Source organism: Artibeus jamaicensis, unplaced genomic scaffold (genome assembly GCF_021234435.1).
Source record: "Artibeus jamaicensis isolate MK-2021 breed Jamaican fruit bat unplaced genomic scaffold, CSHL_Jam_final contig_384, whole genome shotgun sequence".
Classification (NCBI taxonomy): domain Eukaryota; kingdom Metazoa; phylum Chordata; class Mammalia; order Chiroptera; family Phyllostomidae; genus Artibeus; species Artibeus jamaicensis.
This window is the reverse complement of record NW_026521810.1, coordinates 13,528,491-14,105,206: the sequence shown is the minus strand read 5'-3', so window position 1 is coordinate 14,105,206 and position 576,716 is coordinate 13,528,491. Positions and strand designations below refer to the sequence as shown.

At 43.3% G+C, this 576,716-nt stretch overlaps 8 protein-coding genes, 1 long non-coding RNA gene, 1 other non-coding gene and 1 pseudogene across 27 annotated transcripts; 5 read left to right on the top strand and 6 right to left on the bottom strand.

The window, feature by feature from the left end:
• Positions 1 to 11,103: 11,103 nt before the first annotated feature.
• On the bottom strand, positions 11,104 to 13,275 carry LOC119059893 (echinoderm microtubule-associated protein-like 4; annotated as a pseudogene).
• A 15,714-nt stretch (positions 13,276 to 28,989) lies between these two features.
• Positions 28,990 to 40,936, bottom strand: LOC128627311 (uncharacterized). The gene is made up of 4 exons (XR_008391477.1): positions 40,802 to 40,936; positions 37,088 to 37,318; positions 35,532 to 35,708; positions 28,990 to 29,108 (listed from the first exon to the last, which is right to left on the bottom strand). It is a non-coding gene; the product is annotated as an uncharacterized LOC128627311 (long non-coding RNA).
• A 97,392-nt stretch (positions 40,937 to 138,328) lies between these two features.
• Positions 138,329 to 218,484, bottom strand: POLR1A (RNA polymerase I subunit A). The gene is made up of 34 exons (XM_053664517.1): positions 218,311 to 218,484; positions 213,837 to 214,041; positions 212,755 to 212,904; positions 207,861 to 207,968; positions 206,846 to 206,931; positions 206,650 to 206,750; positions 200,335 to 200,421; positions 196,960 to 197,065; positions 196,503 to 196,665; positions 194,015 to 194,185; positions 193,763 to 193,885; positions 191,330 to 191,560; positions 185,108 to 185,362; positions 174,876 to 175,067; positions 169,577 to 169,726; positions 168,305 to 168,488; positions 165,637 to 165,719; positions 165,366 to 165,524; positions 163,664 to 163,762; positions 162,126 to 162,278; positions 160,670 to 160,752; positions 158,157 to 158,322; positions 157,088 to 157,309; positions 156,090 to 156,304; positions 153,960 to 154,127; positions 152,929 to 153,064; positions 152,349 to 152,506; positions 146,838 to 146,964; positions 143,678 to 143,785; positions 142,751 to 143,062; positions 141,752 to 141,952; positions 140,348 to 140,465; positions 139,672 to 139,836; positions 138,329 to 139,336 (listed from the first exon to the last, which is right to left on the bottom strand). The coding sequence occupies exons 1-34, from the start codon at positions 218,385 to 218,387 to the stop codon at positions 139,236 to 139,238; spliced, it is 5,163 nt and encodes a 1,720-aa protein (XP_053520492.1). The 5' UTR covers positions 218,388 to 218,484; the 3' UTR covers positions 138,329 to 139,235.
• A 341-nt stretch (positions 218,485 to 218,825) lies between these two features.
• On the top strand, positions 218,826 to 249,331 carry PTCD3 (pentatricopeptide repeat domain 3). Of its 2 annotated transcripts, XM_037159709.2 has the most exons (24): positions 218,826 to 218,955; positions 220,192 to 220,244; positions 220,353 to 220,386; positions 225,175 to 225,220; positions 229,566 to 229,634; positions 230,574 to 230,678; positions 232,174 to 232,297; positions 234,075 to 234,190; positions 235,825 to 235,895; positions 237,471 to 237,558; positions 237,940 to 238,000; positions 238,270 to 238,352; positions 239,033 to 239,177; positions 239,838 to 239,888; positions 241,922 to 242,011; positions 242,289 to 242,317; positions 243,187 to 243,293; positions 243,952 to 244,030; positions 244,127 to 244,217; positions 245,096 to 245,181; positions 246,105 to 246,253; positions 247,582 to 247,623; positions 248,235 to 248,393; positions 248,691 to 249,331. In XM_037159709.2, the coding sequence occupies exons 1-24, from the start codon at positions 218,852 to 218,854 to the stop codon at positions 248,779 to 248,781; spliced, it is 2,073 nt and encodes a 690-aa protein (XP_037015604.2). In that variant the 5' UTR covers positions 218,826 to 218,851; the 3' UTR covers positions 248,782 to 249,331. The 2 variants fall into 2 exon arrangements, with proteins under 2 accessions (XP_037015604.2, XP_053520500.1); XM_053664525.1 differs by lacking the exons at positions 248,235 to 248,393; positions 248,691 to 249,331 and having other exon boundaries at positions 246,097 to 246,253.
• On the top strand, positions 247,062 to 247,198 carry LOC119059908 (small nucleolar RNA SNORD94). The gene has a single exon (XR_005084491.1). It is a non-coding gene; the product is annotated as a small nucleolar RNA SNORD94 (small nucleolar RNA).
• Positions 249,332 to 252,956: 3,625 nt separating the features above from the next.
• Positions 252,957 to 303,456, bottom strand: IMMT (inner membrane mitochondrial protein). Of its 13 annotated transcripts, none has more exons than XM_037159701.2 (15): positions 303,303 to 303,452; positions 284,126 to 284,199; positions 283,239 to 283,428; positions 278,809 to 278,917; positions 276,185 to 276,322; positions 275,757 to 275,852; positions 271,934 to 272,070; positions 267,416 to 267,519; positions 265,905 to 266,040; positions 265,261 to 265,390; positions 261,071 to 261,085; positions 258,939 to 259,162; positions 256,155 to 256,286; positions 254,883 to 255,012; positions 252,957 to 253,904 (listed from the first exon to the last, which is right to left on the bottom strand). In XM_037159701.2, the coding sequence occupies exons 1-15, from the start codon at positions 303,345 to 303,347 to the stop codon at positions 253,291 to 253,293; spliced, it is 2,274 nt and encodes a 757-aa protein (XP_037015596.2). In that variant the 5' UTR covers positions 303,348 to 303,452; the 3' UTR covers positions 252,957 to 253,290. The 13 variants fall into 13 exon arrangements, with proteins under 13 accessions (XP_037015596.2, XP_037015597.2, XP_037015599.2 ...); XM_037159702.2 differs by having other exon boundaries at positions 276,185 to 276,313; XM_037159704.2 differs by having other exon boundaries at positions 276,185 to 276,286.
• Positions 303,457 to 307,166: 3,710 nt separating this feature from the next.
• MRPL35 (mitochondrial ribosomal protein L35) lies at positions 307,167 to 319,886 on the top strand. Its single transcript, XM_037159710.2, has 4 exons — positions 307,167 to 307,255; positions 313,470 to 313,659; positions 314,324 to 314,468; positions 317,204 to 319,886. Exons 1-4 carry the CDS (start codon positions 307,213 to 307,215, stop codon positions 317,390 to 317,392), a joined length of 567 nt encoding a protein of 188 aa, XP_037015605.2. The 5' UTR covers positions 307,167 to 307,212; the 3' UTR covers positions 317,393 to 319,886.
• Positions 311,783 to 311,980, top strand: LOC119059866 (dolichol phosphate-mannose biosynthesis regulatory protein-like). Its single transcript, XM_037159711.2, has one exon. It carries the CDS (start codon positions 311,783 to 311,785, stop codon positions 311,978 to 311,980), a length of 198 nt encoding a protein of 65 aa, XP_037015606.2.
• Positions 319,887 to 320,349: 463 nt separating the features above from the next.
• Positions 320,350 to 422,555, bottom strand: REEP1 (receptor accessory protein 1). 3 transcript variants are annotated; one of them, XM_053664526.1, is made up of 10 exons: positions 422,333 to 422,555; positions 373,860 to 373,932; positions 361,062 to 361,138; positions 354,851 to 354,971; positions 351,581 to 351,694; positions 344,471 to 344,623; positions 335,846 to 336,023; positions 331,948 to 331,983; positions 325,691 to 325,842; positions 320,350 to 323,735 (listed from the first exon to the last, which is right to left on the bottom strand). In XM_053664526.1, the coding sequence occupies exons 1-10, from the start codon at positions 422,362 to 422,364 to the stop codon at positions 323,667 to 323,669; spliced, it is 1,005 nt and encodes a 334-aa protein (XP_053520501.1). In that variant the 5' UTR covers positions 422,365 to 422,555; the 3' UTR covers positions 320,350 to 323,666. The 3 variants fall into 3 exon arrangements, with proteins under 3 accessions (XP_053520501.1, XP_053520502.1, XP_037015620.2); XM_037159725.2 differs by lacking the exon at positions 344,471 to 344,623 and having other exon boundaries at positions 320,353 to 323,735; XM_053664527.1 differs by lacking the exons at positions 325,691 to 325,842; positions 331,948 to 331,983 and having other exon boundaries at positions 320,352 to 323,735.
• Positions 422,556 to 497,634: 75,079 nt separating this feature from the next.
• Positions 497,635 to 547,715, top strand: KDM3A (lysine demethylase 3A). Of its 3 annotated transcripts, none has more exons than XM_037159695.2 (26): positions 497,635 to 497,717; positions 498,264 to 498,479; positions 504,871 to 505,026; positions 505,747 to 505,857; positions 510,832 to 510,934; positions 511,632 to 511,756; positions 512,221 to 512,293; positions 512,398 to 512,486; positions 518,026 to 518,189; positions 519,602 to 520,119; positions 523,042 to 523,246; positions 527,200 to 527,414; positions 530,472 to 530,624; positions 530,763 to 530,858; positions 531,220 to 531,347; positions 533,043 to 533,238; positions 534,533 to 534,705; positions 535,085 to 535,321; positions 538,225 to 538,396; positions 540,795 to 540,882; positions 541,540 to 541,670; positions 544,332 to 544,451; positions 544,533 to 544,672; positions 545,876 to 546,052; positions 546,135 to 546,269; positions 547,007 to 547,715. In XM_037159695.2, exons 2-26 carry the CDS (start codon positions 498,294 to 498,296, stop codon positions 547,085 to 547,087), a joined length of 3,972 nt encoding a protein of 1,323 aa, XP_037015590.2. In that variant the 5' UTR covers positions 497,635 to 497,717; positions 498,264 to 498,293; the 3' UTR covers positions 547,088 to 547,715. The 3 variants fall into 3 exon arrangements, with proteins under 3 accessions (XP_037015590.2, XP_037015591.2, XP_037015592.2); XM_037159696.2 differs by having other exon boundaries at positions 497,675 to 497,761; XM_037159697.2 differs by lacking the exon at positions 497,635 to 497,717 and adding an exon at positions 497,823 to 497,931.
• A 25,176-nt stretch (positions 547,716 to 572,891) lies between these two features.
• Positions 572,892 to 573,053, bottom strand: LOC119059892 (40S ribosomal protein S28-like). Its single transcript, XM_053664691.1, has one exon. The coding sequence runs from the start codon at positions 573,051 to 573,053 to the stop codon at positions 572,892 to 572,894; it is 162 nt and encodes a 53-aa protein (XP_053520666.1).
• Between the last annotated feature and the right edge of the window lie 3,663 nt (positions 573,054 to 576,716).

Here is a 576,716-nt window from a genome sequence, read left to right as displayed (position 1 = left end):
AGGACATTTTCTTTTTAAGATTGAGTGGCGTTATTCCCTGAAATTTCCCACATTAGAGTTGCAGTGCAAGAAGCAACATGGTAGTTGCTTAAGGCCCACTAAGGTGTAAACTCATGCTCATCTGAATCATTCAAAAGAGTATAGTTACACATTTTCAAAAAGACAAAATCCAAGATTCTGCCTGATTCATTTACTTTTTCAAAGCAGACAACCTGTCAGTAAGAGTCCAGATTGTATTTATGGATATTTCCTCGTGGATTGGGGAAAACTTATAGATGAATTTGGCTCCAGGGAAATCATGTGTTCCATCAATTTTGAGGTTTCAAAATAAAGCAGGACTTTAAAAATACAGCTTTATGTCCAATTGGGTTTTGTAAGTTTTCAAGGCTTTAACTAACTTTTGAATATTCAAAAGTTAGTTAAATTGCAGATTTCCAGCCAAGATGGAGGTGTAGGTGTATACGCTTTGCCTCCTCATACAACCAAAAAAAAGGAGAACAACAAATTTAAAAACAAAAAATAACCAGAACTGCCAGAAAATTGCACCGTGTGAAAGTCTGACAACCAAGGAATTAAAGAAGAAACATTCATACAGACTAGTAGGAAGGGTGGAGATGGGCAGCTGGCACAGACAGGATTTACAGCTAGGCAGTGGCTGGAGCAGGCAAGACAGTGGCTGGAGGACTGGGCGAGGAGGCAGCTGTTGGAGCAGGCAGTCCCACATTTGTGTGTGATAAACTGGGAGGAACAACTGGGGAGCAAGACAGACTGCACAACCCAGGGTTCCAGTGTGGGAAAATAAAGCCTCAAAACCTCTGACTGAAAAAACCTGTGGGGGTTGAGGCAGCAGTAGAAGCTCCCAGCTTTACAAGAGAGGTTGTTGGAGAGACCCACATGGTCCTAGAGAGTACACCACCCAGGAATCAGCACCAGAGGGCCCAATTTGCTTGTGGGTAGCAGGGGAAGTGACTGAAAGCCACTGAGAGCTGAGCAAGCAGCATTGTTCCCTTTCTAACTGCCCCCCCCACATACAGCACCACAGTGCAGAGACATAGGTTGCCTCTCCCTGGCAAATACCTAAGGCTCCACTCCTTACTATGTAACAGGTGTGCCAAGACAAAAAAAAATTATGGCCCAAATGGAAAAACAGATTACAACTCCAGAAAAAATACAATTAAGCGATGAAGAGATAGCCAACCTATCAGATGCAGGGTTCAAAACACTGGTAAGCAGAATGCTCACAGAAATGGTTGAGTATGGTTGCAAAATAGAGGAAGAAGTGAAGGCTATGAAAAGTGAAATAAAGAGAACCAACAGTGAAGAGGACACCTGGACTCAAATCAATGGTTTGGAGCACAAGGAAGAAATGAACATTCAACCAGAATAGAATAAAAAAACAAGAACTCAAAAAAATGAGGAGAGGCTTAGGAACCTCCAGGACAACTTTAAACATTCCAACATCTGAATCATAGAGGTACCAGAAAGAAAAGAGGAAGAACAAGACATTGAAAACTTATTTGAAAACATAATAAAGGAGAATTTCCCTAATCTGGCAAAGGAAATAGACTTCCAGGAAGTTCAGAGAATCCCAGAGAAGGCCAAAGAAGTGGACCCAAGGAAGCACACAACAAGGCACATCATAATTATATTACCCAAGATTAAAGATAAGGAGAGAATCTTAAAAACAGCAAGAGGAAAGGACACAGTCGCCTACAAAGGAGTTCCCATAAGACTATAAAGAAACTTTGCAGGCAAGAAGGGGCTGGAAAGAAGTATTCCAAGTCATGAAAAGCAAGGACCTACAGTGAAGATTACTCTATCCAGCAAAGCTATTAATTTAGAATGGGAGGGCAGATAAAATGCTTCCCAGGTAAGGTCAAGTCCAAGGAGTTCGTCATCACCAAGCCCTTATTATGTGAAAAGTTAAAGGGAGTTGTCTAAGAAAAAGCAGATCAAAAATATGAACAATAAAATGACAAGAAACTCACAACTATCAACAACCGAGCCTGAAACAAACAAACAAACAAACAAACAAGCTAAGTAAACAACTAGAACAGGAACAGAGTCACAGAAGTAGAGATCACATGGAAGGTTATCGGTGAGGATCTGGAGGGGAGAGAATAGGGGAAAAGGTACAGCAAATAAGAAGCATAAATGGCAGGTACAAAATAGACAGGGGGAGGCTAAGAATAGTATGGGAAATGGAGAAGCCAAAGAATTTATATGTATGACCCATGGACATGAACTAAGAAGGGGGAATGATAGGGGAGGTACAGAGTGGAGGGAAATAAAGGGGAGGGAAAAATGGGACAACTGTAATAGCATAATCAATAAAATATATACTGAAAATAAGGAAAAGAACAAAAGTTAGTTAAATTGGTGCTGGTGGGTAATCATTGGATGGCAGTAGCAAAACCCTATTGAAGGGCAAATAAGGTAGTCATTTCAGGAAGCAGACATAAATCTGAGTGTATTTATTTTATGATTAGACTAAAGAGCTAGGAAAGGGAAGAATGTTTCTTTTAGTATTTTGTTCAGGCAAAAATTAGGTTATGATAGCAATATAACCAGTAAATTAAAAAAAGGTGGTCAAAAGGAAGACCAAGTACAAGGTTTTCAGGTAGAATCATGTATGACTAACCTGGTCTGAGGTCTTGGGATAGCCATCCACATCAGGTGCTGTCTGCTTTGATCCAGTGAGAACTCTAGTGCTGGTGTTGGGTTGTTTAGAGATTTTCAACTTAAGAGCAAGATCTGCAATAGGCCGAGATGACCATTTAGGTGTGTCTTTCCTTTTTAACTGAGATATCTGAAAACATGCATCAATGTCCTTAAGTTTAGCAGCATAAAGGTCAGTATGTAGTACTTGATATGACTTTTTCCATGGAGATGGTGTTTCCAATAGACATTTTAGGATTGGAGATCACCATATTGTAGATTTTCATCTCCTGGGAGTGAAATATAGAATGATTGCTCCATGAGCTGTTAATTTTAAGGGCCCTTATAAGTTCTTCACAGTAGATCAGGAGGTCTGCTTTCATCAGTGCAAGTTCACACATTGTTTGATCTAATCTTATGGGTCTGCCAGTAATAATTTCAAATGGAGACAGTCTATGATTGCAAATCTAAGGTTGAACAGTACCAAGGAAAGAGCCTTAGGCAAAGGCAGATTAAAAGATTCTATGAGTTTTGTCAGTTGAGTTTTGATCATCTCATTAGTCCATTCTGCAAGATCGGAGGACTGGGGATGATAGGCACAATGAAGAATGCTGAGGTTGATGCAGTTAGAAACTGATAGGGTGGCTCCAGTATCTACTAGAACCTTGGTTATTTTATTCCTAATAGTTTGATTAGTTTATCCTCAAGAATTAATTAGAAGCATAGGATAAAACCCCTTTTGCTGGAAGGGGATTTTTATTTGTTTTAAATCAGTACAATAGCTGTTTTTGCTTTCAGTATTTACATCTTATCACTTACATACACAGTACTTTCTTTTTTTTATATTAAATTTTATTTAGTTACTTTTCAAGTACATTTTTTTTAATCTATTTCTCCCATCCCACCCCACCCCCCCGCCCGGTCTCCCCCCTCCCTCCCATTCCCCCCCCCCCAGTCCTCATCTCTGTGTCTTTCATACTTGTTCCTCAAAATCCCTCCCCCTTTCCCCTTAAGTTCCCTTCCCTCTCCCCTCTGGTCGCTGCCCACTTGTTCTCTATTTCAGCGTCTTTGTTTTTATTCTGTTTGCTTGTTTGTTTTATTCTTTAGCTTCCTGTCAAAGGTGAGATCATATGGTATTTGTCCTTCGATGCCTGGCCTATTTCACTCAGCATAATGCTTTCCAGTTCCATCCATGTTGTTGCAAAAGGTAGTAGCTCCTTCTTTCTCTCTGCTGCATAGAATTCCATTGTGTATATGTACCACAATTTTTGGATCCATTCGTTTACTGATGGGCACCTAGGTTGCTTCCAACTCTTGGCTATTGTAAATTGTGCTGCTATGAACATTGTGGTGCATAGGTTCTTTGAAATTGATGTTTTAGGATTCTTGGGGTATAATCCTAGCAGTGGAATTGCTGGGTCAAAAGGCAGGTCGATTTTTATTTTTCTGAGAAAATTCCATAATGGTTGTACCAGTCTGCAATCCCACCAACAGTGAACTAAGGTCCCCTTTTCCCCACACACTCTCCAACATTTGTTGTTTGTTGCTTTGTCTATTATAGCCATCCTGACTGGTGTAAAGTGGTATCTCATTGTGGTTTTAATTTGCATCTCTCTGATAGCTAACGATATTGAGCATCTCTTCATGTGTCTCTGGATATTCTGTATGTCCTCTTTAGAGAAGTGTCTGTTCAAGTCCTTTTCCCATTTTTTAATTGGGTTCCCATGTCTTCCTAGAGTGGAGTCGTGTAGGTTCTTTGTATATTTTGGAGATTAAACCTTTGTCTGAGGTATCATTGGCAAATATGTTTTCCCATACAGTTGGTTGTCTTTTTAATTTAATACTGTTTTCTTTAGCCATGCAGAAGCTTTTTATTTTGATGAGATCCCATTTGTTTATTCTTTCCTTTATATTCCTTGCTCTAGGGCACATATCTGTAAAAATGTTGCTGCGTGGAATATCTGAGATTTTCTTGCCAATGTTCTCCTCTAGGACTTTAATGGTGTCATGGCTTATATTTAAGTCTTTTATCCACCTTGAATTTATTTTGGTGTATGGTGTAAGTTGGTGCTCAAGTTCCATTTTTTTGCATGTAGCTGTCCAGTTCTCCCAACACCATTTGTTGAAGAGGCTATCTTTACTCCATTTTATGTTACTGCCCCCTTTGTCGAATATTAATTGACTGTAGAGGGTTGGGTTGATGTCTGGGCTCTCTGTTCTGTTCCATTGGTCTATGTGCCTGTTTTTATGCCAGTACCAGGCTGTTTTGATTACAGTGGCTTTGTAATACAGTTTGATATCAGGTATTGTGATCCCTCCTACTTTGTTCTTCTTTCTCAAAAGAGCAGCTGCTATTCGGGCTCATTTATGATTCCATATAAATTTTTGAAGTGTTTGTTCTATGTCTGTGAAATATGCCATTGGTACTTTAATAGGTATTGCATTGAATCTGTATATTGCTTTGGGTAGTATGGACATTTTGATGATGTTAATTCTTCCAATCCATGAACAAGGTATATGTTTCCATTTGTTTGTGTCTTCCCTGATTTCTTTCTTTAGTGCTGTGTAGTTTTCTGCATACAGGTCTTTTACCTCTTTGGTTAGGTTTATTCCCAGATATTTTATTTTTCTTTTTGCTATATCGAATGGGATTTTTTCCTTGATTTCTGCTTCTGCTGATTCATTGTTTGTATACAAAAATGCCTTTGATTTCTGGATATTGACTTTGTATCCTGCTGTTTTGCCAAATTCATTAATTAGTTTGAGCAGTTTTTGGGTAGAGTCTATAGGATTTTCCATGTACACTATCATGTCATCTGCAAACAGTGACAATTTTGTTTCCTCCTTTCCTATTTGGATGCCTTTTATTTCCTTTTCCTGCTTGATCGCTGTGGCCACAACTTCTAATACTATATTGAATAGAAGTGGTGAAAGTGGACATCCTTGTCTTGTTCCTGATCTTAGTGGAAAAGCTTTTAGTTTTTGTCCATTGAGTATGATATTGGCTGTAGGTCTCTCATAAATGGCCTTTATTATATTGAGGAATGTTCCCTCTATTCCCATTTTGCCAAGTGTTTTTTATCATAAATGGGTGTTGTACCTTATCGAAAGCTTTTTCTGCGTCTATTGATATGATCATGTGGTTTTTGTCTTTGCTTTTGTTTATGTGATGAATTACGTTTACTGTTTTGCGAATGTTGAACCATCCTTGCATCCCTGGGATGAATCCCACTTGGTCATGGTGTATAATCTTTTGGATATATTGTTGGATGCGATTTGCTAATATTTTGTTGAGGATTTTAGCGTCTATGTTCATCAGCGATATTGGCCTGAAGTTTTCTTTCTTTGTTGTATCTCTATCTGGTTTTGGAATTAGGATGATGCTGGCTTCATAAAAGGAGTTAGGGAATTTTCCATCCTTTTGGATTTTTTGGAATAGTCTGTGAAGAATAGGGGTTAGCTCTTCCTTAAATGCTTTGTAGAATTCTCCTGTGAATCCATCTGGTTCAGGGCTTTTGTGTGATGGGAGTTTTTTGATTACTGCTTCAATTTCTTTTGCTGTTATTGGTCTATTCAGGTGTTCTACTTCTTTTTCATTGAGTTTTGAAAGATTATATTTTTCTAGAAATGTGTCCATTTCCCCTAGGTTCTCAAATTTCTTGGCATACAGTTCTTCATAGTAATTTCTTACAATCCTCTCTATTTCTGTGGTATCCGTTGTGATCCCTCCTCTTTCATTTCTGATTGTGTTTATTTGTGTCTGTTCCCTTCTTTTCTTGATGAGCCTACTTAAAGGCTTGTCTATTTTGTTTATTTTTTCAAAGAACCAACTCCTGGATTCATTGATCTTTAGAATTGTACTTTTAGTCTCTATGTCATTTAGTTCTGCTCTGATCTTAGTTATTTCCTTCCTTCTACTTGCTTTGGGCTGTTTTTGTTGTTGTTCCTCAAGTTCTTGCAGGCGTAGAGTAAGTTCATTTGTTTGAAATGTTTCTGTTTTCTTTAGGTAGGCCTGTATTGCTATAAACTTCCCTCTCAGGACTGCCTTGGCTGTATCCCATAAGTTTTGGGTTGTTGTGAGATCATTTGTTTCCAGAAACTTTTTGATTTCTTCCCTAATTTCATTCTTGACCCATTCATTGTTTAATAGCATACCGTTCAGTCTCCATGATTTTGGGTGTTTTGGGTTTTTTCCTTTGGGGTTGGTTTCCAGTTTCAGTCCCTTATGGTCAGAGAAAATGCTTGGTATGATTTCAATATTCTTGAATTTGTTGAGGCTTGTTTTGTGCCCTATCATGTGGTCTATCTTTGAGAATGTTCCATGTGCATTTGAAAAGAATGTGTATTTAGCTTCTTTGGGGTGAAGAGCTCTGTATATATCAGTTAGGTCCATTTCATCAAGGGTGTTGTTTAATGCCGCAATGTCTTTGTTGATATTTTGTTTGGAAGATCTGTCCATTTTTGATAGTGGGGTGTTAAAATCCCCCACTATAATTGTGTTGCTGTCTATATCTTGCTTGAATTCCTCTAAGATTTTCCTTATATATTTTGGTGCTCCTATATTGGGTGCATATATATTTATGATGTTAATGTCTTCTTGGTGGATTCTTCCCTTGAGTATTATGAAGTGACCTTCTGGGTCACTCTTTATGGCTCTTTTTTTGAAGTCTATTTTGTCTGATATGAGAATTGCTACCCCAGCTTTTTTTTCTTGTCCATTTGCTTGGAAAATTTGTTTCCAGCCTTTCACTTTTAGTCTGTGATGGTCTTTTGTCCTGAGGTGGGTCTCTTGTAGGCAGCATATGTGTGGGTCATACTTTCTTATCCATGACGCTATTCTGTGTCTTTTGATTGGAGCATTTAATCCATTTACATTTAAGGTTATTATTGATAGGTTCTTATTCATTGCCATTTTTGTACCTGTGTTCCTCTCTGTCTGTCTCTTTTCCTTCCTTTCCTTAAAGCAGACCTTTTAGTATTTCTTGTAGAGCTGGCTTGGTGGCAGCAAATTCTTTTAGACTTCTTTTGTCTTGGAAGCTCTTTATTTGGCCTTCTATCTTGATTGAGAGCCTTGCTGGGTAAAGTAGCCTTGGTTGTAGGCCTCTGTTTCTCATTACTTGGAATATTTCTTGCCAATCTCTTCTTGCTTGGAGTGTTTCCATTGAGAAGTCAGTGGCTAACCTTATTGGGATGCCCTTGTATGTTATTTCTTTTTTTCTCCCTTGCTGCCTTTAAGATTCTCTTTTTGTCTTGGAAGTTTGCCATTTTAATGATGATGTGTCTTGAAGTGGGCCTCTTTGGGTTCCTCTTGAATGGGACTCTCTGTGATTCCTGGATTTGTGTGACTTCTTCTTTTGTCAAATTAGGGAAATTTTCTCTCATTACTCTTTCAAATATGTTTTCTATCCCTTGTTCTTCTTCTTCTCCTTCTGGCATTCCTATTATTCGGATATTATTACGTTTCATATTGTCTTGCATTTCTCTTAATCTCTCTTCATTCTTTCTGAGCCTCTTTTCCCTTTCCTGTTCTTTCTGTGAGATGCTTTCTACTTTGTCCTCCAATTCACTAATCCGATCTTCTGTTTCATCCACCCTATTTTTAATGCTTTCCACTGTGTTTTTTAATTCAGAAATTGTATTCTTCATTTCCTCTTGGCCCTTGCTAATAATTTCCATTTCCTTTTTCATGTTGATATAGTTCACAGTGAGATCATTGTAGCTTCCCTGTAGTTTCTGGTAGCTGATTGTGAGCTCTTTGAACTTCCTGATCACCAGTGCTTTGAATTCAGTATCTGATAGTTGACTTGCCTCCGTTTCATCTAACATTCTTTCTGAGGATTCCTCCTTTCCTTTCATTTGGGGATTGTTTCTTTGTCTTCCCATTGTTTGTGAGACTCTTCTTGTTAGCCTCAGCTTCTTAGATTAATCTGTTTTGACACCCTGGGTTTATGGTATGAACTTTTGTGGTGGAATGCCTGTGAATTTCAATGGTGCAGCCTCTTTTGGTTATCCTGTTGTTCTCTGCTTCCACCTACTCAAATATGCAGCAACTTGTGGCTTCTCTCCTACAACAATGTGCAATTTGTCTCTCTGACTCTACTATTGGGAGGCCTCTTCTATGGGTCCAGCTCTGGTCTTTTTATATTTTCAAGTTGCTTGTGACTCTTGTGGGTAAAAGAAAGAAATGATAAGGAAAGAAATAAAAGGAAGAAAGAAAAAAAATGGTAGGGGAATGGAAGAAAGAGCAATAAGTTTAGAAAGAAAAGAAGAAGAAATAAAACAGAAAATCTGGGAAAAGAGGACAAAAGTATGGAAAGATGAAACAGTAATAAAGTTTAAAAGAAATAACAGATTACTTTAAAAAAGCAAAAAGATAAAGAAAAGGAATGGAGAAGAAAGAAAGGTAAATAAAAAAAAGAAAGAATAAAAATAAAATAAAGTAAAAAAACAAAAAACAAAAAACGCACCAAAATAATCTCTCAAAAACAACCTCAGAAAAAGGAATGTCACTTGTTGGCTTCAAACTAGCCGAACCGGTTTTTCTGGTTGCAGTTGGCTGAGGGTCGATTGTTGTGATTCTTTCAGCCAGCCCCTCTCAGGATCCAGACACTTGGCGCCTCTCCCCCAGCTCCCTACAATGGGGAACTAGGACTTTCTCGCAGCGCTCCCCTCCCAGGGGTTACTGCCATAGTCTGGTTTGCTGTGTTTGCAGGCACCTGCACTGGCCTAGTTGCCTGGTTCCCTCGGGATTGAGCACAGGCCTGCCCCCGTTCAGTTGGGAAGCCCCAGACCCTCTGCCCAATCCTGGGTTTGCTGCCAAGCTGGGTGTGAAGCAGACCAGGCTGCCGTGTCTACTGGATTCAGAGCCCCAGGCTGCACCTCTGAGTTCTCCTGGGCTGGCAACCACAGAGTCTTTGGTTGGGGCCCTTTGTCCTCCGTACCCTCTCTGTAAACTCTATCAAACAAGTCTCTCCTGGCCCCCCACCTTGCTTGGCCAGAAAGGGAGGGGGTTGAGGGTCTCAGCTCTTTTCCCAGGACCCCTCAGCGTCCCGGGCTTCCAGATAGTCTGAGGGGGGTAGACTGGAAGCCGGGAGCCGATCTGAGGACTGGGCGCAGACCTAGAAACTCTGTGTGCTCGTCATGGCACGCTGCGTGGTGTGTATCCCTTCTGCTCCTGTGTTTGTCTGGGTCCCCTGGCCAACCTCTGGCAAAAAAAAAACCAAAAACAAAACAAAAAAAACCCTAGGGATGTAGCAGCACCATGCCGGGTGCTGGACCCAGAACTGTGTGCAGGCTGAAATCTCCTCTGCTCCCCTCTGGTTGGGTCTCTTGGCCGGTCCGGGCCCAAAAATCCTAGGGAGGGAGCTTTCTGGGCGCTGAACGTTGGCCTAGGCGCCCTCAGGCACCTACCCAGACACACTGCGAGTGGAGCGACTAGTTCCCCAACTTGCGCGCAGGCTGAAATTTCTTCCACACCTCTTTGCCTGGGCCACTCGGCCTGCCTGGCAGAAAAATTCCAGGGAGGGAGCCGTCCGGGCGCGGAACGCTGTCCCAGGCGCCTTTAGGCACTCTCCCAGACACAGTTCCCACCAGGCGCTGGACCTCCGAGCTATGCACAGACTGAAATCACCTCTGCTCCCCTCTGGTTGGGCCACTTGGCAGGTCCCCGGCCCAAAAATCCTAGGGAGGGAGCTTTCCGTGCGCTGAATGTTGGCCTAGGCGCCCTTAGGCACCTGCCCAGACACACTGCGAGTGGAGCGACTAGTTCCCCAACTTGCGCTCAGGCTGAAATTTCTTCCACACCTCTTTGCCTGGGCCACTCGGCCTGCCTGGCAGAAAAATCCCAGGGAGGGAGCCCTCCGGGTGCTGAAGGCTGTCCCAGGAGCCGTTGGGCTCTCGCCACAGGGCGCTGGTTCCCCTACCCTGCACCGGCTGTTTCTCCCTGCTCCGTCCTAGAGACTACTGTACCGCTGCTGTCTCCCTACCGTCTGGTTCCTCCGTGACCGATGAGGTTTCTGGTCTCTTATTTTCATATATGCTTGGCAACTGCTGGCTTGCTGGCCTCACCTCCTCCGATCGGATAGGTTTCTGTCTCTTTTGTACTAGGAACTGGTATCTACTCCGTCCTAGTCCACCGCCATCTTGAAACCTGATCCACACAGTACTTTCTGAGACATAATTAATGTCTCAGTCTGTCCTACTATTAAGTTTGGTTAATCTTCAACATACACCAAACTGAACAATAAGGTTGGCTATATTTGATTGACTGAAGACTATTAAAGAAAACAGATCACGTGGAAAACAAAATCTCAGTCAATAGTGATTCTCCATCACTTCCTGGCCTGTCATCTGAACTCTAACTCAAGATCACAAGGATTCAAGCCCTGGTGTTAGTTAGGATAGAGGTGGAGGGTCTTGCTGGTCCTCAGTAGGAGCAACTTCATCCTACTCCTCACTCATCTCGTTGGATAGCTCTTCATCAACAGGCCCTCTGAGGTCTTCACTGCCCCCTTCACTCTGCTCCTCGCTTTGGTCTTCAGTGGGCTCCACAATGTGTTCCAGGCTGTTCTCCAGACATGTGGGAGAATTGCTCACTCTACCACCTTCTTCAGCCATCTCACTTAAGGGCTGGGAAGGAGGCTGTGTGGGAGTGTCAGACTGCAATGACGCTTTCAGTGAAAGAGGTGGGGCCTTTGGTTAGATTAGTATCCACTACAATCTCATTTTGACGCAAAGACAGCTTTTCCACAAGTTTCCACTGAATGATGCTCATGTCTTTTCCACCAATTGAAATCAAGTGACTGTCATTACGAGTAAAACTGACAATGGTGACATGACTGCTGTGGGCACTGTACTTGTGACTGGGAGCCTTTGCTTTGGGGCAGGAATCCTGAAACAGATGGACTTTGCAAAATCATCAACAATAGCTATCACCTTCCTATTGTGGGATCGCACCAGCATACATCGATATCTGCCCCATCAGATCCTTCTGGCCAGACACCAAAGACTTGAAAGCCTAGGACACAGGTGTATGTTGTCCATTCAATGTCCTTACACTGTAATCGATTCCTGATTAATTTGCAGCCACTTGGAACGTCCCAGTACAGTATTTCATAGTCTCCTGAGTTAGGCATTATATACTTGTTGTCTGGGGACCAGTCAAGGTATGTGATATAGCTGGAATGTCCAGTGAACTTTCCATATCTGCTATATTTTCTTCCATTTTCTGATACTACATAGAGGTAAATAAAGTTGTCATGAGATCCTATAGCCAGGAAGGTGCCATCTACTGAGTAGCACATCACAGAGGGCTGTTTGTTCCCATCTGTGTGGATAGAGACAAGATCTTTGGTTTCTGCATCCAGAACAAACCACCTGCCCGAGTGTGTTGCTATGGCCACCACTGTGCCACTTGGATGAAAATCTGTACAGTGCCCTGGTTCATCCATGACCCTGGTCCATTCCACCTCATGTTCCACTGAGTGTCACATGCACACCTGTCTATTCTGAGCATGTGTCAAGAGCAAATCTTTGAAGGGATGTGTGGCAAGACCCCAAAGCTCATTTGTGTGACATTGGAGTTCTATTTGGAAGCCATCATTAAATGTATCCTGTAAAATAAAGTTTTGTTATGTGCCTACTAAAAATTGATCTGCCTTTTGTTCTACTACAGCTCTGATTGTTCCATACTAATTAGGAACCTCAATTTCTCTCTCAGTGTTCAGATCATGATCCCACAGAATTACTTTCCTGTCCTTCCCTCCTCCAGTTAAGAACATTCCATTTCTCATGTGACAAAGTGTGAACACACTGCCGTCATGAACTTTGATCTGTTTGCTGATCCGATAAACACCTTTCGGTCCTTTCCCAGGTATGGGTTCTACAGTAGTTTTGCTCCATATAAGTAAGACTCTACCAGAGTCTCCAGTTAGAACATTTCCATTCCCCAAAAATGCTAAACACTGCACAAATTTTGGTTTTTCATATTTTCCCAAAATTCCCTGTTTCCTTGTTAGTGAATTGCCACTCCAGGTCCAGAAAAAAAATATGAGATTTACCACATGTCCTCTCTTGGGAGAACACCCAAGTCTGCTTTTGAAAAATCCAGGCATCCTACTCCATGCTCAAAAGTCCCAAGTCCAATAATCTGCAGTGTGGATAGACTAACTGAATCCCACCCTCTGACACAGGGTTACAGAGGCCTCCCATCTTTATCCAGTCCAGTGATCTGTCCAGTTGCAATTCTGGTTTTGTCAGGGTGTATGGCAAGGCCTTTCACACAGTCTGTATGACCCAGGTAGTGTCATTGGGTTCTCTCCTCATAATTAAATAGTACTATGCTGATGCCATGAAATAAACTGTTTCCCCAGTAGGAAGAAAGTAAACATTAGCTCGACAGTCCTTTCCTCGATAACCACATGCCCACTCCAGTTTGGAAGGGGAAACTTGGGTGGGAATCCTTGAGGAGGATTCACCAATTTTATGGGCTGTTGGCCTTCTAATTGACTTTTGAGCTTTAAAAAAACTTTCCCCAATATACTGGCTTTTTGGTAACAATGATAAACTCCTTTGAATGGTGACTTGCCTCAGGGACCTTAAAGGGCAGCCTTCAGCCATTGTAGCTGTTGTAGGCTCATTACTTGAGTTGTCTGAATTTGGGAACTTAAGGCTGGTGCAGTTTTCTTTTTGGTATTTTTTCGGATAGCTCCAGAGAGCTGCTCGGCATAGTTCATTGATTCATGGGTTTACATGAAGGTCCAATAAAGTTGTAATTTTTCTTTTTACATGTTGTTCAAGTTTGTCTCATATCCCCTCAACAAAAGCTGAATTATAAAGCTTTGAAGTGTCATCATGAACTTCATCTAAGCTGACATACTTAAAAATCTATCATGACAATAAAAACCAGTTTCATCAGGCTTTTGAACACTTTTAAATTTTACAAGTATTCTAATGAATAACTCAAGGAAAAGCATCAGATACCTTCTCATAAAGCTGTTTAACCAGCTTCAAGTCTTCATTTATAGCTTCTCGTTCCTGAGGGGAAAAGTTTCTCGTAGGGTCTTGCCATTCCACCTTGGTTAGCCATTCTCTGGCATGTCCTTCTCTTACGAGCATATGGTTGAGCTGATAGAGATCGGAGAACGCTGACTCATGTGCTTTGATAGTGGACAGACATTCTCTTGCAAACCCAATGGGGTCCTCTTTAGGATTAAGAAAATCTTTAGTAATGGCATGGAACTCAGCTCTAGTCCATGGGAAATAAGAAACTAGAGGTTGTTTTCCTGGGCCAGGTTGATCCAATGGTTTAACTTTAAATGAGGTAGTAAAGGCAGGTGTCTCTGACTCCTCATTTTAAAAAGAAAGTTTATTGAGTGAAGGATAAAGAGGGAAGGACAGACAGGCAGCAAAGGAGCAGAAGGTACAATGAGTTATCAGAATACCATTTAGAAGTTTTCTCAAGTTTAGTAAGCCTCTGAGACAACTCAGAATTTGCTTTGGTTAATTTAGAATTTGTTTCTTGGAGGGAAGCAAGTTTTGAATCACTTATATGTAGAGTGGTCACAAAAATGCCAGTTAAAATATGCTTCTTATTCAGTTTGCTTAGTTTTGTAGTCTGTTCCTAAATGACTACACAGATAGACTAACTTGGGAATTTCAAAAGAAGCCCAAGTTGGCTGGTTCAACTTTAAATCTACCTGGTTAATTATGGTTCAGAGAGACATAAAGTTGCAGGACGAGGGCCTACAATTTTTGTACATAAATCCAGCAAGAGTTTTAGAAGGTTCAGCAGCCACTCCCTTAGGAAGTGAAATTTCAATTTTTCAAAAGAGTAATTACCCAGCAGTCAAGTGGTTAAAACTCTGTAGACAAGAAGCCAGCAGTAGGACACCCAAATAGAGCCTGAACATAAACCAAGGTGGGAAGTTGAGTACAGGAGGACTTACCATACTGATCTGGGACCACTGGGGAGGTGAGAGAGTGCAATGGACTTGTGTGGGTGCCTTACTCAAATCTGTGCAGGCACAAGAGGAGGAGGCGAGTCACTCTGGATTTCATGTCTCTCATATCACGTAATGGAAATCAATTTTGACCGAGAACTACAACACAAACAAAAGGTTTATTTGGAGGTCTTTTTAGGAATTACAATCGGAGAGAGACAACTTTGGATAGAACCCCTAACTGTGTTTTGAGGGAGAAAAGAGGAACAGAATTTATAAAGACAGAAGAAGAGGGGTTTTCAAAGGAATTACACAAGTAACTTTGAAAGTACCGTGATTAGTGCTGGTAAGCTGACTTACTGTATGCTACATGTGTTTAATTGCTTATGTCTGTTGCTAGGTGAAAATTTTATTTTTTAATAGATTTCAGTGATGAAGAGTCAGTTCCAAGAGCTTTATTAAGATATAGCCATTTGGTTGAGCTGAGTTCAAAAGTTTAGTTTTGAACTGAACTAACCCCACACTACGGGGTTGAGTTAGCTCAATTTCCCAGAGGCCTCCTGGCTGCATTTTAGATTGCTCTCTTGACAATACCAACTCCATTTTGATGTGTTTTTTTCCACAGGTGAAACTTGAATCTGTCTTTGAAGGATAAGATAGATACATTGGTAGGTATATTAGTTTAAGGTTGTATTAGTTTTTCTTATTGCTACATAACATATTACCACAAATTTAGCAGATTAAAACAACAAAAATTCCCTCGTTGTTTAAGTATGGGCATATGGCAACTGCATTCTCCACTCAGAGTTTCACATGACTGAAATCAAAGTGTTGTACAGGATTACAGTTCTCATGTAGTCTCAGAGTCCTCACTTAAGCTCACTGGTTTGTGGCAGTTACGGGATTGAGGTCCTCAGTGTTTTTGGTAGCTGTCAGTGAAGGAACACCTTTAGCTTCTAGGGGCTTCTCACAGTTCCTTGCCATGTAGCCTGATAGGAAGTTCACATCATGGATGCTTGCTTTCTTCCAGGCCAGCCACAGCACAACTCCATGACCTTCTCTTCTACTACCATCAGGACAAAAAAAAAAACTCTCTGCTTTTAAAAACCTCATGTGATTAAGTCAGGCCCACCCAGATAATTTACCAATCTAAAATCAACTGATTTGGAATGTTAATTACATTGGCAGAATTATTATTTTTTTTAATTTTTTTATTTTATTGATTATGCCATTACAGTTGTTCTATTTCCCCCTTCATTCCCCTCCACCCTGCACACCCCTCCCCTACCATTCCCCCCTTTTAGTTTATGACCATGTGTCTCAAGTTCTTTGGATTCTATATTTCCCATAATATTCTTGCCCTCCCCCTATCTATTTTCTACCTACTATCTATGCTACTTATTTTCTGTACCTTCTCCCCCCTTCTCCTCCCACTCCCCTGTTGCTAACCCTCCATGAGATCTTCATTTCTATGGTTCTGCTCCTGATCTAGCTGTCCTCTTAGTTTGCTTTTATTTTAGGCTCCGCTCCTCATACTTAAAGGGGACGAACAGACCAAAAATGGCTCAAGAAGATCTCAAAGCCCCAGAGCCCATAAATCTAAGCAACAAAGAAATAGCAAAACTTTCAGATGCACAGTTCAAAACACTGGTGATCAGGATGCTCACAGAACTGGTTGATTTTAGTCACAAATTAGAGGAACGTATGAAGGCTAAACTAAGTGAAATGAAGGGAATTGCACAGGAAACCAACAGTGTTGAAAAGGAAACTGAGACTCAAATCAAGGGAGTGAACCAGAAGGAAGGAAAAAATGACCAAACAGGAAAATATGAAGAAACAAGAATTCAAAAAAATACATTGGCAGAATTATTTTACAGCAACACCTAGATTAGTATTTTATTGAATAACTGGGAGAAGGTGTGCATACGTCAGAGGCTAGGAATATGGGGACCATTCTTATAATTCTGCTATAATTGGCAGTAATATTTAACAAATGAAGATGATAAAGATCAACTAAGGAAGAAGAAATAGGATAAGCAAAGGATTCTGGGAGGCTGCTGGAAAATGAAGAAAGAAAAGCGAAACGTATTTCCAACAACATAATAGACTAGATCTTCTTAAGGGGGGGAGGGTAGGAGAGAAAGATGTAAAGCAATATTGAAACAATTTTTAAACTCCAGACTATTTCATAATTACGGTATAATTAGTAAAATATCTAAGTATTTGGGTGCCCACTGTGTAGACTTAGAGAGAAAATTACCAGTAATTCTCACTCTTCATATCATTCCCAGAGTTGGGTCTCTTCCTGTGTTTGGGGTGTTAACCACTCCTTTGCTTTTATTTATGCTTTACTATTTATCTATCTATAGCTAAACAATAGACTAGATCTAGAAAAATTCTGCCAAGTCAAAAATTCCTAAAATGCTGGAGAAACATTATGAAAAACATTTTTACAGCAAGGCTGAGCTGGTAAGAATGGGAGGAAACTGCTTAGAGGCAGAAAAATAAGAAAGCGTAAATCCGGAGAGGTCAGCAGAAACCAGAATTTGCCTTGGGGCCATCTTCTAATTGTGGCTAAGTGGACTAGAGATGGGATCCTTATGTGTACCTGGAACCCTCAGGGTGGAAATTTCAGTGGACGTAGGCAGATCTTGCTCTCCAGGGGACACAGTGGGATACCTGCCACAGATAATTACTTGCTTTAAGATAACTGATTTTAGTTCAGAGTGGAACTAAAGTAAACATAAAAGTTGCCCCTGAAAATTCCCAGTTCAAAAGGCTGCACTCATGTAGGTGTGGGCTGGAATTCAAACCACATTTGTGACCGAAAAAATGTTTAAGTGGTCCTAAACTGATAGTTCTTTTGGTCACCTGTAAAAATCAAATCACTTCTAGGAACATACCTTTTAGACCAAGCCTAAGACAATTTCCACAAAGTTCTAAGGAGTTTGACTCTGAGATTTAGAACACCTCAATACACATAAGGAAAAAAGCCATTACATGTGAAAGTCAGCTGAATCTTGTCTAATAAAATGAAGACTCAGACCCACAAAACCTGCAGAGAATTGAATTAGAAGATTAAAAAATATCAAATAAAATATCAAAAAAACACCAAATGTTTAATATGGTTGTGGAAATAAAAGATGGTATTGAAAGTATGACTAAGAAATTAAAAAAAGCAGGAGACTATGGACAATAATAACTCAGTAGACAGGCGAAATGATGGAATAAAAGAGGTAATATAGAACTAGTACATTAAAAGATAGATACAAAGAAATTACCTAAATGCAGCACCAAGAGAAAAAAAGTTATAGGAAAAAATGAGATCAAGAGGCTTGAAGGATAGAAAGAGTTCAATCAAAAGTCAAGCACATGTCTAACGAGATTTCCAGAAAGAAAAAAAATAGACTATAATATAGATAATAACTGAAGACATAATGACTGAAAAATTTCCAGAACTGATAAAAAAAACACACACAGTCCTCAGTTTCAGGAATCCCAACAAATCATAAGCAGAAAAATTAATGGAAATTCTAGATATACCAGAAGAAATTGCAGAATGCTAAAGACAAAAAAAAAAATCTTAAAAGCAGGAATAGAGAAAAGACAGGTTACCTGCAGAGAAATAGCAATTAGGCTGAAAATTGTCAGAAGTACAAAGTTCTGGGAGAAAATAACTGTCAACCCACAACTGTATAAATAAGAGAATCATCTTTCAAGAGTCAGGGCAAAATTAAAACATTTTCTGATAACAAAAAATCAATGAGCATATCCTAAGTAATAGAATTTCTAAGGGACATATATTGGAGTGAAGGAAAATAATCTTGGAAAGCTAGAGATGCCAGAAATAGTCTATCAATCAAAGGCATAGGCAAAAGAGTTGAAAAGTAAAACTTGATTCTGAGAAAACAACCAACTTAAATGCACAAAGCCATGAAGATTATTTGCGTGCACCCTAATATTGGGAGAAAAATATGGATAGAGGAGCAATGGGAGACCAGGACCAGATTTTAAAAGAGTTACTAGCCTAAGGCATTTGGGCTTTATTCTCCTAGCAGGAGAAAGGAATTGAACTTTTATATTAAAAAAAGATAAGATCAGATGTCTGGGAGGACCAGACGGGTAACTTAAGTGAGTGAAGCAGGCTGGGTGTAAGACAATAGAAAGTGGGGACAGTGTGTCTGGACTATGAGAACTGGAGAGACCCACTAAAGGGGACAGTCAGCTTCAGCTCTTGTCATGTGGCAACTGAGTACCCTGTTGCCAGATGTTCAGATTTTCCCCAAGAGGCTAGAAATCTGAATTTTTAGGTCAATTCCCTCAGTTCTTAAAAGTTCACAACAAACTCAATTATTGTTATTATTTTTAAAGATTTTATTTATTTATTTTTAGACAGAGAGAAAGGGAGGGAGAAAGAGAGTGAAAGAAACATCAATGTGTGGTTGCCGCTCATGTACCCCGTACTGGGAACCTGGTCTGCAATTCAGGCCTGTGCCCTAACTGGGAATCAAACAAGCAACCCTTTGGTTTGCAGGCTGGTGCTCAATCCCCTGAGCCACACCAGCCAGGGCCATTATTATTTTTTTTATTTCAGTGCAGATAAATACTGTATGTGTGAAACAAAATTTCCACACAGAGGATCTGAAAGTTTGTGACCTCTGGATACAGGAACTTGAGAGGTTGGTCCCTGGTCTCTTCTGCCTCTTCAAAAATCACCTTGTCTTGTCAGGTTTGGTTTTGTCTTACTAAGAGATGCTCTGTTCAGTCTTTTTAAGCAGAGACCTCATCTCCTCTCATCATTCTGCAGGATAGAGCATATTGCTTGGCTTTCAGAGGGTAGGACAGACAACCTGGTAAGAAATTAGCTCTCTTCTTCCCCCTCCAAGTTTCATTCTAAAAAAATTGAAGGTATTGTTTCTTCCCTCTACGCCCTCAGCGTTGCTGTACCCTAGGGATTTGGGTTTCCCTTGCCTTTGCTATAGTGGCTGGCCTCCTAAAGAGGCTCCTTGGTCTGTGGTTGGTACAACTGTTACCATTTACTTTTATGTCTGGCTCTGGACATCTGCTGCTCCAGGGTCCACAGCGATGCCCTCAGCATACATTGCTCAGCCAGGGTTTTGATCACAGGACCTCTAGCTTCCTTCACAGCTGTGGCATTTAGTTTTCAGTACCTGGGCATCCATAGACATCCCTATAGAATGTTCTCTACTTCCTAGGGCATTTTAGGTGAACTCTCAATCTCTCTAGGAAGTTATCCACTCACACCCAGAGTCTGGCCATTTAGATAAGAACTTGAGTTTAGGATTCCTGCCCAAACTTCCCACTTTGCTTTTCCTAGGGTACCTTTTAAAATAACCACTTAGAATTAAGTCTGTGAAAAGTTAGGACCTGTTCTCTAATCACCTTGTAAGTAATAGGTGATTGCTACTCTGCCTTCTATCTCCTGCTCGCTCATGACCTAGGGCGGAAGACTGCCCTTCCCCAGGTTCATTGCCCCCTCCCAGTCCTCTTACTCTACTTCCATTTTGTGAGTGTACTGAAACTTGGGCTTCAATCAAAACAACCCTGTGGATTTTACTTCCTCAACGTGGAAGTTCATGGGCATTTGTGAAAAATTTGTGGAAGCTCCACCAAGAATGAAAATTGAGGGAGGTGGGGGAAGGGATTCGGTGGAAATGGGAGAAATTACCAAGCCTTCAATCATCAGGGACACATCACCTTTGCTTATCCCAGAAGGGCACTCCTTCTTTTGTGGTGAATTTTACTAGGTTCAACAGGGAGAAAAATCACAGACTTTCATTTTCCATATACTTAAAATTGTTTTCTGAAGTATAAGAGACCTACCACACAGTTTAAAAATCATAAATGTACAGTTCAGTGACTTATCTCTAAGTGAACATACCATGTCAGAAAACAGAAAAATGCCTGCCTCCTTGAAGCCTGGTGCATGGCTCCTCCCCTGTCTCCGCCCTCAGCCTGCTACTGCAATGGTGGCCACTCTTCTGACTTCCACCCCTTAGATTTGTTTAGCCTGTTTTTGAACTTTGTGTTAAAGAAATTTTACATTATGGACTATTTGTGTCTGGCTCCTTTCACTCGACATATGTGAGTTTATCTATGTTGCTGCATGCAGTTTAAATTTGTTCATTTTCCATGCCACATAGTGTAAATAGGTCATAATTTTTTTACCCCCTAGATGGACATTTGGCTTGTTCAAACTGGAGACTATAATGCACAGTGCTGCTGTGAATGTGCTTGCTCATGGGGGCCCTGTCCTTTTTTTTATTTAATCCTTTAAGAAGAGGAAGAACAATCTTAAGAGAGTAGGGGAATGATGGGGAGTCCCGTGATCACCTCATCATATCTCTCATGATCATAGCATCTTAAAAAAGTAAGAAAACACCTGAAAGTACACTATCACATTCTTGGTATATTTTATGTATGGTAAGTCCTCACTTAACATCATCAATAGCTTCTTGGAAACTGCAACTTTAAATGAAAAGATGTGTAATGAAACCAGTTTTACCATAGGCTACTTGATATAAATGAATTCAATTCCTACAGCATATTTCTGGTCATAAGACCATCACCAGCTTCTTTTGAAAGTATATTTTATTGATTATTCTATTACAGTTGTCCGATTTTTTCCCTCTCCTTTATCTCCCTCCACCCTACAACACCCCTCCATTCAGCATTTCCCACCCCTTAGTTCATGTCCATGGGTTATACATCTAAGTTCTTAGATTTCTCAATTTATTATACTATTCTCTACCTCCCTCTGTCTATTTTTTGCCTACCAATCATGCTTTTTTTCCTTGTTCCTATTCCCCCATTCTCCTTCCTCCCCATTCCCACTGATAACTCTCCATGTGATCTCAATTTCTGTGATTCTGTTCCTGTTCTAGTTGTTTGCTTAGTTTTTATTTTTGTTTTTTTTTAGGTTCAGTTATTGATAGTTGTGAGTTTCTTGTCACTTTACTGTTCATATTTTTTATGTTCTTTTTCTTAGATAACTGCCTTTAACTTTTCATATAATTAGCACTTGGTGATGATGAACTCCTTGAACTTGACCTTATCTGGGAAGCACTTTATCTGCCCTCCCATTCTAAATAATAGCTTTGCTGGATAGAGTAATGTTGGATGAAGGTCCTTGACTTTCATGACTTGGAAAGCCCCTTCTTCTTTTCAGCCCCTTCTCGCCTGCAAGGTTTCTTTTGAGAAATCAGCTGATAGTCTCATGGAAACTCCTTTGTAGGCAACTGTGTCCTTTCCTCTTTTTGCTTTTAAGATTCTCTCTTTATCTTTCATCTTGGGTAATGTAATTATGATGTGTCTTGGTGTGCTCTTCCCTGGGTCCAACTTCTTTTGGACTCTCTGAGCTTCCTGGACTTCCTGGTAGTCTCTTTCCTTTGCCAGATTGGGGAAGTTCATTATTTTTTCAAATAAGTTTTCAATGTCTTGCTCTCCCTCTTCTCCTTCTGGCACCCCTATGATTCAGATTTTGGAATGTTTTAAGTTGTCCTAGAGGTTCCTAAGCCTCTCCTCATCTTTTTGAATTCTTCATTCTGTTCTGGTTGAATGTTTATTTCTTCCTTCTATTCCAAATCATTGATTTGAGTCCCAGTTTCCTTCCCTTCACTGTTTGTTTTCTGCATAGTTTACTTTACTTTACTTTATATAGCTTTTACTTCCTTTATTTTGCAACCATACTCAATCATTTCTGTGAGCATCCTGATTACCAGTGTTTTGAACTCTGCATCTGACAGGTCGTCTATCTCCTCATTGCTTAGTTCTTTTTCTGAAGGTTTTTAAAAATATATTTTATTTATTTATTTTTAGAGAAAGGAGGGAGAGAAATAGTGATGTGTGATAGAAACATTCGGCTGCCTCTCGCATGCCCTCAACTGGGGACCTGGCCCACAACCCAGGCATGTGCCCTGACTGGCAATTGAACCAGCGACATTTTGGTTCACAGGCTGGCATTCAATCCACTGACCTACACCAACCAGGACTTTTTTCCGGAGTTTTGATCTGTTCTTTTTTTAAAAAATATTTTACTGTTGTTTAATTACAGTTGTCTGCATTTTTTCCTCCTCCCTCCCCTCCACCCCATCCAAACCCACCTCCCTCCCTAGCTTCCACCCTCCCTTCCCCTTCCACCCTTGATTTTGTCCATGTGTCCTTTATAGTAGTTCCTGAAAACCCTTCTCTCCACTGTCCCCTCCCCACTCCCTTCTGGCTATTGTTAGATTGTTTTTAATTTCAATGATTCTGGTTTTATTTTGTTTGCTTTTTTCTTTTGTTGATCTGTTCCAGTTAAAGGTGAGATCATATGGTATTTGTCCCTCACCGCCTGACTTATTTCACTTATAACTTTTTTGACAGTATGGATGGAACTGGAGGTCATGCTAAGTGATCCGTTCTTTTATTTGGGCCATATTTCTTATCTCAGAGCAGCTGTTATGTTGTAAGGGGTGGAGCCTTAGATATTCACCAGGGTGAGGCAACCAACTTTGCTATGTTGTGGCACCGTATGTGGGAGAGGGGTGAGAGAGGGAACAATGCAGCTTGCTTGGCTCTCACCTGTTTTCAGTCACTTCCCGCACTACTCACAATCAAATTGGGCCCTTCTGGTACTGATTCCCAGGTAGGTGGGTTTGTGTATGTTCTAGGACCCTATGGGTCTCTCCAATGGACTCTCCTGTGAGACTGGTAGTTTCTCCCACCACTGAAATCCCCGCAGGTTTTTATAGTCAGAAGTTTTGAGGCTTTATTTCCCCACACTGGAACCCTGGGTCACATGGTCTATCTCGCTCCCCAGTTGTTCCCCCCCAGCTTTTCCACATACAAATGTGGGAACACTAACCAGCCACCACGTCACCTGCCTGGTTCACCAACTGCCGCCTTGCCACGAGTGTCGTCTCCACCCTGGCTGCCCATCTCTACCCCTTCCTCCAGTCTGGTTGAATGTTTCTTCTTTAACTCCTTGGTTGTTGGGTTTCCATATGGTGAGATTTTCTGGAAATTCTGGTTGTTTTTTTGTTTTTAAATTTGTTGTTGTCCTTCTTTTAGTTGTGCAAGGAAGCAAAGCATATCAACCTATGCCTCCATCTTGGCTGGAAGTCTCCCCAAACTTCCAAATAAAGACTCAAAAATTCCAATATTAAACATTGAAACAAATGTGAGCTACACATAACATTTTGGAAAGATTGATAAAAACAAGTAAGATCATTCCTTTCCAGACCCCTAATTTCAGTTCAGGGTCTCAGGTGGCCAAAGCCTCTCTGGCAGCTCAGGCCACAAGCCAGAACCCAATCCTGGATGGAACATGCTGCCATCATAGGGCCACTCACATCCACAATGACACTCACTCAATTTGAGCAACATAAACACACCAATTTCCCTCACGTGCACATTTTTGAAATGTGGGAGGAAATTGGAGTCCCCAGAGAAAAACCATGCAGATGGGTAGAATGTGTCACGGATAGTAGTCCTGCTGGAATCGATTTTTCTTTTCTCATCATATTATAACAAAACAATTTTGAATGAAATGAAGTTATTTGAGGACATGCTATACTGAATTTAGACACTTAGAAACTCAAACAGTGTCAGAGATGGAAGGAACCTTATATATCATTCAGCCCAGAATTTCTCAAACTTCAGTTTTACAAATTCCATCTCTGTGATTTTTGCCATGTTCTTGTATGATCTGTACTATCACTTAATATTTTTTCCTTCAATTGTCTAATTTTCAATCATTTAAAGACCTGCTTTAGTCTTATCTTAAGCAATAATAGCTGTAAACTCATAGCTTTCATGTGCTAGCTATATTCTTTTTGTTACATATTCAAATAAGCATATAATGATTCAAATTTTGTCAGCCTGCCACCTTTGTGAGATATTCTTCATTGCCTCCTTCTGGCCCCTTCCCTGGCCAGCTGTCTCTGGGAAGCTGACCTCTAGACTGCCTCAACCTACTCTCTGGCTTTGGCTTGTGTTCCACTGAGAGGCACTGGAGCCTGGCTAGAGGTCAGAATATTTACTCCCTTGGCCTCTGCCCTGCCCTACTAAGTTTGGCAGTAGTTGCATTCTCTATCAAAGACTACTAGTCTGATCACATGGCCCCTCCTCACAGCTAATAGTTTCATCCCCTTGTCCCTTCAGGTTGAGCAGTGACAATAGCTTCCTGATATTGCAACTCCCTGGCATTTTACCATCTCTTGTTGGTTCCTTTAATTGTGCCCAACCCTTTATAAACAATCCTCACTGAAGTCCTGTTCAGCTTCCCCCTTCATAGAGCCACCTGTTTCCCCGCCAGGAGGGATGTGATGTCATCCCTTCCTTGTACCTGTACAGATGCTAGCCGAGACCCAGGAGGGAACTCACTTATCTAAGGCCCACCCCCCAGGCTATAATATCAGAGCTAGGAATGGTTTCCCTGATTCAATGCATTTCTCACCATAGATGTTACTCCTCAGGAGAGAAACCAGTCAGTTCCAAAAACTGTGTTCCTGTTCAATATTGTAAGTCTTCTTACTAATTTCTCTCTATATACACCATCACCTGTCCTGATCCATTTATTGCTTGGCCCCAGATTTAAGTGGAACACAGCCAGCTCAATTCTTTTCTCCCCCAACGCAGTACATGCATGTCATGCATTAGCTCTTCTGGTACACATACCTTTTCTCAGACACACCTGCATTTCATCTCTCTCCTTTGATCATGAATCTTTTCTGAAAACAGCCCAAAGGCCTGACCTGAACATCTTTTCTTCCATAAGTCTGCTGCCTAACTTTCCCCCTCTATCCAGAAATAATCATTGACTTCCCTGTTAACCCATTTCTCAAACTTGGCACTGGTCCAAATAGTAACTAGTGGTGTATGTTTTCTCAACTACATTGTGACTGCTTCTTTGAATGACCAGCCTGAATTCCTCTTTCTATCCTCAGCACCCACCACAGAGCCTGACTCAAATAGGTCCTCACAGTGCTATATTAAATTAAGTTGCATTCATTAGGCCATCAGAAACATTAAGCATGAAAGATGTTCTAATGGGTCACAGATGACTTCCTATCCTGGTAATTTTCGATGACTAATTTTTTTAAAACAATGTTTTGGAGGCCTGGATGGTGTGGTTCAGTGGATTGAGCACAGGTCTTCAAACAAAAGGGTCACCAGTTCATTCCCAGTCAGGGCACATGCCTGGATTGTCATCTGGGTCTCTCCCTGGGTGAGGACATGTGAGAGGCCACTGATCAATGTGGCCTTCTCTCTCTCCCTCCCTTTCCCTCTCTCTAATAAATAAATAAAATTAAAAGACATATTAAAAACAATGTATTAGAGACATGATTTGAGCCCAGAAGGTTGGGGAGGAATAATTTCCCAGTCTCTTAGTCTTCCCCTGTGAGGCCTGAGGGAAAGGGGTGAGGAAGTGATCATCTAGTTTCATTGCCAGTCATGGGTCATTCAGCTGATGTCCCTGGATGGGCAGTATTATATCTATAAACCTCAACACTTGAGTGCAAACTGTTGAGTAAGTGCTGTGGGGAGAGTGTCAGAATGAGGGGGTCTCAAAGCTCTCCTTGAATTCCCAAAGGGATCTAGCTCCAAAGTGCACTTTGGCCTTCTTCCTTCCTTCCTTTGGCCTTGAAGATAAAGGAGGTCTTGATGATCCTATGTCTGAGGTTGGGTCAAAATACCCACAAGTTATAAATTGTCCCTTTTGAGCTTTCTCTCTGCGCATGGATCCCCCACAGGGGTCTTGAGGAAGAAGGGTAGCTTTGACCTCAAGGGGCAGCCTATCTGGGATCTAGGTGTTTGGATCCAGAGTTAGGGTCATGTTTCTCCCTTTCAGACGTAGTTCCTAATAGCATGTGTCCAGGGTCTGAGCTTTGGGGGCAAGTTCTTTGTGGAGAGTATCAGCTCCCACACAAAGAGCAGCCTCCATGTGTACAGTTGACAGTGGGCTCGCACACAGGCAGTCAGCTCCCAGCTTTAAGCATCTCAGGGAACTTGAGCTAGGGTGGTCACATGACACAGGGGGCTGTGTAGAGTTCTTCAAGAGGGGCCAAGCTCTTCCGTGGTGATCTTGCTTCTGTAGGGAAAGCGGAAGCTTGTAGTGATTGTGGGGCTGGCTCTCTAGGGCAGGCTTCCCCAAAGAGGAGCAAAGAACTAGGATTGGGGGTTGGGTTTTAGAACTGATGTGTGACTCCGAGTTTACTGCCCACTAGTCTCTTCTTTATCTCTTTTTACCCAGAGCTGAGAGAAGAGGCCTTATCAGTGGGTGAAATTTAGGGGAACCTGACTGTGTCTTCAATCTCAGCAGTTGGTGGTATGCTGAAGAGCTCCCAGCTCTTGTTCTCTCAGGTCCTCTGGTGCCATCTGCACCGCACATCACCCTGGGATAGTGCACCACACCCCAGACCATCCCAGCACTCACCCCACCATCCACACTTAGGAAAAGACATCACACCAGATATCAGGAGCCCTGGGTTCAAGTCCCAGCTCTACCAACAGCTACCTATGTATCCTTGGGCAAGTCACTTAGCTTCTCTGGGTCTTAATCCCCTCAGCTTTAAAAGGGAGATATTAATCTGTAAGGTCCTCCATGCTACTTGGAGGATCAAGATAATGAATGTGAAAGTCTTCAACTTATCTAAAGGGTGATCAGTATTTATTTATCCTGGTACCTCTTCTTTCCTTGGGCTGAGATATAAATGGTTAGTAGTATACTTTTGTTTTCCTTCCCAGGCAATTATTTGTGCTTGTAGCCATGACCTGCTTTGCCTTTGTTTTCTAAGTTCACAGGCAAACTTGCAAAACAGACTGCTGAGCAGTCTATTCCTTCAGGCCTATTCCAACAGCCCTGATTCCTTCTCTGGACACACTGCTGGCATTGCCATTCTCCTCTGGAAAGATGGGCCTTGTTGTCTACTTCAGGGAAGCCCTTGTGCAGAGGGCTGTTGGGGAAAGGATTTCCAAGGGCAAAGCACTCAATGGGAAACCCAGCTTCACAAGCGTCCCTTGTCAGACACTTGGTACACAGTTGGTGCTTCCATGAGGCTGTTTTAACTAAACACACCAGGGCAGTGGGATGGAGGAACAATTCCTCTCTTGCATCCCAGTCAGTGTTAGGCTGGTTAAAGGGAAGAAAACTGCCAAAAATTTAGTGACATTTGAAGCCTCATGTCATGTTCAAGATGTTTGCTTTCATTCAGATAGGTTGGCAGCTGCTTGCTTTCTTTCTTGCTCGATCCTTCCTTCTGCAAGCCATTGGAGTTCTTCTTTCCCATCCAAAAGGCTCAAATCCTTTTTGAGCAATTTCAGTTTCCTAGTTTTTCATTTCCTCCTCATTCTGTAAGTATGGGCACTGCTTCCCCTCAGAGTTCCCCAGTTAACCTTGGTGTAGCCCTGTATTGTCTCTCTGTGTCGGGCTCACACATGAATTCATCCTTCAGTCTAACTCAATTATATACATCACTCTCCTGTTTCCAAACTCTCATCAGTTTCCCCATTATCTATGGAATTAGCTTTCGTCTCCTAAGCCTGGTGTTAGAGGACGTCTTCCATCTGGTCCCCAGGACAGCAGCCAGCACAGACCCAGGGCCAGACGTACTGTTTCCATGGGTGGATGCAGAGCTAGGTTCAGGGTGCATGACTTGGAAAGTGGAATTTGACCTAGATGTTAGCCCCACTGTACCCACTGGCCCTGGTGCCTTTGTCAGGCACCTGCTGGTCCCAGACACCCTTCCCAACCTCATCTCCTGCCTTTCCCTTACCTTCGCTCTGCTCCCTGGCCCAATACCCTACTCTCTGCCTCTCTTAAAGGCCTCACCCTAGTCTGTCTCTACACCCAAAGTTATTTCATTTTTCTCTTTTTTTGAAAACAACATTTTATTGCCTTTCCTTCCACAGCTTTGTGAATTTACAAAAGAAAGAAAGAAAGAAAGAAAGAAAGAAAGAAAGAAAGAAAGAAAGAAAGAAAGAAAGAAAGAAAGAAAGAAAGTTTACAGAGTGCTCAGTTCAGACTTAGAATGGAAAAGGTGAGAACCTAAGCCACTGCAGCCACTGGGTGTTCACCAGCTATGCACTGACATGTGTAACAAACTCACCCAGATTTGCTTTATCACCTTCACAGACGCTGCATCTTTTACACACCATCTCACATGACATACTTGGGTCATTAGTCATAGCCACTGGAATGGTACAGAGGTTTTGGGTTGTTTTGTTTTGTTTAATTTAATTTAATTTAATTTAATTTTTTTGCCCTCCTGCTATAAAATGAAATTATCGGTTCATTTCTGAAACATAAATTGGTCAATAAATTCATTTTGCTCTGCTTCTACTTTCACAAAGCTTTGATACCTTTCAAGCTGCATTTTCTTTTCTGCTGTTCGTGTTGGAAGTTGCTGTTGTTGGGCTTCTCTCTGCTTTGCTATGGATTTGAGCAAGTTCCAAGCTCAAGTTGCCTTTTTCCTGAGTTCACAGCAAAAGCTCTTTCATCCTTCCATTCTGAAAGGATGGAAAGAGTAGTCACATGCAGTGAGAGACAAAAAGGAGAGCATTTTGTCGAATAGACATTTATTATTATTTTTAAAATTAATCCACGTGTTTTTGAGCTGTTTTATTTTAGGTTTACAGAAAAATTTACTGGAAAATACAGTTCTTTTATATACCTTCATCTCTACCAAGTTTCCCCCATCTCGCATTAATGTGATACATTTGTTAAAATTGATGGTTAAAATGTGATACATTTGTTAATGTGATACATTTGTTATTATTGATTTCCATCAATAATAATTGATGTAAACCATTATTATATAATGGCATTATATAATGGTTTACATTAGGGTTCACTTTTTGTGTTGTACATTCCATGGGTTTTGACAAATGTCTAATGACATTTATCCACCATGTCAGTACCACACAGAATCCCCTGTGCGCCAACTTTCATCTCTTCCTTCCACTCCTGCTTTGAACCTCTGGCTATGTTTATTTTTTTAATCCTGAACACTTTTTTCCTTCCAAACCTTGATGCTGATGCGCCTTAGTGCCCCTCGTTTGTCGAATAGAGTAGCAAAGGGTGGACGTGCTGGGAGATTCCCTGTGAGGCTGACATTCTTCAGGGCTTTGTTCTTTTCCCTGCTCACCCAATCCCCCTCCATGAAGAAGGGTAGATGCAGAGATTGGTAAATGCCAAACCCATTACTTTTCTCCTCTTTCTCCTTGAGCTGCTTCACATCAGATCCAGGAGAAGTAAGAGGAAATTGGCACAAAAGAAAAGCATCCAATAAAACATACATCCTTTTTATTTTGTGGTGATGTAATTAAGCAAGTTTATAAATACACATTTTACTATTTTATTTGAATGTGGGTAGAAAGCATCTTTTTCATTATACTGGCAAAGTTCATGGGTTAAAAATAAAGTTTGGGAATATTTTGTGCCTCATGTAATTTTGAGGAAGAATTTTGTGTAACAGTCCAGCCATATTCCTTCCATAAAAACCAGTTCTGGATGCCCTGTTTGGATGTCAAGGAGACAACCACATGGGCAGAATGGCAGTCAACATATGCAGGAACTTGTACAGCACTGGCGCATATTGATCAGGATGTCCTGAGTTATGCTGAAGTAACAATCAACCCTGCAATATCAGTGTCTTAAAATAGATTCATTTCTTGGTCACACTCTATGCTCCTCCTGCATTGGTGGGGGCAAGGGGTGTGTTTGGTTAAATGCTCTGCTGTTACCATCTTGAAAAGTTTAATATTTAAAAAAACATTTTATTGGGGTGACACGTGATGCTGGTTAATAAAATTATATAGGTTTCAAGTGTACAGTTCTATAATATATCATGTGTACATTGTATTGTGTGTTCACCACCCAAATCAGATCTCATTCCATCACTATTTATCCTTTATTTACTCTCTTGTACCTCCTCCCAACACCTTTGCCCTCTGGTAATCATGATACTGTTGTCTATGTCTATGAGGTATCTTTTTTTTAATCCCTTCACCTTTTTCACTCAGCACCCCAACTCCCTTCCCCTCTAATAGTTGTCACTCTGTTCTCTGTATCTTTGAGTCTGTTTCTATTATATTTACTAGTTTATTTTGTTCATTAGTTCCCACATGTAAATGAAATCATATGGTATATGTCTTTCTCTGACTGGATTATTTCACTTAGCATAGTGTTCTTCATGTACATCCATGCTGTCTAAAAAGGTAAAATTCCCATGCTTTTTATAGCTGAGTAGTATTCCACTGTGTAATGGAACCACAACATTTTTAGCCACTCATGTAGGATTGGCACTTAGGCTGCTTCCAAATCTTAGCTATTGAAAATAATGCTACAATGAAAATACGGGTGCACATATTCTTTCAAATTACTGTTTCAGGTTTCTTCAGATAAATTCCCAGAAGTAGAATCACTGGGTGATAAGGCAGTTCTATTTTTAAATTTTCTGAGGAAGCTCCATACTGTTTTCCACAGTGGCTGCACCAATTTTCATTCCCACAAACAGTGCGCAAGAGTTTCCTTTTATCCACATCCTTGCCAGTAGTTGTTTTTTGTTTTTGTTTTTGTTTTTTATTTATTGATGCTAGCTACTTTGACAGGTTTGAGGTGATATCTCACTGTGGTTTTAATTTGCATTTCTCTAATGATTAATGACATTGAGCATCTTTTCAGGTGTTTATTGTCCATCTGTATGTCATCTTTAAAGAAGTGTCTATTCAGGTCCTTTGCCCATTTCTTAATTGGATTGGGGTGTTTCTTTCTTGGTGTTAAGTTTTATAAGTTCTTTATAAATTTTGGATATTAACTCCTTATTATATGTATCATTGACAAATATGGTCTCCCATTTGGTAGTTTGTCCTTTCATTTTGTTGATGGTTTATTTTGCTATGCAAAACCTTTTTAATTTTATATAGTCTCATTTGTTTATTTTTGTTTCCCTTGCCTGAAGTTTTTATCAAAAAATTATTGCTATGAGAAATATCTAAGATTTTACTGCCTATGTTTTCTAAGATTTTTGTGGTTTCAAGTATTACATTTAAGTCAGTCTTCTTACATTTATTGAGACTTATCATGTGACCTACCACATGGCCTATTCTAGAAACTGTTCCATGTGCACTTGAAAAGAATGTGTAGTCTGCTGCTTTAGGATGAAATACTCTGAAGACAGCAATTAAATCCATCTGATCTACTGTGACATTTAAGGCCACCATTTCCTTATTGATTTTCTGTCCGGAAAACCTATCCATTGATGTCAATGAGGTGTTTGTTAAAATTTGTTACTATGACTGTATTACTTTCTATCTCTCCCTTTATGTCCATCAAGATTTGCTTTATATACTTAGGTGCTCCTATGTTTGGTGCATAAATGGATACAAGGGTTATATCCTCTTGTTGGATTGATCCCTGTATCATTAGGTAGTGTCCTTCTTTGTCTCTTACTAAAGACTTTGTTTTAAAGTATGCTTTGTCTGATATAAGTATTGCTACCCCAGCCTTTTTCCATTTCCATTTGCATGAAATAATCTTATTTCATTCCTTTATTATTAGTTTGTGTGTATCTTTCATTCTGAGGTGGGTTTCTTGTAGACAGCATATGTATAAGTCTGGTTTTCTTATCCATTCAGTTCCTTATGTCTTTTGATTGGAGCATTGAAGCCATTTACACTTAAAGTAACTATTTATAATTATGTATTTATTGCCATTGTATTCTTTATAACTATGCTCCTCTGTGTTTCTCCTCCTTCCTCCTCCTCATCCTCTTTCTCTTCTTAAAGAAGGCCCTTTTACATTTCTATTAATACTAGTTTGGTGGTAACAAACTCCTTTTGCCTTTTCTTGTCTGGGAAGCTCTTTGTTTCTCCAATTTTAAATGATACCCTGCCAGGTAGTTTTGGTTGTAGGCCCTTGCTTTTCATTACTTTAGATATTTCATACCAATCCCTTCGGGCCGGAAATGTTTCTATTGAGAAATCAGCTGACAGTCTTATGGGATCTCCATTAAGGGAGATCTAAATAGACAGGCAGAGGATCTAAATAGACATTTCAGCAAAGAAGACACACAGATGGCCAATGGGCACATGAAAAGATGTTCAACATCACCAATTATCAAAAAATGCAAATCAGCCTTTCTCTTGCTGCTTTTTAAGATACTCTCTTTGTCTTTAAACTTTGCCATTTTTGTTATAATATGTCTTGGTGTGGACCTCTTTGGGTTCATCAAAAGACTTGTATCTGACTCCAAAGGCAAGTGAAACAAAAGCAAAAATAAACCAATGAGGCTACTAAAAAGCTTCTGCACAGTGGAGGAATTCATCAATAAAATGGAAAGATAACATATCCAGTGGGAGAAGATATTTGCAAATCATATATCTAATAAGAGATTAATATCCAACATATATAAAGAATTCATACAACTCAACTGCATAAAACAAACTAACCAATTAAAAAGTGGGCAGAGGCTCTAAATAGACATTTTAGCAAAGAAGACACACAGATGGCCAATAGGCACATGAAAAGATGTTCAACATCACCAATCATCAGAAAAATGCAAATCAAAACCAAAATGAGATATTACCTTACACTTGTTAGAATGGTTATTATCAATAAATCAACAAACAACAACTGTCGGTAAGAATGTGGAAAAGGGAAAACTCGTGCACCGCTGGTAAGAATGTAAACTGGTATAGCTACTATGAAAAACAGTATGGAGGTTCCTTTAAAAATTAAAAATAAAATGATCATATTTTACTTCTAGATATTTATCTGAAGAAATCAAAAGTACTAATTTAAAAAGATATATGCACTCCTGTGTTCACTGCAGAATTTTAAAAAAAATAGCCAAGATATGGAAACAACCTAAGTACCCACCACTGGAGGAACGGATTAAAAAATGTGGTACATATATATAATGGAATATTACTTGGCCATAAAAAGAAGGAAATCTTGCCATGTGTGACAACATGGATGGACCTTGAGGGTATTACACTAAGAGTTGGAGTTTTGAGTTACGTGGCATCAATCTACAGCAGTGGGGGGAGCTGAAGATTGATTTCAATTATGTGGCCAGTGATTCAATTAATCGTGCCTATGTTATGACACCCCAAGAAAAACTCTGGGCACTGAGATTTGGGCAAACATCCTGGCAGATGAACACATCAATGTGCTGGAAGGGTGATGTGCCCTGGATTCCACATGGAAAGGCCTCAAAACCCTCCCAGACTTCTCCCTATGGGTCTCTTCATTTGGCTATTGCTGATTTGTATCCTTTATAATAAAACCCAAATTGTAAGTACAGCATTTTTCTGAGTTCTGTGAGTGATTCTAGTGAATTGTCATCCTGAGGGAGTAGTAGAAATCCCCAAATTTTTAGCCAGTTGGTCAGAAGTGTGAGTAGCCTGGGGATCCCTGAACCTGTGGCTGTTGTGTGAAGCATGAGTTTGTTACCCGTGGAGTCCAGATATTTAGTGTCACAACTACATTGCAGTATTGCAAATATGAAAGGCAAGAAGGAAGCCACATTCTCCAAGGTTGCAATTGATGATAAGAGTAAAGGAGATGAAGAGGTCTCTAGAGGCAAAGAGAACCTTTTTTGGACCTCACCTGGTCTTGCAACCAGGGCATTCTCCTTCCACTGCCAACTTCAGAAGATCTGGGTTTGGGGAATAAAGTGTGTGAGTTTTCCCAGGCCTCACAGGTATAGATGAGGTTGCATTTATGTCCTAATTTCTCAAGTTCTTCCCTAGATCTGCCCCTGCAAAGTGCCTGTCCCCCGTGAGAATTTCTAGGAGTGCCCAGGATGGCTTGTGTGTGCTCTTTCTGAAGTCCATGGGCACTATTGCTTCCATCGGATGGCACTGTATTGGATAAATTCTGCTAGCCCCTCCAAGTTCCCTCCTCCCTTGTCAGCCATGCTTGGTGTCTTGCAATGCTGACCTTTATAAATTGTATCATCCAGGCTACTCTGCCCTGGCTTCTAGTCAGGTTCAGCCAAGGAACACTCTGGATGGAGGAAGAGTGTGAGGTCAGGGTATTTATTTCCTGCTGCCTCCTAGCAGTGAGTGGTTCCCTTAAGAGAGGCTACAGCTCTTACCATGTGACCCATATTCTAACAAGTTCCTTGCTTGTGTCCTCAGACCTAGGAGAGGTAAAGGCTTCCTGCTACGGCTAGCCCTGCCAGCCCTTAACACTGCCTACATCTTTGTAAATGGTCCTTCAGACTCTTCAGATACCCCATTAGGAGTAATTTTCTTCCTGTTAAGACCCCGACCACAGAGGCCACTGCTATTTGCCCTAGATATACATTCTCAGGTCACCCCACCTCCCCCTGCACATCACCAGTAATTCCACTGTGTGTTATTGAAGCAGAGATGACATGGTGTTGAGGCTGTATGACCACCTTCCTCAAGAGGGAAGGAACGTCTCTCCCTGCTCCATTTGTCTCTGTTAAAGGGTCTCAGAGATGTCCTGATTGTGCTTTGATGTCTTCTAGAATTTTGAGTGAATCAGCTCCTCTGTTTTATCTGTAGAAGGAGGAGTCCAGAAAGTAGGAGGTGCTGAGCTGGAAGGAGGCAAGATGATGTGCTCCCATGGAGAAGGCACTGCACTGGGGCTTGGGGCTGGAGCTGGGAGCTGGCTCTGCTGCTGAATGGGGAAGTCGTTCTCATTTTTTGGCCTCAGTTCCCTTACCTGTACCACAGGAAGTGGACTTGGTGATTCTCAAACTGCTCTGAGCCCCAGCCTCACTTTAACCAGAGCAGCTCCAGTTTGATCTATTTTTAGAATTTGGGATTTTGTAAAGATTTATTTTAAAGCATGAATTTCACTGCTTTGAAAATGCTTGAAAATAATAAACTAGGTGAGTCTAAGGTCCCTTCCAGCCACAACATTTGTGAGCATAAAGTCAACCTTGGCTTCCTTACCATTGTTCCAGACGGGGTCTGCCTCCAAGAGGTAATGGAAAATTAATGTCCAAAGGCCCATCTCCTCCTGCCAGGCTGCCTGCCATGGCCAATATGCCATGATCAGGTAAATGGTTGTGTTCTCTTCCCATCCATCATCAGCACCTTCTCAATTCTCATTTATTTTTGCCACTGTTCCTAGACAAGGATAAGAAAGGGAAATTTTAAATCAGTTGCACAAAATGCAAACCAGCCCAGCAAACAAAAAAGGTGAAAAAGATGGCATCTTTAACAAGTTGACCTTGGGGGCTTTGCAAATATTTGTCCCACAGAAGTGGGAGCTGTCAGCCCCTTAGTAATTCATCCCAAACATTTGGTGCTGGAGAGAATTACAGAGCAGTGATTAATAGTTTGGGCTCTGGGGTTAGAAAGATATGGATCAAACCCCAGCACCACTATTTACTAATCAGATGATTTTGACCAAGTTACTTAACCATGTTGAACCTGTTTTCATAATCTGTAAAATCAGAGTAATAGTCATATCTACTTTATAGAGTTGTTATGAGGGTTAAGAGTCATATAATACACATAGATGTTTAGCACAGTGCCTGGTATACAGAAAGTACTCAATGAGCTATTTATGTTTTTTGTCATGAGAATTATTCCCCTTGGCTCCCAGGAAGCTCTGAGGTCAGATCTCAGTTGAATTGCTCAACAGAGAAACCCTCCTGAGGGTCATTCTCTCCCCTCCTGAGGGTCATTCTCTCCCCTCCTCTCCTGTTTCTTAGCTTCTCTTAAGATAGTTATCATTGAATGCTTATCATATGCCAGGACTTAGAGAGATTACCAAGCACCTAGCACAGTGCTGGGAATATTATAGACAACTCAGTATATGATGTAGAATAAATGAATAATCTTAATCAATGCTCCCAGCAACTTTGAGAAATAGGTATCATTATCTTGCTTGTAGTAGACATGTTTTTGTCATAATTGTGTAGATCTGAGCCTATTTACTGATTGTGGGGAATCTGCCCTTATGTGAGAATCTCACTCCGGATTTGAAGAAGGAAACAAAGTCTCCTTAACCTCTGGCAGCTGAAGCACAGACATATGAACTAAGCACAGCCAATCAGATCCTCATCTGAGACCTTTAGATCCAGGCTGAACAATATAATTGGAATTCCTTCTGGTGGGGCTGATGGCTATAATATTAGACATCCAGTGTTCTGGCATTGATGGCACTGGGGCTAACAATGAGCTCAGTGCCGGCAGAGGGCCCAGTGTCCAGCTACGTACAATCCATTTTGAAAGGTAGAAAGGTATTACAAGTGATATTATATGATGTTAGTTTTGCAAGAGAATTTCTACATCTTGCCAGGCTTTTCAACTTCCTCTTTTCTATAGTTTGTGAGTTTCCTTGACACTCATTTGCCTTCAAACTTTCTTGGGATTCTCAGGGTGCTTGCCATCCAGCTCCTCAGCAGATATTTAGGCAGCTCTTTTTGCCTCTGAGAAGATGAAGCCACATATCTCCTGCTTTTCTCCTCCCCCACCCCATCTGCCAATATAATGCTAACCTCTGCCAGTGCAGGGCTGTTGGCACTCTTCTCCCCTTGCAAATGAAAGCCCAAGTGAGTCTTGCTGTTCCACATATATGTGCTGGGGCCGAGGGTCGATTCATAAATCTTGCTTAAGGAAAAAATGCCCTTTGGCAAGCTGGCAAAAGATTGGCTTTTATTTATTTCTTTTTTATTCCCTTCTTGAATGCCTCCTCTGCTCCAGGACTGTGGTAGACCCCATGGGGGATTCTGAGAAAAAAAAATACGTGTACAAAATAAGGAAAAGAACATCAAATTCTAAATTAGGAGACCTGGGCTGGAAGCCTGGCTTGGTTGCTCACTATCTGTAAAGAACTTGGGTAAGTCACCTGACCTCACTGAACTCAGTTTCCTTATCTGTGAAATGTGTGCCTCAATGCTCACAGTCAATGGATTGCTGGGGAGTTAAGCACGACTTCAAGTATTCATCAGAACTGCTGGTTCACAGGAGACCTCCCATAAGTGTGTGCTGCTACCAGCTGACAGTCCCCCCAGATGATGGAGCCCCAAAGGAAGGTGCCTCATGCCTCCAGCAATCCTCCAGCTATCATTTTTGCAGGGAGGGGCATTTGAAAGTTGGGATACCTGGCAATGTGGGAAAAACTACTTGCAGTTGTATTATATGTTGGTTTATATCAGTCAAATATCTTTTTATATTTCTTGGCGAGCATGCTTACAAAGGAGAGAGAGAGAGAGAGCAGGGGCCCTGAGTAACCAAGGTAGTTGGCATGTGAGTGGGCTAACTAAAGGGAAGAATGTGTCAGGGAAGAAGGTGCTAAAAAGGAGAGCTGAAAAGAAGCTGCACCCGCAGCCCAGAGTTGGGTAAACAGTCCCGAGTGCAGTTTCCCTGTGGCCCTACGGCAGGGTGGCAATACACCCCATGGCTGCTCTGCTCCTGTCATGTTGGGAGGCCTGAGGCCCGGTCTTGCCCCTGATGTTTGTGAACTGAACGCACTGGGAGGGGCAGTGAAGCTCTCTAAGCCTTGGTTTCTGAAAGGTTTTCTTAGGCTCCAAGGAAGAAATGCCAATCAGCCACAAAGTCAGGCAATAAAGAGCTTTATTGGGGTTTGCGCACCCAGTAAAGTTCTCAGGTCCACAGAGTGGGGCTGGGATGGTCTCCCCCAAGCAGGGAATATGACGGGGTTTTATTCTGGTTGGCTCTCTTCGTGGAAGCTGGGGATTGGTCCTCATTGAAAAAGCGACAATATATAATTGGTGGGTCAGGTTGCTATGCGGATATCTGTTTTGGCAAAGCCCGCCCTTTCTGCTCTCTGGTTTGACTTGACGTCAGCCACCTTTTCCAGGTTGTAGTTCAGCCGCCATTTTGTCCTACCCTGCCCATCCTGACATTCCGACCTCTTTGATAGGATAAGGGGCACCTTGTTCCATCCAGCTACTTCCTGCTGTCAGAGGAGCGTAGAGGGGAGGGGCACGAGGTCAGCCATTTCTGGTTCGTCAGGGAGGGGCAAGTAGGTTTTCTAACAGTGGGAGGAAAAGGGAGGAGGAAAGGGTCAGGATTTGCACGATCTGAAGAGTGGCACCTAATAATTGGAGAGCATCCCATTCTAGAAGCGGAACAGGGCAGGAGGGTATTTCAAGGAATGAATGGGAAAAGGGAAAGCCGTCCAGACTGCAGCTAAGCAGGGGGGTTCACCCTGGGCGAGATGGGGTCCTGTCAACCCCCATGACCGAGATCTGGGAAGGAGTAAGAGGTCCTGAAAAAGATGGTAAAACAGAGTAGGTAGCCCCCATATCCACTAGGAAAGAGATGGACTTACCCGCTACCTGCAGCATTACCCTGGGCTTAGTGAGGGTGATGGGGGTCTTCGAGTTCGGGCCACTTCAGTCATCCAGGAGTCTGAGAAGTTCTGGTGCGGCCAGGGAAGAGTCCCCACCTTGATCCGCCGGTCCCCCGTGTGGAGGCGCCGGGGACAAGCCTCTAAGGGGACAGGCATCTCTCCAGTGGCCAAGCTGTCGGCAATTTGGGCAAGGCTTTGTTGGTGGCCGAGGTTGAGGACACTGGCAGGCCCAGTGCCCTTCTTTGCCTCACTTGAAACAGGCCCCCAGTGAGGTGTTCTCTGGCCTGGACTTAGACTTCACCTCCATGTCGGTGTCTGCTGCCGGCTGCAGGGCCGCTAGCATGGCCTGGGTTTGCAGGGCTACCTTTCGCTGTAGGCGAGCCTGGCGGGCAGCCTCAGCCTGTGCTTCCCAGTTATTGAAAACCTTAAATGCCATATTTACCAGATCTTGGATGGGGGTTTGGGAGCCATCCTCGGCCTTTTTAGTTTTTTTCTAATATCTGAGGCCAATTGGGAGATAAAGTGAGTAGCTAAGACAGTGGCCCCAGCATTAGAAGCCAGGTCAAGGCGGGTATGGAGCACCATTTCATCAGTTAGTCTGTTGAGAAATAGCACGATTTTCTCCAGGGCCTTAGGTGACCTCTCTTAGCTTATCATAATTGACTGCTTTCTGGGCAGATTGGTGCATATCTGCTATCAGGCACTGGACCATTTGGTTGCTCCTACCTGCCTGTCCTACCTGGTAGTCCCAGCCTGGTTCTGCCTTTGGCACGGCTTCAGCCCCTACTGGCTGAAGGAGGGGATTGGTGGCATGGGTTTGGTTTGCATGAGCCCTAGCTGCAGTCTGGACGCGGTCACACTTGTCCGGGGGTCATGGTGGAAGTTAAAATGATATGCAGGTCATGCCATGTGAGGTCATAAGCCTGGACTAGGTATTGGGATTCTTTGATAAAATTGGTAGGATTAGTGGAGAACAGCTTAGGTGTTCCTCAATTGAAGAGAGGTCAGTTAGTAAGAAGGGGACACGGACCTGTATGACACCTTCTGCTCCTGCCACTTTCTAGAGGGGGCAAATGTGGGAGTCTAGGGGCTCTAGATTCAGGCAGGAGCAAGTATGTGAGCTAACTGGGGAAGAAAGGTCTTCAGAGGGAGGGGGAGAATCTGGTGGAGGGCCCAGGCTGGAGTAGCCATTGGTGGGAGCTGATAAGAAGGGGGAGGAGGAGGAGAAGCAAGATCTTCAGGGGAATCAGAGGAGGAGGGAGGTTCTGGGGCAGTAGGCTTAGGAGGCTGGACAGGTTCAGGGTTCCCTTGGGAGAGGAGAACTTGGGCTGTGGAGCACTGGGTACACAGATCTGGGTGAGAATGCAAGGCCCCAAAGCCCTGAATGTAGGGGACCTCCGACCATTTGCCAGTCCATTTGCAAAAATTATCTAGGTCAGTAAGGGAAATGAAATCGAAAGTGCCTTCAGGAGGCCAGGTTTCACGATTATCGAGCTGATATAACGGCCAAGCCATACTGGATAGAAAAATCAGCCATTTTTGCTTGAGGCCAGGATCAATTGCTGGCAAATTTTTCAGGAGGCACCCTAGAGGTGACTTAGGATCCGGCTTGGACTCCTGCCCCCCCATTCCTGGTGCTACGAGGATCAGTAAATGGGAATCAGCGTCCCTCAACCCAATCTGCTGATTTACCCAATCTGGTCGGGTAAAAATGGGGATCCAGGCCCAGGGACGTCTCCTCCGGTGCCCAGAACCTCTCAGAGGGGAGAACAGCCTCTTTTAGAAGGGTCACCCCGACACAGAGCTGCGGTTTGGTGGAGAGCAGTCTCTCCCAGCAGATGGGGGCCTGGAATCAGTGTTCGGGGACCAGAAACTTAAGGGCAATGGCACTTACCTTGCTTCTTTGTCTGGACTGGTGGGGTGGCTGTGAGGTCTCCTCAGGGAGTAGGGAGAGGAGTGGTCTTCAGCAGAAAACAACTCCTCCCGGGTTTCGGCACCAAATAAAAGGTTTTCTTAGGCTCCGCCGAGGAAGAAATGCCCATCAGCCACAAAGTCGGGCAGTATAGAGCTTTATTGGGGTTTGTGCACCCAGGTGAGGTTCCCTGGTCCGCAGAGTGGGGCTGGGGAAGTTGTACCCAAGCAGGGAACATGGCGGGGGGGGGGGTGTTATTCTGGTTGGCTTTGTGGGAGCTGGGGATTTGTCCCCATTGAACAAAGCAGTAATATGTCATTGGCGGGTCAGATTGCTATGGAGATATCCACCTTGGCAAAGCCCGCCCTTTCGGCTCTCTGGTTTGACGTCAGCCGCCTTTTCCGGGTTGTAGTTCAGCTGCCATTTTGTCCTACCCCGCCCATCCTGACAGTTTCCTGTGCTGCAATGTAGGGGAAATACCAGTGCCTGCCTCACAGTGGTGTGAACAATGAATAGGCCAGTGATTTTTTCAACAGTTTATTGGGATATGATTTTCATACCATTCAATTCACCCTTTTAAATGATACACTTCCACTGATTTTCATTATTCACAGAGTTGTGCAAACATCACTACTATCTTGTGTTAGAACATTCTTATTGCCCCCCAAAAAACCTATGCCCGGTATCAGTCACTTCCCCTTTTCTCCCCAAGAAGTTTATTTTTAAGCTGCTTAGTGCTATACTCACTTTGATTAGTATAAAAACATTGATTAGTAGTAACAGTGGATCACGGCTGCACAATAGTCTTCTTGTAAAGATATATCACAATTCTTTATCAGGTTTATTAAAAGATGGCTTGAGGACAGAGTCAGGAATAAGCTCAGTGAGGGAATTTTAAAGATAAAGAGCTTAAAGAACACAATTTGTTTCTCTCTTATAGAGTAGCCTACATGGCTCCAGGTAGCTCACTGCTCCGTGTTCCCCAGGATGTGGCTTTTTTCCTCAAGATCCAACATCTCAGCTCCAGCTCCAGCCATCACATTCTTGCTCCAGATAACAAGATGCAGGAAGGGATGAACACGGTATGCCACAGGCCTTTAAGGAAGTGTCTCTGAAGCTGTCACATAACACTTCAACTAATATTGACCAGAACTCAGTTATACGCCCCCACCTACAAGAAAGAATGGAAAATTTAAATAGTCAGCTAAAAATTGAGATTTGCATTGTTATGAAAGAAGAGAGAACAGAATTAATATCAGCTAGCAAATACTATAATAACACTGCATAACGAACCACACCAAAATGCAATGGCGTATCCAACCATGATCATTTCTTTCTCTTTCTCTTAGGTCTGTAGGTTGGCTGGGAAATCTCTGCTTGAGGCTACTAGTCTGCTGGGCTAGGATTAAAGCTTTAGGTTGGCTGAAGTCTACTTATCTCCAAATTTTCCTTGGGCCAGCTCTACTAGGTCATACTCTTTTCGTGGCAAATTGCAGGAACACAGGAAGTTGAGCACATGATGCTACTTGAGGCCACTTGAGTCACTCCTGCCCACATTCCATTGAGCAAAGCAAGTCACACAACCCTTCCAGTATCAGTGGCGGGAGGGGTATTCCACTCACACTAATGGGGAATACTTCAAAGTCACATGGCAAAGGGTGTGATTTTCACATTCTAGCACAGAAAGTGTCTGAAGAATGATGAACAATGATTCATCCTACAACAGAGGATACCCACCATCACCAGGAAATGCAGCATCAGTGGGTTTTGTTCTCCAGGATCTGCCTGGGGCCTGCTGATGGTTCTGTTCTTATAATTGCAGTCTCCTGCTCTAGCTTTCCACCTTTTTTAAATGCTTACCCAAGGATATATTTATTGATTTTAGAGAGAGAGGAAGAGAGAGAGAGAAAGAGAGAAAGAAACATCAATATGAGAGATAAACATTGATTAGTTACCTCCCATACCAGGGATCAAACCCAAAAGCTAAGTATGTGTGCTGGCAGGGGATCGAACCTGCAACCTGTTTGGTATATGGGATGATGCTCCAACTAAGTGGCCAGCCTGACCTAGCTCTAGCTTCCCACTTTTAATGACCCCACTTTCCAGGTAGAGGACTATGTAAGTACAGCCTTGCACATAAGCTTTTTAAGCCAAAATTCCTAGTTCCCGGCCTCACCACTTCTTCTGAGGTCTTACCAATACAAGCAGGGCTTCCAAGGGATTCTGGACTATCTCACATGGAACCAGCTGTGGTCAAACTCCTTTGCTCCTGCTCCCAGGGATCCAAACAGGGTCAGATTCCTTTCTTTTGTCCAATCACCCAAACACAAAAGCTATCTCGTGCTGCTTTCTCATACAATATGTTTTCATGATACGTCTGGCAAAGGGTGAAAGCACTCAAGTCACAGAAGATCTTGTTTATCTTTCTCGGGGTGGGACAGGAGTCTAAAGCAGTGAAAATTCAGAACCCAGATTAGCTTCTCCTAAGGTGACCTTTCCATAGCTAATACTCTCAATAAATCACTCTGTTAAATTGTAATTGGTTGAGCTTAAGGCAAAATTCCAAAAGGTTTTGCCAACATTTCAGTGTGAGTAACCTTCAGTGTATTTCAGTACTGCTACCCTGTTTAGTCCATTTCCATTAGCAATGTGAGTAAATCACTTTCTTGGGTATAGCCCAAAGTTAGCACCAATTATGCAATCTACTCAGGAATTACTTAATTCAGGAGCTATCGAAAAACAGCCTTTTTTCAAAAAGCTGTCACCTCCCTGTTACCATCTTGTCTCTGTGGAGGTTATTTTGCTGTGATCTTTACAAGGTGATTTCTAAATATCCTTTCAGGAAGGTTACATTAAAAAAAAACACAACAAAACAACAACAACAACAAAAAACAAGCCACAGTTCTTTGATAGAGTTAAATGTACAATTATAACCCAGGAATTCCATGACTAGATATTTTTCCTAGACAAATGAAACTTCTATCACACAAGAAGATTTGCAAAAAATATCCAGAGCTGCTTTATTCTTAGCAGCCCCAAGCCATAAAAGCCCAAATATGCATCAACAAATGAAAGGATAAATGAATTGTAGAATGGACATACAGTGGAAAACTCTTCTGCAGTAAAAAGGAAGGGACTGCCAGTACATGTGACAACATGGATGAATCTCACAGATACACTAACTGAAAGAAAACAGATACAAAAGACTATTTACTGTTTTATTTCACTTATATGACACTGTCTTAGTCGGTTTGGTCTGCTTAACAGAATACCACAGACTGAGTGACTCATAAATAACAGCAATTTATTTCTAGAGGCAGGAAATCCAAGATGACAGTGCAGGCAGATTTGGTATCTGGTGAGGGCCCTCATCCTGGTTCATAGACAGCTATCTTCACTGTGTCCTCATAGAGCAGAAGGTACAGAGCCCTCTGGGATGCCTCTCTAAGTGCACTAATCCCATTTATGATGGCTTCACCCTCCTGACCTAAACACCTCCCAAAGGCCCCCTTCCTAGTACTGACACATTGGCAGTTGAGGTTTCAAAATATTTAGGAGGAGCAGGAGAGAATTCCCCACTTTACTTTTTTTTTCGTTCTTCTGGTTGGACTATTTATTAAATAATAAAATTGACACAAAATTAACAGGAGAAAAAAAAGACACAATGTAATATACAAACACAGGAGAATCAATATAATGCCCAGATCATAAAATGAGGCTCAAAAAGTGATCAAACTAGGCACTTTGGTATATTTTTTAGGTAAAAACACAATAAATTTGTGAAAAATATACAGGACAAAGAAAGTTAGTGCTCTTTAGAAAGAAATCTGCCTTGGTTGGTGTGGCTCAGTGGACTGAGTGCCAGCCTGCAATCCAAAGGGCCACTGGATCGATTCCCAGTCAGGGCACATGCCTGGGTTGCGGGCCAGATCCCCAGTAGGGGGCACACAAGAAGCAACCACACATTGATGTTTCTCTCTCTCCTTCCCTTCCCCTCTGTCTCTAAAAAGAAATAAAATCTTTAAAAGAAGGAAAGGAATCTAAGCAGGTTTGGGAATTCATAAGTGAGGAATCTAAACAAAGTTTGGGCTTGGGTAGTAAATTAGTGAAAGTATTAGAAGGTTAGTTTATACAGGCTTTTTTTCAGCTCTGGATTTTATAAGATAAAGGTATCTCAAAGCCCTTCAAGAGTGGAAAGGGCACCTATCATGGAGATTTATTTCCTGCTTTTGAGGGGACAAAGGAAAGTCAGAGCGCTCTTCTTGCTCTGGCTACTTCTGGGCTGACTTTAGTTGCAATAAATACACCATTGTGGAATGGGTTGGAAGAGCCTGCGTTGGGCCCCGAAAATATGAATTTTTGAGGGACACAAATATTTAGTTTATAACAGACACTGTAGAAAAGTCAAAACCAATCTAGAGTGATAGTAGTCAGAACAGTGGGACTGAATGGAAAAGGGTGAGGAGGAACTTTCTAGGTGATGAAAAAGTTTTATGTCTTGATTGGGGTGGTGGTTGTGTTGTCAATGAAAATTAGGCTCTTCCACAGGATCATAAGGAAGCCATTCCAAGCACGCACGCATGGGAGATTGTGGTGTGGCAAGACAGTTTATTCAGGGGCAGGGGAAAATCTGCCCCTGGGTTTGCACTGTGCCATCTCCCTTAATCCCACCATGATAATAATTCAATCATGTCTTCAGCAAGGCCAAGTCAAAGGCCATTGTCCACAGTTTCTGCTTCATATTAAAGCTTAGTCCTATGGAGCCCATAGTCTGCTGTGGCCCCAGTAGCTGCTAGACCTAGTACATGGTTGTATGTTCCTGGGCAAGAGAGAATGTGCAAATGTATGGGGGAGTGCAGGGTCCTGGGTGAGGGAGAATGCACTTCTTTGTAAACCTGGGACTATATCAGCTTGGGTTTGGGACAGACCAGATACTTTGTCAAAATAGCTAATTAACTTGCCAAGTTTTCATGACCTTTTTGATGGGTTCATCCCATAGTTAGGCTGACAGGCCTCTCTGGTCAATTTCCTCCTGCTGTACCCCTCACCCCAACAATCCAGTACCAGAGGGAGGGGTGGGCAGTGCTCTGGGGTAGATTCCCTGTGCTCCTAGGATTAAGTCTTCTCAACAGCATCCCCTGGAGTGTATGGATGAGTCTGTGCATACTATAGCTTCCTGGTCAAGGGAGCAGGCTTATGTACCTCAGTTTACAAAGCTCAATGTCTAATTCCTTTTGCTCCCCTTTATTAATATGTAGTTAACTCCTATGGTAAGAGTTACACCATGTATATGTTTGTCAAAATCATCAAACTTTATAGGTTAGACCTGAGCATTTCACTATATATTAATTATAACTCAATAAAAAATAATTTTAAAAAATCAAGCTACTTTCTCAAATGTCCCAAGAGCAAACTTAGGAGATACATGTTCTGAATGTTAATGGAGACATCAGTGACCTTTGAGATGGAGAGGTGGTTTGTACCATTTGATCAACACAGCCAACAGGCAACATTTTCATTTTGTGTCATCAATTGTTTATGAAAAAATACTCTGAAATGGAGTATGAGACTCATCCAGTTAGGTCCTTAAGATCATTTTGCAAGTGCCTCTCAGGTTCTGTTTAGTAAATTCAAAAGGTCATACGGTTGGCTTTTCTGTCAAGGCACCATGATGGTCCCTTGCTGAGAAACATGGCTTGTCTCAGACTTCAGATCTTGGGTCTGAAGAGACTCTGACATATTGGTCAGAAAGAGCACCTCTCTAACCTCAGGCAAAATGTGGGATTCTGAAGACATCACAGAGCTTGGGAAGACTATGGATCCTGTCTGCTGGGGTGGTGGAAAGAGCTCTGGACTTGGAGTTAAGAAGCTTGAAATGAGACTTTTCCCTTCTAACAACCTCCACTGACTGTCCGGGGTCCTGCTGACATTCTACCAGAGAGAAACAGTGCCATGACCTCGGGCAATGCACTTCTTGCTGCTCCTACGATTTATCCAGGGCCTCAGAATTCCTAGAACAGAACATTCATTATAACACTCCCTCGACTCAAATTCTTTATAATTACCATGCTATTGTCCCTGCCAAGAAGGGCAAAAAATCCTCCTTGTGCTGAAGGCCTTGCTTTGTTTAATGTGGCCTGGAACTGACTCAGGCCATGAGTTTTCTTCCACACACTCAATTGGGCAAGCTCATCTGACACAGAGCTATACAGAACAAACAACCAAAACAAAAACACAAACAAACAAGCAAACAAAACCCCCCACAAAAAACAGTGTGTAAGCTGCAAATGAAGATGAAGGGTCCATTCTCCCATTCCGAATTTTCTTTGGAATATGTTTTCCTTCCCACCTCACCAAAGAGGGGATCCTTCCTAATCAGGGGTAACCATCACTGAGGGCTGTCAGTTGCTGGGTGGCCCAGTCAGTCTCCTATATACTTGGCTCCTAGAATGATCATGTAGAATGCACTTCAAGGTCTTGGCTAAATGCCTCTTTCATTCTTTTTTTCTTTTTCTAAAAAATATGTTTTATTGATTATGCCATTACAGTTGTCCTATTTCCTCCCTTCATTCCCCTCCACCCTGCACGCCCCCTCCCCCACAATTCCCCCCCTTTAGTTTATGTCCACGTGTCACATAAACTAAATTCTTTACATACTATATTTCCCCTACTATTCTTGCCCTCCCTCTGTCTATTTTCTACCTACTGTCTATGCTACTTATTCTCTGTAACTTCTCCCCCCATTTCCTCCTCCCACACCCCTCATGTTGCTAACCTTCCATGTGATCATTTTTATGGTTCTGCTCCTGATCTAGCTGTCCTCTTAGTTTGCTTTTGTTTTAGGTGTGGTTCTTAATAACTGTGAGTTTGTTGTCCTTTCACTGTTCATATTTTTTATCTTCTTTTTCTTAGATAAGTCCCTTTAACATTCCATATAATAAGGGCTTGGTGATGATGAACTCCTTGACCCTGACCTTATCTGAGAAGTGCTTTATCTGCCCTTCCATTCTAAATGAAAGCTTTTCTGGATAGATCAATCTTGGATGTAGGTCTTTGGATCTCATGACTTGGAATACTTCTTTACAGCTCCTTCTTGCCTGTAAGGTCTCTTTTGAGAAATCAGCTGACAGTCATGTGGGAACTCCTTTGTAGGTGACTATTCCCTTATCTCTTGCTGCTTCTAGGATTCTCTCCTTCATTTTAATCTTGGCTAATGTAACTATGATGTGCCTTGGTGTGTTCCTTCTTGGCTCCAACTTCTTTGGGACTCTCTGTGCTTCCTGGATTTTGTGGAAGTGTATTGCCTTTGCCAGATTGAGGAAGTTCTCCTTAATTATTTGTTCAAATAAGTTTTTCACTTGTTGCTCTTTCTCTTTCCCTTCTGGTACCCCTATAATTTGGATGTTGGAGTATTTAAAGATGTCCTGGAGGTTCCTAAGCCTTTCTTCATTTTTTAAAAAATTCTTGTTCCTTCATTTTTTTTCTGTTTGGTCATTTTTTTTCTCTCTTCTGGTTCACTCCCTTGATTTGAGTCCCCATTTCCTCTCCATCACTATTGGTTTCCTGTGCATTTCCCGCATTTCAATTAGTTTAGCGTTCATTTGTTCCTCTAATTTGTGACTAAAATCAACCAGTTCTGTGAGCATCCTGATCACCAGTGTTTTGAACTGTGCATCTGATAGGTTGGCTATATCTTGGTCACTTAGAATTATTGGCTCTGGGGCTTTGAGTTGTTCTTGAGCCATAATATTTTGGTTTGTTCACGCCTGTTATGTATGAGGGGTGGAGCCTTAGGTGTTCACCAGGGCGGGGCCACCCAGTGGCTGGGTCGTGACGATGTATGGGGGGCAGGGTCAATGAGGGGCAATAGCGGTCCCCTCTGCTGCTTCCTGCATGCTGCTGGGACCTGCGTGGTCTGTCTCACTGCTGGTTCCTGCGCCTGGTTTATCGGTCTGGCTGAGGGAGCTCCCTTGACTGTCAAGGGAGCCTGTGATACTGGCCCCTATTTTGTGATTAGTTGTTGTCCATGATGTACCAGTTATTTGTACTTTAACCACCCATCCTATCCTCAGGGAATGAGGTAAGGTACCAGGTTGCCTTACCTGCTTCTAGATTTTGACTGTTTCTAGGCAAAAAACATGTGATTGTCAAACATATTTTGTCAAAATAGAGACTATGCCCTTCTCTGTGCATGGGGCCATCATTAGAGACTCAGCAGGATATGGCCCAGTTGGTGGCAGTGAAATGAGAGTCCCAGGAAGGACCACAACCAGCCAGACCTGCTCACCACGTGGGGCAGACACAGAATACAGGGAGGGCAGCGAGTCCAGCAGAGGAACGATGAGCCTAGAGAATAAGGCAGAAGCAATAGGCAGGATCTAGGCCATCAGTCAGCACCATGGAGATACAAGGCAGAGCCCCACTACCAGGTGAGTGCATAACAAAGAAGCACACAGGAATCCAGTGGGAGGTACTCATAGTACAAGTTGGAGACAGGGCTGGAAGAATTGACCATGAGGAGGTGAGGTGTGAGCAGTCATTCATTAATGCATTCTCCAACAAGTATGGATGAGGCACTTATGTGCCAGACACAGTGCTAACCAGTCAGGATACAGCAATAAGCAAGATTCACATCAGCAAAAAGGTATACAGTGCTCATGTTAACAGACAAGAAGATAGAGATGTCAAAAGGCAATTGAAATACAGAGTGGGAATCTGACCACAGGAGAAGTGCTACAGGAACTCAGAGTTGGTTCAGGCTGAGATTTCAAGTGATTGTTACTTTTATCTTTATTTTCTATATTGTTTGAATCTTCATTATTATCTGTTTCCATAATCATAAACTCAATAAAGCTAGATTTTTCTTTGTATTAAAATGTTTTAATTGAAGTATAATTGACCTACAATATTGTATTAGTTTCATGTGTACAACATAGTAATCACATTGGTGTACATTGTGAAATGATTACCAGTGTAAGCCATTACCATCTGTCACCATTAATATAATAGTTAATACAATATTATGGACTGAGTTCCCTGTTCTGTACATCATATCCCTATTTCTTTGTTTTAAAAATGAACTTTTGTAGACAGTCTTGGCCAAGATGAAGGTGGAGGCAGAAACACTTTGCTTCCTTGCACAACCAAAAGAAGAACAACCAATTTAAAAACAAAGAATAATCAGAACTGCCAGAAAATCGTTTGCCTGGAAGTCCAACAATGAAAGAACTAAACAAACATTCATCCAGTCTGATCCAGAGCAGAGGATGTGCGACTAGGCGAGGTGGACAGCAGGCAGCTTGGGTGAGGAGGAACTGGTTGACCAGGCAGTCCCACAATCCACAGCAGATAAGCCGGGAGGAACAGGGAGTGAGACAGACTGTGAAACCCAGGGTTGCAGAGTGGGAAACTAAAGACTCAAAACCCCTGGCTATAAAAAATTTGTGGGGGTTGCTGTGGTGGGAGAAACTCCCAGCCTCACAGGAGAGTTAGCAATCCACTTACAGGAAGTGAGGGAAGTGACGGAAAGTGGGACAAGAGCAAAGCAAGTGTCATTAATCCCTCTGTGACCCCTCACCCACAGACAATGCCACAGCACTGCGAAGAAGGTTGTCCCGCCCTGGCAAATACTTAAAGCTCCACTCCTTATCATGTGACAGGTGCATCAAGACAAAGAAAGATAGCCCAGATGAAAGAACCAATGAAAATGCCAGAAAAAGAACTAAGCGATGAGGAGATAGACAACCTATCAGATGCACAGTTCAAAACACTGGTAATCAGGATGCTCACAGAATTGACCGAGCTCGGTCATAAAATAAAGAAAGAAATGAAAGCTACACAAAGTGAAATAAAGAAAAATATACAGGGAACCAACAATGAAGAGAAGAAACTCAAATCAACAATTTGGAAGAAAAGGAAGAAATAAGCATTCAACTGGCACAGAATGAAGAAACAAGAATTAAAAAATAATAAGGAGAGCCTTAGAAACCTATGGGACAACTTTAAGTGCTCTGACATCTGAATCATGGAAGTGCCAGAAGGGGAGGAGGAAGAGCAAGAAATGGAAAATTTATTTGGACAAATAATAAAGAAAAACTTCCCCAATCTTGGGACTCCAGGAAGTTCAGGAAGCCCAGAGAGTCCCAAAGAAATTGGACCCAAGGAGAAACACACCAAGGCACATCATAATGAGTTACCAAAGGTTGAAGACTAGGAGAGAATCTTAAAAGCAGCAAGAGGAAAGAAGACACTTACCTGCAAAGGAGTTCCCACATGACTCTCAGCTGATTTCTCAAAAGAAGCCTCACAGGCAAGAAGGGGCTGGAAAGAATTATTTGAAGTCATGAAGGCAAGAACCTTCATTCAAGATTACTCTATCCAGCAAAGCTATCATTTAGAATGGAAGGGGAGACAAAGTGCTTCTGAGATAAGGTAAAGTTCAAGGAGTTCATCACCACCAAGCCCTTATTATATGAAATGTTAAAGGGACTTATCTAACAAATAGAAGTTCAAAAGTTATGAATAGTAAAATGACAACAAACTCACAACTATCAAAAACTGAACCTAAAAAACAAAGACAAACTAAGCAAATAACTGGAACAGGAATAGGATCACATGGAGGGTTATCAGTAGGGAGGGGGAGAATTGGGGGAAAGATGCAAAGAATAAGAAGCATAATAGGTAGGCACAAAATAGACAGGGGGAGGTTAAGAATAGTATAGGAAATTGAGAAGCAAATGAATTTATATGTACAACCCATGGACATGAACTAAGGTGGGGAATGCTGGAGAGTGGGGGGGCAGTGCAGGGCAGAGGGGGGATAAAAGGGAGAAAAACACTGGGACAACTGTAATAGTACAATCAATACAATATAAATGATACATCTACACTAGAGAGTACTATACAGCTATTGAAAGTATCAGATTTGCAGGAATTTCCACAAAAGAAATGTGAAATGTATAGTGTAAAATGTAAAATGAATAATAAAAAATGTAAAATGAATAATCTATGCTAATAAACTTTCTAAAAGGAACAATAACAAAAACCCACTATGTGTATACATGTATATGTGACTGTAAATAGAATGTGAAAGGAAAATTACAAGGGTTTTCATATAGAAACCTGACATGGGGATGCTGATGTGCCTAGATGAAAACAGGATGGGACCAAGCCAATATTTTTTAAAAAGAAAAATGCACCTTTAAAATGACATTTGTATAAAAAGTTTTTATACTCTTTAAAACAAAACATGTATGTGAGTATATTACATATTTTTAAAATAAAGAGCTTTAAAAAATGAACTTTTAATTTTAGAATAGTTTTACAGAAACTTGAGAAGGTAGTAGAGAGTTCCCATATAGCCCCTAACCCAGTGTCCTTGTTAACCTAGATAGAACCCTTCATTCACATGGAGGGCACACTTGTAGATTTTGCCTAACACCCTGCCTTCCTTTGCTCTCTTTGGAACTCAACTCAGGTTGCTCCCTGAACCTGTGACTCATAGATTGCTGTCCTTATTTGCTCAAATAAATGCTGTTTGTTCTTTATTGCAGCCTAAAACATCTTTTTTGTTGGTGTTGTTGATAAGCTCTTCTGCATCAGAAATTTGTTTCTTCCATTTATTTGTTTATTTAATCATTTATTTTTATCAGTATGAACTCATGGTTATTTATTGCATATTTTGGGTTATGATCCCATATTACTTTCATTATTTTGTTACTCTGAATAATTTGTTCCAGCCTTGTCCAATGGGCACTCTTTCAATTGGCTCTTGAGCCTCTTTGACATAACCCCATCAGTGTGCTTTGTTGTGTGTGTGTGTGTGTGTGTGGTCTTTCTTTTTTTTTTAATTTTTTTATTTATATTTAGAGAGAGAGGAAGGGAAGGAGAGAAACGTCAATGTGTGGTTGCCTCTTGTGTGCCCCCAAATGGGGACTTGGCCTGCAACCCAGCGTATGCCCTGACTAGGAATCGAATCAGCAACATCTTGACTCACAGCCTATGCTCAATCCAGAGTTAGGCTGCCAGGGCTTTTTTTTTTTTTTTTTTAATCCTTCTTTCTTTCTTTCTTTCTTTCTTTCTTTCTTTCTTTCTTTCTTTCTTTCTTTCTTTCTTTCTTTCTTTCTTTCTTTCTTTCTTTCTCTCTCTCTTTCTTTCTTTCTTTTCTTTCTTTCTCCCTTCCTTCCTCCCTCCCTTCCTTCCTTCCTTCCTCCCTCCCTCCCTCCCTCCCTCCCTCCCTTCCTTCCTTCCTTCCTTCCTTCCTTCCTTCCTTCCTTCCTTCCTTCTTTCTTTCTTTTTCTTTCTCTCTTCCTTCTTTCCTCTCTCTCTCTCTTCTCTTTCTTCCTCTCTCCCCCCTCTTCCTTCCTCCCCCCTCTTCCTTCCTCCCCCCTCTTCCTTCCTTCCTTCCTTCCTTCCTTCCTTCCTTCCTTCCTTCCTTCCTTCCTTCCTTTTTTTTCTTTTCTTTCTGTCTCACTCCTTACTTTCTGGCACTACAAGATGCTCCAGGCTCATCTTCTGTATTACTTGCCCCAGTCCTAGGAACCTATCTCTCCTAGGAGCCCTGGTTCCTTTTACAGGAGAATGGTATTAGAAACCAGGATCTATACCCTAAGGGTGCCTAGTAAACTGTGGGAATAAAGCCAGTGAAGTCAAGTCAGCAGCCATGCATGTAGGCAGACAGTGAAGCCCTGAAGCAGGATGAGGGTCCCCTTTTAGGAGGGTAGGCAGGGCTACCAAGGGATTTTCCATCGGAAAAGTGTAAGCTGGGGCTCCATAGAGGAGATGTGCGTACCTGGCCCTGTCCTGACCCATCTCAGAGTTTCTCTTGCTGATTGGGGTGGGGTGGGTGGGAAGAGGAAGAATCCCTCTCCCTCCTCTAGATTCCAGGGAGGAGGGTAGGAAAGTATGCTCTTGAGGGCCTGGCAACACCCTGCCCCCTGTTTATGACACCTCTGGGTGCTGTCCAGGGCTGTGTCCACAGTGACCACTACCCATTCTCAGGCTGCCAGGCAGCACTTCAAACCTGTCCAGAGTTGGGAATCCCTCCACAGGAGCCTTGAAGAAGTGAGACCTTCCAGCACAGAGGCCTGGGAGGCAGCGGTTCTCCTCCCAGCATTCTGCTGAGTCAGGGCTGTGGTATGGGCCCAGGCTGCTCCCAGGCATGCACATCAGGAACAAGAGAAGAGAAGAAAGTTCAGGCTGAGACCTGCGGAGCCCTGGCCGACCTGCAGGGCACCCAAAAGTCTGGCTTTGGGATCCAGTGTTGGCTGTACTTAGTTATAGAATATACCTTATTTTGCCATATATAACGTTCACTTTCTTGTCTAATTTTTTAGGAAAAAGTAAGGATGCACATTGTATGTAGATAGTACCTGAAATACCTTTTATCTGTTCTTGTGTCTTGCAATTATTTGTTACATAAAATTTCCTGTACCATAATATGTTTACAAATAAAAGCTAAAATTTCTTTACAATACAAAAAGCCAGTATCTAAATGTAAGTAAATAAATAATTGAATTAAAAAATTCAAACGAAAGATTTTTTCCTGACAGTTTGAGCAAAAAATGTGAGCATGCATTATATATGGCATAATACAGTATACCAAATGACACATATTAATACCTTTTAAAAATAATTCCTAGTCTATTTGAAATTAAATCTTAACTAGGCATCTTGTATTTGATCTGACAGCCTTACCCAGGAAACCTGTCTGAGCACTGTCTCCAGCCAGAGCAAGGTCACAGTAGGTTCGTGCCCGTCAAAGTGTCCTTTCCTAAGTCATTTACCACATCATCTCTTTTCTAGATATTTTGCTTGAAATCTAGGTAACATACAACACAAGCTCCTCCAACTGATAAAACACAGAGGTGGCAGTATTTGATGTGCTCCAAGGCAGGATTAGGGACACTGACTGTGTTCTTTACTCTCAGTTCCAAGCACATGGTCACAGGCTCACTGTCAGGGTGATGTCAAAAATGCCACTGTCAAAGGAGCTAAGCCATGCACCCCAAAGAGTTTGGAAATTTTAAGAGAGAATTAGGAGCTGATCTACTGAGCTACTGAGAATGAGATCCAGAAAAGAGAGTTGTAAATTATTCTGGAACGATGGAGAAGCGTGGATAAACGGGGGTGACATGGGCCAGCACTCACTGTACCCTTTTTGCTGTGTGTGTTAATAAGGGCAGACTCACCTCTTTCCTAACCTTATATAAGTGACATAAGTGAGACAGTCAATAACTTTTCCTGATTAATCACGACTTTCTCAAATGAAAGTAAGACATCAGAGCAAACAGAAAATATGGCTAGTTGATAACTGTACTCTTTCCTGTTAGATTTGAACACTGCCTCAGATTCATTCTCCAAACTCCACACAGTCCTTACTAATCAAGATAAAATCTTTATTCCATTTCTGCTTTATAGCTGCTTGTTCTATCCCTGTCCACTGCCCTGGGCAATGCTGTGGGACTCTTCTTCAAGTTAAATGGCCCTATATTTGTGAAGATTTCTCCTTTCTAACTATGCAAGTGTGCTTGATGCTACTGAGCAAGTTTCCAAGTCATTATTCAGTTTTCCTTCCCTAAAAGGAAGGCCCTTGCAGGAGGCCATCACAGGCTGTGACAGGTAGAGTCTGTAATGGGAAACAAGGGAGAGATCATAGGAATGTTTCTTATCTACAGCCTGAGTCACAATGCTGGGAGGTGAATGTCAGGCTCATGTTTGCATCTCTAGCTTTTTTGAAAGTCAGAGGAAAAGTTAGTGCAGTCACATCTGTCACACTGTGATATATGGATCAAACTAAAATCCAGCTTTGCAATAATGCATATTTTTGTGCCCAGAAACTCAGCCTAAATTGTTTCTGCTTTGAACTGCACAATGTACTTGAAAATTGAATTACCTATCATTTACTCTGAAACCTTTATTGTCAACCTTTGACCAAAAACACTGACGTTCTGGAGACTATGGTGAAATAAATGTCACTGTCTTTGTTAACACATGTAGCACTGTGCCTAAAGCAGAAACAGTGTTCAACAGATGGTAGCAATGTTTGTTCTCTTTCAGAATTTAATGACAAACATCTTTAAATGTTTGTCATTAATTTTTGACAGACATTTAAAATGTGTATATCTAGGCCAAAGGATTTAGAAAAAAACAGCAGCAGTCACACCTGTACTTGAGACTTCTGTAAGATTTTAAAAGATATTATGATCATTGTCCAGGGTTTCTAAGTCTTGGCACTATTGACAGCTGCGGCCAAACAATCTTTGTTGTGTACAGGGTGTTCTGCATGCCGGAAGCAGTATGTCAGGTCTCTACCTACTAGATGCCAGTAGCACCCCCTTCTCAACTGTGACAACCCCAAAATGTCTTCAGATGTTTGCCACATGTCCTCAGGGCAGAAGGAAGGTACAAAACTGCCCAGTGAGAGCAATTGATTGTTGTCAAACCCTCTGTATGAACTCTAACAGAGAGAAGAAAATCCTATGGTCAAGCACAACTGTCTTATAAAGAAGGAAGTCTGTTGTGCAATAAGCCTATGGGTGAGCCTAAGGCACCTGATTGGTTGGGACATGCTCAGATCAGCCTGGAGCTGAATTTGTCAATGAGCAGTCATTCAGAAGTGACTGTTCCCAGCAGAGACGCCAGCGAAATCTTACCAATGTAGAGCACTCAGAAATGCTGAATACAATATTTTTAAACAACATTTTTAAATGTAGGGTTAAAGTAGTGAAAAAACAAAGGAAATATTCAGAGGCCCAAGACGAGAATTTCCAAATACATAGGTAGGCAAATGCTGATGTCGGGACTCACCCTGAAGATATCTGTCTGTCTGGTCACGAGACTCCTTCTCAAGCCAATATCTCTGAAAGGTAACTGAAAGAAAAAAGAAAAACGCCCTCAAAGTTCTTCTGTCTAGGTCTTGGCTTTAAGTGGAATGGAAAAAATTCTAATTCCTAATCATGAGCCTGCTTAAGGGCCGGAATTTTTCTTAAAGGCCAGAATTCACACTCTTTATGCAACTACAAACTCAAAGTTAAACACTTAGTGAAGACAGGTTGATAGTACCCCAGGCACCTGGCAGAAGAAATACAAATTCTCCTAAGAGGTACACATGCCAAACCCACACCTCACATCACAACAGATAAAACACTGAGAAATATGAGATAACAATAAAGAAATCATAAAGTATTTAAGGGGAGAAGCCTCCATGAATTAGAGTCAGCAGAAAGAGTAAAATGAAGAAGCAGATCCTGCAAAACAATAGATATGCAATCATTGGATATATAGCAGAACATAACTATGTTTAAAGAAATAAGAAACGAAGACCAGACAGTAACCAGAAAGGAGATGGGATGGAATAATGGACGGGTGGGGGGAGGATGAAGGGTTTTCAGAAACAATTATAAAGGACACGTGGACAAAACCAAGGAGTGGTGGAATCAGGCAGGGAGGTGGGGATGGCTGGGGGGGGGGAGAGGTTGGGGGGAAAAAAGAAAAGAAAGAGTAGGAAATGTGAGAGAGAAGTAAGACTATCAAGACTGACCAAACAGAAAGGGGGAAATATGCTATTATTTCTAGATGACATATTTATGTATATAGAAAACCCAAATGAATATTTGAAGAAACTATTGTAATTAAATGACTTTAGAAATTTGAGGGATATAAAGGTGATATACCAAAATCAACTGTACCCAAAACAGCCAAGATAATCTTGAAAGAGAATAAAGTTGGAGTACTCACACTTCTAATTTCAAAACTCACTGTAAAGCCACTGTAACCGAGGCAGTGTGGTGCTGGCAGAACAGTGCACGTGGATCCATGAAATAGAGTTGACCGTTCAGAAATAACAGGAGAAAAGTGCTCAAATACCATGATTGATAAAGGACTTGGTAGAAATATAAAGAGATTCTACAACTCAATTAATGTGACAAATAATCAGAAAGTGGAAGGTGGGGGCTGGGTAGGGCAAGGGAGAGTAATGGGGGGAAGTACGGACAACTGTAATTGAACAACAATAATAAAAAAATGTTAATGGGCCAAGAGTCTGAATAGACATTTCTCTAAAAGAAGATATACAAATGGCAAATAAGTACATGAAAAGATGCTCAACATCATTAGTTATCAGGGAAATGTAAATTAATGTGTATATGTTCACCTGATTGATGACAAAGGTGACACCAGCAATACAGTGGGGACAGACAGAAAGATGTACTTTTCTAGGGCAATTGAATAGTCAAAGGAACAAAATGAATCTAGACTCCTACCTCATATCCTTCACAAAAATCAATTCCAGGTAGACTGAAGGTGTCAACGTGAAAGGTTAAAAAATAATCCTTTAGGTACAGAGGTGTTGAACCTTTTGGCATCTCTGGTCCACACTAGAAGAAGAGCCGTCTTGGGCCACACATTCAATACACAAACACTAACAAAAACTGATTAGCAAAAAAAGGTGTTTTTTTTTAAATTTATTTATTTATCTTTAGAGCGGAAGGGAAGGAGAGGGAGGGAAACATCAATGTATGGTTGCCTTTCGTGGGTCCCCTGCTGGGAACTGGCCTGCAGGGAACCGGCCTGCAACCCCAGCATGTGCCCTGACTGGGAATCGAACCGCGAGTATCTGGTTCGCAGGCCCGTGCTCAATCCACTGAGCTACACCAGCCAGGCAAAAAAAGGTTTTAAATAAATTTACAACTTTGTGTTGGGCCACATTCATAGACGTTCTGGGCCGCATGTGGCCTGCAGGCTGAGCATTGGACCCCTGCCAGGAACTTGGGATAGGCAAATATTTCTTAACATGACATAAAAATTACTAACTATAAAGGAGAAAAAAATGGCAAATTGAACTATATTAAGATCAAAAACTTTGGCTCATCCGAAAATGCCATTTAAAGTGTGAAAGGCAAGAACAGACTGGAAGAAGATACTTCCAATAGACACAGATACACCATTCAGATCCCCCTATAAGAAAGGACCTACTGCGGAGCTATGAGAAGTGTGGTCAACTCTCAACCCCCCCCCCCCGCCTGCTGTTCAGGTCTACATTGGCTTTTGAGCCAAGGTCATACTCTTCTTGTGGTGGTCTGTGAGCAATGATTGAGAAAAGCACTGTGGACTGAACATGTTCTTTGTGGGGTGTTCTCTACCAGTGACAAACAAGGCAGTAGTACAAGGGCCTGGCTCTTTCTACCCCTGGGGGGCTCCTCTAATGGGCAGCTTTGCTCCAGAGCTCCCTGTTGGGCTGTCAGAGGCCTTCATGTATGTACTGTTGTCTGATGGCTCCCCTCCCCAACCCTGCTTCCTTTCTTTTCCTTCCTTTTCCTTCCTTCCCCTCCCCTCCCCTTCCCTCCCCTCTCTTCTCCTCTCCTCTTTTTCATAGGTGTTATTCCACAATAAGCCTTCCAACTCAGTTTGCTTCCCAAAGAATGCAAACCAGTTCAACTTATATTCAGAATATTTTTAAAAAAAAAAACAACCCCACAATTCAATTAACATATGGCAGCTAACCCAATAAAAAACAGGCAATACACTTGAATAGGCACCCCACAAAACAGAATATCCAAATGGTCAATAAACAAATGTTCTTAAATTAGTTTCCTGGAATTGCTACAACAAATTTCCACAGCCTTGGTGGCTTAAAGCAACAGAAATTTATTTCCTTACAGTTCTAGAAGCTAAAAGTCTGCAATCTAGGTTTTGGCAAGGTCACACTATATCTGGAGGCACTGGGCAAAAATCTGTTCCTTGTGTTTTCTAGTCTCTGGGCGTTGCTGGCATTCCTTGGCTTGTGGCTCCATCAATACCATCTCTGCCCCCATCTTCACCTTCCTTTCTGTCCTGTGTATGTCTAATCTCCCTCCGCCTTACCCTGATAAGGACACTCACTTGTTATGGCATTTAGGGCCCATAATATAATCCAAGATAATTTTTTCATCTCAAAATCCTTAACTTAATCACATCTACAAAAACTTGACCATGTAAGATAATGTTAACAACTTCCAGGAATGAGGGCCTGATATCTTTGGGGGGGGGGCACCATCTAGCCCACTAAAGCTTGTATCAATCATCAGGGAAATGCAAAAAAGAATGCAAGTTAAGATTAAAATGTGCTGCCCTGACCAGTGTGGCTCAGTTGGCTGGGCGTCATTCTGCAAAGCAAGGGGTGCGTGTGCTTGGGTTGCAGGTTCATCCTGGCTGGGGTCGAGGCATATACAGAAAGCAATACCAATTGATATTTCTCTCTCTCTATTTTTACCTCTCTTCCCATCTCTTTAAAAGTAAATAAATAAAATATTTTGTAAAATATTAAAATGTGCTACTACTTCACACCTACCAGAAGAGCTAAAATGAAAAAAGTAACATCAGTGCTGGCAGGAATGTAGAGCACCCAGAACTCTCATGCATTGTTCATGTATGAGTTGTTAGGACTATGCTGTACAGCTGGTTGGCGGTACTAGAGCTGATCATATGCATGTGCTATGACCCAGAAACTTTGGTCCTGGATATGTAGCAGTTTTAAAACACAGCTGCAGATTCTTTGGCACTTGCTTCATCAAGAAGTGGATGCATATATACACTGCCTTGGAATCACTGAGGGCTTCTGATTGTTTTCACCAATAAAGCATGGTGTCGGTGACACTGTGTGACTTCTGAAGCTAGATCATGACAGGTTTTTCTGTTTCCACTTTGCTTGCTAGAAAATGAATTTCTAGAGCCCCAAGCCTCCAAGTATGAAGTCTGATTATATGAGGCCACCATACTGTAGAGAAAGCTTAAGCCACATGGAGGGGCTGTGGATAAGTACCCTGGAACAGAATCCCAGCTGAGCCCAGCCTTTGAGTTATTCCAGCGCTGACACCGCCAGGTAAGTGAATGAAGAAGTCCCCACATGATTCAAGTCCCGAGCCATTGTATCACCCCAGCCATTTTAGTTTTTCCAGCTGAGATCCCAGACAATGGGGGGCAGAGAGAAACCATACCTTCCGCGTCCTACCCAAATTCCTCACCCACAGAACCTGTGAGTACAATAAACTGTTGTTTGATGCTGCTAAGTTTTGGGGCACCTTGTCATGCAAATATAGGTAACTGGGATACTATTCACCAGAAATATGTACATGAATTCATTGAGAGGCAAATATAAGAATATTTATAGTTGTAGTATTACGCTAGTCCCAAAGAAGTGGTTACCCAAAACACCCATCAACAGTGGAATAGAGCAATTATTTGTGGAATATTGACACAATAGAATACTAAAAAACAATCAGAATAAACAAATTACAGCCACATGCAACAATATGGATGATTCCCACAAATATTTAGGGCTTTGAACAACACAAGCCAGACATAAAAACATGCACTTATTATCCCATATATGCATATTTATACATAATTTTTATATAATTTATAAAAACATAATTTTATAAAACATATGTTTATAAAAACATAATTTTTATATAATTTATAAAAATTGTATAAAAGGCAAAAGAAATCGATGACATTAGAAGTTGGGATAGCGGTTACCCTTGAGAGGAGTAGTGAGTGGAAGGTTTATGCTCTAGATGATATTCTGACAATTGATGGTCTCAAGGTTGAAAAGAAATCAACTTGGTTTCAAGCAGAAACCTGGAAGCCTACTAAGTTTTCAAGGGAACTGTACTGCCCAAAACATCCCAAGTCTGGCCTACCGCAACCTGAGACAGTTAAATGTCCCAAAGGGCACCACAAGCCCCAAATATGCACCAGCAGAGGCAGACAGTGAGCCAGTGCAGCTTCACAAAGACTTGCCAGTGCCCACTCAGATGTGGCTGAGGAACAAGGAACAATGAAGGATGAGGAACAAGGAAGAAACTCAGAGAAGGCAGGGACATGACCACAAAGAGCTACTCATATAGAACAGGATGTTTTTCCTAGAGGAACCTGAGGCTCCCAGGTGGGCTAGCCAGGAAGCAATCCCTGTATCAAGGCTGGAAGTCTCCACCAGATCTGCTCCACTACACTTGGTGATTGCTGTGGACCAGGGACTGCTGAATGCTTCCCATTCTCCCTATTTCTGATGAGACTTTGAATCACGTTAACCTAATCCTCTCAATCATTGTTCATCAAATGGTTTCTCTTTTAGCTTGGTCACTAGAACATAAAGAGTCACATCTGAGCCTGACAGGAAGAGCTTTATGTCACCTAAAGATACTGAACTTACAGCTAGATATAATGGGTTGGAAGTTTGAAATTTTTTCTTTTGGGAGATGAGTGTGTTCTATAGGGAAGTGAGTGTAAAATGGCTGTTTAATAGATAAAAGGTAAACTGCCAGAGATTGTCAGTTGCTTATCCCAACAACTATTGTTCTCTTCTTTATGTCAAAACTACAAATTTATTGGAGGTGGCAATGTTACCTACTGAAGTTGCATAATAAGTTCTGGGCATGAAAAATAAGCAGAAGTGTAAGACTTCTGGGAGGTATCCTTAGAGAAAAAGATACAAGCCCTCCTTACCATGCACCTTACAGCTCATTAGAATGCAGGTGTGAGGGCTGGACCTTGAGAAATAAAGTCATGGGTTATAGGGAAGTGGGATGATGAGATAAAACACCTTATAACAGATAAAGATTGCCTCACACCTGACTACTTTATGTGAAAAATTATGTTTTATCTTTTATAAACTACTATTATTTTGAGATTTCCGTCATATGTGCTTAATCTAGTTCTATCTGGTACATACATGAATGGTCAGATTCAGAATGCCCAACAGATCTCATGAAATAAAAATAAGAGGAAATGTATATTTAGATGGTTTTGTGGTAAAATTGCAGAATACCAGAGACAAGGATATATTCAAGACAGGAAGACAAAGAGTGACAAACTGATTGTTGACTTACTTAAAAACAGAAGCCAACAAGCAGTTCAATGATGTCTTCAAAATATTAACAAAAAAAATCCCTCAAAAACGACTAGAATTTTATATTCACCAAAATTCTTACTTGAGAACTAGAGCAGAAAAAGATATTTTCAGATAGGACCTGCCACCAATAGACCCTTGACTCAAAAAGATATACTTCAGGGAGAATTACAAAAGATATACTTCAGGAAGAATTATAAGTGAGTTCAGAAGAACAGTCTATGGTATTAGAAGGAAAAATGAGCAACAAAATTATAAACATATGGAGAAACCTAAGCAAACACTTGACCTTATAAAATCATCATCATCATCATCATCATCATCTCTAATTGTGTGGTTAAAAGGAACAAAAATTATGGACAGGAATAGCATATAATTTGGGAGAGAGTGGTTTGAGTTAAAGTGTTCTAAGTTCCGGACTTCTGCTCAAGATAGCGGCATAGGCAGACATGGTTTGCCTCTTCACACAAAAACATCAAAATTACAACTAAAGCCCTGGCTGGTGTGGCTCAGTGGATTGAGCGTGGGCCTGTGAAGCAAGGGATCACTGGTTCGATTCCCGGTCAGGGCACGTGCCTGGGTTGCGGGCCAGGTCCCCAGTGGGGGCCACTTGAGGGACAGCCACACATTGATGTTTCTCTCCCACTCTTTCTCCTTCCCTTCCTTTCTCTCTAAAAATAAATAAATAAAATATTTTTTAAAATTACAACTAAAATATAGAAAAACCATCATTCAACTGTCAGAAATTGAGTTGAATAGAAGTCTGACAACTACAGAATTAAAGAAACTACATCTATCCAAACTGGTAGAAGAGATGAACTCAGAATGGGCTGATCCCACACCCACATGTGGTAGGTAAATATTTGAGAGGGATATCTTGGGAGCAAGGAGTTGTAGACCCACACTAGGCCCCCCAGACCAGCATTCCAGTGCCAAGAATAAGTCTCCATAACTTCTGGCTGGAAAAACCAGTGAGGATTGAATTGCTGGAAGAAACTTCTGGAGCCCCAAGCAGTTCCTCTTAAAGAACACGCACTTGGACTCACCTACTTAGACTCACTCCCTCTGAGCTCCAGCACCAGTGTAGCAACTTAAAAGGCACCAGTGGCATACTGAGAGAAACCGAAGTGCCTGGCATCAAGGCAAGCAGAGGCCATTGTCCCTTTCCTAAACCCTCCCCTCACAGAGCCACAGAGCCAGCAAGATGGTGCCGTATCTGAGACTCCATCAACCTGGCCAACACTATCTGACCTGCCTTGGAGAGGCAGAGGCCCCGCCCCACCCAATTTGTAGGCCCACCCAAGCTGTTTTTCTAACTGAATTGCTAGTCTTGGCTCAAACTGCTAGACTTCCTAAACCCTCTTATACAAGCAACAACTGGCCTTAGTGAACCACGGGCCCAGCATTAGCAGCAGCCAGCCTAAATTCACAGCTTGGCTTTGCCTAGGAATTTCCAAGCCCAGGACAATTAGCGGCCATCTCAGACTGCTTTATAGCTCATGCATGGTGACCCCAGGCAAAGCACAGGTGGGAGCTGACTTTGACCTGCACCACCCAGAAAACCCTAGGGCCAGCACACCTAGTGGACAGATACAGACCACATCAGAGCACCACCACCCTGCCCGTGTACTGCTGATCTCCCACAAAGGGTGGAGGTTGATGGTAAAGGCTCACAGCCAATCCTTTCAGCTGACTGGCCTAGGTAAATCCTTCACTGACCTGCCAACAGCAAGCAAGGCTCAACTACAAGAGGAGGATGTACTAGGCCCACACGAAGCATGCAACCTGAGTATCCAGGCTGAGTGATAGGGGAGGCTGTGCCACTGGATCCTACAGGGCACCTACGACATTAGGCCACACTACTAAGACACGGAATCAAAGCAGTTCTACCTAATACATAGAAACAAACACAAGGAGGATGCCAAAATGAGGACACAAAGAAACATGACCTAAATGAAAGAACAGATCAAAACTCCAGAAAGAGAGTTAAACAAATGAAGATAAGCAATCTATCAGATGATGAGTTCAAAACGCTGATTATAAGGATGCTCAAGAAACTTAGTGAGAACCTCACCAGCATAAAAAAGATCCAATAAGAAATAAAGGATACACTAATGGAAATAAGAACAATTTACATGGAAACAACAGTAGAGTGGATGAAGCCAAGAATCAAAACAATGATTTGGAACATAAGGAAGCAAAAAACAACCAATCAGAAGAACAAGAAAAAAAAGAATCCAACAAAAACAAGGATAATATAAGCAGAATCTGGGACAACTTCAGGCATTCCAACAGTAGCATCATGGGAGTTCCAGAAAGAGAAGAGACAGAGTAAGAAATTGAAAATAATTAAAAAAAAAAAAAAACTGCCCTAACTTGGTGAAGAAAATAGACATGCAAACCCAGGAAGCACAGAGTCCCAAACAAGATGGATGCAAAGAGGCCCACTCCATGACACATCATAATTAAAATGTCAAAGGTTAAAGATAAAGAGAATCTTTAAAAATATTTTTTATTTATTTATTTTAAATTTTATTTTTAAAATTTATTTTTAGACAGAGGGGAAGGGAGGGAGAATGAGAGGGAGAGAAACATCAACATGTGGTTGCCTCTCACGTTGCCCCCACTGGGGACCTGGCCTGCAACCCAGGCATGTGCCCTGACTGGGAATCAAACCAGTGACACTTTGGTTCAAAGTCCGCATTCAATCCACTGAGCTACATCAGTCAAGGCTAAGATAAAAAGAATTTTAAAAGCAGCAAGAACAAAGAAGACCATCAGCTAATTTCTCTAAAGAAACTTTGCAGGCTAGAAGGGATAGGCAAGAAATATTCGAAGTCATGAAAAGCAGGGATTTACAGCCAAGATTGCTCTACCCAGCAAAGCTATCATTTAGAATCAAAGGGTTGCTAAAGAGCTTCCCAGACAAAAAACTAAAAAAGTTCATCATCACCAAACCATTATTATATGCAATGTTAAAGGGACTTATTTAAGAAAAAGAAGATTAAAACCACGAACATTAAAATAGCAATAAGAACATATCTATCAACAATTGAATCTAAAAAACAAACTGAGCAAACAAGAAGAGAGAATCATGGATACAGGGAGAGTTTTCATTAATACCAGATGGAAGTGGATGTGGGGGAATGGGTGAACACGTGACGGGATTTAGAAGTACAAATAGGTATTTATAGAATAGCCATGAGGATATAAAGTACAGTATAGGAAATGGGAATAGCCAAAGAACTTATACACAAAACCCATGGACATGAACAATGGTGGGGGGACAACTGCCTGAGAGAGCAGGGAATGCTGGGTGGAGGGGGGCAAAGGAGGAAAATCAGGACAACTGTAATAGCATAATCAATAAAGTATAATAAAAAATAAACAAGTAAAGTCTTCTAAGGTTTTTGTATCTTGGAGAGGAGGTTAAAGGCATTAGCTGTACAGATGCTATTAATTCACAGAAGAGCTAAATAAATGGAGGAGTATTCCAAGTTCATAGATAGAAACTCAGTATCATTAAGATGCCAGTTCTTCCCAATTTAAACTATAGATTAAATGCAATCTCAATCAAAATCATAGCAAGTTATTTTGTAGATATTGACAAACTGATTCTAAAGTTTCTATGGAAAGGCAAAAGATCCAGAATAGCCAACATGATGTTGAAAGAGAAGAACAAAGCTGGAGAACAGACACAACCCAACTTTAACAATAACTATAAAGCTGCAATTACCAAGACAATATGGTTTTGGCAAAATAATAGACAAATTAATGGAACAGAATAGACAGCACAGAGATAGACCATATAAATACAGTCTACTGATTTTTGACAAAGAAACAAAGGTAATACAGTGGAGAAAAGACATTCTCTTCAGCAAATGTTGCTGGAATAATTACACACCCACATGCAAAAACTGGTTGCAGACTTGGTGTGGTGAATATACAATACAGTACACAGATGATGTATTGTAGAACTGTATACCTGAAACCTATATAATTTTATTAACCAATGTCACCACAATAAATTCAATTAATAAAAACTAAGTATAGACACAGACCTTACACTCTACAAAAATTAACTCAAAATAGATCATAGACCTAAGTGTAAAAAAAAAATCTATACAATTTCAGAAGATAACATAGCAGAAAAACTAGATGATGACCTTGGGTTTGCTGATGACTTTTTACATATGATACCAAAGGCATAATCCATGAAAGAACTGAAAGTTAAAATTTTCTGTTCTGGGAAAGATACTGTCAAGAGAATAAAAAGACAACCCACAGCCTAGAAGACAATATTTGCAAAGACACATCTGATAAGGGACTGATATTAAAAGAACAGAAAGAACTCTAAAAACTCAAAAATAAGAAAACAACCCTATTTAAAAATGAGCCAAAAACCTTAACAGACACCTCACCAAAGAAGATATATAGATGTCAAGCATATGAAAAGGTGCTTCATATCATATATCATTGGGGAAATGTAAATTAAAACAATGAAATACCACTGCACATGTTAGAATGTTCAAAATTCAGACCATTGACAACACGAAATGCTGGCAAGGATGTGGAACAGTAGGAACTCTCATACATTGCTGGTGAAGATGCAAAATGGCAGAGACACTTTGGAAGACAGGGGTTTTGTTTGCTTGTTTTCCCACCTAATTTAATGTAAACATATCCTTAACATGGGATCCAGAATTGTGCTCCTGGGTATTTACCCAAAGAAAGTGAAAATTTATGTTCACACAAAGTCCTGCACCAGGATGTTTATAGCAGCTTTATTCATAATTGTCAAAACATGGACACATCCTAGATATACCTCAGTAGGTGAATGGATAAATAAACTGTGACACAGCCAGTTGTAAGTTCCAAGTAATCAGATATTATTCAGCCATGGCAAGACATGGAAGAACCTTAAATGCATATTACGAAGTGAAATACATATTACTAAGCCAATCTGAAAAGGCTACATACTATATGATTCCAACTATATGACCTTCTGGAAAAGTCCAAACTATGGAGATGGTAAAAAGATCACTGGTTTCTAGGAGCTAGGGGTGACAGAAGATTTTTAGGACTGTGAAACTGCTCTATATGATACCATAATTGTGGATACGTATCATTATACATTTCTCCAAACCCATAGAATACAGAACAATAAAAGAGAATAATATAAGCAATGGACTTTGGGCAATATTGTGTCAGTGTAAACGTGCCAGTTGAGACAAATGCATCACTCTGATGGGGGATGGTGATGTTTGGGGAGGCTCTGCATGTGAGGGGGCAGTGGTTATACAGGAACTCCCTGCACCTTGTGCTCAATTTTGCTGTGCGTTTAAAACTGCTCTAAAAATTGTTTTTTAAAAACACAGAGGAAAAAATTAGAAAAACAAGGAGAAATTGACTTATTCATTATCATAATGGGAGAATTTAATACAACTTTTTTTTTGTAATTTACAGACCAAATAGATGAAAAAAATCAGTAAGAATATTGATGATTTGAACAACATAAATAATGCTTGACTTACACATAATTCTGCACTGATCAATTTAGGGAAACATTCTTTTCAAGCACCAAAGATATGTTTCATAAAAATGATCACTTACAACTACATAAAGCAAGTCTAAATAAAGTTCAAAGCACTGAACATTATCAGTCACATACAGATTCACACAGATCATATTATCTAGCAGAAACAATGAAGTTGATCAGTAACAAAAAAAAATCTAGAGATTTGGAAATCAAAACTTACTGTTTAAATAACTCTGCCCCATGGCATGGGGCAAAGGAAAGTGGATGGTCTGAAACTCCAAATTCTCATGAGTTCAAACAGCTAGTGAAAAATCTCTGATTGTAGGAGGACTAAAGAGCCTTTCAGAAAAGAGGGTCTACTGCTGAATTTGAAGCTTCTTTTACTTTTTAAGCATTTTCAGGGTGAAAAGGATCTTTCTTATCTAATGTCATATGTCAATGATGATTGGCCTTGCTTAGGTTACATGTCCATAATTGAACCAATCACTATGGATAGAAAAATGGAGTCTGATTGGCCAATCTCGGCTGGGTTCTACCTCTGTATAGGTGAAGATAGGGGTGGGAGTGTCTTGACTCCTAGATTCTCCAAGAGCACATGGAATCAAAAAGAGGTCCCTCCTGGGAAGGAAGCTGTTCACAAACGAAATCACCTTTTTCCCCATAAATACAATTCTATAAATGTCCCTGCCTAGCAAAATACAATAACTCTATAAACAAAAAACTAAGAACCAAACTCATGTCTACTTGTCACATCTAGTTTCAAGCCCAGGATTTCATGGGTTTGGTAGCCTAGAGCTAAAGTATAAGCTTAACCACCATCACCACTATCCTTAACATCCCTAGGAACCAATGACTAAGGGAAATCAGAAATATTGCACCATGTCTCCCATTTGGCAGTGGGGAGAAGGGAAACCCATGCAGAGCCGTTCCTCAAACACTCCATCCTGGCAGTGCAGGCCAGGGACAGTCCTGGCAGAGCTGTCAGTCTTTGGGTCAACCCACTCAGCTGCTTCACTTCCTACCTCTTCAAGGGCACCCCTTGCCTAGGGATTTCTGTGGCCACTTCTGAGGAGGGTGTAGGGGAAGACTCCCCATGAGGGGGGCTGCTTCAGTGGCCACTTCCTCTCAGCATAACTGCAGGACCTGGGACTTGCCCTGGGGGCTGAGCAATCACAGACCACTGTTCATCAAGGTTGGGATTTTCTGGAAATATAATAACCCCACAATCCTGGTGGGTGGCTGTTCTATTTGAGTTTATAAACTCTGTTAACTAGTAACTAACTCCAGAAATCTATTCCTGGTCATGGTCCTTGAACTGAACTTGCCCTTGTGGTTTCTGACTCTAAGATAAGCACTGCTCCTTTGACCTGGTGCTCAAATTGAGGGCTTTCTTCTGGACTTGAAATGAGAAGCAGAGCTAATCTAATCCCTACCTCCAATCTATATCCCAGTGCATGATGGGAAAAGAGAATTTATTACCTCCAATTACAGGGCATATCCAGGGGTGGATCTGGCTTTAGGCATAGCTAGATCTCGTGGTGCAAATGGTACAGTCAAGGCTCTGTCTGTTCTATCTCTCAGCTCTGCTGGCCTCTGCTTGACCTCATGCTAAATGAGGCTGTGTCCTTAAGACAGGAAAGATAGCTTCTAGAAACCTCAGATTCATACTCTTTCAAATTAATAAATAGCTAAGTGAACATCTCTCTCCCTATATCAATCACAGGTAATTCTCTGATTGGCCCATCTTGAGTTACATGGCCATCCATGTGGCCATATGGTAGAGGCACTTCGGCTAGCTTGAGTCAGAGGCCCACCCGGTCGTGAGGGTAGGAGACAGGACTGGACACTGTGATTGGCAGCTCTGTAGAGGCTATCTGGAATGAGGTGAAATGCTTCAGACGAAGCATTTCATCAAAGACAGGATGCTGAGTAAACAAAGACAGAAAAGGTCCACAACAGAGATGCAAGTGAAAATGAAAGCCAAATAGTGGGATAAAGCATGAGGAATAATAGCTCTGCATAAGTTCATTTATATTAAGGGACCTCCAGTTGGACTCTGGAATTCCTGACAGTGAAAGCTAAGATGGGAACATGACCAGTCATGCAATCCAGATGGTTGCTGAGGTCTCCGGGCCCAGGTAGGTTCAAAGCACACCCCAAGTTCTCTTCCATCTCCCTGGAGCCTCACTTTCTCAGAGTTTATTATCTCACAGGGGCTACCTCTGTTCCATATCACAGGGCTCCCAAATATGAGGTTTACCTTTTCTTTGACGTCTACAAAAGATGCTGCTCACGCAAAGTAGCCAGTGAAGATTCTCATAGGAAGACAAGATTGTGGGGGTGGAGAGTGGTCTTCAAATGTCTGCCGGATTCTGTTATAGGCTGAACTGTGTCCCCCAAAGCCGAAATGCTGAAGTCCTAACCCTCAGTTCTTCAGAAAGTGACTGTGTTTAGAGACAGAGTCTTTAAAGATGAAGTTAAAATGAAGTCATAGGGGCGCCCAAATCCAGTATGACTGGCGTCCTTATGAGGAGAGGACATCAGGCCACAGCACATGCAGAGGGAAGAGACTGTGCAGGGAGAAGATGGCCATTTACAAGCCAAGGAAAGAGACTTCAGAAGAAACCGACCCTGCCAACACCTTAATCTCGGCCTTCTAGCCTCCAGAACCACGAGAAAATGAATTTCTTTGGTTTATGTCGTCCAGTCTGTGGCGTTTTGTTAGGGCAGCCCTAGCAGATGATACAGCTCCTCTGTTACTGGTCTTAACCTCACTGCCACCTTCCAGGAATCTCTTTCTACTCTTCCCCTGGCCTCCCTGGATTTCCTCTCCTGCTTCTCGCAGGCCGAGTTCCTCTCTGTCTCAGGAAGAGCTGTCTGGGCCTTATCTTGAGTTGTTTGGCCTACAGAAGCACCAGGTTCTTGGACTCCTGCTCCCATGCCTTCAGCTTATCAAAATATTTTCCCAAACAAGGACCTTTCCTGCCTCAGAAGAATTCTACCATCAACAATTGAGATCAAAACATCTCCCCTCCTTTGAGCGTTGTGCCTGTGCTGGAGACAATGTCCATTTTAGAGAAGTGTGCCCGCAATTCTCATGTTAACCCTCGGAAGGAATGTTTGTGTGACAAATGAGGAGTACATCGAGAGCAAGAACGGTGGAGCACTTTTTAGACTTACAGGGCAGGTTAAAGCAGTAAATGTTCTAATAGGTCCTGTTATTTGGGAATGATTTAGTAAAGCGCTGCTAAACCCAAGGAAGGAAGGAAAAGGAGAGACAGGAAGGGAAAGGGGAGGGAAAGGGAGGGCTCATCCCCAGGGGCTAGTATCCCGACCCTCCCCTCATCATCTTAAGTGCACCCCCAGCCTTCCTTTGAGCCTCCCTTTCCCCTGGACCTGAGCTCTGGTGGTCCTGAACCAGCCTTGGTGGCCTTTTGCTGGCCAGTCTGTGTTCCTGATGCAACCTTCCTTTTGCTGGAGCCACCCTACCCTGAGCTGGTGTTTTTGCTAACAAAGTAACCTGACCCAGCCTCCAGAGGGCCCTTCCACTCCGGCCCCAGACAATACTGACCGCACTCCAGTTAACCCCACCTTCTTGTTTCTCAGGTCATCCCTCTGGACAGTGGGTGTGAGTGACCAGTGATGTGCCTGAAGGTGAGCCTGGCAGCTCGTCGTATGTCACTTGGGAAGACCCTCTCCAGGACTGGCTGTGCACATTCAGCTATTTATTAGGAGCTGATAGTGGCAGCAAATTCTTTCTCTGTGTTGTTTTTTTCTCCCAAAGTGCCAACCACAGAGGCAGGGAATCGCCTCACGAATGCCATTTGAAATGGAATGTTTGCCACAAAACACTACCGTCTATTTTGGTAGAGTCTCTGCCTCACCTCTAAGGGGAGGCGTCTGATGTGGGGGCTGGTGAGGTGAAGTCACTTGGTGGTAGCTGGGCTCTGACTCCAGCCCCGGGACAAGTGATGAGGAGCTGAGGAAGCTCCCTTCCTTGTTTCCGGCTCCACTCCCTCCTCGTGCCAGGCTGCTCAGGAGGCTCCCTCATGAGAGCTTGCTCTGGTTTCCCATGGCTGCTCTCCAAGATATTTTGGTCAACCTTTTCAGAGTGAAAAAAAAGGGCTTAGAGAGGCCAGGGGCTTGCTCAATACCACACAAGGCGGCCTTTGTGCTCCTGGGTCAAGGCCTTTTCCACACGGACTGGACCACAGGGGAGGTTAGAAGGCATGGGAACATCTCGTGTTCTCTAGATACTCACACCTTCCCTCTTCTTCCCTCCTGGACAGAGAGCAACACACACTTGCCACCCTGGTGACACAAGACTCACTGGGTTTGAGTTTGCGGAGGAGTCAAGACAATCACTACAGGTTTTGCCCATCCTCGGTCTGAGGAGGGGCACCTGAGGCTGGAGCAAGGCCTGTGCTATTCTTGGCACAGGGTCAAGTGGAGTAACTGGGAGGTGGGGGGTGGGGCACCCCATCCTCCCTCACCTTTTGGAGTTTCCGTAGCTCCTGTTTTGAAGTATTTAATCAGGCAGTGAATGTTTACACGAAGAACAAAAAGGCAAAAATGAACAGTTGTCGCATTCATACATACTTAAGAAGAACTTGCCTGTCTGCAAGTTCTGGTTTTTCAACATAGAAAGTAGTATTGTAACCCCATTACTGCCCCCACATTAAGTTCGAGGGTTCCCTTTGCCAGAGAAGGAAGCTTTGGCTTTCAGACTTCCTGGGGCCATCATAATTAATGTTTTCTGTTTAAATTTGAGGGCTTCCCTGACCAGTGTGGCTCAGTTGATTGGGCATCATCCCACAAAGCAAGAAAGGTCACCAGTATGATTCATGGTCAGGGCACATGCCTGGGTTACAGGTTTGGTCCTGGGTTGGGGCATTATGAGAGGCAACCGACTGATGTTTTTCACATCAATGTTTCTCTCCATCTCTTTCTCCCTCCCTTCCCCTACCTCAAAAGACAAATAAGTAATATCTTTTTTAAAATAAGTAAATTTGAGGACTGCTTCTGGTCTGCCCTTTTCCTCGCTTACATTCAACTCACACTGACTGGCACAGTGTTAGTGGTTTTTCAGCACAATCTCATGAATTCTCCAAGCCAGCCTACAAGACTGGTTCCTTCTCTCGATTTCAGAGATGAGGAATCTGAGGTTTCTAGTGGTTAAGTCATTTGTCCAAGGTCACCAGACAGCAAGTGGTACCCACAGTGCTAGCCAACACTACCCTGACATGTGCAGATGTGACACGGGCCCAGGTAGGGTCAGGACTTTTCCTACCCCGACTCATAGCATTCTCAGTTACCTTGTTTATATTTTTCTTACAGTGCCCTCACAGTTTCAACCACACCTTTCAAGTTATTCAATTACCCATGTTTGATTTACCTGTCACAGGCTCCTTCTGAAGGGCTGACTTTCCCCAACAGCCCTCCTCATCCTCTCAAGACAAGGAGTTTTATCACGGACATAGGCTCTCTGAGGCTCTGTTAAGAACAGTCTAGTCCAGCTTCCTGAAACATTCCTCCCTCCACACCAGCTACTCCTGCTGTAGTGGATCAAGTGGCTAGACATTTTGTTTATGCAACAGGTTTTCTCATCCCTAGTCTTCTGGTAATAATGCTCTTCCTTTTTCTCCCTTGGGGAACTTTGTCACCTTTAGACCTGATCTTCAACTATCCATCTTGATTCTCCTCTGTCCCCTGGCAATAGAGGAGAGGTGGGTGACTGAATTCTGACCAATCAAAGGACCTGATCCCAGTCATCCTGATTGGTTCAAGGATGAGCATGTGACCTGAGCCAATGATTACAATTTTTCCCTCTTCAAGCAGTGATGCCAGGATCTGCTGTGCTGGTACTGATTTCTTGTTTCATTTGTCCAGCTATTCCCATTGAATAAATAGCTGGTTTTGTATTGCTAAGTTATTGTATGCACATTTTAAATTTTGGCACATTTTGTGATATTGCCTTATAGATAGGTTGGCCTAAATGTATACCATCCCCAAAATATGTGAGAGCTGAATCCGCACAACTGAGGAACACCCGGTGTTGTCAATCTTTACATGTTTGCCTGTCTGAAAAGTGAAGACAGCTGTTGAAATCTGTTCCCAGTTCTGGGCCTGTTTTTGAGTCATTTCCATGCCTGTTCCTAAAGTTAACCCTGGCCTTACCTCTAAATCTCTTGCCTGGTCCTTCATCTGATTTTCTTGGTCTGCCTGTATCCTAGTCTCACTCTACTAGACTGAAAAGTAAGTCTTTATCATTCATGTCTCCCTTTTCCCTTTGAGCTCCTTGTAGATGCTAAGAGCAGTTTGGAACCCAGTAATTATTTGTTGACTGAATGAGTAGGTGTGTAAAAACCCCTCTGTTAATTCAGTCATTCCCAGGTCAGTTCTGAGTGGTGCCATGTGATTGGGTCAGTGCCAAGCTGGAGAGATAAATGCCTAAGAACATCAGATTTCAAGAGTCCCAATATTCTAATGTTTATATTGGATGTCTACCATCAGGAGCACAAGTATTCAATTCTACCAAATGCCATTCTCCATGGAATGTCCTTGATGAAGACAGGTTTACTGATAATCTGCATGTTTCTAGTGTGGAGTCAAAAGACACAGTCCCTAATCTCAAGTACCTTCTCTGCGTGAGAGGCAAAACTCACAAAGGGTTTGAGTTTAAGTGGGAGCTATGTCATGTGGCATTCGTGGAATGCAATCCTTTGGGAAATTGAGCATCCTGTGGGCTGAAAATGTCTCAGACTGTTTGATTTAAAAAGTGATTGTTGGGCTCTGGCTGGCATGGCCCGGTGGATTGAGTGCGGGCCTATGAACCAAAGGGTCACCGGTTTGATTCGGAGTCAGGACACATGCCTGGGTGGCAGGCCAGGTCCCCAGTAGGGGGTGTGTGAGAGGCAACCACACACTGATGTTTCTCTCCCTCTCTTTCTCCCTTTCTTCCTCTCTCTCTAAAAATAAATAAATAAATGAATACTTTTTAAAATAAAAAGTGATTGTTAGGAGTTTAGGTCAAGCTGACAGAGTAGGTAAATGCTTCGCTTGCTTTCTCCCACGACTACATCAAAATTACAGCTAAATTATAGAACAACCATCCTTGAGAACTACCTGAAGACTAGCTGAACTACAACCAAGGATATAAAGAAGAGGCCATGCAGCAACTCATAGGAGTAAGGGAGATGCTGAAGGCACTGCTTCCACACCGCTGTGTGATGGCTGAGAATGCAGAGGGGCATCTGGGCTGTGGAGGTGCCCCCGAGGAGGCGGGGGGCCCCGGCCCCACACCAGACTTCCCAATCCAGAGCACCAGTGCCAGGAAGAGGCATCCTCACAACTGCTGGCTGTGAAAATGGGCAGGGATTCCATCCAGGTGGGAGACAAGGCTGCTGGAGGCATTGCTGTCCTCTTAAAGGGCCCATGCTGAGACTCCCTGACAGACGCAGTCGCTCTGAGCTCTAGCCCTAGGCAGGAGCCCAAAAAACACCAAGTTTATAGGGGAGGAAATGAACTGTCTGGCTTCAGGGGTGGGGCTGGAGATGCAGCTTTCTCTGCCCTTTTGTCCCTTTGTTGAACCCTCTCCCCCACCCCCGCAGAACCAACGGGTGGGTGCCATTCTTCCTATGTGGGATCTAAAAAACAAAATAAAAACAAACAAAGCAGAAACAAACTCATATGTACTGAGCATAAACTGATTGTTGCCAGGGAGGAGCAGGTGAGGGAGCTGGGTGAAAAGGGCAAAGGAATTCAGAAGTACAAACTGGCAGTTACGAAGTAATTATATAAGAATGCAAAGTTCATTTTAGGGAATATACTCAGTAATGCTGTAATAACTATGTATGGTGTCACCTGGGTACTACACTTACAGGACTGATCACTTCATACGTTACATAAGTGTCTAACTACTATTCTCATGCCGGAAGCCAATATAATGTTGAAACCAACTGTAACTGAAAATTTAAAAAATCTCACCCAGACACACACAAAGGTGATCGGTGAGGGGACTTCAGTGAGGATGCCCATCAGTGCGGGCTCTGGGCTCCCTTCTTACATCCGGGGCATCTGAATCATAGCTCACCTTGTATGAAGCACCTCTAGCCTCTTTTCTAGCCCTCTTAAGACAGTTCTTCACCTTCTTGGTTTGTGAGTTTGGAAACTCATTGGCTAACAGGAAGGTCCTGAATCCACCCACAGTGCTTTTGAGATTGCCACAGCAGTGCCACAGGTTGCCAAAAACTCAGGAGGAGAGGAAACAAACATTCCTGCATTAGAAGTAACTGTTGCGGTGTTGCTGCTAGGTTTCCAAAGCAATTAATAGGGGATTAGGGTAATCAAAATCCCCAAACTATTTTAAAGCAATCTGTTTTATTTATTTTTTTAATTTCTATTCAATGCCATCGGGGCCCTAAAAAGCCACAGTTGCTAGAATAGGGGACTGTGGCTCTCTTAACAGGGAATTAGAACCAGCCTCTGAAAAGTAGGTAGAAGTTAGATAAAGGGAAGGAAAAGGAAGTACACTCCAGGTAGGGTGAATGAAGAAGTGCATTTCCACTGGAGTTTATAGTCTATAAGGTCCCTTTGCAAACCTAATGCTTTGGGGGTGGGGAGGGGGCAATATTAAATCATTGCACTGAGGGCATCCTGGGGAGGGGCAGGGAGGACAATGAGATCCAATGTCTCACCCAGCAGGGATCAGGGCAGCTCCACAGTCTCCCAAAGCACAAACATTGTCTCTTGTGTGATTCCAAGTAGCCCTGAAGGTGTTGTTTATTATTGTTGTTACTGTTCTTAGGGTTTTTTTTTTTTAAAGCTGAGGTTCAGAGGAGTTAATAATCTTGTTCAAGGTCTCTCAGCTATTAAGGGGCGCAGGGAGTCTCAAATCCAAGCCCTCTGCCCGGCTCTGGTATCCAGAAGAATGAACAGTGAATGTGGCAGAGGCACCACGGCTGGGACTGGCTAGCTGCTCACCAAACCAGTTCCCTCTTCTCCTTGGGTCACAGCTGCACTCCTTTCCCAGCCTCCTTATAATTAGAGGGGATGTTGCCCCTTCCAGGCCAGCCCCCTTCACGGCCTTTTCCCCTCTTGCATCGTGGGACTGTGACTGGAAGACACGTGCTGCAGAGGACAATGCGTGAGAGGGAAGGAGTCGGGCCCCAAATGCCCACTTAAAGGAAACCCACCCACAAATCAGGAATACCCATTTTGAACTTTATCTGAAAAATAGTCTGTGTTTATCTTTGAGGCACTTTATGTTTTTGTTAGAGCAGCTTGCTTTACCCTAATAATTCAGACCCCATCCTATAACAGCAGAGATTAGTAGTAGCATCTTATTAGTTGTTGGGGGAAAGTAGATTCCCAAACACTTCCAGCTTTCTATAGCCTCAGGATGGTCCTTGGAGAATGAGCTGCAGGTACTGGCTGTTGAGGGGTGGGGCAGGGAGGGCAAAATGGTTTCAAAAACAGGGAGGGATCAAGCTGAGCACCAGCACTGACCACAGTGTGGGACCAGATCATGACTACAGAGGAATTTGAGTTTAATGTTCCATGCAGAGGGGGCCAGAGTCGGTCCCTGATTTGGGGATGCACATGATGGAGCCCAGTTGTTCTGTGATCTGGAACCTGTGTAAGGCGGCTCTCCTCACCCACAAACACACACACTGATCGAGTTCCCACTCTCAACAGTAATGACTTGCTTTCTCTTGAGCCCTTGTATCCAGCCAGATCGCCTCATCCCTAAGTGGCACACTTAGCTCAAGGAAACATCCTTCTCCTTTCTGAGCACTTCTGGTATTCCAATCAATCCACCAGGATCAATAGTCAGATTCTGTGACCCTGAGTTCTGTCTGGCTGTACATAGAATCTAAAAAATAATTCACATTTGTTGAGTTCTCACTATTTTGTCAGACTTTTTGCTAAGCATTTAAAACAGTTTATTCAGCCCTTGCTGGTGTGGCTCAGTTGGTTGGAGTGTCATCCTATAAACCTAAAGGTCGCAGGTTCAGTTCCCAGTCAGGGCACATCCCTGACTGGGTTTCGGGTTTGGTCCCCAGCCGGGGCCCATGCAAGAGGCAACGGATCGATGTTTCTCTCTCACATCGACATTTCTCTCTCTCCCTCCTTTCCCCTCCCTTTAAATCAATAACCCTGTCCTTGGGTAAGGATTTAAAAAAAAGAAAATAAATAAAATTGTTCATTCATCACATTCCTCACAGTCCCTGTGATGTCCATATGCTCTCCTGCAGGAAACCCCCGGGACCATTTCCAGAGTGGGGGTCGGGGTACAGGGGCTTCTCGGCAGCCATGCTTTAGACCTCAGTTTACATCCATTTGAAAAGTTGTGTTTTTCTTAAAAATTTAGGCCTTCTACCTATCTTACTAGGTCTATAGTTAGGTGTTTAATATTTTTACATATAGTAAATGGGTTTCTTTTTCTGCGATGTTTTGCAATTGGCCATTATTTCTTTATTAGAACCTGATTTTTATATGTTGATTTTGTACTTTGCCACTTTTCTAAAGTCTCTCACTTTTATGAGTTTTTAAGTTTATTCTCTTTGATTTTTCTAAGTAGATAAGTATCTTTTAAGCAGTGAATATCTTGGATTAGACAAGATGGTGATTTTTTAACAACTTCATAGAGATAAAATTTACATATCATACAATTTAAGGGCACTATTCAATGTTTTTAGTATATTCACAGTGTTGTGCAGACATCACCACAATCAACCTTAGAACAATGAATGGCAATTTTTTAACTCCTTTTTTAAAAAATCAAATTGGTTAGGGTCACCAGTACACTGTTAAATAGTAATGGTGATCATGGATAACTTTGTCTCATTCCTGACTTTTCTGGAACATTTCATTTTTCACCACTGAATAGGATGTTTGCTAACAGTTTGTGATCATTCATCTTTATCAAGTTAAGAAAGTTTCCTTCTACCTCTAGCTGGTCAAGAATTTAAGGTTCTTATTTAGAAGTAAGAGAAAGAAGAACAAAGTAGGAGAGAACACAATACCTGATATCAAACTATACTACAAGACCACTGTAATCAGAACAGCCTGGTACTGGCATTAGAACAGACGCATAGATCAATGGAACAGAATAGAGAGCCCCGAAATCAACCCATGTCTCCAAGGTCACTTAGTATTTGACAAAGGGGGCATGAGCATATAATGAAGTAAAAACAGCCTCTTCAACAAATAGTGCTGGAAGATCTGGAATGATACATGCAAAAAATGAAACTAGACCATCAACTCCCACCATACCCCAGAATAAACTAAAAATGGATAAAAGACTTAAACATAAGCTGTGATATCATAAAAGTCCTAGAGGAAGACATAGGCAGGAAAATTTCAGATATTCCACATAGCAATATCTCCTAGGGCAAGGGAAATAAAGGAAAGAATAAACAAAAATGGGACTACATCAAATTTAAAAGCTTCTGCATGGTTAAAGAAAACATCGTCAAAATGAAGAGGGCAACAAACATATAGGAAAACATGTTTGCCATACTTATATTTCAGACAAGGGTTTTATCTCCAAAATATATAAAGAACTCATATGACTCAACACCAGAAAGACAAATAATCCAATTAAAAAATGGTCAAAGGTCAATTCAGACACTTCTCCACAGAGGACACAGAGGGCTCATAGGCATATGAAAGGATGCTCAATGTCAGTAGCCATCGGAGAGATGCAAACTGAAACTACAATGAGATACCACTTCACACAGGTCAGAATGGCCATCCTAAATAAATCAACAAACAAGTGCTGGCAAGAATGTGGAGAAAAGGGGACCCTAGTACACTGTTGGTGGGAATGCAGACTGGTGCAGCCACTGTGGAAAACAGTGTGGAATTTCTTCAAAAAACTAAAATGGAACTGCCTTTTGACCAAGTGATTCTGCTTCTGGGATTATAACCCTAAGAATCTTGAAACACCATTTCAAAAGAACCTATACACCCCAGTGTTCAGAGCAGCATAATTTACAATAGCCAACTGCATGGAAGCCACCTAAGTGCCCATCAGTAAATGAGTGGACCAAAAAGCTATGGTACATTTACACAATGGAATACTATGCAGTAGAAAGAAAGAAGGAGCTCCTTCCCCTCACAACAGCGTGGATGGTACTGGAGAGCATTATACTAAGCAAAGTAAGCCAGGCAGTGAATGACAAATATCATATGGAACATAATCAACAAAATGAACAAATGAGGAAAATAGAACCAAAAGCATGGAAATAAAGAACAAAGTGACAGTAAGCAGAGGGAAGGAGGAGGGGATAAGGGAGGAAAGAAGGGGAAGGGTCTAGTGAAAGAACATGTATGAATGACCCATGGCCATGGACAATGGTGTGGGGATTGACTGTGGGAACTGGGTGGGGGCATCTGGGAGACGCTGTTCAGAGCAGGGATAAGCAATGGGGGAAACCGAGACAACTAACAGAATAACAACAATAACAACAAAAGAAATAGGCACATATTTTATTAAATCCATTTGTCGAAGCACTTAATTGTTGTGGGAATATCTTTTCTACTCTTTAATCCATTAATGTAGCAAATTAATAGGTGCTCTGCTTAAAACATCTTTGCATTCTTTATGTATAATCCTTTTAAAATGCCATTAGTTTCAATTTGCTAATAGTCTATTTAGAATTTTCTCCTTTCATATTTTTGTGTGATTAGCCTATCATTGTTTTTTCTTTTCTCTTCCTTTATCTTTTGCTTTATCTTTTTTAAACAGTCTGTGGTAAGCCAAGGTCATGCTTTTCTCAGGATGTGTCCAGATAATGACTAAGCAAGACTGAGGAAGGTATAAGGGCTGAGTTATTTTTGCCCAATACAGGACTCCTCCAATGAGAAGTCTTTGCTCAGGGGCTTCTTGTTGGTTCAGCAAAGGCTGGGTCAGAGCTCCATCCTGGTCTGACAGTTTCTCCTGCCCAATCTGGATTCCACCTTTTCGCCTTCACAGATGTTATTCCCCAATGAACTACCTGTTTGCCTAATGCTGGTCAGAACCTGCTTCCGGAAGCCCCCAGCTGATGCCTATGCCACCCTTTCCGGTTTGGCATCCACCCTTGTAGACTTCTTTTCTACACCCTGGAAGAATTTATCTTAGAAATGATCAGGTCCTGGAAAGTTAGATTTAATTCACCAACAAAATGATTTGGGCCTGTTCTTAAATTTCTGTTTAAAGGAGAAAACTAAAAATAGTTCTAATTTCTGCTGTGTTTTATAGGCTAATTCTGGTTTTCTATCTCTTCTTGTGTAAATTTTAGTAACTGAATTTTCTAAAAAATCTATATTTCAAACTAGATTTTGAAATATTTTGTTAAGAGTAACTTATTTTTTGTAGTTGCTTGAAATGTATTAAAATGTCATCAGTAGTACCCTTTCTCTTTTCAAATGTTATCTTTTAAATCTTTAACCAAATATTTATGAGATTTAATTAGATTCATCTATAGTAATGATATTTTTTAAGATATTTATTTATTTATTTTTAGAGAGAGGGGGAGGGAGGGAGAGAGGGAAAGAGAAACACATCAATGTGTGGTTTCCTGTCGCACGCCCCCTACTGGGGACCTTGCCCTCAACCCAGGCTTGTGCCTTGACTGGGAATCCAATCCGCGACCCTTTGCTTCACAGATCAGCACTCGATCCACTGAGCCACACCAGCCAGGGCTATAGTAATGATTTTTTCAAAGATTATGTTTTTGTTTTATTAATCAAGTTTATTTTTTATGTCAGTGTTCCCCCTTATTAAATTCTGTCAGTTTTTATAATCTATCCTTGTATTTTCTTTGGATTTATTTTTATTATCTGTCATTCTAGTTTCTTGATTTTAATGTTTCTTTCATTTATTTTGAACTCTTCTTTTTTTTTAATAAGTTTCCCAAGTCCACGTGGATCACATCTCACAAGCACATGAAACACAGTCTCTCAATGTGACTTATTTCTAGTGTATAATTTCCTTTTTAATGAGAGTTACTTTAGAGGATGCTTTAACATTTCCAGTGAAATTTTTTTTTTTGCTATTTCTTGTGTTCTGTTTTGCTTTTCAACTTCTAATTTTATTGCATAGTGGCCAAAAATAAAATTTATATAATTTCTGCTTTTTGAAATTTATTGGGATTCTCTTTATGGTCAAATACCTGACTAGCTTGTAAGAAGGCCATGGTTATTTGGGCAAAATGCGTACTTTTTCTTTGTTGGGTACCATTTTCATTTATACATATTAAGTAGCTATATTTCAGAATTCTATTGTCATCTGCACTGAAGCATATGACTATTATATCTTTTTGACATATTGCAACTTTTATTAATATAAGCTAATCCTTTTTGCTGTGATGCCTTATATTTAAGTTTTAAAAATTGTGTTAAAATACATACAACAAAATCCGCCACCCTCACCACTGAAGTGTGCACTCACATTGCCGTGCCGCCACCACCGCCGCCCTGCCACAGAGCTCTTTTCCTCCTGCAAAGCCGGAGCTCCGTGTCCACTGAACAACTCCCGCTGCCTGCTTCCCCACTGCCTGCTTCCCCACTGCCAGGCAGCCACTGCTGCGCTTTCTGTGACTCTGACCCCTCTAGGGGCTGCATATAATTGAATCATACAATGTTTAGCCTTTGTTGCTAGCTTATGTCAGGACATTCACTTAGTTCAACGTCCTCAAGATTCATCTATGTTGCAGCCTGTGTCAGAATCTCCTTTCTTTTTAAGAGTGAATAATATGTCACTGTACGGACCATATTTTGCTGTTTATCCATCAAGGCATGAGCGGCTGCTTTCCAGTTCTAGCCATTGTGAATAATGCTGTGAACATAGGTGTGCATGTATCTCTCTGAGTCCCTGCTTTCAATTCTTTCAGTATACGCTTGCAAGAGGAGTTGCTGGATCTTACGTAATTCTATTTTTAATTTTTTGAAAAAATGTCACACTGTTCCCCACAGCAGCTGCACCATTTTGCATTCCCACCAATAATGCACAAGGATTCCTATTTCTTCACATCCTCGGCAACACTTGTTATTTTCTATTTTATTTTTATAGCAATTATGTAATGTCTGATCTTATTTAGGTGATATATATTTCCTTGTACCTGCATAGTTTTATTTGATATGTACCTTCTGGAAATAGCATAGAATTTTCTTTCTTTCTTTTTATTAATCTAAACTGAAAATACGTATCTTGTAATAGGCTAGTTTAACCTATTTGTGGGTACTGCGATTACATATATAATTAGATCTAGTCCTGTCCTTTTATTTTATGTTTTTTTATTTATCATATTTGGTTTGTGTTTCTTTTTTTCCCTATCTTTTCTTCAACTGATTAGATTTTCTTTATTCCATTGTTTTTCCTAATGTGGACTGGAAATTATGTATTTTCTATGTCTATTTTTTTAGTGGTTACTATTTCGCCTGTGGCCAAATCCCACCGACTGTCTTTGTACAGCCTACAGGTGAAGAATAATTTTTAAGCTTTTGAGTGGCTGAAAAAATCTAAAGAAGAATTGCATTTTGCCACACGTGAAACTTATATCATCTGGATCGCGGTCCATAAGTGAAGTTCACTGGAAACACGGCCATGCTTACTTGTTTGCACAGTGTGTGTACCTGCTCCTGTGCTTCAGCAGCAACGTCTAGCACAGCTGCGATCCAACCCTTCGCTGAAAGAACGGCTTCTCTCTGGTCTAGATACACAGCTCCTCCCAGACAAGAACGAACACAAAGATCATTTCCTTCTTCAGTCTTCAAGCCTACTCCATGCCTCTCCTATGTTGTATGTATTTGGGATTTTAGTTCGAAAAACTGAAAGCACCCGAAATGTCCACCAACGAGGGAGTGAATTAACAAATTGTGGTATACCGATATAGTGTGATGCTTCTCAGCAGTAAGGAAAGAATGAACCATTGAAACACACACGTCTGAAAGCATGAGGGTAGGTGAAAGAAACTAAATGCAAATGGCTACGTAGTGTACGATAACATTCCTGTGAGATTCTAGAGAAGGCTAAGCCATAGTGACAGAAAGCAGAGCAGTGTTTTCTAGGGCCCGGGTGGGGAGAGGTGATTGGCTGCTAAGGAACATGGGGTGACAGAAATATGTTGTGCAATTTCTGACGTGACGATAATGTTTTTTATTTTGATGGGGGGGGCGGTGTTGCATTACACAAGTTTAATGCATTTGTAAAAACTCAGCTAACACACAGTCAAGATTTTCCTATTTCATTGTATGTAAATTTTACTGCAAAGAAAATGTATTGAACTCTAGTTATGATATGCATATTGAGTATTTAAGGGCAAGTACACTGACACCTGCAATTTACCTTACAATGCATCATCTTGAGAGGCACTGATGGGAAGATTTCTGGGGTTTGTGAGGGTGGGACCTGGGTGAGGGTGAGGGCGGGACCTGGGTCCAAGCCCTGGCATTGTGACATTGGGCAAGTTACTCAATGTCTCAGCTTGGGTTTCCTCGAGCATTCAGTGAGGATGGTATCTTCCTCCGTAGGATACTTGAAGTCTAAATGGAACTTTGTTTATTAAGCCGTTGGCACAAGGTCTGGACCCAGTAAGCACTCACTCCGAGGGAGCCACTGTTACTGTTGTTACTAGTTATACTGGGCTTCTGCAAAACCAAGTTTTGGCTCTGGTGCTACACTTACAAGCTATGACTTAAATTTTCACAACAATCCCCAAGGTAGTAATATTTTCCATATTTACAAATAAGAAAACTGTTATACACGTCTGACATCAAGTCTTCAGATCTGGATCAAACACAAATATTGTTTTCCAATAATTCTTTTAGCAGGTATGATGGTCTCAGCAAAATCACCATTTAGCATAGTATATTTTAGCACCTCCCTTTTTCCCAAGCCTCTCTTCTCTTCTCCCCACCAAGCTGGCATGAGGGAAAGAAAGATGGGGACAGCCTGAGATTCTCAGATGATAGTAACACCCTAAGGACATTTCCTAGGACCTCTCAGGGCAATCTAGAACTTTCTCCATTCTTCTAGCATGGCTGACGAGTCCCTCCAGCACATTTAGAGGGTTTACTTGTGGTGCCCCTCAGGCAGTGCCACTCCAGGCCCGGCTCTCTGACCGGAGGCATATGTGTAGGGGAGGAAACAGTTAGTTTCATGCAGCCTCTTAGGGTCCCTGGCTGCGTCTGAAAATTAAACTGACACAGGAGGACTGAAGGGAGAAAAGGATACAAATTTTATTGACTTTTTACATGTATGTGGGAGCTCTCACAAGAGAATGAAGACCCGAAGCAGTGGCCACAGCAGGAGGAAGATTTTATACCTTTTAGACAAAATGAATTGGTGAAGAATTGGCAGGTCTGGGCTAGGGGTGGTTCGGCGATGAAAAAGTAATTAAGGCGATATGGGTGAGTTACCAAGGTTTGTTTATACAGATTTCTCATCTCTGGAACCTCTGTCTCTGGTGACGAGAATGTCCTCCTTTTGGTATGAGGAAGGGAGTTTTCACAGGGGGGTTTCACAATCTGTTTGAGGAAAGGGGAGGGGCAAAGGGGAGGTCGGAATGACCTCTCTGCTTCTGCCATTTCTCATACTCCTTCAGCGTGTATTCGTGACAGGTGCTGTGTTTTGGGGTAATGTGTCCTGAACCCCATCCTATACATTATCAGGGAGTTTGACAGAAATGACAATTCTGCCCCCACCCCCATCCAGACCTACTGAAACAGAACCTCTGGAGGTGGGGGCCCAGGGTCTGTTTTAGCAAGTTCTGCGGGAGATCTTCAGCATAGTCATGCTGAGAAGAACTGTTTAAGGGAGCAAGAAAAGGAGTGGAACAGCCTCTGTGATCTTGCCTTTTCCCCAAATGGGGCCACTGCTCTGTGCTGAGGGTCTTTTCCAAGAAGGAAATAAGGTTGAAAAGGGGAAATTGCATAAAACAGGTTTCTTATTTTTATATTCTCAAAGCTTTCTTTTAACATGTTTTTTTTCACTTAGAGAACAACTAGTTCCATATTTTTGCCTACATGGAAATGATGGATGTGCTTTATTTGACAGCATGAGACAAATCAGAGGCGTATGCAAGGGACTCATTCCTGCCATGAGCAAGCCAGTCCGGAACACAGATTGGTTAAGGGGAGGTTGGCAGGGTGTGATAGGGCCTCGGGCTGGAAGTGGGCCTCAGGCTGGAAGTGGGCCCCAGGCTGTGCTTAAAAAAGAAGAAAAGAAGAAGAAAAAGGCTTCTTATGTGTGTTGCACACAGCAGCCTGTCAACGGCTGCCCTGCTCTGTCACTCACTAGCTGACCTTGGGTGGGTGACTTGGCTTCTCTCAGCCAAGTGGCTACCCCGTGTGTTGAAGCTCCTGGCACCTAGGAGACACTCAGCACAAGGTAGAGTCGTGTTGCTTTGGGCCCTTGTTGTGAAAGGCAGTGTGGTACAGAACTCAAACCAAGCAGTTTTTCTATTGGCCTCCATCACATGGAGGGCTCCCAGAATCCCTTGCTTCATGTCTTTCCATAGCAAATCCATGCAATTATGGTTTGTTGTGACTTCGATTCTGCTGAATGTGTCACTATGGCCACACTCTAGTATGGAAGACTTGGGACCCTCCAGGTGGCCACCTTCTCAATGAGCAAAGACCACCCTCCTTTCACTCAGAGTCTCTCCTCTAGCTCTCCCCATACCGCCAGCCCTTGGCACTTTTAATGCATTACCCGCTGAGCCTGGCCTTCAACAGATGGGGGGGGTCCTTCTCAGACACATTTGGTTCCATGGGTGGTGAATGAGCAGGAGAAGGTGGGAGGCAGAATGACGGAAAATTCCTCTGGATTTGACTGGACCTTGTGATGATGATGAACTTCAGAGTGGTGCACCTACAGCAATAGATGTTCAATCTGTAAAGAATAAGCCACCTGCAAGCATTTCTGCCGTACTTCTTATGTTAAAATCATAACCTCCTTCTCAACCCTCAGTTGTGGCCAGGTTGGCACAAGAGTAAGATTCTAGAGAGGGGTACGAAGGAGGGGAAAACACTTCCCACTCCGTGCTGTTATTAATTGAGGCTTCTTCACCTAGCGCACCCTAAAAGATAGTTTCAGAACCTCACTTTGGAAGTTTTTCCTTTTATCTCACTGGAACTCATAAGGACTCAGATGATCAAATAGGGATTCTATTATATACTCAAGAACCAATTGGTTGGCTTGTGATGACTCATGCAAAACCATGGCCTGTGCCCCATGGCTGAGACACAGTGCTTGGCAGAACTGGGCAAAGCTACCTGACCCCACAGGAGGCTACAAGATCAACCATGCATTTCCTCAACAACAACCACCTCCATATGCTTTGGGGTAGAAACTCATCATGTGTTATCAAAATGTACACTGGTACAACTCTCAAAGCTAAGTCTAGTATGGATAATGGTTTGCAGGAGTCTACGGCCATACCACCCTGAACGCGCCCGATCTCGTCTGATAATGGTTTTCTGGAGAAAGATGGTATCAGGGATATAAAACACTGAAGAGGCTCCTAACAAACCATTTATTCTCTCATCCCCCTGGCCAAACCCAGCTCCCTTCACCGCCCTCACCTCTGTTTTATTCACAACTTTTTATTGCAGCTCCTACCTCTCGTCACTCCCAATTCAAATGACCTCTGAACCCCATTAGCTGAGGCAGAATCTACTAGAGTCCTAAGTGCAACTAGAAAAGCATTCTGGGGTTTTTGCATCTGGCAGTGAATATCTCACCTCTTAACCAAATGATCACTGGCAAGAAGAACCTCACTCCAAATCTGGCCTTCTGCCCAGCCGGGTCCAGTGCCAGGGTGTGGTTGGCACGAGAGTAAGTTCTTTAATATATTAGCAATAGAGCTGCATTTAATAAAAGCCAAAGAATTTCTGAACACACATGTTGAAGGAGAAAAAAGCAAGTTAGAGTCTGAGCTGAGCAGAGGCAAGGAATGTGGTTGGTGGGTGTCAAGGGGTGGGGGTGGGGGTTGGGGGTGGGGATGATGTTACTTAAAACCAGAAGCCAAGGCCATAAGGACCATGGAGGAATTTTGCTAGGACTAGGAGGCAATAACAATCAGTTCATTCATTCCACAAATGTTTATTGGCACTGTTCTAGACACTGGGGCTACCAGAGATGGCTGAGTGAAAAAGAGTTATATCTCAAGAAAGATAAATTCCAAGCAGACTGACACTGGATTCCTTAGCCTCTTTCTTTCTTTCTTTCTTTCTTTCTTTCTTTCTTTCTTTCTTTCTTTCTTTCTTTCTTTCTTTCTTTCTTTCTTTCTTTCTTTCTTTCTTTCTTTCTTTCTTTCTTTCTTTCTTTCTTCCTTCCTTCCTTCCTTCCTTCCTTCCTTCCTTCCTTCCTTCCTTCCTTCCTTCCTTCCTTCTTTCTTTCTTTCTCTCTCTCTCTCTCTTTCTCTCTTTCTTTCTTTCTTTCTTTCTTTCTTTCTTTCTTTCTTTCTTTCTTTCTTTCTTTCTTTCTCTCTCTCTCTCTTTCTCTCTCTCTCTTTCTTTCTTTCTCTCTCTCTCTCTCTCTCTCTCTTTCTTTCTTCCTTCCTTCCTTCCTTCCTTCCTTCCTTCCTTCCTTCCTTCCTTCCTTCCTTCGTTCCTTCCTTCGTTCCTTCCTTCCTCCCTCCCTCCCTTCCTTCCTCCCTCCCTTCCTCCCTACCTCCCTCCCTTCCTCCCTCCCTTCTTTTCTTCCTCCTTTTAAGTAATCACAAGTATCTGGGGAAGACACTTTAGCCTGAAAAGACCTCAGTGCTACTTTGTATGTTTATAAAGATCTCCTGATGACACTGGTGAAAAATATAGGCCAACAAATTTGCACACAGATTTAGTAAGTCTTCTTAGGGGTATAACCTCCCAATGAAGAGCTGCATGTTTTTGTAATTGAGGCCTTTAAAGGTCATTGTAAAAGTCAAGCCCTGGCCATGATATGTACATACCTACTGGGTAAATGGGGAGAAAAACTGACCCAAAGTTTTGCTGACAGGTAATTATGGTTTGGGTTAAAATTTTCAATGTTAGCATCACATGTGAGTTCAGAAAATATTGCCTCTCAAAGAACTCTCTGGACTCTTTTATATAACGGCACTAATCTCATTCCTGACAGCTCTACCCTCATGGCCCCACCTCTAAACACCATCACATTGGGGGTTATGTTTCAACATATGAATTTGGGGGAAACAAACATTCAGTGTATAGCACCCAGCCTCTCAGTGCTATGACCCACTCTCCACCAGTGACCTTGTTACCTCTACTCACTTGCACGGTCACACCCTGGAACCTGTCCCCACCGATGACTGCAGACCTTCAGCCTCTCAGTCTCTCCTGTCCCACTTCCCAGCCACCATGCCCTATCTCTCAGAGCTTGTATTTTCTCCTTCTCTTTCACAAACTCAGTAATTCTCCTTCCAGCTGAGACCTACAATCTATGACTCAAGTATGTTTTCACTAATAATTTGCCTTCATTGCCTCCTTGCCCTCAACTTAGATCTCACAGCTCATCATTACAGAACTTTTCGTTCACACACCCCCAACTCCCTCCATCATATTTTCCTGGCAGAACTTCAACCATGGCTGAGCTGATCAATAACAAGATGAAGATGCAAAGTGACAACAAATGTCTTTTCCTTTATCTCTTATCCTGCTTCAGACACTGCTACACTTCTCCACCCCCTTTAGAACTTTTTAAGAGTCATCCAGTTACTGTCATCGATTTATTTTTTCCCTTTCTTGTTGGAGCTCACACTCATGGACTTTGTTGCCTCACTTCAGTGAACCAGCTCATGTCAAGACCCCTGAGGACCTCCAGTTACCAAATCTAATGGACGAGTCTCAGACCTCATCTTGTCTGACCCATCAGCAGCATCCTTTGATGGAGCAGGTCACTCCACCCTCCTAACACACTCCTGGTTTGGGCATGCACTCCTCTTGGATCTCCTCTGACTCACTGCTACTCCTTCGTACATCTCTAACCCTATACATTGCAATATAACAAAGTTCAGGCCTTGGACTTTTCCTCTATCACTCCTTACTGACCTCATCCAGTCTCAAGGACTAGGTGACCCCAAAAGTTAGATCTCCAGCCCAGATCTCTACCCCAAATTCCAAACTTCTGTCTCCAACTTACAATTTGACCTTTCTACTGGGATGTCTAATGGATGTCCCAAACTTAACGTCTGTCCCTCCAATGCGTTCCTCTGATAATCTTCATTTCAGAAAAAGATAGTTCCAGTTGCTCAGGCAAAAACACCTCAGGGTCATCCATCATCCCTTTCTTCCTCTTATGACCTGCATGCAATCAACTAGCAAATTATGTTGGTTTACCTCCAAAACAGATCAGAACCCAGTTCTTACCACTGCTTCTAGTATGACTCAAGCCACCATCATGTCTCATCTGGATCATTTCAGTAGCCTCCTAACTGGTCTCCCTGCCTCCACCCTCATCCTTACCATCCTGCCTTCATCAAGCAACTGAAATAAATTTTTTAAAACTCAAGTCAAATCAGGCCTTGGCTGGTGTAGCTCAGTGGATTGAGCACGGGCCTGCGAACCACACAATCGTGGTTCGATTCCCAGTCAGGGCACGTGCCTGATTTGCAGGCCGGTTCCCTGCAGGCCAGTTCTCAGCAGGGGACGCATGAAAGGCAAGCACACATTGATGTTTCTCTCCCTCTCTCCTTCCCTTCGCCTCTAAAGATAAATAAATAAAAATAAAACTCAAGTCAAATTAAATTATTCCTTTGTGAGCTTTTATTCTGTATAAAATGAGAAGCCACAGAAAACCCTCCAGTGGCTTCCCACCTTATACAGAGCAAAGACCCACATCCTTACAATGGCCACAGGTCTAGTGTTACCTGGTCTGCACCACCCCACTGGGATCTCCTCCTACTTCTCCATATTACTCTGCTTCAGCCATACTGGCTTCTTCGCAGCTCCCTCTTCTTAGGATAATTCTCCCCAGACAGTCACATGGCTTGCTCTCTTACTTTAGATGTTACTTTATCAAAGACCACTTCTCTGATCACCCTGGACAGGATTCAAACCTATCTCTACCCCATCTTCCTGCCTCCTTTAAGTCCTGCTTTACTCTTTCACCTTGGAGAGGCAGCACCCAGACACTAGACAAATAGGGAACAAGAAAGGAAGGGATCTTGATGTTCTATCAGTGATGCTGGCACAAAAGCCAAACCCTGCCTCCTCTCCAGCCTCACCTTTTGCCTTGAGTTCTAAGCCACCAAGCTTTCCAGCATCTCTCCAGGTAACTCCCTGCTTAGGTATCTTTGTCAATCTCTTCCCTACACCTGGAATCCCAACTTCCTTTCTTCTGCCTAACAAGCTCAAGCCCATCACTCCAGTGCAAGGAAACGTAGAAACCTGACTGCTTAGTTTAAGAAACACTTGAAAAACAAAAGTGGTAGCACTTCCCATGCAGAGAAGGCATGCTGTTGTGCTGAGTGTTTCAATACTATTTTCTAGAAAGGAAGCGATTCTCTGTTCCCAAGGCCCAGATATCCGTACCTGCCAAAGAAGGAGTCTCTAACTCAGAGACCTAACAGGCCAGTGGCTCAGAAATACTCATCCTCCCAGCAGTGAATGAAGTCCCTTGAATTCCCGAAGTGTGGAGTCCTCACCATCCTTAGCCAGCCCCTTAGTCTTTGCAGAGGTCTGGCCCAGTCATTAGGATGATCAGAATCTCCGTATTTAAAAATCAGGATACACAATCTGACAAATGATTTCTGACTTACAGTTGTATTTATATGGACAATCTGGCAAAGACTGCTGGTTCTATACTTCCAGGCCCTAACATTTGACTGGAAAGAGTAAGTTCTGTGAGAGCCAGACCACTTTGGACAAATTAGGATGTACATTCACCATGTGTGTGCTGCCAAGTAATAATGCTTTAGTAAATTCAGGGCTAGATTTTAAGGTCCCATGTTGTATGAAGGGCAGTGCAGATGGTAGGCAAACACAGGCTGTGGCAACAGAAGGCCCTCCAATTGCATCTTATGCTCTGTCTTAGTGAGACCCTGGAACAGTGACTGGCATTGTGCTAGTAAGGATTAACAATTGTGCCACAAGGCAGTCAGGGCTCGGTTCGTCAGGCACTTCATAAATGGTATTGGGGTGACCAAGATGGTGGTGTAGGTAAACACACCACTCACGTTCTCCCACAACCACACCAAAATTACAACTCAACTACAGAACCACCTGAACCCCAGCTGAACAAAAGTCCCACAGTTAAAAAATATAAAGAAGTCACATCGAGACTGGTAGGAGGAGTGGACACAGAATAGGCTGGTCCAATACACACACACGAGGCAGTTTAAAATTGGGAGAGATGTCTCAGCTGCAGGGTCCTCCCTGAGGATCAAGGTTCCCGCCCCCACACCGGGCTCCCAGCCTGGAGTTCCAGTGCCAGCAAGAGAAATCTCCATAATTTCTGGCTGTAAAAACCAGACAGGGTGGTGGCTGAGTGAGACGAAGGGCTTCTGGAATCCCAGGAATTCCAGAAAAAGAACTAAACAAAATGAAGACAAGCTATCAACCAGATGCTGCGTTCGACACCCTAAGTCCATTGATGCTCACTGAACTTAGGGGAAGAATAGATGGACTTAGTGAGAACATCTGCAAAGAGATAAAATACGTAAAAAAGAACCAGTCACAAATGAAGTCTACATTAACTGAAATAAAGAGTACATTAAAGGGATTCAACAGTGGAACAGATGAAACAAAGGATGGAGACAGATTTGGAAGATAAGAGCAGAAAACACCCAGTCAGAACAACAAAAAGAAAAAAGAATAATTAAAAAAAGGATAGCATGAGGAGCCTCTGGGACAACTTCAGGTGCACCAACATTTGCATCATGGGGGTGCCAGAAGGAGAAGAAGAGAGCAAGGAATTGGAAATCTATGTGAAAACAATAATAGAAAATAATAATAGGAAAAACTTCCCTAACCTGGTGAAGGAAATAGACATACAAGTCCAGGAAGCACAGAATATCCCAAACAAGGTGAACCCAAAGAGGCCCACACTGAGACACATTATAATTTTTTTCTAAGACACATCATAATCAAAATGCCAAAGTTTAAAGACAAAAAGAGAATCTTAAAAGCAGCGAGAAAAAATCAGTTACTTATCTACAAGGAAGCTCTGATAAGACTGTCAGGTGATTTCTCAACAAAAAATGTGCAGGCCAGAGGGATTGGCAAGAAATATTCCAAGCGGTGAAAAACAAGTACCTAGAGTCAAGGTTACTCTACCCAGCAAAGTTATCACTTAGAATCAAAGGACAGATAAAGATTTTCCCAGACAAGAAAAAGCTAAGGGAGTTCATCATCATTAAGCCCATATTACAAGACACATTAAAGGGTTTTCTAAGATGGGAAGGGGTTTGGGGGGACAGGTGAAGATATTAAGTACAAATTGGTTGTTACAGAATAGTCATGGGGATGTAAAGTACAGCATAGGAATTCAATAATATTGTACTAACTAAATATTGTATGGTGTCAGTTGGGTACTAGATTTTTGGGGGTGATCATTTCATAAGTTATACAATGTCTAATCACTAGGTGTATACCTACAACTAATATAATATTGTATGTCCACTGTAATTGAAAAATGAAAAGTATTTTAAAAAAACAGAAAAAAATGGTATTAAGTTCAACTGGTACTCTCCTTTCCTATGGCCTTCTGGGACTTGTCACCAAGCTGTATAGAGAGGGCTGCTCTGCAGTAGTGAAGAAGCCTCCTCTTTCCTCCCCACCACACTCCCTTCCACTAACCAGGTAGCTGGTTCCCTTTATTCTAAGGGCTGGAAGCAAGGAGGTATATTCCTTTGTGGTGCCCCCCACTTAGACTCTGTCCCTAGGAAATAGATTTCAATTCACACGTCAGCTCCAACTGACTGCTAATCGTGTCCTGAGGTGCCCTGTGGGGAACTCCGAATGCCACGACTGGTTGGCGAAGTCTGCCGAAGCCTGGGCAGCGGGAGTGAGATGTGCAAGCCGCAGAAGTGTATCCCCCTGAGACAAGGCTCTGCTCCCCAATGGGCCTGCTCAAACTGGGTTCCCCAGAAGCAGACTCAAGACTAGGATTTGTGTGCAAGTAGTTTGTTGGAGAAGTGATACCAGGGGTGGGAAGTGAGATGGGAAGGAATAGTAGGGATAGGAGTATCTGCCTGTGCAAGCAAGTATACTGCCAAAGTTAAGTATCTTCATAGGTCACCACTAAGATACCCTGAGGCTCAGCTGAGGCACCCTCGGGAAAGGGGGGAATACCTCAGAGTTGTCCCAACTGAGGGGAAAGACAGAGGGCATTTGTCCTCCAATACCCTGTCCAGCTTCCTGTGCACCCCAGGACAAAACCCTGATGTAAACTGAGATCACAGCCTGTGGGCAGGTGCCTTAGGTGCATGCGGACAGGGTGCCAATATTGTCTGCTCCAGTGCTCTGCCCCTTACAGGATGTTGTGACAGCCCTGTTGTGACAATGAACCAGAACCCCAACAACTTGCTCTTCTAGAAAGACAGGCCTGCCTGAGAGTTAACAAGGGAGGTGGTGTGGCCTTGTGAGACAGACAGGCTCCGCAGTCTGTCTCACAGACCCGGGTCTAAATCCGGGGGCAGGCTGGGTGCTTCAAGCAAGTTACTGGTCTTCCCAGCATCGTCAGACAACCTGGAGGTAACATTTCCCACCATGGAGTGTTGTGTGGATCCCCTGAGTCACCCCTGCCAGATACAGCCATCCCTTGATACTCATCAGCTTCAGAGCTTATCAAACCCTGTACTCATTGCAATGTAATGAGAAAAAAATGTTTGAGCACTTGGCACTTGCTCCAGACTCATTGCACTTGCTAGAACTTGTATGAGTCATGACACTGCCCCACAAGAGAAAATGCTCCATTGCTCCTCGCTTGTTGGGGACTTGTCACAAGTTCCAGAACAGACCGAGTACCGTACCGAGGTACCCGCTCCTTCCCTGACACTCGGCTAAGTCAGCACTTGCTGCTCCCCCCCTCATCTGCACAGCTCTGCACACAACCCCCTCCGCACACATGAACACAAACTGCCCAGCAGCCCAGACCCTGTTTCCTTGCGAGGATCTGGGAGGACGGCCCTGAGCTGCCACCAGGGATGTAGATCCGGGCGGAAGGACTTCCTGGCGTAACACCAGGTTCCAGACCTCCTACGTGCACCAGACGACAGTGCACTGGGGAGCAGGCAGGTGGTTTTAGAACTTCTTATCCTTATTTTTAGTTATCCTTTTTAAGTTCTATTTTTGCTGTTGATTTATAACCACAACAGAATTGTGCATGTGCACAACTCATGCATACGCAACAATACAGATGTTAGGGTATGTGTCCCGAAATGCCTTATAGGTGTGTGACCCAAACACACTTTGGAGACAACTGTAACGGATCCTTCTTTCTTGGCCTGGAAAACTCCTGCCTGGCCTTTTTCCTGTTATTTTCCCATGCCCGCCCTGCTTTGATTCTCATTCTCTCCCCACAGAATGACATCTGGCTGAGATCCAGTCCCCGGCCTCTCAAGGTTTATAATGGAAAGTGTTACTTGTTACCGGTATAATCACTACAAGAGGCCCAGCCTTGGACTCCTTTTCTCGGGCCTCTCTCATGGCTGCCCCCACCACCACAGTATCCCATACCTGCTGCTTCTCTAATCAGAAGCTGTCCGGGTCTTGCTCTGGGCACAGACCAAGCCCAGTTTCCTGTGTCAGTTGACCTGAGCCTCTTCCCAGGCTTCCTGTCCCCTGACCTCTGCTCCAGCCAGACCACACCTCTGCAATCCCCCAGGCAGACCCTAGGTTCCCACTTCTGTTCCTTTCTTCAGGGTTTCCTTCACCCCAGTCCCATCTGACTCTGAGGCTGAACCCAGTGGCCACATCTCCTTGAAACTTCCCTGGAACCTCAGGCAACCAGGCGACATCCTCCAGTGCCTCCCAGAAATGTACCTGCCCAGCCCCGGTGAGACCTCCCAGGGGCTGCTTTGGGTCAGGACCTGCTAAGTAATTTGTGGGCTCAGTACAAAACAAAAATCCAGGACCCCTTATTCAGAATGAAGGCAAGGTGCCATTAAAGGTACTAAAATACAAAGCTTTCGCTTTCTTCCACAATTTCTCTCTCAACCCGTCATGGTTTCTTGTTTTCTGGTTGGTGTGCTCCCTCAGACATGGGAACCCTGATGGCACCGTCACAGGTGCCAGCCACCCGACTCCGCACAACCTGTGCAACTCGGCACTCACACATCATGGCCGCCGGCCTTTCCTGCCATCACAGGGGCCATCCCCAAGGGGACTGCAACCTGTGATCTGGGATGAGCTAGGTACCTGGATCAGAAGAGGGTAAGAGGTTTGCCCCTGGCCCAAGACAGAGGTGGAGCTACAGTCATCCTCCCTCCTAGGACACAGCAGGGCCCAAGTGCCAGCCGCTTCTAGCCAGAGCAGAGAGCCACAGTGTGTTGCTGGGCAGGGGCAGGGGCAGGGACGGAGAGCTGGGTGAGCCTGGGACATAGGGTGTCAGGGGGGTGGGCAGCCAAGGCCATGTCCTGGGGAGGTGACAGAAGGCAGGAGGACATGTAAACTCAGGCTCCAAGCCAACAGCACATGCTGGATTGTCTCACTGGATTTCACTTACAAAATAGAAACTCCAAGATAAAACTATTAAAAACTTCAGGACAATGCACACAGAGCATTAAATGCCAAATGCGGGGCTATTCTGACCATGGGCCTGTGGGACTGCACTGCTCATGTCATTCACATGAGTCTGGCCCCTGCGTTAGGTTATGAAGATGAACACATATTGTATATGTTGAATCTCTTCGTCAAACTCAACATTTCCCTGAGTGAGGCTCGCACCATTGCAGTGGCACAAGATGCCATTGGCTGACATGCAGAGAAGCCTCTTGAACATTTTAATAGTTCAGTATTTATTTTAATGTGTATTAGAAAAATATATGACTATCACATTCCATCTGTAATTTCACAGTGAGACTGTCTAGTCAGTTCAGGCTGCTATAATGAAACACCACAGACTGGGTGGCATATAAACAGCAGAATTTATTTCTCACAGTTCTGGAAGCTAAAGGCAGGGCGCCAGCATGGGCGGGATCTGGAGAGGGCCCTCTTCCCGGGTGCAGATGGCCAGCTTCTCATTGTGTCCTCACGTGGCAGCAAGAAAGCAGGGAAGGTCGCTGGGGGCTCCCTCTGTGAGGCAATGGATCCCACCATGAGGCCGTCACCCTCGTGACCTAATGACCTCCCAAAGGCCCCCCTGCCAAATACCATCACATCGGGGGTCAGGTTCCAACATGTGCATTGAGGAGTAGCACGAACATTCAGTCCATAATAGATATGCAGACTCCCTTAGAAACAATTTCATTGAGAGAAAATAAATCAGTAGCTCCAAAGAAAAACATTAAGTACATAATAGTACGTGGGGTACTCAGATGTGGCGAAAAATGTGAAGACGGTGTTCAGAGTTTGGGAAAACAGCACTGGACCCCGAGTTCTTCAAAGTCACGTGGATCTGGTCTTCATGCTTCCCCTCCACTTGCTCCATCAGCCCGTCCTTCAGGGGCAGCCAGCGCTGGATAAGCAAATGAATAAGCAAATGGACCACTGAAAATCGGACCCCCCGCCAGAGCCCGAGCCTTCCCTTTGAGCATCTTATTCGCAGGGCTTTTTCTGATCAATTGATTAACTCAGGGTTAATTTCCATACATTTTAGAAAGATTTGCTAAAGAAATGAATTCCTTTCAAATACACTGAACTTGTTTTGGAATAATCTGTATGCCTCCCTTTTTGGGGGCCCCTCCCTGACTCTAACTAAGTTCAGAAAGATTAACTGGTGATGAAGCAAAGTCACTGCATTGAGCAAAGTGTCGTCCTGCAGGTGGTCTTAGATGACACTCTGTGACATGGACTTTGGCGGGGGGTGGGGTGGGGGGTTACCTTGTAGGGGTGTCAGGACGAGCAAACACCAGCTGATACTCTGTGAGGACCTGGATGAACAAGTGGCCAAAGCTTCTCATCAAAATTTGTCAACCCTTAAAGGAATGGTCTCTAGCTTCATGTCTCAGTCAAATTTTACCTTATCAAGATTTTTAAAGGTTAAAGACTGAAAAATGTCACCCATGACAAACATTCCGGAAACAAGTTTTTCTAAAATAGAGAAACAGAAGAAACATTTAATGATTGCAGACTGACGTAGACACCAGCCTGCAGTGTCCATGGCATTTTGGATGAGACAAGACAAATCCACACGGACTGCTGACTTCTGTGGAGGAAAAGGGACGGCACAGCCACTCTCTCAAGGGGAGAGCGCCCTGACCCTCACCTTGACAGGCTTTTATTGGCTTTCTGATAGCATACATCAAAGAAGGTTTTCATGCATTATGTTTAGGTTTGTTTTAGGTAATTACTTTTTACAGATAGCAACAGAAAGGATGTTATTGATTACTTCTTACAGATTAACAAGGAAAAAAAATGTTGCAAATGCAAGGGAATGATAAGAGTAACTGGTCTGGTTACACTTCAATCCTTGGGAGAATTAGCACAGACTTCAGGAAGTTACTTTAAAGATACGCAGCAAACATTTGTTGCCTGCACTCAGGGTGAAAGAGTTTTAGCAGGAACAAGTCACAAGGCAGCCTAGGTATAGTGCAGGCCTGATCTCTCACGGGAGAACTTCTCAGGTGTGGTCCTGCGTGCCCACTCGCCCACCACTGGTTTTCCACGTGGGTGCTGAGCTACATTTCCACCCCCTGGGAAGCGGTTCCCTACAGTAGACCAAAGCCTCCTGTAGCTTCACTGGTCTTTGCAAGGTGGCCTTTTGTTTGTTTCTTGAATAATTATTAATATATGTTTACATGGGTTATTTACTACTGATGTTTAATAGATGACAAAAAGGACATTCCTGACATGCTGTTTTTCATTCTCTTTGGAACGTATCACCAGTGTTCATTTTTTTATGAGAAACTTTATTTGCAATTTTCCAGTAATCATTTGGAATGGACATTTCAGGACTTTCCCACCCCATAAATCAAGAGATGCATCTGCGTGCTCATTGTAAAAGTTCCCACATCAGACATGGTGACTTAGAGGTGAAAGTGCCCCCATAACTCCACTTTCCAGATACACTCAGTGCCTCTAGTCCTCGATACAGTCTTCCAGATGGTGCCTGTGTTTGTGTGCCCACTCGCCGCCCAGGATGCTGGCCTTCACTGTGTGGTGAGGTTTGCCTCTCCCCCTTGACGCTGCTTTGGACCCCTCTCCACATCAGTTCATAAGGACCTACCATGCGAGACGACGTTTTAAAACGACTCATCAAACTCACACATTGGTCAGATGCAACAAACACCATGATTCCAAGAGTCTGCTGAACTTGACATTTTCCCCGTCATCACAGGCCAGAAAAGAGGACACTCTGGGGAAATAGCCACCTGTTCTCTAAGACCATCCCACGTTCACTGCCCACAGCCCACATGCTGGCCTGCGCCTCCCTGTGTGGGCTCTGCTGTGCGTCCTCACGGCCGCGGCCAGGCCCACCCCCGGCCCAGAAGGTGACTTCTCCGGCAGACCTTCCTTATCAACGGGCCGTTGTTCTCACAGAAAAAATGAGTTCTAGGGAAAAAATTAAATTTTCAAAAATGTACAAAGAAAAACTGCATAATCAAAAGGAATAAATGTGTAATTAAATGCCAAGAAGTGGAACATTATGTCAGCTTCATTAATTAATAGATTTAGTATTTATAAAAACTTCATTACGTTTGAAAAATGAACTGAAAGTAACATTTCCTCCTTTGCAAAAATTCTTGAGTATATGGAAATTGCCAACGTGTGTTGCTCATATCCTATTATTTTGAAAAGCAAAATTATTAGAACCATTTAAAATATTTTAGAGTAAAAATATAGACACATGGATGTGAGTATATATAGGTATATGTACATATCTATTAAATAGTCAGCGTGGGTCATGCTTAACATGATTGATGTGCCACTGGAACAGGGTCTTTAAAAGTAAGAAGAGGGCCCAGGGGCCACACAGGCGCCACAAGGCTCAGACCACCACAAGAAGCCCTGTGCTCAGCCAGGACCTCCGCCTGCAGGCATGAGATATGAGTCCTGCTGAGTCAAGAGGAAGTTCTTGAATGGTCTCTAAAAATAGTCTCTAACAGGTGGGGCAAAGTATTAGTGGCCTGGGAAGCAGGAGAATCAAAGACAGGATTTTGAGAGCTGACAAAAATGGAGACCCGTAGTCGAGAAGGTGTCTTCAAAGCTCCCTGGTTCCTCCAGAAAAGTGTAAAATTCTATCATAAGAGCTAATGCCTTTATTGGCCTGGGTCTCCACTGAAATGCCAGTAACTTCAGGAGAATATTGCTCTTTTTTCCCCTCCTTAAAAAAAGTATAACACATGAAAAGAGACACATGCTAAGAACATGGTCCAAAGCCTTTTACACACATATGCCTTCAGACTAGCAGCACCCTGATCAATACTTAGAATATCTCTACCACCCTGTGTAACACTGGAAAATTCTTGCGGGAAACGAACCCACCCCACCATTCTTTTGACGTCGTTTCTGTAAGTGCCAACTCTGACTAATATGTGGATTATACATGAACATCGTGTTTGTATAAGAATCCTAGGAACTAGTTTGAAAAGATACAGACCTCGACCTTTAGGCCTCCCAGCTCCGGGAGATTTGCTGACCTTCAACCATGAAGCCAGGATGACATGAGGCTGGATGAATAAACCAGGATGACCCACACCTGTCTTAGCAGAACAGACTGTGCTCATCTGCACATAGACGGGCACGTAGAACTTCCACCCCCCTCCCTTGAGCTCTTTGTTCTGTTCCCTTCTCCCTCCTTATAAAAGCCTCTGCCTCCACTGAGACAGGCAGAGGCTTCAAGACAGGCGCCCCCATCTTCCCAGCAGATGGGCTCTGAGATGTGAGTCCCCTGCTTCCAGACGGCCGGCACCTGAAAGGGAACCATTTTCCTTTACATCAGCACCTGCCTCTGGAGTTTTGGCTCTCGTAGCAGCAAGCAGCTGGACCTGTGTTCAGTACACCTAAAAGATTCCCTCTGCTTCCTCCCAGGTAAATCCTCCCGGCCAAAGTTACCACCACTCTGATTCCTGATGCTGCGGGTCAGTCCGCTGGTCAGTGAGCGCCGTGTGTGTGGAATCATACAAGAGGCGTTCTGTTGTGTCCAGCGTCTCTGCTCAACGTTGCATCTGTGAGAGTCGCCCCCAGGGCAGAATGAAAACCAGCGCTGTCAGGTGGGAGGCTGAGCAATGATGGATCTGCACGTGGCCAGACACGTCTATTTTCGCTTTTCCCTCCGTCCCGCCGTAAGTCAAGCAGTTATCGTCTCTGGTCTGCCTCCCTCAAAATACACAGCTGTGCAAACAGACAAGTAGAAGCTATATTGTTTTACAACTCAAATGTATTTTTTTCCTAAGTACAAAAGTACAGGTGCTCACCTAAAATAAGAAATTCTAGCTTTGAGAATCTTTACATCTCTCTTAAACACAGCTAATCCATAGCCAGTGGCTTTTGGCCTGGCTCAGAAAAATGAAATGGGTCCGTCACTTTCTTCCTGTCAGGAATGTGGCCTCTAAAAATCAGAGGGAAGTTGCATTTGGTGGAGACACAGGTTCTGCTTGAACTGTGTGGAGCACCGCCCAGACCCTCCTCCAGGATGGAAGGCCCCAATTCCCTAACTGCCAGCCTTCTTGTCCCCGCTTGGGACCGGTCTCAGAGGCCAGCCCAGCTCCGTCCGGAGCCCCTTGTGGGGCTGCAGGGGGCCTTTGCTGAGACTGCACTGCTTCCCAATTTCTCCTACCACCCACACACTCCTGCTTTTCCTTCGCCCCCACTCCCACTCAGGCATTAACCACAGGGCACACCCCATGAACTTCCTGCTCACTCCTCTCCATCTCAGTCTTTTCCAGGGGCCCAGCCTCCCACAGGACAGAATGGAAGGATGACACGTAATTATCATGTGTGCTTTGAATAGGCCCTTCCCTTCTCACCCAGACGGGTCCTGTACCTTCTTCGGGAGTCGGGGGAAGAAGCTCCTCCATTCCCTCACCCCAACCCCTACCCCAAGCTTCTGCACTTTCGTCCTCCTAGAGAGCTGCTTACCTGGCACTCAGGGTCCCCAAAGGAAAAAGACAAGTTTTGCAGAAAGGCAAAGTCAGATCAGAGCATCGCTCCACCAAAGGGATTAACACTCCTCCTGTTCCCCCTCCCATACCAGATCGTTGGGGAGCACGCTGGGAGGTGCTAGACCATACACGCCAGTCAGTCTGACTGGGGGATGGACCCTATCCAAAGCCACAGAAACTTGGAAAGCTGATTGGTCATCTTGAGAAAGCACCTGGTCCATCACAGACAGTCCTAGTCACAAGCCCAGGGGAACAAAGAAGCTCGCTCCCTGGCTCCGGGCCCACACTCCCGCGCTGCACACACCTGCTCCGTCCATGGCCTCCAGGAGGGGCCTGGGTGCTGCAGCAGGGCTCTGGACTGCAGCTGGAGACCCGTGCCAGGCCAGCCAGGTGCTGGACTGAATTGGACCCTTTTTTTTATTGTGAGGTGTTATTTTTTTTTAAGATTTTATTTACTTATTTTTAGAGAGAGGGGAAGGGAAGGAGAAAGAGAGGGAGAGAAACATCATGTGGTTGCCTCTTGCAAGCCCCCAACTGGGGATCTGGCCTGCAACCCAGGCATTCGCTCTGACTGGGAATCGAACCAGCGGTCCTCAATCAGTGGATGGAGTTTGCAAGCCCTCACTCAATCCACTGAGTTACACCAACCAGGGCTGAATTGGACTTTAACAGGAAGCATAAGTGCTGGGTAGCAGCCTTCATCCTGGTTCTATTGAAGGAGAGATTGGAATTTTTCATGGTGAGATGGAGGGAGCAGGGACATTGGAAAGTCAGGTGGTAAACCCCCTTAATTGTACATTATTAATAAACCTTACCACATGTTGTGGACCGCTCTGCCTGGTTTTAGGAATTGTATCTCGACCCCTTGTTGCTAAGGGCGAAGGATGACCTCTGGAATGCCAGCCGCAGGAGATAAAGCCTGTCTCTGGTAGCAAACGCTGCCTCATTCCTCTCCCTGCCCCCAGAGCTTGGTCAGAAGTCAGTGACGGGTAAGACCCCTCACAGCGGGGGTGGGGTGGGGGGGTGGGGGGTGGGGGGTGGGGGAGGCAACCTCAGCCAGACTTGATCACTTGGGAGGCCTTCATGGAAGGACTTGGGGGCTGCAACAAAGAGCAATGGACCCTACCCCCCCCCCCCTTCCCACTTTGACAAAGGCTGAGTCTTCATGTCCTCTGGGAGAAGTACTTCCTGGCTCTAATCCCCTTAAGCCTGAATACCTGTTGGGGAGAGGTGCAACTCCCTTGCCTTGCTAGAACGTGTCCTGGGGGAAAATCTGGCATCACAGAGACTTCCTGATAAACCTGTGAAATCTGCTCTGCTAAGAGTGCTTTCATTCATATGTTAAGGGTTTAAGCTAGAAATCCTAAAACTCTGTTTCTGACAGACTGACTCATACTAAGCCCTCAAATTTCTTTGAAATGTTATCTACTGTTTGATCCTTGCCACCCTGTATTCCTGTGTATTACAATCCAATAAAAGGCCCTGGAGGAGGGGGCTCCAGGCCTTTTTCTCTTCGGAGAAACTAGCTGCTGCTGGCCTTTTTCCCTGAGAAACTGGCCACTGCTCACTTCTCCTACCCAAGCAGATCACATCATGTCTTGGTCATGATTACTCTCTGTCTGTGGCATATGGGGGGACTTTCGAGAGCAGTCACTCCCACAACCACATAGCCACACCCTCCTGTGTGGGTTTAAATTATTTTCCTTTAGACACCACAAGAACTCCACTTCCACTGATTACAGCATTACCTACCTGAGCCTTAGTTTCTTCATCTGTAAAATGGGAGTTTGCCAAAGCCACTCCACTCCATGTTTTCCCACCACCCTCCATTCCCCTCCACAGCCCCACTCCCGACATCTCTCATCTGGGTTCCCCTCCTCATTCACCCACCACACTTCACCCGACAGCATTCACCAGGGCTGAGCGCACAGGCTCAGATGGGGGTGACATTTTCTTGGGAAAATGGGATGAACACCTGCTTTCACAGTTAGCCATTCCATGACAGTTGTGTGGGAGCGTTGCTGCTGGTGGGACACTTCAGCAGAGTGGGCTTTCCGAGTCCCCATTTTAATTTTAAAAAGCCTAGATCTCTACGTCTAATGCAGGGTCCCACCGTCCTCCATTGCAGGTACCTTGCACTCACACCCCACGATTCCCTAGACTTCCCCACCTCAGTGCCTTTGTTCATAAGGACCCTGCCTGTGGAGGCCCAGCTTGGGTTCCAGCTCTTCTGCAAAGCCTTCCTGGAACCCCCAGGACACTGCCATAGCACCTTTCCCCCTTAGTGATAGCATTTGCCATTAGCCACCTTGTGTTAAGGGTTAACTAGGTTAACTAGCTACAGTGCTTCTTTGGTTAAAAAAAAAATAGTGCGTGTCATGTCCTCACGACTTCATAACTTGTAAAATGCCTCCCATTTCTCCAAACTTGGCGCCAAAATTACCATTCCCACAGATGAATCAGTAAAGAAGAATGTTAATTTATAGACTTAGGTTGGAAAAAATACACAAAATAGGGTAGTGTCACCTGTCTACTCCCTTCCTCCAGACAAGCGGCTCCTGAAGAATGCAAGCCTCAGTGGGGAGGGCCTCAAGCAGTGTCCACCCAGGAAAGTCCTCAATATCCCTGCCCTTCCTGGGTCAGAGTGGGGGGGTGGCCCCGGGATGCCCCTGAAGCCCATCTTATAGCACAGTGCTAGGGAGCATTTGCAGGGCCAGAGGAGATGGTCCCCGCACCCGCCGGGGGCGAGGCTGGGACTCAAGGACTCCCACACAATGTCTCCATTGACACTAGCGGCCAAGTCAGGATCTGGGTGCCATGGAAACCTCTCTTGGGAGCAGAGAGGGAAACGAACAGCTGAAGCCTCTGACACTGAGTCCATTGTCCCCTGAGCCCCTCACCGAGAGGCCCCTTATCAGCCCCTCTCAGACCGGTAGCTCCTTGCTCCCCTCCCGCCAGCAGCAGCCTTCCTCTTACTGGCCCAGCCAAGGGAGCTGAAGAGATCTCACCTGCCTCAGTCTCCCACCCAACCTGCCCTGCCTGCTCCCCTTGAGATCTCAAAGGCAGCCTCATTTGTGAGACCGAAGGGCTCATTTGTTAGCTGCCCTGAGGGTAGAGGGGACACCAGGCAGGGAAAGGCACCTGAGGTAGTCCTTTCCTAGTGGAGCAGTCTCCTTTTTGAAGCTGAAAAGAAGACACTGCTTTCTGGTTGGGGCAGCCTTATGTGCTGTGTGCCATCTGCTGTGCCCTCCTGGCCTCAAGGAGATAGGGCAGGCTCTGGGAATGTCTCCAGAATGGGAGTTAGGGTGCACAAGTGGACCCCTGTGGGCCACCTGGTCCCTGTTTCTCCTGTAGGGCCCACGTGTTCTTTCCTCCTCCCCCATGTCCTGGAAACTTCCCCAGAAACGGCCCCCAGGTGTCCCTTCTCCTACCACCTTCCTCTCATGTCTCCTGGAGCCAGACATCCGACGCAGGGTGAACTCAGAGCATGTTCAGCCCTGAGAGGCCTGAGGAATTTAAGCCCATGTCCTCCCCCTCTCCATCCCCATTTACCATTTTGTAGAGGAGAAGTGGAGGCCAGAAAGGGGAAGGGGCTTCCCTGGGATCACAGAGCCAACCCAGAGCCCAGGAACCTGCCTCTGGCGCCAGCCGACTGCCCTGACTTCACCGCAGGCGCTGCTGCCTCCTGCTTTGAGCAGACTTAATAGTCACAAGACCCCTGCTAGCAGCAAACCCCACAGGAGTTGGAAGCTCCCAACCCAACCCGATCCAAAGTGGGGGTGTCAACAACTGGAAGGAAGGGCTTGGCGTCACAGCACCCGCTCCCACCAGCAGTCCCCCTGATGTCCCCAGAGCACTCCATTCACAGACACCAATATGGCCAACAAGGGCACCACCCACACCTCCTCAGGCTCCAGCAGGGAGGGGCTAGTCTGGACAGGCTGCCAAGAGAAACCTGGACTTTGGACCCAGAACCAGGGACTCGGATGATAGTTGGGTGACCTGGGACAAGTTATATAACCTCCCTTAGCCTCAGCTTCACCATCTTTAAAAAACAAGCAATAAAAATTTTCCACACACCTTCCTGGGCTGTTGTAAGGACTTACAAGATAGTAAGTAGAAAGTGGTCAGCAGGGCACAGAGCACTTGGTGAACAGGACATGTGGACAGATGATGGATCGTGTGCTATTATTATCTACATGCAACCTTTTACCCCCAGAACTCTGGGCACCAAGTTAGGTGCTGGGGGAGGGGAACCCAGAGGACGAAGGGAGAGCCCTCTGTGGTGACCCCCAGAGAGGCCTGTCTGGTCTGAAGCGGGAGCTCCTGGCTAAGGGAGAGTGAGACAGCAATGGTTAATTGTCGTCAGCCTATGGCCCCACCAAGGGATCCCCCTAACATTTCTTTTCGGATTTAACAGGAGGTGGCTGGTTAGTTCCTGGAATGTCCAAGAAAAACAAACTGGTTATTCTGAGTGAAACTGCAGCCTGGTTAAGGCGGCTGGGTCTGCTTTAAATTAAACACAGCATTTCTGAGATTCTTTTCATCCCCTGGCCACTGTGGGTTAGGGGTTAGCAGAGACATTACCTCACCTCACCTTCCTTGTCTCAAGTGGGAAAGCTGACAGGGCGTGGCCCCTGGGAGAGGATGAGATGTGGGGAGGGCCAGAACCCCACCCTGGGCTCCTGGGGGCCAGGGATGAGCAGGTCGTCCTTCTCCAACAGCCCAGTCTCCCTCTGGGGCTGGGGATACTGGATATTAGGGGGTGCAGAGGTGTTCCCAATGTGCAGTCAACCCTATTTGGGGTATTTAGCTGAGTAATAATAGCATTTACAAATAAACTGCTTTTGTAGTACTTGAGAAAAAAACTTGACTGCAGTTTTACAAGTTCAAGGTTGGTCCCTTTCCTGCCTTCTGTCAAACATTCAGGGGTTGGGTGGCCCTGTCAGCCAGCTCCTCAGCGGCACTGTGTGCTAGCAGGCAAGCTGAGACAGAGAGGCCAGCATCCCCACAGGGGTGCCTTGGTTAAGGGCGGAGTTCAATTCTGGCTTTGGAAATTGCTTTTGGCCAGCCCTGCAGCTTGTGGAGTCCTAGAAAATTCCAGAGTGTTGGAGTCAGGCAGACCCAAGTGTGAGATCCAGCTCCCTTGATGACATTGGGCTAACCTTCCTTGGACATAGAATGTCCTCATCTTTAAAATGGGGGCAGGGATGCCTGCCTTTCAGGGTGGTATGTGGACTAAATGAAACTAAGTTGTGTTCAAGGTTCTTTTATTTCAAATGAAGTAAACTCAAAGTTTGTGGTTGTAAGGAATAGAAACTTCCTCAAGTTGCCTAATGTCAAGGGGAAATGTTTTGTATAAAATCAAGGGACTTTTATGAAAATGGGCACCAAGCCTGTCAGAGAGCTGAAATCAGGAACCTGAAAAGGAATTTGCAGTTTCTCCCTGCTCTGTCTCTACATGTCCTAAAATACCTGTTCCTCTCGGGGCCTTGAGGCCGGTCCCCTCCCACTGTGGACCGCTCTATCTTTTCCAGTAATTCAGAGCCTACGTGTGGCTTTACGTCATCTCCTCACTGCAGGTCCATGATTAGTACATGATAGTAGTGCTCAGTAAACACCAGGTGGTTTCTGTTGTGTTACTTTGGTTTCTATGTCAGTATTAACATGCTAAATATTCCACTTGTCCCTCCAGATCTACTCCTGTCTCTTCTCCACTTGCCCCTGGGAGCTGACCTGTATGAACTGTGTCCATTGAGCTTCCTTAGCTTCTGTGTTCCAGCTGAGTCCCACCCATAGTGGGTACCAGCAGGAAAGAGGAAAGTAGGAGGAGAGAGCCAGCAGAACATTAATTGTTCCAGCTCCTTGCCTGTGGGCAATGGGCTGACTGCCTTGTGGCTGGTTCCCAGGCTGAAGGCCACAGCAACCTCCCAGCCACCCCTCCTCCAGCTACCGCCCTCTCGTGACCACCCCTTCTCCTTGTCCCTTCAAGCTTACTATGGCAAAGGCTCTCCACAGTTCCTATCCTGGAGATGCAGCAGCATTCCCTGTTGGTTTCCATTCATCTTGCCCATATCTTCGTGAAGAGTCCACTCATTTTATTCTCTCCAAAATCAGACTTGTAACTTGGAGTGACCATCTCTCTCCTGGTGGCTCTCTGATAACGCAATAAGGTCAACAGGGAGGACAGCCTTGTCTCCCTGGCTTACACCCCACTCCGTGGCTCCTGTTGGAAGTGAATAAAGAGCCAGAAGTTCTTTGAAAGAAATATTACTAATAAGATAGGCAGAACTAAGAAGATACCCAGAATTCTGCTAGAAGTGAAAACTAATGCAATTGTACTGGGTGGAATTACCGTACTTCTTTTGTAAGAAACTCTCCATTGTCCTGAAAGATTGTGACCCACATGAAAGAGCTGGAAATATGCTACCAAAGCAGCTAGGGCCTTCTCTCTTTCTTAAACACAGCTGCCTGAAGTCAGCATCATACAGGCTGCAGAGACTATTTTTAAATTGTCAATTTCCCTGTGTTTTTCATTCCCATAGTCAATGGATTGGTCACCAGAAATTTTTTCTTTCTTCTCCTTTTCTAGTTAGCTCACCTACATCCCACTGTGGGCTTTGGCTATGACAATAGCTTATGATGGACCTCCCTGTCTCTGGTCTCTCTTGTTCAGTCTGCTCCACAGCCCACTGTCAAATTTGTCTTGGGTCAATGCGGACCTGTGCACATCAGGTGCCAGATCAAAAGTACCCCACGGCTTCAGCCTCTCAGTCAAGGCCTCTGCAGGCAGTCCCCAACTCAACTTTCCGGTCTACCCCCCATTTTAGGAACTTCCCACTTCCCACAAATCAGATTCCTCACGGACCTGCCAATCCTCATTCCCCACTCTTTCTATTTATTCTTTAACATGCAGTTCAAATCCCACCTCCCAGGAAGGGCTTCCCTGCCCACTCAGCCCGAGGTGACTTCTCACATTGGACTCCGCCATTCAGGAAAGGAGCACTCAGAGATCAAGGAGGAAGGCTGAGGGAGGGAGAGCTGAGCTCATACACCAGTTAAAGTGTCTGGGCTTGCCCACTTAAATACCCTTCTGTGTGCCTCCCTGTGCATCTGTGTGGCCAACTCTATCCCAGAGGAGCTGAGGGAAGACCCTGTGGCTCCGTGGTGTCACCCCCTCTTCAGGCCTCTGCATTACCTGGTTTCATCACCTGCTGGTGCCAGTTGCCTCCCTGTTCACAGACAGACCTGGGGCCCCTGGTTTCTCATCTGAATGCTTGGGTCAAAAGTTAAGTGGAAGTCTTGTGGGTTCCTGAAGACTGGCCGATCTTGGTTCACTGGAATTTTAAGCAAGGACCAGGAAGGGCTTTCCTTCATGGTACAATCTGCATATCTTAGATGGGGGTCCTGACCTGGTTTCACAAATGCCGGGAGACCTTGTGCCTTCATGCACCCAAATTAAAAGTCCATGCCTTCTGCTGCTTTTGAGGTTAGGCTTCATCTTGTTTAAACCATTTTTGATTACACACACACACACACACACACACACACACACACACACACACATTCATTACACTTCTGATCATTCATTCTGAGTTTGCAATCACCTTGACTGTATAAAAAAAGGCCTCTATAGCACTGTAACAATAAATACCAGGCAATTAACTTTTGAAAATTGATTATGCATGCCTTAAGAAAACCACAGACTTTTAAGTATTTTTTATTCCCAAGAGAATTTCAGAATGCCTAGTTAACTATTAGATTGTGATCACTTAGAATGTTGAAAAAATTAAATTGGAATATTTTTAAAAATACTCATCGCAGGATGCACTACTATTTACTAAGAATAAATTGTGCCAAACTAATCACATTTTCTTTATTTGTCACATCATCAGGCTAAAGATCCACAGTAGATAAAGGATCAAAGGATGCTAGGTGAGGTGTACCGGCTTCCACAGGCACAGAACAAAGCTTCTCATAGCAGCTGGGACAGTCATTAGTGCTGTGCACAAATATTCAGCTTCTTCTCCTCTTATCCACATGGCTGCATTTTCTTGCCCTCTTTGACATTAGATGTTATTATATAAACGGCTTTGGCCAATGAAATATGAGCAGAAGGATACTCCATGACAAATGAACCAATGTATCAGTTAAACCTTAGATTAAGAGACAATAAATGAAGCTAATTATGAACAGTTTGTCAGGCCCTTCTAAAGACAGTCCTCATTGAACCTGTGAGGTTAAGTGAGATAATAGACAACAAAGTGTATCGAGGAAAGTAAGAAGAGTTACACAGACACAAAGGTGGCAATGACTACTATCTATTCTCTCCTTCCTTGTATTAATAAATTCAGTTCCCAAATGTCTGCTTTCACCATCCTCATTCCACAGAATCCTGGAAGTCTTAGCCGCCACGATCAGACAAGAAGTAAAAAATAAAAGGCATCCAGATTGGAAAGGAGGAAGTAAAACTGTAATTGTTTGCAGATGACATGATGTTATACATAGAAACCCCTAAAGACTCCACAAAAAAGCTACTAGAGCTGATAAATAAATTCATCAAAGTAGCAGAATACAAAAGTAATATTCAGAAAGTGGTGGCATTTCTGTATGCCAACAATGAACTACCAGAAAGAAACTAAGGAAACAATCCTATTTACTACTGCAACAAAATAAAAAGAAGGTACTTAAAAATAAATTTAATCAAAGAAGTAAAAGAGCTGTACTTGGAAAACTCTAGGACATTAAATAAAGAAATTGAGGAAGATAAAAAATGGGTAAAACAGTTAAATGTAAGTTGTAAAATCATAAAAATCCTAGAAGAAAACATAGGCAGTAAAATCTCAGCCATCTCTTGTAGCAATATTTTTGCCAATATGTCTTCTAAGGCAAGGAAATAAAGAAAAAATAAACAAACAGAGCTACATTAAACTAAAAAGCTTCTGCACAGCTAAAGAAAGCAACGACAAAATGAGAAGGGAATCCAATGTATGGTAGAATATATTGGCCAAAGATACATCTGATAAGAAATTAATTTCCAAAACATATTTTTAAAAACTGATATAATGGAACACCAGGAAGACAAACCATTCAATTAAAAAATGGACAAAGGACCTGAATAGAGACTTCTCTGATGAGGACATACAGATGGCCAATAGGTATGTGAAATAAATGCTAAATGTCACTAATCACCAGAGATATTAAAGAAATTAAAACTACAATGAAATATGACCTCATGCCTGTCAGAATGGCTACCATCAATAAATCAACAAACAAGTGCTGGCGAGGATGTGGAGAAAAGTGAATCCTTATGTCCTGTTGGTGGGAATGCAGACTGGTGCAGCCACTGTGGAAAACAGCATAGTTTCCTCAAAAAGTTAAAAATAGAACTGCCTTTTGACCCAGTAATCCCTGGGTTACTGGGAACTCATTACTGGGTTTGACCCAGTAATGCCCATTCTGGGAATGTGTCCTAACAATCCCAAAATACCAATTCAAAATAATATATGCACCCTTATGTTCATAGCAGCATTACTTATAGTAGCCAAGATCTGGAAATAGCCCAGGTGCCCATCAGTGTACGAGTGGATAAAAAAGTTCTGGAACATTAACACAACATAAACTACTCAGCCACAAAAAGAAAGAAATCTTATCTTTTGTGATACATGGATGAACCTGGAAATTATTATGCTAAGTGAAATAAGCAAGTCAGAGAAAGACAAATACCATATGATCTCACTTATATGTGAAACCTGTTGAACAAAAGAGAAAGGGAGGCATAGACACATGGAAGACACTGACAGCTGTCAGAAGGTGGGTGGAGGTACTATATGAAAGAAGGTGAAGGGATTAGCCAAATAACATATATGTATAATTCATAGATACAGACAACAGTGAGGTGATGGCTAGAGGGAAGGCAGGGTGGGCAGAGGGTGAGTGGAGGCAGGCAAAGGTTGAGGGTAAATGAGGACATCTGTAATAGTGTCAACAGTTAGAAAAAAAGAAAGAAAGAAATTTTAGTTCTGAGATTTAGCTGGGCTTATGGCCAACCAGCTAAATACTTTATTTTCCAGTCTCCCTTGCAGTAAGATGTGACCGTGTGATTCAATTGAGCCAATGGGATGTAAATAAAAGTAATGTGAGCTACTTTCAGATCACATTATTAGCAGTAAATGCTTGTCCTCCATGTTTCTTCTCTCTTCTGAACTGGAATGGGGACATAGCACTAGTGGGTGGGTAGTTTTGACAATATAAATGAGGGATGGTGGAACCACAAGGTAGAAGGAACTTGACTGCCAACAACTTCTCCAAACCAACTGGTCTACCTTATACTACCTACCTACTTCTCACCAGTTTCATGGGAGAGACATGGACTTTCATCTTGTTTAAGCCATTGTATTCAAGTATTTCAAGGTATCTTTGTTACTGCAACCTCACTTGTATCTTTGCTGATACAGTAATTAACACTGCTAATAAGACTGTTCCTCAGTTTCTTGCTTCTGAAGCTTAATGGGGAAGAAACTTGCGGTTGACTCTGTTGGCATCTTTCCCCACTTCTTCAGTCATTCAGCCTGCCAATCAGTCCATCAATTTTATTGAATACCTCCTAAGTGCCAGGTGGTATTCACAGTGCTGGAGATACAGTGGGGAATAAAACTGACATGGGCACTACATTCACAGAGCTTCCATGTACTGGGGAGACCCCCATTAAAGAAATACCACAAATAAATATCTGATTACACATCCCGATATGTTTGAATTACAAGTATAGTAAGTCTCACAAGGATACACTGGGGTCTTCATTTAGTCTGGAGAACTCTGGAAGGCCCTCCCCATAGGAGAGAATTTTATGCTAGTACCTGAAGAATGTGTAGGAATCAACCAGGTGAAGAATTTAGGAGAACAGTTCCTGAGCATGGGTCAAGGCCTTGAGGTAATAAAGAGGTCAGTACTTCAGGCATAGGAAGGTTAGTATGGCCAAAGGGAGACAGACATTGGGGACAATGACTTGAATCAGGTCAGGAGGGAGAGAAACGTAGGGGTCCAATCATGCAGGGCCTTGGAAGCCATCAGGAGGTAAGCAGGAGTTTACGATAGCTCCAAAGATTCCTGCCCTCTGTGTATACACCCTGTATAATCCCCTCCCCTTGATGTGGGTGGAGTCTGTGAATCCAATGCAATGTTACCATTGTGATAGTTACATTACATGGCAAAGTTGGAGGACTTTTGCCAGTGTAATGGAGGTCCCTGATCAGCTGATCTTAAGTTGATCAAAATGGAGATTATTGTGAACAGGCTTGAGTAGGTTAGGTAAACCCTTTAAAAGAGGGTCTATAAGCCACTCACAAAAGGACAAATACTGTATGAAGTACTTAGTGCTGTCAAATTCATATAAACAAAAAGTGGAATGGTAGTTGTCAGAAGCTGGGGAGGGGATAAAGGGGGAGTTATTAGTAAGTATAGAGCTTTTATTTGGGATGATGAAAAGGGCTCTGTTCATGGATGGTGGTCATGGTTGCACAACAATGTGAATATTCTCAGTGTCACTGAACTGTACACTTAAAAATGGTTAAATGGTAAATTTTATGTTATGGCTTAAAAAGTTTAGGTGTTAGAGACATAAAAAGCAGCAGAGATATTCTTATGTTGGCTTTGAGGGAGCAAACTGTCATGGTGTAGGGAGAGCCATGTAAGAACCCTGAACCAGACTTTAGGAGTTGGGAGTCAGTCCTACAGCTGCACAAGACTGAATTCTACTGATAACCGGCGAGCATGGAGGAGGTCCACTGAGGATCAGATGAGATCATAGCCCAGTCAACCCTGCACTGCAACCTGTAGGACCTTGAGCCAAAGACACATTTTAGCCGTTCCTAGACTCTTGACCCACAGAAACTGTTATTATGTATTGTGCTCTTTTTTATTTTTTAATGATTGATTTTTTAAAAATCTTCACCCAAGCATATGTTTATTGATTTTAGAGAGAGAGAAGGGGGGAGAGAGAGAGAAAGAAACAGTGATGTCAGAGAGAAACACTGATCAGTTTCCTCCTGCAAGTGCCCCGACTGAAGATCAAACCCACAACCTAAGTATGAGCTCTGACTGGGAATCAAACCCACAACTCTTTGGCGCAACCAACTAAGTCACTCAGGCAGCACTAAAACATGTGTTCTTCTAAATTGCTAAGTTTGTGGTAATTTGTTATTCTATAGATTTAGCATCTTGTCAAATGCCTAAGAAGAATCTATGGGATACTTTGAAGATGGGAGTGCCAGGATCAAATTTATACTTAAAAAAAAAAATCATTCTGGTTGCTTCAAAGAGGGTGAGCACGGGAGCAGGGACATCATTTGGGAGGTTACTGACTATCTGAGACAAGAAGTGACATAGGTGCTGGGACTCCATTGGTGGCAAAGAATAAAGTGAAGGAAACTAATTCAAAATACATTTGGGAGGTAGTTAGACTGGGAAGATGGAGGGCAATGATGGAAGACTTAGTGATGTCTTCCAGGCTTGGACATGAGCAGTTGTGATGGGGAACCCTAGAATGGAAAATGTAGCTATAGAAAGGGCTTTCCTGGAATCCCTAATGGGAATTCTCTGTGCTAGTTAGGAGTGAAGTTGGCTGCAAAAACAGAAAACCCAGGTGACTGGACTTAAACGATGAATATGTTTAATGGTCCAACAGGAAAACCATTGTTTTCCTATAAAACAATGGTTTTATAGGAAACTATAAACCACATATTCTTAAATTCAGGCCTGGCTAGGAAAGTTTAATTCAAGTTCAAGGCTGCAAGCCTGAGTCTATAGTAAATGAATAACCTTTACAGAATGGCAGTCTATTGACATGAATACTTTAGGAAGACAAGACCTGAGTCAGCCATTATATTTTGTTAGATAATAAAACAATTATCAAAGCCCAACACTGGCAAGTGCCATTTTTGGCACTCTTCCTCAACAATGATAGCACCACTTGCCTTAAGCTGAGCTCTCTTGTGGACCCACTCATCTAAACTGGCAGTCAGCCTCTTCCCACCCAGTGCTCCACTGTTGCCTTACCCCACCAAGCCCAGCAGCTGTGTGCAGTCCACACAGGAGACTCTCCTTGAATGTCTGGTGCAGGTGGCCAGAGGGCCTTGTGTTGCTGGGCCCCAGGGGAATGAAACAATCAGAGACACAGTTTTTGGCAGGCTATATTACTTATAGGACATTCACAAACAACAGACTGAAACACATTTCCAGTCTTCCTGTGACCACTTCTTCAAGATGGGGAGGGATTGCCATTTTGTGTAATACATAGCAAGAATCAGAAAATTAAGCAAAGTGAGGAAACAGAGAAATATGTTCCAAATGAGGGAGGAAAAAAAAAGACAAAACTTCACACAGAAACCTAAAAGAAACAGAGACAAGTGATTTATCTGATAAAAAGTTCAAAGTAAAGGTCATACAGATGCTCACCAAACTCAGGAGAAAAATAAATGAACACAGTGAGTACTTCAACAAAGAAATAAAATATATAATAAAGTTCCAAACAAAAGTCAAAGAGGTGAATAATATAATAACTACCAAAAAAAAAAAAAACCTAGAGAGATTCAATAACAGTCTAAATGAAGCAGAAGAAAGAATCAGTGATCTGTACTAGACCATCACCCAAACAGAGCAGGAAAAAAAATGGAAACAAATTAAAATAACTGAAGGGACCCATGGGACACTGTAAAACAAAATAACATTCAAAGCATAAGGGTCCCAAGAGGGTAGGAGAGAGAAAAAGGACGGATAACTTATCTGAAGAAGTAATGGCAGAAAACTTCCCTGATTCGAGGAAAGAAACAGACATCCAGGTCCAGGAAACAGGAATTGTCAAATGAGATGAACCTGAAGAGATTCACATCAACACACATTGTATTAAAATGTCAAAGGTTGTATATAAAGAGAGAATCTTTAAAGCAGCAAGACAAAAACAACTTGTCACAAAGAAGGGAAATCGCATGAGACTGTCCCCAGGTTTTTTCAGCATAAACTTTACAGGCCACAGGGAGTGGCATGATGTGCTCCAAGTGCTGAAAGAAAAAAAAAACTTGCAACCAAAAATACTCTAATCAGAAAGATTATCATTCAGAATCAAAGGGCAAGAGTTTTCCAGACAAGAAAAACTAGAGATCACCTCAGCTAAACCAGTGACTTCTGTAAGCTGAAAAGAAAACTTAAGATAGTAAAAATCTTACTGGTAAAGGTAAATAAATATATAGTAAAGGTAGCAGACTAGCCAGTTATAAAGCTAATATGAACTTAAAAGACAAAAATAGTAAAAATAATTATAACTACAACAATTACTTAAGTGATACACTAAATAAAAATGTATACAATTTGACATGAAAAATATAGAAGAGAGAATTAAAATGTAGAGTTTTAGAATATGTTCAATCTTAATTTGCTATCAACTTAAAATAGACCAGTAGAAATACAGGTTGATATATGGGAGCCTCATGGTAACCACAAAGCAAAAATCTGTAGTAGATACGCAAAATATAACTGGAATGGAATCTGCACATACACTAAATGAAAGAGAGCAAGAGAAGAAGAAAGGAACAGAATGAAGAGCATTATATTAAGAGAAATAAGCCAGGCGGTGAAAAACAAATACCATATGATCTCACCTATAAGTGGAACCTAATCAACAAAACAAACAAGCAAGTGAAATATAACTAGAGACATTGAAATAAAGAACAAACTGACAGTAACCAGAATGGCAAGGGGGATAATTGGGGAAAGAAGGGGAAGGGTTGTCAAAGAAGATGTATAGAGGACCCATGGACAAAGCCAAAAAGAGGGGTAAGATTGAGGGTGGAGGGTGGGGTGGGGCAGGGGAAAATGGTGGTGGAAAAAATGGAGACAATTGTACTTGAACAGCAATAAAAATATATAGAAGTAAAAAATAAAGAACTACAAAACATCAAGAAAATGATTCACACAATATCAGTAAGTACGTACCTATCTATAATTACTTTAAATATAAATGGGCTAAATTCTCCAGTCAAATGAAATAAAGTAGCTAAATGGATAAAAATAAAAAGACCCATCTATAAGGACACACACAGGTTGAAAGTGAAAGAATAGAAAAAGATGTTTCACACAAATGGAAACCAAAAGAAAGCTGGGGTAGCAATATTCATATCAGACAAAATAGACTTTAAAACAAAGACTAATAAAAGGTAAACTGGGACATTACATAAAAACAAAGGGATCAATCCAACAAAAAGATATGACAATTATAAATACATATGTACCCAACATAGTAATACCTAAACATATAAAGCAATTATTAAAGGATGAAGTCAACAGCAATGCAATAATAGTAGGGACTTTATTACCCCACTTACAGGAATGGACAGATCATCCAGGCTGAAAGTTAATTTAAAAATCGGCTTTAAACAACACATTAGACCAGATAAAATATATAAATAAAACATTCCATTTGAAGGCAGCATAAAAATACATATTTTTCTCAGGCGCCCACAGAACATTCTTTAGAATTGATTATAGGTTAGGCCACCAAACGAGTCGCAGTAAATTTAGGAAGATTGAAATCATATCAAGCATCTTTTCAGACCACAAGGGTAATAAAACTGGAAATCAATCATAATAAGAAAACTGGAAAAATAACAAATATGTGAAGATTAAACAACATGCAACTGAAAAACCAATGGATTGATGAATAAATCAAAGGATACATTTTAAAAAATACCTTGAGACAAGTGAGAATGAAAATACAACATTCCATAGTATGGGAAATATAGAATCTAAAGAACTTGAGACACATGGTCATGAACTAAAGAGGGGGTAATGGTGGGAATGGGGGGTAGGGTGGAGGGGAATGAAGGGGGGGAATAGAACAACCGTAACAGCATAATCAATAAAAAAATAAATTAAAAAAAAGAAGATACAACATTCCAAAATTTTGGAAATGTAACAAAAGCAATCCCAAAGCAGAAGTTTATGGTAATATATGCCTACCACAAAAAAGAAGAAAAATCTTAACTAACTTAATTTTTTTTTTTAATCTCAAATCTAGCTCTGACTGGTGTGACTCAGTTGACTGAGAATTGTCCTGCAAAGCGAAGGGTTGCTGGTTTAATTCCCAGTCAGGGCACACACCTGGGTCGTGGGCCCAGTCCCAGGTTGGGGTGTGTGAGAGGCAACCAATCAATGTTTCTCCCTTTTTTCTCCCTCCCTTCTCCTCTCTCTAAAAATAAACAAATTTTTCTTTAAAAATTTCAAATCTAAGTTTAAACCTAAAGTAACTTGGAAAAACCCAAAGCCCAAAGTTAGTAAAAGAAAGAAATAGAAAAGATCAGAGTAGAAATAAATGAAATAGGGACTAAAGAAGAGTAGAAAAAAATGAATGAAACCAAGAGCTGGTTCTTAGGAAAGATAAACAAAATTCATAAGCCTTTAGCTAGACTCATCAAACAAAAAAGAAGAGAAGGCTCAGATAAACAAAATCAGAAATGAAAGAGAAGTTATAACAGATACCACAGAAATATAAAAGACTATAGGAGACTAGTACATTATGAACAATTATACACCAACAAAGTGAACAGCCTGGAGGAAATGGATAAATTCCTAGACATATACAATCTTCCAATACTGAATCATAAAGGAATAGAAAATCCAAATAGACTGATTACTAGTAAGGACATTGAATCAGTAATATTAAAAAAAAAAAAAAACTCCCCCCAAACAAAATTCCAGGACAGAATTTTCACTGGAATTCACTGGTGAGTTCTACAAAACAACCACAGAACGTTTAATACCTATCTGTATCAAAGTCTTCTAAAAAACTGAGAAGGGAACATTTCCAAACTCATTTCATGAGGCCAGCATTGCCCTGACACCAAAACCAGACAAGGATAGCACAATAAAAGAAAACAACAAGCCATTACCCTTGATAAACATAGATGCAGAAATCCTCAATAAAATATTAGCAAACTGAATTCCACAACACAATAAAAGGATTGTACACCAGGATCAAGTGGGATTTGTTTCAGGGATGCAAGGATGGTTCAATATCTGCAAATCAATCAATGCTATATACCACATTAACGAAATGAAGAATAAGAATCAGGTGATTATTTCAGTGGATGCAGAAAAAGAATTTGACAAAATTCAACATAATTTATGATAAGAAAAAACTCTCAACAAGATATAGAGGGAATGTACCTCAACACAATAAAGGTTGTATGACAAAACCCACAGCCAACATACTCAAATTAAGAAAACAACTCCAGCCCTGGCTGATGTGGCCCAATGGATTGAGCATTGTCCTGCAGACCAAAAAATAGCTGTTTCTATTCCCAGTCTTGGCATGTGCCTGGGTTGCAGGCCAGGTCCCTAGTTTAGGGTGTGCTAAAGGCAACTGATCGATGTATCTCATGTACATTGATGTGTCTCTCCTCTTTCTCCCTCACCATCTCTATAAAAACATATTTTAAAAAATCTAAATAAAGAAAAAAAGAAAACAATTCCACTTACAATGGAATCAAAAAGAATAACTAAACAAAAAGTTAATAAAGAAGGTAACAGATCTGTACACTGAAAACTGTGGGACATTCATGAAAGACTTGAAGAAGATACAAATAAATGTAAGAATAGTCTGTGCTCATGGATTGGAAGAAATAATATTGTTAAAATGTCCATACCGCCCAAAGCAATCTATAGATTCGATGTAATCCCTATTATAACCCCAATGGAATTTTTCACAGAACTAGAACAAACAATTCTAAAATTTGTATGAAACCACAAAAGATCTCAAATAGCCACTGCAATGTTAAGAAAGAGGAACAAAGCTGGAGGTATCATACTCGCTGATTTAAAACTATATTAGAAATGTATAATAATCAAAGCAGTTGGTATTGGCATAAAAACAGACATAGAGATCAATGGAACAGAACTGAGAGCCCAGAAGAAACCCACATATATTTGGACCATGAATTTATGACATAAACACCAAGAATATACCACGGGAAAAGGACACTCTTCAATAAGTGGTGCTGGGAAAACTGAACAGTCACATGTAAAAGAATGAAATTAGATGACACACAAAATTTTAACTAAAAATGAATTAAACACTTGAATGTAAGACCTGAAACCACAACATTTCTAGAAGAAAACATTTCTAGGTGGTAAGCTCAATGACATCAGTCATAAATTTTTTTTTTTGATCTAAGACCAAAAATGAAATTAAACAAATGGGATTATTACATCAAACTAAAAAGTTTCTATACAGTGAAGAGAACCAACAGCAGAATGAAAAGGTAACCTATTGACTGGGACAGATATTTGCAAGTCATATATCCTATAAGGGATTAGTATCTAAAATATATAAAGAACTCATACAACTCAACAACAGCAAAAACAAAAAACCCCAAGTAACCTAATAAAAAATGAGCAGAGGATCTAAAATAGACATTTTCTAAAGAAGACATATAGATGGCCAAGAGGCACATGAAAAGATATTCAACATCACTAATTATCAAGGAATGCAAATAAAACCACAATGGAACATCATGTCATACTTGTTTAGAATGGCTACTGTCAAAAAGGTAAGAAATACGAAGTTTTGGAGAAGATTTGAGGAAAAGATGAACCCTCATACACTGCTGGGGGAATGGAAATTAGTGCAGCCTCTATGAAAACAGAGGCTCCTCAAAATATTAAAGATAGAACTACCATATGATTCAGCTATTCCACTTGTGGGTGTTTATCTGAAGAATACAAAAACATTAATTTGAAAAGATATACTCACTTATTTTCACTGCAGCATTATTTACAATAGTCAAGATACAGATGCAATCTCAATGTCTATCAATGGATAGATGGATAAAGAGATGAGGTACATATCTACAATGGAATATTACTAAGCCATAAAAAGAAGGGAATGTTGCCATTTGCAACAACATGGATGGAAATTGAGAGTATTCACCAGGTGAAATAAGTCAGATGGAAAAAGACAAATACCGTATGATTTCACTTATGTGTGGAATCTAAAAAACAAATGAAAAAATAAAAGTAAACAAAGACGCACTCATAGATACAGAGAAGCTCTGTAGTTACCAGAGAGGAAGGGTGTGGGCGAAGCCGGTGATGGTGAGGGATGGTAACCAGACTTACAGTGGGAATGACTTTCTATCAAACTGTAATGTTGCTCACCTGAAACTAATATGGTGTATAGCAATTTCACACTAATAAAAAAGTTTGAAAATATTTACATACCTATTACCATACTATTTTGTATAGTTTCATCATAAAATTCCATTTCAGTTGTACATCTGAAACTCTTAATGTTATATACCAATTTTATGTCAATAAAAATTAGCAAATATATACTTACCTGTCATACCTTTTTTGTAATTTCATCATAAAATTCAGTTTCTAAGTCTAATTCCCTTCTTAAGAAGGGCAAAGAGTTTACCTGAAATAGTGAAAATGTGCTGTAATAGTTCTAAGAATTTTTGAGTTATATAGCCTTGACACCAGAATATGTATATTCCAGTAACATTTGCTAAGACATTTGTTGTAGAAAAAGGAATTCGTTCACGCACATTTCGTACTGTATTTGACATAGGCAGTGGATCTCATCCACCAGTTCAGGTGATAATTATCTTCCCTTGACTTCACTGATGGGCTATGCAGAATTTTTTTTAAATTTATTTTTTATTGATTATGCTGTTACAGTTGTTCTATTCCCCCCTTCATTCCCTTCCACCCTACCCCCCCATCCCCACCATTACCCCCCTTTAGTTTATGACCATGTGTCTCAAGTTCTTTAGATTCTATATTTCCCATACTATTCTTGCCTCCACCCATCTATTTTCTATCTACTGTCTATGCTACTTATTTTCTGTACCTTCTCCCCCCTTCTCCTCCTCCCACTCCCCTGTTGCTAGCCCTCCTTGAGATCTTCATTTCTAGGTTTCCACTCCTGATCTAGCTGTCCTTATAGATTGCTTTTGTTTTAGGTGTGGTTGTTAATAACTGTGAGTTTGTTGTCCTTTCACTGTTCATGTTTCTTTAACTTTTTTTTCTTAGATAAGTCCCTTTAACATTTCATATAATAAGGGCTTGGTGATGATGAACTCCTTGAATTTATCTGAGAAGCACTTTATCTGTCCTTCCATTCTAAATAGAGCAATCTTGGTTGTAGGTCTTTGGATTTCATGATTTGGAATACCTCTTTCCAGCCCCTTCTTGCCTGTAAGGTCTCTTTTGAGAAATCAGCTGTCTGATGGGGACTCCTTTGTAGGTGACTGTCCCCTTAGCTCTTGCTGCTTCTAGGATTCTCTCCTTCATTTTAATCTTGGCTAATGTAATGATGATGTGCCTTGGTGTGTTTCTTCTTGGGTCCAACTACTTTGGAACTCTCTGAGTTTCCTGGATTTCCTGGAAGTCTATTTCCTTTGCGAGATTGGGGAAATTCTCCTTTATTATTTGTTCAAATAAGTTTTCCACTGGTGGCTGTTCCTCTTCCCCTTCTGGTACCCCTATAATTTGGATGTTGGAGCATTTAAAGACGTCCTGGAGGTTCCTAAGCCTCTCCTCATTTTTTTGAATTCTTGCTTCTTGGCTCTTTTCTGTTTGGCCATTATTTGCTTTCTTCTGGTCCACTCCATTGATTTGAGTCCCAGTTTCCTTTTCACCGCTATTGGTTTCCTGTGCAATTCCATTCATTTCAATTACTTTCGCCTTCATATGTTTGTCTAATTTGTGGCTATAATCAACCAGTTCTGTGAGAATCCTGATCACCAGTGTTTTAAACTGTGCGTCTGAGAGTTTTGCTATTCCTTCATCACTTAGATTTATAGGCTCTGGGGCTTTGAGATCTTCTTGAGCCAATTTTGGTCTGTTTGCTCCCGTTAAGTATGAGGAGGGAAGCCTTGGACTCCCAGGTCGCTGGGTTGTGACGCTGTATGTGGAGGTGGGGTCAGAGCAGAGAAATGGCGGCGCCCTCCGCCGCTTGCCGCTGGGGCTGCTGGCTCTCGTCCAATTGCCCACTCCCTCGCTTGTCTATCCACACACGAATGCGAGACCACAGTTAACCCGCAGCCCTGCTCGCTCGCTGTTTCCCCACAATTGCTTGCTGAGTTGCCCACCAGGTCCAACCCTGCACCTGGATTCCGCGCACCTGAGTCCGTCTGACTGAGTTTTCCTGTGCTACCCCACTCTGCCAGCTGCTGGTTTCGCCCCTCTTACCAGTCAGGCTGAAGAATTTGTTGTTATCAGACTTCCGAAAAGTTCAATTTTCTGTTTTCTGGCTGTGTTTTCTGTTGCTATTATTTAGTTGTCTTTAAACTTGGTTGTGTGAGGAAGCATGGCGTCTCCACCTATTCCTCCATCTGGCGGAAGTATCCAGAATTTCTTAAAATAAGGAATGCAGTGAAAGGCATAGTCCTACTTGTAAAGTGTAAGATTGATGACAACATATTAACTTTAAAATACAAGGCAGAATTGAAATCGGTCACAACAAATTCAACCATGTTAGGGTCATAGGTCAGCCCTCTGGTTCTCTGATCTTCCCAGGGGCCACAGGATGGCTGTCTGAGCTCCACAGGCTCACAGGACTGTGAACAGCAGAGAGAAAGGACGAAGACAGCTTTCCTCTATACAGGAAACAATGTATGTTCCTGGAAGTCACTTACTCATCACAGGCCAGGGTCTGGCTGGTGAAGAGCAAAGGGGTTGGGGTTCCCCTGGGCTTAGACTAACCAGTGGCAGCCTGGTTGAAGCTGGGGCTCTGTTAGTAAGGGAGGCAGGGGGCTGAGGGCTGCTGAGCAGGTGGTAGGATTTCACAGGCGGCACAGCCCTGGCCCCCTCTGAAAGCCCATTGTAGAAGACATAGAGGGTACTGAAAATAAACGTGAAAAGATTCCATTTTTACAATGCAATAAACATTAAGTAACTTTGTTGGGGAGTAAGGAGCCTGCTAGAGAAGGAGCCACCCAGGTTTCTTCTAATGGGACTGGGGCTTTGAGTGGAGACCTGGTCATTTTTCAGTGCACTTCTCAGAGCCCCAGGCCCTCAGATGCGAGGCCGCTCCCCCCAGAGCCCAGGCACTGGTAGGGCCTGGGTGTCCTCACCTTCCCTCTGCGACTCCACTCCCAGGGGCTCAGAGGCCTTCTTGGCTGGACTAGTGGGACCTGTAGGAAGATGCTGAAGAAATGGAAAAGCCAATGCCCTCTGGGTGTCTCTTGGGAAGGCCTGTGGGGGGCCTGGGAAGTGATCACAGTCCTTTTATCCAGCCTTGGGAAACTCGCTGGAGGCCGGGCCCTGGGTCCCCTCAGAGTCTTAGTGGAGCAGGGCTCTGGCCCATTCTCTCCCACAGTAACTAAGTATGACAATGCCCGTGGGTAAGGACACGGAACCATCCTCACTGTATTCTCAAGGCTGCAAACTCCACAGAGCAGACTCCTGGTCTGTTGCTTTGCTGTGCAGTGTAGCCCCAGCTACCCCTCCAGGTCTGTTTCCCCCTCCCCCTGCCTCTCCCTGAAAAAAGGGAGATGTACTGCTCTAAACACACTCACACAGCCTGAGCCTGCTCACTTGCCGCTCCCACCTGGAAGACTTATCTTTGCTCCCCCAAGCACACTGGGTCATTGCCTCTGGCCTTCCCAAAACACAGGATGGTCCTGCTGCTAGCACAGGCCACCCTCTCCTCATGGGCAGGAGCACATGTCACAGCATAGGCATGGCACTGGTTGAGAATCAGTACCTAATGTGCAGAGGGAGAGGTCACATCAGGCCACAGCAGGCCCAGAGAAGAAGTGGGGCCAGGGCAAAAAGTCCACGTGCAGCAGTTCACACAGGGCTTAGCCACCTGACACACAGGCAGGCTGGCAGAGGCAGCCCCAGTTGCTGGCTAAGGCAGCAGGGCTAAGCATGGGAGCAGGGTGATGGGCCCATACATACACACAGACACACCCTCATGTTCACATAAACTGTGTTCTAACAGGTAGACTTGCTATTTGAATACATTTCCCCTTCAAACATAACACCACTATCCCTATCACATTCACCTCACCTGCTCTTGATTTTCCTGGGTCCCGTCTCCCTTCAGAAGGCAAATCAATCCCTCCATTGCTCTACCAAGACCACAGCACCTATTTGCTTCTCATTCAAAGTAACAGCAGCCAGAAATTGGGGTTGAAGGCCTTGGGGTGAGGAGGGCAGAGGGGTGTTGGGGCAGCAAGAAGGCCAAAGACCCCAGCTGCCCCAGGGTACAGTGGCACAAGAGCCACCTGTGATCTAGATAGACCCTAGTCCAGGCATGTGCTTAGTCTTTAGGATAAATGCAGCCCCTCCAGCAAAGGTGAGGGGAGGGAAGGGCAAACACTTTAAAAGAGATCTCCAAACATCTTGGATCATTAGGCTGTAACTCAAAGGGTACAGTGGAGCTTAAGTGAAACCATGGATGTGAGTGGGCTTTGAGACCACTACTCACTTGTAGATTCATTCTAAAAAAATGTGTTGAAGGCCAAGTACGTGTCAGGTATTGCACTAGGGCCAAGAGAGGGTGGCCAAGATGAGCACCTAAAACAGGGCAAGAAAATACATGGTACACAAGCCATCACACTCTCTCCTTTCTAAGCCATCACTAATGGCTTAGACATCACTAATCAGGGAGCCTGGGTAGGAACTCAGAATTCTCAGCACAGATCTCTAGGCAGCCAGTCATAACTGAATGTTGTGAACTGAATGTCTGTGTCTTCTCCCAAACTTCATATGTTAAAGCCCTAACCCCTAGCATGGCTGTATTTGGAGATGGGGTTCTAAGGAAGCATTTACAGTTAAATGCAGCCATAAAGGTAGGGCCCTGATTCAATACAGTTAGTGTCCTGATAAGAAGAACACACTTTCTCTCTCCCTGTGTGCATACATTATGTGAGCACATGGTGAGATGGCAGCTGTGTACAAGCCAAGGAAAGAAGCCTCAGAATAAAACCCAGCCTGCTGGCACCTTGATCTAGGACTTTGAGCCTCCAGAACTGTGAGAAACAATTTTTTGTTGTTGAAACCACCTAGTTGTATGGTTTCTGTTATAGCAGCCTGAGCGGCCTAGGACACTGAGTCAACATGAAGGCTGATCTTTTTGTCAATCCTGGAACAAAGGCATGGAGGTATTAACAGACATTTCTTGCATCAGAAATGGGGAGCAGCATGGTATGTCCAGGACCCATGGTATTTAGAGAGGAGAGTGGACAGAAAGCAAGGCAGCACCTTATCACATGTGAATGTGTGGGCCATGCCAGGGCCTTGGGACTTAGCCTAAAAGTATTGGCTAATGATCTTCAGATCTGTGTTTAGAAAGATCAGTTTGGCAGCTAAGTGCAGGCTTGATGTGAGACAGGCAGGGTGGGGAGGGGGAAGATCAATAGGTAGTTGCCCCATGGACCAATCCTGGGGTGGATTCGAACCAGGTGAGGAGATGGGCCTGGTGACCAATTGGCTGCAAATAAAGAGGAGGTGAGATGACTTCGTAGTTTCTGGCCTGGATAATGCATGGCCTACCCTTTGACAAGTGGCTGGTGGCCACTCCCTTTGGTGGATCATACCCTTTGACAAGGATATGATCTTGCATGGGGAGGTCAACTTCTCAGACTGGGCAGGCCCCAGATTCCAAGCAGACAGAAGTCCCTGAACCTTACCACACCCACACTCTGTTGGTCAGAGATAGGCACAAGCCAGCCCAGAATTGTTGTGAGTGGCAACTTTTTGAGGGCATGAATACAGAGAGGCATGGGCCTTTGGGGCAACTTTGCAGCAATCTACCATGATGTCCCAATAATAAGCAGGAAGAGGGGGGAAGGGAAAGGCCCAGTGCCAAATGCTCCTGTCACCTGGTCCTATTGCCTTTGATAAGCCTTTCCTGAAGTGCCGCTAAGTAATTTCCTGTGGGCCAGAGAAAGAAGTGGGTCACATGACTGCTCCTAGCTGCAAGGGAGTCTGGAAAACCGAATATTTTAACCTGAGCACATTGCCAATTCCACAATCCCCAAATATAAATTCTTAGTAAGGAAGAAGGGGAGAATTATGGGGGCAACTTTCCTCACAAATCCTCCCAGCCACTACGGATGAGAGTAAACATGACAGAGATATGATGTGATCTGCTTGGGGAGGAGAGGTGGCCATTTTCCCAAAGGAAAAAGGCTGTGAGCAGTGGCCAGTTTCTCAGGGGGAAAAGGCCTTGAGCCCCCTCCTTCAGGGGCTTTTATTGGGTTGTAATACACAGGAATACAGGGCAGCAAGGATCAAACAGTAGATAACATTTCAAATAAATCTGAGGGCCTAGTATGAGTCAGAGTCTGTCAGGAACAGAGCTCCTGCTCGAACCCTTAACATATGAATGAAAGCACTCTTAGCAGAGATTTCACAGGTTTATCAGGAAGTCTTTGTGATGCCAGATTTTCCCCCAGGACACGCTCTAGCAAGGCAAGGAGCTGCACCTCTCCCCATCACTGCACCCCTTCAGGCTTAAGGGGATTAGAGCCAGGAACTACTTCTCCCAGAGAACATGGGGACTTGGGCTTTGTCAAAGCTGGGGGGGTGAGAGTCCTTTGCTCTTTGTTGCAGCCCCCCAGAGTCCTTCCATGAAGGCCTCCCAGGTGATCGAGTCTGGCTCAGGTTGCCCCCCCTGCCCCCTGTGAGGGATCTTACCCATCCTTGACTTCTGACCAAGCTTTGGGGGCAGGGAGAGGAAACTGAGGCAGCATTTGCTACAAGAGACAAGCTTTGTCTCCTGCAGCTCGCATTTCAGAGGTCTTCCCTCGCCTGTAGCCACAGGGGGACGAGATACAATTCCTAGAACCAGTCAGAGCGGTCTACAACAGAGAATGGCTTTTGAGTAGGCAAATAGAAGTTTTCTGTAGAAACTTCAAAAGGCTGGGGAGGAAATACTGACCACCAAGCATCTTTATGGGAGAGAGACAATGCTTAGCACCTTGCAAGACAATGAAAAATTTGGTTCAATAGATAGGGTTTGGAGAAAGTGCATCTCTAACAAGTGCCCAGGGAATGCCAACACTGTGGAAAGAAAACCACGCTTTGAGTAGTCCAGAGCTGGGTTACACTGAGGAAGCAAGCAACCCCAAAACCTCAAAGGCTTAAATTACAAAGGTAGTTTCTTATTCATGCTACATGTCGCTGGGTCTTTGCTCCCAGGAGCCAGACAACCAGAGCAGCTACCTCCTAGAGCGGTGCTGGTGAGCCCAAGGGGGAGAGAAGTGGCAAAGCACTAACTGGCTCTTACAAGCACTGAAGGTGAACGGTTGTGCTCGACATCAGGCAGGGAGGAAAAGCTGGTATTGGTGAACGATCCTGCAGGCTACCCAAGGCTTCATGGAAGAGGTGGGATTTGAGCTGGCTGGGCTTTGAAGGATGAACAGGAACCTATCCTACAGAGAAGGGGGAGGACTTTGCAGGCAGGAAACACCATAAATAACTACCATTGTTTGAGCACCTAGTATAGGCTAGAGGATTTCAAATCGTTTCCTACTTGGCCTTCACAAAACACCAAGATATTATTAGTCCATTTTATGAAACAGGAGACTGAGGGGCTTGTGAAAGTTCAGAGGGCCAGCAAGTGGGAGCCCAAGAAATCAAACCCAGTATCCAGGGCTTTCTCTACCTCCCACGGTGGGTCCATAAAGGCTGTGTGGCTGTGCAGGGTGTTTGCAGAACATTTTGTATGCTACTGTTTTCCTGTAAATGGTCCCCCAACATCCAGAGGATTTTGTTGTTTGCAGGGGAGGTCTTTAATGAAGAGTACAACTTTTACTGTGGTAAAATATATATAACATAAACTTAACAGTTTAACCATTTTTTAAAAGATTTCATTTATTTCCTTTCAGAAGAAGGGGAAAAGAAGGAGAAAGAAAGGGAGAAAAACATTAATGTAATTGCATCAGTTGCCTGTCACATGCCCCCAACCAGGGACCTGGCCCACAACCTAGGCTTGTGCCTTGACAGGGAATCGAACCAGTGACCTTTTCGTTCACAGGCTGGCGCTCAGTCTACTGATCCACATCAGCCTGGCCATCTTAACCATTTTCAAGTGCACAGTTCAGTGGCAGTAAGTACATCCACTCTGTTGTGCAACCATTACACCATCCATCTCTAGAACTTTTCATCTTGCAAAACTCTGTATGCATTAAATACTAACTCCATTCCCCCTCCTCCCAGGCCCTGACAACCACTACTCTACTTGTTTTCTATCTTATTCCTCTAGGAAACTTTCATGTAAGTGGAATCCTACTGTGTTTGTCCTTTTGTGTCTGGCTTATTTCACCAAGCATAACATCTTCAATGTTCATCCATGTTGTAACATGTATTAAAACACCATTCTGGGCCTGGCCAGTGTGGCTCAGTGGTTGGACTGTCATCTGGTAACCAAAAGGTTGCAGGTTTGATTCCTCGTCAGGGCACATGCCTGGGTTGCAGGGCCATCCCCTGTCTGTTTGTGGACACGTGTACAAATCCCCAGTCTGGATGTGCATGATTCCCATGCTGGCGTGGATCCCTGGTCTGGGTGCACACAAGGCAACCAATCAATGCTTCTCTCTCACTGATGTTTTGCTCTCTCCTTTTCTCTCTCTCTGAAAAAGCAAATGAAAATGTCCATGGGTGAGGTTAAGAAAAAACACCATTCCTTTTAATGGCCGAATCATATTCCATTGTATGTATGTACCCCATTTTGTTTATTCATTCATCTATTGGTGAGTCTATGGGTTGTTTCCTTCCACCCTTTGGTACTGTGACTAGTGCTGCCACAAACATGAGTGTGCACATATCCTTTTGAGTCCGTGTATATATACACCCAGATGTGGGGCTGCTGCATCCAGAGGAATTTTTCACATGAAGGACTTCACGTGGGCCAAAGGTGCTGAGGGCTCTGCTGGAGTCCCGGGGAACAAGCTGCACACCTGCACCGTAGAAGATGCCCAGTCCCGCCAGGTGTGCCCACAGGTGTCCCAGTTGCCTCTCACCTGCTGTGGGGGCAGGAGGCACTACAGGATCCCTACCCACCCCCCACCCAAGTGCAGAAAGGCACATTTAGCTGTTTCACGGGCACAGATTTTGCCCCACAAGAGTAAGGAAATCCTTGACGGAACATAGCAATTAACCCCTCTGAGTCTCCCTGTTCTTCCATAAAAGGGATAGGTGGTATTCGCCTACCTATCTCACACATTGTCAAGAGGCTCAAATGAATGAATGAATGTTAGGGACACAGAGATGCTGGTGACGCTCCTACAACCACCTGCTGTAGGCCCGCCATCCCCACCAGGGGAGCCCTCCGGGCACTGCAGGGGCTCAGTCTTGGAAGGCTGAGGGGCCATTTCCACAAGGCCAGAAGAGCCCTGGGGCTAAAATAGCTAGAAAAACAAAGAGGGCAGGAGAAGTAAGAACACCTCCTAACGAAGTTTATAGCGCAGTGGTTTTCAGGCAAGAGCATGAGTGAGAAACCTCCAGAGGGCCTGACCCAGAGAAGGAGCCCGCCCCGGAGTTTCTCATTCACGAAGTCTGGGGTGGGGACTGAATGCTCAGGTTCCTGCAAGTTCTCGGCCGATGCTGCCGGTCTGGGACCACACTTTGAGAACATACGCTCTAGAAAATGGAGGAGAAAAATGATACTCGTTTTCAAGACCAGACATGTGTTCCTTCCATCCTTTCTTTCCACTTCCCACCCTTTGTTCTTTCTTTCCTTCCTTCTTTGTCCAACATTTATTATTAGAACACAGAGCCTGGGCTGGGCTGACCAGATGGTCACTGGCTGCCGGGGGCCCCGGGCCCGTGGTATGACCGGATGCAGAGGAGTTGGAGTGAGTCAGCCTCCCCGTGGAGGGAAGATACTGCGTTCCTGGCGAGGGGCCAGGGCAGCCTGCCAGGCCCTGCCAGAGGCCCGGCACTACACAAAGCCCGGGTGGGTTTTCCCCTGGGATCACGTGGTTCCCCAGGCAGCAGGATGCTGGGGGAACAGCTGGTCTGTGGGAGAGGGTCCTGACACAGCAGGAAGGGGCAGAAGTCCTGCGGGCACTGGGAACAGCCAGCCCTTGGCCCTTAGATGGCCTAGTGGTTTCATTTCCCCTTTGCTCCAGCGCCCTCATGTCCCACCCATGAACCCTGATGAGCCCTGCAGTTCACTTGCCCACAGACTCATCCATCAAACTCCTGTGGACCTTCCTTGCCCCCCCTGACTGACCTGGGTCTCATTTCTCAGGGCTCCCTTTTCTATGTTCAAAGGAGATCACCAACCAGTCTGATCAATGAAACTTAAGACTTGTCACCTGCAACCTCAGAACCCGATGAGAATGTCAGGAGAGGCACGAGGCAGAGGCGAGGCTCCAGGAGGGACGCTGGCCCGGGCGTGTCTGTGGGGATTTTATTTCACCGCAGGGCATGGCTTTCCCTTTCTCCAGATCTGTTTCTTCAACCAATAGGATGCATTGAGCAGACTGAGGGCATTAGATGAGAGAATATCACAGAAGTCCTTTGCAGCCTGACTGGTCTCCTCCACAGCCCAGGGCTGGCCCTGGCTTCTGAGATCCCTCAGGTAGCACAGTTAGCCAGTCCCTATGCACAGCGCTGCTCAGCCTGCTTTCCAACCCTGACTCTGAGGTCCTGGCCTGGGCCACACTCCATCCAGGCAGCCTCTGACTGAAAGCCCCTTCCTTGGGGTCTGGGCAGAGAGGTGCACAGTGAGGAGACTGGGAGCCCAGACTCTGGAACTAGCAATCTGGCTTTAAATCCTCAAGCCTCTGCTATTGACTGTGGACAAGTTGCTGTGAAAAGAGGGGTGTAACCACACCCCTGGGCATGCACTGAGGAGGATGTGGCAAGTTCACACGCTTAAGGGACTTGACCAGAGCCCGTACTCGGTGAGTTCCAGGGGAGCCTGGGTGTCAGCGCTTGTCACCGAGGTAAGTACAGCCCATGCAGCAGCCCAGGGCTGACTGTGTTCTGCTCCTCACTCCCTTCTGGTAACTGCTGCTCTCATGGCAGTCCCTTCAACACTGTGGGTTAGTCCCTCACGTTGGGGAATTTGCTTTTCCAGGCAATCCATGTTCCTCAGGAGATGCTTCAGCAGTCTTAACTAGAGTCCAGGGGTGAGCGTGGCCCAGCGTGGCCAGCGGCTGTTATTGGCCTGTAAATAAGTTATTTAAACTTGACAGTAAAGGTAAATTAGAAATAAACCAATAGAAAAATGGACAAAGGATACAAATAGGCACTTCTCAGAAGTGCAAATCAGAGTAACCAACAAACATGAGAAAAGACGCTCAGAATTATTAAGAGGAAATTGCAAATGAAAATAACGGTGAGATGTTCTTGTAAAAAGGCAATGTTAAGCCCCACACGTGGGTATGTGGCAGAGCCTTAACTTCCGCAGCACTGAGATTTGGGGCCAGCTGACTCCTGCTGCAGGGAGCTGTCTTGGGGACCGCAGGGTGTGCAGCAGCATCCCTGGCTGCTGCCCACTAGGTGACCGCAGCAGCCCACCCCCAGTTGTGACAACCACAGATGTCTCCACACATTGTCACATGTCCAGGGAGCAAAATATTCCCAGTTGAGAACCGCTTGGTATATAAACATTTGTAGCCACACATCATTTTCTGAACACATTTAATTTTAATCTCCATTTTACAGATAAGGCAACTGAAGGGCAGATAGGCCGAGCAACTTTCTTAGGCTCACACTGGCAGGTGAGGTGTCCGGTTCCAGAGCTGTTTCCTGCCGGAAACACACCAGTGCAGCCCAGCCACACCCGTTGGACGCTGAGTGTATGAAGACCTTCAGGTTCATGTTTCCAGGCAGGAGTCACTGTTGGGGAAGAAGTGTTTGCTGTGGTCCAGCCGAGTTCTGTGGGGTCGCACATGAGGCCACAGCCCCAGGGCTGACTTGGACCCCAGAATGACACTGGCAGGCAGCTGCTGGCCAGGAAGGCAGCATCCCACAGGGCTGCTAAACCCTTTGCAAGGCTGACTGTGTTTGCAAAGACCTAGAGACTGCGGTAGCCTGGTTGAACCATAGCAGCCTCTCCTATACTTACGGAGAAGGTGGAGCGGTGTGGTGAGAGTGGGCGTGTGAGGGGCAGTAGTGATAGCTGGACCTGATTCTTTCTCAATTTCCCTCCCTTCCAGCCCTCTCCCCAAAGCCCTGCTACAGCCCCCAAGGGAGCCATGGTCCTACGCAAATGGTGGGCTGGGGCAGGGGTGGGGAGCCTGTTCACAGGACGCCTGGTGGGCCCCTCAACCTCTGGCTCAGTCTCAGTGGGGCAGAATTTCCTGCTGGCTTGTCTGTTTGGGGCACTGGCCTATGAGCCCTGGGAAGGCAGAGCCTGTGTAGCAGGCCCTGCATCTCTGGGTGCCTGTGCGATGGCATCAAGGTCGGGTAGGGGCCGGACGGGGAAGGGGGTGTAGGAGGGGCATGGTCAGGATATGTAAGTTGGAATGTGCCTTCCAGACCCCTGAGCCCAAATCCATTTGCTAGACTTGCTCCAGGGTGGTCATCTGAGCAGCTCAGGACACTGGAGTCCCGCCAAGGTGGAGGGAGGTGCTCGGCCCTGTTGCCTGTAACCAAGCTGCAGCCTTCCCCTGGGCCTGTGTTCTGAGCAGAGCTGGAAGTTCTGACCTGGACAAAGGTCCTGGATCACCACTCATAGGTGGGGAGAGGGGCTGCTTAAAACACTTGAGGTACAATCTTCATTAAATAATTAAGGCTTAACTTTTTAAAGGGAAATTTCTCACAGAGCGGCTTCTAAGAAGTGCTTCTGGTGAAGTGTCCCCTCCTGTCCCTGCAGGGACTCTGCGGGCAGGGACTTTCAGGCTGAACAAGCAGCCCCTCCTAATTGGCTCGGAGAGCTGTGGGCCTCCTGCATCCTGGCTGGAAGTACCACACCCTTCTTTGCTGAACCCACAGGAGACCTTACTGGGCACCCTTTGAACCCCATTGTCTCCTGTCGAACATCTACCACAAGGCCCTGACAGCTTTCTCACACACAACTCCTTTTTCTTGAGAGCAGGGAGATCTTACCAGGGGCAGGTTCTCTTACATGGATCATCTGAGCCACGCTGTAAAAAGCAACAGCCTCTATGCTTCCTCTCTGCCATCTGCTCAGCAGCCTCTAAGCAGCAACCACGTGTGAATGCCTCTCCATCCACGTCGGCCAGGCTGGTGTCCAGGCTGGCAATACCTGCGGGAGCTCTACTGCCTGGAACGAGGCATCCAGCCTGACGGCCAGTGAGAAGACCATCGGGTGGTGAGGGAAGATGACTCCTTCCCACCTTCTTCTGTGAGACGGGCGCTGGCAAGCATGCGTCCCGGGAAGTGTCTGTAGAGCTGGAACCCCCGGTCACAGGAAGTTCGCACTGGTTCCCCTCACCAGCTCTTCCACCCTGAGCAGCTCACCAAAGGAAGATGCTGCCAACAACTATGTCAGTGGAACTACACCACTGGCAAGATCGCTGACCTCGTCATGAATTCGGAAACTGGTTTGATTTCAATGATAAATTATTGAGTCCAAGAAAGTCATTTAAAATATGCTGTTTTTCCAAATACAGTTGAAATGTAATAAAGAGTAAGATGAATTATTCCTTTATAGTTTATTTAAAATTTCAAAAAATAAGTTATTTGGTATCATTTCATAAATTTTAATGAAGATACTTTTAATCAAGAAGTGCTGTTATTCCAGGAAGGCCTAGATTTTAAAAAGTGTTTCTTGTCAAAATAAGATCTGCACCCTTGAATTGTATGACAAGCAAAAAAATGTATTTTCCATTGACATCAGACACAAACCCACAGAAAGATCTTGGTGGGGAGGTCAGGCACCAGTGACTCATTTCCTCAAGTCAGCTCACTGACAGCAGACAGAGGCTGCAGCCTTGCACAAGGCGGGGTCACTCCGAGTGTGGCTCTCCACCCTGCCGCACATCGGACTCTCCTGGGGCCCTTTCATCCCCCAGGTCTCAGCCAGGTCCGTTCAAACAGCTTCTGGGAAAGGAGCCCTGAATCGGTCTCCCAAGGTGGCTCCAACGCAGGCTTTCTGAAATGTCTGACTGTATCTACTTCAGAGGTTGGGACAGCGGGAGAGCCCTAGGGAGGCGAGGCAGGAGACAAAGTCGCACCAGGGCTGGGAGACCTGTGGGGGGCCAGCACAGGCCAGCACAGGCGTTGCTCGCCTGCAGCCCAGGGCCGCCCCCCTGCAGCAGTCTGAGCAGAGACATCCCTGGCGACGACGTGTTGCTCAGCCAGCCTTTAAAGTGCCTGGCTTTCCTGTTTCAAGGAAAACAGGATCTTTCCTGTACATCTTTACAGCCTCCAATTCAATGGTAAACTCAAATGACTGGCAAGCAACAGAGAATTCTTAAATAGTTCCTAACTCACTGTAGGTACAGATCCCCTATCGCCTCAGCAACTGACTACAACCACCCAAATGTAACCTGCCATGTTACCTTGCACCCATGAGAATGGCTACCATGTACAATTTACATACATAATATTTGTTTATAAAAACAGGACATAAGTATTGGCAGAGGTGAAGAAATCAGCAGCTCTGTGCTTGTGTACTGTTGGTGGGAATGTAAAATGATGCAGCCGCTGAGGAAAATATACAGCAACTCCTCAAAACATTGAAAACATAATTGCCAGATGATCCAACAATTCCACTTCTGTGTCTAAACTCAGAAAGTCAGAACGGGGACTTCAAGGGATATTCGTATACCCACATTCATTGCAGTGATGTTCACAACACCTGAAGGGTGGAAGCGACCTGTGTCCACTGACAGATAAATGGACAAGCAAAACATGGCCTCTACATACAATGGGACATTACTCAGCCTTCAAAAGAAAATTCTGACACATGTAACATGGATGAGAATATCATGTTAAGGCCCTGGCTACATAGCTCAGTTGGTTAGAGAGCTGCCCTGAATAAACCAAGGTTGCAGACTCTATGCCCCACCAGGGCAGATACAGGAATCAGCCAGAGTGCATGAATAAGCGGAATAACAAATTGATGTTTCTCTCTCTTCCCCTTTCCCTAAAATCAATCAATAAAAAAAAAAAAGAATGTCATGTTAAACAAAATAAACCAATCACAAAAGGACAAATACCAAATGACTCCACTTACATGAGGCAGCAAATTCAGATACAGAAGTAGAGCGGTGGCTGCCGGGGGCTGGAGGCGGGGTGGGGAGTGGGTGCTGAATGGGCAGTGTGTTTTGTGTGGGTGGACAGTGGTGAACAATGTGATGACCTAATGCTGCTGAACTGCACTTAAAAATGGTTAAGATGGTAAATTTTGTTATTTAACAGAAATTTTAAAAAATAGAACCACCCCCCTCCACAGCCTGCAATGGGCACATGTGCAGGAAGCCACACTTTCACAGAAAGTGGTCTGAGTAACAACAAAAAAAATGACCTGTTACAAGCAAGCAAGTAGGCAGGATGTTGATGCATGCAGGGGTGAGGTGGGGAGGACATCCAGGAACAGCGGCGGCTGCAGTGTCCCCAAAGAGCTCACAGCTTCAGGGAAGCCTGCAAACTCCAGCAAACCATCCTTCTCCGGACCACTGGAATTAGAAAATAATCATGCAGCTGGATCCATCCTCTTCATGTGTTTGGCTTGGATCTACCAGTCTCTCACAAATTCAACTGTGCCCTCAGGGAAGGAGCATTTATAATACTGAGAATATCCCCCAAAATGTGCCACCTTAAACAGCAGGGAAGCCCACCCACAAAGCCTTCTGTGAGAGTACAATCCCACAGGGAGCAAGGTGAGATTCCCGGCCCGCCGGGTGAAAGTTCTGAAATGTCTGCTTACAAATCAGAAATAAGGTGTCTTCTGGAGAGAAAGTCACTAACAGGATACGCGGATGGACTGGGCAGGAGGGACAGGGGCTCTCACCTTCCTCTCAAAGCAGGACTGGGACCTGGCCCCCGGGTACAGTCAGGCCTGTCTATATTCTGGGCTTGCTCCTTCACCTTTGCACTGTTGGTGCTTGTGCCCAGCCTCGGGGGCACATAACCACGTGCATTCGTGCACCAGGTGACCGCCGCCGAGGACCGGCCCCCACAGCTCTGGTGTGAGGGGACATCAGCTACTGCAGCAGCCTCTTACCTCCAAAGTGCTCAGCTCAACCTGCAGTGCAGGGTCCACAGGCGCCCTTCTTCCCGTGCCCTTGGAGGCCGTTTGTTTTCCTGTGCCCCAGCCCTAGGGGGCCGTTTCTGCTGGGTCTTCCCTGGTGGGGACGCAGGACACCCAGGCTGGGCTCTATCATGTGTCTAGAGCAGTAATTTTCAACCTTTTTCATCTCGTGCCAGACATAAACTAATTACTAAAATTTAGCAGCACACCAACAAATGTATTTTTTTGCCCATCTGACAAAAAAATACATATAATTTTGATTCATTCAGACCAGACAGCTATTGTTGTGCTGGCTGTTGTCATTTTTTAATGTACCAACCTCAGGGAAGAGGTCAGCGCCCCCGACTGAACAGTCAGGTAAGGCGCGTACGTGTCAGGTAAGGCACGTAGCGGTGCACCGGTTCCGGCTGAAAGCCACTGGTCTAGAGCCGGCAGCGAGGTCCCTCTCCCCAGCAAGGCCCTCCTCCCCACCCCAGGTACACAGGGCTCCTTCCCACTGGCCTGTGCCCTCCTGGCCTCAGGGCCAGAAGTGACACAGAAAGAAGGTGCTGCAGGGGCTGGGTGGGGTCAAAGGGGCAGGCTGCGGGGGCTGAGCTCCACCCCCCAGACCCTCTGCTAAGAACAGGAATAAGACCCAAGATGTGGCGGTGCCAAGAACCCCCCAGTCCTGAGCTCTCAAATCACAAATGCAGAAACCACAAACAAGGAAGGAATAAAAAAACCCAAGCTTTAATTTTTTTTCCCTCCCAATAGCTAGCTCCAGTGACGTTTATTACTCAGCCTGAGCTGGAATAACATTAGACAAAAATAGAAACAGCCTCTGGTTTTACAAAGCGTTTGCACAAATTCTGACTTTTCAGTTCACACCAGGGCCCCTTGCTGTGGTGCCAGAGATGCAGGGAGCCAGACGGAGTAGGGTCTGTAGAGAGGGGGCATGGCCTTGAGACTGGACTCAGCAAAGCCAGGGAGACAGTCAAGCATTTTGTTCAAACAGCGCAGCCTGACTGGTGACTTGGGAGTTTCATGTGTGGGGGTGAGTTGCTGGAGCCCTGGAGAGACCAATCTCAGGCTCAGGGCTAATCTGGTCAAGGACATGTGGCCACATGCCAGCAGCCAGGCACAGGAGTTGGATGGGTACCAGGCTGTGGTTGGCCCAGGGAAAAGAGCATTGGGGAACTCTGTCCCCTGGGGCCACTGCAGCAGGAGGAGCAGGCTGTGGGCTTTTTTTCTTTTTTTGCTTCAGAGCCTCGGGAATCCTGCATGCAGGCACTGGCTGCTCACAGCTATGGACCCCTTTGTCCCACCACGGAGGGGCCAGGGATTTCGCCTCTGAAGTCTCCTTCTGCACAGGGTAAGGCCCTCCGACCTCAGAGGGACTCAGGATTTGCGAACCTTGTTTATATCCTGAGATGGGGAGGAGCAGGGATGATCAGCCACTTTTCTGGGGAAGCTGGTGCAGCCCAAAGCCAGCTGCTCTTTAGAACCCCAACATCACTGCTGTGCTCTGCACTGTCACTCTCAACCACTGGGACTTTGGTGTCCCTGGTCCTCTCAAGTGAGGGGCAGGCCGGGGCAGGCCAGGCCAGGCCAGGCAGACGGTGCTACGGCGGCTGCTATCTCAGGGGCTGCTTGAGCTCAAACAGGCCTGTCCCGCCTCTGACGACCTTCCCAACCACCAGGCAGGCTGAAGGGGACCTCAGCTCATCGTGGGATCCTGGGAGAGACACAGGCACTTGTTAGTGGTTGAGAAGCTGTGGGTGATGGGAGGCTGGGTGGGTGGGGCACCATGGAGGCCACAGGGAGCAGCCAGTCTCCGGGCCTGACTGATGTTACGTGAGGCAGCATGGCCCCCATGTTTGAGAGAGGAAGGCCCCTTTCCCTCTCCTTCAAAACCCGGAGGTTTTCCTGTCTGCGGCCCACCCCTCCCCAGCTGCCTCCCCCAGTGAGATCTCACTGGCGTGGAAGGTGGGAGGAAAGGCACCCGAGGAACCAGCCCATCTGCCCAGAACAGATTCCGGAGAGGCCAAGGACTCCGGCCCGCACACTGACCCATCATGGTGGCCTGCTTCAGGAACTGGAAGCTGGTTTCAAACGTCATCTGCTGCAGAGGGGACGAGTTTGACTGGATCCCAAAGCGGTTCAGAGGCTTGTAAACACCCTCAAAGCACATGTAGTCGGCAACGAGGGAGAGATGGCGGGGATCGACTGCAATGCCTGTCACGTGAGCACGAACATCAGAAAGGAGTACGCGGTGACAAGGGGACGTTGGGGCAGGGCTACCCGACAAAAGTCAGCACAGAGGCTCACGTGTCAGGCCCCAGGGCTCTGCTCCAGCTCCATCGCCTGGTCCCTGCCTGACTCCACCACCAGTCCTTCCCTTATCCCTGGTCACTAAACTACCTCCAGTGCTCCCTGGCCATCCAGCAGCCCAGGAACACAGGTTCCAGACGGGGGAGCATGAGTCCCAACAGCACGCCTGCCCTGGGGACTGAGACTCTGAGGGCTACACGGGGCCGAGCTGTCAGGCGGGGGCTCCCTCAGAGGATGACGGATGAGAAACAAGTGGCGGCTTTTGGTGATGGAATTTGCCGCGTGAGACAGAAACACAGGCCACCCCTTCCCATGGTTGTTCTCAGGGTCTCGTACAGGCTACATGCTCACTGCACCCCGACACCACTGGACGACGCCCTGGAATCTCCCGACAGCTGTCCGCAGAGTCTCCTACCATACACGGCAAACACGTCCTTGATCTCCTTCTCGATCACCCGCAGTGCGGCCTCGATGCCGTACGTGCTGGCCATCGCGTGGATATCGTTGGAATAGAGGCGGCGCAAATCCAGGACCTAGAGGAGGGAGGAGGGGCTGGTTGAGGGCCTGGCCCCGCACTCCCTCCCCCAGCAGTGTGTCCCTGGCCATGCTGTCTCTTTGTCTGGCAGTTGAGCACAACTGATGACAAAGTGGTGGCAATGTGGCAGAGAGCTGCTGACAGGACTCTGGCCAGGCCCCAAGTCTGTCTCCTCATTATCAGAGCTAAACAATGACTTGGTACCTGCTTTAGGGTCAACGGTATTTTAATTTTGTCTACGTAATAGAAAAATACCTGTTTCCTAGGATCGAGGCATCCCGACAGGTGAGGAAAGTTCCCTAGCAGAGATACAAGCACCTGTCCAGAGCACGCACAGCAGGGACAGGCCAGCTCCATGCAACTAACCTGGGCCATCAGGGTCTAGTTTAGCCACCCTGGGGGCCCAAGGAGGCTCTCCCCAATGGCAAGGTACCCCCCACTTCCATTGCTGAAGACCTTGGAGACCCTAGCGGCTTGTCTGGTCTCATTTAAACAAACCCTGAGAGGAGGACATGGAGCGTGCCTGGCTAGTGGCTGCCTCTCAGAAGGTGTGAGCCTTCCCGCCCTGCCCTCTGGAAAAGAATTTGGTGAAAGGCTCCAGGGCAGAAAGGGCCTTTGAGGGCAGCTGATGTAGAGCAGAAATGTGCCAGGTGAGAGGGCTCTGCCGCTTGCTGTGGGCTACAGAGCAGTAGGTTAGAGGGGTCCCGCTCCTCAATATTCTCTGGGGACTGAGAGAATCTCTGAAGACTGTGGGGGACTCCTGGAAGTGGGAGGAGCCAGGAGAGAGCTCAGATGGAAGGCTGGGAGTGCTGCTGGGGCTGCTGGGGCTGCTGGGGCTGGTGAGGCTGCAGGGGCAGGAGCACGCGGCCTCTGCCAGCGCCGGGCGTGGGGGCCGGGCCAGGACCTCCTGGGCGCCCAGGGCCTCCTGTCCCAGATAAAGTGAGCTGCTCCCAGGCCAGCAAGTCAGCCAACTATTTCTTACAACTGTACTTTGGAAAGGTTTTGATTTCACGAAAAAGCATTTGTATTCAAATTAGTTTGAGAAACTCAGGGTTAAAGTTCAGTAAGTTTCTGTACTGCAAGCCTTCGCCAGGCTTACATGCACTGCACACCCCAACAGGTGGGCCAGGCCACGCAAACTCGGTTTGGGGACACTGGGCCAGAGGTGCTAGCAGCTCAGAAGGGGCCAGGGCACAGTGGCCGGAGCCTTGCCTCCAGGGGCCCGAGGCTGAGAAGATGTGAGGACCTGTCCCAGGCCAGCAGACAGCCTGGACAGAGACGCACCTCGGCGTACTTGAACATCTCTGGAAGATTGATTCCTTCTGTGTTTAAGACAAGTTCCTTCTCATTCTTGGTGGTGGTGGTTTCATTCAGGAGGCACCTGGTGATGCCCCTCGTCTCGTAGATGACAGCACTGTTGGCCAAGGACATTACCAGGGAGCTCACATCAAAGTTAATCTTCATTAGTGGGAGTTTCACTGTCACCTGCAAGAAAAAAGCTAAGTTGAGGGAGAAGGCCACCCCAAGCCTCACAAAGCGGGCAGAGGCCACGCTGACTAGAATCCCCAGGGTGTTCTGCCAAAGCCCTCTCAGTAAACACCTTGGCCAGGGACAGGTGGCCCTGCTGGGGGAGCTGGGTCAGTGTGTCTGTACCCATGCACCTTGCGTGCCTTAACCAACGACACACAGCAGCCATCTCCAGTCACCCAGAGTGAGGTGAAAACGATGGAGCAGTAATTTCACAGGTGTCAGTGAGAATGGTGGCAATCACACAGCTCAATGTCATCCTGGATCTCCTTTCAATTACCACCACTCATAGCACACATGGTTCTGTGTGTGTAATCCTGGTTAGTCTCTCACCTACACTGCCATCTGGGAACCACTGAGCTGGCTCAAAGCACAAAAAAAGCCCCCCCGTGGAGATGTCTCGTTGTTCAAACCATCCGGCCTGTGAGGGAACAAGGTTGTCCCTGAGCTGGAGACCAGGGCGAACAGGAAACAAGGTACTCCCGCTTGCCTCTACGACAACTTCAAATACGTTAGCAGTCCGCCGTGTGGAGCACTGATGGAGGCGGCGAGTCTGAAAGCACCTACAGGGCCTGGCAGATCAGACCCCACACAGACTCTTTGGAAAGTCACATTTGCAGGCCGTGATCTGAGGCAGAGGGTCCACAGCTGCCACCACATTCTGAATGTAAGGGACCTGGGATTTAAGAGAGAGCAACCAACTCCCTGCTGCCCTGGCCTCACCCCACACCCTGCCGCGGCACCAACCCCACCGACCTGGCACCACAGGCTCTCCTCGCTGTCATACTCGTAGTCCTCTATGAACGGGTGGGATTCGCGTACAGCCTGCACCCGGTGCTCCACGGCCGCAGCTCCCGCAGGCTCCTGGCTGCAGGTGGGCTTCTGGGACTGTCTCAGGAGTGGAGCAGGGGGCGAGTCCTCCTCGGGGCCTGAGCCTGCCTCTTCTTCATCCCGCTCCTGGGCCCTGCGGGTGCCTTCCCCACAGATGTTCCCTTCCTCTGGCACATCCTTGTCGTCCTTCTCTTCCCCTTCCTTCTCCTCCTCCTCCTCCTCGCTCTCATAGTCAACCTGGCAGGGGATGGAGCGCAGGCTGCATCACTGGGGTCCCACCATCCACCCGGACTGGGCCTGGAGACACCTCATCTGCCTGGCCCTCCCGTGTCCCACCTGCTGCATGTGGCCTGGGCTGCCTTCCTCCTTTCCACCTTGGCGCTCCACCTGGGAACGCCAGCCTGCCTGTCCCCATGTCCCCTCCTCTCCCTCACCTCGAGCTCTCTTTCCTTTCAATTCCCTCAGTCCCTCTAACTTGCCCTTTGTCCTTGCAGCCATTGTGACAGTAGAAGGCTATTTTGGGGAAGGGGACGGAAGTATATTTTCACTATAAAAAAAAGAGGAAGCCTGACTTTGTCTCCTTGCCGAAGGCTGCTGCGTCTTTGAAACTGATTCAAATCCAGGACAACCAAACCCAAAGGGCAGCCCTGGGATGGCACCCTGCCCAACTTCTACCCTGAGAACACCATCTCAGCTGAGAGGTGTGCTGGGCAGGCTGGTTTTGCTTCCCGATTCCTGACAGGTTCCAGCAGACACAAAGGAGTAGCCCTATGTGTTGGCATGATCCTTTGGGTATGATGGAGAAGGAGGGACGTGACCACAGCCCCTGCACCCCAGCCAGAGTCCCCTCACCTCCTCCTCTTGCTTCTCCTTGCGTTTGACATCAGAGGCATCAGCATCTCCCTCCTCAGCTTCGGCGTCCACTATGTGTTCCTCCTCTTCATCACCTTCCTGTTCTCCCTGTAATGTGCGGAAAAAGAGGAAAAAGATTAGCTTCAATATTTAATGCCTGGTGAATCCATCCACCCAGCCGTCAACCCATTCACCTACTCTTTTATCCACTCACCCATCCAGCCACCTACCCTTCCACCTACCCACCCTCTACCTACCTACCCAACCCAAGGCGACCATCCAGTATCTATGCTGTGTTAGCCCTGGTTCCACATCTCCTATTCAGTCTTTATCTTTGCATGTACCAACTGCAAAATTATGTGTTCAAAAATTTTTTTGAAGATTTCTGGCCAAGATGGAGGCGTAGGTAGATACGCTTTGTTCCTCACAAATCCAAAAGAAGGACAACCAATTTAAAAACAAACAACCCTCCCCCCCGAAACTGCCAGAAAACTGAACTGTATGGAAGTCGGACAACCAAGGAATTAAAGAAGAAACATTCCTCTGGACCAGTAGGAGGGAAGGAGACAGGCAGCTGGGGTGAAGAAGATGCCCTGCAAGGCAGTGGCTAGGGGACTAGGTGGGCACGGTGGCACCTGCCAGTCCTACATTTGTGTGCAGATAAACCGGGAGGAACAACTGGGGAGCAAGACAGACTGCACAACCCAAAGTTCCAGTGTGGGAAACTGAAGCCTGGCTATAAGAATCTGTGGGGGTTGCGGTGTGAAGAGCAACTCCCAGCCTCACAGGAGAGTTCGTTGGAGAGACCCACAGGGTCCTAGAATGTACACAAACCCACTCACCAGGGGCTCAGCACCAGAAGGGCCCGATGTGCTTGTGGGTAGTGGAGGAAGTGACTGAGAGTGGGGTGAGAGCAGAAAAAGCAACACTGTTCTCTCTCAGGCCTCTCCCCCACAGACAGAGCCATAGCACAGCCATGTGGGTTGCACCCCACCCTGGCGAATACCTACGGCTCCACCTCTTACAATCTAACAGGTGGGCAGAGACAAAGAAATATGGCCTACATGAAAGAATAGATCAAAACTCCAGGAAAAGAGCTAAGCAATGAGGATATGGCCAACCTATCAGATGCAGAATTCAAAACACAGGTAATCAGGATGCTTACAGAAATCATTGAGTATGGTTGCAAAATAAAGGGAGAAGTGAAGGCTATGCAAAGTGAAATAAAGAAAAATATATGGAAAACTAACAGTGAAGGGAAGGAAGATGGGACTCAAATAAACAGTTTGGAGCAGAAGGAAGAAGTAAACCTTCGGTTGGAACAGAATGAAGAATTAAAAAAAAAACAAGGAGAGGCTTAGAAACCTCCAGGATATCTTTAAACATTGCAACATCTGAATTTCAGAGGTGCCAGAAAGAGAATAGAAAGAACAAGAAACTGAAAACTTATCTGAACAAATAATGTAGGAGAACTCCCCTAGTCTGGTGAAGGAAATAGACTTCCAAGAAGTCCAGGAAACTCAGAGTCCCAAAGAAGATGGACTCAGAGAAGCATCCACCAAGGCACATCATAATTACATTCCCCAATATTAAAAAATAAAAAGAGAATCTTAAAAGCAGGAAGAGAAAAGGAGACAGTTACCTACAAAGGAGTTCCCATAAGATTGTCAGCCGGTATCTCAAAAGAAACCTTGCAGGCAAGAAGGGGCTGAAAAGAAGTATTCCGAGTCATGACAGGCAAGGACCTACATCCAAGATTGCTCTATCCAGCAAAGCTTTCATTTAAAATGGAAAGGCAGATAAAGTGCCTCCCAGATAAGGTCAAGTTAAAGGAGTTCATCAACACCAACCCCTTATTATATGAAATGTTAAAGGGACTCACTTAAGAAAAAGGTCAAAACTATGAACAGTAAAATGACAAGAAACTCGCAAAGATCAACTGAACCTAAAAAACCAAAACCAAAACAAGCTAAGCAAACAACTAAAACAGGAACAGAATCACAGAAATGGAGATCACATGGAGGGTTTTCAGCAGGGAGGGGGAGAGTAAGGGAAAAGGTACAGGGAATAAGAAGCATAAATGGTAGGCACAAAATAGACAAGGGGAAGTTAAGAATAGTATAGGAAATGGAGAAGTCAAAGAAGTTATATGTACAACCCATGGACATGAACTAAGGAGTGGATGGAATGCTCTGGGGAGATGGAGTACAGAATGGAGGGGAATAAAGGGGAGCAAAAAACAGGACAACTGTAATAGCATAATCGATACTTAAAAAAAAATTTTTAATGCCAAGACTTTCCAAGCCATTGAAAGAAGGTACTGCAGAATATTGTTTCAAACATTTTGTTGCGGTGAAGGCAAAGACAAGGAATTGTTTTGGTGGAATACTGAGCATTTTAAATACCAAGTATTTACACCCTTCTCTTTCTGACCTTGGCTCCTAGTTTCTTAGTCTCCTGGGACCACAGAGCAGGTAGGGACTGTGCCAGTCTTTGCTGCGACCCCCCCTAAGGCAGGCTCCTCGCCTCAGCACTGCCTACTGCTGCACAGCTCCACAAGCTGCCGGCTCAGACGACACTTGGGGCCTGTCCCTGCGCTGCCGCAGGTTCCCTGGCAGACAAGGTGTTATCACTGCCAGACTATTTTGCCTCCAGTGGCTTTTTCCTTTTTTGTCACTGAAGTCCAACTTTTCTGCTTCAAAATGTCTCTCTGGTCCCTGCCAGTACCCTGTGGGCCTGAATTCATTGGGCCTAGGTAAGCCAAAAAGCAGAGAAAAATGAAACAGCGAAAGAACTTCCAAAAGCCCAGCAAGGTACCATTACTTTGTGTCTATCCTCAGGATTAAAAAAAATCACTTATGGAAGGGTCCTTGAGAGTGGACAGATGAACAACCTGGGGCCCTGGCCAGGGCCAGTCAGACCATGCTGCCTCCCCTTCCCACCACACCCGAGAAGTCACTGTTGTTTCTCGGCTCTCAGTACAGCAGATTAATGCCAAGGTAAGTGGAGAGATGGGCCAATGCCAGCAAGGGGCTGAGGAGTGCTGAGCTCAGCCATGGGCCCTTCCCAGAAGAGAAGACGAAGCAAGCTGCCACCCCACTTTGCAACCCTGGGACCCTCCCTGTGCCAGTCCCCAAAGGCCCCTGGAGGATCCACTCACCCGATTGCTCCCTGACCCCCCGGCGTTGTCTAGATCCCGCTGGGTAGCTCTTCGAGTATTCACACTTCTGAAAGTGGATGCTTTGTTACTCTTCTTCCTGATGGATTCCACCAGAATTTTAAAGAATCTAAAGCAAGAAAAAACCATGCAGATCCATTCAGTAACAGCATCTCCACTCTCCCCTTGCTGCAGGGGTCAGATGTTCTGTCCAAGGACCTCACACCCACACAGGCAAACACTGGGGATTTATACTACACATGAGGCCTGGCCTCTCCTACCAGCTCGTTTTCCCCACTCTTGCTGTTTCTGAATGGTACCCGGCACGTCAGGAAGAACACAGCCCCACAGCCCGACAGGCCTGGTCTGAGCGCGCCTGCCACTCCCAGGGAGTGAAGCTCTGAGTGCCGCAGTCTCCTGAGCCCTAACTCCATTGTTTGTGAAATGTGGGCATTAGTATGCTTTCTGCAACCTTGTTTTAAGGATCCGGAAGCCACATTATGTTCAATACCTGTCACAGCGCCTGGCAGAGTGGGTGCTTAGTAAAGGACAGTTATTGGTGCAGTGGTGGCTGTCATTTAGCAAACAGCAGCATCTACAGTAGGAGGGGGGAGGCCAGCGAGCACGAGCACCTTCCCCCTGTCCACCCACCATGCAGCTCCGGAAAGTGGTGATGCTGGGCCGATCAACCCCTGGGCCTGAGAGCTTCCGTGTCCGGTGTAGAAGTGGAAGAACTACGATGTGGAAAAGCTCACGGGAATCTCAAAGGCAGTGATAACTTATTCTGCGGCAATAAATCCCATCATCAGGCTAGAACCAAACCAATTTAAAAGGACCAATTCAAGCACCATCTAGGGGGCCTTTCCTAACCCCAGGCCCCTTCTTCCTATTTTTTTATGTTCCCTTAGTTAGGGCTTCACCCCATCCCTCGCTCCCCTGCTCACATAATCTCTTGCCTGTCTACTTCATTGGTCTAGAACAGCACACTGAAATGAACTGCTTTTAATTATGGAAAGTATCAAAGGTCTCCAGGGTCCAGGCAACCATCCTGTATTCTCTGAGCCATTATCATACCCATCATACGCCCTGGGGCAAATCGAGGATGAAGGACAGGAGCTCAGTCTTAATTTCAGAAGCAGGCAGCTCAAATGTTTATTATTTTGCTCATTATAAGCAAAAAACCTGCTACTCTTCCTCCTATTAAAAAAAAACTTTTAAAAGTTTATATGGTTTTTCTGGGTTTTCTGCCCCGAGGTGGAGCTCAGTCACTAAGCACTGGGGACAGGGATGACAGGGCCAGACTGGGGGGTGGGCAAGCTTGACTTTAGCAAGACACAATACAGCTAGGAAGTGGGGGCCCAAGAGACACTTCTGGAAGGACAGACTTTGATTCCAGACCCTGTCCACTGGAGCCTGGAGAGGAAGGCTCTGATCTCACCTGTGCACTGAGCCCGCTCCCACCTGGCGCCCGGTCCCCACGGGGAGTGGAGGAGATGGATGGGGCGGACGGAGGTGGGAGCACTGGGCCTGCACGGCAGCTGCTTGTTACCTCCCTCCCCTTCGGCTGCTGCTCTGACTTAGCAGGTCGTCATTTTGTGGCAATGTCACTAACCTGAGGCTCTTCCCCCGGCATTTCAAGCCCTGACAACTTGTCCAACCCTCATTACACACCTGCTCGCACCACCTCTGTATATGCTCTGGGCTCACACTCAAGCCGTTTGCTCGGTAAGTAATTGTCCCAGCCCCTTATCTAACACTGGACCGCATTCCCTGCACCCCACCCCACTGAAAGGTTGGGTCCAAGTACAGATGTAATTCTCCCAAGAGACCTTTCTTAATCTCCCCAGCTGGGAATCTTTCCTACCTTGTCTGCCTCTTCTGGTGGACAGGACTGGTGTAGAACGTGAGAGAAGGTGAAGAAGTAGACTAAACACTTGGCCAGTAAGTGGCAGACACATTACCAGTGTGCTAGGGTTCTCCCCCTCCGGGAGGAGGTGAGAACAGTTTGCCCAAGAGGAAGGGGACTGAAGGCCCAGCGGGACTGTGCTAGGAAGGGCTGGCTGTTTGTCAGAATGTGGCAACTGAAAGTGATCAGGAGGGCCAGGCTGCGCAGAAAGCTCCCATTCCACATCAATAATTATAAACAGAGAACTTGACCCTTAGCTGTTTCCGAAAGCGCCTGGCAGTGGCCCCAACACCTGCTGTTTTCAGTCAGACTCACAGAGGCGAAGGCGGCAGACGGCCAACTGGGTCAATTCACGGCTGGGGCCTGGAGGCCAGAACTTAGGCCCCCTGACTCGACCTCAGTGCTCCTTCCACTTCATCTCCTCCAGCCCATCTTCCAGACACTTCACACAGGTATTCAAAGTGACAGGTGACAGTAGTACAAATACCGAGGAGGCCTCAAATGCTTACACGTCTCCCTCTGGGAAGGCATCTCTGTGTGTCTATTTTGGTTTGTCTCCTGCCTGCGTCAGAATAGTCTCATGAACCCTCACGCACTGTTGGTGGGAATGTAAATCGGTGCAGCCTCTATGGAAAAGAGTGTGGAAGGTCCTCAGAAATTTAAAAGTGGAACTGCCTTATGATCCAGCAATTGCACTACTGGTATCAACTGAAAACACTAATTCAAAAAGACAAATAAGGGAAGGGGGGGCTGGGATGGGAGTAAAAGACAGAAAGCTGTACTTGAAAAATAATAATAATAAAAAAAAAGATAAAAAAGAATGAAATCTGCCCTGGCTGGTGTGGCTCAGTGGACTGAGCAATGGCCTGCAAACCAAAGGGTCACCAGTTTGATTCCCAGTCAGGACACAGGCCTGAACTGTGGGCCAGGTCAGGCCCCCAGTAGGGGGTGTGCAAGAGGCAACCACACTGATGTTTCTCCCCCTCTCTTTTTCCTTCCGGTTCAAATAAATCAAAATGTTTTTAAAAAAGAATGAAATCTTGCCATCTGTGATGACATGCACGGACCTAGAGGGTGCGCTACGTGAAGTCAGTCAGACTGAGAAAGACAAATGCTGTGTGCTTCCACGTCTAAGCGGAATCTAAAACCAACCCGAACCAGACTCACAGGACAGATGGGTGTTCCCAGAGGAGTGGGGTGGGGTGAAATGGATAAAGGGGATTAAGGAGTACAAACTTCCAGTTATAAAATAAATAAGTCGTGGGGATGTAATGTACAGCCTGAGGAACACAGCCAAAAATATTGTATTAACTTTGTAAGGTGACAGGTGGTAATGAGACTTATTGCAGCGACCATTTCACAATGCACACAAATGTCCAGTCACTGTCATACACCCGAAACTCATAATACTGTATGTCAATTATTCCTGAATTAAAGAACAGCATCATGATCTCACAGCTGGGAGAGATAAAGGGACGAAAGGGAGGGAGGAAGAGAGAAAGGAGAATAGAGAGAGAGGTGGGGGAGGGGAGAGGGGGCAGGAGAAAAGGAGGAGAAAGCTTCCTGTGAGCAGGGCTACTCTTTGACAAGCACACTCCCACTTCCTGGGTCTGTAGGAGGCCCCAGAGGGTGCCTCACTGCCCAGACCTGACAAAGGCAGTCTGAGCCACACCCCAGTCCACCTGCCACTGCTTCCCTCATCTTTGGCCCACTCTGCTGAAGTCACAGAGAAGCTCCACCAGGAGCTACTGTACCCGGCTTTGTTTATCGCAGCCCTTCAAGCACACAAGGAAATACAAAGTAGGAACAGAATAGGTATTTCATTGCTACGGAGGAGCCAGGGCTGTCCCTCGTAAAGAAGAAGTTTTTAAGAAGTGATGGATTTTCCACTCCCCAAGATAGGGTGAGTAAAAAGAACTCTATGCACAGCCTGGTGCATGCCTCCTGCAGACCCACCTTCTCCGCAGACCTTAAATGACTGGAAATGAGGCAGATCATCCAATGCCACCTCTTCTGCTAATTCTCAAGTGGCCATGTGATCCTAATTCCCATCTCTCAGAAGAGGGCTGCGTGGCCAGCACAAACATGCGGGGCCTTTGGGAAGTATGTTCCTCCCCGTTACTTAATGAGCTGGCAGGCTGGTGCACAGATGGGTCTCCTGTGACATGGCTCAGCACCACGAGGGCACAGGGCCCACCTGACAGAACGAATCTTCTTTACCCAGGCAGACAGCGATGCAGGCGTTCTCTGACGCCCAGACAGTAACACCTTCACCGAGGGCTCACGTAAACAGGGACAGGATCTGCCTGGTCAGTGATCACCATCCAAAGGGCTTCAGGGCTTCACATCCAAGCTCACCTACCACAGCTCCCACTGGCCTAACTGCCACCTGTTTAGAGGGCCAGACTAAAGCCAGCTCACACCTTCAGGAGAGAGCGAGGGCCCGGGGCAGGACAGCCACCTTCTCCTGGCCATGCTGCCTTGTGACCTGACGCTAACGAGAGTCACTCAGTAAAGGCTGGTGGGACAAAGGAATGTAGTGGGCTTTCTGCCTCTACTCTGCTGCCACTGGTTGGCTCTCTGTTTCTGACCAGCATGGAGAAGACCTGACCAGTGGTCTGGGTTAGACCTCGTGGTCAGTGGTCTGCACCCCACTCCTGCCAACAGACAGGATTGATTTGGGCCTCACCAGGCTTTTAAAAAGATGTAAGTTAGTTGCCAATGCTTAAAAATTAGGAGATTTCCTATTTATAAAAGCAAGAGCAAGTAACTAAACCACCAAAGACAGAAAAAAGATTGAAGGTGGGGGGCTCTCTTTTTCCTTTTTTGAATCAGAAGATCTGGCCCATGTTCCCACCTGCTGGAGGCAGGTTCTGCACACGCCAGCCTGCTACGGGCTTCCCAACCTGCTTCACGGGCCTCTGCCACCCACGGGGCTCTGCAGCCATTTCAGTTTGCACCCCACTGTCTGGGGTCAGCTGGCTAGTCAAAGGGCTTTGCTGGCCCCTCCTGGCTAGCCCCACCCTCCCACTGCTGTGTAATTCGCATCGTGGCTCGTGCTTTTCAAATGCCCAACAGTGACTTGAACCTGAGGGAAAAAGGATGTTCGTTCTCCCTACCAGATGGAATTTCCCTCTGAGGAGTGGAGGAAACCCCGGTTATAGAACTGGCGTTTATGAGCAGCGAGCCACAGGCGTAATGCTCTTACCAGGATATAAATGTATCAGGAACTGCATTACGCTGCCTGGAATTACGTCATGTCAAATATTAATACCGAGGGCTGCACTACTGCAGCGCCACTGTGATGGGGCTCATTTCTCTGTTAGGGGACACATACTTCCACATCTTAGAGTTTACAAACCCGAGAACAGGAGACTCATCAACCAGAAGGAACAGGGTTTAGGAAGCGGTATGTGGTCAGTGCAGTCACACTTGCAAGACACAGGATGGGTGCAGTTTCCAGGTAAGGCTGCAGGGCCTGCTGTTCTCCCGAGCAATTCCCCCGAAGAACTAATCTGTGCATATAGCCCTAATCGCCGAGAGTCCTGCAGTCAGGAGGGCTCAAGATCCACGACACAGTCCAGTGACAAAGTGACCTACGTTCTGACCTTGTTTCCATGAAGTGCAGAATGTCCTCAGGTCTCAAGCACTTCTCTTGCTGGTAATATGCATGGGGCAGGAACTGAAACCGCAGCTGGTACACCCTGAACTTGTTCTGTTTTTCTCCCATTCGGAAGGACTCCTGGACATCGATTTTCTGCAACACCTAGAACCAGATACACAGGGAGAACCCAACTTGCCCAGGTACCAAGGCATTATAGGTGGGTTACGGAAAGCCTGAGGACTTGGGGGGAATGAGATGGAACCAGTTTCTTTGGGGCCAAAATCCCAAAGAAACTCCCACAGTCTACAGGTCACCCCCAGAGAAAGCTACAGGGGGTGGACCATGGGCTCTGGCAGGGCTAGCCTAGGAAGTGTCTGTATTTTTAAGGCACACGAGAATGCTACACAGCTAATACTTTCACAGCTTGCTGACCCATCCCTGCTCAGCACCTGGCAGAGAAAGCTTCCCTCTCATTGGTGGGACTCTGAGGCCAGGTTCTGAACCACCAGCAAAGCCATCCTTCATGGATGGGAGGACACAGGAAAAGGCTTGCCCTGTCTGCAGCGGGGTTGAAAGACAATTACCTCCCCTAAGCACACCCTGGTGAGTTGCCTCTTTAGGCTTTTGACTCTCTTCAGTGCTTTTCTGGTGTTGAGGACAGGCACGCTCATCATGGGTGTCTTGATGTTGGCGCTGGCCACCATGAGAATCTCCCTCAACCTGTCACAGAGCAAGGGCAACTAATCACAAAGAGGCACCAGATTTTCCCTACCTGTGTAAGTCCTTTCTTGTCAGAGCTCTTTGGGGTCTGAGAGCGACCTTGGAGTTTTGCAGGGAAAGTCCCAGCTCTGGCCCCATGAGTGACAGCAGGGGACTCTCCCATCAGTTTCCTCCACTGGAGCGTGGCTCTTCAAGGACAGAACTGTGTCTTATTCTTGTTAATCACCTGTGCCTTGTGTATGGCGGGTGCTCACTAAGAGCTTACGGAATAAATGAAAGGTAATTGGTGTCTGCAGTGCTCTTACTAGATGCAGGCACCATGCTCCAGGCCTTGCCCACGAGCTCAGCTTGACTGCATAGTAGGGTGGGCCCCCCCCACTGGGGTGGAGGGCAAAGGTCCTAAGGCTGAGGAAGCCAAGGAACCTGTCTGAGAACATGGCAAGGCCAGGCATCAAATGCAAGTGGCCCGTTCTTTCCTCTCGCCTACTGGCCACCATTCTGCCAGATGCACGCATCTTCCTGAAGGGCCGGGGCCACTGTGGGCCACATTCTAGGTGGGTGGTGCCCCAGAACTGGGCGACCAGGTGGCACAGAATGGGGCTTGTGAACATCATCTTCCTGAGTCCTGATGCCAGGAGTATGACATTTTATAACCACCCTGTGTTACTCTGACACAAGAGTTGGCAGAGGGATAAATGGAGATTCTAAGAGGCATGAGATTGTAAGAGGCCACCCACAGAAACTGCACAGAAAAGCCGGATTCTGGAAATGCCAACCCTGACCCCCACTTTGATGAGGCCCTGTCTTTTAGCCAGGCACCCACACACTAATTAAATGAGTTATTCCCCAGAAGTGGGCTAGGACAGACCCCACATCAGGCGCCCTTGTAGCCCACCTCGGAATGCCCAGGGTGACGTTCATCTCGCCTCTGCCGGCGAAGTGGAAGGTGTTCAGGGTCATCTGTGTGGAGGGCTCCCCAATGCTTTGGGCGGCCAGCAGCCCCACCGCCTCACCCGGGTCGCACAGGGAGCGCTGCCACTTCAGCTGCAGCAGGGTCCTCAAACTGGAAACCAGGCAGGGACAACAGAGGTTAGGAGCAGACGCCATTCTATGCTAGAGCGCTGTTAGGAGGTGTCCCCACCACCCAAAACTAGGGTGCATGGAACTATTCCCTCTCTTCTCTGGGCTGGTAATTCCTAACGAGTGATCCTCTAACCCTGAAATTCCTGCTAATGATCCTGAAATGTCCTAAATTACCCAGCACAGACCCCAGCGGGATGACTAAAGTGCTAGACGTCCGTGCTTCAACTGCTGTCTCCGAGAATGTCACGTGTCCACACTGCACCAGTACAATCCCCTGAGCCGTGAGAATGTCTGAGCTCATTAGTCACATTTTCCTTTGTTAGTTCCTTTCCCCCACTAGCTGGAACAGTTTGGAGAAGGCTTAAAGCTCCTGCTATATGAACTAGAAAGAGGTTCACTGAGCGATTAAGGGGACTTGGGGGGCAGATGGCAGGTGTGTTTATTTTCTTAATTAGTGCAAACAGCTGCCACATCAGAGTTATGTGTGCTTAAAATCTTGTAATTACTAGCCATCTTTACTTTCAGAGCCTTCAGAATACTGTAGCACCCCCACACACGGAACAAGGAAAGGCTCAACAAATGGAGACTAAGCGGACAAATGTGTGAATGCAGAAGAAATCAACAAAATGTTTCTATGCAAGTTCTTTTTAAAAGTCAGACTTTTCATAACTTGATGTGTCTTCTCTCCCAATTACTTCGATCCAGTGAGGTTTGTGCACACATCAATATTCCTGTCAGAAAAAAACCTTCAAATACTCCCAGAACTTTGGAGTTGCACCTGGAGCTTGCTGCTTGCTAACAGGTCCCCTGCAAGAGCCACTGAGGCAGAACTGCTGTCCCATCTCAGCCCTGCAAATGCACGTGATGCTCTCCAGGGCCGACCTCTCCACACCGCTGATGTGCAGCTGGAGGGAGGACCAACATGGACTTTTGGAGAGTGAACAGCAGCACCCCGAGCTGCAGGGGAGCAGGTGAAGGGGCCGGGGGCCCAGGACTTCCTCTTGCAGGGAAAGCCCCACTGGCAGCGTGGTAACCAGCATGACCTGTTCTATCTGGAAATCTCGGGGGCCTGGCTGGAGGACCCCTTTAAGGGGTAAAGAGAAAGCCCTGTCTCTCCCATCTAGATCTTCCCCTCCAGTAACTATCTGTCTCTGCTCCTTGCCCGTCCTGAGTCCCATCTTCTGGCCGCAGTCCCTGGACTATGTCACCCTCTCTAGGCACCTGGCGGGTTTCACCGGGGGCAAGAAAAGCAGCAGGATAGAGCAGGTGACCTCTGTCTTCCAGCTCTTCAGGCCAGGCTACGCAAGTGAAGTGGGAAGGACCTCTGACCACCTGCCAAGACCAGCCCCCAGGAGGCACTCCTGGGGGGGCACTGTGGATGCTTTAATGCCGCTGGGGCTCAGTGCTGGTTCATGTCTGGCTTCCCACTGCCTAAACTATAGGACTTTTTTTTACTAGTTTTATTTTTTTGTGTGTGTGAAAATATGCAAACTGAGGACAACATGTGATCCTTCTTCCTTAAAACTTTGAAACCTGAAGCTCAAAGGCTCATTGGAGTAATCAGATACAACCCCTCACAAAAGGCTAAGACATGGTGTCATGAAGGGGTGAATGATTTGCTCTCAGAGTTGGCGGTGGGCTCCCTGACTCAATTAGCCACACCCATCGCACCAAACTGAAGAGGGGCCATTTCTGCAAGCCCCTGTCCCCAGAGCTCTCTTCTCTGTCCTGGCCCAGATGAAGATGTCCTCTCCTGCCTACCTGCTCTTATCTCCTGTCCCAGGTCCCTCAGGGCTTGCAAGGTGCCCCTCTGTGTCACTTCCCTCCCTCCTGCTGGGGTCTCGAACCCGGGAGGCTGCCCCCTCTCCTGGAGTGGGCAGGGAAGGGCCAGACAGCAGATTTTTTCCTCTCCACGTACTGAGCAACCAATCAATGGCATTACCTGTCAAGAGAAAGATCTGACTTCTCAAAACTCTTCTCTGCTTGAGATGCCCACTCACAAATATAATCATCCACCCTTTTTTCAAATGTTTCTGACACCGATGCAAAGTAGATATCTGGGCGCCAGACAGAGAGACTGGGGTCCGGACAAGGAGCTGCCTTCTTTCGGTACTTCCTTCGGCTCTGGTCGTCCAACTCGCTCCACATGCTCAGCATCTGCAAGGAAGGACGGGCTCAGCCACAGTGGGGGACACCAGGAGTGGCTCCGTTTCCTGGACGCCCAGTAGGATGAGGAGAATCAAAGGCGCTGGCTTCACGTGAGAGTGGGGGAAACAGACAAGAGTCCTGACTGCGACGAGAAAACCAACTCAGCTTTTAAAATAGGGAGAAACTGAACCTGTCCCAGGGCTGGCTGCTTGACTACCATTCTACGGCTCTTCGTCCTGGCCCACACTAGCACAGGCTGGGTGACTGGTAAGTTAACAAAGCGGGCACTATTAATAATAACGCTAGGACAGGGGGCGCAGCCGGGACTGCCCGAGGCTAACCAGGACAGTCGCAGTGAGCCAGGTGATCCGTGTTTGCCCCTCTGGGATTTCACACCCCCTGTACCCCAAGGCTGTCCCACAGCAGCCACTTCACAGTGCCCCCGGCCTCCCGGGTCCCAGCAGCGGAGGGGAAGGTAAGAGAGGGGACCCTGGCATTCACTTCCCACCCTCTCTAAGGAGCCTCTGCCCACAGCCACCGCCCCGCTCCTGCATGCCTGGGTGGTGGGGAACCAAAGGTAACAGTCCCAGCTAGCTCCCTTGAACCCTGCCCACACCTTTGGAGACTGCCCTCCTTAAACTGCTATTTGAGTACCACGTGTTTCCTCTCAGCAAATGAAGCCAGGCTTCATTATTGCACCTTCTATCAGGAAGACAACCCCTCGCTTCCTCACCTCCTGGCTGAGGCCTGTATGCGCTGGGCACTGGAGAAATGCCCCCTCCCCCCAGTCACCTGCTGAGTCCCAGGGCTGCGGCCGAGCTGATTCGCGTCCTGGAGGTTCAAGGCTTTCACAGCTGCCTGAACTTTCTGGGAATAACTCAGGAAGGCACCTCTTCTCTGCGGGGTGTTGGGATGCTTGCTCTGCCATTTTTTGATGGCTCTGAAGTGGCGGAGAGCTTTTTGGGGATCTGCTCTGGATAAAACTTCATGGAGATGCTTCGATTTCATTATTACCTAAATAAATGAACGAACCACACACACATACACGAGACCAAAGAGATGAGGGCATGGCCCGAGGGCCATGTCACACAACTTCGGGGGAGCAAGATGGCTTGTGTAGAGCTGTTGTGACACCTTTCAGAGGGTCCTCACTCTGTGCAACCCAGACTTGGGAACTCTTGGGAGACATGGTCCCAGGAGCTGAGCAGTTGGGTGAGAGAATGGTGCACACAGAGCCCCTTCAGGACACAGGGGAGTTTGTAGGAAGGAAGGACAAGTGATGCCCCACATAGTTCCGGAGCAGGTGACAGGCCAGAAAGGAGCCGGCACCAAGCACAACCTTAGTCTGGCCACCTGCCTCGTGACTGGATAGGTTACATCAGTTTCAGCTTCCCACCCAACAAAAGGGGGAGACTGCTCAGTCAACCGTGATGGTCATTCCTGAGGCAGTGAGGTATGGCATGAAAACCACAGGCCTGCGTCGCGGGTGTGGGTTCAAACGCTGGCTCTGCCGCTCACCAGCCGCTCACTGCAGCTCTGGGCCTCGGCTGCCTCAGCTGTGACATGCACAGAGGGAGGGAGGCCTCTTTCCCCAGGTCACAGTGAGGGAGAGACCTGACACCGTCCACAGTGTGCTTCCGTTAGGGTCCCACAAACGTCCCCAACGGCAGCCGTTGTTCTGCAAGTGCTCCTGCCCTTCTGCCATCTCGGAGTCCATAGACGTGGTATAAACATGGCAAGCGTTTCACACAGCACTGACTGGTGCTTTAGAAACTTTCTGCTCTATCCTCGACGACCACTATAACTGGGGGCAAAGCTCGAAGTGCCCACCACCCCTGGCTGCTAGGGGTCTGGCACCCACCTCGTAGTTGCTGGCGAGGAAGGGGAACTGCTTGGGCTGTAAGAACTGCGTCTTAGGGATGTCCAGGCCGTCCTCCCCATACAGGAACTGCACGACACTGCCATCGCTATCTCGAACTGTCAGGTCATACTGGACGACGAGACCCTCCAGATGCTTGATGATGCACCTGTGTGGAGCCCTGGCTCAGGACCCACCAAGCTCACCACTCCCAGGGTGGGGCCAGGGGGGCAGCGGGAGGTGGAAAGGGGACTGCCGTTCTACAGGAAAGCTCCACTCCAGGACTGCTGGCCTCCAGGGCCCCAGGCTCTGAGCTACAGTGTCTCCCCGTGAGCATCTGCTGCTGTGTGCCTGGCAGGCTGGCTGTCACTGCTAGGCCCTAGCTCCCACCTCCAGCCCCCACTGCCAGGACTACTGCCTGCCCTTTCACTCTGCCACACTGCAGAGCTCCCCAGGGACACTATAGTGTCCTTATAGCCACAAGGCAGGCAAAGCAGTGGGGCCATCTGCCCACCCAGTGCTTCTCCAAAGCTGTCAGCCCAGAGATGCTGCCAGTCACAGACACTAAAAAGACATTAAGAACTAAATGCAGATGTGATATCCCGAACCCAGATCCCTTTCGCCTCGGTTCTCCCAGTGGTCAACTGCCTACACCTCACCCTCCCCGCTCTGCTGCCCTGGTGCTGGCCCTTTACCTTATCTCTGGCCACTCTGCCTTGGTTTCTCCTCCTGACACTTTAAGAGGCTTCCTAACAGCCACTGTTTCCCCAAGCTCCAAGGACAGAGCTCAGTGTTAGTCACCACTGCATTCTTGGCACCCAGCCCGCCTGACAAGGTTGATGCCCAGCACCCACTTCCTCTGCTGAAAATGCTGAAGTGTGAGCTGCTGGCACCCTGCTCGGCTCTGCTCGCCTCGCAGGACTCTAGCTCTCAGCACAGCAAAGGCCTCTCACGGCTGTACCTCCAAGTCTCTCCCAAGCTTCGGGCCTCATGTACGGGTCCACTGAAATGCCTCTACGTGAACAGCCTGCTGCTGAGCCCTCATGCTACCCACGCGTTGTCTCGCCTCTACAGCCTCTTGCTTTTTGTCACTGTGCTGCCGCTGAGGCCCGAAAACTCAGCTGGGTCTGCTGCCACCCTGCCTCTTAGTCCTACATTTTAGCCAGTTTCCCCTCGTTTTTGCCACATTTGCCTCTTCCTTCCCACTGCCACCCTCTGGAGGCAGCCTCCCAACCTCTAGCCTGTGTCTTCGCCACGGCCACACTGGCCTCCCCCGCCCCTCCGTCTGCAGCCCTGCGCCTGCCTTCACCAGGAACCCCCGCCAGCAGATGGGTCCTGAGGAGTCTGTGCCCTCTGTCCAATGGCTGCTGCTCGTCCGCTCCAGTCAGGGTCCCAACCTGCACTCAAATGGCCTTGGGCACTCCCACCCCCAGACTTAGCCGATCCTTTGTTTTCTACCCGTTCCTATACTTACATCAACGTTTCTCTCCTCTCCCTCCCTCCGTCTCTCTCAGAGCAATGAAAAAATGTCTTCAGGTGAGGATTAGGAGGTGGGGTGGGTGTCACCCCTGCTCAGGGAAGGCACTGGCCATGAGACCCATGCCCCCAGAGGGGTGCCCACCCCACTGTACTAAAAGCAGCCAGCAAGGCAGACGGGCTCCTCACCGACAGGCCGACCCCGCGGGATGAGTCAAGGGCAATGGACCAAAACAGGGGCTGCGGCCTGGGGTAATCTGGAGCTTGAAAGTGGACGAAAGGAGAAAGCTGGGGCAGACAGACAGGGGCAGACTTTTGCGCGGGAGAAAGAAAGGAGCTTGCCCTCCTGTCCAGGAGTCAGCTGAGTGCTTTGAGGATGTAACTTAAAAGCAGGCCTGCAAGGTGTAAGAACTTATTTTCTCAGTCTCCCCTTTTCCCACCGCCTTTCCACTAGTACCAGTTCTCTGGGCTCAGGAAAAAACATTCCCGAAAAATGCCAGCCTGCCTGCCAGGCATTCTGGAGAAAGGCCTTCTTCAGATTTTAACTTCTTTCCCCCAACCTGCTCAAACAGGCCAGTCGAAGTGGCTACTTGTCTCTTTCCTCCCAGAGATGAGAGAAAATAAGTAGGTCTGTGCTGGGAAACCCTGAAGTGACCCCTGCATCCAGAGAAATGGTGACTCCAACCACAGACTCAGGCGGGGCCCCAGGCCTGGCACCCTCCGTCCCCGACTGCTGAGCCCTCCCTGGGCAGAGGACCGCCCCACCCCATCACCGCTGAGACCGTTCCCATACCTGTAACTTCCCTCAGAACACAGGGGCCCCTTGGCTAACCCTCTGAACACACGTGCTGTTAATTCTTTAAAAGGGGAAGAGAAGAATACCTGCTATTTTTTGTCTCAGGATAACCATGGAAATCTTAAAGTTTTTCTCATCCAAAGATACCCTAAGTGAATTGGTACTGAAAATGTGAGAGATGACCAACGTGCAGGGTACTGGGATGCTGATTCCATCTGAAGGTAGCAGAGCAGGTGCCTCTTACCTCTGGAGGTAGCCAGAGCGGCTGGTTTTCACAGCGGTGTCGACCAGACCCTCTCGCCCCGCCATGCAGTGGAAGAAGAACTCCTGCGGGAGAAGCGGGAGAAGCGGGCCCCAGGTCCCGGAGGTGGCAGTGAGGACGGCGCACTTCTGGAAGAAGGCTCAGGCCAACGCCTCTGGCAGCCCTGCCTGAGCTCCTAGGGCCGGTGATGGCTCCAATGGCCCCAGTGACTTCTGCCCCCACCCCCTGCCCCCGTGGTGACTGTCGTCTTGTCCTGCCCGAGAGCAGAGGGACAAGAGGATGAGACGTAATAGGTCCTGTGTAGGGGCGTGGCATGCCATCCTCAGTATTACACGCCACGCCCCACGTCCCAAACAGAAGAGGCACTGGTGCGCGTCACTGCTCGGTTCAGCCCACACGTCTGAATTCCACTTCCCACGGTGTTCACAGAGGTACAGAGTATCTTCCACACATTTTTATTGCAACCCACAGTAAGAAACACATTTACAACAGCAGTCAGCAAACACATGCACATATGTACAAATGCACAGAACGATACATAACACAAACTAGGACTTCATGAAACTACTCCATCCCTTATGCTCTCTTCCCATCCTGTTCTCTTTTCATTACACAGAGAAATGCCGATCTCTATCTATTAGAATGATTTCATGACTCACTAAGGGGTCGCAACCACAGTTTAAAAAATTCTGGTCTCTGCCGGCTCTCTACCATCCTTTGCAAGAGGCCATGGCTGATCACTGGAGAATCCACAGGGAATAGAGTTAAAAGCCCCTGGATCAGCTGACAGCCTTGAAACAAAGGGTCAGCCCTGTTCACAGCCTGGACTTAGCTGTCTGACCGTAACAATCATCGCTGCAGAAATGCGAGGCCAGGGAACCAAAGGTGCTAACTTTCAAAAACCCACTTCTGATGAGTCTGAAGAGCAACCCTCCTCCTAGGGGAGAATTCTGTTGTTGACCAGGCTACACTAGACATTTACCACAGCCAATTTTCCCACTGTGAAGGAGGAGCCATGGGAAGTTCTGTTGGGGGGCATCGTGAAACAGACCTCCGTGATGATCCCTTGGGCAACTGAGAGCACCCGGTGAGGGGTTTCTCTTTCCCCTGCTGCCTTCAAATGTAGATAAGAACTGGTTATGCCAGGGAGCACAGCAGGAAAAGGTGGAACTGAGATTGGCCTCATTCATCTTTTCATTTATCAGCAGACATTCACTGAGCTCCCAACATGGTGCCAGGCTCTGTGGCGACACAACGGCGGACGTGCCACGGTTGCATCCTTGTGGTCCTCACGGGCCGCAGGGGCTAGTGGGTAAGCAGCAAATGGCTGGGTATTTATTACTTGGTTGTCCTGGCTCAAGGCTATTGGGGAGAGTCGATGCCTTACTACCAGTGGGCCTAGAAGTGAGGAGAAAAAAAGGAAAACCAAAGTACATACGGGGGGCTTGATGCCAGTGAGAAACCTGCCAGTGACGAAGCCGCCAGCCCTGGGGGTGAATTCATAAGGCTCAAAGCAGGGCAGTGACTTGCCAGATGCCATCAGTGGGGGTCTCCGGCCTTCCAGTTCAATCTGGCCCAGCAGGCACGAGATCTGGAGGGAAGGAAACCCAAGATTAACACAATGCTTTGTCCTGGCAGGAGAGGCAGAGCCTGCTCTTCAAAAAAAAAAACAAACAAAATAAAACAAGAAACAAACAAACAAGAAAACTGTATGGAAACTGAGTTCTTAAAGGCCAACCTAGATTTGTGAATGAACCAGGAAAGCTCATGTTTCAAGAAAATAAATCTGCCGACTGATGGGAATTTTTCACGTTTGGGGCCGGTTGTATACGGGCTTGAGAAGCGGCCATGCTTCAGAGCCATCACATCGCAGACTTTCCTAGAAGGGACCTGGGCGCTGTTCCTAAGGAAGAAACTGAGGCCCACAAGAAAAGTAATTTGTTGTGACCCTTAAATTCTAAGGCCGAAACAGAATAACACTGCCCAAACTTTTTGGTGGGGGGGTGGGGGAGGGGCGAGGGGGTGAGGAGAATGAGGAGAACAGTGTGTCTTGGTTTCACTTCAGTCAAGAGAGCTTCCTGGTGGCCTTCTGCCCTTGATGCCCAGCCCCGTTGCTCTGGGCCACCCAACAATGAGGCGGCCCTGAGACCCTCTCAAGGCCGTCAACATGGGAAATGTCCACCCAGGGTCTCAGCCCCAGGCTGGCTGCTTCACAAATCTCTCTCAAAGTTGTCATTACTTTGGTGACAAAAATGAAGGAGCTTTGTAAAATTTTCAAGAATTATGAAACATATCAAGTACTTGTTTACATTTCTTGACAAAATTAGAACTATGGCAGCAGAATCAATTTATAAAATCCTTAGATTAAAGAGGCTTGTTTGGGCCTTCTGAAGTAGGAGAAGTGGTTGCAATGTTTAGATGTGTGGTTGGTCTGGCTTCTTGTACTGCTTTTTTTAGTAAACTTCTAAAAAAACTGGGAGAAAGATTTTTTTTAAAGTTGCTAAGATTTGTGAAAGTGCTGCCATAGCACTCGGTAACCTGAGGAGATAATGGGCCTCAAATGAAGGGTTAGAAACCTCGAGGACAATACTTAAAACACTAAATGGAAAAAAGCAGATCATGCAAAACTGCAGGGTCTCAGCTGAGATTACTCACACACACACACACACACACACACACACACACACAGAATATTTATAGATAATGTAAATATATGTAATGTAATATAGTGCCCAAATTACAACATCTACCTAGACTATATGTAATATCTGGATACTGACATATATATTTATTTATAACACTGCTGTTAACAGTGGTAAGCTCCTGTATTGATTTCCACAGGCTTTTATATTTTTCAGTACGTGCTGCATTTTATACACAATATAAATACTTAAAAAAATCAGAAATAAATCTGAAAACTACCTCTTGCAATCCCCGCCCCCTCTGGCAAACCGGCCAGCCAGCCTCTGCCCGCACCTGCATGGTGTTCACCGTCGAACCCTTGGCTCCAGACTGTACCATCATCTGCAAGTTGTTCTCCGGGAACTGCCTGTGCAGGCCGAAAGGCATGCACGCCTGTGGATTCCAACACACCGGTCAGTGGCCTCACCCCTTTTTGAAATCCCAGGTTCAAAAGGTGAACCCAGAATGTGGAAGCAATAAACTAACACTATTCAGAAATAAGCACCAAGTCCCACTTAAGGTAAAAAGTCTCATTTGGCATTAACCTTGTTGCTAGAACCCCTAGAGGTCTAATAATGGCCCCATGTGCTGCTCTTAACATCACCTGCCAGGAAGCCTGAGGTTACTGTCCCTGGCAAACAGCAGCAAAAAGGGAGAAGCACAGGGGACAACATATGCAGTTTGTGATTCTCAAAAGAAGCTGGTTAAAAAGAAAATCGGAGGCAATGCCCTAGTGGATTCCCCCAGCAGAGCAAGGCCTTGGCTTGGCAACGATGACCAATATCCTATCACGTTTGAATTGACTAACGTGCTGTGCTGCCCAAGCACAACGTGGGAGCCTCGCCTTGATTCCTGGACTAGCACAGGCAAGCAATACCTGGGGGTGGGGCCTAGGGAGCTGCTGGGAGGGGGCTCTGAGTCTATTTAAGCCTCTGTCTGGAGCTGCAGAGACAGTCCAACACAGGAGAGGCAGAGTGGGTAGGAAGAAGTGAGCTGGAGAGAAAAGAAGCAATTCTGAGATGCCTCTGGGACAATGCCTCCACCCCAGCATCCCCAGGCAAGCCTGGAAGCCAAGCCTCCGAGTTTTTGGGAGGTGCCAGGAAGGCTCCTCTGCATAAAACCTCTCAAGGACGAACTTGTACAAATTAGAAGTCTGTGTTCTTGGCAGCCTAAGGGCTGCTAAAAGCCAGTCAAACACTGACTTCTACTGAATGTTGGCCTTGCCTCTTCCTCTCTTCCTCAGGTTGGGCTCCTAGGCCCAGGAGGCAGGGCGAGGGTCAGGCTGGCCACTTCAAGTCACAGGACTGGGAGCCTCAGCTCTGGGACTAGAAGACGGAGAGAAATGGGTTGTGGCCTTGGCTTGTGCAGGGGGTTCCCTCTCCTTTCTTAATGGCATGTGAATGGGCTTTAGTGAAAAGCAGGCAAGGACTTTGGAGGACTTCCACAGTGCTCCTGCCATTTAAGAACATTATATGGGTTAGGACCTTAGCCCCCTCAGCAACCTGATAAGGGATGTGCTCCGGGTGTGCAGACAAGGCACAGACTGGTTACATCACCTGCCTAAGGTCACAGAGCAAGTTTCTGGCAGAGCTAGGATTTAAACCTAGGCCTTGGCCTCTGCATCTGCTATACAGGCCGCAGTGGTGTTTTTGGTCCTCCCTTCTGCTCCTCCGCCTGGCTGCGGCACCACAGGGAAGATATTCTTTCTTTAGTCCCCTTTAATGTAGTCAGCCCAAAATACAAATATTAAAAAAATGTGCAAGGCATTCCCACTCAGCTTAAGCGAAAACCTTCCCAGACCCTAACCAGGTGTGGGAACAAGGCCCTCGGTGCCTCGGCGCGATGAGTTTCCTGCACACCCCACCTCACATCTCACTACATCAGTTGCTAAACAGCCAAATTGCTTTAAAGGGCCCTGAGTGATAATCAAAATGTAATTTTTTAAAAAACCAGCATTCAAAATGGTGGCAATAAGTGTGCTCACTGCCAGACTAACCTTGTTAATCTCATTACTGTAATGGTTCACTTCCTCCTTGAACTTCAGATCGATAATGTTAAAATCCCTCTGGTCTTGGCCCAGATGGGCATCCTGCCATTTCCCTCGGACTTCATCCCAAGATGCGGTTTCTGGCAGGTTTAATGCAGCCCTGACGGCCTGGAATGAGAAAAGGAATGCGCCAGAGGCAGCGGTCAAGTGAGGAAGGTGTGAGTTTCACTCTGTAGGACAGCCGCCCTCTGTGGCAGGCCATGGCCTCCTGGGCCCTCACCCGGGGCCCGCAGCGGCTGGACTCCTCGATGATCCTGTGTCTCCTGACATCTGCCTTTGGCTTCACCAAAATGTCTTCCACGCCTGTGGAGAGACACACAAGCTCAGATGGGGCGGGGCCTGACTTCTCACCAGGTACAAATTCAGTGAGGTCAGGGCTTGGAGCACAGTGTAACATACCCGGGAAGCACCCGAATAATGATAATGATGAACATCCTCAGGGGACTGCCTCCATCTCTTAAGTGCTTCCTATCTCCTAAGCAAGTATAAGGCCAAGCACTATAACCTCCATTTCACAAATGACAAAACGAAGGCTCGAACGTGAGCTATTCACTCAAGGTTACACAGGTAAAGAGTAAACCCAGGCCCGAGTCCACACCTGTGCTCTTAGGCACCAGCTCTCCCACCTCCACTCAATAAATACGTGCTGCACGACCGGGTTGGAGGTGAAGAAGAGGTCTGAGATGAAAAGCTGAGTTTATGGGAAGAAGAGAGGGAGGGAGAAAACGTGCTGGCTTTGACTCCCACAAGCCAGCTGTTACAGGGACCCCCCACACGACGGTGAGAATGGGTGTAGAGGCACACACGAGACACACCCAGCCTGGCTGACAGGGGCCAACAGGGCAGGCTCCTCCCCGGATGAAAGCTGGGTCACTTCAGTGAAGCCCGTCTCTCCAGTTCCATCGGGTCGAGGAATTCCTTGCCTTGGCCAAACATCTTCCTACTTCATTTTTCAGTCAACTATTTTCTGTCTGTATCTGTGAGTGTTACTGGAGTCAAAGCTCCTCAGCCAAGATCTGAGTGGGAAGGGAAAAACAATGGCTGCACTATTCAAAAGCTGGACTAAGATATCTGGAATTCCCAATGCAATGTCCTGGAAACTTGAGGGCCTCTGAAGGACGTGTGTGAGCAAGAGGGGAAAGAAATATCCCTTCAGTGAGGAAGCCATAACCAAGAGAGTGGGTCCTGTCACGGGGTCAGCTGCAGGCCACCTTGTTGTCCCTCCACTGACCCTTCTGGCTATGAGGGACAGAATGAAAACACCTTTGGCCAGTCCTTCCCTCAGAGCCCAGGTCCAGCTTGGCCATGCTTCCTCTCAGCCCGGCAGCTGGACCAGGATACTCTTTGTACTGGGGCCAATTTCTCTTTGTGCCGTGTGCTCAGCAGAGCTGCAGGCAGAGCTTATCTGTTAGGTTTGGGACTCATCACAGTCCGGGTGGGAGATCTTCGTCTACTTTTTGTTTTTTACAGATATTTGTTCAGGCGTGCTCATGCCAGCAATAAAGTGAAAGCCAGGAAACAACCTAAATGTCCAATAACAGGAACTGGTTAAATAAACAATAGTATATCTATACAACCGGTATAATCTGCAGCCACAGACCTGAGGATGTAGATTTATATTAGTTCACCCAAAAGGACATTTACAAATACATTTGGAAATGGGGGGAGTGGGCAGATTACAAAACAGCACGTAGTAGATGGAGCCCCATTTTTCCAAATGTGTTTGCACTTGCAAAGTCTAGAAAGATGCATCAAATCAATATTGGTGGCTATCTCTGGCCACTGAATGTTGGGTGACTACTTTAAATTATTTTCATGTCTGTATTTATTTATACTTTTCCACAATTAATACATATCATACAATTACCAAGACCCCACTGCAGGTTGGTGGCAGGCCCTCGGGCCCACTGTGGGAGTCCCACCTTGTCTGCACACCTGCGAATCCATAAAGGACTCTAACTTCCACTACTATTGGTATCATCGCCTGGACAATTCCCACACTCACTGTAGCTCAATGCTCAATGTGCAGCATGTCACTTACTCCTTGCGGGATGACTGAAAGAAGACCTGGACTCCACTATGTATACTTGGAGATGCGCAGCCCCAAATAAGCTTAGCTAGGGGCTGAGCCCTTGGGCAGAGGTCTTCTGATGTCAGTTCTGCCCAGTGAACAAAGATTAACAGCTCACTTGTTTTCATCCTAAAACACTGTGCTCATTTCCAGGGAGGAAACAAGGTCGTTCCTCTTTTCATCTTAGCGTCATCCCAACAGGCCTGCCCAACATGGTTTCCAACATCACCAATGCCTCCACTGGGTGCGGAGGCTTGGCACTTCCAACAACAAAGACGACCCTTTGCAGAGCACAGAGCACCCAAGGAATTCTGGAAGAATGGAGGTGAGTGTGGAAAAGCAGATTCAGGGACAGAAAACTGTGCAGGGGTGTCCAAGCGCGGCTCAGGATGGCTATGAATGTGGCCCAACACAAAACTAAATTTATTTAAAACATTATGAAATTTTTTTGGTGATTTCATGTTGCAACATACTTCATGTGTGGGCCCGAGGCAACTCATCTTCTTCCAGTGTGGCCCAGAGACACCAAAAGATTGGACATCCCTACTGAACGTAAAGGACAATGTAAAGGACAGGGTCAAGAAGGAGACAGAATGGAAATGGGAACAGAGGTCAGTCACTCTGTGCTGCAGACAGTGCGTGACACTGGCTATGGGGGAGGGGTGGAAAGCACTGACCAGGCGCAAGGCTGTCGAGTGAAGGTGTCCTTGTAGAAGTCGCCTGGCTGCACCCCTGAGGCTGCCAGGAGAGCAGGGAGACATCCTGGTTGGTGTGCTGGCCAGGGGAGGGGCCCGGGAGCCACTCGACCAGCACTCACCCAAGGTGAAGCCTCTGTAGAGCTGTAGGTAGGCAGTGAAGAGGCGGGCCAGGCAGGTAAGAACCTTGCCACTGGTCTCCCCTCCGTAGATCTCATAGCAGCAGTGGACCAGGCCATAGGCGGAGCTCCCGTAGTGCGCTTTGTCCAGCACCCCACAGAGCAGCTGTCCTTCCCTGATGATCACCTACGGAAGGGATGGCCACCAGTGCTGGGCTGGAGGGGACGCCTCCTGTGTGAGCCACCCCTCCCCTTGACTCCATGTTTTATTAGCCTTATTGTATCTGTCCCTCCACTGTAACCCACCTCAAGTCCTTGATGGAAAGAGGCAGGCATTTTTTTTTAAATAAAAAAGTTTTTCAGGGACTACACCACACTCAAGACATTTCAGTGCTTTCATATGTCCTGCAATCCCCACCCACCCACCTGTACTGACTTGAGGCCAGGTACTGTCAACAAAGACTTTTTGACTGGAAATGAGAACAAAGACTTTTTGACTGGAAATGAGAACATTTATTAGAGTCTAACCTTTATAACCATAACCTTGGCCCTATAGGTACTCCCTTCTCTGTACCCTGGGAATCAGAACAACATAACCTTAACTAACGTCCTTTTAAGGCCTGAATTTTCACTTGCACAAAGTGGGGTTAATGAATTAGAAACTAATTGAAAGAAGGATTTCTGGCTACAGAAAGCAGCATGCATCAGGCACGAGATCTATAAGGGGAAATAAAAGTGGCAGCTTCAGTTTGAATGGAATGTCTGTTAGAGCCTGTGAAAAAGCACTGTGAGCTGGAGGCTTCGGGAAACACACCCACCAAGAACACGCAGAGGCCTTGGAAACCCTTAGTGTGGGGCCAGTCTTGCTCTCGTGCAGCAGCACGGCGCCGGGTTTGACTGCCCGGCCTGGCCTCCTGAGGCCTGGTTCGTAAGGCACGAAGCGGCGAGACGTGAAGCCTCACAGCAGTTCCTTGATCCTCAGCCGCTCAGGGGTCTCAAGGGAAAACGCGGGCTCTGCATTTCCGAGCCTTGCGGAGGCCGGTCCAGAGGCCTTCTGCTGTAAAGCCTTCCCAAGCTGGCTGCAAATTTTACACTGAGGGCCAAATGCTAGCAATCAGCTGTGAACCTTTCTAATACCAAATTGGGCACAACTCTTTCTCTTAAGAGCTACATCTGTTTCTGTGTATGTGCTTCCACGTCTCTGTTTCTGTTCTAAATCAATTCGTCTAAACCCAGGACTCGCAGTCTCCAACTGCGACGGCTGGCAGGCCATACCTGGGACTCGCACATGGAGTCAGGGTCAAAGCCGGGAACAGGCCGAGGAGGCTCCTTCACCCAGGCTTTCCCGCTGATCTTCGCCTTTCCGGTTAAATTCAGTGGGATGTGCTCCTCTGGGATGATGTTTATGAGCAGTGTGGATACTACCTGGAAAGAAACAGAAGACAAGGTGATGGCAGGAAGAAAAGAAGAGAAGTTCTCTTTTCGGACTTTCTGTCCCCATCCATCCCGAAAAGCCAAACAACTCCATTCCAATGATCGGTAAGTAAAGCAAGAAAAATGAATCCCACCTCTGCGGGGGAAGCTGATCTCGGTTCTCAGTATTATACCCACCTGACTGCAGACGGAGCCTGGGAACGGAAATAAGCATTCCCACTAAGAACTTCACTGGGACTTTTATTCCCTAAAATAATTCTTGTTAAATCGAATGATCCCCCAATATTAAGTTCCTAAATAAACCAAAAGAAGGAGAGGATGAAAGTAAATTGCCATGGGGTCAGAGTAAAAAGATTAGAAAACGTGGTAAAAACCAAAGACAGCAGGGCTGGGAGAGATGGCGGGGCTCGCAACGGTGCCCTCTGGCAGGAGAGTCAGCCCGACAGGCACTCAGTCCCAGGACGTGGGCAGGGGGTGAAGAACGCACCTCAGGGCGCCCTTACCTGTCTTCAGGACACATCGAAACCTATGACCATTATTATGAACAGTCAACAATGTCCTCCCACAGAACAAAGTAAACAAACAAAACAGAAACAGACTCTTAGGTACAGAGATCAGATTGACAGTTGGCAGAGGGCTGGCTGGGGGGCCGGGTGAAAAAGGTGAAGAGATTAAGAAGTACACACCAGGCACTGGTGGATGCTCAGTGGATGGAGTGCTGGCCTGTGAACTAAAGGGTCGCCAGTTTGATTCCCAGTCAGGGCACATGCCTGGGTTGTGGGCGAGGTTGCCAGTAGGGCATGTACAAGAGGCAACCACACACTGATGTTTCTCTCCCTCTCTTTCTCCCTCCCTTCCCTTCTCTAAAAATTAACAAAATTTTTTTAAATTCCAAAACCAAAAAAGAAGTACAAATTGGCAGTTACAGCACAGTCATGGGGATGTAAACTGCTGCATAAGGAACAGAGTCAGTAATATTGTAATGACTACATATACGGCCAAGTGGGTACTTGCAATATCAGGGGCACTCTGTAAAATACAGGACTGTCTAATTACTATGCTGTCCATCTGAAACAAATACAGAATAATATGGAATGTAAACTAACTGAAAAAAAAATAAGGTCCTCCCACAGAACAGCTCTGACTTCCTGGTCAAAGGACGGAGAGGACAGAAAGACTAAGAATCTACAGCTCTTCCTCCGAGGAGCTTCGCAGAAGCCCAAGGGGTTTGACCGAGAAGCAGGCTGCAAGGAAGCGTTGGGGGCAAGGGAGTGCTCCAGTGTCTGCTCTGTCCCTGACTGGCCATGTGCCCTGGGGAAGTGACCATGCTCTCTTCACTCCAGCACCGCTCACTTGGAGAGTACAGAGCAGGCCGGCCACTCATTCAGCACTCAAACATCAAGTGCTTACTATGAACCAGGTGCTGGGGAGAACTGTAAATAAAATATAGTCTCTGCCTGCAGTGGAGCCTCCATTCCTGAGGAGGGCCCGTGTTTTGGGGGGAAATAAAGCAGGGAAAGAGGACCCAGAGCAGAATGAGAGAGGGAGTGTTTGGGATTTTACGTAAGACAGGCAGAAAAGGCCTCATGCCAAGGAGGCAGTGAGTGAGGAAGGGAGCTGTACAGAGATCAGATCATGTGTTTCAGGCACAGAGAGGAGAGCTGTTTGGTAGGTCTTGATCACAGGAGTGGCACGCTCTGATTTAACTTTTAATAGGGTCACTTGTTCCAAATACATTCCTGGTCTAGAGACTTTGAGGCTAAATAAACACCATAGAGAATAAGCCTCCTAAGTGACACAGCCAAGAAGGACTGGCATTTAGAAGTGGTTATTAAAGTGACCTGAGTGGGGAGCACCATGTGACAAAGTCCCCGTGTGAGGCACATCACAGGACACAACAATAATGTGACTACTTGGCAACCTGATGGCTTCCACACAATTAGCTTTTACCAAGCTAACACCAGAAACAAATTTATGTGACTGAAATTAACTACAGTTGCCAAAAGGCCAGGGAGTCCAGGCCCCGCCCCAACTGGCCCATCTGTGTGGCCATCCGCTCAACCAGTGGCTGCTAACGGGAGGCCAGGAGGCAATTTACCAAGCAACTGCTCCACAGAAAACCCAAGCCAAGGGAAGATAAACCGAGGGATGACCATGGGTCAGTTCCAAGAGGGTCCAAGGCATACTCCCAAAGGTGTGGTGGGCAGGGGCAGACGGGCTGGTATAACAGGCCCTGAGGGCTGAGGAGGGGCTGGTTGCTGGCATCAGCAGTCTCTGTGTGCAAAGCCAGGCCCCACGGAGTAGCCCCGTTAGAGGTGTGCAATGGAGTCAGGGCGGTTATGAGAGCAGGTGCCTTTTCATGCACGTGCACCAGGAGCAGGAAGACAACTGCCAACAGCATCTTTTAAAAAGGCAGACGATACTCCTTGCTATCTCAGCAGAAGACAACCAGGAAGGTCATGAGCCAGACTCTCCATAAGGCCAGCACTGCCAGGTGAGGGAGTAAAGGGGTGAGACTTGCTCAGGATGCTGACCACAAGCTGCAGCTCGACTAAAGTGCCCTGTGTACAGCAGGGACAGTCAGGCTGGACGCAGGATGGGAGTGAACAAAAACACATGTATCCAACTATCCGAGGACAAGGAAATGTGACCTACCATCTCATCCACAAAATTGAGGGGGCAGAAAAGCATCTGACAAACTCCCAACACCCTTTGCTGATGAAAACGATCAACAGAAGAAGAACAGAAAAAATGCAATCAACACAATAAAGGGGAGGCATCCAGGAAAAGCCCACAATGAACACACTCAGAGACTGAAGACTTGAACACTGCTCTGCCTAGGGTCAGGAACAGGACGCAAAAGTCTGCTTTCAGCACTTCTATTCAACAAGGTACTAGGGCCTAACCAGGTCAAGCAGGCAAGAAAAGAAAGAAAAGGCGCCCTAGCTGGTGTGGCTCAGTGGACTGACTGTCGGCCTGAAAACCAAAGTATCACTGGTTCAATTCCCAGTCAGGGCACATGCCTGGGTTGCAGGCCAGGTCCCCAGTAGGGGGCATGCAGGAGGCAACCACACAGTGTTTCTCTCCCTCCTTCCCTTTCCCTCTCTCTAAAAATAAATAAATAAAATCTTTTTAAACAAAAAGGGAAGTACTGTGTGGTGCTTTGGGAGTTAGGAAATCCTGGGCTTGAATCTAGCTAGCTCCTAGAGACGTGGGCATATAAATAACTTCTCTAACCCTCAACATCCATAACTGCTAAATGGCTGTAATAATGGGCTCTGAACATGCAGGTTGATTGTAAGGATTAACTAAGATAACACAGCTAAAGTGTTCAGCAATAATAATATTTCAAAAATTTATATGGTACCCAAATAGCCCCAGCAATATTGAGAAAGAAGTAAGTTGACAATGCCTGGTATCAAACTCTACTTCAAGGCCACTGTAATCATAACAGTCTGGCACTGGCACAAGAACAGACACATAGATCAATGCAACAGAACAGAGAGCTCAGAAATAAACCAGTGCCTTTATGGTCTGCTAATATTTGACAAAGGAGGCAAAAGCATACAGTGGAGTAAACACAGTCTTTTCAATAAATGCTGTTGGGAGACCTGCACTGATACATAAAAACAATGAAACTATCCCACCAAATTACACCATACATAAGAATAAACTCAAATGAATGAAAGACTTAAATATTAGTGTCAGTACCATAGAAATTTTAGAGGAAAACATGGGCAGTAAAATTTCATACTCCTTGACTAGCAGTATTTTTATCTCCTAGGGCAAGGAAAACAAAGGAAAAAAGGAAACGAATGGGCCTACATCAAATTAAAAAGCTTCTGCACAGTTAAAGAAAACATCGTCAAAATGAAAAGGGCACCAACAATACCTCAGACAAGGGTTTTATCTCCAAAATATATAAAGAACTCATACTACTCAACGCTAGGAAGACAAACAATCCAACTAAAAAATGGTCAAAGGACCTGAACAGACACTTTGTTGAGGACATACAGAGGGTGCACAGACATATAAAAAATATTCAAGTTTACTAATCATCAGAGACATGCAAATTAAAACCACAATGAGATCTCACCTCATACCTGCCAGAATGGCTACCATCAATAAATCAACAAACAAGTGCTGGCAAAGATGTGGAGAAAAGGGAACCCTCATGCATTGCTGGCTGGGAATGTAGACTGGTGCAGCCACTACAGAAAATGGTATGGAATTTCCTCAAAAAAAAAAAATTAACTATTTTTTGACCCAGTGATTCCACTTCTGGGAATATTCCTAAGAATCCTGAAACACCAATTCAAAAGAATATATACACCCCTAAGTTCATAGTAGCCAAGATCTGGAAACAGCCCAAGTGCCGTCGGTAGATGAGTAGATGTTACAAAAAGCTGTGGTACATTTATACAATGGAATACTACATAGAAGCAAAAAAGAAGGAACTCTTCACCTTTTGAGACAGCATGGATGGACCTGGAGACTATTATGCTAAGTGAAATAAGCCAGTCAGTAAAAAACAAATACTGTATGATCTCACTTATATGTGGAATCTAATGGACAAAATAAATTAATGAGCAAAATAGAATCAGAGGCATGGAAACATGGAATAGACAGCTGTGAGGTAGGGGGAGGTGGGGACCAGTGGCAAAAACGTGAGTGGCAAAAACGTCAAATAACGTGTATGCATGACCCAAGGACACGGACAACAGCAGTGTAGGGATTGCCTGAGGGGCTGAGTGGAAGGGGGTAAGGAGAGAAAAATTTGGACAAATGTAATAGCATAAATAATTAAATACTTTTTCAAAAATAAAGCACTCAGCAAAGCACTTGGCCCCTCCCAACAAACATTACTAATACTACCAGCAACACCACTGCCCATAACCACTGTATCTGGATAACAAGCCCATCAAGTTTAAGTTAGAAGCGAAGGACAGGAACCACGCAGCCTCCTCTTAGTAGATATGCCTTCGAAACCACCCAGACCCATGAGCCCATCAAAGACACAGTCAGACTATTGTCTGATTTATTTCTCTGTCTCTGGCATGGGCTCCCCCAGGAATGAAACCTTTTATACGAGTGGCCAGTTTCCTTCTGATATATACTCTGGTTGTTTTCTTCCAATTACCTGCTTTCCTGTCCACAGTGGAAAAGGCTTCAGGATAGCAGGGGGAAAGAGCTTCACACGTCCCACTTTGTCTGTGAGTCCTCGGTACACCAGTTCCATATACTGCTCCCGGGTGAAAAAGCAACCTCGAATGGTCATGTTTGCGCCCGAAACCATGTGATCTTGGATCAATCCTGCCAATGGCTGGCCATCCTACAAATCAAGACAAAAGAACAAGAACAAAGATAAATTTTAAGTCACATCTAATTCCTGATCATCTGCTTGGAGGCCACCTCCTAGGAACAGCCTTGACGTAGCCCCACGCTGCCTTCCCCACGCTGCCTTCTCCGCAGTCTCAGGCCAGAGCCCAGGCCTCTCGTTTGAGAACAAATGGCCTAGAAAAGTGCAAGACCAGGGCTTCCTGACTGGCTTCCATCTTTGCCATTTGCTCACAGTTCTATATCAAAACTGCTTCAAATTCAACCACTTCTCCAAGTCCTTCCATCCGTAATCACATCTGGTTCTGGTTACTCCAGCATATTTTTGACATTTATGCATAAATGTGGCCTGGATGCTGTTAGCTATATTCCTGTTTTTATATTTTGGTTTTATGCTTTAGTATTTTTCACACATTTCTGGCCTGGTTCTCTTATAAATTGGTCATCCATTCAACAGATAGTTATTGAGAGCCTACTATGTGCCTAAGCACTTGGTCAGACCTTCAGTCTACTTCAGTGGAACAGACAATCCTTTATGAAAAGGAAGAGCTAGACAGTAAAAAAATGACTAGATAAGTACACTGACACAAGAGTTTTAGACGACATGGAGGAAAGTAACAGAATGGATCATAATACAGATCTGAGCCAAGGGGATGGTCAGGAATGGTCTCAGTGAGGGGCAGTATCACAGTGAGGCCTGAGAAGTGACCTGGAGTCAGCCGGTGCAGGGGGGCGGGGCCCAGGCAGGTTCCTCAAGAGGGTCACGAGAGGACCCGACATACATGACTGCAGAAGGAAGGAAAGAATGTCTTTTCACAAAGCAGCACGTGTTCGTAGTGAGCCCTTAAAGAAAGCCATTACCTACCGGATGTCCAAACCAGGGCTTTTATAAAAGCCCGACTTCTGGTTGGATAGATTCATCTCATCTGACACTTCTCACGGTTTTTCTGATCTTCAGTTTCCTGAACCTTACCTGCAGGCGTGTGTTCATGATAACATAAGGCACACTAAGTAAAAATAGCTGTGCTCACCGACATTTCAGAAGTTTCTGCAAACTTCAACATTTACAGAAACAAGAAACGTTTGTATTTTGGATCTAAAGATTTTTATCATTTGATTTAGTTAAATACTACCCAGAGTTGCCCCAGCCAGACTGCTCAGTTGGTAGAGGGCCGTCAGTTCAATCCCCAGTCTGGGTGTGTGCAGGAGACAACCAATCATTGTTCATCTCTAACACTGATGTTTCTCTCTCCCCTTCCTCTCTCTCTAAAATCACATCCCCAGGTGAGGATTAAGAATAAAATACTACCCAATATTATTGCCATGTTCATAACTAGGGCTAAAAGAACTCACAAAGGCAGCCTTGGTGAAGTACCAGGGATTAAACCACATGTAGTAATTCAAAAGCTGAAAAGAATACTTGTCAACAGCCTAAATATACTCTTTGACAATGGCTCTATGTAAATGGTCTGAAGAGATTCTGTGGATATAAACAGCAATATCAGATGGAGCACGCAGCCCTTCTTACAAAGCTTTGAGTTACCAAACTGAATAAAATATTAAACTCTGCATCTTGTTCCAAAGACATGGTCTTATTTTCCTTGGGGGAAACCCAAACCAGTATTAAGCATTTGACTCAGCCCACGCAATCTTTGGATGGAGGCAGACAGAGATTTTTCCTTTTGTTCTCTTCCTTTAAAGAACATAATTACAAGTTATGTGATCTACTCCATGCCTTCTCCTCTCTCTGTCCAGATTTCTATTTGTCTAGAAAATTACCTTAATGGCTAAATTGCTTTCAATGCAATAATCATGAATTCTAGGAAGGAATGATGATTAAAGCAATTTATTATGGGTCAACTTATGATTCTGAATTTCCTAAATCCTGCTTAGAATCAAAAAGACCATCTCTAAATCAAAAACCCAGATAATTGTTAGCTATCCTATTCTACTTAATAACACAGCAAAATGACACTACAATTAATGCCTTTGGTCAGTATGCTTAGAGAATTAGGGTCTTCTATGACTTGAATCTTCTAAGTAGAAGTCAAAAAACTATTCTGAAGACTTGTCAAAAATAATTTCCACAAAGCACTGGTTCTCAATAAATACAAAATACAAAAGAAAAGAGAAACACTAATAAGAAAGTTTAACTGTTCCTGAAAAAGAAATAAAGTTTCATTCATCTATTTTAAATAAGATGACAACACACTCTCTATGAAATACCAAAAAACCCCTTTTAATTGTATACCATAGTTAAGGGAAGAGCACCTGGAAATGTAAAAGAAATGGAGTCCTGCCTGGTGTGGCTCAATGGATTGAGCACAGGCCTGGAAACCAAACGGGTGCCAGTCTGATTCCCAGTCAGGGCACACGCCTGGGTTGCAGGCTGGTTCCTGCACTGAGGGCACATGAAAGGCAACCCATCGATGTGACTCTCGCACGCTGGTGTTTCTCTACCTCTCTTTCTCCCTCCCATCTAACCCCTCTAAAAATAAATAAATAAAATCTTAAAAAACAAAACACAGAAATGGAAACAAAAAATATATACCGTTACAAAAATATGGCTTTCCTAGTTTAACAAAACCAGTTCTTCTTGTCCTCTTAGAATGTTGCCACCAAAATACTTTAGGCCATATTGCATTTTTATAACCATTAGTAAAACTAAGAATTCCACCTCTGGGCATTTATACTGATGACTAAATGAAATGAGCAGAGCAAAACCTCTGCTCTAACTGATGTGGCTCAGTTGGTTGGGCATCATTCTACAAGTCAAAAGGCTGCAGGTTTGATTCCCAGTCACAGCAAATGCCTGGGTTGTGGGTTCAGTTCCTGGTCAGGACATGTACAAGAGGCAACCCATCAATGTTTCTCTTCCTTTCTTTCTCCCTCCTTTTCCCCCTCTCTAAAAATAAATACATAAAATCTTAAAAAAAAAAAAGAATCAAAAGCTCTTTATCTAAGACACAAAAGATATTGTCTAAAAGTGAAGCGAATCTCAGATCATTCCCTAGAAGTTTTTCACTTTTTATTTGTTAAGAAAGTATCTTATTCAACCAACTATAAAGTTATTACAAAGGTTATAAGACAAAAGTAGGAATGTCATGTGTAACTGCAACAATAAAGGGATATACATGTACACATAAAAGTTATAAAAATAATGATGAAAACATAAATGTGGAAGGGACAAGTAAAAACTGTAGTGATTTTACAACATAATAAAGGCCATATGTGACAAACCCACAGCTAACATCATACTCAACAGGAAAACTATAAAAGTGTTTTCCTTAAGATCAGGAAAAAGACAGGTATGTCCACTTTCATCACTCTTATTCATCATAGTACTGTAAATCCTAGTCATAGCAATCAGACAAGAAAAAGAAATATAAGGCATCCAAATTGGAAAGGAAGAAGTAAAACTGTCATTATTTGCAGATTGCATTATACTATACAGAAAGAATCTAAAAATCCCACCAAAAAACTACTAGAAATAATAAATAAATTCAGTTAAGTAGGAGACAAAAATATTCAGAAATCAGTTGCATTTTTATATACTAATAATGAGCTATCAGAAAGAAAAATAAAACAATACCATTTACAATGGCTTCAAAAAAAAAATACCTAGGAGTAAATTTAACCAAAGATGTAAAAGACCTATATTCAAAAAACTCTAAGACACTGAAAAAAGAAACTGAAGAAAATTGATAGAAAGAATTAACATCATTCAAATGTTGAAGAAAAGACAAATAAATGGAAGTCCATACTGTGCTCAATGGATTAGAAAAATTAACATTGTTAAAATGTCCATACTACCCAAAGTAATCTATAGATTCAATGCAATCCTTATCAAAATACCAATTTCTACAGGACTAGAACAAATAATCCTAAAATTTGTATGGAACCACTAAGACCCCCAAATAACCACAGCATTCTTGAGAAAGCATGAAGTGGGAGGTGTTATGCTGCCTGATATCAAACTATACTACAAGGCCATAGTAATCAAAACAGCATGGTACTGGCATGAAAATAGATACATAAATCAAAGGAACAGAATAAAGAACCCAGAAATAAATATGGAGTTTTATGGTCATTTGATCTATGATAATGTAGGCAAGAATATATAATGGGGTTAAGACAGTATATTCAATAAATGGTGCTAGAAAAACTGTACAGACACACCCAAAAGATGAATTCACCCCTTTCTTATACCTTACATAAGAATAAACTGAAAATGGATTAAATACTTAAATGTAAGGCTTGAAACCATAAAACTTCTAGAAGAAAACGTAGGTAGTAAACCCTGTGAGATTTCTTAGCAGTATTTTTTTTCTGGTATGTCTCCTCAGGCAAAGGAAACAAAAGGAAAAATAAACAAATGTGACTACGTAAAACTAAAAAGGTTTTGCAGAGCAAAGGAAACCATTAACAAAATGAAAGGACAACCCACAGAATGGAAGAACACATTGCCCAGTGGTACATACTATAGAGGTTAATACCCAAAACTGATAAAGAACTCATACAATTCAACACCAGAAAACAAAACCAATCAGAAGATGGCCAGAAAACCCAAACATATATTTTTCTGAAGAGTATATACAGATGGCCAATGCAAATTAAAACCACAATGAGGTACCACCTCACACCTGTCATAATGACTATTATCAAAAAAAATCAACAAACAACAGGTATTAGCAAGGATGTGGAGGAAAGGGAACCGTGGTGCACTGCTGGTGGGAACGCAAATTGATGCAGCTGCAATGAAAAACATATGGAGGTTACTCAAAAAATTAAAAATAAAACTGCCTTATGACTCAGAAATTCCCCTCTTGAATATATATCCAAAGAAACCCAAACACTAACTTGAAAAGATATAGGCACCCCTATGTTCACTGCAGAATTATCTACAATATCCAAGAAATGAGGCTTACCCAAGTGCCTAGCAGTGGCGTAGTGTATAAAAAATAGTTGTGGTATATATATACAACGGATCCCAAACTCATTTTACAAGACAAGCATTATCCTAATTCCAAAACCAGATAAAGACATACAAAGAAAGAAAACTATAGGCCAATATTGCTGATGAATGCTAAAATGCTCAATAAAATATTAGCAAACCAAATTGCAGCAAAATATTCAGCCAACTGAATAGAGAATGCAGCAAAAAGATCATACACCATGATCAAGTGGGATTTATTCTGGGAATGAAAGGTTGGCACAACATTCACAAATCAATAAAAGTGACTTACCCCATAAACAAAATAAAGGATAAAAACCATATGATTATATCAATAGATGCAGAAAAAGGATCTGATAAAACCTTGCACTCATTTATGATAAGAACTCACAGCACAGTGGGATTAGAGGGAGCATACCTAAACATAATGAAGGCCACTTACAGCAAACCCACTGCCAGCATCATCCTCAATAGGCAAAACCTCTAAGCGTTTTCCTTAAGACTGGGAACAAGACAGGGATGTCCGCTTTCACCTCTCTTATTCAACACATTCCTGGAAGCCCTAGCCACAGCAATCAGAGAAGAAGAAATAAAAAGCATCCAAATTGGAAATGAAGGAGTAAAACCATCTTTATTCGCAGATGACATGATACTGTACATAAAGAATCCCAAAGATTCCACCAAGAAACTACTAGAATAAACTAATTCAGCAAACTATGAGGATACAAAATTAATATCCAGAAATCTGTTGTATTTTATATGCTAATTATGAACTAACAAAAAGGGAAATTAAGAAAACCATCTTATTCACAATTGCTTCAAAAAGAATAAAATACCTAGGAATAAACCTAACCAAGGATATAAAGACCTGTACTCAGAAAATCATAAGACACTGAAGACAGAAACTAAAAGATACAAATAAGTGGAAGCACAAACCGTGTCCATAGGTAAGAAGAATTAACATCATTAAAACATACATACTACCCAAAGCAATCTACAGATTCAACGCAATTCCTATCAAGATTCCGATGGTATATTTCACAGAACTACAAAGAATATTTCAAAAATTTATATGGAACCACAAAAAGCCCCAAATAGCAACAGTGATCCTGAGAAAGAAGAACGAAGTTGGAGGAATCACACTGCGTAGTATCAAGCTATACTTTAAGGTGACAGTAATCGAAACAGCATGGTACTGGCATAAAAACAGACACACAGATCAATGGAATAGAATAGAGAGCCCAGAAATAAACACACACCTTTAGAGTCAATTAATATGTGACAGAGGAAGCAAGCACATATAATGGGCTAAAGATAGTTTATTCAATAAATGGTGTTGGGAAAATTGGATACGTGCAGAAAAATGACTAGATCAACTTCTCACACCACACACAAAAATAAATTCAAAATAGATTAAAGGCTTAAATGTTAGACCCAAAACCATAAACATCCTAGAAGAAAACATAAGCAGCAAAATCTCGGATACTGCTTGTAGCAGTATTTTATCGGATATATCTCCTCAGGCGAGGGAAACAAAATTAAAAATTAAAAAATGGGACTACATGAAACTAAAAAACTTTTGCACAGCAAAGGAAAACAACAACAAAATAAAAAGACAACCCACAGAATGGGAGAACTTACTCGCCAATACATCTGATAAGAGGTTAATTTCCAAAATTAATAAAGAACTTACAAAACTCAATACCAAAAAAACCCCAAAACCTAACAAACAATTAAAAAAATGGGTAAAGGACCTGAATAGACACTTCTCCAAAGAGGACATAAGATGGCCCACAGACATGTAAAATGATGTTCAACATCACCAGTCATCATAGAAATGCAAAGTAAAACCACCATGAGATTCATCTTACACTTGTCAGAATGTTGTTCCAACCTTGCATTCCCAGAGTAAATACCACTTGATCATGGTGGATGATCTTTTTGATGCATTGTACTTGGTTTACTGATGGCTATCATCAATAAATCAACAAGTGCCTGCAAGGATGTGGATAAAGGGAACCTTTTTGCACTGCCGGTGGGAATGCAGACTGGTACAGCCACTGTGGAAAGCAGTACAAAGATACCTAAAAAAATGAAAAAATGGATCTGCTTCTTAACCCAGCAATCCCACTTCTGGGAATATATCCAAAGGAACCCAAAACACTAATTCAAAAGAACATTAAGCACCTCTATGTTTATTGCAGCCTTATTTACAGTCATTACAATATGGAAACAACCCAAGTGTCCATCAGTAGGTGAGTGGATAAAACAACTACGGATGTTTACACAATGGAATACTACTTGGCCATAAAACAGAAGAAAATCCTACCCTTTACACCAGTATGGATGGATTGGAGAACATTATGCGAAGGGAAATAAGCCAGTCAGAGAAAGATAAATATCATACTTGGAGGGAATGAGCAAAAAGGAAAAAGGGCTCATGGACATAGACAACAGTGAGGTGATTGCTGAGGGCGGGGATATAAGGGGACTAAAAGGTAATGGAAAAAATATAATAAAAAGTTTGACAAATAAATAAATATATACATACAATAAAATCACTGGGCCATAAAAAGGAATGAAATCTTACCACTTGCAATACTGTGGATAAACATAAAGGACAGTCAGACAGAGAAAGACAAATACTGTATGTTTTTGCTTGGCTGTGGAATATAAAAAAACAAATGAACAAACAAATAAACTCACAGGTACAAAGAACAAATTGATGATCACCAGAAGGGAGGAGGTAGGAGATGAGTAAAAAAAGGTGAGAAGAATTAAGAAGTAAAAATTGCCAGTTATAAAAACAATCAAAGGAATGTAAAGCACAGCACAGGGAATACAGTCAGTGATGTGATACTATGTGTGCTGTCAGCTGGGTACTACACTTACTGGGGTGAGCACTTCACAAGGTCTATAATGTCTAACCACCATGGTGCAGGCCTGAAATTAACATAGCATTGTATGTCAACTGTGACTAAAAAATAAACCTAAAAAAAGAAATTAATTTACTGATATAAGCTTATTAATCTACCTTGTGCCTATCTTCCAACCTAAAACTCACAGGCCATAAAAAAGCATGTGATGAGGCACATGTGGATTTGAACAGGCTTGCCCTGTGTAGCATGCAGGTGAGAATGAAGCCCTATACTACCTTTGTCAATCAAAATCAAGTACAGAACATTCAAGTTCACTGGCTGGAGAATTTTAAAGCACCCCAACTGCCCATGCAGCTGACGTCCAGAGCTCACTTTGTCAGCAAAAACGGAACTGCTCTCTGGTAGTGTGCCTGCGGTAAAATGTGACACCGCTCCTAGAGTCAGAGGGCCAGCCCAAGCCTGGGAGCCTCTTCCTTCCACGTGTCTTCCCTGAGCCCCAGCTTTGCCCATCAAAGGGGCTGAACACATGGACTGGAGTTCAAGTCCTGGCCTCACTGCTGGTTGGCACATTACTCACGTGTTTCCTTATGTGACAATCACACTTGCCTCACAAGGCTGTTGAAAACTAAGTAAGAGAATGTTTGCAAATTGCTTCGCGCGGTACCTGATGAACTTCGAGGGCTCAGTGGATGGATGAGCTTTTTCTGCCACCTCCACTACAGCTATGACAGTTATCATTTATAGGAAAAAACGAGCTACTCTTCAAGTTAATAAAATTATCCCAAGTATTTCTTCTAATTATTAGCAAAATTAGTAGTAAAAGTTAGTAAAATTATTTCTTCTAATTCCCAAGTAACCTGAGTGGGCCCCAACACCTTCTTCCTACTTTTAGGCCCTTCCATAACCAACAGCTGGTTAGAGTGGGCAGAAGAGGGAAATAAAGTTAAACTCAAACATTTGGGTCTACTATAAAACTACTGTGTTGATATATCTGGTGGGAAAAGAAGCTGGGATGCTAGGCCCCTAGCCACCTGCCTGATTCCCAGGGAGGCAGATGACTGATGGGAAAAAGAAGTTCCCAGAAGGAGGGCACCTATCTATGAAGGACATCTCTGAGCAGCTTCTGGTGACCCCTTAGTGCAAGGGTCTCCATCTCTTCTGCCGGACGGCGGCAGGGCCCACAGAGGGGAAAAAGACTAAAACTCCACAGGATGTGGGAGTGCCCTGTCCTTCCTCCAGCTGCTCAGCTGTGTCCTGGGGCAAGTCACACCACTTCCTCCTGTGCAGATGTAGGCACTAACATCATCTACTTCACCCTCTGTGGGGAGGGTGAAAGGAGAAGTCTCCAAAGTGTTCTGCAGTGCTGGCACTGGAAAAGTGCTTGGAAATGGTAGCCACAGTTCTATACTATTATCGTTATTACTGCTAGCTCCTGCATACTCCACCACGACCCAAGTGAAGGATGTAGTATTGTGATACTACACAATCGCTCTGATGAAAATGGCTTGTGATTCAAAAGGTCTCAGGTCTTTGGGTAAGTGGTGAGGCATAAAGAGGGACCAGCTCTTTCTGCACCCTATTCTCCCCATGAACCCGCTGACTCGGGCCCCTGATATGTGATAGGAAGGGGTCATCTGGTGGGGCCAGGAGAAAGGAAGCTACAACCTTCCTGTGTGTTCCTCTGGACAGCCATGACCACATGGGTCTGCCTCTGAGGACCAACCTCAGAGACGAGGAAGGGATTCAAAGAGGAGATGATTTCATGGCCTGGAGGAGGATCTCATTTGGGGCCTTGGAGTTAGGCTGTCTCTTAAAATTCATGCATATCAGAACTCAAAGGATCAAAGTCATTTGAAAACCATGGGGACCAACACAGTTGGGATGCTAATCCTTGCCAAGGGTAATAAACTGCAGAATCCAAACATAAGTCTGGAAGACAAGACCTATTATGTAGCTACTGAACTCAGCTTTTGGTGACAACCCTTATCATTTCTATTTTTAAGAGGCAGCAAAACAGAAACCTTTCCCTGGCTCTAGGCAACTAGAGGACCAAAAACCCCAGCTGGAAGAAGCCAAGACCCTGTGTTCCATGTGCTTTTGCCCCAGAACTGCCCACTGACCCTGGCAGCTACAAAGGGCCCAGATCTAAAGTGCCAAGTTGTGCCAGCGATGACCGTAGACCGGCCTCAAGGTCAGACCTACCTTGGGAACAAGGTATTGCTGATCTGTGCAGGCCAGGACATAGGCCTCGGCCCGGCCCAGTTCACTCTGGGGGAAATGAGCATTCATCTCATCTCCATCAAAGTCGGCGTTATAGGCCTTACAATTGGCATAGTGGAGCCGTAGCACTTTCTCTTCAGGCAGGATGCGGGCATGGTGTGCCTGGATGGAAGGCCTGTGCAGAGTGGGCTGCCGGTTCAGTAGGAGAATGTCCCCGTTCTTCACATGCCGGCACACCTGGGAACAGAGTGCAGAACAGGGGTGAGCAGCGGCAACTTCAACATCAATACTACCATTCCAAGAGCTGAGTTCGGCCTGGTTGAGTGTGGCTTCTGTCTCAGGCTTTATTCAACTAAATAAAAGAGGAATTTTTTAGCCTGCAGTAAAATTCTAAAAATCTTTGTGCAATAGGTACTAGTCCAGCATAGCCCCATTGAGGCTCTGGGCTCAGAGGTACGAGCAACAGACAAGGCTCCAGGCCCTTGTCTTCTTCAGAGACACATAGGCTTTCAGGAGTCTTAAATTCCTCAGAGAATTAATTTAAAGAAAGAAATGAACACATGTGAAGAGAGCATATCTACATGCATCATAAAACTCGTGGGCTTGAAAGGATTTGGCAGACCTCTAGGATCTACCCAACCACCAAACATTCATACATGAGAATGTTACTCGAAGTACAAATTCCACATTTTAGAAATACCTTGCCTAACTTCATACAGCAGGGCCGGGAGTGGAATGCAGGATTCTTGACTCCCAGTTCCAAGCCCCCTGGAAACATTTTATTATGCTCAAAAAATTAATAAAAAGTTTAAATTGCCATAATCTTTTGGGAAAGCAATTTGATAACAGATTCTATAACATTTAAAACCCACTTCCTTTTGGCTTTTCAGAATCATGGTATACACCATGGAATATTATGCAATGGTGAAAAAGGTTGAGCCACATCTATACTAGCCCTTGAGTGTTGGCAATAATGGATTCCAGTAAAAACCAAAAAAACAAAATAAATCTAGGTGCCATCTATAGTGATACAATGAGGCAATTTAAACCCCCCTCAAAAAGCCAACCCAACTCTGTATGTGTTTATATACACAAGGGAAAATGGTGCTCGGGTCCTCACCACGCTGTGACTGTGGTCTCTGTGGGGGCAGGGGCACACGGGGAAGGTAAGGGCCAAGTTATCACGTTATTATTGTCACCTTTATTATACATCTTAATGTTGTCCATGTTACAATGAGTATGTATTTTAGAAAGATCAAATATTTTAAAGAAGGCAAGAACTACCACTGCCCAAGTGATATGCTCATTGTGGGAGAAGAACAAATTTAAATAGAATAAAAACCACAAGTAATTTTACCCCTTAAACATAACCACCATTCATGCTTTTTCCCTCACTGTTATGTCATTGGTCATGTCTCCTAACAGAACACCTCCCTCCATAAAGCTGACTTTAATATTAGGCTCATTAAGCCTTTTACTGGCCCTTATCTTACGTTATCTTAACTACCAGGCTTCCTTAATGACTATAAACACTACTTTAAAAAACAAATGCATAAACTCAACTAGCACGCCAACTATATGTCCTCTCAGCAGCCCAGGGGAATCCAGGAGACTCAGTGAGACCTCTTCCAACCCTAGTCTCCTTTAAATCCCAGCAGAGCCCTGGCTGGTGTGACTCAGTGGATTGAGTGCTGGCCTGAGAACCAAAGGATGGATAGTTCAATTCCCAGTCAGGACACAAGGCTGGGTCGAGGGCCAGGTCCCCAGGTGGGGGTGCGCGAGAGGCATCTGGTCAATGTTTCTCTCGCACATCTATGTCTCTCTCCCTTTCTCCCTCCCTTCCCATTTGTAAAGAAAAAAAAAAAAGGCCCCAGCAGATAACACACTGGGGGAACAAAAATAATACAAGGCTAGTGTATTCTTATATTGTCCACATTTATGAAGCTGCATCTGAAAAGAAAGAGAGAGGCTAGAGGTTACTAAAAGATGCTCTCAGCCTCCCTCCCCCGATTCCTACTCATCTGGGCTGGAAGTTTCATCCTGCTCAGGCGAGCAGAGAGCAAAGCCCTCACATTCGAAAAGGCAGGCCCAGAAAGCACCTGTCGGTCAGTCTCTCTGCTCCCCGAGGAATCCAAACCTCTGCCTCCCTGTCCCCACAGCTGTTTCCAGGGAAACCCGGATTCGGAGGATTCCCATGACCACCTGCCCTGAGCGTGTCACGGAGCCCGGGCTGACTTATTTCTTTAGGCTCTCACAGGAGAAACAGCCAGTCTCGTGGCCCAGGCCCTGCACCCCTGGCTGGGCCCCAGCTCCAAGTCTCACAAATCCAACACCTCCTCCAGTATAAGCCAACCCCACAGCTGGGAAGGCGCACAGGCCAGACTTGCAGGCAGGGGCCAATCCAAACAGAAGCCCTGGAGCACGGGGTGTTCCCCTCGCCAACCCAAACCTGAGGCCCTTCCTTTCTCTTGTCTCTAAATAAATACTGCAGTGAAAATTAGTGTGCCCCAGTGCCCGGGTCAGAGTTTTCAGAGGCGGAACCAGAGCCAAAATCAGCTTCTGGCAGACTGCTGGGCCAAGGAATTCGACTCAGCCATGCCGGCCACTTCCTCTTCCATTTACAAGGCCCACAGGAAGGAGCAGAGACCTCACACCTCCCAGGAACCAGGCCTTTCAGTCATCCTTTCCCTCTGTCTTAACCCTTCCCATCCTCACCTGGACCTGACACTGCACCCAGCCCTTTAGCCGGCTCCCGTCCTACACACCACGTCACTAACCAGAGTCTTTACAAACTACAAATAGATGGTAAACACCCGTGTATTTGATGAAATGTGTATGCACCATATATAACATTATTGAGATGTCATCCTGAGTCCCCAGGTTCTGATGTAAAAACCACTTTTCTTTTTTTTTTTTTTTAACTTTATTTATCTTTAGAGGGGAAGGGAAGGAGAGAGGGAGAGAAATATCAATGTATGGTTGCCTCTTGTGTGTCCCCTGCTGGGAACTGGCCTGCAACCCAGGCATGTGCCCTGACTGGGAATCAAACCATGGTTGCTTGGTTCCCAGGCCCGTGCTCAATTCACTGAGCCACACCAGCCAGGGCTACTTTTCTTTCATAAAGTCCCTTCCTGCTTTTGCTCCTGGGTCATATCATCAGGTATGATGTGGTCCCTCAGACCTCGGAGCCTCCTGAACCTCAACCTGGACCCACCCATCCATGGGGGTGTCCTGAGTGGGGAGCAGAACACCTTGCCTTTACCCTCACAGGATTTAGGAACTCAATTTTGGGACGGGCAAACTGCAGCCAGAAGGCAAGCCTCTTGTTTGTGTAAATAGTTTTTCTGAGAACACAGTCCTGCCCATTTGTTTACGTACTGCTTGTGGCGGCTTTCAGGCTACAATAGGTTTGAGCTGTTGCAGTGGAGACTATATGGTTCCCAACGCCTAAAGTACTTACTACCTGGTCCTTTGCTGGAAAAGTTTGTGGAACCCTGACCTAGAATGAGGACCTTGCTGAAACCTGAAGGGTTAGCAGGAGTTAGCCAGGGAGTGTAGGAGGGCAAAGGTCCCAGCAGGGGACAACCACCACAAGGCCAGAAGGGGGAAAGAGCCCTGCATCGAAGGGGACGGCTGGAGTGTGGAGGGCAAGCAGGGGTGAGGCTGGAGGAGGAAGCGGAGACGGTGTGCACGGGTCTGAGCTTCAGGAGGAAGACAAGCAACGGGGCTCCCCTCACACAACTTTACTGCTGTTCGGCAGTCATTTTGGTCACTTCCCAAGAACAGACCAACTCGTGGCAGTGAGGCCTCCCTGAGCTCCCATCCTGGTCACCTCTGACCCTGTGGACATAACTGACCACAAGAAGTTCTCTTGTGTGGCTGCCTCATCCTCGCACCCCAATAATGTCACAACCCCCCACACCCTGCTACTTTTTCGGTCGAAGGCCCTGACTAAACTATTGCCCTGAGTGGCTCTGAAGCCTGGCTCCTTCCCTGTGTTCAGACAGCTCTCCTGGGTTACGGGTGACTGTCACTGCTGCATCTTCTCTCTCTGTCCTCACTCTTCTTAAGATTCGTATTGAACTCCACAGATATCTCATCAGTGCCCCTGGGAGACAGAAGGCAGCCAGGGGCTGGTCCCGACCGGGAAGAACGCCTCGGCCCTACCTGGGAGGACAGACACGGACAGCAGACAAGCGAGCCTGCAGCTGCCGTGCTGGCTCTTCTCCCTCCACGTCCCGGGGCTCAGCTTCCCATCCACCCTGTGTTCTCTCCCCACGATACTTCCTGGTCAGAGTCAAACGTTCTGATAATTTCCTTTTGTAACTCCGTGGCCCCCGGTCTAAGTTCCACCTTTCTACCTTTTACAGAAGATGGGCCCTTAGATTTTCCACCGTCATTTTGACTCAGATGGGCCCAGACGGGGCACCTTCCTCCAGGGCCCTCCCGTTCCCCTGTTCTGTAAACCACAGCTGCCTTCTCACCTGTCCTCCCTTCTACTTCCCCGACACCCTAGCCACCTCAAGTCCCCTGTTCCCACTCTGGGACCTCCCCTGCTTTCATGCTTGGCTCCCCCACCTCCGGATGTCTCCAAAGCCTCCCTGCCAGCTGCCCTGCAACACTGCCCTCAGACTCCTTTCTTCTCATGGACACACACGTAAAGTCGCGGACCTGCGTAGCTATTCCCTCATGTGTCTGCCAGAGCACTCCACGGTGGGTAACACATTTATAGACTCATTCCCTGGTGGTGACACTGTAACTCCAAGGAGGCAGGATCTTGTCCACGGTGACTGTCAAAGTGCAGTGCGCAGCAGGTAGGGGCCCTCACACAGGACTGCTGGACCCCACTGTGCTTTCCTCTCTCAATTTTTCTCTCAAAATTTCCTACTGAGACTGTTTCACTGTTTCAACTTGAGGTTACTCTAAGTTAAAAGACGTACACCTTAACTTCTCTTGCAGTTCTCACACAGCTCCTAGCAGCACTGGACACTTAAGGGAGGCAGGATAACCTGTGAGCCTAAACATAAATTTGAGTACAGTAGTACAGAAAAAGTAGGTGAGCTGTCCTGCTTCTGCACGTGTCCCTGCCAACCACATGACGTGTCTGCTCGACCTCGGGAGCGCTGCAAGCGGAGAGGAAGCAAGACCACAGGCTGCGGTGGAAACCAGTGGTTCCTCAACAAGGCCAAGATGCTTCCTTTTCCTCCGCTTCTCCTCCAAAGTGCATCACAGCTGAGGTAGCAGCGATGCTAAAGACCCACCAGCCACCGGGTCTAGCCAAGTTAGAGGGCGAGGGAAGACCTCACAAATGTGCAGACAGGTGAAGAAAACCCAGTAAGTCAGTCCTCTGGGCCACAAATCAGAAAGTAAACCCAAATTAAATCTATTTAACTCCCAATAACTTCTGCCATGACCGCCTGGTTAAGGGGTCATTTGTTACTGCCTTCTGGTAGAATGATTATTATCTGACAAAGACACAAACACTGTCACTCGCTGATTTCACGCTCTCAGCTGACATTTCTAATCAGTCACCTACTCTTGCCAGTGGAGCCCGGATAAGGCTCAGGATCCCTTAACACGGGACCTGCACAGATCCCTCAGCAGTGCAGGTGAGCACCAGCCACTGCCTGAAAGTGAAGCAGCAGGTGAAACCTGTCGGTCATCACGGAACAGAGTACTTTCTTCCTTTGGGGCAATTCTCAGACTTCGGCAGGCACAAGAACCTTCCAGAGAGCTGTTAAGGCATGAACCCCCAGGGCCCATTCCCAGAGCATCTAATGCAGCAGCTGGGAGGGGAGGAGGAGGGTACATGTGTATTTCTCATGAGCTCTAGGAATGCTGCTGCTGCTGGTCTGAGAGACCACCTCTGCACAGCCCTGGTCAAGGACGGCCAATTCTCCAGCCCCAGGACCACAACTGAATTACCACCGAAGAGCCTTCCGCGAGCCCCAGACGTGTGCCCAGCACTGTGCTGCGTGGCAGGAGACAGGCAAATGAAGCTTTAATGATGGTGTTGAGGCCCCAGGAACTCTGGCCCCAGCTGGGGAGATAAAGAGAGCACCATGAAGCCCCTGAGGAACACCCACGTGTGTTAGAAGCTTTATCCTGAGGAAGCAGAAACTGCTCACACAGCATTCCCACCACAGCACTCAGGAGCCACAGCCTATGGCCAGCAGTCATTGATTAAATCTGCCCACTACTCACAATTTTTGTCCCCTGGGGCTTAGGTGCCCCCGTGGCTGGAGTCAGGAGCTGTTTGGCCACGGCTTCCCGCTGGCTGAGGTCCACAGCGCTCAAGGCTGTGCGACTGCCATCCTCGTTGATGACCATGGAGGCTCCCGGGTGCACGTTGGGGCCGTTGATGACCGCCTGCCTCAGCTCCTGCACGTTCCAGGGGGTAACTGGCTGAGGGTAGGTCAGTTTTGTGGCAAACACCTGAAAGCAAGGAGTGGACATAAAAATTCCGGGTGGGCAGAAAAAGGTTCATGGAACCAAAATCTGACTCAATAAGCTCTCTGACTTTTCCCCAAAGACATGGAGGTTCTGTCTTAGCCAAAAAGGTCCTTAGGGAGGAAAGCACCATGCTGCCTGCCTTCCCCACTGAGCCATTCTTCCACATTCGAGGCCTTAAGGGAACAGAGACTGGGCCTCCTTTTTCAGCAGTCCGTCTGAAGAGAATGACCTGTGTACTGCAGTTTACGCATTGGAATTTTTTTAACCCATCCTAAAACTTCATCATTTCCTCATCTGACAGTAAGTTCATGGGCCCCAAAGGGAACACAGAATGGGACACCAGCCTGAGAGAGGCGGCATATGCCTGCCCTCAAGTACCCCCTCACTCCAGCAGACGTCTAACTGATCGCGGCCCTTGCCCTCAGTCCAGACGTGGCATCAGCCAGCACAGTCAAGGTGCTACCTGAAACCGACTCGGCCTCCTGAGACAGAAGAAAATGCAGCGCCCCACTGAACACTAGGCCTGCAACATCCCACTCCAAAAACAGATTCCCTGGTTAAGTTTCCAAGCTACTGAATACTATAAACTCTTTGATGCTTCCAAATGTATATAAATATATCAGAGTCCAAAAAGTCCTATGTAAAGGATCTTGTTGAATTTTGTCCAGTGCTCTGCTCCAGCAGCACTTTGAGAGGGGCCTTCCTGCCACATCGCCCTGCGCTCCCTTCCCTGTACCTGTTCTACTTTTGCCGATGCACTGACCACTACCCGAGTGTTTGTGTTCCTGCGTATTCATTTATGTGCCTCCACCACTGGAGTGTAAGCTTCCTGGGGGACACTCCATTCTACATGGTTCACTGCTGAGTTTTGAGCTTACTCCCAAACGTATTTTACCTCCTTTGCTACCATGACACCTCTCCACAGGGCTCTATGGGGAAGGATGTACCATGAAGGACCGGGGGCAGTTTCACAGGCTCTGCTCCTCATGGCCACCTAGTGAGCAACAGCCCTGGCTACCATGGCCCTGACACCTGGGCAGGTTGGAGGTGGGCCGAGGGGTAACCTCAGAGTCCCCTTCAGGGGACAAGCCATTACCAAATGAACCCAGATCCAATCCAAGAAGAGAGGCCCAGCACCTCTGAAGTTGGAAAGAGGAGGCAGCACTAACAGTCTCTCCCAAAGCCAAGGACACTTGAGGGAGCATGAGGCCAAAGCCAACCAGGGCACCACCTGCCCTCTGTCCAGAAAAAGCAACACACAGGTCACAGGCCTCTCTTCTCAGGGCATCAGATTCGTGAATATCATCACTGGCTTCGCAATGCTACTCCCTGCCACTTGCCCCAGCTTCTGGATGCAAAGACCTATGGCTCCCAGGAGGTGGTGGGCATGGACTGAGTATTCTCTGACTCCTCTCCCCTTGTTTGTCATGCCCTTGCCTAAGAGAGAGAAGGCAGTGGGCACAAGGCGGCCATCAGAAGAGCTGAGCTCTGCTCATTCCCAGCACCCCCTCCCCCACCCCAGAGCAGCAGAGGAGGCAGTACATAAGGAAATGAGACTCCACGGAGGGAATTAAACCATCTTCATACCACTGACCTCAGGGACAATTAAGGAGGAAGCCAATTAAAGGGCTGCTGCTAAGAAGCACCACAGCTGGAATTGGTGGGGAAGTGAAAAAACGAAGCTGAATCCCCAAGGAAACGCTAATGGGTGGTTGGGGCGAATTGCTTACCCAGAGGAACTGAGAGGAAGGAAGACACAAGCACTTCCCCTCCGGCAGCTCGCTTTCCTTCCTCTCCCTGACAACTGACTCACGACACCAGGCGAGTACCTGGGATGGAAATCCCTCTTTCCCTCTGGCTGTCATGTAGAAACTGTCTAGGAAGGTGTAAAGACTAGGCGGAAACAAGGAGACATGCAAGCAGGGACATGGAACACTCGGTAGTCGGTGCCCTGGCGGCCTAGGAAGTGGATTTTGCTCGGAGGTGGAAGGTGTCTGCACACCTGGTAAGGAGGGAGAGCAATGCCATCACACAGCCTCACATCCCTGCCAAACGCCTTAACCAGGAAGACAGAGATGCTGTCCCCACCCAAGCCACCACAGTCTGTCACACACTTCTCTGCAGCCCTCCTCGACACTCCCATCTACTGCCCAACAGGAGCAAACGATACCCCTCCGCACGCACCATGGGGATTCCAATTTCGTTGGTGTTGATGTACATGTCGGGGCAGATGACGGAGCGGGCTGCGTAGTCTACTCGCTTTCCCATCATGTGCTTTCGGAATAAGCCCTCCTTCTTCTCTAGGATCTTTATGGGGGGAAGGAAAACCCAAATAAAGCATTAAAAAAATCAAGTGCTTTTATTATCCTTGTTTCAGTACGAATGTTTATTATTTAACCCCTTCAGCTAGCCATGGGGGTCCAACATACTGCTCACCTGTCTAATGCCGGGGTACTTCTCCACCATTAATTTGTCCATCTCGCTGTCAAACACAATGTTGACGTGGCTCTGCAGGCGAATCCAGATGTTGTACAGTTTGTCTGTGAGGGACTGGCCTGGAAGCAAACTCAGGAAGGATCGGTCCACGGCAACTGAAGAGTCTTTTTCCTGGGAAGGCAACCAAGAAAACAGGCGTGATGGGAAAAACCTCAAAAAAAGCCAGGTCTGGTTTCCTCTTTCTTATTCCAGAGTCAACGTGCATCAACAGAACACCAGCCTCTATGCGTATCTCCCAGCCCGCCTCTTTCTAGTAGTAAAATGAATTCAAATTGATAAGCCGCCTTCTTTCTTCTCTTTTGCACCAACACACATTTACCTCCCGGTTTCTGTGTGTCAGGAATCTGGGCACAGCTTCCCTGGCTCTCTGCTTCCAAGTGTTTCCCAGGCTGCGATGCAGTCAGCCAGTGTCAGGTTCTCACCTGAAGGTTCACTGGGGAAGGACCTAACTCTGCCCTGACATGGCTGTTGGAAGAATTCAGTTTCTCGGCTGCCAGGCTGCCAGCCTCAGTTCCTAGGTGGCTGTTGGGCAGGGACCACCTTCAATTATTTGCCACGTGCTTCTCCAACATGGGAGCTTGTTTCACCAAAGTGCTTGCAGCAGTGGCTGAAGTCCCTTAACATCTAATTTTTAAGACACCCTTAGAAATTCTTCCCACATCCAGGCTGTTTTGATGAAACTCTGTTATCCTGAAGGTAACAGAGGCTCATAAGGAGTTTTAGCTTTATTTATGGTCTTAGAAAACCCAGATCCAAAGCACTCACAAAAATGCAGGTGGAAAGTTTCTTAGAGGGAAAAAAGTTTGCCATATGATTTTATATGTCATCGATTAGGATGTGGGTCTGCAACTGGGATAAGCAGAGTGGCTGACTGATCTGCACGTTTCACTGGAATATTTAACCAACCTTTTTCTGTCCCTGGCTCTGCCTCCTTCCTGTCACCCTCTACCTGCCCAAGAGATAGGCCCTGAGGCGTAAAGCTGCTTTAGAGCACCACCTACTGACACTCTACAGCTACTGACTGGCCCCATCTGGCTGGGTATGACACAGGAGACAGACAGATGGTCCCATGTCCCTCGGTGTGTGGGTCAGATGACAGAAAACGCACTGTCAGTGCGTTGGAGGTGGGAAGAGGACACGTGGGGGAAGATCCAGTAAATGAGAATGTCGGAACCCATTACTGATGAAGCAGGTGTGACCTCAGTTGAGGAATAGAGGGTCATCCTTAGTTATAGGGAGGGCTGATATATTGTCTGCTCCGTCAGACACAGGGACAGATGGTCGCCTGTGTGATGAACAGGGCCTCTGTCAACCTAACTCACTGCCATGGCATTTCCTGACTCAGGACCACGTGATTACGTATGGAACGAGAGACTGTCTTAGTGGGTATCCTCAGTGCCTCGCCCACTCACGCGAGTGAGAGGACTGCCATGGGGATGGAATGTCGGAAAAAAGTTGGGGAACAGTTATAAGCATTTCTTATTAATCAGATGGAAAGAGGGCACAGTGACTTCAGGTAACAAGGACCTTAGGAATTAGAGAGGACACTTTTATTTCTTCAGAGACTAGAGCCTGAGGATGTCAGATTTCCTATACTGAGGACTTTTAAAACCACATCTATGCTGCAGATCAGAAAACTTAAGCAAAACCAAAGAAAGCCCCAAGCAGAAAGGCTGGGTAACCCAGTGTGAGTGTCCAAGACAAACAGTGGCGCCACCTGGTGATGGGCCTAGTTCACAGCAGGACTCTTTCTGCAGCTAGAAAGGAGAGTGAGAGCCCATCCACTCAAGTCTGAGAAAACCCTTCCTATTTGCCTCCAGAGAGTGAGCATCTGAGAGCTGGAAAGACCCCAGTGTCCTCAGTAAGCCTTCTTTATACCCACTGAAGACCTGATATGCTGAAGGGGGTCCAGAAATGTTTGCTGAAGTGGGAAAACTAAGTTCAGCTCCACTATTTACTGAGGAGGAAGCTGAGGCCCCAAACCTAACAGTCCTCCTACTCTGGGAAATTCCTAGAATCTACAAAACTGCCTTCCTAATCCCAATGCTGGAGATTTTAATGAGCCAAAAACAGAGCTGGGTGACTCAGAATCTAATACTGTAACCCAGGAGGAATATTCTTAGAGCCCAAGGGAAGCGAACTCTTCTTTCTAGAGTTGCCAAAGGCAGGTGGTCCAGAAGAGCCTACATGTAAAATCTCAAGACAAACCACACCCATATAATAGCAGAGATGAGCCCACAAAACTAAAGCAACGCATCCAGGGTCACTGGTATAAACCTAGACCTCAGTGCTCAGACCATGCTTTCCCCTGACATTACCCGCGTTTCCCCCAAATGATGGCCCACACGCAGCACGCTGCACCTACTGCGGGGAGTTAGAACTAAACGTGTATGTTAATGGCATCAGCTCCACGACAGCCCTGACCTACCTCATCTGCTGCAGGTGCTCCCACCTCACATGGCAGCTCCTGTTCTTGGGCCATTAACGCCAGAAGCTTTCGGATCAGAACCACATCCTTCATGACAGCCTGCAAGTTCACCGTCTGGCCATTGGTAAACATCTGGTCCCCCAGGCGATTGACAGGGCGATACCTGCAGGGGACACACGGCATTGGTGGCTGTACAGTGTGGGAAATGGGTCATGTTTTTCGGCCTCTCCCCCTTCCTTACTATAAGCAACCCAAACCCCACCATACTCAAGACAGCCAACATTCCCATCGCGTTCAGGACAAATGAGAGGAAAATACTCCCACCACCCGCAACCTGGAAGCAGAACTGCCTGCTCTACCTCTCAGTGCCCTTTGTCCTTCATCTCTCCCAGACATCATTATTTAATTACTCAATATACCTTTCTCAGGTGAAGTAAACGCAATTAAAGGGCATTACCTTGAAGGTGGCACCACCAAGAAATCCAGAAAGAACAAAGTGGGATTGAATCTAGACTCCATGCCAACCTCTTCCAGTCCCGAAAAAAGGAAACTCAGAAAGAATCCTATGTTGGAAATGAGCCAAAAAGATCATTTAAATGTATGTCAGGACATGGATGGCTAAACATTTAAGTAATGAAAAAACAATACCACAATATAGGACAATATAGAGAGTAAGATCAGAGTTTTCTTTACAAAATGAGCAAAACATTCCTCTCAGTGCTGACAGCCTGCAAACAGCGAGTATAAGGGTGGGTGGGTACCACAGGGCCGCCAGGGTGGGAAACCACAGCTGTCACTTGTTCCAGACTCACACACACACAAGTACACAATCACTTGGGTAATTATAAAACATGTATTTGCAATATGCAAAGAAGAAACAGCAAACCGAAAAATTTAAGTTTGCCTTCTTACAAAAACTAAAACCCTTCACACTGATGCTACCAAGAGGAATGGACAAAACCCTTTGGGCCTGCTGCATACACAGCCATGCTGCCTTGAGTGCTCTTTTTTTTTCTGGACATGTATCTTCAACAATATTTTTAAATGTGTATTATCAATGATACTATTATATATTTTAATATATATTTTATCAATTAGACTATTATAGTTGTCCCAACTGTTCCTTTTGCCACCCACAACCCCTACTCCCTCTGGCGAACTCCCCACTTAGTTCATGTCCATGGGTCATGCATGTAAGTATATTTTACCAATTAAAATGTATTTTATCAATTACACGATTATATTGCATGTAATTACACTACTATATTGCATGCATGTAAGTTGTTTGGCTACTCCACTTCCTATACTGTTCTGTACACCCCATGGTTATTCTGCACCTACCTATTTGTACTTCTTAATCTTTGCATCTTTCCCCCCATTCCTCTACTGACCATGAACCCTGCAAATGATCTCCACATTTGTAATTGTTTCTGTTCTGCTCGTTTGCTTTGTTTTTTATATTCAATTGTTGACAGTTGTGAATTTATTGCCATTTAATGTTCATAGTTTTGATATTCTTTTTCTTAAATAAGTCCCTTTAACATTTCATGTAATAATGGCCCGGTGACAATGAATTCCTTGTATTTGTAGACAATACCTTGTCTAGGAAGCACTTTATCTGCTCTTTAATTCTAAATGATAGTTTTGCTAGATAGAGTAATCTAGATTGTAATTTCTTGCTTTTAATCACTTTGATTACTTATTGCCAGGCCCTTCTAGCCTGTAAAGCTTCTTTTGAGAAATTAGCTGACAGTCTTATGAAAACTCCTTTGTAGTACTGTCTCCTTTTCTCCTGCTGCTTTTAAGATTCTCTAACTTTAACCTTTGGCATTTTAGTTACCATGTGTCTTGGTGTGATCCTCTTTGTGTCCATCTTGTTTGGGACTCTCTGCTTCCTAAACTTGCATGTCTATTTCCTTCATCAAATTAGAAAAGATTTCTTTCATTATTTTTTCAAATAAGTTTTCAATTTCTTGCCCTCTCTCTTCTCCTTCTGGTATCCCTATGATGTGAATGTTGGTACATTTGATGTTGTCCCAGAGGCTTCTTAACCTATCCTCGTTTTGGGGGAGATTCTTTTCTCTTCTTCTTGTTCTGATTGAATTTTTTTTCTTCCTCATGTTCTAAACTGTTGATTTGATTCTCAGCTTCAATTACTCCCCTGTTGATTCTCTGTAGATTTGCTTTATTTCACTTAGTGTAACTTTCATTTCTGCATTTCTGCCTGGTCTTTTTTATGCCGTTGAAGTATCCAATTACTTCCTTGAGCATCCATATCACCAGTGTTTTGAACTCTGCATCTGATAGATTGCTTATCTATATTTTATTTAGTTCTTTTTCTGGACTTCTGTTCTATTCTTTCATTTGGGCCATGTTTCTTTGTCTCCTCATTTTGGCAGCCTCCCTGTGTTTGCTTCTATGTATTACGCAGAGCTACTCTGACTCCTTGTTTTAGTAGCATGGCCTATTAAAGAAAATAACACCCATAAATTGGAAGAGGCAGAGCCCTAGGTAATCACCAGGGCAGGGCAACCTGTGTGAACCGGGCTTATAGAGTCTCAGATATGGCGCTGCCACTCTGTGGCTCTATGTGGGGGAGGGCTCAGAAAAGAGACAATGGCTGCTGCCTGGCCTCTGGAATTTTGTCCAGGAGGAAGCTGTCCCCTGGTACTTGCCTTGACGTCAGACACTGCATTTTCTCCCAGTATGCCATTGATGCCCTTCCAGCTGCTGCCCAAGTCCTGGAGCCCAGAGGAAGTGAGTCTGTGTAAGTCCAAAGACCACTGTGGGCCCTTTAAGAGGAATGCCTGAGAATCTCTGTTTCTTCTAGTGTCCCCACCCCCACTGACTTTACAGCCAGAAGCTATGGGGACTTGTCTTCCTGGCACTGGAAGCCTGGGCTGGGTGGTCTGGTGTGGGGCTGGGATCCCTTGCTCCTGAGGAATCCTTCTGATTTTTATCCTCCACATGTGGGTGTGGGACCAACCACTCTGCATCTCTGCGCCTTCTACTGTCTGGATGAATGTGACTTCTTTAATCCTTGGTTGTCAGACTTCCATACGGCTCCATTTTCTGACAATTCTGGGTGATGGTTGTTCTTTAATTTAGTTGTAATTTTTGCTATGGATGTGAGAAGAGGCGAGCCATGTTTATCTCTGCCTCCACCTTTCCCAGAACAGTATTTGCATTTTTAAGGCTTATCCTTACTCAATGGTTACATCCAGTATTGCAGAACACACTCTCAGAGGGTGGGTAACATGAAGGTTTAGATGTACTGCATAGGTTTTCTTATATACTCACAAGGGAATGAAGGATTTTCCTTTTTGTAGAAAATTAAAATGTAAAAACCTAATTAAAAATACATATTAGAGTTCATTTTTTAGATTCATGAAAGGGATCTCCAGAGAAACCTTCGTGGTTAAAGGTGTAACAGACATTCTCCAGTCTACAATGCATCAATGACAATGGACCCCAAAGCCCGACCCAAACCTGAGAACTGATTTCAAGAGAAATCCACGATAATCACATTAGGAAAACAAAAATAACACGGCAGGATAGCCCTGGCTAGTGTGGCTCAGTGGATTGAGCGCTGGCCTGCGAAGCAAAGGGTCACCGGTTTAATTCCCAGTCAGGGCACATGCCTGGGTTGCAGGCCAGGTCCCCAGTGGGAGACACATGAGAGGCAACCACACACTGATGTCTCCCACTCTTTCACCTTCCCGTCCCCTCTAAAAAATAAGTGAATAAAATATTTTAAAAAATAATAAGGCAGGGTAAGTGAGTTCAGAAACTAAAGCCAGAAGACAAAGGGTAGTTTCTTTAGGTACAGCACCTTCATTCTTCCAAAGGGCGCTAAGATGTTCTCGTGCACTGGTCGGTGTCAGGTAGCCCCGCTTTCCCATCTGCGCCTCCTCAATTCCTAGAGCAGAGGAAGGGGAGCAAAAGCAAAACTCAATTACAGGCAGTCCTTCCTTAATGGGATTTACCGATTCTTCCTCCCAACCTGCCAAGCCTGCAATTTGATCACAAGTAGCAAACTCTGGGACAGCATATTCTCAGCTTTGAATATTCCCCCCTTAATCTAATTTTTTAAGTCAGGAAAACAATAAAACTATGTATAAAATCAATACAGCAAAGGAAAAAAATCACACACCATGCCATCACATTACATTTTATCACTAATGTACGTTCTTTTCCGGTCCTTTGGTTTAAACAGTGTTAGATAATTGCATTATGTTAACTGTGGGCTTCCTCTGTATACTACTTTGCTCAGTCAGTGTCCTCTTGTGAGCATTTTGACATGTTATCACACAGCTTTTGTCAGGATGTCAAGTTTAATGACTACATGACATTCTGCTGAGAGAATGTTTTTCTAAGTGATTTAGCCATATTCTCATAGTTGAATGCGCATCGAACCCAGTTTTTTACTATTATAAGTAATGTTATAATTTAAAAAACTGTATGTGCACATTGCTTTTATAAGAAAGGTTCACAGAAAAAGAATGATAGATAAATGAGTATGAATATTTTATGGGTAAATGTATATTCAATTTCTTCTTACATGTATCACGCTAATGTGTGAGGGGTAGATTGATTTTGGTTTCTCAGATCAAATAAGATCACTCTGGGTACCAGCAGCTACACCCAGGGTCAGTCAAGTCTGGCCTGGGGCTGCCATACAGCAGGTCAGGCTCCTGGCACTTAGATGGTTAACAAAGACTTAAGTAATGTGACCCCTAGGTCAAAACTCAACTTATTCTAGGATACCTTCATGGAAATTAAATATTGCTCAATTTCCCCCTTGTATGTACTTATCAGGGCAGGAGCTTCATCTAGTCTGTGTTCCTAGCACCTGACACAATGCATTGTGTCAGATACTAAACTGTCACTGGCTTGAATACCCATGTTCAAAATATCCTAAGATTATCTACAATTAAAAACCTCATTCTTTTGCCTTTTTCTGTAGTTGTAAAATCCAGCTTCATTCCATTCCAATTCTCCAAGTAGTTTCTTTACCATCTGCAGAGATATCTTATCACAAGTTCTTAGAGAAATCTGTAACTTGGATAACAATATATATATATATATCACAGTTTAGTTAACTATTCTCTATTAATAGGCATTTAAGCCATCTCTAATTTTAAACTATTTAAAATTGTGGGTATCCTTAAGACAAAGTCATAGAAGCAGAACTGCTAGGTTAAGGAGTCTACACATTTAACATTTGATTCCTATACAACCTAAACATTTCAATCAGTTAATGTAACTGAAGGAAGTGGGAACATGAAATAAAAAGAGGATGTGCCCTTCAGGAATACCGAAAGCCTTGTATGTTGAGAAGGGGAAAAAAAGACCCCATTGCCCTGGCCAGTGATACTCAGTTGGTTGGCAGGTAGCCCTGAAGACTGAAAGGTCACAGGTTCGATTTCCAGCTGGGGCACATACCTAGGTTGCGGGTTCAATCCCCAGTTGGGGCACATACAAAAAGGCAAACAATCGATATTTCTCTCTCTCTAAAGTAATGGAAAAATGCCCTTGGGTGAGAATTTTAAAAAAGACCCCATTAACCTAAAGAACAACTTGTGGGCATTTCCTGAAACAACTACCTGAGCTTATTTTCCCACGAAACAGGCTTGAAGGGCTGAGGAAGATCAGCTGAGGCTGACAGCTCTCCCCAGCTCCTTCCCCAGACCTGCCAGGAAGTGAAGTGCCCCTCCCACAGTCTAACCACCATGAAGACAGACTGCAGTGGTTCAGTCGTGGGATTTGAGTCAAAACAGACCTGCAGGAAGCCGCCTCGCAAGAAGTGCACTGCTTCCAACAAGGTACCTTTGCAGCCTGCCAAGATGAAATCTGCCTGGATGGGAGTCCAGAACATCCCTCATGTGTTTCATTCAGCTCTGAGAGCTGCTATGGGCTAAAGGTGGGTGGAAGGTCAAACACCTAGGGGAAGACCAGATCACAGTATGTAGAGCGTCTTGGCTCTAAGAATTCTCATTAACATGCTGATGTGCACTGTGGGGCTTGAGGAGCCCTCTGGGGTATAAGTAGCATTTCGCAAGCTTATGGCTCCCTTCATGAGACGATGACCTGTTTGTGGACACAGCTGAGGCATAGTCACTCACTCAGTGACTGAGGCATAGTCACTGAGGCATAGTCACCTTAGCTCATAACACTCACCTGACTCCACATCACCCACTCCCTGCGGTCACTAACCTATGACTCTGGTAGCCTCTTCTGAGAGCGGAGACCACATGGTCAGGTTTCCACCTTGGCACTGTGCTTGGCCATGATCAGGTTTCTTAGCATGAGGCTGAGTCCCCAAGAAGTAAATGCTTGTTAAATACTAAACACCCAATCCTAGAACCATGGAGGACAACCGCTGACTCTAATGCAGATCTTGGGTTGGCGTCATCGTGTTCTCCTGGTTGTCATGAGGTTACTTCAAAAAAAATGGACTTGACAAAAACATTGAGAGGTTGCTTAACTGTTAGATATTTGCCCCAAAGAAATAGTTACCTTCTAGAATTCTGACCACCTTTGTTCTCAATCTGTGAACATTTTCTAAGGCATCCTAAGAGGAACAGAACAGCAGTTCCTAACCTGAAAAACTGTGTTAAGGACTATTTATTGGTAAGTATAGAAAACCCGACTCTGTGGTTAACTATAAACCATTAAACAAAATTAAACGGGCTTTTTAAATGCACTGTGGCCTCCTGGATTGATCTTGGAACACAAAAAGAACATTACTGGAAAAATTCAAATAAAGTCTACAGCTCCATTAACGGTATGTACCAATGTTAATTTCTTAGTTTTGACAAGTGCACCATGGTGATCTAAGAAGTTACATTAAGGCAAACCGAATAAGGAATACATGGGAAGTTTTTTAAAAAGGAATATATAGAAACTGTGTGTACTATCTTTGCAACCCTTCTACAAATCTAAAATTAGTGTAAAGTAAAAGGTTTTTAAAACAGCAACAAGCTTCTTACTAGTCTGGTACTTCTATGGTCTGAATGTTTGTATTCCCCAAATTTAATGTGAAATCCTAACCTCCAAGATAATGGTGTTGGAAGGCGGGCCTTTGGGGGTGATTAGGTCATGAGAATGAAACTCTCATGAGTGAGTTAGCGCCCTCAAGAAAGAACCCAGAGAGCTCCCTGGCCCTTCTCCCATGTGAGGTTACAGGGAGAAGTGGGCTACCCACCAGGGAGTGCACCCTCACCATACACTGAATTTGCCACACCCGATTTTGGACTTCCCAGCCTCCAGAATGGTGAGAAACAAACACTTGTCGATTGTAAGCACCCAGTCTGTGGCATTTTGTCCCAGCAGCCCAAACAGACTAAGACAGCTGTTTATGCCAGGCCTTGCCAGAGTCCTCAAATTAAAAGATAGACTATGCATCTCAAGGAAGAGAACTTATTTCCCTGTCTCTTTCACCTTCTCAAGTTCTGGAATAAAGTTTAGTCACAATATGCTATGGACTTTCACATGAGAAAGTACCAAAACACAGAGTTGGAAACTGAAGCTCCAAGAAGTGACCTTCTCAAATAAGGCTACTTAACTGCTAGACCTACTCGTAAGTAGCAGAGCGAGGTGTCACTCACAGGTTATGCTCTTCCTGCCCTAGCACCTGACTGTACAATGAAAATGCACAGTTAGATTTATCTTGTGGACTTCCCGCCAAGATGGAGGCGTAGGTAGACACACTGTGCCTCCTCGCACAACCAAAATTAAGGACAACAAAAATTTAGAAACAAAAAAACAACCAGAACTGACAGAAAACTGAACTGTACAGAAGTCTGACAACCATTCATACAGACTGGTGAGAGGGGCGGAGTCAGGGGCTGGGGGAGAGGGCTCGAGGCAGGAAAAAGCAGTGGTTGGCAGACCCTCGGAGCACAGGCGGCAGATGACAGACCCTGGGTGTGGGGTGACAACGAGCAGACCCAGTGAGGCGTGCAAGGTGGCTGGCTGACTGCAGTCACACTTCTGCACGCAGATAAACCACACAAAAATGGGCAGTGAGACAGATCTCGCAATGCAGGGCCCCAGTAACAAGAAATAAAGCCTAAAAGCATCAATTAAAAAAACTTGCAGGGGATGAGGTGCCAGGAAAGATTCCCAGCCTCATAGGAAAATTCGTCGGAGAGACCCACAGGGTCCTAGAACGTACACAAGCCCACCCGCCCAGGAACCAGCACCAGAAGGGCCCAATTTGTTTGTGAGAAGCAGCAGAAGAGACCAAAATCTGAGAGAGAGCAAAGCAAAAGCACCATTGTTCTCTCTCTGACCCCGCCCCCACATACAGCATCACAACCCAGTGACTGGGTTGCCCCGCCCTGGTGAACACCTAAGGCTCCGCCCCTTACTATGTAACAGGTGCGACCAGAACAAAAAAATTGCTCCAATGGAAAAACAGATCAAAGCCCCAGAATAAATACAACTAAGCGAGGAAGAGGTAGCCAACCTATCAGATGCACATTTCAAAGCACTGGTGATCAGGATGCTCGCAGAACTGGTTGAACTTGGTCGCAAATTAGACGAAAAAATGAAGGCTACACTAAGTGAATTGAAGGGAAATGCACAAGGAACCAATAGTAATGGGAAGTAAACTGGGACTCAAATCAATGGAGTAGACCAGAAGGAAGAAAGACACAACCAAATAGAGAAAAATGAAGAAACAAGAATTCAAAAAAAATTAGGAGAGGCTTAGGAACCTCCAGGACATCTTTAAATGTTCCAACATCTGAATTATAGGGGTACCAGAAGGGGAAGAGGAACAGCGACAAGTGGAAAACTTGTCTGAACAATAATAAAGAAAAACTTCCCCAATTTGGCAAAGGAAATAGACTTGCAGGAAATCCAGGAAGCTCAGAGAGTCCCAAAGAAGGTGGGCCCAAGAAGGAACACACCAACGCACATCATAATTACATTAGCCAAGATTAAAATGAAGGAGAGAATCCTAGAAGCAGCAAGAGATAAGGGGACGTCACATACAAAGGAGTTCCCATCAGACTGTCAGCGGATTTCTTAAAAGATACCTTACAGGCAAGAAGGGGCTGGAAAGAAGTATTCCAAGTCATGAAATCCAAAGACCTACATCCAAGATTGCTGTATCCAGCAAAGCTTTCATTTAGAATGGAAGGGCAGATAAAATGCTTCTCAGATAAGGTCAAGGAGTTCATCATCACCAAGCCCTTATTACATGAAATGTTAAAGGGACTTATCTAAGATGAAAAATTATTAACAGTGAAAGGAGAGCAAACTGACAGTTACTAACAACCACACCTAAAACAAAGGCAAACTAAGCAAACAACTAGAACAGGAACAGAACCACAGAAATGGAGATCACATGGAGGGTTAGCAACAGAGGAGTGGGAGGAGGAGAAGGGGGGAGAAGATACAGAGAATAAGTAGCATAGATGGTAGAAAGAAAATAGACAGGGGGAAGGTAAGAATAGTACGGGAAATATAGAATCTAAAGAACTAGTGACACATGGACATAAACTAAAGGGGGGATGGAGGGGGAGGGGTGTACAGGTTGGAGGGGAATGGGACAACTGTAATGGCATGATCAAGAAAATATATTTAAAAAAACAAAACAAAAAAACCCACAAACCTACAACTAACAAAAATAAAAAGCAGGAGTACTAAGTCAGTCTCTCAAATTTTCCTCGAGTACCTCGAGGGCAGAAGAGAGCTGAGGCGGAGGCACTCGACTCTCGGGATTCAGTTGACAGCCAGGAGAGGCCTGCAGGAGGTGCTGACATTCTTTGAACATTCACGGTTTTTCTTTAAAATTCACCTACATTTTACTTCAAAATAAATTCACTTGTTTCACAGTAGAATGGTCCTAAATAACTTGTCAGGCATCTTACTTCTTCAAAAAATCTTTCAGGAAACTACCATAGGAAGCAAGAGGGACACCGTTCTGCCCACAGGGCACTGCCTCCCAACGCGGCCAGCCCGTCAACTGTGTGAGAGGCTGGGGCTGGGCACTCCAGCCCTAGAAGCCTGAGCACAGCTCTGCCAGGACCCGCCACAAATGCACCACTGGGACTCACGGCCCAGAGGAGCAGATACTCCCAAGGCGTGGGACCCACCAGATGGCCACGCGTGAGGAACACGGCCGAGGGCTTACCCAGAGGGTCTGCGTCCTCGTCGGCTTTCCTGTGCACCATGGCTGGGTACGTGACTGTCAGTTTGCTGTTGTGCTCCTTTCGGATGACTGACCGCCCGGTCCTACAGAGGAGGACAGTTGTGAGTGAGGAGGAAAAAAACCCCAACGGGGTATTCGTTAACAGCTGTGAGTCACTGGCCAGAGCGCTGACACTCACTTGCAGTGCGGACATCGCTTAGCAGTCATATGTGTCCTCCAGAAGCAAGCAATGAGTTTGCTCTTGCTCTCGCAGACATTTTTCACCTGTTAAAAAGAAGGCAAAGAACCTCAGAGCACTGTCTGAAGACAATCCAGTATGTATTCATTCTGTGATTTTTACCTTTTCTGAAAAACCAGAGGAAACCACCCCTTTTCTTAAACAAAAATTTCCAGAGAACCCTAACACAGCCAAGCTCTGCCAACTACTGAGTGACCTCTTTCCTTAACTCCCTCATTCCTTACAGGTGAACAGGAACAGTTATCACAGCACTAAGCTGCTACTAAGGTGAGGAGATCATGAATGTAGTAGGGGGCTGGGAACAAAGTAAGTTCTCAATAAAGCTAGTTTCTCTTACTTTAATTTAAAACAAACCTCTCTGGAGGCAGCTGGTGTACCCTCCCTGCTGCCTCCCTGGGATGGACCGCGGGGCTCAAGAAAAACACTTCTGCAGTTAAGCTGCATGAGAGGTTCTGGGCCGGGCTGCAAAGCAGACCCACTGTGGCCTCACCTCAGGCCACTTCACTTGGAGTCACTGGTGTGAAACCTGGGCATGAGGTGCATCCGATTTCTAGTTCTGCAGGTTGCTTATCAGCATTACTCATTCACTGACCAAATTAACACTTACACAGATGCTATGCGGGAACAGGGAGATGGGAGGTAGCAGTAGTTTACAGTGTAACAAAGAAAAAGAAGAAAAGAACATAGACCTCATTCTGAAAGTGACGCTGTAAGTGATAACTTTGCTGGCTGCTGTACCTAAACTACCTAATTTCATCTAATCTCAGCGGTCCTGTAGGCAGGCATCAAATAGGAGGACACGGTGACTCAGGAACAGTGATGCAGCCTGCAAGGTCACAGGCATCACAGGAGGCAGAGCTGGGGTTCAAAGCCAGGTCAACTACAGGAAACCCAAAGTGTACGTGAACATCAGAGCTAACAACCGAGTGTTCTGGAAAGAGGCAGCATAACACACCTGTGAGCCTTGGGACCCCAGGAGGTTGTTCTGTACAATGTGGGTTGTATATTGTTCTAATTCTTCCTGGATTTCAAAGGCAGTAGGATCAGCATTTTCTTCTAGAAACTGAAAAACAAATGAAAAAATATATCAAAGTAAAGCAAGTAAACAATTAGCACCACCACAGGGCCAGCCTCTCCAAGAGGGGGAGAGTTTTGTTTGAGGGGAGAGAAGGCAACCTCATGGCTGCTGTGTTGCTTTCTCAAAACAGCAAGGCTGTTAAAAAACAAACAAAGAAACAAGAATATCCTGCTTCCAATAATGGTGGGATAGATTGTTCACACCAAACCTAAAACTGGAAAGAACCAAGGCAGGATAAAATGTTTTGCAGATGTTAAAGGTCTGAGACAGGACAGTGAGGAACACCTGGATCTCACTGAAGGGAGAGAGGAGTCTAGGAGGCTGAGGAGCAACGGGCCCCTGAGCTTCAATGTGTTGAGGGGCTCTGCTTCAGGGCCACCCTCAGGGCAGTTACGTCCCTCCGGGGGAAGGTCCGGACAGGCTTCCGTGATGCTCCCAGGAGCTGTGAGATGTGGCAGCACCAGCCTTGGGCTGATTTCCCCATTCAGGTATTTCGAACTTTTCATTTTGGTGGCCTCAAACAATTAAGGGGACAGAAATCACAGCCTAGAGTTAGTGCAAGGATGGGAATCTAACAGGGTACCTTCCCTCCCATATCCTACCCCACAAACTTAGGAAGCCAGGAACCCAAAGGCTATATGCCCTTGGGAACTAAACTGGCCCTTGAACAGAGCCACCTGGATTCCATTCGCCCAGCAGTCCTGTGAGCCATCAGCTTGAAACCTAACTACCATACGATAGTCCCAGGCCCCAGGCACATGGCAGAAGCAACAGAAGCCTCTTTGGAGGAAGGCAGCATCATTCTAGGTCTCAGATTATTTCTACAAAGAATTAAGTACAATGACAAACTGTCAAAAATAACCACACAAGGACAGGAAGAGAGGGAGTTTCTGGGAACAGGGACCATATCCTGACACTGAAAGCAAGCATGTGGGTGACAGCTACTTTTACCTATTTGTCAGACTGCATGTATGATTAATGCATTTCTGTGGGTTCACTTTACAAAAAAGAAAAAAAAGGATTCTTAAGCCCTGACTGGTGTAGCTCAGTGGATTGAGCATGGGCCTGTGAAGCAAAGGGTGGCTGGTTCGATTCCCAGTCAGGGCACATGCCTGGGTTGCAGGCCAGGTCCCCATTGGGGGACACGTGAGAGACAACCACACATTGATGTTCCTCTCCCTCTCTTTCTCCTTCCTGTCCCCTCTGTCTAAAAATAAATAAATATAAATATAAAATAAAATAAAATAAAGGATTCTTAAGTTAGAAGGTAAGCATCACAAAAAATTTTATGCCAACAATTTGGAAATTTTAGATGAAATGGACAAATTCCTAGAAAAATACAACTTACTCTCAGTGAAGGTTTAAGAAAATCTCCCTGCGCACTTCCCCTGCCCCCGCCTCTTCTGGATCAGTTAGATTTGGGGTTAACTTTCTAGTTCTGTTCCCTGGCAACTTGACAGATGTGGACACGTCAACTGTGTTATTAGGCAGCACTGCTAATGGTGAGAAAGACCTCTACTGGTTAGACTGTACATGAACTAGGAAGACTACGATGAACTATAAACACCTAGTGGGAAACCACAGCTCTGAATTTCCCTGGTGCTAACGAGGTGTGTCCTTGAGAGTCTCTGGAAGCTAGGCCCACAGCACTGTCACAAAAAGATACTGATTCCTATTTGGGGCCTGGGGCTTCTAGGCCGGGGGGGGGGGGGGGCAAGGGTGGCACCAGGGTAGCTCTTGCGTTCCCTAGTATAACCTCATTCTTTTGCTCTGGAACTTGGAGAACCAAAGAAGACTGGACTCTGGCTGGCTGCGAGAACAGCCACTGAAGCAAAACTGTCTGGCAGCACCCTGCTGGGTTACTGTGTCTCCGATAGCACAGAACTCTTTCAGGGCACCTTCCAGAGAGTGAAGAGAGTTCCCGATCTCCTTTCACAAGGCCAACATAATCCAGGTAACCAAACTCAAAAGGACAATATGAGAAAGGAAATTTACAAACCTATGTCATTCATGATCAGAGGTGCAAAATCCTAAGCAAAATATAAGGAAATGAAATCCAGCAACATATCACAAGACAAATTATTGAGAACCAGGAATTCAATTTTGGTTTAACATGAGAAAAGGAATTGAGTAATCCGCCATGTGAACTTGTTAGGAAAAAAAAAATTATCTGAAACTTTCAGTAGGTAAAGAAAAAGTTTTTGATAAAATTCAACATTAACCATCTTAGCAAAATAGGAATTGAATAAAAGTTCCCTTAATCTGATAAAAAAAAATATAAAGCTCAGCCAACATTATGCTTCCTGGTGAAATGTGTAACTGTTTCCCTGTTTGTTTTTTTAATATAACTTATTCTTATATTGTCGCAATCTCAAACTCTCAGAAAATTTTCAAGTACCTACAATGAAGCTTTTGTCCTTGAACCATTTGAGAATAAGCTGCTGGCCTGAAGGCCCACCATGCCCAGGTAGGTAGTTGGGTGAACATTTCCTACAAACGGACACTCTCTAACATGACAAGACAATGAACAAACACAGTACATTACTACCACCTAATCCTCAGACGCCATTCAAGTTTTGCCAACACTCTAACAATGTCCTTTATAGCAAAAATACCCAGTTCAGAGCCACCTGTTGCATTTATACTTATCATCTCTTTCATCCCTTTCAGTCACCTACTCTAACTTTAAAGACATGAGCACTTGGAAGAACTAAAGGCGACTTAAATCTGGGTGTAACTGATGCCCCCTTGAGATCAGATTCAGCCTGGGCATCTTGAGCAGGACAATTCTGAAGCCATGCTCCTGTTCCTCACACTGCATCCTATCAAGTGGGGCATGATTTCAAACTGTCCCATTAGCTGACGTTCACTTTGGCCCCCTGAGTAAGGAGGTGACTGCCAGACTTCTCCACTATTAAGTTACTCTTTCCCTCTTCTTTATAATTAATAAAGATTATTTGTGTAGGTGGGAGTACTTTGAAACTTTCAGTTCACTCATTCATTTCTATCAGTATGAACTCTTGAATTTCATGGACTCCCACCCTATTCATTGGGTTTTAATAGTATCATCATTTACTCTGATGCTTAAACTGTTCTAGATTTGGCCAGTGTGAGCCCTCCCAGACAGCTCCCGTGTCATTCTGACATGTCGCCATCATTCTTTGAGTACCTACTTGCTCTCTGGCACATGACATTGTAGGTTCATCTTGTACTTTCTGTATCAGTCCCAGAACCAGCCATTTATCCAAAAAGCTCTTTTAGTGGAGAATGGTATTCAGGCGCCAAGACATAGGCACTAGATATATTCACTGCTAAGACCACTCCAAGACCCTCTCAGAGTCAGAGCTAGGGAATATATGTGCGCACACACACCCACCCTTCACACTATTACTTTCAATTCCACTCTCACACGATAGGATTAACTCCGCGTCTCCTCTCACTCATATATTTGTAACTTCCTCCTCTGGTAGTATGAAATCTGGCTGGCGTTATCCTTACTATTTGTATTTATTTGATCAACCCCCCCCCCCCCCCGTATGAAACCACCGTCCCATCACTGCCGCCATCTCCTCCTGTGCACGACCCCCTCCTCACTCTATTTGGGCTCTCATACCCCGCACCAGGCCATCCCGCAGGAGCACCTTCGTACCTGACTTGGCTGCTCACTTCCCATGCTGAGCCTTTACCCTGAATGTACATTCTCCTCACTCCGTCTGGACTCTGACATCCCGCACTGGGCTGCCCGCACAGGCAGAGGCGCTCTCTCCCCTTGAGTGCTTCTCTCATCTTGCCTGGACGCCAACAACCCACACCAGGCCACACCTCCGAGTAGAATCCTATCAGCTCTGCTCACTTAAGGTCTTTAAGAGCGAATCATTCAGGAAAGGGAAGGGGAAGAGGGAAGATGAGAAGTTTCCCTTTGTGAGAAGAAACAAGACAAGGATGCACGCTACCCCTTCGACACAGTAATGTAGATCCTAACCACCAAAATAGGGTAAGAAAGAGAAGCAGGACATGTGAGGATTGGGAAGAAATAAAACTGTTGTCATTCGCAGCTGATGACAGTGTTGAAAACCTAAACTTCTGTACAGATAAAGTACCAGAACTGATGAGATGCTTTTGCCAGGTTGTTGCATAAAAAAATCAATATACAAAAATAAGTAGTATTTTCATTTACAAACAGAAAATGAATTTTAGATAAGATATTTACAATACTACTGGAAAATCTGATGCAATTAATAATCTCATAGGGAAAAAAGACTCTACAGAAGAGTTTGATTACTACCTAGTTATCGTACCAAGCATTACCAAGAATACCTCAAAGACTGTACCTCCTAAAATGATGCAATACAAAGTATCCTCTATCATGTAGGTTGTATTCTTACCAAAGTGTGAAATTAGTAAAGAAATAATCAGACAATTTCAGAATGTGAGAAAACCTACAAAGTGTTAAATTCTTTAAAAAAAAAAAGTCAAGATCATAAAAAAGAATTTTCTATATTAAAGCATTCTACATTAAAAGAGACCAAAGAGATGCATCTTGAGTCCAGGAAAAACAAAGCTCCCCAATGGCTAAAGTGGTATTTCTGTGTTGTGTTCATTAACGTCTCTTCAGTGAATGTCTGGCTTCATGTTTTCACATCTAGAGACTGGTACCAGTGAGAAGAGGTAAGATCCAACACTCTGGTGACTGTTCTTAGGGACAACACGCAAATGGCAGATTCCCAGCACCAGGCCTGCCTGGTTTCCCTGACAGCCACCACCCACCTACCCTGCTCAGAATTCTCTCCAGCTCGTACACTGCTTGAAGGGCGCCGACTTCCAGAACTCTCAGCTGGCAGATGAGGAGGTGAATCACAGCCCGGGGGCAAGTCAGCATGTGGCAGTTCAAACAGGAGCCCCGGAGCAACAAGTAGAGTTTCTGAAGAGAAGGAGTAAAGAGAAGCAGGACATTTAGAAAGAGATGGAGTAGCCAGGACGATTTTCAATGCGCTTCCGATTTTTTATTTTAAGGGGTCAGTTTGTTCCCATAAGAATTCCTCTTCCCCTATGTACCTAGAAAGGTCTTTGTGACCCTAAGAACTCGATAACTATTCCTCTACATGTTCTCTGCGATTTCATTTTAATCCATTAAAATTTGATATTTACTTTGGGTCTGAGGTAGGGAACTACCTTTATTTTATTTAACTAAGTACTGAATACTGAATTTAGTTATACATTTAGCATTTAACTAAATACCTAATACTAGTCAAATATATAGTATTTACTTAAAACAATTCTCTTTCTTCGATACGATTAACAGGCAAAAATCATGTCCATGTATGCTATCACCTGTACAGCCTAAAACAAACCCTGGGGGCCAGGGAACCAAGTAGGACTCTACACAGGAGCTTCATTCTTAGCTCATCCTCAGGTTTCAGGTGACTCTGCAGGCTCTTGCTTGGTGGCAGGAGCAGCAAAGCCCGGAAGACCCGAGGGAGGCTTGGAGCACTCCAAAGGTCCCTCTACTGCCAGGGTGGCTCCACCCAGATTTCTGGAGGGTGTCAAGCCACCGAAATGAATGGCACAGGAGATGGATGAACACTTTCTTCCCCTCCTGTGAACAGAACCAACCTGTGGCTCTTCTCAAATGGAACCAAACTGACATTCACTTAGTTAGGGCTAGAGGCCAAGCTGCATGTACTGGATTTGGCTCCTCCAGGTTTAAAATCTCATGATAAAGAGCATTTTAACCTTCCTAAGTGTCAGGAGCTAACCTCCTCAGCCCCCTCCTGTGGGGAAAAGGGCAGCCTCACAAATCCCACTAGCAGCCCTGAGACCCACACATCCAGGGCGGTCTAGGGCAGAACGTACGTCGAAGAGGAGAGGATTGTACACGGTCAGCGGGAGCTCGATGTGGCCCAGGTGGCCAGAGCAGTGGCTGAAGTCCTGCACGCAGGTGGAGCAGACCTCTTTGGAATCTGCAGGGCCCAGAGCTAAATCGTACAGGCCGTTGACCGATGGGTTCCCCAGGCTGTCCAGGTACCGAGGGTTTGTGATAGATTTAACACTTAACTTCCTAAGGAGACAAAAAAGACCAGGGGGAAAACTTAGGTTACTGGACTTCGCAGTAAAGTGATGATTTCATGTGTTTCCTCAGACACACTGACAGCTCTGGACGGCAGAATCTGTGTCTACTGTGTTCACGACTGCAGCCCAGTACTTAGAAATGAGACTGCACACAATAGTTGCTCAATAAATATATGCTGAATAAATAAGAGTGGTAAAATGATTAAAAAACAGACAGTGCAAATCTTGCACTGAGTATATTAGAAGGCTTTTAAAAAGGAGTTAAGCCCTGGCTGGTGTGGCTTAGTGGATTAAGCACCAGCCTGTGAACCAAAGGGTCGCTGCTTCTATTTCCAGCGAGGGCGCTGCCTGGTTTGTGGGCCGAGAGGCAACCCTCTGATGTTTCTCTCACACGCTGATGTTTCCCTACTTCTCTTTCCTTCTCCCTTCCACTCCTTCTAAAAATAAATAAATAAAATCTTAAAAAAAATTTTTTTAAAGCCTTGGCTAGGTAGCTCAGTTGGTTGGAGCATCATCCAGATATGCCAAGGTTGCAGGTTCAATCCTGGGTCAGGGCATATACAATAATCAACCAATGAATGCACAAATAAGTGGAACAACAAATCGACGTTTCTCTCTCTGAAAACAATTAAAAATATCAAATGCTTTGCAAGCAGCGCTTGGTCTTGATCTTAACCCTCTGAGACAGGCATCACTACATGCATTTCCCAGAGGAGGAAACAAATGGGCTCTGGGCAGCTTGGTGATCTAAGCCAGGTGACGGCCAACATGGGGGGGGGGGTGGAGGTAAGGGAACAGGAGGGTAAGGGCCAGGCAAAATCTAAAGCTCACAAGTTCAGTAAAGGGAAGGTGAGTCAATAATCCCTGTACAGTAAACTGAGGCACAGTAAACACAAACATGCAAACCTTTGAGAACTATAACCTGCTTTATTAAAGATTTCATCACAGTATTTTATGTTTGGTTTAAAGAAGGCACCCAGAGGATGCCTAACTACTTTTACCAAAATTACACTCATGCCAAAGCTTACTTTTTCACATTGTTTTTTTTTCCAATTTAGAAAATAAAGGTACAGACAAAGAAATCATCCGAAGCTCACAACCTAGACAACATTCATGGGCTTTTTTTTTTCTGTGGGTACATTTTAAAAAAGTGTTAACTGGGATCCTTTGGTAGTTTAACATTGTTTGTGTCCACTGTCATTTAATATTAAATGAGTGTTTTACATCATTAAAAATTCTTTGGGAACATAATTCTTAAGAGTGGCAAAATCTTTCATTATAAGGCAATTAATATAATTCATTTACCCAAACTCTATTATAAGTAAGCTTATAATACCTATCTATGCAAAGATTTTTGCATAGGAATAATTCAACCTTTTATTTCCTAAAAACATAAGCATTTCTTCAGTGAAATGGAAAACGTGAAGCAAAGAAGGGTGCAAAGCTTGCACTCCACAAAAGGTGGGTGACAGCGCACTGCCCTACAGGAGGCCTGCACCGAATCTCTGTACCTAAAAATCTTCCCCAATTTAAGGGGGGGGGAATGTTACCCAATTGTCATCTTAATTAATTTTTAATTAAGGTATTATTTTTAAGGCTGTTTCAGTCATTTACTTATTTTTTAAATAAAAAATCTTAATTTATTAAATTGTTTTACACGAGCTCCTTCCACATGAAGACACTAATCTTTTACTAACACGGTGGCGAAGGTGGCGAATATTTTCCTCAGTTTATAACTTACCTTTTTTCTTTTTTTCATATGTGAAGGTTTATAAATTCAGCCAAGTGCTGAATAGATGGCTCTGTCATTCACTCATGTGTGCGCCTGACAAGTGTATCTACTGAAGGCTTACTAAGTGCCAGACACACTTTTGCTGGAAAAACAGACAAGGGTCTCTGTAGTCAGGGACCTTACATTCAATTGGAGAAAGGCAGACAAAAGCCAAAATAAGTAGACAGTCTGTAAAATGGCAGAAAGTGGAAAAGAGTAAAGCAGGAAAGGGGAAGGATGATAGAATGGGCCAGTAGTCAGGGAAGCCCATACTAAGAAGGATGTACTATACTTGAGTCAAGGCCTGAAGGAGATGAGGGAGTAAGTCATGCAGTCACCTGGGCAGAGGGCTTTAAAACAGAAAGCAGTAGGGGATGGAAAGGTCCTGGGGTGGATGTCTGTCTATGGTGCTCTGGGAACAGCATGGAAGCCAGGATGGCAGGAATAGAGGTAAGTTCAGAGAAGTAACAGAAGCCAGAATGGCCTTCCAGGACATTTCAAGGTCTTGGCTTTTACTCCAAGCAAGATGGAAAGCTATTAGAAAGTAGCGCAATAAAAGATGTCATACTTACTGACATTTTTCAACCCTAAACACACATAGGTGTACAATGTTCATAATGGATATAAATTTGCTTATGCAGTTTCTTGTTTGAAAGCTCCACAATTTTTTTTTAAATTCAGGTAACCTAAAACACTTTTGCTTTTGGATGAAATTGTACCAATGGCTGGTGATGATGTAAGGACAATTTCTGGGCTAGCATACTGGTCCCAATGTTATCAGAGTTGCTGCTCAGGAGCTTATTTATCCATTTACTCAACCAGAGTTGAGGGTAAAAGGAAGAATGAGACACACAGGGAGCTCAAGGATAGTAGAGAGAGAGGGAAATATGAACAGCACAAAAAGTGAATGAAGCATCATAATAAACAACTGTACTAGTGTGGAAAGACCTCAAAATGAGGTTGAGCCAAACCTCAAGAGTAGCAGAGATGCTCTTCCTATGTCTGCTGAGGGTAGAGAAAAGAGACAGATGGAAATACAGGGCACTGCATGCTGAGAAAATAGTCTATCAAGAGGTTCAGATGTTGGAAACTGATGGAAGATTTTGGAATGTGCAAGTGATTTAGTATGCCTAGGGCTAACGGATGGATAATGTTACAGCTAAAATCTGCACAGGCCTGATAATGACAAACCTGTAGGCTGAGCTAATAAAGAATCCTTTCCACAAGCAAAAGGTAGAGCCTCTGGATGGATTTCAGGGAGACATGATCATATTTTAAGTACCATGGTCACATTTACACTTTAGAAGAATAGTTTTGACAACCATATGAAGGATGAATTGGACAGGTGTAAGATAGAAAGAAAATATTTTAAACAAGAGATAAGGGTGGGGTCAAAAGTAGTAGCAGTAGTGATGAAAGTGGGGGTACAGAACAAAGTTATGTAGGTGACTTACAGTAAGAGCCCAACAAATAAATTAGCCGGTCAGGAAAGACAGGTCTAGAATTATCTTCCAGTCACAAAATACTAGTGACCATTTTGCACTAGACTAGGCACCCTTTTGGAGGGGCTTTTGGCATATGAGTTTAAGGTCTCTGTGTTACATTCAAATTGAGATATCCAGAAAACAGCTGAATAAATGAGTCTGGAAATCAGAAAAAGAAATTTTGGCTGGAGACTTAAATTTGAGAACATCAATTATGAAAGTGGTGAAACTGTCATGAGACCAAAAGGATGACATTTAAGACAAGAAAGACCGTGCATCCAGAACAAAAGCTCAAGGAACACCAACATTTAAAGAAAAGCGGAATCAGCTAAGGAGATTGAAACATATTCGAATCCAAATCATGAATGCAATGACCCTATTCACCAATGTGTCATCAACACATAGCATACTGCCCGACAAAAACTGAAAGATCAATAAACATTAGTCGGTTGATAAACTGATCGAGTAAGGAAGAACTTGTCACAGAAACAGAAGAACCTGAAGACAATCAGATTCTGGGAGAGAGAAAAGTTTCAAGGGTGTGGTCAAGACTGTCAAATGCTAAGATGATCAAAATGAGGACTAGAGTCTCCTCAAGTTAGTAACTAGGCGGGAAATTTAGGGGTTCCTAACAATGAGAAGCTGTAGCCTGACCTGAGTCGTGAAGGACCATTATTTTACAGACAAGAGACTAATTATATGCTTAACTAACCATATCAGAAACACTACAATAACTTCACATACGCTGGTTAATTAATGAAAAGACTGGGGGAGTGTAACACTGCAATCTGAACATCCCCCTCCCTAAACTTTTCGCTGCCCCACCAGGTTCTAGGTAGTGTACGCCAGCTGGACGTTCCTGGAACTACCGGTCCCAGCAGGCCACGCGCCCGAAAGCCAAGGACTCGAGGACAGACTGGGCGCAAAACCTTTCGGGAATAGTAGTTTATAGGGGCGCCTAACCAAGGAGGCAAGTCCCGCACGATTCGCACCATCTACTTACTTGAGCTCTTCGGCCGAATACATGCCAAAAGAAATGCCCTGCAGCCGCCGCCAGGGCATGTTTTTCGAGCCCAACATCCTCCAGGTCAGCTTCGAGTTCTAACACCCAAAGAGAAGTTCCAAACACTACCACTAAATCCTCTACATAGCCAGAAGCACTCAAGCTCCACGTGATTTAAACTGCGCTTGCGCGCGCGAAATGCTCGCTGGGATGAAATTTACGTGGATGAGATCATTTCCTCGGGGGGGTGGTGGAGATAATTTCACGACTCTCACTAGCCCTCTTATTGTGAAAACAGTTGAAGATATGCGGTATTAAAATGATCGTTTTAGAAAATTTATTTGAGGCAATGGAGACGTATTGAGCGCTTAACTTTCGTGAAGTCAAACCATGAGTTTGTAACCTATTTTATGATTGCTTTCGCCTTGTTCCGTCTCAGCCAATAGCCGAGCTATTCCCGCCCACCTCTCCTCGTCCCTGGCATTGGTGAGCCAGCAAGTGGAAGGCCTGCTTTCCCAACGTACCTTGCGAAGAGCTAAAGATGGCGGCAGGCACCTCAATTCGCTGCCTGAGGGTCCGCTGCAGGCTTCCCCTACCTCTGACGAGTCGGCGGCTAGGTCCACCTGGACATGCCCGTAGTTGCAGGTGAGAGAAGCTCAGGGAACCGACGAGGAAGACCCAGGTGTCAACCTAGTCCTGTGTATCCCGTTTTTCCCTTGACAGCTGTGGGACGAGCGCCGTGTAGTGTACTGCGCGTGCGCCCCGTCGTAGCCGCGTGCTCCTGGACACCAGTGTGCGCGTTCTTGCAAAGAGATCGAAACGCATTTATTAGGAGGATATTTGTTGGTTGGCTGGCCTACCCAGGAATTAGAACTGTCGATCAGATAGGATCCTCTCGGGGAGCTAGCGTTGAAGTTAGTGTGGCTGTTAGCAATTCCAGTTTTGTAAAAAGACTATTTGCTTTCATTTTCACCCAATCAGGAGGGACGGGGAGAACTCTTATTAAGACTTTTCCAAAATGAAGGTAGTTGATGAGCGCCACCCCTTTCAGTCTCCGACCCGCTTAATTTAATTTAGGACATCTCAGAGAGTTCAATCGTTGTCAAAAGACGACTGTGATCTGTGTGTCCTAATATCATAAGAACAGCATGATTTGAAAGTTGATCCCTGGCAGAGAGGTATTGTTTAAAAAAAAATCTTGATAGTTTTCTGAATGATACCAATGCCATTTACGAAGGCAATACACAAGGTAATAGTGCACGTTATCTGTGTGATATAGTGACTTTTTAAGTGTGGTCAGAAAATCTTAAAACTCAATCATGGGTCAGTGATTCTTTGTTTTGGATTTTAAAAATAGCAGTTCCAAGTTTAAGTTGGATACTGCTATTTGGTACTTTCCTGATTGTTGAAGAAAGTGGATAGAAAGGCTGTGGTAATCTTAATTGGCCACAATTGCTTTAAGTGGGTAGATTTTTATTATTTATTATTAGGGCATTATCCATATAAAATTAGTTCATCAAATTGTTTCTTTTAACTTTACTGTTTTAGATTCCCAGTGTTGAAAGTCCCTTATATTTTAAATCAGCTGTTCATTTGTTTACATGTTAATAAATTTTCTCTTTTTTTTTTCCTGATTTTACTTAATGAGATTGCTTGGCTAAAAAGAAAAAAAATGGAACACATCGTGCCCATATCTTATATCTATTTTGTAATGGTTTGGAACTTGGTGTTGAGGCCATGTCTTCTCAGTGTGCATTAGCATGAATTAGCTCTTCATTTTGATCCATAGATATTGGAAATATTTGAGCTCAAAGTGCACATTGGTGGAGGTGAAGTGGGAGCCCCATTGAGTATTTACTTCAGGACTTTTGTTTTTGGCAGACTTTATTCTGGAAGTGCAGCCCTCCCAAAGGGTGAAGGAGCTGATGTAACAGGTATATAGAAATATGTTGGAATAATTCAGTTTTGTATTAATACATTGTACTTCTTTTTAGTAGTAATATTGGGAAATTGATTCACTTTGTTTTATTTTTCACATTAAGGAATTGAAGTAGTCATTCCAAAACGGAAAACTTGGTGAGTATTTGGTTGTTGTTTATTCATCAGGTGGCTGAGTGCTTATGAGCAAAACATTGTTAGATGAGGATTCAGTGACATGGAGAGCAGTGGAGTGCATTCTTGTGGAGGAAACAGTTGGAGAGGAAAAACTGGGAGTTTAAAAGAACATAAAAGAGGAAAATAGAAAGTAGTGAGAGAATGAGGAATTAGATTTACCTAGGAGTTGAAAGACTTGCTATACTGAGTTTGGGGTAATATTTATATAATAGTGATTACTCATGAGTACAATTGCTTTTTTTGGAAGACTTTATTTATCTACTTTTAGGGAGGGAGGGGAAAAGAAAGGGAGAGAAACACTGATGCGGGAGAGATACATCCATCAGTGGCCTCTCACATGCCCTCAGCAGGGGACCTGGCCCACAACCTAGGCATGTACCCTGACTGGGAATTCAACCAGCGACCCTTTGGTTCCTAGGCCAGCACTCAGTCCACTGAGCCACACCAGCCAGGTCTAACATGTAGTTTTAACAGCTTCTTCCAAGGTTAAGAGCATAAATTTATGATCCTGGAATTCAGAGGCTCTCTATCAGAAAATCTCTTATCAGACACTTTGTTTTCCCATAGGGACAGAGTAAATATTTTAGGCTTCATGGGCTACAGGGACTCTGCTGCAACAATTTAGTTCTGCCAGTGTACCATAAAAATAGCCAGAGACAATGTATTATCAACTGAGTCAAATGAGTGAGGCTGTCTTCCCAAAAAAATATTAATTGATATTGCAACTTGAATAACTATTAAAAAATGTAAAAACCATTCTTGCTTATGAGCTGTAAAAAAATGGCCTTAGTTTGCTAACCAGTGTTTTGTATCAACTGTCTTACTTCCCCTATTCTAACAAAGCATTTTTCACAGGTCTGCCTGCTTGGCCTCCTCCCACCACATGATGGTCATGTTCTCTGTGTTCTGTGGGTCTTACAGTCTAAGGTTCATGAGAATTACTTGGAAAAATACGCATTTTAAACAAAATTTGCATTGATTCTAATACTTATAAAATAATCTTACTCATTTTAAGGTACAGGTAAATTTCTACCTTAGTAAAACTCACCTTGGCTATTGCAATACAACCACTCTTGATTTATATCATATCCTGTGTTGCCTCTAATTGTAAATCATATACACATGTAATATAATGTACAAAGCATAAAATATGCTCAGGACTAGACTAGATCATAACCATCTGAGCATATCTTCCAAAAGCTCCCCCTTTTGTATTCCTTGTAGTACTTTTCTCAGGAATAGAGGCTGATAAAAATGCTTTGTACTTGAATGCTATTCATGAAAATGACTCACTCATGAATATATTTACTGCTACTCTTAGATTGGTTCTGATTCTAAGGACTGAAGATAGGAATAAACCCGGATAGAATAAAATACTATGTAGCAGTTAAAAGCTAAATAAGTCTAGAACAGTTCATCTAACAAATCCATTCCACTAAGCTAAATGAATATACATAACTTATATAAAAAATGTCATTTCCCAGAACTTTTATAGCTATCACCTATTGAGCCCTAACAATGGCAGGCACTAATCAGATACTTATTTAATCCTTTGAAATAAGTACTGTCATTATCTACCTTTTACTATGGCACAGAGATTAAATTGCTTGCCTCTAAGTAGTGTGATTATTGCTAGTACTCAGTTCATTTTTTGCTCATTCAATTTATCTCAGCCACCTTTGGCAGTAATGATGAATAGTTTTGTAATTTAAGAAAGCTTTTTCCTTTTCTTTATATATTTTTTATTCTTTTTTAAAATTTATTTGTTGAGAGAACTGGACAGCTATGTGCAAAAAACTGAAACTCGAGCACCAACTTACACCATACACCAAAATAAATTCAAGGTGAATAAAAGACTTAATTATAAGCCGTGACACCATTAAAATCCTAGAGGAGAACATTGGCAAGAAAATCTCAAATATTTCATGGAGCAACTTTTTTACTGATATGTCCCCCAGAGCAAAGGGACATAAAGAAAAGAATAAACAAATGGGATCACGTCAAAATTGAAAGCTTTTGCAAGGCCAAAGAAAACAGTATTAAAATAAAAAGAGATCCAAGTGTATGGGAAAACATAAGTGCCAATGATACCTCAGACAAAGGCTTAATCTCCAAAATATACAAGGAACTTACACAACTCCACTCTAAGAAGACAAGCAACCCAATTAAAAAGTGGGCAAAGGACTTGAACAGACATTTCTCCAAGAAAGCTTTTTCTTTAAATTTACTTTAGTGTTCAGATCATACTCAAAGAAGATCTGGCTTTTTGAGGGGGCCTTTAAATGCTTTCAGTAATATCATTAATATAAGAATTTTTGTGAAGAAGTTTTAGTTCTTAAGTAGTCAACACAGACTGAATAAATAGGGCACTTTGTTCAAGGATTTATCCAATGAGTTAAAAAGGCTAAATTGTGTAGTCCACATCATTTGTTTTATTTTATCTTATTGAAGACTGTAAAGATAATACTTCGGTCTCCCAACCATATGAGAAATTCTTTTTTAAAAAAAGAAAAATTATTTTTAAGAAAAGAAAAAGAGCCATGTCTGGTGTGGATCAGTGGATTGAGCACCGGCCTGCAAACCAAAAGGTCACCAGTTTGATTCCCAGTCAGGCACATGCCTGGGTTGCAGGCCAGGTCCCCAGTAGGGGGTGCATGAGAGGCAACCACACATTGATGTTTCTCTCCCCCTCTTTCTCCTTCCCTTCCCCTCTCAAAATCAATAAGCTTTTAAAAAAAAAACAAACTGCATGTTGCTGTCACCATATTTTAGAAATGAAGCATAATGTGAGGCTGCGATTTCCTGGATCACTCGGGTGCCATAGAAGACCTTAACAAATTGTAGAGAGTCATTGTGAGTTTTCATATGTAAATGTGACACTATAAGGTGTTCTGAACAGGTTAATCTGAATTATGTAGTTATTTTAGGGTGAGCAGAGAGCCCAGTTATGATCAATGCATAGGTAACTGGGCTCATAAAAGAAGTGGATATTAAAACTTAGCAGATTGGCAAGGAGAGGGTGCTCAAGTAAATGTGTTGATAGGCCAGTCAATTGGAACAATACTTGGGAGAGAAATTTGGCAGAATCGCAGTTTAAAATGTGCGTACCTTACTGGTTAGACATTCTAGAGGAACATTTGAGTCTACCCAGAGACATGGGTGAGACAGTTCTCTGTAACTTGGGAATAGTAACAAGTTGAGCCAGCCTAAGTGCCCATTGACGAATGAGTGGATAATAAAAATGGTTATTATGCAGTGTAACATTTAAAGGAATTAATTAGATTTGCATGTAGTAATATGGATAATACAGTCAAACTTAGAAGGCACATATACAGGATGACACTGTATGTTTTTTATGGTGGTAGGTATATGTAAAAGTACCTTAAAATGTTCTGGAAATGCAGGCACCAAACTCACATTGGAGTAGGAAAGGGTTACAGGGTAATACCATTGTAGCATAATCTGTAATGTTCTAATTTATTGTTTAAGGACAATGTGTGTGTTGTGATTGTTATTTAAAATAACTCTTTAAAAAAGAGAACTAGTATAATATGAGTGTTACAGTTTTTTCAGTACATTTATTTAGTATGTTATGAAGATGTGCTCAGTTGGTAAGATTGAAATGTGCAGATTTTATTAGCGAATGCTCAAAGAGGAAAGAATGTCTTTGTCTATTGCTGAAATTACAAAAATGCTACTTTTTTAAATGAGTAGAAAACCCATGGATGATACATTAGGGAATTACTTGGCCTTGATGTAATATAAAATTTCCTGTATGTTCTTTTGTCTTTTGCAGATGATTTCTATCATTAATATACATTTAAATTTGTTTTAAAAAATTTGTGGGTTTATTAAATTTACTCTTTATTTCCCTTATGGAAATGAAACACATAAAGTCAAAATATTCGTAAGCAAATTAACCTGTCAGTTATTCTGATGAACCTCTTTTTTCAGCAGTTGAGTAAAGGTCTGTACCCACAGGCATAATGGACAGGTGACCTGAAATTTTTTTAAACTAATTAATTTATTTTTAGAGAGAGGGGAAGGGAGGGAGAATGAGAGGGAAGAGAAACATTGATGTGAGAGAGAAACATCAATCGGCTGCTGCCGCCCCGTATGTACCTTAACCTGGGACCAAACCCACAACCCAGGCATGTGCCCTGACTAGGAATTGAACCCATGACCTTTCACTTTGCTGGAGCCACACCAGTCACAGAAAGGTTATATAGTTGAGGCCTTTGTTCTAAACCAGGAGGGTGTATCTGAATCATCTGGGAATTCAGTGGTAATGTATCAGTTCTCAGTGGAACTTGGAGGTTCTCATTCAGTAGGTCTAGAGTATGACGTGTAATTTATTCCCATACACATCTGAATTGAGAGCTGCCAATTCAGATAATGAAGGCAAGAGAGTTCAGAAAGTTATAGGAAAATGCATAGGAAAATGGATAGGTGGAAATAAGATTCAGGACAGACACAGTTGTAGCAGATGAGGGTAGAAATCCCTAGCCCAGGGTGATGGTTTTAGGGAAGGTAAGCAAGTAGGCAAAGCATAGTAGGAAGGTGTACTTACCACCTTTAGGCAAAAGAACTAGACGGTTTCTCTTATTTAGTGACCTTGAGATACAAGAACTGGCTTTGGTTGAGACCTGAACTTTGTTCTTGGCCAGTCCATGCTGCGAGCAGAATCACTGGTTCATTTGTGCGTGTGAAAAGGCCCGGGGAGGGTTAACCTGTGGTTCTCGTTCTCAGGGACAAAGTGGCCGTTCTGCAGGCTCTCGCGTCCACAGTAAACAGGGTAAGTAGGAATTTTAGTTCTCTCTAACTGAGCTAATAACACATTTAATGTTCATACCTCTTGATTATTCACAATTAAACTGTTGTGGATCTATAACGTTTCTTAGAAATTAGCTAATCCAGTCTCTCTCTTCATGTGACAAATGAGAAATCTAAAGCTTTTAAATTTTCTAACTCAGTGCTAGTTAGGATGTTAAAGCCTTAACTTAGTTCCATGTCTTTTGTCTCTAACTTCAGTGTTTTTATGTTATACCAGCTGGTTGTTAAACCTGCTCCTCTGAAGAGCTTGTTGGAACACATGCCCCTGGGGGGCGGTTTGGGGCTGTGATGCAGGCATCCATGGACCGGCTGGCTGGCTGAGCGGCAGTGCCTGTACCAGAGATAATAAAGGGGTTAAGGACACAGACACAGTCCCGAAGCCAGAGCAACGAGCTCTCGGTCTTTGTCTCAAAGTTGCTTTATCTCTTGGTCCTTCTTTTCCCTTATCTATAAAGGAGGATTAGTTATAGCACCACATCTCAAAGTTTTGGTAGGAAATAAGTTAGTACATACCAAAGGGTTTGGGACAGTACCTAGCACGAGGAAACGCTCAGTAAATGCTGCTAGCTATTTTATTCTGACAACTCTCTTAGTGCTCCATCTGTCAGTGATTGGCTCTCTGATAGAGAAAGTGAGAGGTCTGATAGAGAAAGTGAGACCTTAGCAAGGTCTCACTTTGTGGAGCTTTATGATTGTGTTTTTCATTAGTTAGGAACTATATTTTTAATTTCAGCTGTGGAGAAATGTCAAATAATTAAGTCCTTTCTTTTTCCACAATATCTCTGTGGATACTGACCCTCCTTAACGTTGTTAGCACGGATTTCCAGAATTGTTCTTCCATTGCTGATGTTAAATCTAATAGGATGTTGAGCCAAATATGTACTGAAACACCCTAGCAGTTTCTGAGAAAGGGTTTTAAAGACTGCATCTCTGTAGTAGCAAAACATTGACCTTTTCAAGCACTCACTTATCCATAAATAAGCCCCTGAAATGTGAGCTAGAGAAATGTGCCGCTGAGAGTACTCTTAGTTTTTCAATGAGAATGGCCCGGAAGTTGTAGAATGGTGTTTACAACTGTCTGGCTTTGGATCCTTAAACTCCAAGGGACAGTCATTTATTCATTCGATAACCATGTGTTCTACTTATAGGATGCTTATGAGGCACTGTGCTGGAGGCTGTAGAATTGGGACACAGTCCTTGCATGGTTCTGGAGAGGGAGTGGAAGCAGCACTGAGCAGGGTGTACATAACCAGGATGGGGAAGGATTTCCAGAAGAGCCGGTCATTGGATGGGTGCCTGCACGGGTGCAGCAGTGGGAAAGCACTGCTGGCAGGGGCAGCACCGTGAGCAGAGGCACAGAACGAGGAGCCTGTGTGGAGGGATCAAGGATTGGTGTGGTAGAATGATGAGGCAAAATCACGAACGCTGTTCTAGGGACTTCTGATTTTTATCCAAGACCGTTGAGTTTTAAGGAGTGGTGAGGCATCACACAAATTTTAGAAAAGATAGCAATATAGAGATGAGAAACCTTTCCACTTGAATGTATGGTAAATATCTTAAAATTAACATGTCCAAAGCCAAACCCCTTTCCCTCCGAACCACTCACACGTTTCTTTGCCATCTCATTAATGGCAGCTCCACCCTCACAGAGACTGTTCTACATCCTTGAGAGCCTGTTCTCTCAAGCCAACTTCCTGGGAGACATCTTTGGTTCCTCTCTCAGTCTGCACATTAGTAAATCCTTCATTTCGGAATTCCTTCAAAGTATATGTGAGTGGAGTCCCCAAGACACTTGTACTTTGATGAAGTGCTAAGAGGACTGAGAGGAACTAGAACACGGTCCTACAGCAGTGTTTTGTCACAGTGAAAGGACACAGCAACATCAGCAAAGAGAAGGCCCTTGGGATAAAGACCAGAGGACACCACGTACAAGCTTGCAAGAGTCTTTTCCCTGCAGAGTCAGCCCAAGGTTTGCTCGGTTCCATGTGCTCCAAGAGAGTTGTGGTGATGCGTGTGGAATGTCTGTCAGGAAAGCTAACTAGGGACCAAGTTCCAGGAGTGTTTTGGAGTTTGGTCCTTTAGGCTTCTCTGCCCGGCACATTCCATGTGCCAGACTCCCAGGAGGAAAACAGAAGTTCAGCATAAACTGCACTGCAAACACTTCAAGCACAGTGACCCATTCTTACCAGTCCTCCGGCTGCCAGCCAAGGACTGGCCTTGCAAATAGAGCTTTCTGAGAACAACAGTCTCAGGCCTCATAATTCTGTTCTGCACAGCACCCAGGTCCTGGACACTTGGCTACTACCATGATCACCTTGGTCATCTAAGCCACCGTCTTCTCTTAATACCCTGGATTAATTAATACAGTCTCTGTTTCTCCCCTTCACTTCCTCAGCCCCCTACAGACGGTCCTCAGTTAAAAAGCCATACTGAGCCTGCTGAAATGGTAGATCACACAGCACTGTGCAGAGAACTCAAAATCGAGATGGAAACTGAAGTCCGGATGAGGGCTCCTAGTGACTCCCCAGCATGTGGTCTCCGACTGCAAGTCCTGTCTTCCTCGCTGGCTCTGCTCTAACCGTAGTAGCCTCCTGGCTAATTCTCAGTTTCTCAGCAGGCGTGCCTCTGCCTCAGGGCCTTAATACCAGCTGTTCTTCTGCCTGGAATATTTTTTTTCCTGGGATAATCACGTAACTTGCTTTCCAATTTCTTGAGGTCTTTGATTATTACCTTTTCAGTGAGGCCTCCCCTGAGTACCCCACTTAAAATTGCATGTGTCCTTTTCTGAGACTTCCTTATCCCTGTATGTATGTCATGTTCCTGCATAGCAGTTACCTACTTTGATTATACTGTGTATATTATTTTGTTTGCTTTCTGGAGATTTTTCCTTCTACTAGATTGTAAGCTCTGTGAAGGAGTAAGATTTGTATCATCTCTGGTAGAGTAATGCCTGGCACATATGAGGTATTCAATAAATAACGAATGAATGAGTAAGGAAGGCACTGAACTAAGGCAGCAGCAGTGGGAGAGGGGCCTGGGAGCAGGTAGGGGATATTAAGGAGCTAGAGTCAGCTGGGCTGATGACAGGTTAGTTGAATGGAAGTACTGGGAGGAGATCTTAGGTTGCACTGCAGTGGCCAGTACCTTTCAGTGAGGGGAACTATGTCAGGGAAGTGCAGTTTGGGGATAAATCTGGTTTGAGGCATCTGAGCTACAGAGCTAGAGTGGGGTGATTTCTTGGAAGCTATGAGTAAGGACTTGGAAGTCATTGAGGGAGGAAAATTGTGGGACAAATAGGAAGAGTAAGTCTAGAAAGTTAAAAAGAAATTGAGCATGTCTCCAAAACTAGAGACCCTGAGCATGTATTTTAATAAGTTTCTGGAGCGATCAGGGCCAGAGCTAGGCACCAGTTTGAGTGTGATCAGGGAATGGTCCAGGGCAGCTGGCCTAGAGCTACTGCTGCCTCTGGTTTGCTGTTGCAGGCCTGCCTTGTTGTAGTGGAGCAGCATAACCTGATGACTGTGCCTCATTATGAGGAGTATGAAGGAATGTGGGTTTTGAAAGTGAAAGCAAGAAGCTAGGCCCTCCAGAAGTATTGCCTGCAGACCTTTCTATGAGCAGTCTTCCATTGAGGGCTGCAGGGAAGCTCTCCCGCTCCTCCTAGCCCGGCCCTCAGAGAGTCCATGTGGGCAAGGCAAGGCATCAGGGGACAGTCAGAAGAGATTCGGGCTATAGGGTACACAGTTTTCTCAGGAACAAAGGTTCCATGAGGCCCAGGAAAGGGTGCTCTGGGGGAGAGGAGAGTAGTAGTTTGGGGGCATTTCTGAGCGAGCCTCTGGTGGTGCCAGAGTGGAAGGAGGTACAGAACACAGACGACAGGAGGACACAGGAGCTGCTGCTTGTTCCCACCTCCTGAGGCCTGGTTTTTAGTGACCTTGCTTTGAGGGACACAGGTGCCCAGACTAGTTGATTCAGAGGATCTTTCATAAAGTTTAAACCAACAGTAGTTCCTATTAACAGCAGACTGAGATCTTAAGCCAGTCATGGGCGTTTGAACAGTTGTTTGCTTTAAGTCATGTATGATTATAATCAAGTCTTACAGAGCTGAGAGAACATTAGGCATTGTGTGTCTCTCTATATAGATAGATGTCCTATACCCACACACATATACACAAATGTACACACATATTTCTGCATGGTGTATTACATACATAATTGAAATTTATAGACTTTTTGGACATCCTTGGAACTCCCAAGATCCTCTTAGTAAAAATTGAGCTAAAGAGGTTTCTGCATCTTCTCTACAGGATACCACAGCTGCCCCTTACGCATTTCAGGACGATCCTTACCTCATACCAACATCCTCTGTGGAATCAGTGAGTACTTTGATGTGATTTTTATACTATTACGTACTGTTTTGTACTACTTTTGTATTGTTTTATCTTGTTGGTTTGAGTACAAGACTGCATGTGTAATTTAACTTAGTTATAAAACCTAAATTGGTAAACTTTTGAATACTTCACTAGTTTCATCAAAAAGTTTTAGAGATTAATTGGCGGGGGAGGGTTGGTTTTGGTTTTTACCATTGAGGGCCCTTTGGCACTGGTGCAGTCCGCTCGGTTGAATGCGTCGTTTCTGTGTCCTCAGTGCGTGTGCAGGACGTGACCTGGACATGTGCCACACTCAGCAGAGGTGGCAGATGTTGTGTAATTTAACTTCTGATTGGGGGTGTGGATGTTTTTCCGTTCCATTTTTTTCCCTTCCTCATCCGAGGACATATTCTTTGATTTTTAGAGAGAGGAAAGGAGGGAGAGAAACATCCATGCAAGAGAGGAACATTGTGCCCTGGTTGGTGTAGCTCAGTGGATTGAGGGCGGGCCTGCAAAACAGAGGATCACGGTTCGATTCCCAGTCAGGGCACATGCCTGGGTTGCAGGCCAGTTCCCACCAGTGGATGCACAAGAGGCAACCATACATTGATATTTCTCTCCCTTGCTCCTTTCCTTCCCCTCTAAAGATAAATAAATAAAATCTTTTTAAAAAGAGAGAGAGAAAGAGAAACACTGATCAGTTGCCTCTGTATGCTTCCCGACCTGGGACTGAACCTACAACCTAGGCATGTGCCCTGACTGGGAATCAAACCCACAACCTTTCAGTTTATGGGATGATGCTCCAATCAACTGAGTTACACTGGCCAGGGTTGTTGCATTCCTTTTTAAGGGGGAAACTAATCTTTCCAAGGATGTGACTTTGATCTCTTAAATCTAAATTACATGTAAATACCAACTTATATCTGAATTTTTTTCTTAATACAGCGTTCATTTTTATTGGCAAAGAAGTCTGGGGAGAATGCGGCAAAGTTTATTATTAATTTACATCCCAAATATTTTCAGAAGGACATAGCTGAACCTCATATACCGGTAAGGAGGGGTAATTGCAATTTCCAGATAATAGTATGTACATGTAAATTAGACCAAGCTTTCTTGCCTAATATTTGAGTAGCCATTTGAATGCCCTCAGTATTTGGGTAACCAGTTGTTTCATGTAGAGTTACATGTACTCATAATACTAACGTTTTTTTTTAAGCTCCTTCTGCGTGTTGTTGCTCCTCGCCTCCCGTTCCCCGTCCGGCCTCTGCGCCACCTGACTTCTGCAGCTCTCCCTGTGTGGCTCCTCCCTTCCGTTTCCTTCAGCAGCTTCTCCATCCCCTCCTCGGCATCAGTGCCTTTGTTAGGTGTGCATGCTCAGTCATTTTCTTTTCTACTGTCTGCACTCTTTGCTTCAGCCCTTGTACTTCGTTCGGCATTCTTGTATATCTGGCCCACATCCCTCCATGTGGAACTCCAAATTGTATTTCCACCTACCTCTGTTCTGTAGCCATGAAGAGTGAACGTGTGTGCAGTGTCTGTCTGCTTAGTGTTGTCATCATGGTGGTAACCAAAACACGTGTGCCTCTGCCCTCCTGAGTTTTTGAGTAGAAATATAAGTTCACACTCGTTATGACTGAAAGCACTTCTCAGAACACACATCCCCAGTCACAGCCCTCCTGCTTTTCAAGCAGTCCCTCCTAGAGACAAACGAGGAAGCCGAGGCAACTGAAATCCTAAACTAAGACAGTGGCAGGTAGGGAAGCATCATTTGTTGGCCCACCCTTTCCCCTTCATGTTTTTGACTGACAGTTACTCTTCTGTGCTTAGCTCTCTTTTGTCTGAAGCCTTCCATGGTCCTCTGCCTCCATGGCGGGCAGCATTCCCACATGGCTGAGATCTCTTATGTCGTTTACCTTCACAGTGTGTCACAGTTATTTCCTTATTTGCTTTCCCCATTAGATGTGAGCAACTTGAGGGTAGAGAATGACTTTCATGTGTATCCCCAGTAGCTGGTGTAACATAATAGGCGTTCACAAGTGTTTGAATCAGTTACTGAAAGAGGTAAAGCTGGCCTACCTTCATGATAAATGCTGACAGTGATGGAAAGCATCAAGGCTGAAAGGCGTCTGCCTTTGGAAACCGGGTGCACTCTGTCTGTAACCAGGATGGGGAGGAAAGGAGAAAGGGTAGTTTCAGGAAAGAAGAGTAATAAGTTTAGCTTCCAGTCGGGAAATTTAGTTGGAAGTAGAATTCTCCAGATATGGATTATATATTTATGTTAGGGTGGGTTTAAATTTTTCTCCCCAAGCTAGGGATAGTCATGTTTCAGGGACTGGAGAGGCTTTTTTTTTTTTTAATAGTTTTTTAGAAGTTGTATTTTCTCTGAAGACAAGCCTGTTAAAGTGGTGGTAGTGTTTGGTACATGAAACGTGAATTGGAATGGTGACATTTTATTTTGGTTTGTTGGTGATAAAAATTTCATCCTACTCCATTATCCTTCCATTGCTGCCTGTTGGTAGTAACCTCAGCCAACTCGTTTTCCTAGTGTTTAATGCCCGAGTGCTTTGAACCTCAAATTGAAGACATAAGCGAAGCCGCCCTGAAGGAACGGATCAAGCTCCAAAAAGTCAAAGCATCAGTGGACATGTTCGATCAGCTGCTGCAAGCAGGTGACTGAGTTCACTGAAAGCTCCCCTAGGAACAGGTGGGCTGGGGGTAGGCCTTGGTTATGAGATCCCAGTAGTTGTGAGTAAAAGTTACAAGTGTTAGTGTACTTACGCTGCTTGATGGCTGTTTGTATTTTTAGTAGTTTAATAAATAATATTTCAAGTTCTGCTTTAGCTTCACTTTAAAATTATAAAGTTGCAACTATGTTAGTTTATCGTTCATTTGTATCACAGGTAGAGAATTTATATAGCCATTCTCCCTTAGCTTTCCTTGTTTGTTTGATTTTGATTTTTTTAGAGAGAGAGAAAGAGAGCGATTTGTTTTCCACTTATGCATTCCTTGGTCATTTCTTGTACGGCCCTGACCAGGGATTGGACCCTTGGCTTTGGGGTATCAGGACAGTACTCTCAACAATTGAACTACCTGGCCAGGGTGTTAGCTTCTGTTTTTAACTTAAGTGGTATACATACTATACTTAAATTTCCTGTACTTTTCAAGTACATTTGGAAGATATACAACAGACAAGAAAGAAGTATTTTCTAAAAAAGGAAAGAGCAGTAAACTGTTGGTCAGAGACTTGAATACAGGTTCTGGTTCTGGCACCGATTAGCTCTGTGGTCTTAAACAAGTCACCTAGTTCCTTAGAGCTTCTCTCTGAAATCCTGTGATCTGGATGGATGAACCTTTGGGGGGATGTTATTTTAAGTTTATGGAGTCTGGAGTACTATTTAGTGATTAGTAGAAAAATCAGTCAAACAGAAGAGATGGAAACTAGATTGAATTGCTCGGTACAGTCTTGACTACAACAAGAAGCACTTGTAGAAAGCTATGTTTGATCTTAGAATTTGGGTATATACCCTGTTACAGTGTTGGATGTACCCGTGAATCGCTGGTGCAGAGGATCATTTAGGGAGGCTCTTCCCCCTGCTCGCCTTTTTTAAAATTATTTATTTATTTATTTATTTATTTATTTATTTATTTAAATCATTAGACTTTTTAATAAAGATTTTATTTATTGTTTATTTTTTAATTTTTTTAGAGACAGGGGAAGGAGAAAGAAAGGGAAAAACCATCAGTGTGTGGTTGTCTCTCACACACCCCTTACTGGGGACTTGGCCCGCAACCCAGGCATGTGCCCTGACTGGGAATCCAGCTGGCAACCCACAGGCTGGCGCTCAATCCACTGAGCTACACCAGTCAGGGCAGAAAAGTGTAGTTGTTTTTTTAAACAGTATATTTCATAAGTCTTTATGTTCCCTTACTTCCCTCTTAATTGTCAAGATGGGAGCATAATGTTTTGAACAACAGTTTTTAAGAGGTTATTATAATTAGACATTTATGCTAGTGTTTCTGGACAAGTATTTCAGTGAAGGCCTGGGTCCAAGTGGAATAGTTCTCTTTGCATTTATAAAGATGCAAAATGGGACTGGGCCAGGGAACCAAGTGGCAATAATTGAGAGTGGTCAGTTGGGAGATGGTAGTTAGAAACCGTGAGATAGTTTCTCTGGGGATGTGAGTACCTCAGTAAGTGAGCACAGGGTTAAACTTCATCTTATACCTTAATCTGTAGTCAGACCCTGTGGTTAGTAGGGATTGTCCCCGTCTGTGCCATTCCAGGTGTTTAAATTGACATGCAGTGCGTTTATTGTCAGTATGGTGGGCAATACTAAATATGTGGCCCAGAAAGCCGGAGCTCATAGGAAAAGTGAAGAATTTTAATCTAATGGGCTTTAGTTCTTTGATGATCGAAGTTTCCCTTTTTCTCTTGTGCACTAACAGGAACCACTGTATCTCTGGAAACAACAAATAGTCTCTTGGATTTATTGTGTTACTTTGGTGACCAAGAGCCCCCAGCTGATAATCATTTTCAACAAAGTGAAAAATCAGAAGAGTTGGTAATGTGTTTTGGCAATAATTTTAAAATTTTTTTCTGTAGTAACACCTCAAATAAGGCAGGTTTTCATGTTATGTGTTCGTATAGTAGAGGTTTGTTCTGAAATGTGTGCAACAGTATTTTGATTTTTTAAAAAGCGGTGCAGAGGATGGGAGAGGTTAAGCAGTTATTTGAACCCTTCCTTTAAAAATACTTTGACCTTGTGTCTACCACAGGCAGGCAAAGTTTTGACTAGAAATGTTTGCAGACTTCTATGTTGTTAAGTACAGTGATGGTATGATGTGTGGCAGACAGGGAAGGACCTGGCCACAGTCCCCTCACAGCTTCGTACAGGAGTGGGCCCACTCTGCTGGGGATACAGCGCACGTGCCAGAGGCTGGCCTGATGGGACTGAGTTATATGTAGCCTCTCTCAGCCCAGGTGTTTGACTTCCTGAAAAAGATCCCAAGGAAGCCTTTGGCTCATGTGAACAAAGATGTGCATACAGTGGTACCCCGGTACTCGTCGTTAATTCGTTCTGGAACTCATGATGAGTACCAAACAATGAAGTGTTTTCTTTTGTGGGATGGCGTCGTGACTCAAACATGTTCTCAAGTGCAGCAAGTCCCAAGCAGACGCCGAGTGCTAAAACATTTTTTTCTCATCAAAATGTGATAAGTACAGGGTTTAATGAGTTCTGGAGCCAACGAGTACTAAGATATGACTGTATGACATTTTTCTTGATATAGTAATACCTATAATTGCAAAAACGTTGGAAACAAATGACATGTCCAATAGCGAGTGGTTGAATTGTGATATTAGTGTCACGTGCTGATGAAAGTACTGGCATAGATCTGTTTGCATATGGAAAAATAATTGCTAAGTGGGAGAATAGGCTAGACAATATGTATTCCATTTTTCTTAAAAAATTTCATATGCATAAGGAAAAATCATATCAAAATTAAGCATTTCTGGGTGATGGCAGTTTGTCTTTTCCATTTTTCTCCACTAAATGTGGATTATTTTTAAAGTGCAAATGCAGCGGGTTGCAGTCACACCTTGGCTTCCAGAGTGTCTGCTAGACTCGCTGGCCTGGCCGGCCCTGTGCGCTTCCAGCCCCAGCTACAGTCAGCGCTGAGCTGGGCAGCTCTACCCGAGCCCGTCTTGCTTTACATCAGCCTCACTCCAGATCTTTGTTTAGAATATAATATAAAATGTAGTCTTAAAATTTTTTTTTAGCTGTGTTGGGTTAGCGTTAGAGATTGACTATGTTCTATACCCTGGTACATAGTTTTCCCTTGCCTGCACCCTAATTACTAATGAACAGTATTTCTGTGTGGATCCAGCCGGGTGCAGCCCCTCAGGAAACAGGCCGTGTTGTTTGGATTTCCCATTTCTCCGTCTGGGCTGCACACCGGGCACAGATGCTTTAAGGGCTAACGTTACTTTTCATCTGTAAATGAGCTGACTTATACCTAGGAAATGAACATTCTTAATAAACATTCACTGGGTTTCCTCTCTACCTTCTGCTGGGTCTGTATTTCTTTTGTTTATCTGAAGTTTCCTTTGTAGTCCTGATTTTGAGTAGTCTAATCAGGAGAATGAAGTTTGTTGTCATCTTTTGTTTTATTTCTGTTGGTGGTGGTTCCATTTCAGGAAGAGGCCTCAGAGGAAGATCCTAAGAAATCTAAGAAGAAGGCTGGTCAGCAGCTTGGAGCTACTTGGAGGTATGTTGCTCATAATTAGAATTCCATGTTCTAGTTTTCTCCAGTGTGTAGAATGTTCCCCTCGCCATCACCCCCCTCCCCAAGAAGATAATGATCCTTTAATGTTCTAAAATATAATTTGATTTTAGGGTACAGTACTTGTCCCAGTTGGTATTCATATGCCTTTGGATTTTTTTTTCCATAAGATCTTTACTTATAACCAACAGCACAACATTCACACTTGATTCCCTTCCCCCACCCCCTGCCACTTAACTCCAAGTACAGATTGTTTCTTTTAATAGTTCATCAGTAGTTCTCCCTTGCAACATAGACCTAATTTTGAAAGATTCGATATTTTTGTGTACATAAGAATACACATATACTAGAATGTAGTTCAGCACCTCCAAGCAAATGGTGGATAACATTTAACTAACATTTGAACATTTAAATTGACCAAATAGAACTGTCTACATAAAAGAAAGGTATTTTATGTGGATGTCTTGAGAAGGAAAGCTATCTTTAATATCTAAAGTCTCTTGTGAAGTGATAAATTGAATAGAATCACAGATTAAACTTCTTAAGTAGATTTAATAATTTCACAGAGTGGTTAAGAGTATGGACTTTGGAATACTGTCCTGGCTCAAAACCTGGTTCTTATTTATTTATTTGTTTGTTTGTTTGTTTCTAGAGAGGGGAAGGGGGGAGAGAGTGGGAGAGAAACATCAGTGTGTGGTTGCTGCTCATGTGGCCCCTACTGGGGACCTGGCTGACAACCCAGGCATGTGCCCTGATTGGGAATTGAACTGATGACCCTTGGTTCTCTTAATTTCTAAGTCACAGGTATGAGGGAGAATTGAAATATAGCCTGATTTGTATAACACAGTACCTGTATTTTATATTTTTTTAAGAAAGAGTAGATGCACTAGGTAGAATATGACATGTACACATGTGATAATAGGGATGAAGATTTAGGACAAGCTGCTTGTTTGGTTGCCTCTGGGGAGCTATGTCTGGTGGAGGAGGACGGGGAAATGGTGGACAGTGTCATACGGGCTGCTTTTTGTGTAACACCCTGAGTGTACAATTAATTGGGTGCCACTTGGCAGCAGGGACACATTCAGAGAAAGACATTGCTAGGCGATTGCCTCCCTGTGCGAGCATCATGGAGTGCATGCTCCCCTGGGAACCCGGGTGGCGCGGCGCACTGCTGTTCTGTGTGTGCTGTGCTCGCTGCGGTGCCATGGGCAGCGCCCTCCAGCCTCACTGTGAGCCTGGGAGCAGTGCTTGTGCTACACTGTCGTATATGCGTTTGCTGATGCCAGAACGTCCTCATGCAGCACGTGACTGCATTTTGTAGTCCCTTTTCAGTCCTGGTTCTGCCATTTAACTGCCAAGCCTTGGACAATTTAAGGTCTTTGAGCCTCAGTTCTTCTCATTTTTGAAATGGTGCTAACTTTATCTCCCTCTCTGGGTGGTAAGAATTGTTTGAAATTATATGGGTAAAGTACTTAGCACAGTGCCCAGAAATTTGTAAACTCTCAATGAATTGTTTGCTTTTCCTTTCTCCCTTCGTTCATCTTACTCTCCTGTGTCTAGAGCAAAAAACAATGCTGAGAGAATCTTTGCTCTGATGCCAGAGAAAAATGCACATTCCTACTGCACCATGATCCGAGGAATGGTGAAGGTAACATTTGCTTTGCTTATGTAGTTTTGTCTTTAATCTCCACTAAGTCAGGGTTTCTTAATCTCAGAACTCTTCTGTCGTATTTTCATAGGGTCTTTAGTAGCTCCCTGGCCTCCGCCCTCTGCATGCCAGGGGTACATTCTCCCCCTGCCCCTCACCTGTGACAACTGCAAATGTCTGCAGGCACCACCCAAATGTCACCTGGAAGCAGATGGCCCCTTCTGAACAACCATCACTCCAGAGCACGAGTTTCATGAGAGCTAGAATGTGTGCGCACTGTTTACCATTGTGTTCCCAAACCTTAGGACAGGAGCCATGCAGGTATTTGTGTTAAAGGAACGCATTTGATGATGTTTTATTTTTGTTTGTCACCCCTTCTAGCACCGAGCTCCTGTGCAGGCATTAAACTTGTACACCGAGTTATTAAACAACAGGCTTCATGGTAAGTGTTTGGTGAACTCTCTTTTCTCCACTCAGGAATCTGTAGAATCTTTGGATCTTGCCTCCATCATTGCCTCCCTTTTTGTCTTTTTCTGTGTATTGATGACTGAAACAGGAGCAGAGACACAAAAGAAGAGTGGTGTCTACTTTTGTGGACACGTCGTAATGAGCTTGGAGTCACATGTGCCTGGTCACTTTGCCTTAAATTGAGTCATTTGGGGTTGATCTTCAATCCCCGATTTTGTTAAAGTGGTTCTTTTCTTTTTACAGCCGATGTACACACCTTCAATTCACTGATTGAGGCAACGGCAATGATGAATGAGAAATATGAGGAAAAATGGAATAATATGTTGGTAAGAAGGAACGTTTGCTTTGTTTTTTAATAGGCCTAAAATATGTTTTGCTAGAAACACATGGCACAGAGATAACATCCTCTGAACTTCTCTGGGCAGTCACTGCGCTGGGGTCTCTCACACAGTGGCTGCCTGGGTGCGCCCTTCCCACAGCCTGTGATCTAAGTAGCGCCATCTGGTGGGTGAGAAGAAAGCTGCTCGGCCCAGAGCAGACACCTGGAACTCGGAAAGACCTGGCTGCTTTATGCATTTACTTCTCGTAATAGGTTTTTCATTACAAAACTAATGCACACTTACTGAAAAATTATTATCTGGAAAGTTTAATAAAGACATTGCTGGATTGAAGTAACTGAGAAACACAAACATGTTTTATACCATACAACTCACTTAAAAAAGGAAAAATGCACAGTCCATTTTAGTCTGCTCACCTGCTTGAGTCTCAGACTCACTAGGCAGAAGGTTGAAGACAGACACCTTGATCAGGTAGAGGCCGGGCAGCTGAGTGGAGGGCTTCTCCAAAAGGCAGAGTCACTGGTCCTACTGAGAGTTAGTTCTTAAATTAGGGATATGTTCACCTGTTTTAGATGCAGCCCGACAACCAAATTCTTTTTTAGTATATTTGTTCACTGGACAAACTGTCCCCAGGCTTAAAAAATACTTCCTGTTCTAAATTTCACTAGGAGCTGCTGAAACAAATGGCTGTGCAGAAGGTGCAACCAAATCTACAGACTTTTAATACCATTCTGAAATGCCTGCGAAGGTTTTATGCATTTGGAAGATTGCCAGCCTTGCAGACCTTACGTGAAATGAAAGCCCTCGGAATAGGTAAAGATGCCTCCTAGTGCCCCTTGCTTAAGACCAAAACAGTGCTGACCGGAAGTTTCAGGCCTAGACAAGCCAAAAAGAAACTAAATTCTTTTTCCTTGTTTACGTAATATATTGGGAATTTCCGTTCCACTTGGCACATGTAGAATTATGCATTAGGAATGCCTTTATTACCTTCACAATCTTTATAGTAAACTGGAACATTCTTCTAGTATTTTAGGTACTTTTTTATGGATCTCGATTTGGGGGAGAATTATTCACTTAAGAGTTAGCTAGTTTTAAATCCCATGACATTTTCTGGCATAATTAGGTATTTGAACCTAAGTGTGTGCTAACGGGTTATACATTTTTCAGTGGTAATGTTATCAAAGGTTGTTTGGGGAATCAGTTCCCGTTGGTGTGCTTTAGTGTCTTAAATGAGGGTCATAACACACGTACATTCGATACATCATTTTAGTGATAGGTGTCTGGGCTTCCTGCCTTTCCTTTAATCAAATGAGTTGGGAAATGTCTTTGTTTAAAGAAATAGTAGAAATGCATCATATTTCATTTAAATATCAACATAAATATGTTTTTAGTTCATTGTGCCCTGGTAAGCTATGTTTTAGATAGCTGTGTTTGACTTATTTTTATTTTTTTCTATGTACCTGGTAATTTGAGAACCCTCACTTGCAACATATCACTATATTATTCAGCTGTTTTATCAACATGGTATGTATGACATTATGTTCTTTAATTTATGTAGAAAATTGACCCAGCATCCTTTATGAGTATGAATTAAGAAAAAATTTACATATTAACCTACAGTTTGAGCAGAAATTTACTCTTGAAAGTTGTAACTTTGTGGTGTAAAACTGAGCAGGAGGGGCAGGGGGTCATTAAATGTACTCACAGTGTTGGTGTACAGTCAGAAATAACCAGCTTGGCCACGTGTCTCAGGCATCCCGACACGCCACAGTTGTGGGTTCCATGCCAGCACCTGGCAGATACAAGAGTCGACCAGCAAATTCACAGATCAGTGGAACAACTAACTGATGTTTTTCTCTTTGTCTCTCTCTCTCTCCCCAATGCTCTTTCCCTCCCTCTCTTTAATACGAATAAATTTTTTAAAAAGAAAGAACTGATCAGAAGGTACTTCAATTGGGAGTTTCTTTTGCTCTCCAGTGCAATAGCCACCCACTACCACATGTGGCTATTTAAATAAAATTTAAAGTTTCATTGTTGTGTTGGTGCTCGGTAGCCATATGCAGCAGCTGGCTGGTTTGCTCAGTAGTACAGAATGGAACATTCTCGTCTTTGCAGGAAGTTGTTGGACAGTGGTATCCCACAGTAGCCTTGATCTTGTTTTGAAGTCTTGTGTGAGAGTCTTGAGGCTACATTTGTCACCTGCTTTCTCCCTGCTGGGAGCTGTGCTCTGTTGAATGGACTTGAGAGCAAGGCACACCCGAGGTGAAATGTCACCTCTGCCATTTACCAGCTCTGTCAGAATGGACTGGATGCCTTGCCTGAGTTACACTGTTAGGTGTGGCAATTAAATGAATCATGCACAGGGTCTTGTCCCATGCTTGGGAAGCACGTAGTAGCACTGTGTCTGCTGGTTCTTAACTGATTTGCCCCAACTTGAGAAAGAGCCCACTGGTTCAGAAATGACAGTTCTGGTCCTTCTCCCTACACCAGACTTTATATATAAAAACAACAGAAGAACTTGATTGTCTCTATTTTGGAGGGCTAATTTTACAAAATGTGCATTTTCACCTATAAGGAAGTTTGATATCTTTTAGGGTGGTTGGAGCAGGTGGGTGACTTGATCTTGGGAACAGGTGGTTTCCATATGATCATATCTTTTCAAATTTTACTCAGCCTTGGCAACGTTGTGGTAGAACTGACCCCGAGCCTCTGCGCTCCTCTGTGCTATGATGTATGGCATTGGGTCACTTGCTGACCAGGGTCGGCGGTACTTACCCTTCCTAAGCAATGCCTGTGACCGTGGAGGCAGAGTGAAGGGAGGAGTGTCGGTCTCTTTATTTCCCCCCAATTTGTCTTATGTTTGTAAATTGGCTGCCTACAGTAACCATTTCTAGGAATTTACCCAAAGGAGAAAGCCTAAAATACTGGGAAAATAATGCATATAAAATATATTGTCACACAATGCATAAAACACTTAAGATTGCTAGCAAATGGAAACATGCTTGAAAAAATACATCTGTGTTGTCATTAAAAAACTGTTGTCACGCGCACGTGGCTCAGGTAAGGCAGGTGGTGGAATGAGCAGAGTGTGAGAATGTTACACCTGTATTGTTGGTACATTTTCTGACCCATTAATACTCAGTTCATGTGATTTTAAAGGGCTGCCCATGTCCATTAATTGTACATTTTCTTTGGGCAGCTCATCCTGTTTATTCTTAAAAGGAACACAAAATGATCACTAGCAAAAACTGTTGGTTTTTCTAAGCGTGTACACTTGGTGAGGGTGTCTGTTTGTGTCCTCTCTACTTGAATCAGTGTTTTGTTTTTTCCCCAAGATCTTTATTTATTTACCTTTAGAGAGAGGGGAAAGGAGACAGAAATCAGTGTGTGGTTGCCTCTCATGCGCCCCCTACTGGGGATGTGGCCCGCAGCCTGCGCTCAGTCCACTGAGTTACACCATTCAAGGCTACTTCAATCAGTGTTGAGCCGTGAAGGACTAAGGAGGAAGGGAAAAGTCTCCACTGGGAGTGGACTCATAATCATTGCTTGTTCTGCAGAAAGCCCTTCAAAAGGATCGTCCCTTGTGATCTATGACATCATGAATGAACTAATGGGAAAGAAGTTTTCCCCACAGGACCCAGATGATGGTATGTACAGAGAACTTGTTTTCCTGTCTGTCATCAGAGGCCTTATTACGGGGACAGGGTTTACTTTAGCTTAGTAATCTTTTGGGTGATCATTCTGAGAAAGCCAAAGTGCTTGTAGCACTTTGCTGTATACTTCCTCTCTGCTTCAGGTTTTGTTTGTTTAGGTTTATCTTATATGTTACTAGTATTATTGCCAGGGATTTTATTAATGTTACTGACATGAAAATAGAAAATTTTGTCTAGAGTAACCAAAGCTCTTGTGAATTTTCATTTTCAGATATGTTTTTTCAGTCAGCCATGAGAGTTGTAAGTACCATTTGTTATTTAACTGCTGTTTTCCTTTCATTCATTTCCTAAATTTCTCTGTAGTTGGGAGCAAGGGGTGGGGCCTCCACCTGATTCTTACATTTACTCTCCTGTTGGTGTCAGTTGCTCTTTTCTTCTTTCTCCAGAATCTGTACTAAATCACATACGTCCCTTCCCTCTCTCTACTGGATTCATTGTCTTCAGCCTTTTTTCATACCTTTGTGTCCAGATAAGGTTTTAGAGTATTTCATATTTGTCTCTCGGTAGCTTTTAAAATTGATGGTATTGGTTTTTAGTTTTGGTTTTCATTTTACCATGCTAATATAGGAAAAATTTCAAGCAGCTTCAGAATGAATCAGCATGTCCTATTTCTACAGATAACTGCCTTCTGGTTTAGCCTGTGTCCTTTCAGGCGTTTACCACCCCTGGGTGGTAAACACGCACAGACATGCTTCCGCGGTGCTGCGTTTGTTGCCCGAAGTGCAGGACTTCAGGGGAGGGAAGGACTGTGGTTTGCTGCACACTTCTCCTGTGGGTGGGTTTCGAAGTCATTTCACAGGCTTTCTTGCTTGTACGCTGATGCTGGGGGGGGCACCCCCTTTATCTCTGTGCACATGACCAAGTGTTCTGTGGGATTTCTAAGTTATAATAATCACTGGAGCAAAGTCATTTTGCTTTAAATTTCACAGAACATGAGGGTTTGCTTTTGGGGCTTTTCCCCCCCATTTCTTGTAACTCATTTGTCATCAGCCAGCAGTATGTTAAATTAGCATCAATGTTCCCACAAGTAACTATACGTTTTTGTGATGTAATGAGCCACTGTCCTGTTAAGGATCTTGTAAGAGTGATGCTTACTAACAGATTTTCAGTGCTCGTCTCTCAAAGATCTAGAACTTGCTTACCAAGTACATGGCCTTTTAAACACTGGCGACAACTGGAAATTCATTGGACCCAGTCATCGGCGTAACTTCTATTAGTAAGTGTCGGAAGCGTATCCTTTGTCACTGATGCAGCACTCTTAGGCCGCCATTAGTCGATTCTGCAGGTGGAAGGCTGCTGGCGGCCCTCCCTTTCACCTGATTATAGGCCACGCCCCGGCTGAGCAGTGGAGTTAGTGGAGCACTGGGAAATGTGAGCAGTGGCAGGACTGATTGCCCAGGCTGAGTTTCTTCATAACACATTAAATCCACATATCTTTTTCCTGTATGCCCTCCTATTTTACAATTTTTAATTTATAGGAGCAAGGGTCCATTAAGATTTTATCACAATTCCTTTCGTTCTTAAGGATGGAGATAGTGGAGCACCCTGAGACTTATTAAATGGGTTTGCTTTTAGGCAGATGAAAACAAGAGCTTGAGTGAGGTTGAGGTGTGTGGTGGTTGTCTTCCGTGTGCCCACATGCTTTCTTCACATCGAATGCTTTAAAATGAATGTGGTATTTACTGTCCGCTCACCACGAGACAAGAGTGTACTGAGGAGGCGGTCACAAATGACCGGTTGAGAATAAGAACGTGTTAATTGGGAAGTCCAGAAAACAGTTAGCATCTGCTGGGTTAAGCATGGCCCCATGTAACTTGAAATTGTTTGTAATTGGTAAACTATTAGACTAAACATACTTTCCCCCTTCATTGTAGTTCCAAGTTCTTCAATTTGCTCTGTCTGATGGAACAAATTGATGTCACCTTGAAATGGTATAAGGACCTCATACCTTCCGTAAGATGATTCGTTGTCATGTATCATTATACATGTCTTTTTTGATGTTTTTGCCAAGTCATATTTTAAAAATATGCTTGTATTTCTCTTAATCAGGTCTTCCTTCCTCATTCCCAAGTACTGATAGATCTTCTCCGAGCACTGGATGTGGCCAACAGGCTAGAAGTGATTCCTCAAATTTGGAAAGGTCGGTTTCAGCTCATCAGTCCCGGCCTATGTCACTTCATTGTCCTGCATTTTGATTAACAAACATTTTGACATTGTTAGGGATGAAAACCTCCACTTTTGACTACACTGAGTGTATTAGTTGAGGTCTACTTCAAGATCACTTGCTTGTGTTGCATATTAAGTTACGTGAGTGAAAATGTATTTAAAATGGCCTTGTTCCTTAGTAACAGGAAAAGGGTAGGCTTTGTGCTCCTGTTGTGGGATGTGACAAAGGGAAGATTAGAATCAGTGCTAATTGGTGTGGCATGCCCTAAGTAGAAATTCAGGTCTCAGACCCCAAAGCCTGTTCCTCTCTACCGTGTTTCATCAGCGTGGTTCAGTTGCTGACCAGTGAGTGATACTTACGTTTCTGAGAAGCAGGCCTGACTGGGGGTTTACGTATGTGTGTAAATGGGCTGCAGAAGATGCTGTATCTTTTCCCCTAGGTGACATCAGAAAGTCAGTTTCTGTCTGCCTTAGGGCCCCATGTCTGAGACACAGACTGTAGCCCTGCCCTACTAGTTCTTCACAAGACTGCACTAATGTGTATAAAAGGTCAGGACTCACAAATGCTGTAGAACAGGATCCTACCATTCAGAGCTGGCGGTAGCTCAAGTGCAGTGTGTGTGCTATGTTTGCACCTGACTGAGAGCAGCATTGGCTCTCACTGCTCTTACTAACTTACCATGAAGCATCCTGGTGGTTTTCAGGAACCCTGAAATAAACCTTGAATGGGTGATGCCAATGACTTGTTTTCACTCACTGAAAAGTATGGGTGACGGCTGACAGGAGATGAAGGTCAGCCAGAGTTTTACATCCTGGCGATCACTTCTCACTACATTCCTTTTTTGTTTCAAGATAGTAAAGAATATGGTCACACTTTTCGCAATGACCTGAAGAAAGAAATTCTGATGCTCATGGCGAGGGATCAGCACCCACCAGAGGTAGGGTTGTATTGACACTCGAGTTTCATTACCTTTGTTAGATGTGTACTGAAGGGTGTATCCTCACCCCGGCTGGTGTGGCTCAGTGGACTGAGTACTGGCCTGAGAACAGAAAGGTCGCCAGTCCAATTCCCAGTTGGGGCACATGCTGGGTTGTGGGCCAGGTCCCCAACCAGTTGTGGGTGTACAAGAGACAGCCAGTCGGTTGGCACATACCAATATCTCTCTCCCTCCCTTCCCTTCTCTCTAAAGATAAATAAATAAAATCTTTTTTGAAAAAGTATATCTGCGCCCTGGTTGGTGTAGCTCAGTGGATTGAGTGCAGGTCTGCAAACCAGAGGATCGCGGTTCAATTCCCAGTCAGGGCACATGCCTGGGTTGCAGGCCAGTTCCCTACAGGCCAGTTACCAGTAGGGGACGCACTAGAGGCAACCATACATTGATGTTTCCCTCTCTCCTTCCTTTCCCCTGGAAAGATAAATAAATAAATAATTTTTTTAAGTGTATCTGCTACTAGTGAGGGCCCTGTGGGGATAACTTTCCTGCTTTCATCTGTCATTGTGCAGAATTTTGCCATCTAAACCCAGATCTAACCCAACCATTAGCAGAATACCTTGTCTAAAGTCACTCTCACTCCTGTAGTCTGAAGCAAGCAACATGAGAATAGCATGTTTTTGTCCTGACTGTAACAGCTTGCATTAAAAATATCTGCCTAAAAAAAACCCAGGGTTTCCCCAGGGCAGGATGCCTTATTTTTTACTATATTATATTTACTGTATTGCTATATGTGTGCTATAACATACGTGATGTGTTCAAATGGTAAAATGCATTGCTCAAAAAACTTTGCTGGTCCTGTGTAGTCTCTCAAACTTAAGTTCCCATAAAACCAGTTAGCAGTTCTGCTGACTCCAACAGCCTCTCAGCTTCAGGTGGCGTTTGCTGACTGCGCTGCAGATATCAAGTCTACTTACGAGAGTCAAGACGCCAGGCAGACCGCCCCTGACTGGCCAGCCAGCTCTCTGAACTGCATAGCTGTCCTCTTCCTACGGGCCGGCAGAACCCAGGAAGCCTGGTGAGTGTAATGTCACACGTGTAAGTTAGAAGCATTTGCTTGGATTTCAGAGAACATTTAACCTGGTCTGCAGAGTTTCTCAGGTGGGGCTGTGTGGTGTATAGTTTATCAGGAGACAAATGCGTTTTCTGTGGGAACTTAAAAAGAAAACTTGTGGAAGAAGACCATATTATACGTGATTTAAGAGAACATGGCTCAGTGGGCTACTTTCTCTCCATCAATGACCTTTTTGTTTTCTATATCTGGGCAAGTAAGCACTTGTCTGTCCACTCAGATAAAGTGATCAAAGAATTTTATTTTTGAAAGTGTTTATGGGCATTTGGTTTCTTAAGTATTTTACTGTGGGTGTTCTCTTACCACCAAGCTTAAAATGTGGACTGTGTGCTTGGATTTCAAGAAGCTGGCATTTACCAGAACATACTAAATATGGCCTTGAGTAGAACCTGTCTTTGCTTTGTGCCACTCTACTTGTAGTGTTTGTGAATGGAGACTGCCTACTCATTTTTCCAAAAGCAGAGGAGTTAGCAAAGAAAACATTGTAGAACCATCCCGATTGGGTGGTTCCGCTGTGTTTAGTTCTGAGAGTCAGTGAGGGGGGCGCCCTTGTACGTGGCTTCTTCAGCGCACGAAAGGAACTGAGTTTGAATGTGCAGTTGTCAGTCCAGAGCGGCGGCTGTTCACTGTCTCCAGGAACTGGTCTCCGGAATGTGAGTCACACACAGGACCTGCTCTGCTGCTCGGATCAGAAACATCTGATGCTCACTCAAATGTGTCACTTCAGGCAGGCGGAGACACACTTGCTGTGAATCAGGCTGTGATGATTGGCGCAGGGGTACGGACCTCAGCTGAGTCATGGGAGCTGAATGTGTGTGTTTCTCCTTTGTCCTGCATGTGGCAGGATGGTGGCGAGCACACGCATGAGACTGATGCCTTAATCTGAGCCTGCTCTTCGTCACATAGTTTTAGGACACACTGACCTCACATTGATGGTAGGAGAGGGAAGAGCCATACGTGCTCTGTTGCATCCCTGTCCTCCGGCTGCCCACAGGACAGCCCTGCCTGGGAGGACCGGAGTGACCCTCTGGAGGAGGATCTGCCCCTGCAGTTCTCACCGGCAGCAAATCAGAATCAGGTTGAACGGAGCACAGATGAAGGAGGAAACAGGGAGATGAGTTGCCTGAGGTGGTTGTGCTGTAAAGACAGGGCTGTGCGTCTTCTGGAGCTTCCACTGTCAGTAGGGAGGACAGCTGAGCGGAGTGCAGGAGAACAGGTGCACTGCCTTCAGTTCTGTTAGTGTTCACAACCTTCTCCTTTCTCATCCTGAACAGGAAGATGTTGGGGCTCTTCAGGAAGCATAATAAGATCCCTAGGTAAGTTGAAGTTAATGGGCCTGTCTGGGTACATCTTGGAATTAGCTGCATGGGCTTAACTCTGACCGTGGGGCGATTGGAATTTGTTCACATGCCTCAGCCACGGCACCTGGTCTGACAGGCAGGCAGATGGACCATCACACCCACCGCCCAGCAGGGGTGTCCAGCCTGGGGCCTGTGGGCGTCGTGCAGCTCAGGATGGCTGTGGACGCAGCCCAACACAAAATCATAAATTCACTTAAAATATTATGGGACTTTTCTGGATTCCATGTTACCGTGTGTTTAATGTGTGGGCCAAGGCAACTCTTCTTCCAGTGTGGCCCAGAGACACCAAATGGTTGGACACCCTAATAGGGCAGCTGAGGCAAACATTGATTTATTATCTGTGTTCATTGATCACAACACGGGGGTTACATTGAATAGACTCTCGGTAAAGGAACAGTAAACTGGTGTTTATTTTCTCTTAGTCCTTTTAAGGTTTAAGACTTTGTGCAACTTTGCCTCCAAAGCTACAGTTGATTTTATGACAACTTTCAAAAATGCTAGATTTTGCATGCAAACTTGGCTGGGGTTTAGTAGGGGAATGTTGACGTTTTGCCTTTCTTTTACAGAAACGAGTTGCTGAATGAGTTTATGGACAGTGCAAAAGCATCCAACAGCCCTGCCCAGGCCATTGAGATAGTGAAGCTGGCAAGTGCCTTCAGCTTGCCTGTTTGTGAGGGCCTCACCCGGAGGGTTATGACGGACTTTGTGATCAGCCAGGAACAGAAGTAAGTGGCTACTGTACGGTCACCATGAAAAAAAGTTATAGAAATGGAGCAGACCATTTGAATGGTCAAATTTGAATGTCCTCATTCAAATGTGTATAGCTTTCTACCCCCTGAATTTCCTTTCTTTGCAAAAAGGATGTATCGATTCAACAGTTACCTCATTTGTTACATAAATCAGGGAGGCCTATAGGTTTGGCTGTTAGAAGCTTTCCTTTGTTAACGTACTGAACCTGCAGGGTCCCACCCCCAGTAAGACCGAATCTCAGTGTAATTCTCCTGTCTTATTTTCCTTTACAGGGAAGCGCTGGAACACCTAACTGCACTGGCCTCTGACAGTGATAGTGACAGCAGCAGTGACAGCGATGGTGACATCAGTGAAGGCAAATGAAATGGGCCAATCAGGAGCAGCTGTGGCCTAGCATGAGATGTTACTATTTAACTGTGATATGAATTAAGCAAGAATACAGGTTTGGTGAACTTTGAAATAGTTGATACAGCACTGGCTTATTTTAAGGTTAAATTCCATATCCGATGCCTACTGAACCGTCCACTCCAGGTTTACCATTCATGCAGAGCAGCCCCGTTCTCAGTTCTGCAGATGCACGGGTCCTGGTTTCGGCATAAGCTCTGCACACCTGCGGTGTGTGCCCGCTGACGTCACACTGCCGTCATCGGCGTGGTTCGCCCTCCCGTTCTGAACTTGAGTTTTTGTTTGGCTGATGCTATGACATTGGCACCTACATATTTTAAAGAAGGTGTCTAAAGGAGGTTTGCCTACAATTATGTCACAATATTGATTTGGGGTCAGTGGTATCCCAATTTCACAGATATTTATGTGGGGAAAAATTGTACATCTTAGGACAAAATGACAATGGTGGGAGTTAAGGCTGCACAGCTGGGAAAATGAAGGCTGTAAATAAATATTGGAATTAATGGCATATATGCATTTCCATTGATTTTTTTTAATTGATTCCAGAGACAGGATGGGAGAGAAATAGTGACTCGAGAGAGAACATCAACAGGTTGCCTCCTGCACACGCCCTGAATGGGCACTGAACCCGCAGCCTTTCGGTTTGTTGGGCAGTGCCAACCACGCCACACCAGCCAGGGCCCGATCATCTTCGTAGAGCCTTTGCCGGAGTCTTCCCACCGGACTTGGGGCTTGCGCAAAAGTGTTTCCTCTCCCCATGCTCTCCCGTCTTGTATTACACTCAGTGTCCGAGTGAGCACTCGTGCTGACAGGATTGAAATGTCTTGACGTGATTGTGTATTCCTAGTCATCAGGTTGGTCAAGAAGCTCTGCTTGTCTCTTACCATCATGGCTTTCAGATGGTACTGAAAGGTGACATGAGCTTGTGAGTTCTGCAGCAGCATCCTTCCCTTCACAAGGGGTTCCTTACCACAGGCTGCTTTGCTCCTGTGATTCCCAGATTTACTGAGCGCCCCAGGAGCTCTCGGCAGAACGGCACCTTCATCATTACCCTCCAGGATTATTTTTGGGCTACTGTATTGGTGTCTGTTCCCATCTCCATTTACCGTCCTCACTAAGCTGGGAACCATTCACATGACTTTAGAAACCTGAGCACTCATTATTTTCTCCTAGAATGTCAGTTTAAGACTTCTAATTGAGGGACAAGAGGGTAGGGGTTACAGAAGTTAGCTGCTTAATGTGTTCATGTGTTTCATTAGTCCATGAACATATCAGCAAATGAGCAAAAGGACATTGGGTAGATTAGCCTTTCGATCTTGGTTTACAACTTCCAAGGAGAAGCTACTGCCACCTGGAAGCCTCTAAACTCAGCCCCTTTCCTCTTCTTTCCTTGGCACCTGCAAATGTCTCTTCCTGGCCCAGTACTCACTGAGGAGGGTCCTCCTCCCGTGGCTGAGCCCTAGCTGAATCTTCACTGGATGGCTTTGGAGCTGATGGGGCATCCATCTGAACTGGTGTCCTGTGGGTTTGTCGTGGACTTCCAAGTGGGTGATACGCAGCTGTTTTTAACAGCTACAGATATTTCAAACCCCACTCTAGGACATAGGATGGCAACATGTAAGGGACACAAAGTGGGCAGTGAAGGAACCTAACAGAATGCTGTTCAGACCTGTGGAGCTGTGACCTCTGTAGAGGAATCAGGACTGCTAGAGATAAAGCCCAATAAAAGTTCACACAACTCAGCAAGATTTACTCTTGGAAACAGAATGTCCAAGAGGAGTAAAGGTCATGATGGAATTTACTGACGGGAAACCTAAGCTTTGCCACTGATACCGGTGGCCTGTTCCCACAGTAATGGCACCTCCATTGGCTTTTGCCTTACAATTAATCCCCCCAGAATGCCTTCCTGTACCTGAAGACCCCAGGACAGTATCTGTACAGCTCACTCGAACTAACAAGCCAGTGAAACCACATCACTGTCCCACGTGGGAAAGGGCAGAGTGGCCTGGTGATACTCCTTCCTTCACCACCTTTGCTTTCTCGTGTTCCGCCGCTGACCTCAGGGAACCTTAAATGCATCAATGGGAAGGAAACCAGGGAAGCTTAGCCTTGGATTGGAGCAATGGTGACCACTGGGCCCAGTGAAGAGTGATTTGGTTGATATTTAATCCTTTCTATTTCTCTTTTATGTCAAATTATCAGTTGTTTTGCACTGAGTTCAAACAAACTGAAAACTGATTGGACAACCCGTTTGGGACTTGGAAACTGCTTTTACCCAGAATCTGTTAAGAGCAGAGGGTCTGAGTTCATAATACTAAGGAATATATAAGTAGTGTGCCTTTAAAAAAGACTAAAATTACATTTTAATTTGTAACCGTTGGCTTTAAAGAACATTAAAGCAAAGATCAGAGTTTTAATGTTAAATTTGGAGGCATGAGTTTAAAATGTTCTATAGCACTCAGGAGGGAGGCAATAAGGTACCGAGTTTAAGACTAAAATATAGTCTGAGACAACACAATGCAAGCAAGGCAGAAAGGATGATTTGGCTTCAGGTCGGTGGCAGAGGTGTAACTCAGCGCTTGCTGGAGTGAAGCTCCCTGTCCCTGCTGTCCAGGGTCACGCCTCCTCCAAGTGGAACTGAGAACCCAGGTAAAGGCTCTTCAGGCCCAAGTAAAGGCCTCTTCACTCGCAGGGTTAAGTAACATCTCAGGAAGTTATATGGTATGTATTTTACAAGAAAGACAGAAATTACAAACACTTCTAATAAATAGGCAAGTAGCTTTGCAGTTTCCGTTCCAAAGGCATAAAAAAAAAAGTTTAATTTAGAAAAACTTCATTATCTTCTAGTAAAAACTTAACAGCTCATAGGTGCCAAGAGTGCCTCTACCTGTAGAAATTAAGGACGTCACCCAAAGCTTGTGTTCCAATCAGCGAACAGTCAACCTTGGTACTCGTCAAACCTTGTACTCATCACATCTTGACAAGGAAAAAGGTTTCAGCACTCGGTGCTTGCATGGGATTCAGCACTTGCTAGAACTTCAGTGAGTCACGATGCTGCACCGCAAGAGAAAATGCCTCATCACTCTTTGAGTGCTTGGTACCGAAAGGTCACTGGTTCAATTCCGGGTGGGGACAAATGCCTGGGTTACGGGCCAGGTCCCAAGTTGGGGGCATACAAGAGAGAACAGATCAGTGTTTACCTGGCACATCAATATTTTCTCTCTTCAACCAGTTTTTCTCTAAAGAAAATAAAAAATAAAAATGTCTTCAAGAACATTAAATAAAATAATCCACTCAGGAGGAATGTAAGGAATATTAAAATCAAACTAGGCCAAAATGGACCAATGGACCCCCAAGTGAAAGGACAAGGTCAAGTGTGATGCAGACTTGAATGTAACAATCCAAATTCAGGAGCTGTAATCCTTTCGGGAATGTAATATAGAACCCCCTCCCTTTTTTCATATGGGCAGATCTGACGTTAAGAAAAACTGCCTCAACAATCTCTGTGAACACAAACCCCCAACAGGAAGTTACAGTTTTGGGGAAAAATTGACAGTATTTTCATGGAGTAAAAAATAAATGAATGTTAACATTTACACAATATGGCAATTGTCCTAGTCTTCAGAGACATAAACTAAGTTAAGAGTTCTCTCGGTTTTATGGCAGTTAGTTCATAAATACCACGAAATTACTCAGTCCCTTTAAGGCTCTAGGCTCAGCATGCCCACACTTCAAAGAAGAGGTTCACAGGGGAATCAGTGGTGGGGGTGTGTGTGTGTTCAGTCCCAAAATGAAATAATTTTTTCCTGTGGTAGCTGCAATGAAAAACATTTGGGAAAAAAAAAACATTTGAGATACATACTATTTCTAGTGCTTTTGAATCACTTGAATGATATAACTCCAACCGTAAATATATTTGGCATTTTAGCTTGCACATCACTCTTGAGTTTGACCAGCAGGAATCAGTTCATCACACGCTCCAAAGCCAAGAGCGCTCTCGGACTTCTGGGACCCAGTTCACAGCCTGGAAACAGAGTGCCCAGGACTGCCTACTTGTGCTGCTGCTGCTTCGCAAGGAGATTTTCTACACACACAAGCTGGAAACGGAACTGTTTTGAAAAGGGATAAGCTACTCAGTTTTCATCTTTTTGTTTTATTCCGTTTGCTGCAAGGGCAAAATCAATAGTAATAGGGATCACAGGTATTATTTTGATTGGCTCACAAGCCTGATCAGTAAAACCTGAAAAACGGAAAATGTTACACAAGTTGCAAAGGAAGTACTTCCTGGAGTTCAATGACATGATAGCAAGTGGAAATAATATAAATGCAACAGGTGTTAACATTTAGAACAGCATTGGTAACCTGCTCCTTTCTAGACAATTCTGACACCCTGCTGCAAACCCTTCATGTAGCTATTACGGATTTCCTCTGACATGAACTAGGATGTTACAAAACTCTTCCTAGGCCTTACTCTTGCTGCACTTGAGTGGTTCCTATTCCTACAGCGCTGGCATATGCTGTCAGGATCTCCACTATCTGTTTAGTTTCTAGAGTCATCCGGGCTTCCTTCAGCCAGTCCTGTGCCACTCGTCTGGACTCTCCTTTCAGCTGATTGACAAACTTTGCTGCCAGCTCCAGATCACCATGCTCAATGCAATAGGAGGCATATGATAGTAACTTAAATGTGTTCATATCCTCAGGGCAGAGCTCCACTGGTGGCTTCAGTTGCTGAGGCGGGAATAGGAGCAGGGACTGCAAGTAGGAGAGGAAGTATTGGTATAAGCTATTTCTGGTTTCATCGATCATCGCTACCCTTCGGGCCAGTTTCTGGACTACATAGAAACGGACTCTAAGGGTCTCTTCACTGTATACCCCACGGGTCAGGGACTCTGGAGGGATAGCTGCAGTTAAAGCTTGGGCAAATTCACTATCGGCACAGGTGGTTCTGATGGCCTCGACTGCACTGCCCAGCGGAACAGTGGGCTGATCTGCAGACGCTGTCTTCATGCTGTACTTCAACGCCTCCACCGAGAGCCAGAGCTGGTGGGCTTTTCTGGCCTCCTCTTCAGCAACTGCATGACCTACAAAAAAGGCAAAGAAGGACATTTTTCTTTCCACTTGACTATACATCCTCCTCATACATCCAGAGAACTGATGTACCTTCGATAAGTTAAACCCACAGGTGTGGAAGATGGGGCCACAAAGACCCTCTCCTGACCCCATCCCACCACTTATTTCTGGAGTGCTCTTTCCTCTTCAGGTGAGGCAACAAGCCACAACATGTTTGATGAGGACTGGTTTTCCCTACAGCCATGGACACGGCCAAGAGTGTATGCACGAGCACAAGCACAGCCGAGTCTCCCTTCTCTCTGCGACGTCTAAGACAGTGCAGGGCATCTCATCCAGATGTATTTATCCGCAGAAATGTTTGAGATGGAAACATATTTAAATCAGGCTAAGATTTATGCTAAGGCCATTAGAAACTTCCTGAAAAGTGATGGAAGACTTCAAATAAACTTAATAATTTTCACCTTTACCTGACAAAAAGATCCCATAATACCCCACAGAAACCCATTTTATCAACATCTTCATTGTTCAGACATTTCCTTTTCCATGCGGGTCATGGAGGCCTCAGCATAACTACTGTCCCTTTGGTGTGTGGAAGCAGCAGCTCACCACCTCCAGACAGCCCTCCAGCAACAGGGCAGGGCAGGCTGGCACAGCCGGGGCTAGCGGGGGCCACACTGACCTCTTCTCCAGCCAGGCCACATGAGACATAACAAAATGTGTTGAGTAAACTGCCTTGTAAATGGTGACCTCATGTCTATCATAATAAGGAGTAAAACTTACACTTATTTAGATTCTTTTAAATATCCTCACATCTTTATTCCAATTTACCAAATCTGGAGCTAAGTTTCTAAGAAATGAATAATGTTTATTAGAGTGACGTTGGCTTCTCTACGCCCTGACGCCAATGCACACATCCCATAGCTCTCGTAACAAGAAAGGTCCCTAAGAAGCTGGGCTGAATAAATCGTCTCAGAGGCCCATGTACTCACTCTGAACAGCCTGCTCGATCCCTCTCAGTCTGGCATAGGCAGTGTTTATATCCAGAGTGAAGTTGTCAACTTGCTCTTGACTGAGCCGACGATACTGTAATTCTTGCTCGGCGAGTTTCTCTGACAGATCCTGAAGTAAAACATAAATAGTGTACAGAAAGAAGTGACCCACCTCAATGAACGGACACTGAAGTATTCTAGCAACTGTTTGCCTCCAAAAGGAAAGGGGGCCTTTAAAACCTCAAAACAGTTCTCACGAACTGCCCACATTACAACGTGTACGGTATCAAAATTTCCTTAAATGCATATCTGATGTGTAACTTTCTGTAACGTTACTAACAGAAGCCAGTATTACAGGAGGCGGCCTAGCAGAAGAAAGAAGGCTATTAAAGTGAGAAAAAGACCGACTTTAGAAAGTAACTGTACTGCCATGCAAACATCATTAAATTGTACTCAATATCCTCTATGTAAGAGTCTCCTACTCATTTTTCTCAGAAAAATACCCATCAAATAGAATTTAAAGTAAAATGCCTTTCTATTGGCATAAATTTCAATTTTCTGGAAGACTTTCTTATGTGAAAAACCTCATTCCCTTCTTGTGAGACAAAATAATTAGTGAGTATATCATAAATGACTTGCTGAGTAGAAACTAATTATGACTGAAGGTATCCAAACTTAACCTCTCTTGGAAGTTTCCTGAGATAAAAAATCTAGGCACTACCACATCACTCACAGGAGTTTACAGAAATAAAGCAGGGCCAATTCTCTCCCAGTGCCCTATTTGTTTTCTTTTAAAAACAAGTATCACAATCTGAGACGTCCGTTTTGTTTCCTCGTTTCTGTCTGGTGGTCTGCTTTGAGCACAGGTGCACTTAAGTACACAGCAGGCCCTGCCTGGCACCGGGCTGGCACTTAGATATTGACGCACTGGCTGAATGAGCTTGTTCTTCAGTTACACTGTGTCAAGTATTAACACCTGTGCTCCTGAAACCCCATGCACCAGCCCCCTTAAAGCTGTGAAGGCTCCAAAGACAGGACACAGACACAAAACACACCAGATCCGTATAGGGACACCTTTAGGGAAAAGGGAGCAGTTCTCCAAATGTACAAAAGCCCCACTTCCAGGGTAGGGACCATGGGAAGGCTGCCCCAGCCTTCCGAGTCCTCAGAGGGAATGACATGCAAAGCGCGATGAAAAGGAAAGAGAGACCACTTTGAATGGAAAGGGCAAAGGGAGGCTGAGGGGAGTCGGTGCTTTGCGGCCGGTCTCACCTGTTCAAACTCATGCTTCAGTTCCTGTTCCTGCACCCTGAGGACGTCGCGCAAGTGATCCGTGTGGGCAGCGGCCTGCCGGCGAAGCTGGGTTCTCATTTCATTCTCCATGGCATCTCTGACTTCCTCTACCTGTGCAACAGTCACGATTAGTTCCCACTTCTCTGCATGCGCTTTTGGAAAACGAGAAGACTAGTAACAGTGACGACAGCAGCCCCCACACCCCGATCCCCTAGTATGTGCCACGCACGCCATCACATATTTTACTTCTACTTCTGACATGAATCAGAAAGTTGAATGTTGAAAGGTGACTCAAACAAGGTCACACAGTTGTGGCAAAAATCAGATTTCAAGCAGTGGTCTCTGTGGCTCCAGAATTTGTGTTTCTTTCATGTTACCATGCTGCTTCCTACACGAAGTACTGTCACTTCCCAAATCGCTTACTCCCCCTTGAGAATTAACATATTTTAGATCGTGGGGAAAGACCTGGGATCAAATACAACTTCACCACAACCATCTGAGGGACCCTGGGGAAATTATTTATTTTCTCAAGTCTCCATTTTCTCATCTGTGAATAATAATGCCTGCTGTGAAGAACTGCTAAGAAACTTAATAGGTGTCTGGCAGTTACTAAACAGACTTTCTTCTAAACAAAGAAAACTGCTCAAAGAAACTGTTTATTTTATATAAATTTAGATTCACCATGGGCCAATAACCAAAACTATGAAAAGCCTTGACTAACAATTAGCCATGGGTCATACTAAGAATTATTTAACACTGATTACATATAATTCATGAACTTACCTATTCTCAGAAACAATTAATAAGTAGATACAGTTTGTCACTGCACGAATATTTCTGAAGTGTGAGCCCTGTGCCAGGCAAGGCCTGCTATATGCTGGGAGGCAACCAGACAATAAGCAAAACGGACATCTTGGACTGTGACAGTTGTTTCTAAGAAAATAAATAGGGCAATATCACAGAAAGTAACCCAGAGGCCCTACCTTAGACTGAAGTGGTAGAAATGGTTTTGCTGAGGTGAAAAGTGAGGGACCAGAACAATGTACCAGGCAGAGCAAAGACCGCCAAAGAAAAAGCTATAGTCAAGGTACCCCCACCTCAAAACAAAACCAGCACCCCTGGTAAATGAGGGAAGGAAGGCAAACTTTGGTTGACGGCAAACAGGAATAAGCTCAAGAGGCCTTTGGTATAGATTAAAAGTCTGGAATGTAGAGCAAATGCAGTGGGCACTGTGCAGAGCGTTCAGCAGCCTAGTGTTCAATCTGAGTGATTTACAAGGACCGCTTGCCTGTGTGGATAAGACACAGAAAGATGAGTATGAAAACGTGGAACCTGTTGAGCTAAAACTCTGGACTAAGGTGGCGGGAATGGAGAAAAGAGAGAAGTAAAAAGTGAACAGATCTGGGATTTTCTTTGGATGCAGAACTGGCGGAATCTGTCAATGGCCTGGATGTGCAAGTTGATGGAGGAACAACTAAGAACAACTTCTTGCTTGTGCAACTGAGTAGATGGAGTTTTACTTAGAGAGAAACGAGCTAAGGGAGGAACAAAGAGACCGAATGGAGAGAACGAAGAAGTGTGTGTTGAGTTGCAAACGACCACTGAAAATCTAGCTGGACACAAGTCAGCTACTAGACAGGCAACTAGAAGCCAAGGCAGACTAAGAGCTGGACATCAGAGCTAGCAACATAAATATCCTAAGTGACAGGTAATACTTATATTTCCAAGCCACGGGAGCACTTGGGTACAGTTTAGATGGAGTTTAGGTTTCAGTGCACGCCAGTATTAGAGAGGCTGGGCAAAGAAGGAAGCCAAGGAGTGGCCAGCAAGGTGGGACAAAAGCCAGAAGAATGTGGTCCCCTGGTGGACGACAAAGGGAAGACTTTCAAGGTGAAGGAAGTGGTCAACTGTGCAGCTGAGAGAACACGAAAACAGGGTGAGCAGTCGAGTTCCCAAGCCGGTCTACAGACACCCATTTACCACATGACGTGCCCAGACAGAAGACTAGAGAACAAGTGCATCTTCTCTTAAAAACACTGGCAGAGAAAAATATACTCAGAGTCCAATGGTGATTCTCTCAGTACTGCTTTAAGGGGCAAAAGCTCCACTGAGAAAGGACAAACTAGACAATCCCGACAGCAGCAGCTCGTTACTTTCTGGCACATCTGCACCTGCTCAACACACAGTAACCTGATTGGATTAATCCTTCCCTAGAAGTTCTGACTAGAACAAGGGCCAAAGCTCCATTCAAGAGGTGGGTGGCCATGACTTTATTTTAAAGTCAATGACTGCTGACATGATGTCTAGAAGTAGATGATCAAGTTAGATTCACTTAAATACGCACACACACACACACACATTCTATTAGCTGCCAGACCAATGATACCATCGTATATCAGGTACTCTCTGGACAACCCCACTGGACATCAGTGAGAGAATGAGAGTAGGAGATGCAAACAACATCTTTAGGGTTATTTTGCAGTACTTTTGCTCACGTGGCCCTCCTGAGGGCTGTTAGGCAGACCCGGAGGCCCAAGCCACACTGAGAACGGCTGCTGAAGACCAGCCATGGTATTTTCATCTGGCCTCCTGCTGACTACAGGTAACAGCAGTATTCTGCAACTCTGGAAAATGAGAATCGAACTTTGGCTGGACAGTTTCTGAAAAAGTCTTTCTCAATCTTAAATAAACTCATGTTTTTCCACATTTAAAAAAAGGTCAGATTCACTTCAAGTGTTAGGCAATCACACTTATGTCTTCTACCTTTCTGTCCTGTTCAGCCTCTATCTCACTCCTGTGATGTTCTAATGCTTTTGCCACTGCGGAGTCAAAGGCCCGCTTTTCTTCCAGCTTTTGCTTTTCCAAGGCTAAAGCAATGTGCTGCTTCTCTCTGGCTTTCTGTTCTGCTAGCTCTCGGTTCAGCTGGTCGACGCGACGATGTGCGTGGGCAACCAGGGAGTTCAGGTCGTCGGTAGACAGCTTGTCAGCTGAACAGAAAACCACATTAAAATGTTAACTAATTCACCAAACTATACATCTACAAGGTAGCTTGTTTCAATTAACTGTAATAGCTATAAAGAAAAGCAAAGACTAACTAACATTTAAAAAGACTTAGACTCTCCAGGGTGATCAGAAACTCACAGCTCATGGCCAACAACTAAGGTGTTTTCAGAGCCAGGTGACGTCATTCTGATAGGCTTTCAAGTACACAATCAGTTCTTTGCCAGGGACCCAAATTAGTACTTCTAATCTGAATTATAAATTTGTTTAACAACTCACCATAATTTTGCCTGTAAAAAACAACACTTTCACATACAATCACTTCTACATTTTCTTTTACGTGTAACTATTAGTTGTATCAGGCATAAAAGTAAAGATTCTTTTCTGCTAAAAATCAAATCAAATTCAAAGTCAGATTCGTCTCTAGTAAGAGTTTGTATACCTTCATACAACAGACGGTATTCATACCACATACCTTCCAAAGCAGATGGCGTCACCCAGAGCAGTGAGTGATCTGCAACCAGACCTGTCCGTCAGAATCACTCGTGGAGTTTTTAAAAACACCCCTGCCCAAAGATTCTAATTTAGGCTTAAATACTCTCCCCACCCCCATCCCAACTTCACATTGCAGAAGTGTTCTAATATATTGCCCTAGATTAAGAATTATGACTGTAAAAGCAAAATATAGAATGTGAGAAATACTATATGAAAATGATTCAACTCTATAATAGATCAAAAAGCAAAAAGCAAAGTGGGGATTAAGAGATTTACTGACCAAATTCAACATGGGTAGCTTCTTTGTATACTGATTCAAATAAAACAACTAAAAAAATTTTCATTCTATAAAATAATTGGGGATATTTAAGCACTGAATAGACATTTGATGACATTAGAGAATTATTATTATTTTAGCTATGTTAATTGTACAGTGATTACATTTTTTTAACACACTGAAAGTATTTACAAGTAACAAGAAAACATTTGGCATCTGCTTCAAAATCCACTGTGGAAATAAATGAGACAAAATTGATCATTGCTGAAGTTGGGTGATGGACTCATAGAAGTTCATTATCATTTTCTTCCTACATTTTATTATTTAAAATTTTACAAAAGAAAACACACTCACACGCCTACAAGTTTCCAATAACCTGGTGAAACATTTTTGTAGATGAGAAAACATGGACGCAAAAAATACTGGAATCACATTTATCACATGCAGCATAATTCTACTTTATACTGGGTTGGCCAAAAAATGCATATGTTTTCTTCTATAAAATAAAAAACACACTTTTCATTTGCACCAATACCTTTATTGATCTGGATATTGTGAGCATGTCGGCTATCTCCCACATGGTATAACACTGACTGTTCTCAGTTAATGTCTCAATTTGATCACTGTCCACTTCAACTGGTCTACCCAACCACAGAGCATCATCCAGTGAGAAATCTTCAGCACAAAACTTCACAAACCACTTCTGACATGTTTGATCAATCACAGCACCTTCTCCATCCACTGCACAAATCTTTTATTTTTGGTTTCAGTGGTGGTTTTTAGCTTTCTTGAAATAGTACAGCATAATATGCCAAAAACGTGGCTTATTTTCTTCCATCTTCAATTTTAAAATGACTACACAAAACTTCACCAATTTTGATAAGATTGTTTAAGTGCACACTGATAAGACAGCTGTCACAATACAATCTAACAAAAAAGTTTCAAATGAAGTTAAAGACAACTAAGTACTACTACAGCCATCTTATGGGAAAAAAACTTTTTGACCAACCCAGTGTTATGTACGTGGTTTAGTTTAAGAATCACAGGCATAATAAAAAGACTTCAGCCTTCTAAAGACTCAAAACAAATGCCTTTAAACATAAAAGGACACATAATTACTCACCTAGATCAGAAACAGCTACAAAAGAAAAGAAAAACAGCTTTAAAAACAGAATATACATATTTGTTATTAATCATTAATAATTAAGCAGAAATACCCAAAAGAAAACAAGGAATGAGAAACCAGTAGAAAATGGATATTTTATTTTAAATTTTTAAAAAATTTTTATGTATTGATTTTTAAATGAGGGGGAGGGAGAAAGAGAGAAACACTGATTTGCTGTTCCACTTATTTATGCATTCCTTGGTTGATTCTTATATGTGTCCTGACTGGGGATCAAACCCACAACCTTGGCACATCAGGATGATGCTCTAACCAACTGAGCTACCCAGCCAGGGTTTGAAAAGTGTATTTTAATACTGGGAAGCAAAATAATAGCTTACTTCCTAAAATTTTTAAGCATTGTAAAACAATATAAGTCAAGGTAAATTCTAATGTTTTAGAAAATAAGTCACTAATATTGTAAGTTTTCATTTCTAGGTTCTCTATTTTTGCTAAAGGAATCAATTTAGTTTTTCCATAGAAACTATAATTCTCATTTACATCCCCCATTTGCATTAGTTTATAAAGTATTCCACTAAGACACAGTCCTGACTCTGTTCTAAGTATCAGGCTTCTCCTAGCATTTCAATTAATTAAGTAATTAATGTTTCTTCTTTGGAAATCTGATAACAGTGAACTCACGTTAAATTTGAGTTTAACCCTTACAAATTAAACTAATAACTGTGACCACCTGATTCGATGGCAAGGAAGAGAAAAACAACACTTTAAATAGCCTGATGATACCCGCACCACGCTCAGCACCACTGTGAGCGCCTGACGGGGGAGGGAACCACGGCCCACCTCCAGGCTCTCAGTGTAAGCGTCTCAACATCCTGGGCATGGCCCTTGGAACCTAACAGTGCAAAGGTATTCTCATCCAAAATTGCCCTTAATTTCAACCACTTAATCTGGTATTTGACCAGAAATCTGTCCCCCTGTTGAAGGAAAAACTAACAAAGATGGACAAGGTGAGAAATAATATGTCAGTCTTAACATGGCATATAAAGAGGCCGTACTAGTCTTTATGCAATGAAGGAAATGTTCCCTGGGAATGCTCGCAATTTACGCCTTGCATCCGATTCTCCCATCCTGGCAACAGCACGATTCTCCCATCCTGGCAACAGCGAGCTTCCTAATGACTCCTCCTCGCTTCCCCACAGTGGTGTTTATCATCTATTTCGTTATGTTTTACTTTTGCACGCATTCTTAAACAATACATGGTTTTGTTTTGCATGTTCTTCAGCTCCACATAAGTGGTATTCTACTCTATGTACTCTTTTGCAGCTTTTTGTTTTTGTTAACGTCTATCTTTGAGAGATACAGCTCTGGTTCATTTGTTTACACAGCCATATGAGGCATATTGAGCCATTTCTGATTTTTCCCCTCTCAGTGCTGCTATGAACACTTTCACGACTCTCTTTTGGCACTTGTATGAAGTCTATGCCTTGTATTTAGGAGTTGAACGGTTGGACCAGGAAGTATATACATCATCAACTTCACTAGATACCATACCCTATAGATCAACAACAAATCAACTGCTAAATAATGACAATGTTTCATTCTCATTCTTCATTTTCAGTGCCCCCGGCACACATACCCTCAGGGGGCTCGTATCACTCGCCCTCACATTCCTCCAGTAGCTTTTAACTGGCTTCCTTGTCCTTAGGCATCCCTCCCTATACTCTCAACCCCATAAAAGTGAACTTTCTTGCTCATTATAATTATATCACTCCTCAAAAACCTGAAAGGGGTCCTATGCTGTCAGTACAAACCAATCAGCAAAGAACAGCGAAGCCAGTGGGTAAGAATGAAATCCTGGCTCTATCCCCAACCTTGGGCAAATTACTTACATCTCTGTGTCTCAACTTCCTCATCTATAGAATGGATGTATAACAACATTTAGCTCATAGGGCTATAATGAAATTTAAATAATTTCACAGTGCTAGACATAAAACAATGCTCAATAATTTTAGCTATTATTGTACGTTTGACACCATGCTCAGCTATGGAGAACACAGAAAAAGTATTAGACATGTAGATCACTAGGACTTTTATAACTTAGGGAAATAAAACTAATAAGAGCAAAATAACTGATAACACAAATCAGAATTAACAAGTTTGTTACAGGTCTTAAATGAGCTCAGATTTCAGAGGCAAGGGTATCTGCTAAGGGCTGGGGTAATGGCGGAGTACTCCATCCACTATCTCGAGTTACACAAGAAATCAGTGCCAGAGGCAGGAAAACTGTGTGGCTGTGGGCACGAAAAGGGAAACTTCACCAGATGCCATTTGTCCCTTTTACACTTTGTACTATGTGAATACATAATGTGTTTTAAAAGTTAATACAGCATTACATGGAGACTGTGCAAAAAATGTAATTTGGAAATAGTACTGCAAGGTCCTTTCACTTTGTCCATGTAACAGTTCTTTAATGCCGGGTTTTCAACCTCATTACCACCAACATGCTAGCCAGATAATTCTCTGTTGGGAGGGGCTAGTCTGCGCACTGTGGGGTGTTTAGCAGCATCTCTGCTCTGTACCCACTAGATGCCAGTAGCAAACCCCAATGTGGCAAATAAAAATGTCTTCAAACATTGCCAAATGTCCTTTGAGGGGGTCCAAAACTGTCTGGGTAGGGAACAGCTGCTTTAATGTTTTCATGTTAAATGAAAACAATGGGCATTTTCAACATTAGCAAAAGAATTTTTTAAAACTTAAAAACTTCTGAGGCTGGCTTGCACAAATCAGAAGGATTTAGCCTGATAAGAAGACCAAAGACAAGTATTTGAAAGGAGAGAACGCAAACTCCTAGGGATAGCACTCACGACCAGCACCTCCCAGCCTGCCGCGTTCATTTCAGACAACTTAGACCCCGTACTGTCTTCCAGTCACATTCATGCCGAGGAGCTTACGCTTAATGGAGAGAATACACAACAAACAGAAAAACCAGAAAATAACAATTTCAAAAGGATAAGATAGTGAATTCTGGAGTAAGATGGAAGAGGGAAGGTGTCTGCAGTGATAAAAAGTTTCGGTTGTTATCTCAATGAAGCACTCAGCCCTTGAGAAACTCTGGTGAGAGAAATGGTGCAGCTGCAGCTTAGCTAAGTCTGCGCGGGGGTAGCCTGTCCACACTGCCCTCGTTGCCAGCTTCTAGTAAGTTTAAATGACCGTGTGCAAACAAGAGTCACTATTCCCAGACTGAACTTTGACTTTGTGTGTTTCTCCACTTGAATCTCTTATTAAATCCTGCTTTTATAGAGATTTTTTCTTTGACATGAGTCTGACATCTCCCTCAATCAACTGAATTAAATAAACTAAATGTCTAGTTATTTTTGACAGCCTTGATTCCACTTCTCGCCATTACAGCTGACTGGCCCTGATGCAGACAGAATTCCTGCACTGGTTTTCATTCCCTTTGCCGCTTGGACCCACCGTGGCTCCGCGGCCCAGAGGGGACTCCCACAGCAGCAGTTCTTCCGATCCTACCCAACGCCCAGTTTCTAACAGGCACTGGCATTTAAACAGTATTCTTGAGACTGCAAACCTCTAATTCTTACTACCCTCGCAGCACTTCAGGACAATGAGACTGTGCCCCACAGGTACACTGTGTAATTCCTTGACCATCAAAGGTCCCTGTAGCCAGAGCTCTTAGAAGGCAACAGCTACACGGCCAACTTCCTCTTCACTGCAGCATCCCTGGGTGAGTTCTCAACCACAGCATTGTCACAGAGCAGTAGGGGTGTCTTAAATAATTCATTATGAATATTTTTAAAGTACTAAAGGTTTTTAATAATTTTACATATATGTAATATTCTAATAGAATCGAGGTTATAATGTCCCTTTCACTCACTTGGATACCAAAAAAACAAGCACAAAAACACTCTGTTCTGAGTGGCAGAGGCCATAATCAGGATTAAGGAATCAAACACTGACTGGAACTCCTGTTAACTACAGCTAAAACCATGAGGGCGCTGTCACAGGTCTGTTATCTGCCATGGCCATCACTGAAATGAAATGTTGCGTACAACAAATAAGATGCATGCCAGAGAGGACTGGACTAGATGAAGGGAGTTGAAGCAAGTTTAGATTAGTCAATCAATCAGTAAAGAAACGAAAAAGAAAAGAGCCGACACTCCAGTTGTACTTACTCATCCCCTTCCACCCTGGCAAGACTTCTGGAGTAATGCTGTCCAGTTCTCGCTTAAAGTCGTCCCGGGCTTGGACCACCAGCTCATGGTACTGAGACACCACCTTAGCCTCGGCCTGAGCCGCTTCGACCTGAGCAAATACAAGGGGTATGTGGTTGAAGCAAACAGAAAGTGCCACACATGTTCCAAGAAAACGGAAGTCATATCCCTTTATTTATTTACGTTTGGTTGGGAATATATAAAAAACATAGAGAAAAACTAGAGCTCAGAAAAAGGAACATAAGCCTCGCCTTTGTTTCCTTCTAATTCTGTGCAAACAGCACCGTCAAGCCCTCTCCTGGCCTACGGTGCCTGCCCCCACACAGATCACAGGTACAGACAGAAGACTTGCTACAAAAGAAAAATTTTCTTAAGTGGTCATAATCACAACCAAAAATGTTAACTATTATAAAAAGTATCAACAATATTCAGCAATCTGCTTTGTGTCCAAGTAAATTTTAAAATTTGTAACAACTAAATTTTTCTGCAGGGGAAAAGGGAGAGAGGATGGTAGCAATTTATTATTTTCCTGAATTCTTAAAATCCTCTGGCTAAAGGATTATATTTAAAAGTAAAAAACACTTGTAAACGACTAGAAAACACACCTTTCGGACCACATTATCCAGGTCGACTATCATGCTGTGAAGTCTCCCCTCCGCAGCAGCAACATGAGGCTTGGCCCCGGCAACCTCTTTTTTCTTCGCATTTTCAACTACACTTTTCATCTTCTCTAACTCTTCTCTGAGAACCAATAAACAAAACAAGATTGAGTATTATTCCTTGTCATTTTTATTAGAGTTTAAAGTTAATACAACATACAACTGTTTCAAGTTTGTAAAAAAATAAAATTTGAGAAAAATTACTCCATGCTTTTTCATAGTCGTATGCAGAGAACCCGTCCCTGTCAACAACTGAAAACACCTCGGTCAGGGTCGGCTTTCCTCGGGGGAACCAGGGGAGGGGCACATGCACAGGCGGAGGCGCAGGCTTTGCAACCAGGTAAACTTGGATTCAGCCTCTGCTTTGCTGCACACACTCGTATTAACAGGGATTAGAGGCCATTCCTAAGAAGTACCTGGCACAGTGCCTGCCACACAAAGAACATTTAATGAATGGCAGCTTTTGGAAGGCTTGGGCTGATGCCAACAAGCATGTGAAGACAGACACGAGGAAGGAGACCAAAGAGCTCACTGAGCAAGTCGCTGGGTATCCGGGAGTCCTAACCATTCAGTGTTTCACAGACCAGATGGACTGTGGTCTGCCCGCCACCAAACATAGACTCAGAGCCCTGACTCGTGGTCTAGAGTGATGTGAGCATAATGTCCGAAATCTTCTAGAAGATATGCTGACATGAGAAGGCTTTCCTTTCTCTACCAACAATAAATATCTTAAGGAAGACAGCAAAACTGTGAATGACATATAATGATTCCATTATGTTGATGAGGACCTTTGGTTTGCATGCTTGATCCTACTTCTGGCCAACTTCTAGGAGCCAAGGTCAGGGTGACATAAAACTAACCCAGTGTATTATATGTGACTACTTTGTTAAAGCGAAGATACTGTGAGGTACACTCTAAACCAGGGGTGTCAAACTCATTTTTACCGGGGACCACGTCAGCCTCGAGGTTGCCTTCAAAGGGCTGAAATAATTTTAGGACTGTATAAATGTAACTACTCCTTAACAGGTAAAGAGTTGAAATTACACGCGACCCTTTGAAGGCAGTCAGGAGGCTGATGTGGCTCCTGGTGAAGTGAGTTTGACACCCCTGCCCTAAATTTAACTACTCAAACCATCCAAGGAAAATCTTGAAATGATGGCAGAAGCTCAGTAAATCTGTAGAAATGCATCACCTAAGCAATAACCCCCCAAAAAACTGCTTTTTATACAACATATCTAATTTAGATTTCTGTCAAGTTTCTTTCGGCCTAATATCTCATTCCTTCTTTCCTGTTTCAAACCTTGGTGTTCCCAATACCAATGCAAATCTGGAACCGGTAATGAGGGAAGAAAGGGTTTCTCTCCTTCCTCATTCTATACAGACAATACAAAGAAAACCCAGCCCAGAGAAAGCCACCAGGAGGCCCTAATTACTTGTTAAAGTCCATGAGTAATTACTTGGCTTTGAGAAGGGCATCGGCAGCCTCATCTACTGCCTTTCTGCGCTCCTTCAATGCGCCTTCCACTGTGCGCCACTGAGCTGACTTCTTCTCACCTGCAACCTAAACAAAAAGTTTTAATTACTAGATTTATTGGGGCAGTCACTTAGTAAGTTATATATAAATGTCTAATCAGCACGTTGTACACCTGAACCCTGTACATCAGTACAACTAATGTAGTAATGACATCCAGTGTTGCAATGTCAACTGTAATGGAAAAATAAGTTAATTTTTAAAAAATAAAAGGAGCCAATCCCATTAGTACCCCCCCAAAAAATCTGAATTACATAACTGAACTGCTATTATTGTCACAGGATAGGCAAACATGACCAAATACAGAAATAAGTGACATTAAATTCAAAGGTAAAAAGTTACATACGATAATTATCCACAGTAGAAACTCAATCTAAGGATCATGGTGAGCTCAAAGAAATCCATGAACCATCTACCATCAACTACCCTTCTCCCCGCAAAAACCGCAAAAGATGTGTTTCTGTCTATATGAGCATTTTTGTTACATTCTCAAAAGAAAACATGAGGCAGAACAAGTTAGTGAGACCATGAATTACGTTTGCCGATGAAATCACTCTTCAATGAAGCACTGGTACTTAAATTTTTCTTAACTGGTAGGTCTGTTTACCAAAAGCATAGTTTAAGGATGAGTACAAAGTTTACACATTTGTAGGGGCCTTCCTCCTCTGAAATATTAATCTAAAGAATGACGCTCCGTAATCTGTAAGGGGAAAATCAACTAATGTACTAATGTCAACCCTCCCAAGATGAATTTTACAGAATGTGAATTATATACATAGATAAATAAAGTTTGCATATAAATAAAAGTTTTCCTTGAAAATTCCTTAGGCAGGCCCAACACGGTTTCACTCCAGCTTCTGAACTGACTCCACTCCTTCAGCTGAGCAGAGGAAACGCACGTCACCACTCCGCCCCGCCTCCTCCGGAACACTGTGGTCACACTCCGTGCAGCGAGGCACGCACACCACGGCAGAGGCAGGAACCTGGGTCACTGAAGGCACAGATGAGTCCAGCTCCCACCCTCACCGCGTTCTGCATCATGTACACAATAAGTGGAATGTTATTTGGAACTGTCTGGACTACTTCAAATATTTTTAAATTAACTATTAACTGCTTTAAATGTTTCTTTCTCTCTTTCCTCTTCCCAAATGCATATAGTTTAAAGTGAATGTGTTGTTTAGATATGAAGCAAAACTACTTCATGGCTTATCTAGAAAGTACACTGTGCTAGGACCTTGGAGATGAACAGGAACAAACTAAACTATCAGAGAACAAAATACTTTTACCTAACAAAAAAACAAGTGAATTGGTTCAATGATTACATTTCAAATTGCCCAAACAGGACCACTCCTGGTCCCCAAAAAGGGGCTGCTGTCATCTCAGTAAGGTGTCCTGGGCCATGAATGCCCGACTTGTATCTTCCCAAGTTAGAAATACATAGTCCTGCCTCTGTAGTCCTAGGCCCACTGCTTTGGGAGGAGGACTCAGCAAAAGTAATGCCTCTAGTTTTGGTCATTCACAACCAATTCTCCACATTATGTTCCCACTGACAGCTAGCATGGTCCCCACTTTAAAGGTCCATCTATTGTCAATGGAAAGTTCAAAGAACAAAATCCCTTAACCTTGCCATTGGACCACCATGGCGGTCTGAGAAAGCTTCTCAGAATACCAGGTTTGAATGCTTAACATGAAACTACAAAGGAACCCAATCACTGTAAAAAATATATAAATTACTTTTTAAATTTTGCAAAACAGAAGCCAGGATCCAGTGGTAGGACTAGTAAAACACTTAATTTAGAAGTAGTGATGAGCGTAAGTGATATTTCAAGAGATCTGCAAGTACTATAATTTGACTGGAAAATGCCTGTGCTTTCTACTGGTGACAAAGTTACAAAGAGTGTTAACCCTACTGCAGTTTGTCACTGATATTCATAATTGAAGGAAAAGGTTCTGAGACTAGAAAAAAAATAAAGATGTTTTCTATCCAAGTTCAACAAACCCATTAATTCTAGCAATAGTACCCAACTTCAGGTTTAAGAATCCCAGCTTTTAAAGAAAATATTTGGTACATTACTTCTATCTTTGTATCGTACTTTTCCGTTTTTATGTTTTACATAAATTGTTGCAAAGTGAGAAAGCAAATCAATGCTATGGTGTGAATAGTGAAGTTGCTGTTTCAGTGAATTACCACCTTATCCATTTTGCAAAATAAAACACATCAAGAAATGGTGCTGGTTGGACCATATCAATCTCTCGTCCAGTGTAACATTTTCCATGGCTTTGGAGTATGCTGTTAAAAGAACCTAGTATTGGCCTTGACCGGGTAGCTCAGTCGGTTAGAGTGTCATCCCAGTACACCAAGACTTGACCTCCCTGCCTGGGCACGTACAAAAATCAACCAACGAATGCATAAATAAGTAGAACAACAAATGGATGTTTCTCTTCCTCTTTCTTTAAAATCAATCAACTAATTTAAAAAATATGATCATTTTTAAAGAAAGAAAAATCTGTTATTGTAGGAAGAGAACTCTTTATAACTAACCCAGAAGACTCATAAATCATGTAAGTGCTAATGAGGTATCTGGGGGCCAAAACATGTCTCCCTCTGTTGAACGTATCCCACACACAGGGGTCCGAGGACAAGCTGCGCTATGAGGCAGACACCAGGCTCCTCTATAATCAGGCCGACTCTACCTGTCTCCAAACACTGCTTTGATAAAGTAATTCAGTTACCATAGCACTTGTGTGCACCTGTAGCTTCTTTTACTAGAAAAAGCAGAAGTTGGAATCCATTAACATTTCAAAACTTTTCTTCATACATTTTTCTGATTATTTTATAATACCAGCTTAATACTCCCTAATCTAGGTCACCGTTCCTGTGAGGGTACTCTTCTTCAGTGGGAAAATTGATCACAGCAGATGCCATACTGTCTAACCCACACGCTCCCCGTATTATGTGCTCACTGGGAAGAGAGAAGAGCCTTTTGTACCACAGATATTTAAAGTTTCTAATCGGTGTCCTTCTCAGAGATATTGGTCCATTTGGGTTTGAACCCAACTTCCTGATACCATGCAACTTCAAGCCTTCCCATACCTGTATAACCAGCATATTAAATATTCTCTGTGTGGGTGAACTTTCCTGACTGAACTCTGACTAAAATTTAAATTTTATTGGACTTTCAATAAAACAGAATTTTCTTTAAGTTTTCAAAGGTTGTAGTTTCTGGCTATTTATATCAAAGGTCTAATTTAGCTCTTTTGAACAATGTGAAATGTGTTTTTATTCTTAAAAAACCATAGTTTTGGTGAAAAAGTAACTTTACTGATCATGCATGATCTCCTCCTAATCCATGAGTTTTATAGTTTATGTATTTTACTCTTTAAATGACTAGGTATTGCCCTGGCCAGGTGGCTCAGTTGTCATGCCGTACACCGAAAGATTGAAGGTTTGATTCCCCGTTAGGGCACATAAGATGTTTCTTACAAATGTTTCTGTCTCTCTCTCCCTTCCTCTCTGTAAAACATATCCTTGGGTGAGGACTGAAAACAAAATATAAAATAAAATAAATGACTTGGTATTGAGATATATTTCTATCTACTAAATCACTGAATGTAATTATGAAGGAACCTTACTGTGTCCCAGCATTACATTTTTAAACCAATGGAATTACTCTATCCTTTGAAGTACTCAATGTAAGTTAAATAATCAGCATGAGCATGTGAAATAGCTGGTATTTCAGGGTACATGGGATCTCCCTGTACTACTTCTTTGAACTGCATGTTAATCTAAAAGTATCACAAAATTTTTATGCCCTGGCTGGTGTGGCTCAGTGGACTGAGTGCTGGCCTGCAAAATCAAGGGGTCACTGGTTTGATTCCCTGTCAGGGCACGTGCCTAGGTTGTGGGCCAGGTCCCCAAATGGGGACGTGTGAGAGGCAACCGACGGACGTTTCTCTTGCACATCAATGTTTTTCTCCCCCTCTTTCTCCCTTGCCTTCCCCTGTCTCTAAAAATAAATAAATTAAAAATAAAGGAAATCTTTAAAAACTTTATTTTTAAAAAATGGTGATTTTAAAGCAGAAAAGCAGAAAGTGAACAACAAACATATTCAAGCAATATTAAGATATGAAAGTGCCCTGGGGGGACTGATTTTCTCTCCCTCTCTCCTTCCCCCCCTTCCCCTCTAAAGATAAATAATAAAATATTAAAAAAAAAAAAAGATATGAAAGTAAATCTGAACTAATTCTTGTACCGTATCATCGTTGTGATATAAAACAAAACACCATATAAAAATTCACCTAAAAGAACACAAAGGTTTTTCTTACTGCCGTTCTTTTTTTAAGACAATTACTTTAGATTATGTTCACTCAGTGAGAGAAAGCCCATGCTAGGAGTAAGAAACCAGTTTCTTAAATGCAAGTCCAGTCCCATTCTTCTGCTCACCTCAGAATCGTCCATGGCTGCTTTCAGTGTGTTGGAGTGGGCACTGATGGCCTGGACCGCGGCATTCTGGGCCGCGATGGCCTGCTGAGTGATGTGGGCAGTTTGGCTCAGAGCGTCTTCCAAGCTCTTGGCTAAAGCTAAATGAAAAAGAACAGTTAAAAAAAACAGATCCCCCCACAAATTACTTTGTTTTAAACTTTCACTCTGCTCATATGGAGTTTTCCATTGCATTTTCCCCAAACTGTTAAAGCAACAAAAACCATACAGATTTAGAGAAGGAAAGTTTCATTTAAAAGTATGATAAAATATTAGGAATTATTGAATCTGGATGATATATCTGTGGGGGTTCATTATATATTTTTTTCTTATGTACACCTAAATTTTTTCAAAATAAAAAGTGTTTTTGTGGTTTTTTTAAGGTAAAAATTTCTTTAATAAAACTAGCATTTATTTCAAATGGGAAGAACAAGGTTCAGGTGACTATAGTCCCTTTTACCTACTATAGGCTATAAATTCAGCATAACCACTAACATTTTTCATCTGAAATAACAATCACATAGACCCGCAGGAAAAGAGGTATCCATTTTCATCTCCTCAGCAGGAGGAGATACTCACAATAAACTGTATCACCAAAATATAAGATGATAACACACAGTCAAGAGAAAAAAAAAGTCAGGTACAAAAACATGCAAACAACAACAAAAAGAAAGGCAGCTTAGGAATGGACATTGTTTTTCCACAAAGAACTCAAGAAATAGCAGACACTAATATTCCAGATCACATTGCTATATGCTGCTTCAGGAATCAAAAAGAAAGGGTTTGTTTTTTTTTAAGTAAAGCAAGGAATTATTTTAGATATAATACTAAAATGGAAAAGTGGTCACTGGAAGGAAAAAGGCCAGTAAGAATACAAATATATCAGTTATCAGATGACCAAAAAAGAAAATACCTGTGGCAGGTGAGACAAAAACAAAAGATGATTTCCAACAAAAGAAGCAACAAGACAAATGGAACTGGATGAACTACACAGAGTACCTCTGCAACACACATAAAAAAGGCCAATACTAGAGAAAATACCAAGACATACGTGTGAGACTGAAGCATAACTGCAAGTACAGAGAAAGAGAGGCTACGGATGAGCAAGCATGAATGAATGGTGGGACATTCAAGCACAAATAACAATAAACCACTTCAGAGAGGCCCCAGACCCAGCAGATCAGGCCGCCGGCCCAAAGCCCTCTTCAGAGTTCTACTCAGAGAGAGAGAGAGAGAGTGTGTGTGTGTGTGTGTGTGTGTTTGATACTGAGTTGTATGAGTTCCATTTGTATTTTGGACATTAAACCCCACATCAAATATAGTGTGCAAATATTTTCTCTCATTCCATAGGCCATCCATAGGCTGTCTTTTTATTTCGTTGACTGTTTATTCTGCTGTACAGAAGTTTTTTTTAGTTTGGTGTAGTCCAACATGTTGATTTTTTGTACTTTGATTCTTGGTAAAATTCTTACAGACATACTTTTAAATTAAAATATGAGAGAAAACTAAAAAGTGACAGACAGAATCCTGAAAACTTTCACTATGCCAAGATAAAAACAACTAGACAAAGAAAAAAGGAGCATGACAAACAGCAGACATTGCCATCTTAAATTTATGACTTACTTCAAGGTGTCCATATGATAAAAGGAGAAAAGTGAAAAATAAAAATACATATAAATTAAAAAGTGATCTTGATTTGTAGTAAAGAATTCAGAAAAAATTAAAAAGTGGAAAAACAGAACTATTTCATTTATTTACAGTAGTCATTTATTGAACATTCAAATAAAAGTAAAAAAAATAAATAATCCAAGTAGCCAGATTAATATCCCACACCTATGCTCATTCTGCCCCTTCTACTCTTTACACAATTTTAACAAACTTGCCTACAGCACATTAGAAGGGAAACAGGAACCACTCAAGGTGAAATGACAAACAGAAATAGGGATAAAGAGAGACAAAACAAAACAGTAAAGAATTTAAAATAAATACCTCCTTGGTCTAGCAAAAACCTACATGCCCACCACCTCCAGAGACATCGATATACTGCAGCACAGTACAATAAATTGTGTTCCATGTGCCTTGTTTAAGGCCAGACAATACATTTTTACACATCTAATATCTTTTTTAAAAGCACCAGCAAACTTAAAACTGGAACATAGAAAGAAAAACGCTCAGTTAGCTGGAAACCAGGAATGTGTGAACATCCACCCCCACCAGTGTCAGGTAACAGGACTCCTACACTAGGAGCCCAGAGGCTGGGTAGTAACCAGAGCGTGAGCCACTCCGACCTGCACAAAGAAATGTATGAGGTTAACAAGACCATGCAATTTAACACACAAAAAATAAACAATTAAAAACTAGGCAGAAGACTTGAATAGACATTTCTCCAAAGGGAACATGTAGATGGTCAACAGACATTTGAAAAGATGCTCAAAATCATTAATCATCAGAGAGATGAAAATTAAAACCACAATGAGATACCACCTCACAACTGTCAGAATGGTTACCATCAACACATTAACAAACGACAAGTATTGACTGGAACATGGAGAAAATGAAACCCTTGTACACTGCTGGTGGGAATGCAAATTGGTGCAGACACTGTGGAAAGGAGTAGGGAGGTTCTTCAAAAAACTGAAAATGGAACTACCTTATGACCCAGCAATTCCACTTCTGAGTATAACCTTAAGAAATCCAAAACACTAATTCAAAAACATATATGCATCCCTATGTTCACTGCAGCTTTATTTACAACAGCCAAGACAGAGAAGCAACCTAAATGTCCATCAACAGATGAGTGTATAAAGAAGCAGCAGTATATATATGTAAAATGGAATATTATTCAACCATAAAAAGCCATGAAATCTTACCATCTGTGACAGCATGGATAGACCTAGAGGTATTATGCTAAGTGAAGTCAGACAGAGAAAAACAAATACAATTCCACTTAAATGTGAAATCTAAAAGAAAAAAATTACAAATAAACCAAACAGAAACAACTGATGGTTGCCAGATGAGACAGGGGTTAGAGACCGAGTAAAAAAGGTGAAGGGATTAAGAAGTACAAGTTAGGCCCTGGCTGGGTAGCTCCAGATGGTTAAAGCATCAGCCCAATATGCCAAGGTTGCACTTTGATCCACGGTCAGGGCGCCTACAAAAATCAACCAACAATGCATAAGTAAGTGGAAGAATAAATCAATCTCTCTCTCTCTTCCCTGTACTTCCCCAACTCTCTCTTTCTAAAATCAATTTAAAAAAAAAGAAGATGAAGAACAAAATTAGTTGTTACAGAACTGGCATGAAGATGTAAAGTCAACGGTTTTGAAATAAGAATGCATGGTGCTTCGTGGGTACTAGATTTATCGGGGTGACCACTTAGTAAATTACAGAAATGTCTAACAACTATGCTGTACACCTGAAACTGTAATCTGAATGTCAACTATAATTAAAAAAAGAAAAAAAGAGACTTAGGTATATTGCAAACAATTTCTGTTCACCAGAGAATGAAGAGCCTTTAACACTAACCATAATAAAAACAAATGAAGAAAGTACATATATTATGTGAGACGTTTTCACCACTGTAGACTAAGAATAGCCCTTGTCACCGGGGTTAAAGAAGTTGAGATGGAAAGAACACAAATGATGAAATAAAGGTGAATAGAGCAATGCCACTAAAGAAACAAAAGAAACCACAACTAGCTGGTAGATGAGAAACTCATGCTGATGGCTGAAGACAGTAACTAACAGGATGACACAAAGTACTTAAGAAGCCGTCTGGTTTACATACACTCAAGCTTAACTTGTTCTTGCTTTTCTTGTTGTGCAAGGCGAGCTGCAACTTCTTCAGGTGGTCGCTCCCTTACAGAAGCTGAGGATGCTTCCTCTTGCAGCAAAAGTAAAGAGGAAATCAAAGTTCAGCACAGAATTTCAACAGCTCACTGTGATATAAAAATACCATCGTTTGTACTTGCCAGCTACATCAACTGAGAGCATCACTTAATGACTCCAACATGAAGAAATATATGGGCTCGGTACTTAAATACCTTGTTTTCAAAGATTTATTCAGATCTTGAAATTGTAAAAATTGCCTAAACAAGTCTTTAGACTTAAAATCAGTATAAATGTTACTTACATAGTATCTGTGGGTTGTCTAGGCATTAAACAGTTTCGGTGACATATCATTTATAAAACCACAAAAATAAATATTTAAACTACCTGAAGTTGCAGGCTTGGGTTTTCCTTCACCAATTTGAGGGTGACCAGTTTTTATAGATTCTTCACGCTGATGCGCAGGGGCTGGGACCGACAGTGTATCACCTGCTGCAGAAATAATTTGAGCTGCCACTGTAAATGCTATAAATATGTTACTACTGGTATTTATAGTTTCCTGGATTAAGAGAGAAACACACATGAGTCTACTACAATCACCCACATCACGTCTGATTCCTTAAAGACACAAATGCACAGGCTGCCACTATTCAAACACGCAAAGCGAACTGTCCACCACGTAACAAACCCACACAAGATGGACAACGGCTGGGAACCACTAGAAAAGAGTCTTGTCGGCATCCAACTGCATTTTAACCATCATTATTCCCAGGCAAGCCTAGTAACAGTACTCAGTGGTACTAAACCTTAACATATGAGAAGTGGACATAAGATTTACATAACATGGATAAATAAAAACAAAGGAAAAGTGAGCCCGTTATGAAGAAGGCAGACAAAACAAATTAACCGAAAAATCTTTTTAAACTGAAGAGTGATCGAGATGAAACAAGAGGAGGAAGCAAGAATGAGATGACAGTTTTGAACACAAAAAGTTCACAGTGAAGATGGTGTCAGTGAAGAACAGAACTAAGTTAAAATTATTTCATAGACATATTTTTAAAGAAAGAAAGGCTGGAAAAACTCAAGAGCTGAAAGATTCTACTTAAAACTGTGAAGAGAAAATAAGTAGTTCTAGCGGTTGAATAAAAAGGGAAAGAGCAACAAAATGGAGAAAAATTCTTTCAAAATAACTGACAGTCCCATTCAAGAGATAAAGCTGGATTATCACAAAACCTGCTCTGTCACTGGTCCTTTATATATATTCTCCACAATAGTGATCTTATTAAAATAAAAGTCAGATATCAATCCGCCCACTCAGAACCTTCCCAAGGACTTCTCAGTCCACTCAGAATATAAAGCAAAATTCTTACGACGGCCCCTTGGACTGCCACAGTAGGCCCTTTGCTGCACTCCAGCTTCGTTTGCTCCTTGCTAGAAAATGGCAAGTCTTTGCACTAGCTAATCCCTCTGCCTGGGATGCCTTTCCTTGCCAGCCTTTTGCAAACTCTCTCTCTCACCTCTGTAGCCTTAGCTCAAATGAAACCTTCCAGGTGAGACTTTCCTTACTCCATTAAAATGGCAATATTTCCACCCATATTTATCACTGACTAACATCCTATATATTTTACTTGTGTTTTTAATATATGATCTCCTGCCCCTCATGCCACTAAGGAATAACTCCAGAGCTTGTGCTTATTAGTTTTAAGATTTTATTTTTATTTATTTTTAGAGAGAGGGGAAGGGAAAGAGAAAGAGGGAGAAAAACATCGATGTGTGGCTGCCCCTCACACACCCCCAACTGGGGACCCGGCCTACAACCCTGGCATGTGCTCTGACTGGGAAACCAGTGACCCTTTGGTTCGCAGGCTGGCACTCAGTCCACTGAGCCACACCAGCCAGGGCTGTGCTTGTTAGTTTTTACTATTTTCTTCATTGCTATATTCCCAGTGCCTAGAAGAACGCTTGGCACATAGTAGTAAATATTTGCTGAATGAAAGTCAACTGATTAACTGAGGACAGATATGACTAAGGAGAAACATAAGAAGTTCAAATATATGCCCTGGCTGGTATGGCTCAGTAGACAGACTGCCAGCCTGCGAACCAAAGTTCGCAGTAAGGGCACATTGCCCTTACTGGGTTCGATTCCCAGTCAGGGCACATGTCTGGGCTTCGGGCCAAATTCCCAGGAGGGGGCATGTGAGAGGCAACCACCACTGATGTTTCTCTCCCTCCCTTTCTCTTCTCTAAAACTAAATAAATAAAGCCTTTAGAAAACAACAACAACAAAACCACAAAAAAGTTCAAATATGTTACTGAACAGGTTTGAGTTAACTGTTGTACACTCGAGTGGGATTACTGATACATCGTGAAGACAAAAACCTACAGATCTAGACCCGGTAAGACCCTCTCATCACTAAGAATGGAGTGAGGAGAAAAAACTACTGTAGAGGAAAAAAACAGGTGCAAACAGGGACTAGATCTTAAAATCTAAAGGGGGGGAAAGCTAAGCGTCAGAGGAAAAAAATAAAGTCTGCTGCAGGCAAGACAATTCTTGCCACTACCCTCGCTCAGCAGATGCTCATAACAAAGCCCAACTCCATACCCCTCTCTCCCCTAAAATGGGGGCCCAAGTGAGAACGGTCTTTCCCCAAGATGAGAGCTAGGGACCAGAGAGTCCCTCATGCAGAAGGGCCATCCTCTTAACCGTGGGTACAAATACACTAAAACTATTCATTTACCTATAATTTTAAAAGAATGATTCTAGGCCCTGGCTGGTGTCGCTCAGTGGATTGAGCCTGGGCCTGCAAACCAAAGGATCGTGCTTCCACTCCCAGTCAGGGCACATGCCTGGGCTGCAGGCCAGTTCCCAGTGGGGGATGCATGAGAGGCAACCATACACTGATATTTCTCTCCCTCTCTCCTTCCCTTCCCCTCTAAAGATAAACAAATAAAATCTTTAAAATAATAATAAAAATAGAAGTAAATAAAAGAATGACTCTAAACACAGGTACCTGTTGCGGCTGGCGTGTCTCCCTTTTGTTTTTGGAGTTGTGAGGCAGGCTGTTTAGATTCTTTCATTGCTTCTGATACACTTGAGATTTTTAGTGGACCGGCCTGAATCTTGGAAATGAAAAACATTTAACATTTTGGATATAATAAATGTTTAAACGTTTGTTTTAAAAGGTAGTGTACATACAGTAACACGTGTTATTTCAAAAGTCAAGTCTTTCAGGTTTTTAACATAAAGTTAACACTTTACAACATATTTTATTAACCATAGTAAGAGAAGCCTTCGTATTAGAAGAATGCAATCCAAAAATTTCATTCCTAAGGATTAGCCCATATTTTAGTAGTGACAAAGACTTCTCTTAAGGCAACTAGTAAAGTACATAATGTTAAACACCTGACTATCCTGTTAAACACCACTATGTTTACATGTACAATGTTAAGAAGGCTATTTCCATTTGCTTCTTAAATCAAATTATGGTATGTTCTGTATACACTCAGTTAGAAACAAGTGATTTTTACAGGCTCTCAATAAAAATGAAATTAGCTTTTTATATCTTTAATCTCCAGGATTCATGCAACTGCACATTAAAATATATAATCCAACTGCCTTGCCTTCTTTTCTTTTCCTCAGTTACATGCCTTTAGTTTAAGGCACTGTTCACGTTAACAGGACTGCCAGATGAGGAGCTGGAGAAAATTACCAAGAGCAGTATTTTCATTTACTACCTATGTTATTCCACTTTTCACCAGAACTCGGCAGGCAGAGGAACTTGGATATCCCAGAGATGACTAATCAAACAAAACAGAAATGGTCCTAAACTATGTCACAACCAGAAATTAAACATATATGTATTTGTTATTAAAATTTTATTTTTTAAACCATGAAATAAATGCTCACTAGAACCAGCAAAACAGCATCGAGATATAGAGGTGGTTTCGATTTGTCTCTGCACGACTCCTTTCTCTTCTGGCACTCGCAGGCGGCCGCCGCTAACGGCCTGAACTCTACCCTCACCCTGCTCGTACCCCAGCAGAAGCTCAGGAATGTACACATACACAATTTCTCATTTCTTTAAACAAACTAAAATAGGGTAATATTATACAAATTACCATGTAACCTGCTTTTTCTCATTTAACAATATATCATGGACATTTTCTTTCAGGTCAAGAAATTCTTTCTTGTTGCATAATATCCTAATTTAACTGCATATCTTAATGTAGTTGCAAAACCCATAACTTAATCAATCACTACGTATTACTGGTCACTGAAGTTGGTTCCCGTTCTGTTTTGTGAAACATCCTAACCCATCTAACTGAAAAGCACTGTAGTGTGGTACCTGGAAGACAGTTTGCCTTAAGATGAATTACTGGGTCAAAGGGGTTGACTATTCTCAACAGATATCAACAAATCACTTTCATATAAAGTTCTGGCAACTCATACTCTCACAATAAATGTTTGTGTATAAATAGGATCTATTGCCAGACTCAGTTGTTCTATCTCTAATTTCTAATCCTGTGTCAAAGCTTTATTGTTTATTAAAGAAAGATTATACCACAGTCATTATCTGGAAAAGCAAGGGTCACCCGACCCTTCCCCACTCCACCACTTTTCAAAATGTTCTTGGCTACATTACTTATCCTTCCACATGAACTTTAAAATCACCTTGTCTAATTCCTCAATGTCTAGAAAAACCTATTAGAATTCTTATTAGATGTGTGTGTGTATGTGTATGTCATTTCTCTCAACTATGCACGAATTTAGTATGAAATCTGAGAGAAAGGACATTTTTAAATATTAAGTCCCATGCAAGAACACAAAGCATTTGTCTCCATTTAGGCTGGTCTTATTCCATGCCAATCAAAAAGGTTTTAAGACTATCTTCTCTCAGTATTTGCTGTCTATGTTATTTATACATGTTGGCACTATAAGGATTCCCATGAAATAAAATGCAGTTTCCAAAAGCAGTAATAACAATGTACAGAATGCTGATTAAATTATAAAAAATTTTAAATGAAAACTCACTGCTATTTTAATTCGGCAGTAAGAAAACTCACTTCGGTCTGTGTAGTGAAGGCTGCAGGACTTAAAGAGAACATTAACAAAGAAAGGAAGTAATTCCAGGTAGAAGACCACCACGGGGAAAGTCATACAAATGGAAGGGATCTTTGTTTAGTTCTGTGCTTTAATCAAGGTGTTTGGAACAGGGCCTAGTCATAATAATCATTTGATATACATATGTTGAATGAATGAATGAATGGAAAGCACAGGGATATTTGTAAGGTAAACTGGCATGAAGCTAAGGATTGATGTGCAGGACCATTCAGTGATAAGACTAGAGAGGAAAATAAAAGCCAGACTGCCAAGCATATCAAATGTCAACCTAAGAACTGCGACAACCACAGACTACAGAGTAAAGGAGACGATGGCCAGTTCCTAGGCAAACAGTTCCTGGCTTCACTTCCCTTTTTCAGGAACACAAGACAATCTCTAAAGTCTCTCTAGTTTGGGGACTTGTGAGAGGCAATGGACTAATGTTTCTCTGAACATTGATGTTTCTCTCCTTCTCTTTCTCTCTTCCTTCCCCTCACTCTGAAAATGAATAAATAAAGTCCTTAAAAAAAATAGGAATGTATACAAGTTCCTGATAAATGAACTCATGAAAATATAATGAAAACATGATAGCACTTATAAGATCCTCTGGTACTGATATGAGGATGGCCCAGATAATGTCAGGAGAGATTAATGTTAGGATGTGGAGACTGGGAAAAAGATGGGAAAGACTGTGTAGGGGGAGAGGAACTAGTCCAGTGTGGAAGATAATACAGATATGAAGTGATAAAGGTCTGAAGTGATAAACTGATAAGAGATAAGGATACTGGTAATGCAAGAAAAAGAATAAGTATCAGAAATGAAATACGACAGTATAGCTAATAAAATACAGGCACCTATGGAGATGAATCCAAGAATTCTAACCTGGCTGCCTGAGAGCATGGTACTATCTTTAATACAAATAAAGCAAATCAGGAAGGGCGTAGGTGTGGAGGTGGTGCAGTATGGACCTGCCAAGTCATCCGAGTGGAAATGTCCAGCAGGGTAGCTAAAGGACTGAGAAGTCATGGCAGTTATTGAGAGAGAGTAACAAATCACTTATAAAAAATGACACTTGAGGTCATGTCAAGTGAGAACAGAACACCACTCTGAACTATTCAGCCTGACTCCATGCTCCTAGAAATGGTTCTAGCTATTTCTCCTGGGTCATGTAGCTTAAAATGGACCAGGATTTTAGAATGAATCCAGAGGATTCTGCTCCTTGACTACTGGAGCTGCCAGACTGTCTCCCTCAGGCAGCATAAACATTTAAAGTTCATATGGGAGCATTAACGATGTATAAGACTAAACAAAGATATTTTGAAAAAGCATGTTTGGCCATGGCTTGTGTAGCTCAGTGGATTGAGTGCGGGCTGTGAACCAAAGGGTTGCTGGTTCAATTCCCAGTCAGATCACATGCGTGGGTTGAGGGCCAGACCCCTGGTTGGGGGCTGTGTGAGAGGCAATCACACATTGATGTTTCTCTCCCTCTCTTTCTCCCTCCCTTCCCCTCTCTCTAAAAATAGGTAAATAAAGATTTTTTAAAAAGAAAAAGCATGTTTGGGGGGTGGGGGTTGTCAGAGGACACTTGCTTTTCTAGACATTAACTCTGTCACAGGGCTGGTCTCTAAACCACACTAGATACTAGAGAACAGAAGTCCACCCAATTTCTAAGCATGAACTGACCTCAGCCATGTCCAGCTTCACAGCAGAAGGAAATACCCAATACCAAATCAGCAAAAATCTGTGCTCTCCTTTGTAAATGTTTTCAAGCAGTTGTTTGAATAAGATACACTTAAGATTTTATTTTTTAAGCCTATGTGGGGGGTGGGGGAGAGGAAGGGATGAAACTCTAAAGAATAAGTACAAAGTCCAAGGGATGCTGATCAGTACTAAAGAACCAATCACTATGTAACTGAAAATTCTCGGACTGTTTTGTCGTCTAAAAGGAACCGTTACTAATGAAAACATCTGGATTGTGTGTCACTACCACGCCACATTTATGTTTCTAGTTTTTCAGTCACAGCTGGACAGCCACAATGGTGTGGGCCGACACAGACTCCCTCAGTCCACAGGGCAGCCAGGGTCACCTCTGTGGGAACTGGCTCTTCCATCTACCTCCACGTGCCACAGTTATTTCCTATGTGGTCTGTACTAAATGGGAGCACTTAAGGGACTCCAAAGGGTTACAAATCTAACACTGCAGATTAATATTTTTTAAAAATGGACAAGCCCATCTGGCAAGTTCTACTGAATTATACATGCAAGATACTTGAAAGTTGAAACAACCTGCTTTTAAAAATATTCCATAAAGTAAAATGAAATAATATTTAAAATGCTTACCGGCTTCTTTGACAATGGAACATTATAAGGTGGGGAACCAAGTACCACTTCAAAGACTTTGTCTGAGTAAGGTATGGTTTTCTCTACACTTTCTCGGAAATGAGAATCCCACTTGGCATACAGGATAGTGCCACCAATACCTCCACCAACAAATAAAAGACTAGCTCCAGCAATTTTGCCAGGTGACAACCTAAGTGAAAGAAATAGGAAACACATTTATACTTCTTGGCTCTCCTAAACCTACTACTCAAAGACCTCTAACCTCTATTTCAAGTTTATCACCATAGCTGCACATCACCTTTCCCTGATTTGTTTTAAAACATGTCCACAATTGACAAATGATATTTATGAATAACTAAAAAATAAAATACAGTAATACCTAAGATAGGTAGATATGAAGCCATCTACCCTTTAACACTTAAAATTCAAAATGTTCACAACCATGAAACTTCCTCTGAACCCAAAAAAGAAATATCACTAACTTTCAAAGCCTCTCTTCCCTTACTGACACATTTCTGTAAATACAATAAAATAAACCTTTACAAAAGTAAGATAATATAAATGTCAAAGAGACCTAACAAACACTTTTGAAGTTACAGTGTGCTGAGTTCTGGGAAGAAATCTATTTGCCACAGAATGGAAGGCAGCATATGGGACCAGGGTGGCGGGGCATCAACCCTGCGTGCCACTTAATTACCAAACAATCAAAAGGAGTGAAATAAACTTCCACCTATAAATAAGCAAAGCTCCAAAGACATTATAATAAAGCTCCAGTGTTCATACTCCTTAAGAAAAAAGGTGTTAAGCAGCTATTCCCATATTCAAGGAAAATACACACACACACCTCAGCACAAGAAAACCTGTTTATAGAGAGACGAACTACATACCCAGAACGGCCCGCAGTAGAGTATTTACGGCATGGTCGTAGGGGGCGGAGGACAAACTTCCCACAGAGACAGCTCTAGGAAGGAAGAAAAAAACATCACAATCTGTACAGTTAAAGGATTCTGGGAAGCTTTTAGGGTTGGACTAAAGAAATAATACTTTTATTACAAATGTCTTCATTAAACAAGAATTAGTTCACTTTCAAAAATTATTTTACCATGAAACATTTATAGACCCTTAAAAAACAGTGATGTTTTCTGCACACCAAGGCTCATATAAAATAAATTCTAAAATTAAAAAATTATCAGACTATAATTAATTAGCACTTTTAAATGTTATATATGCTAATGATTTCTTGGATATAACTGGGATTTGCAGTATGGTTTCTTAATTGGCAAGAAAAAATAAAACAGTATAAAATACCTATTTTTTCTTTGTAAATTTATTTTATACTGCTATATAAATTATTTTAACTAACATAATAAAGGCTCAAGTAAATATTTATCTCCATATAACTACTCTATCTTTACCCAAAAGTGAATAATCAGGGCAATGCTTTGTGATTTGTTTTAATCACCGAAAGCATTGGTGAAATGACTGAAATGTTTCTTAACAATATATGCATGGATCCCTTAAAACAAATAAATGCACATCTAAGTGGTACTGTTTGGGGAAAGTTTTGATAAACTTCAACCATTCTTTGCTATCACTCTCAAATTTCAAATTTATGGCATTCATAAATAAAATATTTCTTTATAGCAAGTAGAAAATTAAACTGCAAGTCAAGGGGAAAAATGCTTTCTTTAGGATCCTTAATGAAGCTGCATCCAAGGACTATCAGAAATACACAAACTTCCTTTTAGAAGTACCTTAAGTGTGGAGAAAATATATCACCTGATTAAACAGCACATGAAATGACTCTAGAATTATAATTGCAATTTACAGTCAAAATTTGCCAAATTTTGCCAAAGCCAAATGGCGACATCAAATTCATGTATTAACTAATTTGGCCCTGGCTGGTGTGGGCTCAGTGGATTGAGCACCAGCCTTTGAAACAAAGGGTAGCAGGTTGGATTCCCAGTCAGGGCACATGTCTTGGTTGCAGAATAGATCCCCAGTAGGGGGCGCACTAGAGGTGACCACACATTAATGTTCCTCTTCCTCTTTCTCCCTCCCCTTCCCTCTCTAAGAATAATATATATATTAACTAATTTGAAAAAAACACAAAATAATAAATTAGGTATTTTATAATATGTAAAGCAGCTATAATTAATTTTTAAAGTATTTCAATTATCACCTATGTGTAGAATTCTCAACCTTTTTGAACTGCATTTAACAGAAGAGTGTTTCTTTCCCTACTGTTTTATAAAGGTCATATGAAGTTTTAAACAGAACTGCATCTATACTTTCATGTCAACAACTCCACTTTGTGGAGTTCAACGCTAGAATTTGAGAACACCTTGTGCACATCAACATTCATGTTTAACCTGTGTCTTTATCTGTCTTCTACTTTCTTTTAGCTTACCCCTCTTCCCTCCCTTGGACAGAATATATTTGATGTGACTGTACATTTGTAGTATCTAGTTATAATGTAAAACTTAAAATCAAAACTCAAAAAGTTTAGTTATTTACAGAGAGAACAGTCCCTCACATTCTGACCACCAGCTACTCAGAGGCAACCAATGCTATCAATTTCTTGTATATCCACATATATTTGGTGACAGAGAATACCTGACACACCCCCTTTATGCAAACAATACCATAATATACATCCAGTTCTGCACAAAAGTTCATTCAACAATATATGTATTTAAGATCATTCTCTACCAGTACATGAAAATCCTCCCAGTGGATTGTATGGATTCAGTATTCCACTGTATTGATATTACTTACTGTATTTAACCAGCTCTCTTTAGATGAACATTGGGGTTTTGTCTTAATTTTCGTTATGTAAGTAATTCTGCCTGGGAAACACATCATGTTAGGCCAATTCTTAAAGTAAAATACCCAATGTTGATAAATATTGCTAAATTAACCAAACTGTCCTCTAGAAATAATGAGAATGTTTCCCATAGCCTTTCCACCATACTTTCAATGTAATTTTAATCGCAATTTCCCTTACTATGACTGTTCATATATCCCTTTTTATTTCCTTTTAAATGAACTACCAGAGTATATCCTTTCACTAGTTTTAAATAAGTCTAATCTTTTTCATATTCTTTTCTCTAAATGTTCTTTACATATAAAGAGAGGCTACCATATATCTGCAAATTGCGAATGTTTTTATCCAGTTTGTGACCTGCTTTTCACCTTTGCATATGGTAGGTTCTGCTATGCAAAAGATTACTTTTACACAGTACAAATCGTGAATTTTTCCTTCTACGCCTTCTGGGTTTTCACATATTCTTACAAAGCCACACTCAGATTATACAATAATTCTTCCATGGACTCTTCTACTCTCATGGATTCATTTTTTAATACTTAAATCTTTGAATCTAGTGTAAAGTATAAGGTATGGATTCAATTTTTTTTTCCAGATGTCTGTTCAGTTGTCCCTAAATCACAGGCTGAATGATCCATTTTTTCCTAATGATTTGAAATGCCATCTTTCAAATGTATGAAATTCTTTAATGCATTCAGAGTTCTATTTTGTTCCACTTACCTACTTATCCATACACTAATATTACAATGTATTAACTACTACATATTAGAATTAGCTCTTAATCTGATAGGGATAGTCCTCTCTTTTAGTACTATTCTTTCTAGAAATTTTCTGGATTTTGGACTTCTGCCAAGATGGAGGCATATGTGGAGACACTGTGCCTCCTCACACAACCAAGTTTAGAGACAACAAAATATTAGCAACAGAAAACACCTCCAAAACACAGAAAACTGAACTTTTCGGAAGTCTGATAACAACAAATTCTTCAGCCTGACTGGTAAGAGGGGCAAAGCCAGCAGCTGGCAGAGCGGGGTTGCACAGGAAAACTCGGTCGGACAGACTCAGGTGCGCGAATCCAAGGTGTGGGGTTGCAATGGGTGGACCCAGTGAGCAACAGGCGGATCTAGTGAGGGCGCAGGGTGGCAGGTTGACTGTGTTCACACATTCGTGTGCAGATAAACTGGCGAAGGAGTGAGCAATGAGACAGGATGAGCAGGCCCCAGAGGCAGGAAGCAGCAGAGGGGGCCGCCATTTCCCCGCTCTGACCCCGCCCCCATACACAGCATTACAACCCAGCGATGTGGGCAGCCCCGCCCTGATGAACATCTAAGGCTCTGCTCCTCATACTTAACAGGCGAGAACAGACCAAAAATGGCTCAAGAAGATCACAAAGCCCCACAGCCCATAACTCTAAGCGACAAAGAAATAGCAAAACTTTCAGATGCACAGTTCAAAACACTGGTGATCAGGATGCTCACAGAACTGGTTGATTTTAGTCACAAATTAGAGGAACAAATAAAGTCTAAACTAAGTGAAATGAAGGGAAATGCACAGGAAACCAATAGTGATGAAAAGGAAACTGGGACTCAAATCAATGGAGTGAACCAGAAGGAAGGAAAAAATGGCCAAACAGGAAAATACTAAGAAACAGTAATTCAAAAAAATGAGGAGAGACTTAGGAACCTCCAGGACATTTTTAAACGTTCCAACATCAGAATTATAGGGGTACCAGAAGGGGAAGAGGAACAGCAACAAGTGGAAAACTTATTGGAACAAATAATAAAGAAATTCCCCAATCTGGTAAAGGCAATAGACTTCCAGGAAGTCCAGGAAGCTCAGAGAGTCCCAAAGAAGTTGGGCCCAAAAAGGAACACACCAAGGCACATCATAATTACATTAGCCAAGATTAAAATGAAGGAGAGAATCCTAGAAGCAGCAAGAGACAAGGGGACAGTCACCTACAAAGGAGTTCCCATCAGACTGTCAGCTGATTTCTCAAAAGAGACCTTCCAGGCAAGAAGGGGCTGGAAAGAGGTATTCCAAGTCATGAAATCCAAAAACCTACAACCAAGATTGCTCTATCCAGCAAAACTTTCATTTAGAATGGAAGGACAGATAAAGTGCTTCTCAGATAAGATCAAATTCAAGGAGTTTATCATCACCAAGCCCTTATTATATGAAATGTTAAAGGGACTTATATAAAAGAAAGAAGATAAAAAAGATGAACAGTGAAAGGACAGCAAACTCACAGTTATTAACAACCACACCTAAAACAAAAGCAAACTAAAAGGACAGCTAGATCAGGAGCAAACCATAGAAATGAAGATCACATGGAGGGTTAGCAACAGGGGAGTGGGAGAAGGAGAAGGGGGGAGAAGGTACAGAGAATAAGTAGCATAGATGGTAGGTAGAAAATAGATAGGGGAGGGCAAGAATAGTATGGGAAATAAAGAATCTAAAGAACTTGAGACACATGGACATAAACCAAAGGGGGAGAATGGTGGGGGCAGGGGTGTGCAGGGCGGAGGGGAATGAAGGGGGGAATAGAACAACTGTAATGGCATAATCAATAAAATCAAATAAAATTTTTAAAAAGATAAATAAAAATAAAATTAAAAAAAGAAAATTTCTGGATTTTTAGAAAAAACTTTTATTAATTGGGTGACACTGGTTAATAAAATTATACAGGTTTCAGGTGTACAATTCTTTAATATAACATCTATATATGGTATTGTGTGTTCACCACCACAATACGGTGTAGTTTCCTTTCATCACCATTTATCCCTTTACCCTCTTCTACCTTTCCCTCTGGTAATCACCATACTTTTGACCATGTCTATGAGGTTTTTTTCTTTACTTAATTCCTTCACCTTTTTCACACAAACCTCTTCCCCTCTGACAGCTGTCAGTCTGTTCCTGTATCTATGAGTCTGTTTCTATTTTGTTAGCTTATTTTATTCAGTAGATTCCACATATAAATGAATATGAACAAGTATCATATGATACTTGTCTTTCTCAGACTGGCACATTTCACTTAGCATAATATCCTCTAGGTCCATCCATGCTGTTGCAAAAGGTAAAAAGTTCCTTCTTTTTTATGGCTGAGGAGTATTCCACTGTATAAATGTACCACAGCTCTTTTATCTACCCATCTACTGATGGGCACTTGGGCTGCTTCCAAATCTTGGCAGTTGTAAATAACACTGCAATGAACATAGGACTGCCTTTCTGGATTTTTGTTTTTTAAAGCTGGGCTATCAAAATGCTTTCAATTAAACAACACACCTTCCATTGTAAAATGTACCCTGATTTAAGAGGGGATAAAATGTAAAAAGAATTATCTTTTATAACCAAAAATGATAGCAATAAAAAGTTTCATAGTTCTGTATGAGAAAAATGCAGAAATGATATCATGACATGGATTAATAGGGCTTTATTTGAAACAGTAGGTCCTGATTTTTTAAAATTACTGTATTCATTAGCCCCCTCACATTCTATGTAGCATTTAATATCCTGAATAGGGCTTTAAAAGTCAGAAAATTTAAGTTTTTCATGGTTTTATCACCCAAGTAAGAGTCCTAACTTGGGACTCTTACTTACAGTTAGTTTTGTCTGTATTAAAAAAAAAAAAAAAATTGTGTCTTCTAAGTCTCTTTTAATCCATAGGTTTTCCCTCCAATAATTAATTTGTTGGAGAATTTGGGTTGCTTGAGCTGTAGAATTCTCCAGACTGAATTTTGTTCAAGGTGTAATTTAACACGTTCCTGTCCTCTCTACTTCCTGTAAACTAGAGTTGGATCCAGACACTTGCTCGGACTCAGGTTTACTCTCTCGGGCAAAGCTTTAGGTGGCAGTGTGTTCTTTCATCAAGAGGTATACAATTTGGGTTGTCTCTCTTTTTATGATGTTACCGACCGTGTTGATGTACAATATCTAAATCTATTAATTTACCAAAAGTTGCAAAAAGTGATCTATAATTTATTATTTTTCATTTATTATTTGACATACTTTAAAAGAGATGTTTCTCCCAATCTACAGTTTGGTTACCCAGTGGTACAGTTCATACGGGAAAGGCAGGATAAATGCTTGAGTCTTTTTACAGTTTTATACAATTATCCTCTGATAATACCAATTTCAATTTAGGTGTTTTGAGGTTTTTTCGTTTATTTATTGTGACAGATTGTATTTTTTTGCAGAACCTTGCAACCTTATGAGATTTCAAGAACCTCCTAACAAAGCCCAGAAACCTTTAGAATTAAAATATAATAAATATTTATTTATATAATAAATGTTTTACTTATATTACTTATATATAATATAAGCATAATTTCTATCTATATAATAAATGTTACTACTGTAAAATAATAAATGATGCTGTTATTTAATACCACTCAGTTTAAGGTGATACATTATAACCAAACAGTTGCTTTTGGCTATACCTGGAAGTAGAGTATTGCTGCACTAAAACATAAAGTATGTAGGAATGAATTTGGGACAGGAGGTGGGAGGGGAGACCAAGTGGGAGGAATTGGAAGGGCCTTGAAGAAACTGTTAATAGAAGTCTGATGGTCTTCATGGAGGGTTTTGGTGAGGGCTAAAGAAAAGTGAGAAAAATACTGTATTTTTGGAACCTGGAGGAAAAGCATCCTTCATTATGTAGTGGCAAGAGTTTATCAAAATTGTCACCTACGGTGAGACACACAAAATAGAAAACTAGATATAGTTATATGGTAGATACTTAATGAACTGATGGATTTAGCTAAATAAGAGTTCCAAGCAGAATGTTAAACAAAAATGCCAACTGGTTTCTCTTAGCAGAATATGAAAAGAGTGAAAACCAGCTATAAAACATAATTTAAAAGAAATGTAAAGGAGCCAGGACTTGGCTCCTTGACATTTTATAAAGCATTTGTAAAATAAAACTGTTTCTCATTCTCAGCTGCTTCAGTCAGCAATGATCTTCTAAAAGCACCCTGATTGGTGTGGCTCAGGGGGTTGGGCACCGTGCCACAAAACAAAAGTTTTCAGGTTCGATCCCCAGTCAGAGCACATGCCTGGGTTGCAGGCCAGGTCCCCAGCTGGGGGTGTGCTTGAGGCAACTGACTGATGTTTCTCTTGCACATTCATGTTTCTCTCCCTCTCTTTCCCCCTCCTCTCTCTAAAATATAAATAAAATCCTAAAAAAAAAATCCTTTAAGACCTCAAAGGATCTAAGAAGATGCACCTCGCAGAATCTTTTACACAGAAAAAAGGCTCACTAAAGATCTTCAGGGTATGATTCATATTATCTTTTTGTTAAACAGCGCTATAGAGAGTCTTAAGGGTTTTACCCCACAGTAGCCTCACAGGGAGCCCAAAATGCAGAAGGACCTTCTCTCGATAAGATTTGTAGGGATGGCTTTTGTATAATGGAGAAAAAGCCCACCCACAGGAAACACACAAAGTTGTTAAGATAACTATATTGATGAAAAATATGCCAGCTTGGATTTAAAAGGGCACAGCACAAAACAAAAGAGGCTTTTGGACCCTCAAAATTCTATAGACATCAGCCTGAGAAAATGATTCAGCTGCAAATAGACTACATTTTCTAGAAAAGGATAATTCAAGAGGTGAAACTAGAACCCCAGAGAATAGAATCAAGAGCTATGAAGTCGTTCAAGCAGCAGGACTAAATCCTACTGTGCCCAGAGTTTACATGTGTTACACAACAGTGACTGTTGTGTGCCTTTTTTTCCCTTTCAATGGGAGTGTCTTAGAGTGCTTGCCACTCCACATATACTATATGTTAGTTATATAGGGAACAGATTACTTGTCTCTTTAGTTGACAGGTCTTTAGATTGAAAAAAAAAGTACTTAGGGAGCTATATCCTAGGGACCACATCCACATCTAAAATGTCTTATTTACAGAGGAATCTGATTTAGATGACAAGGTCCTCGTCCTTTCGTCTGAGCCTGATGCTGTGATGGGATGAGATTTTGAAGGGTTTTAAGGAAGGTTGTGAATGTATTTGCACATGAAGGGATGTAAAATGTGGCTGGAGGGCAGACTATATTATCCAAACTGACTGAAATAATATTTCCTGTACCAAAAGCTCTTCCAGAATCTTGGCACTCCTCCGAAGTGAGTTCTACTACCCTCACCTTGAACAAGGTCGGGACTTTGTTACTAATTTACTAATAGAGGGCAGTGAAAGTGATGCTCTGTGACTTCTAAGACTAGAGCATAAACGGGGACACAGCTTCTGCTAGGCTGTCACTTACCACACTTGCTCTGGGAACCCAGCTACCAAACAGTGAGGAAGTTCAGATACAGAGACGCCACATGTAGGTGTTCCAGCCAACAGCCCCAGTTGAGACTTCAGCTGTAGCCATACCAACTGCCAGACATCAGAGTGAAGAAGCCTATGAGATGACTCTCTCCCCAGCCACTGCCGGACTACAATTTCATGAGGGACCCTGAGCCCAGCTAAGCGCAGGCAACCTCCAGAACTGAGACGGTCAAGGTTATTTTGCCCCAAGCTCCAGGTGGTTTATGTAGCTATAACCAGAACATTATCTTTATGAACTGATGAATTTAAACACTTTTGATGGAGCTTAACCAGTTACAAGTATTATCCTTTTAAAAACATACCGTAGATTGTCCTATCTTTGGCTAATGAATGCCACTTCAATACACATATCATTTTAAATTATGTGTGTGTGTAATTGTGTGTGTGTGTATTTCTTTTTAAGATTTTATTTATTTATCTTTAGAGGGGAAGGGAAGGAAAAAGGGAGAGAAATATCAATGTATGCCTGCCTTGTGTGCATTCCCTGCTCAGAACTAGCCTGCAACCCAGGCATGTGCCCTAACTGGGAATCGAACTGTGATCCTTTGGTTTACAGGCCCGCACTCAATTCAGAGCTACACCAGCCAGGGCTATATATATATGTATATGTGTGTACATATATATGTATTCTGTCTCTATAGGCCATCTGCAATACCTAATAGCAAGGTTTTTTCCCCTGTGTTTAGTAAAATTCACTTATAAAATTCACCATTTAAAAAATATATTTTATTGATTATGCCATTACAGTTGTCCCATTCCCCTTCATTCCCCTCCACCCTGCACACCCCCGCCCCCACCATTCCCCCCTTTAGTTTATGACCACGTGTCTCAAGTTCTTTAGATTCTTTATTTCCCCTACTATTCTTGCCCTCCCCCCTATCTATTTTCTACCTACCATCTATGCTACTTATTTTCTGTACCTTCTCCCCCTTCTCCTCCTCCCACTCCCCTGTTGCTAACCCTCCATGTGATCTTCATTTCTATGGTTTGCTCCTGATCTAGCTGTCCTCTTAGTTTGCTTTTGTTTTAGGTGTGGTTGTTAATAACTGAGTTTGCTGTCCTTTCACTGTTCATATTTTTTATCTTCTTTTTCTTAGATTAAGTCCCTTTAACATTTCATATAGTAAGGGCTTGGTGATAAACTCCTGTAACTTGACCTTATCTGAGAAGCACTTATCTGTCCTTCCATTCTAAATGAAAGCTTTGCTGGATAGAGCAATCTTGGATGTAGGTCTTTGGATTTCATGACTTGGAATACTTCTTTCTAGCCCCTTCTTGCCTCTAAGGTCTCTTTTGAGAAATCAGCTGACAGTCTGATGGGGACTCCTTTGTAGGTGACTGTCCCCTTGTCTCTTGCTGCTTCTAGGATTCTCTCCTTCATTTTAATCTTGGCTAATGTAATTATGATGTGCCTTGGTGTGTTCCTTTTTGGGCCCAACTTCTTTGGGACTCTCTGAGCTTCCTGGACTTCCTGGAAGTCTATTGCCTTTACCAGATTGGGGAATTTCTTTATTATTTGTTCCAATAAGTTTTCCACTTGTTGCTGTTCCTCTTCCCCTTCTGGTACCCCTATAATTCGGATGTTGGAACATTTAAAAATGTTCTGGAGGTTCCTACATCTCTCCTAATTTTTTCTAATTCTTGCTTCTTCATTTTCTGTTTGGTCACTTTTTTCTTCCTTCTGGTTCACTCCATTGATTTGAGTCCCAGTTTTCTTCCCATCACTATTGGTTTCCTGTGCATTTCTCTTCATTTCACTTAGTTTAGACTTTATTTGTTCCTCTAATTTGTGACTAAAATCAACCAGTTCTGTGAGCATCCTGATCACCAGTGTTTTGAACTGTGCATCTGATAAGTTGGCTATTTCTTGGTTCTGGTGCTTTGAGCTGTTCTTCTTGAGCCATAATGTTTTGGTTTGTTCGTACCTGTTACGTATGAGAGGCAGAGCCTTAGGTGTTCACCAGTGTGGGGCAACCCAGTCTCTGGATTGTGACACTGCATGTGGGGGCAGGGTCAGAGGGGCAATGGAGTTTGTTCTGTGCTCTCTCGGATTTCAGTCCCCTCCTGCTTCCTGCAAGCAAATTGGGCCCCTCTGGTGCTGTTTCCCAGGTGGGTGGGCTTGTGCACCCTCCAGGATTCAGTGGGTCTCTACAACAAACTCTCTGTGAGCCTGAGAGCCTCTCCTGACACCTCGACCCCCCAAAGTTTTTCCAATTGGTGCTTTTAGACTTTATTTCCCAGCACTGGGGCCCTGGTTTGCGTGGTCTGTCTCACTGCTGGCTCCTTTGTCTAGTTTATCTGCGCATGAATGTGTGACTGCAGTCAGCCAGCCTCCTTGCGCCCTCACTGGGTCCGCCCATTGCCACCCCACACCTGGGATCTGCCAACCACTGATTCCGCCCCTCTTACCAGTTTGGCTGAATGGTTTGTTGCTGTCAGACTTCCGTACAGTTCAATTTTCTGTCTGTTTTGGTTGTGTTTTTGTTACTAAATCTTTGTTGTCTTTAAACTTAGTTGTACAAGGAGGCACAGTGTTTCCACCTACACCTTCATCTTGGCTGGAAGTCCAAAACTCACCATTTTAAAGTGTACACTTCAGTGGCATTCAGTACATTCATACTGCTATACAACACCACCACTAATTCTAGAACATTTTCATTTCTCCAAAAGGAAATCACTGTACCAACTAAGCAGTCTCTCCACTTGCACCTCGCTCCAGCCCTTGGCAACCACTACGTACTTTCTGCCTCCACAGACTGGCCTATTCTGGTTATTGTGTATGAATGAAATCATACTGTGGTATTTTGTGCCTGGCTTCTTTCACTTGGCATAACGTTTTCAATGCTTATCTATGTTGTAACATGTATCATGCATGCAGCATGTACTTACTTTCTTTTATACTTGAATATACTATTTCATCATATGGCTCTACCATATTTTGTTTATATAGACCTCAATTTGGGTTGTCTTCATCTTTTGGCTACTGTGAATAGTGCTATGAACATTCATCTACAAGTTTTTGTTTGAACACCTGTTTTCAACTCATTTGGTGGAATTGCAGGGTCATACAGTAATTCAATGTTAAACTGTACCATTTTACATTCCCCAGCAGTGTATGAGGGTTCTCATTTCTCCACATCCTCAGCAACACTTATTTGCTGCTTTTACTATAATCATCATAGTGAGTACTCACGTGCTTGTTGGCCATTTATATATTTTCTTTGGCTAAATGTCTATCTAACTTCTTTGACTATATTTACTTGAGTTGCCTTTTTGTAGTTGAGTTGTAGAAGTTATTCACATATTCTAGATACTAGATCCTTACCAGATACATGATTTGAAAATATTCCCATTCTTTTCACTGTCTTTCAGGTCCTCTGATACATAACAAATTTTACTTTTGATGAAGTCCAATTTATCTTTTCTTTTCAAATACCTAAGAAACCACTGCGAAATCCAAGGTCTGCCTACAGAGCTCCTTCTCAAGCACCAAGATAAACTATCTTTTTATTTCTATCCTAAATAAAACTTATATCCCACTTTAACACACAAAATATTGGAACTTCTTAGTTCTGGAATCCCTTTTTATTAATAGCCTAAGGCCCTGGCTGGTATGGCTCAGTTGGTTGGGCACCATCCTGCAAACAAAAAGGTTACCAGTTCAATTCCCAGTCAGGGCACATGCCTGGGTTGTGAGTTCAGTCACCAGTTCATGGTGTACAAGAAGCAACCAACTGATGTTTCTCTCCCTCTCTATCTCCCTTCCTTCCACTCTTTCTAGAATCAATAAAAGAAAAAAAGATTTTTTAATATTATTGGGTTGGCCAAAGTCTTTATGTTTTTTTTCCATAAAATAAAAGACACATTTTTAATTTGTACCAATACCTTTATTGACTTGGCTATTTTGAGCATGTCAACTATCTCCTGTGTGGTATATAACATGGACTGCTCTTGATTAATGTCTCAATTTGATCACTGTCCACTTCAACTGGTCTACCCAACCACAGAGCACCATCCAGTGAGAAATCTTTAGCACAAAACTTCACAAACCACTTCTGACATGTTCGATCAGTCACAGTACCTTCTCCATACACTGTACAATATTTTTTGCACTCCAGCTGAGTTTTTACCTTCTTGAAATAAAAAAGCATAATATGCCAAAATGTTACATATTTTCTTCCATGTTCAACACTGACTACACAAAAAGTCACCAATTTTGCTAAGTTTTTAAAAAATGCATGCTGATAAGACAGCTGTCACAATACAATATAACGAAAGGGTTTCAAATGAAGTTAAAGACAACTAAGTACTTCTAGAGCCATGTTACAGAAAAAAATTAAACTTTGGCTAACCCAATAATAAGCTATCATGTAGAAAGGACAATAATGTTTCAAAGTAATTTACTTTGACATGTAACCTTGTAATAAATGTTACAAGGTTAGCATTGCTCTTTATAACCTATAAGAATATAATTTTTAAGAAAACAAAAAATAAAGCAAAAAAGCAAAATAAAACATCCAGTTTCCATGTAATGTCCTCGCACAAACCATCTTTTCCTCAGCTATACCAAACTAAAGTGAACATAAAAGGTAAATGCAATCCAGAATCACAACCTGGAAACCAAGACAATAATTAAAGTCCCCTTATATGAGCCCTATCTGGAGGTTCCAGGTTTCCCCTCCAGACTCTGCTGACTGCTGTAACTGACAATATTTAGGTGAGTTTTGTGGTAAGGATTCTTCCCATACAAACAAAAGATGTACAGAAGTCAATGATAGTCCCACATTTACAATGCAGTTTAATATACAACAATTTCAATTTTGCTAGTTAACTAAAACATTTTATAAGAATTGTGTGTTAAGGTTAAAAATATATCACACAATTAAGTCCAGTAGGTTTGGCAATGCCGTGGTACTATCTCCCAGTACAAATACATTCTATGTCTAGGAGAAAGAGTGCTCTTCAGTCAGGAAAACGAAATGGCAGATATTAATCAGAATGAAAAAAGTGGGAACTTAATACTTTAGTTTTCCTTGCATATATGTATAAATATATACATTGCTTATATATTCTCATTTGTGTTTTCTAAGATATGATGTAAAATTTATTTCAAAATGGTCTGAAAGCCACTGCTCTACAGAAATGAAAATAAGAAATAATTTAAAAGGGATTCTAGTTCAGCTAGGAGCAAACGACAGGCTGCACAATATACTAAACTATTTTCTGCCATGTATTCGGATGCGTGGCAGACATTTTCACTGAGTAACACAGTTTTATAACCTTAACTGAAAAGAAGAATTCTAGAAGATGATAGCTAATAATGTCCACACAGAGGTTCAATCCAAACTAGCTTAGCTATCAAAGTGGGTCTGAAATAAACTGGCTTTGTCAGTCTTCAAGAACAATAGTTTCTTTCTCTTAAGTGATAAGCAGATAATATCACTGCATATGAAGATGGCCACTACCACATCTATAGTTTGGGAGAGGGCTAGACTGGGCCTCCAAACCCAATGCTCAGAAGAGATTAGGTCAGATGATGCAGTACAGTGCTAGGACCAAGAGATGACAGATGGTGTTAGATCTGGGAAATAAGCTGAGAAAGACCCAGAGCTCTAAAGTACACTTCTGGAAAATAAAACACAAAAGAGAACAACTCATTTATGCTGAATATCCACATGTAAAGAATTTAAGAATGATGAGTCCAGACATAAAGAATAAGGGAGATGCCATCTGTAATGGTTAATGTTAATGTCAACTTGGAGGATGTTCTGGATGAGATTATCATTTGTAAATCAGTGAACTGTCAGTAAAGCAGTGTGCCTTCCACATCACAGGCCGACCTCTTATCCAATCATTTGAAGGCCTGAACACAACGAAGAGTCAGCCTCCCTAAGCAAGAGGGAGTTCTCCAGCCTTAAGAGTGGAACTGCACCATCAACTCTACTGGGTCTCTGGTCACCAGCCTTCAGACTGAAAGTGCACCACGGGTTCTCCTTGGTCTCTGCATATCAAGCCAGATGCTGAGCTTCCCAGCCCCAACTGTATAAGCCAATTCCTCATAATAAATATTTCTGTTTACATATCCTATTGGCTCTGCTTCTCTGGAGAAAAGAACACATCATCAAAGATGCTAAAACCTACAAAGGTTAAAAGGAGGTCACACTTATTCTTTCACTCAAACATCACAAATATTAACTGAGCATCTATTAGAGAGCCTAGGACTATTGTCAGTGAAATACAGCAATAAAAAAATATGGACTTTTGTGAAGCTCACATTTTAATATGGGAAATAAATACAATTTATGTCAAGTAGTGGTAACAGCTACAAAGTAAAACAGAAGTAGGACAATAGTACATTCGGAGCAATATAAGGGAGGAGAGAGTAGTTAGATTTGCTTTAGGTAGGGAAGATATCTCTCAAGGAAATATCTGAAAAAATAACTGAATGAAGGGAGTGAGCTAAGCAAAGATGTGAGGGAAGACGTCAGGGCAAAAGAAATAGCCAATGAGAAGGCAATGAGATAAGTGCTAGAAATGCCAGAAGACAACACTGAGGCAGAGTAGGAAAGTGAGATATCGAAACAGCCAGATCATGAAGGGCCTGGTGGGTATGGTAAAGAGTTTAGATTTTATTCTGAATATGATGAGATTCGCTGAAGGGCATGGTATGATCTATATGTTTAAAAAATAAATAAAAAGCCTTTATTAACTACTATGTAAAGAATTAAATCTAAGAGGGCAATAGTAAAAGCAGTGCAGACATTTAAGATGTGATTTATAGAAATGGAAAGAATTTTGACAAGTGGTCGTTTTGCATAAAGTTGACAAAATCAAACAAGAATTTTAAAATTTGAGTACAAAGATCAAAAAAGGATAGAGTCATCTGTTTAGGGATTACAGTTCTGAGAAATAATGTAATCCCAGGAAATAGCATATAAAGAGATGGAACAATAATAAGATACCACTACACACCTATTAGAATGGCCAAAATCCTGAACACTGACACCACCAGATGCTGACAAGATGAAAGAATAACTCTTAATCATTGCTGTTGTAAATGCAAATGACATAGTCACTTTGAAAGACAGTGGCTATGTTTGACTGTTTCTTACAAAACTAAACAACCCTCACCACACAATCCAGCAATCACATTCCTTGATATTTACCCAAAGGAGTCAAAAACATGTCCACACAAAAACGTGCACAGGAATGTTTAGAGCAGCTTTATTTATAATTGCCAAAACTTGGAAGCAACTATGATGTTTTTCAGTAAATGAATGGATAAAATGTGGTACAACCAGACAATGAAATATTATTCAGTGCTAAAAATAAATAAGCTATCAGCCCTGGCTGGTGTGATACAATGGATTGAGAACCAGCCTGTGAACCAAAAGTTCGCCAGTTTGATTCCCGGTCAGGGCACATGTCTGGCTTGCAGGCCAGGTCCCTGGTTAGGGGAATGTGAGAAGCAACTAGCCTATGTTTCTCTCTCACATCAATGTTTCTCACATCAATGTTTTTATCCCACATTGATGTTTATCTCCTTCTCTTTCTCCCTCCCTTCCCCTCTTTCTAAAAATAAATAAATCTTTAAAAAAAAATAAATGAGTTATCAAGCCATGAAAACACAGAAAAACCTTAAATGCTTATTACTCAGTGAAAGTCAACCTGAAAAGCCTGCTCACTGTATGATTCCATCTAGATGACATTCTGGAAAAGGCAAAACTATGGACTAAGTAAAAAGGTCAGTGGTCCCCTGGGGGGAGTCCTTAGACTGGGAAAGTGATAAATACGTATAAAGCAGAAATTCTAGGATGGTGAAAATACTTTGTATTATGCCACAATAATGGATATTGTCATCACACATTTGTCCAAACCCATAGACTACACAACACCCAAAGTGAACCCTAATCAAAATTATGGAGTCTGAGTGATTATAATATGCCAATGTAGGTTCATCGGTTGTAACAAGGTACCACTCTAGTAGGGAATGTTGCTAATGGGGGCGGCTATGCATACGTGAGGACAGGGGATTTATGAGAAATCACTGTACTTCCCCTCAATTTTCCTGTAAACCTAAAACTGCTATAATAAACTAGCAATTTGAGGTTTTAAAACTAAAACCTAGTTTTAAAAAGAGAGAGGGAACTGAACCTTAAGGGTATACTTAGAGATACGTGGAAGCAGTACACTCGACAAAGGAAAACAGGAGAGAGAAAGAGGGTAAGATGAGCTCTAAGATACTACATGAGAAAAGCCAAAAGAGCAAAGAGTTTCACAAAGCAACAGTATCAAATGCTGCAGAATGACTGAGAAGACGTAAGAGTAAACCAATGAATTTTGTAAAATGTCTTTAAATATCTTATAAGACAGCGATTTTAAGAAGGTAAGAAATCTTGGTTGCAAGCCAGATAAGTGTTCATATTTTAGTATGAACTCTTAATCTGTTTTCTTCTAATTTCCTTATTAGGAACCCAGTAAGTGAAAAATATTTTGGTCCATCAATAGGTGAGTGGATAATACAACTATGGGACATTTATAGTAGGGAATGCTACTGAATTGTAAAAAAAGAAGAAAATTTTACCCTTTGCAACAGTATGAATGGACCTGGAGAACATTATGCTAAGTGAAATAAGGCAGTCAGAGAAAGACAAATACCATACAGTTTCACTTATACGTGGAATCTAACACAAAATATTTTGATAAAGGCAAAGAAAAAGTAATTTTGGACTTTAGGGCAAAGGGGACAGATCAGTGACAACCATTAATCTGAGGACACAATAAGGAAAAGTGTGCGGTAAAGAGACTCCAAAGACAAACTTCAACAATTCTCCCTGGAAAGGCTGCTCTTCTTTCTTCATCCTCCTAGCCCCACCTGTGTGCTATGGTAGGCCGGATTCTAACAAGACCCCCAGGAGCTCCACTCCCTGCTGATAAGCCCACTGTGTGAGCTGCAGGTTATTAATCATTTGACTTTGAATTAATCGAGAGGAGGTTACCCCGGTGAGCCTGGCCTAACAATAGAAACCTTTTATATCTGGGCCTAGAGATCAGAAACAGGGAAGTAAAGAGAGGTTTTGAAGTCAAAGAGACAAGCTCCCAGTAGCCTGCAGAAAAGCAAACTTCCATGGTATGAATTACCTAAGGACCCTGTGGCAATAAACTTCAAGCAGCCAAGCAGCCTCTAGGAGAGATGAGGTGAGAGCTAATAAGAAAACGGGAACTTCAGGCCCTGGCTGCTGTAGCTCAGTGGATTGAGCGCGGGCCTGCGAACCACACAATCGCGGTTCGATTCCCACTCAGGGCACATGCCTGGGTTGCAAGCCAGTTCCCAGCAGGGGCCAGTTCCCAGCAGGGGACGCATGAAAGGCAACCATACATTGATGTTTCTCTCCCTCTCTCCTTCCCTTCCCCTCTAAAGATAAATAAATAAAATCTTAAAAAAAAAAAAAGAAAGAAAACAGGGACTTCAATCCCCACAGTTCCAAGGAACTAAATTCTGCCAGCAAAACTGCATGAGCTTGCCTTGGCTGTATGACTGGCTGTAGTTCAATGGATTGAGCACTGGCCTACAAACCAAACCAAAGGGTAGCCGATTCAATTTCCAGTCAGGGCATGTGCCTGGGTTGCAGGCCAGGCCCCCTTTGCAGGGGTAGGCAGACACGCAAAAAGCAACCATACGTTGATGTTTCTCTCCCTCTCTTTCTCTCTCCCTTCCCCCAGTCTAAAAATAAATAAAATCTTAAAAAAAAAAAAACAACCCTACAAATGTTTGAACCCTGACCTCCAAATCAAAACCACAAAACAGCCAACACCTTGATTGCAGTCTTGTGTGACACTGAGCAGAGAACCAAAATCATTCATGTCTAGAAACTGTACAATAATAAGTGGGTGTTGTTTTATTTGGTTAAAGTTGTGGTATTTGTAATGTAGCAATAGAAACTAATACAGACATCATTTTCCTACGGAAGAGGCTGTTTCTTCTATCCTAATAACAAATGAATAGATAAGCAAATTTGGAAGAAAAAAAAAAGTCCGCCTGTTAGGGGTTTTATTCAATTACTGCATGAGTCACAGGACTTGTTTTGCAATACAACATTTTTCCAAAATATCACTTTTATGAACATTGTGATCAATGGAAATAGGTTTCCTTTTTAATTGTATAAAGTTACTTTGATAATTATGACGAAGTAAAAGTAATTGAGTGTCTAGGCACCTTGGATGTTTGCCAAAATTGTCCCAGCACCTAGGAGATACAGATCGCCAGACTAATCTCAGAAATGAGCACAAGGTCATGACTCCTGTCCTTCCTCAAGTACCAAGGGTTTGAACTCCACAAACTATTATTTTATTTCTGTTTAGCTTAATAACCTCTGAGATGTCCTCAGCTACAAAAAGAAATCATTCCCGAATAATTACAACCTAGACCTCTAAAACGCATTATCTTAAGTGTACATGCAGCACCTTATTAAAAATGCAGTAAGCCAAGGCTCTGCATTTCCTGCTGGGAACTGTAGTTCTCCTCTTCGACCTTCAACCACTGGCTGAGCGAAACCGATCACATGCACAACTGGCGACCCGGGCGCCAGAAGCCACGATTGGTCCTTGAAGGGGGCAGCTCGGGGCTGATTGGATACTTCCCCGAAACCGTGCCCCCCCCCACGCCCGCCTACCCGCCACCGTCTCTTTCCTACACCCCATCCCGCTCCAGCAATAACCTTTAAAGCATCACTGTCAGGAGAACTCCTGAATTACATGCCTGGCTAGCCCGCCCGAGATTATCGCGAAGACGGCCCCAAGACAAGCCTTTGTCCCAGGGCCTAGGCAGAGCGAAACCCTCCACCATTTTCCGTTGGTTGCCCGGGGTCGGCTTCACTTCTTGCTCCTTCCCGGCGCCCCGGCGCTCACCTGGGCGGCGGAGGTCACGCCGGATAATTGACAGACTCGCAGCATCTCGAACGGGTGGACGGCAGGGCTGGTATACGCTGGAGCTGCGGGAGCGGTACTAGTAAGAGAAGGCGTGCGTGCGTGCGTGCGTACGTCCGTCACTCCCCGCTACCTCTCAGCGAGGGAGGCTTCAGAGCAACTGCGCATGCGCACCCGTCTTTGTTGTCAAGCCCTAGCATCTTTAAGAGGTTGGGTCCTTCATTGGTGGCAAGTGTGGTTTTTTTATTTCCCAGTCTCGCTCTGGATTTTGGACGATGCCCTGAATCCAGGGTTGCTAGGTAAATGGGAGGCGAGGAAGGGCGTCTGAAACTCAGTCCTCGGTCCGCTCTAAAAACGGATAGGCGTGACTCTTCGGAGAATTAAGTAAGAAAGCATCTCAGCCGTCTTTATCAATTTCGTAGAAAGGAATCGATTTGGCCAAATCTGAGTTCTGGCTTGCGCGTCGGTTTCGTTTAACAGCCGTTCTTCAGGAGTCTTCCAGATTGCGGGAGAGTGGGTGAATGAACACTGGAGAGACCACTGTGCGTAATGTGTCGTTCACGTAACTTAATAGCAGAGGGGTCATCGGGTTCCACAGCTTCTACTACTTCCAGTTTAAACTGCACAGCTTTCTCCACCAGGTTTTTATTTTGAAAGATATTTGGCCGCAGTCTATGGGACCGGTTGGAAGATAAGGAAGTCGATGAAGAAACACTGTTCAAGTATTCCACTAAGACTGTAATCAAGGTATTACGTTAAATTTAAATACAATATTCAGTACTATTAATTCAATATCATGGAAACTAAACTTGCATATCGTGTTTGCAAAGTCCTTTCAAGTCTTAACTAGGTAATTTATTACTATATGGTGCTCTTCCCAGAGGTAGACAAGGCTACTAATTCCATTTGTAAAATGGAGAAACAGATTTGAAAATTATCTAAAACAATTACTTATGTTCATACGAGTATATATGTATTTGATGTACTTTAGTAATGACACGCTCCATATTATCATCAGCTAACTGCCTCCAGGTAAGTCTTGTATCTTTTTTAGTAGTTTTAACAGTTGAATTTCAGTTTCCCCACACCACCCTTGCCCGCTGTTGTCATTATGGGCGATGCCAGTATGATGACTTTTTTAACACCTTGGCCATAAACCTTATCGCCTATAAGCAATTTCAGTCTGCTCCAGCCATGTATGGCACAGCCACCTGTTGAGCTGGATCATCATTGGCAACTTCAGCTTCAAGATCTCAAACAACAAAATTATTTCCTATAGTTTGCTAACCTCTCATTAAACTAAGTCCCCAATCCTCATCTTCCACATGCAATTTTTTTTTGCTTTAAAATGTACTCTCCTAAATTCAGAAATTTCAATCACATCCCTGTTCAAAAAGTGCAGTGATTCCCACTGTCAAATCAAAGAGTTTTTATGTCTCAATACTTTTCTAGCATATGTGGATATTTCTAGGCTCAACGTGACCACTGTAGGTATGAGATCAAGACAGCAAAGACAGTTCAAGCTCATCACCCACTTACATGCCCTATAACCCAGAGAAATAACCATCTCAGTGGTTCTAAAATAGTGATTTGGGACCACTGGGGAGCCTCAGACCCTTTCAGAGAGTTCATAAAATCAAAACTACCTTCATAACATTAAGGTTATTATTTGCTATTTTCATTTGTTATCTTGTAGTTTTTCCAGGTATGGAAATAAATTGAATACATAAGAAAAATATCAGAATCCAGCTTTCTGTTAAACCAGAGATTAAAGAGATTTGCAAAAAGGTTAAACAGTGCCACTCTTCTAATATTTTAAATCGTGGAATAGTTATTCATTAAAAATGTGCTAACATGTAATAGGTTTATTGTTTTAAAAATAAGTGGTAGGCAGAATAGTTATCCCCAAATATGTCCACACTCCTAATCTCTGGAACCTGTGAATATATTACCTCAAATGGCAAAAAAAAATTTTTTTTGCAAATGTGATTAAGAATCTTGAAATGGGGTTACTATCCCGGATTATCTGTGGTGGTCCAATATTGCATGGGTCTTGATGAGTGAAAGAGAGGAGTAGGAGGGCCACTCAGAAAAGAAGATGAGACAGTGGATATGGTAGTTGGAGTGATACAATTACTGGCTTCGAAAAAGGAAGGAGACCTCAAGCCAAGGAATACAGACAGCCTCTAGATGCTGGAAAAGGCAAGGAAACAGATTGTTCCTTAGAACCTCACAGGGGTGTTCAACCTGTGGCCCATGGCCACATGCAGCTCAGGATGGCTGTGAATGAAGCCCAGCACAAAATTGTAAGCATACTTAAAACATTATGAGATTGTTTTGTGACTATGTATGGCAATGTATTTAATGTGTGGCCCAAGACAAGTCTTCCAGTGTGGTGCAGAGACACCAAAAGGTTTGGACACCCTGGCAAGGAGCACAGCCCTGGAAACCTTGATGTTAACCTGTAAAACCTATTTTGGATTTCTGACCTAGAGACTTAAGATATGTTTGTATTGTTTTAAGCCATTAATTTGGGTAATTTGTTATAGCAGCAACAGAAACTAATACAATAAGTATTTTTAATTTTTTTCCATTTTAATTTTCTATACAGTAAATACTAATGAATATAATCCATAGAATTAAAAGCTCTTTGGGATCCTCAATTTGTAAGCATGTAAAAAGGTTCTAAGACCAAAAAGTTTGTGAACCAGTGCTCTAAACAAATCCTGTGTTTCTGTCTTGGCGCCCTCTCTTCCCACCTTAGCCCTTGGTGTTCTAACTGCCAAGAATGACCTTGCCCTTGTAAAAGTCCTCCCCATTCTTTTAAGAACCAAATTATATTCAGTGTCCTTGTCCTTGATCATCCCAACCAGAAGCCTCGTCACCTTAACTTTAAACTTCCCCTGTGAGTCATTTATCTACCTCGTACTTGTCTCCTTAATTAAATGTGAACTCCTTGAAACCTAATGTTTAACCCTTACCCATTTCAACCAGTAAACAGTGTCATACATTGTAGATGCATGAAATATTTTAGGCAACAAGGATGGGTGAGAGTTTCATTGGGGTTCTTGTTCTTGAAGGCAACATTAGAAAAGACATACATCCCTGGCAGAGTAGCTCAGTTGGTTAGAGTCATCCTGCTACATCAAATCAAGGTTGTGGGTTCCCTCCCCTGACAGGGCACATTTAGGAGTCAGTCAATGAATGCAAAAATAAGTGAAACAACAAATCGATGTTCCTGTCTGTCTCTCTCCCCCTCCCTTTCTCCTCTCTCTAGAATCAACATTTTTTTAAAGTAAAAGAGACATACAATTACTAATTCTCAGGAATAAAATAAGGAACTGTTCAGAAACTATAGAATTGTTCAGTAAGAGTTGAGATGCTGTTCTACCAAATAACAGTGTTATTGATTAGAAAGAAATGTGTATGCGAGATATCCTTAGAATATTTACATTTATTTTGTTATAGTTGGTATTCAATTTCTTAAAAATAATCTGGGGGGAAGGGTGAGAAGAATATATTCAAAGGCAACAGGGATTCTTTCTTAATAATTTTTAATAATATTACTGTTTCCCATCATCTATCAGTTTTGGAAGGATAACACATTTCATTCCCTCAAATTTAATGAAATGAAAAAAGAAATTTTGTTTCAAATGTCCTGTACTTTATATAGATCTTTCAATCAAATGGTCAATAAAAATTTATTAAGAGCCTACTAAATGCCAGGCATTTGTTTTACAGAGGTGAAGGACAACCTGGCATATACAGGACATTCGATAAAATTTGATTTGACTGTTCCTTTAATTGGTTTTTCTTGCCTTGACTCCACTCAGATTAGTTTGCCCTGAACATTTTAGGCCCAGTGCGGCCGCCGTAGGGCGGAGTTAAAGAGATGGCGGTCTCTGCTTTTGCTGGTGCGCTGAGAGTGGCCTCAGGTCAGTGGGAAAGCAACGCGTTCTGTATTTGCCTTCTCAGAAGAGACTACTGACGCAGGATATAGTGGGTGTTTAGCGTGTAGGTTAATAGGAAAAAGCCCGGGGCGTGGGTCGTTATTTGAGGCCAAGGGGTTCTGAAGCTCTCTGACTCTCCCGTACCTTGGTGTCTGGAGGTTTTCGCTTTATCGGCTCTTAGCAGTTCACCTTCCTTAGAAAACAAAGCAAGATGGGGCGGAGGGGGATGAAGGGCTAGAACCACCACTCACGACCTTTGACCTTGAAATGTTAATTAATTTCTCGGAACTTGAGATTCCACGTCTGTAACTTGGAGATAATACCTTCTAACCGAGGACTAAATGAGCTCCAGCCCGAAAAGCGCCCTGCTTGGTGCCCGGCACATAGTAATTTGTGAGTATGAGATTCACACAACATGCAGGGAATGTGGCCGTTATGTTCACTCACTCTCCAGCACAAGGTCACTTATAAGGATGTCTTGGGCGAGAAATACAACATTACAGTAAGTTACTTTCACACACACACACACACAAGTAGAATAAAATTCTGTGGAAGAAAAGAAATTTAAAAAAGATGTAAAATTTTCAACTTACAGAAGAGCTTGTTTACATGGGGTAATTTTAATTTGTAAAACACAATAAAGAAAAATTTATATAATATACATGAATAGTTTAAATACCGGCTTACCCAATTTTATTGCACTTAGTAGATATTGCAGTTTTTGTTTTTACAAATTGAAGGTTTGTGGTAATTTTATGTGGAGCCAAGTCTATTGGCACCATTTTCCTAACAGGCGCAGATGATGGATAGTGTTTTTTGACAATAAAGTATTTTTAATTAAGGTATGTATATTGGTTTTTAGACACAATGGTATTGAATGCTTATTAGACTACAGTATAATCTAAACCTTTATATGCACTGAGAAACCAAAAAAATCGTGATACTTGCTTTGTTGCAATATTTGCTTTAGTGCAGTGGTCTGTAACAGCCCACACGTTCCAAGGAATGTGTTTAACTTTGAAGCAAAGCTCCATAAACTAACACCGTATCGGGACATAGAACACTACCAAGAGCCTCTTTTCCACCCCCGTGGGTTTCCCCAATCAAAAGTCCCTTTTATTTTGGCCAAATATGAATACTATCCTCATGTTTAAGTATTGCCTTTTTTTGTACTTTACATGAATGGAATCATACAGTATGTACTCTTGTATCTTTTACTTTGTGAAGCTCATTTTGCGTGTAGCTGTAGTGCTTTCTCAACGCTGCTATAAAATAGTCTCTTAGTGACTATCCTACAATTCTCCCTTTTACCGATGATTGACATTTGAGTGTTTTCCAGTTTAAGGAAAATCCAGTTTTACGTGCAGTGCTGTTTGACCTTGTGGTCTTGGTACATGAGCGCTAGAGTTTCTGTAAGAGCTGTGCGTGTGTGTGTGCACACGCACGTGTGCATTTAAAACTAGCTGTGGAATTGCAGATTTGGTATGTGTATATTCAGCACCACCTGATACTGCCAAAGTGATAGGCTTATTTAAAGTCACCACAGCACTGCATTTTCTCATGTATTCTTCATGTCCTCATCAGTAGTTGGTATTGTTAGACCTAGAAATTTTTGTCTGTTTGGTATGTATTTAGTGATGTCTCTTTGTTGTATTAATGGCATTTACTTGATTCCTAGTAATCTCCTTGAATACCTTTACACATGTGTTGGCCATTTAAGTTTCTTTTATGAAATACCTACTTAAAGATGTTGCCCATTTTCCTATTGAGTTTTCTTACTGATTTATGGTTCTTTATATATCCTGGATATGCAAACTTTTTCATTTAAATGTGTTTTCTAATATCTTCTCCCACTTTGGCTTGCCTTTTTAATTTCTTTAAAGTATCTTTTGATGAAAAGAAGTTTTAGTTGTCAATTTGAATTTATTGCCCTTGGGTTTTTTATGTAGGTGATGTAGGTTGGTATCAACTCGCTATGATATGTAGATTCCTTTGGAAACATTTAAAAATGATGTGACATCTTATTTTGAAGTGTATTGTAAATATACCATAAATTATATTCTTTTTAACAATTTATTTAAAATTTTAGGTATTATGTAAAATTTTGTGGAAGTATGTAATTTTTCAGAATTCTTCTAGAGGATATGGGATCAAAAAGGCTTGCAGGCCACTGCTTTAGACACTGCCACGCTCACCTCCCGGCCCCTCCCCATTCTTTGATTCCTGCCCCACACAAGGCTATTTAGGATTCCCCAAACATACTACACCAGTTTTGCCTCTTCACCTGTGCTTCTCCTGTTCCATCTACTTCCTTTCATTTCTTTACAACTCTGGTTTTCTGTCATTCCTTCGTAAAAAGGTCTGTGTTCTCCATGGAAGAGTTTCTAGAGAAAGCTGCTCTGTGTTAAAATGCCCAAATGGGCGGAAGACTGAAGGAGCTGTCAATTACTATTCTTGATTAGTGTGCTGCCCTTTTTGTAGAAATCCTTACTGGAGAATTATGTTTACAGATCTTTAGAAAGAGACATCGATTGGCTGCCTCACATACATGCCCTGACTGGGGGGTCGAACCCACATCCTATGGCACGTACCTTGATCAGGAATCAAACCAGCAACCTTTTGGTGTACGGGACAATGTTCCAACCAACTAAGCCACCCAGCCAGGGCTGTGTGCTACCCTTTTTCATTTAAACACAATCTGAGTTTGACTCTCTGGTTTTTACAAGTTAAATCCCCTCTGGTTGGTCTGTGAAGAGGGTATAAAGCCCCCCAATAATTTTCCCAGGATCTGCTCTCAAGCCAGGTTTTCATTCTTCCTGTTACCAATTTTTCTAACCTCAATGTGTTTCTCCCCCATTTCATCTTGTTAATTTTGATTTTTTTTTTCTTTTTCCTGGATCACTTTGAGTCCATACAGGCTATTTTTTTTAGAAATATGTTTGTAAGCCATGGTTCCCAACTTGTTTTTTATGCAGATTTAGTAAACATGCCTTACGCAGTTTCAGGACTTTAATGAAAATCGAGGAGAAAGGTAGTCAGTTAGGGAGCCAGGAAGACACTTTCACCAGGAGAACAGCAGTCAACTAATTTGGGGATAGCTTCCAGTCAGCTTGGAATTTATCAAACTCTTCTATTATCCCACATTTCTGAATTTCTTTAGAATATAAAGAAGCCTTTTCACATGCCTTCCTAAAGTCAGAATACAGTGTCTGTGATTTCCCAGGCTAGTGATTGTATCAAAAAATGAAATTAAGTTGTTTTTAAGAAACAGTTCATTCCCAGTTGACAATCTATTTTGTTCTCTCTACTTCCTGTTTAGTCATCTGACATTTTTTTTCTACAGATGAGCCTGTAGTTTACCCATTATATGTTCTGGATTCTCATCTGCCTTTAGGCTTGGTTTCCAGAAATTTCTGAGGGTTTTTTTTTGTTTTTTTTTTAACTGAGACATCAAGCTCTGGTGACCTATGAAAAAGATTACCTCCCGCCTTGTACTCACATCTACAAATATTTTCAGTTCTTTGAGATATAATTTATTTGGACCTGGAGCTTGAATGCCTGCACTGAGGAGAGAATTTGCCTGACAAGTGCCTGGTATAAGGGCTCTCTGGCCCATTTCCTGAATCTTGATTTCAGCTAACTCAGTGTTTATGCTACTTTTTTTAAAAATATTTTATTTATTTATCTTTAAGGGGGAAGGGAAGGAGAGAGGGAGAGAAACATCAATGTATGGTTGTCTTTCGTGGGTCCCCTGCTGGGAACTAGTCTGCAGGGAACTGGTCTGCAACCCAGGCATGTGCCCTGACTGGGAATCGATTTATGCTACGTTTTAGTTTGAAAACTGTTATCTTTGACAAAGAACACAAAAGCAAAATAAGGGTTTTAAGTGTTCCGTTTCCCTTTTGCCACGTTAACCTTGTGCTGTCTTTGCTCAGTGTTCCTTCATTAGACGATTTCCGTGTGCTAGGCACTCTTTGTAACACGTTAACACATCACGGTCATAAAAACTCATTTTCACTGAGGGCCACATCAGTGTCACAGTTGCCTTTAAAGGGCCGGATGTAATTTCAGCTCCTTAACAGTTAAGAAGTAGTTACATTTATACAGTCCTAAAATTATTTCAGCCCTTTGAAGGCAACCACAAGGCTGATATGGCCCTGGGTAAAAATGAGTTTGACAACCTTGCTTTACATGGTATATCTCATTTCATTCCCATTACCTGCCCATGGTAAATTTCACTTAAATTTGAGGAAACTGGAACGCAGAGAGCTTAAGTAACTGGCCTATGGTCACACAGCTAGCAGCTGGTAGAGCTGGTAGTACAGCCAGTCTGGCTCAAACTCTTCACTTCCATATCACAGCTCTTCATTTGTTATGTAACATCAGTGCAGTGGACAGTAAGGCAGTGGTAAGCGGATGACTTTCCTATGGAGCTGTTTAAAAAGTGTTGAGGTATGATTTACATAAAATTACCATAAATTACCATAAAATTACCTGTTTTAGGCAGGGGGAATGGTTACAGGGACAGAGCAGGTGGTGGGACTCAGCCTCATCATCCTCACCTACCACACTGCCTGGATGGCTCTCTTGCCCTTCATTGACAGCTGGCAGGTTTTCCCCAAGCATTTCCTGCCCCGAGCCTATGCTGTTGCCATCCCAGAAGTCGCAGGCCTCCTGCCACTACTGTTTGTGGGAGTGTTCATCACCTAGGTGATGCTGAAGAAGCAGAACGTGACCAAAAAGGCTCATGAGGGCCCAGGAGGCTGCCAACCCCTTCTCTGCCTCCCCTCCAGGGCACAGCAAGGATGGAGACCCATGGGACCTGCAGCTCCCTCAAGCATGGCCACCTTGCAGACACCCCTGGGGGATAGAGCTGTGCAGGACTCACCCTAGAGCCAGGAGGAAGTACCTGGAAGTCTCTTCTCTTTCTGGTTCAGGGTCTGAAAGATGCTGGTCCTCCATACCTCACCTTCAAACCCCATCATTTTTTTCTCTGGGTTTTACCATCTTGCCTCAGTTTCCCTCCTGTCACATGCTGATACTGGAATTACCAGGTTCTGAGACATCACGTGGTCTCTCCCCACATGTCCTTTTCCTCGACAGAGGCAGCTTTCCCAGGTCTGACATAGCCTAGGACTCCACAGGACTTCCGGAAAGCCTAGGGGGAAGACTGACAGGCCTGAGGGCACAGTAAGATGGTCATATCAGGCCCCTAGACCCACTCGTGGAGGCCCAGTCCCTCAGCCCTAGCACTGGCCTGTTGGGGAGAGCTGAACAGCAAACATTGATGGTGTGTTTTTTAAAAATGACTCATTTTGTATGTAGAGTTTGATGACTTAGTAGATTTAGTGAGTTGTGCAACCATCACCACCACCCAGGTTTAGGAGTGTTTCATCTTGTGGAGGCCTTTCACACCCACACTTCTCGAGCCCCACGCTAGACTCAGTATCGACAACGGAGTCCGCTCTGTGAGCGATTCTACCTTGCGGACGTGGCCTCCATCTGGCTGTCATGTGAAGGATGAAGACTGCTCAGTCCACACATCTAGGCCCTTCATGAACTGCCGTCTTATTTCCCACTATTTCTGCCCAGGCAGACAAGCAGTGCTCAGCTCCTGTGGCAGGTCCAGTGCCCACTCCAGATCGGTATTTGTTTCAGTCTTGTTTTCACTTGTGGTGTTCATCCTGCTGGACTGTATACCTCCTCCTCATGGCCTGTTCATTTTCTCGAAGAGGGTTAATGTACTTCTTCTGTTTTCCTTATGTGCCCTTCTCCGGCCACTCTCATCTCTCCAGGGAGTTGTCAGGCCTGCCTGTCTCCGCCCTGCCGCCGCACAACGCACAGCAGTTCTGTCTGATCGGGGCATAAGGTCCGGCGGGTGGGGATGAATGTTACATACATTTTCCTTGTACTGTTGAACATAGAAGAACTAGGACACATCGACTGGATCGTGGTGACCGTTGCACAACTCTGAATTTACTAAAATACATTGAATTGCACACAAATGGGTTATATTGGGGCATGTAAGTTATACCTCAATAAAATTGGTAAAAGCTCCACAGGTACAAGTCTGAGCTTCGGGGCACGTTAATAACGTTATAACACTTAGTTGATTTCAAAATTTTTTAAATTAATTTAAAAATCTAGATGCATATTTTGGAGTATGTCATTTAGCATTTGTGCATCTCTATCTTCACAGGAATCTTACGGCCCCTGAATACTCTGGCGTCCTCAGCCTATTGGAACTGTTCCAAGAATGCCTGTCTTCACTCGGCACTGTCTGCCCGACGGTTTTGTCATATTCGGACTTCAGTTGTTTCCTCTGCTCCCGGGCTCGTTACTGCTGTCAGAAGCCTGACATGTGGGCGTACAGCGACAGTCCTCAATAGGTATTGTATCTTTTGAGTAAACATGATGCTTGGATGGAAATCCTAAAATGTTCATGCCTGCAACGACTTCTTAGAAATAGATAAATCTTTCTGTCCCTGTGGTTTATTATGTAGCCACTGCCTGATGGAGTGGGAGATACGATTGACGTCCACATGCCTGTGTGGCGGCAGCGGCAGGGACTACCAAACAGCATGCTTCTTATGTTCCAGATGTGGTTTCCTGGGTGGAACTGTCAGCCAATGTGGAGGGTGAACAAGATGCTTGGTTTACAAGGCTGGGCTGCATGTGGTGTTCATTCAGTCAGCAGATACTTAGATAAGCACATTTGGGTGCTGAGCACTGTATGTGGCAGAAAGGATACAAAGATAGACAAGTTGAAGTCCTTACAAGGTGTAATCAAGTGAGCAGGTGGATTAAAAATCAGATGACTGAAGTATAATAGAATCAGTTCTGTCATAGGGATTGGGCTGGGGTAGATTACAGGTAGCCTGCAAATCGTCGATAGTTGGTATTCTTACTTATGCACAGCATCATCATTTGAAGTAACGAAGGACAGTAAGTCAGCCGTGTTCCACTGGAGCTTTACTCATTTCTAAGGATACAAATGGGTTTTATACTTTAATCACTCTTCTTGCTGAATTAAATTTTTAAAATGTATTTTAGAGTGGCTTCCTTGCTTCCAAATGTCCTGAGGCCGCCAGTCAGAACTGTGACATACTTCAGCTCACGAAAAGGCAAGAGAAAGACTGTGAAAGCTGTCGTCTATAGGTTTCTTCGACTTCATTCTGGCCTTTGGGTGAGGAGGAAGGTGAGTCTTCAAAGTCGATTGAAAAGGGAGTGTGAGCAGATTAAAACGAAGCAGAACTCAGCCTGTTCGTTGACATGTCTTCCTCCCTTCTTACCACTAGCTTTTGTACTGCCGTGCTGTGCTTAAGTACTGGCTTGGCAGGCATCGCTTCATGTAAGCGAATCCATGTGAAGAAAACATGTTTAAACGTTAATACCATTCATAATGGTGAAAGTATTTATGTAGGATGGGTTCATCTCAGGTCTCTTATGTGACCACCTTATCCAGGGATTACCAGGAGCCCTGTGAAACCCCCAATGTGGAATAATAGCCTGTGGGGAGGCTCTGTTTAGTCCCTGAGTATTACATCAGAGGGGACTTCAGTAAAAATTTCGTCACATGGCTCAGATTTGGGGACTGAAGAGCTTTTCGGTCTACCTTAGATTGGAGTCTCCAGGTGGCTTAATCTTTATGTCCGAACATTAACTCCACATACACTTTTTTTTTTAACTTTGTAAGTTTTTTTCTCTGTTAATATAATTGGGAAGTGTACCATATAGAACTCCAACGCTTCCTCTGGCCACAGACTGCAGCCTCAGAGGGGGACTCTGACAGACTGTTACAGCTCCGTCCTCTCCCATGGAGCACAGTGAGCATGACTGTGGGCTTTTAGTTCATGTCCTCACTTGTGGGAACAGAATAACTGATAATTAGAAAGCAAGAGATGACCAGAGTTTTGTAAAACAACCTTTGGTGTAACTATTCAAATCCTAATTTCCCTTTTACTACTTGGAAGTTAACAAGTAGTTCTTTAAAGATCCAAATTTGTTTCCCTGTAAAGATAAAATAAATAATTGGTAGCACTTTGTCACTATTTGATGGCTGGAAAGGATTATGTCCTATCTCATGAACAATCCTAAATTTGTACATAAATAGGTTGATTGGAATTGTCAGCCAGTTTCCCCACTGGAACAATACACACTGTGGTCGTTTCATGCACTAGTCACTAGAAGCTCATGTGATCCATGAGTAGGTGAACTAAGTAGTTGAGCTAATAGTTGTGAATCGGGGGAATTTGAACCATTGGAAACATTTACACTCCTTTTTACCATACTCATTATTTTCAGGTCCTCACCTGACCCTAGGTAAAATGAAACTGGCGGTGTTCCTTGCTTTCCTTCCCGGGTCCTTTCATCGGTCCCTGAAGCCCTCATGTTGTCTAAGCAACCCGATCAAGTTCTCTAGTCCTAACACCTGGCCCCATTCAGGGCCCCAAAATTATTCCATAGGCATAATGGCCTGTTTCAGCAAAATCCAATTTTAAGTGGAAAACAAAATATCTGGGAGGGTTAATTGATACTAATGTATAAAAATTGAAAGTATTTTCTGTGGGACAATTTCATCCAGTTGTCCCTAATTTTTATTTTTATTCTTCCATTTCTGAGCCTAGAGATTATCTAAAATGTTTCATGTATTTTCACACTGTTGCATTCCACAGAATGATCTTCAAAGGACACTGGTGGTGACAGCCAGGACCACAAATTAGATGTCTGTTAGTCAGAAATCCACAGGGGCCGTTGGCTTCTAAACTAGAAAATTATTATACCAGTAGGGGGATTTTGATTTGAATTTTTCCATTTTAAATTGTGGTCAATGAATAGTAAAAATCTCTTGCATTTTAAAACCATAACTCTTAAATAACCTTTCATTATTTCTGAGTATCTCTGTGCTGTGCTGGTCACAGTGATGACACTGAGGCATGTCAGAAACCCATGGCACCTGGGTGCTCAGCGAAGAGCTGTGATTTTGTTCAGTTAGTGTGGTGCGCCAAAGAGCGCTTGGCCTCAAAGGACCAAGGACTCGTACAAATAGCACAGGTTCTAGTCTCACCTCCCCTGTAACTGACAGTGTGGTTTTAGTCAAACATTAACTTGCGTGGTCCCTACAGTCTCTTCTAGTTTAAACAGGATGTAATTATAGTTTTTATGTTCAGTCTCATTTACTGTTCTTTCAAAAATTAATGCTTCAAAGTTAATAATGCATGGATGGTATATAGACAGTTATGGGTTAAACATATGAGTTAACCACTCTTAATAGTTCTATTGTATTCTTTATTCCTTACAAAAGTACTTACTATAGAAATTGGTCCCTAGTATGTAGAAAGAATAAATGAAATAACATATTTGAGAACTGTGCTTCTTGGCCCTTATAATACTTCATCCCCTTAAATGAACGTAAATGCCATATCAACCTAGCCAGCGCCCCATCATCCTCCACATTAGGGAAAAAAGTAGTGTATAGTGTAGTGCCTAAGAACTCTTATTAGTCCTTTGACTAATAACTTCTGACCTCTGTCTGCTACGTGACTTCTAATCAGTGATTGTTTCTCTTTAATATATGAAACGAGAATAGTATGTTATTGAAGATTATTAAAGAGATAATAAGGTAAGGCATATATAGTAAAGCTCCTGTATATCATTACCCTGTACTTCATCAGCCACAAAGATTTATTTAGCTTTATTTTCTGTGGCTTTAGTTTACACTTTTCCCAAATATTAAATTATTAATATTTCTTCTTAAAACTAGACATCCTTTCTCTGTTCAGCCCCATTGAGAATCACATCATTCTGAAATATACAAGCCCGTGTGAAAGTCTGGTCTGTTCCCATTGGGCCTATAAACCATGTGTAGTAAAGCTGTCTGCTGTTGTCTATATAATACAATATTTTAAATGTCCTTGTAATGTTATCTAATAGGCTGGTTATAAGAAAAAGTTATGGAAGAAGACGGTTGCAAGAAAAAGACGCCTGAGAGAATTTGTGTTCTGCAATAAAACCCAGAGTAAACTCTTAGATAAAATGACGACATCTTTCTGGAAGAGGCGAAACTGGTACGCTGATGATCCTTATCAGAAGTATCATGATCGGACAAACCTGAAAGTATAGAACAGAAGTTTTATGATTTTCCCAGTTATCTTGGTTTATATGATGTCTTTGCAGAGAATTGACTTGGGATGGTAAACACACAATACAATATACAGATGATGTAGAATTGTAAACCTGAAACCTATTTAATTTTATTAACCGATGTCATGGCCAATAAATTCAGTTAAAAAATTAGTAAATATAAAATTTGATGTACGTTATACCAAGTGATATAGAAACATACAGTACCGGTTATCAGACTTACCAGTTTTAAAATTAATGTATTAAACATTCTCAGATTTGTTCAGGGAAGTAAAAGTTTAAAATTAATGATTATTTTCAACAAGTGGTAATGGCTTAACTAGTTGTTCCAATTAGGCTTACTTAGTTACAAGGAATCTAAAGTTAGGACAGACATAAAAAGATTCTAAAGCTAGTAAGTTATTTTAAGCAGTGTGGCTTCTTTTTTAAGGATACATGCCTGGAAACTCAGGAACCACCACACCACCTCCATCTTCCACCCAGAACCAACTCCCAGGCTGCAGGAGCACAAATCGTAGGGTGGTTTTGGGCTCGAGGCACCTCTAGGAACCTCAGCAACAGGAAATGGTGGATCTTTAGGCTTGGAGTCTAGCCATACATGTGACTCAGTTCTCTGAATTGTAGAGGCTCCATTCTCTCTCTACTTACAACTCGTCTGATTCACAGTTTTTGCTTACTGTTACTTCTGCTTCCTCGTCATAACTGTAGCTTGCTCTTTTGAGGTACATTTCTACATTGTGACCCTCAGCTCCTATTTCTTTACTGGCCGGCTTATCTTTTAACACCAGGTCTCATCTCAAGTCACCAAATAGTATAGGGTTTGGCTGTTCTTGGGTCAGGAGCCCAGTCTGGCTCACTTGGTTGTGTTGGCAGATCCGTGTGGAACAAAAGATAGTCGTGTGGGCAGTTTCCCTTGGAGGTGAGCATGAGGTGGCAGTGCACGTATAGCACACTAGGTTCACTCTGTTCACACACCCTCACTTAGTTTCTGGGAACAGGAATTTTTATAGAGGAGTGTAAGTGAAATAGCCTATCAGTATGCCCATTCATGAAACAGAAGTGGCTATATAAATGAAGATAAAAACTTTTTACCCAGGAATTGAAAGATGCTGCATTTTTAAAAAGTTAATTTACTTGAGATTTCATATTTTTAATTGTGAAGATAAGCTTTTTCCAAAATTTTCCAGAGATACACTGTAGATACTAAGGGGGAATAAGTCATCTCAATCATGTTAGAAATGATGCAAGAATTTAGCATTATTCATTTAAAGAGGGTCAGGTAAGAGGTACTAAGGAAAGTAGAGTTGACAGAGTGGATATAGTCATGGGCAGGTTCTCAGCTCTCCCATCAAAATCATCTGGAATTCAAACAACAGTACTTTGCCTGGTTGAAAAACCATTATTAAATAGAAGTATGCATCAATTACTGCTTCACATCCTTTAATATAATAGTTGATGATAAGATGGTCTTCTATTGTTGATAGAATAAGGGGGAAGACTAACCAGAATTCTTTGAAATCAGTGTGTGTGTCCATTAAAAGGACAAGGGTAATGATACTCTAAAACTAGAAGGCCAAATGTGTCTATTTATGGGATCAATTAATAAAGAACAGACATTTGATTTGAGTGAGCACCCGAGGCACGGGATGGCATTCTGTTCGGATGGGATTCCTTTCCTCAGACTTCTGAGATGGCAGAAATCAACCACTGCCAAGATGGCCACATCATTTCCCACCTGCCGGGCTCCTGCCTCCAACTGCCTCTGGCAGAGGGATGGACCCGGAACCTGAAGGAGCTGAGGAACACCTTCTCACCCCACCTCCTTGCCTTCTCGCATGCAAATGTGGACAAGGGTCTCTCTCATGGGGCCTCAGAGCACTCCAGTTTCTCTGCTAGGCTTGGGACAGGGAGGCAGAGATGAGGGCTGGCAGGCAGGCCTTGGCATCCAGAGATGGGCTGACAGGGAAGGGCCGGCAGGTAGGCAGTTTAGGGGGAAAGGGTAACAGGGCTTATCATCAAGCTGATTTTACAGTTTGACAATAAAACATCTTTCATTAACGGGTCTACCTAAATGACATTCAAGTGTATGTCAAAGTGTAACTTACTGGAAATGTACTGTGCCCTCCAGCATAGGAACAGGCATGTATCTATAAAGCTGCTAATCCACATACCAGCCTTATGAGGAGATGCACTATCCCTAGTTCTAATTTGAGGAAACTGAAGCTTACAGAAGGTTAACTAACCCAAAATACAGCTAATAGTCGATCAGAACCTAGGTCTAACTCCTTGGAATTCATATCTAAATCAACATTATAATCTAGCATTACAAATACTAAATACTTCATGATACTCTGCCAAGTTGGCTGTTAAATTTTATAACTGTCACCTCCTACCCTGGTTAATCTCAGTTCTGTTGACATTGGACTTGGCTCATTAAATGAATAAATGGGTTTTTAGCCTTTTCGTCTCTCCATCTTTCAGTCTTCTGCATCTGCTGCTGCTTTATCTTAGTGTTCGTGTCAACCACATACAATATAAGACTATAAAGGCAGAGGAAATGCGTTTCATTTTGCTGTTTCAAATTTTGAGTGTCCAAGTCTGTGACCACCCAGTGAAGTTTGTGTGCGCCGGCCTGTGGTTTAAAGGCAAGGGATGCAGTGGGTCAAGGGAGTCCACACCCCCCAGCACACCTCCACACGCACCCCTCTGACCCGCACACTTCCCAAACTTGCAGGAGACAGGCTGCAAGAGAGAAAAAAAAGACAGACCAACAGTACGCTTGCAGAATTGAAACTGCCTTCCAGATAAACTGTTACCTTAATTTTCACAGCTACCCAGTTTCCACATTACTGTGTATGTAATCAACTGGTTTTCAATACACTGATGTCATTTAATTTTTTCCCTTGCGGCAATTCTGCACATTAGGTATGGGGCCAGGTCACCAGGCACCAAACCTATTGGTGGCTGAGCATTCAGCTCATAATCCTTGCAATGTTCTACATTTTTTAAACATTTTTATGTATTGATTTTTGAGTGAGAGGGAGCAAGGAAGAGACAGACAATGATTTGTTGTTCCACTTAGTTGTGTATTCACTGATTGGGTCTTGTATGTGCCCTGACCAGAGATTCGACCTGCAGCCTTCACATATCAGGGCAGCGCTCTAACCAGCTGAGCTACCCGGCCAGGGTGACCTTCCACATTTTTTCTTTAAGTATTTTCTCTTTGCTCATAAGCCCAACATTACAAAGGCATTTTTTAAAAGAAAAATGTTAAGACTTTATTCAAGATATATATCAAGCATTATAACAAAACAGCAGAACTTCAACCTTTGGAATCATGATTTTACACCCCTTGACGCACAGTCCAGTATGTTGTTTTATTACAGATGGTTCTATGGGGTCTACAGAGCTAAACTAGGGGAGATACGCACATCACAGTCCAGCATGTCAGCTGTTTGAGAACGAAGCACATCCTTTACCGTTTCAAACACTGCAAGGTGAGGAACTAGGCAGGTGCTTGGTGGCGGTCGTGGTGGACAAGCACTGCTATCACAAACAGACAGTTTACCGCAGGGAACACATTTCAGAGGCCAGCGAAGCGAGCAAGCTACTCACACAAAGCCAGTGGGGGTGGTGACTACACTCTCCAGTGCACAAGCACAGCACCAGGCCTCCCCTTGGAGACAGATCGCTGTGCGGCGGCCGGTACCTGGAAGTCACTACAGGGAGACTGGACAGACTTCGTGCTAACCTTCTGTAAGCAGCCTGAGTCTGTGTGTCAGCAAATTAAAACAGTTTAGACAGAACACCACACCACTGCGTGTACACTTTGAGGCATTCACATTTGGTGTCAGTCCATACACATACACAACAGCATGTTGGATAAGTAAACAACGTTTTCCCAGGAACATGACGGCTGTTCTCAGTTGTACAGTGAGTGTTTTTAAGGGAGAAACTGACTCCCTAATTAACACTTGAAGGAAAAATAGTTACATTTACATTAAGACAGCAGTTTGGACACCTTTGTTTTCTGAACCTTGAGCAAGAAGTAATACAGCGTGTCTGAGAGTAGAGAGCTTCAAACTTGTTTTTGGCATAGTTGAGTGCAAACTTGATAGTCTGTACTTGTTAAAACTTTCCATTGTGAAGTAGTGAAAATATAGCTTGTACACAATAGAATTTTAATCTGTAACAGCTACAGGCATTTATTATTTTGGCAAAAAAAGGTGCTATAAAGCTGCTTAAATTACAAGCTTCTTATGTACTTGTTTCTGATAATCCTGGGTACTCCCAACTAACAGATAAGTACAAAAGCGTGTATTTTTCCTCTGTCTGAAACTATTCGGTAAGCTTAAAGAAAAGATTTTTGTTTTCCCTAAATAGGTTCAAGTATTAGTGGGTGTGAGGCGCAGACAGCAAGTAGACAGCTTCTATTTGTCCTCTGAATCACAAGTTTGCTTTTAGGTTTATTGTCCTAAATCCTTTTGTAAATTACAAAGCCACCTTCAGAGTAATTATGGGAAGAAGGGATGGAAATAGCATATCTGGTAACAACTTCAAGTAGAACCCTTTCTGAGGTGGCTGAGATCCAGCCGATGTGCTGTCAGCAAAGACCACTGATGTGCCATCATGTGGCTCAGTAATGACGGGAACGGCCTTCAGCTGGGCCTATTTACAACTGGTTGACTGAGTTCCGTGTGGTACGTGACACTAATTCTCTAATCTTCAGGGCACATCTATGAACAAACACAGTCCAAGTTTTGTTAATAACTGGGTTGTAACCACTGCATGCATTACACTGAAAGAAACACCCAACTCTAAGCACAAATGTACAGTCCTACATCTAGGCTCAGTGCCCCAGGGGGAGAGCAGCCACCTCCATCCAAAATGCTATTTAATCCAAATTGTCTTCTAACGAAATTCTCAGTCTAGGTGGATAGTGCTTCATTCTCCTACTAAGCGATCTGGGCTTGTATGAAATGCCCATTAAGACCTGGAGTGTCCACGAGCATGCGACTTCCCTCCTGTTCCCTTTCTGCACGAGGAAGAAAAAGAACAGGAGTTGGAGCCACAGCTGCCCCAGGAGCTGAGCAGCAAGTGATATCCGTGAAGAGCTCAACCTCTAAAACCTTCCAGAGCCCAGCCTTTTGATATTACACAGGTGGCAGATGTATTTTAGAGCATATCTGAGAGCGTAGTTCTAGGTTTTGTCTTGGTTTGTTTGATTGGCTGGTTTTTGCTTAGTGTTCTTTAGAAGGAGGTGCTCAGATTGTAAACCCCTCTGCCTGGGGAGATGAGTTACAGCACAGTCACTATGAAGGAGAAATAGTCGTTGGTCAAGAACTTTTGAAACATTTAAATGGCTCCTCACAAACAGCTCTGTCCACATCCCCAGAAGGTTTTACCAAGGGTGAGCCACCTGCCAGAGGCAAATGGTAACCCTCCCGAAAGGATTCAGAAGCCCCTCTACCAGAGTTCAAGGGGAAGACAAGCTTCCTGTGACTCTTTTCTTCCTCTGGACTGTGTCCCTGGCCTCGTCACGCCCGTCTCCGTCACTGAGCACGCACTCTCTCTGGTCTGCACCTCTCTGGCACACTGACTAAAGGACCGTCTGAAGGACACGGACCGTGGTCCTGCAGGGAAAAGGACACTGCACCGGAGCTGTATTGGGAAGCTTCCTAATAAGCACAATTGAAGACATTCTCTAGAACCAAAAACACTTTTTACGCTTCTGTTTTTGCTACATTATCAGAACCTCTGGCAGCCCTTGCAAGTCTATTAAATGAAGCCAAAAGCCATAATAAATATGTACACTGTAGTCCAAAGTATTAGTACCCCCCAAAAAGAACAAAAAAAGTTCTAAAAAATTGCTTTGTTTGCATTTACAGGACTAAAAATGAAGTATGCAACAAATAAATTACAAATGTACATCTCGGCGGGGGGAGGGCAGGTAATTCTTCTATATTCTAAAAACATTGCTGTCTAATGGCAATCCAATTGTGGAAAATAACCTCAGAAGACTGAAGGGTCACACCCTACACACACACTACCTTCCCTTTAGCCTCTCCCCAGCAAAATAAAGAAAAGGAAAAAACAGCAATCCTAAAAGTGGAAGAGGGGAGAGAAAAGGCCGTGACTGAGGCTGCACACTCTAAGCACACCAGCTGGCAGATGTCTATGTTTTTAGTAAGTGATAGCTCTTTAAGGCAGAGAAAAAACATTCTGTGTATCTGGTGCTGTTGGCTCATCTCATTCACGTGGTTTCAGTGGCTGAGGATGAGGTACTTTTCCTGAAGCGAGATCGAAGGATTCTAGGCGGTGCCTGGCAGAGAAAACAAAAAGACATCCCTCAGTTTGACATAAACGTGGACTGTTTTGAGGACAGTATCTGGATGGGTTTGTGTTGAGATACCTAGTTCTTCTGGTCAAATCCCCGGGTTGGGGCCGCACTCTGAGTTTCCCCAACAGAGTCAGAGTCACTTTTCAAGCATCCCAGGGAGGCTGGGCCAATTGCAAAGGCCAGCACCTCCCTCTTCACGCTCTCTAAGTCCCTGCCTCTCCCAAGTGAACAGTTGTGCAGAAGGATGGCACATCTTTCTTACTTCTGCCTTGGGAGCAACATGATCTTAACAAGTGACTCAGCAGAGCCAAATGCCTCCCCACCTCATCTCTTGCCTTTGTTATTTCCTTTGGGAACCAGCCTCAGGTTTCTTGGTATGTGCTTAAAATTTCCGTCACCAAATGTCCAGTCCTCTTTCTGGATGCAAAGTCCTTTAATTCACAACAAACAGCACAACAAAGCAAACCATTGTTCTTGAACGTAGAGTTTTTCTCCTAGATGACCACTCGAGAGGGTTCCCACACGGGCCCCCACCGCCCTTCAACCTGTCTGTCTCCTGCTCTGTACTCAACGCCTTTGTCTACACATGCTGGCCTTTCACACCTCTGTGCTTTCTGACCAGAAGCCCTTCCTACCTTTCCTGTCTGGCTATTTCTAGAACTTTGTATGACCTGGCTCAAAAGTCACTCCTGAGCCCCTCCACCCACGGCCCAGTCACCCAGAACCAGGACTGTCCCCTCCTTTGTTCTCAGATTGGCCTGCACACTGGAGGAGGAAGGAGGACTGTACCCTCGGCAGGTGTGTCGCTCAGGGGTTTCCCCTGCCCGTTTGCGCTTCCTGAGGGCAGGTCCACCTTCGCCGCCATCTAGTGCTGCTCAGTCCCCAGCAGCACATGTGGGGCCAGGGGACCACGACACTTTTACATCAGAGGGTAATAAAATCAATGGGCCCAGGGTTTAGTAATCTGCCTCAGGCTGTGCAGCTTTAAAAAAACAAAACCCAAACGATACAAACCCACAGGCCCTAGAAGGATCTGGGCACCTTCCCTACTAGCCCTCTCCAAGGCAGGGCTGCCTGGGCCATAGGACTCCTGGAGCAGTGTCAAAACCCAGAACATCTCTTACCAGAACCTCTAACTTCAAAACTGACCCACGAGTGCCCCACCTCAGAAAGGAACCTGACAACTCCTGCACGCTGTGGGCTAACGGCTCTGGTCCTAGCGGGAATCTGGACGACGAGCCCCTGGGTTCGTGTAGGGGAAACTGCCCATGCACTTCCTCATCTGGGCCTCATGGAGACTCTCCTCTGGGGACAGGGGACTCCCAGCCTGCCTCAGGGGGATTTTCAGGCCTCTGTATTCAGCAGATAGGGAACAGGAGAGGCAACGTGAGGGGGCAGAGCAAGACTCGAGTCCCCCAATTCTGTCAGCCCTGCACCTGAGCCCATGGCTGGTGACCCCACCCACATCACAGAGCAAGGCCCGTGAGGCTCTGGGTGTGGCCCTCCTACTGCAAAACTCCAACTCCCTCTATGATTGGCAACGGTACATGTATCAAGCGTACTGTTCTTGGTCACTTTAAAGGGCTATGTCCCTTTAATAACATTTTGTGAATACCTACTTTGTGCCAGGCACTATGCTGTGTCTTGGAGATAGTGATAAACAAGTTAATAGGTTTCTAAAGCCTTGCCGAAGAATACACTCTGAGTTTTTCCCCATGTCCCCCACCAACCCTGCCCATCATTCCCTACCCCCTTTAGCAAGTAACTGGATGCTGCCTAGTGGCCTGTCCTGCGTGTGTGATGGAGGACGAGCTTCCTACCCCTGGCACTCGGGCAATGCCGGGTGCCCCAAGAGGTACAGCTTCTAGGACCCCCAGATCTCCAGGGTGAAGCACTTGTACAAACACACAGAGCCCGCAGCCCCAAACACCGTGTACCTCCAGGGGGAACTCCGTCTTTCGAGTTGCCTTATACTTGTACATGAAATCCAGCAGGTCTTCCTCCTCATCATCAGAAAAGGCCAACGGGTTTTGGACCCGGTGGGGCTCCCATGCCTTCACACCACCCTCATTCACATCTCCCTCAACCACTTAATGTCCATTTACAATCTATACAGAAGAGACAAAGCACAGTGAGAGACACAGTACCGCGTAGAGTGGTGCACGGAGGGCAGGCAAGGGCGAGGTTAGGCACACAGCACAAAAAGTCAGGTCTGTTAGGACAACCAAGGCCCCTCTGTCTGAAAACGCAGCCAGCATCCTCCGGGGACCCTCCGTGGGGATCCAGGACTGTGAGGGCGCAGCAGTGAGGCTGACCACACTGTGCACAGCAACAAGCTCAGGCCTCGGAATCTGCTGATTCCACCCCCAAGGACGGGGCACCGCTTCCCTGGGACAAGAAAGCTGCTTCTTAACTGAGGCAGGTCAAGCCTTGCAGCTTAGACCTGTGACACTGCACCAGGAGGTGCTGGGGGGAGGGGGGTCTTCTCTGAAAAGACTGGCAGTAATTTTAGGAGGGAAATAGCACCGTTTTCTATGATACAAACCGGCAATGTTGACAGTGCATTACACTCGCATATTCAGCTCCTAACATTCTTTAAGAGACAGCATGTAAAATGCCAGGAAGCCTCACAGAGAACCTTAAAAAAGCTACGTAGATTTTTCATTTCAAAGGCCAAGAGCTACAGAAGCAAAGGAGCCTGGTGGGAGGAGAATGTGGGAGGAGAATCTAGGAGTAGCTTGCTTCAACAATGACAACAAGATTCCTGTTTTAATCTGCCTTGACCAATCCGCAGGCAAAGCTCCAGAAATAATTCACATCATTGAATGCACATTTTTTGAAGTGTTCAATGCTGAGTATATCCCATGCCAGCTGGCCAGACAATCCTATCTTAACTGAGCTATAAAATATTTTCTGCCCATAGCCAGCCTATCTGACATCCATAGATATATCTTCCTGTACTTTATATATTGTTTTTACCTAGAATCACAGAATGCAGAGCCAGGAGGCTTTCTGATCGACTGATCCAATTGCCCTGAGGCCTGCAGATAGAGACCAGAGCTCTTTCTGGGGCAGACTACTACTGCTCCTAAGAACATATGCAGCCACCAAATGTGTTCTCTCTATCAAAAGGGGATTCGCTAGACTATAAAAGCACCAGGTGCCAGTTAAGTAAAATTAACAACTGAACCTTCATCTTGAGCAGTTTCCCCAGTTACTACTGTTCTTCCCAACAGCCAACAGGTGGCAGCACAGGAGCACAGTTGTCTTAACCACAAATTTTTAACGCTGAATTGTAGGCTCAGAGTGACGTGCTCAGACAACAGCCCAAGCCTGAGATCATTAACCTTCCTTTTATATATATATATTTTTTCTCTGTGTGCCCCCCCGCATGCTTACTCTTGCTTTAGATTATCCTCTGATCCCTTCTCTTGCCCAAATCATCTACGCCCTTCAGAGTGCTGAACACGAAGCCTTGCAACTCCAGGGACCCTCCCTAGCTCCCCACTCCCTCTCCCTGGCAGCACTTGGAATCCTGACCACAGGGCTTGGGCTGTGTGCCCTGGTTCCCATGCCGGTCTTGCTGCCTCAGCCCAACAGAAAGCGCCCTGAGCTTGGGAACCACGGCAGATCCTCCCTTGGTTCCTCTATGCGCTGAGCACACAGTGGCCGCCCAGCCACTGAACCAGGTGGAGCACTGACATCATCTCAGGGAGCTCCGCTCTTGCCCCAAACCGGAACCTGATATCCACCCACAAGGAAATTCCTTCTGGGCACAGATATCTCCTGCCCGAAAGAGGGAAAAAAGACAAAAGCCCTCAGACAAGAACAGAAACTATAGGAGCTGCCTGGCCAGCTCCAGCCCAGCCAGACCCCTGCAGCCTGGCACCAGGCCCGGGCACTGGTTGAGTCTGTGCCTCTAAGTCCAGGCCCAGGGCTTGCCCGGTACTGACCACTCAGAAGGCAGTCCAGAGTAGCCGCAAGATCCTCAGGCACCCAGCAATTAGGCCTACCCACCAGGCTGTCTGGGACCACTGCGCCTGAGCAGTGAACTCCCAGGTTACAATAATAACAATAACAACTACCACCAGCATCGCTGCCTCAGGACTGAAATGGAAATGGCTTTGAGTTTGTTCTCCACTGAGCACTGGAGCACAATCTGCAGGGTAGAAAAGTAACCTCCTGGCCCACTGGGACCGATGGGTCAAGGGGAGCCCAGATGTCTGGGCAGGAACAGAAAACAAGTGCTCAGCTCAGCAGAGGAAGGGAGCACAGGAGACTAGCATGGGCGGCTTGGGGGCCAGAAGAAGCTTCAAATGGAAGCAACAAAGAGAACCTACCAAAAAGAGAAGAACCCTGCTGATCCCTGTGTTCACAGAGCATTTCTGCCAAGAATGTTGTTTGCAATACTCTGCTGTACTCTCAGGACCTGGGAGAATAAACACTCTGAACGAGCTGGGCCTCAGAGCCTCTGGGTGGGAACTGTGCTGTGACACCGAAACTCTTCACCGCGTTTTCCTCTTTGCACTGGCCACCAGGACACCAGCCTCGTTGCCTGGCCACAACTTTACCGCACGCCTTTAAATTTTTCTCCTCACCTCTGCCTCCATCCCACCTGCCTAGTTCCTTTCCTCCAAGCTTCATTTTTCTTACTGTGGTTTGATCTCTCATCTACATTTCTGCAAGGAAACATGTTCTCTTTGGAACGGGGAATACTACAAGCAAAGAAATAAACCTCACAGAACACGGTCCCACTAGGAGGGGACCGCCCGGGCCACCCCCTAAGATGAGGGTGAGCGGCTGAGCAGGGTGCTGCTGCCCCATCTTCGTACTCTGATGGCTCTGGGAGACAACTGATGCGGGAGGAGTCTCCTGTGGAGGGTCATGGCCATGGCCACCGCCTCCAGATCTCAGCTGGATGGCAGTCAGGGCTTTGAGCCTGCAGAGCTGCCTTCACAGAGCCCGAGGCTGGAGCCTCCAGGGAAGGACAGGGTCCCCCTTGTTCCCCACAGCAGCGGTGTGAGTGCGTGGCCTGGGCTGACACTTGCGGCGGCAAACTCGCCAGCAGGACTGCAGCAGGCTGGGAAGCAGCTCCGCCTCTTCTCTCCGTGGAGGAGGCAGGGAGGGAGGCCGCGGCGGAGACTCCAGCCCTTACAGACCCGGCAGGTCCCTAGGCACAGAGCCCTGGGCACCCCACCCCGGCGGGCAGCAGAACATGCCCAAGGTTAGCAAACACCCCACACAGCACACGTGAGTGGGGCGTTAGAGGGAGCCAGCAAACGTGTGGGGAGAACATGCCGGTCTGGAACTTACGTCCATGTCCAGTGGCCACCGGGGAGAAAGAAAGGAATATGCTGTTAGGACAGGAACTCTGGAGATGAAACTCACACACCTACGTGCACGCACACACTCCCTGCCCCAGCACTGGACCGTGGACAGCTCCTCCTGCCCTCAGAGGGAGCAGACCGGCCACGCTCGCTTAGTGGAGCACCTCCTCGCAGCTCCCAGTGGAGGGTAAATAGGGACGACTCTGCCCTTCGAAATGGTGTTCCACACACTTGATTAAAAAAAAAAAAAAAAAAAAAGGGGGGGGGGAGTCCATCTCTATGACTCATTTCAAGCAGCACTACAGAGTTTTTGGCTCTGTGTTACATCAAGGCAGGTAGAGAGGAAGGAAGGCAGGGAAGGAAGGCAGGGACAGGAGGGGAGACCAGAAACAGGGAGAAAGAGGCAGATGCAGGGAACAGGGAATCGGCTGACGGAGGGGTGAAGTGGAGAAGTGGGGAGAAAGTGTTCTGTACCCTGAGATGCAGAGGAAGAGCAGTTCTGGTGACCGGGAGGGCCCTCTGACCAATGTACCGTGACCCCTGAAATCCTCTCTCAGGACATTCCCTGCTGGAGAGCTGGCCTCCAGCTCGTCGCAAAACAAACCTCCCCTAACGCTATCTGCTGACACTTCATGCCCAGTACCCTGCACCGCAGAGGTAGCCAGCACTGTGAGGGCCAAGGGGCGTGAGCCCAGCCGCACAGCATCAGAGAGGAGGGGCTGAGGCGGTGTGGAGGGATTTCCCCTGCGGTCACAGAGGAAGTGGGGCAGAGGAGTCATCAGGTGGTTCCTTACAAGCACACTTCAGGGAGTGAGAAGACCTCCAGGGCACTGAGTGCAGAGAGGCCCTGAAAAAGGGAGAGCAGGGCCGAGGCTCCCAGACCACCACCCCACCCCCAATCAGCAGGGCCCTCCCAGCCGGGGCTTCCTGAGCCCCACCCACTGCCCAGTGGGAGATCCCACAGCTCCCTTGGATGGTAAACTGTAAATTCCTACAATCGGTGCTCGCTCTGTTCGCACACTGGAAGGGCAGCCTCAGATTAGGAACCCAGCCGGGGTCACAGGAGGTCAGGACTTCCCAGGGCGCATCTCAGAGCAGACCCACGAGGAAAAACAAAGAAGGCAGCTTGACTATCCCTGATCTCCCAAATAACAATGTGTCAGAATTAGAGGCTTTCTGAACAGCTCACAGAATTTATAAACTCAAAACTTTAAAGGGTGAATTGACAGAAATAACCACAGCTGCCTGAGGCCATGGCACTGGGTGGTCATCAGCACCTCCAGCAGGCCCGAGACTGGCCCGGAGGTGCTGGAAGCTGCTGCCTGCAGACCCTCCCCGCCCCACTGAGATATAATCTGCAAGTAATCGTATCAGTTTTCAGTGGACAATTTAACAACTACATATATATCCCTCCCGCATCTGCTGTGCACCGGGAGGCCCCCAAGGGACACGTGGCCAGTCACAGTCATAGCCAGGGGAGCAGGCTGGTCTGTCTCCTCTGTCCCCAGGTCACAAGGCCTCTGTCAGCTCACAATGGGCTTATGGCCTCCCAAGCCCCAAGTCCTCCATAGGCCTTAAAAGTTCTTGACATTGAGAAGGCTTAAAAATGAGAGAAAACAGCCCTGTTCCTATAACACAGCTTCAGGTCCTCCTGCTTGCCACAGTGTAGGAGGGACACCCTGCATCAGCAGCACTGGGACTGTCCCTGCCCACCCCCACCCCCCACCACCCTGCAGTACCTGGCCCTATATGTGCCTCCCCCACCCACCCTGCCCTCGCCCCAGGGGACAGCTGCAGGCCAGGGGGCTCCGCAGAGGGGTGAAGGGGGAGCTGGGTTGGATCAGCTCTAGTGTGGGCCCCTCAAGTGTCTAGTCAAGGTTAAGAAAACAGCAGGAGCAAGGCTGGAGAGAGGGGGTGGCCATGGCCCTCCACACTGTCGCTCACACCCAGGAGGGCAGTGGCAGGCGCCCCACGCAGGACCAGGAGGGCCCAGGTTTGTCGCCTCTCCCCGAGGTCCCCCGGCTGCTCTGGGTTAGTCACCACTTCCTCCTTCCAAACACCCCTTCACAGCCATTTTCCCGACAGCACCAGCAGGCGGAAAGCGGGGATCTTAATCTCTATTTCAAGATGAGGAAACCGAGGCTCTGAGTGGTTAGGCGACTCACACATGGGGACACAGGTAGTAAGTGGCAAAGCAGAACCAGGGCTCCCTTGGGGGCAGCAGGACCAACACCCCTGGGGCTGCGGGGCTTTGCACGTCAGAGGCCTGGGGTGAGTCCCTGTGTCCCCACCCCAGAGCACAGGGAAAACCCCACGCATTCTTTGACACTTCTCCCTTTAAGAAGTGAAGATTAATTTCCCTCCCCGTGAGTGTGGGTCGAACTCGGTGACTTGTTTCCAGCAAACAGAATGGGGTGCAGCATCCTGACTGGGTCCTGCCAGCTCCTGTGACTTCTGCACTCGTATTCATCCTCTCTCTCTCCAGTCACTGTGGGTGACGGTAGCTGCCATGTTTAAGGACACTAGACAGGCCCACGTGGTAAGGAACTGAGGCCTCCAGCCAGCAGCCACGAGAGAGCCATCTCGGAAGTGGGTCCTCTGGCCTCAGTCTGGCCTTCAGACGGCTGCAGCCCTGGCCAGCACCATGACCACCCTGAGCCAGCAGCACCCAGTTAAGCTGCCCCCAAAGTTCTAGCCTGAAGACCCTGTAAGGTAGTACATTTGCTATTTTAAGAAGTTAACTTCCTAACCTCTCCCCTCCCAGACCATGCTGCTGAAAGGGAGCCCCAAGGTCAGATGCCAGCTCATGGTTAGAGCCTCCTCCAGAGGTGAGTCCAGCGTGCTGCGGAGACCAGCGGTTTACTCACCTTTCCTGGTCCTGCAGGTGGAGCAGCAGGTACACACTGTGGGGATGCGGGCATCATCAGTGATAGCCCCCCTCTTGACAGGAACCAGCCCAGGCAAACAGGGGGGCCCTTGCCTGGCACAGAAATTACTTCTCGGATCATGCAGCCCCGGGAGGGCAGCGTCTGGGGTCAAAATTCCCTCTGGGAGATAACTCCAACCACCCCAGCCCAGATAGCTGCCCCTCCTCTCTATACCTTCCAATACAGACTGCCCTCTAGGACCCACAGACTGACCTCTGACCCCAAAAGTTCTTAGTGTCTGGCCATTTGGTTGAATGCCTACCCTGCTGCTCTGCACACGCCGTTGGTGTCGGCGTGCACCCAGGCCCAAGTGGGTGCACAGTAAACACACGCTGGGTGGCTCCAAGTCCGTGGAGGGCAAGGCCATCCCTTCAGCTCCTTTGTGCCCTTCCCAGGGCCCAGTATCTTTCAACACATGGGGTGTGATGAAACATTTTGTATTTCATTCTGTAAGGAGGGCAATGTGTTCTTGCAAACTCCTTGCTGTTATTTGGACAATGGGGTTTGTATTTTTATTTTATATAACTTGTTACATAATATCGCACTGGTTTTGTGCTTTTTTCACTGGGCATCATGTTTTCAAGATCTGCTGCTGCGTCCAGCGGCTGCAGGGGCGCAGCCGCCACCTCTCCCGTCTTCTCCCAGGCTGCCTAACTCCTGCTGCCTGTCCAGGCTGTGCAAACTGTTTGCTCTCCTTACAACCCTACAACTCGGGCTGAATAGGGATAATTGTGCCCTTTTTTCAGAGGAGAAAGCGACAGGGGACTGGGCTCATCTCTGTGCCAAGGTCAAACACCTGGTAGTGACTCCCCGGGCCATCATTCTGAGAAAGGTTCTGAGGCTCAATCCAGGCCCAGTGGGAAAAATAGTGGTGCCTGAGTGACAGCTGCCCCACTATATTGCATGTGCTGTCCCTGCACAGGTCCAGTGTCACCCAGACAGAATGAAAGCCCAGACCCAGGGCCCCTTCTCCTACCCGACCATGCCTGGCGTCCGAGGCCCACAGTGAGGGCTGGGAAGACATGCCAGCCCTGTGTGGTGGGGCCTTCTTTGCCAGACTTCCTCCCAGACACCCCACCCCTCAACTGAGGGGTTATGAGAGCCCCAGATCTGGGTGCTTTTGCCACATGCTCAGGCCTTGGGCCATCTTCCACCTGTTTTTCTTTCTCAGATAGTTTTTACTTTAGGTCCCAGAACAGCTGGAAGGAAGGCCACATGGCCTTCATCCTCCCTGCTGGGTCAGCACCTCCATTCTCTGCCCCCTGAAACCGAGGGGGCAGGCCAGGGCCGAGGCCAGGGCGGGAGAGCCATGAGGGGAGCTGGGTCCTGCGGCAGCGCCAGGGGTTCTCAGTTCTCCACCGAGTGCCGCCCACTTGGCCTGCAACCTGTGCTGCCCCACCACCCCCTTGGGTGAGCCAGAGGGGCTGCTGCTGGTGAGGTGGCAGCACCAACACCACGCAAACTCTGTTCTGCCTAGTGCTGGCCTGGGGAGATGTTGAAAGCCCAGGGGACAGCTCCCATCACCATGTAGCTCCCACCAGACTTCTCACCTTCCCTCGCCTTGGAGGCTGCCCTGAATAACCCAGCATGGTGAGGCCCTCTGTGGCCTGGCCCGGTGCGAGGCCCCTGGAGCCTTCTGCCACTACTCAGCTCCCCTCTGTAGTGACAGCACAGAATCTAAGAGGGAAAGGGACTGGGGGACCACCCAGGCCCACTTCTTAGCCAAATCGGGAATCCCTTCCTAGAGCCTTGGTGCCAGATCATTCAACTTTGCTTTGGGCCTGTCCAGCGACAGGGATCTCACTACCTCACAAGGCAGCCCATCTCTCTCCTGCACACGTTCACATGTAAATTGCTCTAATAGGCAAGTTAAACAACAACTCAACAAGAACAATAACAGCAGCTACTAGAGTGCTGGGAACGGCCCTAAGCGCTCTCACGTGGATTATTTCATTTGAATCCTCCTACCCACCCTGCCAAAGGGGATCCTCACTCCTCGAGGGCAGGTAGGGAAGCTGAGGTCTGAGTCACTAACACGTTGCCCAGGTCACGCAGCCAGTAAGTGGTTCCCCCTGGAACCTCACCCCACTGCCTCTGCTCTGCCCTCTGGGCCTCGGAGACTGGGGCCCTTTCTCCTCCCAGACGATGGCCTGCACTTGAGGCTCAGCAGCCAATGAGCCACTCAAGGGCAGAGGCAGTACCTAACCCCCTTTTACCTCCCTACAGCTGGGATCAAGCCCAGCGGGTCAGAAGCCACTGATGCTCGAAAACGGTCAGAGGGTGAGCAGACAGTGGGGAGGCCTCAGGAGACCACCACCAGGGGCGACCCTGGTGACAGTTCCCTCCCCTGGGCCTTGGTGGTAAAATCAGAGGGTCAGGCTAAGTGGTCCCCGAGGGCCCTTCCTGCCCGGCCTGCGGGAATTCCGTCCTATGTTCTCCTGGGAGGGGTTCCTCAGGAGATAACCTCCCACCGTGGCCAAGCCCCCACCTGCCCAGCCCTGTCGGGGTTCACACATCTCCTTTCCAACAGAAAAGCCACAGTCTTCAGACCTGGGGCGGAAAGGGGTCACCCCCCAGAGGTGAGGAGAGTGACGGGCACCAGGCCTGCCCTGTGGGGCCCGACCTTCCCTGGAGGGGCCAGGAGTCGTCATTCTCAGGCCGGCCATCGGGCTCCTTCTACCCCAACCGCGTCTAAGACCTCTGAAAGTCAGGCAGGGTCCCCGGCTCGGAACAAGGTGCTGCCTGCAGGCTGCAGCCCTCAGTCAAGGTCCAGGTGGTCTGACGTCCCTGTTTGTACCCTGAAGGGCAGGGCAGACACCAGGCACACATCACGGGTGCAGATTCCAGAAAAGTGGCCCAATTCCTACCCTGAGGCTCAATTCTAGAACTGTCTCCCGCACCCCCTTCACCATCTGCCCTCTGCAGGTGGCAGCAGCGCTCAGCTCCTGAGGGCCAAGGTCCCTGTATCTCCCCAAGGAAAGGCCTGGGACACCGTGAGTCCCAGCCCAGCTCCCTGCCTCCTACCCTATGCCCGCACCGCTTCACGCCTGAAACCCACTGGTGGATCAGAGGTCGGTGGGTCCCAAGCACGGCTGCCCCTTGATGGCATCACACATCTGGGTCTTAGCCAGACCTAATGAATCTCTGCAGATGGACCCAGGACTCTGCAAGGTCCCCAGGTCAATCCCAATACAGGCGACCCCTTGCCAGGAGTTGACAACCAGAGGCAGATAGGCCTTCTGCAAAATCCCCACAGGAATTGGACCTCAGAGCTGGTGTCTGCCCCCGCCTCCTCCATCCCCCTGGGCATGTGGTGGCAGAGCTGTGCTTGACGAAAGGGGGATGGGAAATGGGAGGACAGGGTTGCGTGAGAGAGAGGCACAGGAAACAACCACGCAGGGAAAAGAAACCAGGCAGCCGTGAGTCCTGGGCAGGTGGGAGGGGCCGCTCAGGTGCTCAGACAGGTAAGGCCCCCAGGAGTGAGGGGTCAGAGAGGAAGAGAACAGAGAAGCTGCCTGGCCCAGTCCAGCTGTGCCTGACGTCTCCAGTTTGGGTCCAGGTGCTGTGACCCCACCACCCCAGCCCCCAGACAATCAGATAAGGAGGCGGGACCCTTCAGTGCAGGTGACCTAAACTTGCCCCCAGTCGGTGTCCACAGGCCAGCTTCCTGTCCTGGCCTGAGTGGTGCTGCGCCTTGGCTGGCCTGCCACGGTCTGATGCATGACCGCGCTGGTGGCAAGTCCGTGGGGCAGGGGCCCAGGTACAGGCCACGCAGTGGACTGGGCCCCTCAGTGAAAGTGCGGCCTGCAAGGTGGAACAGGGAGGAAGTGTCACCTACCTGAGCTGCCAGCGCTTTCAGAAGCACTCCGGGACATCTTAGGCTGGCCATGCTTGCCACCGGCCCGCCCAGACCCGGGTGGTGGAGGGCCTGAGGGAGCAGGGGCGCCATCTCCCCTAATGGTGGTGAGGTCCTGCATGCTGAAGCTCCGGAGTCTCTCTGATAAGGCACCCTGTCCCTGGATACAACACAGGAGGGGCACATGTCAGTGACCTGATCCACAAACCAAGGGCAGGAGCGGGGGGGGGGGGGGGGCAGGCAAACAAGGGCCAGCAGGAAGCTCTGGCAGACAGCAAGGTGGAAATTAATACCTGGAAGGACCCTGCAGAGGGCCAGGTGCCCAGGGTATTTGCTGGAATCCTTGAGGGTCAAGGTCTGGAATATTCCAGGGCCTCCTGTGGGGCCCAGAAATTGTTCCTCTGGCCCCCGCCTCCTTCCTCCCCTTCAGATGCCTCTAGATGATGAGCTGGAGCCTCAGACAGACCCAGGGCCAAGGGCGTGACCGCTGCCTGCAGCTCCTGCCCTCCAGGAACTGCCAGCTGCTTCTCTGGCTTTACATAAACAAAAATCCTTCTGGAGCTACATTTTTCCAGATCCCAGCACACAAGAATCTGGTCAGAAAAATCAAAATCTAGTAATCTACATGCCCAGTCCTTACTCTTTTCAAAGGATAGAAAATACAGGTAGTATTTCCAAATGCATGACAACAGCAATTTCCTTCATCGCTCATATCACTGCAGAGCAGGTCCACTCCCATCTGTGCATCTGAGCGCCAAAAAATACCCAAAGGGAATGGATCAGGAAGGAAAATATGACATTAAGAAAACACCCTGCTGGCTGTAACCATTTCATATTCAGAATCCTCTCAGGGGGAATCTGTTCTTTTGTTTAGGAAGCAAGATCAATCCAGCAAGATCGATCCATCACAGTTCTGAAAGGGAAGGTCCTCGCTGCCTGGAAGCCAGAGTCTGTCTGCTTCCAGAGTGGAAGGACCATCCTGAAGGCCCGGGGCAGGGGCAGAGCTGCCGTGAGCCTCAGGGGCTGCAAGGAGGCTGTGTGGGGGCAAAGGAAGCCCGGGGGTGTGGCAGGCTGGTAGGAGACTGGGGTTGTTGAGAACTGGACTAGGACATGAATGGAAGGTGCTGGGCAAGCCACCGCCAGGCAGATCAACGAGCTCTGAGCATCTGCATAAATACCAGCAGGGTCAGACTTCCCACAGGCAGGTGGGAGCTGGGAAATGATAGCAAGGGGCATTTTATTTGCATAATGAGGAATGAACGGTTCTGGACGGCTGGAGAACTAGGGGACAATAAGGCAGAGCGAACACAACAGAAACAACGAACCAGCACAAAGTCAATGAGAAGAGCCAACAAGGGTGCCCTGGGCTGCGGCTGTGGGGAACTGATGAAACAAACAGGCTCTGCAGGAGGCTTCTAGAGAGGGCAGAAGGGTATGGGGAATGTCTTCATTTTACTCAGCTTAAAACTGAGTAATGAACATGGGCCACCAACACACAGTAGTTCGGCTGCGGTGACCCAAGTGACAGAGCCAGGAAGACGGGGAGCACGTGCGGGACGGGTCCCGTAGAAGGAGGGGAAAACAGACTTCCGCCAAGATGCAAGCATAGGTGGAAGCACTGTCCCTTCACTCACAACCAAGTTAAAAACAACAAAGTTTTAACAAGAAAAACACAGCCAAACCACAGAATATTGAACTATACAGAAGTCTGACAACAACGAACCCTTCAGCCAAACTGGTAAGAGGGGCAGAGCCAGCAGCAGAGTGGGGTCGGGCAGGAAAGATCCACCAAACCGACTGGAACATGACCCAGGCCTGGAGTGCAACCCAGGTGGGCAGGCAGTGGGCGGATCCCAGGTGTGGAGTAGCAGCAGGCAGATCCACTGAGGGCTGAACACGCTCACACATTCACGCACAGATAACTGGAGAAGGAGCGTGCAGTGAGACTGAGACAGACCCCATAGGCCCCAGCGAAGAGGGGACCACCATTGTTCCTCTCTGACCCCGCCCCCACAGACTGTCACAAATCAGCGACCTGGGTGGCCCCGCCCTGGCGAATACCTAAGGTTCTGCTCCTCATACATAACAGGTGCGAACAAAACAAAACATTATGGCTCAAGAAGAACAGCTCAAAGCCCCAGAGCCAATAACTCTAAGCAACCAAGAAATAGCCAAACTTTCAGGGGCACGGTTCAAAACACTGGTGATCAGAATGCTCACAGAACTGGTTGATTTTAGTCACAAATTAGAGGAACATATGAAGGCTAAACTAATTGAAATGAAGGGAAATGCACAGGAAACCAATAGTAATGGAAAGGAAACTGGGACTCAAATCAAGGGAGTGGACCAGAAGGAGGAAAAAAATGACCAAACAGAAAAGGATGAAGAAACAAGAATTCAAAAAAATGAGGAGAGTCTTAGGAACCTCCAGGACATCTTTAAACGTTCCAACATCAGAATTATAGGGGTACCAGAAGAGGAAGAGGAACAGCCACCAGTGGAAAACTTATTTGAACAAATAATAAAGGAGAACTTCCCCAGTCTGGCAAAGGAAATAGATTTCCATGAAATCCAGGAAGCTCAGAGAGTCCCAAAGAAGTTGGACCCAAGAAGCAACATACCAAGGCACATCATAATTACATTAGCCAAGATTAAAATGAAGGAGCGAATCCTAGAAGCAGCAAGAGCTAAGGGGACAGTCACCTACAAAGGAGTTCCCATCACTGTCAGTGGATTTCTCAAAAGAGACCTTACAGGCAAGAAGGGGCTGGAAAGAAGTATTCCAAGTCATGAAATCCAAAGATCTACATCCAAGACTGATCTATCTAGCAAAGCTTTCATTTAGAATGGAAGGACTGATAAAGTGCTTCTCAGATAAGATCAAATTCAAGGAGTTCATCATCACCAAGCCCTTATTATATGAAATGTTAAAGGGACTTACCTAAGAAAAAGAAGATAAAAAAGATGAACAGTGAAAGGACAGCAAACTCACAGTTATTAACAACCACACCTAAAACAAAAGCAAACTAAGACGACAGCTAAATCAGGAGCAGAACCATAGAAATAAAGATCACATGGAGGGTTAGCAACAGGGGAGTGGGAGAAGGAGAAGGGGGAGAAGGTACAGAGAATAAGTAGCATAGATGGTAGGTAGAAAATAGATGGGGGGGAGGGTAAGAATAGTATGGGAAATATAGAATCTAAAGGACTTGTGACACATGGTCATAAACTAAAGGGGGAATGGTGGGGGAGGGGGTGTGCAGGGTGGAGGGGAATGAAAGGGGGAAATAGAACAACTGTAATGGCATAATTAATAAAATATATTTTAAAAAAGAATTATAAATCCCATCAAAGGTGTTTGGGAGGATACTATGTGGAAAAAGACAGAAGCCACAGACACTGCTCTGGAACCTCGGTGGACGAGGGGCTGAGCCTTCACTTCCATGAACACGAGGCAGGACCAGCTGCCCAGTGTAACTGCCCCCTCTGAAATGATGAACCAATGAGCTGTGATTACTTTACTCAGAAACAGTGTGGATATCTAGAATTTAGGAGAAATTAGATGATTAAGGCACAAAAAAACTGATTCTGAAGAGAGAAAATACCTGATAATGGTAAGGGAGTAATTCAATGTCAGGTTAACATTCAGGAAAACTGCTTATGACTCACTCTCTCATTCACCCTTCCAGTTATACATTTATCTGGTCAACAACTATTTATCAAGAACTTTCCTGTCAAGGGCAAGACACTGTGCTAGGTACTATTAGGAAATACCAAGAACAGCCTGACTTCTGACAAAACATAGAAAGACAAATGCACAGGTAACACAAAAGTGCTGTCCGTACCAGAGGCTACAGTGAACACTGAGAGCAACAGCCCTAGTCACACCTGGATTCAAATTCCGGCCTCGACCTCATCACCAGCAGCAGGGCGACTGCAGCCTCGCTCTGCCCCAGCACTCTCATCCGCTGAAGAGCCTCACCCAGCAGGGTGGTGCTGAGGATTAAATGAGACTATGCAGGCAAAAGAGATCCATGAGGAAGCCCAATGCACAGCCAGTGTCCAGAAAATGTTGGATGTGATGATAACTGCCGTTGCTGCCTACCACACTTTGAGTTGCTACTGAAATTTAAAAAAAAAAAAAAAAAGATTACACCTGACCAAAAGGACCAGGAGGGTTTTTGTGATCCCGAACCCAAACAAATGACCGGGAACTAACGGCAGCAATGTGTCTGCCAGCTCTCGCAAATGCTTGACAGGCTGTCCGAGGGACGGCGGCAGCAGGCAGCACGCACGCCAGTTTCAGCAGGGTCCTCTGCTCCACTCCCAGAAGCCAGCCAGCCCAGCTCCAATGTCACGAGCATCATGGAGACTGGAAGTGGCAGAGGCTAGAAAGGAGGAGGAGGAGGAAGAGGAGGAAGAGGAGGAGGAGGAGATAATGGCTCGGTATCAACCTAGTCCTGTCTCAGAGGAATTCACAGCAGCAGGGACACAAGGCTCTTGAAAACAAATCAGCTGTACCTGTTCAAAGAACCCGAGATGCTCCTCTCATCTGTAAACTTCTCAGCCCTGCTCTGTCTCTCCTCACGACCCCATTTCTACCCACTCGCCCCAAACCCCATCCCAACGCTGCCACTTCAGCTTTGCTCTCGAGAACCTTCACTTTGGTTTTTATTTTGTTTTGTTTTTCCCTAATTTTTTAAAACTGATTTTAGAGAGAGGAAGTAGGGAAAAGAGAGAAGAGAGAGACATCTATTGTTCCACTTATTTTATATATTCATTGGTTGATTCTTATAAGTGCCCTGACCAGGGATCAAACCTGCAACCTTAGCATATTGGACAATGCTCTAACAAACTGAGCTACCTGGCCAGGGTGAGAACGTTCTTTTTTTTTTTTTTTTTTACTCTGGAAACAAGTAAAATTAGATTCTCAATTTTACTACATTTTCTAAGTTTGGAAAAAGCTTAATACCATGTTTTTAATAATTCAATGAGCCACATTACCATATTAAAAGGTTTGGGAAGTCCTGCAGTATTTTGGGTTAACTCAGTGTATCCCAAGCATATTTGACTACAGTAGCATATACTGTTAGTTAACCATTCGGAAGTCATTCCCAGCCCCACTATTGAAATGATGAGAAAAAAAAAAAAGATTTCCCAGCCTCCCTTGCAGCTATGGGTGGCCACGTAGCTGTCCTGGCCAATGGGAGGTAAGGGGAATCTGATAACTGGGGAAGGTGTTTTCCTGACATGCAGGAGAAATGCCTGACCCTGCTGCCTGCTTTCTGCCTCCAAGTGTGGCAGAACTGCCATCTTATGACCAGGAGGCTCACCGAGACATCCATCCAGAGCCTTGACATCATGGACGTCACTAGGAATAATGATGGTGCTCACTTACTCCTAGACTTCTGGTAAATGATGTTCAGCAATTCTAAGACATCTCTTTATCTCTGAAATTGGGGTGGGTCTCACCAGTGCTGTTGCCTTGACACCGCTGTCATCGCCTACACACAAACGTACTTGGCTGTTACTCCCCATGGGGGACTGAACAACCAAAACCCAAGTTCAGTCAAAAAAACAACTAAGAGCCACTTAAAGAAGGACTATGAGTCCAGTTGTCTAAAACACATATCACTGACAACTTCTGGTAAGATCCAGAAAGTGGCAGCATCCGAACTGGCAGAATGGGTATGAGCAGCGTTGAAATCCCAGGGTCGACAGCTCTGCATCACCCAGGCCCTGGGAGGCAGAGCAGGACACAGCACGGCTGCAAATGGGTTCTGATGAGCTGAACTGGAAAGTGACTCAGAAGAGTCAGACTCTGAATGCAAACAAGTGAAGTTAGGAAGACCTCAATCAATGTCTTGTATTTATATGTTCCTTTCGGTGTGTACACAAAAATGACACACAGAAAAATCTGTATCTAAACAAGGCTGAGTTATTTTAATGAGTAGAAGTAAAAGTTCTAAGTGAAAAAGCATTATGTCCTAATCTAACTGGCACTATTTTCTCAGTGGCACGTAGGACAATGACATGCCTTAGAAATGCACACAGCACTTTCGAGTCCACACAGTACGGCTGTGCTTCTAAGAGAAGCTTCTTCCTCTAACCACCTCAGCAGCCTGCCTTGTGCTCTCAACGCAGTCTGTACTTACTGCACTCCATACAATTGTGTTAACTTTGGCATTGTTTGCCGGTTTGCCTTCCCCTCCAGACTATTTATTTACTGTTGCGGACTCAGTATCTGCCACTCTGCCAAGTGTACATTAGTGGTCAAGGAGTTGAATGAATGTACATATGGCCATTTATCGAGCGAATCGCTGCATAAAATACAACAGCAGGAAATCCACACCCCACCCTGATGCATCAGCCAGGGTCCCAGAACAGAAGGAGCACCCTACTGAGCAGGGAGTTGGGCTTTGTCTATGAGGAATGTATGGAAGATGCCAGGGGTCTGTAGGGTGCACAGGACAGAGGGCACATGAGAGGCAAGGCATCTGGAGGAGAATGCACTTGACCTGGCCTTGGAGGACTTGGGGTGGAGGACTTGGAGGACTTGGAGGACTTGGCAGGGAGGGGGGAAGATGGGAAGCAGGTGGGAAGAGGAGTGTATCTCTGAGTAGCAGCCACCATTCAGCACTGCCACTTCATTCCACCAGGATGAGGTCTTTGAAGTTTTGTTCACTAAGGAAATGGGGACCCAAGTTACATGGTGTTAATGGTCAAATGGAGGCATTAGTGAAAGCGCCTTCTGAAAGACCTCAGGTTTCTTCTGAAACAACTGCATCAGTGGAGGAAGGGAGCAGGCATGAGACCTACTCTGCACTTAATACCTTCTTTTGTCCTTTTAGAATGCGGTGCCGTGAATGGGGATAAGCATTGAGAAGTCATGACAATGTCATTTTTAACAACAGCCACAGCACTCTCCAAAGATCACCTTGAGGACCCCATTTTGTAAACACAGAGCTTGCATGATGCTGAGAAATGCCATCTAAACAACAACAACAAAAATACATGGAACTATTTAAAAATAAAACAGAACAAAGAAAAGCAACTGAGAAGGAAGACATGGCATAGCCGGAAACTGCAGTGCACTGGCCCCCAGCCCTGACTGCCCCGCCCCAACCCTGCTTCTGGGCCCTCCACCAGGTCAGCTGGGTCTTTCTCAGCCTTGCGATTTCATTGGGAAGTTAAAGGGTGGAGCAAGAATTTTCCACCTGGGAGATTCTGAGTTCAAGAATGTCTGACCCTCATCTACGGCTCACTACCTGGTTCTGATTTCAATTCTACAATGAGAGTTTCTAGAATGCTTTGAAAATCTCTAGAACACACGCTGGACCTCCCAAGGTAACTCTGACAAAGGGTGAAAAAATTCCAGTGTGTGTGTTTTAAATGCTTTGTTTCAATTTCCTCCCCAGTCAACAATGATTTTAGAGTATGAGCCACAGAAAAAGCTAAGAAGTTTGGGGACGTTCCAAGAACTAAGGTCAGCCTACTTGGGTGCGTCTGAGCAACTGCCCCCAGGGCTGTGGCGGCACAGGTCAGCACTGTCTCGGCACCCTCCCCGGAAGAGCCCCTTTGCAGCCCAGCGCCCCGGGCAGGAAGGCAGACATCCTAGAAACGCGTCTCCTGCCCGTGCTGTAGGACTCGTGCTCTCCACTCCCCACGGTGCCGTGAGCACTGTGCACCCAGATTTGCTGTGACCGAGTGTTTGCAGCCTTCTGGGCACCGCAACACAATGCGGCCCCGTGGTTCTCTCAGCACAGCTGTGCGCCACAGAACCGCAGGAATCTCACAGACCTGTCTTGGGGGCAACAGCAATGACATTCCTGATTATTTTCATCTTTTTTGACGGGCAAAACTCTTAGAAAATTGGACTTCTAGAGGTAAACTGGGTCACTAAATTTTCTATTAACCTGAGCCAGCATACAGCAAAGTCTATACGTTTTGATGTTTTCTAGCTCAGGGGAGGGAGGTGTGTTCAGGAAGCTCCAGACCTTTAATAACCTGGTAGCCCAAGGAAAACAGTTTACCACCAAGAATGCCTGCCTGATGGCCCATGGAGCCCGGATTCGACACAGCCGTCAGCCTGGCTGTGAGCCCTGGACGAGGCCCTCCCCGCAGAGGGACGTCGTGCCACTCAGACACATCTTACCCCCAACGGCGGACACTGAGAGTAAGGCAAAAGGCTTTAGCGGCAGGCAACTGACAGCAAAGCCCCCGGCACGGCCACATTTCCACTAGTAGTTCAGAGACAGTTAGTGCTTCCGCTGAGGCCCGGGTGCAGCCGCCCCCTGACAGAGTTCCCGCCGCAGCCCCACGCGCCCCACCGCGGTGCCAGGCGGGCCCCTCACAACATGCCGGATGGGGCCTTGCTTGTGACACAGCATCATTCACAAACGAGAGGAAGAGAGGACTGCTCCCCACCACAGCACCAACCATCACACTGAATTCATTTCCAGGCATCAAAGAAAGGAAGAAAAAAACAAGTAAGTTAGGTGCTGCCAAGTTAATACAGTAAGAGGCTCCGGAAGAGCGGTGAAGTGGGAGCTGGCTCTGGAGTGAACGCACACGCACGCACGCACACAGGTGTCAGCAGGGGAGCACCTGGCTCTGATCCGGACCACGCGCTGGTGGGTGGTGGGGGCAGCTGGTTTCTCTACCCCACCGGATCAGTTTGGAGTTAGTCACACCTCTCAACGGGGTTACCTGCCCTTCACTGAGGTCCCAAGAGAAGACAAAATGAAAGAGTCGAGCCACCTGATAAAGGGGAAAAGAAAAAAATGCCATGGGCGCCAAGCCTACAGAGCAGGGTTGAAGGGAGCCATGCTGCCCTCGCCTCCTACACCCACACAATTCTCCCCTCATTCATTCATTCTCGGTCATTCACAGCAACACTGACGTTTATGAAGCTCTGTGCGAAGTCCTGCAGAGGAACAAAGATGAACACAAAACACAATACGGTTCCTGCTCCCAAGGAGCTCACAGTCTACTGGGGCGTCAAGACGTAAATGCACACAAGGTGGCAAATGACAACGATGACACAGCGTGTGACAAATCCAGAGGAGGGAGAGACAGCACTGTCAGCCGAAACCCTCCCACCTTGGGGCAGGGGGGAGGCCTCTGACTTGAGCAAGGCAAGGACTGCATCACCAGAAAGAAGGGGGAAGAATGCTGTGCCTATGAGGGTCGGGGCCACGCGTGAGAGTGGAGAACCTGGGGCGCGTCTGGGAAACGGACTGAATGGGTCTGGGAGAGGTTCTGGTGCCGGAGGGTAACAAGAGATAAGCCTGGAAGGCGTGTACTTGGGCTGCCTACACGTGAACTTTGATGAGCGCTCTAGTGATGGTGCTGAGTAGTGAGCAACGTGGAGGAGTTAGGCCTTTAGGACAATCAGAACATCCTGGATGTACTGAGTGCCTGGCACACACCGAGCACTGGCCCCACACCTGCTCTGTCCTCCTTCCTCAGCTTGCAGCTGGGCACATACACGTCTGGAAAAAAGACTGTACTTCCTGGCCTCCCTTCTGGGAAGTGCCCTTCATGGGAGACAACAGTGCAGAAACAAACACTAACCACCGAGGGAAGGCTGGTTTGGTGCTGTGGTTTGAAACAGGATGGATTTGCTCAGAGAAGGCGGCTGCTGAGCTGAGCAGCAGGTGCTGGGGGCCGAGAGCGGGATGTGTTAGATAATGATGAGGCACAGATGAGTCAAGTCCCCGTCACCCAGATCAGGGCCTGGCCACCTAAATCAGGCCAGTACCCAGGGGAAAGTATTTCCGGGTCAGGGAGGCCCTCCACACACAGCGCTGTCACTGCCTTTGCATGTACAAGTCCACTGCTGATATGAATTGTCTCAGCCGGAGCTTCGCCTGCTCCACGCTTCCTCCTTAGAGAGGTGAAGGCCCCACGGGGAGGTTAGTGTGCTAGCTTACCTCTTCCTTGTGGGGTACAGTGGCACAAGAAGCCTGTTGGAAAGCAGCAGTGGGAGGAAAGAAAGGTCGGGGCTGGGGGGGCAGGTATCCACAGGACAAATTTGTTCAGCTGTTAGTGAAACTACGGTTACATTTATTTACAAATGTGCCCATGTTATCCTAAGTGATAAAGAAACTCTATCGTGGTAACACGTACGTGTGATCCAAATTCCTTCACCTGGTATGTACCACCTCCTGCATGAATGTGGTGCCTCAGACCTGTCTCAAGGCAAAGAGGGAGCCTGCCTTGGCAGCATTCGCTGGCTGGCTTTGCACATTAATGCGCCTCCCTAACTCCTAGAGGTATATGATGTAAAATGGTCAGAAGGGTAGGCAGCTAACCTTAAAAGTACCAGGGCAGAGGTTGACTCTCAAGTTCTCCATGGCAGACTATCATTTCTCAGGCACTCACCAGGGCGCCTCGGGGCCTAGGGGTGCTGGGAACGATGCAAGGGATGCTGGACTGCAAACTAGAAAGTCTCACTCTGACCCCAGCTCGGCTGTGTGACCTTGGGCAACACCTGGGCCTCAGTGTCCTCCCCTGTGAAACAAGTAGCTACAGTGATGGCATCTGAGATCCCTTCCTACACTAGCAACCCACAGTTAGGTGGCTTCCTCCCTTTTGGGGCAGGACAGGGACAGAATGGAGAAGGAGCAGGGCAGGTGCCCACACACTGCAAGCTGCCCCACAGGGACCCGCTAGCCTCCAGGCTGAAGAGAAGCGAGCAGCTGTTTGGAAGGTCGGGCCCAGAGGGACGCGAGCCCAGGGCAGGAGGGTGGCTTGCCCAGGGAGACACAGCACAGGCAGGGCACACACAGGACAAGAGGGGAGGGCACAGACCCACACTGGTGGGAAGCTCGGCCTCCTCTGTGGAAGAATCTGAACCATAAATACCTACCCAATGGCAGCACCAGACTTGTTTCTTTTATTCTATCCAACAGTAAAGAGAAGTCCCCAGTCAGCCTCAGAGATCGGACCAACATGAGCAGAAGTGAGTGACAGGAAACCTTTACTAATCTTTTAGTATGAGCTCTACATCTTATAAACTCTCTATGTGCACTGTCTCATAACTCTTCTGTGGTAGGTGCCATTACCACATCCATTTTGCAGGTGGAGAAGCTGAGGCTCCCAGAGATGCATCAGTAAGTGGGGGAGCTGGGAATTTTAACCCCACTCTACTTATCTCCAAAGCCACTTGATGCTAAGTGTTACTCTACGGGCCAGGACCGCTAAAGATATGTGTGACAGTCCTTCATTCCCTCAACACTCACTGACACCCACTGGGGATGACACAACACGGATGTGAATGATGACAAGAGCAAGAGAGACCCATTCCACTGGAAACTGGAAGGGTTCTGCAGAGGCAGCAGCATTTGACCTGGAAGGGTGAACAGAATTTCAAACAGGTAGAAATGGAGGCGGATGAAGGACCAATGTGAGCAGGAAAGAGAAAATTCTAGAAATAGTGCACAGTGGAGCTGTGGGTAAAGTACAAAAAGCAAAAGGTAAGAAGAGACAAGAGAGGAAGGCTGGGATCAGGGTCTGACTGCTCAGGCTCAAAGGGGAGGGAGAGGGGTAGCCGACTGCCTGGGAGCTACTGCAACAGTCCAAGTTAGGAGGGAGGGTGAAGAGAAGACACGAGGAAGGAGGGAAGGGATGTCAAATGGGCAGGACTTGAAGAGTAAGCAGGAGGAAGGAGAAGCGGCAGGTGACAGCTGAGGGTGAGGGAAAGGAGGTGGGCCAAGGAGGGAGAGGAGAGCGTGGGGAGAAATCCCACCCAACACTCAGGGAGCGAGGGGAAGAAGGAGAGAGCAAGCAGGAGAGAAGAGTTGCAAGGAGGAGTTGAGCAGGAAGTTGCTGCGTCATCACAGCCAAGAAACAGCTCTTCCCCAGCACATGGGATCCTAAAAGTGCCCTCTCAGACCCTCTAGGCTCAACCAGGCTCTTCTCTGAGGTCAGGCAGGCTGGCCTCTCTGTGCACTAGGACCCTTGGTGCATACAGCTGTGTATCATCTGCACAAGGAAGCATGGAATGGACAGGCAGGTAATGTCAGACCTTCAGAATCAATCGACAGAATCGATTGACCTTGTCGCTTTCCTCAGAGCTGATGTCTGAAACCAACGACCTGACTGACAGGCTTGGTCCCACGGCACCTGCTCTGGAGACAGGATCCCCTGGGCAGGAGCACAGTGTTATTTTCAAGTAACTAAACATGTGAAAAGGTTGGTTGGTTTCACCAGGTCTGAGGCTTGGGTAGATGGAGCAGACCTAATATGTAGATTCAAGGGGAGCAAGGTGGCCTGGAAATCTCATGGTTTTTAAACTTTTGATCAATTTGTTTCACTACAGTTTTTTGTGTGCAAATGTGTTTTGCGTAAGGAATGAATTTCCAGAGCATTATTTTTTTTTAAAGGGAGATTTCCAGTTCTAGTCTTAACAAGTCCTGGGGCTCCATCTTCCCCCTGGGTGCAATTAATAGCCAAGGCCTACCAAGGAGGCAGTCGGCAGACTGGCCGAGGCGAAGGTGCAGAGAAGTGTGTCCCCAGGGAGGACACCGCAGTTTTCACTGAAAGCAGAGGTACGTCAACACTTCCCGGGGACAGGGATGAGACTGCGGGGAAGACCTGAAGTGGGATGGGGGTTAACGGGCCTGAGGAGAAATTTCCCATCTGTAATTTTTTTCGTTTTAGCTTTTCCAGTTGTAAGATAATATTAACATTAATAACAACTTATATTTGTACAATGATATGGTTTAAAAAGTTTCTTCACGCTTCGTGATGATGCCAAAAAAAACCCTGCAAACATTCTTCTTCTTCTCCCTCTCCTCCCTTTTACTTTTTAGGGAAAATGCTTAGGGAACAAAGTTGTAAGGAAAAAAATTATAGAGCCAAACAGCCTTTTTCTTTCCTGTTGAGCGCAGCAGGTTGCTCCTAGGGAGCCATCAATGAAAGAAAAAAGAGCAGAAGCAAAGGGGGGAGTGACCCCTCCTCCAGCCCCCTGATCCCAGCCGCCTTTTAATCTGCTCAAGCTAAAACAGAGTCTTCTAGTTACCTCACACTCTCCCTGGAATCCACTTGGCTAAAAATAGTACGTATTTAGAGTGAGAACTGATTGGTGAGTTGAGGGTGTTTTCTGGAAAGAGACAGGCAGGGTCCACGGGCCATGAGTTGGGCCACCATCAGCCCAGCTTGCTTGGGACAGACCTAGCTGTGCCTGTCGTCCCAGGGACGTTATGACAGCACCCCTTTCACTCTCAGATGTGTCCTGGTTCGGACATAAGGCCCACCCTAGCCATGGGAGACTTGGCAGGTGTCTTTTTCCCCCACAAAATTGCTCTGACTGTCCTCCTGGAATAATCAACAAGGTTGTTCAGGCTCAGCTTTCTCATTCCCAAGGTTAATGTCTCTAAGGAGCTAAGTGTGCATCCCAGGGATGTTAAAGAAGTTAGTGTTCGGACCCTAATCACCTGTGTACTTATGATTCTGAATGCAGGCCTCAAGCAGGGACCCAGACAGAGCTGGCTATTCAAAAACCATCTGGGGAACTTGTTAAAAATAGAGATTTATGAGCCAGCTGCCTGAGACTCTGATTCAGCACATCTGAGAACCTACTGAAAAATAAAAAACAAAGCTTCCCAGGTGGTAAGGACATGAAAGCCGGATTTGGACCCGCTGGTGACTTGTCAGCCTTTGACCCCCTGCCTGGGGTGATCCACTGTTGCTATGGAAACCTCTGGTTTATCCCTCAGCCAAATTGGAGTTTATTTCTTCTTCTTCTTCAGTACACATCTGTTTCAAAAATAAAGGGCATTATTTTTGGAAGAGAGGACTTGTTTCTTCTCTCAAGATATTTATATTTATAGAGGAAAAGCAAAGTCCCCCAAAGGCAGCAAATTTTCTCATCTAAAACCCAATTCAGCAGGAAGCAGGGATCCCTCACTACTTTAGTGCTTCTGGAAAGAACTATTGAGATGTTATTTCCTGGGGCAAGTTTTGGACTGTCTGCAGCTTCCCTCAGGTTTAGTCAATTGCAGGTGCCCAGCTGTGGGGGAGCCTGGACTCCTGGGCTTCCCCAGGTGGTCAGAGTGTGGGGGGGATTGGCAAGACCCTGGGGGCTCCAGCTTGAGGCGGACCTGGCAATGGATGGCCCTACAAAATTACCACCAGAATAAAATTCATAGACACGTGGCTGGGTGGACAGGTGACCCGCGTTGAGCCACCCTGATAAATACAGCACATCTATGCTCTATGACTGAGCTGAGGAAAGAGCATTAACCCATCTTCCACCGGGCTTCAGAAGCAGTGGAGATGGGGTGGGGAGAGGGGCTGAGGGAAGGTTTCTGTAGCGTTACGTTATAAAGTTGGCCTGACAAATTCAGAATTTAGCAAATCTGAGTTCTCTTTTTTTTGTCTTAAAAATAAATGCATAGAATGGTTGCATCTCATACAGAAGGATCTTGGAATTCACTGTTCTTTGTAAACCCTAATATACCTCTTTGGGATACCAAAGCGGAATGCCCCCTCCAAAGACACTCACTGGGGCCCATCGCCTTGCTAGCAGCTATTGCACTGAGGTGGGCGAGGCCCCTCCAGGTACCAGCTGTAAGAGGTTCTGCGTTACAGAAGGAGCTGGTCCTCCTCTGAAATAGGCATCCTTCCCTTTGCTCTCTCTCCCAGCCCATGTTTGCAGAACTCCTTGACTTCAGATGGAAGGTGCTTTTCAAACAGACCCTCAGCACCCGGTGCCAAAACTGTTGCCAATGTGCTTTGCCCTGCTTCAGGGCACAGAAAATCCAGCTCAGTGCCCTGACCCAGCGGGCTGTCAGCACCTTCCACCACACAACCCTCCCAAAGCCCATGAGCACCAGGATCTCTGTTAATCGCCCTCTTCCACAGCTCCGCCTCCTTTTGCCTGTGAACCCTAACATGGCCACCCAGGCCTTACAGCTCCCCTCTCTGCTAACTCAACTCACTACCTGAACATTAGGGAAACTGCCTCTCCTCCATCCCTAGCTCCTGAAAAGCCCCACTCCGCATGTGGATTTGGGCAAGGGGTTGTCACCAGGAAAACTAGGCCAATCTGCTGAATTTATTCTGAGTAAACATTTACCGATTTAATTTTACGAGGCAGGGCCCAAAATGAGAAACTGACACAATGACAAGGAGCATGTGATGTGAAAAGAAACTAAGAAGGAGCATAGAGGACCTGTGAACGGGGCTGGAAGGAAAAGAGATGTAAAGTTAACATCACAATATCCCACCAGACCAGTGTTCTTCAAAGCCCCTCCTCCCGTAGTTGCTGCTGTTACTCGTAGCATTGCCCTCTGTGTCCGAGCCACTCAACTTTCTCTGGGAGCCCGGGTCCTCCCCTGGACCTGCTAGGCCACTCACCTGGGAAGCTGCAGAGATGCTCTCCTTCCCACCCCTTCCTCCTCCATTTGTCCTAGGCCTAAGCTCCAAGTAATTTAGAGGATGTTAAACTAGGACCCACAGTTGAGCTTCAGGGGCTCTGGGAACCTCTTAACATTGCACGCGTTGTGTGTGCGCACACACAGGCACGCACAATTGTCTGGGCGCAAGATTCACCATGTTTCCATCAGATTTTCAGAGACTCAAACAAGGACAAGGAACCATTGATTGGTCCTTAGCTTGTCCTGTGCGAGCTGCGCAGGGGATGAGCAGGGCAGGCTGGAGGGACCGAGACGCTCACACAGCCGTGGTGGTCAGGGCCCAGCACCGTACCTTGGAGGCAGCCATGACTGCTGCTGTGGCCGCCACGTTCAAGCCTCGCTTCCCGAAGTGCACAAGGGCATCGTAACTTCGGTCTTTTGCTTGGACCAGGCAATCGTCGATTTCCTGTTTAAAGGGAAAAGAGACACACTGAGTTGGAAGGTTCAGGTAGATCTCTGTCCTTCTTTCTCTGTTCTCCAGAGGTGTGGACTTAGCACCTTGCCCAGTCACTGATTCTCACTGGGACCAAAGTCATAGGCACCTTGGGTGCGTGTAGACTGTGGAGATGGGGAAGACAGAGGAGGTGATGGAAATGAAAGTTTTGTGAAGACAGCAACTCACAGAGCCAGGAAGGTTTTCTTTGAGCAACACCTAGGGATTGTTCCTACGGCCCTCTAACATTGCAGGGAGGCTCCGGGGTCCCGGATGTGGACACTCCTTCCAGTCTGCACGCAGCCACTCTCTACGACACTGAAGGACTCTGGGGTGCAGGGAATGCCAAGGGTAAGGTGTCTAACCTCAGGCCTGCCACCAGCTTGGCTGTCAGGCCTTGGCAAGTACTTACCCTCTTCACACAGTTCTGTCTTCTGAAAATGGGGACAGTGATAGCACCTAACTCAGGAGCACAGTGAGGGTTATGTGAGGTCATTTCCAGTTAAGTATCTGTCTGACACAGTGGCTGGCTTCCATAAGTGGGAACCATTGTGATCTTCCTTCTCTCCAGTAATTGGGCCCTTGCAGCTCTAAAATTCCATTATTGTGTTGCTCTTTCATCCTATACCCAAATACCACCCCATATGCCTACTGATGGGAGGGATGAGGGCACAGAAAGAAATACGTGTTATTTTTGTTGATAAGGGAGATCATTTTGTAGGTAATGAAATAAAAGCAGAAATCAGAGGTCATGATCCAGCATCACGCCACAAGGTAAAGGTGAGGTGGGAAAGGGAACTGAGGTTGCCTTCAGGGACTAAAGACAAGTAAAATACTTGCTTAAGGTCAAATCTGAATCAACTCTGGCTTATTCTTTTCATTGGTTGGTTTGTTTGGGTTGTTCTGTTATACACGACAGTTGTGTAATCACAGCAGCTCATTTCAGAGTTCAGCCAGACAATGACCTCTGGCCTCAGTCTCCTCTGAAGTTCAGCACACTGGTGCATTTCCTCTGCTTTGAGGTGCCAGGTGGGACAGTCCACCCCCCCCACCCCCCCACCCCCGCTCATCCTGTGTTTAAGCTTCCCCAGGAAGTCACCGCAGTAAGTTTGCAGTGACCCCTAACTGATTCTAGAAGTGATTCTTGGCAGTTCTTAAGGGTCAGCCACCTCCACTTGGATGGGAATTACACTGGCAGCTTCAGGGTAAGCAGAGCCTTCCTTTGGGAAAGGAAGGTAGGATGAATAGGAATCTGATAACCAGATCAAGAGAAGGACCACCACTCCCTGAATCTGACCCTCATGAGACATAAGGTGCTGTGCCACGGGTCCTTAAGTGAGTCTCAGAAATGTCTACAGTAGCCTGCTCATCCAAGTGGCATGTTCCCCAAACTTTCCCCTAGACATCCAAAGTATTCGACTTTCAGAAATAATACAAAGTAACATAAAGCCACCTATAGTGCTCCTATTTTATGTTAAAGAATCCTATCACATAATCAGTTTAGAAAGTCACGTAATAATTAATGAATTATACAATTTGAAACCACTCTTGGGAATTTATTCTGTAAAAAAATAAATCAGAATAATATGTCAAGAAAAGAAACTGAACTCTATGCATGGTGGTGCTCAAAGATCATTATGAAAACCAAATAAAAATGAGCCCTGGGTGCTGTGGCTCAGTGGATTGAGTGCTGCTCTGAGAACCAAAGGGTCACTGGTTCAATTCCCAGTCAGGGCACATGCCTGGGTTGCACAGGCCATGTCCTTGGTAGGGGGCACGCAAGAGGCAACCACACATTTATGTTTCTTACCCTTTTTTTTCTCTCTTCCCTCCCCTCTCTAAAAATAAATAAAATAAAATCTTTAAAAAAATGAATTACATGCAAACATGTTTATGATCTCAGAATACAAACACTGTATTTATGTTTTCTTGTGGTTGTTTTCTTAGTTTTTGACTTGTTTTGGGGTTTTTTGGTGCAATTAAAATTTTATTTAAAGAAAGGTTACACAGACTGGTATGCATAAAAAAAGAAGTTATCAGACGAATTAGTAAGACAGAAGTAATGTTTATTTTAATGCATTATGCATTCATTACTGTATGAAATATTTAAAAAACAATAGAACAATCCCTTGAAAGCAAATTTCACAAATTAGGTTCGGTGGAGATGTTAAACAAAAAATAATTTAGCCCTGGCTGGTGTGACTCAGTGGATTGAGTGACAGCCTGTGAACCAAAGGGTTGCTGGTTCAATTCCCAGTCAGGGCACATGCCTGGGTTGTGGGCCAGGTCCCCAGTGGGAGGCGTGCAAGAGGCAACCACACATTGATGTTTTACTCCCTCTCTCCTTCCCTTCCCCTCTCTCTGAAAATAAATCAAAAAAATCTTTTTTAAAAATTTTATAGTGATATTACCTTATAAGTAGCTTAGAATTAAGTTCCTTTTCAAAAGATATGTTTTAATTCTTACTTGAATTCTTGGTTATTGTTGATCCTTTCCTGCAATTTCTCCCTGTCTTTTTTTCCATCTCTGGCATTATGCAAATCTACATTTTTATTTTAAGGATGTTTGTGAAGTACTTTGAAGCAAAATGAATGCAAAAGGTAAAGCTCATGAAACAAATTATGACTATTCTTACTAATACTTACCAAGTGACAATTACTAAAATAACACACATTTCATTGATTGTACACATGTTGTCACTGAACAATAAAGGAAACACTGTACCGGAAATTTAAAATATTCTAGCAGTTCAAGTCATTTAACCTCTCAGAGCTTCGGTCAACAGTCTGTGTAAATCACACCTGTAACAGGACAGGGACTGGGCAGGACAGAAGGAAGGAAATTCAGTTTGGGGAGTTGAACTGTGAGTGAATCTCTTCTGTCTCTTATTTCAATGTATCAAAACATCTTACAATGAAAAATGACAGGCAATATCTTTTTGAGAACTCCACGACTATTTCTAAATATGTCAGAAGAATAGACTTTAAAAAAAGACTAGAAGGAGCAACTTGTTAGGGACAAATAACCAATCAAGGGTCTCCTACAATAAAGTAAACTGCCCCCCTTTTAAATTACTTTTTAAACTTTTCACTCACTGGAAGGCGTGATAGGCAGAAAAGCATAAATTACCTTTTCTTTTGAAGACAGCGTGGGGTGCACAAACTTCCTGTATAGGAGGCTGGAGCCTTTTGTGTAGGGAGACAGCAGCCAGGCTACAAATGCTATTTTCAGTTCATAATAGAACGGAAACCTGGAGAGAGATGAGGAACGCACATTCCCGTTAGGTCCTTGGCAGCACTGTCCTGGGCCTGGGAAGGACGAGACCTGGTGCAGACACCTGTCCTGCCTGCACGGGGCTGCTAGGAGGTGTGTGTACACACGTGCACACGGATCAAGCCCAGGGCCTCTTCTGAAAGTCAGGAACCCGGGTTCTGTCCGTAGTCTCCCACGGCCACGCCTGGGAACTGCAGGCTCTTCCTGCTAAGCTGTACTCCTTCAGGTTGGAGCCTGTGCTCCAGCCACAGCCTGTGGGCTCAGCGCCCTGTGCCACATACCCAGCTATTCACTCTTACAAGCACCTGGAAGATATACTACAGGGCGGGGCAGACAAAAACTTTCTTATGAGAATAAAAGCCTCCCCTTCTTGTGTCTTCTCAGCCCCAAAAGAAGCAGGGACAGGAGGAAAGATGCTACTCAACCTACTCAAGTCAACTGCAGGCAAACAGAGCTTATCCTTTAGGTGCCAAGGAAATAAGAGTTGGGGGCACAGGTCACACACAATTCTGGAGTTTGGGTTCTGCATACCATTCACTTACTCACCCCATCAGCACTTTCCAGGACCTACAAGTGCTTGTGCCCAGCACTGAGGAGACAGTATGAGCAAAGACCTGAAACCTGCCTTCATAGACCTCCGAGTCTAATGGGAAATGCAGACAAGATTCGGACATCATTGGAACTGATAGTGCAGTCAGGGAAAGAGAGAGTAAGCAAATACTGACAAATAAGATAGAACAGCAACCCGAGACGAGGACTATAAGGCCCTCTACGAACCCATGAGGTGCCTTTGAACACACTGGAGAATGCCAGCCCATGAGCGGGGTGCAGTGCCACGAGCACACCCACTATAAACGGGCTCCACTGAATTGCAGCCCTGTGGGGAACTGCCCTGCCTGGTTTCAGAAGCTGTAAACCCCCGTGGCTACGGCTGAGTAAAGGACCTTGGGACCAAAAGCCACTTAGGAGACAAGGCTTATCTTCCTTGTAGGTACACCACCTCTTCCCCCTTTCTCTTCACCCTGCTTGGCCCTGGGTGGATGACTGGTTAGCAAACGATGGGTAAGATTCCTCAAAAGGGGGATGACCTAGGACAGGAATGGTCAGTCACAAAGGGGCCCTCAGGAAAGGACTCGGGGGTCTATGGAGAAAGGGGGTGATGGAGCATCGCCCCTCAGCTTTGACACAGCCTGAGTCCTCATTCTGTCTGCAAGAAGTCTCCTTATCTCTTGGCTGCCTTTCTTCCCCGGTTCAACCTAAGCCTGAGACAATGCTGCAGGTGGGGGCGGCCCTGTGCTAGAAAGGGCAGATTCCTTAGGGCAATCGGGCCTAAGAAAGAATATGTAAAATCCTGTGAAACCTGCTTTGCTAATACCCTCAATTTAAATGATAAGGGTCCAAGTAGGAAGTGAGTTTGTTCCCCAAAGTTTTATTGCACTTTAACTATCTGACCCTGACTCAGAATAAGCCCTCAGAGTTCTTTGAGTATTATCTATTGTTTAATCATTTCTGCCTAACAATGACTGATGAGCTTTACATACACACCCTCTATTCCTGTGCAAACTGAACCCAATAAAAGGATCAAGGAAACCCTTGTCAAGGAAAGGGTCGAGGCACTAGCCCCCTGAGAGACTGGCCGCGCTGTCCCTTTTCCTCCACAGGATTCGGTGGTCCACATGAACTTCTCTAGTCTAATCCATAACACCTTAGACCCCAGGAGTCGGGATCCCCGTCACAGCCCCACTCACCCCTGAGCCGAATAGCTTGTGCTATGAAAAACCTAAGCAACCTCATTCGGCTGCCCTGATGCGGATGAACCATGTCTAACTCCTTTATTGGGCTCTCACTCTCTGGGCCACTACCCACCTGCCCTAATTATTCCAGGGTCAGGTGTCAGACAAGCAGGGACAGCTCCTACACCCCAGAGCCCCAAATTGTTCAATCCTAAACCTAACCAATCCTAAACCTGCTTACTTGCCTTGCCTGTCCCTTTCATGGACACAGTAATATAGGCTTTTCCCCACATTTCCTACCCCTGTCCCCTGTGGTACTGCAGTCCTCTGTCCCTAGGGATCCGTGGGTATGACCAACTTCTTCTGCATGACAGTCATTAGTATGTCTGAGTGTCTTACCACATTTGATTAAACAAATCCTGGGAGCCCTTAAAACACGATGCTCTGAGGAAAATACTTGCGCTGGACTGAGGAATCAGGAAAGTGAATTCCTTCCAGGCACCCTCCAAAGATACGAGGGCAACTTCCAGCATGTCCCCTCAGAGCCTTTAACTGTCACACAGACCCCAAATCAGCAGCTCAAACCGCCCCTCTCCTCATCAAGGGCTCCGGTTGCCTCTGCCTCTGGCAGGCTCTTCCTGAATGTCCCCTCAGCAGCTAGAGGGCACTTTCATGTCAAGACTGTTTAATGTTTCACAGTCAGAGAGAGACGGGGCTGAAGGAACAGAGGGGAAAGCAAATGACTGGCAAGCTCAGTCACCCACACAAGACACACAGATAATCCCAAGAGGATCTGTCCCACTGTGCTTTTCCATTCATTATGTAAAAAAACTTAAAATGGGCAATGGATGCATATAGTTTAAAAATTCTAAATGTCTGAAGCACATACAACGAAGAGCCTCCTTCCCACCTCAGACCTCTAGCCCTTTTCCAAAAGCAAATCCATCATCAGTTTCTTGGGCATCATTCCAGAAGTAGACCAGGGCTAAGAAATGCCATAGTGTGGGTGTGTGTGAGTTCCTTAACACCCCCCTGCACACGCAGAAGCTTTCCATACTCTCCTCCTATCCCTTGCCACCCCCCCCCCCCACACACACACAACACAACAAACAGGATCCTCTGGGGATTATTTCAAACTGCCTCTGGAATCATCACACCGGGATCAGGCCCTTGCCATGCATGGCTCGTTAGGGTCTCGGGGCGGAACCACTCACATCCTGTGCTTCCCAAGAGGCCTTGGGGTCTCTTGGCCCCACCCACAAAATCACCACCAACCGCTTCTGCTTCCAGCCCATTTACCACATCCCAGCCTTCACCCAAGAAGTGGAGAAGGACCCTGCTCGTTCTGGGAGGATGTGCCCTGAATGGCCCTGACTGGGCGGGTGTGAGGAGAAAAGGCTGGGTGCTCTCCCACCCCATCTCCCCCACAGCTTCGGAGGCACAGGCCTCAATTTTATCTTGCCATGTGCATGCAGTATTTTACATACTTTTAAAAAAACTAAATGAAATCACCTGCACAAATTGTGAACCAAGCCACCATCCTACCTCTTCTGTGGCCACGCACAACTGCTGTTTTCATGAAGACAGAATGCTTTTTAAAAGTCAGCTATGAAGAGGGCACTGCCCTAGGGGCGAGGTGAGAAGCGGGGAATGGAGGAGGAGAGACAGAAGCAAAACATGAGGGGTAACCTACAATCCCAGACGTGAACAGGACGTTAATGACATTTCCAGGAAGCCAGAAGGTCCATGTTAGGACAGACGCTCTTCTTTTTGTTGTTATTATAGAGATTGGGGCTGCTGAGCTGGTGTCCATGTTGCTGGAAGGGACGCAGGGGTCTGCCCGTCTGAGAGTCCTGTCCTGTGCCCATTCCCAGGGAGAGAGGGAGGAGGGGGAGGGAGGACTGTCCCAGAAGAAAACTGATCCGTAGCTCTGCAGACTGGCAGAAAAAGAGCAAGCAGGCCGCGGGCATGATGAGGCTGCGGGCCACAGCAAGGAGGAAGGCTTCCCAAGGAACCCCTTCCCCGCAGAAGAGAAGCTCGGGGCACCAGGCCAGGGGCAAGCGGCCCTTGCTTCCCACCCAGAAACTGTGTGATCAGTTCTGGCTGAGAGGGACCGGACGAGGCCTCCACGTGGATCAGGAGAGGGTGACTCTACCCCACCTGAGCACAGGTTCCCAATACGCCAGGTATCAGACACCATCCTGTAACGGGCAGATTTTTGGTCCCGTGACCTTCTCATTCCAGCGTTACTCCCATAAACATGTTCTCTAAACAAGGTAAAAGGGATTTTACAGGTGTCCCTTAAGATTATTCATCAGATGACTTTAAAATAGGGAGATTATATTGGGTTATTGGGGTAGGCCTAACCTAATCACATAACTCTTAAAAACAATAGCCAAGATCGCTCTCTGTCTGGTAGCACATGACAGACCTTCCAAGCAGAACTCAACATGCCATTGTTGGCTTGAAGATGGAGGGGGTGGCACATGTCAAGGAATGGGGACCCCAGTCTTATGACCCCAAGGAACTGGATTCTGCCAACAACTAAATGGGCCTCGAAGTGGAGTCTCCCCCAGAGCCTGCGGTGAGAGTGCCCGAGGGCTCACACCCTGGTTTTGGCCTTGTGAGGTCCTCCTGAGCGGAGGACTTGGTTGATTCTACCTGGGCTTCTAACTCACAGAAACTATGAAATAATAAATTTCTATGGTTTTACACTGCTAAACTTGTGGCAGTTTGTTATAGAAAAAATAGAAAGCCAATACACCTCCCAAAATCAAAATCAAATCAACTCTGTGAATGGTTGTCAAGCACTTACTAGGCATCAACTCTAAAATTTCAGGAACCCAGATAAGGACACATTCCAGCCACCAGGAAGGGGCACATCCATCATCAGACAGGATTTCCATCCAGCCCAAAGCAGCAAGACTGAAATATCAATATTCCTGGGAAAGAGGTCCTCGGATAAACACTATTCCCCACAACATCCATGAGAAGGAACAGGAAGACAGCAGGAAACCACCCGGCACCAGACGGACAGCACTGTTAGGAGGGAAAGGCGGAGGACAGGAGCTGGCCACACTGTTCCACCAACCACATAGTCCTCCCTGGCCCTGGCCCGTTACCCTCACCTCCCTGGGACACAGAGGGGCCACCCCAATGCAGCGCTGCATAACATGGGGCTGGCTCCGGAGCCTGAGAAACACAAAGGATGGCTCAGCAGAGCGCCTCCTCGCTCCTAGAGCCCCAGCCCCATCCCAAGTCAGTTGTTTATCTGGGCACAGGCACGTTAAATTAGGTAATCCCGAGGCCACAGTGACCCAGACATCTATTTCTCCCAGTGGAGAGGAACATCAGGCTCCTTACGAAAAAACTACCTACTAAGGTCACTGACCCAAAAGAGGGTTCAGGGAAGCGGTACTCAGGTCTGGTCCTTGGCCTAGGACAACCTGGAGGGCAAGTTCGCACTGATCCTTTCTGGGTAAGGATTTCTTTCTCCAAAACAGAAATACCCATTATTTTTTCGGATGATATCTGAACATAGTAAAACATTCATACAACATAGCAAATGTGGAACCAACCCCATAATCCCAAGTTGTGAAAATAACCCTGGTTAACTGATGGGAATTTTACACATGACTATTAGTATGTGTTCACATGGACACAGACCAACTCAGTCCCTTCAAAGAGAAACAGGATACCATGTATTATTCACAGCCTCTCTCACCTAAAAAGATACATCAACACAAAGAACTGGCTCATGATTTTCACCTGCTCCATTGCTTCAATAGCTTCATTGTTTATAAGAGAAAAAAACTGTCCATCAAAAAGGGATTTATCAAATAAATCGTGGCCCATCTATACCATGGAATTCTATATGGCCATTAAAAATATATCTGTTTATGCTGATGTGTATATGTATTACACACAAACTTTTTTAGAGGAAAGCACACATAACTACGACCAGCAGCTACAGTGGGAGAGAACACTGTGGGAGGGAAACTCAGTTTTGTCACATATTTTGTGTACTTTTTCTTTCTTCTTTATTTAAACATATAAATGCTCCTTTACCAACTTCATTAATTGAGAAATTGTGTTTATTGTGTCCACAATTATACCATTCTAAGAATAAAACCTGCCCTTATAAGGTCACTGAATAAATTTTTCCTTGAAGAACAACTTCACAGAATAACTTATTAAAAACAACCCCGTTAAAACCCCTGACCTTACTCCTCTGTCCCACAGACAGGCTCCAGACGGCCTGCAGACAATCCCACCTGTCCCCTGACACCAGGTAACACCTTCCCCTCGAAAGTCCCAATTCTTGCAGTACTTACCAACAGAGGAAGATGTCGGTGAAGGTTTCTGCTGTGGTGAAAAGTGCAAATATAATCCAGTACATCATCCATTTGACCTGTGAACGATAAAGCAACAAAGCTAGCAGAGAAGGTCAAGGGTGAATGGCTGCCCAACATCAGCAAGAAAAGGCCCAGACAGTGGATGCAGACACGTGTCCAGGCAGTGTACCCTGCATTTCTCCCCTTCTTTCCCAAGGTCTAGTTCCACACTCAACTTTGGGACTGGAGGCAAACAGGCTGTTTCCACAACCGACCCAGGCTCAAGGTCAGTGTAGACCCTGGGTGACCTTCAATAGCCCTCAGGTGAGCCAGGGAGACCTGCAGACCAGGAGTAATGCAGAACCCAATACCAGGTGAGTAAACTCTCCAGAGACACACCGTGGAATGAACTTTAACAAGACCAGACTCTCTGGGGTAGAATAGTGGGAATCCTCACTGGCCACCTAAGAATCCTTTCGTGTGGGAAAACCCCACAGCCCCTTGAAATAACTGGATCTTTTAAAAAATCTCTCCTACATGACCGTGCATTTCCATTTCCACTGCCTCCCTGCCCCCAGCACCAGTCAAGGCCTTGGTCCCCTCTCCCCTGAACTAGAGACTCCCGTTTCCCTCGTCTCATGCTTCCCCTCACTGACCCATCCTACACACCATCCCCGTACTGATCTTCTGAAAACATGAGCTCATCAGACTACTCTTTACTTTAAAATCTTCTGCCTTGGCTGGTGTGGCTAAATAGATTGAGTGCCACTGGCCTGTGAATTGAGGTCACCAGTTCAACTCCTGGCCAGGGCACATGCCTGGGTTGCAGGCCAGGTCCCCAGTAGGAGGCATGCAAGAAGCAACTGATCCATGTTTCTCACCAATGTTTCTCTCCCTCTCTTCCTCCCTCCCTTTTCCTCTCTCTGAAAGTAAATAAATACATCTTTTAATTAATAAATAAATAGAATCTTCCAGCCCGCGGAAAGGGATGCAGAGTAGGCCAGGGGGTGCAGAAGGGCTGCACCTGCTCATGACACAGCAGCCTCCTGGGTATCCAACCGAGGTGGAGACCCAGGAGGCTGCTGTGTCCTGTCCTCAGAACAACGGGACTCAGCGTGCGAGGTGGCGGGGACGTGTTCATCGTGGGGATACTGCTGGTGCCAGTGCTGCTGAAGGCCGCTGTGGATGGCGAAGACTCAGCAGGATCGTAGGCAGAAATCTTTCCACATTCTCAAATGCCACACTGCTAAACCTTTAAGCTATACAAGTGAATCTTCCAAAAGCACTATGAAACCATCTACAACTCCAGTTTCCTCAGTGACAGTCCTTAAAATCCACAGCAAAACCGGCAACAACTCCAGTTTCCTCAGTCTCAAAAAATGTAAGAGTCACCGCCCTGAAACCAACCATTAGCAACATCAGCGGTCTCAACGAATATGTCTTCTATCCCCTTAAAGTCTACACTCAAAATAACACATATTTCACAGAACGCATCCCAGATGTCCACATCCACATTGACCACAGCCCACAACAGTTCAGTGACATGTTTCTTCACCAGTAACAATCATAGCAAGTGTAAATTCCAAAAAAAAATGAAGGACTGAAATTTGATATTGGCACCCTTCTTGGTGGTTTTACATTACACTGAGAATTTTATCTATTCTTTACCTTGGATGCAAAATGTATTATTCAAGGAGAGGTACTTGGTATCTAGCCATTGATGAGTATGCTATCATTTAAGGGACCAATGGAAAGATGACTGATGTGACCCTATCAATTCAATGAAGACAATATTCTCTTTTTTGAAAACAGTTAAAACAGGCCATACATATAATGTATAATGTATAAATATATAAAGATCCCTCATGATTACTAAAGGTAAAAAGAGTTTGGTCTGGGTTTTTAACGAACATTTGGAACATACAGCTAATGTAATGGCTATATTCACTTTTAGAAAATATACAGTAAGATGAACAAGTCCTGTCCCATCAGTCACAAAGGGCTAGTAACTGGACGAGGGCCTCACTGAAGGGCATGATGCCACCTGGGCATTCAAACAAGGGGCTCGTCACAGCACTCGGGACACTGACTGTCTGTTGCTCACACGGAGCGCTTGGCGCTGTTCAGAGATGGACACGTTGTAATCACTCATGCCACACAGCATGAGTTTTATAAATAAACCAGCTCTACGCACAACTTTAGTTTATGTATCTCTTCAGAAAGCATCAATATTTCATGTTTTAAAGCTAAGAACTTAGTTTAGAAACCAAATGCATGCATTTCTGTCTTCCCCCAAGAAAGATCAACTAACACCAGAAACAACAGCCGGACTTAGCCCGGTTAGAGCACCGCTTGGGGAGCCTGTGTTTTCATTAACACCTTCTTCCAAGCTTTCAGTGGCAGTTGATGTAATTATCTTTTTCTCTCTGTGTAATTTCTGTGAACTGCAATGTTTTAAAGATGGGGTGCCCAACCTGTGGCCTGCGGGCTGCATGTGGCTCAGGAGGGCTAGGAATGTAGCCCAACACAAAAATCATACATTTACTTAAAACGTTGTGAGATTTTTTTTGTGACTATGTGTCGCAATGCATTTAAAGTGTAGCTCAGAGACGCCAAAAGGTTGGACACCCCTGATAGTTGTTAGTATTAAATAAGTTAAGAAGTTGGATTATTTGCTACTATGAGACTATCCTCACCACTGGAAATTGCTTTATTTCATATTCAGTTGTTCATTATGTATTAGTGACTATCTGTAAGAGATGTAGAGCTGCTTTCCATATCTAGAAATGTTTAATGTCGTATAAACACACCTAACTAAACAAAACCCCTTACACGATCACCAAAACAACACTGGAGTCTGCACAGGCAGAACTGCAGACGGGCGCCCTGCTCACCAGGCCGAGGGCGCCCCTCAGGCGGCTGCACCTGCAGGGCAAAAATGCTGCGTCTTCCCGCACTGTTAGTTTTACTCCGCAGGATAGAGAAACAGCATGTTTATATTAAAACACCACGGTATTTTGGAATAAATTCTCATGAAGTTTTAAAACAGGAATTCTCAAGACAGGAAACTTCCTGCTGCCTTAGAGGGTGGGTCAAAGTCGGGTTTACAATTGTTCATATGGAAAACAATACACTAATAAATAATAACAACGAAAAGCTCCGAGTTTCCCGTATTCACAACTGTAAGGCTACCTTGTACTTGGCTATTCCTCAGATCACTCCTCTCCTCCCTTGCGGAAGAGGAAGCACTTGTAGATGTACTATGTGAATAGTACACAGATGTACTACGTTAACACAGAGAAAAAGCACAGTGCTGTAGGGACACCAATACTCGCCAACACACTTTGGAGCATTTTCACTTTTATAGTTTATATTCAAGCATTCAAAACTCAGAATCAAGTTTTGACTAAATTGGTGTTCAGTTACACTTAACAGTAAGAAAGTATTTCTATCTTAGATCTGTTAAAGTAAGCCCTGACCCGGTGGCTCAGTTAGTTTGAGTGCCACCCTGGACACCAAAAGGTTGCAGCTTCCATTCCCGGTCCGGGCACAGACCTAGGTTGTGGGTTTGATCCCTGGTCAGGGCGTGTACCACAGGCAACCAATTTACCTGTGTCTCTCCCTCATTCTCCCCCCACCCCTTCTCTTTCTAAAATCAATAAGCACAACCTTGGGTGAGGATTTAAAAAAAAAAAAGGACAATGACAAGAAAAATTTTAAAAATCCCCTTCCTTGAGAAAACCCTCAGCTACAAACTTGTCAGTGAGTCACCTGCACTTGCAGCGTGCACTTCGTCACCCCCCCACCCCCAGCACTCGGCCTCCACCACATCCGTGCTCTGGCGGGGTGGGGGTGGGGGTCCGTTTTATAACGTACTTCAAGGAAGTGTGTGGGACCCTTTTCCAGGTTTCTGCTTGACTTGCTTGACTTCTTAGCTGGATGTGAAACTATCGCTTCCTGAAAAGCTCGCCCAACACAACCGAACTGGATTCCCTCTTGAGCTCTGGCTGCTTCTCAGGCCCATCGATTCCTCCCAGGCCTGTGTTTCAGGCATTCTCTTCAACTCCAGACTAGACACTCTCTCTGGGTGAAACTCAGCACTTCTCACATAACTCAGCCAACCGCTCAGCAAGGTCTATCACTTGACCCTCTTATTTACGTTAAACTTATCTTCTTTCTCCATCCCCTCGGCCATCTCCTTACTTCACACCTCAAATACCTCTGGTCCAGAACAGAACTACAGTCTTTTGCTTAGTTTCTATACCTCTGCCTCCTTCCCAACCTGCCCTCCAAATTCCAGTCAGAATGATCTTGTTAAATCCAAATTTGATGATTCTCCTTTCTAGCTTAAATCCTTCAATAGTTCCTTATTGCTGTTAAGATAAAGCCCAAATTCCTTACATTGGCATAAAAGTCCTCGTATGAACTGGCCCCTAACTATCTCTATTCCTGGATTTTCCACTCCAGTTATAACGAATCCCTTTCAGTTCCCTGAAAAGTGCATCTTCTTTTGTCTCCAGGTTTCAGCCTTCAGATCTCAGCCTGAATGTCATTTCCTCCAGGAAGTGTCCAAGGTTTGGGTAAGTACACTTTCCTTTCTCTCTCCCACGGGGTCACACACGCTCCCTTAATATTTATCACTCTGCTTTGAGAGCACCTGTGTATTCTTGTGCTATTGTGACTATATTACAAGCTCCCTGAGAGTGGACAGCAGCTCTTTTCGCACACAATTGTATCTTTAGTGCCCCAGCAGTTCCTGGCGCACAGTATGTACTCTGTGAATACGTTCTGAATGACCAGATTAGAAAGCTGGCATCGTCACTGGGAGAGAAAGCATGGTTTCAACAAGGTTGAGAAGTAATATTCTTTGGGAAACACTGGTCTGGGTGAATTTCTGAGAAGAAAAGACAGGCATGGGATGCTTTCAAGGCAACAGATGCTTCCCATGAGTACCTGTGGAAGGGGTGGATGGGCACACATGGGGGGAGGGGCCTGTTGAAGGCGGGGCGTGGTGTGACACGTAGCCACTTATGCCAGCAAGGAAGTAGAGGCAACTTAGGGAGGAGAGGCTGAGCTCCATGAAGCTGAGGGCAGTGCGAGGGTCCAGGAGACACATAAGAGGGACGCCAAAAGGCCTCTGGAAAGGCAACACCATATCTCAGGAAGGAGACTGGGGCTACGGGAAAAGTTGAAGGAGTCTGGCAGAGAGGGGCTTGAAGTGTCAGCCTAGAGAAATTTCCATCAAGCACTCTTTCACTTTAAAATACTTTCATGCAGAACAAATGGTCCGAGAATGATTCACTGAGCCTCAAAAGGTAAATGGAACACTGGGGGCTCAGAGGTGGAAACCATAAATAAATTACCAGGAAATGTTTTCCTCGTCATATGCAGAGAAATCAAATGATGGTTATTTTTTCCAAGGTATGAAACAGAACTTGCCAGGTTCAAGGAATTCTACCCAAAACTCCCTACAAGAGGAGGAGAGCCTGGCGGGACAGCATCCAGAATAGAGAGAGGGCGCTATGGCTGATTTGAGAGCAAGTCTGGAAGGCTGGCTGGCAGCGGGGCAAGGGAGTCCCGCTGGACTGACCAGGGGCAGGATCCGGGAGTGAGGACACAGGAAAAAACTATGATCCTAGGTCATATAGCAAGAGGGTGGGAAGCAGAGCCGAGAGACCTTCCATGAGACACAGAGGTGGACTGAGACACCAGTGACCCAGAATACCATGTCCCCACGACTGCTGGTAGCCTGCAAGGGGCCTCCTGAATGGGCTGTGGAGGTAGCAGGCTTAGCTACCCCTTTAACTTCCCCTCCCCTTTAGATCCTCCCCTGTGCCAGTCACACTATTTCTTGAGCCTTTCACACTCCCTCTTGCCCCTGGACTCTGCTCCAGCTTCACAGAGAACTCCCTAAGCCAAATGGCTGAGAAAGCAACAATTTGAGCCTGGTTTACAGATGAGTCTGCACCATCTGCTGGCAGGAGCTCACAGTGGACAGCTGTGGAGCCCAGGTGCACCTGAGAGAATTCGGAAGTGAAATTCCCTCACAGGCAGACCTTTGAGTGGCGCACTTAGCCTGCAAGGAGAAATGTCCTGAGGTAATGCATTTACACTGTCACCAGGTGCATTAACTAATTTTCTTATGTTTCTGTATTATTGATGCTCTGGCGTCAAAGGCCTTGCTGACTGGGGAGAGACTGCCCCTCCCAGGACTAGCCAGTACTTAGAAATAGCAAAAGACTTGCCCCAGAGTGTACCTTTCTTATGCAGCCTGACCAATCCAGAGCCCATGTTCCAAATTGCTTCCTTTATGGAACTCTCAGGGGGTGAGCCAATATTCTCCAGCCCTGAAAACCCCAGGACCAGGTACCAAGACAACTGGGGCAGCCCCTGCAGCCCACAGCCTGCTGAAATCCTTCCAGCTAGCCAATCCTAATGCCTTCCCTTCACGTCCCTACAGAAACCACAATAGAAGTTGTTGCCCACCTATTCCCCTCGCTCTTCCTGACTCCTCACCATCCCTGGTGCTTCTCCGTGTGGCCCTGTGTGATGTGCTGTGTCTCCTACTTTTAGTGAGCTGTGAGTATAAACCTCTTCCTTCATGACAGTCACTCCTGTGTCTGCATGCCTTACCATACCCAATTAAAATAAATCCCAAGTACATTTTAAAATACCACATAATGATTGGCAACACAATAGGAACTTGGAAAGACAACTGATCACATTTTGGAATGATGTGAATGGCCCCCCAGAATGCAGATATTTGTGGCTTGTGGCCTGTGACCAGCACCACTGGAATCATCAAGGATCTTATTAGAAATATAGAATTCCAGGCCCCAGGCCACCTAATGGATCAGAATCTGTATTCTAATGATGTCCTCTGTTCATTCATATGCATGTTAAAGTTCAAGATTCACTGGTCTGACTCACAACATTTCTGCTTCTCAACCCTAAAACTGAATTCTGCTTTTTAATGTTAGTGCCTGGATGGAAGCTTCTGCAGGAATACAAATGGTTCCAGTGAAGTGGAGGCAAAGACTAGACAGACTGTCACCTGGACATTTCAGGACTACTGTGCCACTGGAAAATAGATACTAAAGGGAGTTATGGGCTTTGATGGGGTGACTGATCCTGATTATCAAGGGGAACCAGGGTTGTTATACACAGTGTGGCAGGCAGAGGGGTGGCTGGGTGACCCTCTGGGGATCTCCTACTAATGTCCCATTCATACGTAAAAGTCCATGAATCACTACAACACTATAGAGGTAGAATTACTAACATCTTTGATTGCGCAGGAATGAAGATTCAGGCCACACTCTACATAAGTAACCCCACTACCAAAGCTCTAACTGAAGGCAAAGGGAGCATGCAGTAGGTGGTGGAAGAAGGAAGCAAGAAGAAAAATAGAAAAAGACTTGGGAATGGGTGTGCTATGGAATTGTAGGTTGTTGGGAACCATCCTGCCTGGTTTCAGAAGCTGTAACCCCACTGACAGGCAAAAAGGCCCCATGGCTAGGGGACCTTGGGAACATAAGTCACTAAGGAGACAAAACTTATCCTCCCAGCAGGGGTGCAGTCTCTGCCTCCTTTACTTCACCTTGCTTGGCCCCTGGAGGATGGCTAGATAGTCAATGATGGGTAAGATTCCTCAAGGAAGAGACAACCTAAGACAGGCACAGTCGTGAAGGGGCCATCAGGGAATGATTTAGGGGATTATAGAAGGACAAAAGACCCTTACTCCTCAACTTTGTAATAGCCTGAGTCCTCATTCTATCTGTAAAAAGTCTCCTAATCTTTTGGCTGCCTTGCTTCCTCAACCTGATTCAGGCCTGTTACAATGCTGAAGAGGGGTACAGCTGTGTCCCGGAACTAGTGGTTCTTGGTGGGGGGGGTCAATTGGGCCTGAGAAAGAATGCATAAAGTCCTGTGAAACCTGCTTTGCTAAGAATGCCCTCAATTTCATTGTTAAGGGTCCAAGCCCAAAATAAGTTTGTTTCCCCAGGTTTTATGGCCAATTGGCATCATCCTGTCTATCAGACGCTGACTCAAAAGGACCCCCGTGATCCCAGAACTGTTATCTGTAAACCACACCTCCTTTCTTTGATATGCATCCCTATGCAAGCTAAACTCAATAAAAGCCGGTTGAGAGAGAGGCTCGAGACCTTTCTCCTCTGAGAGACTGGTTCTCCCTTTCTCTGTTTTCTTCCTAAGCAGATCATGTCTTAGTAGACTTATTCTCATCCACAGAAGCCAAGAGAGCTCTGCTGGATAAAGTCCCCCACAGTAGGTGTCCATCCTTTTGAATTATCTTGGTTCCACATGTATTTTGTTTTTCAATGTCTTTGAGCTATTTTACAACTTAGTAATAGGAAACTGATTGGAGAGCAAATGGTTTTGTCTAAAAGAAGTACAACTGATCTCACCATTTGTCCAAGAAATCAATTACATTTCATCATTCCTTTTGGCTTATCTATCTGCTCTTTGATTTCTCCTCTGAAATATTTTTTAGCCCCTTACTGGTTCCCTCATTAATTAATGAGTTAAGTAAAATTTTTGACACATGTTAATTTTATATTTGTATAAGAGTCATGATTTTAACCTTAAAAAAATTATCTTTTAACAAAAAACATAAATACCAGTTATGAACTCATGGCTGTAATGGGGTTCAGAGGAAAAATCCCCACTAACCTGGTTTGGGGGATGGGAGAAGCAGAGAATAGGGATTGGGAGATTTTGCCTAGCTATGGCAACTTGGTTAGCTAGCTTCATAGTTATGTTAAAAAACTGTGCTACCAGGGAGATGGGTGTGACTTTAACCCATGAGGTAGCTGGGGACTTGTTGTGCAAGAGCCTGGAGTCAGTTCTCTCTGCATCACAGAGCCATGCCTCCCCAGACTAACAATGGCAGCCTAATAAAGGTACTGTACAGAGGACTGGCAGATGTAACCCACTGTGGGAGGAGTCGGAAATGGGGCACGCCAGAAGCTCTGGGCCAGGATTTAGATCAAGTGTGACAGCCATTCTCACTCCTGCCCATGTGGAGAGTAGAAGTGGGGAGGAGGCATGCTGCCTGTAGCAAGGGATTTTTGCCACACGGCCTGGACTAATAAGAAAGGAGATGCTGCTGCTGTGATCATGCCTGCTCTAGCTGACTCCAGAGCTGCAACGGACTTCCTTACCAGATACTGTATTGCTGCACCTGGATCTGGATCTTACATGGACTTTTAGGATCTGTGCCTTTCCTGAGTTTCACCAGAGTAACACGGCACATGCTTTTTTGGACTATTATACGGAGGCTGATGACAACAATCCCCAGATCCCAAAGAAGAGCGCTGCTGCAGGAGGGTGGCAACTATAACACTGGGTGGATGGAGATTTGCGCAGTTGGCTTAAGATAAGAAAATGAGGAACTTTCAGGAATGATTTTGGCTAATAGCCTGATGGGGAGCATGGGAAATGATGGATCTCATGGGAGAACAGGGCCTAGAGCATAAGTGCTCACAGGGCCGCCTCCATGATTGGAATGTTGAAATAAAAACCTGTTCTTACCAGCATTAACTGTTGGGTTTTTCACCAAGGCACCAAGTGAATGGGCCCCAGTCTGTTCAGTAACATGACCATTGGCATGACTAAGGACTATAGCTTCTATCAATATTTTCTTCATTTCTTTGTTATGTATAGATATATGTATTTCAACTAGTTTTAATTTATTCTCCTTCTCCCCCTAGGGGTGTGTCATTGATGGGTCACTTGATAATTTAATTTTTTAGAGTGCTGAATACTAAGATCAGATCCTATCAGAGCCAGAGGAAGAGAGATACTGGGCCTGGAGCTGGACTCAGCTGAAAAAATTTGGATTTGGCAAGTAAATAAGTTGTACAGAATTCCTGCTGGAAGGTTCCTGTGGCATAAGCTTGCCTGTCACCCAGGCTGCTCAAATCCTCCCCAGTTCCTGAGTATCTTTCCCCAGCTTTCTAGGTAGGTTTATGAATTCCCATAAATTCCTTTCCATTTAAGGTTTTGCCCAAAGACCTTTACTAGTGCAGTAACATTGGAAAGACATAAGAAACTACGAATATTGAGAACAGTGTTTCTCAAATTGAGAATCCTGTAAAAAGTCCAATTTTCATTCAGGGGGTCTGGGCAGGGCGTGATTGTCTTCAGTTCTAACAAGCTCTCAGATGATGGTGGTAATTCTAGTGCACAGACCACACTTTGAGTACGGAGACTGAGGGCACTCACTCAATGCTTGTAGAGAAGAGGCTGGAATAGAAAACAGGAAGGAGTGAGATAAAGGGTGTTCAATGCTGTATAGTGGAGCTTGGACTTGGTCATGCAGGGGAGAAGCAGTCATTAAAGGATCCCGGGGGAGTGAAATGAATATTTCCATTTTTTAGAGCCTTCTGGAAGTTATACACAAAACAGAGTGTAAGGTGAGGAACGGGAGGCAGGAGAACCAGTTAGGAAGCATGGTAAGCAAAACAGTAGCCTCTCCCTGTCCCCAGATGTCCTTATCCTAGTCTCTAGAACCTATGAATATGTTACTTTATATGACGAATGGGACTTTGTAGAGTTATTAAATTAAGAACTTTCAGATGGGAAGAGCGTGTGGATTATCCAGGCGGGCCCAGTGTAATTGAACAAATACTTACAGATGGAGCCCCTCTCCCAGCTGTGGTCAGAGGGAGATGTGACTACAGAAGAATGATCAGGGATGACACACTACTGACTCTGAGAACGGAGAACGAGGCTCCAGCCAAGGGAAGCAGGTGGCCTCCAGGAACTGAAAAAGGTAAGAAAGTGGATTCTCCCCTAGAGTCTTGTGCTGTTTTAAGCCACTGAATTCATGGTAATTTGGTATAGTAGCAGTGAAAAACTAACACAGCGGGTGACAGCAACATTTCAAGGAAGAAATGAGGAGAACCTCACTTAATAGAGTGGCAGCAGAAAAGGAGAGACCTGGTCTGAAAGATTACCAGGGGGAACAGAGATGAAGGGACCTGGTCGCCAACCAGGTGTGTGCACCGTTATCCAGCTGGGTGGTGAGGGATATTCCTAGGTTTCTCTCTTGGACAAATGGGTCTGTAATCAAAAGGATGGAAAAAAGTGAGTGTGCAAGTGTGCGTGTACCAGTCTCCCCAAACGTTATTCAGCTCCTTTCTTCCAACTCCATTTTTACCAAGATACCTTCTAATCTTTACTCTCAAGCTTTCCCTCCTGGGAAGAGTGTGTGCTCGCCAGCCAACTCAAACAGCTGTTCTGCTTGTTGGTTACATTTTTCACTCTAAATATGAATTGCCATTCTAGTGATAAACCAGGCTCCTGTGAGATGTCAGAGTAAAACAATTTACCAGGGTTTCAGTTCTCCTAGAAGAGCTTATAGAACTGAATTTCTGCCAAGCAGAAGATCAGACCTTGAACCACGGTGATCCCAGTTTTGCCTCCTTCCCTGGCACAGTTTCCCTGCATCCTAGGCTGGAAGGGAGACCTGGAAGAGGCTGCCTAATGCCTAACCCCTATGCCAAATCAACTGAGAATCATGAGGTTCTGAGCTCATAACTTAACAGCCATTTATAGTGCACACTATGAGGTTCTCAGTCCCCAGGAAGAACCCACCCCCGTCTGGACCCTCTGCTTGGTAGCAGATGCGAGTCAGGGCAAGCAGTTCTGGGCAACCAAGCGTGGCAGGTGAGTTCTGGCTGTAACCAATCTAGAGGTGGCTGGTTTTTCCATGTCGACTTCCTGGAAATCTGAGAAAGCAAATAATGACTTTCCATACCCATTCTGAATTATTTCTTTACCTGTGCCAAACTGGCCAAGTGACACCTTCTGAGCAAAAGAGGGAGAGCAAAGACCCTCTGTCCCTCACAACACTGGGGGGGGGGGGGGGGGGGTCGGGACTGTTTCTATTCACGCCATGGCTCAGGTAAAGAAAGTCAGGCTCTTCGAAGTTAAGCTTCTTGCCCAGCACTGCTTCAGTCAAAGGTCAGAGCCAGGATTTGCCCTCTGGCTCCTCCTGACAAAATCCTCATCTTTTGCACTCTGACCTAGGTATCTCCCCTTCCCTCACAACCCACTCCTGCAGGTCTTTGTCAGTCGGGGTGACCTGATGGTTCTCCTGTCTAGAGGTGCCCGGAACATCTAGGGCTGTGACTGTAGCTTCCGAATCACCCAACAGTAATACATCCTCCAAACCAGTAAGCACCAAGGAGCCCCCTCCTGCGTGTCCAGCCCTCTGCTAGCTGCTGTGGGGAAACAGTCATAGCACAATGAACAACAACTGCTGCCCTCTAAAAGCTTATTAAGCAACGGGGCTTAAATCAGGGGGCAACGGAATTGCAAAACTGGAGCGGGGAGAGAGCCAAAGCCACAGATGCAGGAGCTGTAGCAGGTGTGCTGGCCTCTGGGACCACGCTCCTGCCCCCGGTGCCAGACTGTCTCACAACGACAGCACTTTGTGGTCTACACGGTGCTTTCCAGACAGAGAAACTGAGGATCGGAGAGGAGCAGTTACTCACTGAAGGCCACACAGTGGCTGCGGTAGACTGAAGGTCCATCCCCTGATTCCAGATGTCATTTCCTCTCACCGTACCTCCCTGCTTCCCTCACTCTGCACTCTAGCTCTAAAGGGGAAGTCCAGACAGGGGAGGGGACTCCTGGGTCACACCAGGCGAGTCTCACGAGAAGAAGAGCAATAAAGGGACTCCTCTGCCCTGCTGCCAGTTCCCACAGCAGAGAGCACCCACCTTCCCCCACCAGCTCACACCCAGTCTCCCCCACCCAAAAGGTGCAACTTACGTATTCTTTAATGTCCTTTGATTTCACAGCCTTGTAGGAATAATATGCAGGGTAAAGGGTGCCAAATATAAGCCTGGAGGGAAGAGAGAAAAAAAGAGAAACATGATTTTCCTTCATCCTATTTGATGGAAAGTATCTGTCTTCAATGCCATGAACAGTTGGCTCTAAGCTACAGAAAATGCTCCTCTGTGGGCTCGATCTATTGTTCCTGAGGCCCTGAAGGTCTTCTGCTCCTCAATGAGATGTACTTAGGAACCTCCTGTTACAGCTCCACCATCTGTAAGTCTGGCAACACAGGAGGGTGAAGTGGGGTCATGAGAGCCAACAATGGGGTGGAGGTGGGTAGCCCACCTGAGCAGCCAAGACCAGGGAGATTAAAGGTCAAATTTTCCTCTCCTGCTGCTAGTGCCGCTGTGATACTCCATAAAGCCCGCTGACCTGCTGGGCTTCCCTCACCATTAAAACCTTTTCACTAAAAGTTCCTTCAAATTTCATACCTCTCATACTTGACTTCAGTATCCTGCTGCTAGAGTCAGTTTTTCTATGGGAAATCCATTCGGGCCGACCCCTGCTCCTGCCACCTCTATCCCCACCCTGCATTGACCCGTGTCTCACTGCTCTGAGGATGGAGAAGCAAAAATACCACCAGCACAACTGTCTGGGCATCAGCTCTCACTGACCCACATCTCAGCCCTGCCGCCAAAGACCTGCACAGCACAGCTCTACCTGACCTCATTCTCTCCATCTCGCACCATCCCCTGACCAAGCCTCTGAGTGGGCTGTTGTCTCCTTCCGGAGTCTTCCCTCCCCTTTCTCTGTCTGGTCTGTAACGCCCGTTCATCGGATCCCAGCTCCACTGTGCCTTGTGCGTGCAAGCTCTGGGAGCTCCCTGACCTCCCGACTAGGTCAGTGTCCCCAGGCACTCTCACAGACCCAGGTGCACATTATCAGGGTGCTCTTCACTACTGTTTGGGTGATGCTTTGATTGACAAGATCTCCCGGTTGGACTGCAAGCACCTTCAGGGCACAGAATGGATCTGTTTTCTTTAACAGTGTATTCCCAGCACCTACCACATAGTAGGCTCTCAGTGGATACTTTTAATTGTATGAAATGACAGAATGTTAGAGTTAGATGAGTCCATTCACCTGACAGATAAGGTCACCCCCAGGTGTCAATTCAGGTGCAAACTGCATGGGTACAGGAGGGGCACTGGCCCCCACCCCACAGGAGCCAACATCTTCTGTGACAACCCATCAACAGAGTTCCCAGGGTCACTGCAAGGAGACCCCACACTTGGGAAGCCCAAAGCCCTGGCAGTCCAGATGCAATTTACCAAGCAGTGGTCAGTTTCCCACAGCTGCTGTGGCCAGGTAACACCTTGACATTCTGCATTTATCAGGCTGCCAGGAAAAAAAAGTTAGCTGAACTGAGTCAGCTTCTGTGATGCTGAAAGGGAAGGGGTTTTGTAACCCTGACTTACATAGGCCTTGCCCTAAATGCTTCTCAGGTGTCACCTCAGTCCTCAGACCACCTTGGTTAAAGGAGCCTCGTTCATGGACAAGGCACCAGCGCACAGGGCAGTTCATCACGTGCTTGTCTATGGTTCCATCAGAAGACAGGCTGCTGGCTGCCAGGGACCTAGCCACGGTGGCTCCTCCAAGCCTGGCTTGGGAGCGAGGCCATCCCTGTGAAGGCTGGGATTAGGTGTGGGGAGCAACACAGGCCAGCAAAGGGGACAACAAATATCTGAAAGGAAGGGGGGAAAGTGGGACTCAGGCAGGAGAGGAGAAACTTAAGAAAGAGAGGGAAGGCACCAGGCTGCTGAGAGGGACACAGCCTAGGGAAGCCCACAGGCTGCTATGAGCCTGCCTGGTGAAGGAGGTCTTCCCAACCATCCCCCCTGCCCGCTCCAAAGCAGTCTCAGAGATCAGAGATGGTCTGTTCTCCGTGAGGCCTTTCCTGACCTCAGAGCCCCCTGAAGATTATTAGCTTGTTCTCTCCTTCCTACATGCCACAACATCCCCTTCTCTTCACCCTTATCCTTACCACTTGCAGTGATATATTCAGTGTCTGTCTCTGCCCCATGATGTTCCACGGAGCCAAGGGTGGGGGTCTGTCTCATTCATCACCACTCTCCCTGGGCCTGGCAAGTGCTTGATGAGCACATGGTGTTCACTGTGTGAAGTTGCTGAGTGGTGAAGGAAGGGGCGGAGCCACCCAGGGCACTTTCATGACCTTGGGACTGAGGTCTCAGCAGCAAGGGGGATGCCAGAGGGCAACGGCTGATTCAGCAAAACCTCAGGCAACATGCCATGAGCCCCTCTGGCACAGATGCCCCAGGTCTGCCAGGAAGGTTTCCGGGCCCTGCCCTGAGGCTGGGTGTGAACAGCAGAAGAGAGACAGGTGCAAAGTACACAGCAAATCAGCATCTGCTACATTTGCTCCTCTGTGAGCTCCCGTGAGCAGTGCCAGCTCCGAGGGTCAAAGAGCTGGGAACCTCGGCAGTGTGCTCTCCACCTGCTGGGGTCCTGCTGTGCAGTGGCTGCCAGTGTCCCCCACCAGACAGCACGGGGACACAGGACAAATTTGCTTTTTCAGTCCCTAAAATCTCAATAACCCTGGCAGGTAAAGGAGCACACTTAGCATTTCACTGCCCAGGGAAGGAAGAACAGGATTAAAATGGCGAGCTCCTCTAAACCTATTTTGGAGAAAAGAAATAACAAATGAAGCTGGTCCAAGTCGAAGGCTTTGGGACCTGTGTCCACGCAGCGCCCTTGCCAGGTGCTCCTCCACGCAGCCCACCACCTTCCTCCCCAGGCTCACGGCCCGCCCCTCCCGCAGCCTCCGGATCTCACAGCCAGCGGCTGTCTGCCAAAGAGCCCTGCTCACTCACAACTGACTTCCCCCTGCTCTTTGTCCCGCCTGAATCTTAGAGCATGATCTTCCCACTACCCCACAACTTTTTTCCAGATAAAGTCTCACTAATCCTTTAATATACATCTCAAAGAGCCACTTCTTCTGTGAGTCTTTGATCAGTTGTCCCTCAGAATTTTTTTGACTGTCTGGAAGTCTATAATAGCCCTTATGTAGTAATATTAGTGAAGTATTCAAAATAATGATATTAATGTCACTGAGTACTACTAATGCCAAGCACTGCTCTACAGGTTGTATACGTTGTCTCACTCTCAACACCCGGATGGGGTAAGATCCTGTCCCTCCATCTCACAGGTGAGAACACTAACGTCCAAGGAGACAACAGCCCGGAGCAGAGCTGGGGTGTGGGCCTGGGCAGCCCGACAACAGGGCCCGTCCTCTCCTCCGGGGCTCCCTGTGCCGGCTGCGTCAGTCTCCTAGGTGATCAGTGGGGTCCCTGGTGCCTGGCACAGCCCCTGCCCTAGTGGATACTTGAAAAATGTCTGTTGAATGAATAAAGAACAAACAATTGCCATCTCTCTCCGAGGAACTTCACCCACTTGATAGATCCACAAAACTCTCTCTACAAGGTCAGGAGGAAAGCAGTAAAATACTTAGGAGCATCCACAGCTACTTAAGTGCTTACCATCAGCCCCAGCAGAGCAAAGGGAGGAGGTGTGAGTGTCTCTAGAGGGGAGACCGGGCTCTCTGCAAAATCCCTCCTCCCAGTTACCTATGAATGGAGCCTCGCACTGCACTTCACGGATTCAGAGCTCTGCACCCACCTTCCCTTCTCCACTGTCATTTACTGTTACCCTGAAGTCCTCCACTCCTAACTTATTGGCTCCGTTTATCTGCCTCCCGTGTTTCTCCTATCTTTGCCCTTCCTTCCTCCTCTTGCTCCAAGTTAGGGGCCCTCATCCAGGGTTGCCTCCCCAACCTCCTCCATAGCTGCAGCACCTAGAAGGGGCTGTCAGTCCCATGTAGACGCTATCCTCTAAGGCAGTGGTTCCCAAGCAGGGACAATTTGCTTTCCTGGAGGACATCTGGGCAATGTCTAGAAACACTCTGGTTGTCACAACTGAGAGACCGCTACTGGCATCTAATAGGTAGAAGCCACGGATGCTGCTCAGCATCCTACAATGCACAGGACAGCCCGCAAACAAAGAATTGTCCGGTTTGAAATGTCAATGCTGCCAGTGTGGAGAAAGCCCGCTCCAGCATGCTGCTGTTCCCAGTCCCTGGGCTCTTCCCCTGACCATCAAAGGCAATGTGCCCTGGGAGTTCAAAAAAATGCCAACATCCAAGGCAAAATAGCAAACGCTCAGATAGGAGAGAATAGTCTAAAATGGCAAAGAACACACACCTACCCATTGGCCGAAGTCAGGGAAAACACAACTCTGAAGCTATGTGTTAACCTCCTAGAGCTCTGGACAAGAAAAGAGAGGTATTGCTCACATGCGTGAACTGCAACTGTGACACCAGTTACGGTCACCGAGGAGGGCCGCTCACGACTCCCCAGAGCCCACGGAGGAGCGATCGCTGGCCAAGGGCTCAGCTACGGGCAGTGGCACCGTGGCTCCCAATGGTGGCCAACAGCTCCGTAAACTGTGAAATAGACTATTTCCCACAGTCTTCTCAGGCAAGCTGGTGTCAGATAGCATTTCCCTATTCACAGTAAAACTGAAAACTTTAAAAATCAATACCAGCAATATTTTTTAAATTAATTTTTTAACACGAGGAAAATAACAGGCCTATTTGCTTTTCACATTGTGACAAAACAAACTGAATGTAAGAACTGGTATACCACACGTGAGCTTCTGGAATGCTTAATTTCTTGATCTGAATGGTAGTTATGCAGAATTTGGCTTTATAATTACAAGTATATATTAAACCATATACATATGTTCTATGTATTTTTCTATATGTATATATTCTACTTCATACTTTTAAACATTTAAAAAATATTTATTTATTCTTATAGAGAGGAGAAGAGAGGGAAAGAAACATCGATGTGATAAACACCGATCAGGGAATTCCAGATGAGATAGGGGCATAGATGGAAACGCTTTGCTTCCCCACACAACAAAAAAAAGGTAACAACCAATTTAAAAACAAAAACCTGCCAAACTGCCAGAAATCAAACTGCATGGAAGTCCAACAACCAAGGAGTTGAAACGTTCATCCAGACTGGTAGGAGGGGCGGAGAGGGGGGCAGAGAGGACACTGCAGCAAGGCAGTGGACCATGGGGGCAAGCCCACATTTCCATGCAGAGAAGCTGGGAGGAACAATTGGGGAGCAAGACAAGACCGCAAAACCCAGGGATTCAGCACAGGAAACTAAAGACTCAAAACGTCTGCTGTAAAAACCTGTAGGGGTTGCAGCATCAGGAGAAACTCCCAGCCTCACAGGAGAGTCTGTTGGAGAGTCACATGGGGTCCTAGAACTATAAACCCACCCCCATAGGAATCAGCACCTGAAAGGGCACAATCCCCTTGACCTTATCTGGGAGGCACTTTATCTGTCCTTCCATTCTAAATGATAGCTTTGCTGGATAGAGTGATCTTGGACATAGGTCCTTGCCTTTCATAACTTGTTTCCAGCCCCTTCTTGCCTGTAAGGTTTCTTTTGAGAAAGAATAAAGTTATCAGTGGGAAGCAAGGGAAGTGATGGAAAGTAGGACAGGAGCCAGCAAGCACCACTGTTCCCTCTATGACCCCTCCCCACAGACAGAGCCACAATGCACTGAAGAGGGATGCCCCGCCCTAGCAAATACGTAAGGCTCCACCCCTTAAAACATAGCAGGTGCACTAAGATAAAGTAATGTGGCCCAAATGAAAGGACAGATCAAAAAGAGCCAAGTGAGGAGGAGATAGCCAACCTGTAAGATGCAGAGTTCAAAACACTGGTAATCAGGATGCTCACAGAAATGGTTAAGCTTGGTTGTAAAATGAAGGAAGAAATGAAGGCTACAGAAAGTAAAATAAAGCAAAATGTACAGGAAAACAATAGGGAGGGAGGGAGGGGGAGGGGAGGGAGGAGGGGGGGGGGGGGGGGGGGGAGGGGAGGGGAGGAATGGGACTTAAAGTCAATGATTTGGAACAAAAAAATGAGAGGCCGAGAACCTCCAGGACAACTTTAAATGCTCCAACATCCAAATCATAAGGGTGCCAAAAAGAGAAGAGGAGAGCAAGAAATGGAAAACTTATTTGAACAAATAATGAAGAAAAACTTCCTCAATCTGGCAAAGGAAATAGACTTCTAGGAAGTCCAGGAAGCCCAGAGAGTCCCAAAGAAGTTGGACCCAAGGAGGAACTCACCAAGGCACATCATCATTACATTACCCAAAATGAAAGATAAGGAGAGAATCTTAAAAGCAGCAAGAGGAAAGGAGTTACCTACAGAGGAGTTCCCATAAGACTATGAACTGATTTCTCAAAAGAAACCTTACAGGCAAGAAGGAGCTGGAAAGAAGTATTCCAAGTCATGAAAATCAAAGACCTACATCCAAGATTACTCCACCCAGCAAATCTATCACTTATAATGGAAGGGCAGATAAGTTGCTTCCCAGATAAGGTCAAGTTAAAGGAGTTCATCATCACCAAGCCCTTACATATGAAATGTTAAAGGAATTTATCTAAGAAATAGAAGATCAAAAACTATGAACAGTAAAACAACAACAAACTCACAACTATCAACAACCTACCCCCCTCCAAAAAAACTAAGCCAACAACTAGAACAGGAACAGAATCACAGAAATGGAGATCACATGGAGGGTTTTTAGCAGAGAAGGGGATGAGGAATATGGGGGGGGGGGAAGGTACAGAGAATAAGAAGCATAATCAGTAGGCACAAAACAGACAAGGGAGGTTAAGAACAGTATAGGAAATAGAGAAGACAAAGAACTTATGTGTACAACCCATGGACGTGAACTAAGGCAGGGGGAATGCTGGAGAATGAGGGTTATAGGGAGGAAGGGGATAAAGGGGAGAAAAATATTGGGACAACTGTAATAGCATAATGAATAAAATATACTTTAAAAAATAAAATAAAATAAACATTGATCGGTTGCTTTCCACACGCACCCCAACCCTAGCATGTGCCGTGATAGAGAACAGAACCAGCAACCTTTCACTTTGTGGGATGATGCCCAATCAACTGAACCACATGGGTTAGGGCTTTATTTCCTAATTTTAAAGAAATGGTGCCATATCCAAGAAAATGAATTTGCACAAAGTCTTCCAATTCACAGAGGCATGCTGTTTCCAGAACATTAAAAGGCATTAAAATTTACACTGATTACATGTTGTGCTTTTAGTTCTTAATAAAATAAAAAACATATAATTTCTAATTACTGAAGGTTTTTTCTAAAAAAGCTTACAAATCAATTTTTTATCACTTTCTACGAGCATCAGTTCTCCAAGACCGTCTTTGCTGTCTGCTCTAACAAAGGGTGCGCCTTGATTCTTGAGCTCCTTTTGACATTCCAATAAATATGCTATAATTTTCAGTATGGAAAAACTTTAAAACATAATGGACCTATTTGAAATCTCCTACATACTCCTTCCTGATACATTCCACTCACTCTTTCACCACAATAACCACTACCCTGAATTTGGTACTGATCATTCTCACCATGTGTTTATTAACCTACGTAAGCCAAGAATAGACAAAAAAATTATACCTCCTTAAACATTATATAAATGGAATCATGTTTTTGAAATGTAATCCACGTTGATATTTGTATTTCTAGATCATTTTAACAACTGTATGTACTATTTTACTATGTGAATATATCACACTTTATTTATCCAACCATTCAATCTATTGATGCATGTTTAGGTTCTTTCCAATTTTTCACTATGACAAATAGGGCTGTACATGTCTCCTGGTGCACGAATTATACTTTCTCTAGGATACACATACAATATGTGGAACTGCGGGGTCACCAGTACAGCACCTTCCACCAGATAATGCAAAATCACCCACCAGAGGTTGTACCCATCTCTACTCCTACATCATAAAGGAGTTCTGATATTCCCATTCTCTTCAAACTGATGTAGTCAGATTTTTATATTTTTACCAGTGTTATGGATATGAAATAGTACCTCATATTTGTTTTACAAATAAAATTGAGGAACTTTTTATACCTATTAGTCATTTGCTCTTCTTACCTGGCCTATTTATACACCCTTCCACCCCCCACCATTAAGTTGTTTATCTTTTCTTACAGATTTTAGGACTTCATGAATTCTAACTATAAGTTCTCCCTTGGATATATGCATTATAAATATCTCTCCCCAATAAAAAGCTCTTATAATTTTGTGGTACATTCTGTTGTATGGCAGTTTTAAATTTTATAGGGCAAATATATCAATCTTTTCTTTTTTAAGTTGATTTATTACATTTCTTGCCACTACCATTTATCCCTTTTATACCCTTTTCCACCTCTGCCCACCCTTCTCCCCACCATAATCTCAATCTTTTCTTCTATAGCTTGTTTTTAAATATCTTGTTGAAGAAATCCTGGTCACATATATTCTCTCATAAAAGTGTTTAATGTTTGCTTTTTCACTATTAGGTTTTAATTCATCTGAAATTCATCTTTATGTATGCATTAGAAGTTCGGTTTCATTCTTTCCTGGTCCAGCACTACTTGCTGATCCTCTCCCATTGACTTGCAGCTCTGCCTGTCACATATGAAGTTTTCCGATGTGTCCAGTTATTATTTCAGCGCTCCCTTCAGTGCCACTCGCCTACCATCTGGCCACCCACCCTACTTTTCACTGTTTTATCTTGCTTATTCTTGGCCCTTTGTTTTTCTATATTAACTTCATGATAGCTTGTCAAATTCCAGGAAAAACTTTATTTGGATTTTGACTGGATTTGCACAGAATTTATAGAGTTACTCAGCAAGAATCACCACGTTTATCATATCAGGTTTTCCCCTCATTAACATGATCTCTTTCACTTCTTTTTCTTCTTTAATGTCTTTTCACAATATATTATAAATTTCTTCATAAAAATCTCAAACATGTTTGTCCCAGGTACTTCAGGGGTTTTCTGGTGGCACTGTAAATGTATAAAATTAGATATTCTATTAATTATTAATGCTGCTGATTTTCCATGTTGCTCTCAGAACCACTAATCTTGCTGCAATCAAGGCATTTGGAGTCTCAAAAGCATTATACTAAGTGAAGGAAGCCAAGCTCAAGAGTCAACATGAGTTTATATGTTACTCGTGTGTGATTCCATTTATACGTTACTCTGAAAAAGGAAAATTTATAGAAACAAAAAACAGATCGGTGGTTGCCAGGGCTGGGAGTTGGGAGGGCTGATTATAAAGGAGAGTGAAGGAATTTTAGGAAGTGATAGACTCGTCCTGCCTCTTGATTATGGTGGTGGTTACACAACTGTATGCATCTACCAAAACTCAGAATCAACAATCACACTAAAAAGAGTGAATTTTACTAACTGTATCTCAACCTGACCTTTAAAAAAAGCATCTGGAGGGATTCACAATCGTATGTGTGAGTGTGTGACGTCTCCAAAAATGGAGAAAGGTGACCTTGGCATCAGCCTCCAAGCTCTGAGACATCATCCTGATATCGGAGGGTCCACATGTAACAAAACAAAAACCACACACACCTCCAGGGTCTATTAATACACTGGCCCCGTAAGGACTATCTTCGGATATGCTGTAGATCTGGGTTCTACACGCCCCCACACACCTGAGCAAGCCCCATCGTTACCACACTGCTGCGGGGACCACCCCCACTCACAGAGGTTACCCAGAAGCCTAAGCTGGGAAGAAGTGCTCGGGCTGGGCGCACAGCTCAAGGTTCAGGCAGCGCGGAAACCACCTGGGGTTTGGTTGCCATGGGTCCCAACCCCTGGGCCTCTGTTTCTACTTACCCGCTGTGACTCTGTAAAAGGCTAAAAGGAGAAAATGTGAAAACAGCAGAAGTGGCCCACTGTGCATTTTGGCCCCTTGGTAATTACAGTATATTATGATGATTTAAAAGCTATTATTTATTTATTGAGTGCTCATATGTCCCAGGAACTGCACAAACTTCTTTTCAAGCAAGATCACCTCTAATCTTCACATAACCTGTGAGCTATCTCTGCTTTCTAATAAGGCAGATGAGGAAACTGGGGTTTAGTGAGATGAAACAACTGAGTTTAACAGTTACTCAGGGAAGAAGGCCACACTCAAACCCAGGTCCCTCTGACTCCACTGCCCATGATACGCTGCCTTCTTGACTGGACTGCAGTGCACGGCTCGGAGCCTGCAGTAATCCACGAATGGGTGAATGAATGGGACCAGGAGACAGGGAGGGAGAACTGCCTGCTCCCTGGCCTAAGAGAACTCCACCCTGGCCTCGCATTACGTATTTACTGATACCAGGAGACAGTATACTTACAGACGTCCAAGCACATAAACTGTTCACACACATGAGGCTCCTGCTCTCTGCAGATTTCAGCACAACGGAAACATCCCTCGCCCTTCCTTCTTGCCTTGGCATGTGAATCTGCTGACCTCACTCTGCAGTCTTTCTTTTCCCAGGGTATTTCAAGCTCCTACATTTCTCAGAAGATTTGGGACAACTAACGCATAGAAAATTTTTCCTAGGAAAAACGCCTTCACAAACATCTCAGCGTATTTGCTCGTCTGATCCACACCGCAGCCCTCTCAGATAACCGGGCTACTTTCCTGTTAACAAATGAGAAACAGGCTCGGAGTGCTCAGGGCCCCCAAAGGCCTTCCCACTAGCCCGTAAGCTTCAAACTCTGCCGCCAGCCACCAAACCCACAACCATTCTCCAGCCCACACTGCCTCTTTTTGCATGGAGAAGAGGTTTTATTGCTCATTTAGAGCTGTGCATAGTCTGTGTGGCAAAAAATCCCACTTGAAATTCAATTACAGAAATACCTACCTTCAAGCCCAACTTTTGTGCTTTTGTACAAAATGGAACATTCTGTAAATTTTCAACTCATGCTGTTAAGTGTTAAACTCAGCAATCCAACCCACTCAAACACTGCTCAAGGATCAGTCTGAGTATTTTTTAAGCCTAAATTGTAGAAGTTTCTATTTTTAAGAAATCCAGAAGCTTTGGCATTAGCCTGAGTTTGAATCCATCTCCATCACTGGACCAGCTGTGGGACCGTGGGAGCTTTTCTTAACTACTCTGAACTGGCGTTCCCGAGTGTTCAGACTAAAAACACCTCCTCTCAACAGCTACTACACTATGCAGGGTAAACGGGAACAGAGATGCCACGCATGAATGATAAACATTAATACCTTTCCCTTCTACAGAAAGTTACTTCAAATGTCAATTCTTTTTTTTTAAGTGTTTTCTTTTTAAAAATTGATGCTTGAATACAGTTGTCTCCATTTTCCCACCACTACATTCCCCAGCCCACCTCCCACCCTCAATCCCACCCACCCTTGGCTCCATCTATGGTTTGGTCATTCATGTTCGTTTACGTCCCTTTCCCTTCTTTCCCACTTTCTTTCCCTTTCCTCCCCTTTGGTTACTGTCAGTTTGTTGATTTCAATGTCTCTGGCTATATTTTACTTGCCAGTTTGTTAATTAGGTTCCACTTATACTTGAGATCATATGGTATTTGTCATTCACTGCCTGGCTAATTTCACTTAGCATTATGCTCTCCAGTTCCATCCCTGTTGTCACAAAGGGTAGGAGCTCCTTCTTTCTTTCTGCTGCATAGTATTCCATTGTGTAAATGTACCACAGTTTATTGATCCACTCATTTACCGATGGGCACCTAAGCTGCTTCCAGTACTTGGCTATTGTAAATTGTGCTATAACAAATGTCGATGCTTTTAACCACAAAATAATTTTCATTCAATCCCTAAATATTTGTTGAGCACCTACTGTGTGTCCTTGGTGCTCTGGTAGGGAATATAGCCAACAAACAGATAATTATACAAATCACAACCACTGTGTTGAGTCCTGCTGAGAGTGTCTGAAGGACAAGAACAGATTCCTTGACAATGACCAACTGCCTTGTGGTTGCCCAGCCCCTAACCCATGCTCCCTCCTAGGGCCTGATAGCCAACTACCCCACCTTCAGCCATAGGGCTCCCTGATAAAAGGTTATGGTTTTCACCCCCAGTGGACTTCCTCCCCTACAAGGAATATATTTGGTATGAGGAAAGGACTGTACCATTAAAGAGGGTGTGGGGCAGCAAGTGTGATAAGCTGTTTCAGCTGGACTTGTGGAAGGTGACCCTTGTAGGGTACCTGTGAGGTACCTGTGGGTTTCTTGGGGACTTGTCTGCTCAGCTCATGCCCCTCCTGGCTTCCACATGGCAGGTGCAGTTGCCCTGCCCAGCCAGCTTGGATCTCCGTACCATGTCCATGTGCCTGTCTGTAGGACGGTATCTTAGGGCTCAAGGGAAGGTGAGCAGAACAGGGCAAACCTTTAACAAGGCCCATGAGGTACCACACCAGGCACTGATCCCCATTACTGTCAGGTGAAGTCATGACTATTATCCTCTTTTCACACAGGATGAACCAGGGATTCAAGGAGGTTATATTCATTCAACAGATATTTATTCAGTACCTACTCAGTGCCAAAATATGAGTCCAACACAAGATCACAGAGCTGCTAAGTGGGTGAGCTGCATTCAAACAGCCTGCCTGGCTTTACACTCCTTGTTGTTTCCAATCCAATGTGATATGTCAAGAAGGTCAAAGACACTATCCTCAAGGTAATCACAAAGTGGCTGTGATGCCAGGTATGTCAGAACAAGATACTAATAGTAGAGAAAAGCTCTGTGGACTAAATATCAAGGCTGATGGGCTCAAGTGCCTCCCCCAACAGACTCAGAGTTCTCTGAGGGCAGGGACTGGGCTTTCCCCATCTCAGTGGGTAATACATGCAACAGCATGGATAAATACAAATGCATTATCATGGGAAGTGAAAGAAGCCAGACTGGAAGGGGCACATGCTACATGACTCCATTTATATGATGATCTTTTAAAAAAGATAAAAGTACAGAGATAGAAAATGGAAGAGTTGCCAGAGGCTGGGAGAGGGGACAGAGGCTGACCACAAAAGGGCATGAGGAAAGTCTTGGACATGATGGAACTGTCCCATATTTATACTGCTGATTACATGACTATGCATTTATCACAGCTCACAGAAGTACTCAATAAAAAGGGTTAATTTCATTGTAGGCAAATTATACCCTAACTTTTAAAGTGAGAGAAAGAATGAATACGAGCAGAACTAGATTCACAGTGAAGCTAATGGAGTTCATGCTTCAGGGCTCCTCAAAGTCATGGCCCCAGCAGGGATCCCAGTAATGTGTTCATCAAATTTTTTAGGACCTTTTCTGAAAAAGCTCCTCCTCTCCACTGTAAAAGTTCCAGGCCCCATGAAACCTTCATCCACCCCTGAACACAGGTACAAGAACACGCTGAGAAAGGAAGAATGACTGGCTTCCAAGGAGTTGGACTCCTGTGGGACCCTAGAGAAAAGCAAGCCCTGGTTCAAGCGGGTGGTAGGAAAGACAGCCCATGGAGAAGAACCAGCATGGACGGAAGTGCAGGGGTTTTCCGGGGGCCACATAAGCATCAGGAATTTGGGGGCCCTACACTATACTCCTATGTTTACCACTCCAAACGTGTGTTATGGTATGAATCCCGGACACACAAAGCCATTCTGGGCAGGTAGAAAAGCTGTGGCCTAATGGGATATGAAAATTCTAGATGAGGGCAAGGTGGTTTAGCAAGCCTTTATCACTCTTCCGGCTCCCTGCACAGCCAGGACACCTGCTACTGACGTAGGAGGGAAGTTTTCACCTTATGCACCTGAAGCCGAAAATGGTTGGTGCTCTCTTTTCCAGCATCCCTTGCAGCAGGAATGTGGGCCTGTGGCAGACATACCTGCCCAGGTGTGAACCCAGGTTTTTCTAACCTTCTCATCCCACTGTATGTACTGAGGCTGCATCCCTCATGCTTATAGTCCTATGATACCACATGAACAAATACTGCCCAACAAGGCTAGCCTTGTATGTTGAGTTATTGATTTCCTGGTGGTTAAAATCATCCAAGTTAACAGAGTAGAATGTGGCTGAGATTTAAAAATAGTTCTGTCTCAAAGAAATATTTACACGTGCATGTACACAGCAGCATTATTTTACAAGAGCCAAGAGATGGAAACAACCCAAGAGTCCATTGACAGAGGAATGAATATACAAAATGTGTGTGTCTGTATAAAATTCAGTCTTAAAAAGGAAGGAAATCCACCCTGGCTGGTGTGGCTCAGTGGACTGAGCACCAGCCTGCGAACCAAAGGGTTGCCAGTTCAATTCCCAGTTAGGTCAGATGCCTGGGTTGCCAGCCAGGTCCCCAGTGGGGGGGTGCAAGAGAGGCAACCATGCATTGATGTTTCTCTCCCTCTCTTGCTCCCTCCCTTCCCTCTCTCTAAAAATAAATACATAAAATCTTTAAAAAAACAAAGGAAGGAAATCCTAACACATGCTGCAACATGGATAAACCTTGAGGAAATGAGCCAAACTGGCAAATACTATATGTTCAATTATGAGTGGACTACTACTCACGTAAGTCTACTACTTACCTAGATACTTCTCTTGTAAGTCAAATTCATAGAAATAAAAAGTGGAATGTGGTTGCCAGGGGCTGGGGGAGGGGAAACTAGAGTGGTGGCATTTAATGAATACAACAGCTTCAGTTTTTAATTTTGCAAGATGAAAAAATTTTGGAGATTGGCTGAACAACAATTGAAATATACTTAACCCTACTAAACTGTAAAAGTGTTTAGGATAGTATACTTTATTATGTTTCTTACCACAATTAAAGTAAAATAGATGATGGTCATGAACCACACATTCTTTACATGAATATTTGTTCAAAATCATTCATACTTTAAAATTTTATAATTTTCTTACAATTTACTTAGTCCATAGCTCATTTAATTCATAAAAGGTTCATTCTAACAAATTTAGAAGAAAACAGAATATATAATATTTGAAGTTACATCTGTTCTGTTTATGGTACAATGCTATTTATATTTACTGAAATTTTCAAACAAAATCAAATTTACCAATGTTAGAAGGCATTGTAAACCCATCTCAATTCATTATAGAAGATGGAATGACATAAAATGAGTGAAAATTAACAAGTAATGCAGATGCGTATTTTTTAATGGTTCTGGTTGTAGAGGGAAAAATGCTGTTTGTGATGGATGGTCTATGCAGACGCTCCACTACTAAACATGTTCCTGCTATTCATACTTTATATATTTATCTTTTATACTTTGATTTGTTCCAGGCAGAATCTGAAGTGGCTTGGTTATACATAATTGTGGGGCTCATAAGAAATGACCAAGGTTCCAGACCCCGGGTCTGTCAGCCCAACACAATCCCTGCTGCCATCTCTCCGAAGAGCAGGGGAAGTTGGGGGAAGGCAACCGTGTCAGCTCCAACTCATCTGCTCAGGGAGAACAAAGACCATCAGAAACAGGGGTGTCTGGCTCGTGCCCAGAATGCCTCCCTGATTAGACCACAAAAGCTGGAGAAAGGACAGAAAGCTAGAAAACAGCCAGGCTCCTCCAGTGAGCGAAATTTAAATTCTGAGAAGAGAATCTCCAGCACATGCTTTAATTACGAGGGAGTTATGTTCGTTACGAGGGACGATCAGCGCATGAACGCGGCTGATGGCTGCTAAAGAGAGATTCTGGTTGGCAGCTCTCCTCTCAGCTGTGCTGGGGCCCACGTCCAGGGGGCCTTGGCTACCAAGTGCAAGTGGGTCCGGTTTGAGTAATAACTTTACTTTTGATGCTTGGAAAGATAATCCTTGATACTGCTCTAAAAGGCATGGTGGAATACTGCTTGAAAGAAGTTGAAATAGAAGAGTTTTCTTTGTTTAGAAAAAAGGATATCCCTCTCAATAACCACAGAATGAGAACTACTCTTGGAGAAATGTGCCATCTACTTTTTAAAAAAAATTTTATTTAATGAGTCAGGGAAGGAGAGAGACAAAAGCATTGATTTATTGTTCCACTTACATATGCACTCATCGGCTGATTCTTGTGTGTGCCCTGACCGGGCATCGAGCCCGCAAGCATGGTGTGTTGGGATGGTGCTCTAACCAACTGAGCTGCCTGGCCGGGGCTCCACCAGCTTTTGTAGATATGAACAGAATGGATAAAACCAGGTCACTAAGAAGGAGAGAAAAAACAAGACAAACACAACAATACAAAGACTGGCTTTGAGATGGGGATATAAAAAATTCCATGTGCTTCAGGATGGAAACAGTATGCACTCTTTCCATCTGCGAGTCCCCCATGGCCATGACCATAGGGTGGGCACAGGAAGAAACATCCCAGCGCAAAGGCCCATTTATCCAAGAAACCAACACCAAGAAAAAAAGCTTCATGGTTTGAAAAAAAAGTTAGCATCACATTATCACTGGTGCCGGTATTGCTCATGCAGTGTGCAGGGCACGGCTTTAGGTGTTTTACCTGCATTGGTACGTACAGAAACTATGAATAGGCATGATTATAAGCTCCACCTTGCAGACTGAAAATAAGAATCGGAGAACTTAAACCATTGGGCTAAGGTTGCACAGCAAGACCATGGAAAGTCTGGACAAGAATGTGAGACTTGAAAGCATGTCTGTTAAGTCAGTGATGTTCTCACTTTTTTGTGATTTCAAACAAAATTAAAAAATCAGCAAAATCAGAAAATCAGCAAAATACAAAATAACCTCATTTGTATTACCACAAATCCTTAGCTTTGCTGGGGAAATTTAAAAAAAGATTTTACTGATTTATCTTTTAGAGGAGGGAAGGGAGAGAGAAAGAGGAGAGAAACATTAGTTGCCTCTCACACGCCCCCAACTGGGGACCTGGCCTGTAACCCAGGCACATGCTCTGACTGGGAATCGAACTTTAGGTTCGCATGCCAGAGCTCAACCCACTGAGTCACACCAGCCAGGGCAGAAGAAATCCTTTAAGTCACTGCAAGGACTGGTTTATTCAAAATGAGACTGTTTAACACATAAGCCTACTTACCAAGGCTCATGCAAAATGTAACACAACTTGGGTTCTGCTGAAAATAAAGAGTGAGGGGCTGTGTCAATACTATAGTGTCGTGGGCTCCCCCTTGCCCCCCTGAATCCCCCGCATACCCACCAGACATGCAAACCCAGAGCCTACTCCAGGCTGGGCACTGTGCTTCAAACCATCCACTCAATCTCCTTCTAAACTCACAGCACCCCAAGGCTTTCCCAGGCCACAGAGCTGCTCAGCACCCGTGGACAGGGGATGCAGCCTTCCTGTAAAGACATCTGAAGACTAAGCTGCACAAAGAAGCAGGGACAACCTAAGATCTTGGGGACCTCGGCACTGAGCTGTGTACCACACAAAATATAAGGGTCCTTGGACAAGTACCCAGGATCCTCACTGGTTTTAGTTCCTCTGCACAATGGGTGTCCTCATGGGTGCTGGTAGTTCAAGTGGGATAATATACAATAAAATACTTTGAAAATGAAAATGTGTACAGATATGTGAAGTTATTTTCCCTATGGGGGAAGCCCTAGGCAGAGGGCCAGGGTCTATGGTGTCCCAACACCCAGAGGGTGACGCCATCATGGGAATTATGTGACCAGTCCTAGGGGGAGGCTGCATCCAGGAATGCCCCATGGCCGGGAGACTAAGGACGGCCACTGCCTGCAAGGCCAATTCTCCCTGGGGGTTGGGATGGGGAAAATAACACTAACATTTCGTATGCAGATGTCTTTCAGAGGGATGGGAAGCAGTTCCACTCTCTTGGTAGAACCCTAGAAGTATCCTGCCCCCTGATTCACTCCTTGGTTGTGGGTGTGTGACATCGGGGAAGTACCCTTTCCCAGAAAGTTCTGGAGAGTCTCAGAAGACACATGAAGTCAAATCTACGTCTCTCCCAAAATAAAGAGAGAAACTGACTGACAAGTTCATACCTCTCCCTTGGCCTAGGTGCCTTTGACCGGAGAAGTCTTTACCATAATTGGTATTGTTTGTGCAAAACCCCAGCACCTACAGGATCTTACCTCCCACCCTGACTCTGACTGGCCTTTGGAGAAATGAGCCGGCTGAGGCATCCCTTGGAGATACCTTGGGGGTGTGACTGCAGTAACTGGAGGTCTCCCATATTTTAGGGAGCTAGCTCTACAGCAACCTTGCCACAGCAGCAGGCAGAGAAGGCAAGCTGGCCGGCTGGGTAGGCGGTTTGTTGGTTAGATGGTTGGCTGGTTTGGGGAGTGGCGGAATTTAAAAAATGGCAGGGCTTAGAGAGCAGGGCCCTGGGTCCCTGTGCAGTGAAAGGTGACATGACACAGGGGGAGGACTCCGCACTGGGGGTGCAGGTCCTAGGTTCAGCCCCACTGGCAGATGATCTTGGGCCACCACCCTCCACCCCTTCCCTGAGCTAGGCAGTCTCATTTTCTCATTCAGAAAATACCAACTACTGACCTGGCAAATATTGTAGGGACGTGGTATAGTTCATCTCCAGCACTATTCCACTCACTGCTGGTGAGCCAGCAGTGAACAGATGGGGAGAACACCCTGTTGAGTTCTGAGGCAGCCCCTCCCCCAGTCAGGCATTCTTTCATCCCGGTATTTCATTCTCACCCAGCCCAGCCCTGGCCTCCGCTCAGCTGTGCATACCTCTGAGCACGAACAGCCCGCCCCTTCCCTGCACCATCTTCACAGGCACACTCTGCATCCTGAGACAGCATGAGGATGCTAACAAACACCCAAATGGTGGTGATAAGCAAAGCTGTTACGTGGACAGTCATCTGTTGTGGAGGTATATTTCTGGGAATTGCAGTAGCAGAAGAGCGGTCAAAGTTGTTTTTTTGTTGTTTTTTTTGTTTTGCGGCACCCCTTTGTCACCAGCAGATGGGAATCATGGGTCAGCAAGGCAGAGTGCTGACACAGCCTTCCTTTAGATGGGTGGCAAACAAAGAATGGATGGACTAGAAAACAGGAAAATATGGGTGTGTTTTAGTTCCTACGGATGTGCAGACATGCAAGTGAAGCCAGGGTCACGAGAACTGACACCACTGTTGATGGAGCAGTTTCCCTGCTCAGAAGACTTCTATGGCTCCCCACTGCCCAGCTCACCTCTGCACTGAGGGATTCCACCATCCAGCCACAGCCCATCCCATGGGCTTCACGAGCCCTCCCCTAATTCCTGGGCATACCTCCAGTTAAAACAGCCCTGGATGGTGGGGCACAGCAGATTGAGTGCCAGCCTGAAAACCAAAGGGTCGCTGGTTCAATTCCCAGTGAGGGCTTGTGCCTGGGTTGTAGGCCAGGTCCCCAGTAGGGGTCATGTGAGAGGCAACCACACATTGATGTTTCCCTCCCTCTCTCTCCCTTCCCTTCTGTCTAAAAACAAAAGAAATAAAATCCTAAAAAAAAAAAAAAAAAAACATTTATGGCTTCTCTTTGGTACATCCAAACTCCCAGCATCGCCACTTTTGCACTTGGGGGACACAATTAAGTAAAATAAGGGTGACTGGGACACAAGGACCGTGGTACTGTGACATCAGCATAGACAGGGTGGGGAACAGTAGGTTTAACGCTGTTCCTATGGAAAACAACACAATAACCAATAAGTAAACGATGCAAGAACAAACCCTATTTTGCACACTCCCAGCCGCGAGCCCACTTCTGCATGTCCCCCCCCCAGCATGGACGCACTGAAGGAAGAAATGGCTCCCATCTGGGCAGGAGTGGATGGGGCAGTACAGGAGTTCCTCACGCTGCTCAGAACAGTGCACAGTTTAACACCTACAAATTGTTTATTTCTGGAATTTTCCATTTAGTTTTTGGACTGCAGTTGACCACGAATAACTGAAACTGCAGAAAGCAAAAGCATGGCTAAGGGAGGTCTGCCACTGATCGGCTTTATCGCTTTATGTCATTTAACTTCTCTAAGTTTCAGTTTCCTCATCTATAAAAATAAAAAACAACAGTTCCTATTTTAAGGATTAACTATAACAAGTGAGTTTGAAAAAGATCAGAGTATTAAAATGTCCTCATACTTACCAGGTTATTAGTTTCCCATCTCCCATCTTGTTCATATTAAATATCCTAATTAATTTTTTCAATTTACTACGTGACATTATAATGTCAACTTTAAAACATAATTTATGAGCTTATCCTCACTATACACACTCTAGCTGGGAAATAAGAACCTGATTCAGGAGCATTTTATTTTCCTAGTGTCCTCTAAATGGCACCAATTCCAGAATAAGCGACACCAACGGAGCACACTCAATACTTCCACAGCACACAGCCAGGCAGGTCCGACTCCTCGCTGAGCAAATGACTGACCTCTTGGAGTCGCCACTTGCTCCTGGGCCTCACTGGCCAGGAGACCCCATGCATGACTACACAGCATTGACCTCCGGGACCATGACAGCAACAAATGCTTCACCTACACTGTTTTCCTGTAATTCCCATCCGGCTTACAAAGCCTGACACTCTTCCCGAAGCCTGAATTCCTCATTAATTCGTGTGTGGCTAACGGAGCGCAGCTTCTGAAAGCTGTGCAGTCTCTCGGGGAGGCTCCCTGAGTCCCCGGAGTCCTGCCTGGAAAGCAGCGGCTGTGCTGACGGCGCTGGCCCGTCACTGACCGCCAAGCTTCCAGCCTCAGCAGCAACAGGCTTTTGTCCACGCCCTGACCCCAACTCGGGAAAAGCCATAGCTAATGGAGGCCATCAGTGCTTTCCTTTTTGTCTTCATCTTCTTTAAGGACTTAAAAGCCTGACTTCCAAGAAACTGCACATGGGAGTAAAGACCGGCACAGTCTTTCTGGGAGGAAAGTTGCCATTATCTCTCAAATCTTAACAGTACTGCTACCCTCTGACTGAGTAACTGACTCCTGGGACTCCATTCAAAAGAAATCACCAGAGGCAAACAAAGATGAAGGCATAAATGCATCCCATGCCTTTTTTATTACGTAAAAAAAATGAAATGAATAGCCAACAAAACATGACTATACAACTAAAAAAGGTCACTAAAATCCTGGTGAGAAATCTTTTGGACACAAGAAAATACTAATACATTCATATTAATGAAAAAGCAAAAGGCACAGTAACTTTAACCGTATAAAATTTCTATATTGAAAAAGTCTTAAGAACCCCTCCAGAATGCATCTCTGAGTGATGGAATTATGAGTGGGTATTATTTTCTTCTTTATTCTTTTCTTTTCTCCCTAATCCTATGCCCACAGTAACATTCAACCCTTTATCCATCACTATCATGATATAAAGGTGAGTGGGACAGTCCCAGACATCACCAAGTTCAAGTCTCATTGGACGACACTCAGCAAGACCATCACACCCACAATTCCACTCTGTGAGCCCAGCCTGGGCTTCTAAATCAGCAGCATCTCCATTTGGGGATGCTCCAGCAGGTCCTGACAGATGAGCAGGGGGTTACCAGCCTGGGGAGGAAGGGGAGCCGGGAGGCGTTCCCAAAAGGGAGAACAGCATGAGCAAATCCGTTATCACCCCCAGAGCACATCCTGCCAGCATCCATCCAAAGGCTGAGGGCAGGAGAGAAAACTAAAGAGGAAAGTGGCAAGGCTAGGGACTCAAAATATGAAGTAGGAAGAACTCCACCTCCTAGCACAGTGCTTGGCACATAGTAGGTATGTACGAAATATGAATGAATGAATGAATGAATGAATGAATGAATGAATGGCTCAGGGTGAAGAGGAGGTTAGAGAAGCTAGTTTATAACCGAGACTGTGAAGGGGACAAGTGAGTTGAATGTCCACCTCTAAAAAAGGTATATAAAGATCCACTCATATGAATGCCCTGTGGTGTCTCAGGACTCATAAATATTTCCATATAACAAAGGAACAATTCCTGTTCAACCATTAGTAACCAAGCCCTAGATTTCATGGCAAAGGAAAATGGCAGTAACCAAATTCACCACAGCACTAACCTAAATAAAGGCTGAGTCTCCTCTGGCTAAGAAAGAACCTAAAAGCCACTGCAATATCCTTCTCTCTCCTCCAAGCCAAGAACCCGTCCCTCAGGCCTGGAGCCCAAACTTGGTTGCGTCATTTGTAATCACAGACTCTCAGGACAGGAGGAACAACTTTAAAGGCTCTCTACCCACCCCCCAAAAAAGAATCGCATCCATCCTCTCTGCGCCAACAAGTTCTCGCCCAACAATAAGAGTTTCTAATAATTAGCAGACATAAATGTTCCACAGGGCCCTCCTGGCCTCTCTCTGAAAACAGCTACAGCATTGCTGGAATCTTCTGTTAAGAAGTTCATTATGAAAGAAAACAAAAACAACTTTCCCCCACAGATCCCACTACTAAGGATGAAAACGGTATACTCTGGAACAGAATTTGGCACAACCATGCTGCTGTTCCCCTGTGTCACGAAGACCACCCACCCCCACACCCAGGGTACTGCCAAGAACCCTGCCTCCTGCCAGAGCTGATCTGCCCACTGACGCTGGGCCCAAGCTGGGCCTCTCTGATTTTTCCCCCCGGGAATTTAGAATCAGGGCTGAGAGGCCTGCCTGCATGTTACTTAAAATGAAGGCTATAAACCAGTAGTTAAAAAGGTGGCCACATCTGGCCAAATGCTCACTAAAGCAGAAATGATGTCTGCAGAGCCAGAAAGAAACAGAAAGAAGAAAAGAACACAGAGAAGTAGAGACATTTCATGCTGAGACACAGACTGACATGCTGTATGAGGGCAGAGCTGAGTCTGTTTTTTTAGCCCATCATTGTTACCTAAAACAGGCGCATATCTAGGAGTTTAACAGACACTGGGTCAAGGCACAGAGAGACAGAGAGAGAGACAGAGGGGGAGGGGAGAGGAGGGGAGAGGAGGGGAGGGGAGGAGAGAGACACCCAGAGAGAAGCTGTCTGGGTTCTCACTGCTTCTCAGTCCCTGGTTCATTCCTTCCTGAGCCCCAGGTGGCCTCTCCAACTTCTCATTCCAAAAACTGCCCTAGCATCCTCCCCGTAAATTTCTATTGCTTAAACTGATCTCGATCAGACTTGTTACTTGCAACCAAAGGAGTCTCGCTCAGACACCCCAAGACCTCCTGGGCCCTGTGCCTACTTTCTCCCCCAAGCACTAACTTACTCTCTGTGCATACCTGCCAGGTGCGCCCTACTGTCGGCATCAGCCAGCTGCGCTCCTCCCTGGACTCCGGGCTCCCCATCTCCACTGGCCTGTTGGATATTTCCTCTTGTATCATATACTCTCATTCCGTGTCCGTATTTCAGCGGCTCTTAAATTTGAGGATGCGTCAGAATTCCCTGGTGGGCTTGTCAAAGCACAGATTGCTGTGTCCACCCCCAGATGGTCTGATTCGATAGGTGAGAGGAAGGGTCTGGGAGTTTGCATTTCTGATGAGTTCCCAGGGGGCGCTGCTGCTGCTGCTGCCACTGCTGCTGCTGCCGGCCCAGGGGCCACACTCTGAAGACCACTGGCTGCCCTCTTTGCATCCAGTGCCACCATCTGCCACTGGCTCTGATTTATCTCTACTTTCCCTCTCTCAGCATCCACATCCAGCCAGCTCCAAGCTTTGGACTTTTCCCCTGTACTGACTTGTGCTACTCAGCTCTTTCTTATGCCTCTCCCCCCACTGGCCCTCCTCATTTCATGCCTGGAGGACTGGGAGAACCTCCTAATCAGTGTTCCTTGCCAGATTCACCTGCCTGGGCCAGTTCTCCAAAGGCCACGTTCCTGCTCCTAACCTATGGCTATTATGAGTCAAGCTGCTATAAGCATTTGAGTAAAGTCTTTGTGTGGACATTTGTTCTCATCTCTCTTGGGTAATACTCAGAGGAGTAAAATTGCTATGACAGATAATAAGTATATATTTAACGTAAATAAAAAACTGTCAAACTGTTTTCTAAGTGGCTGCATCATTTTGCATTCCCTGCCTGCCCATAACCTCTCAATGATTCCATAGGCAGGGTGTTCAAACTGCGGTCCACGGGCCACATGTGGCCCAGGATGGCTGTGAATGCGGCCCAGCACAAAACTGTAAATTTGCTTAAAACATCATGTGATTTTTTTTTTTGTGATTATGTATCACCACGTATTCAGTGTGTGGCTCAAGACAACTCTCCTTCCAGTGTGGCACAGAGATGCCAAAAGGATGTACACCCCTGCTAGAGTGTTAACAATTTTCCAGGATCCTGGGTTTGGATTTGCAGGGTCCAGCCATCTGGCCCACATCTGCTGATCCAGCCAAAGCCAACCTGCCACATGAGTTCCAGCTCAGTTTTCACTCTGTTCCCTCTAAATCAAGTCCTACCTCCTCTGTGAGACTTTTTCCACTCCGCCCCCAGTCTAACACACAATGGCCTCTCTTTCCCAAAACAGCTCAGTAAAAATAGTCTAGTTCCCCATTTTCCCACTTTTTGCTTGAAAAAGTGTGACTATAATAAAATAGTCCCGGTTTGCTTAAATGGTTGTCTTTATCCATAAAAAAAAAAAAGGACAACTGAAGGGTTTTTATGTAGAACTATCTACAGCATCACATTGGCAACATTTTCCCATACACCAGGGGCAAATAACTAGTGTACCTTTATCAAGTGAAAGAACAAAATGCACATTCCTCCCCCTTGGTAAGTGTCATCTGATCTAAAACTGGTGGCTGGGAGTTCTCCTGATAGACCACAAAGAACACTAACAGAAACAGCTATTTATTCAGAGCCCAGGGCAGAGAGATGTACAGCGAAATTCTGACAGGGCCTCTCTCAGTGCTGAGCGGCAGGGCATGAGTTGACATGACTGTGTGAAAGTGGTGCGGTGACGTGTATCAAGTGTCACCCACTCTACGAAATCTAGCATAAGGAAGACATCTGAAAAACAAAACCAAAGTCCACACGGTCACCTACAGTCATCAAAAACAAACAAAATGTCTCACGAAGAGAGGCGTGGCTCGCACAGATCACCTCTTCATTTATGGCCCCTTCAGTCCAAAAAGGATTCACTGTGCACTCAGATTAACTGTGCTCGACTTACTAGCCTGAATGTAGCCATTAACACATATTTATGAAATGTTTGAAACAGCACAAAACTGCCTGTATTATCATATTTAGGGGAAAGGTAGAATATAAAACTGTTAACATGATTACAACTATATATTTTGTTCAAATTAAGTTTGCGAGTAGAAAATCATTGGAAAGATTCTCTACAACGTTACTGGCAATTGCGGTGGGATGGTGGGAACAGTAACAACTTTTCCTTTCCATCGTTATATATTTTGTCCAGTTAATAATGAGCACACTTAAAAATATATCTTAAAATAAATATAGAAACTAAATGAGGCATGGGTATCAGTTGTTCCCTATCACATAGCTCAGAGAAAATCACTTGATCTTGATATAAATGTGTATTGTTACTATAACAAAAGAAAGAGAAATGAGAAGAACGCAAGAAGGACCGGGTAGACCTTTGCAGTCAGCCGGTGCACACCGTTATGAATAGCTTATGTGCAAGATGCAAAGGCAAAATCAAGAGGTGACGGCCCTGCTGCTCGATTTGACAGGGTTACAGAAAAAAGGGGCAAACAACGTGTGATGCTGGACAGGCACTCCCAAGTACAACAGAACACATTATGTTTTAAAATGCGGCAGTAAAGGAGTGACAGCATTTCTCCTATGGTTTCAGAACCTCCCTGGACCTGTTTAACAAGTTCACTGTGATGGCCTGGAAGGGCAGGAATGGAAGAGAACTGGTCGGAAGACCAGAACTGCAGCCTGAACTCTGTCACTCACTAGCGTAGCCCTGGACTACATGCTCCGTGCTCTTGGTGTTCTCATCTGTAAATTGGGAGGGTCTTGGTAGACGTTCTTTTGGTTGGAAGTAACAGAAACTGACTCGAGCTGGTGTAAACAATACTGGGAATTTGTAGGGAGGACATTGGAGTCGTGCAAAAACCCCGGGGTGGCAGGCACTTGTCGCATCTGGAACCAGGGCCTGAGGAGTTCTGCAGAGGCCATGCAGCATTTCTGCCACCCCGGTGTTCTCTGAACACCTCTCATTCTTCCTTCTGTGTTGGCCCACTTACCAGCACAACACAGCCCGCCCTTCACACCTCCCCATTCTCGTTCTTTAAAGGCCCTGCCTCTGGAATAACTGGTGTCTTAGCTTAGGCTACTGCTGACTGGGTGGCTTAAACGACAGAAATTTACTCTCCCACAGTTCTGGGGGCTGATGAGGACTTACAGCCAGCCACCTTCCCTCCGTGTCCTCACACAGTAGAAGGAGAAAGCAAGCTATCAGGTCTCTTCTTAAACGGGCACTAACCCCATCATGAGGGCTCTACCTTCGTGACCTCATCTAAACCTAAGTACTTCCAAAAGGCCCCATCTCCAAATAACACTGGGATTAGTGCTTCAACTAATGAATTTGGGGAACACAATTCAGTCCATAGCAACTGGCTGCCTTTGAATCTCACTCATTTTGCCAGGAGAGTAAAAATATAATTGGTTCTGTTTGAGTCAAGTGTCCACCTCAATCCAATCAGCCCCAGCTAAGCAGACAGGGCAGGTCAGCAGCACAAACATGGCTGCCAGAAGCCCATCCTGATCTCCAGGCCTGTCCCTACCCTGAATGAAAAGCCACAGGGCAGCAGGTCAAACGTATTCATTTCTTTGTCACTATTGCCCATCAAACTAAAGGCTCATTGAGGACAAAGGTCATGGCTGTCTTATTCACCATCACGTACCTCCCTGTGGCCCATCACAGACCCAGGAACACAGAAGATATTCAATGATTTCTATTGTTGCTTTTTGGATAAACGAGGCTGGACTTGCTGAGAGAAGGATACAGAATTTGTGCTGCAAGGATACATACAGACATATAATCACCAGAGTATGCTTTCCACACTAAAGGTCAAAAGGATTTCCCTTCAAGTCAACCTTTCTTATTTTTAATCTTTTCTAGACAAAGAAGATTATCATCTGTCATTGCTTAGAAACTCCTCTATATGTATGTTAATAATTATTTACAAAGTGCGTAGAGAAGAAAAGGAGGGAAAAGAGTCTGTGTACCTTCCAAGGTCTGAAACCTGAGCCTAAGAGACAAGCCATCATCACTGGTGACGTTAAAAGAAACAAATGTGTAAGTTAAGAAATAAAAGAAAACATGTGAGATGTCTCAGGACAGCTGGGTGGTTATTGCTCAGTGATCAGCTTTAGCTAACAGTATGTATTTTGGGGTTACAGAGCAAAGAATCCATTCTAGTCTATAATGACCCAGGAAGAAAAAGCAGGCATTAAATATGGGTAGGATATAGCTTGAGAGAGGGGCAGCTAAAACTCAAGTCAAAGCACGGACAGCGCATAACATACGTACGGATGGTTGTCAGGAACATTAAAATACAAGGTCATTTTTTAAATTTATTTATTTATTTATTTTTAGAGAGAGGGGAAGAGAAGGAGAAAGAAAGGGACAGAAATATTAATATGTGGTTGCCTCTCATGCGCCCCCAACTGGGCACCTGGCCCACAACCCAGGCATGTTCCCTGACTGGGAATCAAACCATGACCCTTTGGTTTGCACCCTGAACTCAATCCACTGAGCTATACCAGCCAGGGGTAGGTCATTTTGAACTACATTATGGCAGATGACATATATACAGAACACTAAATATTTCACACAAAAAAAAATTAAAACTGATAAATGAATTCAGTAAAGCAGCGGGATACAAAATTAATATTCAGAAATTGGTTGTACTTTTACACACCAATAATGAACTATGAGAAAGAGAAATTAAGAAAACAATTCCACTTACAACTGAATAAAAGAAATACGTAGAAATAAATTAACCAAGGAGGTAAAAGATCTATACTCAGAACTATAAGACATTCAAGAAAAAAAACTGAAGAAGAGAGTTCCAGCCAAGATGGAGGCGTAGGTAGAAACCCTCTGCTTTCTCGCACAACCAAAAGGAGGATAACGACCAATCTAAAGTCAGTAAACAGCCAGAAGTGCCAGAAAATCAAACTGCATAGAACTTCGACAATCAAGGAATTAAAGAAACAGTCAACCAGACCAATCAGGCCTGTGAGACAGTGGACTGAGGAAACTACAGCAAGGTGGTGGACCATGTAGGCATGTCTGGCTGAGAGAAACAGGAGCCAGGCAGCAGACTGCTTGGGCAGGGTCGGCTGAACTGGACACTGAGACTGGAGCTGACTGTGGACTACTGTGGTTGCCTAGTGGTGGGAGAAACTCCCAGTCTCACACATGAGCTCGTGAGCTCGTGAGCTCGTTGGAAAGTGGGCTAGAGCTGAGGAGGGGAGCTGCACTGTTCCCTCTCTGGTCCCTCCCCCACAGGCAGCACCGCAGGGCAGCAAAAAGGGTTACCCTGCCTGGGTGAATGCCTAAGGACCTGTCCCCTTACAACTTATCAGTGTCACTGAGATAAAGAAATATGGCCCAAATGAAAGAACAGAGCAAAATTCCAGAAAGAGAGCTAAGTGATGAGGAACTAGCCAACCTATCTGATGGAGAATTTAAAGCCCTCGTAATCAAAATACTCACAGAACTGATTGAGCTTGGTTGAAAAATGAAAGAACAAATGAAAGACACCCAAAGTGAAATAAAACAAAATATTCAAGGAAACCAACAGTGACAGACAGGAAATCGGGACTCAAATCAACAATTTGGAACAAAAGGAAGAAATAAACATCCAACCAGAACAGAATGAAGAAACAAAAATTTTTTTAAAAAATGAAGAGAGACTAAGGAACCTCTGGGACAACTTGAAACATTCCAATATCGAAATTATAGGGGAGCCAGAAGGAGAAGAACAACAGCAAGAAACTGAGAACTTATTTGAACAAATAATGAAGGAAAACTTCCCCAATTTGATGAAGGAAATAGACTTCCAGGAAGTCCAGGAAGCCCAGAGAGCCGCAAAAAAGTTGGAGCACCAAAAAGGAACACACCAAGGCACATCATCATTAAGTTACCTAAGATTAAAGCTAAAGAGAGAATCTTAAAAGCAAAACAGAGAAAAGGAGAGAGTTACCTACAAAGAAGTTCCCATAAGACTATGAGCTGATTTCTCAGAAACCTAACAGGCAAGAAGGGGCTGGAAAGAAGTATTCCAAGTCATGAAAGGCAAGGACCTACATCCAAGATTGCTCTATCCAGCAAAGCTTTCGTTTAGAATGGAAGGGCAGATAAAGTGCTTCCTAGGTAAGGTCAAGTAAAGGGAGATTCATCACCAAGCCATTACTATATGAAATGTTAAAGGGACTTATTTAAGAAAAAGAAGATAAAAAATATAAACAGTAAGATGACAACAAACTCACAATTATCAACAAATAAACCTAAAAAAAAGAAAATAATGAAAACAAAAACTAAGAAAACAACTAGAACAGGAACAGACTCAGAGAAATGGGCATCACATGGAGGGTTATCATTGGGGAGGGGGAGGGGAGGAACAGGGGGGAAAAGGTACAGGGAAGAAGAAGCATAATTGGTAGGAGTAAAATAGGTGGAAAGAGGTCAAAAATGGTATAGGAAACAGAGAACTCAAAGAACTTATATGCACATCCCATGGACATGAACTAAAGTGGGGGGAATGCTAGAGGGTTGGGAGTACAAGGCAGAGGGAGGATAAAGGAGAAAAAAATGGGAAAACTGTAACAGCAAAATTGGTAAAATATACTTAAAAATAAAAGAAACTGAAGAAAATACAAATAATTGAAAGCATGTACCATGCTCATGGATAGGAAGAATTAACATCATTAAAATGTCCACACTACCCAAAGCAATCGACAAGATTCAATGCAATCCTTCTCAAAATACCAATGGCATTTTTCACAGAACTAGAACAAATAATCCTAAAATTTATATAGAATCACAAAAGATCCCAAACAGCCAAAGCTATTTTGAGAAAGAACAAAGTTGAAGGTATCGCACTACCTAATATTAAACTATACTATAACGCCATAGTAATCAAAACAGCATAGTACTGGCATAAAAACAGACATATAAATCAAAGGAACAGAACAGACAGCCCAGAAATAAACCCACATATGTGATCAATTAATCTATGACAAAGGAAGCAAGAATATGCAATGGGGTAAAGGCAGTTGCTTCAATAAATGGCTGGAAAAACTGGACAGATACATGCAAAAAAATAAACTAGATGACATTCTTACACCATACACAAATTTAAACTCAACATGGATTAAAGACTTAAATGTAAGACTGTTAGAAGAAAACAGAGGCAGTAAACTCTTTGACATTCCTCTTAATTTTTTAATATATCTCTTTAAGCAAGGGAAGCAAAAGAAAAACAAATGAGACTATATCAAACTAAAGTTTTTGCACAGCAAAGGAAACCATTAACAAAATGAAGCAACAACCTACTGAATGGGAGAAGACATTCACAAATGATACAACTGATAAGGACTTAATATGCAAAATATATAAAGAATTCATACAACTTAACAACAATGACAACAAAAAATCAAATTAAAAAATGGGCAGAGGGCCTGAATAGATATTTTCCAAAGAGGACATACAGATGGCCAACAGACATATGAAAAGATGCTCAACAACACTAATCATCAGAAAAAAGCAAATTTAAACAACAATGAGGTTATCATCTCAGGCTGTCAGCACAGCTATCATCAATACATCACACACACACTATGGAATATTACTTGGCCGTTAAAAAGCAATAAAATCTTACCATCTGCAACAACATGGATAGACTCAAAGAATATGATGCTGAGTGAAATAAATCAGTCAAAGATAAATACCATGTGATTTCACTTATATGTGGAATCTAAGTAACAAAATAAATGAACAAACAAAACAGAAAAAAAACTCGTTGATACCTAGAACAAGCAGATGGCTGCCACATGGAAGGAGTGTTGGGGGACTGGTTGAAAAGGTGAAGGGATTACAAACTGGTAGTTATGAAACAGTGAAGTACAGCATTATAGTCAATAATATTGTAATAACTATGTCAGGGTGTCAGATGGGTACTAAACTTATCAGGGAGATCATGTCCTAAGTTATATAAATGTCTAAACACTATGCTGTACTCCTGAAACTAATATAGTATTGAATGTAAAAAGGAATAATTTGTGACAATAAAAACATAAAAGGGGAGGGGCTAAATGACTGAACTTGCACAGGGGAATGGAGGTAAGGTGCAATCAGAAGGAAAAAAACTTTTGTATACAGTGTAGGGCAAAGCAAATTTATAGCTGTCAGTATGCAAAACAGAGTTTATTCTTCTAATATTATTTATTAATTATTATATTGTTTTTATATGAAACACTGTAAACACACTTTTTCCTCACCCTATACATAAAACTTTCTATTACATATATCTAATGGTAACCACAAAAAAATATATACAACTGAGATAAATAACATAATAAAAAAGGAAATCAAGGAAAAAAATAGAATATCACCAAATTAAATAACAGACAGGAACTTCTGGTCAAGATGGCAGCATAGGCAGATATGGGTCACCACTTCACATAACCACTTCAAAATTACAACTGAAATACAGAACAACCATCACTCAGAACCATCAGAAATCCAGTTGCATGGAAGTCTGACAACTACAGAATTAAAGAAACCACATCCATCCAGACTGACACACAGAGCTGGCAAATAGGTACCATACCTGAGACTCCATTAACTTGGCTAACACTGACTTACCTTGGAGATCCCCAGAGACTCTGCCCCACCCAACTTACAGGCCCACCCAAACTGCTTTTCCATATGAATGACTGGTCTTGGCTCATGCCACACAACCTTCTAAATCTTCTCAAACTAGCAACAGCTGGCCTCAGTGGGCCCCGGACCTGGCACTAGCAGCACCCAGCCTAGATTCACAGCCTGGCTTCAGCTGGGAATCTCTAAGCCCAGCACAAATAGCAGCCATCTCAGATTGCTTTATAGCTCAGGCCAGGTGTCCTTGGGCAAAACACAGGTAGGGGCTGACCTTGGCCTGTACCCCCTGGGAAACCTCAGGGCCAATACACCCAGTGGACAGCTACAGACCACGTTAGAGCACCACCACCCTGCCTCTGCACAGCTGGTCCTCCATGGAGGATAAAATTCATGGCCAATTGTCACAGCCAATCCTTGCAGCTCACCGGCCTGGGTAAATCCCTCCCATTGATATGCCAACAGCAATCAAGGCTCAACTACAGAAGGAGGGTATATTCAGCCCACATGAAGGGCGAACATCGAGCACCCTGCTTAGGTGATAGGGGAGGCTGTGCCACTGGACCCCACAGGACACCTACTACATTAGGCCACACAAACAAAACACTGAGTCAAAGCAGCTCTATGTAACACATAGAAACAAACATGGAGGCTGCCAAAATAAGGAGATAAAGAATCATGGCTCAAATGAAAGAATAGATCAAAACTCCAGAAAGAGACCTAAACAAAATGGACATAAGCAATCTATCAGAGGCAGAGTTCAAAACGCTGGTTATAAGGATGCTCAAGGAACTTGGTGAGGACCTCAGCGGCGTAAAAAAGATCCAGACAGAAATGAAGCTTACACTAATTGAAATAAAGAACAATTTACAGGGAAATAACAGTAGAGTGGATGAGGCCAAAAATCAAATCAATGATTTGGAACATAAAGAAGCAAAAAACAACCAATCAGAACAACAAGGAAAAAAAAAAAGAATCCAAAAAGAATGAGGACAGTATTAGCAGCCTCTGAGACAACTTCAAGAGGTCCAACATTTGCATCATGGGGTGCCAGAAGGAGAATATAAAGAGCATGAAATTGGGAATCTACTTGAAAAAAATAGTGAAAGAAAACTTCCTTAATTTGATGAAGGAAATAGACATGCAAGTCCAGGGGGCACAAAGAGTCCAAGATGCAAAGAGCCCCACTCCAAGATACATCATAATTAAAATGCCAAAGGTTAAAGATAAAGAGAGAATCTTAAAAGCAGCAAGAGAAAAGAAGTTAGTTACCTACAGAAGAGTTCCCATAAGACTGTCAGCTACATTTTTTTACTTAATTTTCTTTTCTCTTTTTTAAATTTATTTTTAATATATTTTATTAATTATGCCATTACAGTTGTTCTAGTTCCCCCTTTCATTCCCCTCCACCCTGTACATCCCCTCCCCCACCATTCCCCCCTTTAGTTTATGACCATGTGTCTCAAGTTCTTTAGATTCTATATTTCCCCTACTATTCTTGCCCTCCCCCCTATCTATCTTCTACCTACCATCTATGCTACTTATTTTCTGTACCTTTTCTCCCCTTCTCCTTCTCCTTCTCCTTCTCCCACTCCCCTGTTGCTAACCCTCTATGTGATCTTCATTTCTATGGTTCTGCTCCTGATCTAGTTGTCCTCTTAGTTTGCTTTTGTTTTAGGTGTGGTTCTTAATAACTGAGTTTGCTGTCCTTTCACTGTTCATCTTTTTTATCTTCTTTTTCTTAGGTAAGTCCCTTTAACATTTCATATAATAAGGGCTTGGTGATGATAAACTCCTTGAATTTGATCTTATCTGAGAAGCACTTTATCTGTCCTTCCATTCTAAATGAAAGCTTTGCTGGATAGAACAATCTTGGATGTAGGTCTTTGGATTTCCTGACTTGGAATACTTCTTTGCAGCCCCTTCTTGCCTGTAAGGTCTCTTTGAGAAATCCGCTGACAGTCTGATGGGAACTCTTTGTAGATGACTGTCCCCTTATCTCTTGCTGCTTCTAGGATTCTCTCTTTCATTTTAATCTTGGCTAATGTAATTATAATGTGCCTTGGTGTGTTACTTCTTGGGTCCAACTTCTTTGGAACTCTCTGAGCTTCCTGGATTTCCTGGAAGTCTATTGCCTTTGCCAGATTGGGGAAGTTCTCCTTTATTATTTGTTCAAATAAGTTTTCCACTTGTTGCTGTTTCTCTTCCCCTTCTGGTATCCCTATAATTCGGATGTTGGAACGTTTAAAGATGTCCTGAAGGTTCCTAAGTCTCTCCTCATTTTTTTGAATTCTTGTTTTTTTCATCCTTTTCTGTTTGGTCATTTTTTTCCTCCTTCTGGTCCACTCCTTTGATTTGAGTCCCAGTTTCCTTTCCACTACTATTGGTTTCCTGTGTATTTCCCTTCATTTCAATTAGTTTAGCCTTCATATGGTCCTCTAATTTGTGACTAAAATCAACCAGTTCTGTGAGCATCCTGATCACCAATGTTTTGAACTGTGCATCTGAAAGTTTGGCTATTTCTTCATCACTTAAAGTTATTGGCTCTGGGGCTCTGAGTTGTTCTTGAGCCATATTTTGATATGTTCGTGCCTGTTACATATGAGGAGCGGAGCCTTAGTTGTTCACCAGGGCAGGGCTACCCAGGTCGCTGGTTTGTGACACTGTATGTGGAGGCAGGTTCAGAGAGGGACAATGGCAGTTCCCTCTGCTGCTTCCTGCTGCTGGGGCCTTCACAGTCCATCTCACTGCTAGCTCCTTCACCGGTTTATCTGCACGTGAATGTGTGACTGTGATCAGTCCTCAGTGGGTCTGCCTGCTTCTCCACACCTGGGATCTGCCCACAGCTACTGGTGCACCTGGGTCCCATGCCCAGATCAGTCCGGTGGATCTTTCCTGCCCGACCCTGCTCTGCTGCTGGCTCTGCCCCTCTTACCAGTTTGGCTGAGGGGTTCTTATTGTCAGACTTCCATGTAGTTCAATTTTCTGTGGTTTGGCTGTGTTTTTGTTGCTAAAACTTTATTGTTTTTAAACTTAGTTGTGCGAGAAGGTGAAGTGCTTCCACTTATGCCTCCATCTTGGCAGAAGTCTCTTATTTAATTATTTTTCAAGTACAGTTTTCTGTCTTTTACTCTCATCCCGACCGACACCCCCACCCCCGTGCTCCCCACCTCCAATTTTCATCCCCCTTAGCTGTTGTCCATACGTCCTTTATACTAGTTCCTCTAAATCCCTCCCCTTTTTCCCCTGAAATTCCCTCTACTCTCCCCTCTGGTCACTGTCCCCCTGTTCTCTATTTCAGTGTCTTTGTTTTTATTTTGCTTGTTTGTTTGTTTTGTGGTTTAGCTTCCTGTTAAAGGTGAGATCATATGGTATTTATCTTTCAACACCTGGCTTATTTCACTCAGCATAATGCTTTCCAGTTCCATCCATTCAGGTGAATTCTCAAAAGAAACTTTGCAGGCTAGAAAGGACTGGCAACAAATATTCAAAGTCAAGAAAAGCAGGAACCTACAGCCATGATTACTCTACCCAGCAAAGCTACTATTTAGAATCCAAGGGCAGATAAACAAAGATCTTCCCAGACAAGGTAAAACTAAAGGAATTCATCATTACCAAACCGTTATTATAGGAAATATTAAAGGTACTTATTTAAGAAAAAGAAGAATATCCAAACTATGAACAATAAAATAGCAATAAGTTCATATCTATCAACAGTTGAATCTGAAAAACAAACTAAGCAGACAAGAACAGAGACAGAATCATCAATATGGAGAGCATTTTGATGGTTGTCATATGGGAGTGGGAGGGGGAGAATAGATGAAGTGAGGGGATTAAGAAGTACAAATAGTTAGTTACAGAATAGTCATGGGAATGTAAACTACAGTACAGGAAATGCAGTAGCCAAAGAACTTATATGTATGACCCATGGACATGAACAATGGTGTGTGGTTTGCCTGAGGTAGTGCAGGATACTGGGTGGAGTAGGGCAAAGGGGAAAAATCAGGACAACTGTAAGAGTATAATCATTTAAAAAATTAAAAAATAAAATAACTGACAGAAAAACAAGGGAAAAGAAACAGTGGAGACACAGAGCTACAAAAAAAGAAAGAAGATTAAAATGGCCATAGGAAATCCTCATATATCAATCATCATCCTAAATGTAAATGGACTGAACTCACCAAAGAAAATGCACAGAATAGCAGGTTGGATCAAAAAACAAAACCCAACTACATGCTGTCTTCAGAAGACACATCCCAGCTGCAAGGACAAACACAGTCTCAAAGTGAAAGGGTGAAAAATGATACTCCAAGCAAATGGCATCCAGAGAAATGCCAGTGTAGTCTTACTTATACCTGACCAAGTAGATTTCAAGATTTAAAAAAAGTAACAACAGACACAGATGGTCATTTTACAATGATGAAGGGGATAACACATCAAGAAGACATAACACTTATTTAACTAACGTATATGCACCAAACCTGGGAACCCTGGGAACCAAAATACATAAAGCAACTCCTAACAGAACTAAGAGAAGAAAATACCCAAAACACAATTATAAGAGGAGACTAAAAACTCCACTGACATCATTGGATAGATAATCGAAACAGAAAATCAGTAAGGAAATATTGGCTTTACATGACACATTATGTCCATTTGGACATAATCAATATTTATAGAGCTTTTTCATCTCAGAACACTAGCGTATACATTCTCCTCTAGTGAACATGGCACATTCTCAAGAACAGACCATATGCTGGGGAGCAAAACTAGCCTTAACGAAGTTAAGGAGATAGAATTCATACCAAGCATATTCTCTGACCCCAATGCTTTGGAATTGAAAATCAACTGGAAAAAGAGAGCTGGAAAAACCACAAATAAGTGGAAATTAAACAACATACTACTAAACAATGACTAGGTCAGAGAAGAAATTTTAAAAAAGAGACCAAAGATAAAGACTAATAAGATTGACATTACACTATAAAAAAGTGGTAATAAGAAGTAAGTTTATATCATTACAGCTTTCTTCAAAAAACAAGAAGAATCTCAAATAAACAACCTAACATTTCACCTTAAGAAATTAGAAAAAGAACAAATGAAGCCCAAAGTCAGTGGAAAGAAAGAAATAATAAAATTAGAGCAGCACAGAACAATATAGAGAACAAAAAGATCATAGAAAAAGTAATGCAATAAAGAGCTGGTTCTTTGAAAAGGTAAATAAATTAACAAACCTTTGGCTAGACACACTAAGGAAAAAAACGATTCAAATAAACAATACCAGAAATGTAAGAGAAGAAGTTACAGTGGACACCAGAGAAATACAAAGGGTTATATGCAAGAATATTATAAAGATTACATGCCACCAAATTCAATAACCTAGAAGAAACTGACAAGTCCTTAGAAATACATAACCTTCCTAGACTAAACCACAAAGAATCATAAAGTCGTTACCTTACATGGCAAAAAGAAAACTTTGCAAATTTAATTTTTAATTAAGTTAAGGATTTTGATATGGGGAGATTATTCTTGGTTATCCAGGGAGGCTTTAAATGTAACCACAAGCATCCTTGTAAAAAAGAAGTACATCACTTCTTGGTATTTTGGCTAAGATCAAGTGTATAGTATCTGTTCTTATCAGTTTAAAAAAAGAAGTGCAGGAAGCGATGAAGACAGAAAAGAAGGCAATGTGACTATGGAAGCAGAGGCTGGAGTGATGCAGCCACAAGCCAAGGAATGTCAATAGGCACTAGAAGCTGGAAGATGCAAAGAATGGATTCTCCCCATTGGAGCTTCTAGAAAGCAACAGTCCTCCTAACACCTTGATTTTCGCCTCCAAAAACTCATTTCAGACTTCAGGCCTCCAGAACTGTAAGAGACTAAATTTATGTAGTTTCAAGACACTAAGTTTGTAGTTATCTCTTAGAGCTGCAATAGTCAACTAAAACAGTGGGGAAGGATGCTCAAGCTCACTTATCTCTTTATCCCATAATGTTTTCACTTGGGATACCCTCCCCTCTGCCTTCTCTTCTCTTCCAACACTGGATGCCATAGTGTCCCCCAGGCAGAAAGATGCAGCGGTTTAATCTTTTCATATGTCAGTGCACTGCTTTCCCTGCAGAAAGGGCTCCTTCCTACAATTTCCAACCCAAACCAAGAAAGTTGTTCACACACACTCATAAAATACACACCAGTGGAAAGAGCACTGGCCAGGCAGGAAGAACCCTGGCTTCAAGTCCAAGTTTCTCATTGACTGGCTATGTTACCTCAAAAACTTCTCAAAGGTGGAACAGAACTCATTCATCTTTATATCCCTGGTTCCCGGTACAGTGCCTGGCACTAAACAAGTGGTCAATGAGTAGGCAGTGAATCAATAAATGAATCAATCAATCTTGAAACAATGGAAGGCCTACCCACTGAAAAAGATAATCTTTCCAGTAACCCTCACCTCTCTTCCTCAACCACTATGATTGAAATCATGAGTTTTCATGATTAAAATCATGAGTTTACAGTTGGAAGGTCTTTGGGTTTGAATCTTGGAATGCACTGCCTCACATTAGCACCAATTACTGTAAACCTTTTCCTTCTATCAAGCCAAAAATTTGTCTCTAGTCGCTCGCTGGTCCTAGTCCAACCCTTTAACCACACAAAACAAAGCTCCTCTTTCTTCCACATCTAAACACTTTCATAAACTGGAGACTTGGCTTCAAGTTTTGGCCCAGCCCATCAGGCTGGTGACGTTGATGAATGACCTCAGCTCCCTGGTCCTGTCTTCCGCGTCTGTCACACAACAGCCTGAGAGCACTAGGATCCCTTCTAGCTTCAAGGTGCAGCCTGGAAAACACCACCCCCTTGGTGTTCCATTCCTCATCGTTTAAAACTACCCATTGGAATTTTAGTTTCAGTCTTTCATTTTTTACTTTTGGAAATGCTTCTTTTTCTAATGGGCTCATTTCTCTGTCCCCAGGATCTCCTGCCTTCTTATATTTTCAATTCTTTCATTTATTTATTTTTTCATTTTAAAAAGACTTATTCAAAGGTCTCTAAGTAATAGTTATTTTATATATTATAGTTATATATTGCATAATATTTGTATTATATACAAAACAATATAAGCATGTTATTTAGTTAGTTGGGGGCGGAGCTAATCCTGCTGCCTGTAGTATTTATTATGCTATGGGGGTTGTTGCCCCACACGTTTTGAAATTTTGAAATGTGAATTCATGTTCTTGAGAGCTAATTTCATGTGATATATATTGAGACCTTTCAGAGGCACTGGAATAATTTCTGATAGACGCCCCAGAAGCAACAGAGGCCCAGGGCAAACTTTTATGTTCATCTCTCAGCTGAAGATACTCAGCCCACGCCAGATATGTTAACTCAAACCCTAAACCATGAGAATAGGTCCGCTGATAGCTTCAAATTTCCAAGGGAGATTTCTCCTCAGTAAGAACTCAGGGCAAACAAGCTTTCCTGCCATCTCTCTGTGCTTGTGGGTCTATTCTTCTACTCAGGACTATAGTGTGGAAGAGCCCTTCAAGTCTCAGCTTCCTGCAAACTTTCAGTTTTGACTTATTACTTCCATAGGCCCAAGGCCCCTCCTATCTCTATATAGATATTAAAACAAAGGCTAGGCCAATCCTCCAAAGATGGCTGTAGGTTATTTGCCATCCATCCTCTCCGATCTAAATGGCTTTAGTGACTCGCTTGGCCAGCAGAATGCAGCACAAGTGTCATCTTGGGTCTTCTGAGACCAGGTCGTTAAAGGTCTTACAGTTTCTACTGATGTTTCTTGGACACTCACTCTTGGAGCCCTGAGCCACCACATCAGAAACTGGACTATCCCGAGGCCTCCATGCTGGAGAAATCACATAGAAAGATCATATGCAGAAGTCTTGGAACACATGAAAAGAAAGAGATGTCCAGTTTGCTTCCTCCTCACCAAGACTCAGACATCATGGAGAAGATGAGTTTTGTGTGCTGTGTCCTGTCCAAATTCTTGACCCACGGAGCCAGAGGAGATAAAGACAAAATGGTTGTTGTTTTAGCTAAAATCCAGGGTAGTCAGTTAGGCAACTGTTCCTGTCCTACTTTATACCCTTACAAAATGACTCCATCTCTGCTTGGTCTCCTACCAAGTTCTCTTATACTTAAAACTCAACAATACCTTTTAAGGGAATCACTGTGATGTAGTACCCCCAAATTTGAGAAGCTTTAAAATTCAGTTTTATTTTACGATGGCATTCAGACTGTATTGTCAGAAATAGAAACTAAACCTTTCACCAGGCAGATGAGAAAACTGAGGCTTAGAGCGGTCAGGCTCTTTGTCACCGTCACAAACTGAGTTGCCACAACCCTAGTGTCTAAAAAGAATCTTCTAACCCTGAAGGGAATACTCAGTCATCATTCATTCCACAAAGTTTTTTAAACACCTACTATGAATTTTGAACTGCTCTGGGCACTGAGAAAACAGCTGTGAATGGATCAAGTCTCAAAAGTCATGGAGATCAACCCCTAGTATAGAGAGAGACCATGAACAAGAAAGCAAGTGAATTAAAAGCAAAGTTTCAGGAAGTGACGAGAGGACAGAGTAGCAGGTGGGTGTACTCTGGAGCAGGTACTCAAAAAAGACCTCCTGGAAAGGTGACACGTGGGCAGAGACCACACGGAAAGAGGGAGAGGACCATGCAGTATCTAGGGGAGTGTGTTCCGGGCACGGCAAACAGCAAGTCTGTCATTTTCTAGGAACAATGAGGACGATGCTGCTCAGAGAGGGAGGACAGAGCAATACAGCATGTGGACAAGGCAGGGGGCAGGGGCCAGGCCTTGCTCAATCTTGTTGAGAATGGTAGGGAGTCTGAATTTTATTCTTGGTGTGACATGAAGTCTCTGGACAGTTTTAAAATAGCAGGTGAAAGATGACCTATCTTATATTTGAAACAAGTCACTAGAGAGACAGGCGTAGAAGCCAGCAGGACAATTAGCAGGGCTTTGAAATGGTCCAGGAGAGCAATAATTTGGGGTTGGCGGTGGAGGTGGGGGTCAGTTGGATGGGATGGATTTTGGAGGTCGAGCTGAGGGGACTCACTGGTGAATTCCACAGCTTACAGGGCCTGGCGTGAATAAGACATGGATCCTGATGAATCCTGAGACCTCCTTAGGATGGACACCCGGGAACCTGTGGCTCTCAGCCTCATGTTCTCATAAATAACAGTCCTTTCATGTTTCTGTAAATCCACTGTGAGTCCCAAGCATCAGCTGACTGTTTCCCTGGGCCGCTTTCTCATGCCACTCTCTTCTGAGTAGCATGACCCCCTTAGCTTAATATTCTGTCTGACAGGTTTTACCTTGACAGTCTAAACCCCAACTGAGGCAAAACTGAATTTTCCACAGATCACAATTAGGCAGCCCATCTGTGAAAGGCTCTTGTTTGGACAATGGGCTGGGGGAGTCCAATTATGCCATTTAGAACTTACAAAAAGTCAAGGTTGGAACCTCTCAGAACTAGAGGGTTTTTGCAGCCAATAATGGGGACTTTAGGCAAGTCCTTATCTTTTCATTTCACGGGGGCAACAATGGTACCTGACTCAGTGCTTCTCAAGCTTCACAGGGGTCTTGTTAAAATCCAGGCAGCCCTAGCAGGTATGGCTCAGTAGATTGAGTGCTGGCCTGTGAACCAAAGGGTTACTGGTTCAATTCCCAGTCAGGGCACATGCCTCAGTTGTGGACCAGGTCCCCAGTGAGGAGAGGGGGTGCATGAGAGGCAACAACACAGTGATGTTTCTCTCCCTTTCTCCCTCCCTTCCCCTCTGTAAAAGTAAATAAATAAAATCTTTAAACATGACCCAACAGGTACTCACTGGGACCTGCTGCGCATGCAGAACTGTGAGGGAGACAAAGAAACAGATGTGGTCCTGAAGGGGAGATAAAAGGCACAAACCACCATATCACAAGGTACAAAGTGACCGTGCCACTCTGGAGACCGAGATGACAGAAGTCATCCTTGGGGTCGGGCCCCCAAAGAGGTCTCGTGGAGAAACACAGATGGAGGCAAACATATAGAAAAGCGTAGAGCACGTCAAGGTCTTAGCCGTGGAATGGCATCAATTCTTTACAACTGCTAATTTCTCCTCAAAATGAAGACCTCTTTTAAAACTCACAAACAGAATAAAGAAAGGAGGTCAAAGGGGAATGAGAGATTTTTCTAATGTAGAAAGGTAAATGAATGTGTTAGGATTCCTTCAGTTGCAAGAGAAAAAAATCCATTTTCCACCAACTTTAGCAAAGAAATGACATTTAGAAGTCTGCGAAGCTTGTTAGGCTTTCATTCAACAAGTATGGTGGTCATTGGGGTCACTGGGGCTGTCCACAGGTGTTTAGTAAACCTGTAATTATCCACCCACTTTAATTCAGGCCTGGCCATTTGATTTTCTTTGGCCAATGAAATGTGAGCAGGACTGACACGTGCCACTTCTAGTTAGAGTACTTAAGACGGTACATGATTCCCATTTATTTCCTGCCACAGTGAATCCTGGTGCCTTATGTGGTGAGAATAACACTGTCAGACCAAGGAGACTCATCAGCCTGGGACTCAATGATCACAATGAGCAGGGTCTCTGCCAATGCACAGTGAGCCCGCAGAATAAAGCAAGAAATAATCCTTTGCTGTCTCCAGCCACTGGAATTTGGGAATTGTTCCTGCAGCATAACCCAGTGCATCCTCACCTGTAATACATATTTAATAACACCAGCACCATTCGAGGCTTTCCTTCCGAAACAGGGAATAGCTCAAGGCATCAAAGGAGAAGCTGGGGCCTGAGTAACTAGAATGAAGACTTGTGCCAGCTTCCTCCTCTCTCTGTGCATGTCTCATCTCTGTTTAACTCTGCTTCGTCTCATTCACCCCTTTTGTCTAAAGGCCTTCACCATGCCCCAGGGGTTTAGCCACCAGCAGCCCTACCCTCACATCTTTCCAGCGCTGGACTCTGTAGGCAAAGCTATCCTCTCCTAGCTTCAAATTAAGGAACCCTGGGGAAAGATCTAGTAACTGAGTCTGGGCCACATATTCCACCTCTGGACCAATCTCTGGGCCCAGAGCAATGTGGAGCTCGGCCTGGGTCATGTGCCCACTTCTTTGACTGGAGTTGCAGGAGGTAGGATGGGGTATGTTACCAGAAGAAAGCAGGAAACTTGTTTTGAAGCCGAAAGTACCGTCTGCAGACCCATACGAGGAGGAAGAAAGGGTGTGAATGTACTACTGCACAAGAGAAGGCCAAGGAGGACTTGAACTGAGCTGTGACCGGTGAAAGGAAAGGGAAAATGTGGTACAGGCATCACTGTCCTAAAAGAGGCAGACCAGAGAGAGAGCCACGAGGCTGGACAGCTCCCCACGCTGGCAACAAGGAGGCATCTTGGGCCCAGAACTGCCAGGTGACTAACAAGGGCTGGTGGTGACAAATGTCAGGTGGAGATGTTAACTCCAGGTAAAGGACATTGCTCTCTGTTTACCAATTTAGGGAAGTGCACAAAACTCTGATAGTGGCACAGACCTTCTCTAATTGGAAGGAGGCCAAGTCTGGGAGAGCAAATACTAAACCAACGATGGAAATGTGCCCTCATTTCCATCTTCCCTACATGAATCATTCACGGGGCCCCTTCTATACTGAGCCCGACCCAGCTTCCTGCTCTTCAAGACAGTGTCCCAGGCAGCCTCCTTTCAATCACAAGAAACGAAACTCACTTGCCACCCTTGGTTTAGGCACGTGTGCCACGCCTAAAGGCCTACACCAGATGATCTGTCAAGATTCCCTCAACACCCTTATTGTGTGCCAAATATTTGGTTCTTTATCTATAGTTCCTTTTTCTTTATTACCCCAAAACTCCCCGGGTGCAACTAAAAACACCTAAATGTAAAACAATGTGCTTCTGTGAAGACAGATGAGATGTGAAACTTCAGAACAAACACTATGTATACAACTACCCATCTTCCATCCCATCAGGGCCTTCTCTGGGCCCAGAAGTGAAAAGAAACGCCCTCATAGACCAATGCAAACCCCCTTAGCTCTTGTTGTCCTCAGAAAAATTCCCATGGACACCAAGAATCCTCGTAACCAGATGCCATGTGTGTGGCTCATCCCTGACAGTGAAATTCCAAAGGTGCCATACACAGTGACTACGCATGGCCAAATCTTCCCTGGGCCCAGCCTCCTGAACCCCCTTGGAAAACATACAAACACAGCCCACATCCACAATACAAAATGAAACCCTCGCTAAGTGGCGACAGAGGGCCTGCCTCACCCCTCTCTCATTCTTCCCCCACCAAATAACACACACCCCACAGAAGATAGTTCTCGCTACAGCACGAAGGGGAGGATGAGGTAGTAACAACCAGGTGAGACCCTCGCTTGTCAGCTAACCTTCAAATAAAACGCAGCAGGAAGAAGTGCACAAAAGCCATCTCCCAGCAAGGAGGGAAGATTAATAAACAAAGAACAGGGCAGCACAACGGCAGTGAAATGTAAGCTGGTATTTTCACTTCCTTGAGGATACTCCTCCTGCTTATAAACAAACATGGTCCACTGGGGCCAGCTGCGGAGGAGGGGGAAAGGAAGGGGTCCACGGGAGCAAGGGCTCTTAAAACTAATAGTTTTAATAAGACCCCCAACGTAATGCCAGCCAACACTCTTCTTGTCTCATAGACAGGGAGCTGGGCCCCAGGGCGGGTCGGCCTTAGGACTCTGATGTTGGGTTCAGACCTATGCCAGGGACAGAACCCAACTGTGCATCCAGCCCAAGATCTTTCCTCTCACAATTCAGCTTTAACCTTCACCCAGCTCTGACCCTGTACCACACCGCAGTGCCAGGAAATAACTCCCAGCCAATCTGAACCCTCCATTAACAGGATCATTTTCTGCATTCTACTTTTTAAAAGCATGCCCCAAGAAAAGGAAAGCTTGTATTTAAGAATTTGTGGTCTTTTCTTCTCTCCCCCATTTGCTTTGCAACAGTGGGGAAACAATCCGAGGACAGCCCACATTGCCTCCAGTCTGCTCTGGACATCGCTGACCCAGGGCACACGCACCTCATGCTCCAGTCTCAGTCCTAGCACTTCGCCAATCTTCAGCCACCAAACTAAGATTCTGTTTTAAATATCACTCTGTACTTTCTAAAAACTAACATTTTCTTAAAAATGTGCAATGTGGAAATAAGGGTTTTTTTTTTCCTGCATAGCTATCAGTTATTTAGAAAATTTGTTGAAATAAGACTGTTTTTCCCCATGTAGTGAATTGGAGTTTTAACCCCAGCAGTGGTGGGATGCGCTGCATCTAACATTCCGGGCCCCGGCCAACATTCTGTCTATCCTTGGAATAAGTGCTTCAAAACAGAGCATTCTCCTAAGAAGGCACAGGGCAACCTCTATGTGGCCCTCCAGTGCACAGGAACACATTCTGCCTAGTTGAAATTCATTCCTGCCTAGGTCCTGAGTTGTTTGTAAAGAAAACAAAGTAACTTAAAGAAGTCACGCAGCCCAGTCCTAAATGTTCTCATGTTCCCATGCAGATACCAACCAGACTCCAACAACGCCATCCTTGTTACTTGTTACTGCACTAAGTATCTCTCACTTGATTCTTCCTAAACTAAGCCAAGGGAGTTAGGAAGAAGACAGGTGGCAAGAAAGCAGCATCTTCAATGGGTTTTCACTCCAGTATCTTCTCCCAGTGGTCACAAGCCTGTCCTGCACTCCACTGACTTCCATCTCCTGGGGATAATGCTGACCAACTTCCCTGCTTGTCTCAAGGCCTCTGATTTCCTTCAACATGACCAACTTTTACTGAGTGCTCTCATGTGCTAGGTGCCTCAGAAAAGAGCCTTGTAAGGAGGCAAAGGGTTGGAAAGGGCAATAAGCCACAATCACTGACCTAAAAACACTCACAGACATCGACAAACACCAGGTGGCTGTTCCTAGATGCCATCAGCTTGTCTTAAGGCCTCTAGTTAGAAGGAAGACACTCCTCTCCATCCTTGGAACACAGTGATAGGTCTTCCTTAAATGTTCTTTGATGTGACTGTTTAGAAAACCATGGAAAGATTGCTGACAGGAAATGGACTTGTGAACAAAAATCACAGGACTCCATACCAGAGGTCTTGGGAGCTGGAAAGTGATCAATTTAGCACCACTGTCAAGGCCAAGGTCCAGTGGAAAAGGTATCGGACCAAAAAATCCAAGGCCTACGTCTTTTACCGGCAAACCTCATGTCCTTGGGCAGGGCACAGTCCCTCTGAAGTTCTACGGATACAAGGGCAGGCAGGAGGAGCGGGGGACAGGAGCAGTAGTTTTTACTAGTGAAACCCATATATTTTGCAAATTCTATTTCACCTAGAACCCCAAGTTGCTTGTGCTGAATCAGGGTGTGGGAGCCCAGAGGTGGGTGGCCCTCAGGGAAGGCAGTTTAAAAGTCACTGGAGTAGGTTGAGAACCCCTTCCAGAACTCTTACACCCACTTAGATACCTGGCAAGACAAAAGAAATTATCATTGACTTACTGCTCTTTGTGGTGCTTGGCAATTTGTATACCATGCATCACTGAAATCTTTGCAACGGCAACATGAGGTAAATAGTCTGTGAACTGGGGTCTCTTGTAAACCATGATGTGTTGACAAGAAGCAGAACTGGGATCTGAACACCGGTTTTGTGACTCCTAATGTGGTATTCCTACTCCTTGTGAAGAGGTATATGGAAGTTTAGGCTGAGTGGATAGTTTCCTTCAACTATAAATATAAATGTGCATATACACATATGGAAAACCATCTTAAAGAACACACGTCTCAAAATTACCATTAGCTATCTCTGTGTGGTAATAATGTGAATGACTGTCAGTCTATTTACCTATATTTTCTAATTTTCCTATAATGAACAGGTATGATTTACACAAAACCACTGCTGCTAATGAAAGTGGTTTTCATAACTACCAACTGACACTCCCATGTTGGTTTCCTATGGAGAACTAGGGATTGGGGGGCACAGGTGGTATCTCTGACCTTCTGGAGCTGACAGTGGGAAGAACAATCCTAAGTCCCACAAACTCTCACTTGAGAGGGTCCCAGGCTGACTTGAGGGGCAGTTCTCATGGTCATTTAAATTCTCTAAAGCTCCACCTCTGGGGAGTGTGGTTGTTTTAGAAAGTAAAAGCAAGTCCCTGAGACCCCTCCCAAATATATACCTCCCTCTCCGGACCCCTCAACTGCTTTGTACAGTTGGGGTATGTGAATAAAATTAAAAATGCTCACATGGGCTGGGAGCCCGATAGTATTTACAGAGAGTGAGCCCTCCAGCCGGGCTGATTCAAGCTCTCTGGCCCCACCTGAGGCCCTCCCAGAAGCCACTGGCAAATATAAAGATCACAGCACAACTTTAGGAGAGCAAATATTACCCTGAAGGCAAGACAGGCTTTGGTCAGGCATGAGGTGGGGCAAGGCGTGCCAGCTTCTTCCCTGTATTATTCACGCCGGTTCTGCCCGCAGAAATCTCTTAAATATTTAACATGCCGCCTCGAGGTACAGCACAAACCCCCAGAAGCCTGCAACAGCTGTGGAGAGGCCTGCACGGAATGACAGGCTTGAGGGCTGAGAGACACATACACTCTGCCTTTGGTAGGAAAGCCCAGAATGGTGGCCAGGAGAGATGATGCTGAGAAAGACCTGAGAAGGCCGCCCCTGGGTGCCTCTTGGAAAATCCGTCAAGCACTGTAGGAAATGGGGAAATGTTTCAAAACGGTAGGGAGCGATGGTGCCTGATCAACAGGGCTCCAGAACCCCTCTTCCTCAGACAAAGAAAAAGCCTGAGGTACACCTCCTACCCCAGCTCCCCAGACCCATTTCAGCCCCGACTCTTCTGAGCAGGTGTCAAAATCTGTCCGGAGTCTGGCGAGAACGGTTATGAAAGAAGAATTGGAACAGCCACGTCCAAAAAGGGATAAATTCATGAGGGAAGGAGCTCTTCAAATGTCTACTCAGCTCTGGGGCTTGACAGAGAAAAACGACCCCGAGCCCACACCCAATGACTTCACACAGGCCTCGCCCCAGATGACTCTGAGCTCTCCGGCAAGGCCTGGGAGGTGCGCTAGCCGCCATCCAGGTAGCTGTCACTTGGAAATTTCCCGTCAATTCCTGGAGATGCGCTTTCTCTCTCTCCTCTGTCAACACCCTCTACCCCACCCTACCCACTCCGCCAAAGGAATCAGACACCGGGGACTTGCCTTTGCCGCTGTCAATTTGAGAAACCTAAAAAGGAGTGTTTTCAGCCCCATTGAGAGCTCCGCCTCCATCTCTCCGCCCTTCTGCGCGCTGACCCCTCCAGGCATCGCCCCAGGTTCCTCTGGGCGGTCTGTCAGTTTTGCTTGACAAAAGCGCGGCGGCCAGCGGGGTACGGCGACGGGCGACCCTTGCCAGCTTATCTCCCAGAGGAGAGAGAAGCTTGTCATCGCGGCGCGCCCATTCGGGGCTTCTGCAAATCCCACCACCCGCTGAACAAAGCGGCAGGGGCGCGCCGAGACGAGCCCCCAGCCGAGGCTCCGTGCGCCCCAGCCCTCGCGGCCTCATCCACCGGCCCCGCGCGCCCGGGCGGGCCCCGCAGGGCAGTGGCCGCGTCCAGCACCGCCCGCACGCCAGCCGGCGACCTCAGCAGCTACTGTACCTACTAAAATTAGCGGCCGCCGGGTATTAATAGCCGCAGCGCCGGGGGGCGGACACAGCCCGGGGCCGGGGGCGGAGAAGAAGGGAATGGAAGGGACTCGGGGAAGAAGGCCACTTACACCACGAGTCTGGAGATGATCCATGACACCATGGCGGGCGGTGCGGCTCGCGCGGCGGGGCGGCCGCGGGTGGCTGGGCGGCTGGGCGGCTGGGCGGCTGGGCGGCTGCGGTGCTCCGGGCACGTCCGTTCGCGCACGGCCGCCGCCGCCAGACTGAGCGCGCCCGCCGCGCTGCCCGGCGCTCGCGCGTCGGCGCAGCCGCGGCACGTTGCGGCGGCGGCCCCAGCCCCCGGGGCTCGGTGGGCCCGCGGCGATTGGGCGGCCGCGGATCGGGCACCAGCTCGACCCGCCCCGCCCCACTTGACCCGGCCCGCTGCTGATTTCGGGCGGTTCCTCCCCGCGTGCTGGAGCACTAGCCACTCAAGTGGAACCCTGAGGTGGTGCGGTTGGCAGGGCAGGAGCCCGGGTGTCTCCCTCCCCTCGGTGTTAGGGTGCGAAACTGGACCTGGACTTCGGGAATCTGTCTACCTTCCCTGGTTGGGATTCAGTCATCCCTTAGGTATAGCGCGAGCCTCGTGACGGATTTACCTGTATCCAGACCCGATCCCTCAACAAGGCATTAACTGCATAAGAAACAAACCCAGGCGTGTGCCTCTCCCATTGAAAATTCTAGAGTTCCTACATAATCTGGTCTCTGCCTACAAACTCACTGCCATCACCATTCCCCAAACATCCCTGTAGCTCTTTTTACTTTTGCATTTTGGGTTTACAAATATGCTCTTCCCTCTCCCCTGTTCATGCTGTACTCCATGCCTAATCTTTTTCAAGGCTCAAATAAAAGGTTACTTTCTAAGGAAGTCCTTTCATTAGGGGGCTGCTTGAGCATTTTGGTGTGGAATTGGCTCCGAGGTACAATATGGCCAAGAGGGAGCTAGAAGTTTCTATTTGCACAGCACCAGTGTCCTACTGAGCCATCTTGGAGCCTCAGGCGAAAGGGAAATTGTGCACCCGATACACACTCTTTATTTGTATTTAAACGCATACACATTGCATCCTGGCGACAGAGCTCAGCTGGTTGGAGCATCGTTCTGTGCACTGAAGTGTTCCGGGTTTGATTCCAAGTGAAGGCACATACCTAGGTTGTGGGTCCTACCCCAGGTCAGGGCACACACAGGGGCAACTGATCCATCTTTCTCTCTCACATCGATGTTTCTCTCTCTCCCTCTATCTCTAAAATCAATGGAAGCATGTCCTCAGGTGAAGATTAAACATAGTGTTTATTTATCTTGATTATTGCATTTTGTGGCATTCCCTTAATTTTTGCCCCTGAGGCAAGTGCCTCACTCTCCTCCCCCAGCACCCTTATTACATAAATTCTTGTCCACATTATTTTCTTCTGCTCGGAAAGCCTTTGTCCCCTGCTCCTCAACTCTGCTGCTGCCTTCCTCACCTCCCTTTGTGGTCTCTCTAAGAGCACTATTCTCCCTTGCCGATGCGCAAGTCATGTATAATTCAGTGTAGGATGTGAGAGGCACAGGAGAGAGCTAGCTTGGAGTGTTCTTTAAAGGAACCCTACCCAAGACAGTTTCCTAGCAGAAGCTAGAGAACCTCAGATTTTGGCCTAAAGGGGCTGGAAATGGACCACAATAAGGTGACTGCAGATGAGACATCCTCTATGACAAGGGGTCTCAAAAGAACCCATGAAATATCTGTAATTTTTTTAAAATACTGTCTTGACCTAGTTTTGAGACCCTGGCTAGAGGCCAGTTAGTTCCCCTTCTTAGCCAATTAAGTCCACTTCCCCAAACACCTCTCTTATCAGGCTGTCAAATCCGGACCACTATACACCCTCCCTAAGCACCCCAGAGCCAGGTACGAAACAACCAGGGACAGCCCCTGTACTTTAGAGCCCACTGAATTATTCCAACCAGCTAGTCAGACTGCTTGTCCTGCCCTTTTCTTCGTGCAGAAACCAGTCACCCTCTCTCCCTCCGCCTTGTAATCCGCCCCAGTGTTGACCCTGAGTGGCCCCGCATGGCATGTGGTGTTCTGTCCAGGAAACTGTAAGTGTAACAAAACTGCTAAACTTTCTGGTTTCTTTCTCTTGACCTATGTGTAGCCTCACCATATTTTACCCAAGGTAATATGGTTACAACAATACCCCACAGAAAAAACTTGGAATACCTAAGAGGCAGATCAGGATAGTACCAAGCAAACAGGACCTTCCTGAGACCAATTCCCTACCCCTTCCTAGAGAGGCCAGAATATGCTGTTAACATCCTGAGAGGGTGGAAGGAATGCTGTGGTCCAAAGAGATCCTCTTGGTGGAAACACAGAGGAGTTCTATACATGCTGTTTCTCTCCTGGAACACAGGAGAGCTCTCTCTCTCTGTTCCTGTAAATGAAATTCTCAAGTTTGACTATTACACAGAACTGGACATTTTAATTAATGAAATGAGACTATTCATGGGATTAAAATGCCTGGAGGTCTTTCTGTTATCTCAAGAGAAACAGAAAACTAGTGGCACCAACCCCAGACGGCACTCAGGGGTGGGACAAAATATGCCCCACAGAGAAAGCTTTGGTAGACAGAGCTGGGGAAAGAACAAAGAGAGAAGAAATTTACTTTTTCATTTCACTGTATCTCTTTCAGTGTAGCTGTTACAACACATATTGCATATCTCTATCTGAGACCTCCTCCAGTTTGTCCTTGACCCTGGAAAACGTGAGGTCAGGAAATAGATACAGCCTTCTAAACAATGGGATTCTTATATAGCCTTATTAGTTGGTTCACTTGAAGTCCTTTTTCACACGAACTACTGTTATTTTTTGATGTTTTATTGTTTATGCTATTACAGTTGTTTCATTTTCTAGCCCTCCACCCAGCCCACCCCAACTTCCGCAGTCAGTCCCCACACGGCTGTCCATGTGTGTAAGTTCTTTGACTAATCCCTTTACCTTCTTTCAGTCGGTTCCCACCTCCTCTCACCCCTCTGACAGCTGTCAGCCTGTTCCATGATTCCATGCCTCTGGTTCTATTTTGCTCATTAGTTTATTTTGTTCATTAGATTCCTCTTATTAGTGAGATCACATGATATTTTTCTCTCACCAACTGACTTATTTCACTTAGCATGAGAGTCTCCAGTTCAATCCGTGCTATCACAAAAAGTAGGAATTCCTTCTTTTTTTCTGTTGTGTAGTGTTCCATTGTGTAAATGTACCACAGATTCTTTTTCCACTCATATACTGGTCAGCACTTAGGCTGTTTACAAATCTTGGCTGTTGTAAATAGCACTGCTGTGAACAGAAGGGTGCATAAATTCTTTTGAATTGGTGTTTTAGGATTCTTAGGTATATTCTCAGCAGTGGAATCACTTGGTCAACAGGCAGTTCTACTTTTTAATTTTTTTATTTACTTCTAGAGAGAGAAGAAGGGAGAGAGAATGAGAGGGAGAGAAATAGCAATGTGTGAGAGATACATTGATTGGTCGCCTCTCACAGCCCCCATTAGGAGTCTGGCCCACAACCCAGGCTTGTGCCCTGAATGGGAATCAAACTAGTGACCTTTTAGTTTGCAGGCTATTACTCAATCTACTGAGCCACACCAGCTAGGGCCTATTTTCGAATTTTTGAAGAAAAGACCATGCTGTTTTCCACAGTGGCTGCACCAGTCTGCATTCCCACCAACAGTACACTACGGTTCCCTTTTCTCCACATCCTCGCCAGCACTTGTTGTTTGTTGATTTATTATCGATAGTCATTTTGGCAGATATGAGGTGATAGCTCATTACAGTTTTAATTTGCATCTCTATGATTACTAGTAATGTTGAGCATCTTTTCATATGTCTATGGGCCATCTCTCTGTCCTCCTTGGAGAAGTGTCTATTCAGGTCCTTTGCCCATTTTCTAATTGGATTGTTTGTCTTCTGGGTATGGAGTTGTATGAGCTCTTTATATATATATTTTTTGGAGATTAAACCCTTGCCCAATGTATCATTGGAAATATGTTCTCCCATACAGTCAGTTCTCTTTTCATTTTGATATTGGTTTCTTTAGCTGTGTGGAAGCTTTTTAATTTAGTACAGTCCCATTTGTTTATTTTTCCCTTTATTTCCCTTGCCCTAGGAGATATAAAATATTCATTAAAAATATTGCTACATGGATGGGAGTAAAAGAGAAAACTGTACTTGAACAACAATTGAAATAAAATTTAAAATATGAAAAAAATTTAAAATAAAAGTTGCTTTAAAAAATATTGCTACATGAGCTGTCTAAAATTTTACTTCCTATGTTTTCTGCTAGGGTTTTTATAGTATCACAACTTATATTTAAGTCTTTTATCCATTTTGAGTTTATTCTGGTGTATGGTATATGTTGGTGGTCTAGTGTCATGTCTTTGCATGTATCAGTCCAGTTCTCCCAACACCATTTATTGAAGAGACTGTCCTTACTCCATTGTATGCTCTAGCCTTCTTTGTCGAATATTAATTGACCATAAAGACATGGCTTTGTTTCTAGGCTCTCTATTCTATTCCATTGATCTATGTGTATGTTCTTATACCAGTACCAGACTGTTTTGATTACAGTTGCTTTGCAGCATAGTTTGATACCAGGTATTATGAGCCCTCCAACTTTGTTCTTCTTTCTCAAGATTGCTGAGGCCATTCGGGGTCTTTTTTGGTTCCACTGAACTGCTGTTTATAGTGGATGCTTATTATCTGTTTTTGCCTGCACCCTTTCCCCCTTCTTCTGGGAAGTCCTTTCCATTTGGTATTGGAGAATGATTCTTCCCACACTCCAGTCTTTAAAAGTGCCATGTCCTCACATGTTCTTACTACCTTGATTGGTTCCTGAGTGATCACTGGACATAAGCTGAGCCAAAGTTTTCCCCCCTAGGATTTTTAAAGTTGAAGCACCTACCACTGTGGGAATTTTCACCCATTGTAAACAGCTAGAGAAACAAAGAAATGCATCCAGCAACTGCTTTCAAGCATTGGACAACAGGCAGCATGGGCTTGTGATAACTATGACAAGGGAAACAAATGATGTGAGTTTTATAATTGCCACAGATTGCTGTTTCAAAGCAGGTATCACTGCTGGAGGGGGAATCCAAGCAGATTGCTGTCTCAAAGCAGCTATCACTATGGGAGGGGGAATCCAGGGTCCAGCAATCTCACAGAGTTCTGGAGACAGAGATCACAGTTCTGGAAAACTGAAGCAGTGGGAATTTGTGGAGCAGAGTATCAGTGAGGAGGGCATGGAGAGAGAGCTCCAGAGATCTGGAGAAAGAGTCTCTCAAGTATTTGGCTGAATACTGTTCAGGGCATGCATGGGCGAAATTCTAGGAGGCCAAGGAGAGAACCACCAGAAAGCAGTATACCAAACATTTCCTGAAGCTCACACAGGGATGGAAATATTTTGTCCTCACACCAGCTCAAATGGAAAGACCTCTTAAAATATGAAGCATTGTATAGAGTCCTCAAAAGTGGACTTAGTATTAGGGCAAAATTAGCTCTATTAAAAACTGATTTGGGACTGCCCTAACATAGCTTAAAAGCAAGACTCCACAGGATCAAGGTCATCCCAAGTAACTTAACTGTGCTCCAGAAAAAAAGAAAAAAGAAAAAACAAACAACAACAACAACAAAACAGTCCACAGTATTTAATGAAAAACAACAAAATCCAATACTCAATAAGGTGGAATTCACAATGTATGACATGCAGGCAAAAGTAATCAGGCATGAAAATAACATGACTCATAGCAAGGAAAAAAAATCTATCAATGGAAACAGACCAAGAAATGACAGAGATAATGGAATTAGCAGACAAAGACCTTAAAATATATAATATCCGAACAGACATTTCACCAAAGAAACTATCTAAATGCAAAGAAGGTGTAAAAAGATGCTCAACATCATTAGAGAAATACAACTTCAAACCACAGTGAGATACCAACATACACTGATAAGAATGGCTAAAATTAAGAAGATTGATCATATTCAGTTCTGACAAGGGTGCAGAGCAATAGAACTCTCATACTGTGCTGGAGGGGGTGTAAAATGGCACAAGGATTTTGTAAAAGTGGTTTGGTGGTTTCCTTTAAAGTTGAACATATATTTATATATAACTTAGAAATGCTACCTTTTAGATATTCAGCCAAGAGAAGTAAACACACATGTCCATATAAAGACCTGTTCATAGCAGCTTTATTTATAATGACAACAAACTGGAAAAAAAATGTTCATCGACTGGTAATTGGATAAACAAATTGTGATACATTGGTTCTCCCTTATCTTGGGTTTTCTTTTCCATGGCTTCAGCTACCTGTGGTTAACCTCAGCCCAAAATATTAAATAAAAATTTCAGAAATAAGTGGCTCATAGTTTTAAACTATGTGCCATCCTCAGTAGTATAATTAATCTATCCTGTCAGGGACATTGATGTGGGCATATGTCCACAGTGTCTGTGGCATTATGGCTGAGATGAGACAAATTCACATGGACTTGTGAGTCCTGTGGAGGAAAAGGGACGGCATGGCCACTTTGTCAAGGGGAGAGCGCCTCAGAGCACCTCAGCCCCTCTCTCAAGAGGAGAGCGAGCAGACCCTTGTCTTGACAGGCTTTTCTTGGCTTTAATTTGCATAGGAACATAGGGCGTACATGGAAAGCTCATCAATCATTGTCAGGCAGTAATGATCAAATAGATAGCATTCAAAGAACTCTGAGAGCCTATTTTGAGTTCAGGTCAAATAGCTAAAGGGCCATAAAACTTTGGGGAAACAAACTTATTTCATGCTTGGACCCTTAGCATTTAAATTGAGGGTATTAGCAAAGCAGATTTCACAGGATTTTATGCTTTTTTTTCTTAGGCCTAATCACCCTGGGGAACTCGCCCTTTCCAGCACAGGGCCGCACCCACCTCCAGCATTGTTTCAGGCTTAAGTCAGGTTGGAGAAGTAAGCAGCCAAGAGATTAGGAGACTTCTTGCAGACAGAATGAGGACTCAGGCTATGTCAAAGCCAAGGGGCAAGGGTCCATCACCCCCTTTTTCCATAGACCCCCAAGTCCTTCCCTGAGGGCCCCCTCATGACCATGCCTGTCTTAGGTTGTCCCTCTCTTGAGGAATCTTATCCGTCATTGGCTAACCAGTCAAGCACTGGGGGCCAGGCAGGGTGAAGTAAAGTGGGCAGAGGTAGTGCTTCTGCCAGGGGGATAAGTTTTGTCTCGGTGGCTTAGGGTCCCAAGGTCTCTCACTCAGCCTTAGCCATGTGGGGTTACAGCTTCTGAAACCATGCAGGGTGGTTCCCAAAAGGACACAGCTCATTCCTTTGTCCAGAATTGCCAGGCTGTATACATTACTCACCTACTAGTCACTTGGTAGGCATCCAAGTCATCAGATTGACTGTCTCGATATCATAGTACTTGTATTCAGGTAACCCTAATTTTACTTAAAATGACACTAAAGTGCAAGAGTAGTGGTACTGGAAATTCAGATATGCCAAAGAGAAGCCATCAAGTACTTCCCTGAAGTGAAAAGGCATGTATGGCCCCGGCCAGTGTGGTTCAGTTTTTGGAGCATCATCTCTAACTGAGTGGTTGTAGGTTTGATTTCAGGTCAGGACACATAGCTAGGTTGTGAATTCATCCTTGTTCCAGGGGAAGGTGCATGAGACTCCCAGTCTAGACCATACAGTCCCCAGTCCCAGCGAGAACCCTCAGCCTGGGTGCTCATGGAGGCAAACAATCCACGCTTCTCTTGTATTGATGTTTCTCTTTCTCCCTTCCTCTTTTTCTCTAAAGAAGCAAATGAAAATGTCCTCAAGTGAGGATAAAAGAAAAATCTAAATGAAAAGGGTGTATGTATGTATGTGTATATATGTATAGGAAAAAACAAAGTAATATAGGATTTGGTACTATTCATGGTTTTAGACACCCACTGGGGTCTTGGAGTGTATCCATTGAGGCTAAGGGGAACTACAGTATATCCCTTCAATGGAATACTACACAGCAATAAAAAAGAACAAACTACTGATAATTGCAACAACATGGATGAATCTAAAAAGCATTGTGCTAGGTATAAGAACCCATATACAAAAGACTCACACTGTATAATTCCATTTACATGATATTATAAACATAACAAATGTTTATACTCTATAAGTTTGTTTTACTCTATAAGTTTGAGCTGCTCATGCCTCCCTGAACTCTATCATAGTGATAGAAAGTACATCAGTAGTCCTCAGATGCAAGTTATTGCTACAGATGGAGATGAGGTCCAGGCTCCTTGTAGTTGCTAACAAAAAATTGAGCTGATCACACAGATATTGTAAAGCAAGGCAAGTAGGAAATTTATTTAGGAAAGTACACTTCCCAAGAAGTGGGAGCAAGCCATCTCTGGCCAGGGAATGGCTCTCTTTTATTGAATGGCTATAGGCTTCATAGAATTTTTACTTAAGCTTCTACACATGCAATTTCCCACAATCCTCTTTGATTGTCCACTCAGGAAGGAATCCGCAAAGCAAATTATTATCAGGTGTCACAAGAAATCAGGATGCTGACTGATGGCAGCTGTAGTGTCTCAGGATTTGCTATTCCATCTCCTGCCTCAGGATGGGAAAAGAGAAATGATCGCAAAAAGGTAAGAGGAAAATTTGGGGTGGTAGAAAAATTCTATATCCAGATTGTATAATCATATACATATGTCAAAACTCACAAAACTTTACACTTAAAATTGGTGAATTTTATTGTGTATGAATTATACTTCAGTAAAGCTAATTTTAAAAATCATAAAATAAATTTTATGATGTACTTTATGAAGTTCAGTAACCTTTTTTGATTTTTTTTATCCTTACCCCACAACATTTTTCATTGTTATTTTAGAGAGAGGAAGGGAGAAAAAGAGAAACATCAATTTGAGAAAGAAGCATTAATTGGTTGCCTCCATATTCAACCAGATGGGGCACCATCTACACCCCGATGGGGAATCAAACCTGGAACCTAGGTGTGTGTCCTGATGGGGAATCAAACCCTCAACCTTTTGGTTATGGGACTACACTCCAGCCAACTGAGTCACACCAGCCAGGGCAGTAACTATGTTTTATAATTCACTTTTTTCTTATTGATTGACTTAAATTTTTATATAGTCAGAAAATAAAGCTTTTGATCCACACTGAAAATGTTTTTTTCCCAATTTGTCATTTTTTTCCTTTGGACATTGATCACTGTATTTTTTTTTCAAACTGTTAAAAAATTTTGAATGGTTCTATTTACGTATTTTCTGTAGGTTCTGAGTTTTGTAATTATGCTTAAATAAGCCTTCTGTACATTAAAAGTACTCGCTAAAAAAAAAGATTTTATTTCTCTTTTAGAGAGAGAAGGGAAGGAGAAAGAGAGAAACATTGATGTGCAAAAGAAACATCAATAGGCTGCCTCTCCTGGCCTGCAACTCAGGCATGTACCCTGACCAGGAATCAAATCAGCAACCTCTTGGTTTGCAGGCTGGCACTCAATCCCACTGAACTACAGCAGCCAGGGCAAAAGTACTGTTTTTAATTAACTTCCTCACTGATTTTGCACCTAACTTAAACAATATATTCATTTTATGAAGGATCTTGGCATTAAGTTTTTAAAAAATTTCTTTAAATTTTTCAATTAAAGTTGACATTCAATATTATAATAGTTCCAGCATTACAGCATAATGATTAGACAATTATAACACAAAGTGATCCCCTCAATAAGTCTAGTACCCACCTGACACCGTACAGAGCTATTATAATATTACTGACATCCTCTTGACTATTTTGTAACTGCCAATTTGTACTTCTTATCCCTTCACCTTTTTCACCCAGCCCCCAACATTCCTCCTACATAGCAACCATCACTTTGTTCTCTGTATGTAATGAATTTTATTTGCTTATTTCTTCTGCTTTATAGATTCAACATTTAAGTGAAATCTTGTGGTATATAAGGTCTGTTCAGAGAGTAGCCAGCCATGGAATATGAAAAATAGAGACATTTATTGAAGAAGATACAAGAAACATTGTATACAGAACAATGATGCCCCAGTCCCCTTCACGGTAGTCACCTTAAGACCTCACACAGTTCTCCCAGCTGCACGGCAATGTTCCTTTTGCTCTGGCAGCAGAAGCTGCAGAGCAAATTTTGCCATGACTCATTTCATGCCAAGATCCTGCATCAAAATCTTGGACACAGTAGGTTTTGGAATCCTCAGATTACCTTCTAGTTCTCACACTGGCAGTTACTGATCTTTGTTGACTGCTGTCCATACACATTCAACATTCTCAGGTGTTCTGCTTGTTGCAGGCCTTTCAGAATGTGGGTCACTTTGAACAGATTCTCAATCATCTTTGAAGCATTTGTGCCACACTTGCATTTGCTTCATTCATTGTATCATCCCCAAAATCCTTCTCAATCATCCAAATAGTTTCCACAGAGGAATGTTCAAGTTTAATGCAAAATTAATGCAGACTTGCTCTACTCGCTCAGTCATTTTGAATGCTACACCACACAGTACACATGCTCCCTCAACAGCGTCTACCACCCTCACTGACTAGTACAGTGAAGGTGTCATTGTTCATGGATGCTCATTCCAGTCCACTCTACTTGGCTGCCAGGTTACATCAATATTGCATAAATCATTCTCACTCTTGTTATGACTGGATTTTTTCCAGACAGATGTATATATATTCTGCTGCTTTAGGGTGAAATAATCTAAAACTATTAATTAAATTCCTGTGGTGTGGTGTCTTTTTACTGAGGTATTTAATCTCTTTCATTATTCATATTTTTGTCTCTCCTTCACCTTCTCTTCCTCCTCCTCCTCTTCTTTCTTCTTCAAGGGCCCTTTAACATTTTTTGTAATACTGGTTTGGTGGTAATTAATTTCTTTAGTTTTTTTCTTGACCAGGAAGCTTTTTATCTCTCCTGCAATTCTAAACGATAGCCTTGCTGGGTAGAGTAAAATCAATTGTAGACCCTTGCTTTTCATCACTTTGAATATTTTGTGCCAATCCTTTCTGGCCAGCAAAGATTCTGTTGAGAAATTGGCTAACAATTTTATGGGAATTCCCTTGTATGTAACCAACAGGTTTTCTCTTACTGCTTTTAAGATTCTCTCCTCATCTTTGTCCTTTGGCATTTTAACTTTGATATGCTCTGGTGTGTGGCTCTCTGTGCTTCCTGGACTTGTGGTCTATTTCCCTCATCCAGTTAGGAAAGTTTGCTGTCATTATTTTTTCAAATAGGTTCTCAATTCCTTGCTCTCTCTCCTTCTAGAACTCCTATGATGCAGATGTTGTTATCTTGATCATGTCCCTGAGGTCCCTTAGACTATCTCCGTTAAAAAAAAATTTTTTTTTTTGCTATTTTGATTGGGTATTTCCACTTCCTTGTTTTCCAAATTGCTTATTCAATTCTTGTCTTCATCTAATCTGCAGTTGATTCCATATAATGTATTCTTCATTTTAGTTATGATATTTTTCATTTCTGTCTAGTTTTTTTTATGGTTTCTGTCTCCTTGTTTAAGTTCTTACTGGGTCACCTATTGCTCTTCTAAGTTCCTTGAGCATACTTATAACCTGTGTTTCAAACTGTATCTAGTAGATTTTCTTGCATCCATTTTTTTCTTAGCTTTCTCCTGCCCTTTCATTTAGGATATGTTTGTCTCCTCATTTTAGCTGACTCAGGTGCCTAACACTGCTTAAAGAGAGATGAGGTACCATCTTCCATCTGATCCCATTATGATTCCCATAAATCAGCTTCCCATCCCCCTAGTTCTGCTTCCCATTTTCTCAGGTGGCCCTGCCCATGAGAAGAAAATCATAAATGTGTCAAGGCAGTCAGAGTATATTCATTCCCTTTGCCAGGAATTGGTTGGTATGACCATCTGATCCTCTTCTGGCCCCTGAAATGCAAAGGGAAGTCTGGGGGTAGGGAGCTTCTGAGAAGTATTTCCTTTTTATTAAAAATGTCATAGGTCCTTGCTCCTTTCCCCTCTTTGGACATTGTTGTGTGAGGACATATTGTCTGATGCTGCTGTAGACCTTTACTAGTCCCTTTGGACACAGGATAGTCTTCTGGCACTTGCAAGTGAGAGAAATTAATAAATTACTCTAACTAGGGCCCTGGGCTCCTGGCCAGACCAACGCATTAGGAACCTCAGTGAAGAATGGCCCAGCTGCTACTGCTAACTCTTATCATACCTGTGTCATCGATGTTGAATATTTTAGGTTGTCCAAATCCCCTGGCAACAGGTGCCAGCCAGTTGGGTCAATCCCCATGCTTCAGCCTGCTGAAGGCAGAAGGACAAGTCAGGGCAAGGTCCTTTAAGGCAAACAGATAGTTAACTCAAAGAGGCAAAACCCAACACTGAGCCCAAAGAGCATAATGAGAAACAAAGAATGAGAGGTATAGCTAAAGGTTTCTGAAGCTGATTTTTAGAAACAGATCAACCAGGAGGAAGGCAGGTCCCAGGCCTTTTTGAGCAATATTAAGCACCTGCAGCTCCTTCACCTGCTTGGTGAGAAGGTATGGTCTGTGGGCTTAAATATATTAAGCCCCTTCACTTGAGGGGCCATGAGCACAGGAAAATGTATGGAGCCAGATATTAACTCAATGGTTTATCAGTTTGAGGTGAATGTTATGGTCTTCATGAGCCTTGGTTTTTTCTTTTATAAAATGCTATAATGATACATAGCATTTTACATAGCATATACATAGCTGTGTTATGTATACATACAAGTGTTATACATAGCATAACAACTTGTGTTGCTATTGCAATAATATGGGAAATGTAGAATCTAAAGAACTTGAGACACATGGTCATAAACTAAAGGGGGGGAATGGTGGGGACGGGGGGTAGGGTGGAGGGGAATGAAGGGGGAATAGAACAACTGTAATGGCATAATCAATAAAAAAATAAATTAAAAAAAGAAAATGATGTGGTACACATATACAATGGAATACTACTCAGCCACGAAGCAATGAAATATTGCCATTTGTGACATGGATGGATCATGAGAGTGTTATACTAAAGGCAGATGAAAAAGAACAAAAACAATATGATGTACTGGTGTGGAATATGAAACAAAAAGTAACAAACAAATGAACAAAAACCAAACTCATATATGTAGACAACAGGATAGTAGTTACCAGAGGACAAAGAGGGAGGGGAGGGAAAAGAGGGTAATAGGGTCAAGTATATGGTGACAGAATAAGACTAGACTTTGGGTGAGGAGTGTGCAATAGGGTACAAGATGTCAAATTATTTTCTTGTACAACTGAAAAGTTTATAATGTTGTTAACCAATGTTATCCCCAATAAATTTAATTAAACATTTTATTTTTAAATGGCTGCAAATTCTTTGATATGTATCCCATAAAGAGTTGTGGTCTATGTCCCATCTTGTTGATTCTGGGTGAAGATATGAATAATTAAACCAATATTTTACAGGAGGAGTGAGTTATAAATGCCATGCAGTTTCTTTTTTTTTTTTCAGATTTTATTTATTTATCTTTAGAGAGGAAGGGAAGGAGAGGAGAGAAACATCAACGTGTGGTTGCCTCTCGTGAGTCCCCTGCTGGGAAGTGGCCTGCAACCCAGGCATGTACCCTGACTGGGAATCGAACCACAACCGTGTGGTTCATAGGCCCGTGATCAATCTACTGAGCTATGTCTGTCAGGGTCTTTTTTTTAAGTATATCTTATTGACTATGGTATTATATTGTCCCAATTATTGTCTCCCCTCTATCCCCCTCTATTCTGTACCCCCACCTTCCCGCAATTCCCCCAACCCCTTAGTTCATGTCCATGGGTAGTATATATCAGTTCTTTGGCTTCTCCATTCCCTATACTATTTTTAACCTCCCCCTGTCTATTTCGTGCCTACCTATTATGCTTCTTATTCCCTGTATCTTTTACTCTCATTCTCCCCCTCCCGCTCTGCAATGATAACTCTCCATGTGATCTCCATTTCTGTGGCTCTGTTCCTGTTCTAGTTCTTTGCTTAGTTTTTGTTTTTTATGTTCAGTTGTTGATAGTTATGAGTTTATTGTCATTTTACTGTTCATAGTTTTTTATCCTCTTTTTCTCAGATAAGTCCCTTTAACATTTCATATAATGAGGAGTTGGTGATGATGAACTCTTTGAACTTTACCTTATCTGAGAAGCACTTTATCTGCCCTTCCATTCTAAATAATAGCTCTGCTGGATAGAGCAATCTTGGATGTAGGTCCTTGCCTTTCATGACTTGGAATACCTCTTTCCAGCCCCTTCTTGCCTGTAAGGTTTCTCTTGAGAAATCATGTGATAGTCTTATGGGCACTCCTTTGTATGCATGTATATACATATGTAGTTCTCTCCTTTCCTCTTACTGCTTTTAAGATTCTCTCCTAATCTTTAATCTTGGGTAATATGATTATGATGTGTCTTGGTGTGTTTCTTGGATCCAGTTTCTCAGGGACTCTGAGCTTCCTGAACTTCCTGGAAGTCTATTTCCTTCGCCAGATTGGGGAAGTTGTCCTTCATTATTTTTTCAAATAAGTTTTCAATTTCTTATTCTTTCTCTTCTCCTCTGGCACCTCTATGATTGGGGTGTTGGAATGTTTAAAGTTGTCCCAGAGCTTCCTCAGCCTTTCATTTTTTTTGCATTTTTGTTTCTTCATTCTGTTCCGGTGGATGTTTATTTCTTCTTTTTCTTCCAAATCATTGATTTCAGTCCCAGTTTCCTTCCTCTCCCTGTTGTTCCCCTATACATTTTGCTTTATTTTACTTTGTATGGCCTTCATTTGTTTCTTGATTTTGCAACTAAGCTCAATCAATTCTGGGAGCATCCTGATTACCAGCGTTTTGAACTCTGCATCTGGTAGGTTGGCTATCTCCTCAGCAATTAGTTCTTTTTCTGGAGTTTTGATCTGTTCTTTCATTTGGGCCATATTACTTTGTCTTGGTGCACCTATTATGTTGTAAGGGGTGGAGCCTTAGGTATTCACTCAGGTGGGGCAACCCTCTTTGGTGCGTTGTGGCTCTATGGGGGAGGGGTAATAGAGAGAACAATGGCACTTGCTTGCCTCTCTTCCCGCCTTCCATCACTTCCCTCACTTCCCACAAGAGGATTGTGCCCTTTTAGGTACAGATTTCCAGATGGGTGGGTTTGTGTATATTCTAGGACCCCATGGGCCTCTCCAGCAGACTCTCCTGTGAGGCTGGGAGTTTCTCCAGTAGCTCAACCTGCACAGGTTTTTACAGCCAGAGGTTTTGAGTCTTTAGTTTCCCTCACTGAAACCCTGGGTTTTGCTGTCTGTCTCACTCCACAGTTGTTCCTCCCAGCTCATCTGTACACAAATGTGAGACCGCCTAGTCAGCCAACCCCCACCTCATCCACCCGGTCCGCCATTTTGTTGCACATCCTCTCTGCCCTGGCTGCTTGTCACTGTCCCTCCTACTAGTCTGGATGAATGCTTCTCTAACTCCTTGGTTGTTGGACCTCAATGAAGTTTGAAATTCTGGCATTTCTGGTTGCTTTTTGTTTTTAAATTGGTTGTTATCCTTTTGGTTGTGCAAGGAAGTGAAGCATTTCTACCTATGCCTTTGTCTTGGCCAGAAACAATTGTTTCTTAGGCCATGTAATTTCTGTCTTATCTATTACACATTCTTGGAGCACTGAACCACCTGGCTTAATGAAAGAACTGTGACTTCACTGAGGCCACCATGCTATGAGGAAGCCCAAATCACATGGAAAGGCCACATGAAGGGATTCCAGTTGACAGTCTCAGCTAAACCCAGCCTTCAAGTCATCCCAGTTCAGGCACCAGGCATGTTAGTGAAGAAGCATCCAGATGATCCTAACCCCTAGTCATTAGAGTCTCTCCCAGCTATTTGAGTCTTCCCAGATGGGCTTTTATATATACTGAAGCAGACATGCCATCTACCTGTGTCCTGTCCAAATTCCTGACCCATAGAATACATAAGTGTAATAAAATGGTTGTTATTTTGGCCACTAAGTTTTGGGGTAGTTTGTTACACAGCAATAGATAGGTAAGCAGAATGCAAAGTAAGCTCCAAGTACACTAACAGAGATGGGATTTGAACTTATTTCTCTGATTCTTCAGGCTATAAACTTTCTACTTCACCGGTAGTTTTTGGGAACCAGCGCCTGGCAATCTCATTCTGAGATTGTCTTTTTGACCTTTGAGGTTATTAATTTGTCTTTTTTATGACATAATGGTGATAGAAATGAGTGGTTACTGTTCTTCTTGGCAAAGTAAAAAGCTACCAAAATATGTTACTTTTTTTTTTAAAGCTTCACTTGTGTTAAAAATTCCAAAGTCCTGGAGCCACTGGTTACATTGGAAACTTAACATTGTTGTAGAGTTTTGTGTTTTCTTTAGTTGTCCCTTAATCCCTTACAGGACTAGCACGTGTAGTCATTTATAATTTATACCCCACCTGTTTCCAAAAAAAGATTCAAGGCTGCAGGATTGTATTTCCCCTGACACACCACAGACTGTTGTAACAGTTACCATTCCTGGGTCAAAGAGGGCCCTTCCCCAGGGACCAGCAATATTCCAACAGCGGAAGGGGGTGGATGAGAGATGAACCTGTGCTATCTGTTGGGAGCAGAGTTTCCGTCTTGCCCTTTGGCAGGGCTCAGCAGGGAAACACAGAGATGGAGCCCAGGGGTTCCTGGCCCTCATCCTGGCCCAGCCCCCAACTGTGGACTGGCAGGTGCAGCTTCTTCTGTTTCCTTGCATATGGTCCTCGTACTTCTATCTTTAAGCTATCAAACTTTGTCTTAGGCAACATCTCTTGTCTTCAGGTGACTGGCTGCTGTTTCCAACTTTTTTAAAACAGTGACCAAGCAGATAGGTATTTGAGTAGGGTGGTGAGAGAAGATTGATTGGGAAAGGGCAGATGGGAACTTTTGGGGGTGGTAGAAATGTTTTCTCTATATGTATTCTGATGGAGACTGCACAGTGTAAACATTCTTAAAAATTCAACAACCACACACTTAAAAAATCTCCCTATCTGTATATAATATAGTGCTCTGGCTAAGACTTAGCTAAAAAAATACTTTTGGAATTCTGAAAGGAAGACACAATGTGGGGCGGAGGAATAAGCTACCATATAGTATTTGCAAGAAATTATCTGTCTCCAGGGTTCTGTTCTGGAATAAAAACCACACGAGGCAGGGCTCTTTGCAATGGATCCCAAGTATCCATTGGTTAGTAGCTGATACTTGGTTGGAATTCAGTTCATGTGTATTGAATGAATGAACTTTTGGGGCATACTATTTTGGGGGGGGGTTTTTTGTTTTTTGTTTTGTTTTGTTTTTTTTTTACTAAAAGTGACCACGATAGGCTCCTACACTTCCTAAAGGTAAAGCAAATGTGCACTCACTGGTCTTGGGAAAGATGCAGGCATTACTGCCACATGGATCCAGGACTGAGAACCTTAGTCGGAAACCTAAAATTGTCTGCTCTTGTACTCTGTAGCTTAGGAAGCATCAAGTCTTATCTTCATCTCTATGTGTATCTTTTATTTTAAGGTATGACTTTGAATAAATGTTATTTGACTGTACATGAATCTAGAAGACACTCTCCTTGAGAGGCTGTTTGCAGGATATGAGGTGTAAATGGGACAAGAGGAAGAGCCTGATTTTATGAGAGACTGTGAGACTCTAGACAGAGGTTGGACTACTGGGACCAAGTGTGGTGTTGGGATGAAGGAAAAGGTATATTTGACCTCTTCAGACAAGGTCTGTATTGTGCAAATGATCCAGGAGCCAGGGAGGCAGCTCCTTTGACATGATGCTCATTAACTCCAGGGGCACCATTTGCAATAGCCACGGTGACACTTCCTCGTGTCTTTGGAACAGGAAAGGAAGGACACGGCAGATGCTGTATGGGAAATTTAGTGGTCAGAGACATTTGTGGGCTCATGTAAGGTGCTCTTTTGGGGCCCCAGAGATAACTGGAAGACACCCTATGGAGCTAGAAGAATCTGAGAATTAATCATTAAAATAGTGGAGGGCTTACAACATTCCAATAAAGATGGCATATTAGGTAAACAGTGTGCTCACCTCCTCTCATAATCACATCAAAAATACAACTAAATTATAGAACAATCAACCTGGTGAACCATCTGAAGATCAGCTGAACAGAAGTCCTATAACTAAGGATATAAAGAAGCCATGTCAAGACTGGTAGGAGGGGCAGAGATGAGAAAGGGTCTGGCCCCACACCCACATGTGATGGTTGAGAATTGGAAGGGATATCTCAGCTACAGAGGTTCTCCTGAGGAATGAGGGGTCCCAATCTCACACAAAGCTCCTCATCCTGGAGCACCAGTGCTGGGAAGAAGAGCCCTCACAACATCTGGCTATGAAAATCAACAAGAATTCTGTTCATCTGAGTGAGACAGAAGGCATTCCTCTTAAAAGGCCCATACGCAGATTTGCTCACTTTCAGGCACACAGTGTGGGCTCCTCTGGAGGGAGAGAAGTTTGGGGAGCATCAGAGACATACAGGGATAAACTAAGTTATGTGGCTTCAGGACGAAGGCCGGAGAGACAGCCACCAATGTCCCTGTGTTAAGCTGTCCTCCCACACAGCCAGCAGGTGGGGGCCATCTTTCCCATGTGAGCACTGTACCAAGATGGCCAAATTTGAATCTGCATTAACCCTGTGAACACCACTCACCTCATCCTAGTAACTCCCTGAAATACTGCCTCACCTAACTTGCATGCTACTTGAGGGTCTTTTGGTGGTTGAGCCTTATAGGCAGCTGGCAAGCAGTGGCAGGCATCAGGGTACCCTATGCCTTTTGTGAAGCAGAACCAGGCTGGGTACTGGTGGCAGCTGGCTTCATATTGCAGTGTGACCTCTCTCTCATGTTTCTAGGCCAAGCACAGGAAACTATCAATTGTGGATTGCTTTGTACTTCTTACCAGGTAGCACCTACACCAGAGCCCCTCAATCCCCACCAAGAGGCCCCAGAACAAATGCACCCAGTTGGTGGCTTCAAACTACAACACAGTACCATCCAATAGCTCTATAAGCAACATACAAAAAAGTGGTCTTGGCAAGCACCAGAGCCCACTGGGGTAAAACACATGCCATTGGCCTAATCCCCACACAGAAGCTCATATGCTGTGGTCATGGCCAATTCTCATAGCCAGTCACCCTGAAGGTCAACCACACCCACTGATATGCCAACAGCAGCCAAGGTTCAACCACACAGTCCACACAAGGGATATTCCTGGAACACCCAGCTCAGATGATCAGGAAGATTGTACTATGGACCCCACAGAACACCTACTAAATAAGTTAACCCTGTCAAGACTGGTAAACATAGCAGCAGATCTACATAATAAATGGAAACAAATGCAGAGAGGCAGCCAAAATTAAGAGAGAAAGAAACATGTCCCAAATACAAGAACACAGCAGAACAAACTCCAGGAAAAGAACTAACCAAAATGGAGGCAAACAATCTGCCAGATACAGAATTTAAAACACTGATTATAAAGATGCTCAAGGAACTTAGTGAGAACTTTAACAGACAGGAAGCATAAAAAAGGACATAGAAATTATTTAACAAAAACCAGTTAGAAATAAAGAATGCAATAACTGAAGTTAAAAAAAATACACTAGAAGGAATCAGTAACAGATGAAGCAGAGATTTGGAAGACAAGGTAGCAAAAAAATTCCCAATCAAATCAGCAAAAAGAAAAAAAGAGTTTAACAAACTAAGGATAGCTTAAGGGACCACAGAGGCAACATCAAATGTAACAAAATTTGTGCCATGGGTGTACCCGAAGGAGAAGAGAGAGAGCAAGGATTGAAAACCTGTTTGAAGAAATAATGACTGAGAACTTCCTTAGGCTGTCAAAGGAAATAGACATCCAAGTCCAGGAAGTGCAGAAAGTTCCAAACAAAATGAACCCCAAAAGATGCACACCAAGGCACATCATAATTAAAACAGCAAAAGTTAAAAACAATAAGAGAATCTTAAAAGCAGCAAGAGAAAGACAGTTACCTATAAGGGAGCTTTCATAATACTGTCAATCGATTTCTGAACAGAAACTTTGCAGACCAAAAGGGATAGGCATGAAATATTCAAAGTGATGAAAAGCAAGGACCTACAACCAAGACTATTCTACCTGGCAAGGCTATCATTTAAAATCAAAGTAAAGTTTCCCAGACAGGAAAAAGCTAAAGGGGTTCATCGCCACTAACCCAGTATTACAAGAAATGTTAAAGAGACTTCTTTAAGAAAAAAGGGAAAAACATAAATATGAATAATACAATGGCAATAACTACATACCTATCAATAACTGCTTTAATATAAAAGAATTAAATTCTCCAGACATAAAATTCTCAATTTTAATTAAATTAAAATAGAAAGACATAGGATAGCTGAATGGATTAGAAAACAAGACCCATATATATCCTGTCTACAAGAAAACAACTTTGGATAGAAAGACACACAGACTAAAAAATAGAGGGATGGAAAATAGTTTTTTAATATATCTTTTCAGGTGAGAGACATGATAGAATAAACAAATGAGATTATGTCAAAGTAAAAAGTTGCTGCATAGCAAAGGAAACCATCAACAAAGCAAAAAGACAACCTAGCAATTGGAAGAAGATCCTGCACAATGATATATCTGATGGGGATTAAATAACTTATACAAAATAACATCAAGAAAATAAACAGTCCAATTAAAAGTAGGCAGAGGACCTAAATAGACACTTCTCCAAAGAGGACACATACAGATGACCAATAGATATATAAAAAGATGCTCAACATCACTAGTTATCAGAGAAATGCAAATTAAAAACACAATAATATATCATCTCACACCTCTCAGAATGGATATTATCAATGTCAAATAACAAGTGTTGGCAAGGGTGTAAAGAAAAGGGAACCCTAGTGCACTGTTGGTAGGATGCAGATTGGTGCAGCCACTGTGGAAAACAGTATGGAGGTTCCTCAGAAAATCAAAAAGAGAACTACTGTATGACCCAGCAATTCTACTTCTAGGTATTTATTCAAGGAATCCAAAACACTAATTTGAAAAGATATATATTAATACATTCTTATGTTCACTACAGCATTATTTACAATAGCCAAGTTATGAAAACAAGCCAAGTGAGCATCAATAGCCAATTGGATAAAGAAATAGTACATATTCCCTGGCCAGTGTGGCTCAGTGTGTTGAGTGTCAGACCATGAACCGAAAGGTCACTGGTTGGATTCCTGGTCAGGGCATATGCCTGAGTTGCAGGCCAACTGGGGGCATGTGAGAGGCAACTGATTGATGTTTCTCTTGCACATTGATGTTTCCCTTGCACATCAATGTTTCTCTCCCTCTCTTTCTGCCTCCCTTCTTCTCTTCCTAAAAAATAAGAAATCTTTGACTTCTAGTCAAGATGGCAGCATAGGCACACATAGCTCACCTCTTCACAGAACCATATCAAAATTACAACTAAAGTATAAAACAACCATCACTCATAACCATCAGAAATTCAGTTGAATGGAAATCTGACAACTACAGAATTAAACAAACCACATCCATCCTGGTAGGAGGGGTGGAAACACGGAACAAGCTGGTCCCACACCCATGTGAGGCAGATAAAAATTCAGGGAGGATATTAAAGGGAGCAAGGCATTCGAGCCCCACATCAGGCTTCCCAGCTCCGGGTTCCAGTGCCAGAAAGCTAAGTTCCCACATCTTCTGGCTGCAAAAATCAGTGAGGATTGAGTCAGTGCAAGAAACTTCTGGAGCCCCAAGCCATTTCCCTTAAATAACCCACACATATACTCACCTACTCAGACTCACTCCTTTGAGCTCCAGCACCAGGGTAGCAGCTTGGAAGGTACCTGTAGAACACTGAGAAATTGAAGTGTCTGTCATCAAGGCAAGCAGAGGCCATGGTCCTTTTCCTAAACCCCACCCCCAACAGACCTGGCAAGTGGGTGCCATATTTGAGATTCCATCAAGCTAGCTAACATTGTTTGACCTGTCCTGGAGATTCCCTGAGACTCTACCCCACCCAACTTATGGGCCTACCCAAGCTGCTTTTTCATATGAATGATTGGTCTTGGCTCATACTGAACAACTTCCTAAATCCTCTCAAACTAGCAACAGACTCAGTGGGCCCCAGACCTGGCACTAGCAGCAGCCAGCCTATAGTCAAAGCTTAGCTTCAGCTGGGAATCTCCAAGCCCAGCACAAGTAGCAGCTATCTCAGATTTCTTGATAGCTCAAGCAGGGTGGCCCTGGGAAAAACACAGGTGGGGGCTGACCTTGGCTTACACCACCCAGGAAACCCTAGGACAGCTAGAGACCACATCAGAGCACCACCACCCTGCCACTGCACAGCTGATCCTCCATAGAGGATGCAGGTTCATGGTCAGTTGTCACAGCCAATCCTTGCAGCTCACTGGCCTGGGTAAATCCCTCCCATTGATATGCCAACAGCAATCAAGGCTTAATTACAAGAGAAGAATATACTCAGCCCACACGAATGGTGCACCTAAACTACCCCTGGGTAAAAGGGGAGGCTGTGCCACGGGACCCAACAGGACACCTACTACATTAGGCCACACAAACAGAACACGGAGTCAGAGCAGCTCTATGTAACACATAGAAACAAACATGGAGGCTGCCAAAATAAGGAGATAAAGAATCATGGCTCAAATGAAAGAACAGATCAAAACTCCAGAAAGAGACCTAAACAAAATGGACATAAGCAATCTATCAGAGGCAGAGTTCAAAACGCTGGTTATAAGGATGCTCAAGGAAATTAGTGAGGACCTCAGAGGCATAAAAAAGATCCAGTCAGAAATGAAGCTTACACTAATTGAAATAAAGAACAATTTACAGGGAAATAACAGTAGAGTGGATGAGGCCAAAAATCAAATCAATGATTTGGAACATAAGGAAACAAAAAACAACCAATCAGAACAACAAGAAAAAAAAAAAAAGAATCCAAAAAGAATGAGGACAGTATTAGCAGCCTCTGAGACAACTTCAAGAGGTCCAACATTTGCATCATAGGGGTGCCAGAAGGAGAAGAGAAAGAGCATGAAATTGGGAAGCTACTTGAAAAAATAGTGAAAGAAAACTTCCTTAATTTGATGAAGGAAATAGACATGCAAGTCCAGGGGGCACAAAGAGTCCAGGATGCAAAGAGCCCCACTCCAAGATACATCATAATTAAAATGCCAAAGGTTAAAGATAAAGAGAGAATCTTAAAAGCAGCAAGAGAAAAGAAGTAAGTTACCTACAGGAGAGTTTCCATAAGACTGTCAGCTGAATTCTCAAAAGAAACTTTGCAGGCTAGAAAGGATTGGCAAGAAATACTCAAAGTCATGAAATGCAGGGACCTACAGCCAAGATTACTCTACCGCTCAAAGCTATTATTTAGAATCGAAGAGCAAATAGAGAGCTTCCCAGACAAGGTAAAACTAAAGGAGTTCATTGTCACTGAACCATTATTATATGAAATGTTAAAGGTACTTAATTAAGAAAAAGAAGATCAAAACTATGAACATTTAAATGGCAATAAAGTCATACTTGTCAACAATCAAATCTAAAAAACAAAGCAAATGAAGAACAGAGACAGAATTATGGATAATGAGAGCTTTTTGATGGTTTTCAGATGGGAGGCTGCTGTAGGGTATTGGGTAAAGTGGTGAGGACATGAAGAGGTACAAATAAGTAGTTACAGAATAGCCAAGGGGATATAAAGTACATTATAGGAAACAGAGTAGCCAAAGAACTTACACATATGACCCAGGAACATAAACAAAGGTGGGGGGATTGCCTGAGGGAGTGGGGCATGCTGGGTAGAAGGGGGACAAAGGGGAAAAATCAGGACAACTGTAATAGCATAATCACGAAACTATTAAATAAAACTAAAACGTCTTTTAAAATAAAAATATTAAAGAAAAAGAAGTGGTACATATATGCAGTGGAATATTACTCAGCCGTAACAAAGAATGAAGTCTTACCAATTGTGACAACATGGATGGACCTAGATGGCATTATACTAAGTAAAATAAGTCAGACAGAGAAAGACAAATACTGTATGGTTCCTTGTATATGTGGAATCTAAAGAACAAAATAAACAGAAAAATAAAACAAAACAGGACTGACTCAAATACAGAGAAGAAACTGATAGTTGTCAGATGGGAGAGGCTGGGGTGATGGGAGAAGAAAGTGAAGGGATTAAGAAGTGCAGATTGGCAGTTACCAAACAGACACAGGGATGGAAAGTACAGCACGATGAATATAGCCACTAATATTGTAATGCATGGTGCCAGGTGAATACTAGGTTTATCGAGAGGATCACTTTGTAAGTTATATAAGTGTCTAACTGTTACACTCTAAACCTGAAACTAAGACAAAATAATATGAAATGTGAACTGTAATTTAAAAATAAAAAAATAAAAAAAATTCTTAAAATAGGAAAAGAGGCCCCAGAGAGAGAACTCTTACCCCTTCTCCCACCTGAAGACATGGCAAAATGACAGCTGAATTAAGATGAATTAAGACGTGGGTTCTCAAAAGACACAGAATCTGCCAGCATCTTGATCTTGTGCTTCTTAGTCTCCAGAACTGTGAGAAAGAAATGTTTATTGTTTAAGCAACTCATTGTTTAAGTGCGGCTTGAATAAATCAAACCAACGGGCTGGACAAATGCTAGGCAGAGCTCAGTGTGTATCCTTCCTTCCCCAGGAGTCCAGGTTTCTCTGGTCAAAACCCTAGAGAGAGTTGATCAGATTTCAGGGTAATGCCCCACTGAAAAATGTAAAGGAAGTTCACACTTCCTTCAATGCCATTGTTCCAGAGACCTAGTTGACAAGTCAGGAAGAACAACTGTGTAGCTCTCGCTTCAAACATGAGAACTGTGCAGATTGTCAAGCAGGAAATTTCTAGACAGGATGAAACCCTGTTCATTCCCTAGCCTTCAGGAAACAAATTTTGGACTATCCAAAGAAAGAAAACTCTATCTCAGCAGAAATGGTAGTAGTAGCAGTAATAATAATAATAACAACAACTGTAGCTTCTGGAAGCTCAGCATCTTGTTCACAAAATAGGAATCCCACAGGGTTGTTTACAAGATAAAATTAAGTGAAACAGCACCTGTGCAGCAGGTAGCAAGTACCTGGGAGGACGAAAAGGAAGCGGTCCCTGTATCTCCACTGCTTCTCTGCCACAACAGCCTCTATCCCGTCACCATGGAGAGTGAAAGTCCTAAGTGATACCTTAAACAAACACATACACACATATTATTCTGCATATTTATATTCTTTTCATTCAGTGACCAGGCATTCTTACTTTAATGAAATGATCTTTTGCTTTTATATTTTAATTGACTTAGTTTCAAATGGTTACTTCTATATAAGATCAACATTAATAATTTGAACTAACCAAGTATGTGAAAACTTGAAATCCTGGTTTCTACAGTTAGCTTAGTTTTCAGTTTGCTTTCTCTGCTTGGTAGATGGCAGAGATATTTTCCTAGTCATTTTAATTCAGAATTAATTAAAGCCTTTTCTTTTTCTCTCCAGGCAGAAGCAGATTCTGTGGAAGCTGGATGAATTACTGTCATAAACTCTAATTAATCCACTTAGATTACTATAAAAAAAACATGCTTGCGGGACACCTGGATTTGGAGGTGGGGAACACTTAAACTCAGAGCCAGGCCACAAAAAAAGGCCCAGAAGGACCGCTTTGTCTGTTCTTACTGTTGAGCTCATTAAAGTGGACTATTGTCAGGACAACCAACCCCCAAATTACAAACTCTCTGTGCTGCAATTTCTCCTTAGAAGTCTGCGGTGGAAGCAAGCTTGCATTTCCCCATGGAAACTGTTCAGCTGGTAGATGATTAGGTCACGGTTAGGGCCTAAATAGCATCGTCTTCTGATTAACCCACAAAGCTGCTGAATGTTCTGACCTGGATTCTGGAGCCCAGGAGCAGGGAGCCTGTGGTGTGGCAGGCAGGGGGTCCTGCTTATCAATTCTCTTTTCCTGGGTGTCCTGGACCCGACAACTCTTTGTTGACCTCAGAAGGTCTGTGTAAATATTGGTTTCTGTGTGCAAACATGCACTGCTCCAGGGACTGTGTCTCTCAGAGATGCCATTGCCAACTCTGCCTCTGTCCTACCCCCAAATAGAATCCTTATCCTAGTCCATATTCTCAAATAAGCCAGGCGCGTGTCTGGTTTCCTCTCGCCTCCCCTTCTGTCCTACCTCCCGTCCTGACGACTCTCCCATGGCAGCACGCCCACCGCACGCGGGGGTGGCAGAGCTGACCTATCACCCCAAGCGCAGTAGGCACAGAGCCCAAAGCATCCAATATTTTATGTGCTTACAAAAAGGTTTTAATTTCCTTTAAAATGAGAAGAAATAAATGAACATAATCTAACCTGGATTATGCTCTCTGTGCCAGTGAAGTGGTAAAATATAATTTTTAATGCTTTTTATGAAAGAAGGTAGGCATGCCCAGGGCCCATGAAAGTCGAAAGATAGCCTTGAAGGGTAGGACCCCAAAATTCACATTCTAACCAGCCCTGCCCAGTGATTTGGGTGCACCAGGCCACCACGGTTTTGCCACCTAGTTCAGGTGGCGCTGGTTGCGGGGGGCAAAATGAGAAACTGAGGGGGATGAGGTTGTAAAGGGACATCTGGGCAGGCAAATATGTCCAGACCTTGGATTATTTTAGAATGTCAGTCAACTCTACAATATTCTGGAAGGGCAGTGTGGGGTGGCAGGGTGCATGTGGCAAAGCCAGGCCTGCTGGTCCTAGATGCCGGCCACCCACTCCTTTCCACTCCAAGCCCTCCCTGATGGCCTGGCCACAAAGCTGAACTCTTGGTTTCCCTAACTCTGGAAAGGGTGGGGTGTGAGTGGTAGGGGGAGGCTCAGCCGCAGCCCCTGCTGCAGCCTGTTCGTGGTTAGTCTTCCTGCTGGCTAACGAGGAGGAGCTCCGTCCCACTCCTGCCAGCCCCTGGTTAGTGGAGAACTACGTCAGTGTGAGGGCTGCCCACATACCATGTCCATTCATGTCAGTTCTTCTTCCTGGACAGGCCATTCACTCTCTCTTCAGGAAAGCATCTCCTGCCCTCCAGACCAGAGCGTCACTCTTGTCCCTCACACACCCTCCAAGCTCCCGGAGGGCTTTCTCTTTGCCAGGCTCCACCCAATTGGGAGACTGACTGAGCTCCTTGGGGAATACCAAACAACCTGACTGGCTCCCCACTGCCTGCGTGTAGTAGGTGCCCAATTTGCTTCAGGAAGGACTATGTGCTAAGAGTGGGGTAACTTTTTTCAGGCCCCCAAATAGGGAGAGCAGTCTGATAAACATACGTCTGTTGCTTGCATAATGAGTGGAATATTTGAAATCGGGATTTTCTCAGAAAACATGGGAGGCTGAGAGGCCTTAGTTATAAACCTCAAATATTCAGGCAGCATTTTGAAAACTCAGTATTTAAAAATTTTTCAAGCCAAGATAGACTGCTTTATATTTTCTCCACACCCTGCACCTTAGTAAATTTAAAGAATTTCCCTCTAGGTCTGGCTTTGGTGAACTTTTACAAACATCCTTAAACACTGTCCAGCATTTTCTCGAAGTGTCACTGGGAGGCGCTCCTGCCAGCACTGCGAGAGTTAGGCAGGAATATCTGAAATGAAGGCCAGATTGGGGACACTACACTGTTTCCCTTTCCATTTTATCCCTAATACCTCTCTGCCCTCCCTCCATGAATGATAGAGTTAAGTCAATTCACACATGATGTTTGAGCCTCACAAGATGGCTCAGTGAATAGTCTATGTGTCTTTGACTCCAAGTGCAGTGTTCGCTTTGCAGAACACACATAAATCTCTCCATGAGGGACCAGGACCACACCCTAGGAACAGCAGCCACCCCTCTGGTGGGATGGCGAGTGTGGTGGGATGAATTATGTCCCCCAGAATTCTTATCTACCCAGGACCTCAGAATGTGACCTTATTTGGAAATAGGGGTTTGCAGATATAAGTAGTTAAGATGAGATCATCTTGGAGTAGGCTGGGTCCTAAATGCAATGACTGCTGTCCTTAGAAAAAAAGAAGGGGACACGCAGAGACACACAGGGAAGAAGGCCCTGTGATGGTGGAGACAGGGATCGGAGTGATGCAGCTATAAACCAAGGAGTGCCAAGGACTGCTGGCTACCAGCAGAGAGGAGAGAGGTGTGGGGCAGACTCTCCCTCAGAGTCTCCAGAAGCAACAAACCTTCCTGACATCTTGCTTTCAGATTTCTGGCGTCCAGAACTGTGAGAATATGTTTCTGTTGTTTTAAGTCACCCAGTTGGTGGTCTTCTGTTATGGCAGCTCTGGGAAACTAATAGAGGTGCTGTCTTCAGTATCCCTGGGTGGGTGGTGGGTGCCTTTGTGTTTTTATGTTCTCTGTGTTCTGGACTCTTCCTGCATGACCTGCAGGGCCAGGGGTGGAAATCACAGTCATAGGAGCAAAGCACATAGGGCTGTGGGTTGTGACAGCCAGCCACAGGGTGGCCCTCTGAAAGGAACCCCGGGCAAAGTCCAGGCTTGGGCCCGGGCCAGAAAGCGCTCTGCAGCTCAGATGTCTCCTCTCCACAGTCAAGATGGCAATACGTGTAGCCCCGGTGTTCAGGTAAATATCAGTCGATGAGCAGAATTTTGCTAAAAATAGGCAAGACTGGGTGCCAGGGAGAAATAAGAAAGAAGTCAAAAGCATTTAGAGGTTATTAGCCAGTTCTTATTAATAAGGTAATGATATAAGCTACCTTTTATTGAGCACTTAGCATGCCCCACACCAAGCTAAGCACTTCACAAGCATTGTCTCATTGTAGCCTCACACTAGGCCTTTCTGAAATAATGTGGCCCAGGTGAAAAAGCTAGTAAGTAACGGAGAAGGGCGGATGAGACAGGTACACATACAAAGAAAGGAAGGAAGAAATAACAGAGCTGAAGATAACATGTGTTTAGGATACAATTTAGCAAAAGGAGCAACATGCAGAGTAGAAAAATCTTTGTGAAATAGAGACAAAAATAGTTCCAATTTCATAGGGTTATTTGGGAGCCTAAATGAGTTCATGTTTTAAAGGATTTCACCTAGTGTCTAGCATCGATACTCTCAATACATATTAGGTATTCTAATTATTGTTGAAATGGGAGGGGCAGAGAGCCAGAGCATTCCAGATGGAAAGATCGTCTAAAGGAAAGTAGCGATTTGGGGTGGGCATATTTTATTTGGAGTCAGGTGTCTACACAGAGTATGGAGATGAAGGGGAAAATGTGTGTGTGTGGCTAAATAAAATAAGATGCATTAGGAAAGTGTTCCATGTTCTCCTGAGCTAGAGGGTCTTAGTGTTGCCAGGGGAGAGGTGGGTAGAAGGCAGATGTCACAGGTTCCAGGCCCTTCCCTGCCTCCCCCACCCTGAGCCAAACCGTGTTGTTTTACCCATAGAATTCTGTCATGGGATTATGTCCAAAAAAGGACTCTGAGTCCTAGCTGTACCCTTTCTTGTCCTGTGATGTTGGGCACAACACTTCACCTCTAGGAGATTTGGTGTCCCCACTGTGAAATGAGGACAATACCAGTACCCATCTTCCAGGGCGAGTAGGAGTGATATATGGTCGTATGTCAAGAGCACAGAGCAGTGCTCACGCTTAGTGACCAGAGACAGGAAATGACTCCTCAAGTTTGCCAGGCTGGCTACTAGCAAAGCCAAGCCAAAGCAAACCTCGACATGTCAAATACAGTCCCATAACCCCGACCTTTGCTTCCTCTATGCCAACACTGTGCTAAGGGCCTCACAAATAAAACTTATTTAAGCCCATGGAAATCCTAGCAGGTATTATTATTTCCCCATAACAGATAGGAAACAGGCCCAGAACAGTCACAGAACTTGCCCAAAGGCTCAGAGGTTTTCAGTGGCGGAGCTGGGGTGCACACTCAGGCAGCCTGGTACCGGACTATTACACTTTACCTCTGTCAAGTAGCACACCCATCTGTTATCAGGAGAACTGGCATGTAATTTCAGAGGCAGAGGGAGGTGGCTTGCTGGGCTATGTGTGGGCTAGGCAGTCTCTGGGCTGCCTTTGTCTCTGAAGCAGCCCACTGGGGACAGTGTCCTCCAAGACCCAAATTCCCTTTGCCCTTCCCCAGGCACCCCTTACCCAGAGCTTCCTCGGTGCCCTGGTTTCCACAGGGCGCCACTATGAAGAGCATCACAGCTTTTCAGCTCCTGGATTCAAACACAAGCTCTGCCATATGCTAGCCATGGCAGGTCATTTAACCTCCCCCCACCTCATTCTTCATCTGTAAAACAGATAAGTTCTCTTGTATTTCCTCTGCTTTACTCGAAGGATTATAGCAAACAGTGTCTATAAAGCAAATGGCACCTGGTATTCACTAAATTCTTGTTGCTTCCTCCCTCACCCCCAGTCTCCTATTTGCAGAATTTTGAGCCCCGGCTGCTTCCTGTGAACATCCCTCCATCAGATGAAAAAAATGCTCCACTCAAACGGAAGGCAATGGATCCAAATGTAATAACAGCAATGATCACTTAGAACACTGTTCTGTACCAGGCTGGTGGAAAGTGCATTAAATGCATTTTCTTGTTAAAGCGCCACACTAATGTTACCATTTCCCGAGGTGTCAGAGGGAGTTAGTAACTTGCCCGAGGTCACACAGGAACAGAGTGTCAGACCAGGAGCCAGCCATCTGATTTCCAAGCCCAGGCAGAGGGCCCCCTCCGCGGTGCCTGTGCCCCGCGGTTCCTCTGACTGAGAGCAACGGGGGAGGGTCACTCGACTTCTCCCCCAGCGAGACTGTCTCTTGCAAAGAGGGGGTCCCACTTTCGCTGCCCGGGGCGGGTGCACCCCCTGCGGGAGCCAGCGGGGAGGATACGAAAGAAGCTACCGCGGCGAGTGGGGAGGAAGGAGGAGGTGCTTGGCTCTCAGTGAGGGACCACGATTCATGGAAGTCCCCAAGTCAAATCCAAGTTCAAACCCCAACTGTTAGAATACTAAGCCTTTTGGGGACGTAGAATGACTTGGGAATAAGTGAGTGAGAATTTCAAAACAAAGATTTCCCTGAGGAGCCTGCTTCCCAGGCGACAGTCCCTGGAGGTGGTCAGCTGACATCACCTTCAGTCCCGAGCTGGCCAGAGGCAGCCAGGTGTTCGTGTCCAGCTCTGAGAGTGTCAAAACTTGAGGGGCAGAGACTGTTCCAGAGGAGGAAATTTCAAGTGTAGAGGACTATGTGATGGTCAAAAGGACTCCTGCTTCAGATTCAAAGTGGAATAAAGAGAAAAAACTCTGAAGTTTCTCTCATTGAAGTTCTGTGTCAAGGATCTATGATTCTGTAGCAGGTGCTGCTCTGGGGAAAGTGCACCTGGGAGTTCTCACACTTGGGGTTGATCTGAGCAGTGCAGAAACACATCAGGAGGAATGTTGAAAAGAACAGGGGTGGGCTAGCCTCAAAATGAGGTCCCTGGCCAGTAGCTTCAGCTTCACCTGGGATCTTGTTAAAAATGAGTATTTAGGGACCCCACCGCAGACCTGCTGAACTAGAAACTCTGTGGGTGGGCCCAGGGATCTGTTTTAACGAGCCTCCCTCCTCTTGCCCAGGGAGTTTGATCAAGCTAAAGTTTGAGAACCATTTTCCTGGTATTCAGTGTTGATTTTATTACTGTTGATGTAACAATATAACATCCATTAATCGGGCACTTATGAGTCAACACAGGAATGAACAAAATGTGGTCCTTTCTCAGTGGGAATTCACAATCTGATGGGAAACTGATTTTAACCCAATCTTCTATCTGGTCTACAGCCAAGAGATAAAGACAATTAGGGCACAGAGGAAAGAACGGACTCATTGCCACTGATGAACCGAGTGAAAGTACTACTGAAACGCTGACACAAAATTCAGATCTTGAAGGATGTGTGCAATTTCGGGAAGCAGAGAAGGAGGAATTTATTAATAGCTGTTTGAATATCCTTAAACTGAGGGTTTCCTTTTACACTCAATGGAGCAGAATAACAGTTATTCTAGGTATCTCTTATTTACCAGCAAGTATGGCAGCCTCATTTGCTGGTGGCTATAGGAGATAATAGGGAAGGGAAAATAAATCACCTCCATTAGTCCACAAGGACATTAATCACCCAAGGTCATGGCTGTGGGCTGTTAACTCAGATGCACTAATTTTGAGTAGAAGAGCAATACACAGAGAGAAGAATCACCTGGTGACAGCAAGCATGCATTGCTGTATGTTGAGTAGATGCCTGAAATAGGGAGAGGGGAATGGAGAGACATCCACAGAGATAATAATTAATCCCTTGTAATTAACAAGGAGAGAAGAAAGGGAGGAGTGATTGACTGAACCTGCTGGCTGCTGAGTAAAGGCCATCAGAAAAAGGAAGAAGCAAACTCTGATTTAAGTCAGAGTTTTAATTTTTTTAATTAGACAACTTAGACTATTGGAGGCTTGATCAGAGCAGAGATCCAGGCTGGCTTGAGGAGTCAGCCGGCACTACCAATGAGAGAGATCAGGGTAGTCTAGCCCTGGATCAGTCAGTGTGGGATCAAAAAAGAGAAACCGCACAGCAGTTTGAACAGGTGAAGAAACCACACAGCAGTTTGAACAATTGTTTAATTGTTAATATAAACAATTATGAACTATAATAGTGAGTGGGAGTAACAGGGGACTGGCTAGTAAGAAACGAAGAGAACTCTAAAGAATATAGGAATAGAAATAAAAGGAATAGCTGCTACCCCTCATGCTGCCGTGGAATACAGGATGACTGGGTTGCTGAGATGCTGCAGCCCCAGAACTTGCCAGGAATCACCATCTATGGTGCTGGGGAAAGCTGCCCATGGTGAGGTGTCACTGCGGGCACTCTACTACAAAACGGCCAGGCCATGGTGCCAGGGTAAGCCAGCTGTCTTGGGTGTGGCAGGAGCCTTGGAGTGGAGAAGCTGTGCCTGCTTCAGGAACCTGTTTTAACAAGCCAGCACTCGGGAACCAGAAAGCGAAACTCCTTCCTCTGCAGTGTCTCTCTAGCGCCCTCTACCAACAAAGCTTTAATGCCAGTTAGGAAAGGAAAAATGTTTAAAGGTTCTGATTCCATTTTCATAGAGCAGTCAAAAAGGGTGAATTTGGAGCTGCAAAGCGATAAATTAATAATTGGCAGATTCTGAAACTACTTTAATGTTCAGGACACTGAAAAATGGTTTTATTTGATTTGCATGCAGCTCAATATTAGCTGTAGGAAACAGCTTAACCTTGTCTGCAACTGGAGTTTTGGTGCATCAAAAACTATATAAATATTCATCCTACTTGATGTAGAATTTCCACTTATAAAGACCTATGATAAGTGGAGGTAAACAAATTTTCAATGTCTTGCTATTTATAAGAGACAAAAGTGCTTAAAAGTTTGATAACAGAATAGTTAAATGAATTATGGTGTGTTTATAACATGGAATATTATGTGGTCATTAAAAATGATATTTTAAAACAACTCTTAATGAAATAAGAAAATACTCTTGATGTAATATAAAACAAGAAAAGGACCAAAATAATATATTTATAGTATACTTCCAATTATGTTATAATTTCAAAATGTGTGTAATGAAACAGAATGAAATTATAATAGTGGTTATTTCTAGACAGAGGTTAATTTTGCTTTTCTTTTTCACATCTATCTCTCTACCTCTCTATGTATTCTCTATATTACCTAAACTGAACATGTGCTACTTTTATAAGTAGAAGGAAATGTATGATACATTTGAAGGAATGTGAACACCTCCAGCATCTGGCAGCAGCAGGGAAGGCTGACATCACAATGCGTTCTGGGAGCTTACATTCATGGTCTGGTTTCTCTCCAGGAACTGCCTGCTTACAGCTCCCCTGGGGTGGGGGTGGGGGTCTCTTTCTGCCCTTCTCATTTCCTCTTCATATCTCTCTTGCATCTTTCATTTTGCAAAAGGAGAGAGAGAACAAAAACGTGCAGCGCGGTGATAGCACAGCCTTCACAAAACTCCTCCTGACAGCCGACAGCAGGGCATGCCGGTGGGTGACTGCAGAACCTCTCTCCCTCCTCCTCCAGCCCTGCTCCCGCTCTGCTAGATGTGTGCCAATTTCTTTGTAGCTGATGTTTCCTATGAAACAATTACTGAGATAAGATGAGGTGTTTTTTTTTCCCTCGGATTTTCACTTGCCAGATCAATGTTCCAGAATCCTGTTTTTAAATGAGAATTCAGTTATGGTAAAGAAATGCATGCTACATAACAATAAAATCTAATGTTCATAGCAATAATAAAGATATTAATCAATATTCATTAATAGCTTCCTACAAAATAAAAGGCATTGCATTTTCATAAGACACTTTTAATAAATCACTGTGTGGCCAACCTTCCTCTTCTCATGAGTCTGATGAAAGGCTAGCAGATTAATGACAGACATCACTGAGAAAATAATGGGAGAGGAAGAAGAATGGGAAAGCTGGGGGGAGAGGTGTTATGAAGTATTGACCGATATCACACACACACACACACGCACACACTTGAGGAGTTGGAAATTTTCTCTGGCCTATGGAACAGAAGACAGTTGAAGAAAAAGCAAGAAAACTGGAGGCTGTCGGGATCTCAGAGGAGAAGGTATCTTTTCTCGCCCATGTTAGATCCAAATGGAATGAAAAACAATAGTTGAGGGCTGTCCACAGGAACTTTCCGCACTAATGACAACACTCCACGCCTGTGCCATCTGACGTAGTAATCTCTAGCCACATGTGGCTATTGAGCCCCGGGCTCCTGTGACTGAAGAACTGAGTTTTTTTTTTATTATTTTAAAAATATTTTGCGGACTTCCGCCAAGATGGAGGTTTAGGTGGATGTGTCGTGCCTTCTCACACAACCAAGTTTAGGGACAACTAAATATTAGCATCAGAAAACACAACCAGAACACGGAAAATTGAACTTTTCGGAAGTCCGTTAACAACAAATTCTTCAGCCCGACCGGTAAGGGGCGAAACCGGCATCTCATGAGGGGTTGCACAGGAGGACTCCGGTCGGACGGACCCAGGCGCGGAATCCAGACGCGTGAATCCAGACACACGGGTTCCAAACCCAGGATTGGACCTAGTGAGCGACCGAGCAACCCACCGGGTGAGCGACTGCTGAGGAGACAGTGGGGAGGGGGTGCTGCGCGTTGACTGCGGTTGCCTACCTGCGGGCGAGCGGACAGGCGAGGGAGTGGGCGGTTGGACAGGGGCCCGGAGGTCCCCGTGGCTTACGGCAGTAGAGGGCGCCACCATTTCCCCGCTCTGACCACGCCACCACATGCAGCGTCACAACCCAGCGACCTGGGAGTCCAAGGCGCCGCTTCCCACATTTAAAGGGCCAGAACAGACCAAAAATGTCGCAGGAAGACCTCAAAGCCCCAGAGATAAATCTAAGTGACGAAGAAATAGCAAAACTCTCAGACGCACAGTTTAAAACACTGGTCATCAGGTTCCTCACAGATCTGGTTGATTATAGCCACAAATTAGAGAAACATATGAAGGCTAAATTAAGGGAAATGAATGGAATTCCACAAGAAACCCATAGAGATGAAAAGGAAACTGGGACTCAAATCAAAGAAGTGGACCAGAAGAAAGCAAATAATGGCCAAACAGAAAAGAGTCAAGGAGCAAGAATTCAAAGAAATGAGGAGAGTCTTAGGAACCTCCAGGACATCCTTAAACGCTCCAATATCCGAATTATAGGGGTACCAGAAGGGGGGAAAGACACAACCACCAGTGGAAAAATTATTTGAACAAATAATAAAAGAAAATTTCCCCAATCTGGCAAAGGAAATAGACTTCCAAGAAATCCAAGAAGCTCAGAGAGTACCAAAAAAGTTGGACTCAAGAAGAAACACACCAAGGCACATCATAATTACATTAGCCAAAATTAAAATGAAGGAGAGAATCCTAGAAGCAGCAAGAGCTAAGGGGACAATCACCTACAAAGGAGTACCCATCAGGCTGTCAGCAGATTTCTCAAAAGAGACCTTACAGGCAAGAAGGGGCTGGAAAGAAATATTCCAAGTCATGAAATCTAAAGACCTACAACCAAGATTGCTCTATCCAGCAAAACTTTCATTTAGAATGGAAGGACAGATAAGGTGCTTCTCAGATAAGATCAAATTCAAGGAGTTCATCATCACCAAGCCCTTATTATATGAAATGTTAAAGGGACTTATCTAAGAAAAAGAAGTTAAAGAAACATGAACAGTGAAAGAACAACAAGCTCACAGTTATTAACAACCACACCTAAAACGAAAGCAAACTAAAAGAACAGCTAGATCAGGAGTGGAAATATAGAAATGAAGATCTCAAGGAGGGTTAGCAACAGGGGAGTGGGAGGAGGAGATGGGGGAGAAGGTACAGAAAATAAGTAGCATAGACAGTAGATAGAAAGTAGATGGGGGGGGCAAGAATAGCATGGGAAATATAGAACCTAAAGGACTTGAGACACATGGACATAAACTAAAGGGGGGTAATGGTGGGGATGGGGGGGCAGGGTGGAGGGGAATGAAGGGGGGAATAGAACAACTGTAACAGCATAATCAATTAAAAAAATAAATTAAAAAAATATTTTGCTTATTTTTAGAGAGAGAGGAAGGGAGGGAGAAAGAGAGTGAAAGAAGCATCAATGTGTGGTTGTCTCTCACAAACCTCCTTCTGGGGACCTGGTCTGCAACCCAAGCATGTGTCCTGACTTGGAATTGAACCAGCAACCCTTTGCTTCACAGTCAGGCACTCAGTCCACTGAGCCACACCAGTCAGGGAAGAACTGAGTTTTAAATACAATTACACTTAATTTAAATTTAAATACATGTGGCTAGTGGCTACCATTTACTACAGAAAGAGATGTAGTAAGTTAGGAGACCTGAGTGCCAAGAAGCTCTGTTCCCTCTTTCTCTCCAGAACTCTGGTAATGCGCAGGAGTTTCTCGAATCCTAGTGCAATGGGAGCCACAGAGTGAAAATGGACCGCTGAGATGCAGGGACACAGAGGTCCTGGGACAGCCCCGGTTAACTTCCCTGGGCTCTGAAGAGGTATGGGGGAGCAGCCAGCTCCATTTTCCTAAGTTCCCTTCCCCCAAAAAGGTAGAGAAATTACGTTTTTAAAAAGAGAGAAACACTAACCTCCAGGTCTCTTGGTCAAAAGGAGGAGGCACTGCCGTAGAAAGTGACATGAGCTCTCGGACTGTGGTCATATGAGGACACATGCCAAGAGCTGGAAGCCTCGCTCTGTGGATACTGTAGTGGGCCTCTCATGTTCTCTCTAGGGGACACAGCCATCCCCCAGCTGCTGAGAATACTGGTTGCTGACCACTATTCAGTGGGAATTGCCCTGGCTGTGGGAAACCGCCACCTGGGTAGCAGCAGCTCACAGCGCCCAATGTAGGGAGAGGGCAAAGGCCCGCTTCCCTTGCTTCCATTTGGAACAGTTCTAAAGAGTCATTCAAACTCCAGAGCTCCTCCTAAGTTGTGCCGAGGCCTCAGCTGTAACCACATCACAGGCAGGCTTCTCTCCCTCTCCCCAGTCCTGTCTTTCTCATTCCCTTATAGGTATATTTCCCACAGTTTCCAACTAACCCTGGATGGGTGGACAGTGTGCAGTTTCTCATCTCAGAATGGGAACTCATTCTAGGATAGTCTGCTCTAGGAGGGGCCCTAGGAAGCCAACTCTAAAAAATGATTTTGGTAATGGATCATTTGCTGGAGAGCTGGCAATGAGGACCCTATAACTAGTCATTGGTAGAATACAAATATCCCTTAGCATTTTTAACAGTTGCATGCTGTAGCTATGCAACTGTTAAAACTTTCACTGGTAGTAAACTGGGGTGAGAGACCAGTAGAAAGGGGTACACCAGCAGTACAATGATCCCATGGAGGGTATGAGGGGGATGATGAATGGAAGGACTATGCAATTGGATGAATGTTGTTAAAAGCCATTGAATCATTGAAAAGAGACAACGACCAGCACAGAAAGTCACTCACCAACTTATGGCAAAACAGGAAAGCCAGAAGGCCTCCTTGGCAATATTTAAGGAGACTGTAACTCAAGGGCAGGCAGACAGAGAAGAAAACCAGCTCAGGACTCAATCATAATCATAGAGCATCAGAGAATGCTGAATTCTCATTCATAATGGCCTTCTATAATGCATGTATAATCAGGGCCCTAAAAGGAAAGAAGTGAAATGGAATTCTGAGGCTTCAAGTGGGAATATTTGGATAAATACAGCTGAGAACTTTGAATGTTCAGATTCCTCTGAATACTTTGCAGAAATAACAGTAACTCCTGGCTAAGCCTTCTACAGTTCAACTTAACAAGAATTTTTACAAACAACATCCTGATGTTACTTGTCCCTAAACATACCCAATGAGATGGGCAAGGCTAGCATTATTTTTTGAGTCGTTCGAAGGAGGGAACCAGGGACTGGAGAGCTATGAATACTAACAGAATGACTAACCCAGTACCTCTGACCCCTACTCTAATTCTTTCTTCCTGGGGAAGCAGAGTCTGCCTAAGTGGCCACCAATGCAGCTGATTTCTGCTCCTGGGCACACAACTGAATGACATTTCCCAGGCCACTGGCCCTTTGGTTGGAGCCTATGACTGAGTTCTGGACACTAGACAGGTTCCCTGTCACCTGAGTAAAGTCTCAAGGACAGAATGTATAATCCTCCACCTGTCCCATGGCTGCAGCACTCAGGGGGCCTTCAGGAATGGCAGGCCAGGAACTCTACAGGGTCTGGGGTTCCAGTGCATCCTGAGTGCTGATGAGGCCACACTCCCCTGGTAGTGAGCCACCTGCCAAAATGTATCTGCAGGTACATAGGACTGTACAAAGCTCCAGAAGACTCGAGTTTTAGCCTAAGAACACCTCTCTCTCTGCAGTCCATGGCTCCTGCTTCTCTGGATGTGTGAGAGGGACAGGGATAGGAAACTTCACAGAGTGAATCCAAAGGAAAGAGACTGGCAAGGCAGCAGTGTCAGCAGAACTGCCCATCTCCGCCCCTTTGTGTGAAGCCTCCTGGGCAGCTTCAGGTGAGGACATTTGAGAAGAGGCAGATGGGGTTTGCACCCCCGGCTCTCATGGCAGTCCCCCCAGGGCCCATCCTTGTTCTCGTCTGGCACGATGGGCTGTTGAAAGAGTAGAAGTGGTTGTTTCTCTTTCTCCCCTCTCCTCCACACCCTTTTTCTTGTAGTCCCTTCCTAGTTTGCCCAAGGCAAAGTAGGAAGTCAAACTGTGGGGTCTTCCCACCTGGACTTTTCTCGAAGCAGAACACCAAGGCAGTCTTAGGAAGCATGTCTGCTGTCACAACGTAGGTCACCACTACAGGCAATATGGTGAGTGTGCAGGCGGGGCAGGCCCTTTGAGACAGATGGAGGACCCCTCCCCTGTCTGTCTCAGTGGATGCGGAGGGAAGGAGGTCTGAGGATCTGTGAAACATTACTCTTAGTCTGCTCCAGCTTCCATAAGATGGTAGCCAGGCCCCAGGAGGATGATTGAGTATGAAAAAGATGAAGGCTGAGACCTCATCAGAGAATTTCCAATCTCAGAAAAGGTTCTTGGGTCCTCCAAGTAACCTCAAAGCCAAAAGGTGTTGTACCTGGAAACACTGCGGGCTTGAACAATGAGGACAGTGGCTACTGTGATGAACTGAGAGTAGAGACCCTTCTCTGATTCTTAGGGCTCTATATCAGCATTCCGGAGTGCCATGACACCCCAGTGGGGCAGGGGGCAATAGTGCCCATCGTGCATCTAGTAGGAAGGATTAGGTCTTGGAGTTAGAGTTGGAATTGGTTTAAAGAAAATAAATGTAGCCAACTGAGATTCATACACATCGTATTTGTTTGATTGTGTAGCTTCCTCATTTCTACATCAGCCCTCTTAGAAGTGGACTATCACTTGTATAAACGAATCTATATACATATATTTTCTAATTAATCAACTTTACTTTTTAGAGCATTTTTAGATTCACAACAAGATTCAGTGGAAAGTACAGAGAGGTCCTATACACCTCCATCCACCCTGCCACACACCCAACCCTACTCTCCACATCCTGCACCTGGATAGTATGTTTGTTAAAATCCGTGAACCTGCATTGACTCACCATTATCACTCAAAGTCCATAGTTCACATTAGAATTCACTCTTGTTCTACATTCTATGGATTTTGACAAATATATAACAAAATGTATTCTTCACCGTAATATCATACAGAATAATTTCACTGCCCTAAAAGTCCTCCTATTTGTGCTTAGCCTATACATGCCTCTCCACACTGCCACTCCCCCTACAATCAATTATCTTTTTACTGTCTCCATGGTTTTACCATTTCCAAAATATTATGTAGTTGGAATCATACAATATGAAGGCTTGTCAGACTTATTTCGCTCAGGAATATGCATTTTTAAGGTTCTTCTGTTTTTAAGGTTAATAATTCATTTCTTTTTAGTACTAAATAATATTCCATTGTCTAAATGTACCAGTTTATTTGCACATTCACCTACAAAAAAGGCATCTTGGTTGTTTCCAAGTTTTGGCAATTACAAATAAAGCTGTTATTAACATCTATGTGCAGGTTTTTGTGTAAATACAAATTTTCAGTTCTTGTTGGTAAAGAGTGAGGAGCATATCACTGCTGGATTGTATAGTTAAGAATATGTTTAGTTTTGTAAGAAACTGCCAATCTGTCTTCCAAGGTGGCTGTACCATTCTGCATTCCTACCAGGAATGAAGGAGAGCTCCTGTTGTTCCACATCCTCACCACCATTTGACGTCATCATCATTCTGGATTTTGGTCATTCTGATAGCTGTGTAGTGGTATCTCATTGTTTTAATTTGCAGTTCTCTAATCACATGGTGTTGAACATCTTTCATATGCTTACTTGTTATTTGTATGTATCTTCTTTGGTGAGGTGTCGGATCAGTTCTTCGGCCCATTTTTTAATCAGGTCCGTTTTCTTATTATTGAGTTTTAAGTTCTTTGTATATTTTGGGTAATACTCCTTTATTTGATGTGTCTTACAAATATTTTCTTTCAATCTGTGGCTTGTCTTTTCATTCTCTTGACATTGTGTTTCACGGAGCAGAAGTGTTTAACTTTAATAAGTTCAAGCATATAATTTAATCTAGTTCAAAATACTTCTAATGTTTCTTGAGACTCCTTTTTTGGCCCATGTGTTATTTAGAAGTATGTTGTTTAATCTTCAAATATTTTGGTATTTTCCAGCTATCTTTCTATTATTGATTTTTGGTTTGATTCCATCATTTTCTGAGAACAAACATTGTATAGTTTCTATTTTTTTAAACTCGTTAAGATGTGCTTTATAGTTCAGAATTTGGTCTGTATTGGTGACTAGAATACATTGCTTACTTTTTATTATGTGGAGAAAACATTTTTTAGTTTTTATTATGTGTTATATTTTCATCACTCAGCTTCAACAATTACTAACACATGACCAATCTTACTTCATTACTGATTTCACTCTTCCCGGATATTAAAAAAATTTTTAGACCAATATGATTTTATTCATAAATACTTCTATATATATTACAACAAAATCATCATGTTTGTGAGTGTGGTCTTTTGTAACTCAACACAAACGGCTTGTACTGAGACCCAATGTTATCCTGCCTTTACCCACCCTACCCTGTGCTTTTCCATTTAACCAAAAGTATATAAGTCTAGTCCATTACCTTAATCACTCGGCCATGACTACAGACTAGATAAATCTAATTTGCTTCTGTGAATCAAGAAGATTCCAGAGACTGGTGATGTACATATGACATTAGGCAGCTACTTTGGTTGAGCAAAGAGATAATGTTGCAGCTGGCAGTCTGAGACCAGCTGCCACAACTTTGTAGCCATGTAAACTCGACCAAGGCATTTAATTTCTAGAGCCATGTCTAGGTTTTTCTCTCTGATTAAATGGAGATTATAAAATCTACTTCATCAAATTGTTGTGAAGCTAAACTAAGGTAGTGAAGTGAAAACAATGGTAGTCATCAGTATCCTGGTTTATGAAATAACAAAGCCATGTTAGGGAAGGAGATATTTAATTAGGCTTTGGTACAAGGCCTTTTTTGTACCCAGGAAGGCCTGTGCCTTCTTTAGAGAATTCAGAATCTTCGGTGAATCTGCAAGTCCCTGGGCACCAAGTCTCAGAACAAGGCCAAGTTTAGACCCTGATAGAGATTGAATCTTGAACGTGAGACACTAGGCAACCCAACCTGCCCATCATGAATTGGGTATTACCTGATCTATTGAATCATAAAGTTGAAGCAGTATAAAGTTCAAATGAGTCTAAAAACTCAAGGAAATTACAAGAGCAGGTGACTCACCCTCCCACAGTTGCTTTTACTATTTCACCACCTCTCTCTCAACCCACATCTATAGCCTCATGAAAAATTATGACTAGTTGACAGAGGAAGAAAAAGTGCAGGCTTAGTTGCAGATGGGTTTGTATGATATGGTCACAAGTGAACAGTTGCTGTTTTACATCTTTTCTCAGGAGTACGTCTGAAATACAGGGGTGGTGAGAAAACTTTTCAATAGGCAGAGTTAGTACATCTGTTGTCCATTCAGTGAAGAAGGAGAAGTGACCTAGAGTACAAAACTATACCAATATACAGTCAGTGGTTACATGAATTGGAAGGTGGTCATCAACTTGCAAAAACAAGATTATAAGACTGATGACAAGGTCTGATTCTCTGACCCTCCCTCTTTGCTTTCACCCACTTCCCCTTTATAACTCTGGTCTTCCTGCTGTCCCCGACACTTTCTTCTTTAAAAAAAAAAACTCTTTTACTTATTTATTTTTAGAGGGGACAAGGCAGGGAGAAAAAAGAGGGAGAGATACACTGATGTGAGAGAGAAACTGACCAATTGCCTCTCTCACGTTCCCAACTTGGAACCTGGCCTGCAGCCTAAGCTTGTACCCTGACTGAGAATCAAGCTGGTGATCTTTTCTTTTTTATTTTTTTATTATTGTTCAATTACAATTGTCCCCATTATCCCCTCATTACTCTCCCCTGCCCTGCCTACCACCCCTCTCCCACATTCAATCTTCCCCCACAATTGTCCTTGTCCATGGGTCCTTAATACATGTTCCTAGACCCAACCCTTCCCTCTCCTTTCTTTCCCCACTTATCTCCCTTCACTCTCCCCTCTGGTCACTGTCAGTTTGTTCTTCATTTCTATGTCTCTGGTTCTATCTTGCTTACTCCGAACCTGTAATCTTTTGCTTCATGGGATGATGCCCAGCCAACTGAGCCACATGGTCAGGGCCCCAACTCTTTCATCTTTTTTGTGTTCCTCATGATTAAATCTTCCGCAGTCTTCACAGGGCAAACCAATGTTACCAACACCATCTTATACTTGTAAAATTGGTTCTCACCTTGCTCCACACAGTTGAGCCCCATGAAATTGGGTTTACCTGATACTATGTAACTCTCTGGATTCTGGAAAAAATGAGGTATGTCCTCATCAATGGACTGTTGTGTTTTGGGGTTTTTGGCTTTTTTTTTTGACTCAGGAACAGTTCACAGTTCATGAGGTATGGTAAAAGAAGCCTGGATCCAGGTTTGTTTCTGAATTCCAGATCCAGATATTAGCTGTGTGGCCTTGAGCTTCACTTCTCTAAATCTCCAGTTTACTCATCTGTGAAATAGAGGATAATAATATCTACCCGATAGGATTCTGTGGGAAGCAAATGACAGGGCATATAAAACAACACAAAACACCATGGAAAATAAGAGCTCAAAACTTCCATTTTTTATTTTCCATCTTGTACATAATACAAGATATATTTCTTTAAAATTTTGGCTTTGGGAAATTTGACCTTTGATTATTTCTGTTTCCAGGTAATAGTATTTGGGTGTGAGGTGTGTGTATGTGTGCGTAAGCACATGTATACACGTGCATACTCTCCGGGGCTGCTAAAAGGAGAGTGCCAGAGTAACTCTGTGTATGTCAGTATCCTTGTGTGTATCTGCATGCCTACCTTGGAGATTCTAAGAAAAGGAATACGTTCAATTTGATTCAGAAAAGTGTCTCTTAGTTTTTAAAGCAAGTCTTCATTAAGCCCTCACTCTGTGCTTGCTCTAGATGCCATGAAGCATGAATCAATACAAGATACGGTTTTTGCCTATGAGAATTTGCTGGTCAAAACTCTTTGAACAAGCTTAGCATGCAGGGGAAATGTACTGACTCAAGTAGAAAAACTGCAGAAAGTGCAGGAGCAGATCTAGACTCAGGTTCAGCTGGGCCCAGTGCTTAACCTCTGCTAGGACTCTTTTCCTGTGCTTAAGCCTCTTTTCCTCTCCCCATGCTAGCTTTGGCTCCTCTATGGGGTAGGGGAAGTAGCTAAGAGCAGTCTCAATCTTGCATTCACAAAGCAGACAACCAGAGAAAAAACAAGAATTCTTTTTCCCAAGTTCTAATGGGACAAATCCCATAGAAAAACTCTGATTGTCCAGGCTTAGCCTGTGGCCATTGCTGGGCCAATCTTCATGCTTGAGGAATTAGTGTCTGCCTTGTGCTATGTGACCTTATGGTTAGCCAGAAGTGTAGGATATCAAGAATGGTAGACTCACATGGCTGGGAGTGAGGAACAGTTCCCTGGAAGAAGGGAGTTGCTGTTATGGGAAGATTATTCAAGTAATTATCTACTATACAGATGCACACTAGATTTTGTAATGGAGGAAATACAGTCCAACAACATCAGAATATACATTCTTCTCAAAAGCATGTGAAACATTCTCCAGGGAAGATCTTTTGCTAGGCCATAAAACAAACCCTAATGAAATTTAAAAGAGAAATAACACAAAGTATGTTCTCTTACCACAATGGAATGATATTAGAAACCAAAAACAGAAAGAAATTGGGGGAAATCACAAACATGGAAATTAAAGAACATGTTTCTAGATAACCAACGAGTCAAAGAAGAAATGAATGGGAAATTAAACAATACTTTGAGATAAATGAAAATGAAGACAAAGTATTCCAAAAGTTACAGGATGCAGCTAAGTAGTTTTTAGAGGGGAATATATAATTGTAAATACCTATATTAAGAAAGGACAAAGCCTGAAAATTGTAACTTCATGTCCCATCTTAGGCACAAGAAAAGGAAAATCAAACTAAATCTAAAGCAAGCAGAAGGAAGGAAATATTGAAAATGAGAGCAGAAATTAATGAAGAGGAGAATAGGACTAATAAAGAAAATTAATTAAACCAAAAGTTGCTCTTAAGAAATCCCAACAAAATTTACAAAACATTAGCTGATTTACCATGAAAAAAAGAGAAGACTCAAATTACTAGAGTCCAACATTAAAGAAGGAATATATTTACTCACTATACTAAAATGAAAAGGATTATAAGCGAATATCATGAACAATTATATGCCAATAAATCATATGACTTAGATTAAATGAGAAAATACCCATAAAGATACAAACCACTAAAACTGCCTCAAAAAGAAATAGACAATCTTACTAGAGCTATAACAAGTAAAGAGGTTGAATTCGTAATAAAAAAAACTACACACAAAGAAAAGCCCAGATCCAGATAGCTTCTCTGCTGAATTTTCCAAACATTTAAAGGAGAATTAATAATAATTATTTACAAACTCTTCCAAATAGAAGAGGAGAAAACACTTCCCAACTTATTCTGTGAGGCCAGTATTAATCTTATACCAAAAGAAGACAAAGAGATCATGAGCAATATCTCTTATGAACATGGACACAAAATTTCTCAAAAAAAATACTACATAGAATCCATTAATATGTAAAAATAATTGTACACCATGACCAAATGGGACTTATTCCAAAAGTCAGTTAATGTAACATATTATAGTAATAGAAAAAACAAAAATCACACGATTGTCTCAATAGACACACACAAAATCTAACACTCATTCATGGTAAAAACAAAACAAAGCAAAAACACCAAGTAAACTGGGGATAGAAGAAAACCTCCTCAATCTGGTGAAGGGTGTCTACAAAAAATCCCTCAGGTAAGATCATACTTAATGGTGAAAAGCTGGATGCTTTCCCCCTAAGATAAAGAGCAAGACAAGGATGCCCACTTTCACCACTTCTAGTCAACATTGTACTGAAGGTTTCAGTCAGGGCAATTAGGCAAGAAAAAGAAAAAGAAAATAAAAGACATCCAGATTGAAAAGGAAGAAGTAAAATTATCTCTATTTACCGATGACATGGTTTTGTATATAGGAAATCTTAAGGAATACACTAAAGAAAATCCATATTAGAACTAATCAACAAATTCAGCATGGTTGCAGGAAATAAAATCTATATAAAATAAATTATATTTCTATATAACTGCAATGAACAATCTGAAAATGAAATTAAAAAGACAATTCCATTTATAATCCCAGAAAATATAATAAAAACAGGAATAAACTTAACAAAAGAAGTGTAAAAATTATACCCTGAAAACTATACAAATAGTTGAAATTTTTTTCTTTTTTAATTGAAAAAAATCAAAGAAGATCCAAATAAATGGAAAAACAGCTCATGTTTCTGAATTGTTATATTGTTAACATGTAATATTGTTAAGATGACAATACTCCCCAAATTTATATATGGGTTCAATGCACTCTCTATCAGAATCCTAGTGAACTTCTTGGCAGAAATTGATGAGAATAATTCTAAGAAAGTGCAAGGGACTCAGAAGAGCCAAAACCATCTGAAAATAATAAAGTAGGAGGACTCAAACTTCTCAATTTCAAAACTTATTACAAAACAACAATACTGGCACACAGCTAGCATGGTACTGGCACATGGTTAGATGTAGAGATTAATGGAATGTAATGAAGAATACAGAAATAAAACCATCTATCTATTATCAACTGATTTTTTTTTACCAGAATTACCAAGATCATTCATGGGGAAAAAATGTTCTTTTCAACAAATGGTGCCAGGCACCTTATACCCATATGCAAAAGAATGAAGTTGGACCCTAAACTCATACCACACAACAAATTAACTCAAAATAGATCAAAGATTTAAATGGAATACTTTTAGAAGAAAACAGGACTAAATCTTCATGACCTTGGATTTGGCAATGAGTTTTTGGTTATAACACCAAAAGTGTGAGCAATGAAAGAAAAGAAGATAAATTGGACTTCATTAAAATATAAAGCTTTTGTGCCTCAGAGGACTTTATCAATAAAGTAAAAAAAGAATAGGGAAGAAAATATTTGCAAATCATGATAAGGGACTTGTACTAGAATGTACAAATAATTTATACAACTCAATAATAAAAAGACAAATAACCCAGCTATAAAATGGGCAATGAAACTGAATACACATTTCTCCAAAGAAGCTATACAAATGACCAGTGAACTTGAAATGATGTTCATTATCATCAGTTATCAGGAAAATGCAAATCAAAATCACAGTAAGATACTGCTTCACACCCAGAAGAAGAGCTAGAATCAAAACGTCAGAGAAAACTATTGTCAAGGATCCTGAGAAGTCCTACCCCTACACGCTGCTGATAGAAATATAAAATGATACCACTACTTTGGAAAAGAGCCTGGCAGTTATTCAAACAATTATACATACAGTTACCATAAGGCCCAGCAATTCCATATCTAGGTATATATCCAAAAGAAATAAAAACATACATACAAACAAAAATTTACATACAAGTGTTCTTAGTACCATTATTTATAATAGCCAAAACATGTAAACAACTCAAAATTTATATCAACCAATGAATAGATAAACTAAGTGTAATATATTCATACAATGGAGTATTATTCATCTATTAAACAGAATGAAATACTAATATAATCTATAACCTGGATGAATCTTGAAAGCATTATGCTAAGTGAAAGAAGCCAGTGATAAAAGACCACACATTGTATGGTTGCACTTCCATGAAATGTTGACAATTAGGAAATGTATAGAAAATAGATTAATGGTTGCTTAAAGGCAGAAGGGCAGGAGTGAAACATAAAGGGCATAGGGTTTCTCTTTGATGTAACTAAAGTATTTTAAAATTGACTATGGTGATTGTTACACATGTCTATAGATACACTAAAAACCATTGATTATACCCTTAAAATGGGTGAACTCTATGGTGTGTGACTTATTTCTTAATAAAGCTGTTTTTGTTTTTTGGGGTTTTTTTAAAGCCAGCTTCCTGCCCCACGGCAGGACTAGTGCAGTGGTACAATTCTCGCTCTAGAGGTTCCTGTGTGATCAGCCTGATCAGATGAAACTACATTCTTGTTTAGTTCCTTTACCATGTATTTTCTACCTTCCCTAACTCCCTTTCTTCTGAGAGCATGCCCACAATAAATTACATGTACCTGAATCCATCTCGGGCTCTGCTTCCAGGAAACTTGACATCAGATATTGTTACCAAATATCAATATCAGTTCTAGGAAGCAGACTTTAAGGACGGTAATTGCTAAAGCATTCATTGGGGGTGAACTAGGTTGGGATATACAGATAGAATGCACTAGCTCACATAATCTCTCTAGCATTTGAGAGTACAAGGGTGTATCAGGTATCTGTGTCTGTGTAACACATCACCCCAAAACTACATGGTTTAAATCAGGACTGTATTAATTCTGACAGTTCTTAATGAATTGCCATGATTGGCATGGCATGAGTTGGCTAAGTGATTTTTCTGCTCCACAGACGACATAGGCTGATGCAAGCATGGCCTGGTAAGTCAGCGGGGGGGGGGGGGGGGGCTGGGCTCAGCTGGGATTGTCAGCTGGAATATCTTGGTTCTTGCCCATGTGATCATTTCATGTGGCTAGGTTGACTTCCTCAGAGCACAGTGGACTCAAGGCAGCATTCCATTGAAAACAAAAGTACAATGCCCCTGAAACCTGACCTTGGAAGCCACACTGTGTCCCTTCCACAGCATTCAAAGCAGTCAAAATGAAAACAAATCACAGGACCAGAGAAGTGTTTTCCTTTCTTGGTACACAGTGCAGTGCTCAAGTTCTTCCAGGGCTCAGAAGTTCATCTACTCAGGGTCTTGGAATGCATTCCCCAGGGATAAGGGGGAAACAACTATAATTTGGTCTTTGTCCATAGCTTGCCTCCACGTGTAGTTCTGTTATTACCTCCATGGCTTCATCCTGATATTGTGCTCTCCAAGCTCAGTGAAGGTGTCCGTTAAATCCATGCCCCTCAGCTGATGCACAGACAGAAAGGCATTCATTACAGGAGTGGTAATTTGTTTGTCATATTGATTGTTTTTTTCCCTTTTGAGCACCCAGGAACGTGTGAAATCTATTAAGAGAAACCAGAGGGACAGCTGTAGCCAGCACTGAATAGAAAAATCTCCCCAGTTCATGGCGACAGTTTTTGCCAAAGCTTTCAATCTCTCACCAATATCTTGATAACCATTTAAAAACAAACAGTAAAAAAGGTAGAAGTTAAGAGTAAGAAGGGGATAAAGGAGTAAAATGAAAAAGAGAGGAAAAGAATCATGGTTCAAATGAATTAAATCCAAACAGTACAATTTAAACATATTTTAAAGAAATTTAAAATAATGTAAAATATGAAAATAAATACCAACAAAAAGTACCAAAACATCTTAAAGAATAAGTCTCAAAGCTAATATAATGTGTTACGATAATAAAAGAAACTAAAAGGTTATAATGAAAATATAAATAAAATAAGGAAGCTAATTTAAAATGTAAAGAATTTTTTAAAAGATTGAAACAAGTAACACCAGAAAATCAAAAATATTGAAGACAAAATAATGACTACTAAACTACAGCAGGGGAAAAAAAGGATTAAATGGAGAAAAATGGAAGAAAAGATTAAAAATCAAACACAATGTTAGAAAAATAAAATATTTTAAAATTGTACACAATAGTTAAAAAACACTTAAAGCAAAATATGAAAATATTAAAAGATAAAATTCAAAAATTGATATTTTTATTTTTATTTTTAATTGTTGTTCAAGTACAATTGTCTCTATTTTCATCCCACCACACCCCCAGCCCCATTTATACCCACCTCCCACCCTCAAACCAACCCCCTTTGGCTTTGTCCATGTGTCCTTCATACATGTTCTTTGATGCCCCCCCTCCCATTTTCCCCTATTTTTCCTCTCCCTCCTCATCTCTGGTTACTGTCAGTTTGTTCTTTATTTCAATGTCTCTGGTTGTATTTTGCTTGCTTGTTTGTTTTGTTGATTATGTTCCACTTATAGGTCAGATCATATGGTATTTCTCTTTTATCCCTTGGCTTGTTTCACTTAGCAAAAGGCTCTCCAGATCCATCCATGCTGTCACAGTGGGTAGAAGCTCCTTCTTTCTTTCTGTTGCATAGTATTCCATTGTATAAATGTACCATTGTGGTTTTGATCCATTTGTTTACTGATGGGCACTTAGGTAGGTTCCAGCACTTGGCTATTGTGAATTGTGCTGCTATGAACATTGGGGTGCATAGGTTCTTTTGAATTGGAGTTTCAGGATTCTTAGGGTATAATCCCAATAGTGGTATTGCCGGGTCAAAAGGCAGTTCCATTTTCAGTTTTCTGAGGAAATTCCATACTGTTTTCCACGGTGGCTGTACCAGTCTGCATTCCCACCAACAGTGCACTAGGGTTCCCTTTTCTCCACAACCTCTCCAACGTTTGTTGTTTGTTGCTTTGTTTATGATGGCCATTCTGACTGGTATGAAGTGGTTTTCTGTTGTGGTTTTAACTTGCATCTCTCTGATGGCTAGTGATGTTGAGCATCTTTTCATTTGTATGTGGGCCCTCTGTATGTCCTCCTTGGAGAAGTGTCTGTTCAAGTGTTTTGTCCTTTTTTAATTGGGTTGTTTAATCTTACTGAAGTGGAGTTGTGTGAGTTCTTTATGTATTTTGGAGATCAAACCCTTGTCTGAGGTATCATCTGCAAATATGTTTTCCCATACAGTTGGTTCACTCCTCATTTTAATCTTGTTTTCTTTAGCCATGCAGAAGCTTTTTATTTTGATGAGATACCATTTGTTCATTTTTTTCTTTATATCTCTTGCTTTAGGGGATATATTGGTGAAAATATTGCTGCATGGAATGCCTGAGATTTTCCTGCCTATGTTCTCCTCCAGAACTTTTATGGTGTCACGACTAATATTTAAGTCTTTTACCACCTTGAATTTATTTTTGTGTATGGTGTAAGTTGATGCTCAAGTTCCTTCTTCTTCTTCTTTTTTTTTTTTTGCATAACTGTCCAGATCTCCCAACACCATTTGTTGAAGAGTCTATTTTCACTCAATTTTATATTTCTGTCCCCTTTGCTGAGTACTAATTGACCAGAAAGACTTGGGTTTATTTCTGGGCTCTCTATTTTGTTCCTATTCAATGTAGTATTGGAAGTCCTAGCCACAGTGGTAAGAAAAGAAAGAGAAATAAAAGGCATCCAAATTAGAAGGGAGGAAGTAAAACTGCCACTGTTTGCAGATGATATGGTAGTGTACATAGAAAACCATATGGACTTCACAAAAAAAACTACTCAACCTAATAAGTGAATTTGGCAAAACAGCAGGGTTCAAAGTCAATATTCAGAAATCAAAGGCATTTATATACATCAACAATGAAAGATCAGAATCAAAAATCAAGAAAAAGAATCCCACTTGCTATAGCAACAAGAAAAATAAAGTACCTAGGAATAAACCTTCATCATGGAGGTGAAAGACCTGTAAGCAGAAGACGATATAACACTGAAGAAAGAAATCAAGGAAGACACAAATAAATGGAAGCATATATCATGTTTATAGATTGGAAGACTCAACATCATCAAAATGTCCATATTACCGAAAGCGTCTGTAGATTCAACTCAATCCCTGTTAAAATACCAATGACATATTTCACAGCTATAGAACAAACATTTCAAAAATGTATATGGAACTGTAAATGACCCTGAATAGCCTCAGCAATGTTGAGAAAGAAGAACAAAGTAGAAAGGATCATATTACCTAATATTGAACTGTATTACCAGGCCACTGTAATCAAAATAGTATGGTACTGGCATAAGAACAGACACACAGAAAGCCGATAAATATTTGAAGGGTATAGAACTAAGAATACTGTTTACAATATTTCAAAGCAACATAAATCAGATTTAAAAACATACTAAAACAATACAAAATCAAAGGTAAAAAATAGCCCTGGCCGGTGTGATTCAGTGGATTGAGCACGGGCCTATGAACCAAAGGACCGAGGTTCGATTCCCAGTTGGGGCACATGCCTGGGTTGCAGGCCAGTTCCCAGTGGGGGACGCATGAAAGGCAACCATACATTGATATTTCTCTCCCTCTCTCCTTCCCTTTCACTCTAAAGATAAATAAATATAATCTTTTTTAAAAAGGCAAAAAATATTTCAGATTAAATTCTTACTTAATAAGGAAAAACATACTCATGAAAAATAGTCAAGGGTGAGTGTTTAAGAAGGAATTTAGGGCTGAAGCAGCCCTATGGGGAGGGGAAAGTGGGTCCATGTTGGGAACTGCCCTGCCTGGTTTCAGAAGGTGTAATCCCGCCGTGGCTAAGGCTGAGTAAAGGACCTTTAGGCCACAAGCCACTTAGGAGACAAAGCTTATCTTCCTTGTAGGGGCACCACATCTGCTGCCTTTCTTTTCACCCTGTTTGGCCCTGGGCAGATGACTGACTGGTTAGCCAATGACGGGTAAGATTCCTCAAAAGAGGGACAACCTATGACAGGCATGGTTGCAAAGGGGCCCTCAGGAAAGGACTTGGGGGACTATGGAGAAAGGAGGTGATAAACCCTCACCTCTGAGCTTTGACACAGCCTGAGTCCTCATTCTGTCTGCAAGAAGTCTCCTAATATCTTGGCTGCCTTACTTCCCCTGCCTGACTTAAGCCTGAAACAATGTTGGAGTTGGGCGCAGCCCTGTGCTGGAAAGGGCTGGTTCCCTAGGGCGATCAGGCCTAAGAAAGAATGCATAAAATCCCATGAAACCTACTTTGTTAATACTCTCAATTTAAATGATAAGGTTCCAAGCAGGAAGTGAATTTGTTCCCCAAATTTTATGGACCTTTAGCTGTCTGACCCTGACACAGAATAAGCCCTCAGACATTCTTTGAATGTTATCTATTGTTTGATCATTTCTGCCTTTCAATAATTGATGAGCTTTACATATACACCTTTGTATTCCTGTGAAAATTGGACCCAATAAAAGCCTGTCAAGGCAAAGGTCAAGGCACTCACTTCTCGAGAGGGTGGCCGAGGCACTCCAAGGCTTTATCTCCTCTTGAGAGAGGAGCCATTACTTTTGCTCCACAGGACTCAGTAGTCAGTGTGAATTTGTCTCATCTCATCCATAATGCCGTGGACCCCAGGAGCCAGGATCCGCATCAGGTCCGAGGCAAAGTCAGAGAAAGGGAGCCATACCTCTCTCCTCTGCCCGCTTTGGGAGCTCCTTGAAGGCTTCTCCAGGGGAGAAACCACACTGCGATAATAAGCAGCTGGCATCCAAATATATCAAACCAACTAGGCTGTTGGGAGCCCCATCTAACCCCTTGTGCATGCCCAGATACAGCTGCAGCTGCAGCAGTTAGTAGTGGTCTCTGGCAGAGTCAGGCACCTTTTTACACAGAAGTTCATAAACAATATAGGACAGGGGTAAATGAACACACCTTCTTTTAAGACAGACTGACTCACCTTTCTTAGATACATGCTCTTAGGCATGTCTATGCCTCAAGTTTCCCATAAGAAAATTAGGAATATTATATCTACCTTATAAGCCTATGAGCCTTTTGAAGATACCACAAGATAAAGATTACAAATTTTGTTACAAGCAATCAACAAAGGGCAGTCTTTATTATTAACTCACTAGGAGGAAAAAAAGTAAATTTTCATTATATCTATGCAGGAAAACCCTTTTTTTTAAGGGTGTCAGGATAGTCTTGAAGAACCAGAAGAGGTTTGACCATGCTGTACTTTTTATTTTTTGCATAAAACAACATAAATTTATTATTATATAGTTCTGGAGCTCAGAGTATGAAAATCAAGGGGTGAGCAGAGCTAAATTATTTCTGAAAGCTGTTGGGGAGAATCTGTTTCCTTTCCTTTTCTAGCTTCCAAAGGCAACCCAAATCCCTTGGCAGGTGACCTCTTCCTAATCCATTTCCAAATCCAGCACAATAGCAACTTAAAACTCTCTCTATTTCTGCCTTTACGTCTATCTCTCTGATCCTCCTGCCTCCATTTCAAGTAAGAACTCTTCCTGATTACATCAAGTCCACTCAGATAATCCAGGCTAATCCCATCTCAAAACCCTTATGTCACCCTGGCTGGTGTAGCTCAGTGGATTGAGTGCCGGACTGCAAAGCAAAGGATCCCTGGTTTGATTCCCAGTTAGGGCACATGCCTGGGTTGCAGGCCAGGCTCCCCAGTGTGGGAAGAGCAAGAGGCAACCACACATTAATGTTTCTTTAAAAAAAAATTTAAATTATTGTTCAAGTACAGTTTTCTGGTTTTTTATTCCCATCCCAGCCCACCCCCCAGCGCTCCTCACCTCCCCCCCATTTCCACCCCCCTTAGTTGTTGTCCATGTGTCCTTTATACTAGTTCCTATAAATCCTTCTCCTTTTTCCCCTGAAATTTCCTCCCCTCTCTCCCCTGTTCTCTATTTCAATGTCTTTGTTTTTATTTTGCTTGCTTGTTTGTTTCGTTGTTTAGCTTCCTGTTAAAGGTGAGATCATATGGTATTTGTCTTTCAACACCTGGCTTATTTCACTCAGCATAATAATTTCCAGTTCCATCCATGCTGTTGCAAAGGGTAGGAGCTCCTTTTTTCTTTCTGCTGTATAGAATTCCATTGTGTATATGTACCATAATTTTTTGATCCATTCATTTCTACACATTAATGTTTCTCTTTCTGTCTTTCTCCCTCCCTTCCCCTCTGTCTATAAATAAATAAATAAATAAATAAATAAATAAATAAATAAATAAATAAAATCTAAAAAAAAATCCCTCATGTCTGTGAAGTGTCTTTGCCACATGAGGTAACATATTTTTAGGTTCTGAGTGTTAAGACAAGGTCATCTTTAGGAAGTCACTATTCTATTTACCACATCCCTTATAAGGATTAGTCTAGTATCCACGCTAAAGCGCTCTAAATCTTTAAGCCCTAATTCTTACTAGGGGCAAATTATTTGAATCTGCCTCAGAGGACCATCTATTGCATAAGCCTTCTACAGTTGAGAATGCTGCCCCTCACTTTTCACCCATTAAACAGTCCTGTGGCAAAACAGAGAACCTTCCTTCCAAAGGGGATGGAGGAGTGGGGCCAATTGTTTGTTGTGAGAGCTAAGGGGACGCTGTGCTCTGGGCATGGAACTGCCCCAGCTCTCCCAGAAATTACAACACAGGTAAAACAGGAAGAAGAACTAATTGGAAGCAAAAAGAAAACTCAATCAACTTCCTACACTTTTCCAGCTCCATTTACACAGAAATGGTGTGTGTGTGTGTGTGTGTGTGTGTGTGTGTGTGTGTGTGTGTGTGTGTAAGAGAGAGAGTCAGAGATGAGAGGCAAAATGCACATAATATGAAGTTCACTATCTCAACCATCTGAAAGTTTACAACTCAGTAGCATTTAGTACATTTATGACGCTCTTCAACTACCATCACAATCTAGTTCTGGAACATTTTCATCATTGTAAAAGGAAACCCATATCTGTTTAAGCAGTCACTTCCATTTGCCCATCCTCTAACTCCTGGCAATTGCTAATCTACTTTGTATCTCTATAGAATGTCATATTCTAGGTATTTCATGTAAATGCAATTATATAATGTGTGAACTTTTGAGTTTGGCTTCCTTCACTTTGGATAATGTCTCCAAGGTCCATAAATTTTAGAGCATATATCAGTATTTTATTACTTTTTGTGACCAAATAACATTCCATTGCATGGATATACCACATTTGCTTATTCATTTATCAGTTGATGGACATTTGGATTGTTTTCAACTTTGGGCTATTTTGAATGATGCTGCTATGAACATTCATCTACAAGTTTTTGTTTGAATACCTGTTTTTCATTCTTTTTGAGTGTGTACCTGGGAGTTAAATTCCAGGGTCATACAGTCATTATATATTTAATGGGTCACCTTTTAAAACTACAAATAAAACTTATATAAATTCAACAAAAACATCATATTTCAGTTGGAAATAAGAACTCTGAAAAAGATGATGAAAGAGGCGAGGATAGAATGAAAGAGAAAATATATAGAAGGAAAAAGATGTAAATTAGTTGGGATACAGGTTTAGTTGCTGTAAAAGAAGACAAAATAACAATAGCCTGAACAAAATGAGTTTGTTTTTCAATTGTTTAAGAGTCATGGGCCCAGGGACCAGTTTCCTTCTGTCCTCTTTGGATACTTATGATTTCACCAGTTGGTACTAGTACCACATTGGACAAGTGACATTTAAATCTGTACCTCTTCCTCCCTCCCTCTCTCCTCCTCTTTCTTCCTTCCTTCTTCTCTTCCTTTTTTTTTTTAATAAGAAATATCATTTTATCAGTCAGGATCCTGGCAATAGATGGCATGCTCAAGTGACAACTGAGGAGTGTGTAATGAAGGGACTCATTACAGGGTGAGGTGCCAGTCAAGGGTAACCACAGGGATGGTGTAGTACTACGAGGCAAGCAACAATGTGGACCCTCCCCTCAAGGGACAAGAGGAAAAAGAACTTACTAGGGCCGGGAAAGAGATCCTGTGGTTGTAGGAGAGCACTGCCCAGCTGTAGCTTCACTGAAGGAATGAAGTTAAACTGGGACCCAGCAGGAAAAGAAGAGTCTGGGGAAAGAACAGGCCAACTTCTGGCCCTGGCTGGTGTAGCTCAGTGGATTGAGCACGGGCCTGCCAACCAAAAGATCTCGGTTCGATTCCCCGTCAGGGCACATGCCCGGGTTGCAGGCCAGTTCCCAGCAGGGGCCAGTTCCCAGCAGCGGATGCACCAGAAGCAACCATACATTGATATTTCTCTCCTCTCCTTCCCTTCCCTTCTAAAGATAAATAAATAAAATTAAAAAAAAAAAAAGAACATGTCAACTTCTTCCTACTGTTACCTTCCAGTTTCCTACCTAATGGGAGGTTAGCCTCCTGGGGCTCAGTGACAAGAGGAGGGCAATCTGGAGGAGGAACTAATAAAAAAATATCCAGCAAATCAACTTTTCATTAAAACAACTCAAGTGACCCTGACTGGTATGGCTCAGTTACTTGGGCATCATTCTGTGCAAAGCAAAAGGTTGCGGATTCAATTCCTGGTCACAGAACATACCTGGGTTGTGGGTTTGTCTAGGCTTGGTTGCAGGTTAGGATGCATATATCAGGCAACCGCCTGATATTTCTCTCTCACATCCATCAGTATTTTTCTCCCTCCTTTCCCCTTTCTATAAAAATAAATAAATAAAACCTTTTTAAAAAGCTCAAGTATAAAAAGCATGATTTAAGAATTAATCAACATTAAATAGAAAGAATTACCTTTTATTTTATTTTATTTTATTTATTTATTTTTTTAGAGCCACGGCACAGAGACACACAACTGCCGCTCACTGCCAATAGCGTTCTCTAGTTACATGTAAGCCTCAATACAATGCATTGTATTTTGAGGCTTGAATTTGCAAACTTTTTTTGTTGTTTTTATTTTATTTTTTAATATATTTTATTGATTATGCCATTACAGTTGTTCTATTTCCCCCTTCATTCCCCTCCAACCTGCATACCCCCTCCCCCACCATTCCCCCCCTTTAGTTTATGAACACGTGTCTCAAGTTCTTTAGATTCTATGTCTCCTCTATTATTCTTGCCCTCCCCCCTATCTATTTTCTACCTACCATCTATGCTACTTATTTTCTGTACCTTCTCCCCCCTTCTCCTTCTCCCACTCCCCTGTTGCTAACCCTCCACGTGATCTTCATTTCTATGGTTCTGCTCCTGCTCTAGCTGTCCTCTTAGTTTGCTTTTGTTTTAGGTGTGGTTCTTAATAACTGTGAGTTGGCTGTCCTTTCACTGTTCATCTTTTTTATCTTCTTTTTCTTAGGTAAGTCCCTTTAACATTTCATATAATAAGGGCTTGGTGATGATGAACCCCTTGAATTTGATCTTATCTGAGAAGCACTTTATCTGTCTTTCCATTGTAAATGAAAGCTTTGCTGGGTAGAGCAATCTTGGATGTAGGTCTTTGGATTTCATGACTTGGAAAACTTCTTTCCAGCCCCTTCTTGCCTGTAAGGTCTCTTTTGAGAAATCAGCTGACAGTCTGATGGGAACTCCTTTGTAGGTGACTGTCCCCTTAGCTCTTGCTGCTTCTAGGATTCTCTCCTTCATTTTAATCTTGGCTAATTTAATGATGATGTGCCTTGGTGTGTTCCTTCTTGGGTCCAACTTCCTTGGGACTCTCTGAGCTTTCTGGATTTCCTGGAAGTCTATTTCCTTTGCCAGATTTGGGAAATTCTCCTTTATTATTTGTTCAAATAAGTTTTCCATTTGTGGCTCTTCCTCTTCCCCTTCTGGCACCCCTATACTTCGGATGTTGGAATGTTTAAAGATGTCCTGGAGGTTCCTAAGTCTCTCTAATTTTTTTTGAATTCTTGTTTCTACATTCTTTTCTGTTTGGTCATTTTTTTCCTCTTTCTGGTCCACTCCTTTGATTTGAATGCCAGTTTCCTTTCCATTACTATTGGTTTCCTGTGTATTTCCCTTCATTTCAATTAGTTTAGCCTTCATATGTTCCTCTAATTTATGACTAAAATCAACCAGTTCTGTGAATATCCTGATCACCAGTGTTTTGAACTGTGCCTCTGAAAGTCTGGCTATTTCTTCATCACTTAGATTTATTGGCTCTGGGGCTCTGAGTTGTTCTTGAGCCACGTTTTGATCTGTTCATGCCTGTTAGGTATAAGGAGTGGAGCCTTAGTTGTTTATCAGGGCAGGACCACCCAGGTCGCTGTTTTATGCCGCTATAAGTGGGGGCGGGTCAGAGAGAGGCCACCCAGGTCGCCGGTTTGTGATGCTGTAGGTGGGGGCGGGGTCAGAGAGGGACAATGGTGGTTCCCTCTGCCACTTCCTGCCACTGGGACCTGCATGGTCTGTCTCACCGCTCCCTCCTTCACCAGTTTATTGGTTTGGCTGGAGGGTTCATTGTTGTCAGACTTCCGTGAAGTTCAATTTTCTGTGGTTTTGGCTGCATTTTTGTTGCTAAAACTTTGTTGTTTTTAAACTTTGTTGTGGGAGGAGGCACAGTGCTTCCACCTATGCCTCCATCTTGGTGTAAGTCTCCAGGAATTACCTTTTAAATTAGCCATAATCTAATCCTGGTCTTGTAAGGAGACATCAGTTTATGATCCCCTTTGGAATTTACCTTGAATTTTACTTTGAAGCCTGCTCCAGGACTTCCGCCTACCTATCAGGCTTACTTTGTAAGTTCCTGTTTTCAGTAAGGTGTTTTTACCATATTGTGAAAAGTATTTTGTTTATCCCCTTGACATAGCGTATAAACTAGGAATGCATTCGTCTCTCCAATAATGACAAACACATAAAAACAAACCAAACCACCTTTATGACCATATGTTTATCCTGGGCTTCCTGTGAAGTGTTTTAAAATAGATTTCAAGTTCTTAGTAAGTTATCTTTCATTGTAAAGAAGGCACATATATCAGTAATATAAGCATGAACTCCCTAATTGATCAATGGACAAAATATATGATTAACACTTTTTAGGGAAAGGGAAAGAAATATTCAGCTCTACCAGTTAACAAAGAAAAGCAATTTGAAACAACCAGATTCAAATGTGGCTATTAGGAAATTAGCAAAGACAGAATTTGTGAATCTTATTCAGTACTACCAAGGGTGCACAGAAATAATATAAGTTGTCCAATTTTTTGGAAAGCATCTTGGCAATATGTATCAAGACTTTAAAATGTTAAGAATGTTTCCACAACTGAGCATTTACCACGTGCTAGGACCTTTTCCTGCAGGGCTTCAGCCAGGTTTTCTGCAGTTAACAAAACATGCCATATTTGTTTCTCTCTGGTGTGTGAAGGAAGGTAGAAATAGATAATAAATGGGTAAATAAGTAAACAGGATAATTCCAGGTATGATAAGTTCCAGAAGTAAAATAGATGTGTCAGGGGGAGTAGGGGGAAAGGGGATGGAGCACAGAGAAGGGCTTGTCAGGGAAGGCCCCTTTAAATAAATAAATGCTGAGTTGAGACCTTCATGCACAGGAAGTTCCAGCCTTGACTGCAAGTGGCATGGTCCCAGGTGAAAACTGTGTAGGATCTAGGCAGTGGCTGAAGGCCTGTGTGGATAGTGCCAGCAGGTAGGAGAGGAGACCAGGGGGTGGCCAGACTAATGCAAGATGATGTACATGCCATGGGAAGGGTTTGGGTTTTATTCTGAATACAGTGGAAGTCGTTGGAGAATTTTAAACAGGAGAGTGATATCAATCTGTATCTACTAACTTATAAACACAGTCATTCCTCAGTATCCTCAGGGGATTAGTTCTATGACACCCCCACCACAGAACATCAAAATCTGTGTATACTCCAGTCCCTTATATGAAATGGTGTAGTATCTTCATATAATCAATGCACATGCTCCCATATACTTTAAGTTATTCTAAAATTACTTATAACCAGTACAGTGTAAATGCTATATATATAGTTGTTATGCTCTATTGTTTAAGGAATATGACAAGGAAGAAAAGTCTGTACATGTTCAGTACATATGCGCCCATCAGAGGTTTAACTACATAGTACACATCAGTAAAAATGTAACATTTTCCCAATATTTTTAATCTGCGATGTGTTGAATCTACAGATATGGGACCTGAGGATTTGGAGGGAAGACTGTATGTCCATAGAGTGATAAAGTGATATAGCTCCAACCCTGCACTGGTGTTTACAGCACACTGATGGAGCAGAACCTTGAGACAGAAATGAAGTTGAATAATTTAAAAAGTTGATACCTGTTGCTTACCTGAGCTGCTGTATGCTGCAACTCTTATGTTTGTATAAAGAGGTAATTGTTGCATTTTACTGCCAGACTGACTAGGTTTGAGGCCCAGAATCCCAGCAACCTGCTTACTAGTGATATGTCCTTAGATGAGCACAACAGTCAGGATGGGCTAAATTATGCTGTGGTAACCAATGACCCCCAAATCTAGTTCTTAAATCTTCTGCTTCAAAGTGATCTACTTTACTTCTGCCAACATATGTTATTCCTGAGTGCAACAGTGTGGGAGTGGAGGCTTCCATAGAGAAAAGAGAAAGGGAAATACTTGGGGAGAATAAAAGAAGTATGTATTTGCCGCATATAAGCCTGGAAAGGACATGCTTCTTGTGGGCTGTACTAAAAGGATAAAAGCACAGATCAGTTACTTCATGGTGACATTGAAGATGCCACAATTGGCAGTGTCAAGCTCAGATTCTCATAGAAATAGACTTTGTGGTGAACCACACAAGTGAACATAGCCATAGGGAAAGTCACTCATGAAAAGCATCTTTGAGTTAGGCCACTGTGTGAAAATTCGGTGTTACATCAGCATGGATTGCATCCCTGACTCTTCCCTTTCTCTCACACCTCACATCCAATTCATCAGCAAAGCCTTCAAAATACATCTATAACCTGACTGTTTTGTTCTACCTCCACTGCATCCTCCATCTCACACCTGGACCACAGTGATAGCCTCCTAACTGGACCCCCAATTTCTGTTCTTGTTCCAAGGAGGAATTTTGTGAACTATATAATGCATTATTTTATCTTGTCCTCATGAATAACCCTGTGTTGTAGGTATTACTAAAACAATACTATCTGTGAGGAAACTGAACCCCTCATGGTGATATGTGCACCATCATGTGCCCAATTATTCAGTAACTGATAGAAGAAACCAAGGCACATCAGGGCTCATGGTCAAAGGCCATTTTCTTTGCACTGTGCAACTCTCCTTGCATATGTTGTTCCACTAATGCAATTAAGAACCTCTCGCAACACTATTACTAACACGCGAAAAAAGAAAGATGAAGGAAGGAAAGGAAGGAAGGAAGGAAGGAAGGAAGGAAGGAAGGAAGGAAGGAAGGAAGGAAGGAAGGAAGGAAGGAAGGAAGGAAGAATGGAAGGAAGGAAGGAAGGAAGGAAGGAAGGAAGGAAGGAAGGAAGGAAGGAAGGAAGGAAGGAAGGAAGGAAGGAAGAATGGAAGGAAGGAAGGAAGGAAGGAAGGAAGGAAGGAAGGAAGGAAGGAAGGAAGGAAGGAAGGAAGGAAGGGAGGAGGGAAGGGGCTAAAGGAACTCTGTGGGAGATGTACCTAATGACAAAAGTAGAGACACTAGGGAGTAAGACCCAGAAGCACATCTGATTAGTTGTGGATATTTTGTCATATAAATGGAAAAGCTTTGTTGACTCTGAAACACTTCTCATAGATCCTACTCATACTATCTATGCCTAAGGCAATCCACTTTGTCAAACTTACGTTTATTTCATAATTCATTAGCATTTCATTTGTCTGTTTTAATGCTGGTTGTTTTTTTTTTAGATCTATAAGCTCTTAGATACTTGGTTAGAAGATAGAGAAGCAAGAAAATGTTATTTTAAAATTGTTCCAAGTTTTTTTTTTAGTATCTTTATATTTTCCCCCCAATTAAGTGTTTGACTTGGTGTAAGGTGCAAGGTAGGAATTCAACTTTATTCTTTTTCAGATGACTATCCAGTTTTTGCTGTGGGAAAATTAATCCTATTTGTTGCTGCCCACTGTCATTTGAATCCTTTCCTACACTAACAGGGGAAACACAAGCCCTACAAATGTCCCAGATTACTTTCTTGGGAGAGTTTTTAGGTGTTTCAATTACTTGGTTTTTCTCCTCTTGATGGGTATTATGTCCGGTAGGGTTTTTTAAAAATCAGATGCCAGAAATTTTGAATTGTGCTCTGCTGGGTGTGGATATTTTTGTATTCCTATAAATATTATTAAGCTTTTTTATGAAATGCAGTTACTTAAAAACAGTTTTATTCTTTTGAGGCTCACGTTTGAATTCTGTTAAGTATTGTGTTGGCTAAAAAGTCCATTATGCTTTTTCCATAAAATAAAAGACATATTTTCTATTTTCACCAATAACTTTATTGATTTGGATATTTTGAGTATGTTGCCTATCTCCTGCTATTGTCTTCTAGTGGGCAGAGGGCAGAAGTGCTGCTAAACATCTTCCAAGGCAACCCCAGAGCAAAGAATTATTTGGCCACAATATCAACTATTCCAAGAAACTACACAAACCATTTTTTAAAGATTTTATTTATTTATCTTTAGAGAGGGGAAGGGGGGAGACAGAGAGAAAGAGAAACATTAATGTGTGGTTACCTCTCATGTGGCCTGCACTGGTGACCTGGCCTGCAACCCAGGCATGTGCCCTGACTGGGAATCAAACCGGCAACCCTTTAATTCGCAGACCACGCCATTTTTGACATGTTCAATCAGTCATAGCGCCTTCTCCATACACTGCAAAAATCTTTTTTGTGTTTCAGTTGTGTTTTTACCCTATTTGAAATAGTGAAGCACAATGTACCAAAAGTGTTGTGTATTTTCTTCCATCTTCAATAATAACATGCTGCACAAAAATTTACCAATTTTGATGTTTTTTTAAATGCACACTGATATGACAGCTATCACAATACAATCTAACAAAATTGTTTCAAATGAAATTAAAGACAGCTAAGCACTACTAGAGCCATCAAATGGAAAAAATGTAACAAACTGTTTGGCCAACCCAATAGAAACAAGTAGCTCTTACATTAAAGTAAATTTTACCATACTATTTATGTAATTAGTCTAAAGCTTATAAGCCTCTTTGAGGACACTACCCAATTCCCCATGCATTCTGTTCTGCATGGTACAATCATGGACTATTCCTGGCTCTCTGTGAGCTCCGGTGATTGTGTTCCTTTCAGATAATTATTTCCCTAAATTTGGGTTATTTACTTACTTATATGTGCTGATCAGCATTTAGCTAACCACTCAAGGTGGACCTTTTACATTTATCCAGAACTTTTTCTTTCTGTAACTTTTCCTCTGGCACTTTGCCCATGACCTCTAGCTTCCATGACCTCTCCAATCTCCCAAGTCTATCTGTTACATTTTTGTAATAGAGCATTGTGGCATTTTAACTTACCCACCTACCATTCCCCACCCCCTAGATCATCAGCAGCCACAAAACAAGTCTCAATAAATTTCCAAATATTAAAATCATACCTAGTGTCTTATTGATCACAATAGAAAAAACTATAAATCATTAAGAGAAGGAAAAGTGAGACGATTCACAAAATGAATTAAATAATGTTCTTAAATAATCAATGGATCAAAGAGGAAATCACAGGAGGAATTAGAAAATATCTTTAAATAAATGAAAACAAAATATGACATACCAAAACTTATGGGATGCAGCAAAAACAGTGTTCAGAGAAAAATAAAAGGTCTCAAATAATTAACTACAACCTTTAAGAGAGTAGGAAAAGGTAAAAGTGATGTCATATTACTAATGAGAAGAAGGAGGGGGAAAGAAGAAACTAGGAAAGGAAATCATACCAAATCCAAAGTTAGCTGAAGGAAATAAAAAAGATTGGAAATAAAATAGAGATATGAAAAACAACAGATTTTTAAAATATATATTTTATTAATTATGCCATTACAGTTGTTCTATTTCCCCCTTCATTCCCCTCCACCCTGCACACCCCCCTCCCCCCACCATCCCACCCCTTTAGTTTATGACCATGTGTCTCAAGTTCTTAAGATTCTATATTTCCCATACCATTCTTGCCCTCCCCCCTAGCTATTTTCTACCTACCATCTATGCTACTTATTCTTTGTACCTTCTCCCCCCTTCTCCTTCTCCCACTCCCCTGATGCTAACCCTCCATGTGATCTTCATTTCTATGGTTCTGCTCCTGCTCTAGCTGTCCTCTTAGTTTGCTTTTGTTTTAGGTGTGGTTGTTAATAACTGGGTTTGCTGTCCTTTCACTGTTCATCTTTTTTATCTTCTTTTTCTTACATCAGTCCCTTTAACATTTCATATAATAAGGGCTTGGTGATGATGAACTCATTTAACTTGACCTTATCTGAGAAGCTCTTTATCTGTCCTTCCATTTTAAATGAAAGCTTTGCTGGATAGAGCAATCTTGGTTGTGGGTCTTTGGATTTCATGACTTGGAATAGTTCTTTCCAGCCCCTTCTTGCCTATAAGGTCTCTTTGAGAAATCTGCTGACAGTCTGATGGGAACTCCTTTGTAGGTGACTGTCCCCTTAGCTCTTGCTGCTTCTAGAATTCTCTCTTTCATTTTAATCTAGGCTAATGTAATGATGATGTGCCTTGGTGTGTTTCTTCTTGGGTCCAACTTCTTTGGAACTCTCTGAGCTTCCTAGATTTCCTGGAACTCTATTTCCTTTGTCAGATTGGGGAAGTTCTCCTTTATTATTTGTTCAAATAAGTTTTCCACTGGTGGCTGTTCCTCTTCCCCTTCTGGTACCCCTATAATTCGGATGTTGGAACGTTTAAAGATGTCCTGGAGGTTCCTAAGCCTCTCCTCATTTTTTTGAATTCTTGTTTCTTCATCCTTTTCTGTGTGGTCATTTTTTTCCTCCTTCAGGTCCACTTCTTTGATTTGAGTCCCAGTTTCCTTTCCATTACTATTGGTTTCCTGTGTATTTCCCTTCATTTCAATTAGTTTAGCCTTCATATATTCCTCTAATTTGTGGCTAAAATCAACCAGTTCTATGAGCATCCTGATCACCAGTGTTTTTGAACTGTGCCTCTGAAAGTTTGGCTATTTCTTCATCACTTAGATTTATTGGCTCTGGGGCTCTGAGTTGTTCTTGAGCCATATTTTGATCTGTTCATGCCTGTTACATATGAGGAGTGGAGCCTTAGTTGTTCACCAGGGTGGGGCCACCCAGGTCACTGTTTTGTGACGCTGTATGTGGGGGCGGGGTCAGAGAGGAACAATGGAGGTTCCTTTTGCTGCTTCCTGCCGCCGGGGCCTGCGCGGTCCATCTTACTGCTAGCTCCTTCGCTGGTTTATCTGCGCGCAAATGTGTGACCACAGTCAGTCCTCAGTGGGTCCACCACCTTGTGCCCTCAGTGGGTCTGCCCGCTTCTCCACACCTGGGATCTGCCCCCGGCTGCTGGTGCACCTGGGTCACGCACCTGGGTAGATCCGGTGGAACTTTCCTGCCTGACCCTCCTCTGCTGCTGGCTCTGCCCCTCTTACTGGTTTGGCTGAAGGGTTTGTTGTCGTCAGACTTCCATGTAGTTCAATTTTCTGTGGTTTGGCTGCATTTTTGTTGCTAAAACTTTGTTGTTTTTATACTGTGCGAGAAGATCCAGTGCTTCCACCTACGCCTCCATCTTGGTGGAAGTCCAACACAGATTTTTTTAAGCAAGAAAATTAAATCCATTGTCAAGAGAGAAAGCTGGCTATAGAACCAGATACAGAACTGTCCCATATATTAACATAATCAATTCATAATTTAAAATAAATATGTAAAAGATTTAGTGGAAAAAGTGGACATCATATGTTAACAGACATGGGGTTTTTGGAGAGGAAAACTATGAAAAGAGGCCAATGTTAGAAATTAAAAACATAATATAAGAGAGAAAGAATTATTTTAAAAGTCGGGTCAGACACAAGCATCAGCCAACTTGAAGATAAGTCATTAGAAATCAGCGTAACCAAAATAAAAATAGGAAAAAGAGTCAAAATAAAAAGGAACAAAGTATCTGAGTTGTGTAGAACAATACTGAACAGTTTCACATATGTGTGAATGGAGTTGCATAAGGAGAAGAGATATTAATTGGAGCAGAAAACATTTGAAGAGATAATAACTGAATTTTTCTAAAATTTGATAAATAAGATGGACTAGAAAATGAAAAAAGGTAAATCTTACAGGTACATCAGAATAAGAAAACAGAAATACTATTTAAAAATATTTAATTCCATCTGAAAACCATCAATCACATGACTCTGAAATGTTTACCTTTCTGATGGCAGTTCTTGTCCAAGTATAGTTGTATTGTTTATTTATTTTTTTAGTCACTTTTGTAAATTTATGAGTATTCTATATAACAAATTAAATTAATTAATAATATTAGCCTACAGATCTAAGGAGCTCAGTAATCCTACAGTAGGCTCAATACAAAGAAAATCACACCTAGGCACATTAGAGTCAAATTGCTAACACTCAAAGGTAAAGAAAATATTTTCAAAGCAGTTAGTAAAGATACATTACCCACAGGAGAACAATAATAAAAATAATGTCTGACTTCTCCTTACAAATAATAGAGACTAAAAGATAATGCATTATTAGCATTTTTAAAGATAAAGGGATAAAATCCCTGCCAATCAATAATTCTATATGTAGCCAAAGTGTCCTTCAAACCTGAAGGTAAAAATGAAGACTTATTTTTTAAAAGATTTTATTTATTTATTTTTAGAGAGAGGGGAAGGGAAGGAGAAAAAGAGGAAGAGAAACATCAATGTGTGGCTGCCTCTCGTGTGTCCCCTACTGGGGACCTGGCCTACAACTCATGCAAGTGCCTTGACTGGGAATCAAACCAGTGACCCTTTGCTTCATAGGCCCGTGCTCAATCCACTGAGCTACACTAGCCAGGTAAAATTGAGACTTTTAAATGATAAAAGCTGAAAAAAATTATCTCCAGCAGATCTGCATGGCAAGATCTACAAAAAGAAGTTAATATAAAAGACTTGCTGAACTCTACCAGAAAGCTGTGAAAATTAATGGTTTAGATATATTTATGAAAAACTGAACTAAACTTTTAAAAAAAGATTTTATTTATTTATTTTTTAGACAGAAGAGAAGGGAGGAGAAAGAGAGAGAAACATCAGTGTGTGCCTGTCCCTCACACCCCCCCCCCACTGGGGACACAGTCCACAACCCAGGTTTGTGCCCTGAGTGGGAATCGAACCAGCGACCTCTTGGTTCAAAGGCCACAACTCAATCCACTGAGTCACACCGGCCATGGCTGAACTAAAAACTTTTTATAGAAGGAAAAATTAAGATCATTTATTTAAAAACAAGGATGAAGTCTTGCCTTCCAATTTGCTTTCTCATTACTTCCTTCCATAGTAATGTCTTAAAGCTGCAATTGACACTTTTCTCATAATGAATTCTCTCAGGATCCTGTGTAGCCTGTATAAATACAGACAGAGAGGAAGACATATGTATTTAAGAGCTTTATCATCAGTATAACCATTCCTAGTTGAATGTTATTCTCTGGTTCCAGTAAGTCAAAATGCAAATCCTAATTTGATATTCAGTTTCCAGTATTGTAAAATGTAACATTACTTATGAAAACTGTTTTTCATACAGTTGTATGTTTATTGTGTTTATATCTCAAGTGAAAATCAGTGGTTTAATGTATGCTCTAAACTGAAGCAAAATGAATAACACAAAAATTAGTTATATCCTTAGTTATAAGCATAATGAGTCCTGACATTGGTGCTAAATGCCATTTTGTATTTTCCTCTTATTGTTCTGTGTATTGTATAACTAACTTCCCAAATCCTCAAGGTGCTCTTAAAGACAAAAAAGAAAACAGCTTGACACTCTGTACACATTTTCTTTTTGTTGATCAAATGATACACACAGAAAAATAGAATACAACTGAGGGGAATATGCAGGAGTTGGCAAAAGTAGTTTACAGTTGTGGTTAATATGTGAAGCACAGTTTATTCTTGCATTGTTTATTTATTAATTATTATATTGTTTACTTATATAAGAACTGTAATACAAATATTAGAGTCTTGGCTTAGTGTTATCAATGGGCAGAATTGTACATTGAGCATTACCAGATCATTCCTTTCATTGATGTTTATTCTATTTAATTATTGAATAAATTGTTAATCCATTTTTAAAAGGCCAATAGGTGAAGGGAGATTATATTGAATTAAAATTGGGCTTTACGAGGAGGAATGAAGACTAGCAGAAACAGTTAAAACATTAAAAATATAAAGTCACAGTAGTTAAGACAAAAAAATCAAACACTAAGATAGTGGTCTTAAACTGAAATATATTCATAAGTATATTATTCATAATAACCAGGAACTGAAAAATAATTAAGTATCCATCAACAGATATACAAACTATGGCATATTCAGACAATGGAATACTAACTAGCGATGAAAGGGAGTAGGCATCTTATAAATGTAATCACATGGATGAATGTTGAAAACGTGTTGAGTAAAGGAAGCTAGATACAAAGGAGTAATACCTGTATTGTCATTTAAATAAAATTCAAGAACAGTCAAAACCAATTTATGGTGATAGAAATGGGAAAAAAAGGTTACTGTGGGCAAGGGCATTTTGATTAGAAAAAAAAGCAGTAAGGAAAATTCACAGGAGATGGAAGATTCTCTGTCGAGGTCCTGCAAACCTTTTCTGTAAGAGGATGGAGAGTAAATAATTTGGTCTTTGAGGGTCATACAGTTCCTGTTGCAACTACTCAACTTTACCATTGTAGCATGAAATTAACCAAAGATAAAATATAAACAAACAGGTGTTATGTTCCAATTTTATTTATTGACTGAAAATTAAATTTTGTGTAATATTTAAGGTAAAAAATATTATTCTTCTGAGTTTCTTTTCAAACATTAAAAAATGTTAAAAAAATTATTCACAGGCTGTAGAAAATTAGGTGGTGGGCTAGATTTGGCCAGTGGGGTGTAGTTGGCTGACCCCTGGTCTATATCTTTATAGGGGTTTAGGTTATATGAATGTATGCATTTATAAAACTGATGAGACTATTCACTTAAGATCTGTACATTTTTCTGGATCAACAGAAAAAGTGTGTAAAGAAAAAGAAGCAAGAAGCTAATGCTTCATTTGCTTCATTAACTGTCACAGGTGCACAGAATAGCAGAATGACATTTAAATTCTCAAACCAAACACCATTTTTGTGCTCCTTAAGGGAAGTAGATTTAGACAGAAAATATTGTATTCTAATTGTTTTGCAGTTGAAGAATCAAGATCCAAAATGATTTCGAATTCCTAGTTGCTAATTTCTTAAAGACTTTGGAAACTTCTGAGGTTCCTTGGGGTAAAAGTACACTCACCTAGTTAGTGGCAGGGTTTTTATTTGAATGTCTATGCTGGAGCATAGTTTTTACTAATCAGTAGAAATGAGTTCTGGTAATACCTCCAGGCTAAAATATGTTTGTTGAAATTGTAAATATACTGCTCAGTCCTCCATTTGCCTTGACCTCAATGTATTCTTTGACCTCTCTGAATGGTTCTCCAAATTGAAATTTTCTCCTGCTTTGTTTCTAAGATGCCCCTCTCTCGTGATTTTCTTTCTCCTCCTGAGATCTTTATTGGTCTTTTCTAGTGTTCTTTGCCTCTCTCTCCTCAATCCCAAATACCCCATGCCAGGCTTACTCCCTGAACACCTCATGTAAGTAGTGTCTTCACTCTGGTCAGACTCTAAAATACCACAGCAGGCAGCCCTCCCACTTCCCATTCACAGATGCCCTCCTTACCTCACTTGGGTTCTAGACATCAATGCTGGGTTGGCCTTCTGTGTGTCTACCCTTCTCACCTGACTCGAACTCTGACTCTCCATTCCAGGCTACTACTATTTACTTTTATGAGCTCAAACATTCCATGCCAGGCAGCCTGTCCTTATGAAAACCTCCTTTGCTCTGAACTTCGAATGGCTTTAGGACTGAAATACTTAGGAACAGAAAAGAAAAGAGAGGGAGAAAGTAGGGGGGGAAGAATCTTAAATACTAAATTTCTTATATTTAGCTCTTTGATCCACCTAGAATTTATTATTGTGAATGTTGATGTAGGCACCTGTTATTTTTTTCCTTAATGGATAACCAATAGACCCCATGGCACAAACTGAATAGTTTTATTATTTACAATCATTTTAAATGGTATGTTAATCAAAAACTAATTTTTTATAGACACATGAGTCTGTTTCTATGTTAAGTATTTATATTTCTATTTTGATCCATTCATTGAAATAGTAGTTTGAGGGGAAATGCCATTTTATTTTTTAAATGTTATTTATTTATTTTTTATTTATTTCCAGAGAGAGGGGAAGGGAGGGATAATGAGAGGAAGAGAAACATCAATGTGTGGTTGCCTCTTGTGCACCCCCTACTGGGGGCCTGACCTACAACCCAGGCATGTGCCCTGATTGGGAATCAAACCAGCCACCCTTTGGTTCACAGGCTGGCACTCAATCCACTGAGCCACACAAGCCAGGGCTGACATCTTTATAGGGAGAAGGAGGTGGAATTTTAAAAATCTTTTATGCATGTTAGTAAAGTCTTATAATTTTCTTCATATACATTTTGTTTATTTCATGTTACATTTTTTCCTTAGGTATTCTGGAGTTTTTATTATCATAAATGGTTTCTTCTTTTTCTATTACATGCTCTATTTAATGTTTGTTATGGAATAGGAATTCTTTTGATTTTTGTTAATTGATCTTTTATTGCACTGCCTTCTTAATTCTTGTATTAGTATCAATAAATTGTCATGAATGTTCTTCAGTGTTAGTGCAGTCTATTCCATTCACAGGATTTTAATATTAACTTTAAATTTTGAAGTTAATTTAAATTTCAAAAGTACCATATGAATACACTTGCCTTATAAAAATGAGAGAATTAGAAATAATGCTAATCACTTTTGACCAATACCCCCAATTCTGGTGTGAATCCTCCAATACCAGTAACTATCATCATGAGTTTTAATGTATTTTTCATAGAATATATTGTTTTTGTATGCGTATTGTAAATTACAACTTTCTTTTTCATTTACGATGTGTTTTGCTAATATATCTTTATTGGTACATCTAAATATATTTCTTTTTCTTTTTTAAATATATTTCATTTATTTTCATATGCTCTACTGCTTTCCATTATATGTATTACATTCCATTTATTCATTTTACTTATTCCCCAGTTGAAGTACATTTAGATTGTTCCCAGTTTTTCACAACCACAAATGAAGCTCAAGTGAACAACCTTATTAATATCTCCTAGTTCACATATTTATATGAAATTATAAAAATACCCATACCTAAGTGTGGGTATTTTTCTAACATAGATTTCTTATATTCCTAGATTTTTAGAAAGTTTAAAATTATTTTCTGAAATCATGAATAGGTATTGAATATACATTCTGACAGGAAAAAGTCCAGCCATTGTTAATATAATGAGAATGATTTGTGGGACATCGATGTAAACTGGCAGCCAAGGAGAGTGGACTAGAATTCCCATGCATGAATGATGACATCACTGTATGAGTCAGAGGGGTCAGTAGACACCATTGAGGGAGGATGTGTACTGTGTGGCCTTGCATTCAAAATGACTGAGAAAGCAGAACAACAAATCTGCATCAAATTTTGCATTAAGCTTGAACAGCCCTCTGAAGAAACTATTAAGATGATTCAGAAGGCCACAGCTATGGACAACTTCATCACAAACACACCTGCTCATGCATCACATCTTATGCAGTTTTTTATCAAAACCTCAAATGATCCAGGTGACTCAGTCCCCTATAGTTCAGATTCAGGGCCCTGTGACTTCTGGCTTTTTCCAAAAGTAAAATGACCTTTGAAAAGGAAGAGTTCAGGCCATATATGAGATTCAGGAAAATATAATGGGGCAGCTGATGGCAATTGGGAAAACTGTGTGAAGTCTCAAGGTGCTTACTGTGTTTTTTGGACTATAAGATGCATTTTTTACCACATTTTTTGCTTCAAAAAATTTTCCCCTATTTTCCTCTTCTAAAACCTAGGTCTGTCTTATGGTGTGGACTCCAGACACACTTGGTTTTAGAGAAAGCAAAGAGGAAAAATTTTGAAGCAAAAAATGTGGTAAAAAAGTGTATCTTACAGTCCGAAAAAATATGGTACGTGAAAGGGGACTGAGGTGTCCTTGTTCTAGGTACAATGTTTCTTGTATCTTTTCCATTAAATGTTTCTATTATTTATATTACATGGCTGTATACCTTCTGGACAGACCTCATATTTATCCTCTAGTTTTCTAGGTAGTTCAGTGTTCAACATGACTATGTACTCTTTCTAGCCTCTATTAAAATGAACATATTTTTCACTTTTAAGGTACTTGTGGTTAAGTTATAGTAATTTTCTAATCTTAAAGTAGTCCTATACTCATGATTACCCTAATTAATCATGGTGGTTATTTTGAAAATATACTGGATTAAATTTGCTGATATTTTATACAAAAATTTTTTCCATCATAATTCATAAGAGTAATTGGACTATAGTTGCCCTTTCTTGTGTTCTCCTGACTCAGATTTGGTAACAGAGTTATGCACTGGATCTCTTGACCTCTTTCCTAAGTTCTGGAAACACACATATAACATAGAAATTATATATTCCATGAAGTTTGGTAGAATTTGTCCCTAGTGATTGTTTTTCAAATTAGTATTTAACTATGTAATCTAAGTCCTCCATAACTTCACTTATTTTACAAATTTATCTGAGGTGCCTACTTCTGGGATAGATACATTTTCTACTCTAACTACAAATTGTCGATTTCCTCACAGTACTAAATAGTTCAGTCTTAGCTTTGACTAGGCTTTGTTTTCAGATTCTGTTGTCTTCACAGACTTTATCCTTTATTAATATAAAATATTTTTCTTCTTTGATGCTTTTGCTTTCAATTATGTTACTATCGGTATATTGCTTTCCTTCCATTACCATTGATTAGAAAATCTTTAAACCCAATATTTTCAAGTTTTCTGTGCTGTTGTTGTTTACTTATAGTTAATTTGTAGTTGGATTTTGTTTATAATCCACATTTCTTTTAACTTATGAATAAAATTAACCAATTTATATTTATTGTAAATAGCAAAGCTTGGACTTATACCTCTCATTTTATTTTTTCTGTTTACCATACTTCTATTTTTCTTTTGTTTCCATTTTTTTCTCTTTTTAAACTGGACAGGTTACCTTCGCTCCATTACCTCCCTTTGAATGGTCTGTAAATTATAAATCCAACTTAATTCTTCAAGCTGTACTCTTCATAAACAAAATTAACATCAACTATTCAGAACATATGTTTAAAAGCAATACCTGGAGTTAACCTGCATCTGTAATCCCTTGAATACATTTCAATAAATTTCTTAAGTTTTTCTGATTTTTCAGACATCACATTAGTAATTGAAAGCACAAAGTCTTCACTCAATAGGTTAAGGATTAAATGTGATGCTGTGTCAAGTAACGGCCCTTATAAAGGGCAAGGTTTTCAATTTCTTCGTTCCATTTCTTCTTGATTCCACCAAGAGACTTCAGGCCTAAATGACACAATCACTTATCTCCTTTGTCTTTCAAAATTACAATCTCTTCATATCTCTTGCATTGTTGTGGCCTTCATCTAATGTTTCAATTTTTAAGCCTCAGGATACCTCCTCATCCTTCCTTTACATAAAAAAAATTCCATTAAGCAAGGCATTGAATGGCCTCCTTTGCTCTAATTTTAATGAACCTCATTTCCGAGGGTCTCCAAGCCTTTCTTCATTTTTCTTTCAAAATGGCGGACTTTAGACATTCCCTGATCAGCACCACGTGCGCTTGCGCCTCCCGCGGCCATTTCACCCAGCAGCCCAAGCTTTAGCCTAAGCTCTACGAAGCGCCTGCGCACGAGCCTCCGGAGCACTGTGGCTCCACCCTCTAGCAGAGTACGCCTGAAACCGCACGTTCCAGTCTCTTTCCTCCCCCGCGGACCCTGCGCCACCCTCACCCCTTTCCTGTGAGATTCTTCCGCCAAGTAGAAAGCCCATTATCTTTCGACAGCTCGTGCACTTGAGGAGCAAATCCAGTGGGCACCTACAGCCCTGGGGTTCGCCGTAGAGTCTTAATCTGTGCAACACTGCCATTTTCCTCTGAGCCTTAAAGTTGATAACCGCTTTCGCCGGACTTTTTTGCGTTCCAAGAGGCAACAAATGAAAAGAATGGCTTTGGCGGAGGGATCTTTCCCTTCAGTGTACTTTAACCTAATGGGGGTCGTCCGGGAGTCGGAAGGGGGAGGGCTGAGGGAGGAGGCAGCCAAGGAATTGTTTTTTCCTCGCGCCCCGCCCTAGCCCGGCTGGCCAATAGTAACTAGCTTTGTCCCCACGAGCCTGGCTCAGCTCCTCAGACTGAGCCAATGAGCGGTGGAAGCGGCTCCGAGGGGGCGGGTCTGGGAGGCCGTGCGTGTCTTGTGAGAGCTCTCGAACCAACTCAGAACCTGAGTCGGCTGGGTGGTTGGAAACAGCGGCCGCCGCGGGTGACTCAGGGAGGCGGGGTAAGAGCGTCGCGGCCTCGGCTGCGGGGAGAGGAGGAAGAAAGGTGAAGGAACTGAAGCTGCGGCCCGGCCGCCCGTGTGCCGCAGGCGGGGGCGAGAAGCGTCCTAGGATCGCCGTCCGGGAAGCGGGGTGTCGGGCGGGGCAAGTGCGGAACCGTGGGGGAGTCGGCCGCCTAGGACGGGCTCTCTGCATTGGGGCCTTCTCCTTTCTGGGGTGAGGGACGAACACTTCAAAATCCACTTAAGCCGCAAATAATTCTCCTCTTGCTCTCTCTGCGCTTAGGTTTAAGGTTTTGGGAAAAACGAAACTTGGGAGAGCGAGGGTCACGCGGCGCTTGGGCCCGTGTTTGCCGTGGGGGAGGGATGGGGGGCGGAGAGGGTGCGGTTGGAGGGGTTGGGTGAGGGGTCCCCCTTCGCCCGGGCCGCCGTCTGCTGTCTGGTCCCCCGACTAGGGTTAGGACCTCTTCCTCTGCCCCCGCCGCCCCCGCCCATTTCTCGCTGGCCCCCTACCACCTGCCGCCCCCATTGCATTTTTTTTTTTTGCAGGGAGGAGCCCTTCCTGCAGGCGTGGAAACCATGGTGCTCACGCTCGGAGAAAGTTGGCCAGTATTGGTAGGGAAGCGATTTCTCAGTCTGTCCGCAGGCGACCGCAGCGACGGCGGCCACGACGGCTGGGACGTGGAGCGCGTCGCGGAGTGGCCCTGGCTCTCCGGGACCATTCGGGCCGTCTCCCACACTGACGTTACCAAGAAGGATCTGAAGGTAAAACCGGGCCTCGGCCTTGGGACGTTTCGTTACCTTGGGCACGAGACAGCCGGCATCCTCCTTTCCTTTTGTGAAAAGGGCGATCAGAAAGTTGGTATGTGATCTGAAGGTGCAGAAAACTAGACCTTAAAAGTTTTCGAAGTGGTTGTGTTGAGCCGATGTGTATTTGGCCTGAAGTTGCTAGTATCTAAAAATGGGCTTTGGGGTTGTTCAGGCATGCTTCGGTGTTGTGAGCGCTGTGCCCCATTAGGACCGTGTGATTATTTTTCCGGAGGGAGAGTTTTGTTCTTAATATAAGTTGGGCTACAGGTTGGCGGTTGGAATCATTAAGGAATCCTTAGGGCTACTGCTTGGAAGTGCTTTCGTTTGTCGTTCCTCTTAATTTCTTCACCCAACTTCTTAAACTTTTAGCTCTGATAGAACTGAAGTGTGTGTGTAGAGGGAGGAGTTTGGTTCTGTTATGTATGTTAGGGTGGGTATTTGTCCATATATGGGGGCCCGGGGCAGGAGTGGGTTCTTGGTTGTGCTTGTGGATGGGTGTGGGACAGGACCATATATGGAGGGATGGGTGGAGCTAGCTGCCCCTTACAAGGTGGGTTGGAGGAATGGCTTCGAAATATTCCACCTCTGGTGTTCAGGGGCAGGGAGAGAAGTGAGGAAAAGTGCGACCAAGGAGTTTTAATTACAAGGACACTCAGAAGCTTTTTTAATTAGACCTTTTAGAAAACAAATGAATTCCGATTGTACTACCTAATAGAAGTATTGAAGTGAAAGGATTGTCTAGGAACAACCAGCGAGGAAGCCATTGTACCAACAAAGACTTCTTTGTGCAAAAATAGCTGAAAAAGGTCCCTGACAAAGACTCCAAAGTGATGATAACATGAAGGAAGCTTGTCAGAAGAGATTTCTAACCTTTGGTAATGGGTGTTTCAGTACTTGCTCACCATCTTTGCTTGTTCTTGAAAACTAAAATACGGGAAGCGAGTTTTAGCATTGGCAGTTGAATATGTGTTGATTTCTGAAACTGTTCATTTGAATACTTTCAAGGTGACCATGCATGTCCAAACCTGTACTACTCTGCAGAGAGCTGTGGGGAAAAGATGTGGGATTATGTATTTTTAAAGCTTACATATATAGTGTTCCTTGTTACGTGTAAAAAAGAAGAGTGGCCATTGAGCATTTAACCGTGTGCCAGGAATTGTACTGAGCAGTTCACAGCCATAATTTTATTTACTCTTTACAGCAGTTCTTTAGGGGTAAGTTACCAATATTGCTCCCTTTTACAGACAAAAATTCTGCGGCTGAGGAAAATTAAGTATCTTGCCTCAGGTCACATACCTAGGAATTGGCATAGCCTGTGTTCTAACCCAGGAGGTTTTGCCTTCTGAGCTCACTCTCTTAATTATCATACTTCCTGATCAAAGGACTGTACCATAAAGGACTCTTGTCATACACTGTGAAGTTTGATTTTTCTCTTCCGTTTCATTCCTCCTAGCAAACCAGGGTTTGATATTATGGAAAGAATGGATTGTATGCAGAGATGGTCAGCTTACTTGCTTTAGGCTAATATTTCTCCATAAAATGGGCTTTGTATACTTGATTTCAACCGTAGTTGTTGCAGTTGATTTCACCTGCCAAGTAAAGTTTTCTCTTGTGTATTTATTTTTCTCTGATTTGAATGGACACAAGGTTTGATTTAAATTTCACAGTCTTTAGTTCTTTTGCTGATGATGATGAGGGCCTAGGTGTTCTTTCCCAACAGTGATTGAGTACCTGTTGGTTTAGGAAAGCAATCTTGGAGGTTCTTTATGTGTACACTTTTTAATCTCCGCATCTCACTAACCCTGACCTTTGAGGTGGTGGTAATATGTTCATTTTCAGAATGAGGAAATAGAATTGGGGAAAGGAGTCTTGTTTAGACTTGCTTAATGAGTTACTAAGTGATGGAAGGAGGATTTGAGTCTGTTTTGCTGTGTGTCTTTAAGGGGCCTGACCTGGAGAGGGGGAATTTTAAATACAAGAAGAATTTTGACTTGTTTTGGATTTTTGCTTTTACCTGCAGACCTCATGACTCAGTCTTATATAAGTATAAATCTACTTGATTTTTTCTTTTTTAATTATGATTTATTGCCACCTTCCTTAGTTGAGTAGAAGATGAAGTAATTGGCTTAGGTTTAAAGGTATGTTTGATTAGTAAAAACAGAATTTCAGAACAATAGAACCAAATTGTGCTTGGTGAGATGCAGGCAGAAACTAAGTAACTGAGACCATTCTTCCTTACATTTGGGTTTTTTAGGGATACTGAGTTTTGGGTGGGACAGGACTGAGGGCCGAGATGAATATGAGTGAATGAAATTCAAGCACTGTCCAGCCTTTTAGTGTTAGAAGTAGAGGTCTGTCTAGACTGATTTGCTTAGTTGGGGCTGATATTATTGAGACCAAGGCTTATTAATACTGTTTCACCTCGAGAGACTTTGTATAAAGTTACCCAGATTCAGTGTATCTAGTTGATTACAAAGAAGTGCAGGTGAAGACATAACATAAATGCTTATTATGTGGCAGATGCTACTTTGTTTAATCCTCACAAGTATCCTAGATGGTAAAGCACATTTTTTATTGTTAGAAATTAACTCTTAAAGAAGTTAAATAATTTGCTCAAATTTGTCTCCAGACCTTAAGCACTGAGTTTTAATATTCAGGTAGAGTGAGATTTGAACACTTTATTTTACTGGCCTGTATATCCTTAGCACCTAGAACACTGCTCGTTGTGTCACGTTTGCTGGAATATTTGAATAAATAAATGAAGGAATCATAAAATTATTATCTCTACACGGAAAAAGCAATTTAGATAAATAATCTAATGCTGGCGCAGTGACATTCTCTTTATCTGGAATAGCAAAATTGGAAATGATAAGCCTCTTTTTTGGCCTTCGGAGTCAGATAGCATAAGTAACATTTTTGTACTTAAATCAAGGGAATATGGGGGAAAGAATGCAATTAGGGATGAGAACTAGTTACATCGGTCAGCTTGCAGTAGTTTAATCATGTCACTTTAGTTCCTCCTGGATTTGAATTCTTACCGATATGTCATTTTATAGACATTTCTGCAGAAGAGGCTTTGTTTGGCGTGGGGGTGGCGTTCCTATTCATAGAACCTCAAGCCTCAGACATAAATAAAAGACATACGTGGTTTTGATAGGAAACTTGAAAGAAGTTGAAGAAAGCTCACAACCTGTTGGTTTCATTATTATCTTTTTTAAGTTGTCTTTTTCCCAAACCAAAGTTAATGTGAGTTTTTAACCAACGCAACCTACTACTCCAAAGTCCTAAACTAGGTTATTTATAAATAGCGATTTGATGAGAATTGTGATGTTGCTTAAGTATTGTGAAACCCTTTAAGGTCTTAGTTCTCTTTTTTTTGCCGAATAGTTAGATAATCATATTGAAGATTCTCTGTCCCTCATTCTTAACTGAAGGAGTAATACCCTGATAAATTAACATTTAAATTACCACAGAGGTCTTAAAAATACCTACTTTTCTTGCCAGGTAATTTATACACATTGTTTTTAAAATCTTCCTTACCATTCAATGAGGGTAGGTGTTAGTACTTTCATTTGCAAGCTAGCAAACAAAACGTGATTCAGAGGGCTTAGATTTAACCTGGGGTATAGGTTAATTGATTTCCTTTGTAATCATATGTATTGTATTTCATGCATCTAAAATCATTCTAAGAAAATTAAAACATACCTGAGATTCAAACCCAGATTTCTCTGATTCTGAAATTTGTATGATGCTCACTCCTCTTACACTACTTCGATGGGAAAACTCATCCAAAGCTAGCTTGGGTTTGAGGTTGATGTGATGTGGGTCAGAAGAGAAGATATCAGAGGATCTGGATTCTATGACTAGGGAAATAGAATAGAAATACAGGAAATGGACAGTCTTTGAACTCCTGTAAAATACATTTGCTTGGTTGTGGTAATGAAGGGAATACATAGAACCAAAGAGAGAGTACATGGAGCCTTGTCACGTACTAGGTGTTCACATATTTGTACTTACTCTCTAATTAACTACAGGGTTAAAAGCCTGACATACCAAGAAGATAAGCTTCTTGGGGGAAGTTAGGGATGCAAATTTTGTTGTTGGCAGGAGGGGAAGGGTAGGGTAGGTCTTAAATTTTATCAATAGCCATAAAACTGGAAAAAGTTTGGGATTGGGGCTAGTGGTATATCAGTTAGGAACTTCCTCCCTTCTAAATGAATGAGAGACACAGAACGTAGGAGCCTGATTTAGAGAGAAATTTATTCGTTCAACAAGTATTTGAGTACTGACCCAGAACTGGATACCAGTGAAACATGGTGGTAAAAGCAGACACAGACTTTGTCCTATTAGAATTTATAATAATATGTCAGTCAGGTAACCACAAATGAATAATTCAAAGTGTGGATAAGTGCTGGGAAGGAAAAGTACAGGGTTTTGAATACAATTAGCATAGGGGACCTCTCTTGGGAGAGAGGGGCTCTTTGGTAAGGGACGACTTCTTTGAGGAAAGGATTTTTTAATTTGGTTCTGCCAGATAAATGGAAGTTAACTAAAACTTTTTTAGTTAAAGGTTGAAAAGGGAGTTATTGACATGAAATTATGAACATTGTTGATAGATTTATTACTTAATTTTTGAAACCAAAAATGAAGGAGACAGAAGACAACAATACACTTGTGTTTGTTATGGAGGTCAAGGCAAACAAGCAAGTTGTTCGCCTTAAAAGAAGAACAACTTTGAAAAGATTTTATTTAGTTATTTTTAGAAAGAGTGGAGAGGGAGAGAAATACCAATGTGTGGTTGCCTCTTGTGCACCCTCCACTGGGGAGCTGGCCTGCAGCTGATGCGTGTGCCCTGCCTGGGAATTGAACCAGTGACCATTTGGTTTGCAGGCCAGCACTCAATCTACTGAGCCACACCAACTAGGGCAAGAATTTTAAATCAAGTAGAAATAGTGATTACTACAAATATTGAGGGAGTTTATTGTGTATTAGTTAAAATACAAAAAAAAGATTTAGAATGAATTACTGAATAGCATGTTTATAATGGATTAAGTAAGCTAGGGTGTTTTGGTGCATTTATATGAACTTAAGGTTTTGTGAATGATTTCTACTTCTGAGTCAGAGACCTACTTTCAGACTGAATTCTTTGTTTTTTTAATAGTATAAAATTTTTATATTTAGAGTTAGCCTGCTAGACTCAGGTTAGACGATCTCAATTTTGTTGGCAACATCCAAAGCATCATTGTCTGGAGCCAGTCAAGCGCATGCCTTCTTCCCCCCATCAGGCCTGATCAGGGTGTTAGCCTTGGCCATGTCACTGTCATACAGCTTCTTCACAGCCTGTCTGCTCTAGTGCTTGTTCGCCTTGACCTCCATAATGAACACAAGTGTATTGTTGTTTTCTGTCTCCTTCATGACTGGCTCAGTATTCAGGGGGAACTTAATGGTGGCATAGTGGCCAAGTTTGTTTCTCCATGGGGCAGTTTCCAAGGATATTTAGGCAGCCTTCAGAGCTGCAGCGTCTTAGGTCTCCCGGAAGGTGGGTGACATGCAGATCTTTTTTTGTCGTTGTTGCTGTGGACGCCTTTTAACACTGGTTTTTTTTTGGGGGGGCAGGGGGGTCTTCAAAGCCTTTGCCTAAGCTTTGGCTTTGGGAAGGGAAGAGACTTCCTTCTGTCCTAAAATATTTATACAAATCGTAAGGGTTTTAGCTTTAGGGTTAAAATGTATTTTGCAGGTCAGAAGCAGAAAACCTCACAATTACTTGCAAAGTGATATTGCAAAGGTAGTTTAACTTTCATATAAGAAGCTAAAAGTAGTTCTGGAGACCTCATTTAGCAAGATAGTCTTAGAATCTGAGTCTTAGAATCTATTCAGTTAAAAGGGATTTCTAAGGAAGTGCCATCTATTAGGCCTTTGGTATCCTACTGATACCCGAGGAATTCAAAAGCAGGTGATGGGTTGTGGTCATTGGAGTCATCTCAAGCCCACAAATCTATGTCAACATAGATTTACAGTGCCAAGCAATGAGTACTTTTACATTCTGTCTTTCACTTCTTTAAAGCTCTGATATCTAACTAACATATGTAAAAATCTTGTAAAGGGGGTTCTGTGCTTTGTGGGCTTCTGAGAGGTAACTTTGAGGGGCAGAGGCTTCCCAAAGTGATTTAGGAGCCAAAGCTTGATCCATATCTAGTTAGTTTATTGTGTGAAAGTAAGACAGAGAGTAGGAAAGGGGAACAGCACATACAAATATTTGAGTAGAATAATAAGGGTATAATTGGACATGGAAAATTTTTTCTGTTTATTTTTGTTAATCAAATCTGTTTCTTTTCTATTTGTGTAGGTGTGTGTGGAGTTTGATGGGGAATCTTGGAGAAAGAGAAGATGGATAGAAGTCTACGGCCTTCTAAGGAGAGCATTTTTAGTAGAACATAACTTAGTTTTGGCTGAAAGAAAATGTCCTGAAATTTCTGAACGAATTGTACAGTGGCCTGCGATAGTGAGTACAAACTAGGGTTTATTGAAGTCAATGAGAAGAGGGTATTTCATTCATTGTGAGTGAAATAGGAAAAATACTGTATTTTGCTGTGTATAATGCTCAAACTTTGAGGGAAAAATAAGGGTGCATATTATACATGGGTAGTACTAAGGATGTATATTGTACACAGCAAAATGCCATGTATATATGTGATATATGTATACTAATATGTATATTACATATATGTATATGTATACATATGTAAAATGTGAAAATTACATACAGGTATACATGTAATGCCTATATTTGGCCCTCTGGAGAATAATATAGATATATGACAACGTAGATGAGTCAGAAGAGCACTCTCAATTTCCTCTTAGACCTGCTAGGAGCTCTGGGCCCTTGACTTTTGGGGGCCCCACTTTCTTCACTTGAAAACTGGGGGGTGGAGTAATGTGAGGAATTCTCAGTCAGGTCAGAAACTAGCAGACATACACAGACATACAGATCTGTATATATTTTTTCTCCCAGCTACTACTAAGAAGTTGCTGAAAATACGGCCTTGTCTTTCTAGGAAAATATACATACACATAACTTTTTACATAAATTTTGGGGAGACACGTATCTCTGGGCCCAGGCCTATATGTTAATGACTCTCAAATGTGTATCTGGTTTAAATTATTAATTGGATAAAAATTGTGTGATCTTATTGTGGTTGCATAATACTTTGTTTTGTTTTAGGTATATAAATCTCTCTTGGACAAAGCTGGTTTGGGATCCATTACTTCTATTCGCTTTCTAGGAGATCAACAGAGAGTATTTCTTTCTAAAGACCTTTTGAAGCCTATACAGGTATAACATAGAAACAATATTAAACCCCCAAAATATAATTTAAAAAGCCCTTCTTTAGCATGAGAACTAAAATATTGATGTTGATTGCTTTAATTTAAATACCTAACGGAGAAAAGAACCCATCCTGTCAACAGTTGGTTGTTAGACATTATCCCTCAGTGTTAGTCATTGGCTTGGTGCCATCCCTATGAAGCTGGAAGGACAAAGGTACCACAGTTTATGGTGTGTGTGTATAGAACTGCCTAGGTGATACAAAAGTAACTTTTAAATAATTGACTGTCAGTCATATCTATGTATTCATATATCTATACATATATGCATTACACACATACATGTCAGTCCTTATTAGTTATGGAGTCTATATTTGTGAGTTTGCCTACTCACAAAAATATATCTGTAACCCCCAAATCAATAGCTGGGTGCTTTCACAGTCATTTACAGACATTTAGAGACTAGCAAAAAAGTTAAGTTGTCTGACACATGTTCCCAGCTGAGGTAAAAAAAAGCAACATTCTGCCTTCATTTTCTCCTTCGTGTTTTAAAAAAAGTCTATTTCAGGACCTACTTAATGCTGAATTTTGGTGCTGTGTGTTGATGATTTCACTGTTTAAATGGACCTCAAAATTAGTGTTGAAGTGTTGTCTAGTGTTCTTAAGTGCAAGGATGCTGTGATTTGTCTTAGGGAGAAAAAAGCATGTGTTAAATAAGCTGTTAGTTTTGAGTTCAAGGTTGATATAGTATATACTGAAAAATGTGTCTTTCAACAGAAGCACACATAGAACAAGGTTATGTATTGATTGATTGATGAAAATATTGTGACCAGAGGCTTGAAAGAACCTATCCCTATATTTCCCTTTGGAGCGGTGGTTTGGTATGCACTAGTTCAGTGTTTGTGGTGACTTAATAGAAAGTAACTACCGTGAATGATGAGAACCAAGTGTGAGTTTGTGTGTGTTCTTTTTAATTCGTTTGTAAAAGTCACACCTTTTTCTTCACATTTAGGCTCCTGGGTCTTGCTTATACGTGATTTCCTTTGTTATGAAAATGTTGGGAGGGGAGGGGAAGAACACACAGAATAATTTATCACCATAGATCACCTTGGGAATAATGTTGGACTTAAAATAACATTCATCTTTTAGGTGTTTTTATAAAGCTTTCTAATCCCCTTTACCTGCTTCTATTCTGTGAGCTGTAGAATAATTAAGCTTGTTTATTTGCTTAAAGGCAGTTTAGGGCCAATGGACATTGCCTTTGCTGGCCCTGTATTGGAAAAGCTAAAGCACTGGCTTTTTTTCTCCGCTCAAGTCTCAATTTTACTTCCATATCCTGGAAGTGAGTGAAAAGAAGGTTCATACTCTGAAATTTATTTTATAATGGAAAAGAGGAAGATGCTTTTACTTAATTTCAGGTGCAAGTTACCTTCATATCTCGGATAAAGCATCTTGATATTTTTCCTTAAGAAAGAATGACTTGCCCTGAGGAACCAAGAAAAATAAGGTGGGGCGGTGAATATCTTGCCTTACTGAGTGATAAAGTAGTTTTTACTTCTTAGCAATGTTTTCTGCTGGATGGTTCTGTTTTACATGTTGCATATGTTCAAGCTTTTCAGTTAAAATAGAACTCATAATTTTGTTTACTGATACTGAAAAAAATCTCGATCAGTAAGTCTGTTCTCGAGGGAGATGCACTGTGGGCTATCAGTGTGAATGTTATTAATATTAATTGAAGGAGACTATGATGTATGCTTTTGACTTTCATTGATGATAATAGTCAAAAGTTTGGTGCTTCAGGGCATTGTCTTGTACAATAGATATGGATGATCACATTAGGCTTCTACTGTGAGAAACTATGTTGAGAGATGTGATTACCACAGCAGGACACTTGCCCTAAATAATACACAAAGAACTTGAAAATCATTTGGCATATGCAAAAGATGGAATTGAAGTGCAAGGTCTGCCTTTTGGAATTTGAATTTGGCCCAGTTATCTGGTTAAGAAAAAAAGATGAGTATCCAGATCCACTCTCTGGTACTTCTGATGAGCCCTAAAACTCTCCTAGGCAGAGTAGAATGAATTAGTTTACCTTATTTAAGAATCACTTGTGGCTTTCCTCATTAATGTGCTGTTTTATCTAATTGTGGTAGGAGCAATTAAGATTGTTTGAAATTGTAGCAGCATGAGGGGAAAAAAAAAACGCACACATTGCCTGTTCTGGTAATTAATGTTGAGCTCTTATGAAGACCCTAGGTTAAGTCTAATATCACTTTGCAATTTCCCAGAATGGCCTCTAAAAGACTAGCTATCCTTTCTTTTAAAAAAAATATATTTTATTGATTATGCCATTACAGTTGTCCCATTTCCCCCCTTCATTCCCCTCCACCTTGCATACCCCCTTCCCACTCACATTCCCCCACTTTAGTTCATGTCCATGTGTCATAAATTCTTTAGCTTCTACGTTTCCCACACTATTCTTGCCTTCCCCCTGTCTATTTTCTCCCCACCGTCTATGCTACTTATTCTGTGTACCTTCTCCCCCCCTTCCACTCCCCTGTTGCTAACCTTCCACGTGATCTCCATTTCTGTGTCTCCACTCCTGTTTTAGGTGTCTGCTTAGTTTGCTTTTGTTTTAGGTGTGGTTGTTAATAACTGTGAGTTTGCTGTCCTTTCACTGTTCATCTTTTTTACCTTCTTTTTCTTAGATAAGTCCCTTTAGCATTTCATATAAGGACTTGGTGATGATGAACTCCTTGAACTTGACCTTATCTGAGAAGCACTTTATCTGCCCTTCCATTCTAAATGAAAGCTTTGCTGGATAGAGCAATCTTGGTTGAAGGTCCTTGCCTTTCATGACTTGGAATACTTCTTTCCAGCCCCTTCTTGCCTGTAAGGTCTCTTTGAGAAATCAGCTGACACTCTGATGGGAACTCCTTTGTAGGTCCCCTTATCTCTTGCTGCTTCTAGGATTCTCTCCTTCATTTTAATCTTGGATAATTATGATGTGCCTTGGTGTGTTCCTCCTTGGATCCAACTTCTTTGGGACTCTCTGAGCTTCCTGGACTTCCTGGAAGTCTATTTCCTTTGCCACATTGGGGGAGTTCTCCTTTATTATTTGTTGGAATAAGTTTTCCATTTGTTACTCTTCCTCTTCCCCTTCTGGTACCCCTATAATTCAGATGTTGGAACATTTAAAGATGTCCTGGAGGTTCCTAAGCCTCTCCTCATTTTTTTGAATTCTTGTTTCTTCCTTCTCTTCTGTTTGTTTCTTTCTTCCTTCTCGTCCACTCCATTGATTTGAGTCCCAGTTTTCTTCTCATCACTATTAGTTCCCTGTGCAATTTGCTTCATTTCACTTAGTGTAGCCTTCATTTTATCATCTAATTTGTGACCAGAATCAACCAGTTCTATGAGCATCTTGATCCACCAGTGTTTTAAACTGTGCATCTGATAGTTTAGCTGTCTCTTGGTCGCTTAAAAGTATGGGCTTTGATTTGTTCTTCTGTTTGAGCCATAATTCTTTGGTCAGGTCGCACCTGTTACGTATAAGTGGTAGAGCCTTATATGTTCACCAGGGTGGGGCAACCCCCCCCCCTCCTGTCACTGGATTGTGACACTGTATGTGTGGGCAGGGTCAGAGAGGGAAACAGTGGTGCTTGTGCCACTCTTGCTGGATTTCATTCCCCTCTGCTGCTTCCCACAAGCAAATTGGGTCCTTCTAATGCTAGTTCCCAGGTGGGTGGGCTTGTGTGCATTCTAGGACCCTGTGGGTCTCCCCAATAAACTCTCCTGTGAGGCTAGGAGTCTCTCCCAGCACCTTTTCAATCAGTGCTTTTAGGCTTTATTTTCTGGTCCTGGAGCCCTGGGTTGCATGGTCTGTCTTGCTGCCCGTTTTTGCCTAGTTTATCTGCACACAAATGTGTGACCAAATTCAGCCTCACACCACCTGCGCTCCCGGGTCTGGCAGCCACCACCTTTTCCTGCCTCGAACCTTCTCTGCCTGGCTGCCGATTCTGCCCCTCTTACCCGTCTGGTTGAATGGTTGTTGGACTTCTATACAGGTCAATTTTCTGTCTGTTCTGGTTGTGTTTTTGTTTCTAAATCTTCATTGTTCTTAATTTTGGTTGTACAAGGAGGCATAGTGTTTCCGCCTACGCCTCCATCTTGGCTGGAAGTCTAGTTATCCTTTTTAATGGGAGAAATGGATAAATTATTTTGGCCACTAGTATGCATTTCACAGTGGCAGAAAAGCATGAAGGCCTTCTATTGGAAGGTCTGTGCTATACAGTTTGGGTTGGCAGGTTATTCCTATAGACAGCTTCTGTATACATTTATCGTAACTGAGTGTATGCACAAAGCGAGAAGACTATGGAATAGTGCCCAAAATGAAGTTGCTGTAAAAAGTGTGTATTTCAGAATTGGCTCGCTGAAGATTTAGGCTGTTCATTCAGATTTTTTGTGACCATCACCCTAGACCCCTTTACCATTTGTAAATGGTAGGACTTGGAATCCTAGTTAGGTTAAATGAATCTGTGTGCAATGACATGTTAAAAACAACAGTTTCAGTGAGTTGACAGTATGGGTCTCTGGTTTCTATGTCTTTTGCCTCTTAGATTTGGATCTTTGAATTCCATAATCTCTAGTGTTTGGAGTAAAGTGTTTTGGGCACAGATTCACCTGCCCTTTTATTTGCTTATTATGTTTCATGTAGCCAGTTTATGCCATATTTAAAATTGTGCTTTGAGCCACTCTTAGTATTTGAGCCACTCTTAATCTTGGAGTGACTTCACTTCAGTCTGTTTTATATCTCTGATTATTTGATGGTTTCCCTCTATGGTCTGTCAGTTCATTGGTGCCATCAAATAAATGGCTAATTGACACCACTTTAACCTTTCTGATTAGATTGATTAAAATATCCATTGGAATTTCAACAACTCTTTTTATTTGTTACCTTCAAATGTGATGATCTTCCATTTCTCAGGATGTAAACAATCTTCGACTTTCCCTTATGGATAATCATGATGTCAGTAAGGAATTTCAAGCTTTGATTGTGAAACATTTGGATGAAAGCCATCTTTTACAAGGTATGTGGATAGTTCATGAGTTGACTAACTTCTAACGAAACTGTGTTTTAGACTTTCTCCCTCATTCTGTCATTGAAATTTCTAATATTTTAGAAAGTACTGCTTTCTCCCATGCAACTAGATGGTTGAAGAACTTTATATATTGTATAATATGCAAAGCCTCTGAAATTTAGACAGTTCAGGGATTATGTGAAAACTGTAAAAGTAAAGTAGATGTTTTAAAAGTTCAGCTATATTGGACATGGAATTTGATATATTTGGAATTTCAGTCTTACAAAATTGATAAAACATTAATTTTATAAACCTGAGCTTCCCATTTATTATTACTAGTTTCTTGGTCAGTTTCGCAAAGTTTCTTTATCATAGTTAGCAGTTCTATTTAGAGTTTCTAAATTTGAGTCGTCTAAAACTCTTGAGGACAGTGAGTTAGGTCTCAGTGACTTTTCTGATAACTATTTGATCTGATACTAATGCTAGAATATGTATATAGCCACTGTAGGATAATCAATAGAAGAATGGAGTTTTAAAATAGTTTAAATTTCCTTATAGCATGGCAGAAATGTCTTCTCTTGTATATAGAATTCTCTCTTAATGTTTGTTATCTACTACATTTTTAAAAGACTTAGGAAAAGATTATATTGATGATGGTGCTGTTGAGAGGTAATCCAAAATGCTCTAAGGATTTTTTTCTTTTCAGGTGACAGAAACTTAGTTGGTTCTGAAGTAAAGATTTATAGCTTGGACCCATCAACTCAGTGGTTTTCTGCAACTGTTGTAAATGGAAACCCAACATCAAAAACTCTTCAAGTCAACTGTGAGGAGGTGAAGATGATGACAGTTGCATGTAATATGACAGGGGAAGATCATTATAAAAAGGAATTACGATGTCTTCTAGGTGCTAAACACGAATATTATGTTAAAATAACTAGATTGGAAAGGGAAATATCACAGTTGTTTTAAAAGAAATTATTTGTACCCTGGCTGGTGCAGTCCAGCGGATTGAGCAGCAGCCTGTGAACCAAAGGGTCACTGGTTGATTCCCAATCAGGGCACATGCCAGGATTGTGGGCCAGGTCCCCAGCAGGAGGTGTGCGAGAGGCAACCATACACTGGTGTTTCTCTCCCTCTCCTGCTTCCCTTCTATATAAAAATAAAATAAGTCTTTAAAATAAAAAAAGAAAGAAATTATTTGTAAGAAGCCCCTATTATTATGTTAATAGAGCTAATTTCTTGTATGTTTCAGAGCATATAAATTTTTCCAGTATTTTTATTTTTTTATTTTTAAGATTCCAGCACTCAAAATTGTTGATCCATCACTGATTCATGTTGAAGTTGTACATGATAACTTTGGGACATGTGGTAAGATATACTGCTTGATTAAAGTCTTTCTTTTCTTTCTTGTCTTTACCTCCTCTCATTTAAGGGAACAAGGAAGCCAACTTAACTAATTTTAAATATTTTAGGTAATTCTACAAGAACTGGAGCCATAAAACGCAAGTCTTCTGAGAATAATGGAAGCCTGGTTTCCAAACAAGCAAAATCTTGCTCTGAGGTAACCTAGATTTATTTTGTCACTTGCCGGAAGCTTTCCTTAACTGTAACAGTGCATGTCCAGTTTGTTTTAGTGATTATTAAACTGTCTTCTCTGGTCCTCTCTGCTGTCTTACCTGCTATTCTCTAGTTCCAGATCTTGGCCATAATTTCTACACTCAAGCAGATGGAGATAATATAAGTTTATGGTTCACTTTTTTATGTAAAAATGCATTTTGATGTTTTTGGAAATTCTCCATAGATTTGACAATTTCAAGATATGGAGGTGTCCTTGAAAGTAAATTGAGTTGTGTGTATCAAATTGAAGAATGCCTGTAATGAGAAGAGAGCAAGAATCTTAGAGTAGATTTGGTGTTGAAATAGGACTGCCACCTCTTCAATAACAGGGTTCGATTGGTCATTTTTGATTGGGTAGACAAATAACTCGTGTTTTGAGGGAAATAGTTGGTTTGTCATTACTAATCCCTGCCCAGAAAAGTATAGGCTTCTATAAATGCCACTGTGAGTTCAAATATTGGATTTAATTCCGTTCTGAAATAGGACATAAATAGGAATATAACATACTCCTCTGTTATACAAGTACTTAAGAATCTGGGTATCTGGCATTCCTGAGTCATAAACCTTTATACAGGCAACAGGAACTTTTATAATCAATGTATCTAATACCATTATCTTCTTTCCAAGTATGTAGACCTGATTAGTTTGTTCAGAAAAGAATGAAGAGGTAATTATGGAAATTAGCATTGCTACCTTTCATTTTTGCATTCACGTTTATAAGGGTGAAGTAAGGTACAGGAGTCCTCCCCCTGTTTGTTGGGGGATACATTCCAAGACCCTCAGTGGATTCCTGTAACCATGGATTGTATCAAACTATATATATATATATACACACTGTGTTTTTTCCTATACAGACATAATAAAATTCATGGCTTCTCTTTAGTATACGTAAATTGCTAGCATCACTGCTCCTGTGCTTTGGGGCCATTATTAAGTAAAATAGGGTTACTTGAACACAAATGATGCAATATAATGACAGTAAATCTGATAACCTACCCCACTCCTAAGGAACTAGCATTTGGGTAGCATGTGCAGCGTGGATACACTGGACAAAGAAATGTCTCATGTCCTGGGAGGTATGGAGCGAGATTTTATTATACTTCTCAGAACAGTGTGCAGTTTCAAATTTATTATGTCTGGAATTTTTCATATTTGTGGGCTGTGGTTGACCATAGGTAACTGAAACCATGGAAAGTAAAACAGTGCATAAAGGGCGTGAAGCAAGTGATTATTGCATCTTAAGAGTTAAGCTCACAGATGATATTGTTAAGTAATCCACAGTGTTAGAAGCTGAAAGAGAAATAGTAGAGTAATAATTTGTCATGTTTTGACATTGGATAAATTTCTGGTGATCTTGGGTAGAGGTAATACAGGTCAGTTTGAAAAATTTGATTGGATATTATCCATCAGGGAGAATGCATCAGTATAAATGGTTTGCGAAATGAAAAGGAGAGCTACGTAATATTGTTGGGGGAGGGGGCCAAGCAACAGGAAATAGTATCCTGATGGATCATGGAGGAATCAACCTGGCAGAGAGGGAGGACTAGGGGCAATGGGGACCTGCTGTAGGGGAAGGTACACCCGTTCTTCAAAGTGTCAAGTTTATCAGTGGTAGGACCAGTAATTGAGCAAGTCACTTTAAAACCTTGAAGGAGGTACTTGTGAAATGTGGTAATGTATACCCAATAAGTGATCCTCTCTACCTGATTCACATTCTTATGGACAGGGAACCTCTCTCAACATATTGTTCAGTTCAGTATGTTTGTGTGCTACTGAACTAATTGTTGGGCACCATAGAAACTTTTTTTAAAAACCTATTTTGAGTCTTAACTTCTGCATCAAAAATGAAAAACCAAATTTGATGTTTTAAAAAATTTGTCTCAGCTCTTAAGCCCTGCACTATCTATTCTCTTTTCTACTGAACTTATTTGTCAAAATAAAGATGATCACATTTAAAAAAGTTATTGTTTAATTTTTTTTGTTAACCTAGAAAAGCATAGAAAGAAACCTCACTTGTAATCATACTTCTCAGTGACTCTATTTATATTTTGGGATACTTGTCTTTTTTTTTTTTTAACTGTATATTCATGGAGCCCTCCCCCCTTTTTTAAACTAAAAATTGTACTCTTTTAGCCTCCTTATTCCTTTATAGGATATTGTGAATATCAGTAAATACTCTTTTTTATCCTGAGTGAGTCTTGTAATCAGGCAAGTTTTGGAAACACTGGCTTGGCTTAGATTTTGAGACAGCTAGAGAGGTAGTGGAACAAGTGGGGAAAGAGAGTTTATTTAAATGTGTGAGTGAAAGATGAGTACAGTAACACACTTGGCACATATCTCACAGTGTTTGCACTTCCCAGATGTGTGGACTGGCAAAGTGTTTACTTTTGGGTGGTCTTGAATGCAGGAGTGTAGAAGTAGGTAGAGGAGACTCTTGATTGCTCTGATGAATATTTTTGGATAAGGTAAATGTGTTTGCCAGGAACATCTGGCTCCTTGAAGGTCTTCTCTGCCTAGCAGACTGTTCCTCAGAGTTAGGACATTGCTAGGTTAATTAGGAGAGTTTGCTAAGGAGTGTGAGCCAGCAGTGTTCTTTTTAGAATATCATCAAACACTCAATTATATTATCTCCGTCTGCTGGCAGGGAGGAACTATTGCCATGACTGGTATAGAAGACCTTCAGGGAAAACTCTTCAGGTAAGAAGAAACTTTGACCCTTGTCAAGTTAGAGGCCAGTGCAGCAGTGTGTATGTGAAGATGAGGTTTGGAATTGAAGCCCTATCCTGTTGAGCTAACCCTTAGGAAGGTTGTAAGGTGATATACTTCAGTTTTTAAGGAAAAGCATCCTAAGTTATGCTGGCTGTAACCCATGGTGACTGAGCTGAAAAAAATTTTGTGATCTTTTCTGCTTTGAGACAGCTAATCCTTGTGCCAGGCACTGTGGTAAAGCTCAGCCCTATAAAGTATGCTTCATTGCTCTCATTTTATGATGGAGGAAACTGAATCCAGGAAGTGTCAGAGCCTGGATTCAATCCGAGGTCTGATACCAAAACCAGTACTCTTTACCACTGTGTTGTTGCCACTTATCTCCAGATCTTTTTCTTAGTGTGGTGAGCAACCATCGTAACAAACAGCAGATTCCTCCTTCCTTCCTCTATCCTTCCATCCCTCTTTCCAGCAGATATTTATTGAATATTTTATATGTGCTAAACATTGGTGAGTGTTACTGCCTGGCTCTTGAGGTAACTCATAACAATTATTTATAGTTATTTTGAAATACTAAGTACTAACAGCATTTGTTCACGCACACATTCCACTGGTCTTACTTGTTGGGCATCTACTGTGTGGCTGGCTTTATGACGTATAACAGTGGATACAAGCAGTGTCTTTGCCCTTAGGAGTGTACATTATGTTGCAAGGAGACTAACATTTAAAAAGTAATTTAAATAAAGATACTTTCACAGTGTGATAATGCAATAAAAGACACAAACATGGTAATATGATAAAGGGGTGGCTAGTGAGGTACTGCTTTGGAAAGAGTTATCAGAGATTCTGAGGAGGTGACAGTTGATCAACGCAGGTATGAGGGTGAAGGGGTGGAACCAGCCAGATACATGAAAGCTATCCACACAGGTGGAATAGCAGGTAGAAAAACACAAACAAGAAAGAACTTAGAACATTTGAAAACCAGAAAATAAGGTGGTATAGCTGGAGCAGTGTAGACAAATGGAATGGAGTGAGTGGAGGGGGTTGGGGGGAGGCCAGACCACATAGAGTTTTATGGGCAATGGAGTGATATAATCTGATTGGTTCATATTTTATAAAGATTATTCTCTAGTAGAATTAACTTTGGGCAGAATGTTCAGGCAAAAATGGAAGTCAGGCCAGTTAGGAGACATGTAGTGTAGGGGAAAGATGGTAGTAGCAGTGGTACAGAAAGGGATAGATTCCACAGATAGTTTAGAAGTAAAGGCAGTATTTACTGATTCATTGATTGGATATGGAAAATGAGACAGAGGATTTTTTGACTTGATCAGTTCAGTGGATGGTATATAAAATAAAAATTGATGCCTAGATTGTAATCTAAATTTCTTAAGTATACAACAAGGTCTGTCCAGAAAGTATCCACCATGTGCTATGAAAAACAAGGGATATTTATTGAAGAAGATACAAGAAACATTGTATGTAAGACAATGACACATCAGTCCCCTTCAAAGTAGATACCTTGGGACCTCACATAGTTCTTCCAGTTGCCGTCAGCTGCTCCATTGTATTTTCCTGAATCTCGTTAATGGTCTGATATCTCTTCCCTTTCAAAAGTGATTTTAGTTTCTGGAAAAGTCAGAAATTGCAGGGTGCCAAATCTGGGCTGTAGTGGGGCTGAATCACCTGGATGATTTGAGATTTTGCCAAAACATTCTGGTAATGCCTTAGTGGGCGTGTTGTGATGCGGCTGCCATTCACCACAGACCTGCATCAGCTGCCCATAGCTGTGCCCTTCTGAATCACCTGAGTAGTTTCAAGCTTAATGCAAAATCTGATGCAGATCTGTTGCTCTACTCACTCAGTTATTATGAATGCTACAACCACACAGTACACTTGTTCACTCAACAGTGTTTCCTGCCCCTACCTAGTTCAATGAAGTCATCACTGTCTATGCATGTTCATTCCAGTCCCTTGGCTGCCAGGTTATGTTGATGTCATGCAATGGTTCTCATTATGTTAACAATGGCTGGGCTTTTTCTGGACAGACCTGGTACTATTCTCAGGAGAGTAATTTAAGAAAAGGATACTTTGTGGATAGTACAAACTGGGAAGAAGAGTGGGTCCATTCCATACAGTTTTGTAAAGATAAAACTATATGAAAAGGGAAGGGGATGGGTGTCCCAGCTTTGTCCCACAGCCCTGACTTGATATTTTTTGCAGCATGGGATGACCTTTGTGACTTGATGAGCCACATAAGAACAAGAACCGTGTCCTCAACCTTTACTGCATTGTAAAGGCTTATATTGGTATCCAGTAGGCACCACTGCCTACAAGAGTCCTATGTGGTCTGGTCTCCTGCCAGTCTACACAGTAAGTGCGTGATGGGCACTCAAGTAATGTTAAACTGAATGCATGTGAAGCTGCCACGATTTGAAGACTGTTAAAAGCTCACTTCTGTGCATTGCGTTATTAAAGTAATTGCCACTTGGCTGCTTTTTCTTGGCATAATGATTCAGAGGTCTGTGAAAAAAGACCTGCTGTACCTTTTTATAGGAAGAGTTGTTTTGTGAAAAGCCAGAGTGATTAATTAACAGCCTTCAGATATAAGTCCTTAATTTTGTGATTTATCACTTGTTCTCCTGTCCTTTTTATTTGGTGAAGGTATTATGCTTGTTTAGTACTAAACCAAACAAATAAACTTGAATCTTGCTAGCACTTCATATTTCCCCAAATAGGGACTTTATCCTTTTACTATCTGTTGATTTGGTATCTTTCAGGCTTCTCCCAGTATCTGTCCTGCGCAGTCTGTCCGCACAACAGTTTGTAAGGATATCCTACTCAGCTGTACTCCAGCAACTCCACCTGGTAAGGACCCAAGACAGCAGAGTACTCCCCAAGCTGCCAATTCTCCACCTAACCTTGGAGCAAGAATTCCTCAAGGGTGAGTTATTTGTTCTTTGGAAAAGACAATAAGGAGAAGAAAACTATTTTAGCCATAGTTCTTCATATATGAGCTTACATTGCTCAGGTGGTAAGACTTTTTCACATTCAGTGTTTCATAGACAGAGAAATTAGTATAGCTAAAATTTTGTGAAATGACCTGCCATTCACTATATTTCAGGTTGACCAGGGAGGTTTTTTTATTAGTTTCCAAATTGGTCAGGTGCCTTCAGAAGTGTAAAGTGAGTAGGCCTGCAGAAGAATGTAGAAAATGTTACAGAAATGGAAACATTACAGAAATGAAGAAAGAGGAGCTTTAACTTGATAGAGTGAGAACGCTCAATTGACGTACTACAGCAGTTGTAGAACAAATGCGTGCCTTCAGGGAAAAAGGATAAGATGGGTTGTATGTGGAAAACCGGGGTCATTGGGAGTGTGGAGAATAGGGAAACATGGTTATAATCAGCCCAGACCCTAGGTCTAGGTGAGAGATGTGGTGATAGGTTCAGAGAGAAGAGTTTTAAGGGAAGGATCTTTGAGGAATGGTGGTGGAGTGCAGGCAGTTGGTAAAGACTTAAGATATGGGCCAAAGAGACTGGCGTAGAAATAGCTTGGAAGACTACTGCAAAGAGGTGGGATAGTGTTTGAGCACATTAATTCGCTGAGAAGAAAGTGGGCTCCGTGGGATAGAACTCGGAGGATGACCACATGGTAGTTAGATGGAAGGGGGAGCAGTAAGAAGTTCAGTGGTACCCAGGCAAAGATATCTAATATGAGTGCTAATGTGAAATTCCTCTCAGTATGAAATCCTATTTTAGAGGCAGGGGGAAAAATATAACAGGTTAAAGAACTTTTTGTTTGCTGGGGAAAGAACTTTGGGATGAATTTCAGAGAAACAAAAAGTACAATAAGGGTCCCCTATTAAAATGGGGGGTGACTACCAATTTGTTCTGTGAACAAGCAAGCAGTCAGTCAGCTTTTCTATTTACTTTGGGTCCTGATCACTGATCAAATAACAGTGAAATTTTCCAGTGTTGGGGCTGTTAAATTCTGTTCATAGCAGGACAGAGGTTTGTGCCGCTGGTGGTTTTGGTTCCTTATGACACTGTTTGTTTTGAGAGGAAAGCTAAAAAGTTCTTTATGGTGTAAGAAGAACTAAATTGAAGGAGTTCACGATTCATGAGAATATGCACATGGAATTTAAGGTTTTAGTTTTCTGAATGTCTATAATATTTTTGCAGAGCCATTGACTGATTCTTTTTAACTCTAGCGCATAAGACCCTATCCTTAATTCTCTAATAAAAGTAGGGTTTTTCTCTCTTTTATTCTGGTTGCCTTACGGAACCAAACAATTGTTTTTGTTAGGGAAGAGACAAAGAGGCCTAAAATACTAGTTTTCTCTTGTTTTTTTAGATGTCATAAACAGAGTTTACCAGAAGAACTTTCTTCCTCCCTAAATATGAAGACTCAAATACTGAGAACAAACCCAGAGATCTGCAAAGTAGGGTTGCTCTCTTCAGAGTCCTCTCAGATTGGAACTGGAGACTTAGAAACCCTGAGTGAACCAAAAGGTAGCTGTACCCAGCTGAAGACCAGTGCTGATCAGGAAAACGAATTGGGGTCTGTTCCACAACCGTCAGCTGGCCTTCCTAAGCCATGCTTACCTACAAAAGCTTCTTCTGTGGCAGAATTGGAAATTGCCAGTACTCCTGAACTGCAGAAGCACTTAGAAGTTGCACCTTCCACATCTGATTTTCTTTCAAATAAGCTGGAAGGGAAAGCTGCTATCAATGGTGATAACCCTAATAGTTGTGTGGAAAAAAAGGTAGAACCTTCGACCTTAAGTTGCCAATCACAGAATTTAAAGGAATCTTCAGTAAAAGTAGACAGTGAAAGCTATTGCACAAGAAACAACAATAAAATCCAGAATGGTGAGTGTTTCTACATATGTTTATTAGTAGAAACTAAGAGATGATAGTTTATCTTATAAGGAAAAAATATAGAAATGATTATAGAGAAAGTTCATACAGTTAGAAAAGTTCAAAGAAGGTAGAATTCCAAGATCTCAGAAGTGATTACTATTATTATTTTGCTGGACCTGGTTCTCTGTATATAGAAATACAGATAACCTGTGTTTTGTTTTGTTTTTTTTTTAAGGATCAGGATTTTAAAGGTCAGAATTCCTTTATATGCACTTACCTTATGACTTAAATGGAACAAAGTCTAAGGTAATCTGATAATTACTTTATCTTCAGACTAACACATCTGTCTGTAACATCCAGGTTTTATGCTCACATAGGTAGTACAGATCTGAAATTTTTTTTTAGAAGTTAGAGAATTGCATCACCATGTCTAGAACATGGATTTAAGTTAAAATCTTTAATCCAGAACATGGATTAAAGACAGGGTTGAAACACCCTGCAGAGTCTGTTTGCTTAAGAGCAGTGTCTTGCTGCACCTATAATTTAAAACTGAATATTCTTATTAGAGAGAAAATGGTACACTGTATTTCATTTACTTATATTAAGTTTGAGGAGGCATTTAATGATGGTAGTTATCAGAAGCTCTCTTACTAGAATTAGAACTAAATGGCTTCAGTATGTCAAAGGTTCAGAGGTGTTATAGTTTAAAAGTACCTTTGATAATTGTCAGCTGTGTGGGGAAATTTGTGTGGGTTTTGATAACTTGAAAAACCCTTGGCTATGTAAAAAATGAATATATCCACACTGTCACTTTTACTGAAGACCTCTGAAACTACAGGACAGGATGGATGAAGTGAACTGTGGGCCTTTTTGATATAGAATAGGAGAAATAGAAAAAACTTTTTGCCTAATGGTATTTCTAATCCAGCTTTATTCTTGAGATGGAAGTTGATATAGCTATTAATTTACATAAAATTAATTGCATAAGAGTATACTGTTCTCAGGAGTTGTGTAACTCCCAAAAGAAACTGAATATTCATAACCATATCCCTGTTCTATTTCTTTGTTCTTTTTGAGTCATCAGCCCTCACATTCAGCTAGGTTTTGAGGCAAAGTATTTTAATATTATGTGAAAAAACAGTAAAAATTCTACATTGGTAAGCACATTATAGGTACATAAGTGAATTGGAGTCCAGCTTTGTCTCACTTGGTATGCCGTGCAACTATGTCCCGCCTAAAGAGATTTTAAGAGAAAATCTTAGTTACATTCTGTGCATCCTCTGTACTGGGACTCTTGGCTGAGACCTGTGAGAGTGGTCAGAAACCTAGCAGGATCTCTGCGTAGTTTCCATTTGTATCGAGGTGGGTATGGAAAAATCCGCTGGTGGCTGGCTGTTCCTGGCTCTCCCACCCTTGCTCTGCCTGGGAGCTAAAGCGGGCTAGAGAGGAGCAACAGCCTTTTTCCCGTCAGATCGCTGTGTGGCTCCTCAGAAGCTGGCATTGCTTTTCTTCTGGGCTTTGCTTTAATTGAGAATCATTGATAGGATCAACTTTGCTCTCCTCAGTAGAGAGCTAGATTTAGATCAATTTGCTTATTTCTAGATATTTCCTCTTTTAAGCCAGAACAGAACAGATAAGATAACCTTTGGGTTTTTGCCTGTGGTCTCTGAAAACCTGGTTCAATTCAAAAGGTGATGCCTTTTCAGTATGAGTAATTAAAATTCCATCCTTGAGCTAGTGATCTCTCTACCTTCTCCTTCACTATAACTGAATAATAATGTTTAAGGGATCAAGGCCTGACAGCATCTTTTTAGGATTTTACAGTGTGCTCTTGTCCTGCTTTATAAGAGAGGTAAGATTAGATTACCTCTAGGGTAGTATTGAAGATATTTATTTAAAGCCTTCTTTGGTTTGAGATCTTTCAATTTCCTCCAAGACCACTACTCTCTCCCACGCATCTCTGGCTGGTTCCCCAGAAGTTGTTTTGAGGTTTCTTGTGTGTTTTCCATTTGTTTGCCTGAGAATCTACCTCCCTTTTCTCAGCTCCCTTGGTCCCCGAAGCTGAAGAGAAAAGGTCTTTTCTGTCAGTTTCATATGAAATATTTTTCAGTGCTCTTGGCTTATGAATGGATTCCTTTCTGTATTATTTAGGCTGATGCAGGGATCACTGTTTCCTGTTTCATCACTACTTTTTTTCTTTAGAAACGATGTTAACATTTTCTTTCCATTTCTCCTGTCCCTTACAAGTTAAAACTTCAAACATACATTTACTAAGAATCCTGATCCTGTCATTAGCCAGTGCTCATAAGCCTGAATGGAATATATATTTGAAGGAAATTGAAGACATGTCATAGGACAGGTGACATCTCATGGAAGCATTTAGAAGATAGCTCTTATTTTTATAGACCATGCAGGAGAGCTATTTGGTTTTCTTTTTTCTTTTTAATTTTATTAGAATGGTTAGCTTTTGCAGAGAACACACCTTAAACCAGTCTTTTTTTTTTAATGTGTCAGGATTGACCTCTGTATGGTGTTGTATTAGTTGAGGTGAACCCACCTCTGTGCACTGCTAATGTTGCAGTGACTTTGAATTAAGTATCTGGTATGGAAAAATCTTCCTGAAATATTTCTCTTATCTAGGTTTGTGACTAGAAGTATACACTTCTTGGAATTGTGAGTCCAGTTGTTGAGTTTGGGGTTTTAAGTTGCCAAATATGTTCACCAAATGAAAATTACTTTATAAAGAGAGTAAAACTTCTAATTGCTCTGAGAGCTGTCTTCTGTGAAGCCATTTTTAGGAATGACAATTGAACCAGTTATTTAGGAGTTCTCCCTTTGGGATAACTGGCCTTTTGAATAGAATTTAAGTAACACATTGATGTCATATTTTAAAAATTTGAGGTCCACTGCCTTAATCTTTTGTTTTGCTAGTCCCATCCCGGAAGTCAGTTTTGACAGACCCAGCCAAACTCAAGAAGCTGCAGCAGAGTGGTGAGGCCTTTGTACAAGATGACTCCTGTGTGAACATTATTGCACAGCTGCCCAAGTGCCGGGAGTGTCGCTTGGACAGTCTCCGCAAGGATAAAGAACAACAGAAAGATTCACCTGTGTTTTGTCGCTTCTTTCACTTTAGAAGGTGAGGCAGTTGGGAGAAAACTCAGATAATCTGGGTCCTAGAGCATACTTTTCCCCCTTCCTAGCAATAGCAAATCCAGAACTAAAAAGAGTAGTGATAATTATTTTTAATCCCTTGTTGGGCAATCTGGAGCTTTTATATTTATGTATATACATATATAAATATATATATCCTTTTATTTTTAATTGAATATTTTACTGTTATTCTATTACAGTTGTCCCAATTCCCCCCACACACCCTTGCTCTCCTATGCCCAGGGCAATCTAGACCTTACTGCATATAATTAATTTTTGTTAAAGCAAAGAAGCTTAAAAATATAAATTTCTATTTCTAAAAGTTAACAAACAGTAAAATCCTAAAGGTTCTGGAAAACCAGTACAAATAACTACTGTTAACTTTTCCATGTATTTTAGTACATATGTGGTCATAAAATATATACGAGTGTATTGTATATATTTGGTGTATATACAATGGTATATACACCAAATATATACTACTTGGTGTATTGTACAAGCATACCTCATTTTACTGTATTCCACAGATACTGCCCTTTTTTTTTTTTTTTTTTTTAAACGGAAATTGAAGGTTTGTGGCACCCTGAAGTCAAGCAAGTCTGCTGGCACCATTTTTCCAACAGGCTTATGATGGTTAGCATTTTTTAGAAATAAAGTTTAAGTAAGGCATGTACATTTTTTAAAAAATTTATCAATTTTAAGGGCAAGGAAGGGAGAGAGAGAAGCATCAGTTTTGTTGTTCCAACTGTTCATGCATTCACTGGTTGTTTTTAGTATGAGCTCTGACTAGGGGTCAAACCCATGACCTTGGCGTATCAGGATGATGCTCTAACCAACCGAGCTACCCAGCTGGATTCTATGTATTGTTTTTAAGGCAAAATGCTATTGTATGCTTAATAGACTACAGTATAATGTAAACATAACTTTAGATGCACTGGAAAACAAAAAATATATGTGACTTGCTTTATTGCAATATTTGTTTTATTGCGGTGGTCTGGAATGGAACCCACAGCATCCCCAGAGTGTGCTCATGTAGACTGTTTGAATCTCACTCACAATACTTTCCCATTCCATAGTAGGAACCACCACTTGATCATGTTAACTTTTTCTGTAAATACTTTTGAATAACTATGTAAGAATCCATAATAACATTGTTTGATAATTCACTTAACCAGTTCCCTGGTTGGTGTATTAGGATTATTTTATGTTTTCTGCCACTGAAAATAATGCAGAAATTAGCATCTCCGTTTTCATATCTCCAATTATTTACTTTGGAAGGATTACTGAAAGTGGCAATACCGGGCCAGAAGTTGTACATGTTTTAGGCTTTGATACTCTTGGTCTACCATATTGCCCTGCAGGAGGAAGGTTGCACCTGCATCCATGTCCACTGGTAGGGTTTGAACATCCCTGTTTCTGTGTACCTTTGCCAGCAAGAAGAGGCATATCTTTAAAGAAAATCCTTTCTAGTTTTACAGATAAAAACTTTTATTTATATATTGTATTTATTAAAAGCCAAATTAATTTTTTTATTTGTGATCCTGAGTGAAAAAAGGCAGCCATATCTTTTGTGGTTTTTGTTTTTTTGTTTTCAAGTTCATCTGTAATAGTGTGTTCTGTTACAGATGAACTTTAGATATGATTGACTTTCTCAGAAATCTAGATACTTTCAGGTTCAACTGGTTCTAATCATAAACCCCACCTAAGTGTTGACTTTACTTTCTTCCCATTTCCTTCTCCCTTTTCATTTTATCCAGACTAAAGGTTGTTGATGAACTGAATTAAGTGCATAGGCATTTTAGTAAAAGGCGAAAGATTTAATTAACCAGTGCGGGTAATTTTTAAATTGAGTTTTAGTTAATGAACTAGAATTTTTTAAGTAGTAGTTTGTCCTGTTCATTCCTGAGAAAATTTCAAAAATGCCATGATAAATTTTGTGTGTAGCCTGTAGAGCTATGGTAATGGTTGGAATGTTAACATACACATATATTAGTTTATATTCTGAATAACACCTGACCCAGACTAATTTCTCAGTAAAGGTTAGCTCTATTCTGTTTCCTGTCTAGGGTAAGGTTTTTTGTTTTGGGGGGTTTTTTTTGACACAGGTAAGTATGTTAAGGTGTATATGTATTTGTGGGTATTTGTATCTGTTTTGAAGAAAGCACAAAATGGTAATGCTTTGTTCAGATCTCTGTATTCCTATTATAGGCTTGATTTCATGTCATTAGCTCCTCTGATGTGAAAGGTATAACTGGACTCATTGCATGAGAGATTGTTTGGTTTTGGTTTAAATTATAGTGACACTTCATGGAGGGGATAATTTTTTTCCTTTGAATATTATTAAAGGAAAAATTACTATTTCGTAACTGCCTAGAAATTACTGGTTTTATGACTTAGCTGTTTTCCCATTTTTGGCCTCTGAAAGGGAAGGTGCCTTTGCTTAATGTTCTGTAGTAGAAGCCAGTCTAGTAGAAACTAGAACAAACTCACTCTTTTGTTTAAAAAGAATATAATAGCTCTGGCTGGTAAAGCTCAGTGAATTGAGCACATGCCTGCGAACCAGAGGATCGCGGTTCTATTCCCAGTCAGGGCACATGCCTGGGTTGCAGGCCAGTTCCCTGCAGGCTATTTCCCAGCAGGGGAAGCACTAGAGGCAACCATACATTGATATTTCTCTCCCTCTCTCCTTCCCCTCTAAAGATAAATAAATAAAATCTTTAAAAAAAAGAATATAATAATATTAAAAAACAGAGCCTCCCTCCCCCTCCCCCCTTGATATTTAGGGTGAAGAGGGAAGCTGTCATTAGCTTCCTTGTCAAGTTTGTTTCTCATTAAAGTCTCCTACACATAAAATAGGAAGGGATGGGGCAGGGTCTCAGTATAAAGCCCTGTTGGCCATCTCTGATGCCTTTGGAATGGTTTTCAAATTCATGTTTTAGGATAATAACTATCTCTAATTTAAGCAATTAAAAACTTGCATCTCTCTTTTGGAATGCTTAAAATAAGTTTGCATCTGTTATGCAGCTTTCAGTGTATTTCTAGTTCATTCTAAGTTTTTCTATATAAATGGTTTTCTAAAATGCAACCCTATGTGTGTCTCATAGACTTAAGAGCTTTAATAACTGCCAGTGACTAGTGAAGACATCAAGACCCCTGCATTTGTTTTGCTTTTGTATGAAGTAGCATCTCTCTGATATGCTTTCTCTTACTTACCCTTTTTTGCAAGGTCAAGCTCAGTTACTATTTCTGTCTTTACCTTAGTTCCAGGCACATCATAATACTTCCTCCTGGTTCCTATAAAATTTAATGAGTGTTACACCTGTCATCTCCTACTTCACTCTGTGTTTACTGTCTACTTCTGTGTGTCTCCAACTAGACATATAATGTTCAATTTTAAATAAATTAAAAATTAACACATAGCTTAGAGAAAATATTCAAGTGTTAAAAATATTGAAATAGAATACTGAGGAAGTATTCTGCTTTTTAGGTACTGAGGCCCATCTTAACACTGCCTGTTACTCCAGAAGCGTACACCATAATTTGCAGCTAGGATTCACATTGGTGCTAAATACCTTAGGGATCTACATGGCCATGGCTTCAATGACTGTCCAGGATTAGCCTTCCATTGTTGAGCATTATTCTTGAAGCAGTTTTTGTATTCAGATCTGATCAGGTTATTTACCACCTTTTCTTTATCATTTTACTTCTCTGTTGACTTGTGATTGATTGGTCTTGTCCCCAAGCCTGGCAGGTGTTTACCACCACAGTTTTGAAGATTTTTTTCTTATCTTTGTACTGGCATTGCCAAATAACAATTGGCTGTAATTAACCGTGGAGATTATAGAAAACTAGGAAGGAATTTGTTAAGTAGTAACTATAAGTTATAAATTAATTTTTCATGTATGTGAAATGCACTTTTCTTTTTTCTACTTGCTCTAGGTTACAATTCAACAAACATGGTGTGTTGCGAGTAGCAGGCTTCTTAACACCAAACAAGTATGACAGTGAAGCAATTGGCTTATGGTTGCCTTTAACCAAAAACATTGTGGGGACTGATTTGGACACAGCAAAGTATATCTTGGCCAACATTGGAGACCACTTCTGTCAAATGGTGATTTCTGAAAAGGAAGCTATGTCAACTATTGAGCCACACAGTAAGAGCATTTCTTAGGGGTTAGGATTTTTTAGTCCAACTTGATTTTTATTCCTGAGTGACACTTAAGTCTTGATTGCATGGGTTTCATTTTTACTCAAAGTTTAGATGACTTTGGTATAATGAGGATCCATTTTTCCTTTTGTGACAGATTCTACTTGTTGGTTTCATCAGAGCCAGTTGCTCTGTGGATTTTGTTGTGGGTCAATTACTAAAGGAGTAGAACTCCTTTTTGTTAAGAACGGTTAAGTTAAGGTAGTGGTGAAATTTGTACAACCTTACCAGCAGTGCGGCTTCACCAAAAGGGGTTTGGGGCCTCAGGCTCATTTATTTTAGGATAAAGATTCTTAATTAGGAATACATTTCAAAGAAAATTAGAGTGGACAGGCTGTACCCTAGACTTATTGAATCAGTCTGGTGGGCTGGGCCCCACGAATGAGAACGGGAACAAGCTCAGATAAAAATGATTCTGTTAGAGTCGAGGTTATAAGGAAATACTTGATGTCCCAGCTTGGACATCAGGTGTGCTCCACTCTCACACTGATTTGACAGCCCAGTGCATGACAGGAATCGATCAGTGTGGGTGACAGACACATTAGAGCCATAGCTCGTTCATGACATCTCAAGGTGTGATGTCTGGGAGTACAGTACACCTCACTCTGTACACATCCTCTGTAAAAGTGAGATAACTGACCACAAGCACCAAGGGGCATCTATCTTTTAAGTCTCACATTTTCTTCCATCATTTTTCCCCCCCAAATAGTTGAAAGTTTAAGGTAAAGCCTTTCCATCCCTCTGGTGGATATCTTTTCAAACTTTGCATAGGCAAATGATGTTTCCATACAAACATCTACACTTACCAGTGTTAAGAATTTTGACTATAGGTACCAGAAACTAACTGAAGCTAGCTTAAAAACAAAAACAATTTACTGGACAAGCATGGGTACCATTACATCTCAGAATCCAAGGGATGGGATTTGGGGCATTCCCAGGAGCCAGGAATTCAGATCAAGGTGGGGAAATGGGATCGTGAGCTCTGGGGGCAGCCAAAGTCATGCTGAAGAGAAGAGCAGCTTTAGAATCACTCCATTCTCTTGGGGTAGCAGAGATTCTAATAAAGTCAAGAATCTTATTTAAGTTGTTTCTCCTACAATCTTCTATTGAGAATTGATACTGGTTTTCTGATTTTGGTAGAGATACAAAGTTTCTTTATTATATGCATTTAAATAAAAGTAATAAATTTAGAGAAAGAAATTAAGTAACTGCTAGAAGGTGGTACGTAAATGATTGGAATACAGAAACACTTCTTTGGAATATATTCGCTTCATTCCTGAATCAGCAGGGCTTTTTTAAGCAACCAACGTTTTTTCTTTTCTGTAAGTGAGTCATCTGAAAGATACTTTTTTTTCCATACAGAAATAGGCATAATTGAGAAATTCTGTCCTTGAAAATTGAAATGATTAACTTTTCCTCTTTGCCTTTTGGATTACTCTGTTCCTTTTTACTTACTCTGACCAGCTGGTGAGTTGGAGAGAGGAATTCACTGAGTGATACTGAAAGATGCCACCACAAGGTGTTCCCAGGGACATTACCCTGTCTACTTCTGTGTGTCTCCACACAGAAGATACACGTGTATCTTCTCTGTGTACTCTGTGATACACGTGTCTGAACTCCAGTGTAGCCACTGCTGCTTTTTCCATTCATTTTATTCGGCAGTGCTTGATAACTGTGCACCAGTGGCGTGCAGAGCCTCCTCCTGACATTAGGATGCAGATCTGAACTTTTATACTTTTACTTTGTCTTTTAAATGACCAAAAAAATCATTAAATGGTGGCTTAGAGACCTAAGAATATTCTTTAATGAAACCATCTAATCCAAGTGAACAAGGTGAAGTTCATAAAATCTAATTTACAAAATGCTTGAAGCTCTGTGTATTGTGCAATGAGCTATTGTGTTTTAATGAAATGGCAGAAGTTCACTCAGCATTTGCATTCATTCAGTGCAAAATGAACTTGGTCATTTGCATTGCAGTCAGTCTCAAGAATGAATGAATTAACTACAAACTGGATTGGGAAAAGTGTTCTTCATTGAAAAAGAATGTAAGAGTATTGATCTGTCTTGTTCAGGGGAGAGAGAGACAGAAACGCTTGTTCTGGTGAGCATACAGTGGCTTTTCTGGGACCCAGGACTTCTCGAAGCTTTCTGATATTGATCTGGTCACCTGATCTGACATTTACATAGGTGGGCGAGGTGGAGGGTACATGTCCTGCCCAGTGTCAGGAGGCCCTTTCCCACAGTTACCAGGGCTTGGCCACTGGACTGGGAAATGCTATGTTGCATAATTTTGGATTATACCTTAATTTATTGGATGTTTGATTAGTATGAGTTCATCTTGGGTGCCCATACCACTTCTTGCACTAACAAAATTGAGTTTCTGGCTGTCCCAGAAAGGAACCAGTCGTGGACTGTGGTGGCCCTCCTGCCTCCCACTAAGAAAATGTGCTGCTTCCTCCCATTTCCCCAATTGCCCTGAAGTTTTTAATGGGCAATCTGAGTGGATTCAGGTCACCTGTGAATAACCTGAGACTACACCAAATGTTAGGTTTGTGTATCTTTCTATTTTCTTTTGGAGAAAGCATGGTCCATGATGCCTTCAGATTCTCAGACCACCTTTGGGAGTTGAGACCCCCGAAGGTGAAGAACCACTGCTGTGTGATACATGTGTCTGAACTCCAGTGTAGCCACTGCTGCTTTTTCCATTCATTTTATTCGGCAGTGCTTGATAACTGTGCACCAGTGGCATGCAGAGCTCCTGGAGGGTGGGGGATGTGGGGGTGGAGCAGAACCTGAGCATCTCCCAGAGGGAAAAACTGCAGCCAACTATTTATGGTGTGAAGAGGCCTGAAGGCGGGGTGGATTTGGGATGGACTCCGGATGTTGAACAGAGTTAATAAGAACTCTAGTCAGTGGGAGGAATAACATCAACTCCTTTCCCCCTAGGCATTTTATTTCAGAAGCCCTCTCCTCCTGAGACTAAGTGATTTATTAATTTTTATAGGACAGGTTGCTTGGAAGCGGGCTGTCAAAGGTGTTCGAGAAATGTGTGATGTGTGTGACACCACCATCTTCAACCTGCACTGGGTGTGTCCTCGGTGTGGGTTTGGAGTGTGTGTAGATTGCTACCGGATGAAGAGGAAAAACTGCCAACAGGGTGAGAACTGATTGGATTCTCCTCCTGGCCCCTTATACACTTAAATTAAGCCTTTTATTGATTTGTCGTAATGGATTCCTGAGGTATTTGGGGCCAGAGTCCATGAAGAGCATTTACTACAAATCAGTTAATTTGCAGGTGCTGCCTACAAGACTTTCTCTTGGATAAGATGTGTAAAGAGTCAGATACATGAACCAGAGAACCTAATGCCTACACAGATCATTCCTGGAAAAGGTATTTCACACAGTGCAATAATTGTTTCCTCCTTGTTTTGCTTAGCTCAAAGGGGCTGGTAATTTAATTTTACTTGGTGTACTATAATTATGTGCTTACTTGATTTAAGTGTGTACCGTAGTCCAGAAGTGTGTTAATGGCTGCAAAACTTTTTGATTGAGGTCTTGTAAATAGTTTTATGGAAGGAAAGAAAATGATGCATTTGGGGGAAGACAAACTTAGCAGGCTGAAAAGGAGGCAGTGTTAGCACTATGCTGCTAAAAAATAATACTGTTGGAAACATCAACTTCTGCTTTGTAATGTTGAGGTTTCAAAATACCTAATATCCTTGTTCATATGTTTGCCTGTGCCCTTTTTTTAGCCCTCTATGATGTTGGAGACATTGTTCATTCTGTAAGAGCAAAATGGGGAATAAAGGCAAATTGTCCTTGTTCAAACAGGCAATTCAAACTCTTTTCCAAGCCAGCTTCAAAGGAAGACATAAAACAGGTATTACTGTTTATGCTAGATTCACCATCCTCGTGATGTCTGTCTGCTTTTAAATAACGTAAGGATTTCTGTAGTATGTTTGAAAGGAACATGGGGATAGCTGTCAGTGGGAAGAATTCATATTTCATCTGATACTTCATAGACCCATTCTTCTTATGTCACTTTTGTGGACCTCATCTGTAGCATCTTTCAGTAGTAGATTTAAAATTTGTGTTTCTTAAAAAAGCAAAAACCTCCTCTGTTATAGTCTAATTAGTTACTGTCAAGTTTTTATGGGTTTTTAAAAACTTACATTTTACAGAGTAAAAATGATTCAGATAAGCTCTAAATTTTAAAAAATTACTTAGTGTATTTTCCTGTAATATATGTGAAGAGTTGAAGGAAATAATATTGCAATGAATCTTTGTGCCCTACCACTCAACATAAAAAAGTATACATTTCCTTGTGCTCATGCTCTTCCCGGAGGCATCCCCTTCATCTGTCTCCACCAGCACATCTACCCTCACTGTCTTCTTCGTTTTCTCTTACCCCGATAATCGGTATTCCACATCGTGTTTATTAATCAGAAAATGTATTACTTTTACATAAAAGGCAGCGTGAGTAGAAGGGTTGTGATTCTGGAGTCACAGCTGAATTTTAATTGTTTCCTGCCACTTTCTAGTTGCATAACTTTGTTTCAAATTAACTGATCTCTGTGTGCTTCAGCTTCTTCATCATTAATTGAGAAATAATAAACAAAACATAATTGGGCACCACAGAATTCCATCACATGTAAAGGGAGGGCAAGTACACCAAACAGGAATTTGATTATCATTTTCATTTTTTTTCAATCCTCACCTGAGGACATGCTTTTTTATTTTGGAGAGAAGTGAAGGGAGAGAGGAAGAGACACACATTAATATGAGCAGGAAATATTGATCGGTTGCCTCTTGTATGTGCCCTGACTGGGAGTGGAACTCGAGACCTTTCCGTTTATAGGACAGTGCTCCAAACAACTGAGCCACACGGAGCAGGGCCTTTTTCTTTGTAATGCATGTACAACCTCACCAGTTGAGTTGTCAAGATAGATTTTTAAGTAACAGAAAGATACATTGTGTGCTTTTTCCAGGGTGTGTGGGGTTTTTTGTTTTGTTTTGTTTTGTTTTCTGTTTGACTTCTTTTAAGAGGTGTTCATTACATTTTAAAGCCTGGTTCACTATGTAAATCTGGGCATTTTCTTTTCTGTGCATCTTGTTTCCTTCTGAAATCACAGCTGTACTTTCCTGTCCTGCCTCATTTATTCATTCATCTGGCAGCTCTGTTTCCAGTGCCTATTTGGGGATACTGGGATAAGTTCACAGGAGAGATGGGCACAAACTGGTTATTTTAAAGCAACACAGTAGATGAAGGCCCGGGATATGTACGAGTATGAGATGGGTGATAAAGGGGTGGAGGGGGGAATATTTTACTGTGTTTAAATTCTTAACATATCGTCTGTTTTTACTAATAATACATAAAAGCTAAAATATTAAAATCTCTCCTATCTTATAGTTCTATTGTATAGTTGCAAGATTACTATACCTGTGGTGATGGTCCAGGTCTGTTATTTGCTTTTGTTTTAGATATTTGTCTCTTACTAGTGAGCTGTTAGGAGAGAAGGTAAGAAAAGGAAAATTAAATTTTTCACCTTGTGTAAAATTCTCCTTTTATACTCAGACTTCCTTAGCTGGAGAAAAACCGACTCTTGGAACCATGCTCCAACAGAACCCGTTGGTGCTGGAGCCCATGGCCCTGGGCGGGGGCACTGCCTCTAAGCCAGCCAGCAGCATAAAGCCAGCCTGTCCAGCCAGCACATCTCCTTTAAACTGGCTGGCAGACCTAACCAGTGGGAATGTCAACAAGGAAAACAAGGGTGAGTGTTTCCTGCTTTCCTGTAGGTTCCTGGAAACTTGAGTCCATTTGGGACGAGACTTGGCAACCACAATTGCTATGAGAACAGAGTGGTTGGAGTTCATGTAGAATGGAAAGTGGTTATAGTCACCCTGAGACCTGACATAAATGCAAGTGTTTTCAAAATAGAGCACTATTTTGAACTTTTGTTGTTCAAAAGTGAGGAGAACTTTTGTTGATGATGGAACACTGGGTAGTGTTGAGACTTGAGACTTTTTTGCCTTCTTATTCTTACTTTACGCACAGTTCCTCTTTTGTCTGAATTGCAGTGTTTGGGCTTCAACTTTTTGTTTTAAATCTGTTTTCTCATCTATGTGTGATGATAGTATTAAGAACATGGCTTTTGAAATCAAGTAGTTAGATTAGAATTTACGTGTTTCTGCTTTCTGGTTATGTTAAAAGAAAGAAACATTGCATGTCAAGGTCTTTCATGCAAAGATCCTAAACATAATATTGGTGGATTGAATTCAACACTATAACTAAAGGAATTATGCAGCACGAACAGGTGTCACAGAAGTGCCGATATAGGAGAAAAATCATGTGATGAGACACAGGAAAGTAGTGAAATGTAATACCTATTCGTGATTTTAAAAAAATCTTGAATTAGTAACAGAGTAGAATATGCTTAATGTAACAGCTTAATGCAACATGCTTAATGCTTAGCTTCTACAATAAAACAGATAGGAAGCATCATAAATAGTGATTGAATTTTTTAAATTGGTTGAATAGTTTTTTTTGTTGTTTTAGTTTCCCCCTATGTTTATGAAAGAGATGAGCATACCTGCTAACACTATTTTATTAAACATTGTACTGGAAGTACTGGTTATTGCATTAAGGCAAATATAAGAAGATATTAGAATTGGAAAGAAAGCGATAAAGCCATCAAAATTTGTAGACAATCTAATTATATGTGTGAAAAATCTAAAAGAATATATTTTTAATAAACCTTTATCAGGGTTGCTAGTCACAAAAATCGGTTGTATATTGCACACCAGGAACAAACAAATAGAAAACAGAAGTTTAAAAAATACCATTTACCGTGGTAATGCCTTGGATATTAGACATTTGTTACTTTCATACCAGTTGGAAATTCTTGTCTAAATCAATAATGTCATTAAGTATTTGTCCTGAGTAAGTTTTTTTGTTCCAATAAATGAAAACAGGTTCCAAAGTAAGTCTGTTAATAGAAAACTAGTAAGGGATTTTTGCCTTTCAGAATGCTTTTCCATCTGGATGTTTTTTGGTTTTATTTTTAGAAAAACAACCAATGATGCCAATTTTAAAGAATGAAATCAAATGCCTTCCACCTCTCCCCCCTTTAAGCAAATCCAGCACAGTCCTGCATACTTTCAACAGCACTATTTTGACACCTGTAAGCAACAACAGTTCTGGCTTCCTCCGAAATCTTTTGAATTCCTCTACAGGAAAGGTATTCATTTGTTTGTTTTTTGTACTCTGCCTAGTAAAGATAAGTAGATGAGACTAGAAAAATTGAAAAAAAGTAGAAATGAATCATATGAATCCTAGGCTTTCTCTTGTGGGTACAGAAGGGGCCATGTCATTGGCAGGTGGGCTTTGCAGGGTCATAGTATGAGGCTGGGCAGTTTTCTCCTGTCATACTTTTTCCTGTACCCACTTCTCTGAGTTGTGCTGTCAGATTGGGGAAGGAGACTCAGCTTTTTGTCTCGGGGTCCTGGCTTGGACTCTTTTCTGAGTATGTAATGTATACTTGCCCCACCATTAGAGGAATGGGTTTTTGGTGATAGGGAACAACATATTGAAACTTGTATGTTTTTCCTCAAATTCAGACAGAAAATGGACTCAAGAATACACCAAAAATTCTTGATGACATCTTTGCCTCTTTGGTGCAAAATAAGACTTCCTCTGATTTATCTAAAAGGCCTCAAGGACTGACGATCAAGCCCAGCATTCTGGGCTTTGACACCCCTCACTACTGGTTATGTGACAATCGTTTGCTGTGCCTGCAAGATCCCAACAACAAGAGCAACTGGAACGTGTTTAGGGAGTGCTGGAAACAAGGGCAGGTAGGCGGGTCCTCCCCTCCCTCAGTCCACATCAGAGCCCCCTTCTCCAGTTCCTTTGTCACACTTGACATCCCTTCCTCACATCTCCCTCCAAATATAAGTTGTATATTCTTTATCTCCTATTACTGTATTTTATAATTTAGGGTGAATATAATTAAGGCAGAGTGTGACTGTGAGGTTTTGATTGCTTCCAACTAGTAATTGGGTTTTGATAAGAGCATTCTGGACTTAGTTGTTCTTGTGTGCTAAACTTCAACAGGAGGAGCGGAAGTATTGACTAGGAGGCTGATGGGACTGGGGGCAGTTTGAGCAAAATATTATGGTAGTCCATGAATTAAAATCTGGTGCCGATGGCAGTTTTAGGTGGGCTAGAGCCAAGGGGTTCATCTTATAATTGTTGTATAGTTTCCCAAGGGGTCTGCTTTACAGGGTAACATTGTTCCATCTTAAGTTTTGGTTGATAGTTTAGGTTTTGGCTTGTTTTCTGAAATTTGGCTTCTCTTTTTAGGCTAAATGGAGTTCTCACTATAGGAATACTTTGCTCTTAGAGAATTGCCATATAGAAAAATGTACATAGTTAACTCCCCAAATTTTTAAAAAAGCTTTTTTTTTTAATTTTTACTTTTTAAAATATATTTTATTAATTATGTCATTACAGTTGTTCTATTCCCCCTTCATTCTCCTCCACCCTGCACACCCCCTCCCCCACCATTCCCCCCTTTAGTTTATGACCACGTGTCTCAAGTTCTTTAGATTCTGTATTTCCCATACTATTCTTGCCCCCCCCATCTATTTTCTACCTACCATCTATGCTACTTATTTTCTGTACCTTCTCCTCCCTTCTCCTTCTCCCACTCCCCTGTTGCTAACTCTCCATGTGATCTTCATTTCTGTGGTTCTGCTCCTGCTCTAGCTGTCCTCTTAGTTTGCTTTTGTTTTAGGTGTGGTTGTTAATAACTGTGAGTTTGCTGTCCTTTCACTGTTTATCTTTTTTATCTTCTTTTTCTTAGGTCAGTCCCTTACACATTTCATATAATAAGGGCTTGGTGATGATGAACTCCTTGAATTTGATTTTATCTGAGAAGCACTTTATCTGCCCTTCCATTCTAAATGAAAGCTTTGCTGGATAAATCAATCTTGGATGTAGATCTTTGGATTTCATGACTCGGAATAGTTCTTTCCGGCCCCTTCTTGCCTATAAGGTCTCATTTGAGAAATCAGCTGACAGTCTGATGGGAACTCCTTTGTAGGTGACTGTCCCCTTAGCTCTTGCTGCTTCTAGGATTCTCTCTTTCATTTTAATCTTGGTTAATGTAATGATGATGTGCCTTGGTGTGTTCCTTGTTGGGTCCAACTTCGTTGGAACTCTCTGAGCTTCCTGGATTTCCTGGAAGTCTATTTCCTTTGCCATATTGGGGAAGTTCTCCTTTATTATTTGTTCAAATAAGTTTTCCACTGGTGGCTGTTCCTCTTTCCCTTCTGGTACCCCTATAATTCGGATGTTGGAACGTTTAAAGGTGTCCTGAAGGTTCCCAGGCCTCTCCTCATTGTTTTGAATTCCTGTTTCTTCATCCTTTTCTGTGTGGTCATTTTTTTCCTCCTTCTGGTCCACTTCTTTGATTTGAGTCCCAGTTTCCTTTAAGCCATTACTATTGGTTTCCTGTATATTTCCATTCATCTCAATTAGTTTAGCCTTCATATGTTCCTCTAATTTGTGACTAAAATCAACCAGTTCTGTGAGCATCCTGATCACCAGTGTTTTGAACTGTGCATCTGAAAGTTTGGCTATTTCTTCATCGCTTAGTGTTATTGGCTCTGGGGCTCTGAGTTGTTCTTGAGCCATGTTTTGATCTGTTCGTGCCTGTTACTATGAGGAGAGGCGGCCTTAGGTGTTCACCAGGGCGGGGCCACCCAGGTCGCTGATTTGTGACGCTGTATGTGGGGGCGGGGTCAGAGAGGGACAATGGAGGTTCCCTCTGCCACTTCCTGCTGCTGAGGCCTGCTCGATCCGTCTCACTGCTAGCTCCTTCACCGGTTTATCTGCGCGTGAATGTGTGACCTCAGTCAACCCTCAGTGGGTCCAGCGCCTTGCGCCCTCAGTGGGTCTGCCCACTTCTTCACACCTGGGATCTGCCCACGGCTGCTGGCACACCTGGGTCCCGTGCTCATGTCCGTCTGGTGGATCTTTCCTGCCCAACCCCCCTTTGCTGCTGCCTCTGCCCCTTCTTACTGGTTTGGCTGAAGGGTTCGTTGTTGTCAGACTTCCGTGTAGTTCAATTTTCTGTGGTTTGGCTGCATTTTTGTTGCTAAAACTTTGTTGTTTTTAAACTTAGTTGTGCGAGAAGGTGCAGTGCTTCCACCTACGCCTCCATCTTGGCGGAATTCCTCTAAAAAAGCTTTTTTTAGCCTTGTATACTGATAATATTTGCTCGTGATGACAGTGACAGACTGTATTTAGAGCACCGGCATGGAAAATATGATGTTTTTAAAATTGAGTGCATGACTCATCCTAGATAAAGGATTTGGCAATCTCAGGTCCATACTCCCACCAACAACAGGGTGGAGGCCATGGCAGTGCCCCACTCGAATGGGACTCTCCTGCTGACCTTGTCTCACACATCTTCTGCCTGGCCCTGAGCCCTGGCACTTGTGTTCTGTGAATAATGGGAGCTGAGTCAGAAGGTGTGATCCTTGCTCCTAGACCCTTACTAACTTGGTTTGAGAGCAAGGGGTGTGTGCAGCAGATGAGTCGTGAAGACAGAAAATGCTGTGGGAGCTCAGAGTCTAGGCTGGCCTGTGGGGATCTGGGACAAGGTGACCCACAGAGAAACAAACCAGGAGCTGCACAGGTACGGGGTCAGAGCCGGAGGAGTTTAAACTAACGTCTTCATTCTCTTCTTTAGCCAGTGATGGTGTCAGGAGTGCATCACAAATTGAACACTGAACTTTGGAAACCTGAATCCTTCAGAAAAGAGTTTGGAGGTCAGGAAGTCGACCTAGTTAATTGTAGGACCAATGAAATCATCACAGGAGCCACAGTAGGAGACTTCTGGGATGGATTCGAAGATGTTCCAAGTATGTATTAAAGACCTTCTAGGAGTGTTGAGGGTGTGAAAGGAGGGCCATAGGAATAGCAGGAATCTGAGACGCTGTTGGCAACAACAGCATTTTTCAGGATTTTGGAGTTTAAAATTAGTGTCTTCTCTTCCCCTTTCTTTTTACAAAGTTTATGTTTTTGATCTGAGACAAATTCATCTTGTAGTTTCTTACAAAGGTGAGGTTTTGGGCATCTGTCCTTCAGGTGTGTCCATGTCCATCCTGTGGTAGGAATGCTGTGCTTCTACTTCTGCCCAGCAGGAGGAGAACACATAGCCAGGGCTTATGACTCAGCACTGGTGGTTTCATGTATGTCACTATTTTTTTTAGTTGTTTGGCAAGGTGAATAGACTTGAAGGTGCCAGGGAATGTGAGTTCATTTAATACAGAGTCTCCTGGTCACTGTCTGCTTCATGTGGGTGAGGCATGATTGTGGCAGTAAGAAGGCTTATACTTATTATGTTGAGGTTTGGCCCTTTCTGTGTATTGGCCAGTCATTAAACTGTTTCCAAGGTCATGAAGTATACACAAGGCCCTGAGGTTCATGTCAACACAGCAATGGGTCATTGTGCCCCCATTCCTGATGGAAGGTTTGGCCCATTCATTCTTCAGACTCAGTAATTCAAGTATGCTCATTTACCACTCTTATTCTTTTTAGACATACTTCAATCTTTTAATCTGCTTCCTAATTCCCTGTTACCCACATTTATAGATCATGACCCATTCATCAAACACACTTTATAATAAAGCTATAGCTAACTCTTATGTAAGGCCTGATGGGGTTTTCCATAGATGCTAAGATGGAGTTTCAGATGTAAGATATTTACCTAGGGATCAGCATCGATGGAATAAAGAAAAGTGAGAAGCTGGACTGGACATGGAAAAGGAGTCAGCTGCAACGCAGGCTCCACAAAGCTCAGCCAGTGTGGCAGGGAGTTCTGGAGCGAGTATTGCCCCTCATTGTCTCAGATTGGGCTGAAGTGGGAGATGTCAGGGCCTTTTCTCACCTACCTTCCTCAGTTCCTAGAGACTGTTGCCCTGGGAAGGGCGGGGACTTGCTGAGGCAGCTCTTCTCAGTGAGGCAGACCCTAAAGCTGTGTCTGGGCAGCAGGTCCTTTGAAGGGGATCTGATGACACACCCACCACAGTATGCTATCCAGTTAGGCCTGGGTTCGAATCCTGACTGCTTATGTGTGCTTGTTATACGAGCTCAGTGGTTTAATTTTACTGGGGCTCAAACTTTCCAGAGTCAACTGCAGCTTGTCTCTTCCATACTTATGATCTGCTGTGCATACCCCCAGTGTGCCACCCACACTGAACTGCTGCTGGTGTTCTGAACATCCATTGTACCCTGTGATTTCCTGTCTTTATTGCCCTCTAGAGTGTATAGTGTTTAAACTGGGCTATGGAACAGTGCTTGGTTGGCTGTAAAACATGCAAATATTAGTCCCCTGCAAACCTGCATTGCAGTTCCAATTCTGCTGGATGACCTTGGGCATCTGTCAGTTTCCTCATCTCAAACTGAGAATATTAAATAATGCTTAACCTTATTGGAATATTGGGTTTAATTATAAGGATTAAATTACTAAAATACTTAGCAGAGACTGGAACACAGCAATAAATGAAATAATGGTTGTCATTGCTGTTAATTATAATTATCAGTATAGCTTCCAATTAGATACAGTTTTTAGTTCCTTGGCATTACCTGCAACAGGTATTAGTTCTGACTGTTACAAGAAAATAGTTCTGATTAAACCATGTGTGTCGTCAGAAGCTGGGGGGCAGAGAGTGGGTGCTGTTGGTCCTAGTTCTCCCTGGACAGAACATCAGTTAGTTTTAGTCTGAGTAAAACAAGCCATTTCTATTCCATGCTAGTCTCAGAAGAAAACTGTTCCCACCTTCCACTGTGACCTTGATTGTTACAGTGCATTGCTGTTACTAGTTGGGGAGCTACTCCGTTCTTCCAGAATTCTGTATACAGGAGGAGACTGGATCTGAGTGAGGGGGACACCTGTCAAAACACCATTGTATGTAATGGGCCAAAGGGAGTGGCAGAAATCTCAAAGAATGAGTAGCTGTTTAATAAGCATCTAGAAGAAACAGGACCCTGAGACAAATGAGTTGCTGATCTTTTTTCTTTTTTGCTGCCTCCTGGGTACAAATGGATTTCTTGGCACTGTAGAAAATGATTAGCAGTTGATGGAGGGGAATTTTAAAGAAAAATAATGTTTATATATAAAATGTATCAGACTAGGAAGATTTTGCAGAGATAAATTTTATTTGTGTTGTTAAACATAAAGTGCTTAATTTGCCATTTATTTTGGTCTGTTTCTGAGTTATGAATAGGAGCAATTCAGTTATTCTGATTATTTTTCAGACCGACTGAAAAATGAGAAAGAACCAATGGTCTTGAAACTTAAGGACTGGCCACCAGGAGAAGATTTTAGAGATATGATGCCTTCCAGGTATGATTTGGGTGTCGATTCTGTCCTTGACTTGGGAGGATAAATTCTTTTTTTTGAGATGGTGACAACATAGTTTTCAGGGAAATATCAAAGTTCCCATAGTTTTACTTAGGCTGATTTTTCATTTCTAGTCTATAAACTTTGGAGGTGTGTGTTTTTAAGTGAGACGAAGTTACTGTTACTGACTTTTAGATCTGGATGAGCAATGAAAGCTCCACACGTTTTCCCTGCAGTGCTCTGCCAGAGAAAAGGTGGCTCAGATGTGCACTTGCCAGGGTTCAGTGTGCTACAGTCATGTCTTGCATTAGACAGCAAGATAACTAGATTGGTAGATTTGCTTTCCTGATTTGAGCTTGAACTTTGAAAAGGATCGTCAGAACTAAGGCATAAATAAATCCTTGCATGTCTACAATTCATTGCTCCAATTTTTTGTCTGAAATATTCCAGATCATTTTGATGCATGTATATGGTGTAGGAAGAAAGAAGACTTATTCATAAACTCTTTTAATTCTGATTTTAAATATTGTTAATGTTTTAGTGGTCTCCATCTTCATGACCACAGATGTTTTGTTTATTCTTTTTGGAAGGAACAAGAAAATCACACAATAATGAATTAGAAAGGCAGGCTTATCTTTCCAACTCTGTGTTCTGTACCAGGTTTGATGATCTGATGGCCAACATTCCGCTACCTGAGTACACACGGAGGGACGGCAAACTGAACCTGGCCTCCAGGCTGCCAAGCTACTTCGTTAGGCCAGATCTGGGTCCCAAGATGTATAATGCTTACGGTAAGGAGGAAATGACTAATTTGAAAAAATTATAATGGAAATAAAGCAAGTCAGATGTTAGGAAATTGATTTTGGGAGAGGGAGAGATGAAACACATGTATAACCCTAACACTTCACACAGCAGCAGGCTTCCTTTTGCGTTTTTCTTTCATTCCTTGGACGTGTGCATGTGTGTTTCCTTTTCACAGTGGTGGTTGTCAGGCATACTTGGCTGTCCACCTTTCTCTTTTCTGCACCTAATAACTACATTGTAAAATCTTTACATGTTGCTTAATGGTCCTTTTCAAATTTTTAAAAAATTAAACATTAAGGTAACATTGGTTAAAAACATAAATTTCAGGTATACAACTTTATTTTTTAATTTTTTTCTATTTCCATATTCTATTAGTTTCAGGTTTACAGCATACTTGTGAGACATTTATATGATTTACAAGTTTTTCTACTTGAGGTAAATTTAAGAGGAGAAAGAAGAGAATCTTCTCACTCCTGCATGATTCTGACTTTATCATACTAGCTTTTAATAGTCCTTAGGAAGATAATTTTTAATAGTTGCGTGGTACGTTATTGAATGAATGTAATTGTACTAACCATTTCAATGTTGCTGAACATTTAGGTTATCCCGAAAGTATTCCAGCTATTTTAACATCTACTCATAAATGGAGTGTTTTGTGTTGGTAGTTAAAGTTAGTATGTAAGGTACCCTTTGAATTAGGTTTTCATTGTTTGTACATGACTTAGCAAACTCAACAAGGAGGATTGCTCAGGGTTGAGATTGGTTTCTACAGTTACCAGCTTGTTCTGTGATTGTTGTGACCTTGACCAGTTTTTTAGGGTCTCTGTCCAGGTCTGGATTAGAGTTGACCATTTTGAAAGGGTTATTTACCACTTTATTGTTGAATGAAGTTTCAGTTTGAATTATTCAGTGAATTTGATGTAGTGTTTATACTATTTGTCCCCCATTTTTCAAGTCCTTTTATAAGTTACTTTTTTTATTCCTTCCTCCCATAATTACTCCCAACTGCAATCTCTCAGATTTGAGGATGAGATGGCAGTTCTCCTGAAGAAAGGACTGAGTCTGCTGTTTTTGCCATGTTCTTAAGAGAGTTTTGGGGAGGAAGGTGGGATCAAGAGCTTGGACCTCAGTACGACCATTCTGGTACATGGTGGGGTCGGCCCAGGGCAGCGCCAGGAGCAGAGCTGGCGAAGCTCCCCCAGGGCATTGGCCATAGTCTTGCCAGTGTAAGGTGAGAAATGTTGGTGGGAGAGAGGACATGGCAGGCAAAAATCCCCTTGCTTATTTATTCCCTTTGCTTCTCGGGTCTCAGTTTGGAGACCCTGAATATGTCTGTGGGTCTGTAGCATGTTCCCCGAGTTTGTTTTCCTCAAGCTCTTCAAAGTAGCTGCATGGTTAGGAACTCAGGACATACTCTGTTCACAGTAGGGTTTTACAGTGAGTTTATGTAAATGAAAGCATTTTTCTGCTAAAGTAAATGGTATAATGTTATGGTATGTTGTTATCCATGTTTTAATAAAATGAACCTTTATAGGTTAGAAGTGGTCATCTGAGAAGTTTTCAAAATAATTCTGTTTTGAGTAACTTAGCGGCAGATCTTTTTCCTCTAGATACCAATAGATAGATGGCAGTGTTATTCTGCAAAGCATTTCTTTCTTTCTTTCTTTCTTTGCATTTCAGTTGTGTTTTTATTTAATTTTAATTGTATTTAATTTTAATATATTGTATTGATTATGCTATTGCAGTGCAAAGCTTTTTCTATGACAAACTTGTTTCTATCTAGAGTAAGTACTGCATTTTGCCATGTATAATGCACACCTTTTTGCCCAACTATTTGAGGGGGAAATAAGATTGTGCATTATACACAGAAAAATGTGATGGTTAGGGATTGAAAATAATAAAAATGTGTTCATTTTCAAACACCTCATACCTTATCATGAACATTAAACAGCAGTCATTTTTCAGAGTGGTGTCTGAGCCCTTGCACTGTGAGCACAGCTGGGACTGCAGGCTCCAGCTCGCCCCCTTTCCTTTCTGGTTGGGAGGACCCAGGAACAGGTTAAACAGTGTGCCTTCTTATACAGAGTGTACAGCTGTTTGTGGTCTCGGCTTTGGATGTGTGTGAGGGCGTTTCTCTTAGACTGCACCTCGTGAGTGCACCACGGAGTTTGTGTGTTGCCCCAGAGTCTTTCTAGATGGCGATGACCAAAACTTGAGCTTATCTGGGTGAGCAAATGTGCTTTTGCCAAACCCCAGCTTCAGTAATCCACTTTACCATTCCTGAGTCCTGCTTTCTTGTTGTGGCTTCTGGGTATTTCTTTTCTTGCTAGCATGTTGATTCATTTAAAAAAATTTGTTTTAATAATTTGATCCAGGATTTTTAGTTGTTCTCACCTAGAGGGTCTGTCTATCCCATTTTGCCTATCAAAAGAAGGCAGAGTCCTGGTATTGGGAGTTGGTTCATTATTTTTATAATTAAATATTTAAGAAATGATTTTTATAGTTAAAAGTTTAAAATAATTTAATATTAAATATTGTTTTACATGATTAGAGAAGCAGCTTTTAAATTTTGTGATCAGGTATCCCCCAGGGAGTGGGAAGGACTTGTGGCAGCCTTTAGTAAATTTAAGGCATTTTTCCGTTTGCAGGATTAATCACTCCAGAAGATCGGAAATATGGGACAACAAATCTTCATTTAGATGTATCCGATGCAGCCAATGTCATGGTCTATGTGGGAATTCCCAAAGGACAGTGTGACCAGGAAGAAGGTAGGGTGTGTACAGCATAGAAGTGGGGCTTACTCTCTGAGCTGGAGGCTGTGACCTGATACTTGCTTTCTCTTGCTCCAGAAGTCCTTAAAACTATTCAAGATGGAGACTCTGATGAACTCACAATAAAACGATTTATTGAAGGAAAAGAGAAACCAGGAGCCCTCTGGCACATATATGCTGCTAAGGACACAGAGAAAATACGAGAATTCCTTAAAAAGGTGTGCTCTTTACTCTATGGTGTGTGAAGAGAGGCATGGAGAATAGCAGTATCATAAATGACTATATGCCAGGAACTGACTGGGTTACTGGGGAATTACCACAACATCAGACGTTAAATTTGTTCACATCAGATTGGATAAGCTGAAGCTGGTCATTAAGAACCAAAGATTTCTAATTGATTGGCTCACACTTCTGAAAAGAGGAGGCCTTGTCTTTTTCCTTACATCTGTGCTTTATGTTACAGTGCTTTTGGAGATTTTTTCATGCTCTGTCGTTAGTTCCTCTGAGCATCTCTTAGCATGAATTTGTTTTTATTGCCTTGAAAATAAGCACTTCACAAACAAGTTCTGTCATCCCTGGGCCCTGTGGTTAGCACGTTCTGAGTGAGTTACAGAAGACCCTATTGGTTTTGTCCACCCTCACCTAGTAGCAGGTCAGGGAGGCCTCTGGCCCTACTCGTGGCTCTTAGCTTGTGAAAAGTCAAAGAGATGCAAGGGTTTTGAAGATCCTGAGAGTCTCCTATAGTTGGTGGGTTATTCACAAAGGTCTGTATGTGGAAGTTCTAGTTAACTGGAAAGATGGGTGTATCCTGTTCGCCAATAAGGCTGCTGGTTGCAGCTCAGGTATCTGTAGTTGATATTCTTCAGTTGTTCATGAGCAATGGATATGAACACTGTTAGATCTTAACCAGCATTTCAGTTTAATCAAAGTGTTTCCGGCTAAGGATCATTTGACTCTTCAAGGAAACCTGCTGATCACCATATTGTTTTTGATACTGTCACCCTGAGTCTGCTGCCTAATCCTGGGTCTAGAATAAACAAGTTTAATACACAGCTATCTTTGTGACTATTTGATAAATCAGATTGTTAAGTGAATGCAGGTTTTTATTAACTACAAAACCAGCAAGTCTGTTTCTAAGGAGCTTGAGCCAACTTATATTCAAAAGTCCAGACCAAAATATTGTCTAAATATGTATTTATAAAAATATACGGACCAGCAGTCTCAGTTTGTAGGAAATGACAGAAAGTCATTTCTGTCTTAATGTCTTAAATGTCTACTACCTGTCTCTGCCAACAAGGCATTTGTGTTAAAGGAGGCCTGACAGTTGCTGGCTGCCCACACTGTTCTGGGTAGGGGAGGGCCTGGCCCTCACCAGGCCTTCGCATGTTGCTCAGTTTCATAATGTTTTGAATATATTCTAGGTATCAGAAGAGCAAGGTCAAGAAAACCCAGCAGACCATGATCCCATTCATGATCAGAGCTGGTATTTGGACCGGTCCCTAAGAAAGCGTCTTCAACAAGAGTATGGAGTTCAAGGCTGGGCTATTGTACAGTTTCTTGGGGATGTGGTGTTTATCCCAGCAGGAGCTCCACATCAGGCAAGAACCATTACTTTGTTTCTTATTTTCGTTTTACTACAAACTTCAGTGTGTGTGACCGATGTGTCTTGGTGTTTTTCAGGTTCATAATCTATATAGCTGTATCAAAGTGGCTGAAGATTTTGTTTCTCCAGAGCATGTTAAACACTGCTTCTGGCTTACTCAGGAATTCCGTTATCTGTCACAGACCCATACCAATCATGAAGATAAATTACAGGTAAAAACAGCACTCATTCCTGGCATTTGCTAACTCTGGCTTCATGGCCCATTAGTTACCTTATAAAGAGTCAGTGAACTCACACTTGGTATAGTGAGTTGATGAAGAGCTTTATATCTGATTTTACTGTGTAATTGGGCAGACAGGAAATATCACTTGGTGTGGTATTGGTGAGATTCTGTAAGAGACTGCACCCAGAGAGAAAGGCTTTGGTGTTGAAAATGGATAGATCCGACCTCTGATCCTTGCTCTACTGCCAGACGGGTTTTGAACGCAGACCTTCAGTGGTTTAGTGTTCCCAACTCAGGTGTGGCAGAACAGAGTCCCTGGGACCCAACGCAGGTCTGAGGGCGGGGGGGGGATTTTAAAGGCTTTTAATAGTCTACTACGTAACATATAATTTCACGTTTGGAAAACTAGGGGAAAATATAAACTCTGAAAAATAAAACTATCTTTGGACTTGCTTCTCCCTGTACTTGCCAGGGGTGGGGCCAAAGCCTGTGGAAGGGGTCTTTGACGTTCTCCCAAGAGGCGTGGGTCTAGAACGTGTATGGAATATTGGCCTAAAACTGCCCAGGGACCTTTCAAGTACTGACACTTCATATTGAATATTCAGTGTTACATTATGAGAGAATGGGATTTGAATTGGTAGTGGGAAAGTTTGTGTCTAGTAACAGATTTTAGATTTAATAGTAAACTGACTATTTTCTTTTACATATTTTCTTTAACTTCTTTAGGTGAAGAATGTTATCTACCATGCAGTCAAAGATGCAGTTGCCATTCTGAAAGCCAGTGAATCGAGTTTTGTCAAACCGTGAGGGTCCAGAGACGCCTTAGACCCTGTACATTGGAAGTGAATACTGGCAGCTGTTCAAACTTCAGACAGGATTCCTGTGAACTTTGAGATTCATGTTACCTCATCTTCTTTTTTAAACTGTACCTGGTGAGGGTACTCTGTCTAATTGTATATTTCTAGTGTTTACAGACACTAAATGTGTATATTTAGTAACTATTTACAGAACATGCATCCTTAAACTGTGACTTCTCACCTAGTGCAGAACTTCTACCAAGCTGTAAAAATAAAACCTCTTCTCAGCTCTGGAACATCATGCAGTTATTCTCTAGCTGTTTGGTTTGGCAGCTTAGTCAAAATGACTTGTAACTACTGGGAATAACTGCACAGTTTATTTGGGTTGTGATTTGTTCTGTGTCTGTCTGAGTGTGCCCTCCCCCACCCTTAGTGTTTAGAAGAGCAATGGAGAGCAATGACAGCTAACAAATGCCATTCTTACTTTTTGGCATTTGGACGGGCATTATTATATAGCAGAAATGAACTACTGTACAATTCTTGGGGTTAACCATCTTTAGTTAAATGAAATTTTAATTTAAATGAAGCTTTGCTAATTTTAAGTGTTAAGCATTTTGCATTAAAGTATTCATATAATATTTTGACTCACTTTATTGGCATTATTCACTGGTTGTGGATTCTTCGCACCTTTCACCAGATGTTACAGGTGTAAGAGATTGCTCTGAGAACTCATCTTAAACGCAAGGAAATTAAATGCTGCAGCAATTTCCTAGTGATTATTACAATGCTAACATGGAAATAAATTTCTCCCCAGCCAGATGGAAACCTGGTTCACAATTTTGCAAAGAAACGCCACCAGCAAACTAAATTTAGAAGTGGGAATTAACCTTCACGTCAGGCCTCAAAAGAGTCATAATTCCAAGGACTATTCATAATCAAATATTTTGTAACAACAAATGTAAAAACAGAAAGCCACCATGAGCAAGAGTCAAGAGAAGCTTTTTGTCATATTAAACTTGCAAAGTTTGCAGATTCTGGAATGACCCAGTACTTACTATTTTATATTCTGAAATGTTACAGTGTTTAAAGAAATGAGTGATTAGGAGGTATGATGGAAGAATGAGATTGCTGGAAATGATCAGATTTGAAAAGGCATGATGGTGGAAATTAGAAAACAACAGCAGTGCCAGTTAGAATAAAACAGCTGAGAAATATTGTAACAAGCTAGAAGACTGGTAAAAAGGTCATACAGCCTTGAAAAACAGGAAACTGTAAAGAACTTACAAACAATACACAGAAAAATGTAGATTTGGTAATCAGTGACAGCCAAGAAAATTTTGGGGGTGATATTCAGGGACCAAAAATTTTGCGTTACTGGTGACATGTTCAGATTGAAGAAGCCCAAGCAAGATGGGTGGATGGATGAATGAATGAAACAGTAAATTTTAAAATCCACACCTGTGTGGCATATAGTAATAAATTTAAAGAATACCCCACACAAATAAGTTCTTAAAAGCAACCAGAGGGGAAAAACACGATGTTCAAAAAAGTGACAGATTAGCTGTGGCGGGGTAGCTCAGTTGGTTAGAGCATCGTCCTGATACACCAGGGTTGAGGGTTTGGTTCTCAGGGCACATACAAGTATCGACCAATAAATGCCTCCCTCTCTGTCTAGAATCAAATTTTTTTTTTAAAGTTAAGTGACATTAGCCCTGACTGGTGTGGCTTGGTTGGTTGCGTGTCATCCCACACAGTGAAAGATTCCCCATTAGGGCACAAGGCCATGTTGCAGGCTCAGTCCCCTGTCGGGCACATGTGAGAAACAACCGCCGGATGTTTCCCTCCTTTAAAGTGACTAATGCTTGACTCTCATCAGCAACAATGGAAATCAGAAGAAAGATGTGACAATTTTCAGGTATGTTCAGAATATATCTGAAAACAAAAGTCTGAACACAGCACAGTTCTTTTCCCTGTTCTTCACAGACATTTTTAAACTAAAAGCAAACAAAACCAGTTTATTTTCAGGCTCTTACTGAAGGAACTTTAAGGATATGATTAGGGAAGAAAATTAAGCTACATCATGCAAGGAAAAAAATGGTGTACAAAGGAAATTTTAAACTCTTGGATAAAATTAAAAGTGGTATGAAATAGTATTGCTAGAAGTCTAGGTAAAGCTCTTCAAAAAGTTAAAGCACGACCCAGCAATTTTGCTCCTGGGTATATACTCAAAGTAATTGAAAGCAAGAATTCAAACATAATTGTGCACCCGTGTTCCTAGCAGCATTATTTACAATGCAGTGGACAAAAGGTGGGAACTCCCCAAGTGTCCACCAGCAGATGAGTGGAAAAAGGAAAATGGTATGTACATGCAATAGATTATTTGTCAATTAAAAAGGAAAGACATTCTGACATAAAATGAAAACATGCTAAGTGAAATATTCCAGATACAAAAGGACAAATATTGTATGATTTCACTAATATGAGTGATAGTTATAGTCCTAGAATAGTCATTTTGTAGAGATGGAAAATAGAATGATGGCTACTGGGGCTGGCAGGAAGGAGGATGGGAATCTGGGTTGGCCAAAAAAGTTCAGTTTTTTTCTATACAATGGCTCTAGTAGTGCTTAGTTGTCTTTAACTTCATTGAAAACAGTTTAGATTGTATTGTCACAGTTGTCATATCAGCATGCATTTCTTTTAAAGATTTTATCTTTAAAAAAGAAGGGAAGGAGAGAAATATCAATGTATGGTTGCCTCTTGTGCGTCCCCTGCTGGGAACTGGCCTGCAACCCAGGCATGTACCCTGACTGGGAATCGAACTATGGTTGTTTGGTTCACAGGCCCGTGCTCAAATCACTGAGCTACTCCAGCCAGAGCTTCAGCATGCCTTTTTAAAAATACTGGTGAATTTTTGTGTGGCCATTTTAATATTGAAGATATTGTAATATTATACTATTTTAATATTGAAGATATAATATTATAATAATATGGACATGTTAGGCTTATACTTCATTATTTCAAAAAAGGTATAAAACTGAAAAAAGATTTGCGCAGTGTATGGAGAAGGTGCTGTGACTGATCGGACGTGTCAGAAGTGGTTTGCGAAGTTTCTTGGTACTATTGACATTTTGGCCAAATAATTCTTTTCTGTGAGGCTGTCTTATGCACTGGAAGATGTTTAGCAGCACCCCTGGCCTCTACCCACTAGAAGCCAATAGCGGGAGATAGCTGACATACTCAAAATCTCCAAATCAATAAAGTTATGGGTGAAAATGAAAAATTTAACTTATTTATGGGGAAAAAATAACGGGCTTTTGGCCCACCCAATAATATGCCCCTGGATTTATTTTCTGGTATTTTGTTGAGGATTTTTGCAGCTGTACCCATAATGGATATTGTAATCTAATTTTCTTATAGTATGTTTGGCTTTGGTATTGAGATATTGTTGGTCTTACAGAATGAGGTAGGTAATGTTCCCTCTTACTCAGATTTTTGGGGAGATTGAGAAAGATTGGTGCTAATTCTTTTAACATTGTGGAATTCACCGGGGAAGCCACCTGGTCCTGAGGTTTTCTTTGTTGGCATTTTTTGTTTTGTTTTTACGAATTTTCTTCTTACTTGTTACAGGTTTATTCATATTATCAGTTCTTCAGTTTTGGTAGTTTGTATTTCTAGGGATTTTCTTACTTCTTCTAGGTCAGGGGTATCAAATTCATTTTCACTGGGGGCCACATCAGCCTCGAGGTTGCCTTCAAAGGGTCGAATGTAATTTTAGGACTGTGTAAATGTAAGTACTCCTTAACAGTTAAGCGAGAGCTTGGTGCTCCAGCCAGGTAGATAGATAGATACAAGGTGCTGGGCCGGATAAGAGAAGGTGGAGGGTGGGATTCGGGCCTTGTGTTTGCCACCTGTGCCCTAGGTTATCTAAGTAGTTGGCATATAGTTCTTCATTTTCTTATGAATCATCTTTGAACTTGTGTGAAGTTGGCAGTAGTGTTCCCTCTGATTTTGGTAATTTGAATTGTTCTGCTCCCCTCCCTTCTCTCCACCAGCTTTAGTCTATTTCACTAAAGATCAGTTTTGTTGATCTTTTCATAGAACTGTCTTTTGGTTTTGTTGATTGTGTCTGTTTTTCTATTTTCAACATCATTTATTTCCACTTTAATCTTTATTTTCTTCCTTGTGGCTTTAGGTTTAGCTTATTCTTCTTTGTTTACTTACTTAAGGTGTAGAGTTAGGTGCTGATTTGAGGCCGTCTTTGTCAATGTAGGCGTTCCCAGCTGCACCTCTCCCCCGAGCGCTATTTTGTGCTGCATCCCTGTTTTGGCCTGTTGTCTTTTCATTTTCATTCATCTCAAGGTATTTCTACTTTTCATTGTGATGTTTTTCCCTGACCCTTGGATTGTTTTAGACTGTGTTTTTAAATTTCACATATTTGTGAGTTTTCCAGTTCCCCTCCTACTGTTTTCTAGTTTCCGTTTTTTTAATTTCGTGAGACTTGTTTTGTGGTCATACATATTAGTTTATCCTGGAGAGTATTACATTTGAGAACAGCGTGCATTCTGCTGTCGTGGGTGTAGTATATTTTGTATGTGTGTTAGGTGTGTTAGTGTGTTCAAGTCTTCCTCATTTCCTTAGCGTATGCTTGGCTATCCTGTTCATTACTGAAAGTTCTAATAGTGTAGAATTGTAATAGTGTAGAATTGTCTATTTCTCTCTTCAATTCTGACAGTCTTTTTCTTTTTTAAGATTTTATTTATTTTTAGGGAGAGGGGAAGGGAGAAAGAAAGGGAGAGACATCAGTGTGTGTTTGCCTCTCGAGCACCCCCTACTGGGCACCTGGCCTACAACCCAGGCATGTGCCCTGACTAGGAATCAAGCCAGCAACCCCTTGGTTTGCAGGCAGGCACTCAGTCCACTGAGTCACACCAGCCAGAGCTATTCTGACAGTCTTCATCTTATACATCATGGGGGCTCTGTCTCTGTCGTTAGGTGCATATATTGTTATATCCTCTTGATGAAGTGACCCTTTAATCAATAGTTAATCTCCTTTGTTGTAATCTTGTTTTATTTAAGATCTACTTTGATATAATGTAGACATGGGTTTTTAAGGTATAAGGTGATTGATCTTCACCTTATACCTTAAAAGAAAGAGATATTCATTCCATCCACTATTCCCATGGAATATCTTTTTCCATCTTGTTACTTTCACTCTTTTGTGTCTTTGTATCTAAACTGAGTCAGCATAATAGCTGGGTTATGTTTTATTCATTTTCCCATTCTCTGCACTTCAATTGGAGACCTCAATCCATTTACATTTAATTACTCATAAGGAAGGATGGACTGACTTCTGCTTAGCTCTTTGTTTTCTGTATATGTTTTATGTTCAATTCCTTCATTACTGCCTTTTTTCACCCAGTAAACATTTAGTTAAAATTTTATACTGCACCATTTTGCTTCCCTTTTTTTTCTTTCCTTCTGTGTATATTTTAGTTATATTCTTAGTAGTTACCTTAACATCTTAAACTTATAGCAACCTAGTTTTATAATACCCATTTCATTTCAATAGTATACAAAAACACCCTTAAACATCTCTCTCCCTCTATATTGTTGTCAGAGCCCACGTTTCTATATATTGCATGTCCACTAAAATAGGTTTACAAATTTTTTTTTTATTTATCTTTAGAGGGGAAAGGAAGGAGAGAGGGAGAGAACTGGCCTGCAACCCAGGCCTGTGCCCTGACTGGGAATCAAACCATGGTTGCTTGGTTCCCAGGCCCGTGCTCAATCCACTGAGCTACACCAGCCAGGGGGTTTACAAATATTTTTGTATGTGTTTGCCTTTAACTCATATATTAAAAAAGAGGCATTACAAACCAAAATTACAACATTGCTTTTATTTTTACCTTTCCTAGTGTTTCTTATTTTTCTCATATGACTGAGTTACGAGTGGGCTTTCATTTCAGCCTAAAAGAGGACTTCCCTTATCTATACAGATGCCTCTGAGGGTGCTGAGTACAGCCCAGAGTGATTTCCCAGCTTCTCTGCCCCCCTCCATGTGAGAGATGACATTTTTAGAACATTTCTACCAGTACAGAATTTAATGATGTGAGGCTCATGCTAACAGAGACTTGAATTTATTTAAAAGGTAAAACATTGAAAACCACTGATGCTCTGTTGTTAAGGACTAATGTCTGTGAATCGCCTCAAATAGATGGCAACACACCAGGCGTGCTAGTTACGCAGTCTGAGAGAGGCCTGTCTACAAAACTTTTGAGGATTCAAAATGCAGCTGAGGCCACTCTTCCCGCTCCAAAAGTTTTAAGAATTCTGCAGAACTGTTCCCATCCAAACAGGATTCCGGATTAAGTGCAGTAATTTTTCTGAAAAGAAATACCTAGGTGTCATAACGGAAGATGGAACTCAAAACTAAAGCAGTACGTGTGTCGGATGCTATCAAAGAATTCCTGAGTACTCTGGAAACAGACATGGGTTCGCAAGACTGGGGCTGGCATTTTGGTATCCATGCCAGGGTGGGGGTCACGAAGGAGGGTTCGCACCAGCTAAGTAATGGGAACCAAGACTGCTTAAGAGCAGAGTCCTGGGGGGCCTGGCCCCTCTGGGACAAGAGCATTAGACCACAACCATGGCCTACAAAGAGTTTTGCCTCGGGCACTTTGTGCATACAAAGGAGGCTCCTCTGAGAAATTAAAACCCTAAGCAAAGGTATGAGATCTGCCTTTGTACTGGTCACATGGTATGAGATTACCAAGCCCAGATATCAGTATGGAAATGGGTCCCAAAAGGTATGGAATTCCCAAGAGCTGTGACAAAAGCAAATGAAAATCTGTCCTGGGCACACTTTCATGAGTCCAGGCGCATGGACTGTCTGAAAAATTGCACCTTGCTAGAGAATTGCTCACAATTAAAAACTCAGGAATGCATGAGGTTCACCATGAGGGAGAGTCAGACACAGTAAATGGAGAATTAGCACCCCAGGAACATGAGATGATAGAGAATAAAATAAACATCAAGAGACAAAATAAGAAAACACAAGAAGGAAAAGATGAAGAGGTTGCTTGGTAAAAAAGGTGCTAGAATGTGACATAAGTAGACATATTCCCACAACTCACTGCTTCATGACAGATTCAAACTGAAACCAAGGAATTGTAGGTCATCTTTAAATTTTTTTATTGTTATACTTTGGAATAAGTTGCCTATAGAGATTATAGAAACTGAATTGTATGACTCTAATAAGGTGGTTTAAAACCACCTGATGGATTTAATTGAGGTCATAAATGCATAAACTTGTTGATTTTTGAGCTTTTATATGAATAAATTTTCCATAGAAATGTTTTTCTGGTTTTTAATTTTTCTAATTATTGGAATAATGCCCTTTCATTATTTGAGACAAATCCTGTAATATGGAAAAAAGAAAAACATATTAATAGCTCATTAACCTGAAATATGATTTACGTTTTAGTACATTTCCCTCCAGTTCTTGCTGTGCAGTGTGTCCCTGTGGAACTGGACTTATACCAAAATACAATGTAGTGTACCTTTAACTTTATAAATTAACGCTTTGTCATTATTATCTCTCCGTGACCTTAAAACACAGTATAAGTAAAATTTACATGATTACATAATACTCCTCATGGATATACATACCATTTATTTTATATTGCATATTTAGATTGCTTCAATTTTTTTATTGTGATAACTTTTTATAGATAGGGTTGATTATGTTCTTAGACTATATCTATGATTTTTAAAATCGGGACAAGGCTTAATCTTTTACAATTCATGTTTTCAAGTGTGTTTTATTTCAACGCAACACAGTTTATTGAGAGCAAAAGGAAAAAGGACTCAGGACATGGAGAGCAGTGTGGGGGAAGGGGTGGTCTAAGGGGATGGAAAAATACAATAAAAAAAAATTCTCTGAAAAAAAAGATAGCTTTCCCCTATAAACTTAATGTGTTTTTTCCTCTCATTGTCAAAATCCTTACATGCATTGTAGAAAATTTGGCTCGTTCGTGTTTTTTGTGTGTGTGTGTGTATAGGAAAAAGGAAGAATAAAAATGAAGGAATTCAGCTCACTTCTGTGTTCAGTTTATAGGATTTAGGCCAGGAAAGGGAAAACTTCAATTAGAACATTTACTGAGCACTTAAAAAAATTGCAAAACAAGTTTCCTGGTTAGATGCAAAGGTGGTGGAGTTTATTTCATTTGACTTTTAAAGTATATCTGAAGTGAACCAGCAAAACAGGGGACCAGATCACCTCCTTCTCAGACTATCTTCTCTTCTAATTCTAGAAGTCAGTGACAGCTTTTGCAGCTACGTTTGACTATTAGCTTACCGAAATGTTGATTCAACCAAGACCACAGGTCAGAACCTCAGACTCCAGCTCTTAAATATTTCAGCGGAGGGAAGCAACACTAAACCTGTGAACTAAATTTACTCCAGAGTAACCATTTCCCAGGAAATCTAAAAAAAAAAAAAATTTGATTGAACGCATGTCAAATGGGCCAGCAACTGAATTACTGTCTCATGCACATATGCAGACATACTGTTTTGCTTGCTTGCTTCAGGTTCTGCAATAGCAGAAAAAGGATTTAAAAGTTACAGTGTTAAAACCTGGAAGTAAGGTAAAGGGGTATAAATAAATCTGGGAGGAAACTCTCAGCTCCAGTACTTGGTGTTAGCAAAGAGATCTGTGGACTCTGTGTGCCATTGTGTGTTTGCGAATTCAGTCACCCTATGGGGACAGATGACATGCACTGTGAGCCCTGATTGAGGACTCAAGCACTATAAGCCAGTTTGCAATTATGTTAATAGTATGACAGACTGGATGACTTCAGAAAGAAGAAATGACAACAGAGTGTTGTAACAATGTGTTGTAACTTCTGAAGAAACAAAGAAAAGTGACAATCATGGACCTGGTTCAGGAAAATGAAACATTGTTTAATAGGGGAAATGCATTCTGCACCAAGCTAGGCCGCACCATCGCCCGGTTCTGTCAACAGCTGAGGCTATGAATGTTCTGTCAGAAAGTAATTTAAGAAAATAGAAATTTATGGTATGCAAATGTCTAATCACTACATTGTATACCTGAAACTACTACAATATAATTATAGTAGTCAACTATAATTGAAAAGGAAATTAAAAAAAGATTACCCCATAAGGAATAGAAAGAAAAAGAAAATAGAATTTGCTGCAATTTAGTACTTAATGTCCCTTAAACAATGTTCAATGTCAAGGAAGAGGAAACGCAAAATGAATAACAGGAAAAAAGACAAGCTGGCTTTTGCTCTGAAATAACTTCTCTTGTGCTTCAACTGCTGGCCTGGGACTTGAGCCTTTTTAAATCACCGAGCCGAACACAGGACTCAAAAAATCTAAGAAACGACTGGAATGGGGCCCTGTGAGGATCACCTCTGACCCTACAGCTCCGAGCCTGGGCAAGCCTGTTAAAAGTCGGGCTTGCCACAGTCGGATGGCGGCCTCTAGGCCGATTTCTGAAGATGGTAGCCTCTTCACTCTCCACACCCTGGAAGTGCAGGGAGAAAACGGAGTGTGAGTCTCACGCCAAACTCCTCTGTGTCTCGTGCGTTTATGGGCCATATGGGGCGTTTCTCCTATTTTAGGACCCGATTAACTGAATTCTCACAGTGCGCATACTTTTCCCTAAGAGTCACTATGCACCTGTTGAAGACACACCCACTTTTCCTGTGCTGTACAATAAAAATCCTATGAGACTGGAAGGAAGGTAAGACCAGGTTTTGAAACCCGAGCAAGGGGCCTTCCTTTCCTCATCTGAAAAGTGGGAAAACAATGAGCTCTCGGAGGAGGGACAGTGAACACAAAGATCACCTAACACAGTGCCCGGAACGAAACGGCTCCAAGTCAACACAGGGGTGGGCAAACGCAGGTTTACAGTTGCAATACAAATAATACACTAAATAATAATACAAGAATAAACTTTCATGTACTCACAAGAGTAAACGTACTTTTGCTCGCCCCTGTATGGCTAGTGCTGCTCAGTGAGGAAAACACTGAGCTTAGCGCCAGGAGTTCGAGTGCCGGCCTCGTCACCTACAGTTGTGTGGCCTTGGCCAGGTCGATTCACCCGATTTCCTCATCCCTAAAGTGAGACTAATAAGCGCACCTGCTTTGTGGGGAGCTGTGAAGAACGAATGAGTTAATATGTGTCCATCACTAAGAAGAGCACCTGGCACAAGTCAGTTCTTAATAAAAATCTTAGCTATTCACTGGAATACAATAGTAATTAGCAAATCACTTTTCCTATCTCATGAGGTTGTTGGGTTGTGTATATAAAACAGTCCAGAAAAGTACTTAGCAAAGCTTCTAGTTCATATTAAGTACTCAGAGTTAGATACCACTTTGATCATTATTATTATAATTACTGGTATTTTACTGTGTCGAATAATTCTGTAGTATAATACAGATTTTTTACATTTTCAACAATGATGTGTTATTAGTAATTAGATACTATCATGAGTTTGGTAAAAACAGTATTTTTACATAGGAGGTCTGGACAGAAAGTATCCAGCCATGTAATCTGAAAATTAGAAATAGAAAAATATTGAACAAGACACAAGAAACGTTGTACACAGGGCAATGATGCCTCAGTCCCCTTCACAGTAGGCACCTTGGACCTCACACAGTCCTCCTAATCTCCATCAGCTGCCCCATCGTATTTTCCTGAATCTCATCAATGGTCTGAAATCTTTTCCCTTTCATAGGTGATTTTGGTTTTGGGAAAAGCCAGAAGTCACAAGGCACCAAATATGGGCTGTAGGGGGGCTGAGTCACCTGGGTGATTTGATGTTTCACAAAAAAACTCTGCACAAGACATGATGCATGAGTGGGTGTGTTGTTGTGATGAAGCTGCCAATCACCAGTTGCTGCATCCTTCTGAATCATTGAAATAGTTTCCACAGAGGAATGTTCAAGCTTAATGCAAAACTCGATGCAGATGTGTTGCTCTACTGGCTCAGTCCTTTTGAATGTGACAGCCACACAGTACACGTGCTCACTCACTGGCATCTACCACCCCCACTGTCTAGTACAGTGAGGTCATCGTTCACGCATGTGTGTTCCAGTCCACTCTCCTCGGCTGCTAGGTTACACTGATGTCACACAAACTGTTCTCATCATATTAACAATGGCTGGACTTTTTCCAGACAGACCTCATATGTCTGAGAAAAGATGTGAACTAAAAAGGGTTATAATAATAAAAGAAATCACAACTGTATTAGCCTTTTTTGAAATCTCTTGTTTTATTGCTCTCCAACTGTAATACGTATTTTCTGATTTTTCAACACTTTGCTATTTGAGTTAAAGATATATTTGAGTCAGGGCCCTGGTATTCACCCAACATGAACTTCAGCACACTCACTGGAGTGCGCTGTGGAGTGAGTGCTCTTATGACATCACTGAAGTGAATCATTTGTTCCCGCTTCGGAACTCCTAGTGTTTAAGTCATTGAAGATCTCAAAAGAATATTTATGTGGATTATATTAATACTCACTGTATTAGAAATTAAAATTGAGAATTTAAAAAGTCCATTCTCTGCCAAAACAGGGTTTTTATAGCACTACTGAAATTTTGAGCTAGACAATTTGTTATTGTCTTGTGCCCTACAGGGTGTTCAGCAGCATCCCTTGTCTCTACTCACTGGATGCCAGGAACATCCTCTCCTGACCCTGCACCGTCTGAACAAAAACCATCTCTGATCATGGCCAAATATCTGCTGGGGGATGAAATCAACCCCATTTAGAAAATACAGTGTTAAAAGAACCCTGTATTTTAAAAAATAACTATTTTCCCCAACAGAAAAGCTGAAGAAACAGCGTATCATTTATTTACAATTTTGCACACGTTCTCCATGTCTGCCTTGACGGAAGACAGGTGACTCTCAGGCGCACTTTGTTGTCGGTCATTTGCAACAGTCACTCCAATCCTTTGTTTTGAAGACACAACATGAAGAAGACCCAGCCGCAAGCAGCTATATCACTAAAAAAAAAAGAAGTATTTCAAAAGCTGTCAGTTGACTGTGACTATTCTTTGATACTTTATTGAAAGTCCACCAGTGCTGGTTTCTTGAATTAGTTTCAGTGGGTTTCAAACCATACCCATGACCTTGTAGTAAGGGCTCTATTAAAGAAATACCCACTGATCAGCCTTGCACATGGAATGGCTCTTCTACTTGTACGTGATTTTATGACAATACTATGTGTTGGTCATTTGGAAAGTATGGCTACACATTTTCTTATACATTGTAAAAACTCACTATTGTGAGTATCACCAGCAATCTTTCCAGAAAAGTCTTTAAGCATTGAAAAGCTGTTGAGCTCACGAAAGAGAGTATACATTTTGCCGAATCCCAGTCGTTTGGATGGTGTCATTGACAACAAATATACCTTTTATTGCCTTGAAGTGACAGGCTCACTTTTATTTTTGAGAGAATGACAGTTGTACTATCAAATGAAAACATTATTCTATGGAAAATGGGCTCGTTCAGCTTACAACTGAGTCACCAGTGCTTCCTGAACACAGTGCTTGATGCACACTTCCCACTTACTTGGAGCGTAAAAAGAAGGATCGAGGTTTAATAACATGGTTGATTTTTACTACTTTAGCAAGGATGTGAAGCAAAGCAGATATTTTTTCCAGCTGCAAGTGGCAGTGAGGAAGAGAATGACTGCCAGTCCAGTCTGGTGCCGCTGCCTCCATTCCCACACAGAAACCGGTCTCACTCACTCTTTCCTCTACACAGTCATTGCAAAGAGTATAAAAGCAGGCAGTGCCTTCGTGTTCCTCAAGTCAGGACAATGGGTTTGCGCTGGAGGCGTTCCTCGCTGCAGCCTGGCAACGAGCCTACGCTTAACTCGTTCCATGTGATGTCTGGCTTGAAACCACGCTTGACCTAATTAAGTATGACATTAAAATAAGCAATTGTAACTTGGTAGATAATAAGGACCCTCAAAATCTAAAGTGCTAAGCCAAAATTATAAGGGTGAGACAAAAACTGAATGTAGTTTTCCTAAACTCAGGAGCAACTGCAAGCGAAGTTAACATCACGGAAATTTCGTGGATGTTATGATTATAGACACTGTCAAGTATTTGGCCTCAGGTCACTAGTGAACTACGATTTAATGAGAAAGTTATTTATAGTGTCTGATATGATTTCCAAAGTCAGCTGTGGCTCAGAGGGCATTTGTTTACTGACAGAGAACCCTGAAAAATGAAGTATTACGTCAACATTTAAAAATAATCTGGAAAGCCTTGGGAACCATTCGTTGAATGACTTGTTTTACAATTTTATTAGTAGTTAGATAAATACTAAGACTTTAGGGACCTAAAGGCTATGGGTGTGTAACTTCTATCTTGAATTAAATATAAATTTGTGTTATGACAGCAGTGACTACTTTTTAAACTTTTACTCTTGATTGAAATTCTTTCGTCTAAGAATCAGTTTTTATTAAAAACTAGTTAAATTTATTTCTACTTACTTGATATGCAATTCTATGCAATCAATAGAATAAAGAACATGCAGAGAGGGTCTCACAGCAAAACACAAAAGCAGCTGGGATGTACCCATGAGGCACGTCCAGGGACGGGCAGGGCCCTGCCAGGCCCATAGGACCTGGAATCCCAGAGCCAACAAACCGCCAACCTGCCTGTCACCGGGTCCAAGGACCCTGGGCTCCGCTAGAAGAGGTGGTGACATCTGAGCAGCCTGGAGAGCGTGGGCAGGAGGATGCCTGGCACCTCAGCCACCGCTGGGCCTGGACGCTGGCACTGAGCTCGCTGCAGGTGCTGTGGGCGCGCTCCTGCCCTGTGCATCAGGTTGTCAGACTCCTGGAACCCAATCCTCAGCGTCTGCCTGGCAGGGAAGTGTTGGGAACCGCTCTGCCTGGTTTCGGGAGTTGTAACTGCCCCCCATGGCTAAGGCTGAGTGAGCGACCTCTGGAATGTGAGCCACTAAGGAGACAAAGGTTGTCTCTGGCAGCAACGCTGCTTCTGCTCCAATCCCCTGCCCCCGACACTTGGACGGTTAGTCAGAGAAGGGTAAGACCCCTCAGAGGGGGGGCAACCTAAGTCAGACAGGATCACTTAGGAGGCCATGAAGGAGGGACTCCGGGGGCTGAAACAAAGAGGGAGTAATGGACCCTTGCTCCCCCTGGCTATTCTGACATAGCCTGAGTCCCCATTTCTGTCTGGGAGAAGCGCTTCCCGGCTCTAATCCACTTAAGCCTAGAAACCTATGACGTGGAGGGCAGTGCAGCTCTCTGCCAGCTAGAGCGGGATCCAGGGGCATAAGGAAGAATTCCTAAAGTGCTGTGAAGCCTGCTTTGCTAAGAGTGCTTTCATTCATATGATAAGGGTCCGAGCAGGAAATTAGTATGTCTCCCAATGTTTTTGCAATCCCCTTACCTGACACTGACTCAGACTAAGCCCTCAGATCTCTTTGAAATGTTATGTACTGTTTGATCCTTGCCATCTGTATTCCTGTGTATTACAACCCAATAAAAGCAGTTGAGAGAGGGATTCGTGGCCTTCTCCTGTGATAGACTGACCACCTCTCCTCCCTGAGCAGATCATGTCTTGGTAGCTTCATTTTCATCTGTGGCGGACGGGGGAACTTTGTAGGCAAAGTTGCCCCCACAGGGAAGAGCAGCCCAGGGCCCCTGACTCACTTCCCTCAGCCCCCACTCCTAGTGTGGGCCACCAGCAGCTTTTCCCTGAAAACTTTCCAGGTTTTGCTCACTTTGGGAATTGCTGCAGAAGGCCTGCGGGGACAGCCCTCGGGCGAGCGCACACAGCACGTGACAGCTAGGAGGCCCTGGTCCGAGGAGCGTGCTGTGGTGCACTGGGTGTCTTCTGGAGCAGGTGCTCTGGAGTTTCTCGGAGGCCCAGGTGGCATGACAGGAGGTGGCACGGGGTGCCTGGGTGGTAGCCCTGGAGCACAGAGGCTGTAGATGTGGCTGCAACCGGCTGGCACACTCCCCAGAGGCACTTGTGGCTGAGAGTGTCATGACATCAACCCGGAGCAGACACTGGGCAAGGCCCTGTCCCGGCGAGTCTGCCAGGCCTCAAGGGCTGTGTGCAGCTGATGGCACGGGCCTGGGGGAGGCTCAGGTGCAGGAGGAGCTCCCCGAGGCTGCTTTGGACAAGCCAGCTGCCCAGCCTCATGGAGGTGGTGGTACCCATGCCCTAGCATTCCAGGGAAGACCATCCACGGCCCTTGTGCCCTGCGAGAGGCAAGCAGTTTAACTGCAGTGGAGCTGTTGGGCCAGGTGCAATCAACCCACTTGATCCTCTTTGACTACCCGATGGCCAACTTTGACCTCGGAGCACTGACCTTTGACCACCATGTAGGATCAGCTGTGCAGGGGCCCATCCCACAGAGCAGGACTTCCTTCACTGGGGCTCTGGTGCCCACTGAGTGTGCTGCTTATGGAGGTGGTTGGGTGGTGCTTGCTTTGATGTGGTCTGAAGCTGTCCACAGAATGTGCTGATTCTGGGGCCTCCCGGGAGGCACAGGCCAAAGTTAGCCACAGCCTGTGTTTGGCCCAGGACTACCCGGCATGAGCTCCAGAGCAATCTGCAGATGGTGGCTACTTGTGCTGGGCTTGGAGGTGCCCATGTAAGGCCAAACTGTGAACCAAGGCCGGCTGCTGCTAGTGCTGGGCCTGGCCCACTTAGTGGGAGGTGCGGGGGAGCTGGGGCCAGATGTTGCTTGTCTGAGAGATTTTAGAAAAGTCAGAAGCATGAGCTAAGACAGGCTAGTCATATGGAAAAGCCAGTGAAACAGCTTGGGTGGGCCCACAAGCTGGATGAGGCAGGGTCTCAAGGAATCACCAGGGCAGCACAAACAGGGTGAGACAGGTTGATGGAGTCTCAGATATGGCACCTGCCTGCTGAGTCTGTGGGGACAGTGGCTCAGCAAAGGCACGACAGCCTCAGCCAGCACTTCTGTCTGGGAGAAAGCCGCCCCCTGCCCTGGGCTCTCTCCCTGATACCGAACAATTCAGTTGCTCCCCACAGGTCTCTGTTGTCTTTCAAGTGCTGCTCCAGCACTGGACTCGGAGGGAGTGAGTCTGAGCAAGTCTGCGTGGACCCTTCAAAAGGAAATGCCTGGGAATCCAGAAATTTCGTCTTCCTGAGCCTCATTCCCACTGGTTTTTTAGACAGAAGCTAAGGGGACTTCTCTTCCTGGCACAGGAACCCTGGGCTGGGAGCCCTGCTGTGGGGACGGGACCCCAGGCTCTTCCGGGGCAGCTCCGCAGCTGAGACAACCCTCCCGACCGTTACCGGCCTCGTGTGGGTGTGGGTCCCTGTTGTACTGTGTCCTGCTCCTCCTACCAGTCTTCTTGTGGTTTTTCTTTAATTCCAAAGTATTAGGATGTTCATTCAGCTCGATTTCTGGTAGTTCTGAATAATGGTTTTTCTGGAATTCAGTTGTAATTTTCATGTCAGTCAGAATTTTCCAATCAGGTTTGAGGAACCAGAGCAGAGTGTCAGAACTGACCTCGAGCTCCCAGAAGCCAAGAGGACGGCCAGGTCTGCCGTTCAGTCACAGCTGCGGACAGTGTGCATCTCCTGGGCCTGAAGGACCACCCAGCCAGCCAGTGTCTGCCTGTCGCCACCCCTCCCACTGCGTCTGTGCTCCAGAAAACACAAATGGGCCTCTGACACTCCTGCTCTGGCTAAAAATTCAAAGGCCCTGGCCACCTGAGAATCCTTCGTGAATGGATTCCACGTGACTGCTCAAGAATCATTTCGGGCAAGAAAATGCAGCTATGTTCTGAAGGGAATAGAGAAAAATGCTGATTTTTCAACATGAAGTGATATAAACTTGCCTTAGATGCCAGACATATTTCTACCACTGCCATGGTCATAGCTAATGTAAACAACGTCAGTGTGTGTGTCCCTGCATGGACATTTCAAAACCTTCCCTGCGCCTTGCCCACTGAGGAATACAAGAACACCACACAGAAACAGGAGACCTCACCCTTCCAGAACTGGCCCGAGTGGCTAGTAACTGTGGGTGCCTGTGCTGCAGTGGGTTCCCATGGGAAGTGCGCATCAAGCCCGTGTGGCGGCCAAGTTACGTTCATGTCATGCAAACCGTCCTCACTGAGTTAACAATGGCTGGGCTTTTTCCAGACAGACCTTGTACAATATTTGTTTCTTGCACGTAAAATAACTCACACTTATTATGAGTTATAACTCACACATATTGTTTTAAGTGCCACATATTAATGAATCTAATTTAAAAAAAGATCTGTGGAATACAGGCTATTATTATTACTTCCATTTTTTTATAGAGAAGCAAGGACATGTGTCTAGTAGGTGGAAGAGCCAAGAGCTTTGAACCTTTGTATCTGGAATCAGAGGTGGGGTCCTTAACTACTTCTCTAAAACTCTCATAGTAGGTGCTCAATGAATGGCTTTAATATCTGTGTGTGTCTGCGATACATTCACAAAGAGAGAACATATGGGAAAATATACATGTAAATGCTACATTTATTACGTGTGAGGAACAGAATTAAGAATAAATGGCAATAACAGTAACATTAATGTTAATAGTATTCCTTTGATTGATTATTGTCAATAAATTAACTATAAAATGTGACTCTGACCATAACAAAAAATATGAAAATGACTCATGAACTAATTAATGCAGAGAAGAAATTGATTGAACCCAGTCAGGCATTGGAATAAATAAGCCCAAATCTTGTCAGAAATGCTAATTTCTATGTATTCAAATTAGGGGATAAAAAGATGAAAACAATTTCAGTAAAGCCTGGTGCAGAATGAGACTCTCTGGATGTCTGTCCAGGAGAAGCAGGACACGCTGTGTTCTGTAACTGCTTCCCAAATGAAAGGCAGAGCGTGGGGTCTCTCCCCATTAACATGGCAAAACCAAAATCTAAACTAAAGTTATCCTGGAAAAACGTAGTTCTAAATTCCACGGCTGAAAAATGTCATTAAAACTCCATTTGACATGTTACATCTATTCTTCTCAGGCATGAAAAGTATTTTGTAACCTCCACAAAATAGGAAAAAGTTAACAAATTTATCTTAGCTTTTAGTTCAATTTAGGCTAACAAATTCGATAGTGGTAATAATACTTTTGTGTTAAATTTGGAAGGTATTGGCATAACCTGAAAACCTGTTGTTTTAAGGGTCTGGACAATTTGAAGGACTTTTATTTTGTTAGCTATGTGGTTTTTCTGAGAGGAGCCAGAGGGTGAACAAAACTTGACTTCAAATCATCTTAAGCCCCAAAACCGGAGGGGCTAAGCCCAAGACCAAGATTAGGGAGCAGGAAGGGCAGTTGGAGACAGTGGCTAGGTCAGTGCATGTGTCCTGCAGGTGGCTAGCAGACCACCTCCTACTCTGGTCTGCTCCTTGGAGCCTGAGGGGAACTGGGGCGGCTCTGACCCTCACACAGACCTCCCTGTGGAGACCTCCTCTCCAGAGGCCCCAGGGTCCTAGCCAAGCAAAGGGATCCTCTAAAGCAGTTATGCATAAACGGGAAGGTGCACAATAGGCCCTGTGTGTTTTTCCTACACCAGGGCTTCTTGGGAACCCTGGAGTTGGGGATGCCCCTTACTCGCTGACCCTATCTTACTTCCTACAGCACAACAGGGCCAGCCTTGCACGCTTTCCCAAACACCCCTCTGGCCCCAACCAGCTGGCTGCCAATATCCACACGCCTACTGAGAGTCTGCCCTGAGTGAGCCTCCACGGGCCTCTCCCCCATCCCAGAGGAGGCTGCCCTTGCATTCTCTGTTGGTTCTCATCTTCAGCCCAGGGGCTGGTCCCACCGCCAGACCTTAGGCTGGCGACGGGAGGTCACCAGACAGCACTGAGAAGTTCAGGGCTGCTTGGAGACAGGAGCTCAGGTTCTGCCACCTACTAGCCATAAAACCTCTTCTAATTACTCTGAGAAACTAGCTCTTTGCATCCATTCCCACTGCCTATCATCAAGCTAAGTAAAACATGTCAGACTGAAAAGGGCAAGAACCTTATTAATGACTTCACTCACAGGTGGGGTGGAAAGCAAAAACCAACAAATGAACAAACAAGCAAACAAAAGACTCATAGGTAAAAAACAAGAGAATGGCGATTATCAGAGAAGAATGGGGGTGTGGAGGTGTGGGCGTGTGAGGGAGGGGCAAAGAGGGTGTGGGGGAGGGACAAACTCAGCAGGAAACCGGTGGGCCTTTGCTCTCCTGGCAGTGGCAGCCGTCTCAGGCTGGAGTTTTGTGCCCCCATCCTTCCCTTGAGTTGTGTGGGGTCAGCCGCTCTTGTGTTGAGACCCTTGCCACTCACATGTCTTGATCATTACTACAAATTGACTTCCACATTCTTGCAAGCAATGACCCTATTCTTACATAAGTAATAACAAAGCACTGAGTTTAACATTTATTGTCCCACTTTCTGCTGGTTCTCAAGTTCAGAATAGTTTCCCCTTCGCAGTGCCTTTTGTAATTACTGCCTTAGCCTATACCATTCTCGAGTTTTCGCACGACTCCTGACACTGTTATCCACGACAGCATTGCGGGGCACGCCGCATCCTCTAACCCGTGTCTCCTCACTGTGTTCCTCACTGGAGAACGTTCAGTAGCTGAAAATTGATGTATTCAGTGTCCGAGGCGAATGTTGCAACTGTCTTTAATGGAGCCACCTTCCCGTATCTTATTCTGTCACAATTACTTTATTCATGTGCTACTAAGGACACCACTTATTCCTTTACTTTCCTTCCATAGAGTGAACTTGTCCTTTTTCTGTATATATCCAGATCCATCCATTCTTTTAAAAAAGATTTTATGTATTTATTTTTAGAGAGGGGAAAGGGAGGGAGAAAGAGAGGGAGAGAAACATCGATGTGGAAGAGATACATTGATCTGTTGCCTCTTGCACACCCCCAGCTGGGGACCTGGCACACAACCCAGCCATGTGCCCTGACTGGGAATCAAACCAGTGACCTTTTGGTTCGCAGGCTGGTGCTCAATCCACTGAGCCACACTAACCAGGGCATATCCTATCCATTCTTCAAAAACAGTTCATTTATTTCTTTGTGAAGCTTTCCTTGACTATAAAAATTGTTCTCTCCTCTGAATCATAGTGATCCCAGTGGATGTCAGTGTTTCTCAAACATGAGTAATGTATATAACCATTTACAAGAGAAAAATATAAAATAAACCCCATTTCTGTGAGTTAAAATAGCAGCAAAAGTTTGGAGTGGTGATGAGATCAGAGAAGGGGCATGATTGAAACATCATGGTTTATATTCGTTAGCAGGGAGGTACCCATCTCATTTTGCATATGATCTTTTAAACATATTTTCTGAAGGTTTATTTTATTTTATTTTTAATATATTTTATTTATTATGCTATTACAGTTGTCCCATTTCCCCCTCCACCCTGCACACCCTTTCCCGCCCACATTCCCCGCCTTTAGTTCATGTCCATGTGTCATACTTATAAGTTCTTTAGCTTCTACATTTCCCACACTATTCTTACCCTCCCCCTGTCATCTATGCTACTTATTCTCTGTACCTTTTCCCCTCCCCCACACCCACTTCCCTGTTGATAACCCTCCATGTGATCTCCATTTCTCTGGTTCTGTTCCTTTTCTAGTTGTTTGCTTAGTTTGTTTTTGTTTTAGGTGTGATTGTTAATAACTGTGAGTTTGCTGTCCTTTCACTGTTCATGTTTTTTATCTTCTTTTCCTTAGATAAGTCCCTTTAACATTTCATATAATAAGGGCTTGGTGATGATGAACTCCTTCAAGTTGACTCTATCTGAGAAGCACTTTAACTGCCCTTCCATTCTAAAGGAAAGCTTTGCTGGATAGAGCAATCTTGGATGTAGATCCTTGCCTTTCATGACTTTGAATACTTCTTTCCAGTCCCTTCTTGCCTATAAGGTCTCATTTGAGAAATCAGCTGACAATCTGATGGGAACTCCTTTGTAGGTGATTGTCTCCTTATCTCTTGCTGCTTCTAGAATTCTTTCCTTCATTTTAGTCTTGGCTAATGTAATGATGATGTGCCTTGGTGTGTTCCTCCTTGGGTCCAACTTCTTTGGGACTCTCTGAGCTTCCTGGATTTCCTGGAAGTCTATTTCATTTACTAGATTGGGGAAGTTCTCCTTTATTATTTGCTCAAATAAGTTTTCCACTTGTTGCTCTTCCTCTTCCCTTTCTAGTACCCCTATAATTCAGATGTTGGAATGTTTCAAGATGTCCTGGAGGTTCCTAAGCTTCTCCTCATTTTTTTTGAATTCTTGTTTCTTCATTCTTTTCTGTTTGGTTGTTTCTTTATTCCTTCTGGTCCACTCCATTAATTTGAGTCCCAGTTTTCTTCCCATCACTATTGGTTTCCTGTGCATTTTGCTTCATTTCACTTAGTGTAGTCTTCATTTGTTCCTCTAATTTGTGACTATAATCAACCAGTTCTGTGAGCATCCTGATCACCAGTGTTTTGAACTGTGCATCTGATAGGTTGGCTCCCTCTTTGTCACTTAGTTATACTTTTTCTGGAGCTTTGATCTGTTCTTTTGTTTGGGCCTTTTTTTTTTTTTTTTTTTTTTTTTTTTTTTTTGTCGAGCCTGTTATGTAGTGAGGGGCAGAGCCTTAGGTATTCACCTGGTTGGGACAACTGAAGGTTTATTTAACCCATATTTATATAAAGTATGTCTGCCTTATCTTTCCAATTGAATTATAAGCTCACTGAGTGCAGAGATCTTCTTGCCTCACTTCTGTGTACAAATAGGCAGGAGGTACTTGTTTCTCTGTTCATTGCTGCCTATTTGTTCAGTAATAAAATAATAGTGCTTGTATGGTTTGAATAAGCAGTGTTCACTGACGGAAATTAGTATTCTAAAAGCATAATCCCAGCCACTGACATCAGATGGGATATATGCTACCTTTTAGTATACACCAAATAATTGAAACAATTTCAGGAATTTGAATAGTTCATCAACAGCAGACAATTCTGGGACTAATTATTGTGCCACTTTAAAAGTAGCTTTGAAATTAGACTTCTATGAGATATATGAAGCCACACATATTAATAAATATTATTTCAATATAATTATAAAACACAACTATTCAGTCAAAAGTAGGCATCTACTGTTTACTATTCTGCATTAAACGAAGTCTTGATTTTGACTTTTTCTGCATCCTCTCTTCTATCTCACTTTATCTTATCTGATTGCACTTCAAGCTTTACATTCCTAAAACTGTGATGAAAAAACTTTCCTAAGAAACAACTAATTGTGTCTTGCTTCTAGCTGTCTGGCACCTTCCTAGGTGACACTGGATTGCTTGGTATGGCCTCACTTGCCTAGATCCCCTGGTTGAAAATCTGTGTCAGTCTCCCCCAAGAGTGCTTGGTCTTTCCTGTCTTCTGCGCAGCTGCTCCAGGGCCCGCTCTCCACCAAGGAGGTGTCACCTAGGAAGGTATCACCTAGGAAGGTGTGCTTCCACCTTCTTCCCCTCACTTTCTAACTTTAAGGAATTTCATGAGCGGAATTTGAGGTTCTTTGCTCTGTTCTGAGATCCACTAACCAGGCTGACCCATCATGCCTTTTCTCTCTTCACAATTGATAAGATATCAGTGAGCTTTTGACATAAAATGCAACGGTCTATTTGCCCTTGATAGTGCTATGGACTTAATATCTTTCCAAGAAACTTGCCCACTTGAGATTATGACAGTTTTTGTACCTATTTTCTTTCTTGCCGTATATACTGAAACATCACAGCAACCACAAAAACCAAAAGAAGAAAGGACAAGTAAACTAAAAGAGATCTTATGAGAATTTGAGATTATTCCATGTTTCACTGACTCTTGCAGGTTACATGGAAGCGCGGGCAATGCCCACTGGAGCGGGGAGAATCAACAGCCGGTGGGCATGCAGCCTTCTCGGAGACCTGAGTTATCCTAGTTCCCGCCCTGAGCTCTGTGATGACGAGGATGTAATCTGTTCTACTTACATGTGCGAATTTCCCAAAAAGCACCTCTCATCATAGTGGGTAGAAATTTCTTTTCTTCTCTCTCAGGGACTTCACAGGAGCAAAAGCAATCTAGCTGTCTATTTGTTTTGGGGGGCTTATAAATTGCTTCCACATGTTAGCCAATGCTAAAAAACTCCACACATTGGAGGATTGGGGGATTGGGGTACATTTTATTTTATATACACTCATTTACATAAATATGTCTCATAAATGTATTTATTTCATATATACACACATGCATATACAGATGTTTATATTTATTGAATATGTAAATGCATATATATGTCTATGTATTTGTAATGATTACCTTTAATTAGGAAATCTAATGGGTTTCTTTAAAAAAATTCTACATGTTAAAAGAACTTATTGGTTTTTGCCCTGACTGGTATAGCTAAGTGGGTTGGGCATCATCCTGTGAACTGAAAAGACATTGGTTCGATTCCTGGTCAGGGCACATGCCTTGGTTGCAGGCCAATCCATGTTTCTCTCACACATTGATGTTTCTCTCCTTCTCTTTCTTTCTACCTTCCCCTCTCTCTAAAAATAAATAAAATGTTTAATTAAAAAAACTTCATTTTTTAATGGGAAATAATGCTTTGTTTTCCTCACCTATAAAGAGTATTTTAAATTTTTAATTATGGCTTGTGGAAAAAATTGTATCAGATATTTTATTTACTAAGGCATATTTAATTAATTATGCTAATTACAGTTTTCCCAATTTTTTCTCCCTTTTCACCCCACTCAGCCCTGCACCCCTCAACCCTCCAGCATTTCCCCCCCCCCCACCTTATTTTATGCCCATGGATTGTACATATAAGTCCTTTGGCTTCTCTGTTTCCTATACCATTCTTAACCTCTCCCCATCTATTTTATACCTACCAATTATACTTCTTATTCCTTGTAGCTTTCTCCTCCTATTCTTCCCCTCCCTCTCCCACTGAAAACCCTCCATGTGATCTCCATTTCTCTGATTCTGTTTCTGTTCTAGTTGTTTGCTTAGTTTTCATTTTTGTTTTTTAGGTTCTGTTCTTGATAGTTGTGAGTTTGCTGTCATTTTACTGTTTATAGTTTTGATCTTCTTCTATTTCTTAGATAAGTCCCTTTAACATTTCATATAATAAGGGCTTGGAGATGATGAACTACTTTAACTTGACCTTATCTGGGAAGCACTTTATCTGCTCTTCCATTCTAAATGAAAGCTTTGCTGGATTGAGTAATCTTGGATATAAGTCCTTGCCTTTCACCACTTTGAATACTTTTTTCCAGCCCTTTCTTGCCTTTGAAGTTTCTTTTGAGAAACCAGCTGATAGTCATATGGGAACTCCTTTGTAGGTAACTCTCTCCTCTTGCTGCTTTTAAGATTCTCCTCTTATCTTTAATCTTGGGTAACTTAATGATGATGTTCCTTGGTGTGTTCCTCCTTGGGTCCAACTTCTTTGGGACTCTCTGGGCTTAGTGGAAGTCTGTTTTCTTTGTCAGATTGAGGAAGTTTTCCTTCATTATTTGTTCAAACAAGTTTTCAATTTCTTGCTCTTGTTCTTCTCCTTCTGGCACCTCTGTGATTCAGATGGTGGAGTGCTTAAAGTTGTCCCGGTGGTTCCTAAGCCTCTCCTCATTTTTTTGAATCCTTGTTTTTTCATTCTGTTCTGGTTAGATGTTTATTTCTTCCTTTTGTTCCAAATTGTTGATTTGAGTCCCGGTTCCCTTCCCTTCACTGCTGTTCCCGGAATATTTTCCTTTATTTTACTTTTGTATAGCCTTCACTTCTTCCTTCATTTTGCAACCAAGCTCAATCAATTCTGTGAGCATCTTGATTAACAGTGTTTTGAGTTCTGCATCTGATAGGTTGTGTATCTCCTTGTCACTTAGCTCTTTTTCTGGAGGGTTTTGTTTTTAGATTTTATTTATTTATTTCTAGAGAGAGGGGAAGGGAGGGAGAAAGAGAGGGAGAGAAATATCAATAATCAATATGTGGTTGTCTCTCGTATGCCCCATACTGGGGACCTGGCCAGCAATCCAGGCATGTGCTCTAGACTGAGAATTGAACCAGCAACCCTTTGGTTTGTAGCCTGTGCTCAGTCAACTGAGCTACACCAGCCAGGGTGCACCCGTTATGTTGTAAGGGAGCAGAGTCTTAGGTATTTGCCAGGGTGGGGCAACCCTCTTTGCTGTGTTCTGGTACTGTTTGAGGGGGGGAGGGGGGCATCAGAGAGGCAACAATGCTGCTGCTTGTTCTGCTCTATCCCCACTTTCCAACAGACTCTCCTGCGAGACTGAGAGTTTCTCCTGCCATGGCAACCACCACAGTATTTTACAGCTAGCTTTGAGTCTTTAGTTTCCCATTCAGCTGGCCTCAGCTTATTCCCGTGTTCTGCCTCCTTGCTCCACATCCACTCTCCTCAGCTACCCAACTCCTGTCTCTACCCTTCCTACCTGTGTGGATGAATGTTTCTTTAATTCCTTGGTTGTTGGAATTCCAGGCCATTCGATTTTCTGTCACTTCTGGTTGTTTATTATTCTTACATTGGTTGTTAACTTTTTGGTTGTGCAAGGAAGTGAAGTGTTTCTAACTATGCCTCCATCTTGGCCAGAACTGCCATGCACCATTTCTTAGTTATTATAATTAGTCCATTTAATAATTCTTTACATACAATACAAACACTTTATTAACAGTTGAATGCCATCCCCAGGGCCACGTGGTCCACCTAGACATTCAGGACCCAGAGGCCAACTCAGCAGAGTCTCCGAGCCTCTCACCCTGACTCCAGCGGGGTGAGCATGTCACCCTCACGCATGGGCTCTTTCACGTTGCAGATGGTAGAGCGGCTCGTGTCATCCGTGAATTCCACACGCACCTGCGTGCACTGTCCCTGGGAGCTGGTCCTGCCCAGCACCTTGGTGACCCTGGCTAGCATGAGAGGTTGCACACGACTTGTGTCCTGATGGTGGTGGTGGTTTGGTGGAGAGCCATTTAATGATTTTTAAATATGTGAAAGAAAATACTAAGTTGTCAAAAATACATATTGCTTTGTTTATTCAAATTTCAAACTAATTTGTTCCATGAATGATCTTTTATCATCATGACATCACAGATCAGAGGAATCTGATGTGATTAGGTCAGACAAAAAAGCAATATTCTCCCAAAATTTAAATATTATACTTGTAATACTTTTAAGAAAACCTTCAGTCTTTTGTTTTTTTTAACAAAATAATATTCCCATTATTCTTTTCCAAATAAAAAGAGATTTCCCAACAGGTAAACACTTTGTATATGATTTTTAAAAATCCAGTGTTACTTGACTGTTTCTGCTCTGCAATAGTGAAAATAGTCTACACTCAGATTGAATTATTTTCCTTATTAGGGTTTGCTTTCTAGACATGGAAGATTGGAGGAAAGGAGACAGTAAAACAAGTTCTTCACCATGTGACATTCATTAGACTGTTACTACTAATATTTAAATTTCACCTGTTTTTACCTTCTATGATTTTAAAGTGCATTTTAAGTGCAAGTAAATCATCCCAGGTGTCCAAATGACAATCAAAGCTCTAATACCCAGTTTTTGGAGACACTGCAAATTCTGGAAAATTTCAGAACATTCATTCAGTAGCATTTGGCTATTGCACCAGGGAATACATTTTCTTTTTTTTTTTTTCCAAGCTGGAAAGGAACATAGATGCCTCAAATGGAGTTTTCTAAAATTCTACAAAACTCCACATTGCAGTATGATGTTTAGGAACCTAAAAAAATACGGCTGAATACACAGGCCAGTTTTACAAATGGTAAGTCTCCATGTCCTCTCAAACTCCTTACCTCTCAGGTGCTTCAATCAACCCAATCTTGTTTCTGTCCCCCCTCTTTTTTAAAAAATATTTTTTATTGATTATGCTATTAGTTTTCTTAATTTTCACCCCTCTATCCCCCCTCCATCCTGCCCTTGCAACCCTCCAGCATTCCTCGCCCCTTAGTTCATGTCCATAGGTTCTACATATAAGTCCTTTGAGTCCTCTTTCCCCATACCATTTTTTATCTCTCCCCATCTACCTTATGCCTACTACCCATGCTTCTTCTTCCCTGTACCATTTCCCCCCATTCCTTTCTTCCCCCTCCCCACTGAAATCCCTCCATGTGATCTCCATTTTTCTGATTCTGTTCCTGTTCTGGTTGTTTGCTTAGTTTTTGTTCTTGTTGTCTTTCTTTTCTTTTAGGTTCTTTTGTTGATTGTTGTGAGTTTGTTGTCATTTTACTGTTCATAGTTTTGACCTTCCTTTTCTTAAATAAGTCTCTTTAACATTTCATATAATAATGGCTTGGTGATGATGAACTCCTTTAACTTGACCTTATCTGGGAAGCACTTTATCTGCCCTTTCATTCTAAATGATAGCTTTGCTGGATAGAGTCATCTTGGATGTAAGTCCTTGCTTTTTTATGGCTTTAAATACTTCTTTCCAGTCCCTTCTTGCCTGTAAGGTTTCTTTGGAGAAATCAGATGATAGCCTTATGGGAACTCCTTTGTAGGTAACCATCTCCTTTCCTCTTGCTTCTTTTAGGATTCTCTTTATATTTAATGTTGGGTAACTTAGTGATGATATGCCTTGGTGTGTTCCTCTTTGGGTCCAACTTCTTTGGGACTCTCTGAGCTTCCTGGAAGTCTATTTCCTTTGTCAGATTGGGGAAGTTTTCCTTCATTATTTGTTCAAATAAATTTTCAGTTTCTTGCTGTCTGTTCTTCTCCTTCTGGCCCCTCTATAATGCTTTCAAATTCTTGTTTCTTCATTCTGATCCAGTTGGATGTTTATGTCTTCCTTTTGTTCCAAATCGTTGCTTTGACTCCTGGTTTTCTTCCTGTCACTGTTAGTTCCCTGAATATTTAGCTTTATTTCACTTTGGGTGTCCTTCATTTGTTTTTTCATTTTTCAACCAAGCTCAATCAGTTCTGTGAGCATTTTGATCACCAGGGCTTTAAATTCTCCATCAAATAGGTTGGCTATCTCCTCATCACTTAGTTCTGAGGTTTTCCTCTGTTCTTTCCTTTGGGCCATATTTCTTTGTCTTGGCCGAGCTGATACGCTGTATGGGGCAGAGCCTTAAGTGTTCACGGGGCAGGGCAACCCTCCTTGCTGCGCTGCCTGTGGGGGAGGGGCCAGAGAGGGAACAGTGCAGCTGGTCTGATGGGCTCTAGGGCACTTTTCAGTAGACTCTTTCCTGTCTGAGTCCCCTCAAGTCAGCCCCTCCTGCGCAGCCCTCTGAAGTTCGGGACCCAGCCCCGGCCACACTGGTCTGCCACCTCATGGTTTTTTTGAGTTGCCCGTTGAGTCCACTGCCTTACCAGTCTGGTTTTTCTTGTTGACTGTTTCTTTAATTCCTTGGTTGTCAGAGTTCCATGCAGTTTGATTTGCTGGCACTTCCGGATATTTACTGATTTTAGAGTATTCGTTATCCTCCTTTTGGTTGTGCGAGGAAGTGAAGGGTCTCTACCTACACCTTCACCTTGGCGGGAACTCGACCTGTCCTCCATCTAAGTAACTGCCTTTTTCAAGGTCAGTAAGTGCCCTCCATATTGATAATCCAATGGTCACATATTATTTGACCTATAAACAGCACTAAGAACTGTTGACCTTTCCTCAGTTTATTAAAGATGTTCTTTTTTTTTATTTTTATTTTTTGCTTGTGGGACCTGAGGCCCCTACCTCATTGGATTGCCCTTTAATGGTCCCTTTGGTTAAGATTCTCAACCTCTACCTCTTGACCTGAAAGAGACACAGGACCATGGCTTCTTGATCAGGAGGCACTGATTTTTATTCTTTGGAGTGCCCGGCCTTTCCCCTGCACAAATCACCCCTCTCCTGCCAATCAACATAACTTGCCTTCCAGACAACTTCTTTAGTTGATGACCCATGGTCCCTGAGCAGTAAAGATCCTCAGGGCAGACCTCATGCTCCCAGGGGACAGCCAGGTAACAGGCTTCAAGCCAGCCGAGGGTATGGACAGAAAGCAGAGGGAGGAGTGCCTACCCACCAGCCCGTCCACCTGCCGAGCTCCACAGAGGAGGCTTCGGTCAGTTTGGCCATGTCTCCAGTGTAGAGACAGGTCTCAAGCAAGAGACCCACACTGTGGACACTGAACTTGCCCTGCCACTCCACTGCAGTCCCTGGTGCCACACAGTGTTGGGCTGCAGCCCCTGGTGCAGGACTTGGCAGAAGACCTGTCATCTCAGAAGAGGCTGTGCCAGGGTCCTCCTCACTGCTTCAGCAGAAGCCTGGGGTCTGGACTGGGCAGGCCTGTGGCACTGAACCTCCTCCAGGGCCTTGCCTCAGACCTCATGGGCCACAGATGGCCCTGGGCGTCAGTGCACACAGGCACCTCCCGCATGCTCTCCTCTCCATGCCCTGGGGCACCAGCTGCAACACGAATGGGCTTTAGAGCTTCCAAGACCTCTGACCCCAGAGCTGCCACTGAGCCCTGCATTCCTGAGCCCAGCCTGCATTGCGAGGGGAAGGGCATTCCTCCAGGCAACCCCCAGAAACTAGCCTGCATGTTCCCCGCCTTCTCTCAACCAGGAAGGGCATTAGCCTGGCCA

Bases quoted from the DNA above. Each gene is read 5' to 3' on its own strand.
- POLR1A (XM_053664517.1), bottom strand. From the start codon at position 218,387: ATGTTGGGCTCGAAAAACATGCCCTGGCGGCGGCTGCAGGGCATTTCT. The intron at 212,905-213,836 runs GTACGTTCTGCC...CCTTCTCTTCAG, and splicing joins ACAATCCTCTCCTCTTCGAC to AAACTCTACTTGTTGCTCCG. The intron at 146,965-152,348 runs GTCAGAACGTAG...TTCTTGCTTTAG, and splicing joins CTGCACTTCATGGAAACAAG to ATTCTTTAAAATTCTGGTGG.
- PTCD3 (XM_037159709.2), top strand. From the start codon at position 218,852: ATGGCGGCAGGCACCTCAATTCGCTGCCTGAGGGTCCGCTGCAGGCTT. The intron at 235,896-237,470 runs GTATGTTGCTCA...TCCTGTGTCTAG, and splicing joins CAGCTTGGAGCTACTTGGAG to AGCAAAAAACAATGCTGAGA. The intron at 238,001-238,269 runs GTAAGTGTTTGG...TTCTTTTTACAG, and splicing joins ATTAAACAACAGGCTTCATG to CCGATGTACACACCTTCAAT.
- IMMT (XM_037159701.2), bottom strand. From the start codon at position 303,347: ATGCTGCGAGTCTGTCAATTATCCGGCGTGACCTCCGCCGCCCAG. The intron at 283,429-284,125 runs GTATGTAGTTCG...TCTTTCACTTAG, and splicing joins TCTACTGCGGGCCGTTCTGG to GTTGTCACCTGGCAAAATTG. The intron at 278,918-283,238 runs GTAAGCATTTTA...TTCATTTCCAAG, and splicing joins TTCCATTGTCAAAGAAGCCG to ATTCAGGCCGGTCCACTAAA.
- MRPL35 (XM_037159710.2), top strand. From the start codon at position 307,213: ATGGCGGTCTCTGCTTTTGCTGGTGCGCTGAGAGTGGCCTCAG. The intron at 313,660-314,323 runs GTATTGTATCTT...AATGTATTTTAG, and splicing joins ACAGCGACAGTCCTCAATAG to AGTGGCTTCCTTGCTTCCAA. The intron at 314,469-317,203 runs GTGAGTCTTCAA...GTTATCTAATAG, and splicing joins GCCTTTGGGTGAGGAGGAAG to GCTGGTTATAAGAAAAAGTT.
- LOC119059866 (XM_037159711.2), top strand. From the start codon at position 311,783: ATGGTTACAGGGACAGAGCAGGTGGTGGGACTCAGCCTCATCATCCTC.
- REEP1 (XM_053664526.1), bottom strand. From the start codon at position 422,364: ATGGTGTCATGGATCATCTCCAGACTCGTGGT. The intron at 361,139-373,859 runs GTAAGTTGCACC...TATCGTTCACAG, and splicing joins CAAAGGACATTAAAGAATAC to GTCAAATGGATGATGTACTG. The intron at 336,024-344,470 runs GTGCTCCCCTGC...TGTTGTATCCAG, and splicing joins GTGGTCCGGATCAGAGCCAG to GGACAGGGTGCCTTATCAGA.
- KDM3A (XM_037159695.2), top strand. From the start codon at position 498,294: ATGGTGCTCACGCTCGGAGAAAGTTGGCCAGTATTGGTAGGGAAGCGA. The intron at 538,397-540,794 runs GTATGTATTAAA...ATTATTTTTCAG, and splicing joins TGGATTCGAAGATGTTCCAA to ACCGACTGAAAAATGAGAAA. The intron at 540,883-541,539 runs GTATGATTTGGG...GTTCTGTACCAG, and splicing joins AGAGATATGATGCCTTCCAG to GTTTGATGATCTGATGGCCA.
- LOC119059892 (XM_053664691.1), bottom strand. From the start codon at position 573,053: ATGCTAGCCAGGGTCACCAAGGTGCTGGGCAGGACCAGCTCCCAGGGA.